This window comes from Podarcis bocagei, assembly GCF_964188305.1.
Source record: "Podarcis bocagei genome assembly, chromosome: 9".
NCBI classification, from domain to species: Eukaryota; Metazoa; Chordata; class Lepidosauria; order Squamata; family Lacertidae; genus Podarcis; species Podarcis bocagei.
Window position 1 is genome coordinate 37255481 of NC_138134.1, and position 559889 is coordinate 37815369.

Here is a 559889-nt window from a genome sequence, read left to right on the forward strand (position 1 = left end):
CAGGGACACCATATCACACCATATTAATTTGTTCCAGAGGTCCGTTCTTAACCTGAAACTGTTCTTAACCTGAAGCACCACTTTAGCTAATGGGGCCTCCTGCTGCCGCCGTGCCGCCAGAGCCCGATTTCTGTTCTTATCCTGAAGCAAAGTTCTTAACCTGAAGCACTATTTCTGGGTTAGTGGAGTCTGTTACCTGAAGCGTATGTAACCTGAAGCGTATGTAAACCGAGGTACCACTGTATTTGGTCTGGGGCAGTGATTTCAACGAAAAGAAGTAAGGAGGGATGTGGCAGTAAAGGGGAATTAGAGCAGAACCATTAGTTAGCTACATTGAGAAAGACGTAATATGGTGTACAGCAAGAGAGGCAGGCAGGGAGGGACAGAGATCTATTGACCTTGGCAGCAGAGAAAACTAGAGGAAAACAGAACATGCACTCCTGCAAACAGCAGAAAAAGAAAATATTTGAAACTTAGAGAACCAAGGGAAGTATTTGCTAAGGCTAACCTGACCTGACATGTAGAAGCTGTTCTGCTTGCTCAGAGCCCAGTTCAGAGAGAGAGAGAAAATTTCTACATTTTACTTCTTCTCAATGTATTTAATGTCACTAATAATTCTACTTTTAAAATATGATGCTGGCATGAGGCTAAGGAAATGGGAAAAGAGGAACCAGCAACACCGACCAGCCTGAGTCAAATGCATGAAATCAAAATGTTGAAAGATAGCAAGCACTAGCCTGCTTCAAGGCAGGTCTAGCCAGCTCCATATCACCAAAGATCATCTTATACAATCCACAGAATTCCATGTACAGGCAAAGAGAAGGTGCAAATTGCTCCAGGTGACTGTTGTCACTTATTCAGAGTTTCTGAAAGCTCGGTCTGGATAACAACGGAAAGAGCAAAAAAGTCACTCCACAAAAAGGACAAAATATACAATCTGCCTGAAATGCTTTTTTAAAAAAAAAATTTATTCCTTAACTCCTGAAAACAATTTCAGAAACCTTGACCATTTTGGAACCTCCTCAGCCAAATGTTTTACAGTCTCTTACAATATTAGCAGAACCCCAGACCATCCAATGAAACTGAATGTTGGAAGATTTGGCTTAGGCTTTGTACCACCTCCAGTATTGTAGGTAGCATGCCTCTCAACACCACTTGCTGGGGATGATGAGTGGAAAAGTGCTATAATTATGTCCTACCTGTGGGCTTCCCATTGGACTCTGAATGGTCTCTGTGAGGACAGAATAGCAAAGGCAGCACTGCCTCCTGGAAGGCTCCACTGCTGTTCCTCTACCCTGCTGCCCACTTCTGCTATCACATTGCTTGGTCTGATTTGAAGGAGGGGCTGATGAATTACTATCTCTTATGGGATAGTGGGATGTGATATAGAAGTGTATATTACCATTATCTACTGCCGTTGATATCAATCCAGCATCCTACACCAAACTTGTGACCAAAGAAGTGTATTTGAAAACACCCTGCAGCCTAACTAAACTAATGGACTTTACTGAACCATTTGAACCCCTGAAACGAAAGTAAATGGAACAGACTGGGGGGAAAGAAAGATGAATTATCACAAAACTTTTTGGAAATGTTGTATTATACTTACTGGTGTTTCAACAGTTACCCAACTGTGAAGCACTGTAATGTGTGTCATTGAGGTCTGCTGTTTCCCCACTATTCACTTAGCAGGGTGTCCGATCTGCTCTTCAAGGTTTGTGACAAAAGAAATGCGACAGCAATCAGTGGGTGAATAGTGAATACATGAGCAGTGCTGGAGTAGTTCGTTGCTGAAGTGAACTTTTCAGTACTTGATACAAAAACTATACTGAATGTTTAGCATATATATATATATATATATGCTTTCGTAGATTTTCACGGGTACAGGAATGCAGGTTTTGGTGTCTTCGGGTGTCTTCCCGTGTAAGAGTTGGGGTGTCTAGGCGACGTTTCGACGAGGTCTCACTCGTCATCTTCAGGCTGGTGCTTTCGGCTTCTTGTTACTGGAACAGAGCAGGATCTCAGTGTTTGAGTTCCTATAAATACTGTTGAGGGGGTGTGGTGTATAGCCTCCAACGTTCTGGGCAGAGAGGAAGTTTCCAGGTTAGTGTGCCTTTTCTTCTTTTGTTCATTAATTACTTGAGGGATATCTTGAGTGATTTCTTGAGTGATATTCTGAGTACCACTTAGGAGGGTCATTAGGTGTGGATTAGTTGCTAAAGCTTTCGTGTCTTGACCTCTTGAGCTTGTGAAGAGTTTTTTCTGAGAAGATGGCTGTACTACACTTAGTTGTGCTCTGGCTTGGCTTCGTGTATAGGGGCGAGCTGTGGTTTTGTGCCCTGTGCCAGCCAGATCTGTGTAGGGATTGCAGGGGGGTGCAGCATCCGGAGGTGCCACTATGGTTTGGCTACTGGATGGTGTCTGTAATTTATCTGTGGAGAGGGTCTGGGTTTGGGTCTGGTGTGGTTGATTGGAGATGGCGTTCTGTGTGCCTCTGGTTCTGGTGTCGGTTTTTGTGGGGAGGGCTAATTTCCAGATGTCTGGCAGGCGGGACGTGTCGTCACGCTTGTTCATGTTGTGAGGGTGTTTCTCTATCTCGATGGCTTCCATGATTATTCTCTTGTGGTGATGTTCCATGTTAAAGAGCAATTTGGAATCTGCAAAATTAATTTCGTGTCCTGTTTCTTTCATGTGTTGGTAAAGAGAGGAAGTTTTTTCTTCTTTTTTGACGGCATTCTTGTGTTCTGCGATACGTGCATTTATTCGTCTGTTTGTTTGTCCAATGTACGTGGCTGGGCAGACTTTGCAGGGTATTTCATAGACCCCTTGGTTTTCTAATTGGATTTTATCTTTGGGGTTTCTGAGGATATTGGCTATTTTTTGGTTGGTGCAAAAGGCTGTTTTGATATTGTGTTTATGGAGGATTTTGCTGATTTTATCTGTAGTGCCCTTGATATAAGGAAGGAGGGCCATGCCATTGTTTTCTTCTGTGTCTTGGTTTTTGGGGGGTGTTTCTTTTTGGATTAGCTTCGTAACCCTGTTTTGCTGGTATCCGTTGGCGATTAACACATTTGAGAGATTCTGTAACTCAGTTGTCAAGTGGTCTTTGTCACTTGACAACTGAGTTACAGAATCTCTCAAATGTGTTAATCGCCAACGGATACCAGCAAAACAGGGTTACGAAGCTAATCCAAAAAGAAACACCCCCCAAAAACCAAGACACAGAAGAAAACAATGGCATGGCCCTCCTTCCTTATATCAAGGGCACTACAGATAAAATCAGCAAAATCCTCCATAAACACAATATCAAAACAGCCTTTTGCACCAACCAAAAAATAGCCAATATCCTCAGAAACCCCAAAGATAAAATCCAATTAGAAAACCAAGGGGTCTATGAAATACCCTGCAAAGTCTGCCCAGCCACGTACATTGGACAAACAAACAGACGAATAAATGCACGTATCGCAGAACACAAGAATGCCGTCAAAAAAGAAGAAAAAACTTCCTCTCTTTACCAACACATGAAAGAAACAGGACACGAAATTAATTTTGCAGATTCCAAATTGCTCTTTAACATGGAACATCACCACAAGAGAATAATCATGGAAGCCATCGAGATAGAGAAACACCCTCACAACATGAACAAGCGTGACGACACGTCCCGCCTGCCAGACATCTGGAAATTAGCCCTCCCCACAAAAACCGACACCAGAACCAGAGGCACACAGAACGCCATCTCCAATCAACCACACCAGACCCAAACCCAGACCCTCTCCACAGATAAATTACAGACACCATCCAGTAGCCAAACCATAGTGGCACCTCCGGATGCTGCACCCCCCTGCAATCCCTACACAGATCTGGCTGGCACAGGGCACAAAACCACAGCTCGCCCCTATACACGAAGCCAAGCCAGAGCACAACTAAGTGTAGTACAGCCATCTTCTCAGAAAAAACTCTTCACAAGCTCAAGAGGTCAAGACACGAAAGCTTTAGCAACTAATCCACACCTAATGACCCTCCTAAGTGGTACTCAGAATATCACTCAAGAAATCACTCAAGATATCCCTCAAGTAATTAATGAACAAAAGAAGAAAAGGCACACTAACCTGGAAACTTCCTCTCTGCCCAGAACGTTGGAGGCTATACACCACACCCCCTCAACAGTATTTATAGGAACTCAAACACTGAGATCCTGCTCTGTTCCAGTAACAAGAAGCCGAAAGCACCAGCCTGAAGATGACGAGTGAGACCTCGTCGAAACGTCGCCTAGACACCCCAACTCTTACACGGGAAGACACCCGAAGACACCAAAACCTGCATATATATATATATATATATATATATATATATATATATATATATAATATTCTAGTAAACGAAGGCTCAGATTGATCCCTTTGAACGTTTCAGAGGGCTCAAAGTGATTCCCAACCCACCCCCTCACTGCAACTTTTCCAATTTTGCTGCTGTTCGCAATAGTTGTTTCCTATCACTGCTGCTGCTCCAGCGCCATTTATTTCCCCAGAACTTATTTCTCCATTATATGATTCCAGTCAATCAGAGGTCACATAATAAATGCAATTATTGGCTATATCATGAAGTCAATTCACAATTCACTCTGAATCGGCATCAGGAATCCTGTTTGCAGTTCCTCCCCTAAAAAATGTGAATCATATGGTAGCTTTTAAAATTATTTTTAAAATAAATGGCTACTGATTAACTAAGAAATTTCTAGTAACTTGGACCACTCAGACATTTTATGCCGGTCTATGCTGGACTTCATGTGCAACTGTAGATTGTGCTTTCTATTACTTGTATTAGATGCTGGCAAACTGTTGTTTGTCCAGTTAAAGAGTTGCAATGCCTGGCTCTCACACTAGTTACTGACTGCAGCCAAGAATTCCCACCTCCTGCTCAGGTTTACCATTTCACTTTGCTGTCTCTGGTGAAATGCTTTTTCTGTTGTTTTCCAAAACCTCAGACTTTGTTTCAGTGCACCTGAACTCAAAGCTATGGTTTCAACTAACTAACTAAATAAAAGCCTAGGTTCCCAAGGCATTTTATACTTGGTGTGGAGAAGACTTGAGTTATATAGGAGAACATCTGCCTTGCATGCAAGAAGGTCTGAAGTTCACTTCCTGGTATCTCCAGGCAGAGCTTGGGACAGAAGACAATACTGAGCCAAATGGATCAGTGACCCACCTCAATATATGGAAGCTTCCTATGTGCACCTCATTATCACAATGGTTGCATGCGTATGATATATGCAAGACATTTAAGGACACCCAGTGTAAGAGGATACAAGGCATTCCCCCTCTCATGTAGCACTTATTCAGAATAATGGAGGAGCCTACATATTCTACAAGTGCCATGCGGATTAGATTAGCAGTGCAAGACTTAGCACTGTGCTAATAGCAGCTACTGGTAATGAACAGAAATATTGTGACACCAGTAATTGCAATAGCAGTCATAGGACTACAATAGGATAGTTATAGATTCTGAATCCATGAAACCTGAACCAAGCTGAAAATTTACCATACTACAGGAAAATGCTTAGGATTTAATGCAATGCCACAAACATGTTGGTGCCTCAGAGAGTTCAGCCAGAAACCTTGTACAGTGGAACCTTGTTTCTTGAACAGCTTAGTTGATGAACAAATCGGCTCCCGAACACAAAAAACCCGGAATTAAGTGTTCCAGTTTTGGAACGGTTTTTTGGAAGCTGAACGTCTGATGTGGCTGTCAGCTCTTGTTTCTGTGGTGCCTGCGCCAATCAGAAGCCGTGCCTTGGTTTTCGAACATTTGGGGAGTCGAACGGACTTCTGGAACGGATTAAGTTCAAAAACCAAGGTACCGCTGTAATTTGAGACTGAGATTTTGCCTACTTAATTATGTACTATGTACAATTGATCCTTAGAGCGGTCTCCTGGGATCAAAAGGAAACTGGGGGTGTGCGCCCAAGTGGTTTGCACATAGTATGGAGCATCTGAATCCTAGCAATCTGCCTTTGCTTCCACAATAGGAAAGTGGATTCTGCTTTCTGTATCACTTCTGGTTTTGCCCTGGCTTGGCAACTCAGGAATCCTGCATTCTCCAGGTTCAGCTTCAGATGGAAGTGCCCCAAACCCATGGTCATGTCCTGACAAGCCAATACAATGCTATACATCTATGAAGGCATATTTAAGTATTGGTGATTTTAATGGGAGACCTATCAAAACTTTCTTAATGATGTCAGCATTAGTTCTAAAAAAAATTATCAATACTGGAAATAAAAATAGTGGTGTTTTCTAGATCTGCTTTATGCTACTCTTGTGGATGTAAAAGCAAATATAGAAGCCCAGCTCAGAAACTGCAGAATTGTAAGCTCCTCGAGCTCTGCATAGCTTTATGCCTGATAGCTCAGTTGGTTACAGCATAGTGCTGATAGGGCCAAGGTTGCAGGTTCAACAGCTGCATATTTCTGCATTGCAACGGGTTGACTAGATGATCCTCAGGGTCCCCTCCAACTCTATAATTATTCTATGATTCTATGCCTCTTCTCACAAAGATGTACTCAGTCAAACAGGGCACTGTTTTCTCCATAAAGTTCCTCTGATGTAGGATCTGATAGATGAGCACTGCAGGGGCTATGCCTTAAAACCCAGACTAAAATTCCACACACACTTTCCTGGGTGTAAGTCCCATTGAACACTTCGTAAACCTCTTTGACGTTTTTTGTTTTTGTTTTGTTTTTTACAACCAAGCAGTGTATAAATTTTATGAAACAAACTCAACACAACATACCTCTGAGTAGACACACATAGTATTGTACTGTTGGTTTATAACTTAATTGGCCGTGAAAACCAGCAAGAGGAAAAACTGTATCATTTCATTAACAAAAAATAGACAAAGAGAGCCTTCTGTAGACATTTATGAAGTTTTCAGTGGGAAAGGGATGGCAGATATTACCAAAACTTCAAATATAGCCGCATACCGCCGCTTAAATATATGAAACCATTCTTTCATCCTGCCCCATCTCTGCAACTATATAAAGCTAAGCATTATTAATGCCATAAATACTTTGACAGGGGTTGTATAATGTATTGTAGCTGTACTGCTGGCATACTGGCCTAGAGTCAGGGCTTTTGCAATATGCTCTCAGAAGAGATCAGAATTATGTTATGGACGGTACCAACATGAATCAATGTAACTGCTTCTGAACTCAGGAAAAAACTTTCTGGATTTTATTAATTGAACCCAAAGCATAAAGAAGAGGCCCTGAACATATTTGAATCTTTAACTTTTTTTTTTTTTAAAGTGTGTGCGTCAATTCAGGGATTTCAAAGCACTTAGCACTGAAAACATCTCGGGTTGCTTCTCCTCACTCGTCCCCCAAATATAAATAAGATTTTGGATGGGTGAAAAGGTGCAAGTTTAGTTTTCAAGCTAATAGGAAACCACACCCAATCTTAAATATATAAAGCAATTTCCCCTAGTGTGAGGGTTTTCATTCCAATAAGTCTTCCAATAATTCACTGGAACACATGGAGGATGCAGCATTAGTTTGGCAAGTCTGTGCCAGGTTTGCAAATGAAAATGGGTACTAAAAAAATCTGCACACAGGACTTCCGGGTTAGCGCGAAAGACTAATGGTGGATTCCCTCCGAGCTCCGGAGGGAATCGGCTCCGTGGAAGACGGGTCTTGCCACGGCGGCGACGCGGGGACCCTCAGAAACCACAGGCGCTGAAGTCTGTGGACTTGGTGGCTCGGCGGGCACCATTTGCGCCCCCCGACCCACGAAGAAGCCTTTTTAAAGGCTTCGGAGCGGGGGACGGAGAGTGGCGTGGTGCTGAGAGTAGACCGCTTCTTCTACGGAGCGAAGCCGCATGCCATGGCCGGAAAGCGCTGACTTCTTTCTTTGAACATTTGGACCTTAAAAGCAACAACCCGTGAGTAGTACGGAAATTGGAACTAAAAATCCTTTTTCTTTGAATTTGGCACGATCGGGGGAGGCGTTAAAAGGAAGTCCGCCTCCTCTTCCTGTAGACAAAGTAAAGCAAGAATTGATAACTAAGGTTGAGAGAATATCCTCCTCTTTACGGGACAAAAGTTATTAACCCCACGACTTGGCAATATAACTGTGCTGGAGGATAAGAACTGATTTTAAGAGCTGAAGTGCAACCCCCCGGGACCCGAGAGTGATCCGCAAGAGAGCCTGTTGAGGAGACATAAAGAGTTTGACAGCTGTCAAACTAGCTGTCAAAGTTGGAAAGGGGGGGAAATCGGTTTCGGCTATCTTTGCTGGTTATTTTTGTTACAATTTGACTTTAAACTGTTAAAAATAAAGAAGAATAGAAACAAATATTAAGTAACTAGAATCCCTCTAGAGGGGGTTCTGAGACATTACAATGGCTGCAGGTGGAAAAATACAAGCTGAGCTGGATAGAATGTTTTTTTCTCTTGGGAAAATTACAAGGTCAGAGTGAAGCTTTGGCTACAAATGCTACAACTTTGAACTTAAAAGTAAACAAGCTTGCTGAATGTGTCAAGGACTTGACTCAAGAAACCTATGCAGCTGAACAAGAAGAGATATGTGCTGTTTCAGAGGAGTGGGAAGGAGGAGCTGAAATGCCGCAGATGACAAAGGAGAGCCAGAGGCCTGCTAAGATAGATGCTAAGAAAAACAAGATCTGGAGGATGAGAGTTTGGTTTGAATTAGAGAATGAAGAATGGAGGGATCTCCCCATGGGGAGATCTGAAGACCTATGGATTACAAATCTGATTAAGGCGAAAGTTGGAGCTTTTGGGACATTTGAGATATTTGGACTTAAAAGCAACAAGAAACAAGATTTGGGCTCCACTTTTGAACATGGAGGTCTGGTTGGAAGAAACATAGACCTTATTGGGACAGAGCTTCTCCGAGACTTGATGTTTAACATAAAAGACTACCAAAAAAACCGGCGGAGAGGGACTGAGAGAGATTTGAGGGCCTCGGACGTGAGGTCTCCAGGCTGATAGCTGATGGACTGATGGACATTTTGGGGGGGATCGAAACCGGGAAAGGGGGGGTGAGAGTTTTGGAATCCAAAGGGTGTATAATTATATGTGGTTTTCTTCTTTTTTGTTATTTTGTTTTGCAATTAATATAAAAATTGGGAAATTTGTGGAAGGGAATTTGGGTCGACCTTAGAAAAGGGTGTAAAGAATGAGTATTGTTGTTTAAATTAAGGTCTATAAGTTAAAATTGGTTAATTAAGATGAATAAAGCATAATAATAATAAGGTAAAAGCTGGGGACAAGAACTTGCTGAACTAATTATTGGAATTGGAATACAAGAAGGGGAGGTGTGGGGAAGTCAGGGAAAGAAGTTAAGAAAGTAAGGATTTGAAATTATACCTGTTATTTGTGTTGTGTTTGTTTGTGTTTTTGTGCCTGTTAAAATTTTGTGAAACTTTAATAAAAATATATTAAAAAAAAATCTGCACACATTCATACCCGCATTATAATAGCTTTCATCACTGGAGTAAATTTTTTTTTAAAAAATTACAAAAACTTGTAAAAGCCTTGAACTGAATGAAAATGTCATTTTGCTTTTTAATCCGCTTATGTTAATAAGATAGAAAAGAATCAGCTTGGACTGGGCCACATGAATTTCCACAAAACACGAACTTCCCTAAATTATGACAGTTTGAAATTGTGCCCGTTTGAGATTAAAATCCCAATTCCCCTTGAAAAAATCTGTAAATTCCCAAATGTCCACTGTCTCTGGCTCCACTGGTACGTCCCACTGCCCTATATGTGCTGCCACTCTCTCTGCCACCCACATATTTAACTTGTAAATGGACTCTGTGCATAAAAAGTATAAGAGGAAGCATCCCTGGGTGGGATGAAATTTCCATAATGACATTATAAATTGCCAGCCTCTAATTAAAACTTGCTGCCTTTACATTCATACTGCATTTTTAAGGGTTTAAAAATAATTGCCTAATTGATTTTAATTTATTTCTTTCCTCTAAAGGTGCAGAAAGCAAAAATATTACAACCTCAATTAAAAGCACAGCAAACCCCAAAATTAACCACAAAAGTATTATTGAATTAGCAGTGGTGCAAAGAACCCACCACCTATTTGAGCTGCAAAATCAGAGTTATAAATTGTGCAGAGAACTTCTATCAGTAAAGGGAGCTCCGTGCTTCAGATTAAGCTCCCTAACTCATGCGGGACAGCAGGGATAGTGATACATGGGGGGGTCAAAACTTAGTATATTCATACCAGCTCATGTGTAGGATTTACACGTACTCAAGTATGACTTAAGTTAGTTGCACTTGAAATCAACTGAAATCAATGGAACTAGCTTTTAATGAACTCAGACTAATTGTTTCATAAGGCACTAAGAGCAACTAACTCAGTCTGGAAACAACCCTTTGGTTTTATTCTACAAGGAGGATTTTACTTGCATTTATTTTGACATATTCTTTTATAAGCCAGGGTTGGGACACTCATGCAGCAGGGTGAGGCAGTCACATCCAGTGGGTGAAGCCCAAGAGGCTACACTCGTGTGGGTGCCCCACCCACCTAAACGCCTCTGCCACTGGAGAAGTGGTGCTGTCTTCCTGCGAGATCTCATGGAGCACATAAGATCTCACAAGAGTTCTCTGAAATCTTGCAAGACCTCCATGAAAACTGCTGCCGTAGTTGCTGCAGGTGCCACCACGCAACCCAAGGGAGGCAGCGGCAGGGCAGTGGCGCAGCACGTTCCCTCAGGTGGCAAAACGGAAAGCACCACCCCTGTTCTAAAACTTGCAGAAGTTTAACTTTGAATCAGACCTTTCATCTTTACTGTTCTATATATTTTCCAGTATGCAACCACACTCAAATAACTTTACATTTATTAACATAAAATAAGTCTCCGAATTTGTAATGTGTGTACCATGTAAAATAGTCACGATCCAACAAACCGCTCTGTGCGTTTGCAAGGAGCTGCATGCATGCAGCATAATTAATTCCTAAACATCCATTTCTTGCTGCTCTTCAGCCATGCTACACCAGGAGCTGCCTTTTAAACTTTGAAGAGCATCAAAAAGAGATTGTGATGGAATTGCGGCTTCATCTTCACCTGCATTATTTACTTCTGGGTTAAATTCTCATTGCAACCACAAAAATCTCTTGATAGCCTTTTACAAATCACTTTCAGTCAAGCTGAAATTCTCAGGTTCGTTAAACAAGAATTGCAAGTGAATTTTGTACAAATGTGGTTGAAATTATTGGAGAGTGATAGTGTGCAGTTTCTTAAATGATTTGCTGGGGTTTCTGCTCATTCTCATGTGTGTGTGTGTGTGTGTGTGTGTCGGTGGCGTCTCAAGAGAAGGAGCTGAGAATTGCACTAATCCTCTGTTCTTCCTCTTCCCTCTGAACTACTGATTGGTATTATATCACCAATCATCTAGTCTGGATAATAATGCATGTGTAGCTTTGTCTCCTATGCACGCATATAGCTGGGCTGGGGCTAGTGAATCTTGGATTTACTGAGTGCAAACAAATCATGCTAATTAGTATTTAATTCCATTGTGCTGTAGTCATTTTGTTGTATTTCTTAGCTGCTGCTGCCATGAAAAAGACAATTTTAATAGATTTCCCCCCATCTTCTTCCCCTCATTACATAGTTCTCCGATGAACATGAAAGTGAAAAAGCCAGTTATATTTCATGCTAATGATGAAGTAAGACTAGCAAGAAGCACATAAGAGCCATTTCCAAATTAACTAGCATCAAACCAGTAATTTTGTTTTACTGAACACCACAAATAACTATACTGTGTTGTGTACAATATGTCCATTGAAGTACCTGGAGGGTTACTGCTTTTCTGCTGGTGTACAAAAAACAGAGAGTAATTGGTCACTTAGATAATTACCTTGGCTCTGAGTGAGCTTTGCTTCTGGGTGACTACAGAGTGGAACTCCTCTTCCTATTGATGCCAGGAAACTGTATAACGGTGACTGCCCAACCTGAGATGATTGAAAAAATAGCCTTGTCACCAACTCTCAGACGCAATCAACACCTTGAAAAGCAATAGGAGCCAAAACCAGATTCATTCGATGTTCCTGTTAAGAACTGCACAGTGGTGCAGACCTTGGTGACATCAGATCAAGCCTCCCCTACTCCACCCAGAAGCTGCTGAAGCTTTTGATGACTGAGTGCAGGGAAGCTGTTAATACAGACTTCATTACTGTCAGGAAGGAGGGTGTCTAAGTGAATTATAACCCTCCTGGCTGTAACACTGCCTCCTGCTGCTTTTACCAGGTAGCGGGAATAAAAAAATAGCAGTGCCAGCTCTCCAGAGGAGCTCAGGCATTTACTCTATGCCTACAGTGTCCTATCTACCAATGAACAAGACAAACTTCTCTCCCAGCTGGCTGAGGGACCAGCAGTCTAGGAACTGGACGTGTTTGTTTGTTTGTTTAAATTTATACACCGCTTGAATGTAAAACGGGGGGGGGGAATCTCAAAACGGTTTGCAATAAGATAAAATAATAAAACCGAATGAGGCAAAGGTTGATCATTTTCCACTTGGAGAAAAGTGTTCAATCAACATCTACTTAGGGGCTGTTGGGTTGTGGGGTTTTTTGTACAAAGGGTCTGGAGATCAGTATTTAAACCTTTGTTCACAATGGGTCACTCTAAAAATCTCCACTACAGTTTGCCAGTGTTAGTATTTCACGCCTCCGATGCTGCAGATGAGATTGGTGTAAATCACATGCCTGTCTGGGAAGAGTGTAGGCACAGAAAACAGTCTTATCTCTTCCGCTTGTATGTACTATTGTACTATACTTTTGCTTTCACTTCTTTCTGTTTCTTCTCTCAGAGCTGGAGAGAGAGGACGCCATGATGCCTTTGTCTGTACATAGCATGCAAATAAATACGTAGATTAGCTCTACGATCGTCTCACGCTTCTTGCTGTGTTAGGCTAGATTATTAGTGTGCATATATCATTTGATATATGTCGCTGAAGCACACTGGAGAAGAAGAGAAAAGTCTTTTCCAAAGCTGCGCATACCAGAGGACACTTGGAGTTCGGGGGCTACAGGGGCACCCCAGGGAGTTTTCCAACAGCCACTTCATCCTAATTTTGTTTACTGGGAAGTAAGTTCTGCCATTTCAATGGTACTTACATTATGGTTACCAGACGTCCGCGTTTCCTGGGGATAGTCCCCGGATTCACAAATCTGTCCCCGAACAAAATCCGTCCCCTGAATGTCCCCGGTTTCATTTAATGTCCCCGGATTTATATTTTAAGTGTTGTAGATTTATTTGTAGGGGATAAATGTTGTGTGATTGGTTCAATGGCACAAGACACATCATATAGCCACTTCTGGTGAGGCAAAATGGAGGGCACCATGGCAGCGAGCAGTTCCTGAAGCCAGCCAGAGCCAACTGCATTACCAGGCTGGCTCCGGGCTGCTGGGACTGCCGCTGCCACCGCCACTGCTGAGGGGGAGCCGGGGACGCCCAGCATGTCAACTGGGGAAACTGCACACAGACACACCCCGCAACCCAAATCGAGCCGGGAGTGGGAGTGCCCAGCAGCGCTCTGGGGCCAGTAAAACACCCGGAGCTGACGCAGGGAAAAGGAGAAGAGGAGAAGGAAAAGGAAGAGGGAAGACGAGGAAGAGGAAGAGGAAGGGGGGAAGAGGGAAGCCCCGACCTTGCTGTGCCACTGCCACCGCTGAGGAGGAGAGGTAGGAAAGCACCGGGAGGGAAAGGATACGTGGCTGAGCCCAGGCCCGACCCAAGCCTACTCCATGGTGGATAGTGCTCCAAGAGAGCAGGCTGGGGCCCAGAGGAAGGCCGTGCAACTGAGGAAACCACAGAAGAGAAGATGTTACTTCTTAATTTTTTTAAAAATACCTTTTTTAATAACTTTTTTTCTTGTCAAAAGTGTCCCCGGATTATTGGGGGGGAAATCTGGTAACCTTAGCTTACATCCAGTTATATGTGTTTAGGTTCAGCCTGAATTTTAACTGTCAAGATGTTATACTTTTAAATCTTAGCCTAGTGAATTAAAAATATATATAACTGCATTGTATTTCAATTATACAGCACATCTCATGCCAAGAATAGATAACCCTGTAAAAATGTTTCTTTCTAGAGCTGAACATGAGTGTTGCTATCATATACTCTAGCCCGTTGTTGCTCCTCCACCACCACTAACCCAAATATTGTTTGTTTTATTATTAAAAGAGTGGTTAATGTGTTAAGGTGGGTCAAATGTTTTGCAGCTATGAAAAAAACAATCATTTAAAGCAAACAGTATTAGATCACATGGTGTTTTCAATATAGCCAAGCCAACTTACTGGTCACGAAATCTATACTGGCCACAACTTTGTTACATTATGAGGGGTCAACGCTGGATCATATTCTTTCAGTAACTATCTTAGTCTAGAGACTCACTTTCCATGACTTATATATAAGCTGCCAGAAGCAAAACAAAAAAACTAGAACAGTGCTGAAACAGAATTCTTTAAATATTTGGAACTTTATACTGTATATAAGGTGCTCTGTTGTCATAGCACTCAGGATTGATGTCTGTTTGCCCTAGGATGCCTCCTGCCCACAAAAACCCACCGTTCTAGTAACCACAGGGGCCTGGAGGCAGCTAGGTCTTGGTTGTCATCACACACCACAACACCTGGAGAAAGAAAAATTGCTGCAATCCTTTTCTCTGCAAAGTTTGGCACCATGAGAGGGACAGGAACTAGCATGCTGTGTCTCACTTACCAAGTTAAGGGCATCATTTCAGCAACGCTATACACACTGCAAGCAGAATTTGTGTCGCTGACAGCGTTATACACATGGACTGAGCTATGCTAGTATATTTGACTGAAATCCATTTTCTGCTGTACAGAGTCAGACTGGTAGAAATAATTGCACAACACAGAATTGCATTGTAATCGTTTCTTTAGTTTGTGCTATCGCCTCTCTCTTGAACCTGGAACTCACAATGTCTTGTCAATGGAGAAGATGTTTACTTCTCTGTGCAAGATGAATTACAAGATGAAGCCGAAGTGCTTGCCCTGTGATTAATAGTGACCATGGCTGCCCTTGCCAAGATGCCCCATTCAACTGTTGTGCAATCCACAATGTGAAGGAAATGTTTTGTTCTGGGTTTATTTCACCTTGATCTTCTGCTGTATATCAGATCAAAACTCATTTTTCATTTTGTGCATAAATTGTTTGCTTAATCACAGTATCATAGAAGCATAGAATTGTAGAGTTGTAAGGGACCACAAAGGTCATCTAGTTCAACGCCCTGTAATGCAGGAATATTTTTGGCTGCGGCTGGGCTTGAACCCCACGAGTAAGAATCTAATGCTCTGCCAACTGGAGCCATCTCAGCCAGCATATTACAAATCACTTTGTCTAAGAAGGGCTATAGCCCATAGCTTAGTGGGAGGACATCTGATTGGCATGCAGAATGTTCCAAGTTCAATCCTCATATAAGGCTTAGAGATGCACCTGCTAGGCAGTGTAGACAATATTGAGCTATATAGACCAGTGTTCTGACTCTGTATATGTCAGCTCCTAGGTGCCATTATTATTTATGGTTTGGGAAATGTTTAATATCATGCTGTCCACAGCTGGAAGAGCCTATGGGAAGGTCCTACACGCCAGTTCTAGGCTTGCAAGGAATTTGGGCTCTCAAAATAATTGGGGGTAATAACTTAAAATAATTGAAAATAATCAAGGCCCAGGAACACAAAGAAAGTAGAATCCAAAGTGCCCGATCCTATCCAACAGAAAAAGGCAGTGGCCTTCAACAGCTGTTTCCCAGTCACTTTGCTCTCACACCCCAGGAATAGCTGACTTGTCCCCAGAGGTTGTTGGATTCTAATTTCCATCAGCTCCAGCCAGCATGGCTAAGGGTCAGGGCTGGTGGGAGATGTTAGCTACCTCTGCCGTAACCTGCAGTGGAAGATGTGTGCCTCTCCTGTTCATTTACCACCAGGTAGCAATTTTCCATTGCTGAAAAGCAATGATGAGGATATGAATTTGAAGGATGGCTGTGTTTCAGTTCATAAATTATTTCAGGAAGAGTGAACTATGTAAACTGAATCAATTTTATCCTTTAATACAGGCATCCTCAAACTCAGCGCTCCAGATGTTTTGGACTAAAATTCCCATCATCCCGAGGACTTCCGGGTTGGCGCGATTCGGAAATGGCGGATTCCCTCCGAGCTGCGGAGGGAATCGACTCAACCGAGGATGGGTCTTTGCCGCGCCGGCGACGCGGGGACCCTTAAAAACCGCAGGCGCGGAAGCCTGCGGACTGAAGACTCGGTGGGTGCCTTAAGCGCCCCCCCGATCCACGAAGAGCCTTTTTAAAGGCTGCGGAGAGGATACGGAGGGTGGCGTGGCACTGAGAGTCGACCGCTACCTCGGTGGAGTGAAGCCGCGAGCCATGACCAGAGAGCGCTGACTTCCTTCCTTGAAATTTGGACTGAAAAGAAAGAACCCGTGAGTAAGACGGAATTGGATTTTAAAAACATTACCCTGAATTTGAGACGACCGGGGGGTGTGCTAAAAGGAAGTCCGCACCCCCCCCTTGCAGACGATCTAAGCAACGACAAAGTGCTAAGCTGGAGAGCCTACCCTTGGAGGGGTGAGTTAAAAAGGACACTAACTTCCAAGATTCAGTAAAAAGAAATTTTGAGCTGGAGAGTGGAGACTGGGAAGCCTTCTTTTTGTTTTAAACAACCCCCCCCCTCCCGGGCCCGGGAACGTCCTGTCTCTGTGCCTGTGTAGGAGCTGCGGAGTTTGACAGCTGTCAAAGCTGTCAAGCGGGCAGTTTAGAGTGGAAAAATTGCTATTTAAGATCCCTCTGGACTAAGATGAGTTACAATTGAACCAAGATTGTTGGAAACAAAGTAATAAAAATAAGTTAAAGGATTGTTGGAGAAAAGACTAATAAGTAACCAGATTCCCCCTAGGGGGAATTCTGTGAAACTACAATGGATACAATGGCTGTGGATGGAAAGTTACTAGTGGAAATCGAAAGGATGTTTCAATTGGTGGGAACTCTACAAGAGCAGAGCTTAGCTATGAGTAAACAACTTATGACCTTGACTTCTGGAACAGGCAGCTCTGCTGTATGTATTGAGGACCTGAATGAGAAAGAATCCACAGCTGAATGGGAACTGATATCTGAAGAGGTGGAAGAGACTAAACAAGAAAAAGAGAAAGTAAAGCTGGGAAGTAATAACCAAAAGCCGACATCTGTGGAATACAAGCAAGGAGATTTTTGGATTACATCTACCACAAGTCTGCGAAAGATGAAGAAGAAGAAGGAGGAGGCCCCGGGAGTTTATGAAATACAGGAACTTAAAACAAAGAAATATGATTGGGGCCTCCTTTCTGACTTTGACTTTGAAGATGCAGGATTTGTGGAAATTTTTCAGCAGTGGCTTTCAAATGTCCTTGTGGGAAGAGAATATGGTTTGATGGTGAAAGAACTCTTTCCAGATTTGATGACTGACATAAAGGACTACCAACAAGATCGGCGGAGAGGGACCGAAAGAGACTTGAAAGCCTCGGACGTGAGGAACCCAGGCTAAGAACTGCTATTCTGGATATGCATTGGGAAGGGACAAAAACCGGGGATGGGAGGGAGGGAAGAAGAGAATCTTAAAAACACTCAAGACATTTAGGTTTAGTTAATATGATTTTTAATTAAGACAAAATGAGAAATCGATGGAAGAGAACTTGAGTCCAACTTAGGAAAAATCTATATTTTGTTTATAAAAAAGGTAATAAGATGGTTAAGAGGAGAAACACCAAATTGCTGACACAATCTTGGGAATGGGGATGCACGAGGGGGGGTGGGGGGAAGTCTGGGAATAGGGTTAGGAAACTAGGATTTTCGGAATTTATACATGTTCTTGTCTTGTGTCTTTTTTGTGTGTGTTGTGTCTTTATAAAAGTGGAAAAACCAATAAAAATTTATAAAAAAATAAAAATAAAATTCCCATCATCCCTGATGGGTCCTGTTAGCTAGGGATGATGGGAGTTGTAGTCCCAAAACATCTGGAGGGCCAAGTTTGGGGATGCCTGCTCTAATACTAGCAGTTTCCAGATACTAAATTCCTGTATTCCCATTTCATTTTGAGCTGTGGCTCTCCTTCAAGCAGCAGCAAATCACTCAATAGCAAAAAGGGTCAGGAAGGATATGAAGTTCTCCCAGAGACAAAAACACGCTGTAAGCATCTGTTTAATTCCCTCCTCACTAACACTGTCAACTTTGAGAGGCCTTTGAGAGGACTTTTATCTTTACACGGAAGCCTTTCCTTTGATAATATGAAATAATAGGTATGCCAAAATATCTGTAAAATAATTCATTGAGTCAATAGAAGAACAAACTAAGGGCGGGGGGAGAATATCTACAAGCTCAGCTTTTAAAAAAAAGATAATTTGATTTGCAAATAAACCACTCATTTCTTGAAAGCTCAAGGACTGGGGGGAAATGTGTTGTGTTATTTAAGTTTTGTTTTTCTCCTTGTGCTTGTTGTGCTTATTGTCACTTTTGCATGTCTGGTAAATTGGACAAGGTAGTAAGAAAGGCTGGAGTCTCTGCCACTTGTGGGCCAAAGTGCGGCAGGCCAGCAATTGCTGAGGGACAGTGCAATGTACCTTATTTGCACATACTGAAGAATGCACGGATAAAGGAATTCCGTGGTTGCTCCCACATAATGAGAGTTCATGTAAAGACTTCTGCCCAGTGTCTACATCATTTCTGTAAGAGACTGTTTAGAACATAATGCAAGTGATCTACAGTTCAAGCTGCCACTTCCATGGTATGCTAAGCATGTGTAAAAAGAGCCATATGGTCAGAAGCCTTAAGAAAGACTCCCAACTCGGGATCAGTGAATCTGCCAGTTTCAGTTTCTCTCTGTTTCTCATTATTCCAGCCTTGACTTCAGTTCAGCGCATTGATTTGTGATTTATTCATTTTTAGAAAGCCTTCACTAAAACTCAACAGTGTGACAGCATGCATTTCTCCTGATTTTTCCAACCAAAATTTGCTAATATAATGCACTTACATGTTAATATATGCATTTTTATGCACACTTTGTCCTAATATACATATTCTGGAAACTTTTTCCATTGGAGAACTGTATTGCAAAATGCAGAGAAGTGTGGATTTCAAACAATATCTGTCTTTCAGTTTGCATATTGTTTCAGGAACTGTGAAGTTGGTAGGTTTGCATTAAAATGCAAGCCAAACCAAATGTATACATCTCTGCTCCCAACCCTTTAGGTGTTACTGCATGATATGCTAAAGCCATGGGGGGGGGGGCTGAATGAAGGAGAAAGCCTTTTAATAGTCCCTGGCTAGTATGACAATAAATGCTGTAGCTATAGGGACAGCTTTTGCATACAACCTGGAAACGGATATAAGGATGTATCTTGTGGCACAGCAGATTAAAATTGTTTGGATCAGGACATCCTAGATCAGCCTTCCTCAACCTGGTGTCTTCCAGGAGTTTTGTGCTACAACTCACATCACCTTGAGGCAGCGCACTATGCTAAGCTGGGGCCGATGGGAGTCCAAAACATCTGAAGAAGAAGAGTTTGGATTTGATATCCCGCTTTATCACTACTCAAAGCGGCTAACATTCTCCTTTCCCTTCCTCCCCCACAACAAACACTCTGTGAGGTGAGTGGGGCTGAGAGACTTCAGAGAAGTGTGACTAGCCCAAGGTCACCCAGCAGCTGCATGTGGAGGAACGGAGACGCGAACCCGGTTCCCCAGATTATGAGTTCACCGCTCTTAACCACTACACCACACTGGCTCTTGGCACCAGGTTGGAGAAAGCTGTTCTAGGCCTTTGCTTGACAAACACACAGTCTAGTGTTCAGAGAACAGCATTTGAGAGATTTCACATCTAAGCAGCTAACAAATAAAATATTTTAAAGCTGAGGCGTGTGATTCCGTATGCTTTTTTTTTAATGGGTGTCATATTTAGGTTCCAATGCTTTCCCTCTGCTACAGCTATCTACTACAGCAGCCTCTTTTTTGAAGCTGCTATGACTAAGCTGATGGTTTGAAAGTTGTGGGGGGGGGTACAATAAAACCCTAAATCCTTTTCCTGATCAGTGCACTGGATGATTGTTCCACTTAGCAGCTATTCCCTAGTCTAGTTACTCATTCACTACACCGTACTGACTGAAAATAATTCACTACCAAACCAAACAGGCTTTTCTCAGCTAGGTTTATTCTGACAAAATGAATAGCTGCAAAAAAAGGGGGGGGAGAGAAGAAAAATCAGGTTTAACCATAAGTGAAGAGTTGTGATTTTCTTACATGTTCAAAGAGAAAAGTAGAGAAGGGTTTGAATTAGCTACTATGACAGGTAGAGGTGGGGAGTGTCTTTTCCTGCTGGTTTGTTTTTAGAATAGGGGTTAAAAAGCAAACAAAAAAGGTCCAATAATAATATATATCATTTCAGCCTGAAAATAGAATTGACTATCATCTGGTGTCAGGGCCAGGCAACAGGAAGCAGGCTGAGGTGAGCAAGGAGAGTTGGAACCATCCAGCTTTCAGGACCAAAGAATAACCAAAGATAAAAGATTACCTTGTTGCTCAAGCATGACTCAACTGGAACAGCAAACCTTTTATATATCGAAGGAGGAGCCAATGCCAGCCTAGGTTAGTGGAGTCAGTCCAGATCTTGAAGGTATTTCACTGAGAAGCTGCTACCTAAAGTTCAGAGGTTTACCACATGGGTTGGTTATACGAACAATAGCAGGCCATGATGGAGAGAGGTAGAGCCACTGAGTGGTATTCCTGCCAGTGCACCCACCAACCCAAATCTTACTGCTACCGTCAGGCTGCCAGGCAAAGCTTACCTCCCCCCCCCCTGTAGATAACAGCACGAAGTGAACGCAGTCTTTTGCAGCAACAGAGAGGTTTATTGAACCCAGCACAAACATTCAGGGTCCATTCTCATCGTGCAGGGGCTCCAAATTGAGTTCCTCCCACTTCCCTCCAGTTACTTCTGTCTCCCCGTCTCCTCACCACGTGATCCCTCCACCACTGAGCCTTCTGAGAGGCTACCCTATCTAGACGCCCAGCTCTCAGGATCATGGGATGCATACTTTCTAGTGAGGGAGATTCAGCCAGCTCTCTCTCTTCCTGTTCCTCTCCCCTTGGTTGCTCTTCTTCCAGCTCAGCCCAACTGTCAGTTCCTGAACTGTGTCCTTCCACGAACCATTGCTCTAGGTCGATACTATCCGCCTGCTCCAGAGGAGCTTCAGGATTAGGCCCTTGAGCAGAGGGAGAGGGGGGCTTCCACCATCCTTTCTCAGAGCAATACGCTTCAGTCTGGTTCCTGACAGCTACGCTCTCCAAGCAAGCTGCAGTTCCACCCCACCCCATGGTTTGCTACTCTTGATCTTAAACAACTCCTGACATCAGGCTTGGTCACCTGCAGTGAATATTGGAAATGGAAGAGCTCTCTCCAGTTTGCTTCGGATTAATCTGGTAATGATCCAAATTCGCATGCACACACATGCCGCAAAAATATGCAGAAATACCTCAAACCATTTTCTGAGCCAATCTGAGGTATAGTTTTCAAACCAAGCTCATGAAGTGCTCACTTGAGTTCAAAAGCCTATGGAAACCAATGGAAATATGGGGTTGATAAGTATGGATACGTCCAGTGACATTTGTTGTGGTCTTGTGCCTCAGTGTGATAGTGTCTGCTTCCTGATCAAAGTTAACTTTCCATTTCAGTTCGTACATCCTTGTGGGGCAATTTCACTTGTATGGGGAAATAATTCTGTCCTCTATCTGATCTCCTCATGGACCATGTTGCTGATGTAGTTGTGAAGCCCAGCCATGTGAAAGCAGCAACCATGATGCAAACGCACTGCTTTCCTTGCAAGGAGAGTTTAGTGCTTCATAAGGTCAGTGTGCTAGCATTAGATATCAATGCTCAGTTTTCTCACTTCTGCTTGCACTACAGCATCTGTGGCTTCACCAGAGGATTGGCCTGCCATTGTCAGCACTGTTACACAGCCCGTAACAGTGTTCTTTCCCCCTTCAGCATTTGTTCTCAACCATCCAACCCAAACACTGTAGCCATACTTTCATTGGCATGTCTCATTTTCCAGAATGAAGTCAGTTATGAGGATTTGATTTCTAGATGGGTAGCTATATTAGTTTGCTGCAGCAAAAACAAGAGACTTGTGGCACCTTAGGTGTTTTTTTTTATGACATACTACTCTCTACTTCACCAGCAGCATGAAGTGTTAGTGAGTTATAGGTGTGCATGTGTGTCTGTGTGTACACATGAATTGTAAACAGGTCAGAAAGAGATGTAACACAGAAAGTACAGAAGGTAGTAATTACATTATTAACAATGCCTCCACACACACAAAAAAGTTGGTGGACATGTTGGCATTGGTAAACCAATTAACAAATGTAGTGCTACTTAGAAAATAAAACACTATACTTCAGAACCTGTAGAATAAAACTCGCTTGCCAGTTTCTAGTACCACTTTCAATTGCATTTCATAACTAATCTTTCAGTTATTCTTATACTCTAAATACACCATTTGTAGAAGTCCTGACACTCTCAGTATCTTTCTTTCACACTCCCACATGGATGCAGATACAGTGTTATGATGAAATAATGAATTGTATTCTTGTAGTTTTACTCCAGCAAGCCAGTGCTGCTTCAAAAAGCATCAAAGTACTCTTTTGATCAAGTGGGAAATGATCAAAGTCTAAGCCTCTTACGGAGGGGGGAAAAAATAGACAAGGAAGACATTCCAGTGTTTCTTTCATTTTCTTTTTAACCTCATGATTTTTGATTATGCACTATTGTTTGAAAATACACTTTCAAGAATAGCACTAGATGGGGGGAAATGAGGTTTTGCAGGAACATTGGCCAAGTATCACACAGAAACCTATCTGGTACATTTTCTGTGAAGTGAATTAGATGAGAAGGACTAATAGAAGGCTCAGACCTTAAGGAGCAACAGTGCCTTGGTCCCAGAAAAGTCCTCAGCAAAACTGGCAAACACGTTATTTTTTAAACTTCTAGGAAGCACTTTTGAAAGAGCTGCGGTAAATGCCAGTGAGAAGCTTATTTTAGCGTTACCTTGCAAATATCAAATACAGAGAATGAAACAAAACTCAAAATAATCAGTGAGGGCCAGTGCTAAACACATTTCCGGCATTTCCATTGTTTGGCCATTCTGAATTTCCTGTAGGATCCACATACCAGAATGTTCAATACGACCAAGGGATGGAGCTATAATGCTGCTTTCTTATTGGCTCTGTGGGTTTGCCTCTCTGCAGAGGAAAAGGCAACCCCAATGATTTGGTGTCAGCTAACTTTATGGTCTGTTTGAAAAGCCGAGAGGCAAAGAATTGGCAAGGCATGTCTTCCCCAGATCTCCCACTGTGATGGCACTGGCTGTAGCCTGCACCATGAGATGCAGGGAAGTGGAGAAAACCAGATCATTTAGCATCTCATGTGGTTTTCACCTCTGCCAACAAGTGAATTCCCCCCCCCCAATGTTTATTCTCCTAAAACAGCCCTTTATTTTCTATGACTTCACTTGTCACCTATAGACTTCCTTACTGTCCCAGTCAACTCACTGTCTCCACATGATGGCTAGGAAATTAGGCATCAAACAAAAGCTAAACCACCCATGAATTTTAATTTTATGAAAGGTTTTGAAAAGGGACAGATACCATACTGAAATTTCTAAAGCAAAATTGTTTTCTATTTTGTTTTGTTTGGTATCATTTAATACCTTTGTACAAAATGTATTTTTTAATATTGGTAATTGAATGTAGTATGAGTATGATAAAGGAACTGATTTTAAAAGAGTTTTAGCAGTTAACCACAAGCAAAATTAAGACATGATAATATGTTATTATGGGGTAGGTATTTATCCATCTAAACTTTCTCTTGACTGTTTCCCCACATAAGTCAAAACACAGCAATAAATTAAATGCATTTCTAGATCCATTTCAACCAGGGTCTAGACCTGGTTTTGTCACAGAAATTGCTTTGGTCACCTTCTATGATGACCTGTCCCCACTGTGTAAGGATGTGTGGATCCAGAATTGGCCTCCACAGTCACTTGCAGACACACTGTTAAGACCATATTTATGGAAGACAATCTCCCTCTGCTACAAGCGATCACCAAAAAAGAAGAACATCTTAACTGGTAGCTAAGGTGCTCAAAAAGTTCCATGGCATTACCTTTTCCCAGGGATTTGGAGCAGGAAATGTATGAAATTAAACAATGGCATAATAGAAAACAGGAATGAAATAATATGAATGTGCTTGGAACAAGCACCAAAAATGATGGGAAACAGGTGTTTTTTGTGACTCAAAAGCAAAGCAAGGGGAATCGTTTTGGCTCAACTTTTCCTTACATTCTTTTTTAAGTTGCAGGACAATAGGATTTAAAATTTACAAAATTTATAAATGCCACCTATCTGTTTTAATGATCTGCCAGATGAAAACCATTGATCCATATGAGCTGTTGATCCATATGTTATGTATTCAAAATGGTGCTGATTGTATTTAGAAAGTGACATTCATAAACTCCCATCGCTTGTATCTTTCCACCAAATTTGGCTTACTGAGTAATGATACAATTTAAAGCCCTTGTTCTTTTTGCCATCACAAATGAAAGATTCAGACTGAGGGCAAATGCTGGTTAAACACGTGAATGGAAGATAAAGTCTGAATTTCTGAGCACCTTGTTAACAAGAGCAGGTGGGAGGACACTGTACATCATCTCTAGTAATTCATGTTAAATTACCCTGGAGCAGATAGTAGTGGACAGCATAACTTTACAATCTGTTGGCTCTAAATTTCACATAAAATGGTTGCAGTGGGAGTTTGAATACAGGTTGAAAGTATAAAGAAATTAGCGCAGCCTAATAGAAGAATGGTCTAATGAGCTGAAGTCCAGGGAAAGGTACATCAGCTTACCATGACCCAGAAATAAGTGCAGTCTAACTAAGGGTCTAACTGAAGCGCAGTGTAATGAAAGGAAGTTGAGGGAAAGTTAAAATTATTTCACCAGGTTCTTAACATACTGCAAATAAAATATTTGAAAATCTTGAGTGCACTGGACATTGAATCATTTGCATATGGAGCCGAAGTGCAGAGCTTAAAATATAACTGAATTTGCTACACTGTTAGGTCCCAATTACACAACCCCTTCTAAGAATAGTAGCTACTACTTGTTCAAGAGGCAAGTTGCAGCTATAACCAAGAGAGCAAGTCAAGTGAAGGCTGATGGTTTATGCATAGGAGGCTCGTGCTAAATATTAGTGTTAGCAGATTTCTCCATATGTTCTACCCTCTCATATGTCTGACTTTGCTCTTGGTAATAGAAGCTAGGGATGTAAGTGATATATGATTCAATCTGCATATACAGTGTTACCTTGGGTTACATACGCTTCAGGTTACATATGCTTCAGGTTACAGACTCCGCTAACCCAGAAATAGTGCTTCAGGTTAAGAACTTTGCTTCAGGATGAGAACAGAAATCGTGCTCCCGCGGCAGCGGGAGGCCCCATTAGCTGAAGTGGTGCTTCAGGTTAAGAACAGTTTCAGGTTAAGTACGGACCTCCGGAACGAATTAAGTACTTAACCCGAGGTACCACTGTATTTACAAAGATATGTTTTGAGAGAGAGTCTGTGTTGGAGTAACATAAACTAAAACCTGACCTTGCTAACTGTGATAGTAACCATGGTTACAAGTCCAAGAGGGGGTGGGGAAAGAGAGGATATCTCTTGATAGAGACTGAGATGGGAAGAAGGGATCATAATCATTCTCTTGGGCTCTTGATGACTTATAGAATCATAGACTTATAATTGGAAGGGTCCACGAGGGTCATCTAGTCTTGCTTTAGTACTAAATGAAGGGATGTGAATGAATTCATTATTTTTGTATAGACTGTTGTCTTGTTTCTATCTTTAGTTACTTTTAACTTGTCTGATCCTTTCTGTTTTAGAGTGAGTGAGTGTGTGTGTGTGTGTGTTTTATAAAACAAATAGAAAAACTGCCTATATTCTGTTATCAAATTAGCTCACTTGAGTACAGTATAGCAATATTCTTGTGCCTGGGAAATTGGACGCTAGCTGCTGGCCTCCCACATTCTAAGGAAAAGGCTGTCACTCAAATAGGAGAGCTTGATCTCTGATAGGCAAAATACATACCGTATTTTGCGCCCCATAAGACGCTCCGGCCCATAAGATGCACCTAGTTTTTTGGGGGGAAATAAAGAAAAAAAAATTATTTCCCCCCCCCCAGGTGCGGGGCTGGAAGAACCAGGTCGGGGAACAGTGGGAAGGCACGCTCTGCCTCCCCGCTGTCCCCCGAGCTTGTGGGGCTGGCGATGGGGAGAAGTGCACCAGTCCCGGGAGGGCAGGCAGCTCTGCGCCGCCATCCCGAGCGGGGCAGGACTTAGCGCCCCGCTCGGGTTGGCGGCGCAGACCTGCCTGCAGTCCCGGGACGGCAGGCAGCTCTGTGCCGCCATCCCGAGCGGGGCGGGACTTGGCGCCCCGCTCCGGATGCCGGTGCAGACCTGCCTGCAGTCCCGGGACGGCAGGCAGCTGTGTGCCGCCATCCCGAGCGGGGCGGGACTTAGCGCCCCGCTCGGGATGGCAGCGCAGAGCTGCGCTGGTCCCAGGACCGCAGGCAGCTCTGCCCGGCCACCGGGAGCGGGGCGGAGCTTAGCGCCCTGCTCCGGATGGCCGGGCAGAGCTGCGCTGGTCCCAGGACCGCAGGCAGCTCTGCACGGCCACCGGGAGCGGGGCGGAGCTTCTCCCCCGGCTCCCGGTGGCCGGGCAGAGCTGCGCTGGTCCCAGGACTGCAGGCAGCTCTGCACGGCCACCGGGAGCGGGGCGGAGCTTAGCGCCCCGCTCCGGATGGCCGGGCAGAGCTGCGCTGGTCCCAGGACCGCAGGCAGCTCTGCACGGCCACCGGGAGCGGGGCGGAGCTTCTCCCCCGGCTCCTGGTGGCCGGGCAGAGCTGTGCTGGTCCCAGGACGCAGGCAGCTCTGCACGGCCACCGGGAGCGGGGCGGAGCTTAGCGCCCCGCTCCGGATGGCCGGGCAGAGCTGCGCTGGTCCCAGGACCGCAGGCAGCTCTGCACGGCCACCGGGAGTGGGGCGGAGCTTCTCCCCCGGCTCCCGGTGGCCGGGCAGAGCTGCGCTGGTCCCAGGACCGCAGGCAGCTCTGCACGGCCACCGGGAGTGGGGCAGAGCTTCTCCCCCGGCTCCCGGTGGCCGGGCAGAGCTGCGCTGGTCCCAGGACCGCAGGCAGCTCTGCGCAACCCTCGGAGCCGGTCTCCCGAGGGTTGCGCAGAGCTTCCTGAAGCCTGGAGAGCGAGAGGGGTCGGTGCGCACCGACCCCCCTCGCTCTCCAGGCTTCAGCGAAAGCCTGCATTCGCCCCATAAGACGCAGGCACATTTCCCCTTCATTTTTGGAGGGGAAAAAGTGCGTCTTATGGGGCGAAAAATATGGTACATCCATTTCAATGTCAGGAAGAAAACCCTTGGCACATAGAGTTGTATGTGTGTAGACTCTACATTCATGTATGTGTGTAGACATACATTCAAATGAATGACTGTACGTAGATTTGACATGGATAATGCTTCTCATTGCCAATGTACATTCAATATTCTTTGACTGGCTGTGTGAATAGGGTTATAAGTGGTTCTGTTTTTATCGGTAAACCGTCATGGGTTCCATCAGGGAAGAAGGTGCAGTATAGATAAAGAAAAAAAGAAAAAAGATAGATAGACCCATTTGCGTGTGTAGGTCCCCAGGCCACCCCTCAAATAACTTCACACATAACACGTAATTTAGTTTTGGTTTTGGGGCACTATTTTGGCCACAACCTTATTAAAATACAAAATCAGTGAGTGGTTGTTTAGACATTGGTTATGACTATCTGTCCCCCCGCCTGGGACAGAACTGACATCCCGAGGTCCAATCGGTAGCCAGTAGAAGGGAAAGTCAAACTTGGGGGTCATTTGAGCTAAGCATCAGACCCACGCCGCTCACCCCAGCAGCTCCCCGAAAGCTTGACGGCCCTGGTCCTATGACAAGGATTCCCATGACAGGGATTGGGCGGCCCTGGTCCCATGACAGGGATTGGACGAAATCGTGGCAAGCCCCAGGATTCCTTTAATGGAATTCCCTTCAGTCCAATAGGAGGGGCAGGCACAGCCTATCCTGACCCCTCCACCACCAGCATATTATAACCAATGCCTAACCACAACCTTACAAGTTGTGACGAATTGCTGAGTAGTAGGCAAAAACCAAATGGCACAGCCAATCACCAAATGGCAAAATTCCTACTAGGCCCCTGCGCCAAGGCAGACGACCCCATGACAGGCAAAGCAAGGTCAACCAGAAAAGAGGGCGGGCGGGTGATCCGATGCACTCTGCAAAGAGAAAGAGAAACCAGAGTGCACCAATATTTAAAGACTATGGTCCCACCCACCCAATTTGCAACATACAATTTGCCCCAGCAACCCAGTTATCCAATCACAATGCCAGGCAACAACTATTAACCTGCCTGGCAACAAGAGGCCTGGCCCAGTGGCCCACACCGCAACACGTGCTCTCATTTATTGGAGAACACGCTTCATCAGCAAAATTGAAATACCATGTTGTTAGAAGCTGATAAAACAATATTTTTAAAATAATGTGTAAGTATGATAATTATTGTATTTTTTGCTCTATAAGACTCACTTTTTCCCTCCTAAAAAGTAAGGGGAAATGTGTGTGTGTCTTATGGAGCGAATGCAGGCTGCGCAGCTATCCCAGAAGCCAGAACAGCAAGAGGGATTGCTGCTTTCACTGCATAGCGATCCCTCTTGCTGTTCTGGCTTCTGAGATTCAGAATATTTTTTTTCTTGTTTTCATCCTCCAAAAACTAGGTGTGTCTTGTGGTCTGGGCGTCTTATAGAGCGAAAAATATGGTAATCAATCAATTAGTATAAATGTCCTGGCCTATAGTTATCTTGTTGCCAATGATGATATCTCAGTGTTGAAGAGGCACTCACCATTAGATGAAACCAGCACCTTGTGGAAATTGCTCTGGGATGCTATTATTACTTGGGGGGGGGGGGATGAACAGGAAGGGAGGGTGACCCGTTTGAGAGGCTACTTTATGTGGTGGCAATGTAAGGTTATTTAAAAAGCTTGGTTAATGATATGTAATGATTTGAAGAAAATGCTTAAAATAACCTTTGGGGGCGGGGGACAGAAGCCTTGACATTGAATCACACAGGATTGGATGTCTTCAAAGAACCAAAAATTCTCCCTCTCCTTTTGAGAGCAGCTGCAAGGCCAAGATCCTCCCAGAACATGAAAAAGAAGTCGTCCCCACCAAAGAAGATCGGCAAAACAAACTAATTGACTATGCTGGAATGATTAATGAGCTTGAAATTTTATTGCACATTTTTCAAAGCATTGTGTACAATATTTTACATCAGTAGGATTTTGAAAAACACTTGTAATATGATGAACAATGTATAAAATTTGAAATTATTGTGAATTGAAGATATTGAGGCCATGCATTTACAAATGTAAAACAAAAGAACCAAGAAGGGAAGTGGAGGGAAGTCAGGGGATTTTGGAAATCCTACATTGGGGAGTTGTGATGTGATATTTTTATTTTCTGTTATTATAAAAATTAATAAAAAATAGTATAAAAAAGAAGAGGCATTCACCATTATCTGATGGCTTGGTAGGCATCTGAATGAATTTGTTTAAAGCAGCAGAAAAGCTAGAAAATTTCTGAGCTAAAATGGCCTTCATAGCTTTACCGCTAACAGGGTATAATTGAAGGATCATCAAGCTGAGTTCAGTGCTCCATCTCACAGCTTGAAGAAGAGGTGGAATGTCTGCCAAGCAGAAGCAAGCAAAACCAAAGATCTCAACCACAGTGTTCCAAATGCCACCTATCTATCACAGTATTTTAAAGGTTATCAGAAATTGAAAGTTTGGCAAGTAATCACCCCAAGGCAATAAAACCCTTGGAAGTGACACACATCAAAAGATAGCTTCTCCATTGCACAATATCTTCTCTTTCTTCAATGGTGGACAATGTCTGCATTTCAAAGAGAACAATGGTTGTCAAGCGTCCAAAGGCTTGCACCTGTTGACTATAAAGAGGTTATTTGATCTTTCTCCTAGTAACCCACAGTTCATGTTTGAAGTGACATTTCCAGCTTGGATTTGCCCTGCTGAAGATCACAGAGGAAACCACCAACTTTCTGTCACAGGCAGGGACAAAGGCTGATGAAAGCTTACCAAGGAAGGGGTTTGGATAGCACCATGTAATCAGAAACAAGGGAATTCTGAGCATAAGTAGTGTCATGTTTCTAAATTGGATGCAGCACAGTATTACTGGAATAGGTCATAAAACACAGCAGGCCTAGTTGTGAAGTCTGCCAAGAGACTAAGGATTTGAATAATATGCTCTGAAGGCTGCTTCCCACATTAAAACTTTTGTATCAGCTGTGTGAGCTCCCAAAAGGCACTTCCATGCATAAAATAGCAGGACATTTTAATATATTTCTACGGTGCATACGATTAAAAAAAAAGAGTGAATTTCAAATATCTGGAAATGTCTAAGGCAGTCTCAAGTTACAATTTTAACAACAGGAAATACTTGAGAGAGAAGTTAGCATAAATAGTGACCCTCATTGAAATTTCAATCAAGGTAGCTTTAGCTGGCTCAACATGAGAAATTTCCACATCAATATATTCACTAATTATGGATCATAAACATAAGGCTAGGAGCTGGAGAATTGACATGGCCTCCTTTTCTTATTCTGACCATGTGAAAGCATACAGTCAGACAGTTTGAACTGTCTTACAACAACAATTTTATTATTTATATCCCACCCATCTGGCTGGGTTTCCCCAGCCACTCTGGGCAGCTTACAGCAATACCTGAACGCTCAGAAAGAGAGGACATAAAAAGTGGAGAAGTACATTCAATGCTCTTGTGTGGTAGGGTGGAGATCAGATTCATAACTCAGTTAAAAAAACTTAGGCTTGGTAACTCCATAACAGAGACCAAGCCACACACAATCTGTAATTAAAATGACCAATGTATGAGCACCTAACAAATGCCAGCATGACCAGGATAACCTTCATCTGAGAGGTGCATAGGGACTGATTGCTTTGTGATGGTCTCCTACAACATAAGGACACCCCTTGAGCTTCTTAGGTAGATAGTGAACAAACATGAATATATGCATAGAAATACAGTTTATTTGTTGGTGTATGTGTGTGTTTTTGTTTTAAAAAAACAGAATAGCCCTATATACATAACCCTGACTGTCAAATATTTGCCTAAATACGGGAGATTTAGGGTCAGGCTAAAATCCACTGGAAGAAAATTCTATATATGAAATCAGGCACCATTAACGTAAGCTTTATGTTAAGTGTGTCTTACTCCTGCCAGTAAAATTATAAATGTTGTGCTTGCATTTGGCGCAACAGATGTCTCTTTCTAATTTTATTATTTTTCTGCCAAATTAAAATATGACACTTAAATCGCTTACTACTTCATGTTAACTGATTTGCCTTTAATATCAAATGTTGGGTTTCTGTCCTGAGTCTATAAGGAGTCTGTTCAAATGCCCTCTCCATTTATTTATTTTGTTCCAGTAGAGCAGGAGGCAGACCTGTAGTTATTTAGTTACAGGTAGGTAGCCGTGTTGTTCTGCCGTAGTCGAAAAAATTCCAGTAGCACCTTAGAGACCAACTAATTTTTATTCTGTAGTTATTTGATACTGTTATCCAATTGATGCTGCTAATCCTGATTACCTAGTTTTCCATAATAAAGTTAGCATTGCCTTCTCAGTTGCTTCAATAGAAAATGAATTTTTTTAGTTTCTTCTACAGAGCAGCCATCAGTGGGCCATCTCATCTTCTTGTTCCTCTTAGATCATATATTATTTTAAAAAAAACAAAAAATAGAACTGTAACTTTCAGCTCTTTTTCTGGTTTTTATTTAACACAGCAAGCAATGCTTTCTTCCACACTAAGTTCAATGGGCTCCAAAGACTTTCCAACAATGCCCAATGAAAAATCTTAGCATTTTATACCAGAAGCTGGAGGAGGGAAAGGAAACATCTATGTACCTTATATTTTCATATACCAGGGAATCTTTGGCATTCTGGATGTTGCCAAACTGTAACTCTCACCATGCCTAGCCTTTGGCCATTCTTGCTGGGACTGGTGAGAACTGCAATTTGTCAACATCTACAGTAGCAACTCCATGTCACTCAGTCAGACCTTAGGCAAAGCCTTGGACCTTTATTACCTGGGGGCGGGGCGGGTAATAACAGCACAGCCTTAACAGCTGTCCTCCCTTCCTCAGCTTCATCCCTACAGGTTAACCACATGGATTTTAACTGCTCCACAAAATGGAGTCTGAAAGAGATGTTTTGCTTGCCTATCTGGATATGTCCACACCTAGAAGTCTGTGACTATCCCATCCCTTCACTAGCAATGTGGAGTGGCAAGGATAGTCATAGTGTGGTGGCTTCACTTTACAAGAGAAAAGGTTACTAAATATTATAGCAGGTGGCAAGTGAGTAAAGGACACACCACAGGGGTGCCATTTTCAGCAGCAGCCCTGTGGTGTGATGCATGTGCTCTAGCTCTTAATAAATGTAACCCGATTCTGTAGAGCTAATGGGCAGCCAAGAAGCAATTGCATCACAGGAGGAGGAGAAAAGGGAAGATTCCCTCTGAAGGCAAAGTTTTCTAAAGAAAACAACAATGAACTTGAAATAACACATCTACCCAACAAACCAATTGCTGTTATCCAGGATATCATATGAATCCATAGAAAAGGCAATCTTCTGCTGCTGATCTCCTGTGGAGTACACCTTTGTGCATTATATGCCTTTCTAGTACAAGATGACAGAGAAAGTTTATTTTTATTGTTTCCATTAGCACAATAGGAGAAGGAAGGCATTCTTTCCCCTTAATATTTTTTTTTTGGAAAGTGTAACAAATATGATCCATTGGAGAAGCAGTAAGAAAATTAGGATTATATAGAAATAGCAGGATAATGAGAAACTGCAGAAGAGCGCACAAGAAAGGGATAGATTCTGAATGTATAATGGAACAGGGATAGCAATGAAACAAATTATTGTGATAAAAGGACAGAGGTGGATTCTAAATTGCACCAACATAAAGCATAACATGTTTAATAACAAAAATGGCAATGTATACAATATACAGAACATTACTAGGAAGAATTTATAAGCACAATAAAAGCAATTTACCCAGAGAAATATTGAAAGCTACTACAATACAACATAATTTATAAAATGTAACAGAAAAGAGCAAGAAAAGTTGCAGAAGGATAGAGATGTAACAGTCTAACAGAAATAAGACCACCATAGGTCACATCTTTCATAGCTGTGTGACATCCAGTAGGACATTCCAATTGCTGCTGATAAGTGCACACATGCACACAAACACAATTAAGTCAATTTGTTCTTATTCTTTCCACACTAAGAAATATCTGTTTCCAAATCATAAAGACATACTTTGGAAGTTCAGTCAATACTCAAGATCCATCCACATCTGTTCTCAGCTCAAATAAGTTATCTATACAGTGGTACCTCGGGTTAAGAACTTAATTTGTTCTGGAGGTCCTTTCTTAACCTGAAACTGTTCTTAACCTGAGGTACCACTTTAGCTAATGGGGCCTCCCGCTGCTGCCGCACCACCGCACAATTTCTGTTCTTATCCTGAAGCAAAGTTCTTAACCCAAGGTACTATATCTGGGTTAACAGAGTCTGTAACCTGAAGCATCTGTAACCTGAAGCATCTGTAATCCGAGGTACCACTGTATAAGCCATACCATATTTCAAAGTTTCCATTACTCACCCATCAATTCATCTCCAAGATTGTCTTGCTCAAACTTACTATAAGGTCAGTGGTTGCTTTGCTAGGAAGGTTCATGGTCATGCCAAGGCACATTCATTTTCTACACAGGACAGGCACTTGCAGATCACCGAATGAAGATGAAATGCATCACCAGAAAAGAGGACAAAGAAAGACACGGCTTTGCATACAATTTGCATGTGCTCATATATACATATGGATGCAAATTTAGGAATAATTTCTACAATTTAAATAGAAATATTGGGGAAAGGTGGCCTGCATGGCTGCCTCCAACTAACAGTTGGTGAGCAACATCAAGACCCCTGCTCTGCTTTCTATATCTTCAACTAGACATGGACTAGACAGCCCCAGACAACATAGCACACCTGCAACTAAAGGGAGGTCTTCTGACAGCCATCCAGCAGATGATTCTCCTCTGTAAAGTAGCACAGATGGTACACCCAATTTCCAAGCCACGTCATAGCTTGAGATCCAACAAACCCCCTCCCCATTGTTTATTTGTTTGCTTTAGAATGAACACAGGGGCATTGTAAAGCTGGTGCTCCAGTATTTGGAGTTGCTCCTGTGCTACATTGATATACATGAAAAAGATCAGTTTGGCCTATAAAGCCTTTGGCATATTGAACTCAAGTCACTTCGGGGCTTTTGATGGCAAGATGAAACTCATTGCACATGCTAGGTGTCATATCCTCCTCTATGGCTCATGATGACCTCTAAGTTCAACAGACGGCATCCTCTTGACAATAGCATCCATACACCAGCTTGAATAGCAGAAGTGTATAGAGAGCAATTGTAATATTCAGCCGGCATGGATGTTTCTCACAGTGAAATGCCAGCAAATACAGATCAAATACTGGCAAGTTGAAAATACAGTTTCAGAGGATGCCTTTGGCGCCAAGACTCAGGTCTTGTCAACCTTGTGCACATATATTAACCACACATAATACAGATAAATTGTGAAGTTGGGACTCAGATCATAGTGCAAATTTTATTTGAGATGGGGAAAGAGTTCTACCTAGAATGCTTTAAACTCACATTTGTTGTTCACTCTCAGCTGGGTTGGTGAGATAGCATATTGTATGTAACTATTGTGGGATCAAATAGTTCAACCATACCCCCCCATCCCTCATATGTATGCAAAACTTATTTAGCCCTTTAGCTGCACATGCATATGGATTAATTTGAAGAAACATACTTGAAATAAACTTTGAATCTAAAGACACCAATACAAGCGTGCACTTTCTATGTCTAAAAGAAAAGAGAAGGCTCCGAAAAATTGGCTCCAAACATGAACAGATGGCAAGATCAACAGAAGTATTATTTGGCCTGGTTTTTATATAGAACAGACGATAAAGTCATGAAGGTGCCGATAAAACAAAGTCAACAACTAAAACAAATTAATGAGGTCCAAGATAGTATGGGAAGCAACAAATAAAGAGTAGAGAGAAATAAATGTATATTACAGATGAAAACTTGGGAAGGAAAACTGATTGATACCTAGAGGGTCCTGTGAAGTGTGACAGCAGGTATTAGTTTTGTAGATATCAATGTAACTTGGGTGTAGTATTAGTGTGGGAATGTTCAGGGATGCAGGAGAGAATATATTGTTTGATTATATCCTTTCCAACTTGTGTTAACAAGTTCCACCATTTAGCAGAGTAACATTCCCCCTTTTAAACTTACACAGCGGATGCGTTTGCTCAGGCTCGCTAAAGCCTCTATAATAAGTTTTAAAAGTAATTCCCCATTTAGTCCCTCATAAAAAGATAAGACATGACACAGGCTTCTATAAAAGTATAAAAAGAGTTTACTCACACATTCTGTTCACAATTGGATCCCAGAAGGCAGACTTAGCTTAGAAAAGTAATATACCTGGAAACTATCCCATAAGGAGACAGTCCCCTTGTCCTCTCTTGGCTGGAAGCCAAGAGAGCATCTTAGGCTAAGCAGATGTTGCTCCTTCGATGAATGTGGTCAGAGAGAGAGAGATGGCTGATCAGTCCTGCTCTTTTGTTACATCGGCAGGTGAGGTCACGCCCACCTCAAGTCACATGCAGAGGAAGTCTGTCCCAGCCTATGAGAAACAGGAAGTTCCGACTGGTTGGTCCAGACATCCCCTTTTATGTCCACTCTAGGGATGTTGTACTTGACTGCTCTTGTGTTTCACATCCCACAATTAGCAATGTTGTAACTTCTCCCACATGAACTTTATGGTCTTCAGAAATTTACCTCTGAATCCTCCTTTCCCTGCCTTCTAAGGTTTGTCAGGTAATCAAGAGAGAGTATGTTTTCTGAGTTGTGGAATATATGTGAAATACCATATGTGGAATACCCTCTTCAGAAAGCCCCATATGGTGTCAAGAATAAACATTTTGGCCTTCCAGCATGCCAGCAAAGCTAGCTTTGGCTGTTCATTTATTTTTTATTGGGTTTTCTGATTATCGCTCTGTTGCATAGGCTCCACCTTCTGAAGAAGAATGGGGGGACAGCAGCACATGGCTTGTGACACTGTGCGTGTGATGTAAGGATGTGGGAGGAGCCAAGGGAGGAGCCAGGCATGGCAACAGTGCAGCTGCAGCACAGCCTTCAATCCTTCTCCTGCCACCACTGGCCTGGGGCTGCTTCCCCATCATTGGACTTTGCTTTGCAGGACTATATATGTGACTATATTTCTTTAGTAATTACTCAACATTCATTCTGTCAATAATTTCAGAACTGAGCTCTAAACTATGGTAATAATGTTTCTGCTACAAGGATTAAGGGTGAAATAGTTAATACTAAAATATTAAATTATCTTTCATTACACATGACAGCGACCACTTGACATAAGTTCACAGAACCTCTTGCAACACTAATTGGAATTTATCTCAGGTGTGCTAATTGAATTAATCTTAGACTCACAATTCATTACCCACAGGTTGTATTCAACTTTAATTATTGTTCAGACCATATATATACCATTACTCTCAAAGCAACGGTAGTTGTGCTTGTCCTGTTTGCTTATTTAAAAAAATAATATTGTTTCATGTATTCAAATGACGTTGGTGATATCTAAGACATTTGTATGCCCAGGTACCATGATCTGCCCCCTGCAACACCATGAATTACATAAATGACCACATGTAACAATATTATTTGGTTCAAATTACCTTAGGCCATAAATTTATAGATAACAGTTGTATGTGGTTTAGGCTTAGACATTAAGTAGACACTTTATAGACACATCCGCCTGTGGGTCGATTCTCCAAGGGATTCAACCTATATTGAGGGAGTCATTTGACATACATAATATAGGAATGACCCACATAGAGATCACCTTGAAGACTGCTATGGCTCTAGCCATGTCTGGGCATTCAGACAGGAGTACCTCCTCCAGGATTACTTTAACAGGATACCCCAAAGACTTGGAGGGGTAGGCAAGGCATGCAACCTCACCTCCAACCATGACTAAGGCTTTTACCAAACACCTTTTCTGCCACTTGAGCTGGACCAACCAGGGGCGGAGGAAGGGGGGTGCGGTGGGTGTGGACTGCCCTGGGTGTCACCACTGAGGGGGGGTGACGACAGAATGCTGGGTGGTACTAACCACAGAGCCTGCAGCACGCCCGAGCCACGCATCTCTCCTGGGAGAGACACGGTGACTTGGGCGCGCATAGGCTCCACGCTGCCCAATGGTCTGCACGCTGCATCCCCCCTGTAGGATGGCTGAGTGGGAGGAGGCAGGCAGACTCCAGAGGCCCCACGGTGCACCCCACCCCTATGGGCAGCTCACCCCGCCCTCCCCCCACCCCTATGGGTGCACCGCCCACCCCTGGGCACACCGCCCCAAGCGCCCAAGCAGCTTCCTCTGCCGCTGGGACCAACTTCTGCTTTTAAAAGTAATCAAAGTTGGTGGCCATCACTGCCTCTTATGGGAGTGAATGCCATAATTTAACTATGTGCTGTGTATTTCATTTTGTCTGTCCTGAATCTTCCAACTCATTCATGGGTTCTAGTGTTATGAGGGGGAGGGTTTATCCAGTTTCTGCATACCCTGCAGAATTTCATACACAGCCATTCAAGGTTTAAAAGGCATTGCATTTGCCATAAAAACCTGGTGCATTAAATTATCTTCCTAGGCAGTGGACTGCCGTTTAAAGATTAAAAAAAAGATAATTCTAGTTCATGCTGAAATACCCCAAACCACTACCTCGTTGCATTCTACTGTGTCTGATATCACTACCATCTAGTCTGTGTACACAACCAGGCCCACTTGCCTAAGTCATGCAAACACTCCCAACAGGAATTATAACACTGGTTTTAATCTACAAGTGTTATAACAGCTGGTTGTTTATATGAGCCTTCTGAATAATTACTTGGTACTTGCTGCGCCTAATTTTTGGCTTCCAAATTAACATGAGGCACAGATGGTTAACTTACTATAAATTCTTAGTAAGATGTAAGGAAGTTTAGATTCTGTGAGCTCGAATGCAAAAAAACAAAAAAAAACTTGAGTTGTCATAACAATGAAATACCACCAGGGTTATAATTCTCTTGTTACTTGGAACATGATCAAGCAATGGCTCTTTATAAGAAGGAGGGATTGTGAAATGTAATGCAGCCATCTCACCCTGCTCTCTAAGTCCTGAGGACATCTTATCTCCAAAGCATAATCTATTCACATCTCTATTAGATGCTGAATAATTCTTATTTCACCCACGTGACTGCACATTTTAGAGCTTGCAGTTTTCCAGATATGGGTTACCTTTAGAAAGAAGAGAGTAAAATGAACTATCATAGATGTGCCTGTAGGGAATAATGAGGATGAGCTAATGTACATCATAGCAGGGCCACTGCTGGTCTTTTATCATGTAGCTGAGGCCAAGTTGCCCATTACAGGCAAATTCTTGCTTCTTCTTTTACAGTGGGTATGCATTCACACATTACATCAGTTGCTGTACTAAACAGTAATTGATATGGTTTCTTCTATATGACTATAAGCAGGCCTTTCAACACTGGCTAGAAGTGATTCAGTAGAGATAAATAATAATCTATTGTGAGGAAATTTTATTCAAATTTTACCAGAGCACTGAGGCAAATGGAAACAACTTTAAGGCAAAACTGATTTAATCCAGCATAAGCCATAGCCCTGCTGAACAGATGGCCTAGGGCAGCAAAGGTAACCCTGCATAGTCATCCTTTGGGGAGGAGGGTTGAGAGGTGATGTTCTTCCACTCCTAGAAAGAGATTATGGGAGCTGTCAGGACCAGCCAATCCATCCATTTGTAGTGCATGTGCAACTAGCTGCTGCCAAAGAAGATTTCTGCACTGGTTTCTTAGGCTTTGAGAGTCTTTACCTTGGAGTCAATTAGTGCCCTTCAACACAGCAAAATCAGTGTATTATTTTTTTATAAAAAAAATGATTTGGGCTGGGAAATGCTGTGTGTCTGTTGTGCAGTACAATCCTAAACATCAAAAGTACTACAAAATAAAGGCTTCTGTTTTCAGAGAGGTTTACTCCCATGTAAGCATGTTGGCATGGAAAGGATTGTGCCCTTACATTGGTTTTCTTTGCCAGGTAGAAAATTTTAAAAAAAATAAAATACCAAGGCCTAACCAGTGCTTTGTCTCTGGTGCCAAACCCTCTGAGATGAACATACAGTGGGTCTACAATACAATTCGTTATTGCTCTACATCCAATAATTAATGACTACTTTTGAAGTGGTGAGGTTGCTGCATTATTAGACCAGAGTTTTCTTTTCACAAAGTGGCTAAAATTCAGTCCAGAATAAACATGCTTAAACCGCACTGATTGCAATGGAAAACTTAACTGCAAACTTAAAACTCTCCCACTGAAATCAAAAGGACTTAGAAGTGCTTACCTGTGTCTTGATCATGCCCAAAGTAGAAATGAATAACAGAGCATGCAAATCATGCAAGGGCAGTGCAAAACGGAATTTAGAAAATCCCAAATTCATAATAGAGTTAATACACCTGATCAGTATTCTAGACCAACTATATGATTCTCATTTTAGTTAGTCTTTTAGCTTTTGCATGTGAAAAGGCCAAATTCAAACACTGCTGCTAGAAATTGGATACACTGCGCAGAGCAAACACTCAACATGAAAATCAGATTTCATTTTCAAGATCAGAGCTGGTGGAATAGGTATTTGCTCCCTCTGCTATTTGTTTTCAACAAATAGCCATGGGAGTTGAATGCTGTTAGCAAGAATATCGAAGGAAAGGGAAATTGTTGTGAATTGGGACGTAAAGATATTTGTGTATTCGTGCATATCCGAGGCATTTGCATGACCCTCTTGAAAGCTATTTTTGGCGGCATTGGTCTGTAAAGGAAAAATGACATTACTATTTTGTTTCTGCTGTTTATCACAAATTACAAGCAGAATATATGCTATAGAGTCACCAGCTTCTAGGAAAGGTCCCAGAGTACAAGTGCTTATTAGTAAGCAACTTTTATATCAGACACAACTGAAGGTGCATAAGTTTCTGTGAAATGTTCTCTGCTGGCTATGCTTTTAAGAGCATTGTGAGAACTGTAGCAACCCCTCCCTTCTCCCAATAAATATTAGCTGTTAACCCCTATAAATGCAAATCAAATTTGGGATTCAAATTGGCCACCAACCTTTGGGAGGCAGAAGGGAACTTTCGTTCCCAAGGGGTTCATTTTTACATTAAAAAAAAAAGATAGTACCAGTTAAGAACCACTATACTCAAAAACCCTTATACAATGGTCATATCTAGCACCATCTTGGAAGTCCTCTCAATTACCAGAGGAGGAATGAATGGAAATGGATAAGGCTAACCATATTTGTGTTGCCATAGTTCCCATCAGTAGTGATGCATATACCGTATTTTTCGCTCTATAAGACCACAAGACGCACCTAGTTTTTGGAGGAGGAAAACAAGAAAAAAAATATTCTGAATCTCAGAAGCCAGAACAGCAAGAGGGATCGCTGCGAAGTGAAAGCAGCAATCCCTCTTGCTGTTCTGGCTTCTGGGATAGCTGTGCAGCCTGCATTCGCTCCATAAGACGCACACACATTTCCCCTTACTTTTTAGGAGGGAAAAAGTGAGTCTTATAGAGCAAAAAATACGGTATTTAGTTGCAGGTTGAATAGGGTTGCCATATTTCAAAAAGTAAAAACCAGAACACGCTGAAATTCATTCGTTGTTGGGGTTTTTTACTGTATGGCAGCTAAACCATCAGAAATACTAGTTTATGAGATGATGAGAAAGATCTCTGCTTGAGATCTTAGGGAGCTGCTGCCAAAAGGAAAACACTGGATTGAGTTACATGGGCAGTGAATTGGATGGTGTTGGTCCAAATGTGTCATCCCTTACACCTGGAGTTCTCTATTTGAGCCAAGGCTTGTAATCATATCTGGAAAAATAGTGGTCCTTATCGGGCCTTGTGGCCTTCTCCTGGTGTGCATGACGTCACATGTGCACGACACGCATGAGACGAGCCCCTCCCTACCCCCAATGTTGGGTGGACCTCAGCACCTCTGGCACATAAGTATTTGTGGTAAGTGCGGTATATAAATATATTGACTACAACATACATAAATTAGATATACATAGGATTGCAGTTATTCACTAGTAAGTGTCATCCTACATGTATCTACTCAGCGCTGTTGAAGATAGAGGGACATTCTTCAAAGTAAGCATATATCGGATTGCATTGTTCCTCTGTAAGTAGTGTATCTGCTTCTTTTCAGGGCCATTTTAGAAAAGGCTACCAAACGATGCTTTAGGAATGTTAGTTTGTTCTGTTCATACAACCTTTTTACTTGTTTAGGTTTCTTCTAATCGCTACTGGTACAAAATGCAGATCATACCTTGTTGCTAAGTAATGATTACTTACAGTTTTAAATGAAGGTTGGTACCAAACCATTTAAATTTTTGTGCTGAAACTAAAAGATTAGTGTGGATTTTTACACATTTTTTCAGTGCAATGAAACTATAAATTTCAACTACTCTGTTTCAAAAAAAATCTACCAGTCTTTTTTTCAATTCAGTATGTAATTGGGTATACAGTGGTACCTTGGGATACATACGCTTCAGGTTACAGACTCCGCTAACCCAGAAACAGTACCTCGGGTTAAGAACTTAGCTTCAGGATAAGAACAGAAATCGCACGGTGGCGGCGTCGCACCAGCAGGAGGCCCCTTTAGCTAAAGTGGTGCTTCAGGTTAAGAACAGTTTCAGGTTAAGAATGGACCTCCAGAATGAATTAAGTACGTAACCAGAGGTACCACTGTATGCTTTTACTACAGTTAAAGAGGCAATTCCAAATTTAAATGATTTAGCTGAACTAGTAGATTAAGAGCTACATTTATCATTTATTCCTCTTAAATTTGGCCTTTAAAAAAATCATTTCCAAAAGTGATGTTTTCAGAAGTGGCATTGTGATATGTTTTGGTCTAAATCACACTAAATTAAATCTATTTAATTCCAAACACCTTTCTTTATCAATGGAACTTTGTCTACATATGCGCTATGCCAATGTTATTTAAACCAAAATGTGAGCATGAGGTAGGAACTACCCCTGCTCCAGTTTTAGTCCCCAGCCACTGCCTGCCCCCCAATCAAAAGCAGGCTTGCAATATCCCTTTGCTCATGACATTTCTTCAGCAAGGAAATTGTAATATTAATTTGTTTTTTTAAAAAAATAATACAGATAAATGTATGAAACATTTATGCAGAAGGACTTGATTCTAGCTGATTTACCATCTTATCACAAGGTTTATTGCACCAGCAAATAGGTAGCTGAGATTCATTATTTATTTTACTTTACTTCAACTATTTATATTCCACTTAAGATATAGTCTCCGAGTGCAGCAAGGTTAAAAACACTGTGCTCAAATGCCACTATGTAGCTATAATTTGTGCCATCATTGTGTGAAGATTGCGCATTCAGTTGCAGTCAACCCATTTGATCACTGGGAATATTTACAATTAGGATGTACAGTAAATCCTGTTGAATCGAAATGAGTCTGTGAATGAAACCCTGTGTACAGTTGCAATGGCCTACCTCTCACTGAAATCAATGGGCCTTACTTCTGAGTAAATCTGCAGTAGATTATACTGCAAGATCAAATACTAACTTTCCGTATTCTGCCTTAATTATAGTGGATATTGGAACACAGATCAGTATTCTGGACCATGTACTGTCCATTACAGTCTGTCAACATTTCTTTCCATTGCTCCCCTTGACATATAAGATAATCAAAAAGAATAATAAAACATGGACATTTATTATTATATTATAGCTTCCATTTTTCGAAGCTTAGAAGACTATGTTAAGGTTTGCACGTGTTTAAATGTAGTAATCTGGGTAGGTTTTTCAAGCATCTTCTTGCTGTCACATCTATTACTTTTCTTACTTTTTTTCACTTGAAACATTACCCTTCAGCTAATCACTGACTAATGGAATTTCAATGAACCATTAAATAAGACCAAAATAATTTACTCTTTGATGGAAACTCAGAATTGTCAGCTACTGTAGACAAATTCTGGAACATGTGTTCCTATCCTAATAGCCTTCCCTAATCATGTGGTAGGCTTTCAGTGCTATTACTAAATCATGTATAATACAGATTTTCAGCTCTATTCCTTCACAGAAAGACGAGCTTGTCATATTAGGAGGGTGTTCTTTTGCTTCCTTTCTTATCAACTATGGAGATCTCAGATGGAGATTTTTGGTTCTGTGTGTGCTTTTTTAATTCTACAAAGCAGTTTACTATTTAAACTGAAGGGCAGTGAGATATATTTATTTACTATTTGGCCACTGTCTACCCCCTATGATAGACTAGTACTTTGGTATTATTTGAAAAATAAAAGGTATCGCAACACATGTGTCAGGGGTTTAGGAGCAGAGGCACGGGCAAGGGAGGAAACAGAGAGCGAAGGGGAGGAGGCAGAAGAAAAGATGAGTGATGACGACGACCCGAGATCTCCTAGTCTTTCCAGTGAATCAGAGGATTCACAGAAAGGAGCACCAGTGGCCAGGGCAAGGGGGGAGTCAAGGGGGGCACCCCAGGAAGATAGAGCCAGAAGGGACTCAGGGGGGAGCAGCTGGAAATCGGGACCAGCGTCACCGCCAGGAAGCAGGGAAGAGGAAGGGAGCCAGGGGGGAAGCGCTGGCAGCTCACCACAGGAGGGAGGGCATGAGTCAGGAGTGGCCACACCTCCATCGGGGAGCGAAGAAACGGTTAAGAGGAAGGTGGAAGGTTGGGCGCGCGCGCCAAGTTCAAATGCAGAGGAAGGCGGCGCAGTAAGCAGCCCCGAAAGGGAACCAGGTCCTAAAGCCCGGCGCAAGGAGGCAGGAGGGTCCGGGTCAGCGTCAGAGGAATCCCGGAAGGAAGAAGCCCCGGGGGGTAGAGGGACCCAGAGGAGGACAGTCAGGCGGAAAAGGTGGAGCAAGGCTAGGATATTAAGTTGGTGCACACGGGGCGGAGAATCAGACGGAGCTTCGCCGATCTAGCTACTAGACGTAGAGTTTGCGCGCAGCAGCGTGAGAATGGAAACTGTAATTCAATAAAGACTTTTACTTAATGATCGCTGGCTAGCGTGATCCTCTGTGAGCTAGGATCTTCAAGCAGCTCTGACAGTAAGCTCCGTCTCTCCATTGTGGGCATCTACAGCCTCGAGGAGGGGAGAGAAACAGGTGCCTACTAGCGAGCTCACGAACGGCAGACGACATGACGGCTGAGCAGCAGATAGAGGACCTCAGAAAAGCAGTGGCACAACTGAACGCCGAGGTTCTCGCATCCAGGAAGAGAGAGGAGGAGGCAGCTGCCGCCTGCAGGGATCTCCAGGTCAGGTTAGACGTGCTGACAAAGCAGACACCCCGGCAGGAGGGAATTGGGTTGGCGAGACGGACAGGCGGGCTGGTCTCTCACTTCGATGGGAACCTGCAACAGTATCCCAACTTTAGAGCCGACGTACTGTGCGCACTGCAACTGCTGCATAAAGACTTTAGAGATGAACAAGAGAGAGTGGGGTTCATCATGTCCCATCTGCATGGGGATGCGAAAGCATGGCTACGCAATTTATGGAGAGATAAGGATCCGGCGCTCCAGAATGCGGATGCCTTTATTAAAGCGATGGATGGGTGCTTTTTATCAAGTATTGACGTGGATCTTGCACGGAAGGAGGTGCATGGGCTGAGACAAGGGAGGGCCAGCGTCAGGCAGTATCATGCCCGCTTTTTCGCCTTGGTCAGTGCCCTGGAATGGGACAGAGATTCGGCTCCTGTAAGAGACCTCTTTTGGGAGGGGCTGCACAACTCGATTAAAGATGAGATCGCGAGGGGGGAGAGACCCCGAACCACCCAGGAGGTCGTTCAGAGGGCACTGGCAGTGGGGGTGAGGCTGGAAGGACGTCCGTGGAGCAAGGACGAAGGGCGTGGAGGGCGCGAACCAGCCGGGGGCCCCTCCTTCCTTCCCAGAGAAGCAGCGCGGGCGCAATCCATGCCTCCGCCAGGAGGAGGAGCCGAACCTATGGAGGTTGGAGGTGCAAGGGCTCAGTCAGCAACCAGAGCCCTAGCACCGGCAGCAGTGAAAGCGAAGCCTCCTAGAGGGAACAGGAAGTGTTACGTCTGTGAGGAACCAGGGCATATGGCAAAAGAGTGTCCCCAGAGGCCCCACAAGCTCACTGCAGCCTCAGCAATGGTGACTGCAGCAACGCAGCAAGGAGGACCACAGCAGGGAAACGACGCGGTCTGGCTGGAGGAAGAGGCACTGGGGCCCAGCCAGACGTGTTAGTGACGCAGTCCCCAGAGATTTTACAGCCCGTGAACCCCCTCCCGCCCAAACCAGTAGTGAGGCTCACAGCATCTCTCCAGCTGCCCAATGGAATCACCATAGACGTGCCAATCACCATTGACTCAGGCAGCAATGCGGACTTTATAGGGCAGGACTTTGTCGACAGGCACGCTGTGCAGTTGCTGCCGGCCACACTGCCCCTGCAGGTTGTCACGGTGGATGGCAGGGAGCTGCTCGGGGGGCAAGTGGTGAAGCAGACGCCACCAATGGTGATGCGACTTGGGAATCACAGAGAAATCATCAGCTTCAACGTCACTCAACTTTCTGACACGCCCGTTGTATTGGGCATGAGTTGGCTGGACAAGCACAGCCCAACGATGGCTTGGTACCAGAGGCAGTTGACCTTCGGCTCTTCCTTTTGTGCTGAACACTGCATCGTGCCCAGGCAGGAAGGAGAGGAAGAGGAGTCACAGCTGCTGCTCGGCACGCTGCAAGCGATTCCCCACAAGTACGCTGAATTTTTGGAAGTTTTCTGCGAGAAGGAGGCAGACAGGCTACCCCCTCACAGACCATATGACTGCAAAATTGACCTGCTGCCGGGGGCGGCGCTGCCTAAAGGGAGACTGTATTCCATGTCAGAGGACGAACTGCAAGAACTCAAGGAGTTCATTGATCATAATTTGCAGCGCGGCTTCATCCGGGAGTCCAAGGCAGTGGGGGGCAGTCCCGTATTCTTTGTTAAGAAGCGGGACACGCCCCAAAAGAGACTCGTAGTGGATTACAGGATTTTGAACAGTGTGACTAAGCCATCGGACTTCCCCATGCCCCGAATTGACGACCTCCTCGCAAAGGTACGGAAGGGCAGAGTGTTCACCAAGTTGGACCTGCGGGGGGCGTACAACCTCATTCGCATGCGGGAGGGTGATGAGTGGAAGACAGCCATGTTCACGCCACTGGGGACCTACGAATATAGAGTTATGCCTTTTGGATTGCAAAATGGCTCCCACGTTTTTCAAGCATTTATGCATCACGTGTTGGCGGGACTTCTCTACAAGACGTGCGTCTGTTTCTTAGATGACATCCTGATCTTTTCGGAGTCGCAGCAGGAGCATGACAAACACGTCAAGGAAGTGCTGAGCAGGCTAAAGCAACATAGGCTCTACGCCAAGCTGGAGAAGTGCCAATTCGACGTGACGGAGGTGGATTTTCTGGGCTACAAGCTGTCTGACAAGGGGCTCGCCATGGACAGCGCCAAGGTTCGAGCGGTGTTGGATTGGAAGAGCCCGCACAACCGGAAGGAGGTCCAACGGTTTGTCGGCTTTGCGAACTTCTATCGCAAGTTTATCAAGGGCTTCGCGATGCAGACGGCGGCCATCACTGACACGCTTAGCTCCAAGAAAAAGAAGTTCATTTGGACAGAGCAGGCGGAGCAGTCCTTTCAGGCACTCAAGCGTCTCTTCGCGTCGGAAGAGCAGCTGCTTCATGTCAACCCCAGCAAGCCGATGAGGGTGGAGACAGACGCTTCGGACAGAGCCGTGGGGGCGGTCCTGCTGCAGAAAGACCCGCAGGGGGTGTGGCGACCGGGAGCGTTTTACTCCAGGAAGCTCAGCAAGTCCGAGCAGAACTACACCATATGGGACAGGGAGTTGCTGGCCATTCACGCAGCGTTCAAGGCGTGGAGGCACTTTCTGATCGGCGCCAAGCACACGGTGCAGGTTTGCACGGACCACAAGAATCTAGAGCACTGGCGCACGGCACAGTTCCTAAACCAGAGGCAGATACGCTGGGCTGAGTTCTTTGCGAACTTCGACTTCCGAATAGAGTATGTCCCGGGGGACACCAACATCATGGCAGACGCTCTCTCCCGTAAGCCACAGTATCTGGAGGACGCAACACCAGCGGCCGCCATGCACATCTTCGCACCGACAGTGTGGGCGTGCGCCGCGGCGACTGTGGACCTAGAGGCGGTGCGACGAGCGTTGCAGGGGGACTCCTTCGCACGAGCAAAGATGGCAGAGGTGCAAAGGGGCAAGGCAGCGGCCGACGGTTTCCAGCTAAGAGATGGATTGCTCATCCGTAAAGGGGCCATCTACGTGCCGGGAGACGACCTTCGAGCCAAGGTGCTGCAGCAGCTGCACGACGCGCCCACGGCCGGGCACTTTGGCAAGGAGAAGACGGTGGAATTAGTAGCCAGGGATTTCTGGTGGCCTGGAATGAGAGGGGAGGTCGCAGACTACGTGGCGAGGTGTGACACCTGCCAGAGGGCCAAACCGGTGCACAAACCGCCGGCCGGACTGTTGGAACCGCTGCAAACTCCGGTCGAACCTTGGGAAAGGGTGGCCCTGGACTTTGTCACGGATCTGCCCAGCTCAAGGGGCAAGACGGCAGTGCTGGTGGTGGTGGACCTGTTTTCCAAGATGGCCCATTTCATTCCGTGTGCTAAGGTGGCCACGGCGGAGCAAACCGCCAAACTGTTCATAGACCACGTGTTCAAGGTTCACGGTCTGCCACGGTCTATTCTGTCCGACCGGGGGCGGCAGTTCATCTCGAATTTCTGGCAGAAGCTGATGGGCTTCCTGAACGTCAAGATCAACCTGGCGTCGGCGAGACACCCGCAGACCAACGGGCAAGCGGAGCGGGTCAATGCCATCATGCAGCAGTACCTGAGATGTTATGCAAATCAACAGCCTGCGACGTGGGTGGATTACCTGCCGCTTGCCGAATTCGCCTACAACAACACGAAGCACGTGTCCACGGGGGTCACGCCGTTCTTCGCCAACAACGGGAGACACCCCAGAACCTTCCCGGGACTGGAAAGAATGGGGGAGGGGGAGCCGCAGACAGCAGATGCGTTCGCGTCGGAGCTGCAGGAAGTCCACGATCAGCTGAGGCGCCACCTGGAGCTGGCCAAGCACGCATACAAGGTACAAGCAGACAAGCACAGAAGGGTTGGAGAAGAGCTCCACGTGGGAGACTGGGTTTGGTTAGCAGCCCACGCAGTGCCGGCCAGGTCGTTGGCCAAGAAGAAACTAGGGCATAAGCAACTGGGGCCCTACCAAGTCGAAGAGCAGGTCAACCCGGTAGCTTTCAGACTGGCACTTCCGGAGGGTTCCAGGATGCATCCGGTATTCCACAGATCGGTGCTCACTCCCTACAAGGCACCGCACAGGTTCCAGGAACCCGGAACGGCGCCGAGTCCGGCCAGAGACAGAACGGGGCACGCGGGAGTGGCACAGAAGGAGCGCATCAACGAAGTCACGGAGATTTTGGACTCCAGATGGGGGGAAGAGGGGGTAGAATACTTTCTCGCCAAGGAGGGCACCCCGGCCAGTGCGAACAGCTGGGTGCCGGGCTACGCCTTAGACGAACCTCTGCTCAAAGACGAGTTTCATGCCCTCTTCCCACATAGACCTATGCCAGCAGACTTTTTCGACGACTGGCTTTTCACGCCCACGCTTTCGGCCAGCACGTTCCGGGGGTTCGACTCGGACGAGGAACCGACACGAGACGTCCGTTCCCCGGAGGGGTCACCCTCGGGATCCGCCTCGGAACCCTCGTATTGGTGGGACGATAGGCCAGAGGAGCAGTTCCGCAGAAAGTGGCTGGAATGCTCAGGACGAGCAACGCCGCCAGGAGGAAGTGAGGGAGAGACGGACATGGACATTTTCGGGGACGACCCTGGTTTCGAGCACGGCGGCACAGAGATGGAAGCGGAGGTGACCGTCGTCGACGAGAGCAGGGAGGAAGAACCGGAAGACTTCAGATGGAGGCCCGCCACGGGAAGCGACCGATATCCGACGTTCGTCCCTTTGCAACAGCAGCCCCCAGCTCCAGCACCGGAAGGAGGGGAGGGGGGAATGGGGGGCTTCGAGGGGGGGATGGATGTCAGGGGTTTAGGAGCAGAGGCACGGGCAAGGGAGGAAACAGAGAGCGAAGGGGAGGAGGCAGAAGAAAAGATGAGTGATGACGACGACCCGAGATCTCCTAGTCTTTCCAGTGAATCAGAGGATTCACAGAAAGGAGCACCAGTGGCCAGGGCAAGGGGGGAGTCAAGGGGGGCACCCCAGGAAGATAGAGCCAGAAGGGACTCAGGGGGGAGCAGCTGGAAATCGGGACCAGCGTCACCGCCAGGAAGCAGGGAAGAGGAAGGGAGCCAGGGGGGAAGCGCTGGCAGCTCACCACAGGAGGGAGGGCATGAGTCAGGAGTGGCCACACCTCCATCGGGGAGCGAAGAAACGGTTAAGAGGAAGGTGGAAGGTTGGGCGCGCGCGCCAAGTTCAAATGCAGAGGAAGGCGGCGCAGTAAGCAGCCCCGAAAGGGAACCAGGTCCTAAAGCCCGGCGCAAGGAGGCAGGAGGGTCCGGGTCAGCGTCAGAGGAATCCCGGAAGGAAGAAGCCCCGGGGGGTAGAGGGACCCAGAGGAGGACAGTCAGGCGGAAAAGGTGGAGCAAGGCTAGGATATTAAGTTGGTGCACACGGGGCGGAGAATCAGACGGAGCTTCGCCGATCTAGCTACTAGACGTAGAGTTTGCGCGCAGCAGCGTGAGAATGGAAACTGTAATTCAATAAAGACTTTTACTTAATGATCGCTGGCTAGCGTGATCCTCTGTGAGCTAGGATCTTCAAGCAGCTCTGACAACATGCAAATCTGACATGGGAACACAGGTCCATGCTTGAGAGCTCAGAACCCAGACCGTCCAACATGATGCAGCCCAAATCTGAGACACCATCTTCCAGGTCCACACTCCTGCACAAGTCACGTGACTCTTGAGAGATCACAGGGCCCCCCAAAAAAGCATTTTGGGGAGCACAAATCCCCCAAACACATGTTTTAGATGCCATGCCCCCCAAAGTGCAGCCCAAAATTGTATGAGATCATGGTGGCCATTTTGGCTGTTGTCCTCTCACAAGGGGAGGTCGCGGGTGGCGCTGTGGTCTAAACCACAGAGCCTAGGACCTGCTGATCAGAAGGTCGGCGGTTCAAATCCCCACGACGGGGTGAGCTCCCGTTGTTTGGTTCCTGCTCCTGCCAACCTAGCAGTTTGAAAGCACGTCAAAGTGCAAGTAGATAAATAGGTACCGCTCCGGCAGGAAGGTAAACGGCGTTTCCGTGCGCTGCTCTGGTTCGCCAGAAGTGGCTTAGTCATGCTGGCCACATGACAAGCTGTCTGTGGACAAACACCAGCTCCCTCAGCCTACAGAGCCAGATGAGCACACAACCCCACAGTCGTCTGCGACTGGACCTTATGGTCAGGGATACCTTTACCTTTACCTCTCACAAGAAAAACCAGGATGTTCCTTTTTTTTCTGGAGCAGTTGACTGGTATGATAACCACAATCACCTGAAGGAACTATGAGCAGCCTGAAAGAACAGCACCACCCTCCTGCCAAGAGATTTTAATGATGGTGAAGGGCTCCAGCTTTCCTGTATTTCTTCATACCTTTTTCAAAATGTAAAATTTTAGTCCAGACTTTTAGTTAAGACATACTACAAGTCCATGAAGAAATCCATAAATATATCCTGCAGATAGCTAGTAGTTATAACTGTGTTCTTTACTTTTATAATGTCTAATATTTCAGCTGGCCAACATTTGGCAACCAAACTTTATTCTTTATTTTTTGAGGGGAGGGGAATGGTTTCATGTTTTAAAAGTGTTTATTTTCAAAGCATCCTGTTAGCTGCCTTGAGCATTGTTGATCAGATGAAATATAACTGGACGGCAGTAATGGACACAACCCTTCATGTTACAATTTCTTAGGTTTCAACAGGAGAATTAACCATGTGATTCATTCTCTCCAATTGCAATTAGTAACTTTGGCTGGATCGCATCCCCAAATAATAATTGTGGCTTATTGATATTTTACTGCTCCTGGAAAATGGTTGTTTGCAATATCTACACAGCTGGGCATTTTTATGGTCATTTCCCTTAATTGAAATAAATAAATAAACTATACTAATCTACTAACAGCTTACTAATGGTGGCCATTAACTTTATTCATGCCAGTTCAGTAATAAAAAGTGGTTAAGAAAAATACCCATTAAACAAAAGGGAAGGGCATTCTACCAAATGAACTGTGTTACATTACATGAATCAAGCCCCCAGGTACTCTTTTGTTGAAGTGCTTCCAACCCCAGACATTGCCTTATTGATTTTTTTTTAAATTTACCTCCCAGTTTTAGACATACTGTTCTCTTACCTCCGAGGTTTTAAGTTTAAGCTTGTATGTGTCATGCCTGCGGAGATCTTCCTGTGCACATTGCACTTACTCGAAAATGAAATGCTCATGTTCTTTATTTCGCCTTTTCTACTCATGGAAGTATCAGTTCATTAATATTTGTTTGGAATGCCTAAGGTAGCTTGCTACTGAGCACAGAAGAAGCCCCATGCTGTATTTTATTTCAGCATCATAAAATTGTTGGGTTAATAACTCAGGGCTATCTCAGATAAATACACTGGCACGTTTGCCTTCATAATACCAAGACATCACCATCGCATTTACAGACCACTTTTCAGCCAATATACCAAAGTAGGTATATACGATTAAAGCATTCTGAGCAAATTAAAAACACACTACTCAGTTAAAATGGACATAAAACAGTCCACAACACCCAGTACACCAATAACACAAAGTGCAGAACAGAAACCATTCAGACAAAGGCTTGGGCAAAAAGATGAGTTTTTAACAGGCAAGAAAAGTTTGTAAGGGTCAGCATAGACCTTACCTGGAGTGAAAGAGAGTACCATCTTTAGCCTGTATCAAGCATGCCCTTTCTCAGGTTGTTGCATACTGAATTCTGGGCAGGCGTGCCCACTTGAATAAAATATTGGGGAGGTAGGTAAGCCCCACCCTGCATAATAACTAACAAGACACAGTGCACGCATGCACACACACACACACACACACACACACACACACGCACACACACCATTTGAATAGCACTATTCATCAACTTTGGGGGGCAGCCCCCTAAAATATTTTATTAAGGGGGTTGAAGGGACTTTGGTCCCTAGGAGTTGGCTCCTATGATTCCAGGCAAATGTTATATCAACAACAACAACATACCCAATAATATCTCAGACTGAAGGAAGGCAGTACTGATGAAATAAAACGCCAGTCCATAGGTAAAAATAAAGGGGAAAGAAAATATGACACTTGGCCTTTAAGATTTCTACAACAATGAAGTTGGCATGTAAACATTGTGGCACGACTCAGATTATTATTTTATCAGGTTCTAAACCCAGATTCTAAATCTTTTTCATGAAGGAGGAATAACTCAACCATCGATCTAGTCATACTTGTGACTAGACATGTGGCCTGGGCTGCATTCACACGGCAGTTTGCCGTATTCTTTGCTCTATAAGACTCACTTTTTCCCTCCTAAAAAGTAAGGGGAAATGTGTATGCGTCTTATGCAGCGAATGCACACTGCGCAGCTATCCCAGAAGCCAGAACAGCAAGAGGGATCGCTGCTTTCACTGTGCAGCAATCCCTCTTGCTGTTCTGGCTTCTGGGATTCAGAATATTTCTTCTCTTGTTTTCCTCCTCCAAAAACTAGGTGCGTCTTATGGTCTGGTCCATCTTAGAGAGCGAAAAATGCGGTATTCTGTTTTCGTGACTCTCCACTAATTCACCCCACTGCTCTATTTCCAGGGTCCAGAATGCTCTGCCTGTCATCCTTTTAAGCTGTATGTGAAAGTCCACCCATTGTTGCAAAGGGAAATCTTTTGTCAGGATCAAAGCTGCCTATCCACCTCATCCTGTCAGTTATGAAAAACTGACATCAGAAAGTGGACAGGTGGGAGTAAAACTATATGAGCATCATAGTATAAAACCACCACCACCACCTTATCCTCTTATTTTGAGTACCTCAAACTTCTGCACATTTTTGTTTGAATTTTACTTCTCTTGACATATCTGATTTCTGCCTGAGAAAGAATGGGGAGGAGTAGAGAGATTCAGGAAAGGACTGTGTTTGGCAATAACACCCCTAGGCACTACCTTCATTTTCATACAGTGCTAAAGAAGTAAGAGAGACATCCTAGATGTTTGTTCCCATTCCAACTGTGTTGCATCTTACTTTGTTTTCTATTGATGGTGACTTGGGGATAAGTGATACAACACAGAATTTTTAAAACAGGCAGGAAAGAATAGCTCTGCTAGAGCGCCTGCTTTCTTTGAAATCTTCTGACACACACACACAACTGTAAGTACAAAACAAGACACTGTGCTTTTCTATATTCTTATATCTGCTTGGGGACAAAGAGGTCCAAAAGAAACAAGAAAAGAAATATTTCAATTCTCCTTCGGTTCCCCACATTTTTATTTTTTTTTTGAAGTGAATACTAAAATGATACTCAGGTTCTGACATTCTGAAATGGCAAGACTCCCATTGGCATGAGTTGATGCAAGACCTTTCTTCCTTCCTTCCTTCCTTCCTTCCTTCCTTCCTTCCTTCCTTCACCTGTTGGAGGTTTTCTGAGACTCGAACATGCACTTCAAAAATACTGCCAAAGTTCTTCCCATGATGATGGGTTCATTGCCTTACTATCAAATTATACGCTGGAGAGTGAACTCTATACATAGTATAAAGTTGGTTGGTGCAGCTGACAAGCCACTGAAATTGCCTAAGCATTTATTTCAAAAGGCATCGTTTGTTTATGAGAAAATGCAGGAAAAATATGGGACACAAATTTCCATGGCCCTCTAGCAGCTATGGTGGCTCATTTACCAGAAGTAAAGTATTAAGTGTTAACTCTGGAAGTGTATTCTCTACCCTGACCAAACTAAGTCTCCTAAACTGAGTATTATCATATTTGAAATTTGTTTCTCATTCTTGTACTGACTTATTAAAATTAAAGCAAAATCTTAAAGATGCTCCATATCATCAGTGCTGGATTAGACCCTTGGGAGGCCTCTAGGCAGTCAAAATCTTGGGAGGCCATTCATGTGCATGCTCTAGTGCGATAACATTCCACCACGAAAGCTTGGTTGAAATTTTCGTTCAAGATCAAATCAGTATTATTTCGAACCGTTGTCACAGGGGCCCTAAAAGATGTGGAGACCATAGGCTGGCACCTGGTCTGCCTACTTGGTAATTGGCACTGCATATCATTGATTAAGTGAGTCGTGAAGGTTTTGTGGTCGTATTGGGTGTATACTACCAATGGGTGTATATACTAATGTATATTTTGCTCTAGGAAACTTAGTTTGGTCAAAATCGAGTATACACTGCCAGAGTTAACATTAAATACATTACTTCTGGTAAATAGCCCAGGGGCAGACAACCTAAGGTCCAGGGGCCAGATGCGGCCCAATCACCTTCTCAATCCGGCCCATGGACGGTCCAGGAATCAGGTTGTTTTTACATGAGTAGAATGTGTCCTTTTATTTAAAATGCATCTCTGGGTTATTTGTTGGGGATAGGAATCCATTCATTATTATTTTTTTCCAAACAGTCTGGCCCACCACATGGTCTGAGGGACGACGGACCAGCCCATGGCTGAGAAAGGTCGCTTACCCCTGCCATAGCCACAGAAGGACATAAACATTTGTGTCCCAGGCTTTTTAGAATCGTCTACCCATGTACTATCGGAAACTAAAGGGCCGCGTTGGCTGCCAGAAGTGATTTTTTCCCCCAGCTCTCCTACGCCATTATATCTCGGTAGATGTATGCAGGCAAAATCCTATTTGTGCATGCAACCCTTGGCTAGATTATACTGGTTGTAACTTTTGCATTTCTCATTGGTATGCAATGCAAACAGATACAGTGGTACCTCTGGATATGAACGCTTCTGGTTGTGCACGCGTCGGGTTACAAGCTGCGCTAACCCAGAAGTAGTTGTTCCCGGATGCGAACTTTGCCCCGGGATGTGAGTGGAAATTGAGTGCCAGAGGCGCGCACGCAACAGGAAGCGCCCTTTCGCTAATGGTGCCTCATGTTAAGAACAGTTTCAGGATAAGAACGGATGGGAGGTACCACTGTAATTGTCTGATAGACGCAGACTTCAGATGTTCTAGATGCTACACACGACTATCTGAACCAGGTGTTTAAAAGATCACATTTGAAGTTGGGGCTCAAGGTTCATATATATATATATAAATTTGGGGTTGAATCCAGCTAAATTATACTAGGAGTAGATCTGTTGAAATCAGTGGGCTTAAGACTGCAATTCTGGACACAGTGGTGTAGGTCTCACTGAACTCAGATCCAGGGGAGGAGCAAGGGGAGCACGGAGGGGGCGGGCCGCTCCCTGCTCCATCTTTTGGGGGGCAGCGAACGGAGGATCCTTCGCACGCGGCTGCACCCTCGAGCGGCACCATCGGCAAACCTCCCGCCTACGCATTTCCTCTGCGTAATCGGATCCATCCGCCACCGCTCCCACTTAGCTTTCCTTGCTTTTCAAGCATTTAATTCTCAAGCCTCTTATCTTAAACACCTCTTTTTGAGTGTGGCTCCTGCTACTTTTATTCTGCTACGTTCATGTATCTTTCTGCGAGTGCAGCTACTGTTACTTTTAATTGGTTACGTTCCTGTGCCGTTCTTCCAGTGAGGCTACAGTTGCTAGTGTTTTTGCTACTGTCGTGTATGCTGTTGTAAGCCCGTTGTATTTTGGGAGCGCGTCTGTTAAGTTTTCTGGGCAGCTGCCTTTGGATTCTCTCCGTCATGCGCCCATGCACCCTTGCCCAGGGTCATTGCTTCGGAGTTATCTATTTGCCACTACCGTGCAAGCCCCTGATTGGACGAGATCGCTCTGACTCCCCCCTCCCCCTCTAGTTTTTTTCTCTTTGCAATCTTTGTATAATTGGCAAGCAGCTGAGCTTTAAACTTGGGGGGGGGGGAGCTAGTTCAAAGTTAGGAAAAAAGTTTTAAGAGCTTATGCTCACAATGTAAACAAATTAAAGAAAATAAACCAGAAAATAACACTTTTAACTGTAAGTATATTATTTTTCCTTCTTTTACTAATTTCAGTGGGGGGGGGGGGGAGTGACAAAAATAATTCCACACCTAGGTACCAATTTACCTTGCTACACCTCTGCTCAGATCTGCCAGAGCCTGTCTTCGCTTGTATGGGAAGTCCCAACCCAACAAGGGTTTGAGACAGACTCTCTTCCTGCAAGAGAGGGGAGTGGTTGTGGTTGGGAGCCGGACTCCGCCTCAAGCAGGGGGCATTAGCCCCCTGCCTCCCACTCACCTGGCTGGCCTACGCCCATGGGCAGGCACCCAACCAGGTGCCTGCGAGGGGGCGTGTTTAGCAGCCCAAATTGCTGCGGCACCAGCCTTCTGGCCTCACTTTTCGTCATCCCGTCGTGAGTCACTTGGAATAGACTGTGCGCTTAAACCTTACCCCTCTTGATTTCTCTAAGCCACACCCCCCCTTCGCTTGATGTTTGGGGGAAGAAATAAGGCAGGGCTTGGGGTGGACAATTCAGGGTTTCTGATCAGGGAACCATTCCTCAGCACTGCACGTTTATACGTTTAGAACCTTTGAAGGTGTGCCTTTGCCTGGTTCTTGTCATTGGCTTCACTTGCCAGTACAGGCTCCCTAAAGTAAACCACTTTTAAACAACAACAACAAAAAAGGTTTCAGCTTATAGTACCTTACTGAAAAGTCCAGGTTAACCCACGGTTTATATTTCCACTTCATTTTGGCTCACTGTAAAGGACAGCTTTTTTCCTTTTCTTCAAAAACTTTTCCTTGCCCGGCATGTTCATTTTACTCCCCCACCCCTCCTCCCTCCCAACTCCCCCCACGCTTTCCTTCTCCCCCCCCACCCGTCCTCCCTCCCTCCACCCCACCCATCAGCTACCTTCAACTGGTTTAGCCAGCCAGTCAAAGTTGTTTCCCAGGGTGTGGCTGTTGTCACATGCTTACAGCTTCTAGGAGCTACAGGTGGGAGTTGAGTTCAGGTTAGGAACCAAGGGTGGACAAACTACCTCAGGAGGAGCACGTTGTGTCCCACACCAGAAGTTCTACACCTCTCTTAACACCCCATACACACACACACCCCTTCAAATGGGTGGGAGAAGAGCTAAATGCAGCAAAAATCATGTTCTTTACCAAAGAACTGTGAAGGGTCAAATCTTTCCTTTGATGTTTATTAAGCTATTGCACATACCTTGGAAAGAATCCTGCCCATAGGATTTAATTACAATATTGACATCTCTTATTCAAAAAGATTAAAAAAGAGATTATGAATGCCTCAGGTTCATAATGTTATGTGGTAGAGCTTTTTCAACATCTTTTGATAATATTTTGTTCTCTTTTTTTAGTGCGAGGATTTAAAGCTAAAATAATAATCTCTGAAGGTATATTAGAGGAATCTGCTTTTGGTTCCAATTAATTCCCTGACTTTGCCATCTTAAACACAGAATCAAATGATTTATTCAAATTTTCCTCCCAGTTATATTTTCCTAATATTGCTGGTAAAGCATACAGTATCAAAAGGGTTTGAAGCAAGCAGATTAATTTCCTCAAAAAGAAATATATATGATACAAGTGTGCAGCAACCACAAAATTCATCTTGTACCTATATCTGTCTAGTCTGGAAGCAGTGTGTTTTATTTCAGATCCTCTCTGTCATTCCAATTTAAATCATTATTCCAGTTTGAAGCTGATCTGTTAAATCTGAAGCTCTTTTTCACCTCCATTGACTATAAACAGGCATCTAAAAGTGGCTGTCACTTTTTCCTTTCCACGCAAGTCAAAAGTAGATCCCTGTAGAGGATTTTGTACTGGGAATTTTCAAACTTTTTTTTTTTCCTCCAAAAAAGAACAAGCTTGCCACATTAGTTATTCACCTGTAAATGTTAGACAGAGGGATAAAGAATAAACTTAAAATTAGCCCTTGCTGGTCTCCCAACTGTAAAAAAAAGTAAATCAATACATAAAAACAAATCATGTAGTGAAGAGCTGCTGTTAATTTGCCAACTTGGCAATTATTTGGAGCATGGCTTCTCCTCTCTGTTTGTATCAGACTTTGCCTCAGGAGCTTCTGCCCGTTTAAGATATCAGGGTTAGTGGAGTGTCTTCCTCATCGTGCTAAAATTGGTAAAACCATTTAATCACAGGCTTAGGGTGTTATTTCACTTTTCCTATTACAGTACATTCAGAGTTTCTGAATCCAACAGCCGGCATGTCTTGCATCACTAGCTAAGAGTGGCATAAGTTGCCAGCTTTCATTACATTGCAGGTTTCTCAGCCTCTGTGTCATGTCTCTGCTCTTAGCTTCCTGCTTACACACTGCAGGCTACAGGATACTGTCATTTGAATTACAGCAAACTGTAAAAACAAACAATGCCAGCCAATTTGACTGGTGTTAAGAGTGGGATGGAGGCTTGCTAACAGAGCCAGAATAACAACATGCATTCAAGCTTCTAGAATATACGTTATTGTGCTCTGGACAAGAGGAATGCTTTCCATCCTTTATCCTCTATCACAGAGCTTTCAGTTAGCTTAGGTCCACCTTGAGAGGGAAACCAGAGATATTATAAAACGCCTCTGCTTTATATTTTAAACCAGTTTTTAGAATCCAAAAATTTCAACCCTGTGCATGGGAGTTATGTTTGTGCTTCTACCATTTGTTAAGCCATATTATTTGCACCTGTTTTTATTGCAGTGGTGATAATAAGTGGAGGAAGACACAAGATTCTCCCCACAATTAAGTAATTATACCATAAATGAAAACATTCATATTCAGGCAACATTTAATAAGTGTTTACTTTGAAAACATGCTGTTGAACTGTTATGTCTAATCCCAACATAATTTGAAATATGTTACTTAATGAGGAATGGAGAGACATTGTAACCCGTATTCAGGCCTGCTGCTCATGTGCAAAGGCTACTACATACAAGCTAGGGAAGCACAGACAGATGGACTAAGTTCCTATTTGGGGGGTGGGATTCAATCACATACCATTAAAATTCAAGATCTGGGGAATCAAACCTGCTTTGTGCCCCCAAACTGGACTTTTGCCATAAGGAGAGCAACAGGAAATGCACTGGAAAGTGTGGGGCAGGGTGGCACATTGTATATCTTCCCTATGAAGGAATCGGAATGAATACTCAGTGAAGAGTTTGTGTCCTCTTCTCTGCAAACAAATCAGGGTGAATGCTCTATAAGCAGGTCATGTAAAAACAAGTCAATTCCCACCCCTAAAAAAACCCTTTTGTGTCCAGTTAATAGGAAGTCTCTAGCAGCATGTCTGGGTGGTGCTGTGGGTTAAACCACAGAGCCTAGGGCTTGCCGATCAGAAGGTCGGTGGTTCGAATCCCCACAACTGGGTGAGTTCCCATTGCTCGGTCCCTGCTCCTGCCAACCTAGCAGTTTGAAAGCACATCAAGTGCAAGTAGATAAACAGGTACCGCTCCGGCAGGAAGGTAAACAGCGTTTCTGTTTCCGTGTGCTGCTCTGGTTCACCAGAAGCGGCTGAGTCATGCTGGCCACATGACCCGGAAGCTGTACACCGGCTCCCTTGGCCAATAAAGTGAGATGAGCACCGCAACCCCAGAGTCGGCCACGACTGGACCTAATGGTCAGGGGTCCCTTTACCTTTACTAGCAGCATGTCTGGCTCCAACAAGTCTATTCTGTCCACTGCCACCACCCAATCTTATATACATTTTTAAACTCTGCTAGTTTGGGAATGTAAACCATGTTAAGTGGCTTAAACTGGGTGGCATTTAGCACCCATGTAGATTTGTTTGGGTTTGGTTTGAAAGGCCTAACAGATATCCATTACCAGGAAAAAAAGGTTCTTGGTATTAGGAAAAAAATAATAAGGGGTTTCTTTCTTTAGTAAAAACTCAGAGGTTTTGGAAGGGGAAGTATAATTCACTCTCAGCATTGTATTTCAAATGCACAGGACAATATCTGTAGTTTACAGTTGGTTGCTGGGAAGTTAATGTTCTTTAGCAGTAATATCCATTCTATAGTGGCATTATATAATGCTACGAAGAAGTAATACTGTCTTTCCTTTCAGCATAACCTGCATTATTTATTTTCAATACAGCTACCTTTTTTTCCTAAGCTTCACAAAATAAATTTCCAAAAAATCCAGTCACAGCTCTGCAGCACTGTTCATATCAGCAAACGTTTGTGCCAGCACCAACATACAGGGCTCAGCATTCAAGTTTGAATAGCTTGCCTATAAAATTTCACTCTTATGCACACTTTTCCTTTAAAAATACTTGGAACCAGTACTTATTTCAGGACATATTTTAGTTTCCCAGCATATATCCTGCTACAGCTAAATTGACCTCCTTTTAGGTGCTTTTTGCCGTTTGCAGTGAAGGCCAGAAACCACTTTTTGTTGCTGCTGCTGTTCTTATACATTTTTAATCATTTCACACCACAACACCCACATAAAAATACCAGCAGCTTAAAAACATTTGAATGCAGCATTTTTTAAAAATTATTTTTTAAAGAAAGTGTTACAGAAAAGGAAGTAAAAATATGACCTTACAAGGAAAGGGGCAGTTTCATCAAAACGGTTTCAAACATTCTTTTTTTTATTAGCTACTGATAATTTCTTCAGGATATCTTTAATCACTGGATTCCATACTCTTGAAAAAAAAATAGGGGAACAGAGGCCTCCTAACAAACTACAGTGCCCATAATTCTTTAGGGGAAAGCATGACTGTTCAAAGTGGTATCATTGACCTTTAAGTGTTTGATGTGAATGTGGCCCTGGTCTAATTCATCTCCATCATTTTCACTACTCACATTAAAATCTGCCATTGTTTTTATACAGATGAAATGGCTAAAACTCAAAAATATTTTGAGCCCATTATTGAACATTTAGTCTTTATTTCATATGGGCTAAAAAAAGTATGCCAGACAGAAAGTGGAGGGGCTTACCACTGCAAAGCCTTGCTTGAACATCTACTCACTGCAAATCATAGCTCAGCACTCCCTGCAATGAACTCCATTTGCTCATGCTGCTAAAGGTAAAGGTAAAGGGACTCCTGACCATTAGGTCCAGTCGTGACCGACTCTGGGGTTGCAGCGCTCATCTCGCTTTATTGGCTGAGGGAGCTGGCATACAGCTTCCGGGTCTTGTGGCCAGCATGACTAAGCCACTTCTGGCGAACCAGAGCAGCGCATGGCAACACCGTTTACCTTCCCGCTGGAGCGGTACCTATTTATCTACTTCCACTTTGATGTGCTTTTGAACTGCTAGGTTGGCAGGAGCAGGGACCAAGCAATGGGAGCTCACCCTGTTGCGGGGATTCGAACCACCGACCTTCTGATCGGCAAGTCCTAGGCTCTGTGGTTTAACCCACAGCACCACCCATGTCCCATGTCAAATGAAATGAGGCATATGCCATGCAGAGGTTCTCCAAAGCATTAGCTGCGCTGGGATACAGTCAAATTAAGTAGGGGAGAGCGAACATTCTAAGCATTTTAAAAAGCATTTTTAAAGCAACCATTATTTAAAGTGTTTACAGGCAATTGTTAGAAATATACTGCCTACTTAAAAATAATAATTAGGTAAGTAAGGAACACATCACACAATGCAGGAAGAAGATGGGCACTGTAGAATCCAGATCAATCAGAGAAATGGGTCCTTGTCCCACTATATCTTTGTAATTATAGAGTTGTAACCAGGGAGGAGAACTTCCTTGCTCTACAAGAAACAGAATTAAGCAATATCCTCACAAACTCCAGCTTTTAAAGTTGAATTATATTCTTTTGCAAGGACTCTGACAGAACTTTTCCAAATCATTAATCTACTGAATGGCTTCTCATTTGATACACAATCATTATTTTCAAGCAATGCCAATTGGTTGGCTTCAGATAACTGATTATTATTAAGCATGAATTGCCTGCCACCCCCTGGGACCATGATGAAAATGAGATGTCGCTTCTCTAAAGAGACCTCCTGAAAAGAAACATTTACAAGTAAATAGCGAAACTGAACATTTGGCAAATTGCTATTACGTACTGTAAACAGTAAATCACGCTCTCCTTAAATTGAATCATATCCTCAACAGTTGATGACAGACCTGTGAATTAGCTTGTGCTTCCATTGGCAGTACCAGAATTCCATTATGGACAATGAAATGATACTAAACACCACAGGATAACTTCATCAAGAAAATTGGTACTACAGTAATAAGTAGCACATCGTTTTCAATTGTTGCACAGTTAGTTCCCACTGCTTCCTCCATGCCATTGTATATGATGGTAAATAATTTCCTGGAGAGATGTTAGGGTAAACAGGATTGTGTGTGTTGTGAGCCGACAGCCATTTCCACCACTTATTTCACTGGAATAAATTCCGCCCCTGTGTTGCTGTTGATGCTAACCTTTTCCCCCTGTGACTATGCACCCTCACATTTGACCAATTAACATACTGGTTCTAAGTTGCAATTTACCAATATATTACCAAATATATATTTATTTTCTACACAAAATAAACCTTTAACAGCAAACCTGCCTATGAATTGCAACATGTCATCATCATCTGTGCAGGAATTTTCTCTGTACAGCAGCTTGGAAGATATAGAAAGAGGTCCATCTTGATATTTTTGTGGGGAAAGGCTATGTGTCATGATTTTTAAATCTATCTCAAAGAAAACAGGAAGTTGCCATTGCCTTTTTGAATATTGACAGGCAGTAGCTTGAGGGGAAACTTTCAACCCCCGGAAGCAACACCTCAATGCCTTTCACATGAGCAGCATCGGGAAGGTTTTGGGCATCACATAGCAGGACAGAGTCTGAAACAAAGATGTGTTCTTCCAAGCGCACATTCCTAGCATGTTTGCACTCCTGTCTCAGTGATGTCTTCATTGCCTTGGTCATGTCCGCAGAATGCAAGTTGGCAGAATCCCCTAGGACATGCTTGGCAGGGAGCTGGCTTCAGGCACCAGGCCCATTGGTAGACCAACTATTACAAAGATGACTGCAAACATGACATGAAGGCTGATGGCATCAACCCGAGGTAATGTATCACAGCAGTGATCAGAGGAGGAATGACCACTGGGAGGAGTGTGGACTGAAGAAGTGCCATGGTGCACCTGCAGCAGCACAGTTATACGCCTTCATCTGCCCCAGCTGCAACAAAACATTTCTCTCCTGTATCAGTCTCTATAGCCACAGCAGGCGCCATCCCAGAGTTGCACTCCTCCATTGCCTCCCAAGACAGGTGGATGCCAACCAAATGGCTTGCCAGGTTTTTTTTGTTTTTCACATCATACCTAGCTTATCTTTGCAACTGAACCTGAGACCTTCTCAATGCAGGAAGAACTAGCCCTTCTCTGTTAACTTTTGAAACACTGAAATATTGTTGTTTAATTGTATTAATGATAAGGATATGTGCAGCTGAAAGAAATAGTTCTTAGTAGCAGTGGATATGAAGGACTCATTGATGTCCCATTGGTGATTACTCACAAAATAATATAACTGCTTCTGGTCCTTCATTAACTAAATTAATGGGCTGGAGTGCCCCGTTATTTAGAGATGGTCCTGATGTCCAAAGTTAGCTCCACAAGATTTTCATGTGCGTATCTGAATAGACTTGGGCTCATTAAATTATTCTGGAAAGTGAAGAATGTCCCTTGTTTACTAATAGCTTTTGTAATAAAATTCAGGGCAGAATCACCTGTATACAGATTAGTGAAGCCACACATAACATCAATAGACAAAGCAGCCCTTCCATGAAATAAGCCCCTGTGCATCTTGTGTCAGCAGTATTCACAAATGACTAGCTCTGTTGTTTTTCAATGAAGCGACTAAACAGTTCTGTTTTTCCCTCTCGCCTGCCTCCTCCCCCTCCCTATTAATCCTTGACATGAAAGTTTCTAAGGGAAGTTTGAGAAAACACTTTACCAGTCATGCATATTTTGCATTAGCAACACCAAACAAAAAACACATTTTCAATACATTATTATATTCTTTGCATGTCAGCAAAGTCTATTATAATCAGCATGTAAAGCTATTAGTTTGTCAAGTGCTAAATTGAAATCTCATCAGCTTACGCCTTTAGCCAACTGTGCAATAGCCATAGTAATTAATCCTTACAGATATGCCTTCCAAAGAAAGGTCTGCAAGGAGAATGACTTGGCTATCCTCAGGTGTTTTACCACAGCCAGGCACACACTTATCACCTGACATTGTATATAACAATTTCTACAGGATCTAATTGAGGCTTAACTAAATTTCCTGTTAATTTCAAGAAGCACGGTTTAGTATTCAATTAACGAAATTCAATTTAGTGGTGCAAGTAATAATATAATACGGTGTTCCTCTAAACAAAATAATCAGACATGAGTTGGTACACAAGATCAGTAAGACGTTGATGAAAAGTGAACTCTTGCAAGCATTAGCAAGTTGCACCCTAAGTAAACCTTTTAATTCTCAAAATGAACAAAAAAGGTTAACATAAAAATTGAAATAACACTCACGACAAGCTCCACCCCAAGCCAAATAACTACTTTATAACTCTCTCTCTCTCTCTCTCTCTCTCTCTCTCTCTCTCTCTCTCTCTCTCTCTCTGTGTGTGTGTGTGTGTGTGTTTGTTTGAATATGTACACTCTATGTGAATTCTCTTGGCTTAGTATACCAGAGGGAGCCTAAGTAAACCCTAAAGCACTGTACCAGCTCAAATATCAGCACACACTTGACTACAAGGGTTCTCTATATATGACACTTGTTAAATCAAGTGGTCTATGCATCATCTGTTGGGTCACCTTCATTATCCTTAATAACATGCCTCTTCCCCTACGAGGCCAAGCAACAGTGCCCTCCTCCATGCTTTTGGTTCATTTTGTCAGCTAGCTTTCTGCATTGCAGTGTACTGATTTCACTCAAGCAGATGCTCCTACCTTAAGTTTGAAGAAGTGGTCTAGAATCTGATGTGAAGTATTTCACAGAAGATGACACCAAGAGGTATCAGCCAAAACAGAAGCTTTATTGAGAACCACTTAAAAATGTTATTCACTGTGGCCAGCTACTTTCTGTCTAAAAGCCTGCTCCACTTTTCTGAAATTGACCACTTATTTGAGGTATCACACTTATCACACATTTCCACCAAAGTCCATAATCCAGGGATAGGGAACCTGTGGCCTTCCAAATGTTGCTAGAACCAAACAGCATAACCAGAGGTCATGGATTATTAGAATTGCAGTCCTGAAACATCTGGAGGGTCAAAGGCTCTTCACTGCTAAAAAACAGTTACTGCTAAAGCAAACAGTTACTGCTATACAAAAACAGTTACTGCTAAAACAACTTGCAAACTGTGTAGGGCTAAATAAACCTCTTAACTGCTTCCTCAGGACTCCAAAATACGGGGGCTATCAAACTATAAACATGGCCAGTGGGCTGTCTACTTGCAGTCACAAGTTTTGTAGTCCTGTGCTGGGAGGAGGGGAGAACTTTATACTGATCTCCCTGTCCAGCTAATGTTAATAAAGTGGTTTTCTTGACCTGACAATGTCAAATTTTCCTTTAAAATTTTCATTTAAAACATTGCCCTCAAGAATTTTAAAGGGCTTTCAAATCTGGAATAAAAACAAGTTATTTGTTCTGTGGTCAATATCCAGTACTGCTTGGAGTGTGAGTGCTACTGGAATCTGCCCCTTTCTAATATCTGGAAAGACACACAATATCATACCCTTCTTCAGATGAAAATAGGGATATTTCTCTCTCCCCCCCCCCACTGACCCTCCTGGATGCCCCTTTTTCATGTCCCACCCCCACATGGCATTTCCTGTCAGAAGAAGGGTGAGTGGCAGCACCACTGCACCAATGAGACACAGAACACACCTGAGAAGACCCCTTAGTCCAATTTTATTTTATCCTTTGGTAGATTTGCAAAAAAAGGAAAACACCTACCAATAAATAAATTTTAGAAAGAGGCAGATTAGATGTGGAAGCACAAAGCATCTTTTTTATTATTAAAACCATACATCAGGACACCTAGTGCTCTGCTTCACTCCCCCTTTCTTCCCACCCAGGGCAGCCCTGCGCTCTGACTGTGCCTCAGAGCCAGGGCATCACACAGTGCTAGGCCTTGGCGGTGGCAGCCTCTCCTCCTTCTCCTCATCGGGTCTCCAGCAGCTGCTATGAGCTGCCCAAGAGAGGAGGCCAGTGGCAGCAGCCATGGAGATGCAACAGGTGTTGTAGTCCTGTGCTGCCAGCCACGGCAGAACTCAGTGGAGGGAGAAGCCAGCCAACCAGCCGAGTCTCAGTGGGGCACTTACCTGGAAACAGAGTCCATATGCAAGGTTCAGCCCAGCCCGAAGGTCAGGAGTATCTCAGTTCACGTAGACAATCCGGGCGTCAAGAAAGCCAAAGGTCGCAAGAAGCAGCAAGGACTGACAAATGTTGTTTCCAGCAACTGAGTGAGGCTGGAAGCCCTGCTTAAGAAAGCTGGAGCCAGCTGGTTCTCATCAGGAGCAAGAAGGCTGATCAGCAGCAGGAGGAGTCACTTCGCCTTCTGCTCCTTCAGGCTGCTGCTCCGCAGGTGAAGCTGACTCCTGACCCATGACAACGGGATGCTCCCTCACAGCTGCCACCATTATTGTTGCTTCAAGAAGCACCAGCTCATCCTCCCCGCTGAGCCTGGTGGTGGTGCTGGCAGGAGAAACAGGGATATTCCAGGATCAAATCAGAGGCTGGGGTGGCTTTCATGATTCTGGGACTGTCCCTGGAAAATTAGGACACTCGGAGGGTATACGATCTGTTCCATGGTATGGCCTCAAAGCATGTGAAGGCACCACCTTGTGGCAGCTAAGCCACTCTGGGTCTAGTCAGTACCAGGATGGGAGGTAACTGTTAAGAAATGAATATGGAATCTATCACAACTTGATTATATTATATCCATTATATCTGTGAAGGAGGACTCCAAGTGCAGAAGGGGAAAGCTGCTTGCTCCACCCATGACATCACAGCCATCTCTGGTGCCACATCCTGATGACAATGCATTCACTGTGTACATCTGGAAAAGGGAGGTCTATGTATTTGCAACAGATGTTGATATTTCCTTTCTCTCTTCTCTGACTTTCTCTCTGCGTATTCCTGCTTCTTTTTGCACCTGTTTAGCAAAGCTCCTTGCCTTATGCTTTGAGAACCATGCCTAGAGAGAGAAAACTTTTCGGAACTGGGAATGTAAACATAAATCCTCCCATTTTAGCAAGGTTTATTACCTGGCTTGGATGAACATTAATCGTGTTCAGCTTCTTGGCTTCTCAGGCTAGGAGTACATAAACAAACAGATGGCAAATAAAAGTCTTAAATGTCATTTGAAATGAAACATACATCCCAAAAGGTAAATTTCCCAAGGTCACTTTCAAACGATAACTTTGAGGAGAGCACAAAAGGAGCAGCCAAACAACACTTTTGTTTCTCCCCAGATATGAAATAACTATGTGGAGGATGGCAGAATAACCTCTATGAAGTTTCCAAATGGGAAGAAAAAAGGCTGAAGAGATTGCCTGCTTCTTTGGTTTGTATGCAAGTTCATGTGTTTATTAGCAGTATTTATAGAAAGCCCTTCGCAGATGGCTGATTTTACATTGTATGCCAACCTCTCAAATTGATTTGTTTCTATATTCTTTATTTACTACTACTACAACTACTACTACTACTATTTTATTTTCTATACTGTCCTTCATCTGAGGATCACAGTGCTTGTAAGCCGCTCTGAGCCCGGCCTTGGCTGGGGAGGGCGGGGTATAAATAAAAAATTATTATTATTATTATTATTATTATTATTATTATTGTTTACAACATAAAAACATAAAAATACATAACGGAGTAACAAACAAAAAGAATAACCCACACATACAGTTCAAAAGGCCGTAGATTGTTTAATTAGCCAAAGATCTAGGAGAAAAGGAATGCTTTTCCTGGCACCTAAAGATATGTAGAGGGACACGGGTGGCGCTGTGGGTTGAACCACAGAGCCTAGGACTTGCCGATCAGAAGGTCGGTGGTTCGAATCCCCACGACGGGGTGAGCTCCCGTTGCTTGGTTCCTACTCCTGCCAACCTAGCAGTTGAAAAGTACTTCAAAGTGCAAGTAGATAAATAGATGCCGCTCTGGCGGGAAAGTAAACGGCGTTTCCGTGTGCTGCTCTGGTTCGCCAGAAGCGGCTTAGTCATGCTGGCCACATGACCCAGAAGCTGTACGCCGGCTCCCTCGGCCAATAAAGCGAGATGAGCGCCGCAACCCCAGAGTCGACCACGACTGGACCTAATGGTCAGGGGTCCCTTTACCCTTTACCTTTAAAGATATGTAATGAAAATGCCAGGAGAACCTCCTCAGAGAGAATATTCTGCAAGCGGGAAGCCACCACAGAAACGGCCTACTCTTGTTTTGCACCCTCCCGACCTCCTGTGGAGGAGGCACATGACAAAGAAGTTTTTCTTTTCCCAATCAAATCCAAGAAAATATAAAATAAACTAGTGCAAAAGGAATTGGTAAGAAGATGGGAAAATAAAAGAAAAACACTGAGAAATATAGAAGAATCAAGAGGAGAAATGGTGAGGGGAAGATTAGCACCACAGAGTTGTTCATAAATGGTAATTCTGTACCGTTTGCAGACTGCTGCTTTCCAATGCTCCTCTCAAAAAGAAAGCATATCCTGATTGGTTATAGGCATCCCCAACTGTTGTTTCAAGGGCAGACTGTACATGTTTGAGTGAAATTGCTGTGGGCCTCTTTATTCATTTCTATTGTGGCACACTTGCATTTATGCCACACATGAGGTACCTTCCCAGTAACCTAGGTTTGTAATCAGTTTGACAGAACTTTTCCCCTCAAGTATTCCTGAAGTAGCTGTTGAGTAGTTAAATAAATTACAGCCCCCAGCACATGATTTATGACACCTCCTGATCCATACAGAGCAGATATTAGGAGTTTCCATTGTTTTTATGGCAAGTATAGTCATTGAGTGAAAAATAAAGCATTGTCGCTGGCTAGGGAAAGGAAACATTTATTACCTCTCTTGCAAAATGTATTCCCTAATAAATATGAAATATGAGCGAATAAAGTGTCAAGAGTATCACATTCATTTGCTGATATTATGGTGTTTCTGTGATATACAAGGCCAACTAGGGCATAGATAACAATATTTCTATAATCTTCACCATTGTATAATTTTGCATACTGTGAATCACTTTAATAAAATGTAAATTTAGAGTCTAGCTTCCTCATTTATGTGTGCATTATTAACCATGCTTCTCGTATTGAAGTAAGATCTCTCCTCTGCTGTGATAATACTCAGTGCTCATCAGCTTGCCAATATGTCTCCAAAGTTTTGTTTTCTTAGCATATGGAAACAGTCTCCTTTTTGGGTAGGTCAACATTCCCCCTGCAGTGCCAGAAAACCTCAGATGTGATCCCTGTGGCCCAGTTGTGATGATTTCTCAAGAAATAAGCTTACTGGATTTCATACTCCAAAGCTCAACTGGCCCTTTGATGTAAGCAACCACATACAAACACTTTTTTTTTTCATTTAGCATTTTACAATTTTAACTTGTACCTTCTTCCTTAGCAAAAATATCTACCCCCTGCCATCAAGCAATCCTATGAGTGCCTGGTGCAACCCAGTGAAGATGGGCAGCATATAAATACATTGTTGTTGTTGTTGTTGCTGCTGCTGCTGCTGCTGCTGTTGTTGTATAGCATAATTAACAAAACACAGAATTCTTAAATCAGATTTCTCCTGATTTACATTAGTTCACATTTTGTTTTGTTGTGAACGGTGGATAACAACAAATATATTATATTGGCTGGTAAAATATAGTTTATTTCCCTTAAAAAAGAAAGAAAGAAGTAAGAGCAGGAACTAACCATGTCACTAGTTTCCATTAGCTTAGGAGTAGGGAACATTTGTTTAACACAACATCAGTTAATTCCCCACCCCAGCCAACCCAAAAAGGAATAAATCATTATTATTAATTATAAAATTTCTAAACCATTCTTCATCCAAAGATCACAGGGAGCTTTACAGTAACAAACACAAAAAGATATACAATAATAACAAACCAAAACAACAACCCCCAAACACAGTTTAAAATATTTTTTTTAATTGGCTCCTGAAATAGCCATCATCATCTAATTTCTCTGCCAACAAATCAGGCCGAATCCTTATTAAACAGGTTGTCTGGAAGCACTCCCAGTTTTCCTTTTGAGAAAATAGCACCCGGGGGGGGGGTATTTTCTTTGGGAGACAGAATAGTGGAAGAGGGTTAACCTCCACTCCCCCATGCACTGTGATCCCAAACAGTTGGACTGCAAGTGACATATGAAATGTCTTCACGCATCTCATTCCATGTCTAGCTCAGCCCACGCTTCATCAGTTCATTAGTCATTTTCGTTTGAAACCGATACCATGCATCCTTTTACACTAATGCTTTGACGTTATGTACTATCAAGGACTGAATCCACTTTGCATACCGTTAATGAAACTCTTGTTTTTCCTCAGCCTAAAAATACACCTGGAAAGACGGGCGAGGAAGTGACCTCACACAACAAATTCTTTTCATACTTTCTGCTTCAATTCACCACCTTGTAAAACTTAGGTGTAAAATTATGTTGACTTTATGAGAGTCTGATACCATTAACATATAGCACTTAACTCATTCCACTTGTATATGCAATGCATTTAAATGTCAGCTTTGACTTTAATGGGACTAAACTGGCAAAAATCCAAGGAGAAGAAGAGTTTTATTTGTTTGCATCTAAGGCTGATTTACTTTGGATTAGCTTCCTGAATTTTATGTGCTATTAGGTAAGCAGGTTTGGGAATGCAGTCTACATGCTGATGCATTTCTTTCCTTTTGGCTGTTGGTTGCACCTACATAATTCTGTTGAGTCGGAGCTGTTGTAAGCAATTGCTTAGCTGTAGCATGGCGGTATCTGAAAACATCATATGCTTTTCTGCTTCTCTACAGCAAAGTAAAACTGAGCATTATCCTCACTCAGCACATGTGATATCCTCCAGAAGGGAAAATCAAAAGACAACAAGTTTAATATTTGTTTCCTTTATAACATAACATTTCATGTTTTTATTTACTGAGAAGAAATGAGAAAACACTTTCTGGGCTAATTCCTTCATCTTGTTTTGAGTCATGGTGGTGGGACTTGGCTTGACCTGGTCATTCATTGTGGGCAACAAGAGCTCTTAAATTTTTGGCTCCTCTTTGTTAAGGCTACTTTTCAGCCCAATTCATTTCACATTCCAAATTTATGGACCCTTTAAGGTGAAAGGGAGAGGAAACATTTTAAAATTGGAAATCCATTGAGACACTTGGCTCAATTACAGGATTATGCTTGATCACCTTCCACTATCAGAATGACCAACATCCAAACCTATTGAGTTTTGTAGCCACCTTCACAAGTATTACTGAGAATTTCAATTTAAAAAGAAAAATCAGTCCTAAAAAAAAAGTTATGGATTTTCTTTTCTGTGCTGTTTATGATGATTTTTTAAATTCATGAAAAACGAAGCCTGGAAGTTAAACACTATTTATTTATATTATGTTGAACTTCCACAATCTGGTCAATTGCTTTGTTTTCATGGAGAGTGATGCACACCATTTTTGGCATACAAACGAGCCTGATGTACTGTTGCCCTCGATGCATAGTCAGCTACTGCAACCCAATTTACTCATCTGCACACTGTAAATCATGTGTACTATCTTTCTCTTCATTCTGTCTAAATTATTATGCTTTATTCTCCCTGGCATGCCTTTCAGGATATGCTGCTAAGAACTATTTGTGATGTGTGTTGTGTGTGGATAGCAATGGATCCCATTGGTTCCCTGAAGAGGCATAATGACTGATACCTACGATGCTAAGATCAGCATCTTTTGTTAAGAGTAGACACATGAAGGTGTGAGACATGGAAATCAGCAAGGAGTTGCAAATGTGAACAAGTCAAGGCTGATTGTCGAGATTCAGGTTTAGCAATGTTGTGAATTGAGATACAAGTGAAAGAGTTGAGTCCAGATGGGCTGGTGTAAACAATGATGTCATGTGGCTTTGAACTTGCTACTCTAACACACAGCGGAAAATGGAAAGAAGCTCATTAATAATCTCAAGGTCTAAACCAGGAAGACCACCTCACCAAAGTAAACCATTACTAGGCATCAGAACAAGACAACATGCAACGTTACTGAATTGACATCTATGACTATTTTGTCAGAAACAACATAAAGAACACACCTTCAGCATAGCTACTTTGCTGAGAGTGACAAGATGCTGCAGGAAGAACATGCTCATAAAGCAGTGCCTATTCAGTTAGCTAATGTGAATGATGCAATAGCTAAAGTAAATGATGTAATAGCTACCAAAGGAAAATAACTTTTGAACTGTCTGAAAGACTTTTACAGGCAGACACATAGAAACCAGGAAAAAGCTGTGACTTCTGATGTTGCCATGGACCAGCTTTTGGAAGTAATTCAGCATAAGTTCAACAACAGTGATATCCATCAGCTAAATGATGTGTGGGAACATTATGTACTGCTAGCAAAGTGCTCATCTACAATTATCCCAAGCTATATAAGTCATAAATCAACATTTAAAGAAGAAGCCCAGTTGTTGCTTGGAGACACACCAATATTTATGCCAAAGAACAGAAAAAACTTTGCTTTACAACTTATTTACAATGAATTTACAACTTACTTTTCCAAATATTTTTTTTTTCCAGAGTCTGGAATCTGCACATCTCTCTTGAACTCACTAGAATGGTGCCCACAAAACTAGATGATGGCTTTTTCCTCCAGCACATACTGCGCTTGAGATTTGTGGTGTTTTCAAGGTTTACCCTGCTGTCCAGCGTGTTGGTGCTGATCATGAAACTGCTCTCAGTATTGTACCTGATAGCCTGTTTATGTTTTTGTGAATTTTGATTGAAGGGCAACTGAGGGGAGACTGGTGATGAAAACAGGGATAACAATGAACCTACTGAACAGTGTTGTAGAGGGAAGTGAGATGCAGATGAGGCTTGTCAACCTGGGAAGGTAGACCATCAAGGAGAAGGAAAACTCTGATCTTTAACCTCCACTGCCATGCAGGATATCTTTGGGAGAAGAAAAGGCTAAGGAGTAAACCCTGCACAACTCCAGAGTGTAGTCCCTAAGATGTTTGGATGGCACTTTGTAAACCTCCTTCTGGCAACTCCTGCAGCCAAGCTGGTGTCAAATGTATTGCTCTGCTTTCCTTTGGACCACATCAGTCAGGCCAAGAGGGGGCTCTTACCTCCATAAGAGCCCAGGACCTGATGCTGATCATGCAGTGGTTTGACTTACCCCTGGAGGTGCACTCCATTGTCTCTAGAGACAGATGGATGTGAACAACTACTCTTGGTATGAACGAAGCACCATGTGCTTTTTGAAGCCTGTATCAGAGATTTTTTAGAATTGTGTAGTTCACAACTTTTACAACAACATAAGGTAAATAGGCTACCATTGCTGAAAATGCAGCAAGATGAACAAGGATAGCTTTTCCCAATATAGCAGCAAAATTGGGAATAAGAAATTTGCACTCTACTATTTAGATTCAGTTTCAGTGTACTTTTTTTAATCAGAGAACACCAGGTTACTACTGATTCCTCAAAAATGCCATCAACAAGTCTTCTAGAAGCCTTTTCAGAATTTTGAACCTGCCTAATAGTAGAGGATAAAGTAAAGCTGATTTTTAAAAATGCCATTTATATGACAAAGCCATCCCTTCTCTGAAAGTCCATTAGTTGGAAGCAAAGCCCATTGATTTCAATCTGATTCATTTTCAAGTATTGTTAGAATCACAACCTAAGTGTCAGGTTCTATTCACATGGGCAACAATTATGTAGATTTGAAATATGTAAAGCAATTCAAATGACAGAAACAAGTTTTTCACTTGGGAGAACGGCTTAGGGGTAAAAATATGTTTTATGCCCAGTTCTGAAGAGAATATGATTTTTAGCATGTGAGAATAGCACACGATAATGCTACATTATAATCTTCTTTGCAGCTCCCATTCCATTCCATGCAATGCAATTTGACTTTGCAATTTAAGCACCACACTTGTGTTTAAGTGCGCAAGAAATGGAGGAAGAATCAAACATTACAAGGAACTATTTAGAGAACAGAATTTGTTCTTGTACTGACAAACAAAACCATACATTACCTAGTTCTCATCTGGCAAAAAGACTGTGCCTTACCATTTTTCTCTGTCTTGAATTCACCATCTAGATACTGTGAAGCATCAAAATAAGTCACAGACTGAACCAGGCATGGATGAGGAGGAGGAGGCTGATCTAGTGTTCATTTCTGAGGCTAGGGTAAGTGAGATGGGTGGACTAGGTCTGGCCCAGCTTTTCTCAGATTTGGAGCAGCTCCAAAACACTGGCCCAGTCTTTCCTTGGATATGTTTCAACTAGTGCAGCCTGACCCTGTAAATAATCTATTTCAAGGAGTTGGGCCCTCTAGATCCTTGTTCACCAAGGCTTATAGAACTAGCCAGAAGGAATTGCCAGGGTGGCTCCAGGACGTGATTATTGCCTCCGTGCAAAAAAGTGAAGTGAAATTGGCCCTGAAGATGCACCCTCTCCTTAGGAGGACCTCCCTGGACCCAAAAGCATTAAGTAACTATCACCTAGTTGCAAATATCCCTTTCCTGGGCAAGGTGCTCTAGAAGGTGGTGGCAACCCAGCTGCAAGCATGCTTGAAGGAAGCAGATTATCTGGACCTATTTCAATCCATCTTCAGGCCTGGAAATGGAACTCAAACTGCCTTGGTCACTCTGGCTATGGACCTGTGTCACTCAGAAGAGAGGCATAAGGGGTGTGATCCTGTTGATTCTCCTTAACAGCCCCACAGCTTGTGGTGTCATTGACCACAGCATTCTTCTGGACTGACACACACACACACACACACACACACACACACACATATATATATACACATATATGCGGGTGGCGCTGTGGGTTAAACCACAGAGCCTAGGGCTTGCTGATGAGAAGGTCAGCAGTTCGAATCCCCATGACGGGGTGAGCTCCCGTTGCTCGGTCCCTGCTCCTGCCAACCTAGCAGTTCATCAAAGTGCAAGTAGATCAATAGATGGGAAGGTAAACGGCGTTTCCATGTGCTGCTCTGGTTCGCCAGAAGCAGCTTAGTCATGCTGGCCACATGACCCGGAAGCTGTACGCTGGCTCCCTCGGCCAATAAAGCGAGATGAGCGCCACAACCCCAGAGGAGGCCACGACTAGACCTAATGGTCAGGGGTCCCTTTACCATACACACACATGCACACACACACACACACACACACACACATATATATATATACACAGGATTATATCAGTAAAGCAAAAACAAGCAAGTCAATAAACAATTAATCCAGCTCAACACAAACTCATAATCATTAAAAAAAAATTCCAGAAATTGTAGCTGAGCATTAATTCAATGCCACTTGACACCCAGTACATCTGCTGAGTCCCAGGCAGCTTCTTCTTCCATAGCTTAGGCAGCAAACTCCCAGCAGCCACCATTAGTCTTCTGCAGTTATATGCTATAGCTCTCTTTTTACTTGCCAGTTGGCTGGTTTCCGCTCTCAGCTTCCATTGCTCTCCCAAAAATCATAGTCACCAAGAAAATGTCCAGAAATCACGCAGTTCCACTCAGTCAAAATCAGTGACCACATCTGGAATAGATGCATGTATCAAAAAGGAGGAAAGACCTTTGACACAGAAAAACCAATGACTAAAAGCATGCATCAACCTGTTTTACGGTGACTTGTCTATATCATGCTTAACCTATATCTGCAGCATTATATGCAAGTTTTGAATGTTGATATAGTAACATTCCTCTCAATGGGGAGCATATCACAGAAAATATATCGCCAAACAAAAGCTATTTGTTGCAATAATTCCTGTGGAGAATTTAGTACAATGGGGGGGGGATGTAGTACCACTGTTACTTAGCTTTAGTAGGTAATATGTAACCATGTGGATGGTCTTTATTTAAAACCACTGAACTAATTAAGTAAAAAGTAAATCTGTTAGTATTGTTGGAAGCAGGCTAACAGAGACCTCCTTTTGCCATATATTTTATCCTTGATTTCCTTTGCTGGCATATGCCTGCCAAACTTCATCCATTAACATTGCATTTTCTGTGATTATTCTTGATCTCTAGCTCATAAAGTACACAACATTATCCTTGTCCTGATTGATATTCTTAAGCCCAGTTTCTGTCCAAGGTGCCTACCTGCTAGTTTGAGCTGCACAGAGAACTGGTCCATTTAATTACTATTAACCTCACATCTTCACCGCAGTATGCTCACAAGAAACTCATATTCACAGCAAATGGCAGTAATTAGCAAATTGCTCTCATATGGCATGACTCGAGCCTGTCACAAGTGAGTAGTGCAGTCTAACAAGCTGTAACCTGATATAAGCAGGATCTTTTCTACTGCATTTGCAGCAAATTCAGTCATGGATCCTTCACCTGTGAAGTTTTGCACTGGAGTTTCTTGGCTATCCAATTCTGATTATCCCCTTGAAAGTGTAAAGGGATAACCCTCCTATTGATCTCTGCAGTATATCAAGCCCACACAACTTGTGACCCACTAAGTAAAACATAAGCCACCAGCCACAGCAGTCAACAAATGGCTTGATAAATGGTCTCTTTGGGACTGTAAAAATGGGGGACAGGAGGTGTCAGACACTTGGAAAGCCATCATCATGATTAGTGGCTACATTCAGATTGGCTGGTCCCTTTGTACAGGACTGCAATATGCCATATGTTCAACTTACTGATAAATGATGGCAACCATAAGTAGCCACAGCAGACTTCTTACGCCTTGCTGAGTGAACTGGGAGGAAGTGAGAAGCAGAAAGAAGGAAGAGGTATCACTGGCTTACAATCCTTTATGAAGGGTGAAAAACAAATGTATGAGAGAAATGGGTGGGTGGGAAACTATGGTAGCTCAGTGGTAGAGCAATTGTTTGCATGCAGGAAGTTGCAGGTTCAAATCTTAGCATCATTATTATTATTATTATTATTATTATTATTATTATTGTTATTGTTATTGTTATTGTTATTGTTATTGTTATTGTTATTGTTATTATTATTATTTGTATACCGCCCTATACGTGCAGCTCTCAGGGTGATTACAACATAAAATCACAATATAAAAGCACAAAATACATAATAAAAACAAAAACAACCCCATAACCCCCTCTCCCCAACACATTTTTAAAGGGCATAGGATGTCAATCAAATCAACCAAAGGCCTGGTTAAAAAGGAAGGTTTTGCCTGGCGCCTAAAGGTGTATAATGAAGGTGCCAGGCGATCCTTCCCGGGGAGAGCATTCCACAAATGGGGAGCCACTTTGGAAAAGGCCCATTCTCCTGTTGCCATCCTTTGGATCTCTCCTGGAGGAGGCACATGAAGAAGGTTCCTTAGAAGTTGTTCTCAGGGTCTGGGTAGGTTCATATGGGAAAAGGCAGTCCTTGAAGTATTGCGGTCCTGAGCTTAGAATGCCCCCTGTCTGAAATCCTGGAAAGCCATTGCCAGTTAGTCTAACAGTTCTGAGCTAGAAGGATCAATGGACTGACTTGGTATAACACAGCTTCTACAGAGAAAGAGACAGACAGAAAGGGAGGGTAAGACTATGAATGGCTGTAAGTCACAATGGCTATGTTCAGCCTCCAGTGCTGGGGTCAAAATGCCTCTGGATGGGCTGTTGCATTCAGATCTTGCTTGCAGGCTTCCCATAGGCATCTAGCTGGCTTCTGTGAGAACAGAATGCTGGACTAGATAGTCCTTTGCTCTGATCCAGCAGAGATCTTATGGGACAGAAAAATACATTGCTTGTACCTCATTCTGATAAGGATACAATGCAGATTGCCATGGCAAGAGTTCAGGTTTTGAGTACATTTATTTTGAACAGGCCAGAAGGATTTTTTTTTTTTTAAGACCCATTATCATGTGCAAAAGGATGGCCGAGAGCCAAAGGATGAAGACTGCCAAGCACAGTTCCTGAAGTTAACTCTAAAATTGATTTCCTCGCTGCAAATATAAAATTCTGTTTTCCTATATCTTCTAATTTTCTTTGGCTTTGGTAACTAAACCCCAGAGAGAAACGGTATTTGTTGATACTTAGGTGATGTATGAATTCTTTGCGCATACAGCTGATATGTTTTCAGAAGCCCTGTAGCATCAACACTACAGGTTTAAATGGATGGTTTGGGAAAGAAATGAAAACTCCTGAATACTGTGTTTTTCAGACTAATATGAGAAACGATTCAGCAGTGTAGAATTAGATTTGTTATCTATCCTTTTCACCAAGATTTCTGCATTTTCATCCTTCCCAGGGAGTAGCCACAAAATTCATCCTCTAAGCTTTGTTTAATGGTTTCAGGTTGCAATATCCTACACACCCTTTGCTGGAAATAAATCAGTGGGACTTATTCTGAGAGACATGTGTAGGATTGTGTAAGAAGCCTCAGCATGGGGATTGATTCTCACTCAGTTTGCATGCCTATGTACATAAAGGAGAGGGAGAATGGATGAGCAGTGGAACCAGATCAAAACAGAAACAATGGCATATGAATTGTCTTTGAGAAAAGACCATTCATTGGGAACAAACTCAAGGAGCAAAATCAGACCCTGGTACATAGAACTACCTCAATTTCAAAATGTTGGTACTGACCAACCATTTTGGTGAAATACCAGCATTATAGACAGGGCCGTCTTAAGCATATCTGGCACTGTGGTGCAAAGCTCCAGCGCCCCGCCCCCCCTGTTTCCCAGAGTTGTTGACCTTTTTTTAGGGAGGTAGGGAGGATGGTGCTGCCGGCGGGGCTGGAGGAGGCGGGCAGTGGCTGGAGGGCGGCTCTTCTGGCAGGGAAGAGGCGGAGGCTGGCTGCTTCATGCCACGGTGGCCACAGCAGACGGAGGCTCTGGACATGGCGCTGCTTTGGCATGAGCGGCATGACGGAGGCAGGCAAGGAACTCCACCTCTTCCCTGGTGCCCTCCAGAACTTGGTGCCCTGCCACCCCATGCCACTAACCTCTATGGGTAAGACCCCCCTGATTATAGATATGACTAAGAGTTTTTTTTCTCTTTATGTAGTCCTTTTAGGGTCACTGTCTCAGTAAGCGTTGATAAACCTCGAGAGGTGGGTTTTTGGTTTTGGTGTTTTGAGAAACCAGTTTTCGTGTGCTCCATCTTATTAGTTCCTATGTGCAGAATATAAGGAATGTCAATGAGAGTTTAGTGCCAGTGTGAAATCACAACCCTTGTCAATGCTGCATACAACCTCAAGAAGCACTCACAGCTGCAGACATTGCTCCCCTCTTGTTCCATCACATCACAACTCTATTACAAAGGTGGGGAGGAAACTGGACAACCTGCTCCACAGTGATAGGGTATATCTTTCAGAGGAGGGTGTGACACTTTCCATGGGGATTTGCAGCAAGGATTAAGGGGTGCAGTCACCGCTTGTGGCAGATGCAGTGTGGTTTCAAAGGAGAAAAATTTAAATCAAGACTCTGAAAACAGATCTTCAGGCATCTGCTACAATGAAGGAAAGCTTCCCCAGAACTGCCCCTTCCAAGGTTGTGTGTTTAGAAGGCATAGGGGGTTTTCTGTCTGGCCTTGAAACTATCCCCATGCATCCCCTCCCCAGCCACACCCCCTCTCCCAAGGGCTCATATTTCACCAGCCTTGCTTGGTCCCCTCCTTGAGTGTTTTTGCCACCTGGAATGTGTCCTTGATCTCTGATAATCCTTCTTGCTTCTTCGATGGAAGATAGAGACAGCTGGGGGGTGGTGGTACATGCATGGGTGCATGTAGAAATTACCCTACTATACAAAAGTAAACTTCATATTCTACCTTTGGCCACTTCTGTCTCTGGCTTTGCCTGATATGTGATCCCAAAAGGTTGCTTTAAAAAACTGTTCTCCTTCTCTGCTTTAATGTGAAGGGCCAAGGGTAAGAGAAAGACTGGCCATCAGTCTTGGGCCACAGAAGCTCAGCCAGAAAAGACTGAAGTGGAATGACCAGAACTCCATGAGCTGATAAGCATGTCACCCACACCAGAGGAAGGATGTTGTTTCCATTTAGCTATTTATCTATTGCAAATAATGTTTTACAAAGCCATTGCCTATTTAAGGTCCAGATATGTGACTCTTGCCTCTTTATTCTATTTTTAATAATATTTTATTGGTTTTCATTATAACAAACATCTTCTAACAATGAACATTAAGAAATAAAAAATAAAAAATTGAACTGTATCATTTTGCATAATGTTTGTATATTCAATACAGTACCGAAATTTGGAATTTCTCCAATCCCCCGACTTCCCTCTACCCCCTCCATGGTTCCATTATTCCTCTTGCCTCTTTATTCTGGTGGTATGAGTGAAAATCAAATTAGTGTAGCTTCTCCTGGCATGGAGGTAGAAAAGTCTTCACTCGCTTAATTTCCGTGTTATAAATGCTCAGGTGCTGCGGAAAAGCTAGTAACCAAGGTCTCAGGTCACTTGAATTTCTTACCCACCCACTGACTAATTGCCTCTGGTGCTCAGGAACAGAAGACACCTGCAAATTGTTACTGCATTGCATGCAGGGCCATTATATGACTTGGCAGAGAGCAGCTATCTGTAACCCCTACACAACAAAAGCGTGCACAAATGGGGGAAAGCATACAACCAGCAGAAAACAGTAGGGGGGGTAGGTGCACCAGCGACAACTGATAATGGACTGCAGCTGTGTATATCAAGTAGCAGTGGAAAATCAATATAAAGACTAATTTAAGTCTGTTGTGTTCATAAAAAGTTGCAAAGGAAAACTTGTAGAAAAATGAGGGACTTGGCTTTTATAGAACTCTGAAAGGGGAGCACAGTCTTGTTACCATAAACTCCCAGATGACCTGGATGTTCATTTGGTCATCTGGATTTGTTTGCTGAAGCTTTGTGAGAAGGTTAGACAACGCTGGCTATTTATTACGCATTCATTTTTATTAGTTTACAGAAAGACTACAGGGGTGTTCATACATTACCTTGGACCAGGTTCAGATGCTCCTGAGAAAACGTTTACGTGTGGCGATTTTAAAATTCACCACATGTACTTGTACCCTGAAGGTAAAAGGTAAAGGTAAAGGGACCCCTGACCGTTAGGTCCAGTCGCAGACAACTCTGTGTTGCAGCGCTCATCTCGCTTTATTGGCCGAGGGAGCTGGCATACAGCTTCCGGGTCATGTGGCCAGCATGACTAAGCAGTTTCTGGTGAACCAGAGCAGTGCACAGAAACGTGGTTTACCTTCCCGCTGGAGTGGTACCTATTTATCTACATGCACTTTGATGTGCTTTCGAACTGCTAGGTTGGCAGGAGCAGGGACAGAGCAACGGGAGCTCACCCCATTGCTTGGATTCGAACCTCCGACCTTCTGATCAGCAAGCCCTAGGCTCTGTGGTTTAACCCACAGCACCACCTGTGACCCCTGTAGGTAGAAGTACTCAAACTTCCCAGTGCATTTGCCCCTATCACTTTATGTATCTGAAAAAGTCTGATGGGGTTGAGGTGTAGGGAACTGGTTGTTGTGCAAGAGCACCAAATCAGCTTGAATTGTGCAACCTGATCTTGCCAGTATGTGATTGAATCCCACCCAGAAAAAGGACAATCTGGAAGCCCAGCTGAATATTAGAGGGAAGTCATTTGTTTAGAATCCAATGGCAATGCAGCTGGGTGGTTCTGTGTGAGCTTTTCTTGCTCATTAACTGACAAGCTGGACAAACCTATGCTAGTCTGTTCAGCATTAAGTTGAAAGTAACTCAGCTCCTCAGCAAATGTGTATGGCAGTGAAGCCATTACACATGATGATTTTAGACATGTCAGTGTGGCATAGATCACATCACAACAAGCAAGACCCTGGGGGCATAAAATATTCCAGCCATGACTCCACTTTCCCCAGTCTGCATTTAGCACCGTGGGGGGGTCTTGTGTGAACGTCAAGTGGCTGCTCTGGCAGGCCAGCTGAGCAGCGCTGCTGTTTTATGTGTTCACGTTGCCTTGAAAAGCAAAGAATGGTTGGGAGGGCATTTTAGATGCCTTGCTTCCCACAGCATTGATCTCATTTAGCAGCTCAGACTGGAATTCAAAATCAATATAAATTTTATTTCAAGAATATGAAAATATTTTACCAGCAGCTGGTGAATGTTGCCTAGAGGAACAATTGTGTGTGAGGGTTTTGTTTCTGCTTTTTTAATTAATCGTATAGAGCTAAAGAAGTCCCACTTAAATTGATGGAATGCTTTCGCTCTTGCTTCTACTACTACAACACAGCTTTAACAGCAGAAACACTCCAAATCTCAAATAAAGGCATAACCTCAAAAGCAGCTTTCTAAAGCATTTCCATACAACTGGTTTATTACAGAGCAAGGGTGGGGATCCTATAACAGCCTGAGGGCCACAATCCCAGATGGGCAACCATTCGAGAGCCACAAGCCAGCCGGGGTTGCAGCAACGGATATGTGCACTAGGCTATAGTCCAACCACACAAACATGAGAGATTTCTACTCATCTCCATCAAACAAACATGAGGTCTTGTTACAGCTGAAGGACACATTCCACCTAATAAAAGAATTGGGAGGTGTGAAGTAAAGCCCATGAGAGAAGTGGACTAAGAAGTCTGGATAAGGCCTGGGAAGAAGTGTGGCCTGGAGGGCAGGGAGCCTCCCAGGAGCCCCAAGATTGCAGGTTAATTGTAGAGAAACAAGATTTAGACAAATGGGAACCCCCCCCAAAAAAATAATAATCCATAGTTGTGTATATAGTTTAGGGCAGGCTTCCTCAACCTCGGCCCTCCAGATGTTTTGAGACTACACTTCCCATCATCCCTGACCAGTGGTCTTGCTAGCTAGGGATCATGGGAGTTGTAGGCCAAAAACATCTGGAGGGCCGAGGTTGAGGAAGCCTGGTTTGGGATGTGTGAATTGAATGGGATTGTTTAGAGCAGTTATGGTAAACATTGTATTTTTGGTACAGCAGCCACATTTACCCTTAGCCAATCATCTGGGGGCCACACAACAGAGATGGTGCAGGCCACACACAACAAATTATCAATCTGATGACTAAGAATGGGACCATTTACCGATACATCTCTATCAGGGCACCTGGGTGGCAGAGTGGTTTAAACTTTTTGCCATCAAATAGGTGATGTCTTGGTGTGTGGGCAGGGGACCCTTGGTTGACAGCCTGTCTCTATGCTGATCTAAGATAGTCCTACATTTTCAAATGTCCTCTTTAAAATATAAAAAATTGTAAATTTCCACATTCAGGGTTTTTTGTGGGGATTTTTTAAACATTTGTCTGCAGGAGTATTTTACTGAATTACTAGGACTGTGCAGGTGCTTGTGTAGAATATATTTAAAAGTCCTTCTGTCTGCAATTAGTTTTTGTACATATATCCAAGGCCTTCCATGGGAGATTCACAAGGACAAATTGTGTGCCTGAAAATTATTGTTTTCTACCTTGTGTCCTTAGACAATCACTAAACACAGCATCCTTCGTATCCTTAGATGACACTTAAAAGATTTTTAATTGTACCACATCTGATTAATTAATCCCTTCCTTCACATTAATGTTGTACCCAGGAACCTTGTGTTCATAAGTGAGCTATAAAAAACATCTTACCTCCTTGCGCTTTCAGTTTTTCCAGCTTGTTAATTAAAAAGTAATATAGCTTCGATTCATTCCATTCTTAAGAAATAAGAACTGGGAGCATTATGATCACAATTATTAATGAACCTCCATTTGAAAATTGCTTTTTTACGATGTGCATGAAGAACAGAGAATAACAGTATAACAAATAGGTAAAACAAATGGCAAATGGAACGTTGCCAGATTTAGATTATGGTGATTAGAAATATGGAAGATTATTGGTGAAGTAGCCAAAAGTACTTTAATATTTAATGTGGAAGTAAAACGCTTTTGACGGATTCCCACTAATTTACAACCACTGTTAGCACAAATTGAGGTGCAGTGGTGAGATAATACTTATCAGTTAGCAAAGAAATTGTACTGATGGTATGCAAGCAGTTGCCCATTCAGTTCAAAGAACACATGGCTTGAATGATTGCTCAGTTCTGCAAAGTCTTTTCGTCCTGCTGGAATGACAAATGCTCACTATTCTGTTCTATTGATTTTCATTCTAATATATTGTGGAAGATTCTTGTTTTGGTACAACAGTAGGCAATCACTGCTAATTCTTTCCCTTCCATCCTGTTCTGCATAGCAGTGCAATATTTGTCTCACAGTCCTCTGTGCTCCATGATATTTTGGATGTCCGCAAAAGTGGAAGGGCATCTTCAGATGGGTCTTCTGCTGTTGTTGTTTTCTGCAATGTGGCACTGACACATTAATAGTGAATTAAGAGGAGAATTTGCACTGAACTCTCTGCTGCATAATTTGTTTGGTGATGTTTCCCCCAATAACCCTGCATGTTTTGTCTGCACAACTCGTTCGGGTTTCAGAGGAGGAGGTGGGGAAGGTGAGTTGTAACGCAGAAGACGTGCCCCCTCCCAGGATAAGATGTATTATTTAGATGATGATGATGATGGCCAGCCACTCTGGGCAGCTCCCAACAGAACACTAAAAACAGAATCAAACTTCAAACATTAAAAACTTCCCTAAACAGGGCTGACTTCAGAAGTCTTCTAAAAGTCAGATAGTTGTTTATTTCCTTGACATCTGATGGGAGGGCCATTCCACAGGGCAGACACCACTACTGAGAAGGCCCTCTGCCTGGTTCCCTGTAACCTCACTTCTCACAGTGAGGGAACAGTCAGAAGGCCCTTGGCACTGGACCTTGGTGTCCGGGTTGAACGATGGGGGTGGAGACACTCCTTCAGGTATACTGGGCCAAGGCCGTTCGTGAGGTCTTCCTGCCTCAATTCCATCACCTGCCTGAAAGGAATGATTGGGACCCTGCATCAGAGTGTCTTTCTCCACCATCCCTGTTAATTGTTACCATGCCCAGCTGCAAAAGGCATTCATACAATTACTGCCCTCTTTTTTCAAGCTGGGAGGTAGTTGTGCTATGATGTCATGCCTGTGCCCACAGAGTGGAAGCCGCAGAATGGCTCCCAGGCAAGACTAGAGAAGATAGGAAGGTGGTACAACAAATGGACAGGTGGAGAAAAGCAAATCCATACAAATCAGAGGGTGAAAGCAGAGAAGGGAAGCAAGCAAACGACAAAGTGGAAAATGAGCCAGTAGTCATGGACCAGATAGATGGAAAAGCAGGCAATGGGAAGAGCCAGTTGTACACACCTCCTGCTGCCCCCCTTTTCTTTGCAAAAACCCAGCAGGAAGCAATTTCAATTCAATAAATTGCCAATACTGCCTAGCACAAGCTTCTCCTCCTTTCCACCCCTTCAAATGCCATTATTTGGACTATCACACAATGCCACCCCTCTTAAACTTTTCAAGTTTTAATCTTTTAAATGCTATGATTGCTGTGCTAGACCTTCATTCATTTCCAAAAAACCAGCCCCACAAGAATGCTCACAAGCAGTATCAATAGAAAGTACGTCACATAGAGGCAAAGTTAATTTGGCACATTCCCAGGGCACCATTGTACAAAAAAGCAAGACCAAAATGAAATCAGAATATTTTTGAGAGAGAAGACTGCCATCTGCAGAGTACCATACATGACCAACTTACATATCAAAGAAAGCATTTTGTTAGCATTCTCAACTAAATGGCGAGACTGCCCAAGTATTACTGCATAACTAATTTAGATTATTTGTTACCATTGATAACACATAAAGAGAGGGAAGGAAGCCTGTCTTTAGTTCTAAGAAGCAGGCTGAGTTTACCAATGTCATTGGGAAAACTATCTTTCTACACAATCAGCTGAACACATTTTGACAAAGAGATCAATGTGAAACAAGGAACGTTTTGATGTTTTTATATTTTACGCTCTGCAGATTAGAAAGTCAATTTATACTGCTGAAGTACAGACCTAGCCTTCATGCTTCTCTGGGACCTTTCACAAGGTCTCTAAAAGCCCTCATTGGCATGAACTGAGTTGATCTAGCTTTCAGCAAAGATATAAAAGCTGCTTTATACGGAATCATACAAAAAACTTCCTCAGTCCCAGTACTGTAGCCGTGGCTCTCCAGGAGCCTTAAGAACTCATTTGCAATGCTGCCACCTAAGCAACTATAATGATTTATAACAAAAAAAATTTTTTTGAAAAAAACTGTCTTTAATTGCCCCATTATTGGTTGCATCATGGGAGTAAAGTGCTCAGTCTATGCAGTTTTATTATAACCTATTTTCTAGTAAAATATCCCAAGCAGCTTACATATAGAGAATAAACTACACTCAACAACAAAATTATAAGATGCACAAACTTTCTTGCTATGGGCAAGGACTATTTATTAATTAGCCAATCAGAGATAGACAATCTTTTTACGAAAGTGTGCAGGCAAGCAATCTAGGCAATCTCTTGTATGAAACAGAGGTACAATGTTGTTGTAGCTCAGTATACTGCAACTAACTGACATGCAGAAGTTCCAGTGCCAATTTCTGACATCTCTAGGTAAGGAATGCCACTTGTCTGAAACTCTGACAAGTTAGGCCATCCTTTAAACAATGCAGATCGGTTTTTTCCTCACACGGGTAAAATTCAGCTGGTGGTGACTCACAGGTGAAATGGGAGGTCTAAAGGTACCCCAAGGCTGCTCTAAGCATGTGTGTTGCCTTGACCCTGCAATTGAGGGTGGTCAGGGCCACACACTGTCAGCACACCCAACGGCATGCATGTACAGCTGCTGTGAAATTGGGAGGAGGCCTTTCATTGGAAATATCAGGGGCTGGCCCCCTGCTCCCCCTTCGGCATCCATGGCTCTAAGTTCTGCACAGTGTTGACTCTCACAATCTTTAAGGTATCTGAAAAGTCTTTGCTGTTTTAAAATAAAGCCAGGAACTGTCAGGGTCAAAGCAAAGCAAATGCCCCATAGATCTTCCCAGGTAGTTCAATATTACAGATGAATCTAATGAGCTTCCTCTTTATCTTGCTAGCCTCTGAGCTCTGTGTTGTCCTTTTAACAACTAAAACATTCACAAATTTCACTCCACTCTGGTCAATGGAATTGGCAGTTTATGTTTATTTAAGGGTTAGCTAATCAATGATCAGCTTCCTTGAGTTTATCAGCTTTTGTGGTGAAGAACATATGCACAGCTCACGTTCTTTTATTAACGTGAAGGACTGTATCTGCAGCACCAGCTGAATTTTACCCGTGTGAGGGAAAAACCGATCTGCATTGTTTAAAGGATGGTCTAACTTTCCAAAGGACATCTAACTTTCCAACAAGAGCTATATACAGTTGTATAATGAAAGAGGGGAGAAGATGTTTACAGAGAGATGTTGTTGGCATCTGTCTGTCAGAGGCAGGTGATCTATAAATGCACCACAACAACCTTGGCACAAAGCTTTGCTTAAAATATGTGTCAATAGGAAACAGAGCCGTCTAGCTTCTACATTAGTCAATTCATCTCAAACCGCAGTACTTCATTCTCTCACTTTCTGTAGAAAATCCAGACAAAGTTATTTACCGGTCTGCTGGATTCCAGTGTCTTCTGTGTTCTTGTTGTTTTTTTCTGACCTGATTTGTGCAGTGATTGGATAAATAGTCTAAGGGAGGGCAGCTCAAAAAGCAAACTCACCCAACTCAAATAGGCTGGCCCCATTTGGTGGTTGATTCAGTCTCCCTCCAACTGGACCTGACCCAAAATGGGCCTCACATCCCATCTCCTCCCATCTCTGTCACACACACCATCTCAAAAACCTCCAAAAAGAATCCCACTAAAAATAAAGGCTTTATAAGATAGTAAGGACATATTCCTTTTAAAGCAAGCAGTTCAATTTCAAGAGGGTTGTAGAAAGTTTTTGCTTTGTGCTTAGTTAACCACTCTGCTGAAGTGTTTTGAGTTTTATTGCACTTTGGAATTCAGTACCTCTCCCGTCTCTCTATAGGTTATATTCCATTCCAGAAAAATAGAAATGTATTCTGGTGCTGAACTGTACTCCATTGTAACTCTAAAGAACAAACCACAGCTGTCTGGGTCTTAAGAGAGCTAGCAGCCATCTTACTGCTTTGCTACATTAAAAATGTACGGCCCACAAAGCTGGATGAGGGGAGAAGGATGACTAAAGCACACTTGTGGTGGTTTTTTTTCCACTTCAAGTCTGCAGCTTCTGTGCTAATGTTGAGCCTTAATGTGTTTAGACAGTTATTTTACAGGAATGTTCGGAAGCAACAAATATATTTCATGCTTTTGTGGCGTTACAGTAGTACCGTATTTTTTCTTCTTTTGCTAATGTAATGAAATGTACACCCACGCTAAGCATACATAAAAAGCATGTAACTGAGGATATAGAAAAGGGACATTCCACTTAGACAGTCTGTCCTGCCATTAGTTAGGGGCTTATTTGTTTGTTGTTGTTTTTACTAAATTTGGACCCAAAAAGGCTGCTGCGTGAGTTGATTTCCCAAATGGCAAGCTGCCATGGAAGTCCCAAAATTGCAGCTTTTATCATCACAGCATTGCAGGGGCTAAAAAACTTGCACTTCTCTCCTACAGCCTATCTCAAAATAGGGGCATACACTAAAGTTCTGTTCCTTCCACTGACCATTCTCAATCAATTAATGAGAAAAGAAATTGCATTCAAAAATGGCCATTATTGTTGTTGTTTAGTTGTTTAGTCGTGTCCAACTCTCTGTGACCCCATGGTCCAGAGCACGCCAGGTCATAGGAGGGGGAAAAATGCTGGTTAAATTATCATGGATGGGCTCTGGGGTTTTTTGGTGTGCTTACCTTACTTTCAAGCCACCCAAGGGGTTTTGTGACATTTTAAAGCACATTCAAAGCACATTCCCCACCCCCACCCCAAAGAATTCAGAAAACTATAGTTCATTAAGGGTTGCTGTGAATTGTAACTGTGTGGGGCAAACTACAGTGTCCAGAATTATTTGAGGGGGGAAATGTGCTTCAAATGCAATGTATAGGCATAGTGTGCACATTGCCTCTCTTTCATGCAAATTGCCTCATGTAGTCTGAGTTCTGTTGCCTTTCCAGGTACAGTACCTGCACTTTCTGAAAATCCCATGCCATCCTTTTAAGTGTGAGAAGCTGGAGAGGCTGTTTACTGGGCTCCTGAAAGCTGTCCATTTTTAGCAAGTGTGTTTATTTTTAAAGAAATCTGGAGTATGCCAGTATCAAGTTGGCTAATTATTCTCCCTTCAAAACCTCAGTGCTGTTCCCCAACACCACTCTTCTCATTTGAATGACTGAATCTTGAATTTTTCAGGAAAATGTCGCCATCCCAATTATTATCCTTTTGACTCCTCGTTTTCTGCACATGTTTGAGATTCATCCCACCTCTCTCACTTTCATTGTATCCCTAGTAATTGAATGCCTCTACTGGCTTCCAACCAAAGAGTCAGCATAAATTGTTACAAGGGCAACCAGCTTATACCATTGACTGGCTAAAACATCCAGAGAGATTTTCAGCTCGAAACAAAGAATACACCGCTATAGTCATTAAGGTGCTTCAAAGAGCCACCAGATTAAGAGCATCCCCACTGGTGTCACTATTGTCCGAGAGATTTGATTCCACTGCTTATAAACAGTCCAATAATAGAAGGATAATGGCCAAATACAATTTCATGGTACACTCATTGTGGCACGATCTCGTTGGACATGGATCACATTAAATTGCCACCAGCATGAAGCATAATACATGGTCTCATGAATAGTGATAGCTGGGAGCTCTTTGATTTGGCCATTCGAAAGCAGTCTGGCTTTGGCCAAAAGGGCTAGGTAAACATAACCTAGGTATATGTTGAATCTAAGAGGACACATTATGAAGGAACAGATGGAGTAGCAGCAGCAGCCCCACCAGAAAAAAAAATATTGTGGTGGGAGCATAAAAGAAGGTGGATCTTGGGAGGGAGGGACCAATCTGTGCCCTACTTCTTTGATTTCTGGAAGAGAAATGGTTTCTTTTACACAATTTCCCCATCCCATTACAGACTTGCTGTGATTACTATCGATCAGCAGCAATGTGTGTGTGGTTGTGCAGAGGCATGGAGCCACCCTCCCAACCCGGACATTGCTGCTGCTTACCTAGATCGAGTCAAGTGCAAGGGCAAGGCTGTTGGTTGAATCAGTATCAGGAAGGTGACTCTGTGACTCTGCTCCACCACAAGGAGCCATTGCTGCTATAGTTTTTGATTGAGTTAACTTTCAGGAAAGTATGCTTTGGATTGTACCCTTATTTTAATTTCTTGTTTATTGCACAGTTGTAATTTGCATGTAAAAGTGCATCTGCTTCAAATAACCACATCCTTCTGATGCTTTATGTGAAGGTAGTCTTGGCAGCGTTGACAGAACAGAGTCTGTGGGACATGTTGCTTGTGAAGCAGTTGTGCTTACATTGAAGTGAGAAGGAGGTTTTGCTTCACAGTAGTGCCCAGGGAACACCTAATCTGGAAAATGGGTGAAAGCTCAAATAGATATGGGGTTTGTCCATACCTGAGCATTCTTTACCTGTTAATCCACTTATTACCCATTTGAGTCAGACCAGAGTAGTCCACACCAGGCTTTATTTGCATTTGTATATGAGGGACAACTTTGGTCTTTTCTGTTCACACCAGTTGGTGTTGCCTTTGGTCTTTATCCCACTTTATAGTTTGTTGATTCTATTAGGCTGATTAAGTACTGACTGGGCACACACTCCAACAGCTGTGCCACCCAAGAAGTGTGCAAAAGCACTTAGTCAGGGAACTGTAAATTCTCAGCAGACACTTTTTCAGTTTTCTGATTTTGTGCAAATCTAAGGGATCAAAAGAACACACACACACACACACACACTCAGGAGGGCACCTGAGGTTAAGAGCAGAGTCAGAAAAGATGAACACAGTTGTAAATTCTCATCACACACTTTTCAGATTGCTGCCAATATCTGGTGTAGAATTTTTCAGTGTGGTTTGCTTGCGCTGTTTTCTGGTTTTGTGCAAATGTGAGAGATCATAAGAAATAAGTATCTCCATCCAGGAGCACACCAGAAATAGTTACAAACACAACTGTAAAAGAAATGAAACCACTGAAGAAGTAGCAGGGATAAAAGGGGGAATAGCAGAGAGTAACAATTGATCCCACCCCCAAACACCAAAGCAAATTGTGAACCTGAGTAGAGCAGTTTGGAGCCTGATTTTCCCCAATTTATCAGATTATCCTTGCATTGAGTAAATCCAAATTTACAAGGTGTTTGAGGGTAATGTCATGTGTACTACATAAATTAAATGGGAACACGAACTGTGGCAAGTGCACAGTAAACTATGGCTTGGAGAAGCCCCTTGGTGAGGTAGTGCTCTGTGCCTGACCCAAAGGCCCTGATGAGGAAACTGAGCAGTGTTTAAAATTACTTATTCCTTTCAATGAAAGGCCAACTTCCTCTCTGCTTACGTTTTCCCTAGTATTTGTGTGCCTGTACTACAGCAGACCTTCGTTCAAGACCCCAAGGCCCTGACAAGGAGACTGAACAGCCTTTAAAATTACTTGTTTCTTTCCATGAAAGGCCAGCCTCCTCTCTGGTTGTGTTTCACCTAGTATTTCAACAAAAATCATTAGCATTTTATGTTCCATTTTCCAGTAATTTGTGGGAAAAGCAGGAAGGATGTCACTTTTGGGAGTCTAGAAGCCAAAATGTTTGACCTGAGAAGGTTGCAGTGACTGCTCTGGTCTTATTCGTCTTCTGCTTTTCCCAGTGAATCCTATGAATAATAAATAGAGTTTCGCAGCAGGAGGTCTTTGGAGGTGCTTTACATGGCAAAAGAACGTAACAGCACAGCAGAGCTCGACTCTGAAAGCTAATAAATCAAGGAAGAGTCTATGCGGTAAAATTGCAACACAAGCACAACTTGTAAACAAAGAAGAAATCATTGCATTTCCCTTTGTTTTATTCTGTGCATACTTTATGCTGGCAAAAATACATCGTTAGTACCCTTTTATGAAATACACTCCTTTTTTAAAGGCTGGGGCAGGTGTTTTCAGCTTGCATGTGTATTAAAAATCCAGGTACTTTTTATGGTAATTTTTTTTTATGAGGGTTGCATTTGTAAACGTGCACAGCAGAAATTTTCACTGCATTCAGCAGTACTTACTTCTGAGTAAACATATTTGGGATCAGGCTTCTTGACATGAGTTCATCATTTATATTTTCACAAAGGTAAACCTTTAGCTGAAACAGAAACTGCTTTGGTCCTTTTTTTATGAGACTTTTAAAAGCCCAGATCATCACACAAAAATAAGAACCAAAAGGATTCTTTACCTGCTTGTAGGCCCTTTGAAACTTATTGAATTCTTCCCTCTGTTCAGCTTCTGAGTGCCATTGCTTATGTAGCTAAAACAACAACACTCTTGCGCAAGGGAGAGGTTTCAGCAGGTTTGCAGACGTTCTGAAGAATCTACAGTGGTACCTCGGGTTAAGAACTTAATTCGTTTTGGAGGTTCGTTCTTAACCTGAACTGTTCTTAACCTGAGGTACCACTTTAGCCAATGGAGCCTCCCGCTGCTGCTGCGCCACGGCTGTGTAATTTCTATTCTCATCCTGAAGCAAAGTTCTTAACCCAAGGTACTATTTCTGGGTTAGTGGAGTCTGTAACCTGAAGCGCCTGTAACCCGAGGTACCACTGTATAGGAAAACCCCTAGAGGGCATGAGGCCTGATTATTCCATTGGGTATGTGTGTGGGGGAATGGAAAAGTAGAATTGAATGAAGCAACTGGAATCCTGATCAGAGAGTACTGCATATTGTAACATTTTGTTGCGGCTACCATTTGCAAAAGCCTCAAACCCGCCCGACAGCTTTCAGTGCAACACACATGTCTTTGAAGAATCATTGCCAAGAGCAATGCCAAGATTTCATGTAAAGTATTGCCGCTTTTGCCGGTGGAGAGCTTTCTGTACCTGACAGTTCTGATCAGAATCAAATCTGCACATTATTGATTCGCAAACCAAATGCCAACATATTCTGAAGCTTTCTAAATCTTTGCAAGCATGTGTGTAAAAAAGAAACAGAGAATAATGGTTCCGTAGTGAAATTGTTCATACTCTGAAATTCTGAATGCAGCTTTATGAGTTCCAGTGTTGATGGAAACTTATTAAATGGGAAGGACCAAAGCTCAGTGGTAGAGCATCTCTCCTGTGCGCAAAAGGACTTGGGTTCAATTCCAGGCATCTCCAGGTAGGGCTGGAAAGGCTACTGCTTGAAACCTTAGAGAGCTATTGCCAGTCTGTGTAGGGAATACTGAGCTCAATGGACAAATGGCACAAGGCAGCTTCCTATGTTCCAATCATCAAAACAATGGCTTGATCCTTGGAGATGCAGTGCACTGCTGGTCCTCCAGTCAAGAAGCCTGATCCCAAATATGTTTACTCAGAAGTAAGTACTGCTGAGTTCAGCTCCATTGCCTATGTACCAGCATAGCAGAAAGTGGCAATTTCCGCCATCCCTGATACAGATTGCGTGTGTGGTGCCAAGTGCACAATTAACTATCATAAGCCTATACAACCTGTGGTCCTCAGTCCACGTATTGCAGCGCAAAAGTCTTGCTCTGAAGACTGCCAGATGCTGGAAGAACTCATCAGGCTTCACAAACTAGGGATTTATCAAGCAGGTGGTGGGTTGTTGTGCAGCAAATGGCTGGTGTGTCATGGCCTGGGGACCAAACATTTAATAGGCCTGACAATTTCTTCTGGAAGTTCACAGGGCCCTTAGGATGCTATGCAGTGATACACTGTACAATCCTTTCCTTGATTAGTATAGTGATGTATAATAAATCCACTCAGATGTCATTTTGGCTGCCACGATGCAAATTGCTATTGTTAACATCATACAGTGGATTTGCATAACATATAAGCAGCATGATGGACAAGTCCCACTTGTCTTCCATAGAATGCTACTCTGGTAAAATGAGCATACGATAATAGGAGTACATAGAGTACAAAATGACTGGGGTGTTAGTTGACTGAGAAAAACTCACAGCCCACTCTTCATCATCATTGCCAAGTTGTTGAAAGATACATCCTACAGAGGGTATCATGGACTAGGGAGATAAAGGGAAGTAATATTCCTGCTCTGTTCTGCCTGGGCCCCACAATTTAAGGAGGATAATGACAGGCTGGAGCATGTGCAGGGGAGGGCAACCAAGATGATCAAAGGTCTGCAAACCAAGTCTTATGAGGAATGGTTGAGAAAGTTGGGGATGTTGAGCCTGGTAAAGAGGAGTCTGAAAGGCTATATGAGAGCCATCTTCAAACATCTAAAGGGCTGTCACGTGGAGAATGGAGCAAGCTTATCTTCTCCTGCTCCAGAGGCTAGGACCTAAACCAATGGCTTCAAGTGACAATAAAAGAGATTCTGACTAAATGTAACTTTCTGACAGTAAGAGCCGTCTGATGGTGCAACAGACTCCCACAAGAGGTGGTGGGCTCTTCTTCCTTGGAAGTTTTTAAGCAGAGGTTGGATGGCCACCTGTCGTGTACGATCTAGTTGAGATTCCTGCATTGCAGGCAGTCAGAACAGATGACCCATGGGGTAAGGTTCCTCAATGATGTCATAGATAACCAATAGCTGGCTAATGCACAGCCTCATTAAAGGAAGTCCTGGGAAAACATGTGGGTCCAGCCAGTGCCCTCAGCAACTATACATAGCCATTTGAATGCTACACAAATGTGATAAGCATGAAAACAAGCACTTTCTTAATTGGAGATGTCTACATCTCATGCCACATGTGATCGATAAATCTGCACTTGCTGCACCTTGAAGTGTGTTCATATGGAACAATGTCTTCTTACATGTGGTCATGCATTTTTGAAGACATCACCAGAGAAAACAGCAAGAAAGGTGACCAACAACAGAGAGGTTTATTTGGAGTCATTTTCCCCCTAATTATTTTGGGAACAACAACCAAGCTAATTTGCAGAATTTTGGATCTGAGCCTAAATACCCGACATGATTAATTACACGTGCTGAGATATGAGTACTACTAGAGAAGTTTCAAAAGGTGAGGCGAATCCTATGCTCGGCACTGGAAAAATCCCTTTTTAAAATGCTTTTCCCCCCTTCCTCCCCCATATAAAGACCAAGAAGTTCTAAATTAATTAAAATAAGAATGGAAACTTGCATTTGGCAGAAAGCCCAAAAGCTAGCAACCACTAAACATTCAAAATGGGAAACGATATAATGACTCTAGTTCCATGTTACTTGCTATCTACTTATTACCATTAAGCTATAACCCAAATGGAATGAATTAAAAGGCAAAGATGAGCACATAAGGCATTACAAGATTACAAGAAGAAAATGAAGGACTTAAATTATGAGCATGTCAAAAATATAACATATGGAGGTTCCTGCAGTATCAGAGCGCACAAGACAATCCTTTTATTTAATGGATTCCCCCTCCTCTCTCTAATTACTGCAGTGCCTGGTTTTGCATAGAACCTATTGCCATGGTGTGCATTTGTCATTCCTATGGACTTCCCTCCTCTATTCCAGGCAGTAGCTGAGCTTTTAAAAACAGTTCTATTTGAATCTGTGCTAAATCTTCTAAGATTCATGCCTTAAGTGCCTTTTATAACTGAGAGTGGGGATCAGCTAGGTCAAGTCCATGTAATATATTCCTAACACTATTCCTTTTGCAAAGACAGTGGGCATTTTTATAGAGGAAGAAACTTCTGCACTAGTACACGTTATCAGTTTAAAGTCAAGGGTTTGAGTAAGCAACCACAATTGCACTGACCAGGTCAGTGCATGCCACATAGCTCCAGGTTTCATGGGTACAATGGGCTGGTTTGGCTATAATGCTAGACCATAGTTTATCAGATATATTGCTAAACCATAGTTATGTGCATGAGCTTGCTCCCCCCCCACCCCGTCTCCAGCATGGCCACAAAGAGGGGATTCAAAAGCCAGAAACTGTGGCTCATTTTAACTCTGGTTTATCAAACCTGCCAAGATCAGGAGCCACAATTTAATCCATAGAATCACAGAATTATAGAGTTGAAATGGATGGTGAGGATCATCTCCTGCAACGCAGGAATATGCAGCTGCCCCATAGGGAGGTCAAACCTGTGTCCTTGGTGTTCTCAGCACCATGCTCTAACCAACTAAGCTATACAGCAACATAGTTGAACTAATGACCATTTGTCCTGATTTTAAAACAGTACACTGAGGTTAGCCCCCAATACAACTGCATGCTCTGTGACCACACAAGACAAGGAGTGGGAGGAAAGAAAACTTGCTCACATAGCACTAAACTGTGGTTTGGTGTTCCATTCAAATGTCCACAGTGATGTACCTTTCTCCTGTATCCTACTGTACCAATTCAGAACACCAATGATCCATAATTTGCATATTTAGGAGGAGGAAAGTGAGCAATCTTCATTTTAACTGCTGCTTCTCCACGTGGCTTAACATAATCAACATATAGAAAAGTTATGCCTAATCATTACTGGGGAAAATAACAAGCCCTCAAAGCAGAAAGCACCTCATTAAAGAAATACTTTCCGGGGGGCGGGATGTGCTATCATCTCCATGTAAGCAAGATCTCCTTCTAACTCAGAACTGGATGGATTGCTTCCACTAGTGTTGTCTCTACCTCTTTTACTACGGTTTGTGGATGATCTATGCAATGTGTCTCACTCAAAATAGCCTCAGAGGTGTTGGGTGTAAAACAACAATTGAGCTACCTGAAACAGTGAGTGGTGATAGACAGAACAGCAACCTGTTTTCTCCTTGCTAATTCCTCCATAACTATTTGTTGATAACTAGATTATTTACACAGGCTTTACTTCCTTCCTGCTTTTGCTCCAAGCTTAGTCAGCATGAGCTAGCATGTGATAGTGTTAACATCTTGGCTCCATGTTGGCCACATGCAAAACCTACACTTAAAATGGCTTTGTTTGTCATGAGTAATAATTCTTAAGTTTTCCTTATACTGTCAAGCATGCGTCTTAACAAGCTATTTCATTCTGCATAGAGCTTCAATGTGTGTACCAAACTCTGACAAACCCTATTCCAAAATGCTCAGAGTGGCAACATTCCTGTCAGGGAGCTTAAGAAGAGACTGGCCCAAGGTCATGTTTTGATCTTCAACACTTAGGAGGGATTTCTTACTAGTCCTAGTCTGATACTCCATCCACTGTACCCCAAAGGCTCTTACCTACTTTTTATAGCATCCTTCCTGGGGGTTGGGGTGTCTGTGTGTTTGGGATGTGCAGCAGTCTAATATATTAGATGCACCAAAATACTTCTGTCACATCTCTTGAAATATTTCCAGAGGCTAGTTGCTCCAGATATATGACACTGCATTTGAAGCATTGTTTTGAGACAAGGCACAACTGTTAAATTAAAATGATTATGATGATGTACATGAACCTTAATAGCAAGAAGAATGGATTTCTTTTTTCACTTGCACATTCTAAATGAAGGTCACCTTAGTGTTAAACTATGTGATTTTATTGCTCTGTTAAACATTATTTGTAGAATCATATAATAAATCATGCCAGAGGCATCCTATAAATGACGCTGATAATTCCCCAAGCGATAAAATCAAAATGTTCTGAAAATTATGTGATTTATTTTCCCATCTCACTGTTGAAGGAACAAGCCACCAATCTTCCACCACTGAAGCACAAATGAAGAAGTGTGCATCTTATAAATGTTCAATTAATTTTCGGTTAGTTAGCTTTCACTTTCTATACTTAATCTTCTTAATGTCGGCATATTTTAAAACCTGCAGTAGTGGAGAAAGATACAAGAAACAAAATAGTATCCTTTCAGAATGCTTTTTATCATGCCTCCCTTATTGGAAAATCCAACAAATATTAACAACACTGACAATAGTAATTTTCAGTGGCTAGGAGAAAAGTCCACTCTTAGACACGTGTACAAAATAAGATCATTACAGTTATTAAAAGAATTCACCAGTACCTAGAGTGAATGTGATTCATATATTTCTCCAATTGCTAAATGGAGTGGTATGTTAGAGGAATTTAAATGAACAAAACTTCATCATGGCAAAAACAAAATGCATGTTTCTATGGAATGGAAAAAATATATTTGAGCCTCTTTAAAATAGTTACACCATTAAATATTTTTAGCATGGTGCTTTGAGGCACAACTGCATATGTTAGAATTATGGCTGTTAACTTTGCCTGCTACAATCTAATCAGCTCCTAAACCAAATAGTGATAAAAAAGATGAGGTCTGTTTCATACATGCAAGCATACTGCTTTGTGCTTGCATGCTCTCCTCCCCTCTCCTTATCTAGTGCAGATGCAGCCATGAGGAGATCAGAAGCTTGCACTTCCATCTTAAATTAACCATGGTTTAGCATTACTTCATAACCCTAAATGGTGGTAAATCTGACCTATGTTTTGTTGAAACACACCAGCTTCTTAAATTATGGTTTGAAGTTGGCTTGCTTCAACACATCATAGTTAAGGCTGGTCAGTTTGTTGGGTTCATATGACACAATAAGCTATGGTTAAATTAAAACATAAGGAAATGTTTCTGAACTCTTTCGCATGGCTAATGTGTGGCTATGAAGTACAGCAACAAAAAACATTGTCCTCTGAGACATAAGCCACATGGTAAGGCTCTCAATGAATACTAGTCATAATAGCCAGGTTTTCTCTTTACTGTCAGAAGCAGCATGCCTCCAAATAACAGTTGCTAGAAACCACAGAGGCGTGAATGCTGTTGCACTTAGGTCTTTCTTGTGGGCTTTCCATTTGCATCTACTTGGCTGCTGTAAGAACAGGATGCTGAATTAGGCCTTTTGCCTTGATCCAGCAGAGATGTTCTTCTGTTCTTCCTAATTCATATTTTGCTTGCAGAAGCAACACAAACAGGATGGCTGTGATCAATTAATTGTTTATACTAGGGAGAAAATATTGGTAGAGCTGGTAGCCAGCAACCATATTGCTTACACCATCCTGCTCTTAGCCAGAGGCAATACTGGTGAAAATGGTATCGCTGGGTTCCAATGCTGGGTTCCATAAATTAACTTGCTGGATTTCTATCTTCCCCTTCCAAGTGTGCATCTATGTTTGTTTGTCAGGTTTTACATCGCATTGTAAATGATTGTGTAATTATGTGGCACTGTGTGCCTTGGTTTCTTTTCTTCACAAGGCAAAGTTGCCAAGCCTGTAGCATTGGAAGCATCATGCCAAGTTTGCAAAGTTTGAAGTGAATCCCAACACCTGTTCTCCCAAAGAATTCAGAAGTGTTAATCTTATGTGAAAAGACACTTTTTGGAAGCGTAACTCATACAGAGAATAAATTAGCAGATTTTCAGTATAAACCGTCACAAAGCTGTTCATCCTCTTCACTCTGCTCAGATGATTTTGCCCTAGCATCAAGCAGCCATAAAAATAAATGGTGATTATAAAAACATAAATTATTTTAGGGATATGAACTGTAGGCTGTGATCCAGAGGTTCCTATGCCAAACTCAGCATGTAAATAAGGCCCTTGGGGTATTATTTCTCTTAACACTGCACAACCTTTGACAGCTCAGGGGAGTTTCAAAAGTAGGGTGTGCATTTTACAAGTGCTTTTTACAAGCCCAACTAAAGAAGCAATCCTATACATATCTACTGAGAAATAAGTTCCAGTGGATACAGTAGGACCTACTCCTAGGTAAATGTGTACACTTTTGCAACCCAAACATGAAACCTGTGAACTCTGGTGCTTCTAAATAGACCCTGAACTAAAATGAAAGTTAGACCCTTACTATGTAAAGCATTTAGAGATTTTATGTAAGTGAAGAAGAAGAAGAAGAAGAAGAAGAAGAAGAAGAAGAAGAAGAAGAAGAAGAAGAAGAAGAAGACAAATGTCATTAAATGAATAAATAATTAAAAACTGGGATAAATAACTGGGCTAAGGCTCAGCTTCATTGCTCTAATCATGCAATTGAGCTTGCACTGTTGCAATAATCTCTGTCGGATAAGAAGCTCTATAAATCCCCCCAATGTATTTCTTGTGACCAAAGCAAAGGAAAGAAGATGTGACACAAGGTGAAGTGGGTTTAAACATAGAGCAGTTTTATTCAGATTATAACTGAGGATCTGTTAGATGACACTCTGTGCAAAGCATCTAATAAACTGTCAATCTGGGCAAACCCTAACCTTGCTCTGAAGAAAGGGGGGCACCTGCTCCATCCCTCCCTCTTACGCCCCATGTATTTGGGTGAGCAGAGAGGCCTTCCTGACCCATCCCCTCCAGGCCAGGGGCCTCACAAGTTGGCTCCAAAAGCAATCCTTACTATATCAACAGGCAACTCTCAGGACTCACATTTCACCCCAAAAGCGCCCAAGGGTGCTCACTTAAACTTACCCTTCCTGTTGGATTCCCACACATACCTGCCAAAATGTGGCCTAATTGACCTATTTAATAGCAACCCTCACTAATGAAACCAACAACTGAACAGAAACTGTGCAGAGTAGGTGGAGAAAAACTTTTTAAAAAAAACCTCTGTGACACACTGCTTAGCAGGCAGAATATTCTTACTCAGCTCCTAAGGCGACTGGTTTAGAACTCTACTGCTGTTATGCATTTGTGCACAATGTGTCTGTCTCAAGCTTATTTCACAGTGCTCTTTTCCACATTTTGGACACTGGTGACTGGACACAATCCCAGCCTTGTGTGCTAAAGGGTCTACTCTTCAGCCTCAAGGCATAGCTGTATAGCTATGCTTTATTATGAGTGGAAAGTGTTTAGCATCCTGCGAAATCTGATGTAATAACTTAGCGGCTTTTGTGGCAGGTGATGCATAGCAAAGCATCGTGCCAGTTGTGAGTGCATCTTTTGCCGTTTAAAGTATAGCGGGTGCTTTTGCAGCTAAAGTTGATCCATAGGATTAGGCTGCCTGAAATACAATCACGAGGTGGATAAGATATGATTTACAAACTATAAAACTATGTTAAAGTTGTGATACAATGTCATGATGTTTGATCAGCTGAAGGCAGATCATTGCTAATAACGTGTCTGAGTTTTCTTTTGAAATGATTACACTGTGACAGCTAGGCAGAACCTCTAACCTTGTTCTGCACCTTTCTAACAGAATTTCCAGGCAGATTGACTACAGTAATTTATAGTGCATACAATTGCAACCTTCATCTGTGGGGGAAAGTATTTGGAGTTTGACGTGAAGGGTGGGGAAAATGTGACAGGAAGGAAAGGCAATTTTATTTTCCTTTTATAATGGCAAGATAAGCTTGGAAGCAAACTGATTATGCATATAGGTCCCTTTTCATTGTTTTTTCAAATGTTACAAATGTGTGAGAGTAAGCTACAGTAAAACCAAATGTTCATTTGCTGCTGGCCATAAGGTTCACTTGAAATAAGTCTAGACCAGTGGTTCCCAACCTTTTTTTGACCATGCCCCACCTAAGAATCTCTAAAATCCTGATGCCCCCCTGTGACATATAATTCTTATTATTCAAAAGGTGAACTCCTATTCATGTGGAGGAAGCCTAAAAGGCCATTAACTTAGTCTAAACAAGCTTCCAAATTGCCCCCTTAAAAATCAAATTGCCTTCCTGTGGGGCTTGTGCCTCACGTTGGGAACCACGGGTCTAAACCATTCTGGTGTAGAGAAATGGCTAGCGAGAGATGATGTGATAAAAGTAGCTAGAGGAGGTGGAGAGGACAGAGATTGAAGGAAGACCTGGGAGTGGAGGGGAGCCTTTTCCCCATCCTTTGTACCCTCTGGGAAACTCAACAAACCTTCTGTACTTGTAACTGGGTGTGGAGAGTTCAGCTGAATGGAACACAGCATGAGGACATACTACCCACCCCTGCCTATAACAAGCAAGTCTAGAGTGAGAGACTTGGATGCGATCTGCTGTTTCCAGGAACTCTTCTCATTGTGAGATTTTTGTAGGTGAGCTGAGAGTTTGTTTGGACCCTGTGTGAGAACCCAGAGGCTGAGAGGGAGGGTGTGCCAGAAGGAAAATAATTGATTTTTAGATATTAGTAACTTTGCATTTATGTAGCATTGGTGTATTTTTATAATATTTTGTTTAAGTCGTCTGCTGTTGCTTCAGTTTTCTGTACAACCACTTAGAGATAGTTTTAATATATTAGGCAGTATAGAAATTAAATAATCAATTATGTTTATAAAATTATGCCTGGGGTGCAGAAAGAAGACAGAGGAAAGTTATTCTGTCTCTCTCAGCACACTAGAATTCATGGATATAAAATGAAGCTGAATGCTGGAAAATTCAGGACAGGTAAAAGAAAGTACTTCTTCATATAGCACATAGTTAAACTATGGAACTTGTTCCTACAGGAGACAGGATGTCCCTATTTTCATTGGAGAAATGTTGTAGGGTATTGAGTTATCAAACCCCTAAGCCATCTGAAGGCAATCCTGTATAGGGAAGTTTTTTTAAAAATGTTTTATGTTTTATTATGTTTTTATATATGTTGGAAGCTGCCCAGAGTGGCTGGGGCAACCCAGTAAGATGTGTGCGGTATAAATAGTAAAATTATCATTATGGAATGGGAGGTCCCTATGCCAGCTGAATACATCACTTGTCAAGCACAGAGTTTCCAGAGCTGAATACTGTTCCACTGGCTGCAGGCAGACCTGCTTGGTTTGGGTGCTTGTCTAGGGCTGCAAAAATGGAACAGGAGAGTGTTGTCAAGCAACTGGCAGGCCACAGTTTGTAGCTGGTGGGCAGCATTCAGCTTAGTGGGTCCCCAGTTGTGCAATCCAAAGCAGTACAAATCTTCAGACCTTATCTGTGGTTGAAGATTACATTATATAAAGCAGGAGTGGGGAACCTCAGGGTATTGCAAGACTACAGCTCTGACCATTCCTGATCATTAGTCATGCTGACTAAGGAGGCTGATTGGTGCTGAGCTCCATCAACATCTGAAGGACCACAGGTTCCCCACCCCAGTATAAAGGAGCACATAGGCCACAATCAGGCACACAGTCAAGTATGCTTAAAGCCATAAATTTCACATTAAGCACACTGCTGTGGCAGCGTGAAATCAGAGCTGAACTATAGTCAAGTTGAAAATTGTGAGCATATAAATTACAAGGCTTATTCTGAAAGTCAAGTTCAGCCCCAGCATATATTCATATATCAGGAAAATGCTGAGAATGCATCTACTTATACAACCCACTTAAAGCTATGTACGCATCTCCTAAACGTTTGGTAAAATTCATATACCCATATGGCAAATTCTAGATTTGTGAGATGCATGTGAATATGATTCGTTTTGTGTTTGCAATAAATTATAGAATTGGAATGGAAAAGGAGAAAAAATATGGATAGTTAACCAAATAAAGTGTTAATATCTGAATTCCATACAAGACCCTAAGCACAACACAAAGCAGGAGAATTATAATTCTAATAAGGCACATGGGAACCTGTGACCCTCCATTGGTTGTTGGGTTTCAGTTTTCACCAGTCCCAGCCAGCATGGCAAGTGAACAGGCATAATGGGCGTTTTATTCAAACAACCTCCAGAAAGCTACAGTTTTCCCACCCTTTTAGTTAGGGAAGTGAGCTATCCAAACACTAACTCAACTGGGCTTACAAGAAAGGCATTAAGTGTAGATTGTATCGAGGTATGAACAGGAAGCTAGTTGTTGAACACAGAACCCTTATTCATACGTGATACAGCAACCACATTGCTCCCTATTTTTGTAGCATGGGATCACCATCCATACGAATGCAGCATTTTTCTCAATGGCAGTGCAAACATCTTAAAAGTAAGATTTGCATTGATTTGGGGGAAAGAATCCAATAGGCATAGGAAACCACATCACATGACCAGCTTACCACACAATAGCAACCTCCACGTGAAGAAACACAGAAGAGCTGCCTCAGTGAGAGAGAGATGGGAAGCAAAGTTCATTCTACCCATTCTGCTGACAGACCTGCTCCATCAGACGCCCCCCGCCTCTGAACAGTTTCTATTCCATGCTAGTCCTTTAGAACTGCTATTTAATTTTAAGAATTGTTTGTAAATTGGCATTTTTTCGCATCCCTCCCTGGTCGCTTTCCGTTCTGTGCCATGTCCTTTAGATTGTAAACCTGCAGGACAATTTTAACTGATTTCGTGTAAAGCCACTTTGGGAGACTTTGCAGCAAAGTTATAAAGAAATAATAATAAATAAGCAGTTTAATATAATAATAATAATAATAATAATAATAATAATAATAATAATAATTTATTTATACCCCGCCCATCTGCCTGAGCTTCCCCAGACACTCTGGGCGGCTCCCAATCAGTGTTAAAAACAGTACAGCGTTACATATTAAAAACTTCCCTGAACAGGGCTGCCTTAAGATGTCTTCTGAATGTCAGGTAATTATTTATCTCTTTGACATCTGATGGGAGGGCATTCCACAGGGCGGGCGCCACTACCAAGAAGGCCCTCTGTCTGGTTCCCTGTAGCCTCACTTCTTGCAATGAGGGAACCGCCAGAAGGCCCTCGGCGCTGGATCTCAGTGTCCGGGCTGAACGATGGGGGTGGAGACGCTCCTTCAGGTATACAGGACCGAGGCCGTTTAGGGCTTTAAAGGTCAGCACCAACACTTTGAATCATGCTCGGAAACATACTGGGAGCCAATGCAGATCTCTTAGAACCGGTGTTATGTGGTCCCGGCGGCCACTCCCAGTCACCAGTTTAGCTGCCGCATTCTGGATTAATTGAAGCTTCCGGGTCACCTTCAAAGGTAGCCCGACGTAGAGCGTTGCAGTAGTCCAAGCGTGAGATAACTAGAGCATGCACCACTCTGGCGAGGCAGTTCGCGGGCAGGTAGGGTCTTAGCCTGCGTACCAGGTGGAGCTGGTAGACAGCTGCCCTGGACACAAGAGTTAACCTGCACCTCCATGGACAGCTGTGAGTCCAAAATGACTCCCAGGCTGCGCACCTGGTCCTTCAGGGGCACAGTTACCCCATTCAAGACCAGGGAATCCCCCACACCAACCCGCTCCCTGTCCCCCAAAAACAGTACTTCTGTCTTGTCAGGATTCAACCTCAATCTGTTAGCCGCCACCCATCCTCCAACCGCCTCCAGGCACTCACACAGGACCTTCACCGCCTTCACTGGTTCTGATTTAAAGGAGAGGTAGAGCTGGGTGTCATCTGCATACTGATGAACACCCAGTCCAAACCCCCTGATGATCTCTCCCAGCGGCTTCATATAGATATTAAAAAGCATGGGGGAGAGGACAGAACCCTGAGGCACCCCACAAGTGAGAGCCCAGGGGTCTGAACACTCATCCCCCACCACCACTTTCTGGACACGGCCCAGGAGGAAGGAGCGGAACCACTGTATGACAGTGCCCCCAGCTCCCAGCCCCTCTAGACGGTCCAGAAAGATGTTATGGTGAATGGTGTCAAAGGCCGCTGAGAGATCCAGCAGAACTAGGAAACAGCTCTCACCTTTGTCCCTAGCCCACCAGAGATCATCAACCAGCGCAACCAAGGCAGTTTCAGTCCCATGGTGAGGCCTGAATCCCGATTGGAAGGGATCCAAATGGTCCGTTTCCTCCAAGCGTGCTTGGAGTTGTTCAGCAACCACCTGCTCAATCACCTTGTCCAAGAATGGCAGATTTGAGACTGGGCGATAGTTGGCCAAATTGGCCGGGTCTAAAGATTTTTTTTAAGAAGTGGTTTAATGACCGCCTCTTTCAGCAGGTCTGGGAAGGCTCCCTCACAGAGGGAAGCATTCACCACCCCGCAGAGCCCATCGCCCAGCCCTTCCCAGATCGCTTTTTTCAGCCAGGATGGGCAAGGATCAAGGAGACAGGTGGTCGGTTTCACTTGTCCAAGCAGCCTGTCCACATCCTCCGAGGTAACAGATTGGAATTGATCCCATGTAACAGGACCAGACAGAACTCTAGCACTCTCCCGCCCTGGCCCTGCTCCCACGGCAGTGGCGTAGCGTGGGGGGTGCCAGGGGTGCCAGCCGCACCGGGCGCAACATTTTGGGGGGCGCGTTTGGCCGGCCCCCCTCAAGGAAGCGGGAACCTCTCCAAGGCACAGCGTGCCGTCGGTAGAGGAAAAAAGCCGAGCAGCAGCAGCAGCAAAGTCGGGAGGAGGAGGAGGTGGAGCGAGCCTGCTAATTCCTTGCAAAGTCGGGAGGAGGAGGAGGTGGAGCGAGCCTGCTAAGAATTCCTCGCAGCTGGCCATCCAACCTCCAGCGAAGGAGGGCCCCGCTCCACCTTCCGAGGGAGCCTGCTAGGACCCCCGGCTCCCTGCAGGTGGCTCACAACCCCCGCTAGCCCGGCCGGGGCTCGGGGAGGATGGGAGCCGCCTGCTGGGCTGGCACAGCTGCGTGTGAAGGCGCGGAGGGAGGCGCTCCCAGGGCTGCCGGCGGGCTTTCCCCGCACGCGAAGGAGCAAGGGCGGCGGCGGCGGCGAGGCTGCGCAACAGCCGCTGCGTGAGAACGAGCCCTTGCCCAGCCCGGGGGACGATCCGGAGGCCCTCTCCGAGCGCGTCGCGTGTAGCCAGCCTGCCAGCCTGCCTGCCAGGGTGGAGCAAAGCGGCGCAGTGGGGAGAGGTTGCCCTTCTTCGCACGCAAACCCCCCCCCCCCCGTCACGCCTTAAATCCACCCTCCCACAAACTAGGAGCGAGCAGCTGAGAGGGAACAGCTGAGAGCCACGAGCAGCTTTTTCTGAAAATGCCCTTTAAAAAAAAAAAAAAATCCTAAAATTTATAAACCGCTTGACAGCTACAAAAGCGGTTTGCCAAGAGAATAAAACTGCCAGGAAACAGTGGTGTAGCGTGGGGGGTGCAGGGGGGGCCGGGGGTTAGGGTTAGGGGGCGCAAATCCACGGGTTAGGGGGCGCAAATTACTTGCCTTGCCCCGGGTGCTGACAAGCCACGCTACGCCACTGTCCCACGGTGGAGTCTACCTCCTTCTGAATCTGAGCAATTTTATCTGCAAAAAAATTTGCAAAAGCATTGCAGGAGATCTTGGGGTCCCTACCAGGCCCCGGTGGTACAGGTGGTTCCGATAGATTGCGAACCACCTAAAAAAAGTCTCATGCTGCTGTTTTCTGCAGATGCAATGGAGGCGGCGAAGAAGGCCCTCTTCGCTGTCTCCATTGCCTCTTGGTAGGCTCAACGTTGAGCTTTAACCCGTGTCCGGTCTGATTCAGAATGAGTTTTCCGCCACCGGCGCTCTAGCCGTCTCAATGATTGTTTCATCGCCCTCAGCTCCGGGGAAAACCACGGGGCTGTCCGGGCTCCATGCAATCGGAGAGGGCGCTTCGGAGCCAGACAGTCAATAGCCCTGGTTAACTCCGCATTCCAGCGTGCCACCAGGGAATCAGCTGAAAGGCCATCAACTTGGGATAAAGCATCCCCTACCACTCTCTGGAAGCCAATTGGATCCATTAAGTGGTGGGGGCGGACCATCCATCGGTCCCATCTCCCTGCAGAGGGGAAGGGTTGCGGAGAAGTCCAGTTGCACCAGGAAGTGATCTGACCATGGCACTTAATAAGTAATGAAGGGTCCATCGATTTAGACCTGCTTTAGTCCTACCTCTTGTTTGTTGCATTTTATATTGGTGTCCCAATCCTGATTTCTCTGCACCAGCATTAATATTTGAAGGAATGCTTTTAAGGGCGCTCGGTATTAACATGTTCTAGCTTAGGATTTAATGCTTACACTGTTTCACTTCCAGAAGTTCATATCGTCTCTTGCAGAGGAGGCAATTATTTAATGTTTCTGTTAGGATAGCTCTGAGTCACTGCCTTGAATTCTTTATCTGTCTTTAATGGCTTTTTTATAGACATTTGTGCCATAAATTATCTTAACTGTTCTGTTTGGCCCTCTATCCTTTGTTAAGAATTATTATTGTGGAGCTTGCTTTTAAGTTTTATTGCTTATTCTCTAGACTCCCTACAGCCTTTTAAGAATCATTGGATCCCATTCTCTTAAGGAGGACTGCATGGGCAGCTGCTTTTCTCTGAGATTCCATTTTGATATATTAAGCTTCAATTGAAAAGTAAAATATTAGGCCGAGGCAAGACGTGTATTATTTCTCAGAATCAACTTACTTTTCCCAGTTGGAAGAGAGCCATTTTACTGTGGTGCCAAGTGGCAGGATGTGTTATTCTTGGTTCCTTTTCTGTCCCTACCTTCTTCCAAGAAATTCAGGGTTCTGTGCTTTATGGGTTTTCCCACACTTTATGCTTGCTATGGCCCTGTGAAGGAGGTTAGGATGACATTTCCTCCACTGCATTTTGTTGACACCTCTACCAATAAGCACCTCTTTCTGTATACATCAACACAATTTCTTGCTGCAGGGATGGGGAAACTGGCCCTCCAGATGTTGTTGGACTACAACACCCATCTTCCCTGACCCCTGGCCATGCTGATGGTAGTTGATGCCCAACATCTGGAGGCCAAAGGTTCCCCATCCTTATCTTACAGTGAACAATATGAGAAGTTAAGCAAGGCAATAAAAATGGCCAACTCATACTCCCTTACACCAATAAAAGCTGGTCCAAGCACTGCATTACATATTACTCCTTTGTTCCTTCATTGACTTTCTATTCATTAGAGTGTTGTTTCAGTGCAAAGTTATGCCACTTGAGGCATACCTACAGAGAAAAATATTCAAAGTGCTATTAGGACCAGAAGTCAATGTGGCTGTAGAATGATTACAGAAGAGAACTGAGGGCTGGGAAGGCTCTGAATGCTAATCCTTACTCTGAACCACTCATTCATTCTATTACCTTGAGCAAAGAAGCACTATACTAGAGGGGAAAACAGGCTGAATAGGAGTGGGATTTCATTAGGTAAATAAATTGCACACAGTAACCAAACAAACAAGTAGTGTTGGATTGGTACTGAAATACAGCTAACCTGGACAGTGCATCAAAATTACCTTGGGGTAATCAGGAAACAGGCTTCATTTACTTCCCTGAAAAACACACAGCGGCACTTCAAGTGCCTAGAGATATAGCTTTAAAATTGACTGGCTTGTGTGTGGGGTGGAATTCTTCCCGAGAACTGTTTGCTTTCCACTAGCCTCATGGCAATAGCTGGAAACATGTGGAAGAAGCAAACAAACGTACAATTTCTAAGTTACTGTAGATATTTAGCAGAAACATTTTGGTAGGAACTTTCCATATTCAACACTCCATGAGTTGAACCAGGCTATATGGGAGCCTATACTAGGCTAGATTGTGTTGAAAGGGGACTCTAGGCTACCATGCACACATGCATTCCCTCCAGTACCAATGCACTTAAACTTTACTCCATGCCATTCACATACTGCAGCCTTTCCCAATCTAGCTACTATGGCCAATGGTCAGGGGTGATGAGAGTTATAGTCCAAATCATTGGGAGGGTACAAGGTTATTGGAGGCTGACTTGTAGATGCATACTGATGTCTGTTCACATTTACCCTGAGGGCTTATCCACATATACCTTTTGCCCCAATCTTTCCAAGACCAGGTCTGTGCTGAAAAGTTCTGTATCTGAAAATAGCTTGTGTGTGTGTTTGTTTTGCTGCCCCAGAGCCTTTCCCATGAAAACCCTCTCTTTAGCATTCAATTGGAAAAATATTAATTAGGGGTTTCCATGGATTGCCATTTGCCCCAACAGAGCTTTAAAGAGTGGGTTTTCCTGGGAAAGCACCAGAGCAAAAAACAAAACAAGGCACTTGGCCACAGAGCTTTAAAGTACCTGGAAAGAGCAGAAGAAAGGTATGTGTGGATCTGAGAGACAGAACTAGTTGATAACATATTTTTACCAGCAGCTGGCAACTACTCCTCCATCAAGTTCCTGTGCAGATATGTTGTAGGAACAATGAGGACAAAGGCCATAGGTTCAGAGAATGCCCCAAGCATTTGTGCCACCGAACAAATGTTCACAGAATCAATGTTAAAATATAAATGAAATGACCTGATTGACTAAACAGGTTTAAGAGCCTCGTTGAAATCTGAAATTAGGTGATTATACTCATTCTAATTTTGTCATGCTTCCATGGCAGCCATTTTGAGTTATGCCAGATCACCATGGCAGCCATGTGGTATATGGCACCCACAGTGCTCTTTCAAAATCTGAAATTTGCTCACCAGTCCAAAAAGGTTGACGACACAAGCTCTAATAAGTATACTTTTGTTTCTGTTTGTTTCTCAACATACCTAGGAAAAGCCCATAGGCACATACATTCTGTAAGCTGAAAGACAGAGAAAGTAGCTACAGTAGCAGCTTACAGCCATTAGCTCCACATTGAGAAGGCAAATAATGGAAGAAACAAGATGCAAATCAAAAGCCAGATTAGGGTTAAAGCAGTATAAGATGCCAAGCTATATTGTAAAGCAGTATAAGATACAAAGTCTCAAACTCCTTTTGTAGTAAGATCACAGCAAGGAAACATTGTTCGAATGCAAACCTATTGTTCAGTGAAAGTATGTTTTCCAATTGAACTGTCTAATCATAGGATCCTCATTATCCTCTTGAGACAGAGAGAGAAATGGAAAGGTGCCAATTTCAGCAATTTGATAATAGCTTGTGTAATTTTTGAAAATGCAAATCACAGGCTACTTATGGTGATGTCTCAATGGATTTTCTTCAAGGCCAGTTTAAAACATGAGTTTAATCAGCAGTAGTGGTTGTGGCGGAACTGCAAATGACGGCTGGAAACAACCATTTAAATTTCCCACAATGTCCCAGAGTGAGCATTAAGTAAAGTGGCATTGTGGGAAATTCAGAAAAGACTGACAGATCCAGCCACTCAGACAGATCCAGCTTGGTGGGCCCTATTGTCTCCATGATGCTCCCCTTAAATCTCTCAGCCCCAGAGTGAAAACCCAATATGAGGACCATTCCTACAAAAAACAAGGGTAGCTTGTATACACTGTATACACTGCCATTTGCTAAAAGTATGTGAGTTGTTAATTTTGCTGCCAATAAAAAGGTTGTGATTTTTCAAAATGTTGAACAAAATTTAGAACAAGGTTCATCATAGTCAATTAAGTGTTTAAAGATGGGCTTAGAGCAAACATTGTACCTGCTCTTTTGCTTTGAAGTGAAGCATTAGGAAGTTGCTTCTGCAGTGATCAGGAATCCAGTTTACTTACTTCACTTTATTGCACTAAATATATTTTAAAAAATTAAAAAATGAATTGTCTTGGATCCTAACACTTGTTCTACTTATCGAATGGTTTAACACTTGCAAAGCAGGGTTTTCTCAGCTCCCAAAATTCAACTTTTGTGTTGGGAGGACTGCAGATAAAGGGGGATATGTGAAAATCAACCATTCCTATGTGAGCAGAAGTACCTCTCGTTCATGCAAAAGAATCTTAAGATGCAAGCCAATGGATAGAACTGGTGGAGAGTTAAAGAAAATAAAAGAAAGGGGGGGCAGGAACAGAAAGATACACACCAAGTCCTGCAGCTGCTTTGTAAAGATGACATTTGTAGAGCTGGCTATATGTACATTTTTGACCCTTTAGCAGTTCTGCTAGTGCAGCATGATCATTTGATTAGACTACAACAACATCTTGACATATTTACACTGACCTGTTCCAGGCATACTAATGAAAAAACCAACCCTATTCTTTGTGCGCAGTGGAATATGGCATGCCTTCTGCCACTGACAAAAGCCTGCAAAATAAGTGTTTGTCAAATGAGTTGCTGAGAAATAAAAAAAAGCAAATAAAAGCTGTGGTTTCCATTCAAAAATAAAAATACCTTTCTTAGAGAAATGATACTCCAGTGACAGCAGATGCCTCTGAAGTATATTAAGTTTTTGAAAGCATTTATTCTCAAATGGTGCTCTCAGCAGAATCATCAACATGAAAGCTCTGCCATCCTTTGACAAGTGCATAGCTACCATGGAACCCGACAATTAGCCCAATTAGCTAAAACAAGGGATTTGATCCATTCATATGTAAGTTCATTTGCATGCTGCCTTTCCACAGTTCAAACTATGCTCAAGGTAGTTTACAACATGAAAATAATACATAACGGCAACAGAACGAAAGTAGGCATAAAACAATAAATAAAACAACAACAAATGCACAACCAAACTGAACAATTTCGACATAAATGGCAATATCTAAAACAAAAACAACAGCAACAACAACTCGCACCAATAAACCCCCCAGTACAACATCCCAGCCCAAGAGTCTGTTCAGCAGCCTCAGTATATGTAGCTCAAGCCAATCAGGGCCCTGCCTTCCCAGGCTAGATGAAAAAAGGCCTGCAAGGCAAGGAAGAGGTCTTCCAGGACTTACAGCCAATATGGCCCCAAGTTCTATGAATGGAAATTAACTCATACAATGGGGCTTTCCTGCCATCTCCTCCCCATTGCAGCCTCCTGCAGACTTCAAGTCAATCTCCCCCCCCCCCTTTGCGGCTGCAGTGGAAAATAGAAATCTTTGAAGACTGAGTGGAAAGCACCTTGCAAGCAGAGCAAAATAAGGTGGTATCTTCCCCTTCACGATGGCTCGTGCAACGCTAGATTCTGCCCATTATTTTACAAAATTTCAAGTGAAATTTGAGGTTTATAGAGTAGAATCTGAGTGAACCTAAGATAAAACTTACTAAATCCTATACCAAGGAATATACTTTGCCAAATACTGCCAAATGTCAATGACTACATCTAAGATAATTGTCAAATGTTAGCTGATACAAAATCCTAGAATTAAAATTTTGCTGAATACAGATGCCCATATATGTAGGTAAAGTTTTGAGACTATTCACTATCAAAATTCAGAAATGAGGCTTTTCAAGAAAATTTGAGGGAGCGAGAAAATAATTTTAGTTGTGAAACAAAACAAAAACCAATTTACCAAAGTGAAAATGAGTTTAAATGAAGTCATGTTGCATTAATGTATTGCACTGTCTACAAAAAGACCTTGAGAGAAGAGAGCAATTGCATAATTACTTCCTAATGGATTGGACCCTAAAAGTGGTAGTAAGGCTTCCGTCATCACAAATGAGCAATTTTCAGTGACTCACCCATTTTCCTGCGGCCCTTTCACAACCTCCATATCTGCTCCACAGGTTTGAGGGAGACTTCTAAAGCACTTTTAGTGGGTCATGGCAGGAGTGCCAACTTGAATAAAATATTGTGGGAGCCCATTATACAGTGCACACACACCATTTGAATGGGAATACCTATCAACTTTGTGGGGCCTGGCCCCCTCAAATATTTTATTGTAGAGGCCAAAGCCCCCACAGCCCCTGGGAATTGACTCCTATGGGGCATGGGATGGCTACAGGGGAGGGGAGAATCACTGAAAACTGCTTCCTTCCCTGTTTTGCTTACGGAAGCTTTACAGTAAGCTGAGTGACACCACTTGATACAACCAAATACTGATAAATTTTCAAAAAAGAAAAAAGAAAAAGGTATAACACCCTCTAAGGGAAAATTAAAGTGACAGCATCTCCATGGAAGCCAAACATACATAGAAAGGACATCACAATCAATGAAATAATTACTTCATGTGAACTATTTGGTGAAAAGATCAATAAGTCTGTTGATCTTAATGACATTGTTTTAATTATAAATCAAGTCAGAGCTGAAGAACAGAATAGAAAGTGACATGTAAATGAGGAACAATGTCAGAGCTGACATTATCAGCAAGGTGGAAAGACAGACCAGAATGCGATGCACTCCGATAACCAAGATAATACATTATAGTTTATTAACAGCATTAACGAGTCATGCAGCATCCTGTCATCACTCAGGCAATGACCCTGGCAGAGATTAAGGCATCCTTACTTGACATCTGGCTATTTATGTGTGCATCTCTTTCTCACAGATTGAAGTCACAAATCATCCTGTTCACTGTACTGAGACTACTTGCAAGTAAGTAATTATAGATCAGCAGTCCAAGAAAAAACATTGAGACAGATTTTAACCCACTTTGTCATGCTATCTGTGTAGTCTTGGTTTAACACGAGGTGGGATCAGGTTGTGTAACACTGCAATTATTCCTCAAGTAATCCCGATGGAAGAATATGTAGTAAAAATCACCAGAAACATGTGAATTCTGCAAGCAGAAGCCTTTTCGCATGCCTAAAATGTCAGCATGGTCAGATCTATGTGGGAAAAGCCATTAACCAATAGCAGGAATGTTTGGCTATCACTGACCTCACTGTTTCTGACGCTTATCTTCTACGTTTTTCCCCTTTATGTGTAAATTTGTATAGGCAAAAATGTGTCAATGCTTCTTTCCAAGCACCAGTATGCAGAGTCTTAGCTAAATATTTGACTAGCTATAATTCACTGGCTCAGCCACACACAGGAGCATGTGTACATATAACTGCTTCCATGTGATTTCAATAATGGAGAATAGTGTTATCAAAGTTAGCATCAAAGCTTTCTGGAAAATGGAGACAATCTAGCTATATGATTCCACAGATTCAAAGGTGCAAATTTTCCTGTCAGAAGAAGCTCAAAGGGTATGAAGCAAGTAATTGAGAGACCCAGACTAAACCCAATCAGCTTATGATGTGTTACCTGAGAGCTATTATGCTGTAAACCACTAGCAGCATGGGATGAATACAGATATTCTCTTATAGGTGGAGAAGTCAAATCACTTCTCATACATTCTCACTTTAGAAGTGAGATGGAAGCATGATGAAAACTAATGGAAAGTTTTTGCACCCCCTACCAGTTTTCTCTTTTACACTAAAGTGCAAAAAGTATAGAGTAAAAATGGTGGAACAAGTACAATTCATCATCAAACCAATTCTTATTTTTGTACAGCAATGACTCTTCTTGGACAATATTGTACAGTTTTACTGCTCTAAATCATCCACAGTCTGCTGTAGTGTATCTAAATTGGGAACTAGTAGGAGTGCTCTGTAGCTTACAATGGGTGCTTTTTGTTTCCCGTTGATCTGGCACAGCTTGCTTTGCAGAACATCTGAAAGTGTCTTGCTAAACATATTCCTTCTTCTCAAGCAATCTCTGACAGCATATGGCACTCTGATTATATCCAGATTAACGTAGTCATGCAAATAACTTACTCTTTATTTCGGCAGGAGTTAAACGTAACTACAGTGGTACCTCAGGTTAAGTTCTTAATTCTTTCTGGAGGTCCATACTTAACCTGAAACTGTTCTTAACCTGAAGCACCACTTTAGCTAATGGGGCCTCCTGCTGCCGCCACGCCACCGGAGCACGATTTCTTTTCTCATCCTGAAGCAAAGTTCTTAACCTGAAGCACTATTTCTGGGTTAGCAGAGTCTGTAACCTGAAGCGTATGTAACCTGAGGTACCACTGTACCGGTAACTTGTTCTAGCTTTAAGCCACTGTGTTTTTGTGGCAACAATTTCCTTCTTATATGTTTATTAAGAGTATGCTCCCCTCTTTTCCAAGGAATGAGAAGTTCCAGGGACTATGCTATACATTTTGTAGCAAAACCCTATTGTCACACGATTCCTCATGCCCCAATCCTCCAGAAAATATTTTGAGGTAAACAAGCGGCTGTTGGGGAAAGAAGAATCAGTGAAAGTTGATCACTTCTGCTGGTGGGAGTGCCCCCCATAAGTAGAAAACTGCTGTATCTGACACACAATCTGGCAAGCACTCATCTTGGATCCCATTACTGTAGGAAATTATCTGTTCCGGAGACTACGAACAGCCAATGAAGGAACTAACACTAACACCGTTTTTGTCAGATCCCAGACTCTAATCAGACAATACCTTCAGGCAAAGCCATGTTGATGGGCTCTTTCACAGTAATCGGTCACACAAAGCCAGAAACCGATATTAAAGATTTAGAAGAACTCACAAGCTAAGTGATGATCTACTTTTTCACTTATATTTCTCCTTCCTAATTTGTTAATGTTGTCCTTGAATATGTATGGTGGTTTTTCAAAAAAAGGATCAATAAAAGCTGCAACAAACAAGCCATAAAGAACCAATCTGTACTATTTATTGGGCAAGCTTTACACTTGAGCTGAATGTTAAAAACATTAATTTGTCTGCTACAGGAAAAATTGAATTACTTCCAGTCTCATTTGCCAAGCCTTGAAAATTGAGAACGATGTATGTCTGCCTGCACATATTAATAGATATACTTCTTTTGTAGCACACACTTTTTCTTTTTTTAATCCAATAGGCCCAGTCTGATCTGGTGGATTTCTCCACTCAGACCTGGGGGAAACAAGTTATAGAACCTGGGTCAATAATTAAGAAAAACTAAGCCTCAATCAGCCTCTTAATCTGAGGTACCGCTGCCAACATTGATCCTTTCATTATTATTCAAGCAGCTCAGAGGCCTAAAATATGACTGCGATAATTACTTTCAGATTAGGGATAGTGTAGGGAGAGATTGTCATGGGGCAGAAAAGGAGCTTAAGTGAAACAGACATACAATTCCAAGGATGCAGCCCCATGGATGCTTACTTAGGAATAAGCTCCAGTTCTCCTGGGCAAACATGGATGGGATTGGGTTGCATTGGCAGAGGGAATGTTTTGCTGCCCTGGAAACAAAAGATTCATTCAACCCACTTCCCGCACACTTTAGATTGTCTGTTTTCAGACAAACAAACAAATGCAAAGGCTGAACTCCGCATTATAAGCTGACTAGCTGTGTCAGAATAGCTTAAGGCAGAGGTAGCCTTGCCACCTCTTACTCACCTGTGTACCATGAGTGAGCCTATCCCAGGGTGGGGCATAATAAGCCAGACATAGCCTAGTTCTGCCCAGCTGGCTACCTTTTTGTTGAGGGAGGCCTTCCTGACTCACTAACCCCCAGAGCCCCAGGTCTTTAGGAATGTGCTCTCAGCAAGCCTCATCTGCTTTCCCCACCAGCATCACACAGCCCTTTATGACAAGTCTGGGGATCCTCCTTTCATCGTACAGCTGCCTCAGCATGCTTGCCAATGTTTAACTTTTCCTCTAATTGCTCACGCTGCCCTATAGCTTTGATCAACCTATTTAACTGATCTCCACCCATCCCAATATTTCCAGAACCCTTCTAGAAGCTGTGCAGAGTTAGCCAAAGGGGGGGGTCAACAGGGGTAGTCAGACCAGTGAGGGATTTATAGTTATGTGCAGGATTGGGATCCCTTGAGGCTGAGGGTTCCCAAGTTATTAGTATAAATTGTTAATGGAGAAACAGGAGTATATATATATTTATAAATGAATTGCCATCATTCAATGGGTGATGAAGCCCAGTGCTGAGGCATCATCATCATCATCTTTTCCTGGATTGTTCCCAATTTGTCTGGTTGTGGGGTGGATCAGTGCGGAAGCATTATCATCTTCATTTGTATCACCATAATTTTTAATCATATTTTCCCTTATTGTTACCTGATCATTTTCTGTGGGGAGGACACAGTTATCATTATTATCATCACCTTTTCTTCCTGCCTGACCTAGAGTGGGGATTGTTGGGGAGTGGGGAGCACACTGCAAACACAGAAACATATTCTCATATACCCCTGATTTTTACATAGACCATATTTATTTAGGTGTGTGGATAGCCCCCCACAAGGGCCCCCCACATCATAAATCTTCCACTGAGTTAGGCTAATAGAGGGCTCCCACGTGACCAGCAAAACATATAGGAGAGGAGGGTACAAAGTTCTGAAAAGGGCCAGGTTAGGGTGGGCTGGACTTAAAAGAGTAGTGACCTGGCACCATGTCAGCCAATGTGCCAATGTAATGTGTGCCCACATACCACACCAATGCTTCATTTTCTACGGGATTAGACACAATTTCTCCTTCCAGCCCATCTGCCTAACCAGGTGCAAGGGAAGGGATATTAAGACAGGAATACACCGGCCTGCTAGAAACCATACCAAGATGACATTAGGAGCATGGAAGTCTAGAAGGAGAGAGGCAGAGGCAGAATGTCCCCATACCATCTACAATTAAGTTATTGCATTTCTTGAGTAATAGGAAATGTCTTTCCTGGCTCTCAAGAGAAGTCTCAGTATTATCACAATGATAATTGTGGATTTCCAAACAACAAGTCATGGCTCCTTATTTGAAAGATAAGCTTCCATGTAACTTTGATTTTGTACCAGGGGAAAAAAAGGATTTTCACCAAGAAAACATGATTTTATCAAGTTTTCAATTGGATATGTCTACTAGCTGGCTTAGTACTCAAAGAGTACTCAAAGGTATAAAGAAACTATTCAGTACTTCCTGGGTAATAAGTTATGCATTTCCACTGCTGTTGTAATGCTGCTTACAGAAAGATATGTGAAGAGAACAACAGAAGGGATAATTTCCGAATCCGGCCAAGGAGGCTTTTATATCTGGGGGGGGGACCACAAACCCATTATTAACACCATAAACATATCCATCACATTGACACGCAACCCCCCAAAAACTCATTTGGATACATTCTTGGAATACTTGCTAAGGCAATGGCATTTAAATTGCCTCTGACATATTTAAAGGTAGGCTTTGGTGAGGGTATAGATAGCAAAAACCTTTTCTTTGGTATGCAACAGCAATCAAGAATTTGCACTTGCTATAAAGCATGTCAGAATAATGGATGGCATTCTCAGTAAAGAAAATTAATTTAAACAAGTCAGGTAGAAATTCATATCCTTCTTCAGTTGAAAAAAATGCAAATATACTACTTATTTATTATCTGCATGAATTAATACAGGGAGAATGCAATCCTATACAGACTTACATGAGAGTAAGTGTTATTTAATAATATCACTTACCTCTAAGTAATCATGGATAGGATCAGCTTGCAAGTATTGGGGAACCTTGCTTTCTACATTTTCTGTTCCAGCCTAGTGATAACATTGAACAAATCAGCTTCTCTGAAATTGCCTTCAAATGATTTCTCAGCTATATCACATCTGACATATTTGTGGCAATCTGATATGGTTAATGAGCACAACTATTCTTTCTACATAAATATGTCATCTCGGGAAAATTGTTATATTTGGACACAAAGATTTGTGTGCCTTCCCTTTTTAACTATTCAGGTGCTTTGTTTCTTACATATTGGCTTCCAATAGTTTGGAATATAGTATGTTAATAAGAATTATCTTCTCTGTATTAGCACCAATAAATGATAGGATCTGTAAGGCTAATTTGATTTCTACGTCTTAAATTCTTGGTATTATTAAAAAATATTATGTGGCTTGTTTTCCCCCACATTCCCTTTTTTTAAGATAATGCACAATACTGAAAAATCTACAGGCATTCTGAGGATCAGAAATACACCAGGCATCTCAGAGGGTAGAAATACAAAGGGTGATTGGTTGGGATGGGAATTTGTCTACCTTAACTCATTTCCTAATAGCCAGCAGCAAAAATCTAAACCTAGAAGAAGAAGAAGAAGAAGAAGAAGAAGAAGAAGAAGAAGAAGAAGAAGAAGAAGAAGAAAAGATATGAATTCACACCTCAACAGGTGAAACAGATGTATTCAACTTCTTTTCACCATGGCTACACAAATATAGCAATTGGTAAATCCAGAGAACAGGCATCCCCAAACTTGGCCCTCCAGTTGTTTTGGGACTACAACTCCCATCATCCCTGACCACTGGTCCTGTTAGCTAGGGATGATGGGAGTTGTAGTCCCAAAACATCTGGAGGGCCAAGTTTGGGGATGCCTGCCACAGAAGTTGTAAAGAGCATTGTGCATTCAACTTGAAGAGCCTCTGAATCCTCCCTTTGATCAGAAACCCTGACCATGTAGGTTTCCTGAATGTGGAGACGATTCTAAACATGTTCAGCTGAACATGAGAAGAATCACCCTTCAGACCTTCCCACTCAAGGCACAAAGGTTGGAGATGGAACCAGCAGGTTTGGACATGTTTAGGGCAATAGTGGGATCCATGGCCTGGCTCCTTCTCTCTGTGTTCTTTGAACACATGTTGGGAATAATATCCACTCTGTGCATTGGCTTGGTGACTTGCTCTGACTTGTTTTGGTTGAAGTCAAAGTATGTTCCTTCTTGCATCCTATGTACTTTTCACCAGTGGTACTCTAAAAGCACAAATAAAAATGAGCACAAAACTAAGAATCAAAATGTGTTCCCTTGGACCAGACTTCTCCAACCTGGTACCCTCCAGATGCTGTGGGATTCCAACTCCTGTCATGTTTGACCATTGGCCATGATGACTGGAAGTGATGGGAGTTGGAATCCAACAATATCTGGAGGACCACAAGTCCCCCATTCCCTGCTGTATAGTTTTAGATATGGTGCCCATTATCTTCAGGTTAGGTAAGGTTCACATAGTTGTTGTTGCTTCCATATGTATCCCTGGGGTGGTGAAATCTTCTAAATGCCCAAATCTTTGGCTCACATGTTCATATAAAGGGCTAGACTGTGTACCTGTGTGCCTATGTCATTCAGCACTTTGGCGACTGGAGGTGACAGTTCTCCTTCCAATGATAAAGCAACAAGAAAAAGAAAACATGCCTCTAGTTCTTGTAAGTGATATGCAGATTATCATGCACTTCACTGTATTGTAGACTGCCATGTCATAGTTTAAGTACTGAAAACCTGGTGCACAAGTCAGTGTAATCTGATCTAACTGAACTGGAATTACCCACAATGTATGCTAAAGTGACAACCCCTAGTCTATTTGAAGCTTTGAAATCACTTTCATCACACATCACTGGAAATCTCTCAGAAGGACAAACATAGTAAACAGAGGGATTTTCTAGCCTGCCTCAACAGAAAGGAAAAAATATGTATTTTCTGTCTTTATATGCTGAGCTGTTTGAGCAATGAAAGGAGTGTGCATTGTCTGTTAAGCCATTATCTATAGAATTCAGGCTTCACAGAGATGTTGGTTGCTAACAGGGTTATATTCAGCTCCTTGACAGAGCTCTTATGCAGACCTGCAGCAAGGTTTCACATAGACCGAGGGAAAACAGAGGCTGGTGGGGAATTCTGGGGCTAGGCTGCTCTTAAGAAAACAGTTCACAGTTATTTCACTAGGCCCAAGGGCAACACAGCATGAGACAAATTAAAATTCCACGACAGGAAACCAAACGGAATTGAAAGTTCGAAGCATGGTCACAGGAACAAGGGAGCACAGCAAGTCTGGGAGCCTTATACTTCATCAGACCATTGTTTCCTCTAGCGCAGTATAGTCTAGATTCTTCACTAACTGGCAGTGGTTCTCCAGGATTCCAGGTTAAGTATAATTGTTTAATTTACACTGAAATGGAGGCTGCCTATGTGCATTGCTGAAAGGGTTTAACTGGAAGATTCCATTTAAGATAAAGAAAAGGAAGAAGAGCTCTCTGAGCTCTTTGATGGGTTGATAATTAACTGTTGTTCTCTGGTAGCTCTGACAAGGTGTTTCACCTTAGATCACATGGGAGGCTATTGAATTGCAAATTCGCCATCTTGGAAGGGTGATAATGGAGCTCACTCCAGGAGCACACAGCCTCAGACTGGAATGGAGGCTGGAATGGGGGGGGGGGGAGAGAGAGAGAGTTTTGATCTCAATCCTGTTTAAAATTATTTCTAAGATGATGGTGAGCCCATGCCTGGATAAACATATGTTGTATGGAATTATTTGGATGTGGGTCTCAGCAATCTTTCATTCCAATCTTTCATTATGCATCCATTTGCTTCAAGCTGCACAATACAGTGGTACCTCGGGTTACTACGGTAACTTAATTCGTTCTGGAGGTCTATTCTTAACCCAAAACTGTTCTTAATCTGAGGAGCGCTTTTGCTAATGGGGCCTCCTGCTGCTGCCGAGCAATTTCCGTTCTCATCCTGGGGGAAAGTTCTCAACCTGAGGTACTACTTCCGGGTTAGTGGAGTTTGTAACCTGAAGTGTTTGTAACCCGAAGCATTTGTAACCTGAGTTACCACTGTATTAATATCTGCAATATCCAGGAAGAGGTCTCTCCTAGTCCCACATGGAGATACGAGGGATTGAATCCGGGACCTTTTACATGATACATCTCTACCAGAAAGGGTGGACAGAAGGGCAAAACAATAATGTAATTATCTGGCTATGAAAGAATGAGTATCTAGACTACTCTGAGCTTGTTTCCACAATCACCCATAATGAAATAACAAGAACACTTTAATCTTGCAGGTATATTCAAGGGGAAATCCAAGCTGAGTCAACAGCTCCTGAGTCTTTCCTTGCATATGGGGGCTTTTTCGAAAGGGATCCCAAAGCGTTGTAGCTATCAGTGAGCAGCAATTTTTTAAAGTTTATGAGCTAGTATTGCACAGAACCTGGAGTATTAAAGTCTAAAAGCCAGGCCAGATTGCAACAGCGTAAAGAAGAATAAGGTCAGGACCAACGCATATATAATGCAGATTCTGCCACCACAACCACCAGGGTTATAGCCTGAAACTACAGTCAATTGCATACCCTTGTGGGGGCTTAGTGATACTGAACTTCATGCCTCTGAAACAGAAAAGGGAATGGGAACAAGAAAAGGGAAAAAAGGCAGTAGAATTTTCTTTTGACACCAGCTTTCAAATCCTCTAATCCGGCCCTAACCATTCCATATGTAAATCGCAGATTCTCCCTGTCAGTTTAAATCATGTTGAAAACATTTGTGTGGGTGGGTGGTTGCAAATGTCAAATAAGTATGCCTTCCCCCATCTGTTTGCACAAGCACATTCCATGATCTGAATCACTTGAACAGCAGATAATTTATGAAAGACAATTTGTAAATAAAAATAGCTTTATTGTTGCAGATTTCCAGCAATTTCTCCCTATGCAAATATTTATATCTAGGATATGATTTAAATCCCCTCAAGAGGATGGATGATCAGAACCAGAGAAAAATGCTATAGGCAAAGGAAGAGTTATCAGAATATGGAGAATTCAGCATTTAGCAGAAGGCTAACGCAGTGCCTCTATTCATCTAGGCTGTGCTTCATGCTGTCTGGTGACATGCATTATTTATTTCCCCCAATTGCAGCAATATAATGTTTTTATGGCATGTTATAGTTCAGAACCTGTATACTCTTCTCCCCATTGCAAAAAATAATTGCAACTGAAGGTGTTATTTCTTCTAACACAGGCACACTGCTTTCTATGGGAGTTAATACATGTCAGTTTTATATTGTTCTTCTTTCCTTGTTGCTTGAAATGTATCAGGTAGATATCCCCCTGTGTGCCAAAGGAAGGTAAACCATTGCTCACCTCCAGTTAATCACATTCTTGGGCATTAAAGCAAAACAAACAAACAAACAAACAAAACTTTAAACTCTTTTATGACAGGTCTACTGCAGAACACAGTAGAAAAGACAGCACATTTTGCTGTCAATTTATCACTCAACAATATTTCAAATCATTTTTCAGGCTGCTCCGAATGCATCTTCATACCTTGAAAGATAGATTGAGAAACTGATTTCTGAAATGTCATTTTATCTCCTTTAAAACTACCAGCAGGGGCAACTCAGGCAGCAGATTATAACCACTAAAAGGCAGCAACTCTTTCATTGTTTGGTTTATTATTTTACCACTTAATGATTTTTTAGTCACAGGAAATTAAATGTCTTTGTCCATCTCTAGGTCTTTGTTGCATCTCTTTATCAGGAGGCAAATTCTATACCACTGAATTAAAGATATTGAAAGCAACCCAACTACAGCAAAAGTTAAAAGTCAAAATTTAGTGAATTTTCCAAATTTACAGAGCAAACTGCAAACACTATTTGCTTGTCAAGCTTCAATTCAAAATCTGAATGAATTAAACTTCTTAGCACATCTTGGTTGTTGTTTTTTATTTCACAAGCTTCAAATCCAAATGCTTTCTGATTATTTACTCTCCATACCACTCTTCATACAAATATATATATCAAAGAAAACATAAAATGAAAATATGGAGTTAACAAATGTAATTAACCCCCTGTCCCAATACACTCAACAGTACAACATCAGCAGAAACAAATCACACTACCATATCATAGAACAATAGAATTGTATAACTGGAAGAGACCCCGTGGGTCATCTACTCCAACCTTCTGCAATGCAGGAATCTCAACTAAAGCATCCATAATAGATGGCCATCCAAGCTCAGCTTGAAAGCCTACAAGGAAGGAGAGCCCTCCACCTTCAAATGGAGTCCGTTCCACTGTCAAACACCTCTTAACATCAGAAAGTTCTTCCTGGTGTTTAGTTGGAATCTCCTTTCTTGTAACTTGAAGCCATTGGTTTGGGTCCCAGCCTCCAAACCAATAAGACTGCAGAAAATCAACCAATGACATGGCCAAGGACCTCTTGGAGACCCAAAGACCAGGAAAGGCAAATTTTAGCTATCAAGTGTCAAATACAAATTACTATTTAATGTAATCTGTCAAGTGTCATTAGATACTAGATATAATTGCAAGCTATCTATCAAATGCTGTAAGATGAAACAGGCCATCACATATCAAATATCTGCTGATGTTCCTATGCAATGTGCGGCAGCAAGAGAATATTGGGAGTGTTTTAGGACAAACTTGCTACTGAGGGGGAGGGAGAGATGGGACAGAAGGAGAGTTCTATTCACAGAAGGTATCTTTCCTTGACCAGAAGAAATCTTTCCACGAACACCAATCTTCTTCAGAAGATTATTCTCTCACAGGGGAAAAACACTGGATATCCAAGCAACTGTCAAATCGCAACAGGCCATTGGAAGGCTTTGTGTGAACTAAGCAGGCACAGCAGAGCAAGTCTCAGGAATCTTTAAGGCATGTAAAAGTTCTTTGACAGGCATGTATCCCTGTAATATATACCACTGAATATAGCTTTCAGTTAACACTAGTGACAGTTGACATTGCATGTCAACTGTTATATACTACCAGATGTCTCCGGCAGTATATCAAACTTTATACAATGAGAACCAAACCATAGCCCTTCTTCAAAACTTGCACTTATTCAAATTTTGCAATGCAGTTCTCCAACCAATGTTTACAAAAATGCATACATTGGGGAAACGTGTGCATAAAAATGAATATATTAGTAGGGGGAAATCCAAAAGTGAATAATATTAGGAAAAATTGCTTGCAAAAAACGTGTGCATTACTCTAAACTGCATACAAAATGTGCTGCTTAGGAGAAATATTTCATGAAGATTTATTTTATTTTTATTTTTTGCAGAAATGTGGAGTACTAAATTGAAACTGAAAAAAAGAGAATACAAGCAAACAAAAATTTTCAGAAACTTCCATTCCTAGTATTGACTTGAAATTTCTTTTACATTATAATTTTGGTGCTCAAAAGAACGAGCGGCACAGAATCGCTGACCAGAGCCTAACCCTGCTTCTGTATTCACACAGAGATGGTTTCCCTACCTGCTGCCCTCATGTCATTACGATATGCCTAAACTGGCATATGGCATGGGAGCTGACTTTATAGCTTACTTTCCTCCTCGACAGCTACCTCCTGGCTCTTCTCTTCAAATCTGGTCATCTGATCATCCCTCTGCCCTGTGTGAATGTACCAAACCATATGGCCCATAATTAACAATTCAAATCTATAGCTGCTCCATTAAAATAAAGAACTGAACTTTTCTGCAAACTTGTATTATAGATGTGAAACAGTTATATTAAACTTAGAAAGATACTACGTGTAGTGGAACAGTGTTAAGGTTTTAGATAATATTGCTTTGTAGTACAGCAAACTCTGCATTTCAAAGCAGAGTCTTGGTCTGCCACTGGCAAAACAGTGATCAAACACATCCCAGTTTTGATCTATGTTAGTTGTACAGGATTACATTTTTGGACATAGTATACACTATAGGAAATCTGTGAAAGAAGCTTTGGGAGTAGCAGGTTGACTGTTTCCTACTTTGTATTTTAGCTTGTTACACTGTCCCAAAGACCCTTGGGAGAGCTTGCAGGGCAGCAGCTGAAGAAGGAACAAAAGAGTTTTCTTGTGGTGTGTTTCTTTGTGGCTGATTAGCTGCTCTCCCTGTGCAAAGGTCAGAGGGGGCAGGGTTTCTGTTGAGTCAGGTGATTAGCTGTGGGAAGAGCTTATCAGAGCTTGCAGGGCAGCGGCGTGTGCAGTTTGATCCCTCTTTTAGATTTAGGGGAGCTAGTCTCAAACGTTTCTTGGGAGAGACCTAGGGTTTTTTGGGGGGGTTATTTGTCCTGTCTTCACGCTTTTTAAGATGGAGGACCACTGTAGCCACCCCCAACGACACGTTCTCAAGATGGAGGGTGAGGGAACAGCTGCAGTCGCCTGCGGTTCCTGCGCAATGTTTGCCATCTTGCCAAAGGTTGCAGGCAGCTTTACCTGCAGCAATTGTATGTTGATTGCCCTCTTAGAAGACAAAGTCCAGCAACTGGAGGAACGTGTAGATACACTCCAAAGAATTAGAGAGCTGGAGCTCTTCTTGGAAGCAACAAAGAATACCGTCTCCACCAAGGAGGAGATAGGGGACACCCCTGAGAAGGAGGCTAGTTCACCAACACAGGTGCCAGATATATGGAGAAATGTGACTCAAAGAAGTAGGAGGGCCAGGGTTCGCTCTGATTGTTTAGAAATACACAATCGCTTTGAAGTCCTCTCCCCTAGCATGGAAGACGAAGAACAGACTCCATTTGAGGATCTCTCCCTCATTACAGTCGATCAGGTATATGAAGACAAGCAGCAAAGTCAGTCCTCAGGGAATGTGCAGGCGACCTTGGAATGGACAGCTCACGGAAGAACCCCGACCAAACCTAAGAGGAGGCGTGTAGTGGTGATAGGGGATTCCCTTCTGAGGGGAACAGAAGCAGTGATCTGTGGGCCTGACAAGATGTCTCGGGAGGTGTGCTGTCTCCCCGGGGCTAAGATCCAAGATGTAACTGAACGACTGCAAGGAATCATAAAACCCACTGACAAATACCCCTTCCTCTTGGTTCATGTGGGAACCAATGACACTGCAAGCAAAAGCCTCCAGAAGATCAAAAGAGACTACAAGACTCTGGGCAGGAAATTGAAGCAATTAAATGCACAAATTGTCATCTCATCTGTCCTCCCAGTTGAACGACGTGAGGGGAAAATAGTGGAAGTGAACAGCTGGCTTCGCAAATGGTGTAAACAGGAACGGTTTGGATTCTTAGATCATGGACTGCAGTTTCTTGAAGATGGACTTCTGGCAAGCGATGGGCTGCACCTCACAACGGTTGGGAGGAATGTTTTTGCCAGAAATCTCAGAAACCTCATCAGGAGGGCTTTAAACTGACTAATGTGGGGGAGGGAGACAGTGCTCCTGAAGGTAGGAGTCTATCAATTGATGAAGATGATCATCCAAATGTCATAGACCAAATGGAGCAAACAGCACGCAGACCTAGTGGTGGGAGGAAAAAATCCTTAAATAAGAGACACAGGGGAATGATTAATGGACTTCAATGTCTAATGCGCAAAGCATGGGAAATAAACAAGATGAGCTTGAGCTCTTGGTACAGCAAACTAAATATGACATAATAGGCATCACTGAAACCTGGTGGGATAAGTCCCACAATTGGAATGTAATAATGGAGGGATACAATCTATTTCAGAGAAACAGACCAGACAAGAAAGGAGGAGGAGTGGCGTTATATGTCAGGGATGTGTATACCTGTGAAGAGATCCAAGATTTAGAACCTCAAAGCCAAAGTGAGAGCATTTGGGTCAAAATTAAGGGAGAGAAGAATAACAGAGACCTCATTGTGGGAGTTTACTATAGATCCTCAAGCCAAACGGAGGACATAGATGATGCCTTCCTGGAACAGATGGCCAAGCATGCAAAAGGAAGGGAGATAGTAGTAATGGGGGACTTCAATTACCCGGATATTTGTTGGATGTCAAACTCAGCCAAGAGCATAAGGTCAAACAGATTCCTCACTGGCCTTGCAGACAACTTCATTGTCCAGAAAGTGGGAGAAGCAACAAAAGGAACAGCCATTTTAGATCTGGTCCTAACCAATGTTGATGACCTGGTTAGTGGGGTAGAAGTGGAAGCATCATTAGGCGCGAGTGATCATGCTCTTCTGAAGTTTACTATACAGCGGAAAGCATACTAGGACTCAATTTCTTGACTTTAAGAAAGCCGACTTCATAAAACTTAGGGAAGTGCTGGGTGAGAGCCCATGGACAGTAATACTAAAGGGAAAGGGAGTTCATGATGGCTGGGAGTTAGTTAAGAGGGAGATAGTAAAAGCACAACTTCAGGCAATACCAATGAGACGGAAACATGGAAGGTGCCTAAAGAAGCCAGGGTGGCTATCTAAAGAACTTTTAACTGAGTTAAGATTAAAAAAGGATGTGTACAAAAAATGGAAAAGGGGGGAAACCACCAAAGAGGAATTCAAACAAATAGCCAGCACATGTAGACACAAAGTCAGAAAAGCTAAAGCACAGAATGAACTCAGGCTTGCTAGAGAGGTTAAAAGCAACAAAAAAGGCTTTTATGGGTATGTCCGTAGCAAAAGGAAGAACAAAGAAACAGTGGGGTCACTCAGAGGAGAAGATGGTGAAATGCAAACAGGGGACACAGAAAGGGCTGAACTCCTCAATGCCTTCTTTGCCCCAGTCTTCTCCGATAAAGAAAACAATGCCCGACCTGAAGAATTTGGAGCAAATGATTCAGCAGAGGAAACACAGCCCAGAATAACTAAGGAGATAGTACAAGAATACTTGGCTAGTTTAGATGTATTCAAGTCTCCAGGGCCAGACGAACTGCATCCAAGAGTATTAAAAGAACTGGCAGATGTGATCTCAGAACCACTGGCAGTCATCTTTGAGAATTCCTGGAGAACAGGCAAAGTCCCGGAAGACTGGAGGAGGGCAAATGTTGTCCCTATTTTCAAAAAGGGGGAAAGAGAGAACCCAAATAATTATCGCCCAGTCAGTCTGACATCAATACCAGGGAAGATTCTGGAGCAGATCATTAAGCAAACAGTCTGTGAGCACCTAGAAAGGAATGCTGTGATCACCAATAGTCAGCATGGATTTCTGAAAAATAAGTCATGTCAGACTAACCTGATCTCGTTTTTTGACAGAATTACAAGCCTGGTAGATGAAGGGAATGCAATGGATGTAGCCTACCTTGATTTCAAGCAAGGCATTTGACAAGGTGCCCCATGATATTTTTGTAAAGAAGCTTGTAAAATGCGGTCTTGACTATGCTACCACTCAGTGGATTTGTAACTGGCTGACTGACCGAACCCAAAGGGTGCTCATCAATGGTTCCTCTTCATCCTGGAGAAGAGTGACTAGTGGGGTGCCACAGGGTGCCACTAGTGGGGTTCAACATCTTTATCAACGACTTGGATGATGGACTCAAGGGCATCCTGATCAAATTTGCAGATGACACCAAACTGGGAGGGGTGGCTAACACCCCAGAGGACAGGATCACACTTCAAAACGACCTTGACAGATTAGAGAACTGGGCCAAAACAAACAAGATGAACTTTAACAGGGAGAAATGTAAAGTATTGCACTTGGGCAAAAAAAAATGAGAGGCACAAATACAAGATGGGTGACACCTGGCTTGAGAGCAGTACATGTGAAAAGGATCTAGGAGTCTTGGTTGACCACAAACTTGACATGAGCCAACAGTGTGACGCAGCAGCTAAAAAAGCCAATGCAATTCTGGGCTGCATCAATAGGAGTATAGCATCTAGATCAAGGGAAGTAATAGTGCCACTGTATTCTGCTCTGGTCAGACCTCACCTGGAGTACTGTGTCCAGTTCTGGGCACCACAGTTCAAGAAGGACACTGACAAACTGGAACGTGTCCAGAGGAGGGCAACCAAAATGGTCAAAGGCCTGGAAACGATGCCTTATGAGGAACGGCTAAGGGAGCTGGGCATGTTTAGCCTGGAGAAGAGGAGATGAAGGGGTGATATGATAGCCATGTTCAAATATATAAAAGGATGTCATATAGAGGAGGGAGAAAGGTTGTTTTCTGCTGCTCCAGAGAAGCGGACACAGAGCAATGGATCCAAACTACAAGAAAGAAGATTCCACCTAAACATTAGGAAGAACTTCCTGACAGTAAGAGCTGTTCAACAGTGGAATTTGCTGCCAAGGAGTGTGGTGGAGTCTCCTACTTTGGAGGTCTTTAAGCAGAGGCTTGACAACCATATGTCAGGAGTGCTCTGATGGTGTTTCCTGCTTGGCAGGGGGTTGGACTCGATGGCCCTTGTGGTCTATTCCAACTCTATGATTCTATGACCCGTGTGTATCCTTTAAAGTTTATAGAATAATGATGTTGAAACTTCCCCTCCCTTTCCTCTAATGTGTGCACACCTATCTAATTATTTTGCAATGGTTGGGCATGACCCAGCCAAAGTAAATGACGTTCTAGGCCCCATTTATTTTAATGGAGGAATTAGGCACCTGTTTAAATGTTCTCCTATTAAAATCAAGGGTACCTCCGCTAAAGCATATTTTTAATGTTGTTAATCTAAAGGGAAAACAGTGGGACAATGTGTCCCAATTATTGTAAGGTTAAGAGTAATCTCACTTCGTTTTTTATTTTTTATTTGTCAATTGCCCTTCATCAAGAGATTTCAGGACACTGTACAAAAGTGCAAAACTAATTTGCACACTACTTACAGTTTAAAACCAGTATACAAATCAGTAAATAATCCTAATCCTAATAAAATATAAATAGACCAAAAAAAATTAAAACCTGAATGACTACAATCAGAGCTGGCTCTAATGTTAGACAGAGTGAGGCAGATGCCTCAGGCAACAGATACAGGGACTTGGGTCCCAGACATTTATGGCTCTGGGGATGCAAATCTTTCTGTATGGGGATTTTGTAAATTAATAGTTTAGAAGAAGAAGAGGATGGATTTCAGTGGGGAGGAATTGGTTTAGGAGATTACTAGTTGTAATCACATTCATCTCATATTTCATTTTATTGTATATTTTGTAAAGAAATTGTCCAACTGGAAATGGTGTGTTTGTTTTCACCATTTCTCAGATAAACACTCTGTTTATTGCTAACCCTGGGTAATTGCCAGTGATACCCATGCTTAAAGCGTCTGAAGACCTACTCCGTCCCTCCGCCTACACAGTGCGGTTAGCACAGCAAGCCTGTGACAAACCCTTTTACAAAGTCAGTTTTATGTTTAACTTCCACATCAACCGAAATGACAGTGCACAAATTTCACCCTGTTTTAAAGGCATCATTATGTGCACATGTTTGTCAAAAGCAAAAGGGGAAGAAAACACAGCCTCGGAGCTTGGAAGCATGTGAAATTACTGTTTTGAGCGATACACTGAAACCCAACTTCATTAAACACTGACTGCTGCTGTGACTACTGGGGAGTGAGACTTGAATGGATTCATAATAAAAGCAATTTTATGTGGATGTGAAGAAAACTGGGAATTATTAAGTGAACAGTAATGAACACCTTGCCATCGGAAGATGGATGATAAGAAACTGTAGTCAATACCCCATTAGCAAGTCCATTATAACCTTGGAATAGAAACATACTTTATTGCAGAAGGCTAACACAATTGTAAGTGAACTTTAACAGCTGAATAAATGTGTGTGGTAATGTATGGTTACAGGAGTTAAATGAGTCTCACTCTTATTCCTGCTGCAAACAAAAAAAAAATAGTTAAGTCATTATCGGGCACATTATCAAACCCTTCATTACTGCAACTTGTACAGTTGTAGTTAATGTCATGTTGGCGCTTCCATTACAAATTCCCATTTTTAAGTTGCTCAGTAGAAATTCTGCATTCTGCAATTCATCTCTAGAACATGGTTAAAAATGATTTCCAGTAATTAATTTTTTTCCCCAGGAAAATGTCATAGTAAATTGAAAATAGCAACTACTGGGTCACACATGGCTGCTGGACCTTAATTGACTCAATAGGAACATAAGAATTGTCTATGCTGGATCAGACAAAGACTGCAATCCTATACACATTTACCTAAGAGTAAACCCCACCGAACATAGCAGGGCTTGTTTCTGAGTAAGCATGCGAAATTTTCCACTGTAAGATGTGATCTAGTTCATCAGCTTTCTTCCATCATCACTGGCCAACCACATGGCACTTGGGAAGCTCATAAACAAAGCAAAGCAGAGATTGACATCTCTTGATACTTTCCCCCAAACTCGAATAACACTGGGCAACAATTTTTTTCTTTTTGAATGTTGTCTAGATTTCTACAACTGATTTAGTGTATTTTTGCACTGCTGAATCAGGAAATGGCATCCCTTTCTCTCCATCAGGTCAGGTTTTTGTGTTATGTTGATTTGAAAAAAATCAGATTGTCACGGGAATTGGGGTTGCTTGTGTGTAAACCTCTAGCTGTTCCAAACTGCTTAGGGGCGGTTGTGTCTTTCCCTGACTGAGCAGCTTGGGTGCTGCCGCTCAGTCGCTCGAAGAATCCGTGAGTGGGCGTCTCCTAAATTTCCTCCAGCATAAGAATTCCTTAACGGACAACCTTCGCCTCGCCTCTCTGCGCGGAAGCCTTCTGCACAGAGTGGGCGTGCCTAGTGGTGGTCCTCCACCCTCCTCACTGACTTCACTGGAAGAGTCTCGGAGCCTCACCTCCGAGATGCTCTCTGCCTCTCCCTTCTTCCTGGTGTCACCTGGACTTCCTTCCCCAGATGACGTTCTCTCTCTACCCTTACTCGTTCCCTCTCCTGCAGAATCTGGAAGCCTCGCCTCCCCCCTCTGCTCTGATGTCAGTTCCCTGACACAGATCTTGTGACAAAATCAATTACATTTTTTGTCAAAATAAAAAAATTCCTTCCAGTAGCACCTTAAAGACCAACTAAGTACGTTCTTGGTATGAGCTTTCGTGTGCATGCACACTTCTTCAGATACACAGCTTTCAACTTCTCCATGGTCAATCCTGGAAAAGCCTGGCACAAGTAAGTGAAGCAGTCACCATCCTTGTCCAGAGCCTAGGTGAACTGCTTGATTAAGCCGAGCTTGATGTGCAGCGGTGGGAAGAATATTCTGTCTCTGTCCACCAGAGGCTCCCTCCAAACCATGGGAATTCCAAAGTTCAGACTCCTCTTGCCATTGGTCCACCCACGTAGAGTCTCGGTGCATGCCTTGCACACCATGTGTGGTGCCCAAGCTTTATCCTGGTCACCAAGGTTAATACCAAAATAACTTTATGCTTTGCCGCACCAATTTATGGAAGATTTCGAGGTTTTATGACTTCAAACTGATCCCTTTTTGACATAATCACCCAGAACTATCGGACCTAAATACTTCTTGTCATTAAAATAATAATTTCCAATCAAAACAATTATTCGGCATGGCATTTTACCCCCACCAACTTCTTCTAAAATGCTCCACACAAGGGTAAAGGTAAAGGTAAAGGTACCCCTGCCCGAACGGGCCAGTCTTGACAGACTCTGGGGTTTGTGCGCCCATCTCACATCTATTGGCCGGGGGCCAGCGCTGTCCGGAGACACTTCCGGGTCACGTGGCCAGCGTGACAAAGCTGCATCTGGTGAGCCAGCGCAGCACACGGAACGCCGTTTACCTTCCCGCTGGTAAGCGGTACCTATTTATCTACTTGCACCCGGGGGTGCTTTCGAACTGCTAGGTTGGCAGGCGCTGGGACCGAGCAGCGGGAGCGCACCCCGCCGCGGGGATTCGAACCGCCGACCTTTCGATCGGCAAGCCCTAGGCGCTGAGGCTTTAGCCCACAGCGCCACCCGCGTCCCCTCCACACAAGGGTACATTGGAACAAAAACGCAAAAAAAATGACATGTGGCCATAGCTCAAAAACTTGACCTGATTGAGCAAAACCAATGTGATTTTTGGATTCAGCGCATCAGATTCGTCCTAAATCAACTGAAAAAATGCAGACAACAAATTTGTTGTTGACCAGTGTAATCAAAGGGATAATATGTCTGAATATAGAGGTCACATAGCTGTCGCTTGATATGACTCTGTGTTATGAATTTCTCTAACCTTTTAAAAGCCACAGGAGCTAAAGGCTATTACCACCTCTTGTGGTTATTAATTCCAAATGTTATGTTACATGATAGCACTTTATTGTGTGAGTCATGAACTTGCTACTAACTAATGTCATTGACTATAGTGTTACAGGCTAGAAGCATTTCTCTTTATTTCATCATTCCACAGCCACTAGCCATCTTGGCTATAGCGTTTCATTTATTCATTCATTTCATAAAATTTATATACCACTTGATTGTGGGGGGAAAGGCTCAAAGTGGTTTACAAAAAAGATAAAACAAGAAAGGTATCACTAAAACTTTGCAACCATAATTTAAAACATACTGAAAGTGAAAACCACAATAGAACAGGCTAAAAGAAATTAAAACTCATGCATACTTTCTAAACATCTGGGTAGGTCTGTCTAAATAAGAATGTCTTCAGCAGGTTCTGAAAATAAAAGTGTCCTCGCAAGACGTCTGATCTATACTTCTTTTTGTGTTGAGTTTCTAGGAACAGGTCTATGATTTCCAGGTTCATGTCTGACCATTTTTTCCCCTTCTGTCACTTTCTCTAGATAAACCCACATTTTATCACTTAATCAGAGGAAATGGCAATCGGGTTTTCTGTCTTCCAACAACTTGCGACCACTCGACCCTGCTGCATCTACTGCCAGAACTGGTAGCTTAGAATGTCCAGCCCCGGATAATATTTAAAGTCTAACTTTAAAGGACTTTTGCACTGTAATGGACTTTTAATCACTGTCATGAAACAGCTATAGTCTACTTTTAATTTAACATTCAGTGTGTACACAACACACATAGACACACACACATATTTGAAAAAACAGAATTGGCTTTTCAGGGAAGAAAGGAAAGTACTAAATGCAGGGATGAAAGGGAAGAGATATTTGAAATGTTTTGAAAAATAAATCTGTGCTCTGCCCCTTTTGTTCCTTTTAAGTGTTGTTAGCCATCCTAAGTGATAGGATTGCTGCTGGTTAATATATCAACCATCTGAAAACAAAATAAAGAATATTGAAAAGAAAATCTGTTAATTATGTTATTTGACTGAATACAGAATTGAGATAAAATAATACAAGCTGTATAACTGATGCATTGTGGGGGTGGATTTAGGGCTGGGAGAGTGGTGCAAACACACTGGGCACTGAGCCAAGGTGCTGGGCTTTCAAAAGGAGGCATGAGGCTCTCCTGTCTTCTTCCCTAGCGTTTTTCTTACCCGCCTTTGAGAAGGCAGTGCCTCCTTGCTAAAGTCGGTGCCTTGGTTGCAGCACAAGAGCTGGGAGGTGGTGGAATTTTGGTCTTGCACAGGGTGCTATTAGTACCCAAGTCCACCACTATGGTCACTGCACAGTCAAAGTCACTGCACAGGGGCAAGTTAAAATGAGCAGAATAGGCTTCCTTCTTAATTTGTTCCATTGTCATTTTTCCCCCCAGAAGAAGCAAGCAATGGCAATTTGCCAGGCATCTGCTTGGCAGCAGCATTCCCACAGCATGCCAAGGCCATGGAAGTCAGCCCTGTACACACTATGCCCTGAGAAGAACAGTGCCTGCCTGACAGCATCAACAATTCACCCACAGCAAAGGGAAGAAGTGGCAAGGTAAGAGGTCACTCTGTTGCCTGCACAACGTGGGTGCTTCTTCCATTCTGAGGAGCTCGGGTGTCTCGCAAAATAAGGGAGAGGGGTGGGGTGGCTGTCAGTCCTCCAGCCAACTGTTTCAGAGCCCAGAAGGTGGAGGACATAGAGAATTCCTTTCTCGAAAGCCCAGAAAGGCAAGGCTGGACACAGAGCAGAGAGGAGAAAGAAGACTGCCCTCTGCATCCGACCCCCAGCTGACAATACAATTTTTAGTATCCTGCTTTGCTGTAAAGAGAAGGGCCATAGTAAAATGCCCTCTGGATTGATTATGAATAATAGAATAAGGAGAGCTGAACAATGCCGTCACCAGGGGTGGACTTTGGTAATAAAATGCCCTGAGCGAGGACAAAAGTTGGTGCCCTCCCCAATCTCACCTTCTATTCTGCACATGCTCTCAAAATGTGCCCCCTTGACTCAGCACACTGGGAGGAGGGGACTGCCTGCACCGCCCCATATCCAGCACTGCTATCACTAAAGGCAAATTGCACACACTTTTTGAAATTCAGGGCTGGCACTGTCTGGGGATATGACTAAATGTATGTAGCACCTTTAATTGGCTCCACAGGAAATACATAATTAGCACCTTTTTCGAATGTAAATAAAAAAAAATCAATCAGTAACACTTAACTTGGAGATTTACCATTAACACGCAGTACAGAAATATTTGTAAATCCTTATTCAAGTGTTCTAGGTCCCAAAATCTTGCAAGTGACATCACTGCTATTAGTCAACAATTTTCCATGGAAATAAGAGTCTCACAGTCATCAAAAAGCAGCCATGATGCCTATGTACTGCCTCCACTGTCAGAGGCAACATATGTCTGAATACCAGTTTCTGGCAAGCACAAGGAAGAGAATGCTGCTTCACTGAGCACCTGCTTGCAAGCTTGCCATGGGCATCTGCCTGGCCATTGTGAAAACAGGGTGGTGCATTTGTTGGGCCTTTGGCCTGATCCCAAAGGACTCTTCTTGAAACATATCTAAAAAATGGATTAAAAAAATCTATCAGAGTTTTAGAAGGGTGGCTTAGCAGCAATGATAGTGCAGTGAAGCCCCATCAATAGTCCTGTCCTCCATAAATTGGTCTAGACATTTTAAAGCTACCTAAGACGTAGTCACATCTTGTAGCATGTAATTCTGTAAATTAATTATGTGTTGTATATAAAAAAAAGCATCTTCTTTTTTGTGTGTCCTACCAAGACTAGTGTCAATCAGTTTGACCGGATGATCCCAAGTTCTGTGAGAGGGTGCTGTGAAATACCATAATAACACACAAAAAAGCAAAAAGGCCCATGTTAGCTTCCCGGAGCTCCTTGGATGAGGATCTGGACAGAAGTACGATAAAAATAGTGTGAAAAATTAGACTATATTCTGTTTTGACACTACAGTATAATTCATAACACAAATAGAAAAGATTGCAATCAGACCAGTCAAGATGAGCGTAAGAAGCTGGTAGCTCTTTCTGAAAAAATTGTGGTTGCAAGGGAACAAGGTTTTTCAATTATAAATTTCATAATCCAAAATGTGTGGGTTTTCCCCCCATTTCAAAAGTGGTAGGATATTATAGGTGCATAGCTATTTGCCACCTCTTCAGAACACAACTTTTCAGAATGAAAAGTTTAAACAGCTGCACAATTTAAGCCAAGTCTATAGCCAACTATTTTGCTTGATACAGTAGGTGTGTTTCTGTGTGCTGTTCTGGTTTCACCAGAAGTGGTTTTCATCATGCTGGCCACATGACCCAGAAAAACTGTCTGTGGACAAATGTTGGCTCCCTTGGCCAGTAAAATGAGATGAGCACCGCAACCCCAGAGTCATTCGTGACAGGACTTAGCTGTCAGGGGTCCTTTACTTTTACCTTTACCTTTTTATAGCTTGATTTATTTTTCATTTCCTTGAGACTTTCATGTCCCATACACACTTCCCCATTTAACTCAATGTGACTTGTTTCTTTGATTAATAAACTAAACTAAAAGTGAAAAAGTAACACACTGCTGCTGTTAGCTGGATGGTGTATCAGATCTTCTCCATCAGACTCCCCTGGGATGGGGGCACCTCCACCATAGTGGAACCCCTGCTGTGCCTGGACAAGGGGAGAGGGATAGTGTCCAGTTCTAGTGCTGGCAATAACAGATTGATAGCTCTTTCTCAATTCTGTGGGTGTTGGTGCATGGCCGTTCTTAGTTGGTGGAGCAATTTGTCTGGTTAATTCCAATAATGAATGAGACTCTGGCATGCTAACTAGTTATGCAACCCCCGAGCAGAAGCTTTTAATGGCTGAAGAACTATTGTATTGTTGGAAACCTTGGATCGGCGGGGTATAAATAATATATTATTATTATTATTATTATTATTATTATTATTATTATCATTATCATTATCTGTAAATGCTTAAGTAGTGCTACAGGGAACAAGATAAGGAATCACTTCATAAGTTTTGCACCTCAGTAATCCACCTGTCTCTGTATCCCAGTCAAAATTGTGATAGTTAGATTTGTTTTCATTTATAATACAGCACACGGCAAAAAAATGATCTGATTAAATAGCTTTTACTCAGCATTTGTAGACTGTTGCTAGCAGCTAAAAAGAGAAAGGAATAATGCCGGAGGGAGGGACGTTGCTGTTGTGCGAGTATCAAATGGATGGGAAATGGGCCAAAGTTTGGGTCTGCTTTATGAATTCCATTACTGTCCGTTCTGAAAGACCTGTTTTACTGATTATAGAGTCTGGGTTATATGTAATCATAGGCTGTGTACACATTACCATTTATTCTGGCTCTAGTGTGCTCCCACCGCTGGGTTTTGAATCAGTGCATACACAATGCTACCCCAATGCAGTACTTGCCTGTAGTTTCTTTGAGGCATTTCTCCTCAAGCCTGCCTCAATTAAACTGAAGCCAAATTCACTTCACAGGTGAGCTGAGGTGTGTATACTTGAGATTGTTGTGTCTGTGCAGATTACAGCACATGTGCAGATGATAGCTTCATGAACAGGAGTTGCTGAGGTTACAGGGCCAAGGGAAACCAAGCAGGTCATGTGCAAGCACACACCCCCACCTCCTCTCTAGTGTGTTCAACAATGTGCAAATGTGACCTGAAACACAGCAAAGGGAAATGGCCTCACTGCATTTTAAGACACTAGTGCATACATAGTTATAGTGACTGCTCTGGTGTTAACTGGTTTATTCTCTTCACAGTGATGGGTGATTGAATGAAACTGATTAAAGAGGAGAAAATAAAGCAAATGAACACGAGAGAGAGAGAGAGAGAGAGAGAGAGAGAGAGAGACTTTCTAGAACTCATTTTAGCTTTTCTCCATTGTGTGTGTGATACCTATTTATAGTACAAGTAGCACAGAATTTAGGAAATGCCATAAAAGCAAGTGAATTACAGCATCATGGCTTATATGTTTACTTGAAAGTAATTCCCACTGTTTTCAACAGGACTTACTCCCAGTAAATGTGTCTAGGTGTGTGCTGTGAAACTGTTCTTTAACATTTGATCCTTATTGATCCGAGAATATTGAAAAATGCAGCACTACTGCAGCTATACACAATGGGAATAGGCAGGTCTCTTGCATATCACAGGTGAAAGCACATTCAGTGCAGCACTATTCAGGTGTCCACCCTCAGGTTACAACCCCATGATTGTATATATGTTTAAGGAAAGATGATTGGGAATACAAGCATTGAGTGTGGCTGGGAGTGACCAGCAGGACTAAGAAGTGTTACCTCTCTACTGCTCTCAGGAAATTCCTTAGCTCTGAAGCTCTTCCAGCTTCAAAGGCAGGGAAGACACAGGGGTAGTGGCTGATTATTAAAGGAGTAGCTCTGAGTTGAAAGCACTTACTTGTTTGTTATGGCATCTTAGTACAAATCAATATTGTACTAATGAACACATTAAGTCCCATCTGCTATTTCAACTTGGATTCCCTCCTTTAGGTAGATGAGAAATCAAGTAGATTGGTGTTTATGTTACATACACCCGTACTAGCAGGGAGAGGAGGAAGTTTGGTTTGTTTGGCCCATTTTTTTTTACAGCAGATTGACCTGACGCGATGCTCCTGAACTTGCTTGTGGATCAGAACACAACTCCCATTCAGATTATTCCCTTCTCCCAGTTTTGCAATGCATTTTCAGCATGCAAAAGGTTAGCTCAAAAATACCATCACATCTTGCATAAAAGATGTATACATAATGCAAATTTTACTGGTGAAAGCATTGACAAGTGTGCATTCTACATAAGAAGTACACACAAAATGTGTACAAAAGGTGCATGATGGGACGGGAAAGATGGGACGGGATAGAATGGGATGGATTGAAAAGCAATGTCGCACAACAGATGGAGCTGTGTGGAATGGATGTATGATTGAGTACCAGGGACCCAAACTGGATGGAATCAGTTGTTCAGCCTGCCCCTGCACATCATTTACATTCAATAATTTAACAGAACCTATTACCTTTACCTATGTTGGATCTGCTTAAGCCTGTGTCTCTGAAAGACATTTAATTACATATATTCTGCAGTACAGCCGCCATCCTGCATCTCGGGTTCTATTAAACTTTACTTTGCCAGACAAGAAAATGTGAAAGGGGACAATCCAGATCAATGCTGTTATCTGGGAGGCATTGCTGAAATAGATTTTAAATCCTTTGATTCAATTGCCTGCTGAGTTTGTGATTAGAGGAGGACTATCTTTTTGACTAATTGAAGGCTGTTAACTTGGCAGTCTTTGTAAAACTGGAGCATCTATCTATAATGCATATACTAAAAAGATAGTATGTAAGCACTGGTAACTTAATGAAGAAGTTTCAAGAAGAGAAAAATATACATATAGATCTGAACACTTCTTCTAAAAACTGAACTGTATGGTGCAATGGAGGGTTAGGGCATTTGACTAAAATTGGGGGACTGATTCTCATCTTTGATAGCTGTTTCTGGTTTCTCTTTTTTAAAAGAGAGAGAGAGAGAGAGAGAGAGAGAGAGAGAGAGAGAGAGAGAGAGAGAGAGATAAGAAAGTTGAGGTACCGGTATATTCCACATCACCCATATGTTTATATGTGGCCCATACCTTACCTATAGTCAACATATGGGCACTGCTAAAACTAATATGCTAGAAATTACGGTATTCAAGGAAATAGGTTACGCATAACTCCATTCCCATTTGCCTTTCATCAATATTTTCCCTTTATGTCTGGTTCTTTTGATCAGAGCACTGGGTGACGCACTGATATGCTTCTGTTGAAACAGCTAAATACAATTACTGTACTCTGTGGGATAACCAGCTTCATATAATCAACATGCTTGATTCTAATTAATGCATGAAGGGGTTAATACCACAGAGTAAGCTGTCCTGCCAGGCTTAGCTAGGTCACTCCCCTTCACCTTGGGAGGAAGCTAATCAAGCCTATTATTCAACCTCCAGTCTACTGAGGAAGCTAAATGTGTGAGGAGGTCTGAGCTGTTTGCTCCAATAATACCAACAATTTAGAAACTTTGACCACTTTGAAACTAAACTAAGTTTTACTGGCTATGCAACCTTTCTGATTGATGTATGAACCTAACCTTTTGAGAGTTTGTAAGTAAACCAATTTTTAACTAACCAAATATTACCTTTTCCTATGCTGGGAGAGAGCAAAATTTTGGAACTCACAAGGGCATATTTCCACACTTTACTTTGCTGCATGTTTTGTGATTTTAAATCTCTGCTGGGGTTTTCTCACCATAGAGTACTTGCCCCAAACCTGGACCTTGGTATCCAGAAAGTCTCCTTTTAATATGCCTATTATTAACTTGCCACCAACGTACTCCAATATCCTTTTCCAAACTGCTGCTTTTCCCGAGGCAGCTAATTTGGCACATAATGTTTGTCTCAGAAATGCAACCCCACATTTAGCTATTTTCTAATATATTATACTCAGGACCTTTTGACTTTTCTGCAGTCAAACTATGCACACTTTCTTACTTATTTGTCTTATCTCCTTTGAGTTACCTGCAGATTTTCTTAGTGAAGGTTTCCTATCATCATTATAAACATCCTTCTTCTTCGTCTTCCTCTTCTTTTAAAAAAAAGCCTAATGTTGAATCACAAAAAAATTCTCATAAGACAGCCTTTTAAATCATTACCACTCATGGATGTTTCTCTATCGACAGCCAGCAGCTTCAGACTTCTGAAATCATTTTGGGAGCTAATGTTCCGTATTGGAAACGTGCAGGCTGCTGGAATAGACACTCCTATCCATTGTCTGTGGCATAAAAAGACATCTGTTCTCAGACATGACATAGCATGGAAGGAAAACCATTTCACAAAAATGTCTTCATGATCAATAGATCCAGTCTTTCAAATGAACTGGGGCCAGCATCAACACCTGGCATTAGCTGAAGGGCCATAGCTCAGTGGTAGAGCATCTGTGTGCATGCAGGAGGCTCCAGGTTCAATCCTCCACATCTTCAGGCAGGGCTGGGAGAGATCCCTGCCTGAAAACCCAGAAAGCCGCTCCCAGTCTTGGTAGACAATAATGAGATCAATGGACTTGACATAAGGCAGCTTCCTGTGATCCATTGTTCTGCCACACAGTCCAGGAATCACCTGGTGGCTGGGTCTAAATACCACTGTTCTCCCAATGGAGAATTCTAGGGCATGAAAATGGTGGTTGCCCCCTCTGAGGCCTACCAATAGAGGAGAGAACCCCACCAGAAGGCTCATTGCTAAGGACACCTCAGATCTGGAGCTGACTCTGGAAAAATAATAATACTCAGAAGCCCTTTAATCTAGCCCAGAATTGGGGAATCTTTTTCAGCCTGAGGGACCTGTTCCCTACTAGAGGCCAAATGCCAGTTGGTGGGCAGACCCAACATGACATACTTTCCAAAACACTGAAGTGAAAAACCAGGATGCGTGTCTTCCAGGGCTGTGTTTCCACACGAATCACATGGCATGTGTGAGATCGCAACTCCCAAAGAAGTACCTTTTTGTGCCCGTGCTCCCCCAGTGCCTAAAAAGTGTGTTTTGGGTCCCGCAGGAGAAGGCCCACAAAAAGTGCTTTTTTGAGGGGGGGCAAGATTGCAATGCAAGATCCTGGCACCCAAAAATGCATGTTGTGCACACACAAAAACAATGTTCCAATTTTATCAGGACAGTTGAGAGGTATGACATGAGTAGAACCACAAATGTTAGTTCTACCTTTTTCCAGTAGGCGTCATTCTACCCATAAACATCTCTCTCTCAATCTTGCTTCTACCCACACTCAAATGTCCCTATCTATGCAGCAAGAGGCATTATCAGAGCTCAAGGATGCTTTCTAGCCAGGTGAAAGACACCCAAGAAGGACTGATGAGGGACTGATGAGGGGTGTGACCTGAGATGGGGGGGGGGGGTTTAGCTGGCAATGGGATGTGGTTTTGGGAGAGTCCCAAGAATTAGTCAGAGGGGCTCCAAAACCTGAACTTCCCTATCCCTGGTATAGTTCTATCCAGGGCCGCCTTTACCCAGGGGTGAAAGGGGTGCAGGGCACCCAGGCACCGAATTCTGGGGAGCACCAGGCGCCCGCCACTGAAGCCGCCTAAGCTCTTAACTATCTACCTGTTATGAAATAACTAATAATTTTGATCAAGCTAGAAAAACAAAATACATATATACCTAGGTATTACCGAAATGTATACCTGTTTCACTAAAGGACTTTCGACTTTGTGCGCTCATTTACCAAAGACACTTGTGACATCATTCACAATGGCGGCGCTTGTCAGACTCAACAATGGGACTTGTCATTCTCAACAGCACTGTGCACGCAAAATTAACTCTTACATCAAAATATTATGTTACGTATTGTGTTATGCGGCAGCAGGGTCAGCGGCACCTTTGACACGACTGATGTTTCTCCTAAGTAGGTTCCTAAACAATACTTGTAACTTTAAGTGTGGTGGTGGTGTATACTTAAGTATAAGTGTACTGTAAATAAATGAGCAAATAAAAAAGTTTGTTTCTTTTTCCTCCCTTCTTTCATAAACAAGAGATAAGGCATAAGCATGGTGTCTGGCATAAGCATAATAAAAGTAAATTGGGGGGCTAAACTAAATTTGGGGACACTGGACAGATCTTTGCACCCCAGTGGCACATATGCTAAAGAGGGCCCTGGTTCTATCCATCACTTATGTCAGAGTTTGAGATTTTTGTAGATCACTCTAGATCATGGGTAGGCAAACTAAGGCCCGGGGCTTGGATCCGGCCAAATCACCTTCTAAATCCGGCCCGTGGATGGTCCGGAAATCAGCGTGTTTTTACATGAGTAGAATGTGTCCTTTTATTTAAAATGCATCTCTGGGTTATTTGTGGGGCATAGGAATTCATTCATTATTATTTTTCAAAATATAGTCCAGCTCCCCACAAGGTCTGAGGGACAGTGGACTGGCCCCCTGCTGAAAAAGTTTGTTGACCCCTGCTCTAAATCAACTCCCATCAACCTTGACCATTGGCCATGCTGGCTGGGCCTGATAGGAGCTGAGCCCAACAACCAGTAGAGGTTAGTCAGCCTAGATCTGCATGCTAAAGCCATGTTCTAGCTGCTAGGGACATATTATACAAGAGGCACTGCTGTTGCAGAGCAATTGACAGAGGAGGGGAATACAGGTTCTTTTATCTATAGTCATCAGGGACAGCTGTGTTAGACACCCATGCTGATGATAGCCACAGTGTACATCCGTACTATCTATAGTAAAACCTCTAGATCTAGATCCTGGAGTGATCCCCAAATTTAGGAAAAGAAGCTAAACAATGGAATCAGAAGAACATGTTAGAAAGGCACAAGACATAAACTATTTCTAGCAGCCTGTGTGGCAAGAACGGCCTTTAGGGAAGGTGAGCATGCTGGGCTTCTTTAAGTGGAGCAAAGCTAAGTTAGGAAATCCTGCTTGCATACTTCTGTGCCTCTGGGCTCCACAGCATGAGCTAAAGAGGAAAAGCTCATTCAGGCCCTTTCTAGTAAAGGGCTAGCCCAAACATTAAACAGAGAGAAACAGCTGCCTGATACTGCAGATACTAGAGGTCCGGAAACAGGGACCAGGTGTCTTTCCTCTGTCCCCTAAATAAGAATCAGTGCTGTGGGGTGGTGAGTGTCAAGACTAGGACCCAGGAAACCAGGGGTCAAATTCCCCATTTGGTCATGAAGCTTACTGGGTGATCTTGGGCTAGCCACCGCCTCTCAGCCTAACCTACCTGACAGAGTTGTGTGGATTATTTTGAGAAGGCAGGGAGAACCATGTATGCTACCTTGAGCTCCTTGGAGAAAAGGGGGGGATATAAATGCAATCCAAATTTCAGGCATAGTGGAGAACACAACATATTGAAATTAAATCCAGCTGTTAATCCAGCTGTCTCAAGCAGCAAAATGTATTGAACTGGCCTTGGAAAAATTGATGCATTGCAAAAAGAGAAAACAGGCTTATTGCATGGAAACAATAAAATGTGATATAATGGCCACTCATAATGTTGTTGGAAGGCTGCAATATCTGCGCAAGCCACTTGTAAAAATGTGATGGGAGGAAGAATCACCTCTGACCTTAAAACAGATGCATATAAAGCTGGATTGTAGTTCCTTTTCTATGAAGAAACAACCTTTGAAGGATTCCAATTCAGAGTGAAAAGAGGTGGTCAAGTTCTGGAGGGAGGGGGACTCCGTGTAAAGAGACAAACTGTACACACTCAAGCACGATGCCTTCCTCTGTCTTTGTTCTCTGTTCCTGGAGGTGAAAGCACCAGCCAGCCAAGAAAATCAAAATACAGTCTGGAACACTGGATAAGTTCAGTGTTTCTGTGTTTTGTTTGTTGCTAACATTTTCTGATCCTGTGCTTTGTGAAGCTATGTAAATACACAAAATTTTGAATCAGCTGCAAATTTTGTTGGCATCCAATGAATTAATTAGCAAACAGGGGCTGATACATCATATATCCAATCTGCAATCACACAGCTGGATGACACTGCCTTTACCACCGTCATTCCCTGATAGTTGCTGGGTAAGGGTCTGTGTTCTCCTCACCACCCCAAGATGACAGCAAGGAATTCCCAACGGTTATGAGGCAAACATCTGAGCCCACATGTGTATAGATCCAACAAACTCTCTTGATATACAGGCAGCAAATAATCATTCAGTACATACAACACCATTGTAATAAAAAAGGTATAAGAGTTAAAAAGTTCCTAACTACCCAAAGCCTAGAAAAAGGGAATACAGCAATGTGCCACAGTATTCACACTACAAGAGAGGGAAAATAGAGGAGCACAAAGTCAAGGAGCTGAGCTCTGTGCCTTCTGCAAGAGTTAAGCTCCCCCCTTCAAATCCTATGCCAGCAACACAACCTCACACCGTTTCTTGGTCTGTAGTCCAGTGAAGCCTAAGAGGCTTGATCCCTGAGATCACTGAGAGGTAAAGAAGGGGTCCTGTTGAGCGGTGAGCTAACAAACCATTGAAAACCATGGGTTTAAGTATAGTTTGACTCTAGCTAACGGCTATAGAGAGGGCAGGGGGCTTCCTTGGTGAGTAAATAGCACAACATCAAGTCCTTTGAACTGTTGTTTGCTCTCTCTAGTGTACTACTGGGTTTTGCGAGATAAGTTTGAAGTGCAGAGGACACAACCTTAATTTTGGGAAGACCACATCTTTATCTTTACAGTTCCTGAGTCGTAAATTTACTTTACAAGAGAATTCCATTGACTGTGTGAAGGCCGGTTCCTGCATACAGCAGGGTGATAACGAGATATTTCTGGGAAATATAAAGATTAGTGCTCTGATATTTTCTGCAACAATTAAGGTCAGGATGTTAGCTGTTCTTTCCAAGACACATCTGAGAGAGGAGCTTTTCATGAAGGGTACATTTTAGTTTCAACTTGTGCCAGCTGCACTGATGCCATGATCCATAGAAATAAAACCATGTGAAATGCCAGATTAAAACCCATCACTGCACAACAACCTTCCTCAACGGCCACCATTGTATCAACCAATGTCCACAGTATATGTAGCCATGATGTATAACCACTGCAAGCTACACTGCTATCAAGCCACAGTGCTTAGCGATCCCAGCACTCAGGCTAGTCGAAAGCTCTGATTCATTTAACAGAGACTATTCAATTACAGCACTGGCATTTTAATCCTAAATATTTGCATTAGAACACCTGCTGCAATGCTATGATGACAGCGAACATAAGGGCACTCTTCTGCTTTTTTTATGGAAATACCTGCTAATTATTATGAGACAGGTCAAATCTACATAAACAAGGAATGGTATGTTAGCTGTTTCAAAAGCAGCTGGTGAAGGTTGCTGCATGGGGCAAGAATAATTGGTCTGAAGATGTCATTTGCCATCATTATTAATAAAGGTATTTTTGTAAGCTATCTGTGGGAAATTTTCTGCCCATCTACGTGTGTGTGTGTGTGTGTGTGTGTGTGTGTGTGTGTACTATTATGTTGAAATAACCCAATTGTTGGGGAAAGTAACAAAATAAATGTTCATCTTTGCTAATGTTAAAATGGGACTATCAGTGTGAACGTAAAGGACACAGACTCCTTGAAAATTAGTAATCGGAAATAATTGTCCAACACAGCAGCAGCAGCAGCAGCAGGATTATGCTACATATGAGAAGGGCCAACACCACTTACACCAACAGGACACAGGACACACACCCTCCACTGTCCTTAGAAAATCCCATAATCCCAATTTTATTTAATTTTATTCTTTGGCAGATTTACAAAAAGAAAAATACACACCAATAAATAAATTTTAGAATGGGGTAAGATTAGATGTAGGGACGCGGGTGGCGTTGTGGTCTAAACCACTGAGCCTAGGACTTGCCAATTGGAAGGTCGGTGGTTCGAATCCCCGCAACAGGGTGAGCTCCCATTGCTCGGTCCCTGCTCCTGCCCACCTAGCAGTTCAAAAGCATGTCAAAGTGCAAGTAGTGTTGTAAATAAAAATATGCCCTTTTCCCTTATGGGGTATCCAAGAGCCCATATAGAGTCCTTACATAGGTTCCCTATTGGTAGGAGAAAATAACAGCGGCCAACCAGAGAATATTGAGAAGCAAAGCAGCTAGTAAGCTTGATCTTTATTGATCTGTTGCAACAGGGTACTCCCCTCACACGCAGGAGAGGAAGAGGATCCAGAACAATGGCGTGCAAGGCCTTATAAAGACTTTTGAAATTCCCATTCTCTAGATCAAGACCACCCCCAGAAACATTATGCATACATCACAGAAGGGGTGTAACCTAAGACCACCCCTCAGATACATCCCACCTACATCACAGAAATTTAAATGTTGTTTTTCTCTTGTCCTTGTTTATCTCCTGTCTGGCAGGTTGCTTGATTGAATTTCCTGGGGAGCCTGGCCATTCTTTTGTAGTGGTAAAATACTTATTTCCTGGGCCAGGTCACAGGCTCACACCTTATTCAAACACAGATTAAGACAGGATTTGTGAAGGAAGAGACAATGGGGAGGCTTTTCCATTTTTAACCTTGCAGAGAAAGGATTTGGTCAGTTTAGGAATCAAAATGGTTCCAGGTTGGCTTTCCTGTGCTGATCTATGTATCTGCAGTTATGAACATTACTATATATCTAAAACCATAAAATTCCTATCACATTATTCCCCCCTTTGGGGCTAGAATTTTTCTTAAAAAATTTTGCCCCACAAATAATAACATCGTATGTTGTAAATGGATGTCTTTGTATGAATATATCATATAAAAATAACACATGTTGTGTTTTGCTACTAAATTACATGTGGCATTCTAACACTTTGGGAGAGACCATTTACTCAATAGTGTTCTATGCTTTACACCTAGCAGGAAGGTCCACTAATGACTGAAAAATGCAGTTGGTGTTTTGTCCTTCGCCATTTTTGTGTGTTTCTCAGGTGTCAAGCTAGTTCTTCTGTGGTCTCACACTGACATAGTGCTACAGCAACACATCCTGTCTGTTGAATCCCCTCAGGGCTTTCATTTAACCATGTCGCCTGGCATTCACCATAGCTGGCACAGGTTTGGGCATCTCGTGAGGGAGATGCCTTGGCCTTGGCCTTTCTATGGGATTCTATTATAGGCTGTGGTTTTGCACTCATGGGAAGTTGCTCACTTGCACTTAAAGGACCAAAAAGCTAATTGCAGCCTGGATACACTTGCCCAATTCAAACTGAGTCCAATTTGAATTTATCTTGCCCCATGGTTCTCAACTTTTCAAACCAATCTGTTAAAAGAAAACCATTCTTAACAAGGGCAGTTGTCCAAATAAGTCAATTTAAGTCTATAAGGGATCCTTCCTGCTAAACCAAAGCATATCCACCTTCATGTTTCTTAGAAGCTTCTCCTTGGTAAAGCAAGTTTTAGCACATTTTTTTAAATGGGTAGGGAAGGTTGGCATAGTGCCAGGTGGGACAATGAAATGTGGTTATCTAAACACTGGACTACACAATAGTGTGAGCTATTAGAAAGTATAAAATGCATGAGAATCCTCCAGTGGGGTGTAAGGAATAAGACATTAAACATAAAAACAATTACACACAAAAATACACGCCCCCCCCTTTGTGGAAATAACACACTGTCAGACACATTTCAACATTCCTACGTAATAACACATAATACACAAAAAAACCTAATTAAATATCAGTTGCATATCTTGACACAATTGTGATCTTTTACGTATGTATCTTTTGAATCCTGGAGCACAGAGGCTTGAGTTTCAAAAGTGAGAAAATGTCCTTGCAATTCAACTCCTCCCCCCTTTGTCAGCCCCACTCCCCCATCAGTCTATATCCTTTGAAAGAGATAGCTGTGGGCACTTGAAAACTCTGGTGTCTTGTTGCAGGTCTTGTGATGGCGAAGAACTGAGTTGAGGGGTTGTTGCTGCTTTTCATCATTGCACATCTGTATAAGTGATATCCTGTAAGGGGGCAGGGTTTTGGCGCGACTTAAAAACACAGTTAGACAAGGAAGGGGCAAAAGGCAAAAAGGATGTCCTCCAGTTTCCATGGGAAGCTGCAAATAACAATCTTAGTGGATTAAACATTTTATTCATTACCACATTTCCATATAATTACTGTTATTATCTGCTAAGTTTGTTTGCTTTCCTTCACTTAATAAAAAATTACTCCACATGTAGAGAAAGAGAACTGTAAAAAATACAAGAAAGGTTAAAAAATAAAAAGTAAGCAAAAAATTAGATAACCAGTTAGATGAAAATGGACTTGACACAAAGACATCAGATTCAGAAAAGAACTATTATTAAATAGTACAAAGATATTATCACAGTAGTTAAATAGGTACTGCTCCAGTGGGAAGGTAAACGGCGTTTCCGTGCGCTGCTCTGGTTTCGCCAGAAGTGGCTTAGTCATGCTGGCCACATGACCTGGAAAAACTGTCTGTGAACAAACGTCAGCTCCCTCGGCCAGTAAAGCGAGTGGGCGCCACAACCCAGAGTCATTTGTGACTGGACTTAACTGTCAGGGATTCTTTACATTTACCTTTTAAGATTACAAGCACAAAGCATTAAAAAATAATAATCAAGATTCCTTGTACTCTGCTTCACTCTCCCTTTTTTCCCACCCAGGGTGCTTCTGCCCTCTGCCTGCCCCTCAGAGCCAGCGCATCGTGTGGGGCTGGGTGACAGCCTCTCCTCCTCCTTGCCTGCCTTCCAGCAGCCACTATGAGCTGCCAAAGGAGGAGGCCAGCAGCAGCCATGGAGAGGCAACATGGTGCTCCCTCTCAGTCTCTGCAGCTGCAGCTGCCATCGCTCAGGAAAAGAGCCAGTTCATCTTCTTCCTCAAGTTCAGCAGTGGAAGCACTGGTGGGTTAAATAGGGGCATTCCATGACCAAACCAGAAGCCAGGATGGCTTTCGTAATTCCAGGACTGTCCGTGGAAAATCAGGACACTTGGAGGGTATTCAGGAGACCTTACTGGCCTCCCTTGAATCTGATTTTGTGTATTTTCTGACGGTTTGTTTTACTGAGCGATACTTTTGTGATTTTTAATTGTTTTCATTGTGTAACGTATATTGGAGTTTCTGTTGTTTTAATGAAATTCGCTGCCTTGAGCACTCTGTGTTCAGAGTGGAAAGGCAAAATAAAAACACAAAAGAGGCAAAGTGAAAACATTCGGGAACAGGGCTAACTAGCATTTAAACAAGAACAGCAAAGCACGCCAGCCCACTTGCAGGACCTATTGAGGATCATTCCCACTTCTCACATTCTTGGATTATTACTGAGGATTAATTGTCAACTTCCCCTTTTTCAGGAGGAAAAAGAGCAAAAGTCATAGTGCTTTGGTAACACCTCCCAAGGAACAAAGTTGCAAAATACTCAGAGGCAGTGGATGGTATAAAAGGAGCTTGTTAAAGCTCATGACTTTTAAACTGCTTTTGGCGAAATATAGTAATAAAACAATTAAGAAGATTGTAGCCTACATAAAATATAATATTTAATACCATCCATCTTCAAAGAGCCGATGTTGCAACAAGGTCAAAAATGAGCTTGCAAATTAATAGCAATGAATTCACTGACCTTGATTCCTCTCTACCTTTGTTCATGCAACACAAATTCCAGGGTCACATCCAGCTGCCAGCACAATACCAGTACAGCAGTGGAATTTTTCCAGAGAAATAATTATTTCACTCCATCCCTGTTCACGACATATATCAGTGCACAGTCTGATGTACCTAATGATGAGAAAAGCAGACATGCTACTAAATATTTGGATTAAGATAGGCAAGGATGGCTCAGACTGCTGAGACAGAAACAGTTTAAGCAGCATTAATAAATAAACAGTGAAATTCATGTACTAAAATGTTTGTAACCATCAGGATATGTCCCTCATGGTGAAGGAGTCTGTCCATAAAGAAGGATTTGAATGATATGGACTCTTAAGCGTTCAATGACATGCAGATGCACTGATTTCCTCCCACTTATGGCAAATTGGAAAATCGGTAGGCTTATTGTTGAACACTGGGAATATATTAGGATCTCCTTCTGATCCTCCAGGTATCTTCTTAAATGTTATGGATGCTAGAAATTGCTTATTCTTTGCAGCAGGCATGTCCAAAGTCCAATTTGGGGGCCTAATCCTAAAAAAGCTCAACAACAAAAAGCTCATGCATGTTCACTTGATCAAAAATCTGGCCCTCTTTGAAAAAAGTTTGGGCACCCCTGCCCAACAACAAAAAGCTCAGCAACAAAAAGCTCATGCTTTACAGGAACAATGTGGACAAAGTATGGAGGGGAACAACGTGTGAAATCTATAGCCACATCAAAAGGTCCATAGGTCCATTGGCTTCCACATATCAGGGCAGAAGGGGGGGAGGAGGAGGAGGAGGAGGAGGAGGAGGAGGAGGAGGAGGAGGAGAAGAAGAAGAAGAAGAAGAAGAAGAAGAAGAAGAAGAAGAAGAAGAAGAAGAAGAAGAAGAAGAAGAACAGCAGCAGCAGCAGCAGCAGCAGCAGCAGCAGCAGCAGCAGCAACATTTGTTGCCCTAACCACTCTGGGCTGCTTCCATATAAAAACACAGTAAAACATTAAACATTAAAAAGCTTCCCTATACAGGGCTGCCTTCAGGTGTTTCCTAAATGTTATATAATTACTCATCTGCTTAACATCTGACGAGAGGGCATTCCACAGGCTGGTACAGGATGGTTTCTTTCCTTCTTTTCACTACACATGCTCCAGGCTGGAGTAGATGAAGGGCCCAAGAGTAAAGACTCTCTAGGAATCTGTTGGACTTCAGATCCAGTGGATCCAAAATCATCAATACTCTGCTACAGTGGAGTCCCCCCCCCCGCCCCATGTCACTAGCAGAGGTCAGCAGAGAAGCACTAACACACCATCCTACCACCTCCCCCCTGCTCTCCCAAGCCATTGTTACAAGAGAATTTGGGCTTGTTCTTTACTTTTTTTCCTTCTAACAATACAAATCATTCAGCTACTGTACTTCAATCATGAATCCACTGAAATCAATGTCAAATGGTGCTTTGTACTCATTTATTTTTGAAGTCTTTCCTCTTCTGCTTAGGTGCCTTAATGTCATAGAGAAGATTCCATATGTTCATTAAAAACGTTTTAACAAAGAGTGGTAGGTTTGGTCACTAACAGCGCAACCCTGACCATGTCTATTCTAGTTTTATATAATTCAATGGGACTTAGTCACAGGTCTGTGGGTTTAGGATTACAGTTTTTGCTTTTTTTCTCATACTGAAGAGAAACCTTTATTTCTGGATCTTCAAAGGAGAGATTTCAATGAAGTTCTGAAGCATATAAATTTTAAAAGTATAAGTCAATGAATCAGTTAAAAGCCTGATAGTTAATATGGTTTTTAAAATGTAATCAGTTGGCAGTCCTAAATTTAAGGTAGTAATTCAAAGACTACCGCCAGGGGAACTATGCCAGTCTAAGTGGCCATTAATCACCTCTTAATGTGAGGATGTTTCACGCTAAACTGGCAGATTTGTAAATATGTATCTATACAAAATTAGAAACCTAGCTCAAAAAGTATCACAACTGCCTGAATTTTCTCACTGAGATAGGTGGGTAGGCTTCTGAAATACAATCATCCAATATTTACACCCCATGCAACACATGGGTGAGACTGGCTGACTTATAATGATAGCCTGTCTCTCAGGCTGCTGGCATTCTGAGATGCACTGCCTGAACTCACCTACGGTAAGGACACAAGGAACTAAGGTCTGTGCAAAAGAAGGTCAACTGCTGAACAAAAAGGATAAGTTTGATGAAAACTAAGGAAGGCTTGCAGGCAGAAACACATTACCCTTTATGACAAAGCATGGGGGCAAAGGGATCACTCACACAACAGATGTTACAGGAATCTGAAACAAACCTTGGAGGTTGCCTGATCACCAACAGATTTTGCCAGGCCTGCTTTACAGAACCTCCTCACAGCAGCAGAGGAAGCCACTTGGGCGCCTGGGGCAGCGCACCCAGGAGCTGGGCAAGCCGCCCATAGGGACGGGGTGGGGCGCACCCAGGGGCCTCCAGGGTCTGCCTGCCTCCTCCCAGTCAGCCACCCTACAGCGGGGGAGGCAGCGGGCAGACTGTTTGGGCAATGCGGAGCCTGCACGTGCCCAAGATACCGCGTCTCTCCCAGGAGAGAGGCATGGCTCCGGTACACTGCACGCCCCACGGTGAGTGCCACCTGGCATTTTGTCGCCCCCCCCCCAGTGGTGACACCTTGGGTGGCCCACACCCACCGCATCCCCCTTCCTCCACCCCTGCTTCCTCATCTTTTCTTTTGCCTACCTTAAAGGGACCCTTGACCATTAAGTCCAGTCGTGGCCGACTCTGGGGTTGCGGTGCTCATCTCGCTTTATTGGCCGAGGGAGCCAGCGTACAGCTTCCAGGTCATGTGGCCAGCATGACTAAGCCGCTTCTGGCAAACCAAAGCAGCGCACGGAAACGCAGTTTACCTTCCCGCCAGAGTGGTACCTATTTATCTACTTGCACTTTGACGTGCTTTCGAACTGCTAGGTTGGCAGGAGCTGGGACCGAGCAATGGGAGCTCACCCCGTCACGGGGATTCGAACCGCCAACCTTCTGATCGGCAAGCCCTAGGCTCTGTGGTTTAACCCACAGTGCCACCCGTGTCCTTTTGCCTACCTTAGTACATTCTAAACCTGGCCAGGGACTGGTAGCCTTTTCAGGTGGGAACTTTAAGGGAGAAATGACCAGAGTGAGACTTTAAGCATGCTTACCTGAAAGAATCATCATGAAATGCAATTTGGCCTCCTCAGAAGTAAATGTATTTCAGATAATGGTGCCAGAAATGCAATTTGACTTTGTATGCCACAATTATTCATGTTTATATGAATACTTCCCTCTGGAAAATAAGCCAGTTAGGATTATTATTCAGATTGCAAAAATGAGGTGGGCAAATGTTGGGCATGATCTGTTGGGAGAAAATGCCCTGGGGTGCCTGCAGCCCCCATTCCTCTGGACGTACTCCGGTGAGCATAGCTCTGGAAAAGGCTTCCCAGTGACCTACACCAGCTGGTGTAAGCACACTATCCTTCTGGCTTAACACAGCAAGAAGTTAGAGACATTGTAGTTCTAAACTACTAATTTATTTACAGAATATACAGACAAGAAATCATGGTATCATGGTACTTGCTCTCAGATCCGAGAGAAGAAAAATCCACAGTGTAAAAGTGAAAGTACAATTTTAGTCTCATGCTGGAAGAAAGATAAGCCTGTCTTCCCTTCTCACGCTCCTCACAGACAGGCGTGTGAATCACACAAATCATACAATGCAGCTTCAGAAGCCTGGTTTGCTAACATGATCCTGAGCACAGAGTTAAGCACATTTAATTCCCCTTTTTTTCAGTGAGCATGAGCTAGGCCTTTAAAATACATTTTTGAGGGGAACTTAAGGGGATTTCATAATTAACTATATGACCAAAATCTCCTCATGCCCCACTAAAATCAATATAATGACTTAGTTTTGACTAGGGATGTTGGAGAATTGCATCAGAAATGGAAATTGGAATGGAAATTTGCCACAAGTCACATGTTGATCCAAGGTCAATCAAAAATCACACGAGTGAATAAAAGTAGTATTCATTATGTGATTCCTTTCAGTTTGTAAACATTACAAAATAATTACATTATTTTCTGAATTGTTTGTAATGTTGCCATTCCATTGAAATGCATTGAAATTCATTACATAACTAGTTACATTAGCTAGCAGAGGTCAAAGAGTAGCAGAACAAAAGCAGCGTTGGTTGTTATGGACATGGGACAGGGTAGAAGTTGCTTCCTCCTTGCATCCCCAGTTGTGACAAATTTATGTTCATTCATTTCAATGAGACTTTAGTGTGGCTTTCCTAATGCCAGCCATCCCCCAACCTGGTAGGGGACAGATAGTTTGGACTACAGGCTCCCTAATTCCTGGCTATTAGTCATGATGGCTTTGGCTGATAAGAATTTCAGTTACAACATCTGGAGGGCATGAGGTTGGAGAAGGCTGGGTCATTTTATGAGTGAAAGGAGTTCTGTAAACAGAAAGGCCTCTTCCAATTGTAAAAGGAGCTGCAATTCAATTGAAGTTTTCATAAATGCAAGGTGCAATTTTCACCATGCTGTTCTGCAGGGACTCTGTCAAACCTGTAGAGCAAATTTTGAAGGCCAAATTAGCTTTAGACAAAGGAAGAACTGGGGGGTTGGATTGCCTCCTGCCCCATGTTTGATTTCCACAAGTAGAACTCTGCTAATGCCTCTCCCAAACTAAACTTTTGGATTGTGGTCTGTGTAGCCCTAAAATGTAAGTCTGAGGCTTGGGATTTGTTTTCAGCATGAATGTCAACTGTGGGGCATTTGAAGATTGGTGTCCTAATTCACAAACTGCATGGGAACACTAAAGTTCTGATCTGTGCTCAGAATTGCCCCATTCAGTTCAACAAAGAGACATGCTCTATCATGTCTAGAATGGAAAAATGTACATCTTTCATTGAAATCAGCCAACCCATTCAACAGATCCATGTAAACATCTACATGGAAATCGGGACATCCTTAATGATCTGCAGGCCAGCAATGCCAGAGGGACTGAAACTAAGCAATACTTATTACATCAGCTAAAGGATTCTTCTCCTTTTTGTTTGAATGTTCCTCTAGCTTGCAATCACCATGAGGGGGAAAATAAACAGCTGGCCAAAATTTCAAATAAATGAAAAGGTATGGCAGTGCATAAACTAACAATTCTCATTAAATTATATGTGAATAGAGTCTACCATTTGGTTAGGGTTTTCTTTTCCAGCTTTCCATTTGTTTAATCTGACAATATTTAATCAAATCACTTGCAAGATATCCCTAATCAGTGAGAACGCCAAAACAATGTAATGCTTCTCACTCTAGGATGATTACAGTTTGACAGAAAAAAGGGAGAAGCTGAATCATTTACCTACAAGCCAACTTTTTATGCCTGAATATTCTTTAAACGCAATTGATTGTTTCATATAAATTAAGCACAAGCCTAGCATTGTAAAAATTTCATCTCATGAGCCTTTGCAGGCTATATTCAAACCATTAAAGAAAAATTTTGATAGTACACTGTTAGAACTTAAAAACACAGTGTGCCATTTGCTTTTATATTAACTGAAACATATTTTCTTTTTTTTTTCTTTTTGAAGGATAGAATACCCAGTTTTGATATTTCTATTTAACACAACAGTAACAAGAATCTACTATTAGCTTTTCAGTTAATTTTTAAAATCCACCGACAGAATCATACAACACATTCAGAAGCTCTGGGCACACTGCAGTGCAGCGCTGTGTCCCTACTTAATTTGGCTAGTAAATTGGGACTCAACCTGAGGAATGCATACTTTCCCCACAGTCCTTTGTAGATGTTCAAAGTGGGTACAAAGAAAGTACATTGGGAAAGAGGCAAAACTCAGGTCCTACAATGCCCTACAGATGTTCCGTTTAAACATCTGAAAAGACGTCGCACATGTATGCTGTATTCAGACATGGGGTTCATTGCATTTGTTTTCCTGGTTTTAATAATAGAGCTTCTGTCCCAATTACTAATGTTCCTTTTACACGGTAGTACTTGTTGCATTAGGGACGCAGGTGGCACTGTAAACGGCATTTCTGTGTGCTGCTCTGGTTCGCCAGAAGCGGCTCAGTCATGCTGGCCACATGACCCGGAAGCTGTACGCAGGCTCCCTCGGCCAATAAAGCGAGATGAGCGCCGCAACCCCAGAGTCGGTCACGACTGGACCTAATGGTCAGGGGTCCCTTTACCTTTACCTTTACCTGTTACATTATGGAGCAGCAGCTTTTTTATTGATATGCCATCATGTCACATGAAATTTTAAACAGTGGGAAAGAACCGTCCGCTAGGATTGTACCCCAGATTTCACCATGTGAAATTACAGTGCAAAACTCCAACAAAGGTATTGGGGTTGCAAACAGACATTTTCGGGCTCTCTTTAGCCCAGGCATAGGCAAACTCGGCCCTCCAGATGTTTTGGGACTACAACTCCCATCATCCCTGACCACTGGTCCTGTTAGCTAGGGAGGATGGGAGTTGTAGTCCCAAAACATCTGGAGGGCTGAGTTTGCCTATGCCTGATTTAGCCCTATAAATTAGTTCATGCATCTTGAGGCAGCGTTTGCTGCCACAGTGCTATTCCTTCCTGTAGTCACTCTTAACATCTGTAAGGGGTTAAGCAGGCTTTCACTTCTTTTCCACTTTTAAAATGTGCTAAAGTGGGAGGGATTGCTCTTATCCAAGAGCAGTCACCCAAGGCTTGCTCCCAATTCACTAACCAAGTTAGCAGGCAGCTAGTATGTCTAGTTAGCAGTTATGCCTGTAACAGTCTTACATAGTTAATGTCCTTTCAAATATTTATCTTCATAAACTCTTCCATTACTACAACTGTCACAGAGGCACAGGACTGTATATCTAACACTGTCACTCCATGACTTCTCCATTCATGAATGGAGAGCTCATTCATAGAGAAACAAAGCTTAGGAAAATGAGGTTATAGCTGCTCTGAGTTTTGAAAGGAGATCTGAAAGGGCCAAACTATACACACTTGACCTAAAAGACTGCTTAAAAGCTGCAGTTAATGAAAAATATAGGCTGCTAGATTACTAACTGAATTAAGCATTACGATCATATTATGACTGTGCTGTGCCACCCTCGTTGGCACACAGATTCTAGGCCTAATTCAAGGTTCTGGTGTTAACCTTTTAAGTCCTCCAAATTTATGACTAGAATATTTGAAGGACCAACTGCCTCCATATGTACCTACCTTTTCTCTATAATCTTCAAGGGCAGGTCTCCTGAAGGTACCCCTGCAATCTGAAGGGAGGCACCTGGCTATTAGAGAGAGGCCTTCTTCGTGGTGACCCCAGTTACAGAACTTCTGCCTGAGAAATTTGCCTGCCACCTAACTTAATGACAATTTCAGCACAAGACAAAAACTTTTTTTTTCCTTCCTGAGCTCTGTACATGCAATTTTAATGCTATTAAACTGTTAACCTTGCTCCTATGCTTTTGTGTATTTAGGTGTTTTGTTTTGACCATGGCAGCACCTGGCAGAGGAAGAGAGCAAAAAGAGTGATTGCAGAGTAGAAGAAGGAGGGCATGCCAAAAAGATTGACCAAGACGTAGTTAGGACCATCAAACTCCTGAAGTATACACAGATTTGACACACACACACACACACCGCCACTTCATAGCAAATCAGAGATCAACAAAGAAAGACCCAAGCAGTGTTGTGCAAACCAGAACTCCATCCTTGAATCACCTAAGCTATTACTGGGCCTGGTCATGCCAACATGTGTGTTCTTGAGAAAGTAGGCATAAGGCCTGTCAATTTAAAATTCAAACTCTCTTTCTAGACCCTCCAAGTGTCCCTTTTTTCCAGGGACAGTCCTGGATTCACAGAAACTATCCCAGTTTCTGATCTGATCCCAGAATGCCCCGCTTTTCCTTAGGACATCCCTATTTCCACTGGATAAATGTTGGAGGGTATGCAGTTATGTGACCCCTGAACCAAGGAGATGAGTAACTGTACAACCCTTAGAAGACATCTGAAGGCAGCCCTATACAGGGAAGCTTTTTTAAGTGTTTGATGTTTTAGTATGTTTTTATATGTGTTGGAAGTTGTGCTGAGTGGCTGAGGCAACCCAGTCAGATTGGCGAGGTATTATTATTATTGTTGTTGTTATTATTATTATTAACAAGTTGGAGGGTATGTGTTTCAGAATGAGAGCTCTATTTAAGTGTGGTAACCAGTAGATTTGTTACTGGGAATAAAGGAAGCTTCATTTACTATTATAATTGGTAGGAAATAAAACTTTATAAACCTTGTGATTCTGGGTATCTCTCCCCCCCCCCCCCCGGCAAAGAATCATCTGATAATTGGTAAATTTGTAACAAGAGGACTTTGAGGTTTCCTTCACAAAGTAGAATCACCCAAAGTACCCTCAACAGAGTTTGAGAACCTAGCGTATGAAGAGTGAACGTATTATCGCATCTATTACGCCTGTTTCCTTTGATAGCAGTTTTCGCAAACTCTTGCATCAACACACACAGATATACACACTGAATAGGGAAATCTAAAAACATGTATCAAAAGAAAATGCAAAACACTGATAGCACTCTCATGGCTTTCATTTCATTGTCAATCTGTATAATCTCTCCTGTGAACACTTGAAATATGCATTCTATATAGCATAACTGGAAGTGTTCTATGATTGCCTTTATGCAGAAGTTGAATGCCCTATGTAAGGATGGAGAAGCAATTCGATTCAGGTCACATTTAAAGGTGAAGCTTTCAAATTCACACTTTCTGAATATGCACAAATTAAAACACAGCCATCCTTCAAAATGTGCACTTCTCCAAAATTTGCAATGCCAATAATAATATAATTTATTATTTATACCCCACCCATCTGGCTGGGTTTCCCCAGAATGAAAAGGACAATTCGAGAGAAGCCATATTAGCTGCAATTCATATTACAATCAACTGAGTAGAACAGAGAGGGCTGTATTTTCTGCCCATACTTAAAATAATTATTTTATTTATCAAAACTGGCCATAGAATCTTAGAGTTGAAAGAGACCACAAGGGCCATCTAGCCCAACCCCCTGCAATGCAGGAATCTCACTAGATTATACATGACAGATGGATATCCAACCTCTGCTTAAAAACCTCTAAGGAAAGAGAGTCCACCACTTTAATAATAAAATAGATCTAAGAGATTTACGGAGGGACATGGGTGGCACTGTGGGTTAAACCACAGAGCCTAGGACCTGCTGATCAGAAGGTTGGAGTTTCCAATCCCCACAACGGAGTGAGCTCAAATTGCTCGGTCCCTGCTCCTGCCAACCTAGCAGTTCGAAAGCACGTCAAAGTGCAAGTAGATAAATAGGCACCGCTCTGGTGGGAAGGTAAATGCGTTTCCGTGCGCTGCTCTGGTTTGCCAGAAGCGGCTTAGCCATGCTGGCCACATGACCCAGAAGCTGTATGCCATCTCCCTCAGCCAATAAAGCGAGAGGAGCGCCGCAACCCCAGAGTCGGCCACGACTGGACCTAATGGTCACGGGTCCCTTTACCTCTATCTTTAAGAGATTTACATAAAACAGTATCAGATATGTATCAAGAAATACTGATAAAAGCAACAACATTTTAAACAAGTAGACATATTAAAAGTACCTGTCTGGGTAACTGTTTTAAACTGTACAGCAGTTCCATCTGCCTGGTGTTAGGTAGGTAGGGAGTTCCAGAGCTGATACCACATGAAAATAACTATTCCTTGCAGATGTGGAACAAACACTACATGGCACTTGTAAAGTGGCTAGTTTGGCAGACTAAAGCTGTCAATTGTGGATGTATGGGGTAAGGCCATCCTTCAAATTATCCAAGTGTTATCCAAGGGCGTAAGGTCATGGCTGTATCTTGAAGTTCTTGGGGTCATTAAGCAAGCCCACAATGTTTGCAGACTGTGCTTCATCCAGCATTTGTCAGCTACAGAGTCAGGCGTTTGCATCTATCTGGAGCCCTTGCTCATCACAGACAACAAGATTAAGCTTCTCTCCTATAAATGAAGATAACTAGTTTATGCCAAGGTATGCTTCTGTTGTCATGCTTGTCAAAGCCTCACGCTTTGCACAGATATTTGTAGAGCAAAGCTAAGAGACTCATGGTATTAAGAGGCATCGTGTTTGGAATGGCAGCGAGACCAAGCACCTGGGTAGCACGACAGAACTGTCATCAAAGCACTGGCAGCATTGCAGCCCATGTTAATGGGTATAATAAAGAAACTTCATGATCACATTGAAGGGAAAACAGATAAGAATGCTGAAATGCCATCCTTTAAAAGGAAAAGGATAAACTAGTATTACAGTGGACGCTCGGGTTGCGAACGTGATCCATGCGGGAAGCACATTCGCAACCCACAGTGTCCGCAACCCGCAGCACCGCACCGCGTCTGTGCACACGCGGGTCGCGATTCAGTGCTTCTGCGCATGTGCAAAGCACGATTTACCACTTCTGCACATGCACAAGTGCCGAAACCCGGAAGTAACCCATTCTGGTACTTCCGCGTTCAGCGCGGTGCGCAACCCAAAATCACACAACCCGAAGCGTTTGTAACCCAAGGTATGACTGTATTATTCTTCACCTAACCTTGGCACCAGTGGGACGCGGGTGGTGCTGTGGGTTAAACCACAGAACCTAGGACTTGCTGATCAGAAAGTCGGCGGTTCGAATCCCTGTGACGGGGTGAGCTCCCGTTGCTCAGTCCCAGCTCCTGCCAACCTAGCAGTTCAAAAGCATGTCAAAAGTGCAAGTAGATAAATAGGTACCGCTCCGGCGGGGAGGTAAACGGCGTTTCCGTGTGCTGCTCTGATTCGCCATGCTGGCCACATGACCTGGAAGCTGTACGCCGGCTCCCTCGGCCAATAAAGCGAGATGAGCACTGCAACCCCAGAGTCAGCCATGACTGGACCTAATGGTCAGGGGTCCCTTTACCTTTCAACCTTGGCACCAGCAGGATCTTTCTGGATCATGGCAGATTAAATAAACTGTAGGTTTTTAATTTGTTCTCCAGAGTTCATTAAATTCAGTTTTAGTAACTGGAAGATTTTTTTTTTTTAATGGTGCAATTTCTCAAAGATGAAGAAAAACCAAGTTGTTAAAAGAAACAATATGCATTAGTTTCACAATAGCCAGCCAAGCTCAGTTTTCCATCTGCTAGCCATTGTTTCACAATGAAACAAAACCTGCTGAGTTCATCAAAGAAAAAAGTACTTTGCTGCTACATCGACCTCCGGATCTCAGCAAAACTAATCACAACAGGGGAAACAAAGAATGGTTTAATGAATTAGCCGGGAATGAGGCAACCATTTTCTCATTTCCTATACCTCTATTGGCATGCAAATCTGAAGAAAAGGTAGCAGAATTCCAGCGTTTCTGGCAGAAAGGAGAATTAACCCTCACTGAATCAACAGATTCTCCATGCACAAGAACATAACTCTGTAACAATACACTTAAAAGGGTCCCTTGGCCCACATTGTTGGGCTGGGAAACTCTTGCTCAAATATGTGGTGCTGATCTCAAGTGAGGATTCAATATACAGTCGTACCTTGGAAGTTGAACGGAATCCATTCCATAAGTCCATTGACTTCCAAAATGTTTGGAAACCAAAGTGCGGCTTCTGATTGGCTACAGGAAGCTCCTGCAGCCAATCAGAAGCTGCAGAAGCCCTGTAGGATGTTCGGCTTCCAAAAATAGTTAACAAACCAGAACAGTCACTTCTGGGTTTGCAGCATTCGGGAGCCAAAACGTTCGAGAACTAAGCTGTTTGAAAACCAAGGTATGACTATACTTCTTACTGAACAACTGGGTAAAGCATTTTTTAAAATTCCAGCAGAGCTGGAACTTCTCTAAGATTGCCATATCTTCAGAGCTCACCTGTGGTTATTGACCTGATATAATCATAATTAGGTACTATATTTGAAAAGCTGCTGGGGCTCAAGTAAACTGAAACCATATAGTTTCAGCCAGTCCACTTCAGCTCACAAACCACATTATGGAAGAAATAGCTGTGGTTATGCAGAGTACAAATATGGAAGAAATTTAGTTCAGTTGGCATTGAAAAGAAAACGATCTAATTCTCAATTTCCAAGGCAATATTCAAACCAAAACAGCAATCCTTCAAAATTCAAATTTCTCCAAATTTTACAATTCAGTTCTCCAGTCAAGTAATGTCATGAAAAATCTACAAGGGTAAATTGTACATATAATATATATTAATTAAATAACATACAATGCTCATTCTAGAATGGGAAATTGCTTTGCAAAAATATGTATATCAGGAGAAATTGCAAATAACCATGTGTATATTAGGAGGAATTTGCTGATAAATTTTTGTGAGGACTTTTTAAAAAATCACAAACTCATGTGGAAATGCAGGGAACTGAACTTAAGATTGGAAAAATGAGAAACCGAGAAAAACCAAAACTGAAAGGCTTACTCATCCCTAGTTCAGAGATCAGCTATAACAATTAAAACAGGTTCTGGACCTGAGATTTGCTAAGACCTAGCTCAGACAAAGCCCTGGGCTCAAGAACAATGCTTCAGCATTTATATCAGTTTGTTTCACATGAAAAGGAGAAGAATATTAATGTATTGCATATATCTGCTGGTATCTGACATACAAATCCTTGGAAAGGTTAATCTGAATTTCAAGGCAAACAAATGTCTGCAAAGAGCATAAAATTAGATGAGGTTACAGAGTTCCACCTAGTGGTCAAAACAATATCCTCAACTAAACCAAATACGTCAAAGATCTACATGTATTGAAACATAGAAATCCTATCATCGTTACGTGAGCTGCAGTTTAAGGCCTGCTTTGTTCCAGATGGACTGGGACCTGATTTCTGCACAGCAAAGCGATAAAAACAGCAGTTTCGAACAAACACAGCATTTCTCAACGCTTTTCTTAAAAAGCTATTATTGATTCTATATTGCGGCAGTGTGGGAATCTTGGCTTGTAGTGAGCATGGTTACACTATTTCATGAACAGCATAGTGATAGCTTCTCCATGAAGTTACTTTAGCTCATAGAACCAGGGATGGGGACCCACTGGCCTGAGAGCAAAATCTGGCCCTCTGAGCCTCTCCCTATCTACCCTTAGGACTCTCCCAAGGCCATAAAGCCTCATCAGCCAAACCCACTCCCTCCATGCCAAGCTCCCAACAGCTCTAATTCGTACCCTCCTGTTCTTCCCACTGGCTGGCAGGCATCCTTGTACACTGATATTGCCTCTTGGTTGCCTGGATAGAGAACTGGGAGGTGTGCCTGAATGTCTTTGTAGAAACTAGTCTACTATACAAATTGGGGGGGGGTACATTTGTTGTTTCACTCACTTTTGCCCCTGGCCTTGCCCACCATGGACTTCAATACTATACCACCTCAACTTACAAACCAAGTTTTAGCTATTAAGAAGAGTACATATTCCTGCTATCAGTCCCATTCTTTAAAATACTCGTAATTCCATCAATCACTCCACAGGAGAAGGGACTAATTAACAGTTTGATAGAGAATCTCATCCATATACTAGACAAGACTTGAAACTTGTTCTATTTTGGGTGAACTTTTAAAAGTACATATTCATTTTAAATTGCTCACTGGAGAATTTATAGTTTGACGTGTTGTGCAATTTCCATGAAAACAGAAGCTAAGTGCTATGACAAACATTTTGCTCCCAAAAAAATTAAAACTGAAAACACTGAGCTGCTAAAAGCCTTTCCCACCATATTTTTTTTATATGTTTTGAGTGATGAAATGTGAATATTATTGTTTCTATATTTCAGACTCCAAAGTTTATATGTACTGCTTAAAAACAAAACAAAAATTAAAATTTGAAATAATTCTTGGAAACTATATATAGTCTCATAAAAGTACTGTGTTTTAAAATATTAAAAGATGCATGCCCAATTCAGACATAATGGTAAACCATAGTTTAGCACTATATGAACCCCCTGAAAGAGGCTTGACCTACATGCTCCCTTTACCCTATCCTCATCCAATATGGCCATGAGCAAGATATTGGAAGCAGCCATTTCCTGGTTTATGCCAACCACAGTTCATTGTTGCATCCAAACCAAGACTGCAGTTAGTTTTAAACAAGCTGGCATCTGAAAGTTTGAACAAGGTAATTGTATCACTTGGGTTTGATGCATGTGATAGACATTACAGCTGATATTTAACACAGTGGTGGTCCCCCTCCCCAAGTGGTCTCACCTGAGGGGTTAAACATATTTATTACACAAAATGACCTGGGGGGAGGTAGCATGAGGCTTGACAATAGAAAATATATCTGGCTACAAAAATCAAGTTGCCCTCTGTGATTCCATACTAAGGGTAACACAAAATATCCTGGCCACAACTCACTGGAGTATAACTCTAATGAAGCTTCTTTAGAGATTCATTCTGAATGTAAAGCTATCTGAAAGATTAAAGAAGTAGAAGATATGAATAAATGCTGTGGAAACACCATTAAGCTTTAATGCATTATGGAGGTTCATCAGAGATATATAGCTGACATGTCTGATTGAAATTATGCTTAGGTCAAAGACATTAAAGTATTACTTCACTGGAGTTTATCAGACAGACATCTTATGCATCATATCGTGAGGACATATATTTTTTTTGTTGTCATCAAAAAATTATCTATAGCTGTATAGAACTTCATTGTGAAGGTTGCTAATATAACTGTGGGGTTTGTGTTAAATTCCATTAAATCATATGTCTTTTTTATGTTACCAAGTAATTGTCTAAATAAATAGACTACAATCAGCACACTTAAGTATATTGATTTAATATTCATTTATATTCTTTAATAATAATTAAGAAGATGTAATAGAGGGACTTAAAATACTAGCAGAAATATTTATTGTGGACTTTATGGGTTTCTTATTAAAAATTATTGTAAGTAGTTCGGATAGCTTGATTGAAGGGTGTGGTTTAAATCAAATGAATGAATGATTGTTCTTTGTGTAAATATTTACAGCACAATCCCTCCCAAAGATTCAGGGACCTTGATGCATCTCAGGGCACTGAATACATACAATCAGGATTCTACATATTGAATAATAGAATTGCTTAGTTGGAAGAGATCCTAAGGTTTATGTACCCCAACCTCCTGCAATACAGGTATCCTGCCCATAGCCATTCCTGGGCGGCCTTGAAGCACCAACCTTCTGGTTAACAGCCAGGCGCACTGACCCGTTACACCACAAAATTGCCTACAGACTTGGGGTAACTCCAAAATTGGCAGAGTTACAAAAAGTATCTCTGGGGAAAACCATAAGCAAGGATGCACACACAAAACCAGTCCAACGAGAACTGAATGTGCCTATAGACCATGGAATGCTGACTGGTTGTTGAGAGGGCAAAAACAGAAAACTAAGTAGAGTAGAAGGGTGGATGGAACACAGCAGCTAGAAAAGGAAGAGAGAGAGAAAGATAAAGTGGTACCTCGGGTTAAGAACTTACGGTAATTCGTTCCGGAGGTCTGTTCTTAACCTGAAACTGTTCTTAACCTGAAGCACCACTTTAGCTAATGGGGCCTCCTGCTGCCGCCGCGCCGCCGGAGCATGATTTCTGTTCTCATCCTGAAGCAAAGTTCTTAACCCGAGGTACTATTTCCCTGAAGCGTATGTAACCTGAAGCATATGTAACCCGAGGTACCACTGTACATAGATTTAAAGGCACCTGCCCATTCAGTTACTCTTTTAGGGAGAGCTTTGAAAGCCCCAGCTCCTGCTGCCACTCAGAAATCCGCACGCTTCTGGTAGCAGGGCCCCACTTCTGTTTAAAAAGTAGTGATCCAGTGAAATCCAAGGGAACAAACCTGATTCAGTCATGATCCACATTAGTTCATGAGCCCCCAAACCCAAGTCCTTAAGATTCCCTTATTAGGCAGCCCAAGAACTGCATCACTGACTTCATTTGTGTAAAATATTTTTCTGTCTTTTAATTAAATTTTATTTTTAAATAGGAATCCAGCCACCTGCAGCCTGGATCAACTAGTGTACAGGTCTCCTTGACATCATGTGCTTTGAATGCATATATTGCAGGTTCCCCTGGGAGCAGTGGAACTTGATGATGTCTACATGGGAGCAGCCATGTCCCCCCCCCCCAATACAATTCCCCCTTGGAGCACCAAAACACAATCAAATCCCATCACTCCTCTGCCCATGGAATTTAACTTGGAGTTGCCCCTCACTCTCTTTCTTTCTGCTCAATACATCTACCTCATCTGAACTGGGGGTTTATTCAATCTGAAAGCCCTGTTTTGGACCACTGGTGTTCCTGCGGAAAGAGAAAGGAAAAGGAGTAATGCGATACTGGACCTGAAAAAAATGTATACTGGGTTTTTACAGAAGCTAGCCTGGAGCGTACACTTGCCATTGGTTGTTATTTTCAGTTTGTTTTGTATTGGTATAATTGGATATGCTTATATTGTGTTGTGTCGTATATTGTGTTGTGTGTCAATGGACACAATGAAAAAGGAAAGGAAAACATTTTACATTATTGGAGTCAGTGGTGCAGGCCTTGAACTATGCTGTAAGTAAGTCAAATAAATAAATAAATAATTTTTTTCCCGTGCAGGTTTTTAAGGCTTTTGGCTTAAAAATCCATGCTGAAATAGGACAGGACTTGGTCACATTTGCATGCAGACCCAATGTTACTAAATATGAACTGGTGTCCTTCATATCTTGCATTGTTTTTGTCTGCTGTGAAAGTAAAACAGAAGCAGGTTGTGATGCAGAAAATAAACTAACTATTAAGAGTAGTTTAAAACATAGCTTCTCCTCAATTGCTAATCATTTTCTTTTCCAGAAGGGAAATGTTAAAAGACTCAATTTATGGAGAGTCAAAAATAGGCAGTTTGAATATTGGAAAGGTAGGCATGTAGGCGTGCAACAGTCCGAGTTATTTCATATAAAGAGGAAATAAAATGAAAGCTTTCCATAGTACAGAATACTTATTGACTATAAAATAAAATTTACAGGAGGCAAACCATATAAAAGTCTTTTATATAAAAAAAGAAAACTGCATCTGCAATCTATGGACTATCACTGCTTCTAGCCATTTCTATGCCAGAGTTTTCATTAAATGGAACAAACAACTAGCTAATACTTCTTTAGCAGAACCACTTTTGAAATGTGTTCAGAGACTTTTTGGGGAGGGTGATTGAAATCTTTAATTCACCTTAATATTGTAGCAATCATAATGGGCAGATACAGACAACTTTTACTATTACTGTAGTGTGCAAGCAACCATTTTCTAAGCCCTTTATATGATCACATATTCCTCATGGTGTCTTTCCCCATTCCTCTTCATTAAGCATTTTTTTAAAAAGGAACTAGGGATGGAGAAGAAATTCAGTCTGCTTACATTTTAAAATGAACAAACCTAATTCTCCACTCCCAGTCTTATATGTTGATCAGCATGAAACTACCGGTAGTTATCAGATAATGTGTTTCTCCAAATTTTGCAATGCAATTTCAGTTCAAAAATGTGTTTTACAGGGAGGAAATGTGTACAAATACATAGGTTGACAGATAGATCAACAGACAGACAGGCATGGAAATGCATTGAAAAGCATACAAAAATGCATATTGCTATGAGTTGGGGGCGGGGGGTAAGCTGTATTCTTGAGCCCCCTTCTAATTCCTGGATCCAGCATGGATTCAATTCCTGGAATAGCCAGCTGGTAACAAAGGAAGTGTCTCTGTGTCAGATAGCAAAGGGGTCTGCTCCTTTTCATCAACTTGCTGGTAGTTAGAAAAACAAAGGGCAGAGTAGAGAATTATGTGACCTAGAAGCTAGAAGCTGGCAGGCTGGGCAGCTGGGAGACAGAAACATACCTGATTCCCATTTGAATCCAAGACTAAGGGAGAAGCAAGGCCTTCTTGGGGGTGTTAAAGCTGTGAATCGTTGTATGTATGTTGAAATAAACCACATATCTTAAAGACACCACAGTCTCTGCTGTCCCTAATTCTGAAGGAAACATGACCCCTGGGCAATCTCACACCACTCGGAGATTGGGGTGGCGAGTAAATGTGTTTCGAAGAGCTTCACAAAGCAGAATAAAACAGACGTATGACCAAGTGAATGCAAAAAGGACATGGTATGAAAATACCATTCATCCCTAATAGTAACTACTGTGATAGGATCACTGCATGGTTTCTTCCCACTGGATAATTTTCTTTCTTTCTTGGCTGGGAACAATCCAGTGTACACATCAGGCTATTTTGAAAGAATGCTAGGGTGGAAAGAAAAAAAGCTTTCCATAAATATTCCCCTCTTCCCTGACTTATTCAGCCTAGCAGAAGCTGTTGTCTTCAAAAGCATCATTCAGTTCTTTGTCACTGATCATCAAGACTAAAGTAAATCTTCCCAAGCTTGAGCAGTTTGTTACATGCATATTCTTCACCTGTCTGCATTATTAGGATTTTGGCATATTTTATCAACAAACAATGCCCCAATGTGGCGGAAAAAGCAAACTGCTTATCAATGAACTACCCAAATAGCAGCACACACTGTGAAAACATAATGTGATTCCACCGTATGTCCCTCTGAATCGCTGTTCAATTTTGAAGCGGTGCTTCTGTCTAAAGTTGCCTTGATAATGGTGAAGAGTGAAAATGCAAGCTGCAGTATGTGGCCTGACACGGTGAAAGTAGGTGAAGGAGGAAGATGGGGTGGAGCTGTGAATATAAATGATGAGAATTTCATATTTCAACCCCATCATGAATATTCCCATTTATTTTAGCCAGACTAATAGGAAAAGACAGGTAAATCTTAAAGGATTGAGAGCAAAAGCTCAGGAAGGATAAGCCAATGAAATTCAGAGGATTATGGAGGAACTGAGAGAGCTTATGCAAATGTGATTGCTCTAGAAAGACAAGCTGACAATCTCACAAGGCCATGTCCCCTTGCAAGAGCTGACAGTTTGGAAATACATACAATTGTTTCCTAAAAAATATTACAAATCATTCACAGAGTTGCTAACTTTCGATTTGAAAAGCAACAAAAGTGGAGCATCATGTAGATTGGGGACAGAGCCTGATCAGTTTGGGATTAAAGTGGGGGAAAGCATTTGGGGTGCATGTCTGGAGTTTATTGATTGCCTGCCAGAACGTGGCTTTGTCTGAAACAAATTATGCATAAGAACAATTGTTAGAGTCTGGATCTTAAACCTGATGGTAAATAGGGCTGTATCCAACTAACACATCCTATTTCTGCAAGGATTTCCACTTATGTAATGGGACTCCGCCCCCCAACCCTGCAACTCATTTTCCTGTGTGCCCTAAATCTGTTTTAGGGGTTTCCTCAAACCGCCGGGACAGATTTAGGGAGGGTGTGGGACACATGCAGGGCCATTTTGAGAGGCTGCCCACCTGTCCAACACCTGATTTCACCAGGACATCTGGTGAAGTGTTTTTCTTTGCCTGCAGAATTTGAACTCAAACAACACAGGCAAAGGAGAATATGTCACCTGATATCAAGGTAATGTCAGGTGATTGGTATGTGGACAGCCCCACCCACCCCTCAAAATAGCTTGTGGGGCCTGAGAAGGTCATGATCTGGTCTGCCCGCTGAATCCAGTTCCCCACCCTAGTATGAATAATTGCATCTTTTATATGAAATAAAGGTAGGTAGGAAGGGGGGTTGGTTTTCAGATTGTTGCATGCATATGTACATTGTACTTTATATATTGATGAGTTATTAAAATCTGGAGGTATAAGGTACTCTAATGGCATACCTGAAGGTGATCCTCTAGCTATGAAGAAAAATGTAGAATCCTGGAAATTACAAAATGGCATAGATGTGCATATAAATTGGTTCCGAGTCAGTGATGAGAGAAGATGGTTTGCAGAGATGCCACCAAACTGCAGGGATTGAGAAATCATTATGCATAACATAGTTTCCAACTAAACTTAAAGCCATCCTAATATTTATTTCTTGCTAACACTGAAGAATCTGTGTATAGTTGACACTGATGACCGTTAGCAGTTGAGCGTGGCATTATGGGAAATGGTGCCTAGCAGAGGAAAGCTGATAAAAGAATTATGGGTTCCAGAGAAAGGCAATAATTTTTACCTTCAACACATCTACAGGCGCAGACTTTGGATGATACAATTGTCTCTACGAATTTCTAACAATTAATATTCCACATCCCATAGCATGTTTCTTTCTGAGAAATATTATGGTCCTGAATGACCAAAGCTTCTCACGTATCAAAATGCTTTGAGCATTTTGTCAGTTGCCAAGCAGTCAGGAATTACTCCCTCTAGCTCTCCTGACACCTGTCTGTTATAATATATATCTTGCTGCACCATTGCCTATTTTTTTTATTACTATTATTTATCAAAATTCTCTATACCATTCTTAAGGCCTCTCCTAGACTATAAGATCTGGACTAGATGTGATGTCAGTTGCATGAATGCAATCAACCAACATGTTTGTGATGTGAATAGCAGGCCCACAAAAACCTGAGCAGCCTCGGGCCTATGTGGAATTGGAAAAGATAAGTTTAAGTCTCTCTTTCTGCTACAAAAATGCCTTCTTAGCCACTGCTAATTATGTTTTGAAAGATGCCTCTATGGGGACTTCCGGGGGCGGCGCGAAACTGTAATGGCGGTCCTCTTCGTTCTCTCTGAAGAGGGGCTCCGCGGAAAAGGGTCGCTCGCTGCGGCATAGCGACGACCCATCAAGATAAACCACGGGTAGAGTGAGCCCGTGGCCGTGGGACTCGGCGGGCACCAGAAGCTGCTCTGAAAACACAGAAGGGACCCCGTAAGGAGACCCGGAGTGAAGGAGGGGTAGCGGTGCTGTGAGTTCATCGCTCTTTCTGCGGAAGTGAAGCCGCGCGGCTGTTACAGATGAGCGCTGATCCTTCTTCCTAAAATCAACACCAAACTGCAAGTAACATACCCGTGAGTAAAGGGGTTTAAAATTTGGCAAAGAATTTCGTAAATTCGGCTGAAAGCGGGAGACGAGAAAAGGGAAGTCCGTCTTCCGACATTGCTGACAAGATCAAAGCAAAGCTTTAAAAAGCGGAAAGCGCTTGAAACTGGACTGTGGGAAGCTTTAACTTTTTCGTGCTATCAGACCTGCTTGTTCTTTTAAACTGAAGGTGGAAATGGACATTGACTAAAAGAAGTAGTAAATGGGGACTTTCCTCCTGTCTCTTTTCTCCTTCGGGCTGTATTTTTAAGGAGCCAGATCGTCGGGCTGCCAGAGAGGGAGATTGTGTCAAACTGCGGAAACAGTTGTAAAAACTTTGCTGGAGCGTAACTGTTACATTTGAGCAGAAAAGATTGGATGGGATACTGTTGCAAGCACCTCTTGTGAAACTTTGTTGAACTATAAAAGGTGCTTTGGGAAACTTTGAGTTTCTGAAGGGACTGTTGGACTATTGGATTTACTGATTTGAAATAATTTGGAACTTTAATGGCGGATTACTTCCTTCTTTGTCTTTGAAACCTGGTGGCACTCCCCCTACAGGGCTTTCGGATTATAAAATCCTGGGAACTGACTTTTGTTTTGAATTCCACTTCACTGGTTGTTTACTTCTGAATTTGTCTCTCCCATGGAACAATAGACAATCTGACCTTGAACACTGACAGATGTGTAATGAGTGGTGCAGGGAGAACAAGAGCATCTAAAGCTAAGGAATCTAAAGAGGCTAAGGAAAAAGAAAAAGAAAGAAAACCAACACAATTTGTACAAACAACACTGACCCAAGGACGCCGATCGTCGGTTCCAGCTGTACTGGTGTCTCAGAGGGAAGGGGAAATAACCGAGAAGTCCACTGAAGAAGATATGGCAGCAGGTGGGTCAGATACATTATTAAAACAAATATTGGAGCAACTATCAAGTTTAAACCAGAAAGTGGACGACCAGTCTTTGAAAATAGATAAAGCGACCTCCTCGATTCAAAAATTGACTGAACAAGTTTCCCAGCACACGCAAGCTATAGAGAATTTGCAAGGAGCAACAGCGGAAAACCGGGAATTAGCTGGAGAAGCAATTCAGAAAGTGGGAGCTTTACAAAAAGAAGTTGAAGAAATTAAAGGAGAAGTCAAGCCCCTGCACAAACAGGTGGGTGAACAACAAATTTATCTGTCAATGGTGGAACTGAAAAATCGCGAGAGCAACATCAAATTGAGAGGCATCCCGGAACTCGAGCAAGGAGACCTGATTGGATACTTGACGCAGGAATTCACGAAGTTCTGGGGTTTAAAGGAAGATACAGACTTCAGGATTGTCTCGGCATATAGACTGGGAAGATTGGTAAGGAAAGACAGATCCAGGGACTGCTTGATAATTTTAAGATCAAAGGAAGAGAGAGATAAGATCCTAGGTCTTCACTTCAAAAAAGCAATTGAAATTCAAGATAAAAGGGTGGAAATTTACAGAGATATTCCGAGACAGTTGTTGGACCTCAGAGCCACCTATACAGAATTAGCAAAATTGCTGAGACACAACGCAATTCCCTATAGGTGGGAGTTTCCACAAGGATTATCCTTCACCTACAAAGAAAGGAAGGTCAAAATTAGAACATCTGAAGATAACCAAAAGTTCCTTCACGACCACGGAGAAGATCTCCAAAAAGGAACAGATTGGCTTCCAACCCTACCAACACCAATACTGCCTGGAGGCGGGCTAACGCCTGCACCCTCGGGATCTGAGCAAAAGGAAGGCACCTCATCCTAAGAACATCTTAATTAGAACAGGATGTCTCTGCAGCTACTTAGTTGGAATATAAATGGCGGGAACTCTCCGGAAAAAAGAAGGAGGATATTTCATATCCTAAAAAAAGAACAATTGGACGTAATATGCCTCCAAGAAACACATGTGACTAGGCTCCACAGGAAAGTATTAATCAATAAAAGACTTGGCCAAGAATTTATTTCATCTGACAAAGTTAAAAAAAGAGGCGTTGTAATTTATGCAAAGGAGAACCTGTCACCAAAATTTCTATTTAAAGATGATCATGGAAGAACTCTCGCAATTGAAATTCAAACACAAGGAGAGAAGATTTTGATATTAGGAATTTATGCGCCAAATGATGGAAAATCAGAATTCTACAAGAAGCTGCATGAGACAATGATGGACTATCTGGATTATTCTAACATTATTGTGATGGGAGATATGAATGGGGTGGTGTCAACAAATATGGACAAATCCCAAAATCAAAACTTAACAACAGACGGCAGACTTCCTAAAACCTTTTTTGAAATGACAGACAATATGGACTTGATTGACATCTGGAGGACAAGGAACCCCTTGGGTAAAGAAGGAACCTTCTTTTCTGAGGCCCATCTGTCATGGACACGAATCGACCAAATTTGGATATCTAGAGGGATGGCACCGAAAACAAGAAAAGTGGAAATCTGCCCAAAAACCTGCTCCGACCATAACGCCTTGAAAATGGAATTGAGACTTATCCCAACTGGATCCTTCAGATGGAGAATGAATGACACCTTGTTGAGAGATCAAGAGATTGTTAAGAAGGCCCAAAAAACCCTAAAGGACTATTTTGAAATAAATTTGAACACTACGGTGGAGAAAAGAACAATCTGGGACGCAAGTAAAGCTGTAATGAGAGGGTTTCTGATACAACAGAATACAATAAAGAGAAAATTTTGGAATGGAAAAAAGGAAAAAATTCTAGAGAAAATAAGTGAAGGAGAGAAAAAGCTGAGAACCAAACCAAAGTCAAAAGAGGTGCTAAGAGAGATCAAATTCCATCAAGCACAATATTCGAAATTGATCAATCAAGAGATTGAATGGAAAATTAAACAAATGAAGCAGAGATCGTTTGAATCAGCAAACAAATGCGGAAAGTTGCTAGCTTGGCAGTTGAAAAAAAGACAAAAGTTAAACACGGTTACAAACTTGGAGATTCAAGGAAAAATAGTTCAGAAACCAGAAGAAATAAGAAAGTGCTTCCACAGATACTTCAAAGAGCTTTATGCACAGGGGCCTCAGAAAGAATCGGAAATAGACCAATTTTTGAGGACAAATGGACTATCCAAAATAAGTCAAGACAAAAGATCAATTCTCAACAGCAAAATAACTCAACAGGAAATTGAAGGTGCCATTCAAAATATGCAACTTGGCAAATCTCCAGGCCCGGATGGACTCACCTCCAAATATTATAAGACTTTGAAGGACTTCTTGATACAACCGTTGTTGGAGGTTTGTAACCAGATTATGGAGGGGAGGAGGGCACCGGAAACGTGGAAAGAAGCATTCATCACATTGATACCCAAATCAGAAAGGGAAAAGACCCAGCTTAAGAATTACCGTCCCATCTCACTCCTGAATGTGGATTACAAAATATTTGCAGACATTTTAGCGAATAGACTTAAAAATGTATTAAATGAAGTAATTCACAAGGACCAAGCAGGCTTTCTCCCTGGTAGACACATGTCTGACAATACTAGGAACATTATTGATATATTGGAGCTGTTGCGAATTAGAAACACAAGGGCAGCCTTAATCTTTATTGATGCGGAGAAAGCATTTGACAACATTTCTTGGATGTTTATGAAGAAAAACTTGAAAGGGATGGGAGTGGGACGGGGGTTTGAAAATGGACTGGAAGCAATTTATTCAGAGCAAAAAGCTAAGCTGATAGTGAACAATGTGGTATCGGAGGAACTCCAAATTGAAAAAGGGACACGACAGGGGTGCCCTCTATCCCCTCTGTTATTTATCTCTGTTCTGGAGGTATTGCTGAATATGATCAGGGAGGACCAGTTGGTGCAAGGTATAGTGGTCGGAGCGAAACAATACAAACTGAAAGCTTTCGCAGATGACTTAGTCTTGACAGTACAGGAGCCAGAATCTAGTACAAAAAGAGTTCTGGAACTTATCTTGGAGTTTGGTCGGGTGGCGGGATTTAAGCTAAACAAACAAAAAACTAAGGTTTTGGTCAAAAATCTGACACCTACAGAGATAGAGGGGTACCAGAAAGAGACAGAGCTAAGTGTGGTTAAAAAAGTGAAATACCTGGGGGTATCCTTGTCCACTAAAAACTTAAACCTTTTCAAAGATAATTATGAAAAATGTTGGTTGGAAATTAAAAAAGACTTGGATATTTGGTCAAGACTGAAACTTACCTTGTCAGGCCGAATCGCAGCTATAAAGATGTGTGTTTTGCCAAAAATGTTATTCTTATTTCAAACCCTTCAGGTCGTGGACAGAATGGAATGTTTTGAAAAATGGCAGAAGGACATCTCTAAGTTTGTCTGGCAGGGCAAAAAGCCCCGAATAAAATTTAAAATACTAACTGACTCAAAAGAAAGAGGGGGGTTTGCCCTGCCGGATTTAAGGTTGTACTACGAAGCTGCAGCCTTCTGCTGGCTGAAGGATTGGTTTCTGTTGGAAAACACCGATGTCCTAGATCTGGAAGGGTTTGATAATGTGTATGGTTGGCATGCATACTTGTGGTATGACAAGGCGAAGGTTCACAAACTGTTTAAAAACCATATTGTCAGAAAATCAATTTTTGCCGTCTGGATGAAGTACAAGGACTTATTAGAAAGTAAGACCCCGAGGTGGTTATCACCAGTGGAAGCCAAGATTTCTAAAAAAAGGCCCAATATGGAGGCCTACTGGCCAAAATATTGGGAATTGATTGAAAGAGTTGGAGATAACTGGAAGCTCCAAAGCCAGGACAATCTAAAAAGTAAGGTGCGAGATTGGTTACATTATGCTCAAATTCAAGAGGTATTTAAAATGGATAAAAAAGTGGGTTTTCAGTTGGAGAAATCGAAACTGGAGACGGAGTTACTAGAACCAAAGACTAAGGTACTTTCGAGGATGTATGACTTGCTGCTTAAATGGAACACACAGGATGAGACAGTTAAATCTGCTATGATAAAATGGGCACAGGATGTAGGACACAACATTATGTCTGAGGACTGGGAAAGGTTATGGAACACCGGTATGAAATTCACGGCATGTAGTGCCTTGAAAGAGAACATTATGAAAATGGTATACCGGTGGTACATGACCCCAGTCAAGTTGGCTAAAATATATCATCTTTCTGATAATAAGTGTTGGAAATGCAAGGAGGCAGAAGGGACATTCTTTCACCTTTGGTGGACCTGCCCGAAAGTAAAGGCCTTCTGGGAAATGATACATAATGAGCTGAAAAAGGTATTCAAATATACCTTTTCTAAGAAACCAGAGGCCTTTCTTCTGGGCATGGTGGACCGGAAGGTGCCAAAGAAGGATAGAACCTTGTTTATGTATGCAACCACAGCAGCAAGGATCCTTATTGCAAAGTTCTGGAAGACACCAGATTTACCCACACTGGAGGACTGGCAGACGCAGCTGATGGACTACATGGAGTTGGCAGAAATGACTGGCAGAATCCGAGATCTGAGCGAAGAAACAATGGAGGAAGACTGGAAAAAATTTAAGGACTATTTGCAAAAATACTATAAGTTGTTTGAATGTTAAGATTGTGCACGATTAAGAAACGTCACGCTTCTGCAATTTATCTAAGTAAATGATAAAGTAAGTAATGATGAAAAAACGAGATAAATTAGAAACAAAATATTATGTTTATTAAAAGTCTTGAAAACAAATTACAAACTTTTGAAATTGGTAACATAATAAACTCAAAGGTACAATAAGATGTGAAACAAGATAATAAATTGCTGAACTGGTTAGAATAATGAAAGCAATGTTGAGAGGATGTGAGGAGGTCTAAAAGAAAGTGAATTTGATGATATTTAACTTCTGTCTTTTTCTTTTTTATTTTTCTTCATATATATAAAAAAAATGTTTCTTGTATGTTGCTATGTAAATTAATCTGTTAACCTATGGAAAGAAACGCAATAAAAAATTTTATAATAAAAAAAAATGAAAGATGCCTCTATGAGCTGCTGTTGCCTTTATACTTTAGAATATGTTCACATCCACACCATTCATTTAAAGGACATGGCTGCCCACTGCCCACAAGAATCCGGAGAACTGCAGTTTACCTTCACAAAGTTAAGATTCCCAGCACAACAAACAACAGTGCTCAGGATGCTTTGGGGAAAACAATGTTCTTTAAATGTGTGGGGTAAATATGACCTACTCTGGGCAAGGCAAAGTGGGGAAATGCCTAGTCTGAATAGGTGAGGTAGAACCCTCTGCTATCCAGAGAACACCCCAGCTGTAGCATACCTTCCAAGTGTCCCTATTTTCCAGGGACAGTCCAGGAATTACAAAAGCCATCCTGGCTTCGGAATTGATTCTGGAATCACTAGCGGAGAAAGAAGAGTGCGCCTGGCAGCGCGATCCCAGTGGGGTGACATTGCGGCTGCCCCCCACCCACGCTGGGCGCCACTCCCCCGCAGGCGGCGTGCCACTCCCCCAGGAGGCGTGCCATGCCTCCAGGACGCGCGCCAGCCCCTGCCTGCTGTCTGCCCCCCAGTGCCAGAGCATGAAGCTCTGTCACTGTCTGGAATGTCCTTATTTACCCTCCCCCATCACCACTGCCGCCAAGCTCAGGGAGGAGTACGAGCCGGTGCTTGTCCTGAGTGCCAACCATGGTGGCTGCTGTGGCTGCAAGGAAGCATCCTGTTGCCTCTCCATGGCCGCCGCTGCCAGCCTCCTCCCTTGGCAGCTCGTAGTGGCTGCTGGAAGGCAGGCAAGGAGGAGGAGAGGCTGTCACCCAGCCCCACATGATGTGCTGGCTTGGGGGGGGGAGGCAGAGGGCAGGGCAGCCCTGAGCAGGAAAAAAGGGGGAGTGGAGCAGAGGGCAGGGAGTCTTTTAAAAAATGCTTTGTGCATCTATGTCTAATCTTGCCTCTTTCTAAAATTTATTTATCGGTGCATGCTTTTCTTTTTGTAAATCTAACTAAGAATAAACTAAAACAAAATTCAGATTAAGGCATTTTTCTCAGGACAGTGGAGGGTGTGTGTGCTGTGTCCTATTGGTGTAAGTGGTGGTGGCACTCAGCATTCTTCTAATAGAAAATGCTCTACGGATGGGAGGGGAGACACAAAAAATGGGGTGTGGAGGAAGGTCTGGGAGTGTGAGAAATGTCCCTATTTTCATCTGAGTAATGTTGGAGTGTATGTCTGTAGCCCTGGTTGTCCACCATACGTGGCAGAAGTACAAAGATCTGTTGGTTCGTGAAGGAAGAGAATGGCAAATAGAGAACGTTTCTGTAGTTGCCAAGGTCCCGATTTTCTTTAAAATGAGTCCTTCCTGTTTGCTTTATGTTTGAGCCCAGGGTTACAATGACACATCTTTCTGCCAATTATCCATGACCCATGGAATATTCCTCCTTTATCCATTGATCTTTCAAGATTGTTTTCTGTGTAGATAGACATTAGCAGACTTTTTAAACTTCAACAATAACGTGCCATAACATTTCCTAGCAGTTCTGTCCTATTAATTCTCTGAAAATCTAAGGACAATGTATGTTAATTGAACTGTAATGCTACTATCGAGTGATGTACTGCTAATGGTATGTGTACCTGTAAGTTAGATATAATTGCTTTAATTGTTCCTTTTATTGAATGTACAAACACCTCTAATGCAATTCTACCTTCAGAGCCAATAGAGTGAATAGTTAAGCGATTTAATATATGTTGTCCCCCTACAGTTCAATGCTGGGGAAATTAATTTAATTTTGTGCAGTCTTCAAGCAAGTGTTGGACTAAATGCAATTAGTTTACTGAGACATGAACAAACCAAGGACAGGATTTAATTATATTTGTAGAAACATAATCTAAAGTATTAGGCTGTGTTTCTTTTACTATCTAATGGTCCTTGATTTAATCTTTACAGGTAAATAACCCAGATTTTTTTTTAGTAATTACAAGACAATAGACAGACTAATCCAAGACACAGGCAGATGGTGCTGACAAGGATCAATACACAGCACTTTTAAACAGGCATCAACATACACAAGAAAATGAAACAGAAACGTAAAAGGGATGGTTCCATGGGATGCAGGGACTCGATGAATAGGCTTTCTTATTTCAGTTATATGTACACTTCCCTAAGAGTAAGACACATTCAACACAGTGGAACTTACTACTCTATACCACTGAGCCTCTTGCGCTTGTCGATCAGAAGATTGGCGGTTTGAATCTCCACAATGGGGTGAGCTGCCGTTGCTCTGCCCCAGCTCCTGCAACCTAGCAGTTCGAAAGCATGCCAGTGCAAGTAGATAAATAGGTACTGCTGCGGCAGGAAGGTAAACAGCATTTTCGTGTGCTCTGATTTCCGTCACGGTGTTCTGTTGTGCCAGAAGCACTTTAGTCATGCTGGCCACATGACCTGGAAAGATGTCTGTGGACAAACGGCGGCTCCCTTGGCCTGAAAGCAAGATGAGAGTCGCAACCCCATGGTCACCTTTGACTGGACTTAACCATCCAGGGATCCTTTACCTTTACCTACTACTGAGTAAACATGCAGATTGTGCAGTTATGAAGTGCAAAGTTACTCAAGGCTCCTAATACTCCAGGGTGTATTCTTGCTTGCCCCACCACATATCACGATAATTGCATGCTATCGTTTCTTTTATTTTACTGTCCCGTATTACTTCCATTATGGAACTGAAAGTGGCATATATGTGTTTCCCAGGTTGCCTCTTATTCAGAAAGTAACCAGATCTAGACCTAGGATAGGAAGGTTGCTGTACCCTGTGGCTTCAGATCATGTTCTTTTTAGACCTAGGCTGGCAAGTAGCTTCTTCCCCTGTGTTGTGAGATTATATGGATATTTCATATTCTGTTCTCTGAAATCTCTTTGAACCCGCTTGGTTATTAACTGTGAAAAATCACATAAAGTATTTATTCAAGGCATGTTTCCGTATCATCATGAGAACACACTCATGAGCCTGACACTGCTAGTTAAATTAAATAGGTGTTAAAGCTTTTTTAAAACAATAGATGGAAAGCAGAAAGTATAAAATTCAAACATTCACTTGTAAGATCTTCTAACAACATTGAAAGGGTGGTGTTTTGCTTCAGTTTAAGATTAATTGATATGCCACCAGTTATGTGGCTACCAATTTCTACAGTTTTTTTCCTTCTATTAATCACACCAGCTCTTATTTTTAAGTTCACAGGACTAAACCGGGAATAACGCCCTTCAAGGCAACTTAGTGCAAATGCAATCTGAACCAGTCATATATCCTCCTTTTCCCACAGAGAAATAAAACTCTTAAATTAACTTCATATTGAAGTTCAAGTTAATTGGTATTTGGAAAAGGTTATATCCCCAAGGAACTGACTTCATATTTTATTCCAACTGCCACTCTTCCTACTTTTGCCTCGTCTTTTCTCTAGAATATCCCAGAAAGCAATGGAAATTCAAGTGGGAACTCTTGCAGTGTTACAATAGCATTGATGTTTGTTCCAGCCAAAGAACCATGGGTCTGGATCAGACAATATTTACCCTGGGTCAATCCCAGGCATATATGATGGAGAGTGGCAGCATGTCTTGCCTTCCTTTATCCCACCCAGCACACTTTTCCTTCCTTTGGCATCCCACTTGGAGGGATGATAGGCTCTGAATACCATTTGAATAGGGATTTCAAATAGGAAAGGTTTGTTTTGCATAGGTAATATCAGAGAAAAAATACAGGAATCAAGTAGCGATTGGGCCCGATGTGTTGATGCCCACAGAAGACAAGTTGAAAGTGACAATGTGCAATGTTCTGATGGAGCCTATTGGTGTTAAATCTAGTGTGCGTAGGTGCTATTTGAACGTTGCCCCTTTTCAAATTCAGCTTGTCTTCCCGTATGGGGCATTCCCAGGCCTACCTGATGTTCTACCACCAAGCTGTAAACCTTCCTCAAGTAGATATCCATATAATACACAACATTTGAAAGGTTTGTTGCCATACACATAAGAAATGATGCCAATTAGTCATACTTGAAGAAAAACTCTGCCAGAGAATCCATGCAGTCCTGCCTTCACCAATGCCTTTCCCCACTCCTGCACTATCCTACACACTAGACACTCCTATCTCCATCACTGTCCTAAAACCTTCCAGTCTCAAGCAAGAAGTGTCTACACACACACACACACACACACACACACACACACACCACTAAGCATTTTGTGTACATTTGAAACCTCAAAACATTTTAGAAACTGTTTCATCCTAACTTTTCATGTGTTGATCATTCGCTGCTTAGAATGAATTTCTTTTTTCTACTCGTGTTATGCTTTGCTAATTGCATTATATGGTTAGCTTTAATTTGTTACAATCATTAGTTTTCCTCATGTAAATTCTAATTAACATTATTTCTACATCACTACAATAAATTATTAAGGGAGATGGCTGTCCTGAAGGACACCACTTAGGCACTCCCTCACTCCCAGCTCAGTGACCTGAATGGAGATGTGGACAGCTTAGCCCCTGCATAGAGGGAATGAGATGAAACTATAATGTGTTTGCCAGAGAACACAATATGCTTTCCTACTAGAGCAATTTATTTGGGAGAAAGTGAGGTATGTATTTCCAAAACAAATGATTAAGAAAATGGAAGGGGAGCTCCTGAGATGCCACATAATATTCACCTCTTTATTAAATACTTGGTGCTTCTATTGGCTATGGAAGTTCATAAGTGACAATGACAGTACCTGTTTAGGACATTTTGCTACCTAAAGTGTATCGCAAGGGTATGTACCTCCACCTGGTAGGGCCAACGCTTGAAAAAGTCTGATGTCCCCTCCACATTGGTGTTCTGTTGTGAGTGTCTTCTGCAACATGTTCTTGATACCATAATGACCCATTAGTGGTGGATTTATTCTGCTTTTGTTTGTTCTGTGATGTTGCCCCAATGTTATCACATTCCTGCTGTGTGGAGGGGCCATAGCACAACAGAAGAAGGAGAAAAACAAACTAGAACATTTGTGGTAGGAACAGTTAGGGATTTAAGAAGGAAGTTATGGTAGAAGAACTGATTTCAAATGAAGGGTGACCATCCTCAAACATTTGCAGGCACAAACAGTATCAAAGGCGGGATTGTGTGTGACCACCCTGATAATAGCATGCGCATATATAATCATGACTTTACAATAGAAATGATATCTGGAGGGATCCTTACTGCACTATTCAGACACTAATTCCTACCTTCATCAAGTCTCCTCCACTGATGGTGCCACTTGAAAGAGGCTCCTTCAACTAGCTGCAAGGACAGGTTCAAGGACAGACCACAGGCTAGGAACAGGTGACAATTTTGTATGGAAGTGAAAATATGTGATACCTATTGTACTTACACTTCACATTTTTCAGCAATCGTTTGCTTTTTTGCCATTTTCTCTGCATTTTTTCTCCTTGTTATTCTCCCCCTTTCTTTTCCTTCATGCATAATTAACAGTTCCTCTTCATCTTCCAGTCTTTCTCTTTTTACTTCTTTTTTTTTACAAAATGTTATAAGAATGAGTAGTTAGTCATCACTTGTAATTAGAAACAGCAACAGACAGCAAAACTCAGTCATGTTTAATAAGGCTACAGTACTCTTCCAGTGTAGGGGGAAAGTGGTGTAGAAACATGACCTACTTTCTCTTTCACCATTTTTCAGGTGCACTTCTATTTACCAGCTACACAGATTAGTCCTGGCTAAATAATCACTCCCTATCTTCAGTTCCTGAAGATGATATTTTAAACAATCTTATCATGAAAGAACATTTTTATGCCCATAAATCACCAGGCAAACTACCTTAGCCGTTCTTTTTTAAAAAAAATGTATTTTAGTTTTTTGAAGAGCTTTTCTGGTGAAATAGATAAAGTCCTTCCACTGAACTTAAAACAGAGCAATCAGTTTCAAACTCAGTCCACATATAGTACAGATCTGTGTTTAGCCCCACTTCCAAAATTATGCTCCTCCTCCTGCCCCAAAAGTTGAGACAATCATTTACACTATAATATCTGCAGTGGGACGTCTTCCCTATGCATGCAATCTCCCTGTGCAATTTAGAACTCTGCTCACCCAAGTTTGTTCCATGGATTCCATGGATTCCGTTCGACTTCCAAGGTATACTCTATTTCCAACTTAAGAATGGAAAGCATAATGCTGGTGAACAACAAAAGAGGTTTAAAGATGCTCTCAGGGCAAATCCAAAAAACATGTAATATAAACACCGACAACTGGGAAACACTGGCTTGCAAGTGCTCCAATTGGAGAATAGCCTCTACCAAAGACATCATGGACTTGGAAGAAGAATGAACTCAGGGGCTGAAAAGGAGAAGTGAACTAAGAGGAAGGCACATTTGGCAAATCCTCACCGTCATCAATTCCTGCCCAGAAACCTACATCCCCACTGTGGAAGGATGCAAAATTGGCCTCCACAGTCACTTACAGACACACTCTTAAAACCATATTCATGGAAGACAATCTTACTCAGCCATAAGAGATTGCCAAAGAAGAAGATACTAAAGGAAAGCGTACATAAAAGTGCATATACTAGTAAAAAAGAAATAAAGATAAAAGAATAGCATACCCAAACACACTGTGATGGAAAATTGCTTTGCAAGAATGTGTGTATTAGGGAAACTTGCATACAAGCATGTGTATGCTAAGAAAATGTTCATGAGGACTTTAAAAAATATCACAAACTGATGTGAACATGTGGAAAACTGAATTTAAGAAAAATTTGGGGAGGAAATTGACAGTCACCCATTCCAATACTCACTCCCTGCTAGATCAGAATGTAAAAAGAAACCATAGAAAAGCAACTTTCAAGTGAGATGCAAAGGAAGCAAAAGAGAGAGGTGTGAGTTTTAGGACTCTGTAAGCTAAACTGTATCTTGGGGTGGGGGCTGCCTCTCTGGAAATATGATGAAAGCAGTGGCTCTGGCTGTCTGTTTAAACTGTGCCTCCACCTATGCTCAGTGCATATGCTTGAAAAATAAACTCAAATATTATAAAATGCCACAAACTTCCTTCCACAAGCTTCCTTCCACATGATAATGTCTCATAGCTCAAAAGAAGTGGGGTGGGTCCATTCAAAGCAGTTAACTTTCAGCTTGCATGTTTTCCAATAAAGGCATCTGAAGGAACTGTCTGACCCTCAGCTGCAACAAAACACACCAATGAACAAGTGCCAGCCTTTCTATCGAACAGGGCAAAGCAGTCTGCCTCAGGCAACAGATTTTGCCTCAGGTGTCAAAATACTTTGGGCTCCCTGCAGCAAACAACCCATTAGTGGTTCACTGGACCTGCTGTGAACGCTGCAGTGGAGTCAATTCACTGGTCAAACAGGAGTCATTCGTCGCTTCCTCGCAATAAATAACTCTGCTGCAAAGCCATTTACATGAAGCAGAGATCAGTCAGTAGCGATTTAGCTGTGTGTGACATTAAGCAAGGCATTATCCAGCCTGTAAGCATGAGCCCTCAACCATAGAAGGAAAGGACAATAAGGACAATTTCCAGGTTCACTTCCAAAAGCAACAGGTATGACATCCTATTCACCCAGGGATGACAGAAGATGACTTGGCTGCAGCTGTGGCAGGCAGCAAAGATTCCAGCTGGGGATTAAATATGAAAATACGTATTCTTAAAAAATGGGTTGAAATTGCCGCCTTGTTTATTTTCCATGCTGCCCCAGATAATAGTAAGTCTTTTTAATTTAAAAGTGTCATGTTCACTGGGTAGGTGAAGTTACAGGCTTGCTTTCAACATTAGTCATACTAAGAACAGACCCATGTAAATTAATGTCCATGAATATCTTAGGTCAATTAATTACAGCAGGTCTACTCTGAGGAGAACTTGGTTGGGTACAATCAACAGTTTACATATCTCTGGCCCCTACTTACTTGTTCCATTTCAATTAGTGTCATAATCTCCTGTGAATACAGGTTAAAGAAGATTGCTTTTCACTGCAGTCGTGTCCTCCCAACACTGATTTTGCAGTATTACTAATCTTCTAAGTTAATAAAGCAATGTACTCAGAGGAAATGAATGTAGATTTCCCCCCTTACCTAAAAAGGAAAGTGATATTTAATCATCTCATATATTCCATCCAAAACCTTCTGAGATAAGTCACTAAGGCTGCATACACACCATACATTTAAAGCTCATCTAAAAGCATGTGACTTCCCCCAAGAAGCCTGGGAATTGAGATTTGTTCAGGGTTCTGGAAGCTGTAGCACTGTGAGGAGTGAACTTGAGTTTTTGGGAATCTTTGGGGAAGCAATGTGCTTTAAAAGTGCTTTAAATGTATGGTGTATACACAGCTCTTCATTCCCATTTTCTAAGGAAGTAATGCAAACAGGATTGAAGATCAGGGCTTTTGATAAGGAAAACGTTTCATGTGGGTAACCCTGGGAGACCAATTAATAATCCTGGCTCTGGGAGAAAAGGACATTTATTAAGCATTTCAATGCAGCCCATGAGGGGAATGGCGCATGGAACAGTGGAATACAGTAACTTTTATACAGTTTGCATGTTTATTTGAATTGGTTTTCAGTGTTTTGTTTTGTCACTTGTGTGTTTGCCACCTTGGGCTCCTCTGGGAGGAAGAGCAGGATATACATTTTAAAACTCTTACTACTACTACTTCTACTACTGAATACACCACATACACAGAAAGGAGATGTACAACACCATGTCCTCTAGCTCCACCCCCCACTGGCCTCACCTACTGAAATTTATACATTCAGTGCAAAGTTTGAAATACATGCACGTCAGAAGATAGTACAGCATATGACCATAGCTGTCAACGTTTTCCTTTTTTAAAGGGAAATTCCCTTATTCCGAATAGGATTCATCGCAAGAAAAGGGGAAAGTTGACAGCTATGCATATGACAGTGGGGGCAGGGCCAACAGGCAAAGTCCCTCCCCCTGCCTCCATGAATTGAATGTATATGTAAAGGCGGCCATTTCAACTCTCCTAGTATCTCTCCGAAACATCAACAAAGATGCTTTTCATGCTAATTTCTTCTTTATCAATATGTGGCCTGATTTACACATGTGCACTTCCACATACACACACTTGCCTCTAGGCACCCAAATTCTGATTTCCAGGGCTAAAAGGCAGTTGCAGGTGCACCCTTGCATAGAAGCCTCATTGCATAGGAAACCACCTTTACAAGGTCAGGCCCATCATTGCTTTCTCTGACTGGCAGTGGTGTTTCAGGGAACAAAGTCATCCAGATGTTTTTTCTCATCCAGATGTTTTAACTAGATATGCCAGGGATTGAACCTGGGACCTTTAGCATACAAAGCATGCAAGTCTATTGCTGAGCTATAGCTCTTCAAAATGAAGCCTTTGGCTAGAAGGATGAGGAGGGGGGGAAACCAACGTCCTAGAAGCATATTGGATGCTTGCACCAATATTTGTTTCGTTTATTGTGTGGCTGCTTCCTAATATTTATGCACTCCCCATTCTGTCTGCTGATAGAGGTTCTGAAATAACTCCTGTGTTAATATTGGCATAGGTGAAAGGTCTAAGAAAAAAAATATCCAAACCAAAACCCAAACAAATCCCAGACACAGTAGACCATGGAAACAGAGTGACAGCTTGTGCTTTGCATCCTTCAGTCACTGAGCAGTGTAATTTTTGAAGTGTCATGCATTTCCATGGCAGACTGAACATTTTACTTCACAAGCTGGCAAAGATCTGCTCAAGAAGGCAGAATGTGACCTAGATATTTTCAAACTGACCCTGAACTGACGAGGCCTTGAATGAAGGAGATGTTTTTTCAGACGCTGAATATGGAATGACTGATTGCAAGTGTGTGGAGTATTTATGATTAATCCTATTAAATGCTGGGCCACTGATGACAGTAGATTGCAAACATCTCCACTTTCCCAGGAATGAGCATATGACAGCCTTTATATGCTTGTCATACTGGTAGATTGACTAACAGTTTCTGCAGTCCTACATACAGGTGATATTGCCATTCATACTGACATTAAAAGAATCATAGAATCATAGAATCATAGAGTTGGAGGAGACCACAAGGGCCATCGAGTCCAACCCCCTGCCAAGCAGGAAACACCATCAGAGCACTCCTGACATATGGTTGTCAAGCCTCTGCTTAAAGACCTCCAAAGAAGGAGACTCCACCACATTTCTGTAGCATTTTTCTTGACGGAAAAATTGACCACATGTCATTGGGTTGTATCAGGGCCGGCCCAACACTCTCCACCAGCCAGGGAAGAAGAGGTGAGTGAAGATCTACATCAGGAACAAAGAGGGGGGTAGATTTAGCCTCCAAGGAGCACACCACAGCTGTTGCTGCCACAACAGCAGCAGCAGTGGGTAATACATTACTTGAAGGCCAGATCTGCTGCCCCTGTGGATCCTGCCACCAAAGGCAGTCCCCTCACCTTGCCTCATGGGTGGTCTGGCTCTGGGTTGTCTCCAACATTACTCCTACTCCTACTCATGGTAGATCTACTAAAATGAATGAACATGACTAACTTAGGCTTATTCATTTCATGGATGTACTCTGAGTAGAACTTCTGGCGCCACCCACAACTGTTGTGTGAGCTACCCATCCCACTATAGTGTCTCCTTTTCCTCTCCTGTCTCTGGGACAGCCTTTATTGAAAACCATTAAACTGCCATTTTGTTTACATTCTCAATAAAACTCAGTTTCTGATAAAAGCCCTGCTCTTGTGCCTGTTGCTCTCCCAAGCACAGAGCCCTGGTTATGGAGATCAATAACTTTTATGAAAGTTGATTTCTTTTTCAAATCTGCTGTTGCCAAAATTCATTTTGCTGGCAGCTTATTAGATATCTTGAGGAAAGAAAGTTAATTCTGTCATTGTGAATTACTTATAATGCACATGAGAGATGCTTTAAATTTTATCTGCAGTTTTAACAGAAAATGTTATTTAACAGAATTCTTTAAAATCTCCTTGAATGTATATTGAGGACCTAAAACTTTTAAAGATCAATAATACTGAGCAGTTTGAAAATAATCTTATATGTCAGTCTACTACTACCTAGTTGAGAGGCTTAACATGCATGAGGAGATCTTTGAATGGATGATACAAAAGTTGGGGGGGGTCAATTTCTAGCTCGGTAATATTTTTTATGATCATAATCTGAACTACCTTCAGAAAGTATTGCAATATCCATCAGATTTATACACCAACACACTACTATGACATTTTATTGAGATTCAAGAGATAAGCATGGAATCATATTCATGACATTTGAAATATATAAAACTCACAGAAATGCATGCTAAGAGGGGGCACTTGCTATGTTACATATCCTAAAACCACCCAAAGCTAGAGCAATGGAACCATGATGGAGGGAGAAGAAACATTAGTTTCATTAAGTCCATAAAGTGATATGATACCACTTAAACAGTCGTGGCTTCCCCCAAAGAATTATGGGAGCTGTAGGTTGTTAAAGGTGCTGAGAGGCCCCTATCACAGAGTTACATTTCTGAGAGTTCTCTGTGAAGAGAGATTGATGGTTAACCCACTCTGTAAATTGTAACTCTGGGAGGGGAATAGAGGTCTCCTAACAGCTCTCAGTAACCTTTAATAAACTACAGCTCCCAGAAGTATGTGGGTGAACCCTTGACTGCTTATAGAGGTTATTATAGTATTTTATATAGTGTGAATGTGATCAGTATATATCTTGTGTTGGGTTTAGGGAGAAAACAATACATGCCCAGGACTTCAAACACAACCTTACATTATTGCAATGTAACTAGACTGAGGGAAAAGTTACGCCCAGTAATCAGGACCTGGAAAGAACCAAATCAGGCCTGAAAGTGCTAGTGCAGTTATGGGCCAACTTGGCCCTCCAGATGTTTTGGGACTACAACTCCCATCATCCCTAGCTAATAGGACCATGGTCAGGGATGATGTGAGCTGTAGTCCCAAAACATATGGGGGGCTGAGTTTGCCTATGCCTGCGCTAGTGTGACCCACTAGCATACACAACATCATCACTGCATGTGTATGTTTAAGAAGGGGAAAATAACTTTGCTCAAGAATATGTTGGTTTTAATGGTAAATTACTTATTAAGCAACTTTTAACTGTCTTTCAAAAAGCACCCAAAGGCAGCTAAAAGCAGTAACTGAAACACTGTAAAATAATTTTTTCTCATTACAATTTGTATTTTATCATCACCATCATTGTGCAGTCATGAACACAGTGCTTACTATAAATTGGGAGCATAGGGTCCTGCCACAAAGCACTTACAATCATGAAATATATAAGTATCATTCATCCATTAGGGAGAGAAAAATCAAAAGGCCCTAATTAGAATCTTGATTAGGAACAACTAAAACGTCACAAAGCAATGAGCAAGATCTGGAACACTCTGGAAGCTGTGACTTGCTCAGCACATCTTACTGCCTGAGGTTAAGTACAAATTGAGCCCCATTTCAGCTATAGTAGCTGAATAGACTGGTAGTTGATACTGATAGCATCTTCCAGTGCAACTGAGGGCAACAGGGTAGATAAGGAAGTGCAAGACAAATACAGCCCTGTCTTCAAACAACATGCCACCACTCCTAGTATCTGTCATGATCTAGGAGTCTGACTCCCCTTCTCCAGGGATTTAGAGTAGGAGAGGGAATTGCCCCAGGGCCAGCAATTCTCCCTCCTGCTCTAAATAGAGATGGAAATGGAGATACATACTGAATCATAGGTAAAGGTAAAAGTACCCCTGACCGTTAGGTCCAGTCACAGACGACTACGGGGTTGCAGTGCTTATCTCGCTCTATAGGCCGAAGGAGCTGTCCGCAGACAGCTTCTGGGTCATGTGGCCAAACCAGAGCAGCGCACGGAAATGCTGTTTATCTTCCCGCCGGAATGGTACCTATTTATCTACTTGCACTTTTATGTGCTTTTCAAACTGAACCATAAGAGTGGCATAAAAAGAGCACATTGCACCACTTCTTTTCCACCCTGAGGAGGTTTTGTTGTCCTTTTCTGAAGCCCTAGTGGTATCATAGACTATGTATACACTATACATTTAAAACACATATTTGAAACACATTATTTCCCTCAAAGAATTCTGGGCACTGTAACATACCCCTCACACTTATAATTTCCAGCAACCCTGAATAAACTGCAGTGCTGAGAATTCTGAGAGGGAGAAAGTGCTTTGAATGTGCTTTAAAGGTATAGTACTTATGCAGTCACAGTCTCCCTTGTTCTGTCAAAGTCAACAGCTGCTAAAGCTGGCTGGGCCCCTTTGCATGAAGAGGTTCCTGTCACCCAAGGCAGAGCTACCTACAAAGATTGAACTGTAATTCCTATTCAAAGAGCAACAATTGAGCTCTCCTCCTGTGCTGTTTCTAGCCTAAAGTCCTCCAGGATACAATTAAAAACCAGCAATAAAATCATAACCATCAGTATAAAAGCCAGCAAGACAAGACCAAAGGATGAAAAAAGGATGGTTAATCTAAGAATTGGGCTCTGAAAATTTGGAAGAGCAAATACATCTTAACTGTGTGGCAGAAACAAAATTTAAAAAATCCTTCCAGTAGTAGAATTTTTTTATTTTGTTTCAACTACGGCAGACCAACACGGCTACCTACCTGTGTGGCAGAAGTCCATCAGTGTCATGGCAAGATTGGGAACAAATATTTCAATTTTTGCAGGCACATTGCACAAGTTTTTTTTAGTCAAAATCTCTAAATTCTTTTGGAGGTCCTCATTTTGGTTCAGGGTGCTTTGGAGAGTTCCTGCTTTGGGTTGGACAAGCCCCAAATCTGTCTGAAGCAGCCTGCTTCATTTCAGGATTTGGACAAATCCACTGCATACCCCTAAAATATTGTTATGGATTTGGGGGGAGGGTTGCTTTGCATGATATATTTGGGTCCCAACCAAGCCTGAGATTTTGTAACTGTAAGATGGGAATTTGAAGTAAAAAGGACTGCTGAACTGGTCAAGCCAATCTCCCTATTAAGGTAATGGGCCTGGCCAAGTCTGTTTGGCATCAATTTACATGTCTAAATAGTTGGTCAAGTGCAGATGCATTGAGACAAAGATACCTGGCTGGTGATGCTCTTTCAAGAGAGTGATAAGAAGCCTCCCTCCCCCATCAACTAGCTGGAGACCACATCTTCTTGTAGGTAAGAGAACAACAGGCCAGGAGCTATCCTTTTTCTAAAGTTGTGAGTTAAAAAGACCCAATACTCTGTGCTAAAACCAAAGCTATGACCTTACAGAGGGTCTCCCCTAAAAACTGAATGAGGAAGCAAGATCTGTTGCAGGATTAGTGCTGTGAACCTTCCACCTTATGATCAGGGTATAAATAAAATCATATATCCTAAGGATACTACAGTCTTCAGTCTTCCTTATTCAAAGAAACGGAACTCTGTGTATGTTCTGGAACCCTTGTAGTCTCTTGTAGCTCAGAGACGGGGTGGTGGTGGTGTTGAACTACTGTGTAGAATAACATAGAGACAGGCAGTATTCCAAATGCCTTCTCCACATTAGCTTAGGCCAGGTGGCTGGTTATCATTTTCATGATAAAAGTTATTTTGCTCATGAATGTTCTAGGAAGAGGAGATCTTATCCTCACTTTTTCAACCTGCATCTAAGTCATTATGGCACTCAATAAAACACCATCACCCTGGTTCTCTTTACTAACAAGAGATGTGATAATGATTAATCTGGAATGAATAGATTTCATCAGACTTCTAAGAATCTGTTTACAAAGGAATGAGTAATGCTGATGGTAACTATCAGTTGAAATCTATATAGCAAACATGTAAATAATTTGATATTCTCTTTTCCATACACAGCAAAAGCTGCATTAAGGCTGCAAGGCTAAGCACGCTGACTAGACTGTAAACTCCTTGAAACACAGTGGGACTTACTTCTGAGTAAGCATGCATATGATTGCATTGTAAGAGGCTGTTGTGGTATTAATGACTAATTCCAGAAGACAAAACAATCTCAGATTTCACACATTAAAAAAGTGCCCTCAAGGGAGCAGGAAGGGGAGGGGATTATTCTGCTAATGTGGCCATTCATTGCACACTAATGATTTACCACATTGATGCAACTACCGTGCATTAATCTAAAACAACCCATGGAGGCTTCAATTGTGTAAGGGGAGTGGGTATGTGAAGCAACTGCTAAGCACATTCAGCTACAGTGGTACCTCGGGTTACATACGCTTCAGGTTACATACGCTTCAGGTTACACACTCCGCTAACCCAGAAATAGTGCTTCAGGTTAAGAACTTTGCTTCAGGATAAGAACAGAAATCGGGCTCCAGCGGCGCGGCGGCAGCAGGAGGCCCCATTAGCTAAAGTGGTGCTTCAGGTTAAGAACAATTTCAGGTTAAGAACAGACCTCCGGAACGAATTAAGTACTTCACCCAAGGTACCATTGTATATGCACTTAGAATCGTCACTGCAACTGGGGACCTTGCTTCATAAGGGTTCCCAATCATGAGGTTTCTAAGCATGCTCAGACCTCTTTAGACCTTTTCACATTCAGGAGTGGAAGAGGAAAACCTGGCTTGGAGGCAGGATTGTTGAATGAGTACCTGCATCCACCCAACATTCCACCTCTGCTGCCCCTTTCTTTTGAGCGCATGAAGAGGCCTTTAGTGGCTACTTCGCAATGCAGTGGAAACTCAACAATCCCTATGTATAACAAATGTTGCTTTTTAAAACAGACTTTAAAATTTCATCTAGAGGTTAATCAGCAACTAGTAAGAAATATCTTAAAAGCACTGCTTACCAATTATGCATCTCTAACAACAATGCATCACATCTAGCAGAAGACGCCTATGGATGTTAGCTGTAAGAAGAATAGACTTCAAATCCATACACCTACATTTGTATCTCTCTTCAAAGGTCATGGAAATAATAGATGTGTAGCCAAACACTGGCAAAACGTTCTACTTAAAATTCAGCTGTTCTCCCATGTCTGTTGGTACACATTACATCTAACTGATGTACTTTACAACCATCACAGGAACAGAATTCATAAAACATTTACTAATCAGCCATGCATTAGTTATATAGCGAAGGATTTTCTTTTTTTCCAAAAACAAAAATATGGAAATTACATGAATTGGGACTAGATTCCTCTTATTTAAATATATTTTGATGTGAATGCACAAAGCATCAGCAGATAAAATACCTGTTAACACCCAGGGATACACATTGAAGTTTGACAGAACATTACCATATGAATGAACTGCAAAAAAGGTGTATATAAAAGAAATCCTTTGTATTTCTCTTTAGTAATATCTGACACTACATGAGTTTGGGATAATGCATTTACTGCTTTGGGATTGACTGGAGAAGAATCAAATAGATTTTTAATTTTTTTGTAAGTTAACGTACAGCTGCTTGCAGAAGTCCACTGACAATGTTCATCAACGTTCACCCAAGCTTGGTTACTGCACAGGAGCCAACAATTAATGTGTAATGACCTCGGCCATAATCCAGCTTGTTAATAAGACAAATTAGGCTTGTCAGTGAATCGGGCCACAGCTGAAACCACACTCTGAATACAATCTAAATATTCTGGCAGTGGAAAATGACTGGGGGAAAATATTTTGTTCTGACTGCATGATGACTGCCTTCATGCAAGCCCCACAACAAAATTCTGAGCCTGATATTAGCCAAGCATGAATTGGGGTGTTACTTGACCTTTCTGCTGAAATGTTGAGAAGAGCAGAGTTCAGAAAATTTGTAAATATTGCTCTGCAAGTACGATAAAATTAATTACAGCTGGGGATTCCCAATTAAGCTAATTGTTTTCATCCTGGGCAAACTGTCTATATTGGTGTACCTGCAGAGAATAAATTATTGCAGGATGAGTTGTAGAACATCTGCTTTTCATGTAGAAGTTTGTAGGCTCAATTCCTGGCAGCTCTAGCCAGGGCTTGAAATGTGCCTTTGTCTGAAACACTGTGGAGTCACTGCCCATAGGTGCAAACAGTTCAGAACTGCCTCCTGATGTGGAGGCAGAACATAATCACCAGGGTTAGTAGCCATGGATAGTTTTATCTGCCATGAATCTGTTTAATTCTCTCTTAAGGTCATCCAAGTTGGTGTCTATCATTACATCTTGTTGGAGAAAATTCCATAGTTTAACTGTGAAAAAGTACTTTCTGTGTGTGTGTGTGTGAGTGAGAGAGAGAGAGAGAGAGAGAGAGAGAGAGAGAGAGAGCGAGAGAGCTCTATCCACTTTCTCCACACCATGAATATCTTTATACAACTCTCTCATGTCCTCTCTTATTCACATTTTCTCTAAACTAAAAGAAAACTGATCGGGTATGGATCACGTCATTACCAGCAACACAGAAGCCAATGCCAAAAACTGTTGGGCAGGGAGAGGGTGTATTGGGTATTTATGAATTGCCCATTCCTCAAACAGAGCGTAGGGCAACATACAACATGCAATAAAGGATAAACAGCATAACTCAGCAGCAACAATCTATAAGAGTCAAGCTGCTTGAATCCTGTCTTACTGCTTTGATTTCCACAACTCTTTGAGGTAAGTCATATAATAATGCCCAAAGACAGCCAGTAAGTTCTGTATCACAGTGAGGTTTGGACTACAATTCTTCCCATTTCAAGTCTAGCACTCACAGAATCATAGAATTGCAGAGTTGAAAGGGATCGTGAGGGTCATGTAGTCTAACCCCCTGCAATCCAGGAAATTTAACTAAAACATCCATAACAGATGGCCATCCAATCTCTGCTTAAAAACTTCCAATGAAGGAGAGTCCTCTCAAGGGAGTCTGTCCAACAGTCAAACAGCTCTTACTGGCAGAAAATTCTTCCTAATGTTTAGTAGGACTCTCCTTTCTTGTAACTTGAAGCCAATGGTTTGGATCATAGCCTCTGGAGCAGGAGAAAGCAAACTTGCTCCATCCGCTATGTGACAGCCCTTTAGATATTTGAGGATAGCTCTCATATCTTCTCATAATAGTCTCATAATCTGGTGAACCGGGTTCACATCCCCGCTCCTCCACATGCAGCTGCTGGGTGACCTTGGGCCAGTCACACTTCTTTGAAGTCTCTCAGCCCCACTCACCTCACAGAGTGTTTGTTGTGGGGGAGGAAGGGAAAGGAGAATGTTAGCTGCTTTGAGACTCCTTCGGGTAGTGATAAAGCGGGATATCAAATCCAAACTCTTCTCTTCTTCTCTTCTCAGGTTCCTCTTTACCAGGATAAAGATAACCAATTCTCTCAACTGTTCCCCATAAGGCTTGTTTTCCAGACCCTTTATCAGCTTAGTCACCCTCCTCTGCACACATTCAAGCTTGCAAATTTCCTTCTTAAATTGTGGTGCCCAAAGTACTCCAAAGCATAATAGAGTGGTACTATGACTTCCCTTGGTTAGGACACTAGACTTCTGTTGATGCAGCCTATAATAGCATTAGGCTGCTGCATCATACTGTTGACCCATGATAAGCTTGTGATCTACAAAGACCCCCTAGATCCTTTTCAAATATACTACTGGCAATCCAGATGTCCCTCATCTTATATTTGTGCAGCTGACTCTTCCTGTCTATGTGTAGAACCTTACGTTTGTTTCTATTAAGATTCATTTTGTTAGTTTTGACCCAGTTCTCCAACCTGTTAAGATCATCTTGAATCCTGATTCTGTCTTCATTGGCACTGGCTACCCCTCCCAGTTTGGTGTTATATGCAAATATGCTCAGCATCCCCTCAGTACCTTCATCTAAGTTGTTTATAAATATGTTGATCAACAATGGTCCCAGGACAGAATCCTGAGGCACCTCACTTGTCACTTTTTTCCAGAATGATGAGGAACCATTAGTGAGCACCCTTTGGGTTCAGTCAGTCAACCAGCTACAAATCCACCCAACAGTTACCTTGTCTAGTCCACATTTTACAAACTTCTCTGCAAGAATACCATGGGAGAGCTTGTCAATAGCCTTACTGAAATCAAGATACCCTATGTCCACAGCATTCCTCTGATCCACCAAGCTTGTAACTCCATCATAAAAAGATATAAGATTTGTCTAGCACAACTTGTTTTTGAGAAACCCATGGGATTCTGCCAGCCAAAGTCGCTGCTTCAGTCCACCTCATGTGCAGGCTGGCCATGTAAAGGGACTGCCATTTTGAACTTTCTTATCACTTGTTGGAAGCAAGACTTTTCTTGCTGCCAAATACTAATTGTTTCTGATTAACAGCTCCAATTGAAGCAAGAGTACCTAGAACTGCCTTAGCCCTTGAGAAATAGTTATACAAACTATATTCATATATCACCAAAATCACCAGTCTGGAGTACAAAACACACAGGCCAGGTCCTAATGTTGTATTCCAAAGGGCCACCCATTTTCAACTCTCATCAGCCTGCTTACTAGAAAAGTCTGAACAAAGTTTCTTCTGAAAAATGTAGTGCCATCTTATTAAATAAATTGATTTTTATCTGCTATGGGACAACTCCTTCTAGGTGTCTCAACTAATTGCCAGAAATAATGAGAAAGTGTTGATGAAAAGTAAATTATAGAAATGTAATTCCAATTATCTCCTAAAGAAGACTGAGGACATGATAAAAAGAGGGAATTAGTTACAGAAAACTTCTGGGAAGTTTTTATTTCAATTACTGTGTATGTCTCCTCCCATTCAAAGTCACCATATTACAGCAACAGCAATACATTCATTACATCCAATGAAGTACACCTTCATTAACTTGAACTGTATTTGCTTATTCCAATGAATTGTGCCCTCTAAATGAAGCTGACTCTATGGACTCTTGGGCCAGCTAATGAGTCTCCTTGTGCAAGAGCAATTAGCAGACAGCCTGTTAAGATGGCTGTCTTCTTTGCACTATTGGAACAATACAAAGCAGCCAATGCCAAAAGAAAGACAAATAGGCTCTGAATGGGTGGTTTATTCATGCATGCTTTGCTATATTATGATAAATAATTTTGCATCCTGTGCTTATGAGCAGAATCTCATGCACTCCTGAATGTCATATAATCAGGACTGTACTCAATCGACTGAATTATATTGCAGTGTTGCACATTGATGAGACTCAAATGTTTAAACGACATTTGCAAAATCAAGTGCTTTCAGCAAAATTGTTCCCCCACTATTTTGCCAATCGTTGCTGTTTAAGGAACTTTTGTACACGTTAAAATATATTTATTTATCACTCTTTCATTTCTAGAAAGCTCATGATAACTTTGCTGTTGAGATTTTAAAAGCCATGATAACAGATTTAAATGTGAAATGAAAACAAACTTCATCCAACAGAGCAAGTAGTCTGGCTTTTCTCAAACAACTGAAAATGACAGATAGGTTTTTTTTAATCTTAACAGTGGACAGTGTTTTCAGAGAGTGCAGTCTTCACACTCAATAAATATATTTGATCCCAAATGTAGTAAAAACTAGTTGAAAAAAGGGCCAGACTAGATGTGAAGTGTCTTTGCTTAGAAACCATCGCTGGAGGAAGGAGTATCATTCAGATCAGGTCTGTAGATTTGGGGCAGCATTTGTCAACCCAGTTTAATTCTTCCCAGTCCCTGAAGTCCATATTTTATCTGTCTTTCCCCAGCTCCTGCCTCCATGGCTAACAACTGCCTTGGCAGGAAATTAGCTAAATTACAGAAATGGAGGGTTAACTTCCCCACCCAGCAATGCAGCCCCAACTGAAACGGAGAGGATGCTTGATTGGTTTTAAACAAAGAAAAATATGTTGGGAGGTCCAGTCAGGGATATTTAATTTCTCTGTGTGTCCCACTAACATTGTGCAAAAGTTATGGAAGTGGTCACAAAACTGCACAAAAGCAGCAACCGCACCTTACTTTTAGATTAGGATTTTTCTGTAAGAACATACATTAAGCGACTGGCACTTGCTTTAGGTTTCCAAACTTTTCTGTTCCAGATTCCTCTTCAATGAGGCTCTGCTAACACATTTTGCCCAGCTGTAGATCAACAAAGTTGCTGCAAAGTATTAAAACACAAGCCCATTGATTTAGCATTGCAGTAAAATCTATTGTAAAGCACAGGCCATCAGAATATCACATAATTCTATTGAACACCTTGCTTTCTTCAGCAAGTAGCATGAGTCCTGTCACATGGCATTTAACTTCCATTATTGATTTTAATCATGATCAGCATCTATAATTCCTTTCCTCCACCCAATAACATAGGCAGGGTCCAAAAGGTTCTTCCTATAAATGTCACAGTGAAATACTATGAATGGGGCATCAAAGGTGAAAATGAGTCATGAGGTGGAACAGCAATAAAAAACATTTTGAAGTAAGTACATGATGTGCAAGTATAGATAAAGAGCTTCAGCTTATACAATCAAAATAGCAGGAAATGCTTCCAGAAAATGTATTATCTTACTGGATTTCTTTCTGCAAGGACTATCTCAGGAAACAGTAACCTAAATCCTGTCCCAGTTGAAATCCCTTTATGTTTCTTTATTGTTTCCCCAGGATGGGTTTGGGGGCAGTGTCACATTTTCAGTCTAAAGGTAATCTCTAAATCTAAAAACACAAGTGTTTCATCAAATTTTAGCCTATCCTTAGCTTCTTTTCTGAGATTATAGCTACAAAAGACTGAGTTCAGCTATTGTGGATTTTTAATTTGGCTTTAAATAATGTAATTGTCATATTCAGCCTAAAATTTTTTATTGGAGCTCTGTGAAATATTTCTAGTTTTCAGTGATGGGCTTTGAATGTATGCAGTCAGCATTAGAATTAATGAGTGCAAATCTAGCCCAAATTATTCATGATAACTAAAATACCCACTTTTAACCTTGACCTGTACTTCCACTTATACCTATGTACTTAGTAAAGACTAATTTTTTATTATTCTCACCCACAGAACATATACTTTCACTCTTTCCCTTAGTCAATGCTATTATGTTGAATGGAAGTCCTCATACCGTGGGGACTCTGAAATTTGCTGGCTTCATAAAGTGTATCTACACAATGCCTTTGTAATTGAATAGCTTGGTCATATAGCACCTTCATTCTGATGACTTAACATGAGTCAAAGAAATCAAGACCAATGAGCTGTATTAAAGGACAAATATTTTATTAAAGGAAAGGACAAATTTAATTGACTAGAACATGTTAAGGTTGTGTTGGCAGATGCAAAATGTATATGCAGCAGAAACAAGGAGATTAGCACATATGGATGAATAAATAATCTGCAGAGTCAGTTGGATGCCCCTTCCCACCACCTCCAATTATGAAATGCAAATACACTATGAAGAAAATGTTTGAAGTCAAATAGAACACCCTCATCTCCCCAGAGATTTAACCTGGTCAACATCATACACAGAAGTGAGCAACCTACAGAATTGTCTGTAAACAGAAATATATAAACCTATATGAATCTATACATAAGAATAGTAGCGGGATCGTCAATGTGGCATCATCATATAGACATATACCTGCTTTCTATGTATGAGTTTCAGAAGATTCAGAATCTTGCCGGACTTTGAATGACGTTTGCTAAAATCATTGCTACCATTAGCTATGGGCATTTGTGGAAGACAAAAAGCAGTCGTATATATTTTTGTTCAGAAGTAAGTCCCACTACATTCAATAGAGCTTATTCACTGGTTTAAGTGTGCACAGGGCTGCAGCCTTCTTTGGCAGCAACACACTTCACTCTAATCCCATATTAGAAATATGTCACTGCAGGTTAAGATATTTTGGGGGCCATAATTTATTTTCCTTTTGTTTAACTTTTGCTTATCTTATCAAGCTTATTGCTTTTCTGAAAGTCACTGAAGCAATGTATATCTGCAGAGCACTACCAGCTACATGAAATTAGGTCCATATTCCATCCTTCTCATGGAAGAATAACCCCAGACAGGGCTGGCTCAAGACATCTGGCATCTGACACAAACCACAAAATGGTGTCTGCGGCCCTACCAGGGAAGAAGGAGTGAGAAAAGATCTACAGCAGAACAAGGGGGAAATAAAGAGCTATGTTGGGAACAAGGGTGGGAGGAGACCAACAGCACCTTCTATTCGCCAAGAGGCTGCTGCAGAGGCAGCACTGGAGGGGGCGCTGCTGAGGAGGGGGCAGATCCAGCCTCTAAGGAGCTCACCAGGGCCATGGATGCTACCACAGCAGCAGCAGGCAGGCAATGCATTCCTTGAAGGTCGTATCTGTTGCCCCTGTGGATCTTGCTGCCTGAGGCAGTAACCTTACCTTGCCTCATGTGTGGGCTGGCACTGCCCCCAGAGAAGTACTACTTCCTGAAAAATATCCAAAGGTAACACCCTCGAGTTACAGGGAAAATCCATGAGCAGGAAACATGTCTCCCCCCATGTTGGTCTCTACAGCCACAACAGGGGCTGTAACTCTCCAATGGTTTGATTTCATCCCTGAATGCGCACTCTTCCCTCATATCATGAGACAGACAGATGCCAACTGATGGTCTCAAATGTGACAGGATACTCATGCTCACTTTAAATTTTTGCATTAATTGAACAGCCAGTTGAGTTTAAAGTAATAGCATGTTTGTGTGAAACAGCTCTCACAGAGATTATAAATCAATAGATATCAATAGAGGCATGCTTTTCAAGTCAGCCTAATAAATCAACAGCTCATCTGATTTGATTCCCATTTTATAAGAAAAAAGGTGACATAAAGGAAACAGATTGCCTACAGTTCTCATAAGGACTGGAGATGGAAAACATGAAATATTCTCACTTCACATATTTAGCCAATTTCAGTGGGGGTGGGGGGGAGCAGCACAAAAAAAGGATTTCTGTACCATGCATACTATTCCTGTTATTGTTGTTGGTATATGGAATTTGGTCGTTCAAAAGCAAAATTATACCATACACATTTTCCCCACTTGAAATGGCAACTGCAGGCAGTTTGTGTCAATTGGCTCTCATTTGGTTGCGACTATTTTAACCACACCAGATGGCATCCCCAAACCGTGAACCATTTCTTTCAGAGGGCTTGTAATTCCATCCAGAACAGCCAATCTTCCAGACACCAGACCAAGCAATAGTCCCAATTTTCCTGAACTCCAAGGGCCACACAAACCTGACTTAAATAGTTTTACATGCCACACCAGTCTCCGAGTGGCGCAAGATTCCAGGGCTATCAGGCGTGCTCAGCAGGGTCTGTGTCTCCTTTTGGACAATGAGGCACAGTGGAGTCTGTGGTGTCTTTATGATACATGGTTTATTTACACATATATACAACCTGCGTCTAGATGGAGAAAGCGCAGGGCATTCACATCCCAAGAAGGATCTGTTCCTCCTGTTGCTGCAGCTTCAGATTCCAAGCGACTCCCAACATCATATCTGATGCTCTTTGCAGCATAAAAGAGATTGCCTGCCTCATGCTCCGCTCCCCCTTCAGCTTCTAAAACTGACACTTTTCTCCTGTTCACTTACCTCTTCACCCACTGCAATTCTGCCCATCCCTCATGAAACTCTGCCCTTTTTTTTCCTGCTATCTCTCACCTCAGGGAGGGGCTTTGTCCATTATCTGTCCATCCCAGAGAGTCTCTGTTAATGACCTTCTGAATGGCTTGGCCATTCCAGTGATTACCTTCTGATAGTTCTTCTGCCAAGAAGCTTCCTGGACACATAAAAGCTTGTTTAGACTCTAGCTCCCACTAGACCCAGGTATTTAGGGGTTTGCTTAAATTCTAACCCTTTACTGAATCCAGATGTTTTAGGTGAGTCTTGCCCCGCCCCCCAAAAAACATATACAGTGGTACCTCGGGTTAAGTACTTAATTCATTCCGGAGGTCCGTACTTAACCTGAAGCAGCACTTTAGCTAATGGGGCCTCCTGCTGCTGCCACACTGCCGGAGCACGATTTCTGTTCTTATCCTGAAGCAAAGTTCATAACCTGAAGCACTATTTCTAGGTTAGCAGAGTGTGTAACCTGAAACGTATATAACCTGAAGCGTATGTACCCGAGGTACCACTGTAATAATACAGTTCAGCGTCAATAGTGGAAGAAAAATGTTAGATGTTGAGAAACTGTAAAACAAGTTGAGGATACACCATTTTAGGGTGCAGCACCTCTTAACAAACTGCAAGCGATGCAGGCACAATAACATGTCTATTTTACAAGATAAATCTAGATTCCGTCCTACTCACACCCTCCCAGTGTGGATTTAAACAGCTGCCAAGTAGAGAATAGGTCTTATTTCTTGCCTAACTGAAAAATGTTTTTAAATTGCTCCCCAGTGTGATGTTTGTTTCAAAATCCTTTGTGTAGCTTCAACACCTTATGGCTGCCGGAGAACACTTGAAAACACTTCTTGCAGTAGTTGTGTTTGCTTCTGACATTAGTGGCCGCTGTTCAGTTCAGTATTCTTTTAAATTTACCATTCTGCATTATAACAGCTGGCCAGCAAGTGCAAAAAGAGAAAAACATTCCCATTTTATTGATTAAGGCCTCACAGAAGGAGAAGGGGACATATTTATTCATTAGCAAATGTACCCTTTAAAGATAATACTCTTTCCAGAAGGCACTAAGAATAATGTATTTCTGACATAGCTATAGAAAGCAGAGTGGACGGTTGCCTCCAGTCCTTTCAACCCCCCTCAAGTCTGGTGTAAGAGGGGTTTGGATGACTCTGTAATTTGGGAAAATGCCTTGCACACTAGTAGGGATAGAAAAATCTGTTTCTAGGTTTACTAAAAAAATCCATAGAAATATGAAAGACTATTTATATATTTCATCACAATATGTACATATTTATCACAATGTATGGCTTTCTAAATGTTCCCCCCACCCTATAATTGGAATCCAGGTCTCCCTAGTCCAAATTCATTTTTTTTTTAAAAAAAGGTGCATCCTTTGTCTTATAACTTTGTCCTTTCTCCAGTCCTATTTTTCATTCATCTTAACTTTTTAGGTTACTTACTTAGGGACATCTCTACAATATATACCATTTTAATAAATAAATAAATTCTTCCTGCCCCAAAATCACAGGAGGTAGCAGACGAGAAAATACTATTTCCCACCCAAAAAAACTGCAAAGACCCTAACCCTTGCAGAACCCCCATGCCTACCTGTTTGAGGTTTGGCAGGCTTTATTCCCTTAGAAGGGATAGCAATGCCAACAAATTTCATCCAATTCTGCCATGATTTTTTTAAAAGTTATAGGAATTCTCTTTAAAACTCTCTCTCTCTCTCTCTCTCTCTCTCTCTCACACACACACACACACACACACACACACACACACACCCCAACCCTCAGACTGTAAACCATGCAGCACAGAAAACCCAGCACCTATTTTACTTCATCTCCTCGGAAAATCTGACTATAATTTTTATCCAATTAAAATGTGGTTGCCATTTGTTTATTTTCCTATATAAGTCAATGGATAGACATTTGAAGCCTCAGATTTTCTGAAGCAAAGTTCTGAGTTGGACCTGAAATGTACCAGATTGTGACCAAAGCATTCAGAGTCAAATTTCGTCTTCCAAAGTGGGATCTGAAATACATCTTGCTGTTGGTACACACACCTAATAGAATTGCCCTGAAATATCAATGCTTGCTTTCCTTTCTTCGTCTCTCTCTCTCTCTCTCTCTCTCTCTCTCTCTCTCTCTCTCTCTCTTACTTCTGTTTTTTCCTTCGTCTTTTTTTGTTTTGTTATCTGTATTTTACCATGCAAGGATGCTCTTTGCTGCAGCACTACAGGCATTCTGATCTGTTGAACAAATCCTTTCATTATTAGTATTCGAAGTACAGGTCAGTGGAATTGCTCTGACAGCAGTGGAAGCTGCATTACTCACCCTTATTAGAGATGGCACTAGCCCCTTTGTGATCGGTACCATACATCACTAGGAAAGCCACAGCAGACTAAATTAGGCCGTTTTCATTTTCTCTTTGTTTTAGCATGTCATAACAGGTCACTGTTTCTGCATTAGCAAAAGGTCAGATTAAGGTGAATAACCCACAAGAGAGGGGACTTTTCATATGCAGGCCCAGGACAAATTAAAGCAATGTTTGACAGATCTGCCAATCTAAGCACAATGCTGCACCAGGACTGCCAAGACTGACTGCCATCTTCTGGTCTGAGTAAGCTTGTTACGGAGCTTAAAGATCGCTGCTGAGTGAGCCCATCCACAAATCACAGAAGTGCAGTAAAGGAAATATCAGCTCATAAAACAATTAGCCCAGTTCACTGCAACAGTAGGAGATGCACTTTGTCAAAAGCACATAGATTACTGCAGTCCCGTTCCTGCATTTCTGGCTTCAGCAGGGCAGAGGGACCGATCTTCAGAAGAATTTGTTAAAAGAGGACGGGAAATTGTTGCTTACTGGGTTTAAAAAATCAGCAATGCCACCTGCACTTTACAAAGAATATATCAGAACTAAGTGTTTTAGAATATGACCAACTCTGCAGAGGTAAAATAAATTATCACATTGTCTTTCCAGTTCTGCAATTCACCACTCTGGTCATGTGTTTGTACTTAGCTTCCATAATCACTGTTTACTCTCTGCCTTGTCATTTCCCTGACTCTCACATGCTGTCTTTACTTATCTCAGAACACCAAAAGGCTCATGGCAGATGGTGTCATGAGAACCAGATGCACAGTGCTATTTTTCTAGGAAAAGAGGTACCGGAACTCATCACGAATGCCTCCCTTGTTCTCTTATAATGGCAATGGCGCCCACTTGAGAGGTGAGTTCCAGCGGAAAGAAAGCTCTGCAGATGAGAGCCAGTGTGGTGTGGTGGTTAAGAGCGGTAGTCTCGTAATCTGGGGAACCGGGTTCATGTCTCCGCTCCTCCACATGCAGCTGCTGGGTGACCTTGGGCTAGTCACACTTCTTCGAAGTCTCTCAGCCCCACTCACCTCACAGAGTGTTTGTTGTAGGGGAGGAAGGGAAAGGAGAATGTTAGCCGCTTTGAGACTCCTTAAAGGGAGTGAAAGGCGGGATATCAAATCCAAACTCCTCTTCTTCCTCTTCTTATCACAGAGAGGGAAGGAGAGGAACCTCTGCATAAATTTTATTGGACTGATGCCTGCTTTGATTCTGGTTATGGACTGGAGTCCTCCATGCTGATTACCGATTCCCATTCTAGCCTATGGCTTCACATATGTGTTTAAACAAAGAAGTGGCTGGAAATCTCCATATTCAATGTCGGTTTTAAAAGTAGGAGAGGCTTGTGGTTGGACCAGTCCCGGTACTACTCAGACCGATGCAGACTTAGTGAACTGGAGCAACAATCAGTATAATAATTCCACCTCTTTGGATCATAGGAGTCAGTTTGTCACATGCAGACTTGGTCTCTCATTGGAAGGCCTTGAGATACCCATACATAGGTAAGAAAGCAAAGAGGAACTGCAGTCTCTTATTGATGAAGAGTCAGCCATTTTCATTCAAGTGGAACACAATATCAAGAATGCCATTAGAACAGGGAGGGAATTTACTGTGGCCCTTAATTATTTCCTGAAAGGTTTTACCCATTTCCTTAATAAAATCACTATTTATTTAATTTGGCAACACAGGGAAACCAGGCATCGCTTCATACTGGCATTTTCACTTTGCATATGGGTAAACCTGAATTTTACTCATTACCGAATGAGTAAACTCATTACCGAAACAAATTATTGCTCGATTACTGCTTTGTTACATCCACCAACTTTTAGACCTGTGGTATCAATTCATGATCCATCTAGCCATTTTATTATGCTGAACACACCAAAAAGCTATATAGGTCAGGAATAGGCATGTTTGCTTTATATTTTCTTGAGAGGCGAAACTTCTTAACTGAATCTTACACTTAATCATTCCCAAATCCCAGGCTATAGCAGCTGATCCCTATTTCAATTTAAGATAAAATTCATTTTCTGGTTTGCCATATAACTTTTATTTCAGACTTGACTTAGAGATTTATAACAGGGATATATAGCTTTTCTCGCCAATCACTTCAGCAGCTTTAGTCCCTGTGGCGATTTCCATGTTTCTGAATGTGAGGAAGAAGCACTCGCTGCTGTAAAATGAGATGAAGATGTAGCAAATGCCCTCCTTCTGGAGAAGGAACGGTCATGGGGGGAGTCACTGTGCCTTTATCTATGTTGTAGGAAACCGCTATAAGGACTACTAACTTAACCATCACCTTCATGGAATTAGGTTTATTAGCAGGAAAACTGGCTTTCAAAAGCCAAAGAATTATTTGTGGAAAACATCCATTGGTTCCAAAAATGTAAAAAACAAAACAAACCCCTTCTCATCACCACCATTGGCAGAGGGGAGTGAGATGATGCTGAAGCATTTGCAAACAGCAGGAAATGCATATGTGTAAGATGCACACTAATCCTCCTTTTCTTTAGCAAAACCATGTGAATATATCATAATCTATGCTCACTGTGGAGGGAAATGGGATTTAAAGAGATCGTTTCTGAAATCTGCATTTGATTATTGCTAGTTGGAGCCTGGGAGCCAGTTTGGTAGACACAGAATCAGGAGGGGCTATAGAATAGCAGTGGGGGAAGCAAGAACATCTCCTTCCCTAGCAAAGTCTGCAGACATCAGCAGGGGTGACCATTCACTCAGCCATGATGTGCTTGCACTACATTCATCCCACCTCCATCATGACTCTGCCTCCCTCTCTATCATGCTGTGGCACTGGTAGTTTCACCCAGCATACCATCACACTAACCAAGCTGATCACAAATGTGCAAGCTAAAGAAGTGAATTCTAATAAGAAGCTTGGAGAAACACTAGCTGTTACTACATTAAAATGCTCAGGTCATCAAAAGTTCAGATAAACAGGGATGCTTCTTCAACAGCATTGCATTTACATGAGGATGATGAGAAGGGAGAGGTAGTGAATTTGGATGAGCAGGAGTTTGCATTTCCAAGGTGGGGGTGATGTTAAATACTCATTGCTTGTACTAATTAAAGTTTCCAGAAAGCCTAGGATAATTAGCCAGATGCCATCAAGAAAACAAGGCAGTCAAATCTGATAGCCATGCCTCAGTATTCTAATGAAGGAAATAAAGGAACAATGCAGTGCAGATGTAAAAACAGAGCAAACCACCTTGTGTCTGTATTTTTGAGCCAGTTGCATCATAGAGGGACATGTTATTTAGCACTTCCCTGTGCTGAACTTTATATGAAAGTGAAATGGGACATTAATCACTGATTCACTGATGAATAAAGAGCTCCTACATTTTAATGGGCCAGGGGAAGATTTAATCTTCTTGAGCAGTTTTGCTTTGGAAAGCACTTCCCAAATAATTAATTTCAAGCAACTTATTGCATTCAACGAGTGACTTCCTGACTATCTATTGCTGCAATCCACACTCTATTTCCAGAGCATTTCACACTGAAATGAGCTTAGCAGAGGTGTGAGTCATATATTCACCTAGGACTGCTGAACCGTTTGGTGTTTCTATAATCACAAAGCACAATCTTACTGTTCTTCTTACTGTTGCATGCCACCTCAATCTCTTGAGTTGTGTGAGGTTGCAGGGCTCATGTTCCCTTTTGGAATGAGGCACAGCAGAGACTGTGGGGGTCTTTGTGATATATGGTTTATTTACGCATATATACAAACTGAGCATATGATGGAAGTGTTCACACTATTAACTTGCTGAGAGTGTCTTGTTCCTGCCATAGCCACAGCCTTGGATTCAAACAGAAGTCAAACATCGCTCTGATTCTTTCTCCAGCTTGCTGCTTTACTTCCAGGTCACATCAGTGCTCCCTTTGCTCCAACCTCTGGCTTTTTCTATTGAGGGAGACTCCCCCACACTTGCCATATCTTGCACTGAGCTCCTCAATTCCCCTTAAAGGCTCGTCTCCCATGTTTATCACCTCACCAGGAGGCTAGCCTGGCTATTCCAAGAATTAGAAGCCTTGATTAAATTCTAACACTTGCTGGATCCAGAGATTTAAGGGGTCTGGTACCAGCTTAACACCTCAAATTCATAACATGGCTTATCTTATTTTTCTATCTGGTAAGTAGAGGGGAGAGGGAGACTCTTTTCTGTTAAATTCTTTCCCACAAACATACAACACATACAGGCAATGTATATGCCCAAACTACTGCCATTGTACTAATGAGACCTCCTATGGGTGGAGAAGCAGTGATAATTTTTAAAGGGTACTAGCATCTGAATATCCTAGTATCTAAGTATTCAAGAAATGTTGCAAGAGCTCCACCCTGCAGCTATTCTCAGAACTTTATTGGCTTTAATGGTCTTTCAAAATCTCTTAAATTAAACATTGATTTTGACAAGACTACAATGACTCCTTCAAAGACTTTAGCTGAAAATTTGGGGCGCAATTTACTGTGAAGTCTGCCTGCGCATCCCACTGAAAAGAATGAGAGCTGCATGGAGCTCATTTTACTAGGCCATGTGCAACAGAACATCCTGGGGAATGGTGCCCTTGATTTGATACAAAACAGGAAACATCATTGCATCACAAGAAACACGGACAATATGTGACCAAGATGATAAATCCCCTCAATAGCTTTCTCTCTTTCCTCCTGTCAGTTCTAGTCACAAATGGATCAAAAACCAGGCAAGAAACTGAAAACCCTGCCCTTTGCTTTATAGGCTTCAGCCTGGGAAGACACAAAACTGAGTTGCAGGGGATGAAGAAGATTGAACTTGCTTTCACACTAGGAATTTACTTTACATACTTAGCACTTTCACAATAGCCACACTTTGTTCACTCACTTTTTATGGTTGCAGGTAGGTAGCCGTGTTGGTCTGCCATAGTCGAAACAAAATAAAAAAAATCCTTCCAGTAGCACCTTAGAGACCAACTAAGTTTGTTATTGGCATGAGCTTTATTGGCATGAGGTTTTGTGTGCATGCACACGAAAGCTCATACCAATAACAAACTTAGTTGGTCTCTAAGGTGCTACTGGATGACCCACTTTTTATGGGTCATCTGCATCAGGCATCTTCAACTTTTTCAGGCCCAGGTCCCCCTTTTCATCCAAACATGCATTTGGGAACCCATTTCTTAATTTTATACCATTTATTTTCATGGTGGCACTGCTCCTGTTGTGGCTCAGCTTGAATCAGGCCACAACCCACCAGTTGAAGACCAGTGATCTACATGATTCCATCGAATCATTGTTTTACTGTGTTTTCTCCCCATGGTTCAGTAGCACAATTTACACAGTCATGCTCAAGAAAAGTAGTAGATAGGTAGCCGTGTTGGTCTGCCATAGTCAAAATAAAAAAATTCCTTCCAGTAGCACCTTAAAGACCAACTAAGTTAGTTCTTCGTATGAGCTTTCGTGTGCATGCACACTTCTTCAGTGCACACGAAAGCTCATACGAAGAACTAACTTAGTTGGTCTTTAAGGTGCTACTGGAAGGAATTTTTTTATTATGCTCAAGAAAAGAACAATTGGAGCACCGAGTAGGAGGTGTGGTCTACTAATGGTGGTTGTGGAGGAGTCTACAATGTTTCTCCATTTGTTTTTAATTTGATGATACTGAAGTGGCATCCACATGGCCTGTTTATTGACTATCCATCTCGAATTGTTTACAGGGGTGTTAGATGGTGTGGACGAACTACCCCAGAAGAATCATGATGTGTCCCACACCAGAGGTACTTCCACTCCCCTAATACTCCTTACACCCCCTTTTAATATTATTATGTCTTGGTGTGTTGGAGTGAAATTGCACTCCTAATTTTTTTAAGGAGGAGGAGGAGGAATTAGCTTCTTATATCCATGACTTTTTACAGCAGAGATCCCCCACCTTCGCTGTGTAGACAGACATTCAGCATTTTAGAGAGAGAGGCAACAGCACTCTGCTCTGTGCCATGTGGACTGTACCCTTTTAATTCTGCTTCCAGCAGATGGTGGGGCAGCAGCTTCTCAGGAGCCACAAAGACTGTCTTGTAGAAGAAGCTGCTCATCACTAGTAGTGCTAGACAAGATACCTTCAGGGAAATAATCTCCCAGACATTGCTAATGTCACAATTGAAGAAGCAATCTGGCTATTTCTGACTCAGCCAGAACAATCCATTAAGCATCCATTAAAGCATCAGTAGGAAAATATGTTTCCCCCCTTTAAATAAAAGAATCCATAAATACATTGCCCAAGGACAGGACTAAAATGAGTTTTGCTTGTTATTAGATTTTACTTTGATTAAAATAATGTTGCATCTATAGAAAGAGTAAATACGATGCACGGTATACCTTTGACTTCAAAAGCGCTCAATTTGAACTCATGCAACATCAACTATAGTCATGTGAATGAGGGAGCCCCAGATATTAGTGCTAAATGATGCCAGGGAAATGCCATAGACTACTGCAGGCATGTGAGTTTACCATAGGCATCTAATTGGCCTTGGAGGTACTGTATATGGGATGCTGGACTAGACAGGTCTTAGAAACCTAGCAAGTCTAGGTTACATAGATTGGGCTCTTCTCAGGCAGTGACAGCAGGGCAGCGCCATGCAGCCAGTGGAGGACTGGTCCATTAGGGCAAATGGGAAACTGCCCACCAACTTCTATGTGTTCTCAGCCAGGCCCCACCTGCCTACCTTACCTGCATACAACCAGTCCAGGACATGACACTGCCTGCCAGATTCTTCATCCTTAGTTTCAGTGTTTCCCTTGTTGAACTCAGCAGAGAGGAAGATGAGGGCAAAACTAGAATTAGTTAGCTTTGCACAGAAGTAGGCTCTGGTCCTACATACTGTTAGTCTCTGCCTCCCACCTACCAGTCCCAATGGGCATCAGCAACCACTGCATGGAGCCACCTCCCAACAGTGGCATTACTGCCACTTACTAGGGCAGGACGGCTGCAAGATTGGGGTAGTGCATGTGCACTGGCACAGCCAATCCTGCACTCCCACCAGTGCACCCAAGCAACAATGACCTCACCACCTACACCATCCCCCAAAGTGGCAGGGGGACGAATGCCAAGAGGCCAATGCCACAGACCCATCCCACCTTGACAACTGCCCTGTGGATCTTCTTATTCCCTTAGCTTTGTATTAAAGTTTTCTCATGGCAGGAGTGATGACATCATTCGGCAAAGCGTCACAGTAATTGCTCTGACACTCCTTGCTCCGGCAAGGGAATGAGGTGATAATTGGGCTTTCAGTTTTTGCTATTGATTGTGATAGAGTATCAGTGGAAGTCAGAGCAAGTCAGAAATCATCAAGAAAAGGGTGGCTATTTCTTTCCCTGAATGTGTTTCTTACATCATGCTCACAGCTGAAAAGGTAACACTTCTTTGCAAGATCATTTACATTTCTAATTAAGAGCTAAAGGTTTCACATCCACTGAAGATTTTATTGAACTTCAGTATGTTTTACACATTGAACCTAGGCAGTTTGAAGCAACCACCACTGAGTTCAATGCCACTTTCCCTCAGGAAAGTGTGCATAGGATCGCAGCCATGTCACATGTCTGATCAGAGATGTGAACCCAGACAAAGTCCAACGTGCTGGATGTGATGCTGTGTCCCATGCCGACATTTTGGACTTGCACCTTGGAAATATGGCTATGGACTTCCTTGGGATGTGGCTATGGGGGCTGCCATAATGAGCTCCAGTACCACTGACTAGAACTATGCTCTTTCGGTTCTTTGATCTCCATCCAGAATTCTGCTGTCAAGGTAATTCACTACCTCCTGCCTCACTCGGACTTGGGCTCTGTACACACCATCAATTTAATGCTCATTATTTCCTCCCAAAGAATCTTGGGAACTATGGTTTGATAAGGATGCTGGGAGTTGTAGCTTTCTGAGGGATAAGTTCCAAAGATCCTTTGAGGGACATAATATGCTTTAAACGTATGGTGTGTATGTAGCTTAATGCTTCTCCAGGTATGGCTGAGAGAGACTCAGCCTGAAATCTTGGAGACTGGCTTCCGGTCAGGGCAGACAATATTGAGTAAGGTAGGCTAATGGTCTGATGCAATATAAAGCAGCTTCCTATGTTCCTATATTCTTGGCAGATCTAGTAAGTCACAGAGTGAGCAGCACAAGAGTGTAAGCTGACCCACTACCATGATATCTGAAGACCCCCCTTATCCTGTTTGGGACTGCCACAAATCTCTGATGCCTTTGACCCAAACTGGTACTTAGGAGTCACAAATGAAAGTGCAGTTGTTAACTATGGAGGACATTCTGTCACATTAACGTTATCATGACCTATCATTCAAAGTTAACGTAGAGTATGACTTTGATCAGGATTCCTGCTTGCATTCTCCTAGGCCCCTAACGTTGGAACTTGCACACAATGCAGTTTCTTTAGTTCAGCTTGTCCTGCTGACTGATCCATAAAGTTTGCATGAGTCAACCTTTTCTCTTGCTGCGTTATTACCACCAGCCAGGACTGAGGGAGGTATGGGAGCTATTCTGGAAGCCAGAGAAGCACTAACAGCTGGGGGAGGGATCCATCTGGGATTCAAACATAAGGCAGGCATGCAAGCCTGCTGCTTTCAAATGCTCCTTGTTGACATTCCCACTAATATATGCACCACTAATGAAAGGTAGATTCTTCTCAAAGGCAAGCAAAGCACTTTGTTTTGAAATGCTTTCATTAAATGCATTCTAAAATTCTGCTAATATTCATTTAAAAGAAATACTTAAAAGCAAGAGATTGTTGGAATTGGAAAGGCCAGTCACCTCCTGAGCACTGAATATGTCTAACCTCATTTTATGTTCTAAACATCTGGGCAGCTACCTGGGAATAAATGAAATATTTCTGTTATATTATTAATATGTCAAATGTACCACATTCAAGATGTACACTTCTTGGAGGAGAAAGTCACACACAAAAAAGAATAAGTAGGGATCATGCTAAAACTGACTAATTATGCAGAGCGAACTCTGAAAAAATGTGGAGAATCTAAGGGCTTGTGCACACCAGAGCAGAATGTGAATTTGCACCCGCCTGTCTCCCAGTTAATTAAGGGGTGGTCACAGGCTGTCTATCCCAGTGTTGTCTTCAATCTTTCCCCCTTTAAATGTCGTGTTTATCAATGCCTGGAAAGGCTGAATTGGGGGGGGGCCTCACATTTAAGGTATGAGACGACACTCTAATGGGATCCACATTTTGTACTGGTGTGAACTATGAACTCTGGAAAGCGTAACTAAGTGAACCACAGTAAGATTGCCTTGCCTACTTTTGGATGCCATGGCACAAATAAATACTGAGGAGGAAATCAGGAGAACAGTATATTAAAATCAGAATCTTCAGTGCATATTTATGTGCATGATTTTATAGTGCTGTACTAATTTACTGCTTATGTGTATTATATTGTTACCTGTCCCAGATTCATATATTTATTTGCCTGCCCTTCACCATAATGTCTACAAGGTGAGTGACAATAATTTTAGGAGGAGGGGGGTTAGAAATCAAAATAATCAAAATAATCAGATAATAAAATAAAATATTCTAGTGCTCAGACTGAGTATTAGCATTTGCTAAGACATCATGATATACTCAAACACGGAGGTGATATATATCCCACCGAAATCAATGGCAGAACCCATAAATAAAAACTTGCAAGATACTTGAGGGGTTAAACTTTTACCACTGTGACTAAGGTAAGTGGAAATGTTCTCATTTCTCGGGCTGAATTCTTGCAGTAAGAAGAATAAAGTGTTACACATTCATTGCCTTAGGCTAGCCTAAGTCAGTTTAAAACCTTAACAAAAATCTTCAAAATGTAATAAAATGGTAGTGGTATCCAGCTATCGAACTTTAAATATAACTTTTTTTTATTAAAAAAAATCTATTTTTTAATTTTAATAGGTCTCATAGTGAGAAATTGGTTCAGAAAGCCAGCATTGATCTGTAGTTTAAAAGTTCATAACTGCTACAAAATTAATACATGCATTGTATAGGTGGATGTAAGCTCTAGGACATAACAATGCTATGGGGTTTTGTGGAGTGGAAATTATAGTTTAATATCTCAGCTCTGGGAAGAAAACATAAGCTCCTATTTCCAACTAACTTCCTTAGCATTTGTAGTGTGGTGCTTGCTATGGCAGAATGGCTGCTTAGAAAAATTAAAGGACTATCTGCTCAAGCAGCCATTTTGCAGATTTTTAATGTCAGATGTACCCAAACAGAAAACAATTGCAACACAGCTATGTGAAAGAACAAACATCAGTTAAAAAAAAAAGTATCATTCATGCAAACTTTTCACCATTTGCATTCTCTCTGTGTTCCCAAAGGATGATTCCCCAAAGCAAGGATACTTTTTTAAAAATGGATTTCCTGAAAAATAATTCTGATTTATAAAGTGGTATTCAGTCACCTTTTTAAAAGCATTGTAAAGTGTATACAAGCCATCAGGGAAATGAGAATAGGGATGTTAAGCCTTTGTAAGGAAAGCTATGAATTATTGCTGGCATAATAACTACTATGCGTGCCTGTGAAAGTCAATAAATTTTATATTAAAATCTGCATAATATGTCTAAGAACTGAAAGTGTAAATGGGCAGGGGAGGGGAGACAACATTCACAGATTTCCTTTTTACAAAGGTGGAGCCGCAAATTATTATTTTTTTGCATTGGATAAATCATCACTATCTGTTTATTTGTATGCCACTTTCCCCATCTCCCACCTAGGGTAGTGAAAACATTCTCCTTCAGGCTCTCGCTAAGAGGGTCCTTTTGACCGCCATTGTCATGGGTTCATAGAATCATAGAATCATAGAATCATAGAGTTGGAAGAGACCACAAGGGCCATCAAGTCCAACCCCCTGCCAAGCAGGAAACACCATCAGAGCACTCCTGACATATGGTTGTCAAGCCTCTGCTTAAAGACCTCCAAAGAAGGAGACTCCACCACACTCCTGGGCAGCAAATTCCACTGTCGAACACACAAGGCAGCCAGCAAATAACCCTCAATCTGCAACTTCACGGAGACATCCCAGACAGGTCACATGGCTTTGGGGGTTCAAAGTCCCCAAAGAAAGTAACATCTCTGAGAGACTGGATCTGAGTTTAACTACAATACAATAAACTGCCATGCATTTATTATTACAGTGGTACCTCTAGTTACGAACTTAATTCGTTCTGGAGGTCCGTTCTTAACCTGAAACTGTTCTTAACTAGAGTTGTGCTTTCGCTAATGGGGCCTCTTGCTGCCGCTACACTGCTAGCACATAATTTCTGTTCTCATCCTGGGGCAAAGTTCCCAACTCGAGGTAGCTCTTCCAAGTTAGCAGAGTTTGTAACCTGAACCGTTTGTAACCTGAGGCGTTTGTAACTCGAAGTACCACTGCATTTTTATTTATTAAATTTGTTAGTCGCTTTCTCTTGCCCAAGGCAACCCAACGCAGTTTACAACTATTCAGTCCAGGTTAAATTGACCAGTTATTCATAGTTGCTCCCCACAAAAAAATGAGAGTTTGAGTCTTCAAAAATGAGGACGCTTATTTGCATGTTTGTGTGCAAACTCAGAAATAATTGAGATAATTTAAATAGAGATATAATACATCTCACCATAGAGGGGAAGTGGCCAGATGCTGCTGTTGAAAGGCAACTTCAAGGCTCCTGCACTCTCTTTTTTGGTTCTTCATCTTTAAACCAGGCTTGGACTGTGCAGCACTCCAATAGAGGACACTGTAAAGTAAGTCACATGGCCTGTCTAAGAAGCAAGCATTTCTAAAGCATATATTTAAATCATATTTTATTACTTTGTACATGGGCTTACCCAGTGGTTTTCCATCCAGGCATTACCCAGACAAAGACCTGCTTCACTTCAGCAGGGCTGCCACTTCATATCTTCAGACCCGTATCTCAAACAGCTATGGTACAAGGTACTTACAAGCAATGTTCCAGGGCCCATTTGGGTCATGGTCAACTTGTCATACAAAGAGAATTATGCTTTCCCTACAAAGGCTTTTCTATTCTTAACAAATGCTCCAAAAACTTCTGCTAATATAGAAAGTGGAAGTCAGATTATGAATGAAAACACAAAGGCGAAAGCATACAACACTGGTCCAACTGCACTGCCTGCTGGTTAGCTTCCAGACGCCACTCAAAAACCTGTTTTTACCCATTAAAACCAAATGTGGCTTGGGAGCCCAATACCTAAAAGACTGACTCATCCTACAGAAACCTGCTGGGACACTGGGTTTGTCATCTGAGGCCCTTCTCTGTGTCCCACCTCTTAAAGAAGCACAAAGAGTGGCGACCAAAGAATGGACCTTCTCTGTTAAAAGCCTCCTGTCTTTGGAACTCTCTCCCAGGGAAGCATGCCTGGCACCAACCATACTATCATTTCAACACCAGGTTAAAAACATTTTTATTCTCCTGGGCATCTGGGCATGATTTTGTTACCGTTACTCTTGATATCATGCATCACTTAATACGCTTTTATTACATTTCATTGTATTATACACATTGTAAATTGCTATGAGCCTTTCTTATATATAAAGCAATAGTCAAGTCTAATAAATCATCTCAAATCATTCACAGAATCAGATGTAGGTTCAAAACATCCCTCTGCATTGGAGGGAATGGAAAAGCCCCTTTATGTGGTGGCTCCATTTGCTCAGAGTGCATGTACACTAGGCTTTGGGCCAGGGACGGTGTGTGGAATTATGGCCCACCAAACCATGGAATATATTTTCTACTCTATGCTGCTGAGGATCATAGCTTACACTCATTTCCAGAGCATAAGAGTAACCCTCCGATCTAGCCTTCCTTTTCATATGTGCCTAAAAATAATTAGTAATAGATAGGGATATAATTTAAAATCTGCCTTAAGGGATACTACTTTTGACATATATTCTTGAGATACATTTTCAGAAATAATATTCTAACCACCAGGGATCGTCATATAAAACCTTTAATGTGATTAAAGTGGGCCAGCATCCATAGTCATCTAGAGCTGGTGGGGAAGAGATTATATTATTGTGGTTTTTTTAAAAAAAAATGGGAAAAGAGGAATTTAAGACAATGCTAAGAACAGGTTTTTTATTTATTTTAAAAAGCTGCAGAGTGCTGCTGGATCAGAAGCTATGCAAAGGATGCTTAATGTTCTAAGAATATGGGAGTTAAATTATAGGAAATGCAAAGGAAGCTACAGCAAAAGGTACACCACTCAGTTTGAAAAGGATGTGGACCTATCTGTCAGCAAGGAGATTGCTGAAGCATAGAGTGCTGTCCCACCTCAAGTTGCAGTGGAGATTTTATTACTATATTCTCCCATAAACTATTTTATATGCATGGTAACACTGCAAGGCACGCATTCATCAGCCAGCAAGCTCTCACGTTGAATACAGACACTCTTGTAAAGGGGCATTGCAAACTTGAAATAAGATTAGTTTATAAGCATTTTCAAGGTCTATGCCTTTCCATGCTGATTTGGCTAGTATTATACGGTAAATCACATTTCCCTACCTTTTCTCCGCTGGACGGTATGAAAGGTGGGGGGAAATCAATTGGTAATAAAACTAAATTTGCTGTGACTAGGCCAAAGTAAACAAGGGGGCAGGAGGCACAGAGGAGAGGAATGGATTTAAAGCAGAAGCCTATAAAAACGCTGGTTTTTGAAAAGGACCCCAAAAAACCCCGCTACACCATTGTCAGCCAGTAGCAAGCCAGGACTCTCTTTAGACCAGCTTCCTTCAATTAAATTGCATTATCAAACTGCATAATGCCACAATAAGGAAGCATTTAGATAAGATGAATATGGGATTCTCTGGAAATTGCATGATATTACATGCGGCTCCCACAAAACCACTAAGGAATTAAAGTTTATAGCCTTGGGATTAAACAGTAAAAGTAAAAACAGAAAACAGAAACAAACCACAGATCTGGTGCTTGGTAGCACCACCAAGAATAATGACTATACATAGCTCCTGATGATCCCAGCAAAAATCTCCTATAAGGAGCTGCCAATTAACTGCAAGAAAAGCCTTCATTGGCATCAACAGGAACTTCCTGAGATTAATGTCACATCAAGTTTGGTCCTTAGAATACTAAGTATTCAAAGTGTCTGTTGGCTCCTCATGAGGCCTGCACTATACATACACCAGAATGAGGTGAAACAGTCCTGAGACAGTGCAAAAGACTGACAGTGTCACTTCAGACTATGGATGGACAATCATATTTTTGAATGTCCCCACCTATGTCAAAAATTGTCTGCAAATAAAAAAACGAGCACAGCAGGCAAAGAGCTCATCTAGAAGGTGGCTCATCCCCAGTGTGCCACCTTTTAGTATATAGAAGAATCATGTTTGGAATGGGACTGTGGGCCACCTGTGGAACCCACACCTCCCACATGGGACCACCTGGGGCCCTACCTCCTATATTAGTGTTAGGTATGCACACCACTGAACCTAGGGCTTGCCGATCATAAGGTCAGTGGTTCGAATCCCTTCGACAGGGTGAGCTCCCATTGCTCAGTCCCAGCTCCTGCCAACCTAGCAGTTCGAAAGCACGTCAGAGTGCAATTACATAAATAGGTATCGCTCTGGCGGGAAGATAAACGGCATTTCCGTGCACTGCTCTAGTTTCACCAGAAGCGGCTTAGTCATGCTGGCCACATAACCTGGAAAAGGTGTCTGCGGACAAATGTCGTCTCCCTCAGCCAGTAAAGTGAGATGAGCGCCACAGCCCCAGAGTCGTTCGCGAGTGGACTTAACTGTCAGGGGTCCTTTACCTTTTATGCACACCTGCAAGGGAAAGACTACTAATTCACTCTCCATATTACAACATTCGATACCCACGGAAAGTCTACATGTCAAGGAGTTCCCTTGAAGATGCCCATGCATAACACCTGTACTTTGGGAGTAGGCACATGGCCCTGCAGCCTTGTTCTGTGTATGGGTCTCCTTCACACATTGCATGTGCAGGGCTCACGTTGCATTCAAATGCAGAATCCCTTGTAATGCAGTCCCACCCTAACAGCACAGCAAACTACGATTTAGCAGAATAAGCTTATGCAGAAGAAAAGCTTGAGATTGGTGATATTCTGACAGCAACTTTGAGTGGAAAGGTGCCCCAGCACATTTGTCAATCGCACTAAAGACTGGAAAGATGGAGCAGAAAAAGTGGGGCTGTAAAGAAACTATAGGCATGGCAGATCAGATTATGATCCATGTAATGTAAGATTTTGCAATTACTGTAAAGTTGGGCATCCTTTTCATTAGGAATGTAAGTAAGCTGCCTTACTCTAAACCAGACCATTGGGCCATTTATCCCAGTATTTTTAATACAGTGGCTTTCCAGGGTTTCAGACAGTTCCTTGCCCTAGCACCTTCGAACTGCTGAACTATCAGCAAAAATTACAGTTGCTGTGTACCTGGGCAGAGGAGAAGAGAGTCTACTTGCGCAAAAGTTTCCATGAAAATGTTCTTCAGAAAGAGAGTTGGAATCTTACACATGAAGAGATTTTATGGAATGAAGAGCAGTGGTTGTCCTGTTTGCTGTGGCCTTCACCCTAGTTCAAAGTTGTGTAATTGCATTTTTGGAAGGTGGGATGATCCGGCAAGTGCAAGAAGGCTTTCCATCTGTCAGCAAGAAAGTGGCTTGTCCTCACGAATCTTTGCTTTCCATAGTCAACAATGTGACCCAGCCGTACACACAGTTCTCTGGATCACAGACTGATTTTAATGAGATGATTCTGGGTAATTGGTTTGTGGGACTCCAGGCCAAGGAGGCAAAGTGAAATTCTACTTCCATAGATGCAGAAGCAGAATCCACTTACTGACCTGTCAGTCTTCAGAAATGTCAGTACTCTGCATGCTGATATACCATCAGATAAAGCTGGCACTGCTATATGATCTTTCCATTTTTAAAAGACACTCACAAATAATGAGCAGGAGATGTCCAACCATAAATATCGCAGGCAACTTTTAAAATGAAATTATTGATTAAACAACATCCATCTTCATGTTCATTTCCATTAACTGTCAGCATGGGGCTCCTGAAACATAACTTCTTGTTTCCTTAATATGATTTGGGAAAGAAAAAAATTAACACATTCACTCTCTCAAAACAATTTAATTTTGTACTCTGTATAGCTTATAGCAAACAGCTATTAGGCGTTCTTGAGATAATGAATCACAATATGATACATGTCTGTTTACCGGGACGTTGTCAGCCCTGTCTCCTTAACATTCCTTATCATCATTCAGTTGAAAAATCCCAGCACACCAGTTTCTTAGCACTGAATGGTTAAGTGGATTCCATACTCTTTTCTGCTGCATATTCATTTCATAAATGTCACTGCACCCACTGAAGTTTCTGAGATGAAAAAAAGAGGGAGAAATGAATGGAGATGAATTGTTTAATGGGTTACTTCAACTGTCCACAATTTATAACTTCTTGTGATCCTTGCTGTGAAAAAGACTGAAATACCTGCTTGAACAGTAGTATCTTCAGTTTCTAGTACCATGGTCAGCTCCAGCTACAGTCACATAAATGAAGGAAAACAGACTTAATTTTTAATTCATCATGAGGATTATATTTGGTAAAAAAAAACCTGACTTTTCACTGCATATCCCACCTTTCTACAAAATATTCAAGATGGTGTACGTTAACTTTAATTGTGAACTGCCCTAGAATCCATTTTTTGTGGACAATATTTGAACATTTTAAATAAGTATATAAACACGTAGAAAAAACAACACAAAATACAAGTGCACAATAACAATTGCACTCATCTAATAAAACAGATGAAAAACAGCTATAAAGGCAATTGTGTTGTAACATCAACTTAACAGCAATAAACTGGAAAAGCTGGCTGAAATTTACCTAAACCTGTTATATCCTTCCTAAGAAGCTCATCAGCTCTATCCAACCCTGCACCCCACCGCTCCTGTGAATGAATTCACTGGCTGTACTAATCAATCTTATCTTCACACAGCAGAAAAAGATTATTCAGTAATGATCCATTTTAAATATTCTGCATTACTGAGAAAAACAACTGCTTGTTTTGTGATGCATTTCTTGTTTGCTTCTGTATTTAAAATCTCAAGGGCTTTTAACTCTCACCTGATGGTGTTCTTTGGAGCCAGTCTACATCTGACACTAAACTCTGATTATTGCTGTTTTCTTCTGGGAAGGTCATTCAGCATTAGGATGATGCATACAGCTCCTCTGGATTCAGGAGTCAGACTCTGGTACCTCCTGCTCCCCAAACCAGAGTCAGCCTTGAGAGGTAGTCAAAGTGGTGGTCCACAGACCAGTCAGTGCCTGTCCACAAGCCACAGGCTTCCAGTCCCCAGTGACTCCACTACAGCCCATATTTGACTTTTGGGACCATATATGGTACTGGTTCCTGGCACACTGGGGGGGGGGGTGCCAGTCCACCTCATCAGAAAGCTTGATAAAAACTGGCCTAGGGAATCAAAGTGCTACTCATTCTTTTCTTTCCAAGGAACTGAGCATCTGGATGTTAGAGCAGGTTAGATAATCTAAAGAAGTAGGGAGAGTGGAAGCATAAGCGACTTGAGTTTTTTCTCACCACACTTTCAGGTCTTATCTAAAGAGGAAGATGTATTCACTGAACACAAATATAGACACATCTTCTTGGATATGACTTGAAAGTGCAGGGAAAGGATGTTTCTCATACTTCCTTTCCCATTACTCTTCTGGAACTTCTGTAGTCATTATTTACTATACCTCGCTGCATTTTGGGTTTATGGACCACAATAAAGCCATGTGTACAAAGCAGCTATAAAAGGATAAGAACTACTGACAGAGTGAATAATCTCATAGGTTGGATCCAGATGGAAGACATGGTTAGAGCAGAGCGTTAAGTTACTCCCTCTAGTTGAGCATACTTAAGTTTGCATCCAACCCTATAAATTCAATATTTTGAACATAAGATGAACCTGTTGGATCAGGCCAATGGCCCACCTAGTCCAACGCCCTGTTCTCAGAGCGGCCAATCAGATACCTATGGCAAGGACGATCAAAGCGCAAGAGCACTTCCCTGCCATGCTGCAACCGTGATTTCCAGCAACTAGTATTCGGAAGCATTACTGCCTCTGACCATGGAGGCAGAGCATAGCCATAATGGTTTGTAGCCTTAGATAGGTTTAAATGAGACCATTTGTATCTCTTGGCCTAATAAATACAGGATAGTGAAATTTCCTTCTGATGGGTGACAATTAATTGTGATGGGTTTGAAAATGTTTGTCTGCCAATTAGCTCAGGCATCACAGACTTGCACGGATAAACAACAGCAGTATTTGTTTAACCGAATATATTGATTGCCTTATCTGGCAACAAAAGGAAGAGTGCTAATGATGTCAGCAGAGAACAGAAGAGAAAGAGCTTGGTTTCAAATGGAATTTGTATTGAAGAAAGTAAGATTTCAGGGTGACATATTAAACTTAATTTAAACTGCAATGAAATCCCAGGATGAGGAATCTGGCAAGGCAATTTGTTCTGCAAAACCTTTTCATCATCGGGGGAAATGGGTCGGTTTTATTAGGCTTCTCCCAGATTCCCACCAACGTTGTCTACAGTTGGGCAGAAGAAAAAAGGAGATCTACTGACTCACAATTAATGCACTTTGAATCAACATAGCATAAATTATTATCACCACCACCACCACAATGTATGTATCCACACCAATGGTAGCCAGCATAGTGCCATCCACATGTTATCAGATTCCAGCTTCCATCAGCCCCAACCAGCATGGCCAATAATCAGGAATGATGGGAGTTGGAGTCAAAGAAAATCTGGAGGGCACCACATTGGTGACCCTTGTTCTATACAATGTATTCCATAGGCATACATTCCTGCCACATTAGAGAAAGGGGGTGAGGAGATTAGCATAAATATATATATTATCCTCATAAGCACCAGACTGCCAAGCAATCTCAGTTCAATTCAAATTCAACTGAGAAATTCATCTGATCAATCCCTGACAGCTGTTGTTCATGTCTCAGCTCAGAGAGAGAGAGCAGGAGAGAGACAGAGAAATAATGGCACTCTTATTAATGCGCATATCATCTTGCCTATGGGAATATCAATATGCATAAAGTTTCAAAGTGATACTTGAGCTGTTTGCCACTTACCTCCTGTGGCTGACATTAGTGCTACAAGAAAATATCATCCCTAGAAAAGAGGCTAGTGATCTGAAGAAGGTAACAGAGACCCAACGGGCCCACTTTGAGAGTAGGCTTTCGGTGCTGCCATGAATCTTCCTGCAGGAGGATTCTTGCACTTGCTTTTGACATTGTCATGTAAGGTAATTGTCTTAGAAGTATGCTGGCGTGAAAACTGACATGGATTCAGTTATTCCCTATTATCAGTGGCAGGGAACTGATCACTTGGCCCTTTTTGCACAGCATGGAAACCACAATGATCAGCTGGTGGGTCTTCAGTGCACAGAGCCTCACAAGCCACAATGGTCAGCTTGTGATCACTGAAGCTTCTGTGCACTGCTATCCCTTGCTATCAGCTGCCCAATGGCCGGATCCAGTTCTCCAACACACAGACACACACACATACTTTGGGCGCAATATTTCAGAAAAGTGGCACACAGTCACACCTTGGGTTGAATATGCTTCATGTTGAACGCGTTCGAGTTGTGCTCCGCAGCAACCCGGAAGTAACAGAGCGCATTACTTCCGGGTTTCACCGCTCACGCATGCGCATATGCTCAAAATGACGTCATGTGCATGCGCAGTAGCGGCAAAAGGCGATGTGCGCATGCGCAGACGTGCCGTCGCTAGTTACGTTTGCTTCTGGATGTGAACAGGGCTCCGGAACGGATCCCGTTCGTATACAGAGGTACCACTGTACAAAGAAACAAATGGTGGTGATGGGGTGATAGGAAGTAATGGAGGCATAACTGATGTGTCCAGAAATTGCTATGCACATGTCATTATAAACCAGATCCTTGTCTCCTAGCTTCCTATTAGGATAAACTCTGTTTCTTTTCTCCTGCTGTTACTCATCATGGAACATGAAGCAGAGAAAGTGGTCCTGGCTTAGGTGAATTTGTCATCACAGAGAGAAACGTCGTAGCCTCATTGATATGGGACAGATAAATTAGCAGAGCTTCTGTTCTAAGTCTATTGATTTCAATGTACAAATTTATTTTTTATTTATTTAAAATACCAACATTAAGAGACCCTCCCAATTCCATGCATGGAAGCCAATTGGAGTGGCAGTTAAATCTTAAACACTGGCAGCCAAGCAATATATCCCACCTGTAATGTGTATGGGTTGCTCGTGCGTAAGTTGCCGCCTCTCCAGGCTTTGTTGCCTTGCTAAACCTTTCAGTCTGGGCAGCCCTTCACTTCGTGGCTGCCTCAGTCGCTAGCAGAATCCGTCAGTGGGCGTTTCTTAAATCTTTTCCAACATAAAAGTTGTTTGACACCCAGTCTCCTCCTACTCTCTCTGCGCGGAAGTCTTCTGCGCAGGGTGGGCGTGGGTAGTGGAGGACCCGTGCTCTCCCCGCTGGTGTCCGGTGAAGAGTCCTGGAGCCCTCTCGCCGATTCCCCCATCAGCCCCTCTATATTCCTGGTGTTGCGCTGATTTGCTACCCCATATGCAGAGCTGCCTCTCTCCCTGCTGGGCCCTTCTCCAGCATCATTTGATAGCCTTCCCTCCGCCTCTAGCTCCGATGTTAGTTCCCTGACATCCACCTCCCCCCCCAGGACCCCCTCCACCCCCGGCCCAACCTGTTGACCCAACTTCGTCCCTTTCTTCAGCCGACGATGCGGGGAACCCCCGGAAGGAGCTGTCGCCATCCTCTGAGGATTCAAAACCCGCTTCCCACCCGCTCTGATTCCTTCCCGCGGGGTGGGCCTCCCAGTCTGATTCTTCTTCCTCCGAAGCCTCTTCTCCTTCCCCTTCGGAGACAGAAAACCCCACAAAATCCTCTTCATCGTCTGTGGTTCCAAATTGCTCCTCCCAGAATCTCGCTAGTGGTTTGGGTTTGTCCGGGAACAGGCGGTGGAATTCCTCCACCAGATACCGGTCAGTGATTGCCTCCGCGGGAACCCACGTGTTTTCCGACCCGGGTTTCTACCCAATCGTTCTGCCTCTCGCTGACATAGCAGCGTAGGTATTGCTGGAGAATACCGTTCGCTCTTTCTGCTTGCCCGTTGGTTTCCGGGTGTCTCGCCATTGAGAAGCCCACTTTGACCTGCAGCAAGACCCCACCAATGAGAAACCCTCATTCTCATTGGTGGGGTCTGGTGCGTCACTTCCCCTCCCAGAAGCTCCCTGCCATCAATGGTGGTTACTTGCAAGGGGAAATCCAGGGGCAGCAGGTGGAGCTGGTGCTCTAGTGCAAAGTCCTTGCTGAAGAAATTGCAGGAACTGCCTGAATCCAACAGCCCTTTCACCTTGACTGGGTGCACATTTGGGAGTTCTAGCACCACTTCTATGGCTATAGCCGCCTTGGGGGGGGGTCTGGTTTGGGCACTCCTATTGGTTGCTGGCCTGGCTGCTGTGCCCGCTGAGTGGGAGCCAAGCTTTGGCGTTTCCCTGCTCCTTTACCATCTCCTCCTCAACCCCTGCAGCTCCCACCATGCCTTGCCAGGCTTTTCTTTGTGGGCAGACCCTGGCAAAATGTCCTGGCCGCTGGCAGAGAAAACAGCATCATTTCTCCAGCATCATTTGAGAGCCTTCCCTCCGCCTCTAGCTCCGATGTCAGTTCCCTGACACCACCACATATGAGAGCAGCAAGTTAACCTATCTGAAGCTTTCTCAAAAATTCACCTTTTAGGCAACACTTCTATTTCCTTTTTATGCCTGAATTATGCTTTATGGAATTTTAGAGATTGGTGTTTCTGATACCGTCCAAGAGAAACTTCTGGTGTTTAAAAGCCACTCATTTGATACATAAAGGCAATTCTGGTATTGCTAGGGGGGATGCATTGTACAAAATGGCAAAGAAAATAAATGTTTCTCAAAATAACTATGCCAGTGTGGTGTAGTGGTTAAGAGCGGTAGTCACGTAATCTGGGAAACCGGGTTCGTGTCTCCGCTCCTCCACATGCAGCTGCTGGGTGACCTTGGGCTAGTCACACTTCTTCGAAGTCTCTCAGCCCCACTCACCTCACAGAGTGTTTGTTGTAGGGGAGGAAGGGAAAGGAGAATGTTAGCCGCTTTGAGACTCATGAAGGGGAGTGAAAGGCGGGATATCAAATCCAAACTCTTCTTCTTCTTCTTCTGTAACATATTCATTTACTTGATTTTGCATTATTTGGGGAAACTTGAAAGGAATACCAACTATTCAAGTTAGGAAATTCTCCCACATGTGATTTTGTTTAAGTCAAGAAAATATTCAAAGTCATGAAAATATGCTTATGCCAAAATTATGCCTTAAAATTCAGAGGACTCTGCATTTGATCAACGCGTGGCTCCAAGTAATTAAGGAAGATGTGGAAACAATCAATAAGCATGGACATCTATGATGGGTTGCCAACTTATGGGAAACTGATTCACCTAAACCTGAAGTTTGCTGTCTGGAAAGCATACAGAAGCTTTTTCACACCCTGGGGGTGGGGGTAAACATTATAGACAAATAAGTCCTGAAGGTGTTGCTACAGTGGCATAATGGAAAGTTGGCAGTTCTTACTTGGGGATACTCAGCCATGCAGGTCCCACTGGCGGAGGAAAAGGCATGCGGGGGGAGTGCACCACCCCCAGCAGACCGATCCTGGTGGGTGCTATCGCAGCTCCCCCCCCCTGCTGGGCGCCACACCCCCAGGACGCACACCATGCCCCCGGGACGTGTGTCAGCCCCGTCCCCCACCTGCTCTCCACCCTCCGGTGCCAGAGCATGAAGCTCTGCCACTGGCAGGTCCCCAGGCTTATTTGCCAATACACTCTCCTTCACAGTTTGAGTGTCTCTCAAAAAGTTCCCAAGCACAGTTTCAAAGAGCAGCCACAGAGATGTTTAGAAAATTGAACAAAAATTAAACTCATGTTTCTCCCTAGTGTCATTTATAAAGGCAATATTAAACTCTGCTTTAAGATGCAAACGCTATGCAATGGTTTATCTGCCACCTAGTGGTTTAGTTGTAAAGATATTTTCCTCCTGTTTCATAGTCTTCCAGACAATAATGTCTCTTGTATGAGAAATATTATTATCAGACATTTGTTAGATATATAAAACATATATATGTGTGTGTGTGTGTATGTATATGTGTGTGTGTGTATTCCTGTCAGCCCCAGTCAGTCAGGGATCGCAGAAGTTGGAGTCTAGCATCTGTAAGGCCACCAGTAACCAATTCAATTTAAAAATAAACATTACTGAATATGGCCTGGTTCAAGTAAATCAATGTGTTACTAATACAATTTATTCCTTACTGAAGATGCTCAAAGTCATGGCATTGGCAACAAGGGTTTTCACAATATTGGCCAACATCCATGTCAGCCAAGTATCCATATATTGTCTACGAGAGGATAATGGATGTCTTAATCCATTTTAGTAACTTCTCTGTAAAACGGGAACAACCACTTTTATTACATTCTTTTTTGGGCACTGCCTGGCAAAAACATTGTGAAGTGTTCAGCACATATTCAACCTGATACATCACTCTTTCTAACAGAGAACTCAATATGGCAAATGCTGACAGAAATGAAGCCAAAACAAGTATCTAAGAAACAAGAACATGGTATCAGGATGCCAAATGGTCTGCGTAAGTGCAAGGGTGTTTAAGAAAAGCTGTAAATGTCCAGCTTGTGTTTCTATCAGCTTACATATCCTAGAGAAAAGCACTGCTGCTTGGCTGGAACTCTGAAAGGAGCTCCCTTATCAGGAGGTGACGTGGATATACTGTAACATTTTGTCGCAGGCCTCACTTCTAGATGTTTAACCATCATTCCTCTTGGGACTTGTTCCTCCTGTTTGCCAAATGGCACAAAAAGCCAACAGATCCCAGTCACAAAAACAACACTAGAAAGATACACAAATGTGAAATTGTGAAATCTGTTCCCTACAGAAGCAACACTCATTGCCAGTTGCCTTTTGCTTTCAAAGTAATGGAACTGGGTTGTTGAGGCAAACGTTTAGTAAACTCTGTGAAGTTGCCTCTATTCTCTGCATGAATCATGACTTCTGCTATTTCCAGGAAAACTGCATAACAGCTAAGCGCTATTATTACATTTTTTTCCTGCACAGCAAGTTGTCAATTATACAGTGATGTGACACCACAGCTTAAGCATTATCTGATGATTCAGTGCTATGCACGCCTTTTAGTTCTAATTACGGTTACTGAAACTGTGCTTGCTAAGAACTTCCCCAAACCTTTTACATTGGAGTTAGACATACAATGATTCTGAACATTCAGAATCTGAAAGCTGGTTCACTTCAAAGGTACCTCTTTTCAAATCTGAAAAGAGCCAAGCTGTCGAGAATTTAAAAGAGAACAAGGATATAATGGGCCTGCAAAGTCTATTATTGTGATGCACTGCCCTTCAATAAAGATTTGACACTGCAGCCCGGACCTGGTTGTGGTCATGAACCATGCTGTGTCCTTAAGCAGACACCTGTCAACCCTTATGTGGCTCAGCTCTGTAGATGCTCCCAACTTTCAGATATATCATTGAAATCCAATTATATCCCAAGACTACTGATGATCCAGGCCATATTGAACGGAAATACATCTAAAAAAATACTTAAGTGATCATGGGATACCTGTGGCCCTACAGACCACAACTCCAACGTTTTCTGGCCATTGGCCATACTATCTGGAAAGCTGCAGTTCCCCTAACCTTGAGTTAAATGTTGTTTCACGCATTCCATGGTGGCAAACACCGTCAAATGTTTGACAATATTCAGAAATGGTGAATATTGCATTCATTTTCCTGGTTATAACGTTAGTGCTTCTGCCTTGTTTTCTAATGTTCGTTTCACATTGCAGTACCTGTTGCATTGTGGAACTGTGGCTTTTGAATCACTATACCAACATGTCATACTAAATTTCATTCACACTAGTGGATGTGATGTGACATAACAACGAACGCAATTGGACAATATTGCTTTCCCTGACCCTTTCTGCACATGCATGGTTCTGTTCAGCCACAAAAATTGCAGGAAGCAACTTTATGCTGGTATACTGTCCCCAAATTTCAACACTTCACCCCCACAATTTTCTGGGTTAATAGGGTTGTAAATGGATTTTTTTCTGGAACAAATGAATACAGAAGTGAGTGGTAAACTTCTACTATATTCCACTGGATTTCTAAAAGTGCCTTTTACATTGTGTGAAAGCTCAAATATAATGCAGAAATTAATAGTTAGGGAAATGTGAAGGAAAGGAAATAAACCACGGTGCGAATCTAGTCAAAGAGCTGCAGTGAGGTCTGCATCCCTAATGACATGCTACATGCTACAACGTGTACAATCTTTGTGGACAAATACTAGTGCCACACACACTCACATGTAACATTTAATGACTATATAGTTTGTGCACCTGCATGCACAATACTTGAGATGTATAAATCTACCTGTGTACAATATGCCTGTGTTCATTGTTAACATGTAAGCAAGCCTTGTATCTTTATAATATATGTATTTGTGTGCCCATTTTGGTTGCATTCCTGCATTAGGTTAGTTGCTGCAAAAAAACATGGGGAGACTTGCAGCACCTTAAAGACTAGCCCATTGATTATGGCATAAGCTTTTGTGGACTCCAGTCCATGAAATCTTATGCCATAATAAATAGGTTAGTCTTCAAGGTACTACTAGGCTCTTTCTTGTTTTTTCCCTTAAAAAGAGAAACGGAATACGTAAAAGTTGTGGTTTCTATAAACAGAAAGGTTTCTAAACAGAAATAGGAGTATAGAGAAATAAAAATAAATCTTCTGAGACTTAAGAAGTATAGAGAGTGCTCCTCTTAGAAAGTGTATTAAATGCATTTCTGTTTTTCTAGCAAATTCAAAGTTTTGAAAATGAAGTATGTTTAGTGTAGCTATTCAGTATGGTTTACATGACCCTATTCACTTCATGGGACTGAGAAGTCAATCAAATTCAATTTAGGTAATTTATATGGATTGTGTTTGATCAACTTAATTACAGAAGTAATTGAAACAGCAAATGAATTTTTCCCATATGCGTGTGAAGCTATCAAGTCAAAAGGGATAAACCCAGAACAATCTCTTCATTATCTGTGTCAGTGACGCCCAGATCTATCATTAGTGCATTGCCAGGGGGAGGAGTGGAGAGCTAAACAGAACAGGGCCACGATTGTTAATGCCACCATAAAAAAGGAAACCCAGTACTATTTTTGTAACATTTTTCTTTTGGATATTGTAACGTTGTAAAGTTTAAACAACTTAGTTATTCAGAAGATTCAAAGATTAAGAAATAATAAATTCCTCTTTCCCTTAATAGGAGAAAGGGACGAAGCTCAGTGGCAGAGCATCTGCTTTGCTTACAAAAGGCCCCACATTCAATCTCTGGCATCTTCAGGTAGGGTGAAAATGCCCTGAAACCCTGGAGAGTCATAGCCAATCAGTTGAGGCAATACTAAGCTAGATGGACCAATCGTCTGGCTCGGTATTAGGCAGTCTGGTTCTGAGGAACTTCAGTGGCACACTTCCTTGCTAATATAATTTGGCACTTTTATGTGATTTAATTGCCTTAGTTCTGTGTTCACTCAATACAAATCCCAGTTTCCTCCTCCATGCCAATCATCTTTAGCCAGACGTTTTGGCTTCATAAGATATGAAAAACCAAACCCTGATGAACTGTGGATGGTTTGCTTTTGGGTTTGTTTGTTTTTTTTGCTTGTTTATTTTTTAAAAAAGATGTAAGTTATTTCCCTCTCTTTCTCTCTCAGTCTGTTGCTAGGGGAAATATGGGGGGTGATACACAACTCACTGAAAGCATTCTGCAAATAAAACTGGTCATTACACAGGACTATCAAGATAAATCATTTGTTCTGTTCTTAGGAGGATTTTCTTCATGACAAGGCACAGCTGTCAAAGCTTCAGTAGAACTTGACTCTTTTTGGCAGGAAGAAAAAGCCACCAAATGGCAGTCTGCAGCTTGCGGCAGTTTGAGGAATGCTTTCCAACTGCGGCTCTCGATTGCCATAGTCAGAGCAGACATACTGGAGGAGATCCAGCTGAATCAAAAAGAGAAAAAAAGAAAAAGTATCCCTGAGAGATTTTTTAAAAGCAACTTACAACTTACTTATTTTGAGCCTGTCAAGAGCCTCAGCTGGCTCCCATAGTGATTTAAGGGAATGCTGCTTCAGAGATTTTGCAAATCCTTCCTCTGTGCCACTCCAAAGTTCTATAAGGACATGGAATGAACCTGAAAACCAAGCATGTGATAATTCAGAGACAGAATATACTGACATGTGCGCTGTTCTAACAAACTGTTCCAAGACCAAAATGGCTTCTGAGAAATTCAAGCACAGGACAGTCTTTGGCACCCATGTGCATCTGAGTCAGAATTCACCAGAAGATTCTCTTTCCATCCCCTCAGTATTGAGGGTTGTAGATAAAAATGTACTAAAGATGTTCTGCTCTTGAGCTGATTATACGCTATGCAGAAACAGAGACCATGAGCTGAAATTCCTAATACCAAGTATTGCTTGTATTTTGGGAAGGATTTCACACACACACACAAACGGCAGATCTCACAAGCAGATCTAGGACTTTGCACATTAGCTTCTGCTAAACCCCTTGACATTTTATCAGGAAAAAAGTGGCAAAGAGATAAGAGCACAGGAAAGCCATTATGCAGCTGATCAGCGATTGATTTAACTAAGGCCTAATTCATGCATACCTCACCAGAGTGGTATGGCTGTTTTATACCTCCTTAGCTGTATCTCTCTCTGCAGGCAGCTGAGGAGGAACAAAGGTGCTTACTACATTTCTGGACTGAAGAAATGCCTCCCCAGTTCTGTGCCAGGTGCCTTGTACTTGCCTAAATGCTAACAGCACCATCTTTTATTTCCTGTGTAAAAACAGCAGATGGCTATCTTGCATGAATCAGCTCTCAGAATAAAGGTGCACATGTTGGCTGTATAAACACAGCAAGCTTGTATTGCACTCTCACTGATGGCCTGTTCAGCCTGCACCCTCCCAGTATCTTATCAAAAGAGTGGTGAGATTAGGATTTGACTGAGTGTGGCAGACTAAAAGTGGGCCTTAAACTTGAAAAGGAGATCAGGGTTCCGGCATGTTTAATAGATGGGTGGAAGAAGAAATTTCAGTAGATGCAGGCTTTCTGTAAGGCAAAAGGCTCCAGCCAAAATTATATTAAACTTGGAGAAGGCCTCCTTCTCTCTGACACTCACACACAGGGCTCCTCAATACAACCTGCTTATACAGCATTCACAGACTCTCAGAAAAACAGAGTTGAAATTTAGAAGGGACCCAAAGGGTCATCTAGTCCAACTCCCTGCAATGCCCACAGCTATCCCTGGGTGGGCTTGAGCCTTTTGGTTAACAGCCAGACACACTGACCCATTGCGCCACCTGGGGGTCGTTTTAATTTGCTTGCACAAAAGTGTACATGGTGGTTAGACTGTGTTTGTGTGGGATGTAATCCACTGGAGCAGTCAAGTACAACATTACCTGTTTTGCTAGAGTGGACATGCAGGGAATGTTGGTCCAGCCAGTCGAACTTCCTGTTATACCTGGCTGGAGCATCCATTCTTTGCATGTGACCAGTAGGTGGGCATGACCTTTCCAGACCCGGTAAAGGCCAAGTCACATAGCCACCTCTCTTCTTTTTCATCCTGCCTGCTTCCTGCTTCACTTAGACTGGGTTACCCTCCCATATGGGGTAAAACTATTTGTACTTATTTGTAACTTTAATCCTAAAGCCTGTCTTCAGAGATCACACTGTGTTCTGCCTGATCGTGAGTACAGTGGTACCTCAGATTAAGAACTTAATTCGTTCTGGAGGTCCATTCTTAACCTGAGGTACCACTTTATCTAATGGGGCCTCCCGCTGCCATCGCACGATTTCTGTTCTCATCCTGAAACAAAGTTCTTAACCCAAGATACTATTTTGGGTTTAGCAGAGTCTGTAACCCGAGGTACCACTGTAAACTTCTTTTTGTTACTTATGAATAAGACTGTTGTGTCTTTATTCTTTTAGGAGGGATTCAAGGGATATTACCAGGAACATATCCCAATCTGGGCAAGCCAGAGTGAATTGCTTATTATCTTAAGAGATTCTAACGAGTCTGCAACCAGCTTCCTGCTGTGTAATAGGGGAATGCACTCTGCTGTATGAAGAAACTTGCTAGCGCGAGTTAGGAAGGATAATATTACATAGTATATCCTCTCCTGTTACCCACAACATTCCCAGAGTTTGGTCTTTATTGAACATTCGTTCTGATTTGCTTGCAAGGTGTTTACCATAGCTGCATACAAACCATGCATTTAAAGCAAGCTCGTGCACACATACATCTTGAAAAGAATCCTGAGACTGTAGTTTACACTTCACAAAGCTGCAATTTCCAGAACAGTTCTTTTGGGGGGAACTGTGCTGTATCGCGGGTACACAGCCCATATCTTCCTGTGCATCATTCTTTCAGCCCACACTGTTCAATACATTTCCCCATCACTTTCCAAACTGCAAAAGTCCAAGCTTTTAAGTGGATTTTATTTGCAAGGGTGGCAGAACCCTTTAATGCACCTTAGCTGCACATACCTGAAGTTCTGGTGTGAATCCCTCCCGCAAAATACTGACAGTTTGGAGGCACTTATGGATGCTTTTCTTGTGAAATAATCTAAATGAATGCCTATATCATCTTTCTTTTCGTTCACTTTTAGTTATCCTATCCAAAAGCAAAAGCAAAAAACATAGTAAAAGAATAGGCGGCAGACAGGAGAGAAAAGCAATGCAGTTATGTAAAGGTTACTTCATAATTGTACCACCTAGCATTATATATATCTCCCTGGAACATCAAAACAAAAAAGCCAAGAACAGAGTATCAAGCCCATCTATTACCTGAGATGACAATTCCTATGTTCCCTTGCTTAGTGAAATAAATCAAGACATGCTGGTGTTCTCCCTCGTCTGAGAGATGGGAAATACGTGAACATACACGGCCATTTGTCATGTGTAAGCAGAGACAGATTGGTAAGCTTGCCTATTTCCCCCTTTTCTATTGAGAAGATTAGTTTTAGTGGTCAGGAGTTAGGTCTTCAGCTATGCCACTGCTGAAACTACTGTTTCACTGGCCAGTAATACTAAAAGTGTTCCTGCCTCCTTAGTGGTACATTGCTACTGTTTTTTTTTGGGGGGGGGGTTGTGGGATACAGTAGAATAATCAGTCACCATGACAAAGGATGGAACCCTAGGCAATCATGCTAGGCTAGAAATGGCTGCCATCCATGGTCACACAGTACTCTCTTCCCAGGTTCCACACTGCAGATGTTGATGACATTCCATACCCTTGTCATGATATTTGTTAGGAGCTAAAACAACAGGCAACATTACCTGGCCTTACTAAGATGAGGGCCTGAAGCACAGCGCAAAGCTGCTGCCATGGCCGGGAGCGAGACAGTACTGAGGCAGGTGATTGAGGTGCTGAAGCTGCTGATGGGAACAGCCGTGGCTGTCGGTGAGGAGAAGGGGAAATGGGGGCCTTCGAGGCAAGGGGTTCTACACCTTTGCGGTGCAATGAAGGCTGCAGGCACCCTGGTCTCTCCTGCAGCTGACTGGCCTCCTTGGAAAAGCTGTGCTGGGGCAGGTGTGGCACAGCAGCACTCACCCAGAAAGCCCATCTGAGAAAGCCCATCCCTCCAGGGTATCCTCTTTGGCCAGTTGTACAGGGTGATGTGGGAGTGGTGTTGCTTTTTATTAGCCACCCACATTTTATACCTTTGTATCCCGCTCATCCTCTAAGAAGCTCAGGGGTGTACAAAGTTCTCAGGCTCCCCTGCTGGTAACCCGCTGGCAGTACTGCAAATGGTACTAGTTACAATGGACCAAAGGTCAGGCTGAGTGTAAGGCAGCTTTCTACAGTCCTGTTTACATTCAACCGGAACCATGAGGACCAGAAGCTTGCTTCATTTTTTAGGGGAATGGCCACAGTTGTAGCTGCTCAGTAGCAGAGCACCTGTGTCAGGTTTGATTTCCTGACAACATATGCAGGTAGGACTGGGAAAAGACACCCCACCTGAATTCCTGGAGAGCTGTTCTGCCAGTCAGAACAACTGAGAGGAGCATGTCGCAACTTAAAGAATAACAAAATGCCAGACTAGAGACAATACTGGGCTAGCTAAGGGTGTGACTAAGGCACCTTCCTATGGAAACTTTTAAAAACTCCCCATGAAGTGGTAAGAAGCATGGGGGGATGGACAGGGTAACATCTATGAATGGCCAGAGCAAGACAAGGAACTCAGAAAAACTAAGGCTCCAGTCGTAGCCCCACTTAACCTGGGAATATGCCCTATTGAATTCACAGGTACTTACTTCTGAGTTGATATGGTTAGGATTACACTGTAACCTAGCAGGGAGAGAATAACTTTTAGAGTGGGAAGAACATAACAACCCTGTTAGATCTGACCAGAAAGCACATCTGCAGAAACCCCACAAGCAGGGCTTGTGGGAGAAAGCTGACTCCTGCTCCCCAGCAGCTGTTGCAATGGGTGCCCCTAATTTCATCTGTGAAGAATCGGAGGCTATGGAGGTTAGATTATATCTACCCTCTGTTGAGCATTTTTTTCTGATTTGTTTGCAGGACAGTTATACAACAATAAGCATCCATCCCCATTTGCTAGCAGAGTGTTTATACGTCTTCCCTTTAATCATTCGCTGGTTCCACACTTCTGAATTCATGTCCCTGTCATTGTCCTAATTGCAAACAGTTCATTTTTATAATGGGGATCGTTGTGCTTTGCTGACAGAGCTCTTTTAATTGCTCAAAGCGAAATGTCCAAGTGTGTTCTTGGATCATGCCCAGATAATACTGACAGTCCGGAGGTGCCCTAAATTATCTAGATCAGCTTAAACAGGGTAGCCAGGTATTATGGACCTAAACAATTGCAGAATTAAGATAACCAAGCCAGAGATCAGTATCCAAGGCAGCACCCTATAATTTCAGGGCAAAAAGACAGATAAGGTTAGGACAGACTGGGACCAGAAACAGCTGAGGAAGTCATAGGACTGGGACAGGAACAGAGGAAAGCCAGAAGTTGAAGCATCCAGTCAAAATATCCAGGAGAGGTATCTGTTAAAGGCTGTATTCCAGGCATCCAGGCCAGTCATGGCAGAAATACAGATGACATATGAGACATGGACAAGAGAGTAAGGATCAGAAAAGTTTTGTATGTAAGAGATAGGAACAATTTGACAGAAACAATCATCTTTGAAAACACACCCCAGGGACCTATGAAAATTCTGCTAAGTAACTATGATGGAGACTAGCAATGAATTGTACAGGGTGAGTAAAATGCAACATGCATCTCTCTCTCTCTCTCTCTCTCTCTCTCTCTCTCTCTCTCTCTCTCTGTGTGTGTGTGTGTGTGTGTGTGTGTGTTAATTTCTAACATTCTAAAATGACCCCATGCCTAGAAGGCTGGGTCTGAAAGAGCCCATTTCTGAAACAGTGTGAAATCATGTAACACCAAATTATACAGGCTTTCTTTCGTTCCTTTTTTGTGGAAATACATTCACACTTTAAAACTTACTACAATCCACTTCTTCAGATGCATGGAGTGTTATCCTGCATTGCAGGCAGGGATGAGCAAATCTCAGTTTCTCATTTTTCCAATATTAAATTCCATTCTCTACATTACTTTGCCTTTTAAAAAAAAAAGTCCTCATGAAAATTCATCAGCATTTGAGTGTGAATTTCTTATAATATACACCTTTTTATGTAATTCATCCCAATATACATTTTTGCATGTTATTTTCAATAATGTACAGTTTTATGCACAGTTTATGCTTTTTTGTACACATTACTTGGCTGGAGAACAGCAGTGCAAAATTCAAGTAAGTGTGACTTTCAAAATATTGCTGTGTTTCAGTTTACATATTGATTCAGAAAGTGTGAAGTGGTTAGGTTCACCTTTAAATGTGAAATGAATTTTTCTTCCCCATCCCTAATTGCATACACATATATACATGATGCTGGAGGATTGTAACAGTGAGGTCAAAAGGAAAGGAAATGCAGAAAGGCACAGGTGATAACTCACCCTTGAGGGCTTGTTGTGGGGTGTTTAGACTCAGGTACATGTGTGTATCAGCTGATATACTGAGAGTTCCTAGGGATGCTGTGTGTGCTCCGTTCTGTTTGCTTGCATTCCTGGGCTGCCATTTTTGAGCCACTTCCCATGTGCTGTCTCTGTGTACACTTGCAGTCCACACACACCTAAGAAGGGCAGTGGGGGACTCTCCCCTGCATGTTCACAGGTGGGCACAATTCCTATGGTGATGCTAAGTTGGCTTTCAGTGCTTCATTGGCTCATTTCCATTCCACTGGGCAGCTGCCCGATCCCAGGCCTTCATGGACAGACTCTGGGTCTGGTGTAATTTATGCCAGGTTGCTGCACTTGGGGCTGCTCTGTAAAATAGCTGCCATTAAAAGCATTTCACAATGTCTAATAGCCTATTTTCTAAACAATCCTCACAAACGGAGTCAGACTCAATTATGTTTCATTTATCTGTTGAACTTTCACCTGAAAAACATGTTATATTCCCCTGAAAATTTGAATCCTCTTATCAGCTGGGATTTCCTCTTCTTAGCTACAAACCCTTCTTCCTTATTCACACAAATAACCTTTTAACCCACGCAGAATGCTGCCTTCTAGGTCAGTACCAAAAAGTGCAGAGGCCAGGAGAAGATCAGAAAACACATTTAGATTTATCATTATCAAAATCCTGCAACCTTTGCTGTTCTTTCCAACTTTTCTTCCCTTTGTTATATAAATGAACCTTCTGTTAACTGATGGTATCCTTCTGAGACATTCCGCCCAACGACCCACTGCAACTGTTATCTCAACTCTATATTTCCACTAGTACTCTCAGCTATCAGATCTCATGCAAAACATATAAAGATGCTCTCCCATATTTCTCCTTTCACTGCCAGTCTAGTCATGACATGGGAGATGCATGATTAAGTTATCCCACAGCTTTTTAAAAAGAAAGATTAATAGGCACCACTGCAGTGGACCCTGAATCCGATTGAACCATGCTTCTGAAGTGGCGCAGAGGTAACTTTTTGTCTTCCTATTTTCCTGATTAAAATTGGTTCTGCTTCCTGCAGGGGAAAACAGCAGCTTTGGGAAGCCATTTTGAATGGGGAAAGGATACACAGCGAGCAAAGGTGAAACTTCACACTCTTCTAAGTGCCACACTCCCAATCTGATTCCGGTCCTTCTTGGCTACTATTAATCCTTTTAAAACAACAACAACAGGCAAGCAGAAAATCCACAGGAGATTCTAATTACCAGTCTCCCACTCCACATCTAGTTGCAGCCTCAGTAACAATTCATCTCGGCTTTGTGGTGCCTCTTCTAAAACCTTGATGTGTTATAAATGGTGAACATAACTGGAATCTACATGCTGCTTCTGTTTAAACACTGCATTCAAATACAACACACAGATGCTCTCTTACTTTAAAAGGACACCCCAGAGAGCCTTTGTCATTTGAAAAGTCCTGGGATTCACAAGGCTGTAATCAGAAGAGCTGATATTGCTGCTCTTGTTGGACTTCTAAGCACCTCTGCGGCTATCAAGGGCTGCCAGCCAGAATCTTCTGAGAAGCTCACAATAGGGGTTGGTACCAACAGCTGGCCCTCCACTATTGCCCCTACCTCACTACTGGTAACCTGAATTTTCCATTTAAATATACTTTCCTCTATTTCTAGTGTTCTACACCGAATAGGGACGGGCAAATCTATCAGTTTTGTTTCTCTCAGTTTCTTTCTCTTTTTTCTAATCTTAACTTCACATTTCCACATCAGTTCCCTTTTTTAAAAAGAAAGAAAAGTCCTCATTAAATTTATCATCAGTTTAGCATTTATTAGGGTCAACTGTAAGTCATAGAATAGTGAGCTGGTGGAGTAGTGTTGTGGTTTAACATGCACAACCCTTATCACACAACTAAGTTTCCTAGATAATCTTGGACCAGTTATTGCTTGAGCCTAGCTCTTCTAATAAAGTGGTCATGTGCCGGGCCGGGCCCTCTCAGGTTAAAAAAGCAGCAAATGCTGCTGGCCATGTGCTCTGGCACTGAGCTACAACCCTCTGAAAGTTCCAGAAGAGGAGGTCAAACTACGAGAAGAGAAACTATTGTTCAGAAAGCTGCTTTCGTTATTCTTTCTTCTTTCATGCTAGAGGTTCAGAGAGGGGAGTCAGCCTTGTTTTGTGGGATACTGCCGGACCTTTTTCTCAGCAGATCTCATCAGAACTCAGTTCCAACACCCCTCAGGTGGGCACCATTTCCATTATAAGAGAACAAGGTTCATGGTGAGTTCTGGCACCTCTTTTTCTAGAAAAACAGCACTGGATACTGCAGATCAACCCATGTTGAGTTGTGCTTATGGAAGTGAAGTCGCTCACACAGATTGCCACACACTGTTCAGCCAGCTTGCTTCACTGCTAGAGGTCTTTACATCTGCTGAGCCGGTGCTTTTCCAGAGCTGAAAGCGGAATTCAAATAGGAGATTCCACGTGGCACTTGGAATAGCATTATATTATCCAACAATACCATCCTGAGAGCAAGATGCTTCTGGAATGTTTACTCACAAGTAAGTCCTGTTCGGTATATCTGTCTATTATATTATCTATTCTATTTATCTGTTATCTAGAGTGTCCATATTCTGCTTTCCAGGAGGACCTCACAGAGAAGTTTACATAGGATTATTACAGCAATAAGCATCCATTTAAAAAAATTAAAAAAATAGAATGGGGAAAAACAACATCTGTTTAGAACAAGTTGTTACTGCTTCTTCTCCTTAGGACAAGATGATCCTTCAGATGCTCTTGTGGTGGAAGTTGAGGGGGGAGGGCATAGGTCTTTTCTAATCTTAATTAAACATTTCCTGTTTGAAGGTCTTACCCATTATATTGTTTCCTGTTGACAGCATCTGGGAGATTAGTGACATATAGACTGTTAATTGCCTCTTCAACAGCCTCTCTTAATTGCTGTAGCACCAGTTATTTCTGTATCCTGGAAAGAAGGGACTTTTAAATTACTAGTATCTTTAGAAAACAATGTATAATAAAATAATTATCCGGCTCTAAATAGGGAAAGGGGGAAAATTATAAGGAAGCACAATGAAGCTTACAATTTTTAAAAATCATATGAACAAAGTTACCAAGAATTTTTACCCTAAAGCTGTTCTGCGGGGAGCATACTCCAAAATGGGGGTTACCACCATGGTGCCTGTGACTGCAAAGGCAGCCTTGATATCTTCTCCTGGCACCCATAATATCTTCGATTGCCACCCCACCCTGCACCATTCACTGTCCTCTTGAAGGTGGTGAGAGTGGTTACCGTACTTTTCTTTTCCTTGGAAAATACATAAGACTGAAGGAGGAAGTTGGAAAAGTGACACTCCTGTTTCAACTCAGTGCTCAAAGCAGGGGCAAAACTAGTCTTGATTTCACCTGGGTCAAAGACCCACTTTGGCACACACACACCATGAGCATTTGCATACACACACACACAGAGAGAGAGAGAGAGAGAGAGAGAGAGAGAGAGAGAGAGAGAGAGAGAGAGAGGATTGGAGCCTCAATGGCGCACCTCTGGAGGCTTCACCCCAGGGCAACAAAAACAAAAACCCAGTAGCACCCCCTCCCCAGCTATGGCACTGCTCAAAGTGCAGATGACTTCTACAATATTCAACTTTTACCCAGATCCCTTGGAAAAATGAACTGTCTGTGTGCATACTTTCACTCCCTCTTAAACTGCAAATATAGCACACAGGTTCCTCTCTGGAGCTTGTTAGCAGTCAATATATTCATCTAGCTTGCTTGCTTTTTTTACAATCACAAGGTCATAAAAACAGACACCATCAAAAAGGCTTGTTTGACTGTTGATTACTCTGTCTTACCTTTGCAACATCTCATGTTGTGTACCCCAAATTTAAAAGGGCAATCTGCAGTATTCTCTATACATTCCACTCAAGGTCAGAGTATGAAAGAAACACAGACCTCAAGTAAAGGGGGAGGAGAGAATCCAAGCTACCTGCAGTTTTCTGCTGTCATGCACTTTTGGCATGATGAAAATATATTTTACAAATGCAAGTGGCCAAAGGTCATCCAAATAAAGGAATTGGTTTCCCCACCGCTGAACAGCCCAGTGCCTCTTGACATCAATATTCTATCTTCTCAGGCACAAATGAAGAGGTTCTTCTAATAAAATAAGCTGTGAAGCCAATTCTGAGTTGCTATACTTGCACTAAGTCAAACAAAGCCTCTTCCCCATTTTTGAAATTCAAAACCATCTTTATCTATTCTTCAAAATAATTTTGCTATCCATTCTTCACCCAAAGCCCAGTTTTCATTTAACAAAATTTAAGCATTATTTGATTGCAGGAAAACCTGCAAAAAGCAGTTTGCGGAAACATTTAAATTATTTTTTAAAACCAGTTTTGAAAAATTAAAAGCATTTAAAAATAATTAACATTAACACTAAAAGGGAATGGAACACCACATCTGTGTACAGTGGTACCTCAGGTTATAGACGCTTCAGGTTACAGACTCCGCTAACCCAGAAATAGTACCTCGGGTTAAGAACTTTGCTTCAGGATGAGAACAGAAATCATGCGGTGGCAGCGGGAGGCCCCATTAATTAAAGTGGTACCTCAGGTTAAGAACAGTTTCAGGTTAAGAACGGACCTCCGGAATGAATTAAGTTTGTAACCCGAGGTACCACTGTATCGGGATAGGTTTGCCTAATGTTTTAAGCAGGTGCCAAAAAAAGTACAGTGAAGACACCAGCCTGATGTCAATAGCCAAGGAATTCCAAAGTTTAGGTGCCACACTAAAAGATCAGTTTCTGATAAGTGTAGAATGAGGGTTATGTGGCAAACCCTTATCTTCTTTTGTAGTACCAGAATGCTTGGATATGTTCTGAAGGAAAATATGGGGTTAAAAGCACAGCTCAAGTATTCCTGAAGCACCAGAGACCAATTATATCTCTCAACTCTGCTGTATATGGAGTATAATGGATTTCCTTAGGTGAAGAGGCACATAGTTTGGGAATGTGTGATGCATCATTGAACCGCAAGTAATTTAGAACTTTGGGATGGGGATTGTAACAGAGGTTGGAGCAATTTGGCAGAGGAGTGGTAGTTGACCGTTTCTGTGCTTAACGGAGGGGAGCTGAATTAATTGAATGACCACTTTCTCTGGACAAGGACTGCTTCTCCTCTCGCTCCCTACCCATAATACTAAGATGAGCCCCTTATATTCTGATGTATTTCAACAGTGCCACCTAGAGGGGTCTGTGATTCTGCTCCCCCTGCAATGAACCCTGAAGAGACCGCTACTGTTGCTTTGTTTCTAAACATCTATCCTCAAGTTAACCGTTTTTAAACGAAGCCTAAGTGTAAAGAACTGCCAAGCTCATTTGATACATAACTGCAAAGTCATTAAGGAGGTTGAATTAGCCTCCAATCAAATTTCTAAATGGTCAGCTAGATCACTAGAAAAGGTGAACAGGCAACCACAATGGAGCCTAAGTGGCCATTTTCCTCCCAGGCTATATCTGCATTGGATTTGAAATTGTTTTTACATGTATTTTCATTGCTGACTTTTTATTGTAATTTGCTTTGGGATGTTTCATGGGAAGTGATTCATAAATGAAGCAGATAAACTGAAAGAAGGATGAAGATTGGAACCGGGGGCTCTGGAGGTCAGCAGTGGGAGACCTCCTGGGTGTCAGCCACAGTTGATGCTTAACTCCTGGGCTGCAGGGGCAGTATGCACATTTCATGCATAGCCACACAACAACAACCCACAACTCACAAGTAGAAAGAGGCATGAAGTGGATGGAAGGCTCATTTATTGCCTGTGGCTTTCACAGGGTTGGACTGAGTCCTGGCAGAAGATTTGTCTAAGCGTATCAAAGCATTTTGTGTTTTCCACCCTATAGGTTTTTGTGGCATCAGGGCATAAAGAACATTTTTGGAGTTGAATTGCAGAAAATTCAAATGGAAAAAAACCCTTTGCAGGTCCCTATCTACTCAGTCAAGATGCACAGCAAGAAAAGTTTGCATTCACCACAGGGGTAGCTGCTACTGCATGCTTAAACACACACGACACTCCCGCCTTTAGTTCTGTCTGCTTTTCCATTTAAATGGTGGAAATTGTACCTTGCAAATCTGCTGCTGCTCCGAAATCTTGACCTGAGCAGAACAGCAGGCCCATCTAGGCTCCCTGAAGAACCATACCCAAAGGGCAGGCACTGCATACTTTTCTTACAACTACTTCTCAGAGTCTCTTGGGCAGCTTTCCAACAAGTTTTTAAGATTTCTTATAGTCCTCCCAAGGCACCATTTCCCCCCTGTAATCCATCAAGCAGAAAGCCAGTAATCTAATTGAGATTTCCAATGGTTGTAAATATTTCACTGTAATAACACAGGTCACAATTCATTAGCCTCACATCATTAGCTCCAGCACTTAATATCAGCAGACCTCATTTTTCATTTTAAATTCAACACCTTTGAAACACCTGAAGTGTAGCAGTGACCTCTAAAGTACATAGATGGAGAGAGTGATTCAAGCGGTCGCATTGTTTTCAAAGCCTTCTGCTGCAGAAGGATAAGTTGTGCTGCTATTCTCCTGCTGATTATTATACAGATAAGGAACTTTTCATTCTCTTTTCTTGTTAAATATTTGCACATATCTTTCAAGAGCATAAACTTGAACTGAATCAGCTATTAATCAGTTTCTAATCCACATGTTTATAGTTCCATGTAATCCTCACAGGTACTATCATAGCAGAATTATTTGTTGAACATGCAACAGTGGGCAATTGCTCCACTGAAGTACATTTTTCATCTTCCCAATTTTCATTGTGTTGCTCGTTAAAACAAGCACTCAAGACATGGGCTCATAGAAAGATTCTCAGCTCTATAAAAGCACATTTCCAACCTCACTACTCCCTGTTGCATAAAGGGAAGATTGATTCCAGAGCCCAAAGCAGAATTACATTTTGAAACATGACAATTATATTAATGACTCAGAGCCTGCACTTGGTTATGGCTGACTCTCACTGTTGAAAATGTTAAGCATCATAAGTGCTAGGCTTGCTGCAACATGAGTGAAGATCATCGGAAGCAACTCTCCACAACTTTTCAGAGTGGACGTGCCATTAGCTACTCATCTGGTTGCTTGTAGTGAGTGAAGATTGCATCCAGGTGAGTACAGAGCCTGTCGTGTGCTCAACTACCAGAGTGCTGTACTATTTCACACTGTACTGCGCTATAATATTGCACATGGCCCTTACTCCTCCTTAGAGTCCTACATTCCTTCCAGCACTACAGTTCTATGATTCTAGAGCCAGGCTACACCAATGATAGATCACATACTAGAACTAATATGGGAACATAACACTGAGGGGATTGTATGAATGAATGGTCCCCCATAGAAAAACACACACTGCCCATTCAAAACTAGATGTACCAGAATAAAGCTAAGAACCTTATCATTGTAGCTTTTCCACAACCTGAAACTGGCAAGAAGCATTATTAGTCAATGATTTCACCTGAGCATCCAAAAGCAACACCAAGAGCTAAGAGAAACTACTTTGCATTGAATAATGATCATTTCTAACCAACAAAAGGGTGCCTTAAAACAATATATGCATTTGTATTGTATTATTTTTTGTAAGCCACCTTGGAGCCAATTCTGGATTGAAAGGCGAGATAGAGCTCAAATGAACAAACAGATGCAAGATATTTTGTTTTATTTGGAAATATAGAAAAATAGATTTTGTACATCTCCATTTCCACAAATGCAGTGTCTTGATTCATACAGTATTGCCTTTCTCTGCCCTTTCAAGACGGCTGTGTGAACTGTCTGATATCATAAAGCAGAAAAAGCTCTTCTCTGAGAATGAGCACTCAAATCTGACAGGTACTCTCTGCAAGCGTACTGCGATTTTACGGTATGAAACCACAGAGAACTTGGAGTCAGCTAATGCTGCCAAATTGTTTTGGGCTTCCAAATCGTGAAGCTTGTTCTCAATTTCGGACTTGGCAGTGGTTAAATTAACCCTGTAAAATGAACCTCAGAAAACTCACTTTACTCCATTAGATTGGTTGCTGTCTCCCCCAGGAAAATCTCCCATCATCCACAGACTGTAACCCAAGCAGTACGTGAAGACGCCATAGACACTGGGAGTTCTCCCATTTCTGATCTTAAAAGCACAGCAAGCATACCTGGAGGACACCGAGTATTAACTTCAGAAATGACAAGGACTCCCATAGCTCAGCCCCATATGCCATTGGTGGGTGAACTGTTGGAAATTTCAAGCCAGACAGAACCAGTTTGCAACAATGTTGGCTCTTAACACACCACACACTGAAAGCACATTTAAAGCACAAGACTCCCGCCTCCCTTCCAAAGAATCCTGAGAACTTTGGTTTACCCTTCACAGAGGTATAATTCCTAGGAGGAGGAGGTGGTGGTGGTTGTGTAGGGAGTCATGTGCTTTTAATGCAAGGTGTATATACAGCCATTGTCTCCAAAGCTCAGCATACTTCTAAATCTGTAGATTTTGCTGTTTGCAAACAAGAATGCCAGCTGTATAAGGCCCCAAATAAAACAACCAGATGCTTAGGAGATATTTCACACGCTTTATCTGCTGCTCACCAATATGCCAGGAATTCAATGACATCTTCTCAGATCTCAGCAGGACGACCTTAACTGACTCCTTTTGTCCCTTTCCTTTTTTAACAAAAACATCATAAACCTTAATCACACTTCTTTTTAAGGGAAAGTTAAGGCTGCCATATGTCTGGATTTTCCCGGATATTACCAGGATTTCAAAGGTAGAACTGACGGCTGGGGTGAATTTCCAGAATATGGCCCTTGTCCTGGATCTTAGGCAAATCAATCAAAAAATCATGGGTTTTTTGGTGTTTTTGAAGCTCAACAATTTCGGGGATTTCCTTTAAAAACCCAAACAACTTTTGGGATGTCCTGGTTTTTACTTTTTGAAATATGGCAACCCTAGGGAAAGTACAATATCTTCACTACATAAACATACAGAGGTCCCTTAATTTAAAAAAATAATGTTTTTTTAAAGCAGAGAGATCCAAAACTGCAAATGGGACAAATCTGCCGTAAAGTTCAGGCAATACATGAATCATGTCATAGGCAAGGAACTGGAACATATCCATGTTGAGTCGCAGGTTTATGACAGGAGAGCAGATGAAAGCAGTGTAACTTCTACCCACGAATTAGATGTAAAAGCTTTACCCAAATGTTAACACAGTCTGAAATCACTGCTCATGAGATATTAAAACAGGATGAGCAGCTAAGCTGTGAACCTCAAAATGTTGTACTCCAACTCTACTTCATCAGCTGCAACCAGCATAATCAATGATCAGTGCTGATGGGAGCTGCAGCTCAACTGCAGCTCTCTTGGCAGAAATAGGAAATGGCCAATTTTTCTTTCCCTACCATAATCTATCTTTATTTAGTAAGGCAGCCAGCGGCCTTACCATCTAGTACAATCTTCCTACTGGATTTTTATTTTATTTATTTAGTTTTATTTATTAAATTTGTATACTGCCCTTCATCAGTCGATCTGAGGGCGGTTCACAACATAAAAATACAAGATTAAAAACAACAAAAAGAAAAAACCCCAATAACTTCTCCACCCCTTCCCACAAATACATTTAAAAGGGAACATTTTCCCCTGGCACCTAAAGGTGTATATAATGAAGGCGCCGACCAAACCTCCCTGGTTCGTAAAAATGATCAGGTGCACTGCTACACACTGTATGGTGCTTCTGTAATATTTGCTTTATTTGCAGATATGCAAGCAGAGGAGAAGCAAATGCACACCGCCAGTAAATTCACCAATGCTGTATCAGATCCCCAGAGAGAAACTAGCATGGCTCCCCATCTGCCCCCACAGCTGCAGCTCAGCTTCAATTAGAAACTCTCAGCTCTATGGCTTTTCAAAACTGCAAAGTGTACTTTTGCCTTCTCTGTGCCCTACTGTTCTGCCGGAAGGGTGTCACTTTATCCAAAGTATAACGGGCATCTAATTTTTAGAGAGAGGGGGGAAAGAGTTTTAGCTATCAGGAGACCATCTGCCATCTTTATTTATTTATCGGTCGATTCTTAGCCCACCCTTCAGCAGCTTGTGGGTGAAGCTACTCAAGAGTGAATTAAAATAACAATATTACAATAAAACCAGAACAAAGCCTTGTGAGTCTCTTGTGTGGCCCCTGATATTCAAGCCAATTTTGCCACTGCCATCCTTTCCCTCTACCTAGTTTTGCAAAATCCTACATTTCCTGCTTTCTGGCATTCATCATGGTCAGCTCTCCGAGAGCTGCTTCTGGAAGACCTACTGGCAGCCATGTTCTGTGGGATGACAACAACAAAATGATTGGCTATACAAAGAATGCTATCCTCTTCTGCCCTCTTTAATTATCCCCATTAAACAGACAGAGAAATTGAGGTGGCAGCATACTGCTATGCTCAAGGTGACAGACATTTCTAGGCGCTCAGGGTGGCAATTTTCCTTCACAATGGTTTTGTGAGATGAACTAGACAGAGTGGCTTACCAGAGAAGCCTCCCACAACCATATCCATCTATTCACTGAACACAATCAGCACTCCACTAATGTCTGGTCACTTGACAAGGATTTTTCACTTGTAACAAAAATGACTGGGGATTAATAAAACAGCTATGGATTCAGAAGGCAAGTCTCTTAACCAAGGAAAGCTGTAGAGGTTGCTATGCCACCCTTCACCATTTTCATTTAGATAAAATTTCAGTAGATAAAACTTTAACTACCAGCAAGCTTCACTGATTTTCTGTTATCCTTTCTCCTCCAAATCGGAAGCAGATATTGAATTACATAACCATTAAAAAAAACACCCTTGACTTTGTTGTGTCCTAGCAGCATCCTTATCAATGAAAGAAAGCAGCGCTTTCAACATTATTTCATAGATAAAGGCCAAAGTATGTTCTTTCTGCTTGCCCTGATAGAATTTACAGCATGCTACTATCCACAGGATTTCCTACAGAGGTTTCTAAAGCACATCTTCCCTATCTGAAATGATGCATAAACCATACATTTATACATCACCAAAAAAACAACAACAAGGTGCTGGCACTCATACTTTGATAAATTGTAAAACACCTCTTCCATCCCTCTCCTCTTCCTGCGCCCACTTCCCTCTGTTGAATTTGTGAGGAGCTTTTACTTTTTTAAAAAATGGTAAAAATAACAAATACATAATAAAAATCAAAATGTTTAACAGCTTATAAGATGACGTTTTATTATTTTGAGTTGTAAAGAATTAAAAATTACAACTAATGCAAAGGGGACCAGTCACAAAATTACCAGTGTCTGTTATAGAGGGCATGGCCTAGCACAAATTTAGAGTGAATTGGAGCACTGCTGCTTGCCCCCACCCACCTCATGGTTAGCATGGGGTGAGCACTATGTCCTGCTGGCCCTGTTTCTGGGAATCACACACTATTGATTTTCTACACACCGAGCTTAAGGGGGCATATAAATAAACAGTAACAGAACACATGCAATGCTGTTGCTGTCTACTAACAAGAGAAGGTAGAACACACCTTGGTACCAGGGAAAATTTACACAGAAGCCAACCACATTCTCTCTTGCATGCGCACAGCACACAAATGCACACATTGTACACATACAGATCGCAGACACACATGCATCTCCTTGTCTCTCTCACTCACACACTTCGCCTATACACAACCACACACATGTAGCTCCCTCCTTCTCTCTGCCCAAGTGCATCTCTCCCCTCCTTAGGGACCTCATAAATTGGAGGAGGAGGAGGAGGAGGAGGAGAAGAAGAAGGAGGAGGAGGAGGAGGAGAAGGAGAAGGAGAAGGAGGAGGAGGAGGAGGAGGAGGAGGAGGAGGCACCCACTGCCAGGAACATGCATGGATAACTCCATTGTTCGTCCCTTCCCTCCACATTATTTTAAAAAAGTAACCCCCTGTGGAATGAAAGAGGCAAGTACCTCTGGCTGGGAGGCAGCCTGGTCAAAGATGCTGGTACTCATTCCAGAGCATTCCCCCAGAGAAAAGGGGTCTGTGGAGACTTCCGGGTTGGCGCGATCTGGAAATGGCGGATTCCCTCCGAGCTGCGGAGGGAATCAGCTCAACTGAGGATGGGTCTTGCCGCGTCGGCGACGCGGGGACCCTCAAAAACCGCAGGCGCTGAAGCCTGCGGACTGAAGACTCGGTGGGCACCTTAAGCGCCCCCCCGATTCACGAAGAGCCTTTTTAAAGGCTGCGGAGAGGATACGGAGGGTGGCGTGGTGCTGAGAGTCGATCGCTACCTCGGTTGAGCGAAGCCGCGAGCCATGACTGGAGAGCGCTGATTCCCTTCCTTGAAATTCGGACTGAAAAGAATAACCCATGAGTAAAACGGAATTGGACTTTTTGAATATTATCCTGTGAATTTGAGACGACCGGGGGGTGTGCTAAAAGGAAGTCTGCACCCCCCCTTCTTGCAGACGATCTAAAGCAACGATATAAGAACTAAGCTGGAGTGCCTACCCTTTGTGGGGTGAGTTGAAAAAGACATTAACTTCCAAGATTTGGCAAAAAGAAATTTTGAGCTGGAGAGTGGAGTGTTGGGAGCTTTCTTTCAGTTGTAAACTGTTGGGAAACTGCCAGGGAGATAACGTCCATCTGAGCCCCCAAGCCGGAGTGTCGGACGTCCATCGGCCTCCCGTAGCTCAGGCAGATCCAACAGTTAGGGGCACAAAGCCTTTGGAAATTCCTAGCCACATTCCTCGGCTTGGTGCACCCTCTTTCAGCAGAAAGCACAGTCAAAAGCTTGCATCACAGAAGAGCAGAAGAGCATAATTTACAGACTTTATTAGCGTTTAACAGAACAAAAGAAAACGTGACCGTTCTGTGTCAGCATCTCTGTCCGACTGACAAAACCGAAAGGAATATCAGAACAAAAACATCCCGTGATCGGGACATGCGCAGACTCTGTGACTCCCCAAAGCCTGCTCCATTTTAAGGTGGAACGGAAATATCCTAACATCCTCCCCCTTTCCGTGTAACCTGTTGTACCTGTGGTTCACCCAATTGCAACTTTTGTACATAAACCTTAAGTTGTTCTCTGTTAACAACCTTAGACAACAGATCAGCAGGAATTTCATTTCCTGGCATGTAGGACACCTGAATCAGTCCTTTCTGAATACACTCTCTTGCACGATGTAGCTTAATCTGCAAGTACTTGGTTCTCTGCTTGCAACTCTCCGAGTTCAGCAAAGCCAAACAAGATCTATTGTCTTGATACACTTGTATAGGACATTTCACAGAAACCCTGATGTCCTTAAACAGTTGCATCAACCATTCACAATCCATGAGTGAAAATGACAGAGCATTGAGTTCTGCTTCACAGGAACTTAGGCTCACTGTTGTTTGCTTCTTGCACAACCAGTCAAACAGGCAGTGGTTGTACATGTAGCATACTCCAGAAGTGCTTGTACCATCCGTGGTGTCACTTCCAAAACTTGCATTTGCAAAGATTTCAAGACCTCCAGTCTTCTGACTGGTGAACCTCAGCCTGTAGTGCATAGTCCCTTTCAAATAGCGGGCTATGCGCTTCAGAGCTTTCCAATCCTGAACCGTAGGATTGTTGGCATGTCTGCTAAGCAGATTACAGTTTACAGCTATGTCAGGTCTTGAACATCTGGCAATGAAGTTCATCTTGCCTAGAATGCATCTGTACAGCGTTGTGTCAGAAAACGCTTCAGCAGTACTGTCTACCTGGTAACCTGTCACCATCGGTGTGTCTGCTGGGTTTGCATCAACCAAATTCAACCTGGTTAACACATCAGCAATTTTCTGTGTTTGATGTACCAGAAAATTACCTGCTTGGTCCTTCTCCACCTGCAGAGAAAGATAGTTGGATACCTCACCAAGATCCTTCATGTCAAAGTGCTCCTTCAGCTGAGCTAGGGTGCTTTGGTAAAAAGCCTGATTCTTCCAAAACATCAGAAGATCATCAACAAAACATAAACAATACAGTTTGTTTTGCCCCTCCTCCTTGACAAACACACATGGATCAGCTTTGCCCTGGTGAAAACCTAGAGAAAGCAATGTCTCAGTGAGTTTTGTGTTCCAACACCTGGCACTCTGCTTGAGACCATATAAGGATTTCCGCAGTTTACAGACCATTCCCTTCTGTATCTGCATCCCATCAGGTGGAAGCATGAACAGCTCCTCCCCCAAAACCCCGTACAAAAAAGCTGTATTAATGTCATGGTGGGAAACATGCAGTTTCTCCTCCGCAGCGACCTTGAGCATCAGCCGAATGCTCTCATATTTGACTGTGGGTGAGTAGGTCTCGTGGTAATCCTGTCCTGGTACCTGTGAAAAACCTCTGGCAACCAATCTGGCTTTGTGTCTGACTACCTTGCCATTCTGGTCTGTCTTGGCCTTGAAGACCCATTTGCTGCCAACCAGTCTCATTCCTGGGACTACCGGTACCAGTTCGCAAGTTTGGTTCCTGTTCAAGGAATCAACTTCAGCCTTCATGGCATTAAGCCAAGGCTCAGCATCTTTAGAGGTTAACTCCTGAACCTCTTTGAAGCTTGAAGGTTCCCATACCTTCTCTGAGCTACTAAGAACAGCAGTTGCTGTCTTAGCAAACTCATCAGCATACCTCTTTGGAGGTCTGCCTTTGGTCGCCCTTTCAGACCTACGTACTAGACGCAAGTCTTCTGGACTCATCTCCTCTTTCTTAGGAGAAAAATGACCAATGGTGAACAGTGGTTCTTCCAGTTCATTGTCAGACGCATCAGATGGTCTGACTGAGGCCTGTGCGCTCTTGTAGTCTGCTGTGTCATCACTGTCACTGACACCAGCAGCAGCAGCAGCACCGCCCACTGAACTGGAATCCGAACTCTGATCATCATCATCATCATCATCATCCTCATCATCCTCATCCTCATCCTCAGCAGCAGCAGCTTTCACATCTTTAGCTGCTTGCTTGACATCACCTTCATCCTCCTCTGGGTAACTCTGGAAAATTCCCACATTTTCCCCCCACTTAGGATTGTACTCAACACTCCTTGTGAACTTTATGGACTTAGAGTCAGTCATCCATACCCTGTATGCACCTTTTTGTACCCCATAAACAAACCATGTGCCCCACGCTTCCCAAGCTTGTTGGTTTGTTGTGTGCATACCCACATGTCCGAACCAAAAATTTTCATGTGTTTGGTGTTGGGTTTCTTTCCAAACATCTTCTCATAGGGGGTACAGCCAATTGGTGATGACAATCTGCGATTAACGGTGTAAACCAAATTCCCCAGAGCCTCCCCCCAAAACTTATCAGGGAGATTGGCATCATGCAACAAGGTTTTGATTCCTTGCAGCAATGTCTGATTTGCTCTCTCCGCAAGTCCATTCATCCATGGCGATCTGGGCGTTGACATGTCATGCTGGATTCCCTTCTCAGTCAGGAAAGCTTCAAACTGCTGAGAAGTAAACTCCCCGCCCCGATCAGTAAAAAAACAAGAAATACGTTTACCGTGCACATTCTCCAACCAAGCACAGAATGCCTTAAACTTTGGAAACGCTTGCGATTTCTGTTCGAGCAAATACACATGAATGTACCTGGAAAAAGAATCAATCAGAATCATGAAGTACCTTGCTCCTCCTATAGAGGGCGCAAGTGGTCCAACCAGGTCTGCATGCACTAGCTGGTAGGGTTTGGAAGCCTGCCTGCTAGACTCCTTGCCTTTTGGAGCAACCTTCACCTTGTTCTCTGCACAAGATACACATTTCATGTGAAATTTACAGGGTTTGATGTTCAAACCCTCAACCACCTCTGGCATCTTGGCCAGTGCCTTCCAAGAGAGGTGACCAAATCTTCGATGCGCATCATGAATGCAACCTGCATGAAGAACTTTGTTAGTTTGTGCAACACAACAAGAATCAGCATTATTCACAACAGCAGTGTCATCATAAGTTATATGGAACAAACCATCCATAAACTTTGCATGCAAATAGTCCTCTTTGCCTTTACTGATGACACAGACGCTCCTCTTGAAGGAAATCTGAAAACCACGTCCAGTAAGCTGTGGGACGCTCAGCAAGTTGCTCGCCGCTCCTGGAACAAAAAGTACATTACTGATGGTAGTGTGCAGACTTGCAAGTTTCACAGTCCCTTCTCCTGCAATTTGCAACGTCCTTCCATCAGCCAGGTGGATCTCACCTTCCTGAGGCTTGAAGGAGATAAAGAGATGGCGATCCTTCGAAATGTGGCGCGTACAGCCTGAATCAACAACAAAGCTGCCTTTGGCTGTTGGAGCAGTCCTTACAGCAAGCAAACCCTTGTTTTGCAGCTTGCCCCCCTGCTGCTCCTGGCCACCAGACGTGCCTTTAGCCTTTGGTGAAGCTGTGCCAGCAAGCAAAACCTTGCTTTCCACTGGCGTGGGCTTTTGCAGCTTGCCCCCCTGCTGCTCCTGGCCAGCTGACGTGCCTTTAGCCTTTGGTGAAGCTGTGCCAGCAAGCAAAACCTTGCTTTCCACTGGCGTGGGCTTTTGCAGCTTGCCCCCCCTGCTTCTGGTCAGCAGACGTGCCTGTAGCCTTTGGTGAAGCAGTGCCAGCAAACATCGCTTTGTTTGGCGCGGGCTCTTCACCCTCCCTCTGCTCCTGGCCATCTGCAGATGTCTGCCTGTATTTACCTTTGCCTTTCCGGCCTCTGCAAAGGCGATGGCCTTGGTTCCCATGAGAAACAGAGCTCTCAGCTGCCGACTCCTTGGCTCCCCCTGGAGGCTGGTATGCTGCCTGGGATGACGTGACGGTCTGCTCCCCCTGCAGCTTGCAACCGGTGCCCTCAGCATCCCTGCAATCACCTGCATTCTGGGAAACAGCTAGGACCTCCGATGCAGTCAAACTCTGGGCAGGGATTACTGGCTTGTGAGCTTTCATCAAAGCATACCACATTCCACGTGCAGTGGTGTTGCCAGCCAGCGTCTTAATTTCCTCAAGAGATACGGATAGGACTATTATGTCTATCGCTTTCGAATCATGTGATTTCCATCTCTCTGTCAGAGGAACTGGGGGGGGGGGGCTCACTCACGACATGCCATACCCCAAACTGACGCAGCAAAGATTCACACCATTTTGCCCAGGTTTCATAATTCTGCCCATCCAACTTAGGGCATTCAGCATTTCCATAAGCTTGGAAAAACTCCATTCCAGCTTTTGGCATTAGCTGTGAGTCTTATGCCTTCAAAGACTCGTTATCTTGGCAGCCATTAATCACGAAGCCTTTCTGGCTCGGCTCCCAGGCCAATTAATCTGCCGGAGATCAAAGACTCCTTGCGAGGTAAAACAGAAAAGCGTCCCTTTGCTTTCGCTCTCCCCACGTACCTCAAACGCAGTCTGTTGCAGCATTTACTCTCCTGTAGGTGCCGTGAATCTGGGCCCATAACCTTGTTGTTGGGAAACTGCCAGGGAGATAACGTCCATCTGAGCCCCCAAGCCGGAGTGTCGGACGTCCATCGGCCTCCCGTAGCTCAGGCAGATCCAACAGTTAGGGGCAGAAAGCCTTTGGAAATTCCTAGCCACATTCCTAGGCTTGGTGCACCCTCTTTCAGCAGAAAGCACAGTCAAAAGCTTGCATCACAGAAGAGCAGAAGAGCATAATTTACAGACTTTATTAGCGTTTAACAGAACAAAAGAAAACGTGACCGTTCTGTGTCAGCATCTCTGTCCGACTGACAAAACCGAAAGGAATATCAGAACAAAAACATCCCGTGATCGGGACATGCGCAGACTCTGTGACTCCCCAAAGCCTGCTCCATTTTAAGGTGGAACGGAAATATCCTAACATAAACAACCCCCCCCCTCCCGGGCCCGGGAGCATCCTGCTTTTGAGCTTGTGGAAGAGGTGCGGAGTTTGACAGCTGTCAAAGCTGTCAAACGGACAGTTTAAGCGGAAAAATCGTTATTTAAGATCCCTCTGGATTAAAATGAGTTGCAATTGAGTTAAAATTGTTGGAAACAAAGTAATAACAATAAGTTGGAGGATTGTTGGAGAAAGATTACTAAGTAACCAGATTCCCTCTAGGGGGAATTCTGTGAAATTACAATGGCTGTGGATGGAAAGTTACTAGTGGAAATCGAAAGAATGTTTCATCTGGTGGGAGTCTTACAAGAGCAGAGTCTGGCTATGAATAAACAACTTATGACCTTGACTTCTGGAACAAGCAGCTCTGCTGAATGTATTGAGGACCTGGATGAGAAAGAATCCACAGCTGAATCGGAAATGATATCTAAAGAAGTGGAAGAGACTAAACAAGAAAAAGAGAAAGTAAAGTTGGAAAGTACCAACCAGAAGCTGACATCTGTGGAATATAAACAAGGAGACTTTTGGATTATATCTAACACAAATCTGCGAAAGATGCAAAAGATGAAGGAGGAGGCCCCGGGAGTTTATGGAACACAGGAACTTAAAATAAAGAAATATGATGGGGGCCTCCACTTTGACTTTGACTCTGAAGATGCAGACTTTGTGGAAATTTTCCAGCAGCTGTTTTCAAATGTACTTGTGGGAAGAGAATATGGTTGGATGGTGACAGAACTTTTTCGAGATTCGACGACCGACATAAAGGATTACCAACAAGACCGGCGGAGAGGGACTGAAAGAGACTTGAAAGCCTCGGACGTGAGGAACCCAGGCTAAGAACTGATATTTTGGATATGTACTGGGAAGGGACGAAAACCGGGGATGGGAGGGAGGGAAGAATAGAATTGTAAAAACACTCAAGACCTTTGGGTTTAGTTAATATGACTTTTATTTAAGACAAATTGGGAAATCAATGGAAGAGAACTTGAGTCCAACTTAGAAAAAATTTACCTTTCTTTATAAAAGATGTAATTTTAAGATGACTAAGAAGAGAAATACCAATTTGCTGACACAATTTTGGGAATGGGGATGCATGAAGGGGGGTGGGGGGAAGTCAGGGAACAAGGTTAGGAAAGTAGGATTTTCTGAAATTATACATGTTTTTGTCTTTTGTCTTTTTTGTGTGTATTTGTCTTTATAAAAGGTGAAAAACCAATAAAAATTTCTATAAAAAAAAAGAGAAAAGGGGTCTGTGTGTGTGTGAATTCTCTTCTGTGCTGCCATTAGAAAGGGACCAACTTTCTCTGCAGCAGGCGTGCAAATATGGATCTCTGGTGCTACATTGTTAATAACCAAGTGCAATGCAAAGATAAAATGTGAACCTCATCTACTGAAATCCTGTCTCCAACCATCTCTAGGACTCAGCTACATTAGTAAAAAGAAGTGACACTAGATGGTGCTGTGGAGCTGAAATTGGAACTCTGTGAAATTTTCCATTGTGAGCTTTAAAACGGGTTCCCTACACTACCCCCGAGCATTTTCAGAGCATTTTTTTTTGTAGCTGTGTAGATGCAGCCCTGGTCTCCATTTTTACACCCAAGGTCAGTTGTGCAGACCCCAGATCTTGTTTTTGTCCTCGCCACCACTAGTTAGGCTGTCTAAGAAGAAAAATGTTTATCTGGGTAAGCTGCCACAGTTCTACACAGTCTGGTAACCTCTCAGCTTGACTACTGTCATGTGTTCTACATAGGACTACACTTGAAAATGGTTCAGAAGCTGCGGCTAGTGTAGAATGCTGCTGCCAGAGTACTCAGTGGCATTTCAGTGTGCACTCATATAAACACCTATTCTGTGGCATCTGCATTGGCTGTCTATATGTTACCAGGCCCAATTTAAAGCACTGAAGTTTATGTATAAAACTCTGAGAGACTTGGATCCTGGGTATTTGTCTGAGTGTCTCTACCCTTCCCAGGGTTTAAGGCTGGCTGAAAGGGTATTTCTTGTTGTCCCATCAACAAAAGTTGCGTGTTTTGTGGCATCTCAGCTGTCACAGTGGGATTTTCCTCTCCTAGAATCACAGGTGACTGATTCAGAACAAGCTTCAGGAGAGTCCCAGAGGCCAGACAGAGAGGCCTAGAGGCCACATCCCTATAGTCAACCCTATAGAATTCAACCCTATAGTACATTGTGCATACACTGTTAGTGTCTTCACTATCAAAGGCCCCTCAGTAGTCAAAATATAGGCTGGAATCTCTCACAACTGCAGGAGGCTCACACTTTCCATCCTAGTGTTGACGGAGCCCTCAAAAAAAGGAAAGAGGATCTAATTTACAAGCTCAATACATGTGGAAATGCTCTGGACTTCTAGGGCCATTTATTCACTGGAGCGCAATGAGATCAATTCACATCTGAAAAAAGAGGAAAGGGAGAGAGAAACAGCCTCTGAGTTAATAGGCTGTAAAGGACAAAAGTTGAAAATTAAATGTTATGGCTTAAGCAGTTCAACATCCAGCTCCTCCATTAGGGAAATAAAGCAAAACTCCTCACAGAGGAAAGGAAGACAATCTCTCCTCTAATAGTGCAGAGTTTTCTCTGCAACATGAATTTGAGCTATAGTGCTTGATGTTGTGTGGCGATAAAGGGGAAGCAGCAAGAAGGAAGGAGGGCGTAAATGTGGTGCTAAAGAGAGAGGAGGAAATCTTGGTGTCCACACACTGGCTCATTAGAACTGGCGGTGTTTTAACTGCTTTTCAAAAAACACCACAAAGCTTGGAAGAGCCTCCTTATTTAATTCCAGGAGCAATTAAGGAAAGGGAAACACAGGCCGGGCGACTGCAGGCTGCTCATTACATCTGCTGTGCCAAAGGGGGCATATTTGAAATGTGAAGATCAGATAATTTATAAATGTAATTTTGGATATCAAGGACAAGAAGGGAGCTGAAACAAGATTAATGGAGGGAGCATCTTCTGCACAGCACTATTTTCGATATTTTAACAGGCCAGTGTTGAAAGGTGGCGCCTCGTGGATCAACTTCTCGTAAAAGCGGTTTTTATTTAGGCATAAGGCAAGGCTTTTAAAATATATTCCACAAAACACTTTGATTTAGTAGTCGCACACATTAACATCCTCCAGCAAGACTTTGCTGCTCAGGAACCTGTGGCAGTTTTATTTGTTGATGTTATTTATATATGGCAAAGCCGGTGTAGCAGAAGCCTCCGATTCATTTGGAAACTTGAACTCTCGCAGCAATATAACGTACAAGGCAGCAAGGAAAAGGGATATCTGAGAGCAAGACGCTTCCACTCTCAGTCCTTATCTCAACAACCCATTATATGGTAAAGGGCTCAACCTTGGCTCTCATTTCACACTGTGAATGCTACATAAGCAGAGGTGTCGCATACATAGTAAGCGGAAGAGGCAAGTTTCAGATCCTGCCCATAACAGATGTGCTGAAATGTATGACCTGGGCTTCCTATAGAGAGGGGCAAGCTCTATCTGCAAGGGTACCTGAGAAGGAATTCTAAAGTCCACCTAGACATTACTTCTCCAGGGCCAACCAGCTGGTAAGGACACACGGAGCACAGATTCACAGAAAATAACTGCATGCAGCCAATTTCAAAGGAAAGAAGTACCAAGCAGTTTAGGACTCAGTGGTGATGGTGATGACAGAGACAGTAAATGCTGTCATGGGCTAATAATTGGGAGTGGGGTGGAGTTATTTACAAGACTGAGGGGAGTGAGGAAACAGACCCTAGTCCAGGGCATCTGAACCTATTTGCAGGCAGGGCCAATCAATCAATGGAAACTGTCAGCAAGTCCTGCTTTACAAGAAACAACCAGGAGAGCACTTGAAGACTCCCAACAGTTCTTTTGTAGCTATGTGTTTATTTGCCGCCGCCCCCACCTGATGTCACATATAACATCAGGTGTGGGGCAGGTGATTGTCATGTGGGGAAAACAGCCTCATGGACCAAATAAGGATCCTTGCCGGGCCTAATATCTCCCATGGGCTGGAAGTTTCCTGAGCCTGCCCTAGACTCATGAGATCTAAAACCCATTGTTATCAACATGTCCAGGAAATCTCGCCTAGTTAGCACTTCATCAGAACTTCTGCAAACCAGTGGCTTCAAAGCCAAGGCGCTCCGTCACCTGATTACTGATCAGAAGAGCAACACTACATTAAAAATGTATTTTCTCCATCACTGCTAGGCTTGTTTCTCTGAATATCTCCCCCCCCCCCCCGTCGGTACTGCTCTTTTCTTTAGAGTGCTAGAATTTGTTTAGGTGTCACATCTCCCTGAAGTCATGTTTCAACGATAGCATTTCCACATACAGCAAGAATCTTTTTTATTAGCTCTCCTTTTGTGTGCTAATAGTATAGAATTCTTCATATTTGCTTCCCTCGGTTCTTTCCACCATCCTCTCCCCCTCCCCCCCCCCATCTATATCTTGCCTCCATGTATGGCATCTGGAACAATTTCAAATATAATTTCACTCAATTTCCAGAAAAGTAGGACACTAAGCAGATGTGTCAAGCATCTGCTATCCTTGTTGGGGTCTGGATGACATTGCCAAATAATTTATTGTCTAAGCTTTTACTTGTAAAAAGAAGGATAAAAGCTGCTCTGTGGGGGAAAACTATATAGGCATCAAGGCCATGACTCAGCTACTCTAGGGCACTGTTTGAGTTCCTCCGACTGCAAGGACCATTGAGTGTACTAGAGGACATAAGTCTGCAAAATACACAACTTCCCATCCACAGAACTGAATGGGGCAGTTTGCATGCATAGTGGGATACAACGCAGGACTCCTGAACGGCGGCGAATCTCTTCCCGAGCCTCCAAGTGAACAGCTTGAAACTGCAGTTCATTTCACCTCTATAATAATTGCCTCTAAATGAGAAGACATCATTTTAAATGGGACCATTTACTATTTCACTAGCACTATTTTTTAGCAGACAGAGTGGCTCAAAGAAAGAATTGAAATCTGTGATACAGAAAAGGATAGGCAAATGAGAAAAAGATTCAAAGGCAGCATCAAGAAGCAGAGGAAGGAGGGTGAGCCAGAAAAGAAGGAAAATGATAGTTACTCTGTCTTAAGGAGGGGATTTGTTTGGATGTGAAATGTCAGTAATAATTTGAATTATAATTCTATGCTATTGTATTTCACTTTTTTTTTTTTTTTTTGCTTCTTAGGGTCTCTGTTACAATATTTTCATCTGCATTATCTTCAGATTCAAAGCTTCTTTCACAGTTGAGCAATGTCATTCCTAAGTATCTTAAAATTTGCATTTTACAAGCACACAGTGTACTTGGACTGCCAAAATGCTTCTGAAAAGGTACTTCACCAAAGGAGACTGGGTAAGCTAGTGGCCATGGAATAAGATGAGAGGTTCTCTTGTGGGTCGGGAATTGGTTAAGTAGCAGGGAGCTGATCCACAGAATCGACATTCCGCTTCAGATGTACACCCAAGATTCTACAACAGGACATATATAATTTTAATACATTTTCTTCTTAGCACTGTACTTTTGTTCCATTTCTGCTTTCTGAACCATATTGAACAACAGAATAGTTCCCTTTTCATCTCTCTCAATCGAGTTTGAATAATTTATAGTGGTCTGTACATCTAGCATTTTCCTAGTGGCAGTCCTGGTTCACAAAGCAGCTTCTCCTTTTTCTCCTTTCCTGGAATTCCAAAGTTCCTTCTCTTCTTTATTAAGAAATCTCTTAGATGGCAGCACTCCCAGGCAGTAAGCTTATATCCTTGATTCGTGCCCCACTGTCACACACTGATTGGCCATGTCAACAATGCTGGCACACATATGGACAAGTCTCTCTCTCTCTCTCTCTCTCTCTCTCTCTCTCTCTCTCTCTCTCTCTCTCTCTCTCTCTCTCTCTTACACACACACACACACACACACACACACCCCTTTAGGCTACACAGAAAATGACAATGGGGGGACCCACATTTCTTCATCCAAATTAATATGACTATTCAATGTATCATTTCCAAAATTGCAGATGTGTTCAACTGATTACTTTCTTTATAACTGGTTTTATTTTATTCTGGTTAAAAAATGCAGGTTGAAACACTTATGCCATAGTAGTGCACCTCTGCAATGGCAGAACTCTGATTATCCCTACCACCAGAGGGTCTCTGCTGCCCCATCTTAACTACATCTAGCAGCATGCATTAAATATATGAGGGAGCCATATTATTCCATGACAAGTCATTGCTTTTCATTTTTGACTTGACAACATGAGAACCATTCATTATTTTATAAACCTTATAGGAGTCACATTCCCTTCCAAGAATCAAAGACACTAAACAATTTCTTCTCAAATGCTTTTTGAATAATAATAATAATAATAATAATAATAATAATAATAGTAATAATAATTTATACCCCGCCCATCTGGCTGGGCTTCCCCGGGCACTCTGGGTGGCTTCCAACAAAATATTAAAATACAGTAATCCATCAACATTAAAAGTTTCCCTAAACAGGGCTGCCTTCAGATGTCTTCTAAAAGTCTGATAGTTGTTTTTCTATTTGACATCTGGTGGGAGGGTGTTCCACAGGGCCAGTGCCACCATTGTAAAAGATTTTAAAGACTGTAAAAGATTTTAAAGATATCACAACTCCATAAATTCTCCATTATTTTAATTCTTTACCCCCTTTATTTTGTCCAGGGTATGGGTCTGAACACATGCCTCCCATATTCAAAGGTGCATTTGTTTTCTCCCCAAGATATATCCTCCACAACTTTTCAGTCCCTGTATTATAAAACAGGAGGCTATTTATAAGAACAGAGTGTGCAGACATGGCAGCTTCAGGCACACATGCACCTTCCCAGACACCCACAGTGTCCTTTCCTAGCCCTTCTCCCTGCTGAAATTAGACTTGAATTCTATAAGCAGCCAAGAGAAAAGATTGCGGTTTCTGTGTTACGTTGTGCTCACAGCAGTTTCTCTGGCTTGCAAATGTGCCCCAGGGCCCAAAAATTATGGTGATCCCTAGAAGAACAAGACCTTTCCAGCTTCTGGAAATCTTATAACTGCATGGGCTATTCTGCAATAGTCAATGCAGCGTGAATCATCCTGCAGCCTACTTAAAAGTCTATGCGCCAGCTTCATTCACCCAATTTAAATTTTACAGACTAGGGTTTGGGGAAGAGGGATGGGGGCTATACTATGTATATGGGGAAAGTAGTTTTTGCACAAATGACAGAGGATATTTGCAATAGTTTTTGGCACTTAAAACAATTTATCCCTAACCTGTTATCAAATTCACCTCAAGTCTTGGAGTTGAAACAGTCGCTATTGTTGCAGACATTTTTGCTGGTGGTGTGTGACAAACGTAGTCTAGAAGATGGCATTTCAAGAATTACTTTCTAAACTAAAGAGAACAGTGCAGGAAGAAACAAATTCATCTCTTTTGGGAAAATTAATTTGAAACCTTCTGTAGCCCACATTCATCTTAATAGACAGTCATACAGCAGACTCTCAAAAAGCCTACTCTGAAATGTTAAGCTATCAAATACAAGGGTGGGTGGGTTGGTGTGTGTGGATTGAATGCATCTGGAAGAATCCAGTTCCTCAACTCTCCACAGACCACTGTCCTATGAAGTCAGGTGTCTGGAAATTCACACCACGTTTGCAAAAGAAGAATAGAGTGCACATTAAAGTATGCTCCCAATTCTTCCTTTGCACCCCCTGCTTGAATTTGGCTCCTTTTTTCTGTTGCCATGCAGGGCAGCAGAAAAAGGCACCACATTCTGAAAGTGATTAATTTTGCTTGTAAAAGTAGAATAGGCGACACACTTAAGATGGTGTTTCTGAGCCCTCCTTTGCATTGCAGCTTGAATTCCCACCCCTACCCCACCCCAGTCTAATGCTATATGACAGCAGGAACAGGAAAGTTTCACCCAAAACAGCCTGTAAGGCCAACTGCTGAGACTTAGCAGGCCTAATTGGGCCCACAGACAGGGGTGGTGCATCCCATTTCACCACCTGAGGCAAAACAGGAAGTGACGCCCTGCTGCCGCCACCAGGCTTTCGCCCCTGTTGCCGAAGTTGCATGGTAGTGAGCAGCAGATTCCAGCGAGACCTCACCAGAAATCAGTGCCGATGCTAGCCCTACTTCTCCACAGATGGTGTGACAGGCTGGTCATTCATGGGAGTACAGGGCTTCCACTACCCAAGGCAGCTGCTTCATCCCGCCTCATTGGTGGACCAGCCCTGCCCAAAGGACAGAGTTCCCACCACTAATCTATATCATCGGTTTTCACCCAGCACGAACCATAAGTGAGGCACACCCTCGTCTAGTGTGTGATCCAGAGAACAGAAAACAAGAAAGGCAGGTACCGGTATATATGGTGAAAATCTACAAGTGGGTCCTTGTTGACCACTGGAGTGGCTCCTGAGTCTAGAAGGTTAAAGATACTTGATCTGGACCAAAGGCAAAATCTCCTTAAGCAACATCAGGGTTAGGATGCGACTTCTTCCTTTCTCCCCCTAAACAGCTTTTGACAAAATGCATAGCGCCCCTTTCCAACTGGCCTATTTAAATGCAGATGTCTTTTGAAATCTCTTTTGCACTCCCACTCCTTCCCTTATAGGCACACCTCTCTTGTTAGCCTTCCAGACATACCCATTAACTTCCCTTTTGTATTGTTGATGACTTGGCATGCCACCTCTTAAAGCACTTCATTAGCATGTAAATGGAAACCTTGCCCTAACAGGAGGCACTAGCATGCAAAATACTATATGATTTAATGGAAAGTAAAACTTTGGTGTTTTTTGTTTTGTTTTTGTTTGGGGTTTTTTTTTAAAAAAACAACGACCCTATATTCTTGTAAAGGAAACCTGTCTAGATGACAAAAAGGGTGGTGGTTTTTCACATATTCTGTGGGGCACAGCCCAATGAGAAGTTCCTCAACATAAATCCAGCTGGGGGGAAAATGAGAACTACACAAGACTCTAATTTGTGTCCAGTGTGTAGGTGATTCTCTAAAGCAGGCTTCCTCAAACTCTGCCCTCCAGATGTTTTTGCCCTACAACTCCCATGATCCCTAGCTAGCAAGACCAGTGGTCAGGGATGATGGGAACTGTAGTCTCAAAACATCTGGAGGGCCGAGGTTGAGGAAGCCTGCTCTAAAGAAACTCACCAAGTTTCTACTGCAGATCAATTTTAATTAGCTGGTGACATTCATTGGACAAGAAGTGATTGAGCCTTTAGTGTCATTGGCCCAATGCAGTACAATATCCTACCAACAGAGATTCAGCAGATGCCTTCTGTTTCAACTTTTAAACACCTGCTGAAAACTTCTATTCTGCCAGCCTTATGGAGGCAATTAAGAAGACATCTTTACATAGTAGTTAGCTGACTTCTGCTTTTAACTTTTTTATATGGTTTTATGGATGATTGTTGATTTTTTAAATAAATAGCGGTGTATACATATTTATATAACCAAAGGAGTAAAGACATATCTGAAGTCTGAGCTATTTTCTATGCATTGAAATACATTGGAAGTCTGTATAAACTCCCTTTTACCACATTGAAACTGTACCAGCTTGACGATAGGCAGGATTATTATAAATACCGCCCACTACAGGTCTCTAACAGCACAATCCAACATGTCAACTCAGAACTAATTACAGATAGGTAGCCATGTTGGTCTGCCATAGTCAAAATAAAAAAAAATCCTTCCAGTAGCACCTTAAAGACCAACTAAGTTAGTTCTTGGTATGAGCTTTTGTGTATCTGAAGAAGTGTGCTTGCACACGAAAGCTCATACCAAGAACTAACTTAGTTGGTCTTTAAGGTGCTACTGGAAGGAATTTTTTTTATTTTAACTCAGAACTAAGTAGCTCAACAGAACTTACTCCCAAGTAAGAGAATATAGTATTGCAGCCAAAGTGTGCTTTACAATTAAGGCCATGCAGAATTTGAAAATGACAATTTCTGGCCTCTATAAAATGTTGGTGAGTTGTAAGGAAGAAAGTTAAAGTGTAAGTGTTCTCTCACACAAATGAAGGAGCAAAGTGATGTAAGCATGCCCTGTGTACCACACCAATAAGAGTTTCTTATAGTTGCAAGAGGTCTGTCACTCCACATTTCCGCAAGACCTCAATTTCTTGTTCATTCTACCAAAGGTTCTGTACTGCAGCCACAATGATTGATGTTTAGCTTTGAACTTCTGCAGGGAGATGTCACGACTGCTTGTGATTAACTTGGCTAAAGGGGAAGGAAACAGAATGCCCAACCCTCCAACCCTGGGGGGTCTGTAGCGATATTCATAAAAACCAGGCAGAAGTGATGAGATGCCAAGAATTTGCATTTCTTAATGCAGAATTCCTGTCCTCGTTCACTTTGTGGGGCCCTAAGGCTCTGCATCAATAAATATAGATAGACTTTCCAATAAAGGGAACAAGACAGAAATACAAGCACACACTGAGTGGCCTGGAATACTGAATACCCTCTCAACCTGCGAAGCATGGCAACAACAAGAGTATCAGAGTATATGGAGGAAGCAATTCATGATGGCCTTCCTCAGCTGTCCTAAGTCCATAGGTCCAGTGTTACTTCCTTGACCTTCCTGCAATGGCAAATAATCTACACGTTCGATTTTACGCAGCCAGCATTGTTTCCAAACCCTCTAGATTCAGACAACCTATTCTTCTGCAATGTTTTCCCATAAGACATCACTCTCTTTTCCTTTCCTTCACAGTAAGAGGACTGCTAACATGGTGGCAATTGTTCCAAACTGCTGCTAACATATTCACTGAGAGGAGATGGTGTTAAATAGTCTGTAACATCCCATTTTACTTGCACATCTGCATTAACCTTTAAGGCTGCTATTAAAAGAGTGCCAAATCTCCTCTGTGCTAAATAAAAACAGCAATGTGTAGGTTAAACACATTGCTTCATCCTCCCAGCCTGCGATCTGGAGGTGTTTTATTCAGCAGCATCTGCTCCCCCCCCCCCATTTAACAAGCAGCCCTCACTTTGAAACTCACACATACTTTTCTCAGTCTTGCTATGTGCATCAAAGTGTAAAAGAAGAGGGAGCAAATCCACGGCCTGTCACTTTTGCCTCGGGTTCAAGTTTGAATTGTGTTTGTTAATTCACTCTTGGGACAAAGGCCAGCTTGGTTGGTGCAGAATGGGATATAAGAACTGCCACCTGTCTTGATGGATTTGATGGAAAGGCAGGGCTGTAATGAGAATGGAAGAGAATCGGGAAAATACAGTACTCTGTCACTCTGAACTAGAATGGTGTCATAGCATGGCTAGGGATTTAAGTGCACTTTAACACTGATAAGAGAGGCAACATTTCGTTTCTCCAGCAACCGTAAGTCAAGCCTCTTCCACACAAGAATTCTCTTTCATTTTTATCAGAATTTAGACGTCACGTGGATAAATTATAGACATTCTTACAAAAAGCATGCTGTGAACACCTTAACCAGGTGTCAGTCAGCAATGATGATGATGAAAATGGAAGTCGCTCCACATCTAACACCCATACCGTGATTGGCAACTGTCACTGAGGGATGAATGATGGAATCTCAGCACAGGGAACTCTTGCACTCACAAATGCTTACTGATGGACATGATACCTGACAGACATGGAAACCTTTCCACTAGTCAGGCTTTTTATGCCACTGCCAAATCAACAGAAACCTACCGAGAAAAAATTGTCAGCAGGACCGGTGGGTGGCAAAACGCTGAAGCTATCTGTCTGCAATTTGCTAGGATTAATCCCCTCATAAGGACCAGCTCCTGCCAACCTAGCAGTTCGAAAGCACGTCAAAGTGCAAGTAGATAAATAGGTACTGCTCCGGTGGGAAGGTAAACGGCGTTTCCGTGTGCTGCTGTGGTTCGCCAGAAGCAGCTTAGTCATGCTGGCCACATGAACCGGGGGGGGGGGCTGTCTGCAGACAAATGCCGGCTCCCTCACCCAGTAAAGCGAGATGAGCGCCGCAACCCCAGAGTCGTTCATGACTGGACTTAACTGTCAGGGGTCCTTTACCTTTAGGAGCTAAAAATTTTCTCCAAAGCTCATGCCCATGTGCAATTAAAAAAACAACCTAAAAAGTTACATCCATGTTAATTTTAAAATATTTTAAACTGTAAAGTGTGAAAATCTCTGGTGCTACCTGTCTGCAATTTGGCATAACTAATCTCCTATTGGGGGCTACAGAGTCTCCAATTTCATGCCCCTATGTAAAAAAAAATACGCAATGGCTATTTTTATTTTATTTATTTATTTATATTTTAAAGGCTAGCATGTAAACCCTTGGAACGACTTATATGCAGTTTGACAGGGTTAATCCTCCATGCAGAGGCTATCATGTCCTAATATGAACAAACAAGAAAGTTATGGCCATTTCGGTTTCCAAATGCAAGTCAACAGGATTCTTGAATATTTGTGTTTTTAGATAGCAATTTGGATCCCCACTGCCTACACTGACTGGTAGCCCCCTCTCTGGGGTTCCAGTCAAGGATCTTCCCCAGCCCTTCTGGGAAGGAATCAAACCAGGGACCTTCTGCAGGCAAACAACATGCTCTGCTCCTGAGCTACATGCCTTCCCCAAAGGCTGTTGAACACATTACATACATGCTGGAAAATCAGGTGCTAAGGATGGAGGTTGAAGGATAAAGAGATGGTGCTTCCAGAAGGAACTGGGAGCAACTCATCAAGCTACAGCAGATCAATAGGAGCCCAAGAAACAAAGACTTGCAGCAACTCCCTCAGTACACAGATTTTGTTAGGTCCATTAGGGCAAATGAGCTGCCGCCCCACCAACCTCAGCCTGTCTTCACCTTCACTTTCTTACTTGCAACTAGTGCAGGACATGATAGTGCCTGTTGGGTCCCTCCTGCTTAGTCTCAGTGTTGCTCTTGTACAACTAAACAGGGAGGAGGATGGGGACAGAACTAGAATTAGTTGTTTATGCCTATTATTGGCTCTGGCGCCAACTTCTGTTGGGCTCCTTGTCTTTTGCCCTACCAGTCCCAATGGACACCAGCTGCCACTAAATCAGACCTATGACGTCTCCTTGTGGAGATGGACTCTGGTAATATGACACCCTGAGCAAAGCCAACATTTGGCACCCCCCAAAATCAATCTTCTCCGTTATGGATCTTCTCAATTTTGCACCCTCTTACCTCAGCGCCCTAGGTGGGGGAACTGCCCACACTGCTCTAATCCTTCCCCACACATTACATATAGAATTCAGAATCAGAACTATGCAGCAAAGTCTCAGAAATGTGGACCCTGCGACAGATGTAATGCCATTAACTTTTAAGTTTAAAATACCTTCTCAGTTTCAGTTACCTGCGTGATATAAATTACATCAAACAGTAAGAGAAGGCTTTGCTGATTACTGCATTCATGAAGGTTAAACAGTTGAAATCCCTGACATTCTCAAGCCCAGGAGAGACATTCTTGCAGGGGGACTGAAAAAGTTATTTACTTTAATAATAAAAAAACAACAACCATCCCTTCTGAGTTCCTTATGCAATGAGCCTATGAATATTAATGTTTTCTTATTTTCTCACCTTTGCGATGTGGTAATGAAATACCTCCAGGTTGCAAGTGATGCAAATTAATTACTTGTGTTTGATTAGCTAGTTCCAAAGAAAGATGGGGGGAGGGGGAGAGAAAAAAGGAGGAGTGTGAAACCAATATAGTTCAAATACTTTTCAAAAAATAAAAACACCCATAGTTGAATTAACATGTAAGAAAATTAGGCAACAACCTATGAATATGAAAAGATGCCAAAGTTTTCAGAGCAAACTACAAGTGCCACGTGGAATGAATCATATAATTATAGAGTAGGAAAGGACCCCAAGGGTCATCTAGTCCAACCCCCTGCAATGTAGGAATCTCAACTAAAGCATCCATGACAGGTGGCTATCCAACCTCTGCTTAAAAACCTCTAAAGAAGGAAAGTCCTCCACCTCCCAAAGGAGTCTGTTCCACTGTCAAACAGCTCTTACTGTCAGAAAGTTCTTCCTGGTGTTTAGTCAGAATCTCCTTTCTTTTAACTTGAAGCCATTGGTTTGAGTCCTGTCCTCCATATCAGGAGAAAACAAGCTTGCTCCATCTTCCATGTGACAGGCCTTGATATTTGAAGATGGCCATCTCCTCTTATTATCCTCTTTTCTAGGGTCAACCGTTCCTCATAAGGCTTGGTTTCCAGAACCTTGATCATATTGGTTGCCCTCCACTGCACACAATCCAGCTTGTCAATATCCTTCTTAAATTGTGGTGCCTAGAACTGGACACAGTATTCTAGGTGTAGTCTGACCAAGACAGAATACAGTAGTACTATTACTTCCCTTAACCTGGATACTATACAGCCTAGAACAGCACCTGAAGGAGCGTCTCCACCTCCATCGTTCTACCCGGACACTGAGGTCCAGCACCGAGGGCCTTCTGGCGGTTCCCTCACTGCGAGAAGCCAAGTTACAGGGAACCAGGCAGAGGGCCTTCTCGGTAGTGGCGCCCTCCCTGTGGAACACCCTCCCACCAGATGTCAAAGAGAACAACAACTACCAGACTTTTAGAAGACATCTGAAGGCAGCCCTGTTTAGGGAAGCTTTTAATGTTTGATGTATCATAGTATTTTAATATTCTTTTGGAAGCCGCCCAGAGTGGCTGGGGAAACCCAGCCAGATGGGCGGGGTATAAATAATAAATTATTATTATTATTATTATTATTATTATTATTAGCTTTTTTTGCTGCTGCATCACACTGTTCACTCATGTTAAGCTTGTGGTCTACTAAGACACCTAGATCCTTTTCACATGTACAGTGATACCTCTACTTACGGACACGATCTGTTCTGGGGTGCCGTTTGCACCCCAAAAAGTCTGTAAGTAGAGAGTCGCTCATGCAAAGTGTGCAGAACGCTCCTGTGCGTGGCGAAACCCGGAAGTATACACTTCTGGGTTTGCTGCATTCACAACCCAAAAATCTGCAACATGAACCCAACGCAACTAGAGGTATGACTGTACTACTGGTAAGCCAGGTATCCCCCATCTTATATGTGCACAGCTGGCTTTTCCTGCCTAAGTATAGAACCTTCCATTTACATAGAAATTCATTTTGTTAGTTTGGGCCCAGTACTCCAATCTGTTTAAGGTCGTCTTGAATCCATTCAGTTTGCCTATTTAGAAGATATGTGTTCCCTCTCCTTGTGTCAATCAAGCATGGAAATGACTGCGAAGCCCTCTAAACATGAAGAACGTGCCAAATGCAAGCAAATATATCCCTTCTCCAGCCAAATCAGCAGCCCGCTCTTTGCTTAACACTCTTTCTTGTTAGCTCTTTGGAAGCTTTCCATTCATTGCTAAGGCACAGGAGTGCAAATAAATGGAAATACAGGTCTATTCCCTCTCTAGACCAGCTCATTCCCACTGAATAGCATCTGGATGGGGTATTGCGCCACGACCAGTGGAACGGGGTAGAACACAAAAAATAGTTTCCTTTTTGCTGGGGATATTTTCAGTCATCTGTGAAATCCTAATCTTCCAAGTGCTTCATTAAACAGTTCTAAAGCATTAGCAACTTACTAACTTTGCCACACTTAATAAGCACACATTCTGAAACTGGGACTAATTACACAAATAAAAGCCCAGTAATGTAAGGAACAAAATCCGCATAGTCAACCAACCATAAGATAATGAAGAGTAATTTTCCTGGAACCACAGACATCGCTAAAGGAAAAGGATGCTTTAAATTAAGAGCTTAAGAAGTTGCCATTGTGTTATCTAGTTCATTATTTCCTGCACTAGCAATGGTCTTCCAAGGTTTTAGACAGGACCCCTTTCCCAGTCCTACCTAGTGACCGCCTGCATCCACAACGTATTTGCCACCATTGAGTTACAGAGTTCCCCTAGTTTACTTCCTCTAAAGGATGAACAGTATCAATTTATACATTGATGGGTTGGGTTTCGCCATTGGTTTGCCCTGTGAATCTGGCAGGCTATTGAAGTGCAGTTAGGACAGTACTGGATGTGAAGGCCCCTGTTTCCGAACTTAGACATGAAAACTCAATGGTCAACCTTGAGCCAGTCTACCTCAAGGTATTGTTGAGGGAATAAAATGAGCTAACAATAAGTATGCCATCCCAGGTAGCTTTGAGGAGAGATGGCGTGCTAATGTATAAATGAATAATGGGCATAGAAGCTTATACTGTTCATCCAGCATCAACATGTGACCTGCATAAGATCGGGGGCCCCTCCCAAAAAAACAGTTTGGTTCTGGGTGAGATTGCAGCACCCAAAATGGCTGCTGTCCTCTCACATGAAAAAAAAAGAAGATGTCCCGCTTTTTCCAGGATAGTTGAGGGGTATGCACTATATGCAGAGATGCAGCACCATCCTATATAAGTGCTATTTATTTATTTATTTGTTTAATAAAGTTTATACATCTGATTGTAAAAAAAAACAAAAAACACCTCAAAGTGGTTTACAAAAATATATATAATCCAGGGCTACTGCTCTAGTGGGAAGCCTATGTAACCTTGCTGGGGTAGGGCAGAATGAGAAATAAAAAGGAGAGCTCATGGCCTGTATGGAAAAACAACACTTGGAACCAGCCTCTAATTGCAGAAATGAATCGCTGATGGGCAATTGTGATTTATTTTTCACAGTTTAGCAGAAGAATCAGGTTCTGTGCTAATTAGGCTCCTGAACAAGTGAAAGAAACGTAAGATTCTACATGTGAACAAGAATTACATTTTCTTTTTTTCTCTCTCTCTCTCACCCCAGCCTAGAATATTAAATCGAAGAGATGATTTCATTGATATTTTGTACCCCCATTCTCCTCCTCCTCCCGCCCCACCCTTGTCAAAACTCACCATGCTGCTATAAATGAATCCATTAATTTTTAATCTCAAACACTTTCAATTAATTCAGGATGTGAAAGGTTAGATTTGAAATAAGGTGTAACACAAAGGGGATGTCAGGCACCCTGATGGGAGCCAGATTGCCTCTGATCTTACGCATTCTGAATGAGATGTTGTTGTTCAGTTTTAGATGAAGGGGCTCATTATCTCCAAGATAATTGCCCAGATGCCATATCAGTGAGGTCATACTAAACAAGGCTGTGGTTTCTGAACCAGTCTTTAGCTAATCAACAGTTAACAGTGGCAGCAGTGACTTTAGGAAAATGTCTCTGACTCACGAAACCAAGATCTCTGCCCTACCAAGCCAAGAATAACCATTTCTTTGCTCTCCTTTTGCTTCTCAAGGTTTGAAAACAGATCACAGGCAGGTGGATTCAGACACCTCTTGGGGTGGGCACTAATTTGCACAAACAACCTGAAGTCAGATGAAGTGGTTTTATGAGCTTAGATGACGTATTTGAAGCTTTTTTGTGGACCGAATGCACCAAGATTAGCATGTCTATGCCCTACAATACCTGGGAAAACATGTCAAACTTTTGCTAGGCCACACACTGGGGATGTCGGGGAAGAGGGAAGAGACTGTGGGACAAGGGTGCCAATGTGAATAAAACGTTGTGGGGACCCAGCCCCCTCAAATATTTTATTGTGGGGGCCAAAGCCCCCACACTGCGAGGATATGGCTTCTATGCTGTGGGATCTCCTATGCTATAAAAGCCATCCAAAGAAATAGGCAAATCCATGTACAAGCTGTGCCTCTCTTTATATACTGCTTCCTGCACTTCCAGTTACTGTTAATGGGAGAAATAACACAGGGGGTAAGAGAGTGGGAAGACCTCCAGTCAACTTGTCCAAAGTGGAGTAGCCAACTGAAATGCACACAGCACTCATATGTCTACTTTATCACAATTACGTTTGAATTGAGGCTGCCAGGCTTTTCATAATGAAACCTTGTGGGCATTCACAGAACTGTTCCAGTATTTCTGCTCAGTTTTTTCTCTCTCTCTCTTTTAAAGGTAAGGAGGTGCTGGAGAATTGTGACAGAAACCTGCTCTTTACAAGGTGTTGCTAGTTCCTGAAAAGACTTGAGGCACAGACCTATGACAGAAATTTGCATAACATTTGCACACACTAATTTACATGTAGAGACGCCAATTTAGGCTGACCCACAGAGGAAAAAAGAACGCTATAAACCTAAAAACCAAAGTTTTTCTAAGTTTTACAGAAGGGTGTAGAGAAGGGGTAGGCTACCTAAGGCCCATGGGCCACAAGCAGCCCACGGGGGTCGTTTAACCGGCCCACGAGACACACCCAAACCGAGCTGCGTGCTGCACTAAAGCAGCACAGCGCAGCACAGCGTGGGGACTCACTTCTGCTGCGCTAGAAGTTGGAAATCGCATCTGCGCAGACGCTGGAAATTGCAGGTGTGCGTGTGAAATCCGGGCCGCAGAAAGATCTCTGCTGGAGTGAACCGGCCCAGGTGAGGTAAACCTTGCCGACCCCTGGTGTAGAGGCCAGGAGACCTGAGGCTTAATGAAAGTTTCCCTGGGCCACCACCAACTCTTTGGCTCTTTGTTTTTTGGGCAGCATAATATTTATTTAGGTGAGGATTAATTTCTAGTAACAGTCCCAATGTGGAATACAATGTTAACAACCCAGTGAAGTACACAATATCACTATCAATCAAATCAGTCTATAAAAATATCAATAAAAACAATAACAAACATAAAAACCAACATATCTATTTTCCTATGTTTCTGGATCAATATAAGCATATTGATAGAGAATTCATCATGGCTAATCAGGGCCTGTGATGGATTTGATAAAAGTCTTGGGTCCACTGTTATGCAAAGAGTTAATCTTTCAATGGTCATTTACACTTATAGTTTCTGTATGATCTTAAATTTATTGCTTCATCTGGATTTCCAAGCACTGGTGGTAATCCAGAGAATTTAGAGCAGGGGCGTGTTAATATATTTTCATTTGCTTGAATCTTATCTTGCTTTGTTCCATTTTAATAGAGATCTGCATCTGCTTTTTCATTTGCTCCTACCTCCACTCAGATTTGGGCTTGAATACTACATTTCAATATATTCACCATCAAATATATGGCTTTCTGCCACTTGGAGCTGCTATCCCATATGCACTTATGTGGGTGTGAAACCCAGTATATTCAACAGGGCTCCCTTCTGAGTAGACATGGATAGGATTGCACTGTAAATAACTTACAGATAAGATTTGGCAGGGACAGTAACCCAATGCCTTTCTACCTTTGCAGATTCAGTGATGGAAATATTAAGAAACTAAGACCCTGTGGGCAGCAGTATACTTCCCTCTTCCTGTCAAGCTTCGAGAAAAAGCCAAATTTGAGGAAGAAGCCTGAAGTAAAATAACTGCAGAGAAATGCTCTCCTCTCCATCCTGACTCTACAGAAAGGAACAGGCAAGTCCTTTCATTTTGAAGGCCAAAGCTGAACTCTGGTGAATGTCAGTTCAAATTAAACCCTGGGGCTGCAAGCCACAATGGATGGACCCACAATGTTCCCTATGATATATAGAGCTCTTCTGCAATATAAAAATTGGGAGATGATAAAAAGGCAATTGCAAAATCTCATCTCACATTGCAATTCATACTGACACAACAGGCCTATTTGCTACTTCCGAATCATTTGCGCCAAGTACTTTCTCTCAAGATCGTTATACCCAACAAATATCAATTTCAGCTAGTTGATCTAGTTAACTTTAATCTGGTAAGTGGTCAACACCAACTTGCTCCACAAAGAAAATTATCAAGATCATAGATTGCAATCCATAAGCCACTCAACGCTGAATATAGGGAGTTAGTACTTTGGGGTGTATCAAGGGTTCAAGATTAAGAGATTTATAAACGCTTTTGTTCCAGATCCTTGGGGGGGGGGGATTACTTCTCTTGAGACAGCAGCCGAAAGACACTTACTAGCAGGGCCAGCCTGCCTATGAGGCAGAGTGAAGTTGCCACTTGGGCAGCGGAAGCCTCAAGACAGTGCCCCTGTAAGTGCCCTGCCCTCCCTGCTGCCTCTGTTGCAGGCACCACGCAGGATTTTGGCAAGATCTCACTGGTACCCGCTGCCACAGCTTCACAACCCAAGGAAAGGAGGTAGCAGCAATGGGGTAGCGGCAGGGCAAGATGGCATGTTCCCGTTTTGCCTCAGGCTGTGAAATGGGATGTGCTGCATCTGCTTACTATGGAGAAAGCCTCAATGAAGCACTGGAACACTAACAGAATTGTGCTTCAGGCATGGGTGGGGCCATAGCTTAGCGGTTGGAGCATCTGCCGGGCATTCAGAAGGTCCCAGGTTCCATCCAGTTAGGGCTGAGACGGAGCCTGAAATCCTGGTGAGCTGGTGCCAGTCAAAACTGAGCTGGATGGATCAATGGTCGGACTGAGTATAAGGTAGCTTCCTAATCATGGATTCCTGCAATATTCTCTTTAAGACCACCTTTTCTACAAGGAATTTTGTACATGCTTTGAAACCCAAGACTCCTGCCACTTGCAGGTTTTTGAATTGCAGCACACTTTTTTGCGGGGTAAGGATGATGCTGAAAATGCCACTACCGCCTGCTGGTTCAGTATTGTGGAACATTTTGCTTGTTTCTTGGAAGAGAAAGAGAGACCCCTGCTAACAGTTTGCATCTTTGGGTTAGCTGTGAGTACAGGCAATGAGCAAGCTTTTCATTGGCACATCTAGTCATTCAGAGAAAGTAGAGTTGGCACCCCAGGTTACTGTCATGGCTTTGACTATGCTACTATTCTTGTTGTTGATGCTGTTCATTAACATAGGTGCTGCTGTTCAGGCATATCTCAGGTGTTAGGACATATCCAGCTATCCTGATATCCAAGGGGACAGCTATCCAGATATCCAAACTGGGGTCCCAGGTTGTTCTGGCTAAAACTCAATATATAACACTGAACCTAGCTCTGGGTGTTTATCCAAAGGGAGACACAAAATTATTGGTGCATTTCAGCCTCCAAATTCTCCCCAGCCCAGATGTTATGTCACCCCACATAAATCCCATGGTTTAAAGTGCCCTGACATGTATCAAAACAGCAATACTGCATGAAGTCTATCCAGTGCCCAAGACCAGGCTTCCTCAATCTCAGCCCTCCAGATGTTTTGAGACTACAATTCCCATCATCCCTGACCACTGGTCCTGCCAGCTAGGGATCATGGGAGTTGTAGGCCAAAAACATCTGGAGGGTCGAGGTTAAGGAAGCCTGCCCAAGACAAAGCACTTTCGAGAAAATAAATTCTGTGGCAGGAAGTCTACAAGAAGCGGGGGGGGGGGGTGCCACTAGGGGCGCATTGGAAGATGGCCGACAATAACATCTCTCCGACCCACACAAGGTAATGAAGAGGCTGTGATGGGAGTAAGAAGCCTCCCGGCCCACCCAAGCAAGTGAGGGGGACTGCCCTTGCCTGCTGTGCCCTATACCACCCCCGAACTCGAGGGGGTGGGGGCACTAGGCAGAAAGCCCTTGTGTGGATCTCGGCTCTCCTGGACGCTGTCTCTGATTCGCGCCTCTAACTGCAGCAACTTCAAAAGAAACAATTAGGAGGAAGCTAATGCACATATTTCAAGGAAGAATGGGGAGTAAAAACTGCTAATTAAAGAGATCTCTGATAAAGAAGACGGGTTGGATAAACAGGAATATATCATGAGAAGACACACCAAGGCTTGGTATGTTGGCAACGGGACTGGATGGGGGGGGGGGACTTTCTTTTCTCTATGTGATTAACCAAGAATCCCCCCCACAAGTCAGAAATGCCACTTAAATGACCTAAGCTGATGATTTAAGACTGTGGGGAGATAATTTTCTAACCAAAAGCATGTTTTAAGGAGATTGTGGAAAGTATAAGAGCTTTGGGATGACGCAGTAAAAAACAGCGTCGCCATTTTGGCAAGTTCTGTCAAAAGACTTATGTCTGGAAGGAGGAATGGATCTGCTTTCGTATTGCGGGCGAGCCTCTTCAGAGGACTAAAAGAAGGCAACAGATTTGTGAAGATTAATGATGGAAAGAGTGCTTTTATTTATGGAAGTGATGATATATGGAAACCATCTCGATATGGTGATTGGATGAACGGAAAAATTCACACAGGATTATAACGTGTTTACTTGCTTAAGGAGATTATCAGAAGAGATCACAAAGAAAAAAGAAAAATACTATGAATAAGATGAGACGTGGGAACAGCAAGATAGGACTGGATAGAAATATGAACATTATTTGGACAGATTTGTGGATATTAACGCAGCAGTAAGAAGATGATTGGAATCCCCTTCGGAACTTGAAATATGGGTACCCCCAACAAAAAAATTAAAATTCGGCTTTGTAATTTGGAATTTATGTGATGTGATTTGATTTGATTTGATTGGTCGGTTAATAAAAATTATTTTTTAAAAAAAAATAAAAAAATAAAAAAGGAAGTCTACAAGAAGCAATGTATACCTCTTGGAATTGCAGACTGCAAATTCCATCACACACACACATCCAGAAAAGCACAGAGGTGTTCACATAAAAAGCCATTCATATGTAAAGGAGAGTGGGATCACACCTTGTGACCACCCCCTCACCCATCCATGAATTCAGCATTCAGGAGAAGGGGCTGTTTGCACATTCTGACACAGCATAAAAAACAAAATGAGGACTAGCATAAATTCTAATTTCAATATGCAGAATCAGTACATTTTTTCATCTGCTCCAACAACCTCATGTCACTATAGAATCTGCCCAGAAATTGCAAACTTATAGGAAAAGGCTTCATTAGCATCCCAAATAAGGGAATGTATTTTCTGGAAAAAGAACCCACCACAATAGTATCCATTCATTGTGCAGTAACCTGTCCTGCACAAATTTAAAAATTTAAAAATAAAAAAGTTGCTTGTTCTTTGAGTTTGACATGTAGCAGAAAAAGCATCCTATATTATATTATTGATGGGCTGAATTGTGGTGGCCTATGGCTCTGAGCAATAAAGATTCAGTTCAGTAATTATAGATCAAAACCACTCTCCTCCAGAGTGTAAAACGAAAGACTATATAGGGCACTATCTAAGGCTTAGTGTTTGTGTACACTTGAATATAAGCGTCCAGGAAGCAAAATGTTCAGCTGCAAGACAGATCAGGGTAAGACAGACTGGGGGACAGGGGGGCTGAATCCAGAAGATCATCTATTCTGCAAACCCACAGCAACATACTTTGAATGAGGCATCCCCCTAAGAGGAACTGTCAAATGACATTATGGTGGACCTACTATAAAGAAGTTTTCATAGCAAACAGATAGCTGCTTTTGAAGACCATATAGCAAGGTTATACATACCAAAAGCATTTGCAACAATTAATTCACCATTGTGTAGCATAGTCCAGCAAAGCCATACCACTTGGTTTGTTGAATTCATAGGGTCGTTGCAAGTATCATGCCATGCAACAAAAGGAGATGTTAAGATCTCCTTAGATCTATTGAATCATGTTGATTTTATAGAATGGTCTCCATGTCTACCTGGATTCATAGAGCATAACCAAGTTCTGTTGAATTTGCCAAGCAAAATTAACTAATAAGGAATATAATTAATTGCCTATCTTTCCATTAAGTTCATTATCTGCCATGTAGCACAAGCATGGCTTTCTGTTGAGAAAAGACAGCTTTAAAAATAGTATTTGCATTTTTACCATAACGCTCAAAATGTTTTAAACATTGAAGCAGCCTCCTCTGGAATAAAAAATGGCATTTGGGTTTTAAAAATGAGAATGTAATATCAAAGTGAGTCAAGCTTCAGGCTTTCCATGTTTTAATGTTATTATGTATGACATTATGCCACTATAATCTAATATTCTGTTATGGTGTCACAGCACAGAAGAATCACAGTAAAGTGATTACAGATCACCAGGGACGTGAGATGTAAAAGGCTTGCACAGCACGAATAGCAGGAACATATATAGTCATTTCTCTTTCCCTATACATCAGATATTTGCTTGCAATGGGGGATAAGAGGTTCAAATGGAACAATGTTGCATGCCATTGACAGCTGTTAGAAATCAATCCTGTATACTACGGCATTGCCTTTTTTCAGAACACTAATACAATATAGGACCATTTGGCTAGAACTGGACAGGAGATGAATCGTGTACTCATTTGCTTCTTAACCTTGTCTCCTGCTTTGACTTGTGGCTGTGACTTGTTCTTTGGTCCCGTTTAGTTGTCTGATCCCATGGCTGGTGGTTCCCCAGCTCCTGGTTCACCTCAGATGGTTTCCCTTGCTTGTCAATAGTCAAGATAAAGGGGACAAACTGTTCAAATAAGGTACAGGGGCAACAGAGCAGGTAACATGTGCTGAACTGGACAGAACCAGGTGGGGTCAGAAGTCTGCGCAGAGGTCTCAGAAAGATCCCCCCATTCTTCTTTTCTGAGGTAGGTGGGTGGGTGCCTTTCTATTGTAGTAGCTCCATACAAATAGCAGTGCTGGTTAGTCATCAATGACTTAAATGTTACAACCTATGCAAATATATTATGCTCACGTTAGATCACACAAGATACCATTTAGGCATAACATTTTTAGAAAAACAAGAGAAAGGAAATATACTACAATATGCCATCGCTGTTCCAACAATTGAAATTCATTTTAAAAAGAGGTAGGAAACCTCAGGTGCAGGCGCCAAATGTTGCCTTCCCTCTGGCCCTCCAAGCTCTCCTCTGGCCACACCCCTCATCAGACTAGCTCTGTGCCTACCTTGGATATATTTGTATGGCTGGAATGTGAGCATACTTATCATCTCAACAGTTGGTTCTAGAGGTTGGAAGGGAGAATGTTAACAGAATATCGAGTCAGGAAGTACACTGAGAGTGAAAAGGCGAAAGCACCAGAAACCTCTGCTTGCATAAACGTTCTTGAAAGCAGGATTGTGTGTGACTGTCCCAATAGCATCACAAATGTGCAATAGAAAAGGTGTCTGGAGGAGCCTCTGATGTCATAGCACCTCGCTTTTTGAATTGACTAGATTTTGGATGCATCTTTAAGAAACTCCTTACCCCTTTCAAAACAAAATTTGTGAATTTTGCAAGCCAAAGGTAACTTCTTACAACCCCACTCCAAAATAAGAATATAGTTACATTTTTGCCAGCTAACAGCCTATTAAGAATGCCACTGTATCACACCACCCAAGTTTTTACATCTCCTTGTGTAAGTCTGTGGGCAGATCCATACCATACATGAAAAGCACATTTAAAGCACACTCTTCTCCCAAAGAATCCACAGAACTCTCGTTTCACTCTCACAGAGCTACAATTCCCAGCCCCCTTAAGGAACTACAGTTCCCAGGAGACGCCATGTGTTTTAAATATGAACTGAATGTGTTTTCAATGTATGGTGTGGATCTGCTGTGTGTGCGTACACATGGTTGTGCATGCACAAGCAGTGATGAAAGGCACCTCAGTCATTCTTCACTAAATCTAATCTGACCCCAATGCCATAGGAAGCTTCTGCCAAGGAAAAAAGGGGGAAATAGGGGGTGGGAAGGCCTGTAAGGCAACTCCATTAAAACATCCCCATTGTCATCTTGCTTTCCTCACAGATGGGACAGAGGAGAAAGTTCCTGTCTTGTGGGTGGAGTGAACAGAAGGCTACACAGTCCAAATCACAGACTGTGCCACTCCCAGCCAGCCTGGAGCCAAGGAAAATAAGACTACCAGCTGGCACTAGCCCCTCATGCCTTAAAAGCCATCCCCACTAGCATGTTGAGAGGGCGTTCTTTAACATTAGAGGGAACGCTTCCAGAATGTATTTCTATTTAGGCTAATAGGCTGCAAGATTGCAGTACACAGCCCTGCTGTATTAGGGAGATCTATTTATAAATACCATTTGGGAGTGTATTGCATGTGCTTAGAAAAGCAGGCGCAATCGCCGATTCACTGAGATAGGACTGAGCACACTCTACTGGCCAATGGTAAACACTACAGTTTCTTTCAACGTTGTCAAAACACTTCAAGAACAGTGTAAATGTAAAACCTATCTTCTTCTTTTTTTAAAAAAGGTTGTTTTTCTATGATTCCACCTGGAAGACACTATGGGGATGAAGACAGGAGGAAAATACAGATTCAGAGCTGCTCCAGCTGCCTACTCTGCACATGAAACCACCATATCAGGTTACATGGGGCTGTATCCCGGCTCGCTTGGCTCACCAAACCCCTGCCATTCCCTCTACCTTAAACTCCTATGCAAACACTAAGCTCATTTCTCAACTCCTCCACTCTGTTTCAGAAGCCAACTTCTCTTTTATACTGCAGTTCTGCTTTGCCATTGTTTAAAATTGCCACTTGCCGCTTCTCAGTGTCTCTCAATTCCCTCTTTACTCAAACCTCTGCCATTGTTTTAAACCACCACTTTCTCCCTCTCAGTGTCCCTGCCTTCACTCTCCCAGGCCACAGCCACTGCCGTTGTGCAACCTGCCATCACGTTTGCTCTCCTACCCAGCCCTGACTTCATGCAAATCCAGGATTGTGATGTGGCTCTACAAATCCTCCAATATGGACTGTGTGATGACATTCTTTCATTTTTATTGTATAGATAGTTGTTAGATGGTTAGGAAAGACAGTGACCAGATATAAAATCAGATGGAAGTGATGAAGCATAGAAAGCTGCACAGTAGAGACGCCATTCTTACACTGTACATGATATTGTTGCTTAGTTTCAAGCCAAATCCCAGAATGGCTGGCAAAGAATGACTGGACATTTCCAACAAGAATATATGTGCAATTTTCTAGAGAAGAGACTGCACACCTCACGCTAATAGACACAGGAACCCTGGGAGTAGAAAGAAGTAAAGTAGTCCCTTGGTCTAAGGATCCAGGTAAGAGGTAACTGTGGCCAATCCCACAACTCTAGAATGTATTCCTACATGAAGCACATGGTTTCAAGCACCTCTTGGTGACATTTATACTCCACATTTTTAACTGTACCCTCAGAATTTATGCCTTTAAAAATGGCGTGTTAAGAGTCTTAAGACTTTGTATTCCTGTCTCTTCGTACTCTTAGGAGGCATGGTGATTAAATCAAAACACCACTCATGCCCTTGAAATCATGTCCAATAAACAAGATGATTAAAAGTGTACCTGCATGAATACAAATCAGTGGATTGAGTCATATTTTCAGCTGTCTGCCAACCCACAGCTGACCTATCTGTTGTATACTTGCTGATAGCTGCAGATTTCACACCACTAAGTTGGACTACACAGTTTTTGTCGACAAAGTTTCCGTGTTGCAGTCTGCACAGAGCTTGGACTGGTGTGCGTGTTGAGCCCCTCACACCTTCAGTCTGCTCATGATTCCAGAGGTACAATGGGATTCTCCGTCATTTCTCCTTGTCCCTGCTGGGATGGTGCAGAAGCAACAGATGGCACAGAAAGAGCTAAAAGAAACCAACCAGATTATGATTTAGCTCCTGTCTGATAGCATTTCTGGGTGATCTCCCCCACCCCGCTGGTTCAACAAATGAATTACTTTCTTTCTCTATTTGGTTTAGTCCCCATCTCTCTCTTCCGTCCCTCCCCAACAAACACAGAATCAAGCCAAAACCTTATTAGGCACGGATATTCTGAAGCAAAGCAGCAGTTCCGAAAAATTCAAGACTGGCATAAATCCATAGCCCACAGCAGCTCTTTGCTTAAGACACATTGCCATCTAGCCACAGTACAATGTAATCTACAGCCCACACACCATAAAGAAGGGCTTTAAAACATTTTTTAAAAATGCCCTGCCACTCTGAACAATAACAAAGCGTTGATTCTGTGCTTTTCTATTAAAATGGGCAAGAAGAAACTCAGCAGAAAAGGGAAGAAAATAAAGGGATGCATTAGTGGAAGATGGAGGAGGGGTAGTATGCCGTATTTCACCCCCCCCCCCAATATTGCCTTTTTGAATTGAACATTTCCATGTCCTAGGAATAAATGATGTTCCCTTGTATTAAGTAAAAACCATTGGTTCATCTAGCCCAGAACTGTCAGCAGGTCTCCAAAGGTCTCAGAGGGGTTGTGTCCAATGTTAGTCCTACTCAGAGTAAACCTATTGAAATAGACATGCCTAATTTATGTACACTGTTGTGTGGGTCAGTCTTGTCTCCCATGTTCTTGAAAAGCTGCATAAAACTGCTGGGTGACATCATCCCAGGGAGGAAGAGAAGATCCTAAACAGATGCCTGAGATTAGTGGTGGAATTGAATGAGGACAAGTGGATATGTGCTTATGTGTTCAACTTGTTTTGGATGGGATCACACTCTCCATGAAGACTGTTAAGCCAGAGAGCAGGGACTTGTCACACTGCTAACCTTTGTAACCCTCTCGGAGAGGCCTTTTCAGGCAGAGTGGAGTAAAAATGCAAGACACTGTTATTTGGAAGAAAAAGCAATGGAGCTCCAATCTAGATCATGCAATACACTGATACGTGGCCTATGCTGGTTTCCAGCCAAAAATCCCCTTTCCTGATTGCAAACTGAGTTTTTGGGTAGAGCAGTGCAGTGGTACCTCTGGTTAAGAACTTAATTCATTCTGGAGGTCTGTTCTTAACCTGAAACTGTTCTTAACCTAAGCACTTTAGCTAATGGGGCCTCCTGCTGCCGCTGCGCCACTGCTGCACGATTTCTGTTCTCATCCTGAAGCAAAGTTCTTAACCCAAGATAATATTTCTGGGTTAGCGGAGTCTGTAACCTGAAGCGTATGTAACCTAAAGCATATGTAACCAGAGGTACCACTGTAGCTGCAATAGAGTTGGATAAAGTGAATCTCACTCCAAAGCTTGTCACCCCCTCAGAAAGAAAAAAGAGGAACAAAATGACAGGAAGGCCACATGAGCATTTCTTCAAAACCATAAAAGATTATACACATCATCACTTTGCAAAGGTTTCAGGTAGTGGATAGGTTTGAAGGTTGGAAGTATAGCCTGTAAGTTTCCCCTACAATAAATAGCATTTGCCTTTATTATTTCTTGGCAGGAAGAAATAGCCTTTACTAGTAGATAAGAAGTACACTGCATTCTGCTGGTCAGCTCTCTTGCTCTAAAACATGCAAGCAGTCAATCAGCAGATCCTGTTTCAAAGTTTTCAGTATTTTTCTCACTGTTTTACTGCCTGTGAACCTGGGGTCAGGGAGCTGCTTTCTTGCTTCTTTCTGCACTACTATTGTAGTGATAAATTTCCTCTGCATTACTACTGAAACTCATTAGTGTCTTCGGAAGTCATTGCTCTGACAGTAAGCATGTGCCTCTGCTGTTGATTTAGCTGACATCTTAAAAATGAGTTTACATGAAGCAAGTATTGCTGTTCTACTCTATTTTCTTCAGAGATGGCACTATCGACACATGAACCCTCATGGTTCAGTAGTTTCACAATGCATTAATTTTCTTCACTAGATGACTAACAAGAGAAAGTTGACTTTGTCAACTTGATTTTTCATTGGATAATGCATTGGGTTCTCTGACACGCCACCTTATGAGGACAACAAGAACAAGCTGCTGAATGTCCAAAGGAAAAGCTCAAAGAACTCAGGCATTTCACATCTCATCCATTCTTAAGAATGTGGGTAGAGTGTTGGAGTTTGGTGGACTGGACACAGGAAAGCGGATAAAATGCTTATTCTGCGAAGCTCAGGGCTAATTATGTAGTAATCGGGTTCATACATGGCTAGGCTAATATCACAGCTGGATTTACTGCAGTAAACTAGAAAAAAATCCAGGGTAAATGAACACTCCTAAACAATCAGGGAGCACATACTTGGAATCCACAGCCAATCAGGGTTTCCCCAACAGTTGCTCCCAAGAGAATTGTCTTTGTTTGTCCCCAGAGCTGAAGTTCTTTAACCCTCACCTGTAGTTACCACCACCATACCAGGAACGGAAATGTAATGGAAGAAAGATACATGTGCTCCATTTCTGCTGACCATAAAACCTTTTACATTGGGGGGCAGACAACAGTTCTATCCTTGTCTGAAGCTTGTCTACATACTAGGGATGGGAAATAAATTTGATTCAGTTCACATTTGAAGGTGAACCTCCCTAGATTTCCAAAGCAGTACACTTTAGCTTAGCTATTTAGTCGATAGAGCATGAGGTTCTTAATCTCAGGGTCATGGGTTCGTGCCCAATATTCAGCAAAAATATACCTTAATTGCAAGAGTTTGGAGTAGATGATGCTTGGGATTCCTTCCAACTCTATAATTCTGGGAGTCTATGATTCTAAACACAACCTTCAAAATTTATACTTCTTTGAACTTTGCAGTCCAGAACTCCAGCCCATTAATGCATACAAAAAGGCATATCCTAGGATAAAGTGTGCATAACCATGCATACATTTGTAAGCATAACATACCCTGTGAGGGGTAGAGGAAACAAGTATTGGGCCCACCTTCCAGAGCCAGTTTCTTACACCTGCATTAGAGAATAACATATTTTAGATTATGATCAGGAATTGACTAGATCCTCCCCAATCCCTGTAATTAACTGTGTTGCTTTCAGCTGAGCTGCTGTACCTCCATTCAACACAACATTGCTAATTTGAATTTCCAAAAGGTACAGTAATATACAGTGGTACCTCAGGTTACATATGCTTCAGGTTTCAGACTCCGTTAACCCAGAAATATTACCTCGGGTTAAGAACTTTGCTTCAGGATGAGAACACAAATCGTGCTCCAGCAGCACGGGGGCAGCAGGAGGCCCCATTAGCTAAAGTGGTGCTTCAGGTTAAGAACAGTTTCAGGTTAAGAACGGACCTCCGGAACAAATTAAGTACGTAACCCGATGTCCCACTGTACATCGCTTATACCATTTTTTTACACCATTCTCCTATGCATGTTTACTCAGACATACATCCTACAGTGTATTATGCAGCTGATTCCCAGGTAAGTGTATACAGTGGTAAAGGTAAAGGTACCCCTGCCCGAACGGGCCAGTCTTGACAGACTCTGGGGTTTGTGCACCCATCTCACATCTATTGGCCGTGGGCCAGCGCTGTCCGGAGACACTTCCGGGTCACGTGGCCAGCGTGACAAAGCTGCATCTGGCGAGCCAGCGCAGCACACGGAACGCCGTTTACCTTCCCGCTGGTAAGCGGTACCTATTTATCTACTTGCACCCGGGGGTGCTTTCGAACTGCTAGGTTGGCAGGCGCTGGGACCGAGCAGCGGGAGCGCACCCCGCCGCGGGGATTCGAACCGCCGACCTTTCGATCGGCAAGCCCTAGGCGCTGAGGCTTTAGCCCACAGCGCCACCCGCGTCCCATGTATACAGTGGTACCTCGAGTTAAAAACTTAATTCGTTCTGGAGGTCCGCTCTTAACTTGAAACTGTTCTTAACCTGAGGTACCACTTTAGCTAATGGGGCATCCCACTGCCACCGCTGCGTGATTTCCGCTCTCATCCTGAAGCAAAGTTCTTAACCAGAGATACTATTTCTGGGTTAACGGAGTCTGTAACCTGAAGCGTCTATAACCTGAAGCGTCTGTAACCCGAGGTATCACTGTATAATATTTCAGCCTTATTTCTAGTTTGGTAACTGATTGACTGACCTCTTTTACTCTCCCACAACGAGCATTCAAGCAAAGCCTGCAGTAGCTGCAAATGGCCACATTAGGGAGACAGCCGACCACCAAGAACAGACAAGAAAGAAAAAGGCAGAAATCAATACACACTTCATAGAGGTGGAAGCTTCTCTGCTTTCATTCGTTTTAGATAAGGTTAAGCCACAATAAACTCAATACCAATGCACACTGTTGGTAAAAAGGTAAAAGCATTGCCAGCACACAAAAGTCACATTTTCCCTTTCTACTGCAAAAAAGTTCAAAAGCTTGTTTTGCCTTTGGAAACCTTTCATGATGCTTTTATAGTGCACTTTAGAAAAATGTTATTTCCCAAGGGGTAGGGATTTGTTTTGGGCCAAAAAATGAATGGGGTAAATAAATTAACATACTAGCAAACATTGTTGCAGATTGGCAATCATTTCCCCACAATTTTTAATTAAACTAACAACAAAAAATGTCTCTACTAGAGGTATGCATTAAGGGCAAGCAACAGACAGTCCCTGGGTACACACTAATTCCCTGGGTGCTACCATATGTCAATTCCAGAAGGAAAACAGCATAATGGAACCACTGTATCATTGGCAATATGATTTGACACCAGAAGAAAACGTCTGTGGCCCTGGGTCAGGGGTGTGGAACCTGAAGCCCTGCAGGTGTTGCTGGACAATACCTTCTGCCATTCCCAATAATTTATCATGCTGTCTGGGAAGGGCCACAGGCCCCATCTTTGCCCTAAGCCCTTTATTTCCCTTATCAAAGTAAAGACTATCATACAGCCTATTCAGTGCCCTTTCCTTAGCCTAGTTCACAGCACCTACACCACCCCTATCTCAGCCATCTTTTGACAGCATTGGCCATGTTGGCAGGGTCTGGGGCAACTGAGCTTAGTACGATCACAGATTTTCGCATTCAATTTATCACGCACAAAGATTTAGCATGCGCATTCAATTTAGCATGCACTCTTGATAGGAAGTCTGAAGGCTGCTTCTTACATGATGCTTTGTGCTCTGTTGCCACTCACAAGTACAAAAATACAGGAATATAGTATTTTTGGAACACCTACATGTATAAATCACTCCTTTATCAAAATGCATGTGAGCTTTGTGTGGGAAAGGTCTAGCTACTGTTAATGTTATCATTGTATTTATCACTGTTTGTAAAGCAATCAAAATAACATAAAACACAACATAGAGATTGTCCACGTGCTTACAAACTAAATTAATTTAAAATGAAAGGGGAACAGAAATAACACTAGCATGGCCTTTATATCCAATGGTATGTGCACACACAATGTCATCCAAATGTAGAACTGGAAATTGTAATTGTTCTGGGATGTAAATAAATGTCACAAATAATTCTGTATTAACACTGTAGTACTTAACTACAAACACAAGAGGTCTCCTTAAGTATGTATTTCAGATGCTGCTTTATCTCGTTAACATACCTACACCCAATATATATTCTGCAGGGGGGGGGGGGAATTAATAGTGCACAGCATACCATCTGGTAAAATCTTAGAATTACGTTGCTGAAGACTAGGGGTGGGTGGAAATTTAGTTCAGTTTGCATTTTACGATGAACCTACCTAATTTACCTTTCAAGAAACAATATGTGAACCCAAATACAGCCGTCCTTTGAAATTCACACTACTCCAGATTTTGCTGTGCTCTTCTCCAACCGTGTACCCAAAAATGTGTACAGTGGTACCCCGCAAGACGAACGCCTCGCGAGACGAAAAACTCGCAAAACGAAAGGTTTTTTCGTTTTCGAGTTGCCTCGCAAGACGAATTTCCCTATGGGCTTGCTTCGCAAAACGAAGCTTGCCCCGGGGACAGCGGGTCTTCTCTTTTGAAGCAAGGGGCGGCGGGGAGAAGCGATCTTCTCCCCGCAGCCCCAGGTCCCGGGACAGCGGGAAGCGCTTCCCGCTGCCCCCGGACCTCTTTTGAAGCAAGGGGCTGCGGGGAGATCGCTTCTCCCGGTGCTCTGAAGCCAGGCGGAGGGGAGGGAACACCTGCCCCCACCGCCCGGCTTCGGAACGCTGCTCCGAAGCGGGGCGGGGGGCGGGAACACCTGCCCCAGCCGCCCCGCTTCGGAACGCTGCTCCGAAGTGGGGCGGGGGGGCGGGAACACCTGCCCCAGCCGCCCTGCTTCAGAACGCTGCTCCGAAGCGGGGCGGGGGGGCGGGAGCACCTGCCCCAGCCGCCCCGCTTCGGAACACTGCTCCGAAGCGGGGCGGGGGGCGGGAACACCTCCGCTGTCCCGGGGTTTTTTAAAATGCTGGGGGTGGGAAGAAAAGCCCTTGTCCCCCCCCCAGCCTTCAGAAGAGGTCCGGGGACAGTCTGAAGGCGGTTTCCCTAGGAACGCATTAATTGATTTTCAATGCATTCCTATGGGAAACCGTGCATCGCAAGATGAAAAACTCGCAAGACGAAGAGACTTGCAGAACCAATTAATTTCGTCTTGTGAGGCACCACTGTACATTAGTGGAAAGTGAACATAAAAATGCACATACCCATGAAAATAACACACAAACACCTTGCAAGAATGTATATATTAATCAAAACAGCATGCAAAAGATGTATGTTAGGAGAAATGGACTGAAATGGGAATGTTAGAAAAATACAATCTGAAGTAAAACTATGGGGAACTGAATTTAAGATCAGGAAAATGAAAAAGTTGAAATAGACAAAATTTCCATCCCTTCTGAATGCTCATCCCATATGGCTGCTATCACTTTAAATGACACAGCAAATACAATATAGGCTTCCTGTCACTATAAGGAGGTAGTTGTGGAGATTTCAGTTCCACCAAGTATTCCTGCAGTCTTCAATCAGGCTCATGACCTCTTCCCCCTGGGGTCAGATCCAATAGTGAACCAGTGCACAGAAATGGCTCACTGTGTGGAACAGCAACCATGTGGTACAATGCAGCTGAATCAAAACTGACTTCCCCCTGTTTTTCCTGTCCAGTTTGCAATGATGACTTGGGCAGGTCATTTTGATGATTCTCAAAATCTCTCTCTCTCTCTCTCTCTCTCTCTCTCTCTCTCTCACACACACACACACACACACACACACACACACCAAAAATGATAGACTCCTTCCTTTTACAAACAATTCTAACCAAATCAGAGAGCCAGTGTGTATAGTAGTGGTTAGAGTGTTGGACTAGGATCTGGGAGACCAGAATTTGAATTCTCTCTCAGCCATGAAGCCCAGTGGGTTATATTGGGCCAGTCGCTGCTGCCTCCCAGCCTAAGCTACTTCACAGGGTTATTGTGGGTATTAAATGAGGAGGGAAAGAACAGTGTACGCCACCTTGAACTCCTTGGAGGAAACGTGGGGTATAAATGTAATAAAATAAACAAAAAATCATGTCATTAATCTAGCCCCATTTGGCTACCCAGTCACAATCTCAGATTTGGATCACATGTAGACCAAATACCCAACATGCAGGATAGAAAACATGGGGACTTAAAAGAGCAGCAGCATTTTCATTCATTTATATATCCAGATTTCTAGCTTTCTCCATGTGGAAGGCAAGAGTGTGGACAACACAAAGGTCTAAACAACAACAACCACCCCAGCCTACATTCAAAACTGTTAATTAAAATCTGATAAAGCACCCCACAAGCTCTAATCCTAGTACCCATGAGAGCTACTGTAAAAATAAAGGTTTTACTGTGTTCCTATTTAAATACCATTGAACGGCCCATTAAATCCAGCCTCTCTCTTCTCAGCTTGCTTAACTTTTCCCGGCAGGTCAAGGCATGTACACCATCCCATGCACATTACAAGCACAAGAGGTGGATGCTGAACATGACAGCCAGCTCTCACATTTCACAGATTTGTAGAGTTGGAATGGACCCCAAGGGTCATCTAGTCCAACCCCCTGCAATAAAGCAATCTCTACTAAAGCATCGGAATTTTGTATCAGATACGTATTTTTCCACACAGACCTTGAGAAGCAACAGAAAAATCTGCACAGACAGATGGCAAAGTGTGCTAATTCCACCACATAATCCCATCCATAAACACCAGAAAGCTGTGCTTTTAAATATAGACTTCCAGCATTCCAGCTTTACATAAATATACAGCACAGAGAAAAAGGTTGTGTATGTTTTTCAGTACATCACAGCATAACCAGTATGAAAGTTAGCTGAAGCTTAGTCCATTTTTTATAAAGCAAGTTTCCAGGAAGGTACACCTCCAGTTTACTTCCTCCCTCTCCAAAATGGATGACCATAGGCTTGGGAGTCTGTCAGAGCTGCTGCTTTTGTGATCTATTCTAGCTTTCCTTTCACATTCTCAATAAAGGGATGCCTTTGCAGCAAGCCAGCTTCCCGATTCATTCACACTCTCTTTTAGGCATTTGATAGGTGTCATACTGCTAGGAGACAGTGTCCTAAAGTGACTAAGGCTGCAGCTCTATTCCTTCCTAACAGGGAGAAAGCTCCGTTATACATACTGGGACTTACTTCTGAGTATACATGTACAGGATTGTGCTGTAATGTTACAAGAAAGACAACTGACTGTATTACTACATTATAAATCCACCCTTCCTACAAGGATAATGTACATGGTTCTGCTCTGCTCATTTTATCTTCAAAACACCACTATAAGTTAGGAGAGGCTGAGAGACAGGGACTCATCCCATCTAGCTTTGTGGCTGGGGTTTGAACTCTTAGCAGACACCAGCACCAGAAGTGTGGCGTGAGGGAACAATGCTTGAACAGTTGCATCAGACCAAGCTGTTGTCATAGTTTTGTTGCTAAGCAACAACATACAGATCTCAGCGGAGTGGGAGGCCAACCAGCAAAGAGTTTATGAAGTGTACTTGCCTGGAGGCAGAATCAGCTTGCAAAGTCAGGTCAGGTCCAGCCCTAGGGTCCAGCAAACAGTAATCCGTGTGGTGAGACAGTCCAGAAGTCAAGGAATCCGATGGTCATGGGTCAAGACATGAAGGAAGCAGCAAGGTAGGGCCAGGAACTACAAGTGTTGTTACTAGCATCTGACTGCTGCTGGAAACTCTGCTTAAGAAGACTGAAGCCAGCTGGTTCTCATCAGCACCTCCTCCACCACCTCCCCTTTCAGCCTGCTGTTCAGCAGGTGAAGCTGATTCCTGGGCCATTACAGTTGTGGGTGTTGCAGTATAGGTATGTGGAACTTGTGGCCCTGCAGGTGCTGTTGGATTCCAAATCTTATTATCTCTGACCTTTAGCCATCCTGGGAGTTGGAGCCGGACAATGTCTGGAAGGCCACAAGCTCCCCATCCCACCTGTGGAGGATAACACAACATTCTAGCAGAAGAACAGTTGTATTGAGACTTGAAGAAACATGCTCCTCATCTCCCTTTCTCTGATCACGCCCTCTACCCGTCAGATGTCAAGGCAATAAGCAATTATCTTACTTTTAAAAGACATCTGAAGGTAACCCTGTTTAGGGATGTGCTTAATGTTGTATTGCGTTTTTAATATTTCATTGGAAGCCACCCAGAGTGGCTGGGGAAACCCAGCCAGAAGGGCAGGGTATAAATTTATTTATATATATATATTACCCAGCAAACACAAAACTGTTCAGGAGTGTTGAGGTTCAAGGAACTGCAAGAAAGTGCCTGCCCAGATATATTTTTAAAAAAGGTAAATGACCCCTGACTGTTAAGTCCAGTCACAGATGACTCTGGGGTTGTGCCGCTCATCTCACTTTACAGGCCGAGGGAGCCAGCATTTGTCTGCAGACAGTTTTTTCTGGGTCATGTGGCCAGCATGACTAAGCCGCTTCTGGCTCAATGGAACACCAAAACCAGAGCAGCGCACGGAAATGCCGTTTACCTTCCCACCGGAACGGTACCTATTTATTTACTTGCACTTTTTGGTGTGCTTTCGAACTGCTAGGTTGGCAGGAGCTGGGACTGAGCAACGGGAACTCACCCCGTCACAGGAATTTGAACCGCCGATCTTCTGATTGGCAAGCCCAAGAGGCTCAGTGGTTTAGACCACAGCGCCACCCGCATCCCTACAATATATTAGTTATTTAGAATTTTGTACACCGGGTGATATAGCAAATGAATGGCATGCAAACATTTTAGGAAAGCTGCCTTCTCTTGGCATTATTCCAAGGACTCATTTGGCCCTACATCATTGCAATCACATCCTGATTGCCATGGAAACTACAAATTCAGATCCAGTTCCAAATTTCCATGGTGAACACTTAGTAGTAAGAGGTGTTCTGAGACAAAATAGAAAGCAGGTTTTTTGTTGGAAGGGGAGGGGGAGGGAAGCTGCCTCATTAAATGATACATCAGACTCTTACCAGCGGATCTTTCTATCTTTAAGGTCAGTTGGAAATAGGATAGATACATATGCATAGTTTCATCCTTCAACCAAGAGGACATTGACTGGTTTCAAAGTACCTTAGGTTGAAGGCGAAAGATTTATACGATCTGAGGAGAAGCCAAAGTACCTTAGGTTGGACCTGAAGAGAGGCAATGAAGTCACAGACCATAGTAACCAAGCCCACACACAGACGGTCCCAGGACCAAACCCTAGCAGCTCCACCATAGCAAAGGATGGAAAAGGCTGCACCAGATCCTGGGGAATTGCTGCCATCCAACAGTAGGCAGCACTGGTCTAGATCAATCAATAGCCTGCACTTCAGAAAAAGGCTGTGTACTACATCCCTCTCCAATAGCAACACTTGAATATTCCTCCCACCCAAAGTTATTGGGTGTATTGAACTTTATCACAATACTAAGGGAGCACACAGTCACCTGGGTGTAAGCTCCATGAACACAGTGGGGCTTCCAATAAAACAGATTTCTGTATATTATATATAACATGTTATTATCATATTATTACAGAATCAGAATCAAGCTTTGGTTATCTGATGGTACATGGAGGTATAATGTATACAGTGTAGGAATTAAAAGAAACTCAGTGTGCAAACTGGTAAAAATATATGAATTAAGCTTTTATACTTCACTAGCTGGATTAAATGGAGCAGACTGTAATGTTCAGGATTACCTAGTAAACTGTCTACCCCCAGGGCCCACTAAGATGGCTGACTTAAGACCCACCAGTCACAAAATGGTGGTGCAGGGGCAGAAGTTACAAAATGGTGGCAAGGCAGAGTTTGGCACAAGGAGCTGGCAATCACTTGCATGATTTTCTACTGGTATCTAATCAATCTTTGCAAATGGCTATTTTTTACCTTAGCATTTTCCTTGCAGCAAGGAATCCACTACGTCAGTTTTCTTCGTGCTAAATACAGGCACTTTTTCTGGTGGTATTGGGAAAGCTTGAAGGGGTGAAGGTCAGGATGACCAATGGAGAGCCAGACCAGAGCCAGGCTAAGGACCTCTAAAGCCATTTAAGAACCTCTGACACCATTTTAGAGAGCAAACTAGAAGCTAAAAGCCTGAAGTCATTTTCTGAGAGCAAAGCCTTTCTCCTGTTTGCAACTGTTTGCAAAGAGCAAGTGTGGTTAGGATATTTTGCAGGTGCAGATAGCTTGCAAGGATGTGGTTAAGGGTAGCTTGCACCTGCAGGAAGTTTGCCAGTTGAGGTTAAGCCATTTCTGAGAAACGACCCCTGACAAAGGCAAGCAGCAGGATGTTTGCCGACCGCCAGGGTCCAGATATAACTTTTAGGTGTGAAGTTGCTAAGCCACACGACTTGCTTCGGTACATTTCTGGGAAGCAGGGGGTTCAGGGGTATTTCCTGGAACTAGTAAAGAGGTTAAGTAGTTTATAAGCCAGTAGCGCCACCTAGTGGAATAGGCAACTTGGAACCGAAAGGCCACCACCAATTTTTTCATTGGTTGAGCTTCAATGAATATGCATCAAAGACCATAGGAAATTGTCAATCATTGGCTAAAGGGGTGCCAAGGGGCTGGGCTGTGCTTTGCAAAAAGGTATATAAGTTGGCTGCCCCTAAGGAGGGGTGGGCATTTTCTCATTTTCCTAAATGCACCCACATTTGCTTTTTGTCTGACAAAATCCAAATAAAAACTTTTTCTTTAAGAAACCTTGCTGCCTGGTTTTTACATTCCTGGTCTGTATTTCTGCAGTCCCTTTCAAGCTGATCCAGCTTTAAGCACGGAAAGCTTTTGCTTTTATATTTTTATATTTCCACCTAGTCTCTCAAAAATATTTTACCCCTCTGTTGTGGTTTCTTCTCCCATTTTTTCTTCCATGGTCATGTACATTCACTTTCTTGTCCTGTTTCTTCTGATAGCCCCCCTTTTCCATTCCCGGTTTTTCTGTTGTTGATTATGTTATATATTAGCATTTTATCTCACTTTCTAATTTCCTTCAACATCTCCTCAGTTCCTTTTCCCTTAGTGGAAGGAGACATTTCCCTCCTCTCCCCTGCCAACTTCTCTGTCTCCCCTGCCCCACTGTCTCAGCATGCAAGGAGTTATAGGTGCTGGCATGAGTATATTTTCCCCAAGTAGTTTATAATATTGCAACTGGAGCTAAATTTAAGCCACTAAATAATGAATTTTAAAAGATCTTGAGGGTTTTAATCTCTGTTCAAAATGACACCTGCATTTGCAGCATCACAAACATATGTTCTTGTATACAATTTTGTGAAGTAAAACTAAAAGTGTATTATATTATTTTATATTATATTTAGCAACTGACAAACGCAGACACTGATAAACAAAAACACTGAGATTATGCACCATAAAATTGTAGGTCTTTTCTGAACTGAAATGTTCAATCAATATTTGTGAGTTGAAGAATCATCAAAAGATTATGGTAAGCAGTGGTATGGCTTATCAAAAGTGTTCTCAGATCTATTACAACATTGCTTTCCAAACACTGTTGGAGTAACAGACAGTTTTATAAACAAGGACCATTTTTAGTGCAAAGATATGGCTATGATGATCAGTAAGTGTTTGTTACTGTCAGATGGAAGTATTGTAATGAGTAATACAGTAAAGTCTATTCAGAAACTGCAGCTGTAAAATGCTGTGAGTCATTCCCTTAGTATACTAGCAAAAGAAGTATGTTATTACCAGAGGTTTAGAAGAGACATAACCAGCTCATTTGGATGCACTGGTGATATTGATTATAAAAGCCCTCTGTTGTCTGAAACATGGATATCTGACATTCAGCCTTGCTTTTCATAGTTAGTTGAAATGGTCAAAACAAATGTCTGAAGTTAATGATCCTAACATTAAATGTTTTAGAGCTGCAAACAAAATTTTACAGAGGCCACCAACTATCAAATCTACTTTTCTCTCTCAGATGCCTTAATCTTACCACCCTTCACAACAAGTAAGTTTCCCTTTTAATTAATTATTTTTATCTCGAGTACTAGAGCCTGGTGCATCACAGCTACATTTCCACCTACTCTGAAATTTAAGTGCAGATTAGGATATATTTGAGGTCTGCTGGGGATTGCTTTCCTTCAAGTGGCTTCCCTGTAAGACTGAGATGGAATAGTTGACATGTATGATTGCACTTGTAGGTGTGTGGACCTCTTTATATCTTAATACAGGGTGATTAATAATGACATATACCGTTTCAACACACTATAAAAAAGAACAATGTAATATATATTACCTGTAACAGAATTGTAGGGGAATGCTTAAAGTTTTTTAGAAACAGTCACAGATGTTCTATATGTGCAGCCATTGTCACACATCGAACCGGTAATCCTTATCTGCCGAAACACGACTCACCCTACGTGTTGATTTTCCCAGGCTTCGTTGAACAGTGGTGCAAATACTATTGACTTCTTCTGATACACAGGGTCGTCCAGGACTTCTAAGTTTGCACAATCAGCCCATAGTTTCACATTTTTTATGCCAACTGTAGATACATTTTCTGCTTGGAGGTTTCCCCCCCAAATCATGATCGAAAATGCCATCGTACAACAGTTAAAGATTCCGTTTTGCTCAATTCAAGAACACAAAACAACTTCTCCACTGCAGACGCAGCCATTTTGCCTGACTAGTCACATGAATCGCACACTATCGCCTATGTCACTTCCCTCAGTAGTGGAACACAAACTTTATGAGTACAGTGGTACCTCAGGTTAAGAACGTAATTCGTTCTGGAGGTCTGTTCTTAACCTGAGGTACCACTTTAGCTAATGGGGCCTCCTGCTGCCGCTGCGCCACTGCGACATGATTTCTGTTCTATTCCTCAAGCAAAGTTCTTAACCTGAGGTCCTATTTCTGGGTTAGCGGAGTCTGTAACCTGAAACGTCTGCAACCTGAAGCGTCTGTAACCCGAGGTACCACTGTACATCTACCTCACGGTTCACATTTGTGATCCGTGTCATTGCCTATTACTGTTTTACAGCATCTGAAAACTGTATACTTCATTATGAATCACCCTGTATATATTAAACCTTTGCCCAACTAATTTCTAAAGACCCCTCTACCTGAACTGCACACTTCCTCTCAACAAATTCAACTAAGGAAAATTTAACCTCTAGTAAACATCTTACATAAGGTTGCAACCTGAAACTTAAAGCAATGCCAAAATAAAAAAGGCAAGGCAGTAATTTATTCTCTGGTTTAAAATGCCAGTCTGGCAAGACACTGAAAAGGATATCAAAGCTTGGATTTGACTTTTTCAACATACAGAATAATTGCAAAGGAATTTTTTTATTGTAAGTTTATGATCTGTATTGCCATGAACATCCCCATACTAAAACGTTGATTTAAAATCCACTAAACACAGCAAGCATTTTTTGTTCCTTTTCTACTCCCCCAAGCTCTATGGAATAGCAATTCTGACAGGTTGAGTTCTTTCTGCTCTAGTACATTCGATTTCCTGAATGCCCCTCTCATCTCCAACACAGTCCAAAGTAGCAAGAAAACTATTGAGACTGTACATTTTCTGAAGTTTCAAGTATGTATTGTGGTTTAAGATTATAGCCCAACTTTCTTTAAAGCCCTCAAGGGAGCATTATACGGTAATGTTAAATAAATATACAAGAAACCGATTCAAAAACAAACACCACTAAAGAAAAATGCCTAGCAGTGTATACTAGAAGTGATTTTAATACGCTTGTACCATTTTACTTGGTTGTAAACTGTCCCGGTATGTATCTTTTTATGACAGGTGGTATATAAATGGTTTACAACAGATAAAACAATAATACAGTGGTACCTCGGGTTACATACACTTCAGGTTACATACGCTTCAGATTACACACTCCGCTAACCCAGAAATAGTGCTTCAGATTAAGAACTTTGCTTCAGGATGAGAATAGAAATCGTGCTCCGGCAGCGCGGCGGCAGCAGGAGGCCCCATTAGCTAAAGTGGTGCTTCAGGTTAAGAACAGTTTCAGGTTAAGAACGGACCTCCGGAACGAATTAAGTACTTAATCCGAGGTACCACTGTACTTGTATGCAATAATCAACAAATATCATACAATATAGTTACTTCATTTCTCCTGTCTATAAATAAGCAATACTTTGTATATTGTTCACTAATACTGAATGTGAAGCTTATTGACCGCATGTGTCTCCTTGCCAGTCTCTTAACTCCACATTTGGAGAAAATCATTTTCCTGTCTTATTACCTACACCCCAAGAGATATTTATCTAGAAATTCTACCTTGAATTGTTCTACTTAGTTTTGGCTGCTTCTCAACTATTTTCAGGTTCCAGGGACAACTACATCCATTTCCATTACCCCAGTCCTTTTAACATTGATTTGCATGCCCCCACTATCTGCACAGTGACAATGATAAATAACTGCTAACTAATAATAATGGTACAAATTTATTGCAAAATATTTCAGTATTCAATATTTCAGACTTTTTAGGCGTACTAAAAAGTAGAAGAAAAACAGAGCATTTATCTGTCAATTTTCTCAATGGGAATTTCCGACCGCCCACTGCGTCTCGGTTGTCAAACGTTTTGGAAGTCAAACAGTTTTCCAGAACAGGTTATGTTCGGCAACCAAGGTTCCACTGTATTTTAAAAAGAAAGGGGAACAGAAATAACTCTAGTATGGCCTTTGTATCCAATAGAATGTGCACACTTTGCATTTGTGCTTGATTAGCTGCACCATCATGGTAGAAGCAGCTGTTGGATTTAATTGCAGAAAAGCAAGTGTAATCCAAATGTAGAATTGGAACTGGGACATAAATAAATGCCACAAATAATTCCGTATTAAAACTGTAGTACTTAACAACAAACACAAGAGGTCTCCTTAACTATGTATTTCAGATGCTGCTTTATCTCCAGTTAGCACACCAACACCAAATATATATTCTGCAAGATTTTTTAAAAAAATACTGCACAGCATACCATTTGGTGAAATCTTAGAATTACATAAGAACTTGCTGAAGACTAGGGGTGCGGCAAAATTTGGTTCAGTTTGGATTTTACGATGAAGCTACCTAATTTACCTTTCAAGAAACAATATGTGAACCCAAATACAGCTGTCCTGTAAAATTCACGCTAAGTGTATATTAGGAGACAGTGTACAGTGGTGCCTCGCAAGACGAAATTAATTCGTTCCGCGAGTTTTTTCGTCTAGCGAATTTTTCATCTTGCGAAGCACGGTGTCGGAAAAGTTTTGGAAAAGCTTCAAAAATCACCAAAAACCTCAAAAAAGGCTACCACACCGCGTTCTATGAGTTGCTCCTTGAAGTCAAGTTGCAACTGTATTAACGGTGTTAAGAAAAAGGAAACAAACTTGCAAAAAACGCAAGACGTTTTCGTCTTGCGAAGCAAGCCCATAGGGAAATTCGTCTTGCGAAGCAGCTCAAAAACCGCAAAACCCTTTCGTCTAGCGAGTTTTTCGTCTTGCGAGGCATTCGTCTTGCGGGGCACCACTGTACATAAAAATGCACATACCCATGAAAATAACATGCAAAACACCTTATACTGTATCTTGAAAGGATGTATATATTAGTCAAAACTGTGTGCCAAATGTATTTATTAGGAGAAATGGACTGAAATGCTAATCTTTGTGGGAATGTTAAAAAAAAAGCAATCTGATGTGAAAATATGGTGAACTGAATTTAAGATCATGAGGAAGTTAAAATAGGCAAATTTTCCATCCCTTCTGAATGCACATGCCATATGATTACTATCACTTTAAATGAAACAGCAAATACAATATATAGGCTCCCTGTATTAGAGGTAGTGTGGAAATTTCAGTTCCATCAAGTTTTCCTGCACTAATATTCTGCAGTTTACACTCATCAACTAGACACTTACAGTCTTCAATCAGGTCACCATTTATTTATTTCTTGAAGTTTTAAAGCCATATGTCCGGATTTTCCTGGACATTTGATCTTACTTGTACTGTTAGGAAAACAGTCTGGTCTAATGGCAATTTACTTTGGAACACACTGCCTACTGATAGCTGGAATGCGCCATTGCTATACATAGTACATACCCTTCTGGGCACCTACTTAGAACATTTTTCTTTAGGCAAGCCTATCCAGGAATGTAGAAGTCACATGTGTTTTATCTCTTTATGTCTTGCCTAGAAGTTTTCTTACAATCAAGAAGTATGTGAATTATATTAGATGAATAAAAATTTCTGCTTGGCCTTCTCTCATCTTTTGCTCACAAAGTTTGTCCTACGGGAAGTGGGGGGGATATGGTTCGGTTGCTTTCATTTTTCTTTCTACATCTAGCGGGTGGCGCTGGGGACATGGGTGGCACTGTGGGTTAAACCAGAGAGCCTAGAGCTTGCCGAACAGAAGGTCGGCGGATCGAATCCCCGTGACGGGATGAGCTCCCGATGCTCGGTCCCTGCTCCTGCCAACCTAGCAGTTCGAAAGCACATCAAACTGTTCTTAACCTGAAGCACCTGAAACTGTTCTTAACCTGAAGCACCACTTTAGCTAATGGGGCCTCCTGCTGCTGCCGCGCCGCCGGAGCACGATTTCTGTTCTCATCCTGAAGCAAAGCTCTTAACCCGAGGTACTATTTCTGGGTTAGCGGAGTCTGTAACCTGAAGCGTATGTAACCTGAAGCGTATGTAACCCGAGGTACCACTGTACATCATCCCACTCACATTACAGGTTGATGCTGAACGTGACAACCAGCTCTCACATTTCCCAGATTTGTAGAGTTCGAAGGAACCCTAAGGGTCATCTAGTCCAACCCCCTGCAAAAAGCAATCTCTACTAAAGCATCGGAATTTTGTATCAGATACATATTTTTCCACACAGACCTTGAGAAGCAACAGAAAAATCTGTACAGACAGATGGCAAAGTGTGCTAATTTCACCACATAATCCCATCCGTAAACATCAGAAAGCTGTGCTTTTAAATATAGTCTGTCAGCATTCCAGCTTTACATAAATATACAACACAGAGAAAAAGGTTGTGTATGTTTTTCTGTATATCACAGCATAACTGAAAGGGACATCGGTATTCAGACCAGGAATGTAAAAATCAGGCAGCAAAGTTTCTTAAAGAAAAAGTTTTTATTTGGATTTTTGTCCGACAAAAAGCAAATAGGGTGCATTCAGGAAAATGAAGAATGCCCGCCCCCCCTTTGGGGCAGTCAACTTATATATCTTTCTGCAAAGCACAGTTCAGCCCCTTGGCATCCCTTTAGCCAATGATTGACAATTTCCTATGGTCATTGATACATATTCATTAAAGCTCAACCAATGAATAAATTTGGTGTGTCCTTTCGGTTCCAAGTTGCCTATTCCACTAGGTGGCGCTACTGGCTTATAAACTGCTTAACCTCTGTACTAGTTCCAGGAAGTGCCCCTGAACCCCCCGCTTCCAAGAAATGTCCTTGTGGTTTAGCAACTTCACACCTAAGCGTTATATCTGGAGCCTGGCGGTCAGCAAACATCCTGCTACTTGCCTTTGTCAGGGGTCGTTTCTCAGAAATGGCTTAACCTCAACTAGCAAACTTCCTGCAGGGGCAAGCTAGCTGCACCCACAAGCTTGCATGCTTGCTGCCTCTGCAAAAGGTGGCAAAGTGACAAACATGAGAAAGAGAAATAGTCTTTAGCTTTCTAAAATGGCTTTGTGCTTTTAGCTTTTAGATGGCCCTATAATATGGCTTCAGAGGTTCTTAGCCTGGCTCTCTATTGGTCATCCTGACCTTCACCCCTGCATTCCCCCCTTTCCATCACGAAAATGCTGACCGGTCACGGTTCTCCATTTTCGCTTGATGGACCTATAGGTGCAACATCATAGAGAGCCAGGATATAGGTACGTGTTGCTGCATTAACTGAGTGGCTTACCATTTGGCGTACAATCTGAATAAGGCAAGGCAAAAAACATGATAAGAATAATACGGTAACGAAGAGAAGTAAAATCACAAGCAAAATCTCTTTTAACCATGACCAACCTGGGAGCTAAGAACTAATTCAACTACATACACTGGGGAGACCTGCACCATCTAGACTAATTTTGTGGTACAAATCAGCCTGTAACACTCAGACCTGTTCAGGCTCTTAGCTACAGCTGTTGTCATATTCAGGAAGGTGTTTTCCCTCCCCCCGGTGGCCATCTGAGAGGTGAGAACCATCCGGAGGCGGGGTATGATCCACATCCTGATTCGAGGAATGTTCGGTGCCCCAGAACAAAGAACTGTACCACCAACACAGAAATACCACAAAAAGGGTAATACCACAAGCCAAAGGGATGGTGGCCCACGAAGGCCAGGTCATGTGGGCCTCTAACTCCTGGCCCTACTGAGGCGTGAACAGCGTCTACACACAAAACGTTCCCACTCTACACAGGGAAAAGTGGCCGCCTGGCACTGATACACTGTTAGGCCTCGGGAGCTATAGGGATGGCAATAGACTCTGTAAAGTTCAAAGGCTGGTCCTACTGGGTGGAGGTCACCTATGTGGTCTCTGACCAGGGCCTATGGAGGCTGAAGCCTGGGGTGGCAACCCTTATGCAGCCACAAGAATACCCTACCACATTCAAGGGTATTATGTGTGGAGTTACCAGGCCAGGTATTCTTCTGGGATTATGGGAGGCTCGAGCCACCACGACAACCACAGGTGGGGCTGCAGGATTTACTGGCACTTGTTCAGCAATTTCAATGTGAACCTGGTTCAGGCTCCCTCCCCTGCAATATTTGCATTAAGATGGGCTCCGTCCCATGCAACACCTGGATTAAGATTAGGACCTGGTCTACCAGATGGAGTTGGTACAGTGCTCTACCTCCCGATTGACAGTTGGTTACCCCCCCACAACAGCAAGAGCGGTCCAGAACTCGATAGATTTCGACTGTCTCTGCAACTTCCCGTAGGAGCAGTACCCATGTGCGCTGGACAGTGGTGTGGAAGAGAAGCCACAGTGGGGTAGTGGGATGTTTCAATACGGCAACCTCATCAAACCCCTGTTCCCAATAGCCAATGAGCACGCCATTTCTTACCACTGGCAAGACGAACCAGTCATAGCAGAGGTCCGCAGGCCAATAGGGTTGGTATGGCTCAGTGGGGTCAGGACAATAGGACATAGAGCAAAAAGGGCAGTAGGACATAGAGCAAATCAATACAGAACATAATAGAGAAAAGGGGAAAGTCCTTGTGAAAGTCCTTGTGATGATCAGTCGCAGGATCACGTTGCCCGTGGCCCAACGCGTTTCCGGTAGCGTCAGACACAAGGTGATGATCAGACGCGTGTGATGCACCCAGGGAATCACGTCGGCTACTCTCACCGCAGTTGGGATGGAGAGGAGGACGGTATACGGGCCTCGCCACTTAGGGATGAGGGGGTTGCGCTTCCACACTGTCACCCGGCTGGAACTTGTGGACGGCTCAGCGAGACTGCACGGTGTAGGCTCGAGGTAGTACCTGGAAAGGGAAGCAAACACACACGGGGACAGGAATTGCACTTGTTCCTGAGTGATGTGATCTCCCACCCGCCCCAAACTGGCGGGGATGTCTCAGACGAAAGGGGTGGCCTGCCATACAAAAGTTCAAAGGGTGATAGTCTCAGTCTCTTGGTTGGAGCGCTCTGAATCTGAAACAAGGCAATGGGCAGGACATCTATCCAGTGTAGTCCCGTCTCCTGGGTCAGCTTGGCCAAGTGGGTCTTCAAGGTGCGATTCATACGCTCAGGTTTTCCCAAACTCTGGGGTCTGTAGGCTGCGTGTAGCCTTCAGTTTATCTGCAGCGCCTTGCACACTTCTTGCACAACTTTATCAATGAAGGCAGGGCCATTGTCACTGCCAATACTTCTGGGGAGGCCAAATCGGGGTATGAGTTCATGTAACAGTTTCTTGGACACTTCACGAGGTATCTCTGTTCTAGTGGGGTATGCCTCTGTCAGGGTGCAGACAAGCACAAGCAGGTATTTGATGCCACTAGCTGGTGGTAGTTCAGTGAAGTCCACAATCAGGCTTTTCATAGGGGTAAAGCCCACGTGTTGTACACCCGGTGGGGGGAGGTGGCCTTGTCTGGGGGTGTTCTTGGCGCACAGGACACACCTCTGGGATATAGCAGCAACTAGTTGAGAAAGGTTAGTGATATAGAAAAGTCTCCCAAGGTGTGCTCTGGCAGCTGGACCCCCTAGATGAGTGGACTCGTGGTAATTCTTCACAATCACGGTAGCCAGATGTTGGGGCACAAAAACACGGTTTTCTGGTAGACGGAACCATCCCTCCTGGAGTGTTGCTCCTTCCTGGCGTGCCCACTGTTGCTCCTCCGGTGTGTAGCGTGGTTCCACATCGTCTGGAGTGAGTTGTGGGATGAGGGCTGCGTTGAGTGCTGGTGGAGGTTTCAAAGCTGCTTCACGAGCTGCGTTGTCTGCCTTCCGGTTGCCCCTAGTGACCATGTCCCGGCCTCTCCCATGGGCTTTGTAGTGCATCACGGCAATCTCTTCGGGACCCCATACTGCTTCCAGTAACGTCTCAACTTCTGGACATTAGCCTTGCATCCTGCTGCCAATTGCAGGGCAATGCCTTTTGCTGTTGGACTTCGCCTCAAAACACAAACAACTCTTGGAGACTTTGGCTTTCTTAGAGCTCTTGGAACGGCTTGCCTGCCTTGCACCCCCACTTCTGGGTGCTCTGCTGCCTGAGGAACAACTTATTGAAGCGTAGAAACAGCTTCCCAAAACAGCCTCAGCCCCCTCTGGGCTTGGTACTTTTTCTGGGCATTCTCTAGCCCCCTCTGGGCTTTCTGGGCGTCCCACAGCCCCTTCTGGGCTTCCAGCCCCCTCTGGTCTGGCTGCCACTGTGGCCTGACATGCTGTCTTCAGTGGCTGCCACGCTACCCAGGGCTTCCTCCCTTGGAGTATTGCCAACAGCCAAGAATCAACGCTGGCCCTTAAAATGACTAGGACCCTTTGGTCTCTCTAGAGCATCAGGCACGTCTGCTTCACAAGCTTCCACTGCGCCTGCAGACTTCTCAATGGGTTGGGCAAAGCCTGTTTCAGTCTGTGTACCCCTTATATTCCATAAGGGTGAGAACCGAATGGGGCACATTCACATGCATCTCCTGGCCAAACGTGAACTTGCCTGCTTCTTCCACTAGTGTGGCGGTGGCAGCGACAGACCACAGACAGGGTGGCCAGCCTTTCACTGTGGAATCTAATTGCTTGATAGTCTCAAAGGCTTCTTGTTGGGCCGGTCCCCACTCAAAGGGGTCTCTTTCTCTTCCTCTGGTAACTTCATTTAGAGGTTTTGCTAAAATACTGAAGCCTTGGATCAGGATTCTGCAAAAGCCTACTGCTCCACAACTTTAAGCTTGTCTTTTAGGGATATCCCAATCTCTGCCTTTCCTTGCAGTGACCTTTTGACAATTTCTAGATGGTCAGTATGTTCAGCAAGTTGTCTGGATAAATTAGCTAAATCTTCATCCCTTTCTTTTTGCATTTTGTAAAGTGAGCTGGGTGTGTGAATCTTTCACTGATTTCAGCTCATTCACAAAACTTTGTTCTTTGTTTTTCTTTTAATTTTAGTAACTTGTTCAATTTCTCCTTTACAGAGATATGTTCATCGACCTGGGATTTAAAATGGTCTGTTCCTCCTTACATTCTATTTCTGTTTCTTGCAATTTTTAGCTGATTTACTTATTTGTTCTTTAAGCAATTTAATTTGTGAGTCACACTCCATGAGTTTGTTGTTGTAAGTAACATCACAAGTCTTAATTGCAGAATGAAGATCTTTAACTGTTTGGCTAGTCTCTTTGTTTTGCCTAACAAATTCTTCATTCTCTTTTGTTTTACTAGCGTTTTTCAATTTTTTTTTTTCCTCAGCCAGTTCTGATTTTATTGCACTTAACTGTTCAGAAAGTTCTGAAAGCTTTCTGCCTCCACTGTTCACACCTTTGGTTTGTAGATCTTTCAGTAACTGGACTTCCCTTTCAGCCTTAGACAACACTATTTCCCTGTCTTGCATTTCATCCTCTTTGCACTTGATCTGACATTTCAGAATATTAATCTGCTCAGAATACACATTTGTATTTGAAATAATAGCAGAAATTTCTTTGTCTTTCTCAGCTAAAACCTCTCTGAGGTTGTCAAATTCTCTTCCATGCCTCTGGAGGTCTTGAATTAGTTAAGACCTCTCTTCTAAATGACTTGTGTTTAATCTATTAAGTCCTTCATTTGTCTGTTCAAGATCCTGTTACATTAATTCTATAACAGCATCCTGTTTCATGCTCTTTTCTTTTATTTTCCTCTGTTAATGCAGTAATAACTGCTTACTGTTCTGTACACTCTTCTCCATAAACACTGCACTTCTTCTGGACATCTTCCCTCTCCAAAACCTGACATGAGGGAGTGACTTTGCAATGTTCAGTCCTGCATTTCTTCAACCAGGGGGGGTGATTGTCATCTACCACCTTCAGCCAGTTGTCTATATAGGGAATCTGGTCAGGATGTCCCCCCTGGTCTATGCTGATTTTGGTCCTTCCTTGAAGTTGTTTAACATACATTGAAGGGGAATTACTGGACCTTTCAAGCCTTTCAAGCCTCCCCCCTCCCATTTTCAGTATGGCCCTGTACAGCGTCCCCACACCAAACACTCACACATTCATTTCGCAACTTTTCTCACCCAGGTGCGGTCGCCCGACTGGGAAATGGAGTACTTGTTGCTACGACCCCAGGGGAATGCCCCGGGGTAACACACATACATGCACAAAATGCCTCTCTCGTTGGACGCTTGCACGACACACTAACCACCCTGTGCCCCCCCTTTTTCTCTCCTTCCTAATACCAAAGCGTGGGTGGTTGTCAGGGGTCAACCCTTCTCCTTAATGCCACTGTCCACGCTGGAGATTTGATCAGGATCTCCCTTCTCCTTAATTAAAAGGAGGATTTCCTATCCCCTCAGGGCTTGTTGCCATGTACTCACCCCAGCCGGCTGTTCTCTGCCCTGTCCTCCCAACCTCGGCTCTTCAAATCCGTTGTCCTCTGTCCCAGGATACAGCAAGAGGGTCAAGTTGCCTTCTGCCCCCCTCCGAAGAAAAGGTTCGGTGTGCACGTGGAAGCCAGGAGGTCCGTTGGCCCTCCGCCATCTCTGCCCAGAGGTCAAGGGAGCTGCCTCCTGGTCTCTGAGGACACTTAAAGTCCTTCTGATCCGAGTCACTTTTGGCACCAGAAATGAAAGGGACATCGGTATTCAGACCAGGAATGTAAAAATCAGGCAGCAAAGTTTCTTAAAGAAAAAGTTTTTATTTGGATTTTTGTCCGACAAAAAGCAAATAGGGTGCATTCAGGAAAATGAAGAATGCCCGCCCCCCCTTTGGGGCAGTCAACTTATATATCTTTCTGCAAAGCACAGTTCAGCCCCTTGGCATCCCTTTAGCCAATGATTGACAATTTCCTATGGTCATTGATACATATTCATTAAAGCTCAACCAATGAATAAATTTGGTGTGTCCTTTCGGTTCCAAGTTGCCTATTCCACTAGGTGGCGCTACTGGCTTATAAACTGCTTAACCTCTGTACTAGTTCCAGGAAGTGCCCCTGAACCCCCCGCTTCCAAGAAATGTCCTTGTGGTTTAGCAACTTCACACCTAAGCGTTATATCTGGAGCCTGGCGGTCAGCAAACATCCTGCTACTTGCCTTTGTCAGGGGTCGTTTCTCAGAAATGGCTTAACCTCAACTAGCAAACTTCCTGCAGGGGCAAGCTAGCTGCACCCACAAGCTTGCATGCTTGCTGCCTCTGCAAAAGGTGGCAAAGTGACAAACATGAGAAAGAGAAATAGTCTTTAGCTTTCTAAAATGGCTTTGTGCTTTTAGCTTTTAGATGGCCCTATAATATGGCTTCAGAGGTTCTTAGCCTGGCTCTCTATTGGTCATCCTGACCTTCACCCCTGCATAACCAATATGAAAGTTAGCTGAAGCTTAGTCCATTTTTCATAAAGCAAGTTTCCAGGAAGGTACACCTCCAGTTTACTTCCTCCCTCTCCAAAATGGATGACCATAGGCTTGGGAGTCTGTCAGAGCTGCTGCTTTTGCAATCTATTCTAGCTTTCCTTTCACCTTCTCAATAAAGGGATGCCTTTGCAGCAAGCCAGCTTCCCGATTCATTCACACTCTCTTCTAGACATTTGATAGGTGTCATACTGCTAGGAGACAGCGTCCTAAAGTGAGACAGCTCCATTATACGCACTGGGAATTACTTCTGAGTATACATGTACAGGATAAATGAAAGAAGGTTTTATACTTCACTAGTTGGATTGAAAGGAGCAGATAGTATTATTTAGGATTAACTAGATCATAAATTATTAAACTGTTTGCTCCCAGGGCCGACTAAGATGGCTGACAATGACTGAGGCCCAGGAGTCACAAAATGGTGGTGCAGGGACAGAAGAAGTTACAAAATGGTGGCAAGGCAGAGTTTGGCACAAGGAGCTGGCAATCACTTGCATGATTTTCTACTGGTATCAAATCAATCTTTGGAAATGGCTATTTTTTACCTCAGCATTTTCCTTGCAGCAAGGAATCCACTACGTCAGTTTTCCTCGTGCTAAATACAGGCACTTTTTCTGGTGGCATTGGGAAAGCTGATCCAGCTTTAAGCGCGGAAAGCTTTTGCTTTTATATTTACATATTTCCACCTAGTCTCTCAAAAATATTTTACACATCTCTTGTGGTTTCTTCTCCCATTTTCTCTTCCATGGCCAGGTACATTCACTTTTTTGTCCTGTTTCTTCTGATATTCCCCTTTTCCATTCCCGGTTTGTCAGTTGTTGATTATGTTATATGTTAGCCTTTTACCTCACTTTCTAACTTCCTTCCACATCTCCTCAGTTCCTCTTCCCTTAACGGAGGAAGACATTTTCCTCCTCTCCCCCGCCAACTTCTCTGTCTCCCCGGCCCCATTATCTCAGCATGTAAGAAATTATGGGTGCTGGCACGGGTATGTTGAACACATTTAGTGAAAGGTTTTATTCAAAAACAAGCTTCTGTATCGTGTATTTGTACATTAACAGATATTTTAGGCTATGTATATTCTGGTGGGAGTGTTTTCCTGCAGGAGGGGAGTTGACACACAAAAAATAAAAAGCACCTTTAAGGACAATCAGAGATGAAGGAGAAGAACGTTTGGAGGGGCTTACGACCTTGCAGCCGAGGGATGGGGGGAAACGGTTGTGGGAAAAGCATCCATGTTGAAAGAATAGTAACTCTGGCCAGAGCATAAGAGATTACATTTACTGCTGGAATATCATCTTGGCTGTGAGTCCTGCAAGCCCTGCTCCCTGCCTTCTTCCAACTGTCCTGGGACTGACCCCAGGTACAAATGATGAGGCTGCTGAACAGACTCTGGGTGGGGGCATTGCTTAGGGATTTTTGTAGAGGGGGTGTTATTGTGGCTGTTATTGATATTAATTTGTGTAGGTTTTTTTGTAGCTTTATTTATGTGGAATTTTTTCAGTTTGGTTGTGTACTTTTTGATGTTTTAATGATCCCTTATGGCTACTTTTGCTGTATTTTGAATTGTGCATTTCTTTTCATGGCATAAGCCACCTGGAGCATGGCTATTAACCGTGGAAAGGTGGCATGCAAATAAAATGACATATGTATGTACCGGTATGTATGTTTACTGCTAGGAGACCTATTCCTGCAGCCCTATTCCTTCCTAACAGGGAGAAAACTCTATTATACACATTGGGACTTCTAATTATATATGTACAGGATTGTGCTGTAATGTTACAGGAAATACAACTGACTGTATTACTACATTATAAATCCACCCTTCCTACAAGGATGATGAATGGGTGACAATATTTACAGAAGCAATATATAAACTGTGCTGATCTCTGTAAACAAAAAATACACAATGAATAAATACACTACATAATTTATCTCAGTAATCCTCAAATTCTGTAGCACAGAACATCTTTAGTATATATAACTGATAACTCTATGTCCACTTTGGCAAAACAAAAAACAAAAATACCACAACCAAAGCATAAACAAACCCAAGGACAGGGAACCTGCAGTTCTTCCAGATGTTTCTGGACTACAACTCATATCATCCCTGCTCATTGGCCATGATGGTTGCGGCAGGTGAGTGTTGAAGTTCATCAGCATTTTGAGGGCCACAGATCCCCCATTCCTACTTTAAATTGTTAAAGTAAGAACTTGGCTGTAGAAGGATTCCCGCCACCGCTACCCCCCATAGAAAGGTTTAAGGAGATTGCTGGATTTTGACCATAATAAATTTGTGCAGCCTTTTTTCAGTTAGAATATCAAAGTGAAGCACTGCTGTCAAGCACACAACTTCTCACTGGCAGGCTGCAGTGTGTGTGTGGATTCAGTCCACCTAACTCCATGCTTTTAAGATACTGACACACTTCATCTGAAAAGGTGTATTTCACAGCTGAAGGAAAGTGACCTTCATGAACAGTATTTTAAAAACTGTAAGGATGCAACTTGAGAAGTGTGCATTCATATATTGTTCACGCACACACACATATATCTATATTATACATATATGTTATTATCATGCTATTACAGAATCAGAAGCAAACTTTGGTTATTGGATGGTATGTGGAAGTATAATGTATACAGAGTAGGAATTAAAATAAACACAACGTGCAAACTTTTAAAAATATATGAATGAAGCTTTTATACTTCACTAGTTGGATTAAAAGGAGCAGATAGTATTATTTAGGATTAACTAGATCATAAATTATTAAACTGTTTTCTCCCAGGGCCGACTAAGATGGCTGACAATGACTTAGGCCCAGCAGTCACAAAATGGTGGTGCGGGGACAGAAGAAGTTACAAAATGGTGGCAAGGCGGAGTTTGGCACAAGGAGCTGCCAATCACTTGCATGATTTTCTACTGGTATCAAATCAATCTTTTTAAATGGCTATTTTTTACCTCAGCCCACTACGTCAGTTTTCCTCGTGCTAAATACAGGCACTTTTTCTGGTGGCTTTGGGAAAGCTGATCCAGCTTTAAGCGCGGAAAGCTTTTGCTTTTATATTTCCGTATTTCCACCCAGTCTCTCAAAAATATTTTACGCATCTCTTGTGCTTTTTTCTCCCGTTTCCTCTTCCATGGCCAGGTACATTCACTTTTTTGTCCTGTTTCTTCTGATATCCCCCCCTTTTCCATTCCCGGTTTGTCTGTTGTTATGTTATATATTAGCCTTTTATCTCACTTTCTAACTTCCTTCCACATCTCCTCAGTTCCTCTTCCCTTAGCAGAGGTAGACATTTCCCTCCTCTCCCCTGCCAACTTTGTTTTCCCTACCCCGTTATCTCAGCATGGAAGGAGTTTTGGGTGCTGGCATGGGTATATTGAACACATTTAGTGAAGGATTTCATTTAAAAACAAGCTTTTGTACAGGGTGGATAAAAATCAATGATTTAAATTTTAAAAGATCAGATTTTTTATTTAAATCGGATTTTTTAAAATTTAAATCGGATTTTTAAAATAAAATGCTTTTGGAGGAAAAATCTTTCTAAAGATATTTTTCTGTTTAAGTTACAGTATAGTCCAAAGGCTATAATGGAAATAAGGATTTGTTTTAAGTTTTTCATGTGTGCTAAAACTCAGTCTAAGTTTGTTTGTTTTTTAAGTTCAACCACATCAGTTAACAAACATGGATACATATGCTATAATATTATTGTTTAAGTTAAATAAATTGTTTAAATTGTTGTTAAGGAAATGATTATTTTTCTCCTTCCAAAAATGTACAAATATAAAGTTAACTTATTAAACCTCACAATAATTTCATAATTATCTGCCTAGTATAACTCAGTGATTTTTTTATATAAGTGTAAAAACTACTCTGAAAATTTATTATTCAAGAAATGAAACCTTCACCTGGTTGTAAATATTAAGATTAAACCAGCAAGAATGAGTATTTCTGTAAAAAAAAATTATGTAAATCAAGCATAGCTGTCAACTTTTCCCATTTTTTAAGGGGATTCCCTTATTCCGAATAGGATTCCTCGCAAGAAAAGGGAAAAGTTGACAGCTATGAAATCAAGTCTTACTGACTAGTAATTTAAATCAAATCCACCCTGCTTTTGTAACATGTATTTGTACATTAACAGATATTTTAGGCTATATATTTTCTGGTGGGAGTGTTTTCCTGCAGGAGCGGATTTGACAGGGGGGGGGGGGAAGGCACCTTTAAGGACAATCAAAGATGAGGGAGAAGAATGTTTGGAGGGGATTTTGACCGTTGCAGCAGAGGGATGGGGGGAAATGGTTGGGAAGAAAGCATCCATGTTTAAAGAGTAGTAATTCTGGCCAGAGAATAAGGGATTACATTTACTGCTGGAATATCATCTTGGCTGTGAGTCGTGGAAGGCCTGCTCCCTGCCTTCTTCCTCCCTTCCTTTTTTTTAAATAAACATTTTTATTCGATTTTCCAATACAAATTAATTTTTTAAAAATTCATATACATATTCATATACAGAGATTCCCCCAAATCTCAGGACTAACTCCCACCCCTCCCTGGACCCCCATTTTAAACATCTTAAACTGCATCATCTTCCAGACTCTAGTATATCAATCGATATTTCCCATGGTAATTTTTACACTACAAGTGAAATCAAAATCCTGCTAATGTTTCCATCTGCTTACAGTGGTTTTTATGTAAACATTTTTATTTGATCTCCCTGCCTTCTTCCAACTCTCCGGGTGGGCATGGCACTGACTGATGATGAGGCTGCTGAACAGACTCTGGGTGGGGGCATTGTTAGCTGCCCTAAGCCCAACTTCAGCTGAGGAGGGCAGGGTATAAATAAAAGTTTATTTATTATTATTATTGCTTAGGGTTTTTTGCTGAGGGGGTGTTATTGTTGCTGTTATTGATATTAATTTGTGTAGTTTTATTTTGTACCTTTATGATGATTTATGTGGAAATCCTTTGGTTTGGTTGTGTACTTTTTGATGTTTTATTTATACCTTATGACTACTTTTGCTGTATTTTGAATTGTGCATTTCTTTTCATGGCTTAAGCCACCTGGAGCATGGCTATTAACCGTGGAAAGGTGGCATGCAAATAAAATGATGTACGTATGTATGTTTGCACTGGCGACTCACAGAAATCCTCTCAAGGTGAAGTTTTAATTAAATGGTAATTCTGTATCTTGGCTTTATCAGCACGGGTGTGTGTGTCATATGGTATAATGCTTCTTCATTTATTTATTTTTTAATCGGTTCACATAGAAAATTGCCATGTCAGGAAGAAGACTAGGTTTTAACTACTGTATTTCCCTGGCACCCACTTTTCTATTTACAGGGATTTCCATTATTACTGAGGAGCACTCAGACATCTGAACCCCCACCTGAAATAGTACTGCTCAGATACAGTTTTATTGAGAATGGGGCTTAAGTGGCTTTGCAAATCTGTCAACATTGACTGTGAATTGTTGGAAACATAGTTAGGAAAGAAAGGAGCACCAAGCTGAGAAAAGGCAACAAAAGGGTTGAAGGCTGCATTCTTCTAGAGTTGGTTTTAAAACAAACATGATGCCAAGGAGCTGAGTCTTAATTCATTAGCATCATTTAGTGAACATTAGCGTAGCTGTTGTTATATAAGGCCAGGGCTTTACAAGTCTTGGTGAAATGTCATTGTATAAGCTAAAGAAAAGATCTGCTGGTGTCGCTATACTAGCTCAGGACAGCCTCTAGTAGTGGCACAGAGACTAGCAAGCACAGCTGCACTTGCAGTTCTCTCCCATATATATGAATAGCAAAGCCTAAGAAAACATCCAAGACAGCACAAAACAATACGGAGATCATTAACATTATATTTATTTATATTCCAGCTTCATACAAACTGGATAGAAGCATAAACATAGTACATTTCTACCATTTTCAACAAAAATATATAACCAATATGTACAATTATTGTATTAAAAATACAAAAGGGATACAGACTCCACCAATGTCTTTCTAAAAGACATACAGGTACAAGTAGTATCAAAAGTATGAGGAAATCACCAGTTAGTTGTACATTCTGCACTTGACATCACAGAGTGAACTGAGATTAGCAGTCCTATGGTCTACAATTACTTAATGCCTATATAACATTTGTGCAACTTGTGATACAGCTAGGTTTGTTCTGTCTTGCTATATGCACATGTGGTCCATACCCTATATAATGAAACTGGCAAATGCATATTACATGTAAAATTACAAATGTATAATTGACAATGTGATATATGAGCAAATAAGACAAAAGCCATGAATACAGGAGAAAGAGAATAATTAAATAAAGCACTGACATAATTCAATACAGTGAAAAAACACTGCAATTTGATCTTTAGAAGTTGAAGTTATTTACGTTTATCTACTGATCAATATGATCAGCTGAGTTCAATGAAAAAAATTCCAAGACCAGCAGTTCCTCACATCTGAGTACTGCTCAGATTGGCAGCCTTCACTTTTCCGGAGTCTGTGCAAAACCAACACAAAAACAGAAAGTAGGGGGTGTCATTTCATTTCAGTCACTCAAGGATTAATAGCAGCTGTGAGCATGTGATTGCTACCCGATTGGCCTTCTCTATACATGCAGTGTTCCATAAAAGTAATCCACAGTTGTGAATATTTTTGTACTGCTAAGGCTGATAGATCTTCAGAGATTGCTCCTCTTTATAAAAAGGTTGTATCACTTCCTAATGCAAAGCCAATAAAAAGAGCCTATTACATCACTATTAAGGGTTGGCATTAGTTGCAGTGTCCTGCATTGCCTTAACTGTAGTATTATCCTCATAATTTGTGTGTGACAACTGTTAGCGTATTACAAGGATGATAAAAAGGAAAAAAATATTTGAAGTAAAAGATGGAATTGCCATTTGTCAAAGTGCGACAAATGTTTTTATTCACCATTCTGTATTCCTCAAGGCACAGGAAAGGGATGCAAAATGGATTTGCATCTATTAAAACGCAAGACTAATTGCCCTGCATCATTATAGATGCAAATTAGCAATACCAGCAATTCCAAAACTGATCAACTGTGCTCCGAATGTAGAACACTAAAAATGAAGGTTGAAGGTCAATGAAAGGCCGAATCCTCCCTATAGACCACCCTTACTTAGATACACTATAGCTTTTTAAAAACCGCTTCTTAAAAAGTACAAAATAATACTGAAATTATGCAGGTGTAACTCCCCCCCCCAATACAACATTTAGAGTAGCAACAAAGGCATTGTAAACAAGCAAACAAGCACTGTGTACTTGAAGGAATTCAACATGTTTCTCTTAGTAGGGTAAAGGCCAAATGTAGCTTGTCAACTAGTTGATTTCATTATCCCAATGAGGTGAAGTGCACGGATTGTGATCAGCGGCAGGGCATGACCCGGTGGTGCCTGGGGTGGGTGGGAGCGTGCCACACAATGGGGAAAGGGCACGCCGTGGGGTGGAGTATGCCGTCGGAATGACTGCGTCCTTCTCAGCCGTCCTTCCTCGGATCTTAATCACAATCAGAGGCGTAGAGTGAGGGGTGCTGGGGGGGTGCATCGCCCCAGGTGCAATTTTGTGAGGGGGGTGCTGGGTGCCAGAGCTGCTGCATCCTTCTCAGCTGCAGGGCATTAACTTCACAGTATTTCACATGCAGGGGAGAGATGTGGCAGCTTCGTGCACCAACCCCACACTGCTTTTGTGGGAATTGTGGGACCTGTAGGGCACTCAAGCCACTGCGTCCCCCTCAGCCACCCTTTGGCTGGAGGGCACCCAGAAGAGATGTGGCAGCTTGGGCACCCTGTAAAAGCAGTGAGAGGCTGCAAGAGCAGTGTGGAGCCAGCGCATGGAGCCGCCACATCTCTCCCTTGCATGTGAAATACTGTGAAGAAATTGTCCTGGCACTTTTCAAACTGTGTTGCTTGAAATGCACAGTTCAGCATTTTCCCCAGCTACCACTGTTGCCGTCTTCCACATCACAGTATCATTTATATTACAGCTGTATGAGAGGACTAAAAAATTCTAAATAGGCCAAGGCTTTACAACCGAAAGAGGGTATCTCTTCTCCATCATTGAACCAGCCAGAAATACACGTCAGCATTTTTCTTAGTTGGGAATCAAAACGTGTACTTCCAACATCTACACGTCACAATGAATAACTGACTGTACTTCCCCAATGCCTGGAAGCATTTACAACCTTCCTCAGATCTTAATCACAATTACAGGCGTAGGTTGGGGCATGCTGGGGGGGACATCACCCCAGGTGCAGTCTTGGGAGGGGGCCACAGGGTGCCAGAGCTGCTGAATCCTTCACAGTTGGAGAGACGCAGCAGCTCCGTGTGCCGGCCCCACACTGCTTTTGAGGGCAGTGCAGGACCTGCAGGGTGCCCAAGCCACCGCATCTCTTCTGGGTGCCCTTTAGCTGGAGGGTGGCTATGGGGAACACTGAGGGTCCCACGTTGCCTGCAAAAGCAGTGCGGGGCCAGCACATAAAGCCACCGCACCCCTCTGGCTGAGAAGGAAGCAGAAGCTCTGGTGCCCTCTGCGCCGCTCCCCCCCCCCCAACAGTTCCCCCTCCACTATACCTCTGAATGTGATTAAAAACTGCTTCCAGGCATTTGAGAAGTTCAGTCAGTTATTCATTGTGATGCGTAGATGTTGGAAGTTAGAATGGTACTGTGATGTGGCAGACAGCAACGCTGGGAAACCGCTGCAATGTGCATTTCAAGCAACGCAGTTTGAAAAGAGGCAGGGCAATTTCTTCACAGTATTTCACATGCAAGGGAAGAAGAGTGCGGGAGGAAGGGGGAGAAGCCCCATGCTGCTTTAAGGCAGGGAAGGAGGCAAACAGGTCCACCATCCTTTAGAGTTCCAAGGCTCCTATACTAGGGGCGTCGTCTTGTGCTCTCCTTTAAGTTGGCTCACGCAGGATCCAGAAAGCCCCAGTTCTTAGACGGCAGAGACTTGCTCATCTTCTGCAAACACAACAGGATAGGAGGTAAATACATCTCAAGGTATTTAGAACTAAAATAGCCAATGTATTTATATGTTAGGCTTGTTCACTTGTAACACTAAACCCATAGTGTAGCATGCACATTCGCTCTCCATGCCCTCTCCTGTGCAGCCAGGATCAGGAAAAGGTGGTAAATACCAGCCATGAATTCTGGCTAGTTGGTACATAGGAATCAGATATTAGAGTTTAACTAACCAAAGTATGTTTTAAAACAAGCCAGTTTCATAACCTAAGGTTTTAAAGTTGGTCTGTTTAGAACAGGGCTGGCAAACCTGTGGCATACTGACTAATCTTGACCCACAAGGCCATTTCCCACACCCACTTGTCCATCAGCTAGTATCACTGAGTGAAATCAGCTGCTTATTACAAGGGCAAAGTACCTCCCTCTGTTATCTGTTTCAACAGCATGTTCACCTGGTGAGCAGAGAGTTATAGGATCTGGCTGGTAACAGGCATACTCAGCCAAAGCCCTGCAGTACACTTTAAACCACTGGTTGGGCTGTTTGCAAAAGGGCTTTCAAATATCTGTTCATGGTGCTCTGAAGTCCCAAAAGTGCAGGCTTCAAAGCACAATGCTACCTGATGCCCTTATGACATCAGGTGATTGACAAGTGGACAGCACTACGCACATGTTAAATTACACCCTCCAGGGGTGGGGAGATAAAGATTTGGTCTACCAGTCAGAAAAATGTCCCCAACCCACTTTAGAAATTAGCCAGAGTCTGTTTTGAGCTCTAATCTCTAGTTGATCAGTAATAAGTCAGGTTTCTTTAACACTGGAAGTAAATACTAGCAAAAGCCTTCTCAGGCTGTCCAGCAGAAGCTGAAGGGGTGAAGCAAGAGCCTTTGTTTGAGTTTATGTACATAGTGCTAAACCACAATTTTACTTTTGCATGTGAACCAGCTACTGTGTTTACATCTCTCTCAAGTAAATACTGAACCTTATGTTTCTTTCAGCATGGTTCTTCCATTTACCCTTTAGATTAAAATACCATTTGGCTGCTTTGCCATCTCCACTTTAATTTTACCAAATCAGACTGTTTTTAACATTCAACTCAGTAAATGTTTACACCTTTGCTACAAACATTACACGGCCCTGCACTTGACTCAATATTAAGTTAAAATCCTGAGAGCATTGATGTGCTGCAGAGGAAGTGCAAACTTTACAGCTTTTTAGTCTACAAAGTATTTGAAGACTTCTTGGATTTTACACCAAAAGAAGAATTCTGCCCATGGAAAATCCTCCCTCTTAGAACCAAGATATATAAAAAAATTAAAAAATCAATAAATGTTTGGATGAGCTGCCAGCACTTCTGTCATAAGAACAAGAAACAAAGCCAGAAACACTTCTGAGCTCAGAGCTGGATAAAAGTACACGCCCTCTCTTGCACCTGCATAAACTCTTCTGGATGCAAAAGAACTTATGGAAACGAACCCTTAACTTATTATTTTCAAAATGTTATAAGATGTTTACCATCCTCCTCTGTGGAAAACCCTTGAGACTGATAGTGAACCAGATGTGGGTCTGACTCATTTGGTTTGTGCCACTGAGGTTTGCCCACAGGCCTGCTAGATGGAGGACCCTGTGGTTGCTGCTGTGAAGCTGAAGTCCCAGGGGCTTCACTTGACCGTGCCACCATCCTAGACCTCTGAAGTGCCACGTTGTAATCCGGAGGTTTTCGGGCTGGGTGGGAAACTCCTTCAGCAAAGTCAGCAATAGGTATTCCTACATAACCAGGCGGGGTTGGTGGTGGTTCACGATAGCGGCCCTCTTTTCGAGCTGCAGTAAAATAGTGCATCATCAGCAATGATAATCATTTACATATATTTGTTACAACTACTATCTATGCCTGTACTTAGTTCTATTATGTCATAATCCTGGTAGCTCTGATGTGCTTCCAAGGGAGTTCAACAACTTGGCATTAAAAACAACCACAGTATGGACATGAGGCAGCCCAAAAGTAAAGGCATTTACATTTCACTGAGTCCAAATGGGAGTTGAGCACATTCTTAAAACTTTCCCATTCAAATCAATGGAATCCAAAACTGCTTAATTCTGGCTGGATTATACAGGCACAGCCATACCAAATACCTATACACCTACATATTAATTTTATATATATTATGCAATTAAAAACATAGACATAAGCAAAGCTACAAAGAAAAAGAACAAGTGAAATAGAAGATAACTAATACAAAACCTGAGCCAATTATAGAAAGCAGCTTGTGATAACACTTAAATTATGTATATAGGGCATGGTGACATCTTGAAAAAGAATCTCAAACTTAGATTTGTAAAGAACACAGTTGATAAAAAGGCACTGTGAAGCATAGACAATATATGACTGCTTTCATCTTCTAGCAAAAAAAGAGAAATAGCACTAACCCACTTTGCATATTGAAGTATATACAGTTCTCTCACTTGAGGTGATATTCTGACAAGATTCATGTTTTGCCTAATTCTCTCAGCACAGTTAAATAAAAATAAAAAGTATTTATAGTTCAAATAATAAAGCACATATATTGTGCTCAGGTTCGGAGTTCTGTACTCCTTCCTTACGCATCATTAATATACTTTTAAATGCCTATATTGTCTTTCCAAAAAGAAGTCATCCAAGATGGTTCACAAAACAATATAAAGAATAAATACATGAATTAGCTGTAATAAGTGAGAAGGAATCTTAAAATCCAGGAAGTAAAATATTTAAGATAAGCCAAAGAAATGTGCTCCCTATTATGTTGACTGGAGAAGAGGGGGCATGGCAAAAATACTCAACAACCTAAGAGTGAGGGCAGGAAGATCATTATGTGATCATGTAATCATGCAGCCCAGGGATGTGAATTTCAGGACAAGGGGCTAAATGCAGTCCTTTGGACCATTCTAGTCAACCCTTGGCCACACACCTCACTGGTTCTGCTCCATACCCATCCTCTGAATGCCTTTGCTGATTAACTGTGATAATGTTTCTCGCTTGCTGCATACATGTATGTGTAAAAATGAAGTAGCCACTGTTGTTGATTACTGAATCATTTTGGTTTGTGGATATAGCTGATGAGTGCTCGAAACGTCAGAGAGAAAGAATAATGTGAAGTCAAGGGATTACCCATGAAGAATATATCCCAGGGACCACCAGTCTATTTAGCCAGTGTCAGGGGGACATTTCCCTTTTCCCATATTTCTGTTGAAGGTTGTGGGGTTCCCCTTGTCACTCTACACACCAGAATCTGTGACATATGCAAACTGGCAGAAAAAAGTGTGCTGTCAGGAACGAAACATAGGAAAAAGCCTGCATTTCCTAAGGCAGGTTATTTGCCCATCCAGTTCAGTTTTATTGCTAACTGGCAGCAGCTCTCCAGGGTTTCAGACAGGAGTCTTTTGTCAGCCCAGATGCCGACAACTGAACCTGGACCTTTTGCGTGCAATGCAGTGCTCCACTCCAGATCTACAGCCCTTTCCCATTTATATCCTGAAATCCTATAGCAAGATTTATTCAAATCCTTTTATCTCCTGCTCTCTAACACCAGCATCTCCACCTTTTTATATCCCTAGACAAGTTTAAATCTGCATTAGTAATTGAGGCATAGAAGGAAATTGTGCTAAACAACAAATTGCAGTTGTTCCTGATGGAGGTATAGGGCAGAGCACACTAGGGCTATATTATTGACATACACAAAGAGAGAAAACTGTACCCCCATATTATAAGACATTGGACTAAGCATATTAACAAACTAGAAAGGAAAAGAAAACCAGAGTTTATGTTAATGACTGAAATGTGGGCAGTTCTGAGGCAAGATAAAAAAATAATAACTAAAAAATAACAATGGAATATCTGCAGGAGGAAGCATCACTTCAGCACAAAAGGCTTTACGGAAAAAGCAAAACACAAGTTAAGACTATGAGCTGGCTATATGTTTTGCTCAAAAAAAGATTAAGGAAAAATATTTGTAAAATAAATTCATATTTATAGCAAATATGTAGGATACTTTGTGGTAGACAAAGGTAAACTTACCAATAAGACCCTTTGTATTACTTGTTGACACAGCTATATGAGCTGGCATGGGAACTGGCTTTGAATCCTCTGCTGTCATAGATGTTATGCTACTGGTTTCAGCTTCAATTGACACATCCTTCCCACCCCTCCGTTTTATGGTACCTGTATCACCTTCAGAGTCCTCTCCCCAGTAGCCTGTGGAGGATGCCCAGCTTGCTCTGGACTGTGCTTGATCAAGGCCCTCCCTACCTTGACTCTGCCTGCCATACTTTGTGCCATGATCGGAGAACATCATCGGGTCCATGTGGCTGCCTGAGGCCCACAGTCCTGCCCCATCGCCTGAACTATCGAAATGAGCATGTCCAAAAGGAAGAATCTCCCAACTTCGCTGGTGCTGTATTGTCTGTATGTTGTCATGGGAACCACTTGAACAAGAAGTCCAGCTGCCACGGCCACTATCCGCTGCATCAAGTGATGCTCGATCTCCCTGATCCTGTGACAGCTCCTCAGTGCTAGGAGAAGAAAGCATGGTTGCCCCAGCATACAAGCCTCTATTCTCTGACAGTGGTGGGTAGTAGCTAGAAGAACACAGGAACAAAATAATTAATAGGCATAAAGCAACAATGTTGCCACTAGCAATTAGAATATCAAACCGCAGTAACAATTTGCACAAAGCATTTTGTTCAATTTGTAGTACAGATCAGTTAACTCTAAAGATGTCTGTGCTCAAATTCACATGCTTCAATAGCTGCCAAATATACGTCTAATGAAATTATTATGATACTTTGTGCACCAACTGAACACTAGATCAGAAGCATCATTGGGTGTTTTTCAAAGATTTTTCAAATTGTGAATCTGGTAAGAGTATTAGGAGCATGCATTTTCCCCATTCTTCCCCTATTATCTCTTGGAGATGCAGATATATCATCTAATACTTATCAAAACAATTGGGGAAAAGATTTAGGACATTAGTCACTAAACACTGTCTGGAATTGGATATGACAAAATGTCCCTCAACAAAAAATCAGTGCACATTTAAATGAAACTTTTTACAAGTTCATTTTTCTTTGGTGCTTAGAGGTCTCTTGGTATCTTAAATGGTGAATTCAGCCCTTTAATATTTAGTGAAAGAATTTGCATTGTATTCTATCTATGGTAGTTTAAAAACAACTTTTCCCAAATATTGATTCCTTAATTTTGAGAATTATATAAATGTAGTCCCCAGCACTAACATTTTCTAGATTTCCAATTTAACATACTAATTTGCACTGTCACCTCCTCTCTCCTTTCCCCTTATTGACAATAATTTACTTTTCTTTGTTCTTCTTGATGCAGTGCTTCTCGAGTCCCACTTGCTGATTCAAGTTGTATTTATTATCTTCATTATTCTGTTTTTATATTTGATAAGTTTAAGTGTTTTCCTTTCCAGTATCTGAACTAAATATTCCTTCCATCTGTTATTATCTTTGATTAGCTAATGTTTTAACCACAGTTTCTTATTCAACAAGATAAGTAGTTTAAATGAGGTCCCCCATTGATATTTTGTTAATTTTTGCCTAAGAAGTAGTGTGAGAAACTTGAATTCCATGATTTTACTTGAAATATCTGGGTGCATATCAGCTAGGATTTTAAACAGATTTCCAATTAAAATAAATTTCCCGCCTGTGCTGCAAGTTGCAGCTTCTTTTAAACTAATAAATGTAACCAAGATGTCTCTCAAGCATTCACTAAACACCAACTCAAAAACGAGGGACCATTCTATTTTTAGATCCTATTCTAAAAGACACCTCAGTCCAAGCTGATCAAAGTTTGTCCAAATGTACATAATTACACAAGCATTCTTTTAAGAAGACTACTAGGTTTCCCCTCTCCATTCCTTCTGGGAGACCCCTACATTTAAAAATAAATAACAGGATATTTTGGAAAGATTGGGCCAAGAAAGCATTATGCATTATGGGACATGGGTTGGCAGTGTTTTGCTTTTCCTTTAAAGGCAGAGTCACTCAAGTGATGCCTTGTAACAGAATACATGTTCCTAAAATCTGCTCATGAAAGAAAAAGCATCTACAGCTCTAGAGTAGGCTTTTAATAAATGTAATTACACTGACATGTACTACCTACCCTATGCTGTACTGATCTGGTTCAATTATGGCTCTTCGGTCAATCCTGCCCACTCCAAGGTTAGTCTCCACAATGCTGACAGAGTGCCTCTGCCTCCTGTCATCATGTAGTGATACTGGCATGGAGTCAAATGAAGAATTGCTGACAATGCTGGATCTGGAAGAAATTTCACTGTGACCAGAGTCTGAAAAGTTATCCACGGTACCACTGGGAGCCAGAGTATAACCTGTACAGGGAAGAGTGATTATAACAATTTTCATTATAAAATTTTCAGCATTTGTATAAATATTCAAATTATGCAGCCCCTGTACCAAAATAACTTTTTAAATTGTTGTTTTAAATCTGAGAACAAATAATTTATAAGGGGGTATTTATAGTATCATCTTATTTTTAAGATAGAGAATTTGGGGGGAGAAAACATTAACAGATGATAATTTAAAGATCAAAAAAAAAATTTTACTTGAAGTTTCAATATCTAACTAACATGATTCAAATGGGTTCTACACTGTATGCCTTTGCCATCCATTGGGATAAAATTTGATTAGAGAAAACCAACCATATCCCTGGAAAAGCCCACAGCAATCCAATTATAGGAATCTAATTTTGCTTAACGTGAAATAAATTTGGGGGGTGGGGCGTGCTGCCACACATATGAACAATGGTAAACATGCTTGGTTCCACAGCCAGGATTGATGCATAAGGGAAACATAAATGTGGTCTCATTTGTATAGGAAGCTTCATCATAATTCCAAAAAGAAAATACTTTGCATGAAGATTTTTATTCCACACAAATTGTCTTCATCGTGATACCCATATACATTTCTACCCATCCCTGATACTGTGGGAGGCTGCATACATGAATGGTTTCAGCAAATAGGGGTGAACAACTAATATTCAATATCATTATGGTTCTTGGCACTTGGATATGGGGATCGTTAAGCTGCTTTATCTCCTTTCCCAACTGCATCTGAGAAGGCAGGAACATAGGAAGCTGGTTGTGCCGAGTTAGGCTGCGGGTTCATTTAGCTCAGTATGCCTGCACTCAGTATTGACTTGTACTCAGTATTGACTTGCACCAGGATTTCTGACAGAAAATGTTCTGGCTTGCATACTTAGCATGTGACAACTTTGTGCTTTTAGGAAATGTCTGCCCATGCTAAACCACAACTGACTACATATTTGGCATCTTAACTACGTTTAAACAGTTATCACTAACAATTACAAGAGAGGAGAACTTGTGAGAGGTGAGGAGTATTTAGACCCTGGCATACTTTTCCTTGGAGAGCTCTGTGGTGAGGTGGGAGGAGAAGATAACTGTGAAGACGCATTTGAAATTGTATCCTCTGCTTGTTTCTTATGACGATCCAAGCTTCCCTCTTCAGAAAGTGAAAGAATTTTCTTTAAAGCTTGTGGAGAGTTTATGCCTTCAATAAAGAAGAAGTAACACATCTGATATAAATGCACGCACTTTTTCTTGCATATTCAAATGAGGCCATTCCATGGACCACTGATACTACCATTACTATGATATTTTAGCCCACCCTTCTTTTGCAGATCTGAGGGCAGTGTACATTACACACCCACATTTATTATCACAACCCCCCAGTTATACTGAGAGAATATGCTTAAAGGGGATTTCAATCTAAGTCACTCCACTACTCCACACCAATGCACAATTTATTCTAAGAAAATTATATGCAATTAATAAAAACAAATTTAAACGTAACTATTCAGCCCAAGTAAAATGTAGGTTAAACCAATGTTTCTGTTTTACATTCACTTGGAAAATGTTTGGTTCTTCTCAGCCATTCATAGAAAAACATTGACTACAGCTAGTACCCCAGGTTATCCCCTCCCTCAGGCCTGCAACTGAGACAGAAACCTGCAGCTTAAACATGTCTGAAGTGCCATTAAATTTAAAGGTAAATGGCTACTTCACTGATTCAATGCTGTTATATATATAAATGTAAGTATAAATGAAAAATAGAGTTAAAGAAAATATAGACTCAACAGACATTGATCACAAGATCAGGAACCATGGTTAAAATTGGATAGTTGTAAAAATGTGCAGTGGATGTCATCTGCTTCAGAGTGCTGTCAAGACTGGGCTTGCATTAGCAGGCCCCAACATAGGAAGAAGAGGAAGATTGGTGAGGACTAGAGTCAGAGGTGGGGGGGAGGGGCTCTCTAGCAACTGTCAGCTCCCTTAGCACACTACAGTTCCCAGGATTCTTTGGGGGAAGAATGACTTTTTAAAGTGGGATGATACTGCGTTAAATGCAAACTACAGGTGAGACTTTCATGTGATCTCTTAACATTGATTCTGTTACACTTTTTTACTGAACTTTCCATTTCCAAAACACAACAGTAATAACAATTATTAGAACCTGTGTTTTCCCCACCTTTGTTTGCAGTTGCTCAAGATGCATACCTGTCATTTGTGAAAATACAATCCTGAAACATGGAACTTCAGCTAGGAATTTGAAAATGTTTTTTTAATGCTCTTGAGAATTTGTTTACCCATTTTTAACATAAAATTATTTTTCTACTGAACAGAACAATCCACAATACTTACCAAAGGGTGGAAGGTCTTTGACTGGTACTTTCTTACGAGAGGGATAAAGTGATACAGCAGGGACCTGCAGTGCTTGGTTTGCTTTGTGCTGCTGTTGCTGCTGCACTTTCTGCTGGATCCCTGACCTATGTGCGACTGGGGATGTTTCAGGTTTTCCAGACCGTTTTTCCCCTGGAGTCTTGGGTACTTTAAATAAAAAGTAGAATTAAGATTACAGTTAAGACTACCTCAAGAGTACTTGATTTTATATTAAACGGTGTCCAGAAGAATGATCAATGATGGAAAAGAGATATCCTCTCTTGGTTGAAAAGCCTTGGAATTTTTTATTCCTCTCATTCAGCTATAATATACTACCACAAACTATAGTAAAATGATGCCCTAATCAGCAGTTGGAGAGCCAATTAGGTAATGTATGCCATTTAAGAAACAAGTACCACATATGCCAACTGTAATATTGTCTACAATTTGCAATGGCATGGAATAACTTGTTTTCTAGTGATCAGCTTGATTAGAAACACATACTTCCCTCAATGATGCTGTGGCCAAGCCTAAGCCTGAGGGACAGTTAAGCTGTAGGCTAAATAAAGATAAATTAACAGCTCATTTGCCATGACTGAGGTGCACACCCAACTAAGAAAAATGCTCACATGTATTGCTGGCTGGTTCACATTGTAGAGAGAGTGCCTGAAGGCTCTCTTCATCCATTTCCAGATCCAAATTGGAGAGATACTGCTTGACTTTCCGAGCCATCTGAGCATCTTCATATAGCTTTTTGGCATTGAGGAAGGAGCTGCGGCGGACCCGCTTTTTATGTCCACCCGTTTGTGCAACATCAAGGACTGCTGCATTTGTACTGCCTTGACTGAGAGACCTGGGGTGAAGAAAGACAAGATGGCATGTAACTTAGCTCATCGCTGCATCCTTCAATGACTTGAAACATGCAAAGGTCTGCATGAATGTCAGTCTATGGTCAAAGCTTACATGCCTCATTCAAGTAAGTCATACAGCTACAATAGGAAAAGGATAAAAATAAAGAACAACAATCAGTTGCAATTGTGAATATGGATTCATTAAAGTCAGCCCCTGAGAATTACTCTGCTCCAAGTATGAAATTCCATGTCATTGGGAAAATTGTTAAACTCTCTCCCAGTAGCCTTGAGTATTACAAGGACAGAAATATTAAGGCAGGCTCATGCAGCAAGGTGTCTCAGACCAGTAAACAGTGGTCAAGCCTCCTGAAACTCAAAATCCACTACTCTCAAAATCAGGCAGGAAATGTCCACTTTGTACTTTTCAGGTGCCTCTATTAAAACACTTAATTCCATCTGCAATGTGCCAAAAAGTCTACTGCATTTTCATTCCCCACTTCCCTCGCCTTAAACAGGACTTCATGTTAAATAAAAACGTTCAATTAGTTAATGAGGAAGCATGCAAATTTGGATGTGTTTATGTATGGGAGCTATTTTGCTTCTAATATGTTAACAGCAATAATGAAGGCTGGTTTGTAGAAAGAAAATTTAGTTAGTTGAGCTGTTAAAAATCACAACACTGTAATAAAATCTGTGGATTTGGATGGTTCTATTAACTTGTGTGACATATAAATTTGCTGCTTATTTTTATCTGAACCACCATCATGTAACCCCATTTTGGTATACTGTTCCCATTGAGACTGGTTATGTATGTACATATGTTAGGGATAATGCAAGCTGAGAGGCTAATCTGCATAACAGCCAGCCGTTGTGCACATTCATCATGACTCATGAAGAATGTGCACTTCAACTGTCCATAAAGATAAAATTGTGCATCTTTCCTGACCGATATGCATACTCTCTAAAACATGCATATCTCAGCATCATTTTTTACATTCTTTGAACAATATGCACATTCTCCTGTCACTAGGCATACTCTACAAGAGTATGCCCTCTTCCATGCCGCTCAGCTGTTTTGCACAACCAACTGACTCTGCAATCTCTTCTCCACAACCCAGCTGTTTCCTCACTGTTCAGCGATGTTAATGGATACATGGGAGATGAGTGTATGCAAATGGATGAACTGGGAGCTGAGGTATGTATGTGTGAATTCATTCACACAGACATTCCCAGTGTCTTCATGCAGGATGGAAAGACAGGTAGAAGTAGAGAGTGTGTGTGTGGGTTTGGGTAGGGGTGTGTGTGTGTGTGTGTGTGTGTGTGTGTGTGTGTGTGTGTGTGTCTAGAGAGAGAGAGAGAGAGAGAGAGAACCACCCACACTTTATTCCTCACACCTTACACTCTTATGCATCCAAACGCATACATTGTTGTATGTATGTAGTGCTTGTGTAGGAATAATGGTGTCCCCTGTGGATTCTGTGTGAATATTGCCCAAAGAATGTGGGGGGAAAACCTGTCATGATATGCACATTCCTTGAGGTCTGCTAGAGAATATGTATACTTACTGGATAATGTACAAAATGTTGTTGAGATATGCTCATTCCTTAAGACCACATAGAAAATTCTTTTGCATGGACAAATTATGTCCACTCAACTCACATTATCCCTAACATATATGAGGCAATTTTATGAATTCTAGATCAAACCAATGAATCTCACTGCTTTGCACTTCTTTAAGGTTTCACAGCTCTTGGGTTTATAACCTCAAGCAAAAGCAGCACTGGATTAAATCTGATGCAGGTACAGAAGGGTTAACAAAAGAAGGGAAATGCCAGAGCACCAGAAAATTAAGGGAAGCAGGTAGGAAACAATGCAGATTTTCAGAAAAGGAAGTTTGTCTGTATGTGTTCTCTCCAACCACTTACCCCAAACTCCTCCACTTCTTCTTCCTGCAAGTGAGAGCCATGAGTATTGAAGCATGGATTTAAGGAAGAGACAGAGAGATTATAAGCTCAGAAAGAAAGGATCAGACTTCAGGACAAGCAGTACCAGAAAGCCCAGAACAGCCTTCTCTCAATCAGTCAGCATAATACATTAAATAGGTGTCTATAGAGTGCCCATAAGATTAAAGCTCATTTCACATTAAACTGAATTCACCTTGGATTACTTACACCTTTAGCATAAAATAGTGTTCTAAAATCTGGAGTGAATTTTGTTTCTGTCTTCTTTCTGCTTTTCTGCTTTCACATAATATAATTTCGTTTTAAAACATTTATTCATTCAATATGCATTTCCTATACATTGAACCAAAGGGGATATTTTAACTATCCCAACTAATTCAATGCAAACTCTGCTTATATCTACTTTATCTAAGTAAGAATAAGACTAGTGATTAAATATCTATTATTTCTCTTGTTCTCCATGACCTTTAAACAATGAACGTAACATAAATTACGCAATGACAGGCAAGAGCCATTTCCATCTGTACTGCCTTTTCCTGATGGGGGCATTTGATTGGTTGCAACACTTATCCACCCCTGTGAATCAGTTAATTTGCACAACATTATAATTACAGGCCAGACAAGAGGGGAAATGTATTACTTGAATATTTCTTAAAACTCAAAACTTGTAAAACAATGGCTTCAGTCTAGCAAGTGTATGCGTCATAATTATTATAATAGTTTAAGTTATACTATGAGATTTCTGAAGCAGTCTTCAACACTGAACTCTTGAACTGCTTTTCTTGTTAATTGCTTTTTGGGGAAAGGGCTGTAGCTCAGTGGTAGATCATCTGCTTTGCATGCAGAAAGCCCCAGGTTCAATCCTTGGCACTGACAGGCAGGGTTGGGAAGAGAGCCCTGCCTAAAATACTGGACAGCCACTGCTGGTCAGTGTAGGCAGTTCTAAGCTTGATAGACCAATGGTCTAACTCAGTATAAGGCAGCCTCCTATGTGTTCATATGAGTTTAAAAGGAAACATGGTGATCTTATTTAGAACTCACTATTGGCACAAAAGCCCAAATAACTTGTAATGCAAGAACAGAATACATATCTAAGATCAAAACAAATCTCATGTATGTTTGTGTCTGAATTCATTTGTGTATTTGTAATATTTGTAATATTGTATTTGTAATATTTGTAATAGGAGAATATCCTTCATGAATGCACATATGTAGAAATCAAACAAAACCATTGTAAGAAAAAGTGTTGCGTAGAATGGTGAGGAAGAATCAAATTTTGGGTAAAAAGCAAGCAGGGTCTACTTGCTATGATTGGGCAACGCTCATTTTCATGAACATTAGGAAGCTTGGCGTAGATATCAAGAGGACAACACAGATGAAATGTGTTACTCTTCTTGATGAAAAGACAACTGCTTACTTTCAGGCTGATATATAAAGAGAATATCTGATTGCTGTCAAATAACTTGCAGCTAATTAGCTGGAGAAATAAAGACAATTCTATGTCTTACCCTTGTTCTCTGAATGCAAGCATTAAACACTAGCCAAGTTTAAAGTATGTATCTGTAACACAAGACAATCTTAGCTCAATGGTTTTTATTTCACACTTCAAGTGCGTTAGTCTTTGGTCAAAAGAACTCACCTAGTCCTGAACATTAAAGCAGGATCCATGTTAACAGAAGCCATTCGACCCACATGGCGAATTTCTTTTGCGATCATTCGTAATTTCTCAAAATTGACCAAACCTTCCACTTTGGAATCATTCCCTACATTGCCAAAAGAATGATAGGAAATAACTATAGTACTCTGCCTTTGGTCAGTGAAAGTAAAAACACACGTGTTGCCATCACCAAAGGGCCAATACAGAAAAAACACTTGCAACATTTACCTTCATGGAGGAACGTAAGGTCCTTTTTGATTACAGGGAACAATGGAATAATAGGAGGCTGTAGATTTTGGCTATTCAGGACATTGCGATATTTTGCCATGTTCCTAGATGGATCAAATAAATCCTGAAGATCTTGAAACAATTTTTCATATTTGCTTGGAAGTTTTTCCCAAGTAGTTCGTAGTCTTGCAACTGGAGCTAAGTTTAGGCCACTAAAGAATGAATTTTAAAAGATGTTGAGGGTTTTAATCTCTGTTCAAAATGACACCTGCATTTGCAGCATCACAAACATATGTTCCTGTATACAATCTTCTGAAGTAAAACTAAATGCATATCATATCATATTTAGCAACTGACAAATGTTGACACTGGTAAACAAAAACACTGCTTTCAGAGATTATGCACCATAAAATTGTAGGTCTTTTCTGAACTGCAATGTTCAAGCAATATTTGTGAGTTGAAGAATCATCAAAAGATTATGGTAGCAGTGGTATGGCTTTCCTGTCTTACCAAAAGTGTTCTCAGATCTATTACAACATTGCTTTCCAAACACTGTTGGAGCAACAGACACTTCTATAAACAAGGACCATTTTTAGTACAAAGATGTGGCTATGATGATCAGTAAGTGTTTGTTACTGCCAGATGGAAGTATTGTAATGAGTAATACAGTAAAGTCTATTCAGAAACTGCAGCTGTAAAATGCTGTGAGTCATTCCCTTAGTATACTAGCAAAAGAAGCATGTTATTACCAGAGGTTTAGAAGAGACATAACCAGCTCATTTGGATGCACTGGTGATATTGATTATAAAAGCCCTCTGTTGTCCGAGACATAGATATCTGACATTCAGCCTTGCTTTCTGTAGTCAGTTGAAATGGTCAACAAAAATGTCTGAATTCAGTGATCCTAACATTAAATGTTTTAGAGCTGCAAACAATTTTTTACAGAGGCCACCAACTGTCAAATCTACTTTTCTCTCTCAGATGCCCATATCTTCATCCCCTTCACAACAAGTATTAGTTTCCCTTTTCATTAATTATTTTTATCTGGAGAACTGGTGCCTGAGATTATTGACCACCTTTGATCCCCAAATCAAGTTTCATCAAGTATATTAGCAGAATAAGTTACAGTAATTTAACACAGAGGCATGAAATTTAACAAGGCATGAAAGTGACCAGTATCAAATCCAGGCAGACAGTGTAACTTATTTTACTTAATTTGAGTTGGTGAAAAGAATTCCTGGGTTGGAACTCTATCAATAATGCCCCCAAATCACAGTGTTCCATGCCCAGTCTTTTCTAAATATATTTAGCATCAATTTATGTAACTTTCCGAAATCACTGTCACCCATAGTGAAAAGCCAAAGGAGCATCAACACTGTAAGAAAAGTGGGCATCCTGAGTGTACTGATTAAAAATCCCTATCTTGCCTATGTTCACATATCAGACTACAGGAAGGTTTAGTAGAAATGGCATGAAGTTGTGGAGTGAGGAGTGCTTGAGAGAGGGATTCAGACTGTGAGGATTCTGTCAGGAGGGTTCGTTCTGACACGTGGCAGAGCTGAGGAGAGCCGAGAACTCTCAGTATATGCTCTAAGGTTCTGAATCGCAGAACACTGTTAAAACAGAAAAGGCACAGTCTCCCACGGTGTTTACAGGAAAAAGGGTCCTCAGAGGGAATACTCTGACATGAAAGTGATTCCCAGGCCAAAGAGGATTTGGGGGTTTGTAAGAAAACAGTCCAGTTAAAATCCTAAATTCCTGAAGTGTGTGTGGAAAAGTCTGATCTATGAAAGATATGTAAAAGAAAGTAACCTTAAGCCTCAACAGCATACAGCCTATAACCTGAAACAGTATACATTTTAATAAAAAGCAACAGCACTGTGCCATGAACAACCTCACTGTTTGATACATTTCTGTGGAAGAAAAAGAACCAAAAACTCCTTGTTTACATCTGTTATAATGAAGTTTGTTTGCAACCTGTTTTCCCCAAAGAAAAACCCACTGTCACTCGTGATTCATTCTCTATTGGGGGAATTCACCTGAGGGAAGGGAAACTGAGGGCTGGCACAGCGGTGCCAGGGAGGGAGAGTGCTGTTGCGTCGTCCCAGAAGTCCCTCTACATCGCCTGCTAGTTGCAAATGGTAATATGTCAAGACCAATGCTATCAATACTTGCTGAAAATGCTAATAAATGCAACAAAGCAAAGGTTTCCTTACCAAGGAAGCCTTCAAATACAGTCTAGGGACTGTAATTGCATTCAAAAGCTGAATAGCAGGCTCACATGAGGCCTAAACAACAACCAAATGTGCTTCATACAAAGTGACAATCTGTTTTGAAATGACCCTTTCAAAAGGAAGGTAACCGGAAAAATCAGAAGTGTACTTTTTGTGGGGGTAGGAAGGAGGAGAACCAAAGATTTAAGGCTGCCTTGTACCACCAACAGTCTAACAATTAGCTTCTACTGCATTAAGTTAAAAACCTGTGTAACCTATAACTGGGATTTTGCATGCCAACATGCAAACCTTTTAAATAATACTAAATGGATTCATACAGGACTGTGTGCAGTCTTTCACACATAAAACATACTCCATGGTTGCATACTAAGTGGAAACAGAGAAAGATAAATGACTTCTTTTGTAATTTTGCTTTTTCCAAGTCTGTTCCAAAGGATATTTTGATTTCTAGAGATAACAAATGCTTATAAAAATGACAAACACAACAAAGACTAATACATTTATAATGACACACGTGATCATGGAGTAGAGTCTACTTTCATCAGATATATCATTATGATGTTAGCAATGACAAGCTTGCAATGCTAATTTAAACAGCTTTTCATGGAAGAATCCTCTAGCCTTTCAACCAGTCTTGCTCTTTTTGGATTAGGATTTTGTCTAAAGCTGCTGCTGCGGACTGTTAAATTAATGAAATATTACTATTGTAGTATTAAATTACTAATTCATAAAACAGTAAAATGTACACATAGTATTTTTCTTAAAATTTAGTATCATCATTATGAAGCATCTATTTACACTTTATTTCTTATAAACTGTATGCAAAATCATTGGGGGGGTGATCTAGTCTTGTTTACCTTATTATTGCAAACATGGAGTTGAAGTTCTTGCATTCCCTGCAGTGCAATGCTATCTTAATGAAGTGCTTAATTATCTTCATCCTTTTCAGCTGGTTGGTTTCTCGCAGAATCTCAGATGCCACCCAAAAGGTTTCTTGGTTTATTACTTCTTCAAACTTTTTCAAGTTAGTACAGCTAGACTTAGATTTCAGTTTAAACAAGTCATCTATGTATTCTGTAGGTTCAATGTTACGGAACAGTTCAAAGTTACGCATAGAGAGTTGGGTTGCCACCTCAACAGTACTGAGTTGCAATAAAGAAATTTGACTCTCTCTCAGCAATTCCTGAGCATCTTCATCTGAACACAAGGTTTCTGTCTCCATGTTGTTCTTCAGATAATACCTGGGAGAGGGGGGAAGAGGGAATAAAGTTTTATAGAAATGAAAACACTAATAGTAATGGAAAGCAAAGGTAGCTTGTTTAGAATTTAAAAATCAGTATATTTAATAAGTACATTCAATTATATTCTGAAATGGCAGATGATGTATGAGTCTCACCTTCCACTAAGCTGTATTCTGTCAGCAAGCTTGGAAAGTTGATCTGGAAGCCTCCTTTGCTTGATTACTCCCTCTGGAGTGACTGAAACTTCACATAAAGAATATGCATCTGGGGTGGTGGTTAGAGCAAACTCTCGGATTGCTTGAATAACCACTTCCTTTGCAGTTGTGTCCTTACTGATCATAATGTAGCGGCTTTGTTGGTCTGCCTTAAAAACCCTCAGAACCTGGTCTGGTAAATCTGTAAGGAGGGGGGAAATCCTATTACAGCATATAAACCATAGAGTAAAATTATTTATTTTTCAGTCAGTATCTGAATAGGAACAGATACACAATTTTCTTTAGTTGCCATCTTGCTCCTGTGAAACTGTTCTAGTCACTATCCTTCTTTCGGATCATCATTCTTTTTTCTGCCAATGATCAGAAGTCATTTCCAAGCAAAGCAAAATGGATCAACATGCTGGCTTTGTGCCGTAAACGTTTATAAATTGCTAACCACAAAGTATATAATCAGTGCATTCAGCTTTGATACTACTGACTGCATACTGACATGCTACTAAATTGCAGTTTATTCTTAAATGAATGAATCTCAAGCTTGCCCCTCCCTCCATTCCAATGGGGACATGAAAATAGAAAATTACAAACTGTATTTTTTTATTAACCATAGTATACTGAACCAAGCCAACTTCAAATAGGAGAGGGCATGAGTAGTAACCTTCATTTTAAGTCATTATGAGCTCATAAACTAAAGTATGCCTGCCTCAATAGTTGCCTTACAAGACACTCTAAATACTCATTAGTACCTGTATGGCCCCAATTTTTTAGCTTGCTATATAATTTCCTGATGACTGGGTGGTGATGGACCTTTATTTCTTAGCGCTTATCAAATGTTATTGTTTCAAACTGAAAGAAAGGTTTCCAGGTCAACCAATAACTTTTAATGTTTCTTCAAAACTCTGTTTTTTGAAGTAATTATGTAAACAATCAAGAAAAGGTTGTGTCATCAGGTTTTTATCAGTTATTCATCTATCAACAGACAAAAAAAATCAGTTTCCTTCCTTTCCTTCCTCTTAAAATACTGTATATGTTGAGTGATTGACAACGGCAATCAAGAAAAATGAAACAATTCAAACAAGAAACAACAAAAGGGGAGAGGTTTATATTGGAGATATGATGGATGCCATAAGCAAGTTTATTTTTACTTATTGCTGTTAATCTCAAATAAAAAACGTAGCACTAGAAATCATAAAAATGTAGTATGATGTAAAGTATGGGTACGGATTTAACCCTCGCCCCAAATAAAGTCCCTTATTCCCCTGCTCTTTCCGGGGGGGGGGGGGGGGAATCCATGTTTTGCAAAGCCAGACACACACACACACACAAACCCACAGCTGCCTTTTGTTGAAATGAAGCTGGCAGTTTCTGTTGTTTTTGCCTCCTACCTATTGTGTGAACGAGAACAGTAGGCTGTATGAAGAGAGCAATGTTCAGCCCTCTCACCCGCTCTTTACTTGCTGGTTTCTGCACTAATAAACAAACCTCATCACACAATCAACTCTATTCCCCAGCAACAAGGGATAAAACCACATTGTACCCGTTCACGTCCTTGCCTGCTCTCGCTTATCCTCCCCTACTTCATCTTCAGTACCTCCCCCATGGTTCTGTAGACATGTTACCAAATCACTGGTTACCATTTCTACCAGTTCTCTCCCCTTTTCTTCCTAACTCCAGATGCATCACAGCTACATCTCCACCCACTGTGAAATTTAAGTGCAGATTAGGGTATATTTGAGGTCTGCTGGGGATTGCTTTCCTCCAAGTGGCTTCCCTGTAAGACTGAGATGGAATAGTTGACATGTATGGTTGCACTGTGGGACGCGGGTGGCGCTGTGGGTAAAACCTCAGCGCCTAGGACTTGCCGATCGCTTGGTCGGCGGTTCGAATCCCCGCGGCGGGGTGCGCTCCCGCTGCTCGGTTCCAGCGCCTGCCAACCTAGCAGTTCGAAAGCACCCCCGGGTGTAAGTAGATAAATAGGGACCGCTTACTAGCAGGAAGGTAAACGGCGTTTCCGTGTGCGGCTCTGGCTCACCAGAGCAGCTTCATCACACTGGCCACGTGACCCGGAAGTGTCTGCGGACAGCGCTGGCTCCCGGCCTCTAGACTGAGAAGAGCGCACAACCCTAGAGTCTGTCAAGACTGGCCCGTACGGACAGGGGTACCTTTACCTTTATGGTTGCACTTGTAGGTGTGTGAACCTCTTTATATCTTAATATATTAAACCTTTGCTCAACTAATTTGTAAAGGCCCTTCTACCTGAACTGCACATTTCCTCTTAACAAATTCAACTAAGGAAAATGTAACCTCTAGTAAACATCTTACATAAGGTTGCAACCTGAAGCTTACAGCAAGGCTGAAATAAAAAAAGGCAAGGCAGTCATCTATTCTCTGGTTTAAAATGCCAGTCTGGCAAGACACTGAAAAGGATATCAAAGCTTGGGTTTGACTTTTTCAACTTACAGAACAATTGCATAGGAAAATGTTATTGTAAGTTCATGATCTCTTTTGCCATGAACATCCCCATACTAAAATGTTGATTTACAAATCCACTTAACACAGCAAGCATTTTTTTCCCCTCCCTAAGCACTACTCGGCTCCTCCAAGCTCTACGGAACAGCAATTCTGACAGGTTGAATTCTTTCTGCTCTAGTACATTCGATTTCCTGAATGCCTCCCCCATCTCCAACACAGTCCAAAGTAACAAGAAAACTATTGAGACTGTACATTTTCTGAAGCTTCAAGTATGCATTGTGGCTTAAGATTATAGCCCAACTTTCTTTAAAGCCCTCAAGGGAGCATTATACGTTAATGTTAAATAAATAGAGTACAAGAAGCCAATTCAAAAACAAACATCACAAAGAAAAATGCCTAGCAGTGTATACTGGAAGTGATTTTAATGAGCTTGTACCATTTTATTTGGTTGTAAACTATCCCAGTATGTATATTTTTATGACAGGTGGTATAAAAAGGGTTTTCAATAGATAATAATACTAGTATGCAACCATCAACAAAGTAATATCACACAATATAGTTACTTCATTTCTCCTGTTTATAAATAAGCAATACTTTGTATACTGTTCACTAATACTGAATCTCTCTGCTTCTGAGAATCTATATGCCCACATATCTTCCAGGCCTTTCATTAAATGTGAAGCTTATTGACCACATGTGTCTCCTTATCGGTCTCCTAACTCCATGTTTGGAGAAAATCATTTTCCTGTCTTATTATCTACACCCCAAGACATAGTCATTCAGAATTTCTACCTTGAATTGTTCTACTTAGTTTTGGCTGCTTCTCAGCTATTTTCAGGTTCCAGGGACAACTACATCCATTTCCATTACCCCAGTCCTTTTAACATTGGTTTGCATGCCCTCACTCTTTGCACAGTGACAATGATAAATAAGTGCTAACTAATAATAATGGTACAAATGTATTACAGAGTTTTTCAGTAGATCAGACTATTTATGTGTCCTAAAAAAGAAGAAGTATTTTTATGTAAAGGAGACATGGAAATCCCAACTCGAGGAACATAGTTTTTGTACCCTCTTACACCTATCAGAAGTAGCCCAAAGAACATGCATGAAAATTTGAGGCTCACCTGGGGTTGTGTTGAAATCTAAGATGCGGTGATGTGACTGCATTAAGTCAGGATTGCTTGAAGACAGAGTTCCACTGACCGGCAGAGCAGGAGGAATGTGCTTGGTCTGCCTCAATCCCACAATGCTGTCATCCTGAGATTGGCCAATTCCAATATCGCTATGACGATGGGGAAAACAAATTCAGTGCTTTTATATTATCGTGACCTATATTGCTTTATTTCCCCCTGTATTTCTGATTTCCACATAAGCCATTCATCTTACAGATTTTTAAAGTATAAGCATTGCTTTGGCAAACTTACTCAACAGGAAGTTTTAACCAAAGCCATATTCACTAGTAAGGTACCAGCAAGATTGGAACTGTTACACCTAAATGTTGATTATAAATAAAGCTCAGGATTTTGTTTTTAATGTATGCAGAATACATGAAAGTATGTGATAAAATTTCCAGCAGCCCTGCCCCCCTTTTTTTGGAAAAGAAATGTTGATATATTTATTTTATTCTTCATGAACCATTTCTACACAGAGATTCAACTGGCTATTGGGTAATGGTATTATTTATTAAATTTATATCCTGCTCTTCCTCTCAATGGAGCCTAGGGCAACAAACAACAAGAAATAAAACGATAAAACATCTTAGAAACAATTCTAATACTGATGCAGATTTCAAGGCAATAACCAATACAATAAAACTATAGACTGAGTTGACATAATGGAAATCACTCTGCGGTGCTGTGCATCACACTCACTTGTATGGTTTCTGAGGCAGGATACTGATGCGGGTTTTGTCTAGTATCTTCTTCAGCTTGTTTCGCCCACCAACAGTGTTGGCTTTGCTCTTCTTGGTTACTTTTTCCAATCCTATCACCTGCTCGACGTCAACTCCAAGATCTGGTATGGAATAACGGCTTGCTTTTTTAATATCACCAATTTTAGGAAGATGAGGAGCGCCGTTTCTTTTCTCCTCTGACAATCTTGTTAGAAGTTCTTTAAAAACTGCACAGAAGATGGAAAACACATAGAAAAATAAACTCAAAAGAAATACATCATACCCTTGCACAGGCTATGAAAAGCAAAGTGGCATTTCACATTTGAATAGAATCCATGCTTGGACTTAGCAATACTTCTAAAAATCTATTCCTGGGCATAGAATTAAGCCTCAAAATAAGTTGTTCACTTTATACCTAATAAAGAGAGTTTAAAAATCCATAGACAGCTAAAGAGCAAGGGCACGTTTATGTCTGAAACAAGAAAAAAGCTATGGCATATTTCCTTCCAGAAGGTCAACTAAAATTCTACAGCAGCAAGTCTAGGAAAGCAATAACAATAGTTATGCAAGTTGTCTCAACATATTCAGAGGAATGCTGCGAGGTACAAGGGCCTCTAAGAATGATTTTCCACAAACAGTTTTAGTAACTTTACACTGCTTCCAAAATCATTTCACACTAAGGGTCTTGGCTGTAGTTACTTTAGAAACATTATGCAGACATGCATATTATGTTATGTATGAAGTTAAATTTCATTACTGCAATAGTCTTTTCTGACCTTAATCTTTCCTAAACTTCAAAAGGGAACATTTGTAATTTAAGGTTACAATTCCCACTTAAGGGGAAGTAAACCCCACTGAACTAAGTTGGACAGCAAATAGATTCCATTTCTTATTATGATCTTTTATCAGTTTTTTGAATTGTTATAAAATATTATAACATCTGCACATTTTGTTCTTATAAAGCAGTAACTATGAAGACTGAAACATTTATTGCAAGTGTGGATGTCTTGCTTTCTACCCTCAGTGAATCTTTTTCCACATCGACCTTGCCTGTGGAAATTCTGTTCTGCACAATTTAAAGATGTGTTCTGGAATGCACCGTAAAACATGGTCAATACTCATCTATGGTTGTGCATTGCAGAAAAAGATGGCAAGTAGTGAACAAGATGTCTTTGTGCTTTTAAGGACATCCTGGTGAGGGTACTCCTGGTCTCATCGCAACACAATTCTAAAACTATTGCATTATAATAAAAGTTACACTTAAACCTATGGCTTTAAACTTACCAAATAAGTTAGTTTTCACAGTGATAGACAAATGTGTGTTATTTCGAAGAATTTCCATGGCTTTAGACAGCTGAATGTTTTCAAAATTTTGGCCATTTACCTCCAATATCTAAAAAGAGGAACAAAAGGATTGAATCCTGTCAATTCATAATGATGAGGAGTCTCCACTACAACTATTGGCATTCCAAGAAAAACCTGGATGAAATTTAATTTACATACCTGATCACCACGTTTCAAGCCTGCTTCAGTGGCTTTGCTACCTGAATCAACACTGTCAACAAAGATTCCAAATCCCTTTTCAGATCCTCCCAATAATAAGAAAGGCAAAGGGGCTTCCCGAGATGGCTTTGTTAATGTTATCATTCTTCGTTTAGCTTTAGCAGCACATGCAATATTTAACAGCCTCAAATGTCCACCCATTTTCTGTAGGGAGAGAATCCAGAGCCATTTGTTAGATGTAAAGTCACCTCAGTGTAGGACAGCAAGTCTCTTATTTTGCCAACAATCCATACCTCTCTTTCTAAATTGTTCTCAAATTCTTCCAGAAAACGAGTCATTGCAGAATCTCCCTCAAAATCATTGAAGTGATTGTTCACCCACAACAATACTACCCGTGTAACCTGAAAGAAACAATATAAATTCTTTATATAAATGCAGTTTAAAAACCCAAGGAAAACTATTTTTCAGCTGCTTTCTTATTTTAGACATTTCCCCAACACCATATACTTCAGTATCTGATCTAGTGACATCTAAAAAAAAAAATTCTAGAAGTCCACCAGGTTAAAAAAAAGAAAAAGCAAGAAACTGGGTTTTAAACATAAAGCTTCACATTTGTACAAAATCCTTCACGTACTTCTTTTCAGAGAAGAGAAACCTGGTATCCTACATTTTTACTGCCGGACTTCTATGCAAATAAGAAACACCACCATATCTCTTCATGAAACTATAGTGTTGAAATGGTAGCGATTTTAAAAGAATTGCTTCTGAAGCAATAGGCTCCAAACAGTTAACTGTCTTACAAAAATAACGGATTAAAAAATAAATTTGGGTTACTTTTTCTTCTTTTAAAAAAAGGCCTAAAGGCCATTTCCAATTTTGCATGTTTCTGTAATATGCTTTTTAGCTATGCTACCTTAGTTCAAAAGGAAAACTTTGCTCCTGCTGTGTCAGCAAACTGAGTCACTATCAGAAGCCACTATTCATTATATAGATTTTAATAACATGGAATCAATACAACTACCATTTCTATGCACTAACAAAACACCAGATTCAATGCAGTCTTTCGTTACAGTGAGTTTAAAGAATCCATAAATAGACCTTGACAGGAACTGAAATTCCGACAATGTGCTGTTGAGAACCCATTACCCTCCAAGTTTCTAAAATCCCTGTTCTACTACAATGCCACAAATTTGAAAGTAACTGCTTGAATTCTTAGACCTAACATGAATTGAGGCATCCAAACATAGAATTCTAGAATTGTAGAGTTGGAAGGGACCACAAGGGTCATCTGGTCCAAGTACCAGCAATGCAGGAATATTTTGCCTAACATGGAAAGAAAGAAGCAAGGGACTTTGCAGATCACAGAGGTCTGCTGCCTTCTCCCCTGGATAACCCTGTTGGATCTGTCAATAGATCTTTTATCTTCATAGCCATTAAAGGCTAGAAACAATCTTTCAGGATGCTGAATTCTATGCACCATAAATTTAGTGCACAGCTGAGGAACTGGACCTGTATCCTTCCTTGCTCCAACCCACTGGCCAAGTGGGCGGGGCTGTCCACCTGTAAATCACCTGGTATCATTATGATGTCTGGTGACAACCTGAAAGGAGCTCACAAAGCCCCTTTGAAAGCCAGTTTTTGGCACCAATCAGTTTACAAGCTACCCCCTTTAAAGTCCATTTGCTAGTGGTCTGAATATAAGCCGCTTACAAACATATTCCAAAGGGTGACTGTCAGCACCCAACAGCTGATGAGAGCTGAGAGCCCTACCAGCTGCACTAGGGAGTTCCTGATGAAGAACCCCCTAGTAAAGCCAGCCAATCTCAGTGAAGCTCCCTTTTGGAGCACTGAAGGACAATCCTGTGTGTTTCTGAATGTGGTTGTCAACTCACCACTCTGCTGCTTCCAGCTGGGGCCTAGGACTGCTCTGCCCATTTCTACTTCCAGTTAAAGCTTTTTAACCTCTTTCACATATCTGGCTAAAATCTACTCAGGCATGAATGTCAAATGTGAAAACTTTAATCTGATTAACACAAACAAAAGTTTTTAAAACTGATTTTCAGGTTCAGATGAAGATGGGTAAATTTAACGCTGTGGTCTAAACCACTGAGCCTAGGGCTTGCTGATCGGAAGGTCAGCGGTTTGAATCCCTGCAACGGGGTGAGCTCCCATTGCTTGGTCCCAGCTCCTGCCAGCCTAGCAGTTCAAAAGCACATCAAAGTGCAAATAGATAAATAGGTACCACTCCAGTGGGAAGGTAAACGGCGTTTCCGTGCGCTGCTCTGGTTTCGCCATTAGCAGTTTAGTCATGCTGGCCACATGACCAGAAAAACTGTCTGTGGACAAACATCAGTTCCCTTGGCCAGTAAAGCGAGATGAGCGCTGCAACCCCAGAGTCATTTGCAACTGGACTTAACTGTCAGGGGTCCTTTACCTTTTTTTCATTACATGCATTGCTACAAGTAGTGAAACAGACATAGGTGGCCAATCAGATTATATACATTCTTTTTCTCCTCCATAGAAATGTTATCTCCAGTGGGGGAGGGGGAATATTGCCTGCTTTGTTGTCCAATTAAACTAACCGATACCACTTTACAATTTATTTAATTAGTGTATATTAAAATATGGTCATATTTTAGAATGTCATTATTAATGCAACCTTATCCCTGAGGCTAGGATCATTGAACCACTCCAATAACTTCTTCCCCACTTCCATCGGGCTGGAAAGAAATGTCCTGTAGGTCAACAGGAAATCCTCGATAAATGTTGGATCAACCACTGAATGTTCTTCCACCAAATGCATTGTCAACCTTTCCGGCGTTCCCTATAAAATGTAAATGTTCAAATATCAATACACATGAATGCATCTCAGCTTGAGCCCCCCCCCCTTTTTTTTTTGGTCTCACTGAAGTTAACATACATTTACTGGACCAGATTTACACAAAGTACCATACACAGCAATTAAGAATAGTTCTTTGGTGGTTTTTCTCATTAAAAAGTCTGAAAAAAGACAGCATCTGTATAACATTAGGATATAAATAAGACTGTGGTTTGAAAGAAATAGATAAACTGCTATTAGGTATATTATAGTATAAAAAATATACCTTGATAACAATGTGACCCTTTCTTGTTCCAGTGCGATCCAATTCCCTATGCTCTTTAACCATAACAATCTCTCCTTCCTCTTCTACCTTCTGCATGTTTTTCTCCACTTGGTTGAGGATGCGGCAATAATCTTGCTGAGCTATGCACACAAACTAGGGAAAATAGATTGCAAGAGACAAGTTCAAAGGTAATGGTTTCTAAAATGTTAAGAGTACTTTGTCCAACCTGCCCTGCTGTCTAGAATACCTTAGTCCAAGTGTAAGGGATGCTATAGATTTGCTATCCTCAAATGTAGCAGAAACTATGAAGTCAGACCTTTAACTTCATGAGATTGATTAATAACCCCCATTAAAGCTCATTATTATTACCTTCTTTTTACTTTTATGGCACATACATATTTTTCTAAATTAGTTTTCCAGCTAAATGCAGGATAAATGCAGAAGTTGAACTTCTACAGGTTCCACCACTTCTCTGATTTTGGAACTGTTCACTATCACAAGGGCTACCATAAGCAATTTTTCTGTTATCACTGCAGATATAGTGCTTTATGAAATGAATATCCAAATGTGCCTTATGATCATTTCTGCTACACTAAGTGGTTGAATAAGCCAGGATGATATATTCTGTTATAATTCTTGCCTTAGGAAAGTGCATGATTAATTGATAAAATATGAATTAATGCCTATCAAAGAAATCTCATATCTCTATCCTTCTCCTATTGCCCTAAATAAAAGCTAAATCTGAATTGACATTTATTTTAAGGAAATTCCTAATTTCCATCTTGAGGGCATATAAAAAGTAAATGATGAAAGGAAAATGCCTTTTTAACAGTTGCTTCTACAATTAAAATAAGCAGCTATTTCCCCCTTTTAATCAGAATATTATTGCCAAGCATAATAAAGTAAAATAAAATATGTGATTCCTTCCACCTGACAGTCATGTCCTCACCCTTTCACAACATGCAAGTTTTTAACTGAACACACCACACTTGTGCAGTGTCCAGTTTTTATCACCCAGGGTTGTTGATGAACTATTTTGGTTCTAGAAATGAATGTACTGGAATGTTTAAAATCACAGCTTTTTATATTCTTGGATACAACTGCAGCTGAGATTCTCCCTCTGTCTAACTACCAACTGCTGAGGCCGTCAGAGGGAGAAGCAGCAGCAGCAAGGCACTCCTCTCTCTATCTGTTATGAATATGAATCTAAATTATCCTGTATTTAATACAAACTAATTACATTTTGTAAGCCACAATGGGTGGGCTTTACCTTGAAATACAGCATTTAAGAACAAAGAAAGAAATGAATAAATATTCATATATTTCAAATTAATATTCTTTCACTTAAAATTCATAAGAATGTGATATTTACTAACAAGTGTTGCAAATAGGTTCATTAACCACAAACACTGGATATTCATTTTGGTTTTTTGACAGATCAATGAGGCCGCGCTTGAGACACTGAAGTTATATTACAGCCACAAGTTTACATCACTTAATTTTCTCATATTTATGGCACATAATGGCTTTGTTCAGCTGCAATACAGTTTAGTGCTATGTGAGTGAGCCTCAGGCTGGCCAGCTCACCTCTCCATATTCCTCCTTTGGCACAGCGATGGGTAGGAGTGCAGAAGCAGTCACTTCCATTTTTAACTAACTTAAGGTTTTAGTTAACTGAACGACCCCAGTTGGCAGTTGTCCAAACCTGGATAAACCTTGGCTGTTCTTTTTATGGTTTAGTAAACAACTTCATACTGTGGTTTATTATTGTTGTTGCTACCCTTGTTATATTAATTGCCTTCTAAATTTACAGTTTCAAGGCGATTTAAATGTAAAATAATTCTTAAAAAAATTAAAACACAAACATATTTAAAACAGGATGAAGACCCTAACAAGTAGTCAGTTGTTAAGACCTATTTATCCAGATGGGAAAGCCTGTTGACATTTCCCAAACCCATAGATTAGGCATAGATCTCCAGATCTATGGCGTACGAGCGGCAGGGACTCCTTTATGAGACTCCCTCTGCCTTCGCTGGCATGGGTGAGCTACCTCTTTCTGGTTGTATTCCCTTGGAAGACACAGCCCACCCTCACAGGTGAAGGCAGCCAGGCAGTAGCCAAGTGTGTGCTTTGCCCCAGTACCACCACCAGGCAGCCTCTGCACCACTTCACAAGGTGTACGGTGCAAGCCACCCTATCCAGCCTTGCAGAACAGGGCTGCCTGATGCTGCTGGCGAGCGTTGGGCCTGGTATCAGCATCAGGGAGTCTCTGTACCACGAGGCTGCCTTCACGTGGGTGGCTGGGCTCCATCTTTCCTCCTGGGGTCTATCACTCACAAAGCTGTTTTTCCTCAGCCACACCCAACTGTCCCACAGCTGACACCATATGACAGCAGGTGTGAAGAATGCCAAGCTGCGGCTGCAAAGACACACTAGAGTAGTGCACTCCTGGTGTGGGACTTACATTTGTTGTCTTTTGCATTTTGTGTCAAATGCAAGCTCTGCTTTGTTCCACTTAGGAGCTATTCAATTAAATTTAGTGCTGATTGTGCATTGTTGGCGATTGGCTCCACTTAGAACTCCCGACTGGAACTTCTGAATGAAGTTATCTCTTCTAAGAGTGGCACTTGCATTTTGCACTGAATTTAAATCCACCGCCAAATGCAAGAATCACTCTAGGCATGAATCTTTTCAGCTTGAATTCAAGCTGAGACTCTGCAAAGAAAAAGTTCCTTTGCAAGCATAGCTTGAATTCATCCTGAGACCACAAAGGAGGAAGTGGATGCTCTTAAGAGTGGCTCCTGATTCCTTTGCCAAGGGTTCAAAGTTAGGTCACCTGATGTTTTATGTTATGTTATGTTGTTATGTTATGTTATGTTATGTTATGTTATGTTATGTTATGTTATGTTATGTTATGTTATGTTATGTTATGTTATGTTGTTATGTTATGTCATGTGAGTGGCAGGTGGGTGATCCTGACCACCTGTCAAAAGTGGCCTGTGGAGGGTAGGGGAATTCTGGATCCAACCCACTGGACAGTTTTGTCATAGAGTAACCACATATTCTGATCTCTTCCACACAGCTGTGCTGGAGAAGAGAGGAAAACACACCAATAATAATTCAGCATTACATCTGAACCTGTCATATATTTGCATGTTATTCTAACGGGTAATTCAGATTTTATTTTCTACCTGGCAATCATCCACTTTGGTTCTCATTACTCCTTTCATGTATTCTTTGTCCATGGTAGGGGAAACACCAAAACTGTTTCCCATGCATAATATTTCTGATCTTCCTTCAGGATGGGTTACTTCCACAGAACCATTCAAAATAACAGACCAGGAGTCCAGCTAAAAATGAAACATAGAGTTTGAGACATACAAACATAGGAAAACCATTTCACCTTTTTAGGTATCATTGTGTGAATTTGTTTTTCAATAAATGCTTGCAAAAGGGAAATGAAAAAAGCGGGAAAGTACACGTATACATAATAAAAAACCACTTCAAGATCCTGCAGTTTTACCAAGATAAACTTTACACATGTACAGACGTTAAAGGAGATGCAGACATATCTACTGGATATGCTGCCTTATTTATCAGCTACTTTTAAGGCAAAGAAGATAAAACATTGTATTTGCTTCTGCTATAAGCAGTATGGAACAGGACAGCTAACCTTTTCAGACCCATGGGTCACATTTGAGCTTGCCAAACCATCTGAGGGCTGCGTGACACATGGCTCCTGATCTCTCAAGCTCTTTCTTACACTTGCTTGCTCTGCTCTCTCTTCAGGATCTGCACGCAGACAGGTACACTTCGAGCACACTTTCCCCATGCCTACAACACTCACTGATATCACACACTAAATGCTGATATCGCACACCCAACGCTGATATCACACACCCAACGCTGATATCACACACCCAACGCTGATATCACACACCCAATGCTGATATCGCGCACCCAACGCTGTTATCACACACCCAACACTAATATCACACGACCAAACCAGACAGCACACTATCGCTTTCACTCCTGACTCTCCTCAACTCCTCTGATCAAAAGATGCTCTACGCCAAGCTGGCAGTTTTAGAACACGGAGGGTGGGGCAGTTGGCAGTTATAGATCACTGCAGTTGCTGCAACTAATTTGCATCTGATGTTATCTGTCAAACGCTGATATCGCACACCCAACGCTGATATCGCAGACCCAACGCTGATTTCGCACACCCAATGCTGATATCGCACACCCAACGCTGATATCGCACACCCAACGCTGATATCGCACACCCAACGCTGATATCGCACACCCAACGCTGATATCGCACACCCAACGCTGATATCGCACACCCAGCGCTGATATCGCACACCCAGCGCTGATATCACACACCCAACGCTGATATCACACGACCAAACCAGACAGCACTCTATCACTTTCACTCTTGACTCTCCTCAACTCCTCTGATCAAAAGATGCTCTAAGCCAAGCTGGCAGTTTTAGAACACGGAGGGTGGGGCAGTTGGCAGTTATAGATCACTGCAGTTGCTGCAACTAATTTGCATCTGATGTTATCGGTCAAACTGAAGCCTTGTGGTTGTAAGGAAGGGCTTGCAAATACAGGAACATAGGAAGCTGCATACATTTAATACCATTTTTCACTGGCATAACATTCAGGCTACATTACACCCATCTGTGATCTACTACAAATGTGAAAGTGAACTGAAGTCTAAGTCCAAGCTACATTAACAATATTCTGTTCAGCTAATGGTTATCTGTAAGCACCGGTGCAAAAATATTTGGGGGGGGGGGTTAAGAACATAAAAAAGAAGTTTTAGATCTCTCAGGAAGGACCACTGAATTATGCAACTACTTACCTCTTCTCCATCATTTAGAACTATGGTCCCCGCCCTTTCTACAACTGCAAACACCATCACAGCACAGAGTTCTCTCCTCACTGACATTGTCATATTAGCGAAAGCGGGTAACTGATGCATGAATTCCAGGAGTTGTTCTAAGGAATAATGAACTCACTGAGTTAAACATGTATAAGCAATGACAACTACTTGATAATGAGATTTTAGGAATATGCCATGGGATTCTAAGCTTTTATTATTCTACAATGTGTTGTTTACTGTATTTTCATTATATTCTACAGGTTTAACATGTCATAAATCTTACGACGTTTCAAGCATTTTACAACTTCCTTTTGTTTATAATATTAAAAATCTTTTTTTGTTAAAGTGTCATTTAGTAAAATTTTGGAAAATAAAATACATGTTAAAGAAACTGCAAATGCCACTAACATTGGGTTTCTTACCAATATCATCATCTGTCCTGTCTATTGGGTCTTTCTCCAGGCAATCTCTAACAATATCCCTGCTCATTAGAGGATCAGAAGCCCTCTCAATATCCTCTTCATCATCATCATCCTCAGAATCCACTGCTGTCTCTGGTAACCCACTCAGATCCATATCGCCAGCTTCACTCTCTGTGGCCTGAAATGATCATTAAGTATTGAGAAAAAAACATTCAGAGGCCTCTTATAATACTAAACACAACTCAAAACATGTACATGAAGCGAATTTAATATTTACTCCACGGACAAGCCAAGGTTCATTTTTTCTCAGCACTTTTCCATTACCTATGGGAAGTATATAACAGGAATTCACTGTATTTTGGGTAAAGTAGACACACCTGGAACATACTTAAATCAAAAGCAAGATTAATATATTTGTGGGTGCTGCTTAGTCCCATTTTCAAACCCATCTAAAGTATTACATGTTCGCGATGAAACCTAGGACACTGACATCAATTAATCACTCACTTCAGTCATGAACTCAGCAGGTGAGCACCACCAAAGGCAAAGCAGAGCTACCAAGAAGCAAATGGGATGCTTCAGCATGCTTTGGGGAGCTCTTATGTTTTATTATCAGACATTATCAGAATAATGTCTGATTGGGGCAGAAAAATTGGGATGCTGCTGGAATGCAATAGGGTATCCTACAAGAGGACATGGATGGAACCATGAATAGAAAAACTCCACGCTGCAGCATCTGGATGCAGGTCACATTTGTATCGTGAAATTGCAAACAGCCAGTCTATCAGATATGAGAGTTAACTTCCAGACACTGTACGTGTACCAGAGAGGAAGAACACTATCTCCCAATTCTAATCTGCTCTGTCGATCATATGGAAATCAGAAAATCCAGCCAACACATGGCTTAAGGTCATTAATAGGTACCCAGAGGTGAATACATTTTATTGTTTCAGTTCTAAGATGGAACACTTAATAAATCCCAAACATATTTGCCTGCCGTCTGAAATAAAGCTGCTTTTTCTGCAGAAGTAGATTTAATGCCACAGCATCTGCTAAGCGTCAACTGTTATGATTTGAAGGAGATGAAAACTATTGAGAATGCTCTGTAAACCATTGCTTTCCAAACTGATGTTTACTAGACTTGGGGCTAAAATATTAAAGGTCAGATAGCAGTAGAAAAGGTCAAGTATGTTTTTTTTAAAAAAAAAATTAATTTGAGATATGAGATTATATGAGATGCACATGCTAGACTTTCCACAGATATTCTATCCTTATAGAATTTTAAAAAGTTGTTTTCAATGGAGAGCTGGATAAATGCTCTAGCATAAAAATTGTGGATTTGACACTCTAGCCAAGCTATTCCAAGTACTGTACTGAAAAGATTTTTCCTACTGTAACAAATTTATCTGCCCCCCCATAAACTTTTTGTTTTAGTCTTAACTGATAGTCACTTTTCCCTTATAGACTCAATTTAGAGGTATTAATCGATTAACCACCCAAATACACTGTGCTTTATTTCAGCCCAATAATGTGGCCTTGCCAGATTTGTTCAGCTAATCTAGTACAGTGGTACCCCGCAAGACGAATGCCTCGCAAGACGGAAAACCCGCAAGACGAAAGGGTTTTCTGTTTTGGAGGCGCTTCGCAAGACGAATTTCCCTATGGGCTTGCATCGCAAGACGAAAGCCCATAGGGAAATGCTGGCGGTCGGGAGCAAAGACTTTCGCCCACAGCCGGCCTTCAGAAGAGGACCTCTTCTGAAGGCCGGCGGGGGGCAAAAGTCTTTGCTCCCCCCCGCCTGCCTTCCCCCCCCCCCGCCTGCCCCGGGCGATCTTAAAATGCTGGCGGGCGGGAGCGAAGCGTTCGCTGCCGACCCCCAGCATTTTAAAATCTCCCCGGGACAGCAGAGAAGTCGGGAGCATTTTAAAATCTCCCCGTGTCCCGGGGAGATTTTAAAATGCTGGGGGGCTGCCGACCCCCAGCATTTTAAAATCTCCCCGGGACAGCAGAGACTTCTCTGTCCCGGGGAGATTTTAAAATGCTGGGGGTCAGGAGCGAAGCGTTCGCTGCCGACCCCCAGCATTTTAAAATCTCCCCGTGTCCCGGGGAGATTTTAAAATGCTGGGGGTCGGGAGCGCTTCGCTGCCGACCCCCAGCATTTTAAAACGCTGTTCCGAAGCGGGGGGCGGGAACAGCTGCCGCAGCCGCCCCGCTTCGGAACGCTGTTCCGAAGCGGGGAGGGGGGGCGGGAACAGCTGCCGCAGCCGCCCCGCTTCGGAACGCTGTTCCGAAGCGGGGAGGGGGGGCGGGAACATCTGCCCCAGCCGCCCCACTTCGGAACGCTGTTCCGAAGCGGGGAGGGGGGGCGGGAACATCTGCCCCAGCCGCCCCACTTCGGAACGCTGTTCCGAAGCGGGGAGGGGGGCGGGAACATCTGCCCCAGCCGCCCCACTTCGGAACGCTGTTCCGAAGCGGGGAGGGGGGGCGGGAACAGCTGCCCCAGCCGCCCCACTTCGGAACGCTGTTCCGAAGCGGGGAGGGGGGCGGGAACATCTGCCCCAGCCGCCCCACTTCGGAACGCTGTTCCGAAGCGGGGAGGGGGGGCGGGAACATCTGCCCCAGCCGCCCCACTTCGGAACGCTGTTCCGAAGCGGGGAGGGGGGGCGGGAACATCTGCCCCAGCCGCCCCACTTCGGAACGCTGTTCCGAAGCGGGGAGGGGGGGCGGGAACACCTGCCCCAGCCGCCCCACTTCGGAACGCTGTTCCGAAGCGGGGCTGGGGGCGGGAACACCTTCTGAAGGCGGGCAGGGGGCGAAAGTCTTTGTCCCCCCTGCCTGCCTTCCCAGGGGCTTTTAAATCGCCCCGGACAGCGGAGAAGTCCTCCGCTGTCCGGGGCGATTTTAAAATGCCGCCCACCAGCATTTTAAGATCGCCTGGACAGCGGAGAAGTCCTCCGCTGTCCCGGGGTTTTTTAAAATGCTGGGGGTGGGAAGAAAAGCCCTTGTCCCCCCCCCCCCAGCCTTCAGAAGAGGTCCGGGGACAGACTGTCCCCGGACCTGGTCTGAAGGCGGTTTCCCTAGGAACGCATTAATTGATTTTCAATGCATTCCTATGGGAAACCGTGCATCGCAAGACGAAAAACTCGCAAGACGAAGAGACTTGCGGAACGAATTAATTTCGTCTTGCGAGGCACCACTGTATCATCTACTCTAACAAGCAACAGGTTTCCAGGACCTCAAGTTTTATCTCTGGTTAAAAGCCATTTTAGCAGAAAATCTAAGGTCTAAAACCTGACCTAGTATACAGTCACTTTCTATGTTTCTTAAGCAAACAAATTATTAGCCATGTTGAACACAAACTATACTATTTGCATAGACTTTATCTTTAAGGATCATAGACCGCATGCTTCTGTAAACCAGGAGGCGGCAGGAGAGGGCTTTTGCACTTGTGAACTTTCTATTGGCACTGGGGCTGGCCACTGTGGGAAACAGGATGCTGTGCTACAAGGGTGAGAAAACTTTCAGGCCAGAGTCACATTCTTATCTTCCCACCCCTGCTGGGCCAAATATGACAGGTGTGGGGAGCTTCACAGTGCAGAATTCTGATCGTAAGGTATTTACAGTGCTCTTTGAAAGCTTTTTTGGCAAATAGCCTTGCACTGCTGTTTAAACCTCTGAAGACTGGAATTCAGAAACACCTTTCTAGGATGCAACAGGAACACTTGTCTAGATGCACCCTAACTGAAAGCAAATATTCAAAAATTGAAATGAAGCAACAAGACCATGTCAATTGTATAATATTCCCAGTGACAGATTATTATACATGCCTTTGCTTCCTAAGCCTAGGCTTTAATTATCAGCCACTGCTCTGTTTCAAGGAGTTCGTCAGGATTAGCTTTTACTGTATTTGTGGACTAGTGCAAATGATACACACAACTTCAAACTGAATAAACTATACTGGGGTGGAAGAATTCAAGTTCAAGCAATCTGTTGAGCATCTAAGTATGTAGTGAAATTATGTCAAATTGGAATATCACTTGTGTTAAATTTGGCTGAATATGATGAAGTTTCTCTTTTTTCTTTTTTTGGGTGTATGAGTATACTTAATCAATTGATTAAAAGCTACCTCCACAGAGTGGCCAGGTTATATGGACAGCTGATGATAATGCCATTAGGTCAGACCATGCATCAAAGTCCAATAAAAAGTTATGACCACCATATGGATGCATAATTATTCAAAAGTGGTTCATAGCAGCCTCTACATAAAGACCACATTTTTTAAACTGGCACCATAACATCCATTTATTCTTTTTTTTTTTCAATTGGTAACAAACAAAGAAGGTAAGTGCCCCTTAAATTAGTGTGGCCAGGCACCGTGGTGTACTGGTGTACTGACGACTCTTAACATCCAAATTGAAGTCTAAATCATGAGGTATGGTGACTGCAGCCTTTGGGCAATGTGGGGAAGGTATTGGATGTTTCGTTACCTAATATTATCCATCCGATCGCCGCTGTCAGTATTTTTGAAGATACAATCTAGCCTTAAAGGCCAGGAATTTGTTATGGACGTGAAATTTGGGATAGCACAACATTCCAAGAAAAGCTTGAATGCTACACAATACTACTGTTTTGCAGGCAGAGAGCAAACTGCTTACCCTGACCCTGCAAAAGTATTAGAATTTTTCAGTATATTCAAAGGAACCTCAATGACCTCTTACAAATAGTGATTGTAGGAAATTTCATATTGGCAAGTAATTCTTGTTTTAAATGGATTTGTCTTTTATGTATAACACATGACATACAATTTTAGAAACAAACATAAATATTTAAACAGGAATATTCTCAGATTATTGCCGAAAGCATCTCAAGATTCAGCTTCATGATTTATTCAACTCAAAGGGACGTCTATGAATATATTTTCATTGCACAGTTGCTCTTAAACCTGCAGTATTAAATACTTCATATGAAGCAAATACCGGAAAGAGTTAACTGAGCATACAACACCATAAGTAATATTTGCAGCTACTATTTTTTACTCCATAATCAAACATAAGGTGAACCATTACTTCTGGGTATGATTTGTGAATGTCTCCATAAGAAGGTGCCCAAACAACTAAAGGAAGAAACCACACTAACAAAACCCACAGTGTAGTCAGTAACATTAATATTTACATAATTTACCATTTTAAAAAGAGTAAGTATAATATATATGGATATCAACCTTCTGAGAACTACAAAAGTCTCTTATCTTCCACAATTCATTTTCTAGTTCATTTATTTGTGTTTACTAGACTATGTTAAATAACAAATGATGGATAGTAGTTTTTATTAAGTGCTTGTTCAATTCAATAAAGTAACATACTCATCTATTTCCCAACCTATAAACAAAGTCACCTGCAACAATGTGAAAACAGAAAGTAGTCTCTAGTACAGCACCACAGAACAAAACATTACAAAGCAAAATATGCATTTTAATTTCTATTGATCACGTCATAAACAACTACTAATTCTACATTGGCATAATACCAGCTCTCACAAATACTTTACTGACCCCTCCTGACACTGTTGTTGCCCTTTCCTTTCAAATTACTTTCTTCCACACACTTCTCACTGGAGGTTACTGTGGTGGTGGCTTTTGCACTTCCAAATTCTCCCTGCTTCTGCTGACCTCTCATTCCACTGCCTCCCAAATTCATTCCGCAAAAATCTGTTCCCCTTTGCATCTCATCTCTATATTTCTATCCTGTATCACCTCCTGGCCACTCTCAACTTTCCATTCAGACTCCGACAACTTCTGTACCTTTCTCTTGTGATTTCAAACTTAACATTCATTGTCTCTGTGACACAGCTGCTTCCCATCTCCTGTCCCTCATTCCTTCTATGTTTGCTTTGGGATGCATTCCCTTACATACGACTTTGGGCATTTTCTTGTTCTCTACTTCACTTGGAAATGCTCCGCTTGTGCCACAGAGTTCATCCAATCTGAGCAACACATTCTCTCCTTCAACATGCACACTCTCTGCCTTCTGTATATTCTACTTCTTGCTCCATTTGCCACCTGCAGTCAAGTGGTGCAAGGCTTTCTTGGGAACATTGCCTACTTCTCTGTCATGTCTCCCTTTTGCTCTTCAGGGGTTAAGTATAGTTCATCAACCAACTCTAGATTTGTTTGCCCCAGCTCTCTCAACTAACTATTGACCCCTCTAAACACCCCAGCCTTTAGCCAACATCCTCAAGTCAATCTCTTTGAGTCAAACAACACATAATGATGAATACATAGCCTAATGATATGTGGTCATTTTTAAAACAGCTGCTGCCAGGAGGAAAGGACAATACAAGTAGGATCTTATTGTTTAGGAGGAAGGTTAACCCTTTCCCCTTGCATTATGTTTCTGACATACATTGCATACCAGTTTACTGTTTCTCACCAAACTAAGGGGAAAGATTTGCTTGGACCAAAATGCAGGTGTAAAGGGTAGATCCACCTCACACACATGGTCCTGATTTACTCATGTAAATGAGAATTTCTGTTCATCACACAATCATGAACACAGTATCCAAAATGCACATCTTTCATCTCATTTCCAGTTATTTTGCCTCTTAAACCTACTTCAACCATTTTTTGCTTTCTCTTTGGTTGACTATTATGTTGTCCTTTATTACCTGCCCCATGATCCTGACTCCTGGGTGTCATATCTTTTTATCACAAATATCCTTCCACATATTAAATTTCTCCCCATCCTCTGGCTCCTTCCTTCCTGCATCTAAACACGCCTCTCTTTTTCACATTCTTAAAAAAATGATTAGAGGCTTTACCCTTTGCTTTTGAATCTCTGGACTGTGCCACGTACTTCCCTGTCTTAAATTTCTCTCAATTCCTCTCTTAGTTCCCTGTAATCTGGCTTCTACCTCGTGAACTCCACTGAAGCTACCCTCATCAAATCACTCCTCAATGCCAAATCCAAAAGGTCTCTATTTATCTTCTTCTTCTTCTCATTGGTGCCTTTGTTGCCTCTAATACAGTTCATTACTTTTTCTGCTTCGCTCCTTTTACGTACTCTGTTTCTATGGCTCTGTTCTTAGCTGGTTTATTTCCTATCAGTCTAATTACTCGATCACTGTTTCCATAGGGAAAGTTCTTCTCTGCTGAACCTCCACAGGGAGTTATTCTCAGCCTTCTGCTATTTTCTCTAACTATACTGTCCCTTAGTGACTTCATTAAACTTTGTGGCTTTCAGTACACACTGATGACACCCAACTCTACCTCTCTGTCCAATAACTTTCCTCCTACATCCAATCCTTCATTACCAACTGCTTTTTGGTTTCCCTGTTTTATGTTTCATTGTTGTCTCAACACATACAGGGCTGAACTTTCCTACTGAACCTTACTGTCTTTGCACATGCCCCTTATCCATTGAAAAGATTACTACCCACTTGTTGATCAGACACTTGCTGATCAGCTTTGTGTTTATCTTTAATTCCTCCACTCCATTTTATACAATCTGTTAAGTCAAGTTGCTTCTCCCGGTACAACTTTATGAAAATAGCCCCTCTGACTTTTGTGCAGCAGTTTGGTTCATGCTCTAATCATCCCCCAACTTGAATTGCTATTCTCTCTAGCTTGCTGTTGTCACATTTAGCCCTCTCTCATCTCCATCCTCTATTTTGCTGCCAAAATCATTCATTGCTCAGACTATAAAACCACCCTCCCTAAACACCTGCACTGGCTTGCTCTTACCTTAATCATCCTTACCCTCTTTGTTACTGCTTCCATGTTGAACATTAGATTTGTTAGTGCCTCCTGGTAGAGAGTACTTTGTTATCTTGTAAAGCACCATACACATTATGGTACAATAGCATAAAGGAAATTGACTAGATACTTGCAGAATAAGGGGCACATGAACCAATCTACTGAGTATGAAGAAAAGACTGAGATGACACAAGACCAATATCCGTAAGCACAACCCTAATGGGATGAAGATACTGTATTCAGGATAACTTATTCTGCAAGAAGCCTCCAAATGTAAAAGTACTGAACAATGTTACCTTTCTTTATATCTCAAGATTGTGTATTCTCTTCTTGGTTCAGCTTTTTGATTTGGTTTGTAATTTTGGATGGTTCACTGCATCAGAAGAGCAAGACTAAGCAAATGCCTGGCTGCTCAATTCTGTTGTAATTCAATGCTTAATAAGGTGATCCAGATGGAGGGAGTCCCTAAAGGAAACAGGTTAAGCCACAGACCTGTTGGAAACAAGGAAAACACTAGGTACCCCCTTGATTTTGGGGACAATAGGGTATAAATAAGTCATGAGATTGCACTAGTTCCCTGAGTTATAGACTGAATATCTTGGATAATCAGTGCTATATTGTAATAGTCACATGATACAGCCAAAGACTGAAGCCATTATATTAATATTGTTGAATCAATATATGTTTGCTTAGTCTATCACTTACAATGATTTTATCTTCTGGATTTAGTTCGACCAAAGGGCTATCTTTTGCTTTGTTTTTGGTTATTCCACCTTCAAAACCCCAGTGAAAATTAAGTTGCTCTTTGAATTGCTTATTATTATTTTTAAGAAAAAAAGTATCAAAGAAGTGAGAAAGTGTGGAGAACTTCTCATGGATAGGTGCACAATTTTGTTGTTACTTTCAAGTTGGCCAAGGCACGTTTCTTAATGTTCTTTCAATCATTCTACAAATCATCTCGCTGGTACTCTATCTACCATTCTTCAACCTTCCTGTGTGTTTTCCTTCTCTGGAACCTCCTTAAATTCTCGGCTGGACTCAGCTGTGTAGTTGACAACTGCTCATTGTTATGGTTTTAAGTGAAGGCCTTTTACTTTTAAATAAATCAGTGTTGAAAGACATTAAAAGGTAAAAGGAAGAACTTCCATTAAAAAGCAAAATCAGCAAGTGCACCATGCTCAGGAATTCAGTATCCAGCCACCCTTTCCCCCCACACTTCATTTAAAGTTCAGTAGGAAATGTTGTGAGGTAATCCCTCCTATGGATCAAACATCCCAGGCAGACAGAGAGACTGCGGAGTGCTAATAAATATTTAAAGTATAGAGAAATGTACACCCAACCCATGGACACCTTGGAGCAATAAAGTAAATTCTAAACCCTGTGCTCACCAAAAATTTCAAAAGAAATGCAAAAGTGTCCTGAGAATGGGGATGGGGTGCCTTTTCACAGGTTTTTTTGTGTGTGAAACTGGAAGGCAGCATTTGGCTAATGTGCCTTTGTCTGCATTTTGCAGTAAGCAACTAGGACAGGTGATCCCAAAGGATGTGATATGCACTAATTATTTGATTCATTTTGAGGTTCACCAGTAAAAAACACATTGGCCCTAAAAATACAGTGTTTTGCTTCCAGGAATCCCATTTGCTTCACACTCCATTTTGGCTAGTTTCCTGTTGCTGGGAGTTAGCTAGTATAGGGAAGGTTTGATCTGATAGTATATTTAGAACATACTGATCACTGGACACCAAAATTACCACTTGACAATTATCAGTTCAATGGAGTTGACCAGCAAACTGGCCCAATGATTTCCAAAACTTTAAACTAACCTACAGACTGATTGAAGCGCCCCACAGGCACAATATGTCTAGCTGCAGATCTGAAAAGGCAGAGGAGGGAAACCCTGCTTTTTCAGGTTTTGCAGGGGCTTCACTTGAGCTTCAGGAAGTACCAGCATCACTCTCTCTGCCTACCATGGGGAGGGGAAAGCCGCTTTGCAAGACCCGAACATAGGTTTTCCTCATCTGGTGTGGGGAAGCAGGGGGGAGGAAGAAGCCTATTTTACAAGCACCATTAAACTCAAGAGAAGCCTCTTTCACAGCAGATCAGAAAACAGAAGGGAAAACCCTGTTTTTTAATTCCACTGTGAAAAGGGGTTCTCTCGAAGACACATTGCTTGTAAAATACCAGCATCTGTCTCTCCAGCCCCTGAAATGGCTTAAAGCGGCAAAGTGCTGTTAGAACCAGCCACCTGCCTCTGTCTAAAGGGAACATGAGGGCTAGCTTAAAGCGGCAAAGTGTCATTTGACCCAGTCTCTCCCATTCTTTAAAGAGCTGTTTCAAACAGCATTTTGCTCTGCTTCTTTCAGCAGGAGGAAGACAGCAGTGGTACCCTCTCCCCCTCATCCTTAAATAAGAAGGGAAGGGGTTCCAAACCCTGTCCTCTTGCCCAACAGTTGGTATCACCAGCAACATCAGCTAATGGGTGGATGTAACTTGGGAAAAATGGAACCCCTTAAGTGACCCAGGGGCTGGCAGTTCCATACCCCTGCTCTACATTATAGTTCTTCTACAAGACTTGAGCAAACAATCTTCACACAATCATCATAACCATTCAAGATCACATCTTTGTATTCCAATCAATACAAAAGCAGAGGGGTCAAACTGAGCTACAGACTACGTATCTATAATCAGACCCTTACCTTCTCACAATATTTGTTTTATTGTGGGACAATCAATCCCAACCTTTAGTAATTACATCCTACATTTATTCTGAATTCAAACTTTTTCCCCCTTAGGCATTTCTTAATATACAATTTAAGACATAATCATAGAATGAACTTGCAGAAATGCCCCACCACCATCACCAACGGCTGTTTACTTTGTTCTTCATGACAATGTTTTGGACTCTGAAAGTGTTATGAACCATATCCCTAAATCTACTAATTATTTCCTGTTACCTTACATACTAGAAACATAGGAAGCTGCCTTATACCAGCTCAGACCATTAGTCCATCTACCTCACTACTGTCTATGCTGATTGGCAGTGGCTCTCCAGAGTTTCATACAGGAGTCTTTCCCAGCCTTATCAGGAATGCCCAGGATTGAAGCTAGGATCACTAGCACAACCCTTCTCAAGCTGTATGTAATGTGCTTACATTGAAACATGTTCAGTCCCAGGCTAGGCTCTTCCTGTTCTACTTCACTTTCTAATCTGAGTTTTAATTATTTTAACCTACTGTTTCTAATCATTTATTTGTTTATTTTTTTGTTTCATGTCTGCTCTTACCCTGATTTTGTGTTATAAACTGCACTGGGAACTGTTTGGTTGAAGGGCACTTGATATGTTAAATAAACCAGCCAACAAAAAAAGTGGAACAAATAGTAAGATGTCACTTGTAGAAGGTTAGCTATTTCATGTGCGTGCATGCATGCGCAAACTGATTGCGCTGTTCAAAAGTAAAGACCCTTTTGTAAGAAACAAGTTTTATTTATGACATCTGGATAGTTTGCCTTCTACTTAAATGGATGGCAAGCCATTGTGAAATTGCTATGACTGCACTGAAATAACAAAGCATGATGTTCCCATCATTATCTTCATATCATCCAGATTTCTACCAAATTACTAATTACCCAGAGTAAACAAGGTCTTCCTCCATTAAGCATGCAGGAAAGTGTGTATCTCAACCAGTAGGGCTATAAAGTGTCATTTGCCTCCAAAGGTTCTAACTGGCATTTGCAAATGAATCTGTTTTCTAATTAAAAAAATTTAAAAAAATACATGAACACAGAATAGGGAAAGGAGATGGGTGGGCGTGGGTATAAGATTCTGTAGACTATGAAACTAACCACTACAATTTAACCGAATTCTCCCAATCTCCATGTAGTGATTTTGCTGGTCGCCATTTTTAAAATACTGACTTAGCTCAATTACAACTGTTCACTATCATACCTGGTAGATATCAGACAGGCTGCTGCTTCCAGAGTCGCTAGTGATACTACATCCTGAATGACTAGATGAAACGTGGGTCACCTGTGGGTGGAGACTGTCAGTAAGGTGCAGTTTTGTGAAATCTGCAGGAAGCTGTAGACAGAAACAGAAAAGGCATAATTAAATTGTGTACCTAGGCATTCACTTCATAAACATTTGAATGATTAACAGTACTCATCAGTACTAAAACCATACAAAATTCATTAAGCAAATCCTTAAGGACAGAAGGGTTGAGAGGGTGTTTCAAATGTATGCTTTGTAAATATGTGACAAACATAAACATTACTATGGCTGTTGCTGTAAATGTAAGAATGGAATATGACTTGCTAAGAACAAACCCTTTAGTGAGCATTTACTCATGATTCCCACTGGAATCATGTGAACGGTCTCAAAGGAATCAGTGGGAGTTACCATGACTGTATTTAGGATGGTAGTCACTGGCTTTTGTGAGATGAACACCTGTTAATGCACAAATACTTGTGCCAAGTAGGGTTGAGGGAGCAATGCTTAAATATTGGAATATGTTTCAAACTTGTTTGATTCAGTTTTTAGAAACTAATGAGAAGTAGGAAAATATTTCTTAATTTGTGAGGCAGAAATGCAAAACTATAGCTATGTATCATGCAACATGTAAGCAACTGAAATTGTGTTAAACAAAGAAAGCTCTGAAATTTCTATAGTCTGGTTTTTTAAAAAACAAAACATGATGCTCATGGCTAGCATAACCTCTCAACTGCTGTGTTGTTGTTGTTTAAACACAGGTTGGTTGACAACATAAAATACTTTTTTGGGGGGTTGTACTATTTTTTTCTAAGCAGTAATCTGAAGTAACAAATAAATAGTAAAATTATTTATCTCTCTAACCCTTAATTGTTCATTCGGAACCTATGTTGGTCAACTACAATCACCATTCATTTTATGCTTCTCCCATAGTGCACAAATTTCCAGAGGAACCAAAAGATACAGACCCCTGTGATGAATGCATACTTAATAAGAATTTAGAGGTAGTTTCCCAAGCTTTAGACATCCTTACCAGTGTTTTTCTGGAAAGTTCCCACACTCCAGACCCTCTCATTCTATTAGAATGAAAGTGGATTGGGGAGAGAATGGGACAGGAATAATAAACCTGCCTTTGCTATCTGCTCTAGCTACTTTCTTTGTTTCCAGTTCCCCTATAGGAAATGAACCAGCAGAAGATGGAGCTCAGCTAGATTAGTCTCTATCTGGTTGCCCTCTACCCAAACTACAGCTTTTAAAGAAGTTACAAGACACTACTGAAAAGCATGGCTCCAAAGAGCCACACAGTCCTCTTTAAATATTTCCACAGCTGAGCCTGAAGCGATTCAGCTGATATTGACAGTGGGAGGTTATGGAAGAAGCTACTACTTGTCAGCTAAGCACAGTAATAAGATCATTCCAAAGCAAACCTAGGTCTTCCCCACTACTGGACTCCACTTTCGAAATATTGTTTAACTAAATCATTGCACACACAAAATAACATCCATTAGTACAATGGAACTTCCCTTCTCCTACTCACCCTGCCCCCTCAAACATGCCCCCAGAGCAGATTTTGGGGTAGCGCAGGGAACAGGCGGTAAGTGAAAAGGAATGGAAAACTATGTTGCCTTTGCAGAAGTCATTCCACACATACACAATAATTTAGTTGGATACAACTCTAAATATCTGCATGTTAAACTAAGTGCCTAAAACCCCCACTCCTTGAACTGCTCATATGTAGACCTAAGACAAACCATGGCTAAGTGCAAACATGTGGGTTCCTCAAGAGGAGATTATGGCCACTTTGGTCTTGCATTGGCCCTGCTGCACTGCAGCGAACTAATTCATGGCTTGGCTTCATGCTGCAAACAAGGTTTGTTATTGGTTTATAACTCGTTGCTTGTCTGGAGAAAATAAACCACAAGCCCTGGTTTAAATGAACACACTTGATAAGTTCACAGCAGTGCAGCAGGACCAGATGAGCAGCAAATTTGCTACAATCTCCTCTCTGGGAGGCTGAACACACAAAGCCATGGTTTGGCGTACACACACACACACACACAGAGAGAGAGAGAGAGAGAGAGAGAGAGAGAGAGAGAGAATAAGGCTTCACAGGTCAAAACATTTACAGAATACCATCACCATGTATAGAGAACACTTCAATGTAGAGTTATGATTCGTGTGTGTGTGTGTGTGTGTGTGTGTGTGTGTGTGTGTGCAAGGTGGCCACACCTCCAGTTGGTTTGTAGGCCCCAGAAAGTTGGCCAAGGTGGAATTAGCCCTACCCTCAAAACAGGCTAGCCACCCTTGCTCTACAAATGTTCTTCTTTTTTCTGGTATTCAGGACTGCTCTTTTGTTCTTTTGTCTCTATCAAAGCCAGATTCCAAAAACTAAAGCAGAATTACACGGTGCTGTTAAACACTGATCTAGGAAGCACCATTTTGTACTAATTAAAACTAGCATACTGATGAAGAGTATTACCCAAGAGTCATTTATGGGGTGGGGCAAATGGGGAAAAACAACAGAATACAGAAGTGTTTGTTAAAAGTAGCCTAGAGAATATGGATGCAGAAATGTAAATTCGTTATTGTTACTATAGTTCACAGTTACTGTACTTTAGTTTTATTCCACCAAAAAATAGAATAGTCAGTTACAATTCTAAAGTGATTGTGATTAAATATTTAGGAAAACAAATTATGACCCATTCTAAAGCAGCAATTTCTCAGTGTTAAAGCTCATCAGTATTTCAATAGGAAATTGTAAGGAATAACTGGGTCTCTTACTTAAGGAAAGTATGGAAGGGCCATTGAAATGCTCTGTTAGTCATCATTTCTGAGTGACCTTATAAAGAATCATAACTATGGCTGACACAGATTAACAAAGTCCAAAGACAAAGGCATTTCAAGGTCCTGTGGTAAATTATTAAAATAGATTTTCTATATTGTTTCAATTCTACAAAGCTAACATAAATACATTTTTTAAGTGTACTGTTCTGGAATCTTGACTATACCACAGGGTTGTCATACACTATTCCCTCTCAGACCCTTTCCAGCAACATGATTGTAACACTGAGCTACTTTGCAGAGTGGAGGTAACTCACACATTCGCAGCCACATCACCCCCTATAATATGATACAATATTGGACTTTGTTGTGCAGGCCATTTTTTTCAATCCGCCTTTGCTGCTAACCATTTTGTTTTGGGGTGCCCAGTTACATCACTAAAATCCTTTTTATTGTGAGGATAACATGGTGAGGGAGAAAATAATGTATGCCTCATTGAGATCACTACAGTAAAGCTGGGATATAAACTGAATAAACAAAATTAACAAATGTACTTCACCCACCCACCCCCAGTCCATTTCCCAACAAACTCTCTTTGCCTGTTACTCTCACTCAGCAATCTATTAAACTCCCAGGCTTCTCTCAAAACAGTTTAGTAATGAGTATGTGAAGGGACACCCTTCTGAATTCCTGTTGCCCAACATTAGCCATAAAAATGCATTTTAAACAAAGATTACAAATATTTTATGCAATTCATGGGTAATAATGACACTTACTAGACATTCCTCTTGACCCAACACAACAAACTATTTCCCAAAAGTCACAGTACAGAGATATATTTTCCCCTAAACAACCCCAGCAAAGTCTGTAGAAGAAAAACACACATATCTTGCCAACTTTTGAGCATCAAAAGTCAAGTGGTTAACAAAATCAGAACAGTTTCTTATCCTTTCTATCCCCAAATTGGCATGAACCATCCTCAAGCTTACCTTTCCTATGATGCCAAGTTTCAAATCAATCCATTGAACTATTTTCTAACTGTACTGTCTTCCCTCCCCCCAAAAAATTATCATTATAATGGTAGGATTCAATATAGCTGGCTCACACTTAACATAGTGTCAATACTGTGGCCCTATAAATCCTGACAAGTGATGGTTAACACTTCATGCATCTGTTTTTTAAAAAATCTTCTATAATTTATTTTGAACAAATTACATCCTCACAAGAATACAACTAGAAATGCAAAAATGAGGGAGGAGCAGATTTTAAAAGAGAGGGAAAGAAGAAATGAAATAAAATTACAGACCAAGTAATAATACAAAGGCTTTGCACAATGTACTACAGTAAGCAACATTAGGCACAAGGTTGTCATAACAATACTGTAAATCAAACAGTAATTTCTTGTTCTTCCAGGTGTGAGGGAGTGTTATCCAATACCTCTTTACTCAGGAAACAATATTACCACATTCAAAGGTATACAAAGGCTGGGGGTTATCTCTTATTAGCAAAATCAACAAAGTCATGTATCAATTGAAGTGGACTGCAGCCCACAAAAGTACACTGTCATAAAAGCATACTGGTCTTTATTGGTTTTGCAGCCTCTTTTTTCTTTCTGCTCCTATAGACCAACACAGTGACCTGTCTCAAAATTGTTCACACAGAAATGCCAACACACAGTCAGAACTCTTGCTACCAAAATGGTTTCCCCTCAAATAGCTACACTGGCATTCTGTCTATCCTTACCTTCAAGTTCCCTTCATAGCCTTGACTCCCATATCTCACATTTCTAATATTCCAATACATCCCTCCCCATGATATTCTCTCAAGCTCCACCAACATCCAAAGATCTCCTGCTCCTTCAGTGGCAACCTCCTCTCCTTGCTGCACTGTATGTTTGGAATTTCCTTCAATGATACCAGCATGATGTCAGCTCTCTGACTTCATAAAAACAACATATGAGGACACCTCATTAGTTACTCCTGTCCTAACTATAGACCAGCCTGTAAGGAAGCCTAAGCACATGTGACCAAAATAATCACATAATGCTTCCCTATTAATTTCTGAAATAATTGAACACTGCCAGTTGAACAATAAGATCTAGGTTAAAAACAAGGTTTGCAGTTATTCGCCTTATACACTTCTTATTTCAAGGCAATTCATTTTCTTTCCTAACCAAGTGAAACATTGGAGGAAATATTAGTTGTATGGTTCAGTGATTTACAGGGCAGCAGTCAATATACCTAATTACAGAATAATGAACTGATTTCTATTGATTTCATTTATAGACATGCTGCACAAGGACATGCCCACCATAGTGTTAAATCTAACAGACAGTTTACACTGGAATGTAACTAATTAATCCTTTATGTTTGTATAGTTTTAGACAGCATGGAGTAGTTACTATAATTTCACATATATACCCTTCCACATCTGCTCTACGAACAAACTGTGGGGAAATATGCTACCCGTAAAGATCAGTGGACACACCAACTAAACTGCTCATTTACATAATAAGCATTATTTCATAGATTTTGTTCATATATTATAGAAATAAGGGTAATTTCCAACAACACCTTCATGGGTCAAGGAAAAACTAGGTTACAAGTCAGGTGTGTGTGCGCGCGCGCATGCACACACACACATTCAAGATTCATAATATATCTGGAAATAGGCAACTTAAGACAACAAATCTAGATGATGATTTATTCTCAAAAAAGAGGTATGTGTTAGAATAAAAAACGATTTCAAATACAAAGTATTACAACAACTGCATTAGTATCAATTGTTGGTGCCCTATGTGAAATAAGTTAGCAGGGACTAAAACTTTTCCTGTACTTACTCCAACTTTACAGAACAATCTTCTAAAGTGCCCAATGAAATCAAGGAGTACCTGTTGCTATAGCTGCTTTGACGCTAAACAGGTATGGTTTGATTGATGCTAGGCTGGAAAACCACAGGAAGCCACATTTAAGTTGTTCCAAGCTTCCAAAATAAGACTGGAACCCATGTAAAGTAAATAGCATGATTGTCAGGCTATGGCTGACAAATAAAATGGCTAATTTTGGGTCTTGACCTCACTGGCTAAAAAGACCTTCATTATTGTCATTGTACCCTTTACTGGCACCACCACTTGCTTCATACAACCGATTGCCTATGAGAAATGGAACCTATTAACCTTTTAACATATAAGATGCTAAGCAAACATAGAAACCATAGGAACCATAGAATTCTCCTATCATCTACTTCTAGGGTATTAGAGGAGTTCTTATATTCAAGTGCACATGTTCAGCTACAATCAAATGGAGTTAAGCAGCTCCCAACCTCTGTGCTGGATTATTGCATCTGAGTTTGTGTATAGTAATCTGTTTCTTGTGATTTATTATTCACTGTTTTCCAATTAATCATCTCCCTGGAATCCTGAGATCAAGCAATTGTCTCTATGTATTATTGGGGGGGGGGAATCCTTATTGGCCAGGTATTATAAAGTCATATTTTACAGTGGGAAACATAAAAATAAATGTTATGAACCACATCTCAAAAAGTCATTAACAGAGCTTTTTTGAGATCCTCCAATGCCTTTACAAAGAGAAAGTGATGACGTGGGCAGGTATCATAGCATTCTAAAAAGCGACAAGTGAGGTGGAAGCAGTATAATCAGATCTGCTGGGAAAGGGAGTTCCTGGCCGAAGCTGCTGGACAGTGGAAAGGCATTAAAAAGCTCCAACTGGTATCCCATCGAGTTATTCTATGCAATCCACAGAGGTATTAACAATTAAAATATTAAATAAATAATGAGCAACTACAAAGGAAAGCTAAGGGTGGTATTCAACCAAATTTTACTCAAACCCATTGAAGTTAATGGACCTAACTTAGTTACGTTCATTAATTTCAATGGGCTTCATCTGAGTAAAACTTAGTTCAATACCACCCTAAAATTGCAGCAAATAACTTATTTTGTAAAACTCACTTTGTTTATCAATAAATAGCTCTGCATTTTAAATTCAAAACATACCTGTATTTCTTATCATTAAAAAGTTTCTAAATTTAGATTGCAACAATCTGACTGTGGATGGAAACAGGAAAGGGCCTCTCTAGACTCTTTTAATTCTTGCACTGTAGGCAGGGCATCCAAGCATGCTATTGCAGCCCAGCCTCAACAGCCTGTGTGAACAGGTACATACATTACAGGCTCCACAGGTCACCTGGATCCTACCAAGTTAAAAGCTACAGTACCCCTGATGGCCATCTGTTGTTAATCTGGAGATCCCATAAACACTAGTGTTTATCAGCCAATTCTTGGCCAACACACCAAAGTTAATTGGGTCCTTTAACCAGGGGTCAAAATTTGCTCATTAGCAACTCAGTTCAATGGGGATTAAACATGACCAGTAATAAAGACCACAGATTCAAGTCTAGAACTAAAATGAATCAGTCAGCTTATTGGTGTCCAATGGTTCTTTCAAAGCATATTATTATCTCTATATGGAAGATAATGATACTCTGAACTTTGAATCACAGCATAGGAACATAAAAACAATGTAGTACTGCAAAAATAAAATATACTAAGAATTGTATAAGAACAACATTAAAATAGCTTTAAGAAAGCAATCCATCAGAGTTTATTTCCTTTCTTAATTGACGATTTGGCCTCCTTTTGACTTATTCCAGCCCATCTAGTTGTGAAACAGAATTTCTCACATATTAGCATTTTGGAATAAAGTTCAGTTACCCATCCATGGCTGTGAGCCAGGATCCTGTGGGTTTCAGCTGAGTGAAAACACATGAAGCAAAGCTGAACAGACAGCAAGTGGAGGGAGTTGGGGAGAACGTTTCTTTGTAAAAATATGATGCTGTTTTTAAATTTACCATCATCTAAGATGCTAACATCTCACATGCAGTGTTAGAAACTGAGATATGAAAGCTAAAAGCTAAATGGCACCTTAAGCCTAGATTATGGGTGCAACAATGGAATGTCTAGGCACACTTTTTTATAACAAAAAAAGCTGAAAATGAATGAACTGCAGCTAAAATATTAATTTTTCACATGGTCCTTCACCTGCCCACCCCCCTAATATTCTTAAGAGGGTTTCTTCTCCAGTCTTCAGAGAGTAGTTGGAATTGGGGAGGCAGAAAAAGGTCCTCCTTTCCTTCTAACTCTGCAATTTTAATCTGAAATCTTGCGCGCAGTACTGCACTCAGAGCTCAGAAACTGCTCACGCTAATGAAATTCCCTGTTGCAAGATACGCCTAGAACAATGGGAGTTTCGAGCACTGCTCACATGACTACTGAGAATCAACAAAAGTTCCCAATCAGCAAAAAGCATGTCGAAATGTTGCAAAGCTTATTTTCTTTCATCCATTTTGATCCATCATGGCTGCTCTACTGTTTGCTGAAAATTGCTGTAGTTGATGGTTATGTACTTAGTTGGGTTCTGAGTAACATCTGCAGGGTAATTGTACAGAGATATGAGCATCATTTTCCTCTGTCTGCAAACTACCCAAGTGGTGCAGGGAAGGTACCTAAGCACTGCTGTCAATGTCCCTAATTTGAGATGGATGGTGCCTTAGCATTACCATTGGCTATTTGAAAAGGAGCTGTGAATATAGGCATGTTTTTAAGATTATCATTTCTGGCAGAAGTAAAAACTAGGCAAATTTGCTTTAGTTTAAAAATACTATCTCACCAAATATTTTTCCTACATCTACAATGAGTTTCCTACTTTCCTGTAGTAGTAAAAGTAGGAGGAACACAAATCTGTTCATTAATGCATTGCATTGCCTGTTTTCTTTAGTATATGCCTAGCAGAACAACATTGTCTGGCAAACATCCTCTGCCAAGGAAAATGGCAAGAACATTGATTTCCATGTATCTATTTATTTAAAAACCACCCTTCAAGAGATTCAAGATAGTATAGAAAAGAGCAAATAAAAGCTAATTCAGAAATATATAGATGCAATTGTAAACCAACAAATAAATATAAAGGACAATAATGCATCAACAACAATTAAAACCTAAAAAGGCAAAGATAATCTAAAATTAAGACATGAGTTTACTGGTATGGGAAGAGACATTCCTTCAAGTATTTAGCCCAAACCAGTTAAGACTTTTTAAGGTAAATATAGCATCTTAAGTTGGGTTCAGAAGTAAATAGAGTACCAATGACATAACGCATGGTTGTGATTCAACATTTGTGTGCACTATAGGGATGTGTTATATTTCTTCAGCATGACAAGTTTTAACTGCCAAATTGATAGCCCAACTCTTATATGGTGTTCAGATTTTGATTTTGAATTCAAGTGTTGAAAAAGTTTGTTCAAGGCTCTTAAGGGCTATGTTTGGTGTCCCAAACTATGTATCAGCAGCGGCAGTCCTGAGCTTAGAGATGAGGTTTGCATTCTAGAGTGAAGAGAGGAGGCAGAGATTAGCTCTGACTAGAAGGTCAGATAATTATTTTCCCCACCCTTCAGGAACCAAATTGCAAAGGTGAATGGGGACTTCCCATTAGTCAGTCCCGGGCTATCACAATGATGTTGGGTAACTCTTTTTGCCCGCATGGACACCAGTGATCAACTGATTGCTGGGTCTTGTGAAGCCCCTTGCAAAACACTCAGCAATATCCAACACAGATGATTGTCAAGTCATGCAAACCACTGTGCACAGCACTCTGCACAAAGCTGTGTTGCTGATTGGTGTTGCATGCAAACACATAATAATAATAATAATAATAATAATAATAATAATAATAATAATAATAATTACTTACATGCTGCCCATCTGACTGGGTTGCCCCAGTCACTCTGGGCGGCTCCCAACAAAAAACAGTAAAAAAAACCAACAACATCAAACACTAAAAACTTCCCTGAACAGAGCTGCCTTCCCATGAACCAAGTATTTACATACACCACAATCTGATGCCATATTTAACATCAGATGCAGGGCAGGTAGTTGTGTCTTGGTTGAAGTGTCTTCATAGGCTAAATGGGAAGACCTAGCAGACCCATGTAGGGCCACAAGCCAGAGGTTTCTTGCCCCTGCTACAGAGTCAAATTCAGTGCTACTGTCCCCTATTATCTCACACAGCTACCTATCTTCGGTTCATGTAGACCAGTTTGCAAGTACATAGATGAAGTTGCTAAGTAACAAAATGTTACGGTTTCTCTGTCACAGCTTCAAGCTAGATCTTTTATTAAATAAATAGGCTTCCAAAACCTATTTTCGATAGTCAAGACGACTTGTTCAGCTTTGGTATTTGGCATTTCCAGTACATCTGTTAATTCTCAGACAAAATATCCACTGAACTTAAGCATAACAAAATACAGGAGGGCATTCCTATCCTGCATGTTTCAGTGTGATACCTTCAGCTCTTATGGAGAGGATATTTAGGGTAACACCCTACTCTTATAAGTGATGTCTGTCTTCCTCAGAAGAAATAGAAACCTTCATCCATGTTTTGTAACTTTTATAGAGGTCTCCGGAAAGAGTTGATTGATTCAGTAACCATTTTGTATCTTTGAAGATTGCCTGCACATTACATTTCTCTTCTCTCTGATACAAATAAGAGTATTACAGGATCTGTAGCTAAATTCCTGTCGAGAGAAATGAAGACATGAGGTAATATCTTACCTAAATCAATGTGACCTTACTTTCCATAACATACAATACATCTATTTGACCTTATTTGCATGTTAATAGATGCATAAGTTTTATTGTGAGGTCTCTTGACAACTACTCAATGTAGTTGTAGATGGAGTATTAATTCTTTGTCTGTACCCATCAGAATTAAACCAGCTGAGCTCTGAACTAATCAAAGCTTCTGGGTCATCTTTAATGAGCTAGCCATAAATGTATGCAGACGACTGCAATAAAATTATATGTTGAAAGCAGTTTGGATTATAGGTGCCCCTAAACTTGCTAATGTGGCTGTGAACTAAATAAGTTAAGAGAAGGCTCCCATGAAACTCCACTCAACAGCAGCTGAATCCGAAAGAAGCAGCCATCCTGTGGAAACCTAACCTGAAGAGCAGAGAGCTGATAGTCACCCAGAATGACCCCACAGTTGCATCAGTGCTGCATAAATCTATTTATTTAACAGTTTTAGCCACAACTGAGGACACTGTGACTAGCTGGGTCAATGAAGCTTTCGACTTACTAAACAGATGCCTCACCCTACCTACAACAAACTATTTTGGAAGCACACCAGAGTTCAAACACAATGTATAAGGAGGTCTGAAGGCCCGCCATTTATAAGGAATGATGTTAAGAGTAGAAATCCCAATGAACTTCTCCATGTTTGGGCTCAGAAAGAGATGATAGTTCTTCAAGCCCACATATTTTCCAGTTCAATTAAAATCTGTGCTAAAAAAACCAAGTAAGTTTGTGCACCACCTACCCACCTGTCCCCCTTACTACCAAGACATCCTTCCTGTCTGCCCCTCACCCCCAAGATCCAGTAGTAGCAGCCGTACATGGAAAGGGGAATTAGGTCTGTCCCTCTCTCCATGCTTTCTGTCCACCTAATACTCTGCAACCTCCAAGACAAAAAGCAGTGGCCATGAGGAAGAGATAGCATGCCTTTCTCACTGCCAAATCAATAAATTATAAGTATGTAAGATTGTATTTTGGACAGAAGAGATGAGTAAATGGGTTGACTAACAGCCTTCCTGCAATTCCCTAAGTGAGTCTGTTGCCTTCAGGTGCACTGTCCTACTGACATCAACACTGGCAACAGGACAGTGCACCTGAAGGCAACAGACTCACTTAGGGAATTGCAGGAAGGCTGTGAGGCACACATTGCTTTGTCCTTCAACATGCATTGCTTCTCTCTGCCTCCCATCACCTGCCACCTGAGGCAGTTACCTCACGCTGGTCTGAACTTCCAATATTTGTTCTTCCGGGGGGAGGGGGAGTCCCATCCCCTCTGCCACGTAAATGCACATGTTCACAATTTTGCATGCCTAAAAACCCCACCAACATTTTACATCATTGCAGATTAGTTCAGCTCACTAACATACAATAGCTTAGTTTTGTATTCCCAAGACAATATAATGCAAATTTACTGAAGCAAACTTGCATGAGCATTAGTATATAAACGATAGAAGCATTACGTAAGGCTAAAAAGGGTGAAACCTCAAAAGGTTGTGGAAGGCAAAAAAATAATTATTTTACAGCATACTGTGTCCAGTGCATTTCAGCTCATCACCCCTGGAACAACATGCATAAAACAATGCATTCTAAGTGAACTGCAATGTGGAATAAGATCTGCTGGCTCCTGAAGAGGCTGACATGCTGAAATGATAGGGAATACTATATTATTTTGTTTCCAGCACTGTTCCGGGTCTTCAGAGATTCCTCTTTGGTGGGACGGGAAGCTTCTTGTCCCTTAGGTGCCACCCATCTCTTTTTTCTGTTGGCGTTATGAATAAACCAAGTGGCACAATCATTGCAAAGTTGCTTTGAGACAGTTTAACTTGGCCAGTTTGTTTTAAATCAGGGTGAGGAACCTATGGCCCAAGAGCCAAAGTCTTTCCACAGGCCTGCTTCATGTCCTCCTTGGGTATTTTTGCCTGAAAGGAATGTGTCCTTGAGCTCTGATAATGCCTCTTACTTCTCTGGATGGAAGATTGTGTGTGTGCACATGTGCGAGCGCATGTGCCTACTGTACAAGGGTAAAATTTGCGTGTATTGCTCTGCCCAGTGTTGCCTTTACCTTCCTCTGGCATGAAGTTTGTCTAGAAGAGAATGTGGCCCTCAGAATGAAAGTTTCTCCACCTCTGTTCAAAACGGAGCTAAACAATTTGATATAAACAAACAAAAAACTCCAAAGAGCTGTGTCACCAAGCTTCTCTCTCTCTCTCTTTGCATCCAAACACCTGCAGGAAAGGCCCATGAGTGCCACTAATATTTGGGTGCCTGAGGGAAGCTTAATATCCATATTACCTTCCAAACTACTATAGGACAAAAATTCTTATTTGAAAATCCATATTACCTTCCAAACTACTATAGGACAAAAATTCTTATTTGAATGAGTGTCATGTATGTCACAAATAATGAAAGGGGGAATGTGTTAATTCAGTGCTAGTAGACTATTTAAGGGTATTTTACTAGTTTCCCTTAAAGAAGTTCTTACTCCTCCCCTTAGAAAAACAAACTGTTTAGCAACTAACTAACTTAAAGATAAAAGGGACGCGGGTGGCGCTGTGGGTAAAACCTCAGCGCCTAGGGCTTGCCGATCGCACGGTCGGCGGTTCGAATCCCCGCGGCGGGGTGAGCTCCCGTCTTTCGGTCCCAGCTCCTGCCTACCTAGCAGTTCGAAACCACTCCTAAGTGCAAGTAGATAAATAGGTACCGCTTTCTAGCGGGAAGGTAAACAGCGTTTCCGTGTGCTGCGCTGGTGCCGGCTCGCCAGAGCAGCTTCGTCACACTGGCCACATGACCTGGAAGTGTCTCTGGACAGCGCTGGCCCCCGGCCTCTTAAGTGAGATGGGCACACAACCCTAGAGTCGGACATGACTGGCCCGTACGGGCAGGGGTACCTTTACCTTAACTTAAAGATTGTTACTACGAACAGACCAACCAACCAGGGAAAAGGCCACTAACAATGGAAAACATGTTTACAGGATTGCAGGACCTGACCCATCCACTAGCCAACTGGGATAAGGTTAAGGAGATACAAGTAATTGAAGAATAGTTTACTAGTTTGCTAATTTGGAAAATTAAGCCTACTGTATTTGGGTATACATGACACAGACTCTATGGAGATTCCAAAAATCTGACAAGGCCAGAGTTTAAATTCTCAACCTAGAGTAGCAATTTACAAATATTCTGGAAGATGAAATAGAGCATTTAGAAAATCAAGAAATAGTAGTATTGCTAATTCCAGTTCAATAAGTTGCATGGCTATTAATATAGATTCAGACAATAAACACCTAGGTGGTATTCAACTAGGTTTTACACAGAGTAGGCTTATTGAATTTATAGGACCTAACCTACCCATGGTAATTTATTTCAATGAGACTGATTAAAACTTAGTTGAAGATAGCCAGCTAGCTAGCTAGCTAGGTAACATTTCATTGCTGTCCCTGTTCAACCATGTCTAAGTTTGAATGAGAAATTGTGCTGGTATATATTTAGAAAATCAATGCAGCCTCAGTCCTTCCCTAGTCTTGCTGGTGCTATGCTCCTGGGAGCTAAACCATGGTTTGGCTTAGTATTACATCTGAACCTAAGCTTGTGCTTTATCTCATTCCAAACCACAGCTGTTCTCCTCCACTTATTGGCTCTCCTCCTCAAAATATGAACCTGCAGCAACCAATTTACATGAGGGCAGGGGGAATCAATGCTCCTCAGCTGGCTTCTACTAATGTCCATTTATAGTATTTATTTCCAATCTCTTTCCGCTTTCAAGAAGCTGATGGCTGACAACAGTAGATAATGCCATGAAACAGAAAACAGTTTATTAAACACATTAAAAACAATACAACTCAGAAAAAGGAAGTTAAACAGCTGCTTGGACAGAACCAGCAGCAATTATCACACACATGTGTCTAAATAAAAAATGTTTTCACACTTCTAAAATAATAGAGTTAGAATCTAGCAACTGTTTATTCATGAAGAAGTTCCAAAACAAGGGTGCCATGTTCTTGAAATTTGACTTCACAGATAGATATAATCCAGAGCATGACATTTCTCCAGCTCACCTCCATCAGTTCACAGAGGACTGTATAATTTCATTAGGTGGAATCCAAATGGTGCCCATGCACTCGTGCAAAAGCTTTTGATCCAGTGGGCACCTCCGCTTACTAAAAGAGAGGTGAAGTGATTTGAACCAATTTGCAATTCCCTTTATGGACCTCCATACCACTTTCTACCTTGCTATGGAATGTTCCTCAACTCCCTCAAGCTGGGGGATGCATGAGATACTGGCAAAAAAGCCCCTCCCCTCTTCTTCCATTAATGGAGGCATCAACTGAATTAAAAGTCCTTCTGTGAGTGCAAGGGCACCAAATGAATGCCACTCATTAAGTTTTTCACCCTACACTAATATGCTGTGTTTGGGGTGGAATGGTCTTACGACAACTCAGAGCAGAGAATGATTACCTAAGATCTTGAATAATCTAAATGTTTGTTTTACATATCTAAAGTCACTGTATATTACTTTTGTAATGTTAACAACCACCAGATTCATGACCTAAATATTATATTGTATGCACGCACACAAATTTTAATATTCACGTATGTCTCCATCTCACATGTATGAAACTTTCATGCACACTTATGCACATTCTCACATGTGTCAAAAACTTCTTGCTTCATATAAGTCCCAGTGTGACTTCATGAGGATTAAGAAAAACAAGTAGTTTGAAGAGTGAAGCACGTCTGCACACCTTAGTACCCGGGCCTGAGATGTATAGTTTTAGGGCCCACCTTATTTTGTGATTGCAAGTTGTTTTAAGCTCTTTTTAACATTGTGTTTTAATTGTTGCAACCCACCCTGGGATGATAGAGTGTATAATAATAATAATAATAATAATAATAATAATAATAATAATAATAATAATTTGCAAAATCCACACTTGCACACTTCTCAACAACAACAAAAAATTAAACAGAATTCACTGGTAACCATAAATATTTATGTAATAGTAACGCCTGAGGAGTTAGTATACAGTTATATATTTTTTAATGGTTTTGTAAGACTTAAAAAACAAATCTAGGCCACAATTCAGACAGCCATGCAAGAAGACTGGCACCACCCAAAGGGGTTTTTGACCTCTATTTCTCAAGCAGCAGCCTCCTGCACATCATGGCAAACTGCTTTAGAAACTCAGGGGAATTTCCAAAGCAGTTTGATCAATGCGGCATTGGGGGTGGGGCAGGGAAGGGGGGGAAATCTGCCATTCAAATAAAAAACAAAAAAGACAGATGCCCAGCTGGGTACACCTAACAGCTCTCTAGATCGTGGCCTGAAATCTTTGGCATTCAAGGCCCACACTTCTAAAGATTTTCTATTTTGCCTATGAATGCTATTTTCACAAACAAGGAACAGTACCTTCCTATGGGATTACAGCATGACAGAGGTGTAGTTGGCCCGTGGGATTAATTAAAAGGGCTAGCATTTATTGCTTGCGCCTTTTAAATTGTTCCCATTTTCGTTAAACATTACTGCTTTTTAAGTTGGTCATGGTATGCCAAACCAAAATGACACAGACCTTTCATGCAAATACAGGATAATATTGGTTACAGAAGTATTCGACATCACTATACGCCTTCAAGAAATCTTAACTTTGTATTTCTTTTCAAGTCAGAAGTTAGCTGAAACATACTCTATAGAAAGTATAATATTTCAAAGTTCTCTATTTAGAAACAAGCAACTTCCATATTTTAAAACATGAAATACCAAAGTATTAAATCACAACTGACACCACGGCAGGCATCTGTTTTTCTACTACAATTTAACAGCCCCATTATATTCACAATCAAAGCAAAATGAGCATGTATACAGGCAGTTACAATTTAAAATGAAATTTAACGAAAGCCTGTTCCCAAAATAAGCAGAATTTGCTATACTTACTGAATGTTTCTCCTGCTGGCCCATAACTCCATGGTTAGCTGGGATTGCAAGAGGTTTCATAATGAACAAACATATGCTGAACTGAATTTACACATCATGTACCAATTTCTCATGGATAGCAAATCATCCTCTACTGCATTAAACTAAACAAACAAAAACCAAGGGAAAAACCAAGCCAAGAGCTCAAAGTGCCGTTCACAAAATCTCTCACACTTGTAGTGCAGAAAAGCAATCCAAACAGCAGCAATTGTCTCCATTTTTATAACACTCGAAGTCTTAAGCGTGCAAGGATGTAAAGTGCCTGGCAACACCATACATATCCAGCATTCTTCTACAAGAACGAGAGCATTCCCTGAGAGCGAAAGGGAGGAAAAGGGGGGGGGGGAGAGAAAAGCTAAAATGGCTGACTGCACACAGACTCCCTCAAAAAAGCTTAATACAGTATTATATTAGTAAGGGTGCGGGAACCAGCTTCCTGCATTCAGCCAAGCATTGTTAATACTCCTGTTTAATTTGCAATCACAATAATAAAGAGCCCCTCACCCCCATTAAAAAAATTAAAAATCAGGGCAGAGCATGTGAATAGGGACCTCCCCTCTGGCTGCTAATGATGCTGACAGGGTGACCAGTGATCTCTGTTCCACTCAACTAACCAAGTTCGCACAATTAATCCAAGCGGCATGACATTGACGGACATTTAATTTAATGATGCCTGTCCCTCACATTCAAAGAAACCATGCCTACCATCAAGAGAGTCACTAAGGGGAAAAAACAAAAAAAACCCAAACAAACCAAAAACACCAAAGGCACATACACAGAGAAAAACCTAGAGAATCATGAGTCTGAATGTAATACGCCAATATAATTACGTTATTGTGCTTACTTTGGAAGACCATGGCTGCAGGCAGTTGGCATAGCAACGCACAAGGAAAGCCATTTCCTGGGTAGAAAGAACGCTTCCTTTTCTAAATAAAAAATTCCTCTTAGGATACAAACGGCATTGCTGCTTCCTGCAGAAAGCAAAGACACTGTAGTCTGTCTCTTAACCTGCACACAGGCACACTCAATGCAGTTCTAATGATGTAAGTGGATCTCTCTCTGCCTCCCTCCCTCTCCCCCTATACATCGAAATATTCAACTCAAATGGAAGACACATTCCTTGCGGCTTGCCCCCTCGGCTGCTTAACTATTTCACTCATTAAGGTACAGATGGACAATTCAGATAGAGTAACAAGCGCTTGCCTGTATTATGTCAGCTTCTGTAGGTCAAGCAAATCCCAAAGGGGAAGGAATCCATTGATTGCTGGCTCCAATGAATATCACTGAAGGCAGGGTGGGAATAAGGAGAAAGACTTACTTGAACAGGCTCTGAACTAAATATCATTTTTCACCAAGGTGAATATAAAGCAATGGTGTTTGCTGCCACCTCCTCCCCCACCCTCCCCCACCCAAAAATAATGTTGCGGCAAAGCTGTAAATATCTCTATCAACTGCTTAATAATGGCATACTTGACAAGCTTTCATGGGCACACAGGTATGATACTGTTCAGGCTTAGGTAACTGAAAGGTGCATAGCTGTGAATTTTCACAATCCTCCGCTGAAATTTGTTTAAATAAAGTCTGCAGTTTGCCACACAGGTCAAACATGTAGTTTCCATCAAAAGAGGTGTACAGTTCACAGAATATAGCACTGGAATAGGCAGGCAGGCTCTAAATTTGTACAAATACAACATGTCTCTTGAAGGTAGTATTTCATTTTTAAAATGGAGAAATTAACCTAGCCACTCCCATGTAAAACTAGCTCTGTCACCACAGCATTATGGCACATGAACTAAGCTGAAGGGCATACTCCAGCCAAAAAAAGCACAAAGCCCTGCTACATTACAAGCCACACACTTCCACGATGTTTTTATGCAAGTCATCAGTGAGAAAAATAAGAAAGACTTTTTGCCATCAATTTTTTATCATGAAAATCTGACCTTTTTACACTTACAATGCATTCCTGGTATTCAAGCCCATGTGCACACACAACTTGGGAGAGAAAGGCAGGGAAAGAATGCTCATTTCTGCTACTACAGTAACAAAAATCGAACAGACGACAAGAACTTTAAACATATATTTATGAACAATATAGAAAAGTGACAGAGACAGAGGCTGCAGCTGTTTCTACCAGACACATGCATTCTCAGTTGGTTAATTTAATCTGTCATACAGTAATGCTTTCCTGTAGTGACTGCAGGTCAAAGCTCACTTGGCAGACCAAAAGGTGATTCTCTAAAAGTCTATTTTTATAAAGCCATAGAATTCTTTAAAAAATAAAAACAAGTACCACCACTAAACCATATTTTAAAGTTTTGGATCATTCGTTTTTAGGCTTGCGTATACCATAATAATCTGTCCTGTATTCTTTTTAAAACACATTAAAATATGTTTCCTTAGAATGGAAATCTAGAATAAGACTAATATGGGACCGCAGGTTTTTCTGCAGGGTTCAACTATGGAAAAACTGCCTTTATGCATGTGTATTCACACATGCAAGAGTATTTTTGAAAGCATTTTACAGTATTGTGGGAGCTGATAGCACTCATTTGAAGCAGTGGTCTTCAAATTTATTTTTAGCTGTAGCCAAAGAACAAACGTGGATACGTTTGTCACCCTCCCACCATCACTGTTTATTCCGACTGCAAATCTTTTCCATTTAAACATATAAAAGAAAGCAAATGAGGAAATGCCCTACTCTGGACTCTTTGGTTCTTAATATCTAGGAAGCACCCTCCCCAACAATGGTTTTCTTATTGCATCTTTTCCTCTTGCTGCCATGCCCAGAACACGTCTGTCTCTAGATTTTAGTGGACACACGACACTGGTGGTAATGTGGCTAACATTTCTGAAGTCACAAGTGCCACAGGCAGTAGTTTATAGTGGGTAAGGCTTGAGCTTCCTTCCAGTGATACCTACTAGGAAAAGCAGAAGTGGGATGTGAGGAAGTGTGGCAAGTGCTTCTCCCACCATGTGCTATGGCTGTCAAAAGAAGACAGCTCAGATATACTAATCACAGAGCAACACAAAACCTATCTAGAAGAGCTCTCACACAGCTGCTGGGCTTTCTTCTGGCAAGCTGCAGCAAGTCGTCTGACTCACTAAGCTCTTACTACTTCCTCACTGGAGTGGAAGGCACAGCCCTGTAGACAAAAGCTCTCTGTTTGTTTGGGGGTTTTTCCTGTTCCCATATTCTGGTTTCTTATCCTCTTTTTCTCCTTCCTTCTTCACATTTTGTTCTGATAGCCCGACTTATGACAAGACTCCGAAGGTGCAAAGGCTTGATTCCATGGCTACCTGGCTACTGTTGAGCTGCAATAAAAAATGTGTTAGACTCATGTGGCAGCAGCCTGAGGTATGTGGAACTAGCAGAAGTCATTTTCAAATGCCCTAAGGTGCCCACAGAGAGGTGGAGAAAACAAATGTTTACCAAGGTCACTGAAAGAAGCATGTTTAGATTTAAATTAGGAAATGCTGCTCAGCAGTTAAGCACAAAGGCTGTACAGTCTCACTTCACAAAGGTTAAGTGGCTCACTAAGTATGGACTAGGGACACTGAGGTCCCAGTCACAACTTGTTGATTTTACAGATGGCAGAGATGCATACCATTAGACTTGCACACCTTCCCCCACCATGTGCAAAACCTTCAAGGTCAATTATCTCAAGCCACAAAAGGAAAAAACTTAAGGATGATCAAAAATTAGTTGCAGAACAAGTGAAAATTACAAATAAATGGAAAATCTTTAAATGTTAAAAATCAGCTGGACTTGGTTCATTCTGTATATTCTATGCATGGCATGGGAAGGGTCTATGAGGCCTCTATCCCCAAGTTTCAGTTCTAAAACTTAGAACATAGGTAGGCAAAGTAAGGCCTGTGGGGCAGATCCGGCCCAATTGCCTTCTAAATCTGGCCCGCGGACGGTTCGGGAATCAGCGTGTTTTTACATGAGTAGAATGTGTGCTTTTATTTAAAATGCATCTCTGGGTTATTTGTGGGGCATAGGAATTCGTTCTTTTTTTCAAAATATAGTCTGAGGGACAAGGTCTGAGGGACAGTGGTCCAGCCCCCTGCTGAAAAAGTATGCTGACCACTGGAGCAACCTCCCCCATTTGGTAACACTCAAATTGTTTGTCCTAAATTCCCATCTTCCATAACCAATTGGCCATGCTGTCTGAGGCTGATAAGATTTGTAGTTCAGAATATGTGCAGAGCATAAGGTTGCGAAAAGCTGTCCTACTGTATATAATGTCTGTACTCTGGAGCTGTGAAAACAGGCCCAAGTCTAGAATAGTAGTAAGCAACTGACCAATACAAACACACTTAACACAGGCTTGGAAAAATTAGGTAGCCTTAGGATACAATTTAAAGACCTCACTATATACCCATTACTCTGTTATCAAACCTATGTTTTTCATTAGAAATACATTGGAACTTACTATCAATGAAATCCCTATGGACACAGATGTCATGTCACTTGCATTTCAATTCCCAGAATTTATTCTTATCTAATGACATGATATCACTGTCATGCAAATTTAGATGTCAGCAAAGTATGAAGTAATGGAATTATTTATTAGTGACAAAGAATTAGTTCAGAAATAGTGACCATAATTCCATCACAGAGTGTGAAGGTGCCTGAAAGGGTAATCAAGTCCAATACTTGCTGATGCTGGAAATCTACTAGTACAGCATCCCTGATAAGTAACTACCCAGACTTGCTCTGCTTAAAAATCTGTAAAGAAAAACAGTCAACTGCCTTCCAAGGCAGCCTTTTTCATTGTTAAATAGGCTGTGGTGTCAGAAAGTTCTTCCTAAAATTAAGTCTAAATTAGGGGTTCCCAAACTGGGGCTTGTGGACCACAGACCACAGCATGGTGGTCCGCAGCAGGTATGCATTAAACATTCATATTATTTTTTATTTACATTTGTATTGTATTGTGTTGTATTACAGTTTGCATTCCATAAAATTGAAATTGTAAGAATACAAATGCAATATAAGAAATAAAAGAAGCAATAAAAATACAAATAAAAACCATGCAGCATCTAAGCATCTGTCACTGATGCTTTAATTGAGTTTCCTGCATTGCAGGATACTAGATGACCCTCGGGGTCCCTTCTAACTCTACAATTCTACCATTCTAAGCACAATGCATTACAACTGCTACAACAGGCAGAAACTAATAGCACCACACATTGCAATATTCAATATCTTTTAGAAAGAATCATTGTAACACAAACTGCCAAAAAGGGGGGAATCCTACTCATTTACAATTTAACTCAACACTTTTAACACCACTGTTGGCAGTCCCATCTACCTGACATTCTTTGGCTACCTTCATTATTTCATATCATTAAGACAATGCCATTCTTTTTTAGTAGACAAAAGTGCTACTAGAAACCTAGCTAAATCAATTATTCAAGCAGTCTAATTTGTCAGCAAAATATATCAACATCCCCTCTGCTACCCTTGCTTCTCAATCATTCTGTGAGAAATTTTCATCTGGGGCAGTTATAAAAACTGAACTGCAACTATATATTCCATGGGTTCCATTGCTGGTTGGTAAAATGGTAAACGTAAAGGACTCTTGTACGGTTAAATCCAGTCGAATTCGACCAGGGGGTGTGGCGCTCACCTCTGCTTTCAGGCAGAGGGAGCTGGTGTTTGTCCACAGACAGCTTTCCGGGTCGTGTGGCCAGTGTGACTAAACCACTTCTGGTACCACAGAACACCATGACAGAAACCAGAGCACACAGAAACACCGTTTACCTTCCTACCGCAGTGGTACCTATTTACTTCCTCGCGCTAATATGCTTTCAAACTGCTAGGTTGGCAGGAGCTGGAAAAGAGCAACGGGAGCCCACACCACTGCATGGATTCAAACGGCCAACCTTATCATAGGCAAGCCCAAGACACTCGGTAGTTTAGACCACAGCGCCACTCACCCCTGCTGGTTGACTGTACACTGATGTCATTGTGGGCAAGTACTAAGTGTCAAGTACAAGATCCAACATTGATGAAAATAGGGTGGTGTTTGGGCATCATTAGTGATGATGGCAGTGAACTTATGAACACCTTACTTTGTGGTCTCAAACACAAACAGGAGGTAGAAGATTCAGAATAGCATCAAGTGCATACTTTAATAAGGACATCCAGTAAGTGATGAAAACCACCCATTATACCTATTGCCACGCTTCCAATCTGTAATCCACTGCATTGCCATAAAGTACTGCCAGCTTCTACAGCCATGACACCAATACATCACAATCTCAGTGAGATTAAATAGGGCACCACCTCTCCCTATGAACTATGGCAATCAACAAAAAGTGCCTTCCCAGTACTATATCCAACCTGGAAGATGAACATGTTGACAAAAATATCCAGGGACACCTATAGCAATAGAATGACTATCTCCTCAGTAACTTTCTTTGTAACTAATCTTTTTGCCTGGCTGTAGTAGGAACAAGCAACAGTAACACTACTCAAATCGAGTAGTAACACTATTCAAACTGCAAAATAAAAGGGCAGGTTTCAGCAAATCATTACCCTTTGGTCTGAGTGGCTGCAGTAGATATAATGGCAGCAATTAAGAACTATGTGATTTGAATCATGGTTGCCAATCCACTACTAAAGCCAACCGTAGGCAGGCAAGCAATCATATGTGGATGCCTGAATATGGCTCTTTAGTTTATTCCCAAACCACTTGAAATTTTCAGTTTTGTAAAAAGGAAAATATAATTACCCTGACTTATTATTATTAATGTATTACTATTTAACCTTAAAATATTACATTTGCAAATAATGTTATAGTACATTTTTCTTAGATTCTCTAGGTTTAGGCTTAGATCCTGTTAACATTCTATCTTCACCACCTCTATTAGTAATATATGCTGCATGGTTAACCCATTTGCTGGTGTTCCAGACCATCTGTACAAATACCATTCTGTTGAGCTGTTACTGTGGATGAATCCATAATCCAGATCTTTAATAAACCCAGCACTGAGCACAGACACATTGGTGCCTTAGCCGGGTTTGCTGCTGACACCTGCCAATCTTGCTTTAATTGCAGATTGGTTAGTCATATAGCACATTCTGTTCTTAGCTTTTAGAGAAAAACATTCCATTTACATTTCCTACTGCTTAAAAGAGCAGCAGTGTGTATAAAGGTATTAAATATTTTTAATCCATGACTCCTGTTTAAATAGCTACTTTAAAACAGAAACATTAGAAAACTATGGAAGTGTTTGCGCCATTCCAGCTAATGCCAGCTGTTTTGTTAGCAGGATTTAATAACTAAACTAGAAAAGCCTGCCATATGCAAACACACAAGTTTTAAGCTGCAAAAATACTTTAAAATCTATTTTAATTATACCTCAGAAAAGAAGGCTTAAGTGTTCACATATCTTACAAATCTTATACCTTGGAGTGTTTCGAATGTTTCAAAAGCAACAGCATTAAAGCAATCCTGGCTAGTATAGGTGGTGGGCCCTCAATTTTTAAATTTGCAGATTTATGGATGTTTATGCATATTTATGGATTACTGAAGGAACTACCACACAAACAGGATCACTTTTCCTTTGCATCAGCCAATGCGGAGGGGAGGGGCAATCCTGCTTACGGCTCTGCTCAGGTGCACAAGAGAATTTAGAGAGCTTGTAGCAATCTTGTGTACCCAAGCCCACAGCTTAGCAGGATTGCTCACCCTTTGCAACAGCGATCCTGCTTTGTGCTGGGTTCCAAAAGCGCTGTTTGAAGCATGTATCCTTGAACGTTCAAAGGAGAGAGGGCTACTTCAAACAGTGCTTTTGAGAAATTCTTCAACACAGCCACTGCACTCCTGTTTTAGAGGGCCTGAGGTTCCCCACTGCTGCTACAGTTAATGAGAGTGGGCACTGTAACTGCTCCTTAATCTGCTAGGACACTACAGGACGAAGGGAAGGGAGTATGCTTGGGGACCTGGGAGTGGCAAGAGAGTAGCAGATGGCACAAGAGTTCAGTCAAGGTATCTGAAGGTTTACATTCCATTTAGCCTTGTCTTCCAAACTCCCTGGATTTCAATCAAAGTCAGGCTCCAACAGTTACTCCTAACATTCAGTGCTGAAGCTCCCTCAGTTCTCAGGCATGCTGCTTTGAGGACTGGCCAGCTACTTGGACTTGGGTTCTGCGGTGGCAAAACTATGGTCCCAGTTAAGTATGTGCAGCTAATTATTTCAGACATGCTTAAGTCAAGTCTCCTTAGAATCATAGCCATTGACACTGATGTGATCAATCTAAAGAAAGCAGACCGCAGCTTTAATCAGAATAATGGGTTTTGCTGTTGTTTTTATAACTATCATAAGTTTAAGGATACTTGGAGTTTGAACAGTCAAGGACCGACTGCCTGCCTGCCTGCCTGATTGATTGATTGATTGGTTAGTTAGCCACCCTTAATAAATATTCATTGGGTATCTTACAAACAAAACATTTATAAATGGAGAATGACATCCAATAGTGGCCACCCACTAGTGGACCAGGCTTCCACTGGTGAGACAAGACTTACCCTTCCTCTCCTTCCCTACCCACTGCAGCTCCCATACAGCCCAAAAGTTCAGGCCACAGAGAAGGGGAAGCTTGTATGGCATGGATGCCCCCCCATTATACTTTTTAGGAAAAGAATCCAAAAAGTCAGGAAAATGCTTTAATTTCATAGCTACAGCACCATGGCCAAGAAAGCCTTTTCCCTGGTAGACGACCGCCAGTGATCAGATGTCATGCAACCAGAGCAAGGCTTAAGGTTTGGGTATGCTATGCAGGAGGCAATCTTCCAGGAAACCTGCCCTAAGCCAGTTAGGGCTTGTCAGGTTGAAACCAGCACTTTAATTCCCAGGAATGAGCTGAGAGGCAGGAGTTGCATATATTGACAGACATTTCATCTCTAGGTCACTATTTCTAGGTGTGATCAGATTAAATGTATTTACTGCATACTGACTGCTTACCTCTGCACAAGTCATAGCAGACTAGTGCCCCCACTCATTAAAAATGGCCGCTCAACAACAAATTTTGATGCATGAATTTGAATACTATAGATTATATTTTTATTCATCGGCATGAAACTAACACCAATATCTCTATTCCTTCTCTAGAACTACAAAAGGATGCAAGATGCCCAAGTATAATGTATATACAATATTCAAATATTGCAAAGTTAGCAGCAAACCAGTGGTGAAGAAAAGTTTTAGTATTCAATGTTTTTCCAAGTTTTTAACAATCGTCTGTCATTCAATTTTCTACTGGATTTATGTACAGGTTTCAATTTTCTATTATTAAATAGATTTCTCTCAAGGAAGGTTGCCCAATCTTCTCTTAACAAATAAGCATACATTTAACACTAGCATTTAATGTGACACAACTCCACATTTCAGTAATTCAGAAAAAATGCCACCTGATACAAAACTGCTTATTGAAGAATATCTCAGTAACTCTCTTAACAGATTCATAAGCTTACAGGGCAGGCAACCCAGCACTGTCAATTTTCACAAATTGGAAACAGGACCCAGACTGGCAGGCATATTACTGACACCTAAATTGCCTAAAATGCAGCATGGCTTGATACACAACACCCTTATTACAGTGAATTTCCAAAGCAACCAAAAGATGGGTCCAATTATGGCATCAATACAAGCTCTTCTTCCAAGGGGAATGGAAGAAGAGCAAATCCCAGTGGACACACACGTTTGCAGCAAAGATGATGTAATGTATAGAGACAGAAAGGTATCCTCAGACAGAAGCTGAAACTTAGTAAACAGACCACACAGTACCTTGAACTGCTGTGCACTTCTTTCAAGTGTGTGTGTGTGTGTGTGTGCGCGCGCGCACACACACACACACACACACACAATGGCAAAAGAAACTGTAACAGTATCTCAGGTTGTTATCCATACATTTGCCACATTGATATGACAAAAAAAACCAACAAAACGGTACTGGCTATGAGTTAAGAATAGTCACTCAAGCACCTTGTGAAAATATAAATTTAGGATATACGTAAGCAAAACGAAGTTAAATATGCCACTACAGCTAATAAATCCATCCATCCTGACATACATCAAAAAATTCAAAGCCCTAATGTTTTTAAATCATTATACTTTAGGAATACTTAGTACCTGGTTATTTTGTCTAGTACAAAAACTACTTTTGACTTCTACCCTCAGATGCTGCTAATCTCTATAGGATTTCAGATGTTAGGATGAAATATTACAACTGAAAGTATTAAAAAGTGTAGCCTATGACAAACCAATGAAATTAATACAGTGGTACCTCGGGTTAAGTACTTAATTCGTTCCGGAGGTCTGTACTTAACCTGAAACTGTTCTTAACCTGAAGCACCACTTTAGCTAATGGGGCCTCCTGCTGCCGCCGCCCCGCCGGAGCACGATTTCTTTTCTCATCCTGAAGCAAAGTTCTTAACCTGAAGCACTATTTTCGAGTTAGCGGAGTCTGTAACCTGAAGTGTATGTAACCTGAAGCGTATGTAACCCGAGGTACCACTGTAGTGTTAAGCTACTATTAAGTATTAAACCACTAACTTTAGATATACAGCTATAGATTGCAAACATAGTACAGTCGTACCTTGGATCCCAAATGCCTTGCAACTCAAATGTTTTGGCTCCCGAACGCCACAAACCCGGAAGTGAGTGTTCCGGTTTGCGAACGTTCTTTGGAAGCCAAACGACTGGCGCAGCTTCTGTGGCTTCTGATTGAGTGCAGGAAGCTCCTGAAGCCAATCGGAAAACGTGCCTTGGCTGTCGAACATTTTCAGAAGTCGAACAGATTCCATTCGACAACTAAGGTACGACTGTAACACAGTATTTAACTACTACTCTTAATATTTTTTTATTTACAGAATTGTATTAATGGTGTGAAGTCAAGCTTATATATTGATCTTCACCTTTCCTGAACAGTACATAAAAAGATACAGTAGTCTCTGATGCACTATCTATCTTACTAGTAAAAAATAATTCACCTTACACATATCTTTTACAAATACAAACCAAGCCCTACGAGGAACAGTTGAGGGAGTTGGGTATGTTTCGCCTGGTAAAGAAGGGACTGAGAGGAGACATGAGAGCCATCTTCAAACATCTAAAGGGCTGTCACAACAATAAGCAAGCTTATTTTTTCCTGCTCCAGAGGCTAGGACCTGAACCAACAGATTCAAGTTATAAGAAAGGAGATTCTAACTAACCATCAGGAATAACCTTCTGACAGTAAGAGCTGTTCCACGGTGAAACAGACTCCCACCACAAGTGGTGGGCTCTCCTTCCTTGGATGTTTTTAAGCAGAGGTTGGATAGAGCTACCTGTCATGTATAATCTAGTGAGATTCCTGCATTGCAGGGGGCTGCACTAGACGGCCCTGGCGATTCCTTCCAACTCTACAATTATATGATTCTATGACCCAGAATTTGGAGCTGGATTAGTTTAAAAATATTGTGGCCCTTATTTGACCCACAAGGCTGTTATTGACAAACCATGCAGACACCGACATGGTATCAAAAGAACAACTAGGAGCTTAAAGTGAGCTCCTGTTATTTAGCTGGAGCATGGCACGCTTCTACCAACCATCAGCTGATGAATGGTGGAAGCACATCTTGGCCCAGGAGCAGAAAGTGGTTTGCACTGAAACTTCTGCGAAAGTGAATGGGGGCAGGGGACAACTCCATTTTAGCAGTGGTTTCAATACAAATCATTTCTTGCTCCTGTAGCAACCCTCTTTGAAGGTGCAAGTTCACCTTCAAAGAGGCTCATCACCTGACATCATTGACAACTGTGAAATATGGCCTGTGAGGGTTAGGGGAGGTTTCCACCCCTGTTGCAGTCTATGCATACCCCCTAATGCTTACATAACTGTGTTGGGTTCACTGCCACGTGTGCAAATGGGGTTAAAATAGCGATTGACAACTGCTGTGATAGTATAGAATGTTCATAAACAGTAAAAATTCAGGTAGTAAAAGTGTCAACATTCATGAAAGGAGAAATGAGGCAGAGAAGAGTGGGTTTCAGGAAGCTCCAAAGTGAACCTTGTGCTCTCCTGCCAGGGACAGCTTTTCTATTTATGTTGAGTTGAAAACATCAAAGCATCTACATATATTACACACAGAGACATATTATATTTAGTATCCTTTTATCAACCAGCGTTCCAGTAAGATGCCTTCTGATGTTGTGTATTTGGCATTCTCAGAGGCCACTACAGTCATAATTTCACACAAACACACCATGATTGCAATTTAAAATAAAAACAGTTATGCTATAGTGATTATGCTATTACTACCTTAAATTTGTATGCAAGATAAAGCACTGGAAGGATAATATAACCATAATAATTATATGTTTTATGCATGTTTTTCACTGCTTGCTTACAATAGTCTAAAAATCATAATTCTGTGACATAAAATTAACTCTTACTAGCTAGTTCATAACAAAATATCACACTGTTTAAATTTTAAACAAGTGAAAATACTGCCACAAATAATTAAAGTAATTCCGTAAGTCCCTCCCCTCCAGCTTCCATTCCACTTTCTGTTTCAACACCTTCTGTATTTTAGGAACGTGTGGTTTCTATAGTATCTTTAGGTGCAACTAATATAGAGCAGAATCAAAATAATCTGTTTTATAACAGTACGACCTACAAATATTCAGCTTGTATCAGAGCCATTATCTACAAACTTCTGCTTCAAAATGCAACAGCTAAAGAGTAAGATAGAGACACTGGTTGGGTAATGGATATTAAATGAGGACATAAATGGAGAATGTTCTGTTCAATGTAAGTACTTTATCATTTCTGTATGTCATATATTGATACCACATGACAAATTCTAACAACAAAATACACCACCACAGGAAATGAATTATTATTTTTTTAAGGTAAAAACTGAAATGCAAGTAATGGTGATGTCACTAGGCTCTATCTACATTCAGTTTGTGTGATTTTAACTGAAGGTAAACTGTGTATCATATAGTGTAACAGAATGGATGCAGCACAAATTTAGCAACAGCAAACTAGTATTAAGACATTAGTTACACTCCAAAGGGGGGAGGGGTAAAGGGTTAGAGGACCATACACATAAGTTACAATACCTGCTGTTTAGTGCATTCCTGTGAGCCAAAATGAAATGAATGCCATATAGGAGGAAAGGAAAAGATGAACATTATCAGAGATGCTCAAAACATATAGTACTATTATGAAACTAATGCTATTATGTAAGGAAGGTTCTTAAATGGACTTATGAGTTTGGTGTAGATACTCTCCCTGACCCATATGGCCACTTAACATACAACAGTATAATAGCAGCATTGCTAGTATTTGTCAAGCACTTTCCTTTAAAACATAACATAGATTCACTTCTCTGTCATTGTGTACACTAGACTTTGAAACACAGTCAGCCGAACACATACTATCTCAATCAGTATATCTACATATTATAACCCTAAAAGAAACTAGAACACTGTAAAGAAATTCATATTTTATTTGGGAGCCATGTTTTCCTGCCTTGATATGTATAGCACAAAAAGGAAGACTTGCATCTCTAAACTCTCTGTGGGTACATATGAGAAAACCATATCTAAAATGAGGTTCTTTGCATGTTCCTACCATGTGTTTGGAGAGGCACGTCTTCCCACAAACAAACTGATTAACTTTGAGTAATGGGAACATATGATCATAAATTAACATTTTCCTTTTAGTCATTCATAAAACTGATCAAGAAGTATGCCATATTAGTACACCACAAATCAACTTATTAGATTTCAGTAAATTGTTCATAATAAAATTACAATGAAAGTTGGGGTTACATCAAAACCTGAAAAATCAAGCCTTCTGTCATACAAGCAAAACACCTAAGTATTGTAGAATCTCACAAGACATATAAGAAAAGACATGGACAATTAACAAGAGACATAGTTAAACCTTTAGGTGCTAACAGTTGCAGGTGGAATTGTAGATGGAAATTGACAAGAATTTTTAAATTCTTAATTAAATTCCTAATTTAATTAATTTAATTTTAATTAACTCCTAATTTTTAGGAAAGGAAACAGTGGGAAATCCTGAGTACTTTAAAATCCGAGAGAGCACATGAAGAATCTCAAATGGCTATGTACTCCTGAGGCTTTATATTGTGAGGAACTCTGAGTTCCTACAGAGTTAATCACAAACACTAAAGAATAGCTCACATAGTCATTTTGGGAGACTTTTATTCCCTGCATGAAGAACTGTATTCTATATCAGCTCAGGAATACAATTATGTGAAGATAAATCATGTGAACTAGCAATATATAGGGAGATGCTGATTCCCTTTTCATAACATTGTGAAATGTTTCTGGTTTGTCAAGTCTTCGAGTGAAACTATATTTTTTGAGGTGCTTATAGTAGTTTTAAATGTTTGTTTTACTTGATTGTATACCTCTCTGGAGCTTTGAGAAAGGAACTATTAAAATACTTGTTAAATATGCAACACAGCATCAATATACGTGATTGTGAGGGTTTTTTCTTGCCACACAACAATACTGAGTATTATTATTTATAGAAATATGGTGGCACTGCCTTTTGCTCCTCAAGGCAATTCAGATTAACAAAACAAATTCTTAATATTAGAAAAAAGTGAAAGCAAACAAACTACAATAAAAACAAAGTAAGAAACAAATATAACTTACGAGTTAAAACTCATTAAAAGCCTGATGAAATAAAAATGTATTGACTGCCATATAAAAACCATTTATAATGAGGCCAGTCAAGCCTCTATCAGGAGAAAGATACAGAGATAAGGAAAGGCCCAATCTCACGCTACCAATTACTCTTCGTAGCAAAACAGAACAGGGCTTCAGATGATGACTGATAGGCATCTTCATGCAGAAAGATGCAGTCCCAAGGAGGACATTCTGGTCCCAAGACATTTATAATTTTATAGGTATGTGTAAATTTCGTAATTCCCCATACAATTATGTACTAGAATACTGTTTGCATAATGGAAAGTGCTAATATGAATAGCATTGGTGCCAAATGTGCAGCTGATACTGTGAATTAGTAAGAAACAATACTTGATGATGATGATGATCATATTTGCACATAGAACACAAATATGGGTTTTTCCTTTTTGAAAATCAGTGTTCACAATTTTGTAATTCTACGCTACAGTGATGAACTGTGAAGACTTTTCTCCATCAGTCTGAGAATGCAGAATAATTATAACTTGAAGGCTAAAGCAATATAGACATAATGCTCTCTCAGATGATAAAGGCATGGTGTAGATTTGTTAGAACAATTTGATATTAGTCACATCAGTATAAACAACCCGCTCTGGTCTACTTCTCATGCTGAGAAGAGATAAAGCAAAATAATGGCCTAAATAGATGATAGTGCTTCAAGAAGAAGTGGCTATTCACAGAACTTAATGTTTCAGTGATTGGTTTATTGATGTCTTTTAAACTAAATAAAGTCAGCAGAATTATCTATTACAGAGATCAAATTTGAATAAAGTGTTTTAAGCTGGCATTTTGAAGCTGATCTGCTCCAAAAGCAGTATTTCTAAACTATTCCAACAACAGATAATATACTCTTAACTACAAGTTCAGTTTCTTCTTTCTAGCTGCTAAAGAATCTCCTACACATGAAATTTTAAGAAAGGCAAATTGTGGCCACGTGAATCTTTCACAAAATGAGAATGAGCATTTGGCAATTGCTAATATTCAAATTTGTTACACTATCAAAATAATTTGGACGGCTTACCGTGTGATAACCTCTAGGTAATGGTGGTTTCCCTACAGGATAAGCATCCACAGTGTCGATAATTGTTTGTCTTTCTCCTTTTTGATTGATTTTCCTAAATCTCCGTCGAGATTGTCTATGAGATGCTTGTCGCTGGAAATATTCTTCATTTTCATCCATATAATCCACCTGATAAAAAGGCATATTTAATAGCAAAAAATTACATTTTGTAATATGATAAAAATAAATAAGGTTATGGATGGCCTCTTCACTGCTACAATTAGAAAGCACGGGTATTCATTTCAGTTTGAAATAGAACACATGAAATGGTACTCTCACAGAAATCAGCAGTAAGTAGTTATAAAACTTTCTGCATTTTCCACAGTAGAAGCTATTCCTACATAGTGAGAATGAGCAGACATAATTCTTAAGACAATTATTCAGCTGACATTCATAATTTCTACAACTGACCTACTGTGCGTGTGCACACCTATGTATTTAGAAGTGTCTGTTTTTTACTCTCATACAGAAAGCTAGTTTCTTACTGGGGAGGAAAAAAAGAATATTTCTGAAGGAAGCAAACTTGAAGCTTTCCGGCTGATCTCAATAAGCCATTGGGGAGCTACCCCTCCCATCCTGTGGGAGCCAGCTCTTCTAAAACACAGCATCCTATTTCCTCTAAAGCAAGCAAAATTTTAAAAAGAAAAAAGAAAGATTTGAAGGAAAACTGCACAAGTGTACTATAATAATGTCAACCCCCACAAAAAATCTTCTGATACACACCTACAACAAGTATTGTATTTTGCATCTTGCACACAGCAGTTTCTGTTTTGGAGATGGTAGAAATCTGGATGCTCAGCTGCTAAGGTAACACTGTATTTGATAAGGCTCTGAGCTATGACAAAGCATGCAACAACTATTTTATAAAGAACTCTGTGCCAGTTCTGAATGCTACTGCAAGTATTGTGTGAGGTAGTATTAGCTGCAATACTGTATTGTGAGGCTCTACACCCACTGCTTGAAATATGGAAGAGGGGTAATGCCCTTGTTTCATATGGTGATTAATCCAATTATAGCAGGGCGAGCAGAAATCAGTCACCAAAAGGAAGTATTTAAAAATGTAAATGTTCCCTATACGTAGCGACAAGATTTTTTACTTAGAATTTGTAGAGTTGGAAGGTGCCATGAGAGTCATCTAGTCCAACCCAAAACATTTCCCTTTACAAAACAAAAGCAAAAAACCTACAAAAACAATAAGGTACAAAATAATTATGTAATGGATTTTGCAATGCCTGAAATGTAAGGGGGGGAGAGAGAAAACGGGAGGTCTTGAAGGAAACTGAATGGTCAGACCAGACCAAGCTGAAAAGTAGGTTGTAGAGCTTCCTAAAAGGTCACTTTATGAATTTGCTAGTAGATAAATTAATTGTGTGCTAAGAAGGCCTATGTAAGAAAGTTTCTTTGCACAAAAATGAATTTATTCGCTCTACTGCCCACTAAAATAGATATTCTGACAGTATCTCCAGGTGTGTTGCTAAATCCAGCTATCTTAAAGAAATCTTACAAAACTAGGATTCCTTATTCAACACTGAATTTTAATCTGTGTAACAGATAAAATATAGTTATCCTGTATGCATACCTATTGTACACATAATGACTTGGATTCTAAGGCAAGTTAACTTAAGAAAGTTCACGGGAAGAAAGTTTCCCATACCCTCATTCCCTCTGCAGCCACTTGTGCCTAAAGAAACTTGTTCAGACAACTGGGGGTGTGGGCTCCTCCTGAGCAACATGGGATGGGATCCAGAGAGCTATCTAGCACCGTTCTATATAAACACAAACACCCTTTCTAGACAAGTTTTTCAAGGGTTGCAGGTGGATGCAGGAGACAGGAGTTCTAGAATCATAGACTGCGGGGAAGGGACATAGAACTTTCTTTCCATGGTCTTCCTTAAATTAACCTATTTTAAAACCCAAGCAACTAACTCGTTTTAAAGATGGCAAATGATACACTTCTCAAATACATAACTGTACATTTCCTTAACACGGACATTCATCTAGTTATGCTTACCACAATCATTTCAGATGGCTCTAGAACAATGCATTCACAGCCACGTCTGAAGCTTCCTGCAGAACGTTTGCCAAAACTGAAAGAGGACAGAAAATACTTTGAGCAAAACCAAGTCTATAAAGCTACAATTTTAAAATTTAATGCTACGCACATGACAAAACCACATTTTCAATCAAGTTTCGTCTTCTTCTGAGGCAATATCAGGGGTGGGAGTGTATTGACAATACAAATTAGACTTAAAGGCTGCTTAAAATTTATGGGATTCTTCATTTTGTATTTTTGGCACACATGTTTCATAGTAGAAATTTGTCCCATTACTTTCTCCAATACTATACTGTTGAATACAAAGGCACATGGATCCAAATGTAAAATGTAAGACATTAGGACCACTCTTAAAATAGAAAAACTCAAAACGTTTATTCTCACCTCTGCACAAATTTTGCTTGTACTGATAAAATGCAAGTCACTTGTAAAAATCTGTTAAACCACTAAGAACCTGTCTTTATATAGCTGAAATGTCAATAATTAGAAACTGCTATACTTGCCCAGCATCACAATGCCGTTATGCTAGCATTATGAGGACTATATTACACAGCAATCACTGTAGTAGAAAGGCAGGTTCTGGTTACTGGAGGAAAATGTTCGTAATCTTTGCCACTCCCTTTTCCTCTCAACCTGAATCCATCTGTGCCTCACAATATATGTGGAATTTCAGGTCTTTCAGCTCCAGAGCAGGAGTTCTCAAACCTTGTAGCCCCAGGGCCCACTTCAGATGGCTGAAAATTACTGAGGTCAGCCAGAGACAAAATGGTGGCGCAGGAGCAGAAGCAGTTACAAAATAGTGGGCAAGTTTGACAATCAACTGGCAATAATGGACATCACTTTCTACTAATATGTCATCCATCTTTGGAAATGTGTAAATTCTTCACCACTGTGTTTTCCTTGCGGTGAGCAGTTCCATCGATTAACTTTCCTCAAGCTAAGCACAGAAATTTGCTATGGAGGTATTGTGGCTGAGTGTCCCCATTTTAGGCAGAATTTGCTGATCTGATGAAGGTGGCTTTTTCTTTTTTCTTTTTCCCTTCCTACCCCCACATGCCTCCCATCTCCTGTAATTTCTTCTATTCACCTTTTACATTCAACTTGAACCTTAATCTCCTCCAACTGCTAATAGTGTCTTTCATCCCTCCTCTCTGTTTTTTTATATTCACTTCTTCCTCCTACAACACCTTTCCTTCCTTATCCCTTTCATTTCTATCCCCCGTTTGTTGTACTATTTTTTTTTTATTAACATTCATGGCGAATATTAACATTTTAGCTTCCTTCCTAATTTTCTTCAACACTTCCTGTGGTGGTTTCTCCTCAGATAACTTCCTTTTCCTTTTCTTTCTTCCTTGAACTCTTCTCCCTGCCACCATTGCTCCAGCTTGCGCTGGAATCGGCTGAAGGCTATGTCATAACTTGGGGGCAGGGAAGGCAAGTGAAGAGGCACTGGGCAGGCTATGGCACTGAAGCCCACTTGAACATTGCCTAAAGCCCACTGGTGCATCCTGGCCCACTGTCTGAGAAACACTGCTCCGCAACCACACTTCTTTGCTCATGGCATTCACCTTCACACTTTCCATCCTTCAGTCAGCAACTTTAATTGATTAAATCAATTAGTTATTGCACTCATACTACGAAGGCTGAATTTTGAATATCAACAAGAGCCTCTAGGTCAGGGTTACCCAAATGCCAGAGTACAAAGTTATCAAACCTGAATTTTTAGGAATGTAAATGAAATAAAGTCAAGAAATGTCAATATATAATCAAGATTTATTAATCATCAAACAAAATTACTAAGAATCATCTTATTAAATACAGAGATCCCGCACTGGCAAGGAAGGTGCACTCTGTATAAGTCAATTCCCTTTATTTATGAGGCTCGCAATTCCTAATTAATTTTTGCACTATAACTTGTGAACTTCTTTTCCACCCTAGGCCCTTTTCAAAGCATGCTTTTGACTCCATGCTCTTTATTCTCCCCATGCGGTCCCACTGGTCAAATGGGGTCACTCTTCACAGCACAAATGGAAAGCAGCACTGTCATGCAAGAGACCACCTTGAGATTGGTCACGTAAGCCAAATCATCATCATCACCACCATTTTATTATTTATACACCACCCATCTGACTGGTGTAGTAAAATTGTATCACACAGAGGGAAGGGAATAAACAGTCTTGGTATAGTAATTCTGTTGTCGTCCCGGTACTAGGATTGCCCGGGGTGTCTGTGTGTTCCTGCTCCCATGGAAAAGCATTCACATCCCTTGTAACAGTTCTACCTTTACCTCTAATCCTACAAGCCCATGAAACTTATTTGATTCCAAATTTGAATAGGTCAGCTGTCTTGAGGTGGAAATGCAGGCTCGTTAAACAAACCATGCTTTGTGGTGGGAACTGAATGATATTTCACCACCTTAAGTGATCGTGGGATCAGTTAAAATTACACCTGAAAATTATATGTCAGCTAAATTAGACAGCAGTTTATACAGATATTTGCTGCTCAAATTAATCTGCAGGGACTCCAACATTTATTTTTGCGTTTAGACTGAGAGTATGCTGAGTGATACAGACGGATAGAAGTATCATAATTTTTCTTTGGGACTATGATTCAAAGGCTGACTAGGAATGCCATGGGGAACAGACAGCAGCAAGAATGCTATGTCATGAGACAGGATGACCTAATTCTGCATCACCCCATCCCCCGTCCTGGGTAGACAGTCAGACTTAACCCATGGCACCAATTAGGAATTAAGGAATGCTGGGAAGAAATGCAAGAGTAGAACCTCTCCCAATCTCAGAAATCTCCCTCTCCCATAGGACCATATTCCTAAAATGACCATATTCCTTCTTGTTATCTCTTAGCACCTTTAGATACTACTGACCATTGTATTCTCAAGAGGTTCTGTGAGTTAGGAATCGGAGCCATGACATCATGGTGGTTTTGCTCCAAGCTGCAGGGATGTTTCCAGAGAATGGCACAGGGAATTCCAAACTCTGCAGCATTCCATTTATTTAAGGGCTTTATGCACTGCTTCTCAGTATATGTCTCAAAGACATTTTCAAAAAACATGTACAATACACAAAACTGATATCATAGATTAAAAGATCAAGAAACAGAACCATTAAAACAACTTTAATAATACAAACAACCTGGCATCTGAAACTTAGTAAGGACAGTGCTGCCTGATTTCTAATGGAGGAAGTTCCATAGAGTTGGGCACACTACACTTAAAGCACAACTTCTGGTTGTCATGAAACATCCTTTTGGTCCATGGGGGAGGGAGTGTCATTAATAGTGCCTCCATCCAGTTATGCTGTGGCATCCTGCAAGATTTAATCTTGTCCCACATGCTATTTAACATCAGTATGAAGCTGCCAAGAGCAGTCATCCAGAGATCTGGGGCTCATTGCCACCAATATGCAGATGATACCCAGGTCTATTTCTCCATACCATTTGAACCAGATGAAGCTGTTTTATGCTAAACCACTCCCTGGGGGCAGGGGTTGAATGAGGTCCAATAACTTAGGCTGAAACCTGGCACGATAGGTTGATATATGGTTCTTGTATACAGGAATTAAATGAATGGTGTGCTCTTGATTATCTCTCTCTCTCTCTCTCTCTCTCTCTCTCACACACACACACACACACACACAGTAGCAAGGGGTGCCTATTTCCAGCTCTGGCTGATACACCACTTACATCTGTTGCTGGACTGGGATGGACTTGCCTTGGTGGCTCATGTTAAGAGCACTGTAATGTAATCTCTGTGGGGCTACCCATGAAGTCAATCCAGAAACTATAGCAAGAGCAGAACTCAACCTCCAGAGGGCTAACTGATGCACCTGTTGCGATGATGCAATGGCACTTTTTCACTCTGGCACCGTTGGACTGGCCCTCACTTAAATATAGTGCAACCACCTCACAGTACACCAGTTACACAAATTTCTACAAATTACCTCAGATTATCTAGTGGGGGAATTGTGTGAGGGAAAACTTCATGATTTGGAGTCTCAGGCAGGATTTGATCAAACAAACAAGAAGGATTTTATTAAACAAAGGAAGTTTATGACACAAAGCGGGTAAAACAAAGGATACTTCAGGTTATAATGTTATTTCAGGTAACCGTTTACCTAATAATATTGATACTAAATCTAACTGATGTTATGGATTTCTAATCAAGCACAACTTCTTTTAAACTTCAGTTGCTTGTGTTCAGTTACTTCGCTTCAGGTAGATGTCACAGGTTTGTTGTTGTTTTTTTAGACTAAAGGGTAAATGCTCAGCTTATTTCTAGTTCTTTCACTTCAGTTCTTTCTCAGTTGAACAGCTGTTGCCGCTTAATACTTTGGTTCTTAAACAAGGTGGTACTTCCTGTCAGTTACACGCCCCTTTGACAACCCTATTCCTGAGCTATTCCAAGTAACAGGCCCAAGGGATCACCACACCCCTCTTAGCTGGTTTGGGAGTATTCTCTTTTTGTAGCAGAATCTCTCCCCTCCTAACTGGAATAAGACCTAAGTAGACTGTATCTTTCCAGCTTCTACTTCTCCTGGCTCGGCCTCAGCCTCCCAGTTAACTCTTGGCCTATTACTCTCATAGGACACCACACACTGTCCTTCACACTAAGCTCAGAGACTCCTTTCTGTAGCTTTTGATATATTCCTCAGATGTTTCTACCCAGAACCAACTCTCTCTCCTCTCACTCCCTATCTCCCAACCTGAAACCTGTCTCTCCAAATCCTCTCCTTTTCAACTCCCTCTCCTGGAACCCCGGCCAATCAAAAGCTGCCATTCGTTAACCATTTAGTGGCAGGGGAAAAGGAAAAGAAAACACTTGGTGACCCAACCTGCCCAGCAAAACAAACTTTTCCGTCACACCTGTGCATATTACATATGTTTTGCAGGATCTGCGTTGGCCACCGCTTTGTTAGTAAGCTCAATTCAAGGTGTTAATATTGACATAATAAAGCCCTGAACACCTTTTCCCTGTATAAACGGGGGGGGGGGAGGGGAAGGCTTTCACTGATACAAGGCTTCTATGAAGTGGCACCCTTACTGTGGAACGCCCTCTCTCTAGATGCAAACATGACTCTTACACTTTGGGGCTTCTAACATCCAGTTGAGAATTATTTGTTAGCACAGGCCTCTGTTGGAAATTGAATGTTCAAGGTCCTGTTACTACTGTAACAAAGAACTGGTTTGAGGATCATAGAAAGTGTACTCTTTCACTGTTAGTTTTAACACTTTGATAATGCTTTTTTATTTGTGTGTATTGTGTTCTGATTTATATAACATTTTGTAAGCCATTCTGGGATCTACTTTTGATGAAAGAAGTTTGAAAGTTCAATGAATGAGTAGAGAAATAACAACAATAATGGAGCAACATTGTTGCCTTCATTTTTTTACTCTTTTTTGGGGGTGGGGGGTGCTGTCATGAACCGCTCGTGTACTTAAAAAGTTTACCATTACAACACCACTGAAAGTTGCACATGCTTTCATAGTACTATATCTTGGCATATCTTCTCCTATTACACTATCTCAGTCTGGCACAGATAACACAACAACCTAGACTAAAGCAGACTCAAAACAAAGCTTACCTCACCTTTTCCAGAACAGATCCATACAGTACAGCCATTTGGCATTGAAGTAAGCCCTCTTAAAAATATGCTTACAATGGACAGAATCAAAGCATTCCTAACTGGCTGGAAAAATGGAAGTCGCTTCACTTGTATAGTTAATTTTATTATAATATTCACTTAAGAAGAAAATGCTCCATATGGTTCTATAAAAAGTAAATGGTTTCCAAGGGAACAAACATACTTGCTCTACTAATTGTTCTGAATATAAAATATGCTCTCAAGCTACACTATTCCCAAAACCTAATTTAAAGGCATGGCTGAAAGCATGTTCTCTCTTACCTCTTAAGACTGAAATCATATACACACCTACTAGGGAATAAACCCAATTTGAACACCGGGGTGGTGGGGGGGTCCTACTTCCCAGGAGCGCAGGAAGGTGGAGCCGGCCGGCCGCGTCAGCGTCTCGCTGGCTCAGTTGCCCCCAAACTCGCAGCACAGAGCCACCTGCAGCAAAAGAGCCCGCCGCAGCGCTCCGACCGATGGGCAGGCTCTTCCCCAGACTCAACTCTCAGGCCCCGGACTCTCGGCCTGGCTCCCCTGAGAGTCCGGCACCCAGGTGCCCTGCACCCCTAGCACCTATAGGTAAGACAGCCTTGAAGGTATGTTTAAGGATGGTCCATCTCAAAGTTGGGAAATAATTGATGAGAAATGATTTATTTTGAATGAGTTAAAAGTTTATAAGGGACTCTGGCAAGTTGACAGGTGTTCTGTGTTTTCCTTCCATAGGCTTTGCTGGGGTGCTTTTCTCTGCAGAAAGATGTATCCAATTATACAATGGGTTTTGGAAAACTGGTTGTTCTTCTGTTGCACAGAACTGATGTGTCTGTCCCAGTGAACAAACAAATCTGTGAGTAGGGTCCATACCGCTGCCACCTACAGCCATCCAGTACCAAGGTACTTGAGAAGCTGAAACTAACCACAGGGTAGGATACTACACCATATTAATAATGTGTGTTTGGGGTGTGGCCCTTAACAGACATAATTTCCTGGCATTTTGAAGCCTGAGTTAACATGGGAACTCTTCAACACAGTGTGTTAAACCCAAAAGTGTTTTTTAATGTTGCTGGTGTTTTTTCATTTTACAAATCATGTCAGAAAAGCATAATCCTCTCTTCTGTCTGTTCAGCAGAACAATGGCCTGCATAGAAACCAGGTTTTACTACTGTATTTGTTTAGGAGTCAGAACTACATCATGAAAAATTATTATAGCAATTGTAAAAAGGATGCCAAAACATCAGCTGCACTCTAAATACAGACAGAGAATCAAGCATTTCTGATTCAAGTATAGAAAATGTTTGCTGGCAATACTTTTTATCTGCATATTTGAAACAAGACAGAAAGCTACTACTGTATAGAAAACTGCTTTTGTTGTCTCCAAGCCATGCAAACCCTTAACAATATTTTTTAAAACACTCATTATTTAGAAGCACCAAAAAGAGTAGGGGAGTAACAAAATATTCTGAGAACATGCACACACATGAGCAAATTGGAGACAAAAAGACAATCTGTGCAATTTTCCTGTTAATTAAAAATACCATGACATCAACAGGCCAGAGGAACTTTCTCCATCCAAGTGTTCTATTCACAAACATCCACATTGTCAGATATGCTATAATACACACTGGCAAGTAATTCAAAATTTTCAACAAAAAAGTTACAGTATTCATTATTACTCCCTTGCCCTTGCTGGGCCTCTACATTCCTAGTTTTCATGTCCAACTTCACTTCAGTGGAATGTTATTCATCATGAGAATAAATGCTGCAAATGTTGTGCCAATACCAAAAAAATAAATAAATCCTGGTGAATCCGAGGTTTATTTAGCATATTCAAAATGCATTAACCACCTTCTGTGGTTTTAACTCCCAGGTCCTAGTCTGAAATTCTAACCACTATATCACACTGGCTTCCTAAAGTACTTCTGCTATGGGGCAGCTATATAAATTAAAAAGGTAAATAAATATGGGGAAAGCAAAATGTCACTTAGAAAAGGATCTAAAATATTTTCCTTGAAGCTTGAATTTGTTTAATTCTGGATTGTTTTATTTGATGGTTTGATGTGTTGTATATTGCTTTGAATTTTTTTCTTTAAAATATAAAGCAGCATAGAAATGAAAGGAATAATATTAATAATAACAACTAATTCCATTGCAGCAGCAACAACAAAAATGACACCTAGGCAATCTGTTGCAGCGACCATAATCTAGATGTAAGGTGTCATTTGGTGATTAGCTTATATATCTGAATTTCTAACACTGATAATGAGTCAAATGTGACCCTGAGCCCAAAATTCATTATTGCCCCACCCACCAGTTCTGTAGGGGCAGAGTTGGTATGCTTCCAATCTATGCATTAAATAACATATAATATTTTATGCCATAAGACTGTTAACCATAAACGCCACACCATGGACAATACATATGGATCAAATAGAAGGATCTTAAGCCAAATTCCAAGGCAAGGATTTACTTCACGGGTGAAGGGAAACCAAATTACAAAAACTATAACAGGAGCTGCAGGGCAGAGGAGATGTTAATACTTTCAGACACCTGTGTGAGCTTCTACATCTCTGGTGAAAAAAGAATGTTCATGAAAGAGTAAGCATTTCTATCTCATCTAGAACCACCAGCATTATGAACTCACTTGTTTAAAACATCTTTGAGACAAACTAATGTACTACTCTGACAGTCTAATCATAAGGAAAGGTTTGCTGCAACAGCCCTCAGTGTCATCATTGTTTAAGCACCAGGCTACATTTCTATTAGGTTAAACCACAGAGCCTAGGACTTGCTGATCAGAAGGTCGATGGTTCAAATCCCCACGACGGGGTGAGCTACCGTTGCTCGGTCCCTGCTCCTGCCAACCTAGCAGTCCGAAAGCACGTCAAAGTGCAAGCAGGAAGGTAAACGGCGTTTCCGGGCGCTGCTCTGGTTCGCCAGAAGCGGCTTAGTCCTGCTGGCCACATGACCTGGAAGCTGTCTGTGGACAAACGCCGGCTCCCTCGGCCAATAAAGCGAGATGAGCACCGCAACCCCAGAGTCGGTCACAACTGGACCTAATGGTCAGGGGTCCCTTTATCTTTTTACAATTCTATTGTTCATTCCAACTGCAGATTCACATCACCTTTAAACAAACAAACAAACATTGGTTTTTGTCTCATACTGCTGGATTTTTTAAAATGAAGTTCCATTATTAAACCCGAAGTGATTGTTTGCAATCTTATGCACAGTTGTCTGGCACTAAGGCCAACTGAATATTGTGGTACTTACTTCTGAGCGCACAAGAATATGAATGTGCTGCCCTTTGCTTTCCCTGTTGGAAACGACTCAACGGCAGTTCTTTGAAGACAGCAAAGTATTTCCAAAACTTCATAACTGCGGCAACTTGTGTCTCAACAGAATACAAACTGCTATTCGGATCAGCTAGGATATGGCATAATGATTGGGCATAAGCCTCCAGATGTGAAAACCAGGGCTTGAGGGGCTCTCTCATCACAAGACAAAAAGGCTCAAGGAGGAAAATAGCCTGAAACAAACTATCAATAGCTACTAAAAAAATAAGGCTAAGCAATATATTATCTCATAGATTCTCCAGTCCTCAGAGTGCTTCAGCTTAAGTGCTATTCATTTCAATGGTACTTGCAGGAGCACAGTTCATTTGGGGCTCAGGTGTGCTGTATATCAAAACAAGGAGACTCAAGAGCAAACAACTGCTGCAATATCTTATTTATAGGGACTCAGTTACTGAAAGGCATCTTGAGCATTTGGAAGGGGCAGATCTACTACAATTGACTTGTGTTTTCCAAAAGGATCCTTTTTATTTCACTGAAAGGGAAATAGAAAGTAACTGCAAAGAATCTTTTGAAGTCTCCATGAAAAGGAGTTTGCATGCTGTTTTAGCAGTCTACTGCAGATGTTAAAGAACAGTCAGGATTCCCTTGGGCAGAGGATAGACCTTGAACCCACTTGTTCCTTTTAGGGTTTAATTTTAAACACTAAGAGATTTATTATTATTTTCATTTGGCTTTGGATAGATTCTAAGCCCTATCTTTGTTCTTTTGCTATTTTATTGTTTTATTATGATTCCATGCAAAATATTGCAGCTGTATACAACATGTAGCAAAATCTTTTGAAAACTTAACAGTTAAAAAATGAAAACATTTGAGCTTCCCTTCTTTCAATGTTTGTGTCTGATGATGTAGAGAAATAAGAAATACTTTATTTTCCTTTACTGATCAAAATCCTACTAAAATCCCTCTTGTAAAGCATCTCTTGTCTAAGCAATTTGTCACCTGTTGTTTTAAGCATCTATTTTCTTCTTGCCACCCAACTAATGTTAATTTCCATTAATCATGTCATATCTAAAATTTAGATTGCATTTGTTCTGGCAAATGCCTATTAACCTTTAAGGTGCTCCAGAGATAATAAATTGAGTTCACTGTCAATCAGTATGAGTGATGTTTTAAGCAATGCCAGTGAAAAAGTTCCACTGTATATTTCACTGTATATTTCAATATTTTCAAATATTTTTTAGGACAGTATTAAAGCAGGTCCTATTACAAGATACAAGATATTGTATAGTATTTTATCTGAATTCTTACCACTTACCTTAAACATAAATGTTCAATTTTATCATTTTTTGTTAAAACATGAAAAATAAATGTTTGAATTAATGCTTTGAGCTGAATTATCATTTGCTAGAATTTCACCTAAAGTCATGAAAAAGAGCAGATCATAAGGCCTGAATACAATACAAAACATACTTCTCTACACCTATCAGCAACTTCTAGCATGTCAGACATACATATGCCTATTTGAACCACATTACTTTCAGTGGGGTGCACCTTTCTACACACATTCCATTCATATCCCAATGTAAGATGTTGATTAACACTAAGTGCATATCCAAATATGCAAACAAAGTGTGGATTCGAATTTGTGCCCTTTTGATCTAGGGGTCTCAGTAGACAACAAGCTTAACATGAGTCAACAGTGTGATGCAGCAGCAAAAAGGCTTAAGCTATTCGAAGCTGCATCAACAGAAGTATTGTGTCCCAGTCAAGGGAAGTCACAGCATCACTCTATTCTGCCTTCGTCAGACCGCAATTGGAGTAACGTGCCAGCTTTTGAGTGCCCCTATTTAAGAAAGTTATTGACAAGCTGAAACGTGTGCAGAGGAGGGATGATCAAGGCTCTGGAAACCAAGCCCAATGACAAACAGTTGAGGGAGTTACGCATGTTTAGCCTGAATAATAGGAGACTGAGAGGAGATATGAGAGCTATCTTCAACTATATAAAGGGCGGTCACACAGAAGATGGAGCAAGCTTGTTTTCTCCTGTTCCAGAGGCTAGGACTTGAACCAATGGATTCAAGTTAAAAGAAAGGAGATTCTGACTTAACACCAGGAAGAGCTTTCTGACAGTAAGAGCTGTTCAACAGTGGAACAAGACTCCCTTGAGAGGTGGTAGACTCTCCTCCCTTGGAGGTTTTTAAGCAGCGGTTGGATGGCCATCTGTCATGTATGATCTAGTTGGGATTCCTGCATTGCAGGGCACTGAACTAGATGACCCTTGGAATCGCTTCCAACTCTACAATTATATGATTCTATGATCAAGCCGATACCGGGGCTAACAGAAAAGAAGGGAATGTGATTGTGCTGACTGACACACCCCATACCATCTTCCATCCTGTTCCAAAGGGTTCCTCAACTGTCTGAACAAGTTTTGGGGGACACTGTAGGGCTGCAGGGAAAAATTAGCATAACATCGCATCCCTTCTTCATCCATTAGATCAAGAGCCTTTTGTGAGCACAAGAACACATAAGGGATGTAATATATCTAAAATTCTATGTAGTGCAAACCAGTAACTTCTGCATTCAGATGCACATCTAATTTATACTGTTGACTTCCAACATATGAACACAAGCTTGTGTGCATGTACGCCTACTGGGAGCTAAGCAGTGCTATTGTGCAACTTCTGTTCATTTTAAGGAGTTCACCTGGAAAGCAGCTCAAATCTTTTGAAATGAATGAAGATTAAGCTGTAACTAACTGATCACACTTTCTGGTAGTTAATTCAGGAATTTATAAAATGGTCAGTGACTACTGTTATCAGTAACTACCACTTTTTACTAAACACAGTTCTGCAACTGCTTGATATGATACACACGCTATCCATTTGGTTACTACTGCTTTTTAAATCATGATAGAATGCATGCAGTTTCTTGTGGTTTTAATCCACATCTGTGTATTACCTTGCTGACAGCCTCAGGCAAAATGGCATAAAATTGATTTAAATGCTATGAGACACCCAAAGCGAAGGCACAGGGAAAGAAATCAAGAGAGACCTTTTCAAGGTTGACTTAAATCTGTATCAACCTGCTACTTGGCAATATTTTTGTCAGATTTTTCCTCTGTATCCCAGAATGCAAAATGAATACAGAAATCTTTTTCACACTGCAGCATTCATGCAGTTAGCATACTGGCTCAAATTTCATGTGGTAGCTACACACACCAACTTGAAAATTTACATTTTATTTCACGGAATTAAAGGCAATTGACATTAACAATAGGTCTGTAAACTAGTTCTAGTGAATTAGGTCCTCTTTGCTCTTTCAAGAACTGGAAATACAGCTTCCCTAAACCCTGTTATGTTGGCAGTGCTCTTCCTCATACACAATGCAGCACCTTGGCTGGAGAAGTCAAGGGTCACAAGAACAAGTAGATGCCTTCCCACCCCCTTTGCTCAGCCACAAGTACTGATAAACTATTCTTTCTTGTCCTAGATAACATACATATGTGCAGGGGATCATGGCTTGTATAGTGCAGGCATGTGAAGAAAGTCTTCCCCCCTCTACGTCCCACATTGTCACCACCTCTCTGATATTATCCACAACTGACAATCGCTTTTGCCCCATTTCTAAAGTCTTTTTCTAACTTTTCAACATACACATTCCAAGAAAAATGGGGAAGGGGGGAACCAGCATCATGCTTTTACATTCAATGAACAGTACCACTTTACATTAACCATGAATGAGCAGTTGCCAACAACGTGTCTCATGCTGAAGAGTTCCCTGTGTTACACTACGAACATGGAAAACAGGCTACTTAGTGACAGCCATTATCCCCAGAAGCGAGGTCATGTCCAGAGAAGATCTTGGTGACTGCTGTTCAGCTTTGAAACACTCTTCCTCCAATAGTTCAATGCCAGCGTATTTTTAAGGAAGAATACAATGCCTTCTGAATGGGGCAAACACCGTGTGGCAAGAGGCGAGTGTGCACTCTCTTCAAAGCGTATGAACATAGGCTCAAATTACTTTTGAAAAGTGATTAGAGATCTAATTCAAAGTGTGTTGATGAAAGGACTCAAACCTGGAAACTACGTTAAGCCCCTCAACACACTTTGATGCAATTAATTAATATTTCTTTCAATATTAGATGAGAACTATTTATCTTTAGTTATGTGAACTATAAAACAAATTCTAGTCATACCTGCTCCTTGGAAGAAACATTGATTCTTTGATAAATACTGAACCAGACAGAAGAATATACCAACAGGTCCCAATATCATCGGGGCTGTAAATAAAAACAAGAAAATGTTAGGAAGTGCAATTTGGGCAACAGAAGCAAACAGAACATTATCAATATAAATCTACATGTGAGTTGCCCATGACAGACTGCTTTTTAAGTGGTGAATTTTCTAAAACTGATTCTTCCTGAACATGTAGTGGTTACATATATAGTGTTGTATCCAACTCAGTCATACTCAGGATGGACTCACAAAAACCAATAGACAAAATGGATTAACTTAACCAATGGATTAACTTGCATGTATTCATTTCAATGAATGTACTCTTCAGCAAGATTTAGTCTGATACAGTCCAATACTTTAATATATAAAAACAACTTTAATGGTACTTTGAATGCATTTGATAACAGCAACTGGCTTGTTAGAACTGTACAGCAGCCTAAGGCTGCAATTCTGTACACACGTATGTGGGAGTAAGTCCCACGGAATTCACTTTTTTATTCAAGAGTAAGTCTCAAACATAGGATTAAGCTGTAATGATTCACTCCTACAGAACAACCACACAAACACATTTTAATGTCTTCATTTTTTTTCTTTCACTATTTAAAGTCCCTCTTCTCTTCTCCACCACCCCCAAACTAAATGCTGCTACTTTGTGCAAAATGTTCTGAGTTCTTTCCTGACAAAGTCAAGATTAGAAAGCTGCTTAATTTTGGAGGTCAGAACCAGCTAAGTATTTAGCTGCTGGTGGAGAAAACTGTTTGATCTTATTTCTTCTTGCGATATTAAAACACGTTTCCCGAGAGACAGGAAGATCCTTCTGTTGCAGAGCATTATCTCTCAAATTTTAAGCATACAATTTGGAACAATTTGGAAACCAGACTAGCTTCTAATGAATGCTAGGATTGTGTTAAAATACTATTTTCTGCTAAATTTTACATTGAAGTCATTGGCCTTGGCACAACTTTTGTTTTGCCTTTGAAATTATGCCCATATTAAATTGGACACCTGTTTCTATAACTTTCATAACCACCACAGCCACCAAAGGGCAGCAAATATGTTTAAGGACCTGAGTTATTCAATAATTCTGTAAGCTTTAAACCCAAGTATAATTACAAGTCACAAATAGTTAGCATGAACGAAAAGGGACCAGCCCATTGATTGATTGATTGATTGATTGATTGATTGATGTGACAGCATGGTTATTAAAGTTCAGAACTAGTGGGCTAATTCCAGTTGAATGCATCACATCCAATTTCTTTTTATAAAAAGTAAGGCTTCTTTAAAATGGCCACTGTGAGGTCTACTAGTTGGTGTCTGAAAATTCTTCCTAAGAGGGAAATCATTCACAAAAAAATGTTTGTTAAAAAAGCTATAAATCCAAGATTGTGGAAGTTTGTGCATGTTAGTCATTCATTGCCTGTTTCACAGCAGCTGCACATTGGGTCAACATCATCAAGCCATTTGCTATGACCACAAGGTCTCTTTCCTGGTCCATTCACTGTGATATTACATCCTGTCTACCAGCAAGAAACCTTGCCACTAACATCCAATAATAACCCCCCAAAAACTGGCCACAGGATTGGCATATACCCTTTAGAAGAAATGAAGCCTGGTCTAGAAGCTACAACACTATTTAATCATTATATAGCCAAAATCAATGACTGGATTTTTGTATACACTGGTCCTAGTGGTTAAAGCTGACTGGAAGCTCTCTGTGGAAAATACGTTCCCAATAAGCAATTCTGATTTACTGCAGTGCAGACCTGGCTAGATCCCAAGACAACCTGGCCAACTGTCTAGCTATCAGAAGGTATAATATACCTCAGGGGGAGGAAGGGGGAGTGAAAAATCAACAGACTAGTCTGGCTGCAGCTACTCTTTGCATTATTAAATATCCTATTGGATGACTTTCACAAAGACAGTGGAAGCACAGTGCAAATGAACGTCCATAGCTTGAAGAGGCCTCAGCACACTGTTTGAAATTGGTATGCAGAACTCTGCAAAGGCTTCATGAACAGACTTTACTTAAAATAATATTCGAACATCTTTTCTTTGCCCTTGGAAACAAACATTAAGGACCAGGTAATACTCTGAAATCAATGTTTATCATTTAACACAGGCTATGGTTTACACATCGGCAGCCCAAATTGAAACACTAACTTTTTCTCCCCCACCAACATTCACAGACACCTCTGCAGAACAATCGTGCTCCTCTGAAAATCAAGCCTTTGTGTAATCATAAACTCTATGGTCCATGGTTAACCCTAAAGTAAAAGCTGCTTCTATATCTTATTGCAGCAATAAAGAGCACCAATTGCTTTAGCTAATTGTCTAAAAGGAATTCTAAATTCTGTGGCTGCAGCCTCAAGTTGTCTCCCATACTGTATTTGGGTATACAAATTAAGCAGAAGAAGCATTGTCATTTCACTGCCTAACCTTGTTTTTTGTCTTCATTTTAAGCTCCTCCTCCCCCTTTAAATCGATCCTACCCAGATTCCTTCTCTATTTCTGAACACTCCCATCTCATTTCTCTTTGTTCTCTCTTTAAATCTTAAAGCCTCACATCCTTTATTCTGTTTCTAACCATTTTCTTCCTACTTCTTTTGGAATGCACTTCCCCTAGATATTCATCTCAGTCTCTGTCTTGCTTCCATTTTCTTAAGAAAGCATATTTTCAGAATCACCTCTTTTTTCAAGTTTACCCTGATTAATGTTGTTCTTATCATTCTCGTTCTCTGCCTTACTGGCATTTTGTTTTGTTTTTTACTATCTCCTCCCTCCCTCCCTTTTTTCTTGGATTGCCAGTTTGAGAGCAGAGGCAATCTTTACCCACCACCACCCTCCAAAGCATTTACTATTGTTAAACACTTAACAAACCAATTGTCATAATTATTAACCCAGACTGCTCCACCCCTTCAATTTTTAAAAAAACCTCTTACTGGTTTGATTATAAGTTCTGCAGAGACCACTTGAAGTGCTCTTCTCCATTTGGGTTTGCTCAAGAATATAGCTTCTCTTGAAAGACATTTCTATGGATCCCTGTGCCATCTGCTAGGTCCTTTGCAGATGTGCCACCAAGAAGCAACCACCCAGGAGAGTACTGTATTGCTAGTACAGTGGTAGCTCGGGTTAAGTACTTAATTCGTTCTAGAGGTCCATTCTTAACCTGAAACTGTTCTTAACCTGAAGCACCACTTTAGCTAATAGGGCATCCTGCTGCTGCCACGCCACCGGAGCACGATTTCTGTTCTCATCCTGAAGCAAAGTTCTTAACCCATGGTACTATTTCTGGGTTAGCGGAATCTGTAACTTGAAGCGTAGGTAATCCGAGGCACTGTATGCTTTTAGCCTCCTTGTGTACACTATTTTAATAACTGCTATTTTATTGTCATTACTCTATCCGTAAGCTGGCTAGGTCATATTTAATATAGAAAGTTAAGACAATAGTGTAAGAAATAATGTCTTGAGGCTGATATCTGCAAGCAATAGCATTAAATTTCAACGTAAGTTCCACTAACACAAGGAACTACTGAGTTGACACTTGGGAAAGTTATTCAACAGGGTGGGGAAAGGGGAGGTGGGGGAGTGGGAATTGTACTCAGAGGAAGTGCATCCTCTGAGTCCATTTATTTACATCCCACCCAATAAATCCTTTATTCTGCAAAAAAGCAAAACAAAACAAAACCTAAAACTAAAACTTCTGGGGGAACAAGAGTTTAACTCTGCTTCCTCCAAAACATTTCCCCTCTTCCTACAGTCTTTATCCCAGAAATGGAACACACCCACTTCCAGTTAATAACTCCCTGTAGGCAGGTTAACTGACCTCAGTGGATGCATATCTCCCCATGCCTTCTCCTAGGGATCCTTTTCCCTCTTTTGCGCTGCTGCTAAAACAGGTTAAGGATGGGTAAGGAGGCTTTGCATGTGGAGCATCTTGCACCCAATATAGGCTTGAAGCTCTCTCTTCTTCCTGTTCCCAGGATTTCTGGAAGCATGAGGGCAACCCCAGTGTAACTCCTAATGTTTTCTGCCACAGCAATCCAGTGGATACACTTTCTAACCCTATTGGCTGACAGAAAGTGGCACATCAAATTTGTGTGGCATTTCCCCATGCTGTGCCTGTGAGAAGATACCATAGCTTCTATTTAAACTTCCAAAAGAAAAGACTTCTAGCGCATTCCTATGTGGGTTTAACATAGCATTCACTCTATTAAATGTGCACAAGAATGGAGCCATAGCTTCTCAGTACTGTATTGATAAAATGTTTTGCCCAGAGGAGGATACACACACGCACAAACACACACATGCACACAGAAAAATAGGCCATTCAATAATTTATGGGTTGATCATAGTAGGAGCTAGTTTTGAAGAGAGAGCCTCAGGACTTACTAAAGGGCAGGGAAGAAAAACAAACAATCACGCTCAAAATCACAAGACAATATTATATTGACCTGCCAGTATATCTATAGAGTGTGACCCACAAACCAATTCAACTGGATCGTAAGATTATGCAACAGGATGAAGCCAGAATTGTGATCTAGATGCTATGAATCAGTTTGCACCTTCATGAAATACCTAAATTTGTTCTATGTCTATAACAAACAGGTCAGTCATGCAAGTGCCAAATGGAAAATGGGTGGATAAACATGGCATAAAATTCTGTTTTCTACTTGTCCTATATGTAAACTGCTAGAAAGAAAATTTAAAGCAAGAGCATTGGAAGGAGCTTTAGATCTCAAATAACTGATCTCAGAAAGTATCAAAATGCTACTGAACAACAAGTGCTATTGGTCCATAATATTTAAAACTATTTCGACTAACCATACCTGTTAAAAATGTAGTCAAGTTGCATATACACATCTTTCTTCTCAATACTTACAAAGGAGTATGGACATTACATAAGCACAGTATTAGGACAAGTACACTGTGGAATGTCGCTAGGTAGAAAGACTCCCTTAAATTCATCTCTGATGCAACATAATCTAGTTCATTGTATTTTATGCCAGCACTAGTAAATGACATCCCCCTGCCCACTACCTCCCACCTACCTCCCCCCCCCCCGGTGATAAAATTGGAAGTGGCAAACTGCTGTGCAAAGATCAGATAAAAGTTTCCATATACAGTGGTGCCTCGCAAGACGAAATTAATTCGTTCCGCGAGTTTTGTCGTCTTGCGATTTTTTTCGTCTTGCGAAGCACGGTGTCGGGAAAGCTTTGGAAAAGCTTCAAAAATCACCAAAGTCTTTAAAAACCTCAAAAAAGGCTACCACACCGCGTTCTATGAGTTGCTCCTCGAAGTCAAGTCGCAACTGTATTAACGGTGTTAAGAAAAAGGAAACAAACTTGCAAGACGTTTCCATCTTGCAAAGCAAGCCCATAGGGAAAATCGTCTTGCGAAGCAGCTCAAAAAACAAAAAACCCTTTCGTCTAGCGAGTTTTTTGTCTTGCGAGGCATTCGTCTTGCGAGGTACCACTGTAAGCAATGTAGTATGAAAGAAAGATAACCACTCACTAGTACAAAACTTCATTTGCTTCGTGCCTCTCGTATCTCACTGTTTCACACATCATTCTGTGAAAAAAGAAACAAAAAGCATTTATAAATAAGAGCACTTTTATTAGCTGCTATTTTATATTACAGTTAGGCCAGTTCCCTTAAAGCCACACATGCTGAGGATAAGTGGCTATCACTAATATATGGCTGCAATGTAGCAGTTTTCTCACAGTGGGTTTTCAAACACTTATCAAAATAGATGTGCAAAAAGCGAAGGTTGCGGACCATGATCTGCTATATTTGATTTCAGGGAAGTGAAATCTTAAGTCCTCACAAAGAATGTTCTTTGTTGTTGTAGACATCATGAGGAAAATAATGTCAAGATCACCATCCCTTAAGTGACAGTGATTCTATTCCATTCCATGTGTCACTTTCCATGTTATTTGTTAACTCTGCCTGAAGATACATTTATTTAAATTTGCTCTCATTCCAGAAAGCAAAGCATGTGGCATATTTATGTTTTTAAATATATACATACACAAATTTCTCAAAATGCTGAATGCAGGGAGTATAGGATATAAACTTATTTTTAAAAATTAGATAATGATATTACTCTGTTACAAGCACCTTAAGTCTTACATGTTTATGCAAAGCTGGTCCTGGGGGGCAGGAATAAAGAGATAAAACAGATTTACTTAATTAAGTCTTATTCATTTTATTGAAGTGAATGGTTCCTCTTAAGTCTGGGGGGGTGGGGTCTTCTACTGCATAGAAATACCTTTCATGTTACATGTAAGCTACAAATCATGTTAGCACAGAAAAGTTAATACATTTACCCAGTATCCCAGGGCAGGAATGGAATTCTTACTCAAAAGATTTATCAGAAAATGAACAAGCAGACTCCTGTACTTTTGGGATTTACAACAGAAATGGAGGATTCCCTATTGTCACTTCTGTCAGCGACTGTGCTTCTAAAAACTGATTTATGCCACTAGACTTTCTTTGCCACCATGAGTTGCAACTCACATAATTGTGCTATTTAAAAATCTAATATACTAATGTCAGTAGCTACCTTCCCTCCAGGTAACTTTCAAAGCTCATCCCTTGCCAGAATCAGCTACAGAAGGAGTCTGCTGGGAGTCTGTATCTCTGTGTGTTTTCACCTGGCAGCTGCCAAGCTTATTGGGGCTGTCTGTTCTCTTTCCCTCCAGATAACATTAAAAGCTCAAGCTTTGTCAGAGGTGTGAGCCTTTTGGCACAAATCAAAGAGACCTGTGCCCCTGCAATGAGGGAGAGAGAGCCCAGTGCAGTCTTCCAAACTAGCTGTGAAAAGAAGTTACCCTTAATATTGTTTATGGAGAAAAGACATCATAGAGAATCTGGATATTCTATGAAAACTGTTGCCCCACCCCTCCACAGAAGTGATCAAATTCTTAAGGGTGAAAAAGTAGCTGAGGCTCAAAACTATGAAAGATTTTGCTGCCTGGGAGTGTGCTGCTGCACTGGGTTAAAAAATTACCCTTCTCAGAGATAAGGTCAACTAGCACTGGTGCTCATAAGCCCATTTTTTGATGCAGTATTTTGAATCTCTATGTGATTGTATTGAATTGTGTTAATTGATGGATTTGATTGTTTTTCTATGTTATTTATATGCTATTGTGTTTTTGATATTATAGTGGTTGTAATGTATGCTAATTTTAAATCCTATTGTTATTATTGCGGACTGCTTTGAGTTCAACATTGCTGTTGGAAAAGCAGGATACAAATATTAAATTTTGACCTAGCTCAGGGCACCATGGTACCTACCCCTGTCACCAGCAGGCAGCAATGTAATTTCAACCTGCGTTAACAAATAATAATATGATGCTGGAACATGTTTTGACATACAGCAATGCAAGAGCAATTTTTTAAAAAAAGGAAAGCAAGGCAGAGAATGCCACTGTTGCACACTCTTTCCATTCTAATTTTCCAAGTTGTTTGTAATAGTAACAGGTACCATGACAGAGATGGGAAACACACAGATTTGTTGCTCAATATTATAATAGTGAAATGCTTTAATGATAGCAGTAAAATGTGTCTGTTCATAAAGTTGACATCTGAGATTTTCACATGTATTTAACAAAGTTTATCTAATGATACTCCTGGAATGTGAATTAACAGATTCTATTCCCAGCAGTTCCATCCTCTACAGAATGGCTTAATTGCTAACTTGAAACACTTTACCTATAACCTACATTCAGCCAAACTACTTTCATTAAAAATTTCATTTCAGAAGATCTGAATTCTCATGATACGTTTATTCCAATTAAATTTAAGACTCTGATTGTGCATTCACAAAAGAAAAGATGTGTGATGAAGAATGAAGGAACTGTTACCAACTTCCATCTGGCTGTAGATTTCTGATATTTTCTTAACTTTCTGACAGAACTTGTCACAGCCAAGTGTAGGCATGTATAGTTCCCAAAGTCATACTTAGTATTTCAGAACACTAATTAGCAGGTTTCAGTTGTCCTTGAGTTCCACAATACAACACTGTGAGCGATTTGAAGCAATTGCATTCACACATACTCTTGCTTTCTCTCTTTATTCTAACACAGCTTGCTCAGAGAGCCAATGTGTGAACCCACATTTGTCCATATGATTAGGAGACAACACTTAGCTAGCTCTAGATGGGGCAGCACTCTCACTGGAGGAGCAGATTCGCAGCTTGGGGGTTTTCCTGGTTACCGGTACATTTTAATCTCAGGTAGCTTCAGTGGCACAAAGTACCTTTTACCAGCTATAGATAGCTCACCAGCCACAGGCTATCCTGGATAGGGATAGTCTGGCCTCAGCTATCTTTGCTCTGTTAACCTCCCAATTTGGTTACTGCAATGTGCTGTAAGTTGAGTTGCCTATAAGATGGTTCTGAAGCCCAAATTGTTTCAGAATACAAGAGCAAGAATTTTAACTGGCACAGCTCTTTCATATCATATCTCACCCATTTTAAAAGAGTGTCACTCGCTGGCTAATCATTTTCATGTTCAATGCAAACTACTAATGTTTACATCTAAAATGCTAGGCTGCTTGGAACCCAAATATCTTAAGAAGCACCTGATCCCAATAGTGGGTCCAATGGTTAAGAAGGCAGTTCCTGCACATGCTGTAGAGGGAAGTGAGGGGCAGATGGGCTTGCCCACCTGGGAAAGAAGCCCATCTAGGAGCAGGAAAACTCTGATCTTAAACCTCTCCTGCTTTGCAGGGTATCTTTGGAGGAAGAAAATACCTTACACAAATTCGGAGTGAATTCCCCAAGACAGTTGGGTGGTACCTTGTGCAACTTCTGCTGCCAAGCTGGTACCAAATGTATTGCTTTGATTTCCTTAGCACCACATCAGCGAGTCTTGTCATCTGGGCAGCCCAGGACCTCCATACACACTGCCCAGGCTTGCACCCCAGGGAGGTCACTTCATTGATGTTAACACAGCGGTTTGACTCCCCCCCCCCCCCGAGACATATTCCATTGTCTTTGAGACAGATGCATGACAACCTGATCTCGTATCAACCCACTTTGGTTATAAAACTATCGGCCAATGCCCTTCTCCAAGTGACACCCTGTCAGAAATAAAAATCATTAGCTATTTTTACTGTAACTTCCTTTTCTTACATATTGAATTTCATATTAAAAGTGTGTCATAAGCTGTTTTGAGTTAAGTTATAAAGAAAATGGGATCTAACAACTTCAAATAAACCGATTTTTTAAAAAATCATTAAATGGCATTCTTACAAGACACCCTAATAAACTTCATGGCCATCACTTTTCATTGCTCTGCAAACTTCACTAATCAACAGTATGTAAAACTGTGTCAGTATAGGAGTTCTATATGGTTCTCCATTCTCTCTCTCTCTCTCTCTCTCTCTCTCTCTCTCTGTGTGTGTGTGTGTGTGTGTGTCTGTGTGTTTTCATGAGACCAGTGGCTGTATATTTAGGTATTCCTTATCTAAAGTTTTTAGTTTTGCTTTAAGTTTCAGTTAATCCACACTGAGAGGAAGTGTATTACTTGACTCCCAAAACAGAATCTTTTCTGTTAAAAAGCAGCACCTTGTGTTAAAAAGAGGATAAAGCACTTTCATTAAACAACTTACCGGAGCTGGTGTTCTCGTAGATTAGACAAAGCTTCCATTCCGTGTAAATAGGAATACACAATCTCCAGATCCTACAAACAGAGAAAACCATCATTAAAATTTTGAGATCAATGCAAATCACTTTAAATACTTACTACAGTATTAAAGTATGCAGAGGGGAGCTATATTTTATATACATAAACACAAACAGCCTCCTAAAACAAATGAGTGCTAATCTATTGGACCATTGGGAGAATTGCTTATTTTTACAAGACTGGGATTTTCTTGAAGGCATCTTTCTTCTCTAAATAGAATATAAACTGGACATAATTTAAATGCCATTTCAAGAAGATCTCTAATGAAATGATTTCATTGCCTATACATCACCTTCTTTCTCCCCTGCCCTAGCACAAATCTTAAAAATATCTTGCAAGCTTGAAAATTATCATCAGCTATTTCTGAAAAACACATCACCAAGCGCACAATCTTAGAAATTCCAAGAACCCATTATTGTCTAGATCAATGGCTATATTAAAATATAAAGCACTTGCATTAAAAGGAAGAAATTCACTAAATTAAAAGTAGATTACCTGACCAAAATAGTTTAAGTAAATCAAAATTAGTGTAACTTGAGCAGTATTGGGGGGGGGGGACATTTTTTTAAAAAAATCTTAAAGGTTTGAGGCTGCATCTATTACTGACAAGAATAATAGAAATAAATTAGAGAAATTCCACTGTGCTTTATATAATTTTAAAACCTTGAAATAAAGAGCAAACCAAGTCACCATGACAAGATATAGAACTGATTCCAACTACATGTTAGACTAGGAATTGTTATCTGAAATACCACGATCAGCTCAACACAGCTTTTTGTATCATTGGTTCTCAAATATTTTCTACCACCAATAACAAATAATTAATGCCTCAAAGCCTTCTGTTCTAGCCATTATAGCATCTTCTTAGCCCCTGTCTCTGGTAAATGAAGCTGTTCCAATACCAATCATTCTTAACATATGGGCCAATTGGCTAATTGTAAGGCACTATTCTACTTATGGACCAGATGCATATAGAAGGTCCTTAAATTGTTGTTCTTGACATTTCTTTTGAAGATTCCATCACTTTAATGTATTGGGAAGTTTTTGATGCTTGACTTTGGCTGTGCTTTTATTATATTGTAAGCTGCCCAGAGTGGCTGCGGCAACCCAGCCAGATGGGAGGAGTAAAATATTATTATTAATATTTTGGACTATCCCTTGAAATGTCACAGCAGCACAGGTATACGCTATAGATATTGCATGTACCCACAACAAAAATTAAGACCACCAATGTAATAATAATAATAATAATAATAATAATAATAATAATAATATCAGTTATTTGATATTTTACTCTCATTTTAAATTGGGAGTTACTTTGCCAAAGTGTATAGATTCACAACTCTAAGTAATGCAGTTCACATTTTTAAAAATCTCTACGCTAGATTTTCTAAAACAGGAATGGCATTACTAAGTGTTGTGAATATCAATACACTTTGGAAAAGTGGTCCCAATTATAAGTTAGAGTAGGATATCAAAGGACTATGTGGGAAACCGCTGGAACACTGTCATACTCTAAGTAGAGCATACAGTAACTAGATAACGGAAACAGTGCATGTCTCTGCATGCACCATGAAGAAAAATGAATCTCTCAAATGTAAGAATAATAGACTGTGATCATAAAATACAGCTGCTTCATTTATATTTTCACTAATCTATGTATCTTGAAGGGGGAAAATACTATAGAGAAACTTAGGAAATTTTTTGATCCCCAGCAATATAAAGGATTATTCTGTTTAAAATTCTGTTGGGAGCTGCCCAGAGTGTCTGGGGAAACCTAGCCAGATGGACAGGGTATAAATAATAAATTTATTATTATTATTATTATTATTATTATTATTATTATTATTATTATTATTATTTCCATAGCAATGAATAATGCAAAAGGAGCTGGGTGAAGAGTAGTCTGTGCATGCCACTCTAATGGTCAATTGTGTCATCTGGCAACAATAAAACCAGACCCCAACACACACACACCTGTATCTTTATTTTATGTTAAGAAATTTATATTCCACTTGATTCTTTAATTTAAAAAACCTCAAAGCAATTTTTAAAAAGAATAAAGTAGTAAAATCAGTTTAAAAACAGTTTAAAATGTTAATTAAACATTCTACATATCTGTCTAAACAAACATCTTTTTAGGAGGAACCAAAAAGCAAAAGGAAGTATGCCTGATGTCAATAAGCAGGGAGTTCCCAAATTATGGTTGCTGCCAGACTGATTTCTTACACAGGAAAGAGTGTGCAGGCTTTCCTTAATTAACCAGGAGGGCAAGAGGAAAGTAATCTACATCCTACGTCTGTTTTAAATAAATACAGAGCTAGAGATGAAAAAGAAAAGTACACTCACAGACACACAGATCTTATGAAAACAGATCGAAACTGTGCAAACATTTTTCAAGCTGCTGCATAATCTGAGCTCCTGTCATCTGTTGTTAGGCAATCTATTCCACAAACAGTTGCTTTGAAGGTAGTGTGAAATCCTGTAAAGCTCTTCCACAAAGCGCTAAGAAGGAGCTTCTATTAGGAAGCAGCACCCCCCAACCGCCCCTGCCATTCACAGATAATGGAAAAATAAGTATTTTGTGAACTTCTGGGTGGGGGCTATCAACCACCTCAAACTCTTCTTCAATCAGGAGGAAACACTCAGAATAATTTTGGAGCGGGATGAAGTACAGTCATGCCTCATGTTACGTTCTTTCAGGTTACGTACCGCAGCGACCCGGAAGTACCAGAAAGGGTTACTTCCAGGTTTCGCTGCTCGCACATGCGCAGAAGCACAAAATGATGTCACGCACATGCGCAGAAGTGCCAAATCGCAACCCGCACATGTGCAGCCACGCTGCTGCGGGTTGCACTCTTTTCATGTTGCAAACGAGCCTCTGGAATGGATCCCGTTTGCAACCAGAGGTACCACCATACAAAGAGATATTTTAGTTTTGCTTCTGCTACCTGTTTTATTTAATAAAATTAATACAGTGGTACTTCCAGTTATGAACTTAATTCATTTCGGAGGTCCATTCTTAACCCGAAACCGTTCTTAACATGAGGCATGTTTTCGCTAATGGGGCCTTCCACTGCCGCCGCTGCCACCGCAAGACTTCTGCTCGCATCCCGGGACAAAGTTCACAACCAGGAGCATCTACTTCCGGGTTAGCGGAGCTCATTACCCGAAGCGTTCGTAAGGAGGATGGTACGTAACCCAAGGTTCCACTGTATGCCACCTGGCTGTACATGGTTTTATTTGTGATGGTTATAAATTTTATGAGTTTATTTTGATTTAATTTTTTTATTGCTAATTGCAGTTTTAATGTTTGTTGAAGGTGAGGTCAGCATGGTGCCCTCCACATATTGCTAGACTACAATGCCATCACCCTTGACCAGGGGTCAGCAAACTTTTTCAGTAGGCGGCCGATCCACTGTGCCTCAGACCTTGTGGGGTGCCGGACTATACTGGGGGGGGGGGGATGATACAAGAGCACCACAAGCCCCAGATAAGCAATCTGTGCCTTGTGAGTGGCAGGGGCTGGCGGCAGCAATGTTGGTGGAGGGACGATGAGTGACGCGCAAAAGGGCTCCAGAGAGGGGCTGCGTAAAATGGCAGCCACTCGAGCGCTGCTGCTGCTAGTACCAACAAAGCCCAGACCCCTCCTCCTCTAGGCAGGGCAGGGAGAAGATGGGAAGAGGGAGGGAGGAGGCACTGGCGCCGCCCTGTGAAGGAGAGGGAGGGAAAGGGACAGAACGTGTGCACTGGCGATCCACGTGGCAATTCCCGGACCGTCTGCAGGCCAGACCCAGATAGCAATTGGGCCTGATCCGGCCCGTGGGCCTTAGTTTGCCAGCCCATGCCCTTGACCTTAAAGACTGGAACTGATGGGAGTTGTAGTTCAGCAATATCTGGAAGGCACCAAGTTGGCTAACCTCTGGTTTATCATATACTGCCTTGGAACCTTTGAATGAAAGGCAGACTACAAATACCTCCAGAAGGAAGAAAGGAAGGAAGGAAGGAAGGAAGGAAGGAAGGAAGGAAGGAAGGAAGGAAGGAAGGAAGGAAGGAAGGAAGGAAGGTAGGTAAATACAGATCACAGCCACACTAACCCTAGTGCAGGACTGTATGTACCTCTGTACTGTGTGCTTTTAACTATGCCTACATATGAGGACAACTACAGGCAGAAGCAGGAATATGCTTTTCTACTGGGCTGGAGACTTAAAACAGGGAAGCAAGTAATTCCATTCCAGCTTGCAGATAGGAAATGTTCATGTGATAAAATTTGCAGAGGCAAAACACCACTGAATCATGCAATGCACTGAAATAAATGGCACAGCCAGCTACTGGACTTTGATAGACACATTCATTGCAAAAAAGGAAGTAACTGCTCTGCATATATATCAATAATGCAGTTAATATCTATTACCTATTGGCTGCAGATATTACCACTTATATAGTACTGAGAGTCACCACAGAAAGTTTAGATCAAAATTGCTAAGACTCATCAATTATATTTGTGCTACTTGGCCATGCACATGAAATCTTAAAATCTAAGTCCTCTTGGAAGGTACTATGAATCAACCCAATGAAATATTTTACTTTACAGAGAAAAGCAGATGAAGGTTCTATCACTGCTTGTGTATATCTTCCTTGGGAAACTTTCTAATGTACTATTTCTTGGAAGAATACTATATAACCTCTTCTTTTCTACATATAGCAGATTTATGGTGCATAAAGAAACAGGACAATTAATTCTAATTGTCCTGAGATGCAAAAGGAGAATAAAGACTGATTATTACAATGTAAAACAGAAGGAAGTAAAAATGACTTGGATTTTCATAATAGATTTTAACAGAGGTGGGGATGTATGGTCCTCCTGATGCTGTTAGACTTCAGCTCCCAATTTCCCTGACCATTGGCAATATTGGCTGCAGTCTATAGAAGTTGGGAGTCCTTATTCTTATTTTATAGTATTAATAAACTAATTCTTTCCAGATTTTTGTTTTATTTTTACATTTTTAAAAAGGAAAACAAAAATTATTTTAGTATCATCATTATATTCCTTATGCACACAGATGCTCACTAATTGTTTTCCAAAGTGAAAATATTCAAGTGAAAAACTGATTTCTGAGCAGTACTGCTAGGTTCCAATAAGTAGCATGTGCATTCAATCACATGACTTTTTGGCATGTTTGCCACTCAATGAAGATCCAGAGTCCATATTCTACAGCCGCAACATTCTTTTAGATAGAATACCAATATACAGCCAATATTCCTGACAGAAATTTAAAAAGTTTCAAATTTCCACTAGATGGCAGTCTGGACCAACTTTGGTCTTTGAAAGGTTGGTTTAAAAAACCCAAATTCAATTCCAATAATTAAAGATATTCTGTTAATAAACTAGACATAAAATTATGTTGTTTAGGTGTTTCACCTGACACACAGTTTCTGTCAATGTCAGTTGAGCTGCTCAGTACATAATTTTTATTCTTTTGAAATATACATAATAGTCTTTAAAAGCTTTGGCTCTGAATAGAATGAATCATTTTGAAATGTAATTATATTACATTTTACTTTACTATAATTCTCTTCTGCTTAAATGTTTTATTGAATGTATTATTAGTTTATGTTGGAAAGTTATTATAAAATGAATTATTGATTGTGCCCCCCCCCAAAAGGGACAAATTTTGCACAATTTAAAGCTCCTGCTATATCCACTGCTTAATATTTAATCATTGTTAAATGAATTATGACTGAATTTGTTTGCAATGCTGATGCTACAACAGTTATAGACTGTGTTTCATGAATGGGGGGGGAACCACTTGAAATATATTTATTCCAGCAAATACAAAAAACTTAATATTTTAAACACAATTTACACAATGTTGAATGTGGTATTCAACTTATTGTTATTTAACTTGCAAGCCAACATGCACACAAATATTTTTGTGGAAAGCTGGCAAACAAATTTCATTAGCTTATTTCCTTCAACCAACAGTTGTTATTCATGTAAACTATGTCAACAGAAAGACAGGATAAAATACATGCTGCATTTGTTTCCTCACAATATAGAATTCTTGACTTTAATGACAACTTTTATTTACACACTGACACACACACACACACACACCTCATTTGAGCATCCTATAAAAACAACTTACTGAACAAGTCCTTGAAAGCAAGTCACACTTTACTACAAGATCTCTGTTCCCCCTCCCCGCCCCCTTAAAAACACAAAAAAATCTAGAAAGGGATAACCCACTAGGAATAGCATTTAACTGAATGAAAGCAGGTTTTAATTGGCAGATACAAATAGGTAGTCTGCACTTAAACAAATATTTCATGGGCTGACTCGGTATGCCTGCTGTCAATTAACCAGAGTTAGATCAGAAAGAAAAATGGGTTCAAACCAAATACACCTGGCCAACTTCTCAGTTTAGAGAATAATGAAGGATAGTTACTGGATAGATGGGCATGCCATCTTTGCAAATTAAATGAACTCCTGCTGTTAAGTATAGAAATCAACTAACCATTACTTAAGCTTGGGTGAAGACAATCTGATTTTGCCCTCTGAGAACAAAGCAAACATGAGAGGTAAATTCAGCTGAGGCACACCAATTTGCCTGAGTCTACACTGAATTTCATGGCTGACTTTACTGACTAGTGCACATTAATTTTGTCCAGCTTTGCTTATATAAAAAAGCAAGCATGTTTCTCTTTGCTTCTATTTTGGGCTTCACAAGGAATCTTTGCATTTCAGTTATTACTAGGTACATCAATAACTGCATTAAATATTTCCTTAATGGAGGATCAGATATGGTTGTTTTTCCCCCCAGCAGCCATTGGTGAAACCTGAAATTAAATAGGCTGATCTAATTAAGTCTGCACAACAGGGCCATCTTACAACTAATGCAAATTGTTGACTTCCTGGCTTCAATGTTCCACACACCCTTTTTTGTTTAAAATTCAGCCTGAAGACAATTTGTTTAAATTTTAGGTAGAACTTGTGTTAGCCAGATTACTTTATACTTAGCCATCAGAATCCAAAACCTGACGACATTTGCAAACCAAAAATGTTTTCTGAATATCAGAAAAAGTGCTTGCAGTCTGCAGTAGAGAAGTAAAATATAATGGCACTATTGTGCACCATCTCCTATAACTAGCTACTTGTCCTTCAAGACCTGGATACTATTGCCCTCCCTTCACAGTGTAATAGCTCCATCTATAAGCTCATGAACTAGTGTATATAAAGAGGCTTCCAATTATGATAAGTAGTAATAAGAGCTATGATTCTGGAGATGACTGGCAAGGATTGTATGCATTAGACACCCAAATGCATATCTGATTTACAGTACTTGGGAAATTAATAGCAGCAACATGCGGGTTTCTTTAAGCACAGAATGAAAAAAAACGCTTTGGAATTAAATATACTTTGTTTCATTGCCATTCTTCTTGAATCAAGTCATAATTTTATCAAAACGTGACATTTTATTTAACTTTGGCATCAACTGTGAAACAACATGCAGCTGGTCTATTTGAAATATCTGTGTTAGAAGATGGCAGGGATGTTTTTTGTAAGCTATATAAAATCCCAACCATAAAATGAGCAGACGTGCCAAGTTAACACAACTTCCAGGTTACTGGAGCAGCATTTATTAAGAAATGAATCTGCTTTGGACTGCAATCCTATACATGCCTACTTGAAAGTAAACCCTGATCGCAATGTAAACATACATTGGCTTACACTGTTAAAGTAAGGTAAGGCACAGCCATTACAAAGTTGTTGTTTTTTAAAGGGAACATTGTTTTTTATTGACTTACAGTGTAATCCTATTATATCTACTTATAAAAAAGTTAATTGGGCTTACTGCCAGGTAAAGATTGCAGTCTTTATAAGTTAAGATTTCACTTATACAGTGGTACCTCAGGTTACATATGCTTCAGGTTACATACGCTTCAGGTTACAGACTCCACTAACCCAGAAATAGTGCTTCAGGTTAAGAACTTTGCTTCAGGATGAGAACAGAAATCATGCTCCAGCAGCGCGGCAGCAGCGGGAGGCCACATTACCTAAAGTGGTGCTTCAGGTTAAGAACAGTTAAGAACAGACCTCCAGAACTAATTGAGTACTTAACCTGAGGTACCACTGTACATGGTAGCATTAACTACATCTGAATATCAACCTTGTCTCCTTTTCAAACTCAAGAACTGTTCTTACAGTACCCTTTGGTGTAAGAAGACCCTCTTACACGTATGTTTCAGTGACTACTACAGGCAAAAGAACTGTTAAATTGTTGTGGGATGGGAATATTTTAAGCTATCAGTTAGCAGTGGGTAGCTTTAGAAAGTGCATTTTTTCAAGTCAAGTGCAAAGATCCTGTAGCACCTGTCAGTTTATGCTTTTTAAAAGATGCTCAAAGGAACTTTTAATTCTTTAACTAGCAATGATTGCTCTAAGATAGCTTGCATCTTTGAAGTTGGTTTCCAGGGTTGGGTGAGTGCTTGCGGGTTGTTGACACAGACACACACACTACCCATGCACCCATTCACAAAGAGCACATTCACAAAATCTCCACTTCTTGCACATACATCTATTCATGTAAGCTTGTACCCCATTAATTCACTATCTATCCATCTGTCTGTCCATCCCCTCTCTCTCCTAATACCAAGACAATCTGCAGCACACAAAATCAACCCTTCCAAACCGTGAAGTGTACAATCATTCTTGAAAAAGTGTGGACTCTGCTTGAGATCAGCACTCAAGCTGCAGAACCACAGGCCAGATAAGGCACACTTCACGAGATACAGTTCTACATCAACAGTCCAACAACAGTGGCTGGAAACCCAAACCAAGGACATCAGGGGCAAGACAACATTCATTAATGTTTGCATTCCTCCATTATAATGTATCTTAGGTTTCTTAGCACTTCATAACTTTAAGAAATTGAGCAAATACAAACACATATGGGGGTTGGATCCAGATATGCCTTTTAAAAAAATAGACTTCCTTCCTAAGCCTTCACAGCAGCTTTTCAGGGAAAATAAAGGCTACAGGGTGAAGAACAAATTGGCAAAAACAGTCTACCCTCCACCCTTCCTCAGCTCCACCATCAGGAGCATCCTATGAGCAGTGGCATAGCATGTGTTGCCAGAACCCAGGTCCACACAGAGGAAGGAAAACGGATGGAGTACACATGTGCATTCAACGGCTTCCCCATCACCCAGGATATCACAACCACAGAAATAAGAAAAGAAGAGTCATTCCATTGTTTGGAGAAGTCAATTTCTTGTCTGCATGGAGAAGCCATATTTCGATGGAAGTGCACAGCTGTATTGAGGCAGCACCATGTATTAAAATTTTGCTCCCCCTAATAATTTTGCGTCTGAGGCAACTGCCACTGTGCCCCCCCATACACACACTATGCCACTGCCCATGAATAGAACTCTAATCATGCTAAACCTGAATGCAACACAACAAGAATACAACTACATCAGAAACCCTATTGCCCTTGAAAATGGTCCGGAAGTTGCAATTCGTGCAAACTCTGGAGGCCAGGGTGCTGGGAGACACTCACATGTAACACCCATTTTAAAACAACTACACTGGTTGCCTGTTGCCTTTGGGGCCAGATTATGGTACTTTTGCTGAAATTCAAAGCCTTAGATAACCTAGGCCTCAAATATATGAAAGAATATCTCGTCCCACGTTAGCCTGGTTGTGTTTTGAGATCTGCAGGAGAACCTCTGCTAGTGATCCTCATGCCCAATGAAATATTTGAAGGAGGGACCCATAGAAGGCTTTGGAATGACCTCAGCTCTGAGACATGTTTCATTATTAGGTGAAGATACACCAGTTTGCTCAGGCTTTGAGGGAAGGATGAGGTACATTAGATTTGGCTTTTATTTCTGCTGTTTTAATCTATATGGAATTCATGTATAGAGAGAGGGTGGTGTTAAGTATTGTTTACTTTTGTGTGTTTCCACCCTGGGACCTTTAGGTAAAGGGCAAACTAGAAACATGGTAAATAAATAAATAGCCTGCATGTTTATCCTGTATCATTAAATCAGATAATTTGTCATTAAAGGATGTTTCCAGTGAACCAGTGTGTTGCTCATTATGATAGATATATAGATGCAAGTCTTTCTCAAATGCATTTTTAATTGTTTCTTTTATTAAAAATCATTTTATTGAGTATACAGGATAATCTACTCAAGCGAAACAGTACAAAGACTTAATGATCCACCCACACATGGAGGTTTTTATATACTTGAGGTTCAAATCAACACAATTTATGCAACATATGCTGCTGCTGAATCTTTTAACAGAATAACAGTGATGAAAATAAGACATCCATGATTATAATGATGCCACAAGAAGAAGATAAATGTGAAAGAGGCTAGATGGAAAATTAGAGCCTGTCACCTCTTTCAGTCAGAAAAAAGTGAACAGAAAATTATAGGGTGCCCCATTCTCCTTTCTTGCACACTTCAGAGACATTGTCAGAAGTCATACAATTAAAGGACGTTGAAAATCTGGAGTAAGAAATCTATTCTCAAATCAGGTTATGCTTTAACTGCAAACAGTGCTTTTTGTACCACAAAATGTATCTCAGAAACTGGTGGATATATTTGTACCAGATTTTATACCACTCTTCTTACAGAGCACCATAATGCTTCAAACTTGAGAGACCAAGGAAGATTGAACACTATGTATTATGCATTGTTTTGTCTTAGTCTACTCTCCCACCCACTCAGTCAGTCACACAACTGCCAACCATCATTATCTCAGACTTGTGCACATTTAACTTCAGTCAGTTTACCCAGAGCTTGGCTCCCACCAGTTTAGGTAACAGATAGGTAAGACACAAAGACGTGGGTCATATTAGAGCAGGCATAGGTAAACTCAGCCCTCCATATGTTTTGGGGCTATAACTCCCATGATCCCTAGCTAACGAGACCAGTGGTCAGGAATGATGGGAACTGTAGTCCCAAAACATCTGGAGGGCCGAGTTTGCCTATGCCTGTATTAGAGCATAAATATAGTCCAACGTACAGTGGTGCCCCGCAAGACGAACGCCTCGCAAGACGGAAAACCCGCTAGACGAAAGGGTTTTCCGTTTTGGAGGCGCTTCGCAAAACGAATTGCCCTATGGGGTTGCTTCGCAAGACGAAAAAATCTTGCGCGTCCCCGCGGGTTTTTTTCGCTCCCCCCCTTTTCCTAAGCCGCCTATCAGCTGTTCCGCTGAAAAACCCGCTTAACAGCTGATCACGGAAAGCCGCTAGACCGCTGTAGCGCTAATCAATGGGCTTGCTTCGCAAGACGAAAAAATCGCTAGACGACGAGAATCGCGGAACGGATTCTTTTCGTCTTGCGAGGCACCACTGTATAAACTTTTTGATCCTATTAACTACCATTAACACTTGACAGACATGTTCAGCAAAATTGTGATTTTCTAAAACTTTGAAAAATTGTGAGATACTTTCAGAGGCAAAAGGGCAAGTAATAAAACCAAGCAAAACATAAAATATAAACATTGCAAAAGGAATCTCATGAAAAAGCTAGATATAGCTGTCCAAATTGAAGAAGAAGAGGAGGAGGAGGAGTTGTTAAAATATTACAACTGCAAGATGGTTGCTGCCTATATTAATTGAAAATGCACATACAGAGGCATATATCTGGGGTGGTATAAGTAAAGCTATTCTATAGATAGTATGTGTGTTTATTTTCTGCAATTTGTTTTATACTTGATACCCAAACAACAGGGATCAAAGCTTGCAGCAGAAACAACTACTGTAGAGAAATCAAAGCATTTAACAGAAAAACAGACAGTGCTGGTAATTCAATACAACAACTCTGAGCAGCTTCCAACACATATAATAAAGATAATGAACACTCAATGTCCCATGTTGTTAATTTGGGAGTTCCATTAATGTTACTACTTAACTAGCCAATTCCTAACCAACTGGATAATCAGCATTCAAGTTTGCACATTAGTGACCTAGTGAGACAGGGAGTAAAGCAGAACTGGTCATGATGAAGATCACACACTCAGGGTTGTAACTGAAATGAATCAATTAGTTTGTTTAAGCCATACAGTGGTGCCCCGCAAGACGAATGCCTCGCAAGACGAAAAACTCGCTAAACGAAAGGGTTTTGCGGTTTTTGAGCTGCTTCACAAGCCGAATTTCCCTATGGGCTTGCTTCGCAAGACGAAAACGTCTTGCAAGTTTGTTTCCTTTTTCTTAACACCGTTAATACAGTTGCGACTTGACTTCGAGGAGCAACTCATAGAACGCGGTGTGGTAGCCTTTTGGGGGGTTTTTGGTGATTTTTGAAGCTTTTCCAAAACTTTTCCGACACCATGCTTCACAAGACGAAAAATTCGCTAGATGAAAAAACTCACGGAACGAATTAATTTTGTCTTGCGAGGCACCACTGTATTACCATTTTTATATAGAAGATAGATGTAGCACCCAAGTAACTCATTCTGTCAGTGAAATGATTTCCATTTCTGCAATAGAATGTCCCTCCTCTCCTGGTCATCCCACCGCCCAAACAAGTCTCTAAATCTGTTCTGGCCTCTTCTGCTATTTCTTTGCACATGCCCACCTCCATTTGCCTGATTCTTTAGTTTGACTGAAATAAAAAGGGACAAAGTGGTAGATGAGCGGTGCCTATGTGTTCATGTATTAAAGGATGGGGAATACTGAACTGTTATGTTTTGAGCAACGGCATCATCAGTATGGAGGGAAGACTTCAGGATGCTTCAGTGGTACCGTGGACAGCTCCAGGCAGGGCTGAAATGGGCAATTGCCAGGAGAAGGGCTCAGGTGTTGTTTCAGCAGTCACCCCCCCCCCCCAGAATATTCCTTAAATAGGAGCCTCAGCTCTATCTCAGTAGCTGAATCGGCCTTCCATGGAGGAGCCATTTCATTTAAAACCCACCCCACCCCAGCCTGCTTTAGTAGTCACTGATTCTAACAGAATGAGGAAAACTGTGTTTTCTCTAGGCTGTAGTTTGAGCAGAGCAATTCTACTTCAGGTCAGAGAGGTACTGGCATAATGGACTTCTCTTACGCAAGCTCTTCAAGTACAGTATATACAACTGCGTGACCCTGAGAGCAACTGACTATTCTCCAAATCCCTCACCTCACTCCCTAAAGGATAGTTAGATCCCACGAGCAGGAAAAGAGACACATGTGTGCATGTACACACATGTGTTTCAGATGAATGTTTGCAAATGAAAAGATGGGGGTGTAAATAAGAGAAAGTGACTGATGGAGCGATTTGGAAAATTGTGTGCCGGTTTGAGATTCACAGGATGCATGGCTTTGAAGGAAAACTTGCTAAAAATGATGTATAGATGGCATTTGACGCCAGTAAAATTAGCTAAAATGTATAGGAAAAAAGAAAGTGTTGGAAATGTAAAAAGGCAGATGGGGACTATTTCCATATGTGGTGGACTTGCGATAAGGTAAAAAAAAATTTGGGAAGCAATTTATAATGAACTCAAAAAAATATTTAGATATACTTTCCCCAAAAGACCAGAAGCGTGTCTATTAGGCTTAATAGGAACAGAAATTAAAATAGAAGATCAAAATTTGTTCATGTATGCTACAGCTGCCGCGAGGACCCTTCTGGCCCAAAGATGGAAAGTACAAAATATACCAACTATACAGGAGTGGCAGGCGAAGTTGACAGAATATGCAGAACTTGCCAAACTGTCAGGGAGGATCCGGGACCAGGGAGATCAAAGATACCAAAATAACTGGAGTAAATTTATTGAATATTTAAAGAAGAATTGTAAAGAGGTCAAGACACTAGCAGGATTGACATAATACCTCCAATGTATAATAGTACTAACTTGAGAATGATGTGTGTGATGGAAAGAGGATAAATATACCAGTTGTGGGGAGGAAGGGGGGTCATGACTTGGCAGAGTCAAAGGAAATGTATGGTGCTATTACAATTTGTTGGAAAAGAATATGTAAGGAAAACAATAAAAATTCAATTGCAAAAAAAAAAGGAAAATTGTGTGCCTTCTGAAATGCTCTGCTGGACAGAAAACTGTTCAAGCAGAAGTGTGCCTTTGTGTTTTGGACTTCAGACCCAACTGTGATACTTTATTTGGGGGGCATCTTCTGTCTTACCAGCTTGTCTTCTTCAAAGTAGGTTTTCAGTTGGCAGCAGAAAATTGTGGAATGTGCAGTTTTGTTTTCTGGGATTAGTTTCTTACTTTTATTTATGTCTAGCCGCCATCACCCTGGTCACCATGCTGTAATGATGCCCATAATTGGTTTTTCAATTTCCAAATTTGCCCATAAGGCCAAAAAAAGTTGGATACCCTTATATAACTCACTCCTGGTTTGCAAACCCTCAGAACAAAACTTCAGGTTAAAAGTTCAAATTTCCCTTCTCTGAAGGGAAGCTGTTCGACAGTGGAATTTGCTGCCAAGGAGTGTGGTGGAGTCTCCTTCTTTGGAGGTCTTTAAGCAGAGGCTTGACAACCATATGTCAGGAGTGCTCTGATGGTGTTTCCTGCTTGGCAGGGGATTGGACTCGATGGCCCTTGTGGTCTCTTCCAACTCTATGATTCTATATAATGGGTTCATAAAGTTGCCATAGCTTATACTATACCACATAACTTCAATTGTCTACAAGTGCAGAGTTTATGATAATGCAAACATACATACATTTGTATGCAAAGAAATCCATAGTGAACTAAAAGTGGCTTCTCAGCAAACATGCATTTGATGGTGGTGGTGCAAGCTGGTTTGAGATATATATTTAAAAAATAATTTCATGTTCAATTGAAAATGTTAAAAGAAATAACCTTTGTAATTCATTATAAAACAAGTTGCCTGCTGCTATTATAAAAAAATGGAGTTTCCCCCAAAGTAGCTCACAAGTAATCAATAGGTCATAACCGTTTTTCCAGTGGTCTGCTTTCAGATAAACCAGTGTTCCACTGAGGGCAGGAAATGCAAAAATCAATATGCATTTAATGGCTAACAGGGACTTGCTTTTTATACACTATACATGTTGAGAAGTCCCACTATTAAACACCAGTATTCTTTGTGTACCTGCAAAATAACTAACAGTTACATCATCATTACTGTGGCTTGCTACATTAAAAAAAAACACCTGCCAGGGAAGCTGATAAAAATATTATACCATCTGTAATGCATCTAGCTTGTTGTTGCTGCTTCCATGTCTAACCTCTGAATCCTGAGTAAAACAATAATCCTTTCAGCACCGAACAAGCACCAAGTTGCCCTAATTATTAACCAATCCCACAATGAGCTCAAATAGGAGAGCATATTTCATGAAATCACAAGACCCCAAGGATTAATCTATTTAACACAGGACCTATGAAACAAACAACCTCAAGACAAAGATTGCTATAAGCAGATTTTATACCAGATAAGAGATATGAAGAAAGATTAGAAAGAATCAATAAACCACAGCCATTTTTCTTCTTGTCAGCAAACTTTAAGGAACAAATCTTTGCTAATGCTCTCTGTAATTCAGTGTCTAGTTAATGAAGCATCGCTCCTTGGATGGCTAATATATAAATAATAAAAAGGCAAACTCAAAGGCTAGCTGCAGGTATGCTGGAAGTACAGCTTCAGATTGTGCTAAAGCCCGGGCAATGGAAGAACGTTACAGATTTACCAGCAATAGTCCACAGACCAACAAAACAAAAGAACACCAGCATCCTCAAACTTGCACAAACCTATGAATAAGGCAAACACAAAACATTTCGCAACCCCTGATTTTCATAACAACTAACATAGCAAGGGCCCCAAAATTCAGCTTGCATCGGTTTCTCAGCCACTTTGTGCTATCTTTGTCCATTTAAATCTTTGATTTGGGTTCTGAGACTCTCTGTACAAAACAAAGCTCTTCATTCCCCATTCTATGGGGAATCTGTAAATGGATACAACTTTTTATTTCTATTTGGCAGAAGCAGATGAAATATTCAGGCACAGAAGCCCCTTCGGAGTGGATAAAGTCTGATAAATTGCAGGTCCAGGAGCTTTTCTGTAGTAAGCAGAAGGTATTCACTTTTCTCCATAATCCATATTAGGGCAATACTTATGAAACCAAGCAAAATACAAAATTCATATTAGTTTCCAATATTTAAGTGCCTTTATATCTTTCTCTTTGAAGTAATTAAGGGATGACTAAGTGGGGTATATTTTGCCCATACATCTTTTTAACAATAGCATCTTCACACTGGCCATTTGCAATGTTTGTGTTGGAAAAGAATATCATCCAATAGGCCTTAAAAGGGGAAGCTGCCCTTGATACTGCCAGTGGACTGCTGAAAAGCTCCAGAGGATTCAATTTTTCCCCAAGCAGAGCAGCAGATGAAATAAAGGTTTAACTTTTAACTCTGCCGTTCTGCTTTAACAAAAAATAACAACCCAGAACTCTGTTGTGCTCCACAGGTGGTATTTAAACAGCTTAACTTCTTGCAAAGTTCATGAACCTAGAGCAGAGAAACAAAGAGGTACAGAAAAAAGAGATATAGCATACAGAAAAAAGGAGGTGGGTGACAGTGACAAAGTGGCAGAAGGCTTTGTAAAGACCCTGATCCAACTTGAGGTGCTTTGCTGACGTCATGGTTTTACTCAGTGAGCGGTAAAATCACCAAAATACGCCTCATTAATCAGCTCCAGCACTACATGGTCACACAAATGCCCTAAGTATTTACCAAGACAATCCTAGTCAAAACAATTATTTAGGCCAGTTTTACTAGAAAGATGCCTGGCACCCTGTCAATTTTCTTATGCAAGATTTATGTGCCTTCTTTAAGCCAGTGTTTCCCAACCTTTTTTGGGCAAAGGCACACTTGTTTGATGAAAAAAATCTCGAGGCACACCACCATTACAGCCCCGTGACGTCAGCGCGCAGCGTCACGCCGGGAGGGACGCACGAAAGTGTAAGTTTCAATTTTTTTCCCTCCCCCTTGCCGGGGAACCTCCAAGCTTTGGGGGGGGGAGGAGGCAGCAAAGCGAGGCAGGAAGGAGAGCGCGGCTTGGCTGGGTGAGCTTTGGCAGGGGCAGGGAATGAGAGCCGCGAGGCGGGCGCTGCGGACGGAGGTGCTGCCCGCCGAGCTCGCAGGCAGCCAGGCAGGCAGACGGCGAGAGCCCCGCGCTGGGCGGCCTCTCCTCGCCGCCGCTGCCCCGCCTCTCGCCGCCCGACTCGCCCGCCTCCCTCCAGGCAACATCTCGCGGCACACCAGGCAACATCTCGCGGCACACTAGTGTGCCGCGGAACAGTGGTTGGGAAACACTGCTTTAAGCTTTCACAACTTCTGTCAGCAACTGATTTCTTCTGATTTACTTAAAGTTACAAAGGCCATTAAATTTTCCAATGACACACATGATATTCTTATCTAGTTAATGATGTCTAGACAAGCAAGGATGAACAAAATAACTGGATGCTTCATTTAAGGTCACTGCACATGACATCTGTCCTCAATGCAAGATTAATCATAGTATAGGAACACATATGTGCATATTCATATATAATAATTATATATGTTTAAGATATTATAATTATACATGTAAAGTCACTGTGTAGCAGCTTCAAAACACACATAGATTTATTGAAATTTGCTCTCATAATGAGGTACACATGATTTTGTGCATGACCCTCCTATTTATTTGGATGTTTAATATCCAACTCTCAAGAGTTGTTGGCATCCATCTGCATCAAGAGACAATGGAGTACAACTCCGGAGGTAAAGTCAAATTGCTGTGTTAGCAGCAGCGGTCCTGGGCTGCAGTCGGCAAAACCTCACTCTTGGCCTTGCTGATGTGGTCCAAAGGAAAGCAGAGCAATATGTTTGACACCAGCTTGGCTGCAGGAAGTGCTGGAAGGAGGTGTCTAATGTGCCATCCAATCATGTTAGGGACTCCACTCCAGATATGCATAGGGTTTATTGCATGGGTAGTCAAACTAAGGCCCAGGGGCCAAATCTGGCCCAATTGCCTTCTAAATCTGGCCCGTGGACAGTACAGAAATCAGCGTGTTTTTACATGAGTAGAATGTGTGTTTTTATTTAAAACGCATCTCTGGGTTATTCATGGGGTATAGGAATTCATTCATTATTTTTTTCAAAATATAGTCTGGCTCCCCACAAGGTCTGAGGGACAGTGAACTGGCACCCTGCTGAAAAAGTTTGCTGACCCCTGGTTTATTGCTTAGCCTTTTCTTCTCCTGAAGATGTCTCACAAGGCAGTCAGAGATTTTCCCTCAGGGTTTACTCCTGGAGCCTTTCTCATGAATGAGCATAGTCACAAGGCAGCAGACATTTAGGATCAGAGTCTTCATTTTCCTAGATGGGCTACCTTCCCAGGTTGACAAGCCCCACCTGCCCCTCACTTCCCTCTACACCACATGCAGAAACATGCCTTCTGGACCGTTGGACCCACTATTGGTCTCACCCACTCAAACTGCTGGAGCCGTCTTCACATGCAGGGGAAGTCCCTAACACACTGAGGATTTGAGACCTATTAGCTGGCCTCACCTGGTTTAGCAGTCAGTCAAAGCTGTTCCAGGGTGTGGCTGTTGTCACATGCCAAGAGCTTCTAGGAGCCACAGTTAAGAGCTGAGTGCTGGTTGGAAACCAAATGTGGGCAAGCTACCACAGTAGGAGCATGACAGGTCCCTCACCAGAGGTTCTACCCCTCTCCCAACTCCCCCATACACGCCACTCTCAGAGTGTATTTCTAAATCAATCATTCAGTGTGTGCCTTCTGTGCCAACATTTTAATACCTGTTGAAAACTTTTCTATTCTACAAGGTCTATGTAGGCAATTAAAAGTACATCTGCCACAATAGTCTATTTATGTTTGTTTTAAATTTTCTTTTCCTTTTAAATCTATCCCTATAGTGTGTTGCTTACAGTTCGCAATACTGAATTTTGCACATTTTTAGCAACACTTAAGTTTCCAAAAATTTCAGCTTGTATTAATCTAGTTCTATGTGCATTCTGTTCTATCAGCACACAGGAATGCGTAGATTGTAACCATGCACAGATCAGTGTATCTTTCAACACTTAGAACTACATCAAAATTGTATTTAAACACGCAAAAGTTGGCTGAGACTATATTTGCCCTGGGAAATCTCATAGTTATCCCAAGGTAAAGCTCCTAAGGTAATATGAATTTACACACTGAAATAACCCACAAATTTCCCATTCTCTACTCCCACTGGTGAGAAGAAGGAAGGTGGAGATTGAGAGACCAAAAGATCTGCTAAATTCTCTCCTGGGCAAAATAAAATCTTACCAGGCCCTCAATGAAGTCTCAATTCAGTCAAGCTTAAAATTTAAAAACCAATCAGAACATACATTCCATCCTCTTCACCCCAGGTAATATAAAATGACATTTCCACTGCGATATGCAAGTTGGTCTCAATGAAGAAAAACAAGGACCGGGGATCTTGTCCCACCATTACACAGCTTACAACATCCTAGAGCATTACTACAGTTTTGCTAGAAGTCTATCTACAATGGATCCTGCGTTGTGTGACTTACTGATTACTAGTTCAACTGAAAAGTCTGCCTGGTCAGCTGTACAGAAAATTTAATAAAACAAAGAAAACAAAGATTGCAGCATTTATCCTGAAGGCAGGAGCCCAAAACACATTTATTTGAATAAGGGTCTACTGAAATCAACAGACTTACTTCCAAGTAAATATTCTTAGGAGGAAAACTATCTAATGCTTATGGAACTATGTGCACTATAAATCTGGAAACAGAGGTTTACCAAAGAGCAAAAGTGTCATATTGACTGCTGGCACATAGCACCAATCAATTATCCGTCAATATTCTATGAAGTTTTAAGATTTTAAAGAAGTACTTGCGAAGAACAAAAAAATAGCCCACTCCAAAGATTTTTCAGGTAAGCATTTAAATATTTACAAGTACTGACTACTACTATTATACTACTACAAACAATTGCAGCATTGTGCTGGTGCTTCAAAACATATTGCATATTACAGGCTAATAACATTATATACACATGTTTAGTTTTAGGGTGTAAGCCATTTTTATACAATATTTTGAAGCACATTTTGCTTACGGTTCTGTCACAGTTCACAGACTGCCTTCTTTTATTTCAATATCCTACAGGTTCTCTGTAATGCTACATTTTTGACATAGCATTAAGCACCTTAAAATTAGGGAACAATTAGGTTTCTTGGGCACATGGTGTTGCTGTTTCCACATATAAGTGAAAGCTATATAAAATATTACCGCACTCTTTCCCTCTAACAGCAAACACAGGTGCTTGAGTACTTGAGTAAAAAAATAAGTTGGTTTTTACATACTTGGGGGATTCTCTAGGTCAGCAAAAGTATACGTTTGCAAAAATTAAGAAACTGGAAGGGGTAATAAGGAAAAGAGTGGGAGATGGGGTTTGGAGGATATGTGCCATGATGTTTTTAAAAATTCCTGGCACCATAATGGGATGTTTCGGGAGGAAATGAAGGTAAAAGGACACATTTTCTCTTTCCCAGTATCCAGAACACTTTCTTTCCATACATATGCTATAAAGTGTTCAGGTTCAGGACTGGGCCAACCCCAAAATTGAGCTTAGCTCAGTTAGTACAGCATAAGACTCTTAATCTTATGGATTCAATCACCACAATGGGCAGAAAATTCCTGCATTGCAGGTGGTCAGACTAAATGACTCTTGTGGTCCCTTCCATCTCTAAGATTCAGTCTGGTAATCTACAGCGGGGGGGGGGGGAGAGAGAGAGAGACAGAGACAGAGAGAGAAAGAGAAGAGAAAGAGAAAGAAACCAGAGGGCTTCCAGTATCCTTTTTTCTCTCCTCAACCCCTATTCCCAAGTGGCAAGGTCTGTGGCTCTGCTTAGATTTCTAAAGAGGAGGAATCCCCATCACAGATGGTAGGGATACACTTTTAACATTTTCTTGCAAGTCTGATTTATAATAATTTCCAATATTCTCAAAACGAGGTCAAAACAATCCCCCCCCCCCTTAATGTCCCTGATGCCCCTTTTAGAAAGTGGGTATTCTGCATCCTGGGCTCCAACATGAGGCTTTAACATGAGGCAAGGCATTGGGGTGTCACTACAAATAAGTGGTAATACCAAGGTTAAAAGGAAAACCCTCCTTTTAAAATAAGTTTCCCAAATGGCAAAGTGGTGTGTGTGCTGTCCTCATGATGCCAAACAAGGTTGGCAGCACAAACCACTGAAAATCCAGAAAGGTCACATGACATAACTGGGTTCAGAGAAAAACTATGAGATACATTATCTACTTTTCCCCACCCTCCAAATAACTTCTAGTGTCTATTCTGTGTATGATCAAGACACTATAAAACAGCAAATCAGTATAGAATGTGATTCATACACTCATTCCTTTCATAATGCTGTAACAGTAGCATTAAACACATATCCACATCTCAGAAAATAAAAACAGGGCAACCCAGTTTACAAAAGCTATGGGCAAGAAGAAAAGGACACCCCATTCCAGCCTAGCCCCTTGACTAGTAAACAATTCTAGCATGTATGGCAAACTTCCATGACTGCAATACCAAAAAAATTGAGTTTCTGGATCTTGCAGTGGACGCTAACTTCACAGTGGACTTGCAAGTGGCTTTTACTATTTTAGCACAGTGTTACATTAGGAAATAGCCTGGGCACGTATAATCAATATAAGAAAATAAATGCAGCAATTTAAAGAGATCAAAACCTTCTTTCAGAAACCTATGACGAAATGATCGAAGCACAGAATACACCATGCCATCTGTTTATATAGTCATGTGCAGTGGGGAGAAGATTAAGGCAATCTTGGTATTCCCTCTATGAATTTGGAGCTTAAGATGGGGCCAGGGGAAGAGATGAAGTTACTTAATATTTTCAGGAATGTTGTTGAGGCCACAACAGCTAGCAAATAAAACTCGATACCTATTGTGAACTTCCAAGCAAATGACATGTTTGGTTTTCCTTCCACCCACCCCTCCTTACACAGAATGCCAATTCAACTACAGCAAATAGGAATCATCATGTTCAAACAGAGAGTGCAAACTTTTTGTGTTTGTACCAAAAGTGGTCTACAGGCTCTTAACACAATAGCTGGACCACAGCTCAACTCTGCTTTTAAGGTCATAAGGAACAATACACTTATTGGCTTGGATCCCAAGAACTATAAAAAGAAGAAACTCATGAGACAAGGATTTTCCTATCAACTCCTCACCTGCATTCTATGCTATTCTGGTGGACCACAAACCACCAGAGAAGCTTGAGTGTGGGGGTGGGGAGAGGAAGGGAGAAACTTATTTCCATTCACAGAGCCAAGATGCTATGTTTCTTTACTTCTGTTTTTTGTTGGGGGGGAAGGGGGAGAGATTTATCCATTTAAGAAATAACAAGGCAGAAATTCAGGGAGGTCTAATCATGGTAGAACATTTACACATCTCACATAATTCGTATCTAACATAAGACAATTTCAGTTAAATAAAGTGACTGGTATTACAACATGTCGCTATACTAGGGATGGACAGCTCAGTCTATTTCTGCTGTGTGTCAATTTTGTATGTTCCATTCACAAGTCTTTTCTGTCAATTAATCTGTGGTTAAAATGCTTATTCAAACACTTTGAAATTTACATATATAGATATTTTATCACAAAATTGTATTTAAAAATGCATTTTACCTCTAAACATATTTTATAGAATACATGTGTAGATGTATGTGTGATATATACATAGATACATTAGGATATATACATACATTTATCCTAAAATACATACTTTTTGTATAGTTTGGTAACTTTCTTGAGCTGAAAATTCTATCACAAACTTCAGAAAAGAATAAAATCCAATGGATAATTACATTCCAATCCATATATTAGTCCAAGAGATATTAATTAGGTGAATTTGTTTACAAATGAGGACTAAATGAAAATAATCTCCATCGTTACCCTATACAATGCTGATTACGAATAAAAAGATACCATCATTAGGTACTGTCAATATTCCAAAGGCTCTAAAGGTCATAAACACTTCTATAAAGTCAACTTCTTGTAATTTCTGGTCTCAATCACATGACTACTTCTCATTAGAAAACTTTTCTTTCAAAAGTTTATCCATTAGGCATCATCATTCATTTATTTTAATAGACTACAAGTGCAAACAGATTTAATCCATCTGTGTGTAAGTGCATTAATTTATCTCTCCCACTCATCCTCAAGTTCGCTGCCCCATTATTGGCAGGCTGCCACAGAACCCTTTACTTCACATGAAAAAATTAACAGCATGCTGAATAATGAGAAGCCTCTTGATATTCAAGGATTATAAATACATGTCACTAAAGAGATTAGAAAGGCTAACTTACATTTGTGCTGTTCATTTCCCGCACAAAGGACACTGATAATATTTTGGCAGCTTCCTTCCTTATGTTTTTTAGACTTTAGGAGGTGATCCAAGCACACTGTTCTGACCAGTTGCAGCAACATTACCTATCCACAACACCAATGTGCTGGTGCGAATATAAATACAATAAGCCCCCAAAATATGAAGTCTGAAGGCAAGGGATGAGGGCATCCCTTTATCAGAAACAATAAGAGTCCATCAATGAAAAACTAAGCTTTACCAAGCTCTACTTCTCACACTGCAAGCTAGACTGGCAATCAACAACTACTCCAATATATTAAATATCAGGAACAAAACCATGTCAAAGTTTTAACCTATGAATTTATGTGTTCCTGGTATGTTAATAGTTTATAAAGAAAATTAATTACAGAATGACACTGAGAACCTGAAATTGTGACTAATCAGAAAGTCGTGGCATATAGTGAATTATGAGTCTCAAAAAGAGGAGACTGAAAGGAGATATGATTGCCATCTTCACATGGAAGAGGGAGCCTGCTTGTTTTCTCCTGTTTTGGAGGGTAGGACTCGAACCAATGGCTTCAAGTTACAAGAAAGGAGATTCTGACTAAATATTCAGAAAAACTTTTTGACAGTAAGAGCTGTTCGGTAGTGGAACAGACTCCCATGAGAGGTGGTGGACCTTCCTAGGAGGTTTTTATACAGAGGCTGGATGGCCATCTGTTGTGGATGCTCTAGCTGAGATTCCTGCATTGCAGGGGGTTGGACTAGATGACCCCTAGGTCCCTTCCTTCTCTGAGATTCTATGATTCCTATTTATGATAGTGTGGTGTGTATTATCCTCTAATTATGGTCAACAAATCTAGATGACATGGATCTTTCATTTCTAGGCCTTGCAGTGTAGTTGAAAGCCTCATCCCATTTCACTGAAATATCAGGTATTCCAGGATTGCTAAACAATTAGTCATCTGTGGTAATAATGGTTTCCTAGGATCAAGCAAGACTTTTAAAAAACAAACATGTTTTTCCTGTGTGTCTTTCAGGTTGTGTGTCTTAATTTACATATTACCAGGTAAATTGCCAAAAATGTCAAGTACAAAGCTTAATTATTATCAGTTTTAATCCTCCTTCCTCTAAAATATGAACCAAAGCACAAATATGTCCGCAGGTTTGCCATTCATAAACTATTAGAGACTGCCAAGGTTAAATTGTAGAGAGAAATAAGGCCAGTGTGCTAAAAATAGAACTGCTAAAAGTCGATTTTCAGCTGTAACAAGAGCAGGGCACAGCTTGAAAATAAAGCATTGTATTTACAGACAAAGATACATATCCCTATCCCCAAATAATATGAATGTGCAAAATAATCCTTATACCACAGAAAAGTAATATGGAAATGATACCAGACTATGCTGGGCTACTAAACAATTTCAGAAAATAGGTCCAAGCCAGTCACAGTTCTACAGCACTTAAAGAATTTGCATGAACACAATTGGATTCTTGTCATTATTTAAATTTTAACACAGCTTCAATTTCTATTTATTTAGTAGCAAAAGCAAGGACAAGGTCTTGACAGTTGTGTTCTCTCAAGAACAATAGTTCTTAATTTAGCCGTGTGAAATCTTTGACTACACAGGCTAAGCTTATCCTTCGTCCTTTGAGAATGGATTGGACGACTCCATTTCCTTACAATTCTATGGAGTTCCTGTTTATCAAACTATTTCTTTCCACTGAAATGACCCCACCTTTCATGGAACAAAAATAAAAACCTGAAGGAATTTGGTCTCACCCAACTGCCACTGGAAATTTTGCATAGACTTAGATAGACAAGGCTAGGGGAACTTGAGTTCTGAGCCATTTTTAATCACTGCTATAGCTATCTAATCCAAATTTTAGCATTATCTACCAGTACATACTACCTTTACATTGCAACTGTTTAGGGTCACTTCTTACATTTTCTTGCAAAATATGAATGTAATATTTGAAATAGTTATAGTGTGCAAAACATGGTGTAGGTACACTGGGTGAGCTATACCTTATCCTCACAAGACAGTTGAAAGTTACCATATGCACTGAAATAAATACCTTCCCTTACACAGCCAGCGCACATCATACATTTAAAAACTTGCTTGGCTCAAGTACTTTAACCTACAGTGCTTTGAGTAGAAATGTATGAACTTGACTCAAAATTAATGAATTAGAAAGATTTTTTTTTAAAAAAAATCTAACAGCAAATTCAATAATTTTGTTTGTCAATTTTGCTTTTTTCTTCTATAACCAACGAAGACTTCTAACTTCTGTAGACAAACATTTAAAAAACAAAACCCAAAAGCAATCCATAAATATCAGAAATGGCCTGGACAAGCATTTACAACACTATGAAATGATCATATTGAAATGTTATATAGGAATGACTAGCTGAATAGCTCAATTAACAGGAAGAGAGGGGAAATATGCTTCTTCACACCCATTCCTATTAAGAGATGGACCACAGTGTTCTCTGCTAACTGAAGCTCCCAAACAGCCCAACACAGTTCATGTTGCAGAAGCTGATATGAGGTATCACCAAAACATGAATAACTGAAGCGAAAACCTTGTCTGAAGGGACTGCAGCCAGTTCACCTGCATAGGCTGATGAAAAGCACCCCTGACTGTGGCAGTCATCTGAAAAGCCAGCAGAAACACTGTAGAAAAACAATTTCCTCACAACTCTGGTCTTTCCAAGTATGTACTGCACACACCTACAAGGAGAGTTGGGTGTACTCAGGGCACAGGGCCACATATGTAGGACAACAGTGAAGTTCAGCAAGTCTGGCCAGTGCCCCACATGGAGTATGCTAGAATATAATCTCTAAGTATTTTAATGTTAAATACTCAGAAAACAGCTTTATCTGAAATTTGAAATCCATAAACACAGGGGTGGGCAACCTTTTTTATTCTACAGGCCAGATCCTTCTCAAGATCTGCCTTGCAAGCAGGTTCCCCCTTCATTTCTGCAGCTGTTTCACTGCAAACCCCTTTTGCACTGGGGTTGGGTGTGTGAGGAAACTCCTTGCAGGGAGATCACATGCAAACTTGGACCAAGCAGGACACTCATCTTTCACATGGGCTGGGGGGCGGGTGGCAATCCTGCTTAGCACTTTGGCTCCTACTTAGCAGGTGTTTCAAAAGCTCCAGCCAGCCAGCTGGTTGTTGATCGCTTTGGAAGCTGCCTAAGTGAACTCTGGCGAAGCCCTGCTCTCAACTTATAAAACACTCAACCACGTAAGCATATACTTGATCCAAGTCAATAACTGTCCACCTCATATATTTGATGAAATATGCTCTGAGCTAAAAAGAACCCAGGCCACTTTAAATAGAAATGTGTCAGACTTTGAGGTGCCACAAGTTTCCTTTGCTTTTGCTACAGCAGACTAACACAGCTGCTCTTCTAGAGTTAATTACAGCAGTATCTTTAAAACATCAGTTCTGTAGGCTACTCACAATGGAGTTAATAAAAACTTAAATCACCTACCATAGATTACCTTGTGCAACCAGAAGACCTGCTCATTTAGATTTTTCTAGCATCAGTACATACTTTTGTGGCAGCATTTCTAGGCCACCATTAGACAAAATATTAAACTCATTCACTGGGTGTTTACACCACAAGCGCTACAGCTTAGCTGAGACTTCTTTCCACAACTATTTAGCACCGACTAATTATAAACTGCTGCTAAGTTCAAGACTCGATTTCTTCTCTGAAATATCACTATATCAGCACTTTCATGCTTTGCAAGAAATAATAAGAATTCTTTGGGACATTTACATTTTGATTTGCACATCTTCAAAGAATTCCGACTTATTTTCCCATGCAATTATCCCCAAAAAGGGGTTTTGAATTTGGCAGGACTAGGGTCACTGGCCCTTGATCTTTTATGGTTTGAAGCAATTTAAAGATTGATGCTGCACTGACAGCTTAATTATAGTGTATCTGCCCTGCAGCTGATAGAGAAAAAGTTTGAAAATCCAACTCTATTCATACATGCAAGATATTACAATGAGAGATCAAACTGTTAGCATAAAACCCTAATTCAGTCATAGAAGATTTACCATTTCCAAAATTGAACGGCTTCACAATGATTTTCAGTAAAATAATGAACTGATAAATGACTTGACAAATTTAGCAGTTTGAAAGTGGTAATTAACTTCTCTCAAGTGACTATCCCGAGGAAGAACACATATACAAGCACAAATTCAGTGCCTGCTGGAGGGCAGGGGAAATGTTAAAACTTCAGCATAATAGAAATGGGGGAGGGCATCTTCTTCTTCTATAGTGTCTCACATCCATCTTTGGATATACCTCTCTTCAATTTCTCTCCAGCATTCTCTGTTGTTTGCTTGCTGCATCCACTTAAGTCCTGCTATTTTAGTCCAGTGTGAACAATAGGTGAGGTTGACGTTTGAGTAAGAGAGGTAGTGGGAAAAGCCACAAAGTTAGTTAAAATGGGCATAAACAATTTTTAAAGACCTAGGTGGTAAGTTTCATAGAAAGGAGATTCCGACTAAACATCAGTTTTAGATTGTCCACCCATCAGATAGCTGGTCATCCCCTTGGTCATGCACAAGGCATGTGACAAGAGATGACTCAGGTCAATGGACTAAAGCAGTGCTAGTGTGCAAAAATCAGCAGTTGCAGACCTCATAACACTCTTGAGATGGCTTTGGAAGGTACAGTGTACAAAACAATTCCTGCCACTCCCTAGAAGAGGAAGAGGCATGTGGTGGTCGTAGGTGACTCCCTACTGAGGGGGACAAAGGCAGCAGTGTGGAGGTAACACATTGTTTCAAGAGGTGTGCTGTCTTCAAGGTGCGAAGATTCAGTATGTGACAGACAAGTTGCCAAGTCTTATAAAGCCCACTGATCACAACCCCTTCCTTTTGATTCATGTGGGTACAAACAATACTGCCACACACAGCCTCTTATATACAGCAAGGACCTTGGGGTACAGTGTGTTTTTTCTTCACTCCTTCCTGTTGAAGGTTGTGGCCCAGGAAGAGAGGGGGAAATACTGGAAGTAAACCACTGGCTGTGCAGGTGATATCATCAGGAGCTTACAGATGAGCTGGGATTTAAGAAGGGCATGTTTAAGAATTGGAAGAAAGGGAAAATCATGAAGGAGGAGTATACAAGAGTAGTCAACAGTTGTGGGGTGAATGTCAGGTGAACTAAAGCTCAGATTGAGCTCAGGCTTGCAAAAGAAACATAATTTTAAAAGGTTTATTCAGCTATGCTAAAAGCACAAGGAAGACCAGGCAAGTAGCTGGCCCTCTGCGTGAAGACAGAAATGCTATCAGGTGACAGAGAGAAGGCGGAACTGTTCAAAACCTAATTTTTCTGGGTCTTCACATCCCTAGCTTAAAACTGAAATATTCAATATCTCATTAAAGTGTAGGAAAATACAAACCCATGAATTTCACCCAGCTGAAAAGATTGTGAAGAGACTTGCTGAATCCAAACAGCTGGGCTCATCTGACAGGTGATCCAATCCTTGCTTTCAACTCTGAAAGCATGGATGAGAATGGTTGGCTGGCTAATAGCCAGCCTGATCTGCACTTTCAAAGCTAATCTCTGTCAGAAGATGTGTATTTTGCTTGTGCTTGGCTCCCTATTAATTCTTACTCCTTCCTGATAGAAAAAAAAGTTTTCTCACTCCATATTTATGAAGATTGACAATACCAGATTGCTTTAGGGAAAACTAGAAATTATGGTAGTGTAACCCTTGCCAAATTCACATAAAGCTAGTGATGCCCTAGGGGTTGGGTAAAATGCAACATAGGCATGCAGAAGGAAACATAACCCCAACCCAGCCAGCCTTTCCCTTGTGTAATCAGCCACTCTTTGAAGATACTTCCCCATCTTGGAACCCTACTTTTTATTTTTAAAAATGCTGGGAATAAGCAATTTCAAGGAGTGAAATGGTGGGAGGGAGGATTCAGATCCCACCCTCCTGCCTGTCCCTTGTTGCACTCAAAAGCTGATCCCTGATTGATATGAATTCAACAACAAATCAACTCTTATTATAGGTCTGCTACTGTAAAATCTGGTTTGGTTCTTAAATTAGCATCTTCTTTTTTTTTTTTTACTTGATCTCTCAAATTACATCATCATCATACAAGTCATGAGAGTAGCACGGAAGGAATTACTCCACAGAAAGTAGACAGGAACCAATAGATAGCATGCATGAATTTTTCATAACGGACTCTCCGTTGTCTAAGTCTTCACCAAAATAGTTACCCCTGAGGTTTATGTGAAAGCCAAATTTACCCTTACCTTTTGTTCATTTTTTCTGTCCCATTGCTTGTTGGAAATATGTGCCTGCATCCCTGAATTGGAGATGAAGAATGCAGTCTTGGAAATAATACAGCTCAATAAATACCGCATTACCACTTGGAATCCACTCAAAAAAGGATTTCCACATACAAACCTAATAGCTATGAAAAATTTCAGCTATGTTCAGAAGGAGATCAGAGAGCTACTCTTACATAACTCCCTATGTGAACACACAGTGCACACTGTTAATTGATTATTTATTAGTTTAGTTATCTAAAATAAGCTTAATTACACAGCTTGCATAGATCAGTTTATTAAGCAAAAGCTTCCACAATAACCATCCTGAACTCAAGTTGTATTAGATGTATGTCAAACTACCTTGAAATATGCTATTGTCTGCAAAAACAGCTGTATACAGCTTTTCAGAGATGAAAACTAACAGGTAGAAGGTGATACTATCAAACCATGAAAAATTTGCAATCCACATCAAAAGCAACATACTCCTAACATTATCTGTCCTATTTTTATTGATTTCCTGGGTTTACATATCAATATGTAACAGTGCATAGAATGAGGCCACAAATAAAATGTCAGTTTACAAACAAAGCAGAATATAATGTAATCTCAGGGGAGGTTTGAGGCTGGAGATTTCAGAAAGGCCACTTTTAAAAGCACTAAGCTGTTGGTAAAGCCTAACTATAATAACATTACTGTAAATATTATATTTTGCTTCATGAGATATTTTTATTATCTCCTTACATTTGATTCAGTTTACATATAAGTAGTCATGGGAGTATTTCTATTCTTGTACTGTTTTCTTTGCAAGCCTGGAATGAATTCTTCATTAATGTAAAAAGTCATGAAGGTGAAACGTCAGGGCTCAAAATGCAGATTCAGCCCTATTTCTTCAAGTGCTTACTTACATAAAGCATGCTTAGCTCAGCATTCTTCATCACTTAGAAAATTAAAGCTTCTAAAGGAGTTACATTTTTTCCTGTATAATTTGCTTCTTCCTGGGAGTTATTTAGCTGTGCTGCCCTAAACTGTCAACTCACACTATAACTTGAAATAAGATAATCATAGCCTGGTAATAAAAAGTATTTGGAAAAAGTTCCTACAAATATTGAAAGATCCCCAACCAAACGTATAATATATGTATTCTATCAAAGTTTAATCATCATAGGAAACATGTGCCAATGGGATCTCAAGAAGTTTGAAAGGTTGTAACAGGTTTTGCAACAACAAAATGCTTCCAGCTAATTGAGAGTCTATTCAACTACCATTTATCACCATGGCCCTTATCTGCTGTGTTTACATATAGTTCTTAAGTAGGCATTAGGCATGCCTGGTTGACCATCATTCAGGTTGTTTGGACAGCTTATCGCAGTTAACACTCATTTTAAGTTAAGGACAATTAATTTCTGTACTACAACTGGCATAATTTAAATGGTGGCCACTTGAGAGGGGGGAAAAAACCTATTCCTCAATGTTACCCAGGAACATATCTATAGGGCCCAGGGGGCGTGGCCCAGGCCCTCTCTCCCAGCTATAAAGGGACTCCTGCTGCGGGGAAGCCTTGGACCATCGGCTGGGTGAGGACTGCAGGGCCTGCTCCCTTCCAGGGCCTTTTCCAACTGGCCCAGGGGGCGTGGCCCAGGCCCTCTCTCCCAGCTATAAAGGGACTCCTGCTGCGGGGAAGCCTTGGAACATTGGCTGGGTGAGGACTGCAGGGCCTGCTCCCTTCCAGGGCCTTTTCCAACTGGCCCAGGGGGCGTGGCCTAGGCCCTTATTTGGAACAAACTTTTGGGGAAGTGTGGGAAGTGTTCTGCCATTGCTTCCCTGTTCCAGGTGGTTAATGTGCTTTAAAATGTCCTCAAGCAGTCAGTGGCAATTTAAATTTTTATTCCTTTTTTTCCTTTGTTGGGGGTGGGTGGGTGGGATGGATAGTTGGTTGGGGATTAATTTTAGTATAATTGTTCTGTTCTTTGTTGTTGTTGTTGTTGTTTTATTGGTTCTGTATAGTTTGTGTTTTGTTTTTAAGGGGCGGGATCAGGGCTGCCTGGGAGTGGGGCCCCAGCCAACACGATGGCTGGGACAAGTTCCACGGGGGGGGGAGCACTGGGACATCCGATCTCGGTGATCATGGGCAGGAGGCGGAGTTTCGCTAAGACCAGACCATGTCATTACCGAGGAGGCAGGTTTAGTTGTTGTTTGAAGACTATCCCTGCCTCCGGGTCTGGCCTTGACCGGATGGATACTGGAATCAACAGGGGAAACCCACATGACCTGAAAGTGTTGCTGTGAAATGCCAGGTCAATGATGAATAAAACCACTGCCATCCACGACTTGATTGTGGATGGAGGATTTGACCTGGCATGTGTGACAGAGACCTGGTTGGAGGAAGCAGATGGGCCTGTCCTTGCCGCTGCTTGCCCACCAGGTTTTTCTTACGCACAGCAACCCAGGTCATGTGGGCGGGGAGGGGGGGTTGCAGTGATTTTTAGGAAGTCACTAGCTTGCACCAAGCGTCCTACTGGGAAGATCCAGTTCTCTGACTGCATGTTCTGGAAGTTGGGCAATAGGGACAGTACAGGATTCCTTTTGGTGTACCGACCTCCCCGCTGCACCAAGGATTCCCTGTCCGAGCTGCTTCAGGTCATGGCGGATTTTCTCCTGGAGACACCTAGTTTGGTTGTCCTAGGGGGTTTTAACATCCATGCCGACACGACCTTACAAGGGGCCGCTCGGGACTTCGTGGAAAGCATAGCCTCCATGGGGCTGCCCCTGAATAAGTTTGACCCAACTCATAGTCATGGACATGCCTTAGACCTGGTGTTCACCTCTAGTGACGTGGGTGATCTGACACTAAGTAAAAGTGAAACAAAAGAAGTGCCATGGTCAGATCACTTCCTGGTGCAACTGGACTTCTCTGCGACCCTTCCCCTCTGCAGGGAGGTGGGACCAATTCAGATGGTCCGCCCCCGCCACTTAATGGATCCAAATGGTTTCCAGAGAGTGGTAGGGGATGCTTTATCCCATGTTGATGGCCTTTCAGTTGATTCCCTGGTGGCCCGCTGGAATGCGGAGTTAACCAGGGCTATCGACTGTCTGGCTCCGAAGCGCCCTCTCTGATTGCATGGAGCCCGGACAGCCCCGTGGTTTTCTTCGGAGCTGAGGGCAATGAAACAATCGCTGAGACGGCTAGAGCGTCGGTGGCAGAAAACTCACTCCGAATCTGACCGGACACAGGTTAGAGCTCAACGTCGAGCCTACCAAGTGGCGATAGCGACGGCGAAGAAGACTTTCTTCACCGCCTCTATTGCATCTGCAGAAAATAGTAGCAGGAGTCTCTTTCAGGTGGTTCGCAATTTAACAGAACCACCTTTACCACCGGGGCCTTGTAAGGACCCCAAGATCTCCTGCAACGATTTTGCAAAGTTTATTGCAGATAAAATCACTCATATTCGGAAGGAGCTAGACACCACCATGGGAGCAGGGCTGGGGTGGGAGAGTGCTAGAGCTCTGTCTGGTCAAGTTGTATGGAATCAATTTCAATCCCTTACCCCCGAGGATGTGGACAGGCTGCGTGGACGCGTGAAACCAACCACCTGTCTCCTTGATCCTTGCCCATCCTGGCTAATAAAAGCAAGCCTGGAAGGGCTGGGCGATGGGCTCTGCGGGGTGGTGAATGCTTCCCTCTGTGAGGGAACATTCCCAGATCCGCTGAAAGAGGCGGTTATTAAACCGCTTCTTAAAAAAACATCTTTAGACCCGGCCAGTATGGCCAACTATCGCCCAGTCTCGGGCAAGGTGATTGAGCGGGTGGTTGCTGAACAACTCCAGGCACGCCTGGAGGATGCGGACCATTTGGATCCCTTCCAATTGGGATTCAGGCCTCATCATGGGACTGAAACTGCCTTGGTCGCGCTGGTTGATGATCTCCGGCGAGCTAGGGACAAAGGTGAGAGTTGTTTCCTGGTTCTGCTGGATCTCTCAGCGGCCTTTGATACAATCGACCATAATATCCTTCTGGACCGTCTAGAGGAGCTGGGAGCTGGGGGCACTGTTATACAGTGGTTTCGCTCCTTCCTCCTGGGCCGTGTTCAGAAAGTGGTGGGGGGGATGAGTGTTCAGACCCCTGAGCCCTCACTTGTGGGGTGCCTCAGGGTTCCGTCCTCTCCCCCATGCTTTTTAACATCTATATGAAGCCGCTGGGAGAGATCATCAGGGGGTTTCGACTGGGTGTCCATCAATATGCAGATGATACCCAGCTCTACCTCTCTTTCAAATCAGAACCAGTGAAGGTGGTGAAGGTCCTGTGTGAGTGCCTGGAGGCGGTTGGAGGATGGATGGCGGCTAATGGATTGAAGTTGAATCCTGACAAGACAGAAGTACTGTTTTTGGGGGACAGGGGGCGGGCTGGTGTGGAGGACTCCCTGGTCCTGAATAGGGTAACTGTGCCCCTGAAGGACCAGGTGTGCAGCCTGGGAGTCATTTTGGACTCACAGCTGTCCATGGAGGCGCAGGTCAATTCTGTATCCAGGCAGCTGTCTACCAACTCCACCTGGTAGGCAGGCTGAGACCCTACCTGCCCGCGGACTGTCTCGCCAGAGTGGTGCATGCTCTAGTTATCTCCCGCTTGGACTACTGCAATGCGCTCTACGTGGGGCTACCTTTCAAGGTGACTCAGAAACTACAATTAATCCAGAATGCGGCAGCTAGACTGGTGACTGGGGGCAGCCGCCGAGACCACATAACACCGGTCTTGAAAGACCTACATTGGCTCCCAGTACGTTTCCAAGCACAATTCAAAGTGCTGGTGTTGACCTTTAAAGCCCTAAATGGCCTCGGCCCAGTATACCTGAAGGAGCGTCTCCACCCCCATCGTTCTGCCCGGACACTGAGGTCCAGTGCCGAGGGCCTTCTGGAGCTTCTGGCGAGAAGCAAAGCTACAGGGAACCAGGCAGAGGGCCTTCTCGGTAGTGGTGCCAGCCCTGTGGAACGCCCTCCCATCAGATGTCAAAGCGATAAATAACTACCTGACATTCAGAAGACATCTTAAGGCAGCCCTGTTCAGGGAAGTTTTTAATCTGTGATATTTTACTGTATTTTTGGTTTCTATGGAAGCCGCCCAGAGTGGCTGGGGAAACCCAGCCAGATGGGCGGGGTACAAATAAATTATTATTATTATTATTATTATTATTATTATTATTATTATTTATTATACAGTGGTACCTCTGGATGTGTATTACCCATGATAGATAGCTTCCCTAAATTTATGCATACAGTAATACCTCTGCGAATGTTCGCCTTGTCTAGTGGCCATTCTAGTGAACATCCGCGGCAAACCCGGAAGTACCAGAATGGGTTACTTTCGGGTTTGCCGCTCGCGCATGCACAGAAGTGCAAACCGCTCCACGCGCATGCGCAGGCGTGGGGCTTTGCTCCTGCGTCCTTTTCGGCTAGTGGCCGTGGCTCCGGAACGGATCCTGGCCGCAAAACGAGGTACGACTGCATATAGTAATGTTAGATGGCTTTAACCAGAAGTGGGAGATGAATTTCCCACTTTGCCCTACATCCCCGGAAGGCCCTTCTGAAAACTGGAAGGCATTCTGGAGCAACTTTTGGAAGGGGTGTGTGCATACAAGTGTCTCCCAATTGTGTATGATATGTTTGTGGGACGCGGGTGGCGCTGTGGGTAAAACCTCAGCGCCTAGGCCCAGCAAGAAAATGAGTCTTTGGATTTGATAAATGAACTTGGAAAAAACCAGATTCTGAAAGATAAAGTTTGGCTGGAAATGGGGGGTTGGACTGATCCCCCTATGCAGGGATGTTTGTACTCTCAGAATCTGGCAATGGGCCGTCAGAGGTTTGGAGCTGTTGGGACTTACCTTGGAGGGAATTGGAAACATGTTTACTACTTGAAACATGTTTTAAAATACCACATGGAGTTTAGTCTGGACTATGAGAAAGGGGCTGATCTGTCGAAAAGGGTCAAAAACACTATCAAGGGGGAGTTCCCACGACTGAAAGGAAAATATGAAGAAGAACTGCGGAAGGGACATGGAAGAGATTTGATGGCCTCGGATATAAGAGCACCATGTTAAATGGGCCAGACTAATTGGGACAAAAAGGACTGATAATCCCGGGACCGGGGGGAGGGGATGCTGGAAGAAGATTGGATTGTTTTTATTCTCTTTTTTATCATCAGAAATGTTTTTATGAAAGTTGCAAAAATGTTGAAATGAAATTACTAGGTTCTTGTAAGAATGTTTAAAGAATTAGGTAAAAAAGTAATGGTTATGAGAAGTTGGTATAAATAAGATTTAAATTTTAAGTTTTAAGGTTTAATATAAGATAAGATGAAAATAGAGCAAGGTAATGTATAGACAGAATACTATGAATTATGGAAAGGATTTGCTGTGACAATTTATCAATCAAGATACAAGAGATGGGAGGAGGAGGAGGTCATGGAAAGAAAGTGGAGAATTTGAAAAGGATGGTGTTATTTTTTCTTTTTTATTTCTGTTTTTGTCTTTTTTTCTGTAATTTGTCTTTTTCTTTTCTTTGTGATTTTAAAAATCCTTTTTTCAATAAATATTATTTTAAAAAAACAAAAAAAACCTCAGCGCCTAGGACTTGCCGATCGCATGGTCGGCGGTTCGAATCCCCGCGGCGGGGTGAGCTCCCGTCGTTCGGTCCCAGCTCCTGCGCACCTAGCAGTTCGAAAGCACCCTTAAGTACAAGTAGATAAATAGGTACCGCTTTATAGTGGGAAGGTAAATGGCGTTTCCGTGTGCTGCTCTGGTGCCGGTTCGCCAGAGCAGCTTCGTCACGCTGGCCACGTGACCCAGAAGTGTCTGCGGACAGCACTGGCTCCCGGCCTCTAGAGTGAGATGAGCGCACAACCCTAGAGTCTGTCAAGACTGGCCCGTACGGGCAGGGGTACCTTTACCTTTACCTATGTTTGTGGTACTGTTTGAGATTTCTACAAAAAGCTTTTCCTGATTCTAACATATTTTAATGGGAAACAAAGCTTTGGGGGAGGGGGGAATCCCACAATGTAAAAATGTTGAAGAGCACCAAAAGCAGCATGAGAAGCTGTCCTCAAGGACAACACAAGCCTTTTTCTGGTTATACAAGAGGGAAATAATTGTCCTAGACCAAAAGGAATATTTGCACCACACTTACTTATTACAGAGCAGACACGGTCATGAGTATAAATATCTGTGTGGTATAAGCAAGTTAATAGATAAACTGGGGGTGATTCAAAAGTTCTTAGGGAGGAAAAAATGAAAGTGAATGACTGCATTCAGTGAGGATTATTCCATCAATGCAACTATTTCTATTACAAAAATGGGAGCTAATAAAAACTGCCAGGAATATTAAGGATGGTTTAGAAATAGGCAACAGCAAAGGAATGCTAACAGGATAACTAGGGAAAGCGCTCCAAGAAAAATAACAGCTGTCAAGAAACAGGAGCAATAATTCCCTGTGGTTGGCTGGAAAGCAGCAAAAAGCTACAGCAAAACACCCACTTTTGAAAACTAGGAGTTCCAGCAGACAGGAGTAGAATCAAAGGGCGCTTCTGCAGTGAAGTCAAGATGAGACATATAAATAAGATTATCCTGCAACACAACAGAAATCTCCTATGTTACATTTAAAATGCCCAACACTCTTCCAAAGTTTAATTCCCATTTCAAAACATAAGCTGCCCAAATACTGCAGAACTTGCTAGCTACAATTACTGCAATAAGCAGCCCTTCATTCTAGAGATGCATACACACACAGCTAAACAGGAAATTGCTGCACTGATTTTGGTTAAAACAGCATCCTCTATGACAAAATAAAGAAGCAAAACACAAAGGGAACAGAATTACAATAAGTAAGGAAAGAATTCCAGTTACCTAGCACTTGCAGGGCTGCATTCCATAAGAGTCAGCTTGGCTAGAAGATATCTGGTGGCCTGCCATTAAGCTTTTAAAGCAAATCCACACTATAGCCACCCTGAAGAATTCAGTGTTCTACTGTGCAGATATGGAACAGCCAAGGGATCACTGAGGAACAGCTAAAAAGGCTGAAAACCAGACTATATCCAGTGTAGACATGCAAGAAAGAAACATTAAGCATGAAGCTTACATAAATAAATGGAAGGCAAAGGGGACAATTATCAGTTCTGAAGGTTATGTCACCCCTCCAGGAGTGACTGCAGATACCATGTGCAGCAGTCATTTCTTAATAACTAGAACTTACTGTTATCTATGCACCAATAACCACTTGGATTACTGTTATGTGCATAGTGTGGTTATACCCTTAAAGATAGTTCTGAAGCACAGAATGCTGTACAGTGTTGGCTAACATTAATTTTTGGACCCATCAAACACACAGAGTTTACTGCCATAAATAGAACTCTTGGTTTTAATGCAAGCCATTTTTGAAAAATAGAGGGCAGCCTTCCCACCAAAACTCAAGCTTAGAGCTAGAAAGTTCTGGCTGACACTCTTCTCAGGTGCAGAACCCACACATGGGACTGTACAGAGACCATGAAAAGAAGCATTGGGCCTTTTCAAGTAGCAGTGCTGCATTTATGGAATTGCTCTTCATGTAAAGACAAGCCAGTCCATGTTCCTGCTTATCCTTTTTTCTTCTTTTTTTTTTTGTATTGGTCTTTTAAATCCCAAGTTTTATTCTCCAGGTCAGCCAGGTCAACATCTTGGGTTCCCAGATGTTTTGGACTACAACTCTCATCATCCATGACCACTGGTCCTGCTAGGGATGATGGGAATTATAGTACAAGAACATCTGGGAAAGGTTGAGAAAGCCTGCTCTAGGTTTTAAGTGCTACTGCTTTGGTTCCATGCACCGGGCATTTTTTGCTGCTCATGTTTTTTAATATGTTTTATTTTAGTTAGTTCACATATTCATACATTTTAGAAATATTATATGCTGCCTAGAGTGCCTAAATGGAATAAAGTTTGCAAACATTAAATAAATAAACCACTAGTCAAAAACTGAGAAAGCAAATGGTATTTCCCAGGAATTTTTAAAGGGCACATATTTGGCTAAAGGCCCTAACATTGATATGTTGTCAAGGGCAACCTAAGAGTAAGCTTTCAACTTCAACAAAGAATAATTATTGTACCATCTCATCAACTGGTTTTGGAAGAAGCCTACTGTACAAACAACTGGAACATTGCCTAGACAAGTTCTGTAGTTGTATGAAAAAAGAAGGCATTAGGGAAAGCATTGATCACAGCTTCACAGTCAAGGGCACAACAGAAGTCAGTTATCCAACTGAATGTCCATGTTCAGACATTACTCTAAACTACACTATATCATGACAGGAACAAAGATATGCCCTCCCCAGCAAGGCCATGAGGAGGTTGGAAGCGTCTACAACCCACAGGAAAATATTGGCCTGCTAGGAGGTCCAGTCTGGCCCACGAAGACATTTTTCCCAAACCGCACACTGATGTCACTGGTGATGTCAGCTATGGAGCAGGACCTTCTCCTTTAAGCAAGTGGCAGATGTGCAAGCAGAGGAAAGGTTAAAAGAGCCTGTACAATACAGGCTTCTTTGCCTCTCTGCACCTCTGCCTGCTTCAAGGAGAAGCACTTTAAGGCAGCCCCATTCTCCCATCTGAGCCTGGGAACTGCCTTAAAGCAAGCACTGTTCCAAGCAGTCTCTCCACCCCACCCTATCTGAGACTGCCTCAAATAACACTGCAAAGTATTTTTGTGTGATTGCCGTACCCCACTTTTTGCTCCTATTTCCTCTTTCTTTTTTAAATCCCGTTTTTCAGAGCAGTCTATGTTTAAATACAGTTACCCAGCTGATTTTTGGTCATGGGATAAACCTATTGGTACCTTCCCCCTGCACCACCTCCTACACTGTACTGGGGGGTTGGCACACCCTGCCAAATACCGTATTTTTCGCCCCATAGGACGCTCCGTCCCATAGGACGCACCTAGTTTTTTGGGGGGGGAAATAAAGGGGGAAAAATCCCTTTATTTTCCCCCCAAAAGCAGGTCGGGGAAACAGAACCAGGTCGAGGAACAGCGGGATGGCGGCGCTGCGCCTCCCTGCTGTCCCCCGAGCTTGTGGGGCTGGCCGATGTCTGCCCCGCGCAAGGGGCGCTCTGCATCAGGGTGCCCCCCCTGCGGGGCCGGCAGGCTGCTATCCGCAGCGTGGGGAGCCTTGCTGGGAACTCCTGCAAGGCTCCCCAGCTACGGATGTCTGCCTGGCGCGGGGGGCGCTCTGCTTCAGGCCGCCCCTCGTGCCCGGCGGCAGGCTGCTATCCGTAGCGTGGGGAGCCTTGCCGGGAAGTCCGGTAAGGCTCCCCACGCTGCGGATGTCTGCCTGGCGAGGGGGGCGCTTTGCTTCAGGGCGCCCTGCCCGCCGGGCGGCAGGCTGCTATCCGTAGCGTGGGGAGCCTTGCCGGGAAGTCCGGCAAGGCTCCCCACGCTGCGGATGTCTGCCTGGCGAGGGGGGCGCTCTGCTTCAGGGCGCCCCGCCCGCCGGGCAGCAGGCTGCTATCCGCAGCGTGGGGAGCCTTGCCGGGAAGTCCGGCAAGGCTCTCCATGCTGCGGATGTCTGCCTGGCGAGGGGGGCGCTCTGCTTCAGGGTGCCCCGCCCGCCGGGCGGCAGGCTGCTATCCGCAGCCTAGACATCCCTGCCGGACCTCCCGTAGGGCTGCCTAGGCTGCGGATGTGTTCCTGAAGCCTGGAGAGCGAGAGGGGTCGGTGCGCACCGACCCCTCTCGCTCTCCAAGCTTCAGCAAAAGCCTGCATTCGCCCCATAGGACGCAGCCAGATTTCCCCTTCATTTTTGGAGGGGGAAAAGTGCGTCCTATAGGGCAAAAAATACGGTAATTGAGAAAAGCTGCTGGGGATTGAAGGCAGGGAGAAAAAGACTTATACCCAGTGCTTTTTTTCTTTAAAAAAATATTTAGGGGTACTCTCATTTTGACTCAAGTAAATCACCATTTTATAGTTCAAATCGGGTAAAATCAATACAGTAAATGGACAAAAGTACAAAGATTCACAAAATGTTTAGGGGTATGCATACCCCTGCATCTCCCCCCAGAAAAAAGCATTGCTTATACCTTATGTTTCTCTCTTCCCCACCCCAACCCCAATCAGCAGGATTCCTTCACTGGATCAAAAGTTTTCTGTGGACAGAAGGAACCTGTCTGTCCACATAAGGCAAAGTCTAGATCCAAGTAGTGGTGTGTATTCTTGATGTATATGGATTACTTCAGTATTCATTACTCTCTTTTGTTTGGCTCTCCTGTTTGTATCTACTGAAACTCAGTAGTTTCTGTTTTCCAGTTTCCAGTTTTTCTTCAGGAAGCATTTTTTTAACTCAACTAACCCTTTGTTACCAGTTACTTCCATTATCTTTTTTTTGAAGGCTTTTTGTACCTCATTGAAGTAACACATCTGCATGCTTTGCAGTTTCCACCCCAACACTCCACTAAAGTGTTGTGCTCTGCTACTTCATTTCCCTGCTGCTTACTGACTACCTATATTCTCTACATGTCTACCATACTTCGTGCAATAAGTTATATGTAGAGTTGAAAAAATTAACTTCTAACCATGCAGACTGTAGTCCTAACCACAGTTAAACTGAAATATGTTCCATTAGAACAGAAGTGAGGAACTGGATTCCCCCACAAGCCAACTTTGAGCAGTGGTCAGTACTAGCCACCTATCAATCACTTGTTATCATGACATCAGGTGACAGACAGCTGTCCAAGTTTAAAGGGGGTCACTGTAACTGCTGATCAGTGGTTACAGCTACCTCCTTTGTCAATGTGCTGGGAAAATGCCTTCAAAGGGGCTTGCTGGAAATACTGATCACCAGCCATGCTCCTCACCAACTTGCTCTGCACACTCAACTGGAATGTGCCCTTGGCTTTTGCTTGTCAGAACAGAATGGTAGTAATAAACGTGTGAGGGGTCCAGAAACCTCTGACTCTTGGATGGCTGGAGCAGGGCCTACTGTGCGAAGGTAAAAGTAACATCCATTGTTCTGCCTACTTTGGCATCTGGCCTCATCTACTTCACCTCAAGCTCCAACCACCACTGGCATGGAGGCCTCTTAAGATTGCCCACAAGGAAATGTGGTCCTCACTTTTGCTACCAGTGTCTGAAATCAGTGCAACTACATGGAGATTTCTGGGTGTCAGGTTGGCAACCACAGTTTAAAAACCTCTGCCTTATTCCATAGTTAATACCATTTCCATTTCCACTGTATGTTTTTCTCTTTCTTGCATACTTGAACTAGTGAATTGTTGTAAGGACAAACTACAGTGTAGTTAAGATCACAGAATTGTAGAATTGTAGCATTGGAAAGGGACCCTACAGGTCATCTGGTTCAACCCCCTGGCGAATAGACATTCCATTGTGGCGACTGCAATCTAGATTCAAGGTGCCATTTGGCACCTAGCTTACATACCTGAGTTTCTAACACTGACTACTACAGGGAAAGTGATGGTGCTAAACAGTGGCCGCATAACAAACATTCCAAAATCAGATTCTTAAAAGCCTGGCATATTTGGATTCTGTGGAACTCAAACACTTGAGTTTCTCCTGAATGCTTGCAGCAGTCTAAAACAAGTTCATTAATCCATGTAGCTGCGCACACAAGTGCCTGTCCATCACATATTCTAATTAGTTTTTGTTCAGCTTGACAGTTGCAGCAATCTCCTCCCTTAGAGGAACTGCTGAGGTATCACCTATCCAAGGTTTGGAAGAGAGCTGGAAGGGAAAGATGAATACTGTACATAAGTTACAATAGATTTCTCAGTTTTTGCTGCAAAAATATGGGACTATTCACTTTCCCCCTAATTTCACTCCACTCTTAGCACAACTTGAAGAAGTGAAGTACACGTGCAAAAACAAGAAATAGCTCTGATATAGCTCTGATATTGTGCATTTGAAGTACTTCACATACATTCTGATCACCATCCTGCATTGTTGGTTAGTATTATCTCAAGATTACAGATGTCTGTGATGTGGAGGAGAGATCTCCACTCCACATACTTGTCTAAAGTCACTGAGGCAATGGCAAGGCAATATTAGAACTAAGGAATGTCCTGGCTCATAGCTCAGTTTAGGAGAGTCTATTACAGTCCAGCACCAATAACAGGCTGAATTTGAGGTGACTGGAGCGAGAGGGGAGAATACAAAGCAGCAGCAGAAACATGTATAATTCTGATTAGAAAGAAGGGCATCCTGCAAAGTGGGTACTGCCCCTTCCCCCAGACTGCTGTGCTGTCCTCTCCCACACAGACTATGTATTTGTTTTCTGCCTTTATACTACACCAAGACTACACCACTTGTGCTTTCTTTGCATTTGATTTTTGTTTTTGTTATACGCAGCTCCAGGGGCTACGAAATAAAAATATAGGACTGGTATAATGAGACAGGGACTTCTCAACCCAGGAGTGGGGAACCTTTTTGGTTCCACAGGCCAGATCCTTATCAGGACTGCTTTCATGGGCCTCATTGGACATAATGGCACCATTATGATGTTAAATGATTGACAGGTGGGAGGTGTGCCCACTCCTCAAAATCCCTTATGCAGGGTTTCCAAACAATGGACAGGGAGATGGCTATTGGGTGCTTGAAAACCTGAAGCAGTTTCAAAACCCTTCTACTGTTTGCAAAGTGCTTTCAGGCAGCTCCGGTGCTCCCATTTGGACTTCCCCCATGAACTCACTTGTGTAAGTGGCCATCCACAATCTATATTCTCTCAAACCCTTTCACATCTGCAAACTGAGGACAGGAATACTATCTTCTTCCCACAGAAACTGGACTATTTATTGCCAGGGGGTATAGTTCCCAACAGTTGGAATGTTCATAGACATTTCTTCTCAAATGGGCTTAGCTAGTCAACACCAGAGGCTTCATAACCACAAAATATAGATAATGCATTGAGAATGGCCCATAACTCAGTAGTAGTTAACATGCTTTGCATTCAGGAGGTCCCAGGTTTAACCCCTGAAATATCCAAAAAGAGCTGGGAAAGACTACTTCCTGAAAAACTGTCAGTCAGTATCCACTATACTGAGCTAGATGAAGCATTGATCTGATTCAATAAAGGCAGCTTCCTATGTCTATGAAGTACTATGAACAATGCAAATATGCCATAAAATGCTAAATAATACTGCCCTGTTTAAGGCAGGATGGTTATTTTAGATAATGCTGGCCTAATAAAGTATTTAAGTAATGTATATATAGCATGTTTGAGTTGCCATATATAACAGATATGCACTGCAATGGAGATAATTCTTACATTACCGCCGTGTTCAGAGTAGCACTGGTTGCTGAGGGCCAGTGACCTGACAAATTCAAAGAAGACAGGTTTAAACTAGATGAATTAACAAATCTGAACTGCCAGAGTATAAACTAAGCACCACTTGATTGCAAAAGATAGCAGAGTCACAAGTCTGAGCCCAAGATTAACTTTATGGATCCATTTTTAAAACTTTTATTCCACCTTCCTTTTTCCAATAAATACTTAATTCAACATCAGTGTACAGTATTTGCTCGAGTCTAATGCCCCATCAAATCTAATGTGCACCTCAATTTTCAGAACCTAGAAACCAAAAAACTATTTATTGGTGAATGTAAATGTACCATCAAATCTAATGTGCACCTTAATTTTCACGTGATTTGGCCAAAAAAGGTATGCATTAGATTTGAGTAACTACAGTAATTAAAAGTTACAATTCAGAAGTCAGCAAAACTCATAAACCAATAAGCTTCATAACAGAGGTTATCAAAATACTGCCCTACCATCTGCTCAAACAATTCAATGAGAATTCTATGAAACATGTTCCCCAGATGTACATTCTCCCTACAGAGAAACAACACTTATGAGTCAGATAATAGCGCTAGAAAATCCCAGACCCCTAAACATTTGATTCTGCTGCCAGATACTGAAATATCTTTCCTGTCCTAACTAATGAAGTTCTCAAAGCAACTTCCACATATAGCACTTGTTCCACATCAACTTGAAGTAAAAGATACCTTTAGAATCACAGTTCCACAAGTTTTATGCAACATTTGTCTGCTTTGTATTACGCTATTGTCGTCTATGACTACCACTTTTTAAAATATTTCTAGACCTGAAATATTTTGTAAATGCCAACAACTAAAAAATAACTTAGGAATAGAAAAGTTACAAACAAAAAAATATGGTATACTTCTAAACACATTACACAGTATTAGAGATACAATGGGGTTTTTCCACAGGAATCAATACCAAGCTCTCGAATAACTATACAGTGGTTTTCACAGAACACTGTTCAGTTGAGAACTGCACTTTTAATACAAGAATACATTTTAAAATAAATCTATATTATAGAATGTTCACAATTGCTGAAATACATAGTGATCACTGGTTAGCAATTTAACAGAGCAAACATATCTTTAGTTTCCTTGAATACCCTATTGCAACAAATGAATTCCTCTTTCAATGGAATTCTGACTTCAAAGCTCATTATGAAATCCAGTGAATTAATGATTCCCAGTGGATATGTGGCTTGCTAGAGAAATGCTCAGAGAATTACATCTACATAATGAAGGGGTTGATATAAACTACATAATGAAACCCCTTTTAAGGGGTTGATATAAACTGCTTAGTCTCATCAACAGACAAAAACATAGCTCAACATGCCTTAAAAAATTATACTATTTACCTCCATTCATTTTATACAGAGGTAATCACAAAGCTAAAATCATTTCCTATTAAGATTCAGCTAGGAACATTCTCTATTAAGACTGATAGCCAAGTACTGCAGTGCTTCACTGACTTTTAGAAAGCAGTGTCTTCTAACAGATTTTTTTCATCTGTTCATCATCTCCTTTGCTTTCTCTCTCATGCTGCTGGTTGATTCCTCGCTCACTAGCATTCTGTGGCCCAGGGCTGCCGCATTCATGCATCCTAAGAGCCTACCCCCATGGCTACTTCAGCCTTTATGACTTTGTTTCTATGCATACATTTTTACTATATCTCAATATCTTGTCATACTGTGCATATGTTCTTCCCCAAATTTTCTACTCAGCTCTTTCAATGCAACTCTTCCCATTACTCCCAATTACTCCTAGATGCTTCATTGTAATTTACTTCCAGGAAGTAGCAGCAGGGGACATGGGTGGCACTGTGGGTTAAACCACAGAGCCTAAGACTTGCCAATCAGAAGGTCAGCGGTTCGAATCCCCGTGACAGGGTGAGCTCCCGTTGCTCAGTCCCAGCTCCTGCCAACCTAGCAGTTCGAAAGCACATCAAAGTGCAAATAGATAAATAGGTACCGCTCCGGCGGGAAGGTAAACGGCGTTTTCGTGTGCTGCTCTGGTTCGCCAGAAGCGGCTTAGTCATGCTGGCCACATGACCCGGAAGCTGTACGCCGGCTCCCTTGGCCAATAAAGCGAGATGACTGCCGCAACCCCAGAGTCGGCCACGACTGGACCAAATAATTGTCAGGGGTCCCTTTACCTTTACCTTAGAGCAGCAGACATTTCTGAACCAATTCTAATTGCCTTCTGCCAATACAAAATCTTTACATTCAATCCTTTCTAATATTGCTTCATATCAAATATTGCTCCATAATGGAGCTAGGTCATTTACACACCTTATCACTCATTGTTTATGAGCAGTATTAGTAATGGGTGACTTGCCTGTGTGAGCAAGGCACTACATCAGAGCAATCAATATGGGGCCCTCCAGATGTTGTGGAATGAAATTCTCATCAGCTCCACTCAGAATGACCCATAGGCAGAGATGATGGGAGTTGTAGTCTACAACATCTAGAAGCCATCAAGCTGACTATCCCTGCACTACATATTACACACCACATGTAAAATTTTCATTGAACTTTAAATGTCACCGTATGTCAACTCAAAGCAGTATTTTCAGTAGAGGGAGCTTCCAAATTCATCTAAAAGTCATTAAGCGATGGAAAGTCAATATGCTTTGGACTAGGACCATGGAAAACCAAGTTCAGATCTCTACTCTGCCACAAAGCTCACTAAGAGACCCTGGGTCAGTCACAGACTCTAAACCTAACATACCTCACACATAGTTGTTGTAAAAATAGAATGAATGGTGAGAAGAATCATACAGATTGTCCTTAATTATTTGAAGGAAGGATAAGATAAAACTAATGATGACATGATGACCAACCAAGTATTGTACACGGATATCCAACAACCAGTTATAAATCAAAATCTGTACACCTGCATTTGTCATAACATTCCCCAGAATATTATTCCCCCATGATGACAGGTGGTGGAGGGGGTGTCTTTTCTTCTCACTCAATGTCCTGTCAAAATATGGTCTATTCAATCAATTATCATTTATCCATAAATGATATGCAATGAATCTCCTTTTCAAAACACTTCTCTCTATATATATGCAAAGCCAGCATATTGTGTTAAGATCTATGTCTCTCCATAGGATAATTATGATAGACTAAACCTTTGACAGAGCACATGCAGTTGACATTAACAGTTCAGACACATCTCCAGAGTTGGACTAGTTTTACATAAATAGAAGAGGGAAAGAAGAAAACAAGCAGCTTAGAAAAAGGAGGAACGCACACATTTTGACTATTACCAAGAATTATTTGTGAAAAACATTCCTCAAAAATATTGGCTAATGTGAACTGTTTCTGCTTTGTGCTATTTAAATTCCTTTTAAAACCATTATCATATTCCTTTGAAATTTAAACAGAAATAAAAGATTTGGCAGACAAATTACACTCAGGTCAGCTATGCCTTCATCCCTATAAAAGTGATTTCTCTTGGTGCAAGTTACATAAGTAGATGAGCACCACCATTTGCCTGTATCCTACAGATGTTACTCAACAGTTGCTTTTCCTCTCCAGAACTCCAGTGGTACAGAGAATAAACTCAGCTGCTATAGAAACACTTTCGTAGAAGCTTCCGGTTTACACTCACATTCATGTAAAAAGTGGCTATTGAAGACTTATGGTGAACAAGGTTCTCCAAAGTATGGGGATAGCCAGTGTCTGTGCACTGTCTACATGCTAATTAATTAAAAGGTTCTAATAACATGGAAAGTGACACTTTGCAACTACCAAGGGAAGAGGGAGCATAAATGTAAGAGGTACTGCTGTGCATTTTATGGGAAATAGAACTTGAGTACTCCATGAGCAAAGGAACAAAGTACATGGTACCTAACCCCCTTCACTTTACAATAAGCTCTGCCCCAAAATTCCACCCTTCAAGCAAACCTTAAAGATACAGTCTTAACAGAAAGATTGAGATGCTGTGTTTTTTAAGTTATGAAATTTAAACTATTAATCACTGCTTTAAGGCTGCAACTCTATGCATACTTACCTAGAAGACAGTACCACTGAACTCAGCAAGACTTACTTTTAAGTAAGCATGCCTAAGATTGTGCCTTTAATTGCTGTTTTTATCATATACTGTCTTATTGTGTTATAATGCAAGAACACTATTATTTTAGCATTTTAAACCACTTTGGGAAGTGTTTGACTCAAAGGCTATATAGGATTTCACCAAATAAATAAAATGTGGTCTCACTAAAGAAAGAGCATGTGTGTAACACATTTCCTTCCTCATTCACAGCAGGTACATTTTTGGATGTCAGTCCCTAATGAGCAATATGCACACCTCAAGCAGAATGCCTTTCATTCCCACCCCCTTTTCATATTTAACAGATGAGGCAACCAATTATCTAAAGATAGCACAAGGTCAGCTCTAGCTGATGCAGTGCAGAACATGCTTCATATATAAATGTAGAAAATCCAAGCTTCTGAATCCTACACAACTATAAATTTCACAACTATAAATTCAAAACCAAGCACTAGATAGCTACAAAATAACATTAACTGATTCCAAATAGCTTTACCATTAGCTCCCCAAAATTAATTACTGACAAAGCAAAGCAGTCATATTGTCCAAATGCAGAAAAGTTGCAAGAGTAAAGGGATACGTTTTGCACACAAGGATTAAACTCAGATCAGATGCTGAACACAATCTCAGAATGACTTTTCTACCCTATCCAAGTTAGCTGCCAGACCCACTATACAGGAATGGAGAAACAGGTTCTGTTTATAGAAACTTTTTTCCACCTACCTTCTCAACAATAATACACACAGATAAAAGAATTGTATGCAGTACAAGGAAGCTTAAATAAATAACCTGGCAAAATAACAGGCAAAATTTGTTTGAGCATCTGATTGGTGTGGCTTCCAAGACTAAGTAAATGGTACACATTCTGGCACTCCACCATGTTACATACAGTCTTCGATTGAACAGACCCCTAGGTGTAAGCAAAATGTACTTCCACCTGCAAAGGGGATCTCCAATTTCTACTGGGAAATAAGGAACATGAAATGTTTCTTTAGTTAAAGGAATGACTAACAACTTTGTGTATACTTTGAAAAGAACCTAATAGAGAGGCACATGGTATGTGCACTTTTGTTTGCTTTTTTCAATTGAGTACTGTATTGGATATATTAATGCAATGAAAATCACAACCAAAAACAGTCTTGATGGGAACTTCTGAAGAGAAAACCTAATACTAGCAGAACAATTTTCTGCAACCTCATTCACTTGAAAATATTTATTGAAACTTAATACAATGTAACAGCAAGAAAGTAAAAATAAATTGTAAAAGTTCAGTGAGATCTTCAGGTAACTGAAAACAGGAAGTGTTGGGCAACTTTTAAGTACAATGCTCAAAACACTTTATCCATCAACATAGTTAGTCATGCAAGTTTACCAACAATTATCTTCACCTTCTTTTCCTACATTTGTTGATTTGTATCTATTTAGGTTCGCTTGTTGTCAGCACTTCCGGTAAATGAAGTGTTTCAAAATCACCACAACAGGACACAGATAGCCAACTCAAACCACAAAGTATGATTGTATACAACTGTTAAAATACCATGAACAGCTAATAATTGAGAGCAGTCTTTTGAGGTCATCTCCATTTTGTAACAGGGACTATGCCACTAAAAACCTTATTACCATTCAAAGCTTAAAAGTCCAAACATTTTAATACATAAGATTTTATTATGTACACCACAAAGAGAGTCAGAAGCTTTATCAAAAGCACATTTTATTTCAGTACTCACGTGTGACACACTTTTATGCATGCTTAAAAACTGAGATATGCTCCCCCCCAACTGAAATTCTTCCATGTTTTTCCTGCTGAAAAGGCTGAAGTTAGCAGGTGCGCTGGAATAGGTGGAACAAAGGGGTCAGTGTTCCAAAACCCTGAGAACTACTCATGGCTTGAACATTTGTGTCAATTAAGAGTTTCTTGCATGAAAGGATTTTAATTCAGCAAGTTCAAAAGCCTATGTCATAACATAACCAGCTCGCAAAATTGAATCTAGAGAGTAATTGCTGCCTTCTTAATTCTACCAGCTCAATATAGTAAGAGAGATCTTAACTTTACTAGCAAGAACCAACCTACAGTAAACACAGCATGGCTGCCAAAAAACAGCTTCCTCAGGGCACATTCTCCCCTTTCCCTTTGTGATGTAATGTCATCACATACATATTTCCCAATTCCTTCCACCTAATAATGTGGAGCAGAGACAGCAATATGAAAAACATGACATAATCATTTTGAGAACTTTACCAAAGGCTTCTCCACATTTGAACATTATTTAGCTCTTAATGCACTTTTCTCTCATTCGCATTAGACCAGAGTAGTCCACATTCATACAAAACTGAATTTGTTTTCCTGTTCATACCAGCAGGCATTCCCTTTTATGTTTGCCCCTGCCTTCTAATTTGTTGGTTCTATTATGCTGATTACCTACAGGGCTTGTGCACAGACAACTGCATGGACCTTATTTAAAACATCCCCACCAAGGAAGTATGCAAAATCACAGTCAAGCAACTGTAAATTCTCAGCACACACATATTTGCAGTTTCCTGATTTTGTGCAAATTTGAGGGATCAAAATATATGCTAGCTACTGTGTACAGTACTGCACTGGAAGCAGTTATGAGAAGGGACAGGGGGGAAATGAAAGCATTGGACAAGTACTGGGCACAGAAAGGGCAGCAGCAGAAAGTGATGACCGATCCACCCACACTGAAGCAAATAATCTGTGAATCCATGTGGAATATTCTAGAGCCCAATTTCCCCCATCTTATTATACTATCCCATTACTGGGTAAACTCAAATATACAGGGGGAAAACATTAAGATTCGTGTTGTTTGAGGGTAAAATAATATGGACCACACATGTTAAATGGGAATACAAACAACTGCAAATATACAACTCTGTGTGTGCAAACCACAATTCTAATTACTTTGGAGCTGTTAGATCAAGGATTGAGGTTGAATCCTGACAAGACAGAAGTACTGTTCTTGGGGGACAGGGGGCAGGCTGGTGTGGAGGACTCCCTGGTCCTGAATGGAGTAATTGTGCCCCTGAAGGACCAGGTACGCAGCCAGGGAGTCATTTTGGACTCACAGCTGTCCATGGAGGCACAGGTTAATTCTGTGTCCAGGGCAGCTGTCTACCAGCTCCATCTGGTACGCAGGCTGAGACCCTACCTGCCCGCAGACTGTCTTGCCAGAGTGGTGCATGCTCTAGTTATCTCCCGCTTGGACTACTGCCATGCACTCTATGTGGGGCTACCTTTGAAGGTGACTCGGAAACTGCAATTAATCCAGAATGCAGCAGCTAGACTGGTGACTGGGAGTGGCCAGAGACTATATAACACCGGTCCTGAGAGATCTGCATTGGCTCCCATTATGTTTCCGAGCACAATTCAAAGTGTTGGTTCTGATCTTTAAAGTCCTAAACAGCCTCGGTCCTGTATACCTGAAGAAGCGTCTCCACCCCCATCGTCCAGCCCAGACACCAAGGTCCAATGCCGAGGGCAGTCTGGCAGTTTCCTTGATGTGGGAAGTGAGGTTACAGGGAACCAGGCAGAGGGCCTTCTCGGTAGTGGCGCCTGCCCTGTGAAACGCCCTCCCAGCAGATGTCAAGGCAATAAGCAACTATTTTAAAAGACAACTGAAGGCAGCCCTGTTTAGGGAAGTTTTTAATGTTTGATGCTGTATTGTGTTTTTGATATTTGGTTGGAGGCCGCCCAGTGGCTGGGGAAGCCCAGCCAGATGGGTGGGGTATAAATAATAAATTATTATTATTATTACTATCCTTTTAAAAACCAGGATAACTAGAGTATAAAACTCTAGAGTATCAAGTCTGTGGTAAACATCTCAGTGATTGGGATGATGTGCCAACCAATAATGTCAATCTACTAACACTGTTAGTCCTTTACTTTTATCCTATACATTCTTTATTCATTAAAGAAGTACTGAATGGAAAATAATTTCATTTTACTTCAAGTTTTAGCCTACAAGGCCACAAATGTAGTGATCTGCCAAGAACAAGAAAACCAGGGCGGCAGCAGTCCCCAATAACCTTTCAGAAACTGGTATTTCTTGCCTGTATTTTCAACTTTATTTTTAAATAAAAATTGCCTACAAAGAAAGGAAATAGCAATGGTTTTTAAACTCATCAGGATTTGAATCCCAACATATGCTATTGAAATTTACTTCAAATACATGAAATTTATGACAGAAAGAATGTGTGGAAATTGTGCCACTGGATAAAGTGAGACTTACTTCCAGGTAGCCCTACAAAGAATGAAGTAATATATTTGAACAAAATAGGCATCACTGCATTCATTTTGGTAAGTCGTTTATCATTTACTTTCTAAATGGTAAATAAACCAGAAGTGTGCATGCACACGAAAGTTCATACCAATAACTAACTTTGTTGGTCTCTACGGTGGTACTAGAAGGATTTTTATTTATTTATTTTACTTTGCTTCAAACTGAGTCATGAGAAGACGTAAACTTATCAAAATGATTATGTGAGAGAATATTTATTTCTATAAAGGTGACCTACAGCCCCAATCCATATATATTTTGATTTCATGACCATTTCAAGGCTTTTCTGAATCAGCTTACAACTTTCTACTTTATAGTTCCACCAGGTTCTACCAACTAGAAAAAAGGTATTCCTACAGTCAAAGAGCTATTTCAGGTTTTAAAGCAGAACATTCCAACACACCCTGAGTTCTTGAAAGGGACAGAAAGCTGACTCACATTTTTAACAGTCCAATTCTATGTACAATAAGCCCACAACTTACATGGGGGTTACATTGTGGGGATCGCACCTACAGCCCAAATCGTGTATAGTCAAACACACTGGGTTCAATGGCAGGTGGGATTGCCAAAGTATTTTTCCTGGACTCCTACCCCCTTTCCTTTCTTTCGTTTCTTTTGGACAAAGCTGAATGCACACAAGTTAAATGAGCGCAAGTTGAAGGCTTACTTTATGTCTACTCTAAAGTAAGTACAATTGTCAGCATGCTATATTACATCATAACTTTTTTGCCAAAACATAAACAAACATATGTTCATCAACCATTGCTTATCTATCTCCTCCTTTCATTTGCTCCATTGAAACACACTATGGACACAAATCATTTCCCTTCAGATGTAGCACTCAAATGCAGACGATTTCCACAGTGTAGCTGAAGTCCTCCCTGCTACACATACACATAAGCAGTTATATGGGCCATTAGGGAAGAACAGTAGACCTTTGAACACCTGCCACATCCCATTCAGCATTCTCCCTCTATTTGGTGGATGGAGAAGCAAAATGATGGGTTGGATGGAAAGATGGTAGGTGTGCGCTGGCCCTACTATTCTCACTGTCACGCTGCCTGTCTGAACACAGAGGAGAAAACAGATGTTGTCAGTCTAACAGGATTCCTCTGCATGTGAGAGTGCATTGTATCCACAGTGAACTAGATCATGTCTGAAATTTCCAATATATATTCAGGGTTAAAATGTGAATTCTAAATTGTTAAAATACACACATACACATTAGGGGGAAATACACCTATGGGGAAATAAAAAATACACATAGGGGATATCTTCCACATATTTTGCCTTCATCATTAATACTTTGTATGCCACATCCTGCTCACAGTCCTGGCCTGACATCTTGTTAGTCATGCTGCAGTGGCACAAAGGTTAGGAGCCCCTTATCCCCATTAATTTCAGGACTGACAATTTAGCCATATTTAAACACTGAGACTGTTCAGTTTGTACCAACCAGTGATAAAAGGCAAAATATAAATCTGGTTGAAAGGTTTCTCTATAAAACCAGTATGAAATGAACAGACTCAGAAATCTGAACTTAGGTAACCCATCTGAACTTAAGTAAACCAATAACTTAGTTGGCTGCCTTAAAGATGCACTGAAATAGTCTTACAGTGCAATCCTATGCATATCAATTTATGAAACTTAATCCAGGTAAGTGTACATAGACTGTAGCATTAGAGGCACCTACTGAGACAGTGCAGGATTGAAAAGAAATAACTGAAATAACTCTGTAGTTATGCAAGAGAAAGTTTAATATTGAAATAGCAACTGAAATCACAGTAAGGGCAAAGTATCATCCTTTATTCAGCTGGTAAAATCCAAAACAAAATGATCAAAATCTTTCCAGTGTTGCCAACCAAGTGCATTCCCTTCAGTCTGAATTTTTCTTTTAAACTAATATAAAAGGCCAACTGGGGCCTTACTGATATAAGCTACCTTTTAAAACATGTTGCTACAGTGTTTTCAGTCTGCAGATACTTAACAGTTGCAGTGCTAATGCAGTCCCGGTGTTCTGGATTTAGCTTTCTGCACCATTTATGTTGGCCCTATCTCTACACTAAAGCTAATTTTTTTATTGTGTCACTTCTTTCCTTTAAAAAAAAATATATGGCAGCAAGACAATAAAATAAAGTTCTATTTATTTGGCACAGAACACAGTTACCCTAGCCTAATGGACCACTAGATGATGCTGAAATCCAGCCAGTTTTCTTGCTGCTGACCAACAGTTTTCCTTTCCTATCATTCCAATATGCAGGTCAGAGGCCCATTAATAAAAATGCAGCTTTTCCTGGGCCTTACTACACACAACCAGAACCCCAGGGAACTGTGTAAATATAGTCACAGTTAAAAGGTCAAGCAAGGACATAAGAACATACCACTAAAGCAAGATCGTAAAAACCAGTAACAACATTCATTAAAAAAGAAAACAATTAAGATATGGTTTGACTCACATCCAAACCATAAACACTAGATGTATGTATGTATGTGTATATGTGTGTGTGTGCGTGCGCGCGTGTGTGCATGCGTGTGTGTGTGTACTCCCATTGTTCTAGGTGCATTTTGTGACAGGGAATTTCATTAGCACAAGCAGAATGGAAGGAAAATAGGACCTTTTTCTGCCTTCCCACTTCCAGCTACTCTCTGAAGACTGGAGAAGAGACCCTCTTAGGAATATTGGGGGGGGGGGAGAGGAAAAGATTAGACCATGTGAAAAGTGAACATAATATTTTAGCTGCAGTTCATTCATTTTCAGCTCTGTATTCTTGCTATTAAAAAAAGTGTGCTTAGACATTTCATTGTTGCGCCCATCAGTGGCGTAGCGTGGGGGGTGCCAGGGGTGCCGGCCGCACCGGCCGCAACATTTGGGGGGGCGCGTTTGGCCGGCCCTCCTCGAGGAAGCAGGAACCCCACTGTCCTCGGACCTCCTCCGAAGCCTGGCGGTGGGGCGGAGAGACCTTCTCCCGGCGTCAGCCTTCGGATGGCTGTCCTGAAGACTTGTGGTGGGAGCAGTGGCGTAGCGTGCGGGGTGCAGGGGGGCCTGCCGCACCTGGCGCAACATCTGGGGGGGCGTGGAAGAGACTGGAGTGCTAAAATCCACGGGTTAGGGGGCGCAAATTACTTGCCTTGCCCCAGGTGCTGAGAACCCACGCTACGCCACTGGCACCCATAATCTAGGTTTAAGGTGCCATTTAGCTCCTAGCTTTCATATCAGAGTTTCTGACACTGCCTAGTGCAACTTGTTAATGGTAAGTGTTTAAGGGTGAGTTGTCTCAAAATCAATTAATTGGATTTGTGCACAATTTAAAACTTTAGCCTAAAAAGGACCCAAGAATTGCCCAACAACCATGGAAATGGATGGCAATACATGGCAATACAGACCCCTTAGAAAGCAAGACAGATGGCACTAACTCCAACAAGCAAACTAACACCATAAAGCATTAGCTATTGAGTCAAGGCTATATAGAGGGATCAGGTTTGTGTTTTTTTTAAAAAAAAGCTTATTTATCTTTTAACAATTGCCACTTAGAATCCATACAGTCACTGTTCCAAATGAGACAGAATCTGTTCACAGCTTAGCACAACCTTAAAAGGGTTATCCTATCAAAATGTACTCTATGAGCCTCATCTTCCAATTCAGATCCTGTTTACCAAGAGCTAATAATCTGACAAAGAAACCAAGCCAATTCCTGACATTCCACAGAACCAGGCCAGAAATGAAATGTACAGATGGATAAAAAAGAAAAAGACTTATCACATTGCTGGAGAGGTTCATTGCATTTTTGAGCAACATACATCTGCCAGAAGTACCACAAAGCACTGTGGATTAATAAAAATATGGCAAAAACAGTAAGGAAAGAAAGCAGATGAAATAAATGATTTGTTCTTTCAACTTAGGATGTGAAGCATCCTAAACAACAAGCTTTTGTGCATGACATTATAAAATATGCCCCAAAAAGTATTTTATCTAAATGTTCTCTTCCTAGGGAGAATCACTAGCATACTTTACAATGGGTATCTTAAGCACCACATGCAAAGGAGACTACAGGTTATTGCACCATTATCTCATAGCAATCACAAGCCAATACACCAAATGATATATCTCAGTTCCTTTACAGCAGAGCTCAAAACCCTTACCACAATAAACAAATCTGAACGCCACTACACCCTAACATTTTAATAAGTGTTGCACTTAGCTTGTTCATTAAAGGTTGTTTTGTTTTTGTTTTTAGCATAGCTATTCAGAAAGTAATGTTGTGGAAATCCAATATCCAAACTGGGAGGGGAGAGATTTTAAACCACAGTGCTAACCACCCTCTGCCCCCCCTGCAAGATTAGGTATGAAGCTATCAACCTACTGAAATGAATGCTCAAGTCAAACTTAGCAGCAGAGAAGGGTGAAAGACTAAATTAAGCATCCATCTTAATACTAGCACCCATCTAAGGGGTTACAATGCTGGTGGAGATAGGGGGAGGGGAGACTAGTGATAGCGTTGTGAATGAATGAGAGAAGCTTTTCTTCCCGTAAGTAGAAAAGGGATTAGAGATATCTGAAAACAGCAGATTAGCTGATGTATCTCTCTGTGTAGACAAGAGAAGGAATCTAAAGTAACTCAGTTGTTTGGAGGAGAAGGAGGGGGGGCGTTTGGGGAAAACATACACACTTTTCTAAGAGCCAGAGAATGCCATTCAATTGTAACTACGTTGGCCAGGCAGGCGGGCTGGGGGTGTGTGTGTGTGTGTGTGTGTGTGTGTGTGTGATGATACCCACCCGTCACCCTTACAATCACTTAACATCACAGCTCTGTTGACACAGGTAGCTATGACATTTTTTAAAATAAAGGAACACGGAGTGAACTCGCCGACCGCGATTGTGCCAACAGAGACATTATATTCGATGCATTATATCTAATTTATGGGGCATTGGGAACTGAGAAGAGCTCCCTATATGTGTAGGCCGAGTTGGCGTGGGGAAACGCAGGGGAAGAGAGGGGTTGTTTATGGCTGGGCTCTCCTCTCGACGAGACAGATAAATTATCCCCAAATGAGATACATCGCGAGAGAGAGAGAGAGAGAGAGAGAGAGAGAGAGAATGGAGTGGGGAATACTGTACTGCAAGACCAGCAAGAGGAGACTGAGGTGAGTTTCGGGGGGAAGCTGCCTGAGCCACGGCTCGGGGGTAGAGAAATACCTGGGGGCTCCTGTCGGCCGGGTTTTTCATGACCGCCTGGCGGAAGTTGTTATCCACGTAGGACGCCATCTCGCCCCTTCTCTGCTCCGGGCCGAACGAGGCGCCCCGGGCCCTCCGCTCGTCTCCTGCCGCTCACCAGCGCCTATTCCTGGCCCCGAGGCGAGGCGGGCTTCTCAGAGCCCCCAGCGGCGGGCGCCGAGAGGGAGTTGGGGAAGAGAGGCGGCTCCCGCTGGCCGCCCGTCACTCACTCCGGCCGCCGCTCTTTCCTCCTCGGCGGCGGCGGCGACCAGCCCCTCGGCCTCAGCAGCGCCGCCGCCCGGTCGGGGCCTGTTGCCGGCAGCGGCAGCAGCGACTCCCAGTTCCGCCTCTGCCGGGCTGCCCGGCACTGTCTTCGGCGTCCTCGCCGCCGCCGCGGTCGTCGTCTTCGCCCTGCTTCTCCCGCCTTAGCCGCCGCCGCATCCCCTCAGGCGGCGGGGCGGGAAAGGGGCCGCCGCGTCCTGGCCGCGCTCGGGCTCCGTCTCCGGCCTGGGGAGGGAGGGAGGGAAGGGGCGGCGGAGCTGTGCCTGAGGGGAAGCAGGAGGAGGAGTGTTGTGGTCGGGCAGGCCGAGGCTCACGGCGGGAGCGGCCTCCAGCGCTCGCTCGCGCTTTGTGCTGCTGCAACCATGGTGAGGAGACGGAAAGAGGGAGCAGCGCCCGGCCACACCGGCAGCGGCGGCGGTGGCGAAGACGAGGAGGAGGAGGAGCCGCACCGCCTCAGGTTCCCGCCCCTCGAGCCCTGCTGGTCTCCTCAGCCGCAATGCAAAGCGGCGCCGCTCTCCTCGCAGCGGGGTTCAGGCCGCGCTGCCACAAAAGACTCCGGAATGCCTCGCTCCCTCCGAGAGCCGCGCTGCTTCTTATCCCTCTTCCTCGCCTTGTTGTGGTGTTTTGTTTTCTTCGCGCGCTGCCTGGTAGTAACCCGCTATGGGCAGCCTTGCAGGCACGAACTTCGCGGGAGGAGGGGGGGAAACGCAAAAGCTCTCGCTTGGGGAAGTTTTCGGCAATAAGAAGCCGTTTTCCAGCTTCATTCCGCGGACTGGCAATGCCCCGCTTCACCCGCCACTAGCACGCGCTGGAAGAGGGCGAGCCCTTGCGAATGGGTTTCTGAAGAGGTTCTCTAGTTTCTGGCATCAGCGCGAGCCACGTGAGAGCCGCTTTGCAGCCTGCGATAACCCCATTCCGTTGAGATATGTTGCAAAGGTGTTGAGAGTGGTCTACTGGTCGGAGAGAAGGGTGTGTGTGTCAGTGTCAGAATGCCAACAATAATGAAGCAGGAGGAAACCTGCGGGATGAGGGCCACCCACATGGTTCCTGGATCGACGAATGTTTCGCCACCCTGCATTAACGTTCAGGGGCAGCATCCTCCCACCTCTTTTAGCTGCACAACAACACTGGGAAGCAAGACTGAGAGAGAGGGATTGGCACAAGGCCGTCCTCTGACATTTACCCAGTGATGGGTTCTGAACCTAGGACCTAATCCAGCAGTCTAAAATCCTATACTGGCTCTCTCAAGTGTTCACACAGTGGTAGAGAAAAAACACCAGCAGTGAGGCTTGCAAATGGGACTTGTTGTGCCTCTTGCAAGATTTGCCACATGCCTCTCTAAATTCGCGTGAAGAATTTCTGCACCAGCACTGGATACTTTGAGGCAAGGGTCACCTCTATGGTGCCCTCTGAGTGCACATGCCTTTCCTGGTTCATCCAGGGTCCCATCCCACAAGAAAGAAATGAGCTACTGTAGCCGGTTAAAGAGTTGTGCTCTTGGTTATGGTGTGTTCTGTGACCATGGCAGTTTCTCCAGTTTGCGCAAAGAGGTTGGCAAACTGTGGGAAATCGGCTGCTGGCTTGAACATTGGCTATGTCTTTAGTTGAACTGGTCGAACTGGATCTTACAGGCAGGTAATGGGGAGTTCCCATGTGAAAACAGTCTCAGGAATATATGATATGTTTACAAACAATGAGCTGGAAAGGACCTTGGAGGTCCAACTCTGTGTCTAACTCTTTGCTCAATGCAAGGTCTGCCATGCAAGATGCAATTATAACATCCCTGGCCGATGGTCATCCAGTCTCTACTTAAATACCAACAGCAAGAGAGAGCCCACTATCTCTTGACAGTGGAATAGCACACTTGCCATTGGGAAGCTTCCCCTGCTGCCCTGAAATTTCCACTGTTACGTCTCAAGATGCCCAATAGTGCAAGAGAGAGCAAAGTCTGCTCCATGTTCTGCATCATAGTGCTTCAGATATTTGAAGACCACTGTGTCCTTAATCTTCTCCAGGATAAACATACTCAGCTCTTACAACTTTGTCACAGGACTTTGTTTTTAGACCCATGCTGATCACTTTCGTCTGTACACTTAGCCTTCTTAAAACATGACCAGAACTGAGCACATGACTTCAGATGTGGTATGACCAGCGCACGATAGAGAAGAAATACTACTTCCCATGATTGGGACACTGCTTTTGATTGTGCAGTCTTTATTTCTTTTTTTAACTAGAGAGAGAGAGAAAAAGAGAAGAAAAATACCTGTCACGCTACTAGCTCATGTCCAACTTGTGATCCACTAAGACACCTAGATCCTTTTCACATGGATAGACTATCTAAAATAAAATATAGGAGATCATTCTTCCTGTATGACGTCTTCATGCATGATTTTGCTCATGCCTCCCTAATTCTATAGTAATCCATGACATCAAGAGTCCAAATGACCACCCCCTCCTGAGCTAACCATTGTTCTTCAGACACTGAGATGAAGCCTATCCTTGGCTGCTTTTGTATAGTTTATACCAGCAGAAACCTAGCTTATAGCTTATTAGCATTTACCTCCTGAAACTTAGTTCTGCAAATCCCTTTATTATGCCTCAACATCTGTACAAGTTCATAAATGTGCAGATAAGGCATATGCTCTCTTTTGTTTTGGCAAAACTATTTTGGCTGCCCTACATCAATTGCAGCACCTCAACCAGCAAAGCTAGAATGCATTACTGTGCCCTTCCCTAACTTTCAAAGGAAGTTTTCTTTGTGGCATCTATGACTGGTGCTCTTTGAAAGCAACCCCAAAGCCTTGTTGGATAAACAGATTGATTTAAAAAAAAGAAATCATCCAAACGGTGTGCTGATAAAATTCTAGGTAAAACTTGGCTAGAATCCATGAAAACAAATAGTCACAAAACCATAATTAAATCAATAAAAATTTAAAACAAATAGCACTTACCTTTATAGCGTGCTTTAGAGGTGTTCAGAGTGCTTCACATTCATTATCCTGTAAATCCTTACAAAAGCTTTGTAAGATAGGTTTATAAAGTTTATTACCTTTATATTGCATATGCAGGAGAAGGAAGTGCTAAGCCTAAGAAAGAGTGACTTGTTTCAAGTGAGTGCATGGTAGAGGCAAAATTCCAAGTAAGTATTTCCTAGTTTGTCAATCATCTCTTAGTTGGCTATCCTATATTAACTATAATCATGCTACTAATGCAGTTTTCTGAGTTGTTGTTGGCATCTGTATGCCTCGAAAGACAATGGAAGAGTGTGCCATAGGGGGTAAAGTCAAATCATTGGAGAGTTACAGTGCCTGCTGTGGCTGTAGAGACCAATATGGGAGAGACATGCTTTATTGCAGCTGGGGTAGATAAAGGCGTCTGGTTTTGCTGATTCAGATGCACCATGGTTATTTAGGCTTAAGACTAAGAGCAGTAAAAGATAACAATATATTGCATGTGAGGAGATACAACAAAACCAATAATAAAACAACAGGCTCTGTGCACTAGATATGGGACCCAAAATTTGCAGGGCAAATAGTATGTTAGGCCCATATTTTGAGGGAGGGCGGGAAGGAGAGAGTATGTCATTCTCTTGGCATAGCTACTTTACTCACTTCCCCCCAAGTTCGCCCACAGATGACAAATGTCCTTGCAGAAGAGCAAAAGCAAATTTATAATACAATTTAACACCTCATTTTGTATTATGTAATGGATTTTGCTTGTATTAAATTGCTTAAACACTTACATTTGTGCTTGCCATAGCACTGCACATTACCATAGATGCTTAAATAGTAATTACATTTGTTGCAGCAACACTTCTAAGCAAGGTGCAAGTCTGTTAACTGCACTTGCTTCCCATAAACAATTTGTACTTTTTATGCCCTGGCCTGTTACAGAAACAGTCTGTAATGTTAAGGAAGCGCATAACAATCACTTGATGATAGTCTAGCACCAGTGCAAGTTAATATGTAATAATAAGTAAAATATATGTAGAAAATATGGTTTTGAAAAGATGGTCCTTAATTGGCCGGCTCAGTTTCTCCATATGAAATCTTTATCCCATTGCATACATAGAAAAATAAAGTTTAGTATGATATCCAAGTCCAAAGTTTACAAAACCTCTGGCTTCCAAGGCCACTGCAAAAAAAATTTCTGTGCATGAGGGACAAGGTGGCGAGGGTTTGCTGTAAGAGATCACAGCTACCTAACCCACCAGTGCTGCCAAGTGCAAGCTAGGAGTGAGTGGGTAGGGGAAACACAGCACAGGTGTGGAAAGCAGATGGTCTCAAGTAAATCCAAGCTCTGTTATCCGAGGCTCACCCCAGGCCTTTGCCTCAGAATCACCTTCTAATATGGCCATCCCTCTCCTCCATACAGCCTCTCCACTATATTATATATTTAATGCCTCTTCTACTTCTTTCTTCTGTTAACGTATGTCTGGTCTGAACTGAACTGAGAGTCACAGGTTTCAAGCTCCGACTTTAGGGCTTTAAAAGTAAGCACCAGCACTTTTAACTAGGCTTGGAAGTGAACGAGGAATCAGCCAAGCTCTTTTAAAACTGGCAAGCTGTGATCCGAAGGAACTTTACCAGTTAAAAATACAGGGAGCAATATTCTTAACTGGAGCTTCTGAGCCATCTTCAAAGGCAGCCCCACATAAAGTACATCATAATCTAACCAAGAGGTTATTGGGGTGTAGATTACTATGGATAGAGTAAAGTATACCTTCATTTTATTCATTGAGGGGTTTTCTTTTCTTGTTCACTTCTTCCTGTTGCTTTCCTGACTTCGACATATTTAATGCATGAGCAGCTGAAATGTTTTTCTGAGTAACATTGTGGAGCAACAAGATGAGCAAGAGAGGCAGTAAATACTCTAGAAGGGCCTTGGCCATGGAGAAGAGCAGACCTGGGGCCAGTGGTCAGACAAGACAGGCACTGGTGCACAGTCCCAGGGGCTCAGAAGGGCCCCTCACTAGTCTGGCTTGGCAGTTCCACCACTTCCTCCTCACCAGCCCCCTAGTGACTGGGTTTCACTCGTTTTTTCTTTTTCTTCAGCAGTCTTATGAAAGATGTCCTGAGAAGAAGAAGGGAAACAAAGGCCAGAAGCATCTTGGCAGGCGGGCTGAAGAGAGAATGGGAGAGATGCCTTGGGCTCCAGGGCTGTACTCCTGTGGGGAACAAGACCCTATTGAGATGACCATGCTACTTTTGTAACAGTATAAAGGCTGGGTGCACCCTCTGTTTTCATTATGTTTCCAGTTCCTTGCAATAAAACTATGCATTTGCAACACAAAGGAGCTCTAGAGTAGAAGCAGTTGTTTATTTTATTTTTATTGTTTATTAGTCACGTCTTCAGAAAAAAACTCAAAGTGACTTACAAAAAAACTTTTAAAAACAAGTGTAAACAAGTTAAAGAGTGCAGCAGCAACAACAGCTGTTCAAGCTACTCTATCACTACCTAGGATTTGCATTCTTTAGGGTCAGAGTTGCATTCTGGTTTGTTTTTAGGTTTTTCTTTTCTTTCTTTTCAGGCTGAGCTTTGAGCAATATTCACCTGATGATCTGTTGCCTCTCAATTTTTCTCAATTATTCCATAGTTTTCTTATTTCCCACCAACAGGCTAAAACAGATATAAGCATTCCCTTATTGATATTCATTACATTAAAAAAAATCTGTTTCCACCTCCAAAAGCAATTCACAACAAAACTAGATAACAGCATGATAATAAAGTATAAAATGCAGTACTGGAGAGAAGTGTAGAGCTAGCTTAGTCTTCATTCAGATATAATACCAACCGGAAGCTGAACAATACTTAAGTACGTATAAAACACCAGGTTTGTTTTATGTGGAATCTCTAGTAAATTTTCATTCCTCATTTTCATAGTCCACGCTGGAGTCAGTAACAGGCTGTTAGTTCCACAGCTAATTTTTCAGCTGAAGAATCACAGAACATTTATAGTTTCACATCAAGATTGCACAAGATGAATGAGGATATGGCAACTGACATGTGGCACCAGTTATTTAAAGAAGTCAACTGAATCATAATTAGGTCAAAGTGGGTAGGACAGCCTTCCCCAACCTGGTACCTTCCAGCTATTTTGGACTCCAACTCCTATTAGCTGGGCTTTAATGCAGCTGGGTTTTAATCCTTCTGCAAAAGGGTGCCACCCCCTGTAACCATATATGCTTGAAAAGAATGTGATTCCTTCTGCATAAGGCCACATACAAAGCACTTGCAGCAATATATTTATTAGAAATTCATGTGACCTAACTAAGTTAAAGTTACCAGATTTTTTTCAATGAATTCAGGGACACCTTTCAACTTCAATGGATTCTGTATGGGGACTGATTTGTAAATCCGGGGACTGTCTCCGGGAAATGGGGACGTCTGGTAACATTAAACTAAGTGCTCTGGCAAAAGATAACTCTAGTTTAAGAATTGTATCTATGTACAGTGGTACCTTGGGTTACATACGCTTCAGGTTACAGACTCCGCTAACCCAGAAATAGTACCTCAGTTTAAGAACTTTGCTTCAGGATAAGAACAGAAATTGAGCAGTGGCAGCACGGCAGCAGTGGGAGGCCCCATTAGCTAAAGTGGTGCTTCAGGTTAAGAACAGTTACAGGTTAAGAACGGACCTCCGGAACGAATTAAGTATGTAACCAGAGGTACCACTGTATTTCATTTCTAAACCATCTATCAGTACAGACCCTTGAATCAATTTCAGTTGTGATTTTATCATTGTATAACCACATTTCCCCAAAGAACTATAGCCTGATATTTTTATTCTAACATACAGTACATAGGGGAATGCTGGCCTGTTGTTGTTACATAATAGAGATACACAGAACAGAAAGGTGCAGTTTAGGTGGAAGTCCTTTTTAAAATCTTTTATGTACAATGGATTGTGTGTCCTTTTTCCCTTTTCCTTTCATTCAGCATTTCACAATGGAGAGCCAGACAGTTATTAAACTTCAAGAGAAAAAAACAATGGCTATTGAAATGAAATTTTACAAATGCTGAACTTCATTAAACATAAAGGCATTTATTTTCTCAAAAGAGTGATGATTAACATTTAATCATTTCCATTACTTACTGTTAATTACCAGTAGCTGAATCTGTGCCCTTCATATGCTCATGAAAGGAGTAAGAATGATGGAAACCAAACTGGACAGAAGAAAAATACTACAGAAAGTCCAGATACTATTGAAGTTAATGGAAAAGTCACCAAAGGTACTGATGAATGTGGAGTTAAACATTTTCAAACCAGCAGCCCATAACTCCTACTATAGAGGCTTAGAACTTTTAGTTTTCGTTGTTTTAAAAATATGAGACATGAAGTTTCTTGGCCATTTTTCCAACTCAGAAAATCTGTCTGCAAACTTTTCCTGAATAATTGGCAGAGTCCTCACATGGGTACAGGGTCACTTCTCTCCCCATCTGTTACTCCAACCCCCAGCCCAACTTGCTCACATACACATATACAGGAAAAAAGGGACAGAGCTACACACTTTTCCATGAGGTCTGGGTAAAAGCTGGATCCAGAATTAACATGAATCCTCTTGAATTTCCATGATTTTTACATAGGGTTCCCCCAATCCACCGTCAAATTAAAACTTACATTTGTAGCTCTAGAGGTTCAGCACTTGCCAGGGAAGCAGTGTCACAAAAATGTTGATCCAAAATACTTTTCTTTTTTGTTGGATGCCAGCAAAACCACCAGTATTTCGCAGAACACACCTGTGGACACAAAGGTGCCATATGATTTAATTGTGGTTTGAGGGGTGTCATTGTAAAAAAAGAATGACAACCCATAACAATCCAGTCCAATGATTCATTTTATGTGCCATAGTGGTACCACAAATGCCAGATCCATTATTTTTATGGTTCAGAGTATGGAGATAGATGTGATCCATTATTTAACGGTGCTTTGGGAGCTCCTGCATTAAAACTATGCAAATTCAAAAGCTTTCAGTTACATGTGGGGGGGAGTCTTATTTCTCTGACTTTCCTCTGTGCCCACTCTTTCCGCTGCTTTCTTTACCCCAAGGCTTCCCCCCCCCCAAAAAAATCACTCTTCATTGCCTCCCACATTACATTTATCAGGCAGTGTGCAGTCCCATTTTAAAAACATTTTATGGGCCATTAGGCAAACTTCAAAGTGAAGTGCTAGCAAGACTCCAGCTGACTACCATCTTTATTTCCAAAATAATGCCTTTGGGCCTACACTGGGGCCAGTGGCATTCTGGAGAAATGAATAGGCCAAACAGCTAGAGCCTCACCAGGACTTTGCTTTGAAGCAAGCCTAGCTGCCTGGAATTTTTAAAAATTAAAATCTTGGGTCAAAGGCCTTGTGGGCACATATAGAGATCTTTATGCCTCCCATTAAGGAAGGCAGGTATAGAAGCAAATCATCAGAATATAACTTCCCACTTTATTAAATGAAGGCCCTATTTTTCTCGTTTCTTCAGTAGTGCTTTTAGAATCAATTCCACTGATCTGGTTGGTGCAAGACACCTGTATACTGTACTTTGAGGAAGTGCTCCCTTCCTCAGAACCTGACCTAGAGAGCACCTGTGACACCCATCTAACCCACAATATCTTCCTCAGAGTGAGGCCAGAGGTGGGCAGACCAGAGAGTCTCACATTGGCCCTTAGCCACTTTTTGAAGTACCAAATGCTACAGGCACAAAAGCAGTGATGGTGGGTGGCAGTGGCATCAGCCATGGGGATGGATAAGGGCATGTGATTAATTGTCCCACCTTATCTGCCACTTAAGCCATGTAGGTCATAATATGGCCAGATCTAAGCTCAAGGTGATAAGCAGATGGAAAATGTTACATTAAGATCCACGTCTTTTTTTCTTGGATCACCCAATGAGTAGTGACCAACAGGATCTTGTATTTTCCACGTCCTTCTTGGATACAGACATACAGAACCAATTGCAACCAATCATTTTCCATGTGCATGCCTCTGTGGGTACTGGCCAACACAGTACAAGAGAACTTCTGATGGGTGTTCTCTTAGGTAAGAATGTTATGGCATCTTAAGAGATATGAATGACAGCAGCCAAAAGGGAAGGCATGTGGATGGAGTAGCTGAAAGTCAAGCCAATGCCCATGAAGCCTTTATCCAGTTGATTCACCACTTTTATGACTTCTTTGAATAAGCAAGGAAATATAAAAAAGTGAAACTATAACAGAGAGTTTTCCATATACAGTACAACAAAACAGAGGTTTTGGGTTGTGCAAAGAGTCTTTGGCTTCTTTGAGATTTTTTCAATATTTTTACTCCCCAGGAGTCATAAGGTAAAGGTAAAGGGACCCCTGACCATTAGGTCCTGTCGTGGCCGACTCTGGGGTTGCGGCGCTCATCTCACTTTATTGGCTGAGGGAGCTGGCGTACAGCTTCTGGGTCATGTGGCCAGCATGACTAAGCTGCTTCTGGCGAAACCAGAGCAGCGCACGGAAACGCCTTTTACCTTCCCGATCATTACATTCCCCTATTTATCTACTTGCACTTTGACGTGCTTTCGAACTGCTAGGTTGGCAGGAGCACGGACCGAGCAACGGGAGCTCACCCCGTCGCAGGGATTCGAACTGCCGACCTTCTGATCGGCAAGTCCTAGGCTCTGTGGTTTAACTCACAGCGCATAGGGTGCACCAATAAATTATCCTAAACTAAAAGCACAGGGGGATCTAAATTTAAGTTTTGTCATCAGGCTCAATACAGCTTGCATCTATGTTGACATAGGACTGAGCTGTAAGTCTTTACTATAGAAGAGCATTATGAGCATTTCAGTGAATACTCATAAAATCTTGCTAATCAGAACTGGTTTTCAAAGATGCTCCTTACAAATGTGCTAAAAGCCAATAATGATAATCCAGTACTATAGTTCTATGAATGAAACAGGTGCTATCTATGCTGAATATCCTATTAACAATGAACAGAGCATCTCCATGACAACGGTAGGCTATTTAAGTTTCTGCAAACTACTCCCTTCTGAAAGTTGACAATGTTCGTTGAAACAGTTTCTCTCCTGAACCATTAGGGTTGGAAAATGATGAGTACTATGCGCAGCCACATTCCAATATATAGTGCTTCAGTCCTTATAAATGTTACTATAACACACACTTCCAGAGTGTATAAGAGAGAAACAGTAGAAAAGCAATGAATATGCATGACTGTAAAAACAGAATGCATGGAAGCAAACATGCAAATCTCAACACCCCCCCCAAAAAAAAATCAGATCTGAATGACCCTTTTGCAATATACAGCCACCCTCTAGAAGTTCCCACAGAAAGCTAAGATAAAAGTCCTTTGGATTTGAAAGGATTTGAGTTCATTACTACTTTCTCCAGGTTTATTGCAGTGTCATGCTTATTAGAATATTTAGCATGTATTTATAACAAATTTCATGTATTCAAATTGCTTCATTTACATTGTGATAGCAATCCTTACAACAATCCTAGAAGGCAAGTCATATTGCTGAAACTATGAGAGCAGTGTTACTTGGTGGGTTCATGATGGATGACAGCTCTGAACTAGAAACTTTCCAGCTCACATCCTACAATTTCTTTGCAAAATAGGTAAGATCAATTGGTGAAAAGCAAATTCCTTGGAATAAAAACGATTTTTGTTTTTCCAGACATGTCAAGACAGTTAGAAGTTTGCTAAATATCATTTCAAAATCAATGGGCTGTAGTCAGTGCAAGTCCTACTCAGAGTAGGGCTATTAATTGGGTCTACTCTGAGTAAAGCTCAATTAATGACACCCCCCCCCATATTTTAAAAGCAGATAATTCATATTTAAAAGAAAATGTGCTTACAAAGTGAGCTTCAGATTGCTCTTTCTGGAAAGCTGATATACCATACTTGCTCAGATTGAATGTTTGTAGTAGGACAATGTTGAATTACAGTACACCCATTGAATATAAGAGGGGGATCCAAATTTTATTTCAACTACTTTCACAACCTATGCTTAATTTGCAAAAATGCAAACAAATGTTTGAAAACAAACATGAAGACATGGATCTTTCAAGCTGTGCACAACAATAAAGCACACAATACAATCTTCCCAATGCTCCTATTGGCCAGCCTAGGAAGTCTATGCTCAAGGGGCCTTCAGACAGTGCCAGAAATAGAAAAGAGGGATTCTCAAATATAAATAAGCTTAGTGAGCTCCAAGCCAAGTCTGTGGGACCTGCAGAGTATCTCAGGAAAGGCTGAAGACCTAATGGGGTTTCCTCAAACAGGAGCTTTAAAAAAGTAACTGATTCTGTGCCTGAGTCAAAACATTATTATTCCAGACACATAATTTCTTTTGTCAATCAATATCCATTGTTTGCTACACAACTGAAATAGGTTATGACGAAACAGTTCCTTGGAAAGAGTCTTTGGCATGTTTTGACTGACTCATTTGATTACTATGTACAAAAGCCACTCTCCCATCTTTTCTGTATCTTAGATGCTTTAACAGTATGTTATATATTTTTTGCAATAAACGTATGCAATTTTTGAAAAATCCACGAGTGGTTTTGTTGCTTTAAATGTAATGATCCCTTGGTGGAACATTTACCTTGTTTGTGTTTCTTCATCATGTCGCTTTAACCCAAGTCTGTTCAAACATATGGCCTAGTGGGTGTGTGGGAATGAATGAATCTCCGCATAGGCTATAGATTTTAAGTAGATCTGCTTAGTTTGGAACGCCAACCCAAACAACAGAATGATAAATACTGTGAGGTACCAGGTTCATCCACAATTTAAAACTCAGTTAAGGGGGCAAACCAGCCAGACAAGAAAACGTCCACTCCATGCACACACGCAGCAGCTGCTCATTGTTCAACTGCTAGACTTTTCCTATAAAGCAGCAAGCATCCCCCCCAGAATCCTGGGGATCAGCTCTCATTAAAACCTAATCACTGCCTCATCCCAGCAAAGTTCATTCCATGTAGGTCAAAGCTGTGGTGAACTGTTAAGGCAGTCTAAAGCCTTCTGTGGAATTGTTCAAATTGCATCTGACAAGATGATTCTAATGCACTTACTCTCTCTCTCTCTGTGTGTGTTAAATATATATTAGCCAACTTCTGCAGTTGTGGGGTGGGGAAAAGAAGTGTACCTTATGGAAGATCAGGTGATACAACGAGGTCAGTAATACTTCTAGTACAGAAGCCTTCACAAGTATTCATGTAGTATGAAGTAATTATTCGGGAATGTTTGAGTTGCTTAAGAGAAGTGTGCTTCCTCACATGAGCCAAAATGGCAGCTGTCTTTCCACAATGTACAAAACATAGTACAGTAGTACCTTGGTTATCAAACTTAATCCATTCCAGGAGTCCGTTCGACTCCCGAAATCATCCGAAAACCAACACACGGCTTCTGATTGGCTGCAGGAGCTTCCTGCACTCAATTGGAAGCTGCAGAAGCCGTGTCAGACGTTCAGCTTCTGAAAAATGTTCGTAAACCGGAACTCTTACTTCTGGGTTTACAGCATTCAGGAGCCGATTTGTTTGACAACTAAGCCATTTAAGAACCAAGGTACCACTGTAATAACATAAACTCAATACTAGAAGTCTCCAGGCAAATAATTAGATGTGTATTACAAACCAATGCCCACAGTCCCTTGCTTTTCATTTTTTTTTCTCACTTCCTTTAACTATCTTATCTCTTGGCCACTGTCCCTAGTACACTTGCCCCTTTCTGGACTTAAGCATTGCGAGGTTTCTTCATCTTTCCTCCCTCTCGTCCTCGCCACATTCCTCTGTATACCCATCTATCTACATTTTTCTAACATGAAAACACACACACAATTCTGATATATCTGAATTAATGAAGTCATATGGCTATCTCTCGGCTTAGGACTTCTTTGTTTGTGAAAGCCTGCACATTGCTAACTAGTCGCAGATGTCTGGATCTATTGAACAGAAGCAAATGATTCATTTTCCTCATTATTCAATCATTCCAAGATGCATTTAAACATCTGTTATGTAAGTCTTCTCAATGGCAGTCCAAAACATCTGATGCATTTTTATCCCAAAATGACAGACTATAGCAAAAATCATGCTTATTTCTGGAACCTATGGGAAATATCACAATGGTTTCAGTAAAATCAGTTCCAGGTCCATCCTTTGGTGTCTGGAAATCAAAAGAAACAGAAATAAAAATCAATTACTTCAAATGTTACTATGTCTTCCTAAATATTCAGGAGTGGTTTCATAATCTCTCCCCAGAATACTTAATTGTCTGGGAATTGGACACTATTACGTGACTGAAAATGGCATCGATGCAAAAGGAAGAGATTGGCAGTTGCTTCCTTGGTGTAGGAACTCAGATCTTTTGTATCACACATAGTACCACAAGATAGAAAACGTTTCATTTTTACAATGTATAAAGGGCAGAGCAACTCTGTTTACTGCTGCATTGATGGAGCAGCCACTGTATCTTATACATACTCAGACCAGGAGGGGAGGGAGAAAACACACAACCATAACATACAAAAACAACATTAAAATGACAAACATGCCCACAGTGTTCCTGGAAACACCAGCAGTGGCAACCAAATAGAAACTATGCAAGTGATTGCCACCCACACATGGAGCTAATGAACTCCATGTTTGGGTTGGTATAAAGTTCTGCCGTTGACAGGGGTGCAGCCATGAATTTGGGTGGTATAGGATACAGCATAAATGCACTCATCCTCTGTATTGCCCCTCATAGTGACTGCACAATGTTTCTGCCATTCTGCCAATGTATCTGGAGGGTTCTGCTGGCATATCTATTATGCCAGTAGCATATCATGAGTTCCATCATATCCCATAGCCCCTCAATCAGCACAACCTGAGTATATTAGGACTGCACCCTAAACATCCTAGAACTAGGGCTGCCATACATCCACAATTTCCCAGACATTTCTGGGATTTCAAAGGCAGAATTGACATCTGGGGGGAATTTCCAAAAGATTTGTCCTGGATCTTAGGCAAGTCAATAAAAAATCACCCTACCAGAACTCACACTACAGCCTTGAATTTCACTATGGTAGTCATGTCCTATATTATTGTGAAATATTCTATAGTTATGAAATGTTGTCTACAGAATATATTATAAATACATTTGTTGTAACCATCTAGTACTCAAAATTTAACATATTGCAGCTGCCTTGTCACTGGTCTCTTCTTATAATCCAGGTTTGGTCTCAGAAATCCAAGACATTTAATGTCACATCTTCCAAATGAGCATTCCTCCACCCCATGAAAGCTTTTATTTATTTTAAAAAATTAAGAAATCAACAGAAAAGCTCCTGAATTATACCTGTGCTTTTTATGCTTTTAGAAATCAATAGTAGGGCAGTGGATGTTGGTGACAGCAAACACAGAAAACAAAACAATACCTTCAGGCTGTAGTTCCTTCTCCAAAACCACTTTTTTCAAACTTACCCATCTATCACTTCAATGAATTTGTTTCAAGTTGTGGCTAATGAAAGGACAGTGGGGTGTGGGGACGGGGAGGCTTGAACATTGCTCAGTCTGGGGAGGAACTTTGTCAGGTGTCAGAACTTAACGTGACTAGTTTGTGCTTGTTCCTTTCTCTCCACCCTTGAGTTGGCCCAGGATTTGGACCTGGCAACAGTTGGGAGTTTTTAATTCACAGCAGCCAGACTTTCTCCTACAGAACACAAGAGACTTGGAATCCAGTTTTAGAAGATTCTTTTGAAAGGGATGTATGGGGAAACCCAGCCAGATGGGCAGGGTATAAATAATATATTATTATTATTATTATTATTATTATTATTATTATTATTATTATTAATGTATGTGAAAACTATTTCTGCATCCATTCCTTCTTGCCAGCCTCTTCATTTTAGTACATTAAAATGCATCTTAATCAACTTCCTTCTCCATTCTAATGCAGGGCACATATGTAGGAGTCTCAGGGAAGCAGCTGAGGCTGGGAGGGTCTTTTATGAGCTTTGGTTGATATGCCAGTTACACTTGCTGTTGAAAGATGCAAGACCTGGCAACTGTCATCAGCGTTTTGGTCACTTCCAGACTGGATTATTGTAGTGTTTCCTACAATACCGGTAATCTTTGAAGACGATCTGGAAACTTAAAGCTTTTGCAGAATGCTAATGTAGAATGCTTGATTACTGACAGGCTGAAGTTGGTGCTCTCATATATATCACCTTTTCTAAAAGATCTGTAACAGACTCCAATTAATTTCCAAGCTCAGTTCAAGGACCTGGTTTTAACTTTAAAGCCCTAAATGTCCAAGGAGGTGCCAGTTATCTCAGAGAACACTTTCTCCCCTATAAAACTCCTCCACATTTGAGATTCACCAATGAGGTTCTACTACAGGTTCCATACTTGATAAGGGATACAAGAAGCAAAATATTTGTTTCCACTGGAGCTTTGGAACACCTTTTCATGGGAGGAGCTCCCTTGACGCCTTCCATTTCTCTTGTACAGTACCAGAATGGTCCGACTAGAAGCCTCCCTCCCATGGCAAATAGCGGTGGGGAGCCCTTTAATCAGGTCCACAATGCAGCAGAAAAGGACTTCCAAAAATCTTCCCTGTGCACTGTGGTCCTGATTCCTGCCCCCTCATACTTTTTTTTTTAATTAAAAGAACCCAATTAAGCTATACATTTGATGCAATGGGCAGTTTGGTCCTTACTGTCTAGTAAGGATGCACAGTGTTTCAGTCAAAGACAACACACATATGCAAATATATGTGGCATAAAACTCTGTTGAACTCAGTGGGCCTTGGTCATGAGTAAATACTCAAAAAATTGAGCTACCTTTGTAAAAAAAAGAAAGAAAATGAACAGTACTTCTACACTACTTCATATCCCTATACAGTGGTACCTTGGTTTACGAACTTAATCCGTTCTGGAAGTCCGTTCTTAAACCAAAGCGTTCTTAAACCAAGGCGTGCTTTCCCATAGCAGTGGGGGATTCAATTTACAAATGGAACACACTCCAGTTCACAAACCAAAACAGCGGGGGATTCAATTTACGGTACAAATGGAATACACTCAACAGGAAGCGGAAACATGTTCTGCTTCCGAGGCAAAGTTCACAAACCAAAATACTACTTCCAGGTTTGCAGCATTCTTAATCCATGTTGTTCATAAACTAAGCTGTTCTTAAATCAAGGTACCACTGTAATATGAATACTGTGAAAATTACTATTTTCCAAAACTTCTAAAGCATACACACATCCTGCATGGGGGAAAATATCTGATACCAGCTGAAGGGGCTACAGAAATTGGTGCAAACACAGCAGACCCCAGAACACATTCTGTTGACAGAGCCTTTGCACTGCCAAAGATGGCAGAATGGCCCAAACAAAACAGTGTCAAGGGGGAATGTGGGGATGGACACACTGTCCCCATATCTAATGCTGCTTCAGTCCACAGCTGCATCCTTGTCAACAGCCCAATTCTACGCCAGCCCCAGACCTGGCACAAATAATTTTCTCCCCATTGACTTCAACATGAGGCAGGAACCAGCAACTTCCACCTTCTGTGACTCCGTCCACATTAGCCAATGGCTGCCCTTGTTGCTGGCTCCTCCCATTGGCTGCTTGGCCAAAAGAAGGCTTATCCTGCCCTGGGTGGTCTTGAATGCTTATCCTAGGAGACCTGTGTATGCTCTTCACAGGCAGACTTTAATCAGGTGCTATGCTTATGTAGCCGCACCTTCTTCCCTCTGGCCTGAATGGATGCCTGAGGAAACTGGTTTCTGTGCCATTGGGGCCAATGGATTTTGGACACTGTGCTGCCATTCTGTATATTGTGTGTAAGCGGGGCTGCAAGGGTATGTCCTTGTTGTCATGAGTTCCTTGGCTGACTGGCACAGTCCCTGATTGGTAGGCACTGGCAGTGTTCCCAGGGATGCCGGGGGCTGCCTGTCATTTTTAATGCAGCTATTGTATTTTCTGGTTGCTTTTTTCTATCCTGGGCCAAGGTTACTTTGATGCAATGGCTGTTCAACTTGTATAGGGGTGGTGCAATGCACCCTGGCATTATGTTAGCCTAGGCTTGCTCTATAAGCATCAGAGGCTTTGTGCACCAGTTCTGTAGGAATGTCTGTATCTATCCATGCTTTAAAAATATGTTTCTGTAATAGCATCCATATGCACCTTGAATACAAGAAAGAAACTGCAAGACAGCTTGTCTGTGAAAAAAAGCTCCCCCCCCCCTTATGCTGCCCACCCTACCATTTGGCATTTAGCCAATTGTAGTAGATGGTGGAGGGGCTGCAAAGAGCTCTGGAAGAAAGAATGTGCATGTTAAGCAGAGCACAGCTTTTGTGAGGGGTGAGAAAAATAAGGGAAACATTCTCCACTGCCAAAGAACCAAGTGGTAAATACAAAAGACAGGGAGGGGTGGGGGTGGGGGATAAATTGTCAGAGGCTGCTGAATAGCCGCCAATATGTTTAGAACAGCTCAGAATGTGCATAGACTATTAAGGCTATTCCTCAATGCCAGTGTGCATTTTTTTTATTTTACAAACCTCTTTTTCTATACAACTCAAAGTAATCTAAAGTAAATATAATAAAAACTTGAGTACAGAGCAAATATTGGTTGATGTTGTTTTAAAAGGCTTAAAATCTAATTAACAATACATTCCATCATATAGTTCAATCTACCAACAATGAAAGCTTATTGGGCACTTGTCCAAATAGGAAGATTTGAACCAGTTTTCTGACAGTTATTAATGTGTGTGTGTGTGTGTGTGTGTGTGTGTGTGTGTGTGTGTGTGTTTAAACTCTCCCAAGTCCAAGGTAATGCTTTTATATAGGACCAACCATTTAGTCACAAAAATGTGGCAGGTGTTCAGGTTCTCCAGAACTCTTCATTAGGGTAGGGTAGTGTGGTGGGGTAAAGGGGGGGGGGACGACGATGAAGGAAGTACAAACGACAAGGAAGTACAAACATTAAGCTTGATGCTGTAGCCATGAGGTCATCCTGTAGAGTCATTTCCAAGATTCAGATTGCAAACTGATGAAGTCCATCCCAGGTGCTCCAGATATCTGCTAACACAGGGGTCAGCAACCTAAGGCCTATGGGCCACAAGCAGTGCCCGGGGTTCGTTTAACCAGCCCATGAGCTGTTCCTGAACCGCACTGCCTGCTTGGCGAGTCCCCATGCATGCGCAGATGCCAGAAATCGTGAGCGCGGGTGTTCACGATCTGGCCAACGGAGGGATCTCTGCTGGAGTGAACTGGCCCAGGCGAGGTAAACCTTGCCGACCACTGAGCTAATACTCCTAAGAAACCATGGCTGCTTTCCTCATTGTTAGAAGCAAATAAAGTAAAGAACGATTTGACTACTTGCTAATGGCAGCTAGACTGAACATCACATGCTTTTGGAAGTACATGGATAAAGCCATGGTAGAAATTTGGTATGACAAAGTCTGATTTCTGGTGATGTCAGAAAAGCTAAGCTTTTCATAGAGAGGGATATCAAGATATGACATTTTTTATTTAGTGTGGTGTGACTTTACTAAATATATAAATGAGGGGGTAGAGGCCCCTGATATACCAGCAAGGCATACAAAGTTTGTGACACTCTTAATAGCTAAAAGCCTTGCTATCAAAGATCAGTCATCAGTACCTTGGGAACTGTATGGTGCATGCTATAGAATTTGTGAAGAGAGGCAGAATAATCAGACTAAGCACCAACCTTGGTTTTATATCTTATTTGCTTTTGCTTGCCTTTGTGGTAATTCTGGGCGTTTCTCTCTTGTGTTTGTTATTTATGATTTGTAGCCTTTTACTTAAGAATAAAATAAAATGATCCATGTACAGAAGCTTTCTAGGCTGACAATTGAATCTATGTAGCAGCAGGCTAGTACTTTTTTAGATATTTAAGCAATGAATTTGGGTCATATGGTGGGCTGTGCTGATATTGAAATGAGGCCGTTTTAATCTGTTTCAGGGTTGGTAATCTGGTACAGAGGGGATCAGCTAGCCCAGTGGGCATAATACCAACCTTCCTGGGGTACCCTAGCATTTATAGGCACCATGTCAGTGACCCCAACCTTAGAAGGTCTAACTGTACAAGACTTGTGGATGGGTGGGTGTGTATGTGTGGGAATCTGGATTGAGCCACAATGCTGGGTGAGGAGGGATTAATCTTTTCCTGCAGTGCTTTTGCAATGACCCCTGCCCCAAAGCTGATGTTTGTCCCATTAGAGGACACTTAGGTGCACAGACAATGCAGACTCTTGGGGTGAAATCAATCATCAGACTCCGATACCATCACTGGAAGAATTCATTTCCTGTAAGACTAAGATAATGTACATGCACTTATAAATGCCCCCATGTATGAACTCACCAACTCAGATTTCACCTGGAAATAAGTGAGGAGGTATACATTCTTACATAAGCCAGATGTATATATGCATTATTTATATGAAAGGTAAGAGGGTGTGGGGAGAAACAGTAGATAAAATTACACTGGGTTTCTAAGGTGGCTTATAGGTACTGTCCATAAAATACGTTAGTTTTACAGTGCAATCCTAATCCTACCCCCCACTTGCCTAAGAGTATGTCCTATTGAACTCAGTGGTTTACTTATGAGTAGACATGTATACAATTGCACTGTTAAATTCACACACACACACACACACACACACACACACACACTCACTCACACTATGGCTTCTCATTGCTTATTCTAACCAATATGCTTTCCTTATTTTTCCACAACTTTCCCCTTCATCCTTAACAAATGACATGCTTAAAGGATGGCCCCTTATCAGGTTGAATTTTTTCCAGGGCTATTAAGTAGCCTGGTGAGAGGAGATGCAAACTGGAATGGGCATGGGTTGGGAAATCCCGATGGCCTGTAGAAGAAGAAGAAGAAGAAGAAGAAGAAGAAGAAGAAGAAGAGGAGGAGGAGGAGGAGTTTGGATTTGATATCCCGCCTTTCACTCCCTTTAAGGAGTCTCAACGCGGCTAACATTCTCCTTTCCCTTCCTCCCCCACAACAAACACTCTGTGAGGTGAGTGGGGCTGAGAAACTTCAAAGAAGTGTGACTAGCCCAAGGTCACCCAGCAGCTGCATGTGGAGGAGCGGAGACGTGAACCCGGTTCCCCAGATTACGAGACTACCACTCTTAACCACTACACCACACTGGCTCTCTGTAGAGAAACATTTGGCTTCCAGGCTTCAGGTTTCCAACCTATGTTAAAGAAGTTTGATAATTTCCACCAATTAACACAGAACAGACTAAGGTGAGACAAAAGAAGACAGGTGGGACAACGAGAAAGAAGATTGCATTAAGATAGCCAAGAGATGGTCAAGTCATGCGCCAGAGTTTTTGCCAAGAGGAACAGCCATATTTTCAAAATGTAGTAAAGGGAGAAGTGGCACATTTTAGCGAATTACTTAATATAGGGAGCAAAGGAGAAAGAGTGGGGAATCAAGATAAAGCCAAAGCTTGAACAGTAACATTTGTCCTTGGATAAAAGGGGTATGAGAGAAGGGCTGGAGGAAAGATTGAACATACTGCGTTTGAGATGATGACACCAAGCATCAAAGCTGAAATACTGAAGAGGCAGCTCATGATGCAGGGACTGGAATGAAAAGGAGAGTTTAGGGTGTGTGTAATCTGTACAGGAGGCACTGAAAGCTGTGGGATTTGATGAAGTCACCCAGGGACAGTGAGTAAAGGCTAGAGAAGAGCAGAGGGCCAAGAACAGATCCCCAAGGAACAACGCAAAGAGAAAACAGACTTGCTAATCATGATGTGGTCATGATCATGTGTGCCTTTGTGTATCTGGTCTCTGCTTTGCTCACCCAGTTCAACTTCAGCAACATCCTCATACTCACAAGAGAAACAGGCAAATCTCCCGTTGTATTTCAGTACTCTTTAATTACTGCAAGCTAGAGAACAAAGCAATTAATGGCAAGACACCAGGGGGAAGAATGCAGAGGATAATAATTAAGAAAGGGGGGTGGGAATAATCTAGGACAGAAACAATGTATTTTGGAAGATAAATGCTTAGGCACCAGCAGGGAAAGTAAAAAAGAAACAAAAAACAAACTATTGTCTTGGTATTCCTTCTGCTATCAAGAAAGGGTTCTCCAAATCTCTGTGTTCCATTTTCATCCTTCTAGTCAGGGTTCCAGCAAGCACATTTATTTTAGGATTTATTTGGTACATGTTAGTTGGCACTTGGATTGCCAATGTGCATAGGGGGAGGGAGGAACAGTCCAGTCTGTTCCCGTCCCTTTAGCAGGGGTTTAATAGGGAGAAATCAGCAGGCGAGAAGCTTTTTATGGCATGGAGCTAAATATTATCATCTGCTAATTGCTGCAGATCACACTGTTGTTAAAGAGACAACTAAAGGGGCTGCTTCAAAAGTTGGCAATCCTAGTTGGCATGCAGCAAAAAGTTATCCGAATCACACACTCTAGCTCTGCAATACCTCAACCCATATTCCCTTTTTTTAAAAAAAAGGTGTGTGTGCAACGTTCCCCAGCCATGTATAATAGCTCTGATTTTCCTTATCTATTTCAGTTTTGCTATGCTGTCACTGGGGGCTAAAATGGTTTAGCAAGTGGAATATGAACATCACTATATGCACTGGATCCAGCATAAAGGTTTTGATTAATGGTGGACTGCTCCTCTCTTTCAATGATAGCTGTCAGTCTGCAATCAAGTCTTCAAATGCACTATTGTGAACTAAAGACAGTGTTGTAGAACTATAAACAGATTCTAGTTGGGTCATCTTATGTTTCAGGTCACATAATACCACAACTTTTAAAGGTGACAAACACAGGCATCCAAGACAGAAAAAGCTAATGCATTTGAAAAAAACTTCCCAAGGGGATTAATATGAGCCAGAAGTTTCATATCAATTGGCTGAATTATGTAACCATCATTCATGAACTGGCAAAGCCCAATCTAGCTGAAGTTCCAAAATAAAGTTCTTAATTTGATTTTAATCTAAATCCTTTAACATTTCCCATGGTTTGAATGTGTCTCACCTCAAAAGTATCGGTTTGGTGGTGTTTTTTAAAAAACTTGGCAGAGGTGCCATAGATTCTGGGTCTTTTATCCTTTTGAATATTGAGCTTGCTGTATGAAATGTATTGTTGGATGGCATGGCTTTAAGCAACACCTTCATGTTTTAATGCTACTACATGCGTAACTAACTGCAGAGCTAAAGTAGGTGAAATAAAAAATGAATTAGATTGCTACATGCTAAAATGCTGAAGTTTCATAGCAGGGCTTGAAACTGCAAACGATGAGCATTCTTGTTTCAGCCCAGTTTATGTTGAGGCTAATTTCAGCAACAACGTTTTTAAAAGCTTTCATGGCCTCAAGCATGACATCCATTAATTATGCAAGTTCTTCTACTACATTGTCATCAAAATCTAGGCTGGTGAAGTCTTTGTTGCCAGAATATATGTCAAATATTCACAATTTCAGTTCTATTGAAGGACTGAGAATCGGCTGTTGATGATGTACTTGGGTAAAATTATTTATTTGTGATCTGATACCTGAATTCTGGCAGCTTTGTGTGGTTTTTAAAGTGAATACCTAAAATGTATGGTTTATTTATTTTTTAAAGAATACTTGTATGCTGCAATTTCATTAAAAAACATCAATTTGGTTTTCAACAGCTATAACAGGTTTCCTCAACCTCAGCCCTCCAGATGTTTTGAAACTACAATTCCCATCATCCCTGACCACTGGTCCTGCTAGCTAGGGATCATGGGAGTTGTAGGCCAAAAATGTCTGGAGGGCTGAGGCTGAGGAAGCCTGATCTATAGTGTTGTGAGTTGTATAAGGCCCAAGCCCCTTCTAATCATCTGGATCCAGTAAGGATTAAAATCTAATGGAGGATTCCATTGTTGAATTAGCCAGGCAAGGGTCATAGTTGCTACCTAGGTAACTGCATGTATGGTGATTAGTATAACTAAATATGTTGCTCTGTAGCAATGGGCTCATGGGTTGACCTCCCTCCCTCACCTGGCTGCTGGTGAGGAGGACAATAGCCCGATTAGAGTGTGTGACAGCTGGGCAAGAAGCAGGCAGAGAAGCCAGAGAGAACGAGCCATGCTTGATTTTGGCTGGAAACCATGGCTATGACTATGGGAGAAGCAAGCCCTTCACAGGGCTAATGCTGTGAGCCCCTCCATCTTAGGCTCAGGGTGTAGATATGTGTAAATAAACCATATGTTGTAAAGAAGCCACAGTTTCCACTGTCCCTCATTCCAAGGAAACTGAACCCTGGGTAAGCGCTTTGAACCCCTGGAGTCTCACACCACTCAGAGAATGGGGTGGCATGCAAGAATATATATACAGATCACCAACTAGCTATTACAGAAAGTGGTTATCTTAAGCCTGGTGACAATTGTGTGATGTTGGTTTTTCAGTCACACATAATGAAAGGCATCTATGTGCAAGGATTCAGACATTGGCTGCAGCTCTTATGCATAAACACAATAGGTTGGATCCTGAGTAAGTTAGTTGTGGATGGGTCCCAATGAAACCAATGTGAAAAGTTAGTCATGACTTTATGAACTCCCATTGATTTCAATGGGAACCAAGTTTTACTAACTTAGCCTGGAATGACAACTGCACATTCTGTGCTTTTGCTGTAGCAATTGTGATGTGTGGAATGACCCTAAGACTGAAACACATTCAAAATTATCACATGGATGAGATCTAAATGGCATGCTTGAATTCTCACATTTTCTCAAGTTAGTGCACAAAAGAAATTTGGGGACCATTCTGTAATATTGCTATTTATTAGTACTTTTCATAAAATTATTACCTTCCCTTTCTGTATTAAAGCATCCAAGGCAGATAGCTTGCAATTCCAATAAAAACACCTTAAAACAACTCACAATTCCAATAATAAAGTACAATAAAGCAACTATCAAGACACAGAAACAAGCGAATAAAAACAGGCATGGACATAAAGAACCCAAGCTAAACTAAACACATCAATGAGCAGCAGGAGCAGAACCAAATCAACTTGGCACGACAAAACACCTTTCCAAACATGGTGGAGTTTACCTGTTGGCAGAAGGCCATCAAAGAGAGTGCAAAATGGACCTCAGGGCTGGGGCAGTCCCCTTAGCTATTGTTTTTAGGTGGTTACAATTGAGCTAAACTTGGAAAGTCAAAGGGCTTGTGAGTTTTATTATGAGCCCCCTACCTCACCCCCAATAATTTGAACACTGCCCTATGGTGTTGATCAATAGGACTCTCCAGTGCCCTTTTTGAATTCTAATGTATTGCTTCCTTGTTTTCACATGTCTACAGATTTTTGACAGCAGAGTATTTCCAAACTGATCTACGTGCGTCATAGACAAACTTGATATTTGACTTAACACTTCCTGTTGCTTTAATAAAAGGTATCACTTTATCTACATTTATGTCTAACACTGTTTACACTTCCTTTTATCGAACTAAAACACAAAGGCACATCTGAAGTACTAGATATGCTTGGAGCTATGTCAGAGTACGCTGACTGTAAAATTGCCAGAAAGAGTGACGTTGATACTTCTTTGCACTCTGGCCTTCTTCTCAATTTGGAATGAAGGTGGTTAGGAGGAAAACACATCAAGGCTCTGTATTTCATAAATTACAAAATAGATATGGTTTGTTGCTAATGTAGTAAGTACACTTCCCAAACCAGCAATGGGTGTGCACTGGGTACAGAGTAAACTGGAGTGTGTACCCAGCCACACAGAGTGATGGATTTCTGTAAACACAATGAACTGGAGACTGTTATGAGTCTTTTTTGTTTATTAACATAAAGCAATGAAATCACCAATGAAATCACATAGCTCAAGGCTATGTTCAGCAAATGTAGTGACACAAATGCTTCGTGGTGCATGTAGCCCAGAACTTTAAGCTGCTAGTTTTGGCATTTTGAACCAGAGATGGTGAATCTGTGACTCTCCAGATATCTTTAGACACTTAACTCCCATTACTCATGACTCTTGGCCATGCTGTCAGGGGCTGATGGGAATTAGAGTCCAATAACGTCTACAGGAGAGCCAGTGTGGTGTAGTGGTTAAGAGCAGTAGTCACGTAATCTGGGAAACCGGGTTCGTGTCTCCGCTCCTCCACATGCAGCTGCTGGGTGACCTTGGGCTAGTCACACTTCTTTGAAGTCTCTCAGCCCCACTCACCTCACAGAGTGTTTGTTGTGGGGGAGGAAGGGAAAGGAGAATGTTAGCCGCTTTGAGACTCCTGAAGGGGAGTGAAAGGAGGGATATCAAATCCAAACTCTTCTTCTTCTTCTTCTTCTTCTTCTTCTTCTTCTTCTTCTTCTTCTTCTTCTACAGGACTACGTAGCTGCTGCTGTTTTAAGCACTTTCACAGTTTGAGATGATTGGCTTAGCGGTGAATTTATAGCCCATTCATGAAAACATCCCTCCATGTTACAGTGAAAACCCAGTTTTATGCTTTTTTGGTTTCTTCAGATCATTAGCACATCAACTCCCTTACTCTCTTATTTTCTTTATCTTCCTGCTTTTCTGTCCCACTTTGATTGAAAAGCCAGTACTTCTGCATATGACCTTTCACCCGTCCTGCTTTAGTTTCTTTGTCCATAGCAAAGCTGAGTCTGTAAGGTCCAGCCTCCTAATTCCACTGAAGGCAACTCTCTGCCTCTAAGCTTCTCCCAGTTTTCGCACCTTGCTTTTCAGGCACAGATCTACAGTTTAAAGCTTTGTGTCTGAGTGGTTATCCTTTTCTCTTTTGTCCTGGTGCTTTCCTTGGGAAAACCCACTGAAGAAGAGCAAATGGCAATCCCTAATCAGAACAAACAGCAATCCTGATTACCATTTGCTCCAACTCAAATGGTAAAATATGGGTTTTCCTGGGAAAACAGCAAGATTAAAAAAAAAAACACCAACACCAACACCTGCAGACGTGGAACTTTAAAACCTGGACTTGTGCCTAGAAATGTAGCACAAAAGGAAGTCTGGATAAGCCCTAAGCATACCGTATAACCTAGGCAGCATGGGTGTGTGGTCTGTGTAGTATCTTATTAACTCTTTGAACCCTATATATTTCTGTAGCAGCATGTCAAACCACAGGAGCCATTATTTTCACTCTTAAATCATTTTTTATTCTTTTTTTAAATATTACAATTGCAGCAGTAGTGTGGCTATTACCAGCTCTCAAGAGCAGATGTGGGGAACCTTTAGACCTCCAGCTGTTGTTGAACTACAACTCCCATCAGCTCCAGAAAGCATGGACAATGGCCAGGAATGATGGCAGAGGAAATTCAGCAACATCTGGATCTCTAAAGGTTCCCCACACCTACTCTAGAGCAAGCACACTAATGTTGGTTCTTTAGTGGTCATTGCTTAATCCCCCAAAGTAAGAAAGGTATTCATAGGCAATGCAATCTTGCCATTAAGATCCCAATAGTAGTATTGCAAATTTCCCAAAAAAATGTTTTTTGATTAATACACCTGCAGAGTATGTGTTCATGCGCTCACCTGGTATCTGCCTTTTATAAACCAGATTAAGACATAAAAAACATAATACATAAAAAAGAACAGATTAAGATTTTGCTGCTTTATTGAGTTTTAATGTGTTGTCATTATTGTAATATTGTATTATAAATGGTATTGTAAATTGTATGTGCAGGGTGCCAAGCAAATTTCTTAAGGAAACAAACTCCAATTCATGCAGCAAAGAAGCCAAAAGGCGGTTGAGCAACAGCATGGCAAATAGTGGCTGAGTTGTAAACTGGATTACAATTAAACAAACACATTCTTCTTCACAGCGAGGTGAAAATCAATCCAGATCCATTCAGGCCACATATTCTCCATGACAATATGGTGATGTGAATTGGCCCCTCTAAGCTAAACTGTGCTTGCAAAACAATTGTAATTCTCTAAAGAGAAGCCAAATCCATTTTATGAAAGGAAGCTTCTGCCAAGAGTATCGTGGCTTTATACAAACACTTGATTGCCCTTGCTGACAAGAAAGGTCATTCTCATTCGGAGTCCTCTATTCCTGTTTTGAATCAGCTGATCTGTGCAGAAGGCAGACTGCCTGGCATGCCGGAATGCACATTTCAGCCAGCATCCTCTGCTCACTGTTTGGAAGGGAACTCGGCTGTCTAGCAAGCAACTGCGGCAGTCCCAAATGCAGAGAGAGAGAGAGAGAGAGAGAGAGAGAGAGAGAGAGAGAGAGAGAGAGAGAGCGCAGTAGCTGCAAATCGCTAAGTGCTTCTGGCTTGTCAGAGGTGTCAAACAAACTAATAGCACTCTGAGGAAAAAAAGGCACTGGAATTCAGTGTTGTGCTTGGCAAGTGCAAACAAACTGACCATCAAAAATATGTGCAGATTGCATAGTGTCATAGAAACAGAGTAAGATTAGACCACAAAATCATACAAAACAGTCTCTTGCTGCAAGGCAGGACCAAAGCAGCAGCAGTATATTCGAGTTTATTTGGAAAGTCCCACTATGTTCAATGGTGCTTACACCTTAGGCAAAGGTGGGAAGGATTGCAGTCCTTAATCCCCAAAGTACTGACTTAATTTTGACCTCTTTTTTAGAAGGGAGTGTCCTATGGCACATTGCTATCTGACCCAGGACCTTTGAAGGGGTGTGTGTGCTATAAATGAAATAAAAGCAGGTGCCACTTGCAAACTCAGTATGAGATAGGAAGCGCAGAAGAGTCCTTCCTTAAATCAAACACCGCCACTTACTCAGTATGACAGATAGATGATAGATAGATAGATAGATAGATAGATAGATAGATAGGCCAGTGGCTGGGCTTGCAGGTGTGGGAATGGTGGCAAGCAAGTAGGTGGGCCAGAGGTGAGGGGTGCTCACTCTGCCTCCTGTGCATAGGGGTTCACCTTGCCTCAGAGTTGGGCTTTCCCTGCACCACACTGCATTCTGGGAAAGGAGGGAATTAAGTCCTCCCTGTTTCAGAGGGCATCCCAGAAGGAAACCTCATGTTAGGTAAAGGTCTGCTTTTAGACTGAAAATGCCCTTCCCCAACCTGGTGGCCTCCAAGCCATGCTGACTGGGGCTGATGGAAGTTACAGCCTGATCCTGAGGGCATCTGCTTGGAGAATGCTGCACTGCACTAATGGAAAAGAGAAGGCAGACCTCTTTCACTTTAGAATAGCAGATGATCAATACAGTACTGTAATTAGAAGCAAATATTCCTGGTTGCTTTGTGGCAGCAGAGCCAAAACCACATTGTGGTTATGAGAGAGAGAGAGAGAGAGTTTTATGTGTGCCCCTTAATTACATTATTTTACTGCCAAACATTGAAGGAGGCCAAGTATCGGCAAGCCAAGTAAACCCTCCTCCTCTATATTTACAAATGTACCAAATGGCCTAAGAACTTTAGAGGACATGTAAGAGCTGGCTCACAATGTATTTCTAAATTAAATGCTCGAAGGTGCTGTAGAGTCAAGACCTCTTGGTACTTGGTGGGAGAAAGCAGGCAGCAGCTAGTGGGATGCTGTTGGCTTGCAAGGTCACAAGGACAATATGTCACAATGTCGCAAGTGTCACCAAATAGCCCTTGTGTCCTCCAAAGCTGCCTGGCTTACCATTTTTCCTGTCTGCGCTGTCTAGCGAGGCAGCCAGCAACAACAGCTGCCGCAGTGCTCAGAACTCGTGCGAGCCTGCCAAGGATTAACTGATTGGTGACAATGCAGTCTATAGACCAGCCTGCCAAGGGCAAGGAGAAAAAACGCACTTTGACTTCCAGCACCCCATCCGAAGGTTCAGGGAATAGAATGATATTCACAGGTAACCGCCGCCGTTCCATAGCCGCTTAAATGGCTGGCTGCCAAATGAAGCTGAAGCAATAGCATTCATCATATCGATGGAGCAGCGTGAGAAGTGACACTCAGCTGCTGCATCATACGCAGCATTGCATATCGTCGCTCTGTATCATGTTCTATAAATAGAGATTCGCTGTTCTGTGCTGCTAAAGGAGCATGGAAGGACAAAAATGAACGAACCTGATCATGTAGCAGAGAAGTTTACATTTATATGACTTCTGATCTGAGTGGAACCATCTGACTGATGACATGCTAGGGAATCTAAAGTGTGGCCTTGTTGGTTCTCCTGGGCTTCTCAGCAGCTTTCAATACCATGCGTGTCTTTCTGGGTCATCTCACTGGGACAGGACTTGGAGGCATGGTTTTGCAATGGTCATAGTCCTTTCTGGGGGAGGATAAGTCCACAAGGTGGTGGGAAGCCACAGTTCCATTTTGTCCCCATCCCATCATGTCCCCTACCCCGTACATTCAAACATCTACATTAAACCACTAGGGAGGTCACCTGGGGGTTTGGAATGTAAATGTTATCAGTATAATCCAGTGCAGTGATGGAAGTTGTCTGGAGGCAGTTAGGGGATGGATAAGAGCAAAGCACGCACACACCCTGGAGCTAAATTCTGATAAGACATAAGTCCTGTTGGTTGGGATAACTGCTGTTCTGGACAGAGATGGACAAAATGAATCTAGGCAGGTTTGCCATCCTGAAGAGAGTGAGGCATATAGCCTGGGCTTTCTTCTGGATTTACTGCTACCAATGCAAAATGGCATTGGTGGCCAGGAGTGGGTTTCTTTTCCTTCATTGGTTGACTCACCAGCTGCAGTCCTATCTAGAGGAAGCAGAACTTGCCTCAGAACCACATGCTCTTTTAAAATCCAGGCTAGATTAGTATAGCATGCTCTATGCGGGGCTGTCTTTAAAGCCTATTTGGAAATTTCAGTGGGTACAGAATGCGACAGCAAGAGTGCTTGTGGGTAGGGATGTGCATCGTGAACCAGAGGGGGTCACTTCAGATAGATTTGGCCTTTTCCAAGCCAAAGCAGGATCTCTCCAACACACCCTTGAAGCTGGAAGCTCTGAAGATATTTGGGGCCATTTGGAGATAGGGATGCTAAGAAAGCTTGTAAAGTCAGTGAGTTTGCAAAATTTGAAACTTTTCTACAGAAGGAAATATCAGGAGGAGAAGGTGGGAAGGCTAGCTCTTTTGTGACTCACAGGTCTAGCTTCTAATCAAAGAGAATTATTTTACCAGTGCTCCAATCATAATGGTTTGGGGAGTGATGTTGGAGTAATATATGTCCTTGTTCTTTCCTGTCCTGTGATTTTTGCTACTTCTAGTGGTACATGTCTGGGAAATGTTGGACATTCAAATACTACTCCCTATGTGTCACATGCTCACACACCATCCATGCCTGTCAAATCAGCTTTGCACTTAATTTCTATAACTTTTGGTGCCAGCTGAACAGAACTCAGGCCCAAAGCTACTTTTTTCATTCATCATAACTCCCAAGCCCCTGCTCTCATCTTCCTGAAATTTTGCAGGTTACTTTCCCAGGGGAACCTTTACAATATATGCCATGTTCATACTAAAACAATTGACCACAAAACCACAATAAACAAAGTGATTCCTTTTAACTTCCTTCCTCCCCAAAATCAGCTTTAGCAGTGCAGAAATCTCTCTGAACATATTAGTCTAAAATTTGGCAGGCTTTAATTTTTCAGGAGGGGTTACTATTTTTGCAAATTCCATCCACTTCTGCCGAAAAGGAAACAAAATTCTGGAATGAGATCCTCCTGAAGGAAGAAAGGAGAGGATGCTCTCTACATGATTAGAGGTACCTTTAAAATATTACATTATGCATTTATTTTTTAAGGAGCCATGCATTTATTTCAAAAAACATTTCTTCTTTCTCTATCAGGGGTTTCCCATTCACTTCAGTGCAAGGGATATTCCTTCTTTCAGATAGTTATATTTGTTTCCATTTCCAAAGGAATCTTAAACAACAAAAAAATCTTAGTGATTTTAAGGGACAACCTGCTGGTTCTCTCTACTGTTTCCTTTTCATCTCACCACCTGTTCTCCATCTTCTTTATTTTCTCTTACATTTTGAAGTGAGTTAACTTTGTGCAAAGTATGCTGGGTAAGATTTAGGGTTGCTGGGGCTGAATCCAGTGGGACTCTTTCTTGTGCTGGAAAGCATAAGATTGTGTTGCATCTCCAAGGGGCTGAGAACTGATTAAAGCAGTAGCCTCTTTTTTCTATAAGGGAAAGTATCAATTTCCCCTTTTAGCTTTCTGTTCTCTAATTCATATGCATTCTCAGGGAACTCCTCTTTGCTTCTACATTTTGCTGAAGACCCTCCTTCCTTCTTTTTAAGGGGTCAAGTTTTTCCTTACTTGCCTCACACTTTGCTAGACAACTCTGGTGGCCCTCACTGCTTATAATATTGATGGGATACTTGTGGTCCTTCAGATGTTTCTGGACTACAACTCGCATTGTCTCTGACAAGTGGCCATGCTGGCAGGGATTGGGGGTGTTTGAGTCCAACAAAATCCAGAAGGTCACTGGTTCCTCAACCCAAGCCTTCCCCCTACCACATCAGGGCCTCTAAGACCCCTCTGTTAGTGTGGTGTGAACTTGGGTGTGTAGTCTACAATGGCAGGGTAAAGGAGCTCTGTGCTTTTGGTTCTCATTTTTATTACCCCACAGATTTGGAAAGAGTCATGAGAACACCTCACCATGCTCCCCTAACATCTATGTGTTTAGCAGATATCAGAAGGAATCGTACCCAGATGTAGCTGGGTAGAATTCATCCACACAAGGTGTGGTGCCCTAGATGGTAGCCAACAAATTATAAGAAGATGCAAGAGAAACATTTAAAGCATAACACTCCTTTGCATGTTTACTTGGAAGTAAATCCCATGCCACTTCCTCACAGGTGAGTGTGCATAGGCATAGCTGTCAACTCCCCCCCCCCTTTTTTTAAGGGAAATTGCCTTATTCTGAATAGGATTCCTCACAAGAAAAGGGAAACGTTGACAGCTATGTGCATAGGACTGTAACCTTAAATAGGGTAAGACAAAGAAACCAGGTTACAGATTTGGGTTAAGTTTACCATGAGAGAGACTACACTTAAACAGGGCAGGGGAGAGAGAAAAAGAAGGAAAGAGTACACATACTATAGTTCTTATTTTATCATTTTTGTTGGTTTGGCATCTATATATCACACACTCAACTCAGAAGGTCTCTCAGTGCCTTAGGAACTCAGTGCCTATAGGTATTGTTAATATACTATTAATTCACAGAGAGCATACATATGGCTGGAGTAAAGAGCCTCAAATCCTACAAGGGTGCACTTTTTAGCATTCAACAAAGGGATTCCCATTTAATGCATTTTGCAATCATACATAGTATGAAAGATCCCATTCCCCAAAGACAACCTTCTCATTCTCCTGAACATAATCTCTAAAAGTAACAGTAGCCTGTCATCACCATAATCCTTAACACAATAAAGGCGGGATACTTTTGCTTACTATAGGCAGTGGCATGGTACTACTATAAATATTTGTCAAATCAATCTCAAACACACAATTTCAGCCTGATTGGAGAGGAGTTCAAGCTTTATTTTGAAAGTGTTGAACACAATTTAATCACTCCTCTACTCTAGCTAAACATTCAGGACATTGAAGTGCCAAAGAAATGAGTAACAGAATTTACTTCATAACTCACTGGATGTTTTTGTAAGTATGTCATACTTCATTTTTTCCCTTTCAAACAGGGCCGCACAAGGATTACTTTAACATAAAGGGTTATAGGCACCATGCACTGAGTTGAGTTTAGTACAATAGGACAGTCCATGCAAACGTTTATCCTATGCAGAAATGAAAATGGGGAGGTGGAGGAACCAATATCACAGCCAGTGGTCTATTCCCAGTCTCCATCCATTAAGGCATTGTAGGCACAGGACCCTATGCATGAAGCATACCTTCATGATATAGGGACGCTATGCACACTTGGAGGCAAGGGCATAGAATCTGGAAAGCTGTCCAGCATTTGCTTCTATATGGCATTGCTGGCATCCTTCCCTTCTCCACCCTATGGTGCTGCTATTGCTCACAGCTTTCCAAGGTCTATATAGGGGGCAGCACAAGCACATTCAAAGAGGTTGAAGGCCTGCACTGGAATAAATGCAGAATCAAAAGGATTTGAGTTAGCAGTCGAAAAAGAAAACAACTCGCAACCGTTTTTAAATACTGAAATGCGTTTAGAGTCAGGATGGGAGTAGCAAATCTAAGATTATGTACCCCATCTTTGCCTTCGAATAACCATATTTTAAAATACATTCTATTCTCAAGGCCCAGATGGTTTGCGTAATCACAGATCAAGGCTTCCGGAAACTACGCTTTATATAGGAGGAGCAACTGCGCCAGTAGAGGGCACTAGTGAAGCTGCTTACCTGTGGAGACCTGCACCAAGGAATCCTCCTCCATGGTACCACAAGTGTTGCTATGTAGGAGAAATTGGCTGGGGAGTAGGAGAGTTTCATTCTCTCGCCCAGAAAAACGGCCAGCAGTTAATGGTAACTAAACTCTTTATTATTTCAGAATGCCCTCTTATGCTGGAGTAGCTGAGGGATAGCTGGCACAGTGCCCTCCAGATGTTTTGGACGGCAGCTTCCATTATCTCTGATCAGTGGCAATGCTACTGGGGCTGATGGGAGTTGCAGTCCACAACTGCAAGGCACCTCATTGGCTACCCCTGGAGCAGCATCTCGAGACTTATGCTGCATAATTGTAGTGCTTTAGCTAAACAGGTTTCCTCATGACTAAATAACACGGTGATGTTTCTACACAAAAAGACCACACACAATCATTACTATGATGGGCAAAATAAATCAGCCTGATGTGACAGTTCATCAGTATTGCTAAAGCTTAACTTGTGTGTAAAGTATATATCATCCACTATAGAAAAGGAAGCTTCACCCAGCATTAGTTCAGTGGAAGATGCTGCCCTGTAACATTAAGCATGATGTCAGGATATTGTGGGGTGGGAGCCCCCCTCTCAGTCACCCATAGACCAAGTTTGACCAGTAGGCAGGGCTGCCTTCCTGTCAGCCACCTGCTGTCCACACAATTCGAAATCAAATTGTGCCAGCAAAAGCATAACACTTTGCAAGCACTGGCAACCACCAAGGTACCTGAATCCCTGGCCTACCTGGCAGCAAGTCAGTATATCAAGTCCCAAATCCGGGATCAATCCATGTGTCCAAAGTCCCATAGAGATCCTGGAGTATCGAAGCTAACAACCAAAACATGGGCAGGTGCAAAACATCAGCTCTGCTTCCCCCTTTAGTACTTTGCATGCTGATTACATCATCTGGGCTTGCTGAGGCATGTGACCCCCATCTGTTCCTAGCCTACTCCAGCTGAGGCATCACAGACCTCCTCCCAGAGCTAGCAAGCCTTACCTGGCCCGCTAGTGAGCTGAGCTGTGGGCCCTTGACTGCCTCAGACTCCCTGCCTGCTGCTGCTCCCTACGCCTCAGAGTCCGTGTTCATGGAGAGTGAACACATGTTCTGGCTCTGGTGATGAGTCCTGCAGCTCTGGTTCCTGTGCAATGGCCCCCATCGCCATCCTCCGTCACCCTGTGAGTACTTCCTTCGCCATCCCCTGCTTGCTCTGGTGTGTCCCAGTCCTGGCTACACCCCTCGCTGGGATCCTCTTCCTCCTCCCTGTTGTCCTGCCAGTTCATGACACAAGGCCGCTTGCAAAGACGCAGGGCTTTGCTGGCACTGTTGATCTGCCTGCCAAACCCACTTTTGGCCCAACCACGTCTTTACCTCCCCATTATCTGACATCATATATGGCACTGGGTATACGGCAGGATGGCCTGGTTTTCCTGAAATGTAAATGGCCTCGCAAACCAAATCGGAAGGTCAGGCAGGTCAAGTTATGCACGTGGGCTGGAGGTTTCCCTTTGCCAGGATATACAACAGGGAGCAAACACTTTTAAAAACGTAGGCTGCAATCATACAACCATTTACCTGGGAGCAACTCAATGAGGCTTACTTCCAAGTAGACATGTATATTGCACAGTCAGCTGATATCAGCTAAAAGTATAGTTGAAATGCATAAATTTAAGACAGAATTCCAGAATTCCAATTCACTATGGTGGATTTCAACCCTTTTCAAATTCTAGTTTTGCTTTCTTTCTTTTTAATGAATAATAACAATAAAAAATAATAACAACACCCTCAGAATTAGGAAAATATCATTTGAAGTTTGCAAGAAACTTGTGGAAGAAATAGCATTGAAAATGTTTCTATGCCAAATGTTTCTACGCCAAATGCTGTCCTATCTTTAAGGCTTTTTAGGGTTTAATCCCTCAGCCTAATGCTGCAACAGCATAATTACTGCAGGATGGCAAGAAAACTTGGCATAGCCATCACCGAATGTGTTAGGACATTGTAAAAAAATGGAATGGGTAGGGTAGGTGGACTCTGTTACTGAACCAGCAATCTGATACATGCTTGTTAACCTAGATAATATCTAGAAATTATCTAGCAGACATGTACTATTCCCGACAATTTACACTGTATTGAGTGGTACTGGACACAATCCTCAAAAAAAAAAATGATAAGCTTAGAAGCATGCCCTTAAGATACAATTGCTACTCTGCGATAATTCCAATAAGAGAATTAATTTCATGGTCGACTGTCTCTAACATAGGAAGCTGCCTTAACTCCAAATCAGATAGATAGGTGATGGATAGATAGATAGATAGATAGATAGATAGATAGATAGATAGATAGATAGATGATAGATAGATAGATAGATAGATGTCCTGCTATCTTTTCAACCAAATTCTTCTTCCAGTTTTGAAGCTGCTAGCAGAAAAAATTAAAGAAATGCCTAAGAGATGATAACTGTATTTTTAGACTTAAAATTGATGAGAATTTGATGGCATCAGCATGGGAGAGAGAGATTGTGAATTAAAATGTAGATTGTTTTTATTCAGTGATCCATATTTTGTCATAATTCTTGCATAGCTCTGTAATGCCCTGTTCCTCATAACTCAAGATAAAAAAACCATTGATCACTTCTATGTAAATTTCACATGGGTCAACATTGTTAAAGAAGGATGCAGCTTAGAGACTGGGAACCTGCGGTTCAGCAGATGTGGCTGTACTCCAAATCCATGTCAATTAGGGATGATGGGAGTCCAACAGCCTATGGAGGACCATAAGTTCCTCACTCCTGCTTTATGCATAACAGCCCAAGCCATGACACAATACCAATATCAGGATAGGAGGTGTATAACCCTCCCAATATTACCAAACTACAAATCCCATCATCCCTAGCATGCTTGCTGAGGCTGTTGGGATTTGGAGTTCCACAACATCTGGAGGGCCACAGGTTCTGGTCTATAACCCTACAAAACAGGCAGGGTTTATGGCCCTTTCTCTCACACCCTGGGAATCCTGTGTACCACAGGTGCCCATGACATACTCTGCAACTAGAATCACTATATTGATCCCCAATTAGCCCTGGGTCCCTGTGATATGTACACAATATATATACTCAGGCAGATTTGTTTTGCTCTAGATTGCTGTGTAACGTATCTGCAAATATCAGAATATGGAAAGTGTCCCCCTCCCATAGACAAAGTGGCTTACTAGAGTGTAAACATGCATTGTAAGCATAATAATTTGTTTCTTTTTGACAGCATGAACGATTTCCTCCAGCTGAAGAGTTTGAAATAGTGGCTCGATACAGAAATCCCAGGTAGGGTTATTTGAAGGCTGCTGTGGGGTTTTGTTTTTTGTTTTTAAATTGCTCTATAAAATTTTCTTTTTACTCTCGTGTATGGACTAACCTACTGTAGAAATGATGGGCAAGATATAAGTAGCACTGTCCATATTATTCACTTTGAATGGAATGGCTTTAATAATTACATCTTGTTATGACTCAGTGATGCTAAGTGGCCTTCCAATATGATGACAATATCTGCAAGTAGGAAGGGCTTTACAATTAATGTTATGCTGAGCAGCTTAAATTACAGTTGGCTAGAAAGAATTCAGCAAATACTGCCCACATGAAACATTCTGTGTATATTAACCAGATGAGAACAGAGATACTTGCCTTCTCGGTTTTCCAGTTTGGCTGCCCACTGTCAAGGCTTAAATATGTTCATATGCTCAGCTGTGTTGCAGGGGAGAGGAAGGAGACAGAGGCCAAGTGCCATTTATTTTGGTGCCAAAACAAGGCCAAGATCATCCCCAGCAACCAAAATCCTTTCCTAAGGAGAAATTAAATATTGCTCAAAGCTCCATCTCAAATCACCTGGGGGGGAAATGAATCCTTTTCTCATAAAACTAAGTACCGTATTTTTCGCTCTATAAGACGCACCAGACCACAAGACGCACCTAGTTTTTGGAGGAGGAAAGCAAGAAAAAAAAAATTCTGAATCTCAGAAGCCAGAACAGCAAGAGAGATTTCTGCGCATTGAAAGCAGCAATCCCTCTTGCTGTTCTGGCTTCAGCAATAGCTGCACAGCCTGCATTTGCTCCATAAGACGCACACACATTTCCCCTTACTTTTTAGGAGGGAAAAAGTGAGTCTTATAGAGCAAAAAATACGGTAGTCAACACCTCTGATCCTGTGCCTCCCCCCATTTCCCAACTCATTTGAAGTTAAGCAAGAACCTGACTCCCCTAAAATCCAAAGGACATGTATAGGTTCCATACTTGTTTATGCTTTAATTCCTCCTGGAGTAGCAGTCAATCATAAACACACACATACACATAACCAAATACATTTTCATATCTGAAGCAGCATGGCAAATATATTATTAATATTATTCACAATGAGACTATGCACCAGCTCTGGCTGCAACAGTGTGAAGTTCATAAATCCTACTAAAGTGGGAGCAAAATTGTCACACATTCCTCCTTCCTTGAGTACTGACTGAGTTCCAGGGGCAATACTGCAGCAAATCTGCAGGTTGCATTTAGAACGACAACTTCTTCCGTGCTTTGCTAAACTACCAAGCATATTCTGGGTATATTAGAACATGCATACAATTGCTTCTGATAAAAGACGACAGCTGCTCAGAAAGATTCCATGAGTGAGTCTGGGCCTCAGTGGAAGCAGGCATACCGCTGGGAGAACAACATGAGTCCTGACTGTGTGTCATACTTGCAAGCTTTGCTGGCTGTTGTTACTACACCAATTCGTTTGCATCTCCAGCAGTGGAAATTGCTGAAACAAATAAGAATCAGCCCTTTAATTGTGCGCGCACACACCCTTTCTTCTCTCAGCATGCACATTTCCTCCCTAGATGGATCAGATAATAGCCAGTACCTGAGTTCAGACACCCTCCTGCCAATAATTTTGGATGGCATAGGAGTATGTGCATGCCTCTCTCCTCTGTCATATACCTAAGGTAATGGGGGTTCTTTATGTGGGTTGGGGTGATAGCTCAGAGCTGGAGTGGTGTAGTAGTTAGAGTGTCATAACAGGGCGAGTCGGATAAGTACTCTTCCTGTGACTCACTCCTCGTTGTGTCTGGGCTGTATCTTAAAATCTTGGCTATATGTAACAGCAGCATCTGTATGATTATTATTATTTTACTTAATATGATCTGTGTATTGTTCTGTTATTGTTTGCATGGTTATGCTTGTACATATGTTGATCATAAATCAATTGTAAATTTTTTTTTGAAGTGTGTCAGTCAAGGACCTGGGAGACCAGGCTTCAAATCCCCATTCAGTTATGAAGTCTCAGTGGGCCAGACTCTATCTCTCTGTGTAACCTACCTTCCAGGGTTACTATGAGGATAAAAGGAGGAAATCCATGCATGCCACTTTGAGTTCCTTGGAGGAAAGGTCAGATATTTTAAGAATGTAACAGGCAAACATGTTGCATGCAGGAGACCCCAGGGTTCTTTTTTCTGCAGCTAAAGTTAAAGGGCTTTCAGGTAGCTGGGGTGGATACAGGAAGGCTTCTGCTGGAGATGTTGGACAGCACATCAAACCAGACAATGCTGGTTAAAATGGAGCAATGTCCTGACTTCCCAAAAGGCACCTTCATGTTTGTGATTATTTCTTTTCCAAGAAATAAAAATTAGGAGACAAGGGTTCATGAACTGGGACCCTGCACAGACTGCCTACTTGACAGGATGTAGAAGAGGGGAAGAGGTACCCATTTTACCACCTCACAGATTGGAATATGGGCAAAAACTTAGGAGCTCAATTAAGTCCATGGCTAGTCTTAATATTAAAAGTCACAGTGGATTTAAAAGGTAGCTACAGAGATGCATACAACCAGTGAATGGAATGCTTCCCAGACTGAGATTCTGGCTTGGTACATAGTTTAAGATCCTGGCTAGTAAACTGACATTAAATCACTGTTGTCCATTTTGGGCATACTGGGGAAATGCAACTTAAGATAACTGGGATTGACACACCATTGAGGAAGGGAGTAGGTGAGTGAAACTCATTCCCCAATTCTAAGCTATGGTTTAATTGGCTGGGAAACATATGTATGAACAGAGCCAATGTTAATTAAATTAATATCTCAAAACAGAGCACAACCCTTTAGAAAAATAATGATGTTTATGCCAACAGCACAAAGCACTGATAACCATTTTCAGTGAAATGCTACTGAAGACACTTAGTCCTCAGTTCTATAATAAGCTGTGGGAAACATTTCTGGATGATCATATTCCCAGAAAATTCGCCTCCTCTATCATATACCCAATGTAAATGTGAGCAACAGCCTGCCTAGTTATTCTAAAATGTTTGGTATTGCAATGTATATGTATTTTAAAAGATAAATCAATGTAGTGGTCTAGTTATTGCTACTGAGTTGACAATTGCTACTTTTACATTAGCACAGCAGACATGGATCTTACACCTTCCCCCAGAGCTCCTAAAGCATTTGTTGCTTGCGCTATGCTTTTGGCATTCACCACGTGGGAATTCCTATGCTCTCTTCAGACTGAAACCATGAAAACCAGCACTTCCTTTTTGAGGTTCAACTTCCTCAGAAAGCAGATAGTGACCATAACAGAGCATTTTTTAAAAAAAAGAAAAAGCAAGTGAAAATACATATGCAGTAGTGGATTTCTGTGGAATCTTCCAGGGTCCTGTGGAGTGTTCTGTGACTTTTCCAATAGAGTCACAGTAGTGATTCCTGTCTGGGACCCTCTTCGTATCTTGTTCCTCCTGATGTGTTTAATTGCGGGTTGCCTGTACCAAATGTTCATGCTCTGAGCCATGTTTTACCACACTCCTCCTATGACTTGGCGATCTGAGGGAAGAGGGGTGTAGCAGTGCTCACCAAGTGCCAGAGACCAATGGCCAGCCCCTAAAGTATAAAACCGCCATGTGATAAATGTTTGTAAAATTTGTCTCCACAGTGGTACCTTGGAAGTTGAATGGAATCCATTCCGGAAGTCCGTTTGACTTCCACAATGTTTGGAAACCAAGGCATGGCTTCCAACTGGATTCAGGAAGCTCCTGCAGCCAATCAGAAGCTGCAGAAACACCGTCTGCTGTTTGGCTTCCAAATAATGTTCGCAAACTGGACCACTCATTTCTGGGTTTGTGGCATTTGGGAGCCAAAATGGATGAGTACCAAGGTACCACTGTATATGGGTAGTTGCCTTTTTCCAAGGCAGACCAGAAGTGAGAGCTGGACCATAAAGAAGGCTGGTCGCTAAAGAATTGATGCTTTTGAATTATGGTGCTGGAGGAGACTCTTGAGAGTCCCATGGACTGCAAGAGGATCGAACCTATCCATTCTTAAGGAAATCAGCCCTGAGTGCTCACTGGAAGGACAGATCCTGAAGCTGAGACTCCAATATTTTGGCCACCTCATGAGAAGAGAAGACTCCCTGGAAAAGACCCTGATGTTGGGAAAGATGGAGGGCACAAGGAGAAGGGGACGACAGAAGACGAGGTGGTTGGACAGTGTTCTCGAAGCTACCAGCATGAGTTTGACCAAACTGCGGGAGGCAGTGGAAGACAGGAGTGCCTGGCGTGCTCTGGTCCATGGGGCCACAAAGAGTCGGACACGACTAAACGACTAAACAACAACAAAACAAGGCAGACTACTGGTTCATGTAGTTCCGTATTAACAACACTGTCTTGCAGCAGCACTCCAGGGTGTCAGCCAAGAGTCTTTCCCTCATCTTTTAACTGGTGATACTGGTGACTGAACCTGAGACCTTTTGTAAGCAAAACGTGTGTTGTGTCACTGAACTATAGCCCCTCCCATGCAGGTATGGGCTCATGCTCATCATTTTCTCCTCAGTTTTTACACACATTGCTCAGCTGGACTGGAATCCTATTTCCGGCTCTTCTCCCACCAAAACCACAGTGTGTACATTTAAGGTCATATGTAATCCCCGAGCTTCTGGAAACTAAAGCTCATCAAGCCATGATGGGAAATGAAAGGCACATGCCTTTATCAAAACTAAGCATTCCTGCTGAAACACACGAGAGGAATACGTAGAGCGCGGGTGGTGACACACTTTTGCCCTTTTGAAAATAGCACACACCAGAAAGGAATGTAATCTGAACCAGTAGTTAAACTAGCACAGATGTTACTGGTAACATGTTAAATATATTATTACTACCACTATATTATTTCTGATCAAATGTGAAATTTGGTCCACTTCTGGATTCCCCACAAGACATAATATTTTCCTAGTTGGATTAGGTAAATTACGGAACTGAAGTCAAGTTCTGAATGTTTTTCAGCTGGCAACATGACTATTTTTGTTACAGTCCTCACAGAGAGAGAACTCCACAACAGTTTCTCACACCCATATAGTATTTGTTCATATTTCAATTGACATATCTTATGACTGACTTCTCAGTTTGTGTTTCAGTTCTTCTTAGCTCCACCCTTGGGCTGCTATTACACTTTTCTTTCTTTTTTGCAGTTTCTACCATCCCTTTGTTGTTTTTGTTAGGGAATACTTTGTGTATTCCACAGAGTGAGCCAGTCAGGTGGGTGGGATGGGATTTCCAAGTAATTCATATTAAGGACAAAAGATATCAGCTGTTTGTTTTTACTTCCCATTGAGTTTGCCAATTCATCTTTTCAAAACAAAGAAGCTTCTTTTCAAACTATAATATGTATACATCTCTTATAACTACTGTTCCTTTGTGTAACCTGAGTGCAAGTACACACGCAGTTTCCGTGTTTGCAGAGGTTGTTCTACAAGGTTGGGAGAAAAGGCTATATTCAGACCACGGGGTTTTGATGCCACTTTGCACATCATGAATTACCAAGAGTTCTCAATTTGTCTAGATTTGGTTTCTGAACTTGGGTCACATCCCACACTTAAAGCACAGGAGCTCCCCACACCCAAGAATCATGGAAACAGTAGTTTACCCCTCACAGAGATACAGCACCCTTAACAAACTACAGTTCCCAGGATCTTTGGGGAGGAAGCTACTTGTTAGGATGTGTACCTGGCCAGTCTGCATGTAGACAGGATAAGAGTCAGGGCAAGAGTCTCTATAACCAAGTTAGAATTCTTCTCATGCATTCACCCTCTTTTCTGTAGGGAACAGCAGGTTTAAGGGAGGGTATGGGGCTGCATGGGCTGGCTCAGCCTCCAGACACTGAAATGCACAGGGGGGCAGCATGGGCAAAGCCAGGATTTTTGTAAGGCAGAGCAGGCTTTTGTTAGGGTAGGGGGGGCATAACCTTGGTTAGGTAAAGATAAAGGAACCCTTGACCATTAGGTCCAGTCGTGGCTGACTCTGGGGTTGTGGTGCTCATCTCGCATTATTGGCCGAGGGAGCCAGCGTACAGCTTCTGAGTCATGTGGCCAGCATGACTAAGCAGCTTCTGGCAAACCAGAGCGACGCATGGAAATGCCGTTTACCTTCCCACTGGACCGGTACCTATTTATCTACTTGCACTTTGACATGCTTTCGTACTGCTAGGTTGGCAGGAGCTGGGACCGAGCAATGGGAGCTCACCCCATTGTGGGGATTCAAACCGCCGACCAGCAAGTCCTAGGCTCTGTTGTTTAACCCACAGCGCCACCCGCGTCCCTAACCTTGGTTAGTTAAGTATTTTTATGGATTTTTTTATTGATTTAGGGGGGCAGCTGCCCGCCTCCTTGGCTATGCCCATGGTGGGCAGCTTGAAAAAGGGCTCTCCACAAAACTGATGTACACAGGTAGAACTCCTCCACTGGAGGGCAGGGATCCTGATTGGTCCAGAGTCTCTCCCTGTCTAGAGAGTCCTTTTCCATTTTATCTGAATGTGTGGAAGGCATGGCCATGACAGACATCAGCAGTGCAGGTGGGGCTAGCCTGTGCAATCTCATGGCCTCTCCTATTGTGTATGTGTGTGTGTGTGCACGCACCATGTAAGCCTTATCTGAGTGAAGAGGGAAATGCTCTATTTACAACAGGTGGAGTATGTGAAAGTAGCACTTCCTGACATTTCTGGGCTGAGGATTCTCTGCTTCAAATTCTAACAGCATGTAGATGAGATAAATGTGTGTTGCATTGCATTTACTGTGGCCATGCTGCTCTGTTGGTAGAGTAGGTTCCATCTCCTCCAGCTTTGATCAGACAGAAGTCACTAACATTTAAATAAAATGCTATGAAAAAAGGTAGATAAACCAGAGGAGAGCTAAGAATAACTGACATTTCTCTTATCAATTTTTGTTTCTTTGCAAGAACTAGATCTCTCTCTCTCTCTCTCTCTCTCTCTCTCTCTCTCTCTCTCTCTGACACACACACACTTTGTAGTTGTGCATATGTCTTCATTTGCATAGGCACACTGCAAATGAGGGGATTACCATTTGTAAGAAATACTGTATTATTTTTTCCAGTACTTTTTATGTTTTGCCTGTCCATTTCTGGCATGGTACTGATCACCAGATCAGGAACGACCACAGAGCCCGTTCAAGTGAAAATACAGTGGTACTTCGGGTTAAGTACTTAATTCATTCCGGAGGTCCGTTCTTAACCTGAAACTGTTCTTAACCTGAAGCACCACTTTAGCTAATGGGGCCTCTTGCTGCTGCCATGCCGCCAGAGCACGATTTCTGTTCTCATCCTGACGCAAAGTTCTTAACCTGAAGCACTATTTCTGGGTTAGCAGAGTCTGTAACCTGAAGCGTATGTAACCTGAGAGCGTATGTAACCCGAGGTACCACTGTACACAAATGCGCTGAGCAAAGATCCCATACAGTGGTAGCTCGGGTTACAACTGCTTTGGGTTACAAACACTTTAGGTTACAAACTCCGCTAACCCTGGAGTAGTACCTCGGGTTGAGAACTTTACCTCAGGATGAGAACGGAAATTGCGCAGTGGCGGTGTGGTGGCAGCCAGAGGTCCCATTAGCGAAAGCATGCCTCTAGTTAAGAACAGTTTCCGGTTAAGAACGGACCCCTGGAACGAATTAAGTTTGTAACCCGAGGTACCACTGTATCTACTTCACAACCTTATGTTAACAGCATGGGACTATTTTAAACTTTCCTACTTCTTGGGCAGTTCAAAGTGAATTAAATTGCAGTGCTATTTTTAGAACCATGCTTACATCTTCACTATTAAATAATTTGGGTTTACTCTTGCCAACAGGCTATAAAGCAGGCTGAGGAACTGAATCCAATAGGCTGGATCCTTAATTCCTCCATCCCAGCAGGTCCATTTTGACAAAGTGGGCAGCCCTGCCCTCCTCCCAAGGTTAAAAGGGGCTTGCTCTCTATAGCCAATCAGCAGGCACAGCAAATCCCTTTGAAACTCATCTGCAGGCGCAGTTTGGATTGATATATCTTCTCTGCACATACTATCTGCTTGAGACCCCACAACCTGAAGGCAGACCTCTTTCAATAGAAGTCTACTAGGCAAAAAAGGGGGGGGGGCTTTTCGGCAATGCCCCCCCCCCCGCCTGAGGAATGCTCTTCCCAAGGAGGCCTGCTTGGTGTGCACTATACACACTTTTTGTGCCACCTTTTATTCCAGGCCTTTTAGTAACAGCCAGCATTTTATTTTATTTTTTATAATCATATTTATTAAAATTTCCAATAATAACAGAATAGAAAAAATAGAAAAGATAAAGAAAAGAAAGAAAAAGAAGAACCAATTTTAAACCCTTATTTTCATAACCTTCTTTCTGGGACTCCCTCCTTCCCCTCCCGACTGTATTCCCCTTTCCCTACGTTGGTTCCACAAGTTCTCATTCCCAATTTAAACCTAATATGTTGTACCTATTAGCCAATTTAAATTACAATCTTAACATCACTCCTCATCTTTAACAAAATAGAACAAAAAATTTTCCCCCAAGATCTGCCCCGTTTCCTTCCACGAATTCCCCCTTTTTTTTCCAAAACATGTTAAATCAAAATACCAAAGTTATATAGAAAGATAAAAGATAGAAGATAGAAGAAGATTCCAAAAGTTGGTTACATAGCCTTTGGATTCTAGAATTCCCCCTCCCTTCCCCGGTTTGGATTCCCCATGTCCATCAGTCTGTATGTCGTCGGCCTGGAGGTCTCAAGTCCACAGCCAAATTTTCCTCAGTCCATCTTGCCGGTTTTCTTTGAATTTACTTGTTTGTAACAGTCAGCATTTTAAACCATGGGCAGTCAAACTAAGGCCCAGGGGCCAGATCCAGCCCAATTGCCTTCTAAATCCAGCCTGCAGGCAGTCCAGGAATCAGCGTGTTTTTACATGAGTAGAATGTGTGCTTTTATTTAAAATGCATCTCTGGGTTATTTGTGGGGCATAGGAATTTGTTCATTTCCCCCGCCAAAAAATATAGTCCAGCCCCCCACAAGGTCTGAGGGACAGTAGATCGGCCCCCTGCTGAAAAAGTTTGCTGACCACTGTAATTTAAACCATCTTAGAATATTTTATCAACCATTATGTTAATATTGTTCACTGGGATTGTTTTATCTGAGGAGGATTTTTATTTACACATGCGTCTATGCTTGCAAGATGGATTCTGTTGTTAATTGTTGACTTGTGCAGTTTAGTCATGTTTTATATTTGGTACAGTACTTGTTATATTGTATGCTGTTTATTGGTTTTAAACTGTAAGTCACTTACAGGCTTTTCTCCATGGGCAACCCAAATTTAGTAAATAGCAGCAGTTCATTATATATATATTAATATGGCAGATGGTATTCGTGAGCAATGCATGCAATTAGGCAAATCTTTAAAGAGAACTGATTGCAGAAATTTATTTATTAAATTTATATCCCACCATCCCTCCCAAAGGATCCCATGGCAAAATCTTGAAGTAGTGTTTTGTTTTGTTTTTAAAAAGAAATTATTCTAACCCCTGAAAGTCTTTGAGTTCTTAAACTACGCTGTGACATATTGAGACTGATTGGGTGGAGAAATTTGTTGTTTTGCTTCCTGCATGTATGGATAACCAGATGGATGAGGGTTGGGTGTTGTTGTTAGGCTGTTGTTTTTTGGCATTCTGCTAAACAGAGTGACATGTGTGATGTGTTACTCCATCTTTCAATGTGTGAGCTTTTCATCCACATTAATTCATTATTGTAAAATTGCTATCAGAATGTGTTACTGCGTTTCATGTTTTGAACAGCTTAAGAAGAGGCAATGAGACAAATAGAACGTTCTGTTTTCCTTCTGCAAATGGGCTGAATAGTACACGTAGTACACTCCCATTTAGAAGCACATTTAGGGCCAGATTTGTACCTTCCCTTTCATCACTCACTGAGATTGAAATCTTGCACATAGGCTTCTTTACTACAGACAGGCATCAAAGTGTGGGCAGCGCCTGGCAATATGCCCAGTGCCCAATGCTGAAGATGGGATTCCACACCTGACCAAGCACATGAAGCTGTTGATGGTTTGCACTTAAATCAGGGTTGAAAACCAGGATCAGACTGCAGTATGCAATCCTGGTTTGAGCAGAACCATGGCTTCTGCTAACCACGATCAGAAGCATTTGATCTCAAAATGAGCAAACACAAAAGCTTGAAGTTCATGCTTGCTTGGAATAACCCCCCCCCCCAAAAAAAAACATGGTTTGGTTTACATCTGAATAGCTCCAGGGTCAAATGACACGTGGTACTGAATAGGTGGCTTTAAAAGGAAAACTGCAGATAGAAGCAAGAGCTGAGAGCATGAAGGGGGGGGGTGCGTAACACTTTCCCTCACATCTCAGACCTACCAGCTATAAGCCCCTACATCCAGGTGCTATTGAACGTTTCATGGTGGAAGGGAGTTTATATTTATCATGGGAGGAAAGCTTTGATGGGCGATTTTTCAGTGGGACTGCGGTGGGCAAAGGAGGATTAATTCTCACTTCTCATACACCACAGTCCTGATCATGCTCCTGTGCCTATAGTAAAATTAATTGCCGTAGTTTAACAAGCAAATAGTGTGCCCTTCTGCCCTTCAACATTGTTTCCATTTCATGGAATACCTACACAGGTAAGTGCTTTTCAGAGGCATCAACCTTTGTCACCTTTCATGTTCCCAAAAGCCGCCAAAAGAGCAAAGCTGCTCTAAAGTTACAAAAGATGGCAATTAATTGTCACAGACTACAGTGCTAACAGCATTGATGTAATTAAGGTAAAATAGAAAAGAACTATGGTGTTTGTTAAGAATAAAAAACAGCTGCCTTTGCTACTTCTGTAACACTGGCAGAACTTTTTGTTTCATTTTGTAACACACACACACACACACACACACACACACACACACACACACACACACACTTCCTACAGCACTATAAAAGGCTACAAAACAGGCAGGAAATTGAAACATTCAGAGGAATGTCCTCAGGAAATACGATTGCTGTGAATATGTTAACACAGCCACTTAATATAGGCCTATCTTAAAAAGTTTTTTTTTGCCATAATTACTATTTACCTCCCTTTGCATGTGCATTATGGAGATATCCCAACTCCACCAGTGGCAAGGACAGTACAGGAATGTCTCCATGCTGCATTTATTAGTCATGTAAACACAGAGTAGCTATTTTCAGTTTCCCCTGGCAGAACAAGCCACCTGGAGTTTATAGGAATCATTAATGCTGTTAGTAGAACATCAGTAGTAATTAAAGTCCTTTCCAAGCAGGACTTAGCAATAAATATGAAGTTTTTTTTTATCTCCCAACCCTTGTAATGCCAGAACCAGATAATGAAATATGAAAGCGTAACAGTTGTGATTATCTACTTCTATTGCAGCGAGTTAAGGAGCAGCAATGAAGAAAAATGAAAAGCAGTTGCCAGTCCATTAACTTCTCTGACCATGACAGGATTTTTACCTAGGAGTCCCTGGTGCAGAGGCCTTATTTCCCCCACCCAACCCCCAACCCTTTTGGGAAGCTGCTTTGAAGAGGAAAATAGGATTTGCTTAGGTTGCATTACCTCAGAGTAATTTGAAGCCCAGCTGGAATCCGTAAGTAGCAATCAGCATTGTGCCTGTGACATCACCATGGCACTGAGACATCCCTTCTCTACAAACAACTGCCCACCCCAGTCTAGGGCAGTGTAAATGTCATTTGTCAGCGTAGGAAGTCATTAACACAGACACACGCCACAAAAGTGCAACCTTAGCTTTTGCAGACGATCCGCACCTGAGTGCAAGGTCGGGCTTCTCAGATGCAAAGAAAAATAAAATGCATACACAGAATGCCAATCCCCACCCCTAATAAGTCCCATTAAACATCTCGTTAAATGATAATTAACTTTAGTCAGCATCATACTGGGGCATGGTGTGCTCTCCCTTCATTCCCCTCCTTCAGAAGTAGGACAAAGATTAGCTGCAGGAGATAAATGTCTTCAATATACACCCCACTTATACATGGCTTATTTTTAATACCTAACAAGCCTCAGAAAGCTATAAGTCCCCCAAACCTTCGCTAGTATTTTGCTCTGAAGATTCACCAGTTGAATTTAAGGCAAATGAGAGTCAGTTTCTACAGCCACCGATAATTATTTCTTACCATGTCCTGAGGGGTTATTACCTCATGCTCTTTTCTACATATAATGTTCACCAGGGCTGGCCCAAGACGTTTTGGCACCTGAGGCGAACCACGAAATGACATTTCCCCCCCTTAGCAGGGAAGAAAGGGTGAGTGAAGAGCAATATCAGAAACGGGAAGGGAATAAAGATCTACACCAGGAACAAGAGACCACTAGCGCCTCCTATTTGCTAAGAGGCCGCTGTGGCAGCATCGGCCTTGTGGGGGTCAGATCTGGCTTCTAAGGAGAATGCTGCAGCTGTTGTTGCCACTACGGCAGCAGCTGGCGCCACATTCCTTGGAGGCCATATCTGCGGCCTGTGGATTCAGCCCCCTGAGATGGTCACCTCACCTTGCCTCATGCATGGGCCGGCCCTGATCTTCACATTACAGTGGTACCTCAGGTTAAGTACTTAATTTGTTCCGGAAGTCCGCTCTTAACCTGAAACTGTTCTTAACCTGAAGCACCACTTTAGGTAATGGGGCCTCCCGCTGCTGCCGCGCTGCCAGAGCACGATTTTTATTCTCATCCTGAAGCAAAGTTCTTAACCTGAAGCACTATTTCTGGGTTAGGGGAGTCTGTAACCTGAAGCGTATGTAACCTGAGGTACCACTGTATGTTTACTTCAAGTGTGTAGTGGTGGTTTCTTTCTTTGTTTTTGTTTAAAAAGCAAATAGTATATGCAGGGAGGGGGTTTGATAATTATGGAGATTGGAGCACATGAGTAAAGGAAATTTATTTTTTTTGTCCCTTGCTGCAGTCATGAGGAAAATCCTCCTTTGAAGCTGATATTTGTGAGGGTAGGGGAGGACAGAACCCCTCATTGCTCAGTATTCACATTCCATCCAAAGGATTATTTATTGTTGTTCCTGTTTATTAAATTTGTATACTGCCCTATTACCATAGATGTCAGGGTAGTTCACAACATAAAATAAAAATATAAAAAGATGAAATACATAATAAAAACAAAGACAACCCAAATAACTAGATGAAATGGTTACTCCTCCACCCTTGGTTTAAATAGCTTTTATTACCCCATTCAACACCTATTTTTTTCTAGTGTGTATTACAATTCATCCCAAATAATAACCATAGTTCAATAGTGATGAAAATGTTAGGCTGTAATAGCTTTTAACCAGGGGGAGTTTTTACATTTCTTCATGAGGACTTTTATATCAGCAAGTGTACGACTTCATAATACGTAACTAATATACCTATTTACAGTCATAAATCTACAATTCTGTTTGTGAAATAATCTGTCACACATTCAAGTCCAAGTATTATAAGGGCTTGCACCAAAGACTTATTGGAAAAGGTGAGTTTTGAGGAGGGGTTTTTAGGAAGGAAGAGCAGTCAGCTCAAAGAGGTATTCTAGGAGACAGTTCCTGACTTAACAGGAGGAGAGAATGCATGGAGTCATTTCAGGCCCAGGCAAAGGTTTCAGCACCTGAGAATCATAAGGGCATGCTTCTAATCCTTAAAACTGGAAATGTACCCCTGAAAGTGAGTGAAGCCTAGTTAAAATTTCTTAAGAAATAAAGGAGTGAAGTACAGCAGAAACTGAATGCCAGAAATAGACGCAAACCTCCTTAATTTACACAAATGTCTACACGTTGCAAATTTTCATTTTTTCTTGGCACATTGTAAAGTGCAGGATGCGCATACTGATAATGAGCAGAACTGCCTGGAACAGAGGATATCAGTTGTGGGCACCTTCCATGCTATCAGTATTACCTTCCTTAATAATAAAGAGTGCGATCAAAATTTACCACATGCTTTGATTGAAATTTGGTAGGGCCACTGCTGTGCTTTGGCCCCTGCGGGAGGGCAGTTCCAGTCCCTCAAGTCAGTCAGCAGGCCATCCCTGGAATAGGCACAGAGGTCTTTTAATAGCTGGAGATCTTGTATCAATAGATGTAATGGATAAGAAGTATATTGCTCCATAGCCCTAACACCATGCCATTGCATCCCATAGCACAAATACAATATAAACATCGCACAGGCCTAGAGGAACATTTCCACTGAATTTACTTCATGAAGTGGCTAAAAGAGAGTGCCATTATGCCATTAGACCAGTTTGTTAGCTAGCGGGACTATTCCGAAAAGGCAGAACTAGTGCTTTTGTTCTTTATTATGGGGTTTTAAGAACGTGACCCGAGGACACTCCAAACCTTTTACAGTACCCAGAGCCTTCTTTGAAGGCATATATGTAAGCTAAAACTAATTCTCTCAGGGAATATTCTTGAACACTATTATTTCTCATTAGGGTCAGGCATGGCAAGAGGCCTGTTTGGGACAGAATATGTAAACCTTCAGCTTTAACTTGGTATAAGATGCCAAATGTTTCGGAGACATTCTCACACACTTCTGGCCTCGTTCCACTCATCTGTGACATGATCTGATGTGCTGGCTTTCCACGGCTTCGAAATGGAGGGTGGGAAGGTTTTTATCACCCCAAGCCCATTGCTACCAGGCAGAACTGCTGTTAATGGCATCTAAAAGGAAAACAAATTACACTAGGCAGTGGTTTGAATTGGTGAGATTTCTGTCCCCGGACAGTGCTCAGTTTGTGTGGTGAGAATTGGAATTCATTATTAAAAGGTGAGGCAAACTTGACAGGGCAAAGGTTAAAAGAGGCATTAAGGAATAAAACCACCCTCCCTTGACCCAGATGTCAACATTGTACCATGCAGTTTCAGTATCTATATTTTTATTTAACTATATTTTCTACCCAGCAGCATTGTACCATGTCAAAAGGTTTCTAGCATGTTCTTTCTTGCGTGCTGACATCATTTTTTCTGAATTGTAGTTTGAGGATGTATCCTGCCCCTGATCCACAATATTTGGGTTGGGCAGACAACCCAAACTATCATCCTCCTATGATGGCCTTGGATGGATCAGAAACATCACCTCATCAGATGGAGGTAGGGTTGGTTACAGGTTTCTTCTCTTATCATATAGGGAGTTCTACAAGTAGCACAAATGCCTAAAACCATTCAGCAATTAAAAACAATCAGATGGAAGTCAAGGGATGCATCTCCACAAGTTCTGAAATCAACCAGACTTACTCCTGAGTAAATATGCATAGGACTCCACTATCGTTGTTGTTGGCATTCTTCTTGTCTCAAGAGACAATGGAGTGAGCCTCCGGGGTGAAGTCAAACCACTGTATTAGCAGCACCAAAGTGATCTCCCCAGGGCACAAGCCTGGGCAGCGTGTATGGAGGTGCTGGGCTGCCCAGCCCACAAGACCCCCTCACTATCCAAAGAAAGGTAGAGCAATATGTTTGGCATCAGCTTGGCTGCAGCAGCTGCCGCAAGGAGGAATACAAGGCGCCATTCAACAGTCTTAGGGACTCCACTCCAGGTTTGTGTAGCATTTATTCCTTAGCCTTTTCTTCTCCCCAAGATATCCCGCAAGTGTCACATTTAAATGCATCCTGCTTAAATTAGTTACTACATTACAGGACTGCCTGTTTATTCTTGGTACAGGAACTTCTTGTTAGCGTCAGCATAGAGGACTCCCCCGGTCTAAAGGACTTTTGGCAGATTGTTGTAACACTGAATACAAGAAATCCAATTTAGCTGAGATTACATTTATTTTTAAAGACTTGACAGGCAGTCTCTCCTAAGCTTCCTTGTACTGTCTTGACCTTGATGAATTCCTGGCTATATGCAATTCATTACCTTCAGCTAGCTCTTATAAGACCACTTCCTCAGTCCTGAGACTCAGCAAGAGAGACAAGTGCCTATGACTTGACATGTTTTACAGGGTAGTTTGCCAGCATGCAGATTACCAACATGTGGTAATTAAGCTAATTTTGTGTGGTACTAGAAGTAGGTCAATGCTTTGTACTTTGCATGCTTGCCAATCCAATCAGCCATCAGGCCCTCCCCCCCAACACACACAACCATTCCATTTTGCATATTTTAGTTCCACTCAGTCAATCTTCTTTCATGGATAAAAGTAAACATGCATTAATAGCTAAAAACGTGATCCCACTCAACATCTCTTTTATTTATTTATTTGAATTTCTGAGTTTAAACTGTAATTCTTGCAAGAAGTTGCTTTTATGTGAACTAAGACTGACAATCAGGATATTTCTATTTTGATTGTCTCTCGCTGCGTTTAAAATAACCCCGTGTTTGAAAAGCAAGTAAGGGGTCACTGCATAAATTAGATTTATTTATTTTTAAATGGTACTCATCAAAGCCTAGAGGATTTTAATGTTTAAACCACTGTATTATCTAACCACCATAATTTTGTTTTTGAATTTTGCTTTAAAGAAAAATAACAACGCTCACTTGGCAAATGGCCATAGTACATGCTGCTGTGGGTGATCACAGAGCGTTCTCTTGAAAGGTTTTATTAAACTGCATTCTCAGAATAAGTCATGAAACGGATGGTGACCGACAGAAGATGTGGCAGAATGTTTGCCCCAAGAAAAATACAAACAATTTAGTAAGAAGGCCACATGTAGTTATGCACCTGGATACCTTTGTGAACACCATGATTTTTTCAGATTAAAATGTTTGAGAGCTGGGCACGTTTAGAAACTATATGGTACAACACTTTCTAGACTGTACCACTTAAACTTTGGAGGTAGGGATTTAAATGTGACACACACAAACACAAAAAATAGCATTCCACATAGAAGAATAACAAAGCAATGAGAAGGCTATGTGATAATTTGTATTACTGAGTTGTTGTTATTTTGATTATGTATTTTGTGGTTTTATATTCTGATTTTATCCTGTGAACCACCCTGAGACCTGCGGATATTGGGTGGTAGATAAATTCTAATAATATTAATAATAATCCACCTTTTCCCCAGAACCAGGACTTGAGGTGGCTCACAAAAACTGAAACACAAGTAAAACACAGATAGCGAAAAACATATAAAAGATAACTTAAAAAGCAATTAAACTATAACAGAATTAAAATGATTTAAAAAGATTTATTAAAATGCAGATAGCAAAAACAGCGCAACACTATTAAAAAGCCCTTTCTTTAGAAGCAGCCAGTTCCCCCAAGCCTGCTAGAATAAGAAAGTCTTCAGCAGCTGGTGGAAAGACAGTGAGGAGGGAAGCCAGTCTAGCCTTTCTGGAAATGGAGCTCTGAAGTCTGGGAGCAACTATTGAGAAGGCCCTCTCCCATGTCCTCACCAAACACTTTTTTCCATGCAAAATTTTCCACAGGCAGGACAGAGATATTTCAGAGGGCCAATATTCAAAATACTTGATCCAGCTGCAGTTTGAAGTGGTGTGGCCTGGGAAAAGGCTGTACCCTGTGGTTTTTCTAAGCATGACATGCATCCCAGTCCTTTGCTGATCAGAGCTTATCCCTTCAACTAGATCCTCAAGTACTATTCTGACTTCTGGCCCTTGAGAAGATTCAGTGTGCATGCCAAGAAACTTAAGAGCTAGTAGGAACATGTAGAAAAGCCTTGGCCAAGGATATATTTCTTAATAAATACTAACTTCCTTTGCATGATTCAGGTTTACAGAACGTTCAGGAAATATTTTGTTAGACAGAGTACAGTGGTACCTTGGGTTAAGTACTTAATTCGTTCCGGAGGTTCGTTCTTAACCTGAAACTGTTCTTAACCTGAAGCACCACTTTAGCCAATGGGGCCTCCTGCTGCCGCCACACCGCCGGAGCCTGATTTCTGTTCTTATCCTGAAGCAAAGTTCTTAACCTGAAGCACTGTTTCTGGGTTAGCGGAGTGTGTAACCTGAAGCGTATGTAACCTGAAGCGTATGTAACCCGAGGTACCACTGTACTCCCATTTGTTAGACATTAGTAAAGTGTGAAGACCCCTCTGCAAAACTTTGCTAAACATCTGAATCTATGAACTCCTGATTATAATATTTCAAACTGTTTCTTTTGGTTTTGAATATGTGTCTCAGTAAAGACAATATTGTCAAAGAGAGATTTATGCAATCCACTAATGAAGTGGTTTTCTACAATTTATTGCACCAATGCCACAAAGAAAATGACAAATGATACTGTACATTTACAGCCCAAATTAAGAAGTTTCCACAGTTTGACATTAGAATCCAGTCAATAAAAAAAAACCCCAAACACTATTTGCTTTTCTCTCTCTGAACACATACTTGCAGCAATACACACACACACCCTTCTCCTAGTACGGTATATGTTACTTCATCTGTTCCAGGTAACATGCTTTATTATATAAGCTTGCTACACTTAAAATATGGTCCATATGAATCAGAAGAAGTTTGCTCCTGCTTAGGAAACAAAGAAGTAGACATGTTTGGAGGGGAGGACAGCAGAATACTATTAATACAGCATGAAAAATAAAAAGTTCTGGAATCTTGAAGATTTCAGACAAGATTCCTTTCTCATTGCCACTTTCAGTGTTTCTCAGGTACATTCACATTACTTTAAAAACTATTAAAAATACCAGAACTAAAGCATGCTTATGATAAAAGGGTAGCCATTGCAGTGCATCACCAGTGCAGTTTTTGCCCTCTCAAATGCTACAGCACAATCTTTCAGAAAATTCATGACATGTACAACTTTTATGTTGCCCCCTACTGGCAGCTTAATTCTGTCAACTGAGGTAGTTTTTTAAAAAAACGGAAGGATAAAACACATTATTTTTTTCTTAAATATAGAATGAAGCTACTTTTTCTAAAAGGATACAATTGTTAAAGATCTGCATGGTTCTTTTATAGGGGGAAAAAGTATATTATGATTTTATTCTGAGATAAAAGCAAGGGTTGTTAAATTATGGTCAAGGAATCAAATTAATTAAGTACAAGAAGGGTATCTTTAACCCTTGCCTTTGTGGTCCTCTCTGTCAAAAACTGGGCTTCATTCATTTGGAAGGGAAGGTTTCAGAGGAAAATTGATTTTTTGAGCTAATTTGCAATAGAAAGAAAGGCAGGGAACAGAATAATGCTGCTATGGATAACTACTAGCTTCTAAAACAGGAATGACCGTATGATTAAGTGTTGTCATGAAAGTATTGGCAAGGATGAATAAGCAATGAGACAAAATGGAAAATCTGACAAGCCCCAGAAAAAGAAAATTATTAAATCGGTATTTGGACAAACATTGCATCCAATTGCCAACACTGCTTGGGTCAGTTGCCAAATATGACAAAACTTCTTTCTACTTCCATTTAGCACTTTCAGTCCAACATGGGAGATTGCACAATGTGCCAACCGGGAGTCTTTCAAAAAAATTGTAAGTAGTTTTTGCTTTCTTACTCTAATTTCACACAGTCACCTGCAGAACTTGGAAGTTAAAATGAAGTCACAAGATTTATACTGAACCTTCTAAGAAAGCCCTAGGTATAGGGTTTGAAACCAAGACGAATACGGTCATATGTGTACAGTTGTATAGCAACATAGAAAATTAAAAGAGAGCTCATGTTACTAACTTCCCATTTAAAACCACATACATTTCTCTTTTAGAATTAAGACATACAAGAGAGGAAGGCACCAAGAGGCTAGTGCAAAACGTTCTGTGGGATCGCTTCAGACACTTGAGAATTATCATAATGAATTGCTGTCACTGTTACCATGACCACCTTCCCCTCGCGATATCCTCTCTGAGATTTCTTCTGCATGTTTCATCCGTCCACTTAAAGAAGTTGATCCTGCTTCTGCAGTGTGCTGAAGAGAGATCTATTATTCTCGGGGCAACAGATAAGAGTTTATGTTTTAAAACAAGCTATCCAGAGTTGATGCTAATGGGTGCTTTTAATGCTAGTCCTACACAAAGTAGACTCAGTGAAATGAACTCATGGTTCATTCATTTCAGTGTTTCTAATCCAAGCAGGACTAGGATGGATACAAACCTATGCCCATTATCGTATCGGTTCTTAAGGTTCAAACATGAGCTTTTTTGAGCTGGTTGTACATATGTTAGGATGCTCAACCTGTAAGACCAGAAAACTGGAAATTCAAGATGTGGCATTTGCAATAAGGTAAGTTTGCAGTGGAGATTACTACTACTTTCTCCCATTTTCATCTAGCTGTGATGCAGGATCCAAAACTTCCGTCTCCGCCAAGAACAACCAAAAACAACACTGCCGCTCTCGAGCTGCTTTGTCCATTTTAGAAGCCAATCAGCCACATAACAAGATTGTGGTAGCTGACTTCCAACTTCTTGTTCCATGGAGGTTTGATGAGCTAACAAAAGAGAATGGGCATGCATACTTCTTCCAATTCATCACCTTGTCTGTCCATCCAAACACAGGAATGCTTCTGTGCATACAGATTTGCTTACTGCTCCCCATTTGGGTGGGTGGGAAATCAGAACAAGACAACAATAGTAAGGAAACCATACTTAAGAGTTGTTGTTTTTTTGTTTGGCTGAGAACTATGTATAAGTAGGGAATCCTCCAATAGTGTTTAATTCTTTTGTCCATTAAAATACAAGGATGCATTCTTGATTAGTTTACTCCAAAAGCAGTATAAAAACCCTGAATGTCTTTTATATTATGTAAACTGAAATTCCGCTGGTAAGCGTCCAAAATGCAGAAGAGGAAAAGTGACAGAATGAACTGTCACCTGTGGTCCTCTGTTCCCCATCTCTTCATGTTTGCTCTCTTCTGCACACACGCATCCCATCTGCTTTACTCTGCTAGGGAGCTGTGACTTCAAGATTTCAGCTTAGAGGAGTATCTGAGCAACATACGGAGAATGAGTACTCGCTATAGCAGCCAACAGCGGCAAATCGTTGGATTCAATCCTAGAAATTAAAAAAGGGATGTTTTTCAATATGTAAATTATAGCAGAGAATTGAAGTATCTAATTAAAAGCATTTCTGAACCACTTAATATTTAGAAATCTCTAACGAGATGCTAAAATACAACATAAAAACCAGAGATGCAACATAAAAGCAGATAAAGACAGTAATAACAGGGTCCAGTTTTATAGGTCATGGAAAGCCTGGGCAAAAGGATGTCTCTAAGATGTCTGTGGCAACTGGTGTTGCTTCACAAATCGCAGAGGAAAGAGCATCCACAATGCAATGAAGAAACATGCCTGTTTTACCCTGTGTTATTCTGTAGCAAAATTTCTCCAGATGATCAAGTGAATTTAAAAGTCTATAGAGGGACAGGCAATAATAATAAAATAAGAAATTTTTATTTATACCCCGCCCTTCCCAGTTCAAAAACCAAGCTCAGGGCAGCTAACAACAAATTTAAAATACAGTATAAAAACATGAATAGCAATAAATTCAAAAATCAAAAAGATAATCTCCCCAGGGCTAGCTGGCTGAATTGGTCCTACTTGGACCAGCGAGGAGGCCAGGGGAGAATTAGCTATGGGGTCTCAGAGTGGGTGATCTTCATAAAAGGGGAGGGGGAGGGAAGAGAAGGGAAATAAAAGATCAGGCTGAATTCAAGCTAAAGGCCAGGCAGAATAGCTCTGTCTTCCAGGCCCAACAGAAGGAGGTTCAATCCTGAAGGGCCGTAGTCTCATGGGACAGAGCATTCCACCAGGTTGGAGTCATCACCGAAAAGGCCCTGGTGGAGAATAGTCTGACTTCCTTAGGGCCCAGGACCTCTAAACTATGGTTATTCATGGACTTTAAGGTCCTCTGCGGGGCAAACCAGGAAAGGCGGTCCCGTAGATATGAGGGCCCTAAGCCACAAGGTGGGCTTGCAGGTAACCTGGTACCAAATTGTTTAGGGCTTTACATGGTGGTTGATTGGCAGCCAGTACAGTTCCTTCAGCAGAGGTGTAATATGTGCACATCAAGGTGCTCCACTCAACCACCTGTTTGCAGCATGCTGCAGCTTCCAGACCAGTTTCAATATGGTCAGGGTAGGAAGAGGGACAGAAAAGACATGCTGGTGAATGGTCATATTTGAGAAACCAAGGCCACAGTCCTATACTCACTTACTCAACAAGCAGGGGCTGCCCTTGAAGATGACTTGGGAACTTCAACTGGTCCAAAAGCCTATTGTATCAGTACGCTTGATTATTTTTATTTCTGTATTTTGTCTTTAGTTTAAAAATTATCAAAGTGTCATTAAAAAAAGTTAATTCTACACTGCCCCGCATCACATTTCCATTTCCAAGTTGATGAGCCAAGTAGCGCATGATAGTCTCAGGAAGCACCCTACCAGCAAGAGGAGAAAATACTGTTTTCCCAAAAGTCGCTCAGACTTTTCTTGAATGACTTTGGCAAAGGAGCAAAATGAATCTAAACAAAGACAAGGTTGGGGGCAGGGAAAATCAATGCTTATGCGCAGACAAGCAACTGTATGGATTAGGGAGGGTCTCGTGAGAGCAGATATAGATTACATAGCAAAAGCGGAGGTTGTAGTGATAGATGGCCCGGTAACAAGACCCAGCGCTCTAGCAACACAAACCTGCAAAAAGGCCCCGAAACAAGGTTAAATGGTCTGATTCTATTATTCAGCATGCTTTTAGGAAGGCCATTTGGTGAATGTCTCTGATTCAGGTACAGTAACAGAGAGATGGGAAAGTTCAGCACTTCCCTACTCTATAGACTAAACGAAGATCATGGCCACTGGTCCCGTCACCTCTTGGCAAATAGAAGGGGAAGAAATGGAGGCAGTGAGAGATTTTACTTTCTTGGGCTCCATGATCACTGCAGATGGTGACAGCAGCCACAAAATTAAAAGACGCCTGCTTCCTGGGAGGAAGGCGATGGCAAACCTAGACAGCGTCTTAAAAAGCAGAGACATCACCTTGCCAACAAAGGTCCGTATAGTAAAAGCTATGGTTTTCCCAGTAGTGATGTATGGAAGTGAAAGCTGGACCATAAAGGAGGCTGATCGCTGAAGAATTGATGCTTTTGAATTATGGTGCTGGAGGAGACTCTTGAGAGTCCCATGGACTGCAAGAAGATCCAACCTATCAATTCTGATGGAAATCAGCCCTGAGTGCTCACTGGAAGGACAGATCCTGAAGCTGAGACTCCAATACTTTGGCCACCTCATGAGAAGAGAAGACTCCCTGGAAAAGACCCTGATGTTGGGAAAGATGGAGGGCACAAGGAGAAGGGGACGACAGAGGACGAGATGGTTGGACAGTGTTCTCAAAGCTACCAGCATGAGTTTGACTAAACTGCGGGAGGCAGTGGAAGACAGAAGTGCCTGGCGTGCTCTGGTCCATGGGGTCACGAAGAGTCGGACATGACTAAATGACTAAACAACAACAACAACTCTATAGACTAAAACAAAAACATTTCCTGAACTAAGGACTGAATTATTTGATGCTTCAATCATATACTTTTTAAGAAGTGCTTTTTTAAAAGCATTAGACAGCAAACTAAATAGTGCTGCTTCTCATGAACCTCCTTATTTATTGTAAATAATGGATAGTGCTTTATAGACTAAAAACAGCAACCCTTCAATGTTATAAAACTGGGACAGCTTACTACAGAGTGATTTTATCTTTATACTCACCACACAGTAGCCTTCAGACATAGATATAGATATGGTCTCCTTTATATTTGATTTTAACTTACTTGCATTCCTTACATGCTTTACCAAATACTTTATTATTTATAACATAACCTTATGGCAGAAAACTGTTCAAAGGGCAGCTTTTTTTGGGGGGGGGGGGAACTGCGGTAAATAATCCATACCAATGGATAAATATATAAGCATTGAGAAAACTATGAAAACCATAAACTCACAATGGAATGAAAGCATATCTTACTTTTCTACAAAGGGAAGACTGTACACAGCCATTGCACAGGAGAGCATTCCAAAAGTTTGGAACTATGAGAGAAAAGGCTCTTCTTCTAGTAAGTAAGTAAGTTGACCTTAATTCTCTATGCAGAGATGGGGAACCTGTGACACCTTCAGATATTGTAGGAACTCCCACCAGACAAAGGTAGAGGAGAAATTCTTTCAGTGAACATTTTAAAGTGAACCAACCCAATTTGCCACCTCCTTAATACACAAATAGGATCATAAATATCATTCAGAACGAACGCTTTTCCAAATTTTGTGATACATCTCATGGTTCAAAATATGTACCGTGCTGTGCAAAACACATGCACATTTTAAGATAAAATAACTTTAGAAATGCATATATTGCAATTAAATTTGAATTTAAATAAAATTCTTGTAAACTTTTAAGAAATTGCTATTAATGCAAAAACGAAACTGAACAGATTTATGAGCACACATACACATGAAATGGACACAGATTGAAAGAGACTGATACAACTCCCATCTTCTCTGACTAGGAATGAATATAGCACAAAACATCGGGAGAGCCCTAGAGACAGGAGCTCAGAGTAGGACTCACTGTAGTTCTTAAGGTTCCTGGAGGAGTTTACACAGGAAAAGGCATTCTTTAAGATACCTGTGACACAGATCATGTAGAGATCACAACCAGCCTGCTGAATTGGGTTCAGAAACATACCGGTAACCAATGTAGATATTTAAGTACCAATGTAAATCTTTCAGCTACTTATACCATCAGACAGGCAGCAGCATTCTGCATCAGCTGTAATTTCTGAATCATCTCCAAGGACAGTTCCATGTACAGCACATTAAAGTAATTTAGTCTGGCAGTCAACAAGACCTAAATTATGTAGCTGGGTCTCTTATGTTTCAGGAGTTGGCACAGTTGCTGAACTAAGCTGGTAAAAAAGGCACTCCTGGATGCAGCCATCACCTGAGAATCTATGAGCAATTGGAATTAAATTGCAGCCAGGTTTTTGCCCACACTATCGCTCTCAAGGTTCCTCTTTGCAAGGTTGAGAAGGGACAACTCTGAACATCACACAGCATTCTAATTTGCATGGAATGCTCCAGCCCATGGCCACTAAGTGACAACCTATATCCCAGGTCTTTTGCACAGCTAGGTGCAGAACAGTAGGATCTCCAAGAATACCTGAATGAGTCGCTTCTCATCTGACAGTTTTTAGTAACCCTCAGAAGGTGGGTTTAAATACCGCCCCCCCATCTCAGGAATGCACTTAGAGCAATGCTAAAGATTCTCCCCCCACCCTTCTTTTATTCTTTTATTTTTGAGCTGTTCAGAAAGGAAGGTTCCATGGTTTGAAGTCAAGAATATATTATCCAGTTAAGATTACAGCCATGCCATCATCTCACACATGTTTCATAGGAGACATCCCGTTCCATCTCCCTGTAGCCAAAATACCAAGACATAGGTTACTGAATTCTTTCCTAACCCATTCCACACAGACCACTAAATTGACTTGAACAGAACTTTCATCTACAGTGCTTATGCAAAACATGGTGCTGACCAAAATAAGACTTTCTACCATTGCCCCTCCTCCTTGTCCTCCTCCATTTACTTTTTAAATGTACTGATGCAACTGTTAATGCAGCAGAAACAGCACTTGCTGTCCCTCTGCCTGAAAAAAAGGGGTCCTTCTTCAGGGTGAGGCATTCTGGGTGAGGTGGCCCAAGAGGTGCCTGCCTGTGCTGCCGACGCTTTTCTATTACTTCCATTTTGTTCAGAATGTGAAGGAAGGACAAGAAAATAATTCTATTTTCCTACATTTAACAGCTCGGTTCTATTTCCAGATGGCTCAGTGGAACACACACAAGCTACATTTCACACTTTGGCATGTCTTTCACAGAAAATGTGACAATGGAATAAACAGTAGTATCCTGAATATTCAGTGCATGGTGGGGGTGGAAAAACTAAAAAAAAAAAAAACTTTAAAAAGGAACTCCAGCATCAACACTCACCCCAATACCACTCCAAGTTCTTTCACATGGACTCTCGTTTGGCCTCGCAAATATTTAGACAGCATCGTGCTTTTGAGGTACATTTCCTGTAGCCGATCCTCGAGATGCATAATGCACTGTAAAAAGACATGAAACCCCACAGTGATCCAATCCAATAGAATAAGAGGGCAAAGCCATGCCAAACACAATTGCATCAAACGTGAACTGATCCTTCCTGGGGCCAGACCCAAGTTCTGCCCCTCTATGATTAGGCTGATGGTGGACCTGCCATAGGGCAACTGCTATAGTTGCCCCTAAGAATGGGGGTGTTGCATTGCTAATAATCAGGAGTGCCATGAATGGTATGTGGGGCTCAGGATCATCCCCACTTTAGTCTGATGGGAGGTACAAATACAGAATGCAAGCAAATCACTTTTGCTTTGGGCCCTCAGATCACAGGGAATAAAGGATGCAAACATGGCCTGCCAGCGGACAGAAACAAGTCTGCAGCAAAGAAGAAAGGTTCCTAAAGAGCTGTAGTTAATTCTCTAACAGCTATCAAAGAGGAGAATTCCTAGACTATTCAGTTATGCTGGGGGGTGGGGCGCTATTTCCACTATGCAGTCTTCCTTCAAGGTCTGAAAGAAGTCAGTGTAGTGGTCTATGGAATGTAAAAACTGGCTGCACATCGCACTTTCCCTGTTAATCAATTCCTTCTGCAGGCAATCATTTGTAAACACGGACTTACAAAGTCAGCAGGAAGGTTAAGTTTGTAAAGCTGTAAAATGGATTGTAATAAAGACGACACTTGGCTGGAGACCAGGACATCCTTGCCCAACTTCATGCTGTCGGTTATCTTTCTTTGGCTTGTGGCCACCTGTACTGTCCATTTATCTGTATCTGCAATAATACAAACAGCTTCTGCTATGGGCTCATCTAGTACTGGATGCTGTAGAAAGGAAAAAGTAAATGGAACAGTTTGAAACTGCTGTCTACTATATATATATATATATATATATATATATATATATATATATATATATATGCTTTCGTAGATTTTCACGGGTACAGGAATGCAGGTTTTGGTGTCTTCGGGTATCTTCCCGTGTAAGAGTTGGGGTGTCTAGGCGACGTTTCGACGAGGTCTCACTCGTCATCTTCAGGCTGGTGCTTTCGGCTTCTTGTTACTAGAACAGAGCAGGATCTCAGTGTTTGAGTTCCTATAAATACTGTTGAGGGGGTGTGGTGTATAGCCTCCAACGTTCTGGGCAGAGAGGGAGTTCCCAGGTTAGTGTGCCTTTTCTTCTTTTGTTCCTTAATTACTTGAGGGATATCTTGAGTGATTTCTTGAGTGATATTCTGAGTACCACTTAGGAGGGTCATTAGGTGTGGATTAGTTGCTAAAGCAACTTGAGGGATATCTCTCAAGTAATCAAATTACTTGAGGGATATCTCTCAAGTAATCAAGGGATATCTCTCAAGTAATATCTCTCAAGTAAGATATCCCTCAAGTAATTAATGAACAAAAGAAAAAAGAAAAAAAGGCACACTAACCTGGGAACTTCCTCTCTGCCCAGAACGTTGGAGGCTATACACCACACCCCCTCAACAGTATTTATAGGAACTCAAACACTGAGATCTTGCTCTGTTCCAGTAACAAGAAGCCGAAAGCACCAGCCTGAAGATGACGAGTGAGACCTCGTCGAAACGTCGCCTAGACACCCCAACTCTTACACGGGAAGATACCCGAAGACACCAAAACCTGCATTCCTGTACCCGTGAAAATCTACGAAAGCATATATATATATATATATATATATATATATATATATATATATATAATGCATATATTCAATTTACAAATTTAAAGTTTACATTCAGCATAGTTTGCTGCAATCTCTAATGACAAACGGCTAGTAGCATTTGTTCTTCTTAATAGAATATGTTTGTGGCCTACTGGAATAATAAATTTGGATGGCACTGATCAAGTGATATATGTAAACCTCTATTGTCAAATATTGAATTAACTGAAAAAAGTTTTGGGGTTGTTTTTTTTTAAAAAATTGACGCAATAGCCCTTTCAGACAATAAAAGTGTCTTATTCTAGCAATCATGTCCACATGATTAGGGCAGGGATTAGGTGCACATATGGACAGGACTCCCTCCATTTAAATAAATATGTGGTCCCATGTATGCAAAAGCTCAGAATGGACATCAGAGTATGTACACAGTTTTTGTTCAAGGCAAACAGGCACAATGTGGAAGATGCACTATGCATTTTGGGCGCATAACCGATTGGTAGAATGACTGCCTTGCACTCTGAAGGTTTTGTGTACAGTACTTGGCATTTCCAGTTTAAAAAAAGTTCAGGTAGGTGATGGCAGAGACCTCTAATGAGCCACTGCTAGGTAGGGTAGACAAGTACCAGGCTTGATGGATAACTAATCTTGACTTGGTATAATGCAACTTTCTATGCTTAACTGTCAATGATATTAAAGGGATTCTGTGTGACAAGATCCACATTGAACAACCCAGCACAGCAATACCTCAAGGACTGCTTCTCTCTATCTGAACCTACCCAGATCCTGAGATCACCCTTTCTTTGTGTGTCTCCTCCACGAGGGGTCCGGCAGGTAGCAAACTAAGGTATATCTAAATCCAGTATTTGTTTCCAATCAGAGGTCAGCTGTGCACTTCTAGAAGCCCCAAAGCAGGCCATAATTATTACAACCTTCCCCTGTTTGTACCCTGCCTCTAGAGAGACAGGTTCTATTTTAGTTGCAATGAATAGTAGCCATTTGTAGAATTGGTCTAACCCTTTTAAAGGCCACTTACGTGAGTGATCATTAATGCATCTTGCAACAGTGAGGTCCGAAATTTAAATCAGAATTACATTAATAGAAGGAAAATATAGATTAGGGTGCTCCCCCACACTTTCCATTTTCACTTTGGCATACTGCCAGATCTGATCCACCTCCAACTATCCCACTTTTACATTTCCTACTGCCAACACTTGGCCTTCTATGTCTCGCTGCAAGAAAGAGGCTCAGAAGTATGCCCAGACTTACATTCACTGCATGACTCAACTCAGCCGATAGGCACTGCTTGAGCTGCTCATCGTTACTGATTCCATGCAACACCAGGTCAGGCATATATGAGGCACAATAGCCACCGAGAAGGGACCTTCCAAAATGCTTTACGCTTTGATTGCTGATTGTGTTGGATCTGAAACAGAGAAATTGGTTGCATGCTTAGTACTCAGCCATTTCTAAGGCCAGTTTGTGAAAAGCTATTGGAATAAAGTGGAATTATTTCAGTAAGATTGGCAGATTGCAATGCTATGTGAATGATGACACTGCCTTCTTTGCTTGCAAGATTACAGCTCATGATCAAAAATGAGCATGGAAAAAGTTACTATCATTCTCAGCTCTGAATCGCACAGTCAGTCCACAGTTCCCAAACTTTGTCGCTACCACAAAATATTTTCCCCAGCAGGAGCCTCAGATATGGAACTTTGACATGACAATCTGGTTATTTGATGATTGCCTCATTTATTTATAACATTTCTTACCTGCCCTTTACCATACAATTAAGATACTAGATGCACCTCTGTGGGACGGGGTCCACATTTTAGAGGCTGCCTTTCCCCATACTTCTGAGGGCTGCAGAACTACCAAGAGAGACCTCTCTTTGATAATCTTAACACCCAGGAAGATCAGCAGGAATGGAAGCAATCTTTCAGATATCTGGAGCCCAAATCATTTAGAGCTTTAAACACTAATGTCAGCATTTTGAAACCATTCATCTGATCATTATCTCTTAACCTCTCATAAATGTGCACCTAATGTGTTATCCAAACTGACAGCTAGGCAAAGCACCTATTTTATTGGTTAAGATAAGTTACATACTTGTTAACTTTTAAATTGGATCACTTGTGCTCTGTTGTAGCCGAGTTCACAAAAACCACCTGTTTGTAAAGGCTGAAAGGCTGCATAATGTAGCATGTGAAATAGACACTTGCCCATGAAGGCTCATGCTAGTCTAAGACTTTGCTGTTTTCACATATTGTAAAAAGAGGAAAAACTGAGCCTTTTAGTCCATTGAACTAAATTGATAACAGCCTCTATTATTGTAAAACCTTAAAATTATGATGCAAGTATTATGCCTAAAATTAATAATTGAAAAAAACCCAATTTGCACTATACTAGGTTGTCTCGGCTTTCCCAGCAGAGGGTCAATACTACTTTATAATGAAAACATGTGGTTTAAGTTGGTCTAAATATCAGGCTAGAGGTTCCTTCTTCAGATTTTTCAAGCGCTATCTTAGAACAGTTAAAATAACAATGCAGCAAACCCTTGAGGAGTCACACCTTTGGAGTTGGTCATATTAACTTATTTTTACCTTGGCAAAGCAAGTTCTACTTCGGAAAGTTCTTCTGTCCTACTGTTGACAGAGCTCAGAGATTGCCCATCTGGAATATGTGCGCTACCTTCATCGTCGCTCTCTCCCAGGGCACTGTCAGAGCTCTCATTTCTAGGCATGTTCTCTTCCACCCTGAAAGGGTGTTTGCTTCCAGCATCCCCACAGGGGACATCCTCCGTAACTGCCTGGCCAGATCTCTGCACATCAGCGGGACTTCCTGAATCACAGTCAAGAGAAACCCTTTCCAAGTTTTCACAGTGTGTGCTTTCAGCTTCCCCCAGTCTTCCTGGCTTTGCAGTTTTGACTTTGCTCTCAGAAGGGACAGGTGGATGGCATGACAACCGAAGCGCACTTGGTAGTCGCGTTTTACAAGCTTTCTGCCTAGCACGTGGTTTAAGACAGAAGTAAGATTTCTCCTGCTGGACTTGGGCAGTTGCATGCAGTGGACTTGACAGGAAACATAGAGATTTGCTTTTGTTCCTCGGCATCCCTACAGTTTCATCCAGATCCTTTTGGGTGGGTTCTAAATCAGATACGGGTGAAGGGGAGCTTCCAATTTGGAAGGTAACTCTTTCCAACTGAGGGTACCTCTGGCTAGCCCTCTCACTGCAAAACAGCTGTCCTGCTGCGTTACACTGGTTGTCGTCCTTCATTCCTGTTGTTAAATCCTCTAATTTTGCACACCCCTTGGATACACCTTCTGAACCAGCCACCGTTTTCCCCTTCTTAGCTTCCTCCACAAGTCCTTTGGAGGAGCCAGCTTTGGGCAAGCAACAGGGCAGTTCAGAACTCTGTCCAGCATTTATGCCTTCATGCTCCCGCTTCAAGCAGGCAGGTTCAAAGCAGCTCTCTCCCACAGCAGCAGCGCTCCCGGTTCTCCGGGGCAAACTGGGAGATATGAGAGCAGGTTCGTTTCTAACAGTGACTACTACATAATCAGAATCCTCAACTTCTCCCTTTTCTAGAGCTGTCGAGATCTTGCCGCCACTCAGGGCTTGCTCTCCTCTGCCAACTTGTCCACTCCGGGTCAGATGATTCTCCTGCAGCTCAGAGCACCGTAAGAAATACGTAAGAATGTAGAGGATGCGTTGAACCAAATCTTTACGCTTCCCAACAATTACAGTCCTCGTCATTCTGACAGGTGAGCCTATAGCACCATATAAGTCACCTGGAAAAAGCACAAGGAAGAAAAATGGAGATTCATACTGCCTTTTAACCCAGAAGGCCATAAGCCAACAGCCCACGTCCAATCCAATCCAGTTTTGTTTTGTGGTTTTTTTTTAAAAAGATCCATCTAGTTACACTATGTGCCGTGAAAGTTTGCACTGAGGAATCAAACATGATTATAATCATTGCTCTAGCCTAAGAGACAAATTAAAACTCAAGGGCATGATCCACTTCAAGTTAAGCTATTTTACATTTCATTGATTTCAATAGGAGGAATTAAACACACATGGTTAACTTCCTATTGAAATCAATGGGACCTAAAAGTGCTTACCACTGGCTAGATCATGCCCTCAAGTTTTATTTGTACTACATAATTAGTTATTTTTTGAAAAAGGGTTCTTCCCAAGTCATTAGCAGGCAGATCTTACTCGTCGTGCTAAAAATCAATTACAATTTCTGTGCCAAGAACACCTGAATTATGTGACCCCTATAAAAGCTAAATGGTGTACAATTTACATTTTTATATCCTATCGCAGGAGAAATGCAGAAGTGTAAAATGAAATGATTTATGACAACCCATACTTTACAGGTCTGCAACAGATGAGAGTCAACAAAAACCAGTTATCGTTATAGAAATCGTGTTAGCAATTCACAAAACATGAAGCTCTATTAAACACACACACACACACCACGAAATTTAGAGACTATTAAAGTGTAAGCTGCTCAACAAAACAAAAAATCTATTTCTTGCACCTTCACTTGTACCAGTAGAAGTAAGTCTGTAGCTTATGCGGTAACCACTAGAGGGCATCATCACGCTTTTTAAAAAACAGCATCTCAACCACTGGCAACAGAATCCCTTAGCCCTGACCAACATCTGGCTGCAAGGAGCAAGCTTTTATGCTGAATGAAGAGTTCACTAAAGCTGATAAAATATGTGCATGCTCAAAGCATAGTTTTGGTAAGTATAATAGAGCTATTTCAAAAACGTCTCCCCTGTGCAACCATACATCAAGCAGCTTTCTAATAATTCTCCATTTATTCCTCAGCCTAATATGACAAACAATTTTAAAATGCATGTGCACAAGGACATTTTCTGTGCAGATTAAGTCTTATCCTATAAAAAAGATCGTCTTGGGTTTGTTTTTAAAGTTTCACACTGACCTAGCTGTGCCCAGAGCGGATTGTAAGGGTGAGATTTTGCCAGCATGTTCACAGACTGAGAGGCACGTTTCTCAGAGGAGGCCCTGATGGGAAGGTGGTCAATTGGCATCACTGTGGGGACCCAAGCCAGGTGATAGGTCAGCACTGCCGTCAAGAGAGCCGCTAAGAACCTGTGGAGAAAAGAGCCACAAACAAGATAAATATGGCGATGAACCTACAGTCCCCATGAAGGGGAGCAGAGCAAGCAAGCAAGTCACAGCGACAACTTACTGGTTTTTGCTGGTCTGTTCTATCAAGACGGTGAATTCCTTCAGAAAGTGTTGGCACAACTGATTCTTTTCAGAAGCGCCGGACATCATGGTTAGCCATACAGGCTCTGCAATCCTTGGAACTGAATACAAGTTCCAGATTGTAATTCTGTAAGAAGGAGTGGGGGGAACCAAAGAGAGATCTATTAGCTAAAACAGTATACGCTGTTCAAAATGCAAAGCCTCTATCCCATAACAAAAGAAGGTGATCTCAAGCATACAAAGCCAAACTATTAGTTCTGCTTCCCAAGTGCCGCTGCAGTAGGCCCAGAAAATATGGGGTCAGCGACTGTTGACAGATTACTGCCCAGCAGTCTGAAGCATTCACTGTTGTACTGTTTGGGGCTGATTGGAGTTGTAGTCAAAACAGCTGGGGGGGCAGATTGGTGAAGGTTGGTTTATATTGCGAACAATTCACTTCCTCTTTTATATAATCCCTCTCCACCCTCTCAGTCATGGCCATGGCCTCAGTCAGGTGCCTAAATAATAAACTGAGATATGGTCAGGTGACCAAACCCAGAGAGGTGTGAAATCCTGATCCAAATACTAATTCTTTTCAAACTTGATAATAGCTTCCCTTTATTTCAACACAGGCAACATTTTATATGCATCACAGCATAGGTTAATAGGTTGACACGGACATTCGTAATTAGCTATCTGTGATTGCTGGTAAAACATATCCTGGACATGATTTGAAAGGATTTATGGCCCAATTTCTAATCGTAGTGGTTACAGCTGGGAAAGGTTGTTCTCTGCAATGAAGCAAAAAGTTATAGGATAAATAGTGCCAGGAGAAGAAGTGATGTCAGAGGAGCATGCTTGCACCTGGCTGTCCATTTTGCATGTGTGTTTTTCCTCTTAAAACTTATTTCCTCCTCATCTTCTTCCTATGGTTTAAATCTCTCCCTGGTTTGGAGGCATGCTAGGCGGTGGCAGTGGCTCCAAGCAGTTTCCTAATCTTCTCCCAGCACATTCCTTTTGTGGTTGTGTTGATGGAGCTCCTACATCAATTGGTCATCAGAGGTTTCTGCAGGACCGGCTCTCACACTCTCTTTGCAGGGAGCTTTGGTGTCCCCTGATACACTTTCCTGGGGGCCCCCAGCAATGCAGCTGAAGTCATTCTTCAATTAATTTGCATAAATGACAGCCTCAAATGAATTGAAAATGTAGACCTGGCCTACACATACAGCAGAATGAAGTGGGAGCAAGGTGGCAAAGTCGACTGCTGACAGAGCATTGCATTTATAAACTTCAATAGGTTTTTAAATACAGGATTTAATGTGAAAGGAGCCTATAGTGACGTATTTCACTCTGCTACCTCATTCTGCTTCATGTGCGCTTCACTGCAGCCCTCTTTTGGAAAGTTAGGTGGCAGACTGCTGTAGGTAAAAATGGCAGTTTTTGAAACAAACTTTTACTGACATTGCACAATTGATTCAGATCCCACATGCTGGGATGTCTCACCACTGCTGCATTCCCCATATTTCTCCATGGAAAATCTAGAGAACTGATTAAAGAGGCACCAGTTTTGGCTTTTTTTTTTTTTTTGGTAGAGAAAGAGAAAAACCATGTAGCCTCACTTTCTCCATCCCCAGAGCCAACCTTTTTGTTTGTTTGTTAAAGGTGAATCTGTGCCTTTGTACCTGAAAGGCATGTGCACCTGGGAAATAGAGGGAGACTAGTGCAACAGGGACAAAGCTGCAATGGAGTGGGCTCTGAATGGTGACCTGTATGCCCTTTATGGAGAAGTACAAATCTACTGCTTGCCTTCCATGGACCACTAACTTACCTGAATTCACCTAGGGCATCCATGACACGGCTGATGTACACTTGCACTCTTTGGCTTGTTTCTGCTATTTTTCTGCAGGTGATCATGGCCTTGGAGAGAAAGCAATCATAATAGGTTTTTAAAAAAAGAAAAGCAAAAGTTATTATTATTTCAAAGGTTTACTGAAAAACTTTGAAAAGTCAAGCACTGGAATCTAATGAATAGAGGAACAGCTCTAGTTCAGAGGTGAAGCATATGCATTGCATGCAAAAGGTCCCAGTTTCAATCCTTGGTGTCTCCAGATAGGTCGGGAACCACAATTCCCATCATCCCTGACCACTGGACACGCTGGCTGGGGATGATGGAGTTTGTAGTCCAACAGCATCTGGGGACTCAAGTCAGAGAAAGCCTCTTGAGACTGATAAGAGAGATCAAGGAGCAATATGCCTGAAGCATCTATCACATTTCATGGAAACCAGATAAAAAGTATTTGAATAAAAAATTGGTTGCTGGGGGCAGGGGACAGAGACAGGAATCAGTGCTGTAGATCATTTGCTCATTCTTCCCAATGAAAGTTTCTGTCTGTCTTGCTACAAGAGGCTCATCTGCCAAGTCCATGTCAGGTTAGACGATATGTAACTTTCAGACCTTGTGTGGTGCCATGGAAAAGATCTTAAGATTTCAAGCAGAAGCTGTACTTTGCCAGCTCAGGCATCCAACTCCCTGGAGATCTGCCCCTGACATGGCATCACTCTGCCCATCCTGCCTCCCAGATGGCTAATAATAATAATAATATTGAATGGATGTGTTCCATGCTCTACCATTTCAATGGTGCTCTTCAGCTTGCTCATGTGTGATTCAAATAAGGGGAAGTGAGAGAAGAAGAAATCCTGGAATTCCCTTTGGGCCTCATCTTTTTCTGGGAGGGTGAAAATGACACTGATGGCAATTTTCTTCCTTCGAACCATTGCAGGATTGAGGCCACAGCTTTCATCTGCCATGCTGAAAGTTTCTTCAGTTGACCTGAAAAAGAAAATGCAGTGGGGAAAATTACAGCACAGCTATGTGCTCATTTAGAAAAATCAACAATGTTCAAGAGGTTTTTGTTTGATGCCCTAGTGCACTGATATTAGTAACGGGTTTAAAAACAAGGACTGTGTGTATGCATAGAGCGCTGGTTTTAACTTTTAAAGTCCTTAACCATTTTGAGACCATGTTAACTGAAGCCTACACCAAGAATGGGGAACCTGTGAGCTACCAGATGTTGGACTACAACTTGCATCATCCCCAGCTATTGGCCATGCTGGCTAGGCCTGATGGGAGTTGGAGTCCAACAACACCTAGAGGGCAACAGGTTATCCAATCCTGGCCTACACCCTTATTGTCCTGCCTGAGCACCAAGATTGGCTGCTTAAAAGTGAGCAGGCTGGTATCAGGTATCAGTGGCAGTTCCACATTTTTTGCATTCCCCACCCCCAAATCTGTCTTATCCCCCACTTCAGAGACTGAGGCAGGGCTCTAAAGACTTTCTGTTTTGCTGGCCTTGTGTGATTTTGTCACTGGCTTTTATGTTCCTGCCATTTATCCTTTTTTAGAAAAAAATTAAAAACTTCAAAAGGTGGCTCATTAAAAATTTAAATACAAATACTGAAGTATTGTATGAAATTTTCCCTCCCCAAAAGTATTAGTCGAGGTGCCACCACTCTTAACAGGGAGATTACGTCCCACTGGAAACAGGGTGTACCAAACTAGAGCAACTACACTGTGAAACTCCCTCTCCAGCAAAGTCCACCAGGCCATTAAAAATTATTATTATGCATGTACTTGATCTAAGCAAGCTTTTAAAGGCCTTTTTTGTTGGTGGCATTCAATTGCTGTTGTTTTTAACTCTGCAGTCTTTTGAACCAGTTTTACAGATAATTGTGGCAAGTCTCCAAGGCACTTAAGACGGGGGGCGGGGAAATAAAGTCTACAAATTTTAAAACCAATTTGCACAACTGGACTTCTCTCCAGTTTTTCCTCTTCTCCCTCCAGTCCCTCAAACCTCCTCCAGAAGGCCCCCCAGTCCTCTAAAGAAGATTCTGGGAGCATGGAGAGGGAAGGAGATGCCCGATTCCGTAAGCAGATGCCCGCTTGTGCTATGCTGGCTCTTTCCACAGAGTCTACAAAATCCTATTCTGGGAATATGCCCTAGAAACCTACCACCTAGGAATAATGCCGTTTTCCAAACTTGTTCTTTGACTTCGTATCCAGCGGCGGTGGTAGCTGCTAGAAGAGCTTGGCGACAGCAAAGGAGTCATCAAGAGGCTGCTTAAAGAAGCTGGCAAGAAAGCAGAAAGAAGCATCACCCAAGATGGTCCTTCAATAGTGATTTCCCCTGGTACCATGCTCCCCACCCCCAGGTCTTTTAAAAACATCTTCTCTTGGGGTGGGGTAGGAAAAGAGAGACCCACAGCTTCATCTTAAGAGCACTGAAAATGCAGAAACCCCACTACAGAGTGATAACAACTCCTCCGAAGTAGGGTCACACATTTTAGGAAACAACAGTTGGTCTTACTTAAAGATGTGGCAATGCAAGAGAACTGGCAGCTCCCCTACGCTTCCCATAGACAAAACTTAAAAGTCTTTGTAGCAATTACATTCCCAAATTCAGAAGCAAATAAATTAATATGTTTCCCCCCGCTCCAGGGGTCTTCTCGGATGCTGCCTTTCTGCTACTGCAGCAGACATCTGCTAGGCAATGAAACTATTCCCTCCTCTCCTCTCCCCAGAGATATGGAGGACCCTCTGGAGCAGATTTTGAGGACATGCGGGGAGAGGAAAGGAAGGGAAAGTTGCACTGTGCAAGTGGAACTCTGCATACACAGTGTTGCATGCAATCAGGTTTCTAGACTGTGTGGCAGCCCTACTTGAATACAGTAGGCTCCCTCCTGCAGAAATTCAGCACCAATGTATTTTGGGGTGGGGATGCTGCAGGAATGGCAATGAAGATCAGAAGGTCGGCGGTTCGAATGACGGGGTGAGCTCCCGTTGCTCGGTCCCTGCTCCTGCCAACCTAGCAGTTCAAAAGCACGTCATGTGCAAGTAGATAAATAGGGACCGCTCCGGCGGGAAGGTAAACGGCGTTTCCATGTGCTGCACTGGTTCGCCAGAAGCGGCTTAGTCATGCTGGCTTAGTCATGTCTGCAGACAAACGCTGGCTCCCTCGGCCTATAGAGTGAGCGCGCAACCCCAGAGTCGGTCACGACTGGACCTAATGGTCAGGGTTCCCTTTACCTTTCTAATGGCCTTAAAAAGACCAGAAAATGGATTTTACAAATAATCCTAGAATAAGAAACTAATGAGCATACATTTCCATTTTTAACACAGTATCAGGGTTCATAACAGTGCCATATCAAGTGTGATGAAATCTGGAACTGGTGGCTCACATGTCACTAAAAATTTCTTTGCCACATTTGGTTGGTACAGCAGAGAGGAGTGATATACCTGATCGAGCGATGCCACTGTCTCTGTCTTCATTCTGCCCCCTGCTTGGCATGTCAACAGGTGTGCTGTGCGCTGAAAGGGGGGGGGGAATAGAGGAGATTTAACAGGCATCCTATTTCTCACCTGCGTTTACAACAGGGCCACACAAGCAGCATTTTAAATTCAACAGTGATATTTCTCAAAGCTCCAGAGCAAATGCCTCAAGAGTGACAAGGAGGGGACGAGGAGGACACAATCGCAGGCTTAAAATTAGTCAAGTCTGCTTTAACAAACATACTATTGATCCTGCAAGATTATCAACGCATGTCTTTTGTCAATCAATCTTTATTACGGTCCAGAGACCCAACAAATTGTATGTCTTTTGTCTGAAATCCTAGTCTGACTTCAACTAGTTCGTTAGTGTTATCAGGTTGGAACGCTGATTGGAAGGAAAATAGCCATTAGCACTGTTGTGCAAACAGTTGCCTAATAGCTGACATGGTGTTATAATTATAGTTCCCATAAAGGTTTTCATGCTTCTGAAGACACTGAGAAATGAAGGAACATATTTTCAGTTTGAAAACAACAAAATCTCCCTTCAGGCATTCTCCTCACTGCAATTACCAGAAGGGGAGAGAATGGAGGAGACCTCCCTGCTCCTACTGCCAGTTATCATTGCTGCCACACCCTTCCTTCATAGCAGGCTGAACTTCTACAGGGAGCTTTTTCTAATGTATGTTCTCCATGCAGTTTAGAACATGGACCTTCCAGCGTACATGACCACAGCTGGCTCAAGGCTGCAGAAATTTACCCACTCTCTCTTCTCATGGGGTAGGGGGAAGGGAATGGACTCCATGGCATAGTATGGCTGGGAGAAGAAAGCCTGAGTAAGACTAAAGCCTTAAGTTGCCTAGATAGCACCTATGAAGCCAGGAGTGGTTTGAACAAGTATGGAATTCCTTATTCTCAAGACAAAAGATATGTGTAGACTAGAGCTGTTTTGTATCCCAATTTCAAGGGCAATGTCTTGGAAAAACAGACCCTACTTCTGGTATATGTTGATTAAAAAGAGAGTCACAGTCTAAACTCAACATACTCATGGACACATACACACAAGTGTGTGTGTACATGTGTGTGTATAATACTGTCAATTAATTTGATCTCTGGTAACTCTGAAAAGAGAATATGTGAAAATAGGTGATTATGTTCTAAATGAGTACCTTATGTAATGTTAATTACTATATTGCTCTGTTGTAACACACACACACACACACAAAAAAAAAATTAAATGAATTTATCATGGCATTAGTTTAAGTTTCCTATGTAACATGCTAGCAGGAAGTAACACAAACTATCCACAAGTTAAAGGCAACTTCTGTGGTTAGAAGTGAACTTATGCATCCAACCCATTGTTACTCTTACGTGCTTTAAAATGATAACACACACAAATGACAAATATCTGTTTTCAGGTGCCTCCCAATGCTAGGCTGAACAGCAGTTATAGCTCCATAAATTCCCAACATTAAGCAAAGAAGATTGATTGATTAGAGGGCATGCAAAATTTGTGACCCATGTTTAGATTAACTCAGATTCCCTTGATCACACTCTTCCAAAAGGTCAGCAATTCCACTATAAAATTAACTGTGCTTATTCAGTGGCATTTAGGTGACTTTACCATGTGGGGGCAGGGGAAGATAGAGGGGGGTGGAAAGAGAGAAACCACCCCAACATTATTACATGTGAGAAAATTAACAGAACACACCAGCAAATGATTAACTTGGAAAAAACAACTCCTCTCAAAACTGGAAGGGCTCTGTCATCTGGGAATAAATATGGCGCTATGAAATGCGACCAGCAGGGAAACACATTACTGAGGATGCTACATGGACAGCGTGAGGAACTTGCAGCCCTCCAGATGTTGGCCAAAAGCCATGGCTCAGTGGCAGAGCCAACTGCTTTACTTGCAAAAGGTATCGGGTGCAATCCTCAGGTAAGGCTTCTGCTCAAAGCCCTGGAAAGCTGCTGCAGTCAGTGTTGACAATACTGAGCTAGAAGGAGCAATGGTCTCCTGTGTTCCGATTGCACTGCTCAGCCAGTGGCACAGAGTGGCAGCCTCCCAGCAGCAGTGTTACTGCTGCTTACTAGGGTTGGCAAAGGACGGCATGCTGTGGATACCCCAGCAAAACCAATTCGGTACTCCCACCTTCACCACTGTGTCCCCCCCCCCCTCCTGGGAAGTAGTTATGACTCCACTGCTGGGAGGCTATTGCTCTGGCTCTGCCCCCACCAATTCGGATGGTCCTGATCCCTGACCACTGGCCACACTGGGTGAGGCTGATGGGAGTTGGACTCCCACAACATCCGGAGGGCCACAGGTTCCCCACACCTCCTTTAAATGATCTCTAGCTGAATATTTTAGAACTACCACCACCACCACCACCTCCTCAGCCCAGTCCATTTGTGGAGAGGAGTTATTGATCCCATGCCAGGAGATTTCCACCAGGAGCTAGCTAGAGGGGCATGTACAGGTACACCACCCTGTGCTCGACGCTGCACACAAACCTGCAAAGAAGGAAGCACTCCGGGTGAGCCAGAGAGGCCCCCCTTCAGCCACACCATGCAGCAGTTTGTTGCTACACAGCTGCAATACACCTAGAAGGCAGCAACACAAGAAACATACAAGACAAAACAGAATCAGATTACATGGAAATGTAACAGACCACGAACCAAAACTTGTGGTCCGAACAAACGCACACACAAATAATTAAACTGCTGAATGTACTTACCCAGGTTACTTCCACTGTGGCAGGGGCCCAAACTATTTGGATTAGAGTTCAGTCTTGCTAAATTGGGTTCTTGATTCATGTATTCAAAGCTACCTTGCAAGCTGTAAAAGACACATCCATCCAAGAAAGATGGATTAAGTTGCCAATGAGCACTTCCTCCCCATGCCGCCTTCCCTGTACCCCTGCAATTGGCTATCCATGATCATAGAGAGATTTCTAAACTTATGTAAGATAGCATCGATTTCACCCCCACACAGCAGGCAGCACTGCAATGGAAAAAAGTCAAGATCTATAGGTTGCATCCCAAGTAGCACTAAGTAATTCACTCCAACAACGTAAGGATTTGAGTTTGCACAACATAACTTTCCCTTGCTCTCCTCTGTCCCCACTCACCCTCTAAATCTGTTCTGGGGGTCCCCCCAACCCTGCAGAGCAGATTTGTCAGAGTAAGAAGTGAGGAAAGGAAAGTCCACTACCCAAGTGTAAATCTTTGCACTGACAGAAGGCTCTTGTTGGCTATAACTCTAAGAAACACCACCACAACTTGAAGTGATGACCATGTGCACAGGAGTTTCTTATTCCTCTACACCAAATGGTGAATCCCTCTACTTTTAAGAACTTAGTTATCTTTACATAGCCACTTCTAGCTGCTTGTTGTGAATTCTGAAGCCAAACCCCCCCAAATTTACAGTTGAGTCTCATAGGACTTGACACCTGTGCCTCAACCACCCAAAAATAATTTATGGTGTTGGACTCTTAGTTAATGATTACCAAAGCAGGATTTTTCAAAAAATAAAATACTGAGTTGAGTGAGAAATGCCTCCCCCTTGAAAATCTGAATCTGAAAACAGTAAAAGCGAGAAAGGAAGATGCTCTCACCTATTTGCACTTCCACAGAAGCTGCCTACTCTGGCGGAGAAAACTTTACTCATCATAAGCTGCGGAGGAGAGCTGAAAGGATAAACAATAAAACTAATAATTCAGCTGTTCCAGTAAGAACTCCATGACAACAAGAAGGAACTGGAGGCATTAGCTCACCGTATATAGTGGATCTTCAGTGTAGAGCCTTTGTAACTCATTGCTACTGAACCAAACATCATCTCTCCCAACATGTTGACATCAGAAGCTGGCCTGGTGTACTAGAAAGAAGGAAAAACAGTTGCTTCCGCAAACTTTGCCATATGCTGCTTCTAAATCAAGCAGCTTTTGAGTTGTACCGTTGTAGTACATTGAGTCCCAATGAAGTATTAACACAAGCAAGTGAAAACACAACAGGCGTAGCATTACTGAATTACCAAAGTTCTACCGATTCTGAACAGCCATTACTAAAAGCAGGCAGAGTGAAAATGGGGGACATCATATCACAATCTGATTTTGAATACATTTTTTAGCTGCCCTAATTTAACACGCCCCTCAGAGGATATGTACGAGATCATGAAGCAAAAGAAGGTCTATTGAAACAAATAAGATATACATGTTTTGGATTTTAAAGCACCAATATGTATAATATACTAAATTTCATTTATTTATTTTTACTCCCCCCCTATTTTCTTTTGCATGTCTATTTCATCATTCACATAAAATCCATACCACTTTTAGTTTAAAAAAGCTGGTGTACAACAAACATGGGATATGCAGAATTAAAATGTACTAAGCATTTTATACTCCTTCCTCTTCAGACAGCAGCTCTAGTGAGAATTTAGCCATTTTCAGCGCAGTGCAACTTGTAAAGCTATTCTTTTTAACTGCTTTTTTTAAAAATGCAAATGTATTAAAGGAAAAAAAAGGAAACTAAAGAAGGGAATAAGAATCAATACATCCATCTTAATTTATACATACAAATTGATACATGCCATCCAAATGCCTTTTTAAGTATCCAAAATTGGCATTAAGGCCCTCAAATCATTACATAAATAGATGGTGAGGATTTATCCCTCCAGGCCAAATGGAAAGCGATTCCTTACCACATATGTGGCAAAACGTAAGACCAATCTGGTTTTCGATTCAGTTGACTTGGGGGTATGTATAGATGCCAGTTCTCATGTTCAGGTTACCTGATACTTAGGAATGTCTTCACTGACGTTCTGCCTACTGTCCACTGAAGAACTACAGGGAGAAGCTGCACTGGCTCCACCAGTTGTTTGGCAACCCTTGCCCCAAGTCTTCCCAGAAGCATCCTATAGGAGGAAATATATTAATTCATGATAATGCAGAATCCCCATAATTTCTAAGCAACCCTGGCGCATTTCAGGGCAGAAAACATTGTCTCCATGTTAAAATGGATCCGCTTGCACTTTTAATCCTGGTCATGGCTGTTTTCCTGATCTGCTAATTGGGTGCTTTCCAGATGTTGTTGCACTCCCAAATGACATCATCCCCAGACAGATGTTTATTGAGGCTGATGGGAGTTGTAGTCCCAACATTTATAGGGCACCAGGCTACAGTATATGAACTGGACTTTTCTGGTTTCACTTTCCTCAATACAACCAAGCACTTTCGTTGCGCTCAGACCCCCAAACTTTTCCTGTCTTCTATTTACACACAAAGCCCATGTTCTGAGGACTAACTCTTCATGGCGTCGAGGCCAGACCAGGCTTCAGGGCCCAGAGACCTCCAGTGGCAGGCAGGGTAGGACAGGGAGCCCTGTATGGGGGGTGTGTGCCTCATTACTGTGCTCCCACAAAGTGGTGCATCTGCGCTGACAACCCCAGTGTGTCCCCCCCAATACTATGCCCTTGCAATCAACCCCTCTTCCCAGAGAACTCTGGGAATTGTAGCTCTGGGAGGAGAATAAGGGTCTCCTAGCAACTCCCAGCGCCCTTCTCAAATTTCCCAGGATTCTAGTGAGGGACAGCCATGGCTGTTTAAAGTAGTAGAATACTCTTTTGAATAAATAGAGCAGATGGGGGCCTAATTTATTCTTTTAGTTTAAACTCATTGATTAGCTGGGCTGGGAGTGGGGAGGTGAGCTCATTGCCACATGCTCCTTGAGGTAAGAACGAGCCCAACAAGCCATCGGTTTTAGAAGGTCAATAAAAACTCGCTCAGTAAAAGCAGGAGCATAACAAGGTTTTCTCTTCCCCAGCCTCACACCTACTCCTTATCTGCCCCCATAAAGCACACAGGCCTTTTGCACATTCAAACCACCTATTTACGTTCCTTTTGTAAGAGATTTTGCTTTGTACTACATTTAGTTAAGGGCTGTTAATCTAATCCCCCAATGTGACTGTCATTAGGGAAAGAGCAAAATTGTTGGTTGTCATGTGTTTGACACAAGCTACTGACAAGGGGGGGTAGGGAGAGAAAAGCCTTCTGTAATGCGTTTGCCTGTGGGCCACCCACAGGAAAAGCCTGGAACAGAATTCATTAGCTGTACTTCATGATTAAGCTCTGCTTTTTACATGCAAGTAGCCAGCCTAGGCTTCCAGATAAACAAGCCCAAGGGGAAGTTGGCTCAAACTGTACATTTGGTTGCTGCTGCTCTGAAGACTCTTTTTCAAAGAGTTCAGGAGAAAAAAGCCCAGTGAAGTGAGGAGTGAAATGGAAACCACGGCTGGAATGGACAGAAGTAATTTACATCAATCAGCCAAAGCTGAGCCTTGTGTGTAAACTGTATTCAAAATGAGCTTTTATTCCAAGATGACATCACAGAGCCAGATGCATTGCAAACCATATGTTTAAAGCATATGGCTCCCCCCACAGAGAATCCTGGGAACTGTAGTTTGTTAAAAATGTTGGGAACTGCAGCTCAGCGGGAGGAAAAACTACAGTTCCCATGATTATTTGGGGCGCGCGCGAAGCCGTATGTGTTAAATACATGGCGTGTATGCAGCCAGAGTTTGCATATAGACCGGTGTAGACAACCAAGTCTACATACACCTAGAGGCAAAAGAGTGGGGTAGCAGGAAGAGGGAAAGATCTCAGGCAGCCAAGAGGCTAGTTTTCCACTGAGATGTAAACAAAGAGAAAAGAATGGTGATGTTTGTATTCTTAAGCCTTAAGTAAAGGCGGGATATAAATAAATATTATGATAATTGTGATTTTAAAAAACTGTGGTCATTTTCTTATTTTATTTTTCTGCCTGGATAAAAGGAGGAAACAACAAAACCCATACCTGAACTGTTGTCTCATCAATTTTGTGGACTGCTGTGGAGTCAAACAAGACCTGTCTGCCCCGCCTCTCACAATCTTGATAGACTATCAAGCGGATTTCATTTAGGTCAAACCCTGAAGAGGACCAGCTGCGAATTGTAAATACAAGAAGGAATTAAGATAAATAGCCATTTATTCAAGAGACTTTTTCCATGGCGTGGTCTTGTGAATGTTAAAGCCACAAATGTTCTTCATACATTCACACTGAAAAGGTAGCAGAACAGTTGGGTATTACATCATGAGCCATTTCAAAAGTTAAGTCAAAGTATCTAAAGCAAGTAGAAAAGAAAAGTTTGCATTCTGTACATGTGAGACTCTGTTACATTTCCATTTAGTCTGATGAAGAGTTAGTGTAAGTATAGGCGGAAAATTCTGAAGAGTCGCTTTCCAATCTGAAGGAATACCACATACATCTCCACATACATGCCTACATGTAATGTTCAGTATTAATGTGGGACAGCCACAGTAGTATATACAGGAGTTAACTGGAAAGCCACAGCTAACCCTAACCCTAGTATTAGCCGGGATAGTCAGAGTGGCGAGACATACCAAACCTCATTACTCAACTCCAGGTTTCTAATTTAAGACCCCTAATAAACCATTCAAGAGAAATTGCAGGTTGCCTTAAAAGGAAGAAAGAAAAACCACACAACAATATTGTCTAGGTAACCCTTAAGACTTGGATTAAAAAAACAACAACCCTAAAATTCTACCTGAACACATATAAAAATCACTTAAGCATCCTTCAGCATGCCAAGGTCCGATTCTGCCAGGGAAGAGGTGTAGCCACAAATCAAACTCTTTTTTTAAATAGCTGAATTCAGGACAGGGAGCAAAGCATCAGCATCCAATCAGAGAGGATACTGGACATTCACTAAGTCCAGCCCACAGGCAGGAAGAAAATACTTGACATCTGGCTATCCCAGGTTAATAGGTAGAATATTCTCTTTCCCTTCTGACAGATGCTTTCTTGTGTGTTTGGAGGCAGGATAACAGGAGTAGATGTGTATTACCATTTTTTTCTATTACGGCATAGAGAAATTGTTACATACGGTTTACTGGCATATACGGAAGAGTCATAGCTGTCTCTTCTATTATAGATGCCAATTACCAGTTCCTCCACTATCCACCATTTCATGCAAATCTATGACATACAGTTCAGCTTGTTCATACAGTTAAAAAAACCAACAGGAGGGCTCTCACATTATATGCATTATCAAGCAACCTGAAATCTGACCAATTCTATTAAACTTATCTTACCTGGTATTAGCAACAAAGAGCTCTAATGAACTCAAATAGGTAAGAAATAAGTAGATGTGTCTTCTAAAACTAGTTTACCATCTTAACAGGCAAGACCAACTTGTGTATTCCTTGTTATGCATTTTTAGGAAGAACTGTTGATTATCTTTTGGGTTCAAATGTGCTCTTTTAAGTTTCCAATGAAAACAGAACTTGGATCTGTTTGCCACTACTGTACTTGAATCACATGGCATTGCCACCCTGCACTTTTGAAATGCACAAGACTTTAGAGCACATGAAAATATTTGAAAGGGCTGCTACAGTGCTTTGCTGTTGCAACATAGAGATATGCATTTTCTTGCAGAGGCTTCCCTTATGTATCATAGTTTCAATTCAGTACAGCCCTGACCTAGCTAGACCACACCTAC

The 559889-nt window shown here is 41.7% G+C and overlaps 3 protein-coding genes and 4 long non-coding RNA genes across 20 annotated transcripts in view; 4 read left to right on the plus strand and 3 right to left on the minus strand.

The window, feature by feature from the left end:
• Positions 1 to 98358: 98358 nt before the first annotated feature.
• On the minus strand, positions 98359 to 296696 carry LOC308595184. The gene is made up of 15 exons (XR_014011881.1): positions 296430 to 296696; positions 241876 to 242069; positions 241617 to 241727; positions 235256 to 235382; positions 232775 to 232897; positions 222016 to 222064; positions 220958 to 221901; positions 217147 to 217266; positions 199570 to 199676; positions 151780 to 151934; positions 126017 to 126151; positions 120503 to 120735; positions 120030 to 120069; positions 119460 to 119531; positions 98359 to 98544 (listed from the first exon to the last, which is right to left on the minus strand). It is a non-coding gene; the product is annotated as an uncharacterized lncRNA (long non-coding RNA).
• LOC308595174 lies at positions 292664 to 330172 on the plus strand. The gene is made up of 4 exons (XR_014011856.1): positions 292664 to 293107; positions 327845 to 328127; positions 329750 to 329862; positions 329959 to 330172. It is a non-coding gene; the product is annotated as an uncharacterized lncRNA (long non-coding RNA).
• RAPGEF2 (Rap guanine nucleotide exchange factor 2) lies at positions 315268 to 478148 on the minus strand. Of its 6 annotated transcripts, none has more exons than XM_081208650.1 (30): positions 476227 to 478148; positions 418582 to 418652; positions 414478 to 414534; positions 408927 to 409010; positions 395755 to 395830; positions 393705 to 393872; positions 391061 to 391078; positions 361518 to 361649; positions 349822 to 349999; positions 349379 to 349515; positions 347700 to 347858; positions 344509 to 344661; positions 344064 to 344228; positions 341698 to 341805; positions 341405 to 341608; positions 341186 to 341294; positions 339882 to 340128; positions 339135 to 339292; positions 335479 to 335719; positions 334940 to 335323; positions 331849 to 332060; positions 331603 to 331726; positions 329928 to 329951; positions 327781 to 328004; positions 327134 to 327319; positions 325830 to 325982; positions 324559 to 324784; positions 322687 to 323015; positions 319920 to 320225; positions 315268 to 318407 (listed from the first exon to the last, which is right to left on the minus strand). In XM_081208650.1, the coding sequence occupies exons 1-30, from the start codon at positions 476293 to 476295 to the stop codon at positions 318382 to 318384; spliced, it is 4728 nt and encodes a 1575-aa protein (XP_081064776.1). In that variant the 5' UTR covers positions 476296 to 478148; the 3' UTR covers positions 315268 to 318381. The 6 variants fall into 6 exon arrangements, with proteins under 6 accessions (XP_081064776.1, XP_081064773.1, XP_081064774.1 ...); XM_081208647.1 differs by having other exon boundaries at positions 322456 to 323015; XM_081208648.1 differs by lacking the exon at positions 391061 to 391078 and having other exon boundaries at positions 322456 to 323015.
• On the plus strand, positions 344616 to 366057 carry LOC308595215. Its single transcript, XR_014011926.1, has 3 exons — positions 344616 to 344696; positions 347591 to 347676; positions 365751 to 366057. It is a non-coding gene; the product is annotated as an uncharacterized lncRNA (long non-coding RNA).
• LOC308595175 lies at positions 475868 to 481821 on the plus strand. Its single transcript, XR_014011857.1, has 3 exons — positions 475868 to 476174; positions 479595 to 479665; positions 481581 to 481821. It is a non-coding gene; the product is annotated as an uncharacterized lncRNA (long non-coding RNA).
• Positions 481822 to 505046: 23225 nt separating this feature from the next.
• SPMIP2 (sperm microtubule inner protein 2) lies at positions 505047 to 544500 on the plus strand. 6 transcript variants are annotated; one of them, XR_014011746.1, is made up of 7 exons: positions 505047 to 505295; positions 507051 to 507163; positions 508039 to 508267; positions 509685 to 509908; positions 513055 to 513113; positions 528126 to 528240; positions 532472 to 532961. XR_014011746.1 is itself a non-coding variant. In XM_081209134.1 (6 exons), coding segments are annotated over exons 1-6 (561 nt in total). In that variant the 5' UTR covers positions 505076 to 505195; the 3' UTR covers positions 544380 to 544500. The 6 variants fall into 6 exon arrangements, 4 of the variants coding, with proteins under 4 accessions (XP_081065260.1, XP_081065261.1, XP_081065258.1 ...); XM_081209134.1 differs by lacking the exons at positions 507051 to 507163; positions 508039 to 508267 and adding an exon at positions 544378 to 544500 and having other exon boundaries at positions 505076 to 505295; positions 532472 to 532532; XM_081209135.1 differs by lacking the exons at positions 507051 to 507163; positions 508039 to 508267 and adding an exon at positions 537905 to 539004 and having other exon boundaries at positions 505076 to 505295; positions 532472 to 532532.
• The window catches only part of FNIP2 (folliculin interacting protein 2), a 45865-nt gene continuing 17227 nt past the window's right edge, over positions 531252 to 559889 (minus strand). For 2 of the 4 annotated variants that reach the window (XM_081208740.1, XM_081208738.1), the window contains exons 2-18: positions 558185 to 558311; positions 556125 to 556247; positions 555109 to 555209; positions 554950 to 555021; positions 554071 to 554171; positions 553847 to 553936; positions 551306 to 551377; positions 550022 to 550139; positions 548641 to 548842; positions 547841 to 547929; positions 546014 to 546160; positions 545744 to 545913; positions 543392 to 544580; positions 542058 to 542214; positions 539738 to 539938; positions 539011 to 539126; positions 531252 to 534044 (exon numbers count right to left, since the gene is read on the minus strand). In XM_081208740.1, coding sequence (XP_081064866.1) covers positions 533966 to 534044; positions 539011 to 539126; positions 539738 to 539938; positions 542058 to 542214; positions 543392 to 544580; positions 545744 to 545913; positions 546014 to 546160; positions 547841 to 547929; positions 548641 to 548842; positions 550022 to 550139; positions 551306 to 551377; positions 553847 to 553936; positions 554071 to 554171; positions 554950 to 555021; positions 555109 to 555209; positions 556125 to 556247; positions 558185 to 558311 — 3154 coding nt within the window. In that variant the 3' untranslated portion in view covers positions 531252 to 533965. The remainder of the gene's footprint in view (positions 534045 to 539010; positions 539127 to 539737; positions 539939 to 542057; positions 542215 to 543391; positions 544581 to 545743; positions 545914 to 546013; positions 546161 to 547840; positions 547930 to 548640; positions 548843 to 550021; positions 550140 to 551305; positions 551378 to 553846; positions 553937 to 554070; positions 554172 to 554949; positions 555022 to 555108; positions 555210 to 556124; positions 556248 to 558184; positions 558312 to 559889) is intronic. The other 2 variants (XM_081208741.1, XM_081208739.1) reach the window with 1 other exon arrangement.

Coding starts and splice junctions, on each gene's coding strand:
- RAPGEF2 (XM_081208647.1), bottom strand. CDS start 476,295: ATGGCGTCCTACGTGGATAACAACTTCCGCCAGGCGGTCATGAAAAAC. Junction 344,229..344,508: donor AGGGTCACATTGTTATCAAG/GTATATTTTTTA, acceptor TACATTTTATAG/GGAACGCCGGAAAGGTTGAC. Junction 331,727..331,848: donor CCTTACGTTCCTCCATGAAG/GTAAATGTTGCA, acceptor TTGGCAATGTAG/GGAATGATTCCAAAGTGGAA.
- SPMIP2 (XM_081209132.1), top strand. CDS start 505,196: ATGCAGTCTATAGACCAGCCTGCCAAGGGCAAGGAGAAAAAACGCACT. Junction 528,241..532,471: donor CATCACCTCATCAGATGGAG/GTAGGGTTGGTT, acceptor ACTTCCATTTAG/CACTTTCAGTCCAACATGGG. Junction 532,533..533,325: donor GGGAGTCTTTCAAAAAAATT/GTAAGTAGTTTT, acceptor ATTTTCATCTAG/CTGTGATGCAGGATCCAAAA.